General features: G+C 39.3%; 1 protein-coding gene across 5 annotated transcripts; it reads left to right on the top strand.

Annotated features, from left to right (window-relative positions):
- Positions 1–34,697: 34,697 nt before the first annotated feature.
- CPQ (carboxypeptidase Q) lies at positions 34,698–500,582 on the top strand. 5 transcript variants are annotated; one of them, XM_080803183.1, is made up of 9 exons: positions 34,856–35,010; positions 151,215–151,681; positions 197,257–197,464; positions 258,746–258,953; positions 340,610–340,721; positions 393,564–393,655; positions 426,553–426,754; positions 499,587–499,674; positions 500,107–500,582. In XM_080803183.1, the coding sequence occupies exons 2-8, from the start codon at positions 151,249–151,251 to the stop codon at positions 499,649–499,651; spliced, it is 1,320 nt and encodes a 439-aa protein (XP_080659309.1). In that variant the 5' UTR covers positions 34,856–35,010; positions 151,215–151,248; the 3' UTR covers positions 499,652–499,674; positions 500,107–500,582. The 5 variants fall into 5 exon arrangements, with proteins under 5 accessions (XP_080659308.1, XP_080659309.1, XP_080659305.1 ...); XM_080803182.1 differs by lacking the exons at positions 34,856–35,010; positions 499,587–499,674 and adding an exon at positions 34,698–34,716; XM_080803179.1 differs by lacking the exon at positions 499,587–499,674.
- Positions 500,583–501,008: the final 426 nt, after the last annotated feature.

The following is a 501,008-nucleotide window of genomic DNA, read 5'->3' as shown; positions in this document are numbered from 1 at the left end:
CTTTAGTGTCTTAGACATTTTGAAAACCTACGGAAAATTTTAAGTGAGGAGCAAAAATAGAAAACCTAAAAATATTGCAGGGTGAATTTTATGATCACAATCATCTTTACAACTTTATTATAAATAATTATGTAATGGATGGTAGGAAAAAAATTTTAATATGTTTGGTGTTAAAAGACAACGACTTAAAGCAACATAACCTCTAACTTGAATTTCTGAAGTTCTAAACCTCTGGCAGACATCGGTGAGACCCGAAGAAGTTTTCAATTAAAATTAACCAAGCCAGATGATAAATGTAGTCTGAATTGAGTAACCGCAAAGGCGTTTTCAGTGCTGATATTTTATTACAATAGTGAAAGTTGAGATTTGGCTGTTTTTGGAAAATCTGCTTTAGCAGGCATGGGAAACTTTTTTTTAAAAAAGGTTTTACCTTTTAAAAAAGATTTGTTAGAGTAAGAGAGAGAGAGCACAAGCCAGGGGGAGAGGCAGCTGGAGAAGCAGACTCCCGCTGAGTGGGGAGCCTGGAGGCAGGAACTCAATCCCAGGACCTTGTAGGTCATGACCTGAGCCAAAGGCAGACACTTAACTGACTGAGCCACCCGGGCACCCTGGCATGGGAAGCTTTAAAAAGAATGAAAAACCCTGCCATTTAGCGGTAAAAATATCAAAATGAATTTCGTCCCACTCTATCTCCTGATTTTGGGCAACTTCACTCTTACACTTACTGTTTTGTTTATCTGTTGCATATGATTTCTGGCAAGGCATTTTCTGACCAGGGATTCATGGTGGCTTCGGAAGCAACTTGTTTCCTGTGAGTTAGCTGGAAGGGTGTATGTGACCCAAGCAATAATTCTAACCCACAAATGGAGTGAAGCTATGAACTTTGGTCTTTCCGGTGTATGAGCACAACAGCAATTCATTCTCGTTGCCTTGGCAAAGTAGCATTCAAGCAACAAATGGTTGTATGTGCAAGGCGTTGGGGGTTTAATCAGCAGATACTTGCTACTGAATATGCTCTGGGCACTCTTCTGGAAGCCGGGGGTATAGTGATGAGATAGAGCTCCTGCTCTCATGGGGTTTGGAGAGGGGTGCATAGAGGAAACAAAACTAGCAAGGAGGACTTGCCAGTTGGTAGTAATTTCCATGATGGACATCATGCAGACTGATGTAAGGGACTGAAGGACTCTATGGGCCCAGCTAGGCTAGGTGTGCTGCGGTAATGACCTCAAAATCTCAGCAACTTGCAATAGCAAGGATTTACTTGGATCTTACTCGTGCCATGTGTCCAGCAGTTGGCGGTTGGCAGAGTTCTGCTGTGCATTGATATCCTCAGCCTCAGTGTCCAGTCATTGGAGTACCTGTTATCTGGAATGCTGCCAGTCACTGTGGGAGAAAGAAAAGCATGGTAACCAAACAGTGGCTCTTAAGCCTTCTACCCAGTAGTGACCTATGGGACTGCCCACCCACACTTCATTTGCCAGAGCAAGTCCTGTGGCCACACCTAACTTCCAGTGTGCAGAGAGGTACGATTCTACTTGTGCCTGTAGGGAGAGAGATGGTGTATTTGTGAACAGCTAGAATTACTACAGCCTGGTCGGGAAAGGTCTCTGAGAGGGTAAGGCCTGAATGATGTAGAGCCAGTGTGCTAAAATCGAGGTACGTATTCCAGGCTGTGGGAAGGCCTAAACAGGGACAGAGCTCGGCCCCTTGGAAGAACTGTGACAAGGCCAGTGTTTGACCTCGGTAGTAGACCATGGTAGAAAAGGTAGGATAAGAATAGCTGAGAAGCATTAATTGCCTCCTTACTGGTCTTCCGTCCTCTACTTCTGTTGATTTACATTTTATTCCCACTGTGAAGCGAGGCTGATCTCTTTACGATATCCATTATTTCATACTCTCTTCAATGGCTCCTATAGCACTTTGAACGAAGTCCTGACTCCTTACCTTACACCTGCCCTCAAGATCTTCAGGACCTGACCCCTACTGGGGGTAGTGTGGCCACTTAGGGGATCATTATTGTTACCTAGAGGAGAAACGATGGTGGCTTGGCCTAAGGTGGTAATGGTGGAAACGGAGAAGACTGGAGAGGAATTGTTTGGGGAGGTGGAATCCACAGGGCTTGCTGAAAGGTTAGAAGGAGTGGGGAGTAAGGAAAGAAAGGAATCAAAGACGACATCATGTTTTTGGCTGAGCTGAGTGAGTCCCATTCTGAGAGGGGGAATATCAGAGCATTGGCTGGTAAGAGTTCCTTTGGAGACACTCAAGTGCAGATGAACAGCTGCATGTAAGAATCACAGAAGAGGTCTGAGCTGGAGATAATAATGTAGGAATAGTGTCCCATCACTTGACTGTTGGCACTCTCATTTCCTTCTTTTCCCTGCCCTGCTCTGTAAGGAAGTTGGAGGGCAGGGAAAGGGATGCCCCAGGCGAACGATGCTTCCCAAGCTTCCTTGCCAACTGGCTTCTAGGAAAGTCTGGCCAGTGGAAGGTTATTGGCAGAAGACTAGAGGTCAGGTGGAAGAGAAAAGCCAGAGTACTTTCCCCTCCTCTCCCAACTTTGGGCAGCATCTTCAGCATTCATGCATCTGCTCAATGGCTTGAATTCCCACCGAACCATCTCTCCTTCAAGTTCCCAGTTCCCAGGGTTCCTTAACTCTCATGAGCCCCACTTTCCCCCTCTGTCTCCCCAGCCTTAGGGAGGGTAGTGGCTCTGTGCCATTGCTTTTCTCTGGGTTATCTTGCCTTCCCCAGTTTGCCCTTGTAGCTGTTCCAACATCTTCATACCTAATTCCCTGGACCGAATTCCCTCTATTACATAATCCAGCATGGCTCTAGTTTCCTTCCTGGACCCTGACCGATGACACAGGAGTGAACACAAGGTAGATGGTATTAAAAGTCATGGGTCCAGATGAGATCAGCTGGAGAGGTAAGTAGGTAACGAAGGAGGATGGCCCCAGGTCTGCCTCCTAGCACAGTCTTTTTAGAGGAACTACTATCAGTTTCACTTTTCAGTACTGGTCACAGAATTGGGTTTTCATTTTCTCAGATACCTAGCAGGGAATACCATCTTTTACTACAAGGGGGGGAAATCCCCATAATGCACCATAACTCATTTTTTATCAAATGAATAAGCATATTAAAGCATCCACTTCTACCAGGTCCTTAATAACAACACAGTAGAAACTGTTTTTAAACTGAAAAAAGTCATTGGGCAGAGGAGTAAGTATTATTAGAATATTTGGGAAATATCTCTATTATCTGTGTTTGCAATAGGAAAATGTCAGCAAACAAAATGATAATCCTCCTGCTTGTAGCCTTGTCCTGGGGTCATTGAAAGCAGGATTTTTGCCTCCTTAATTACTTTCTGCTTAGGTAAATGCCAGAGTAAGTCTGCATTTCCTCTGTCTAGACCAATTGCAAGGAAAAGCAGGAAAGAGGATATAAAATGTCGATGGACTTGGCTCCATGGGGGCTGACCCAGAATTTGGGGATCATGAAGTCCCCTCTTCTGATATGATGTATCTCAGTCCTGTCCTTTTCTAGTGTCTGTTACTTCCTTTTTTTCCGCGTGTACAATAAAGAAAACATCCCATGCACTGGCTTGTGGGAATTAAGTGAGTGATGTACTTAGTACATTATCTGGCATCTGGTAGAACCTCCATACAGATTATTTATACATTCCTCCACCAAGTGATTCCTGGGCACTCACTATGTACCAGGCACATTCAAGGTTTTTGGAATACAGGAACCAACAGAACAAAAGTCCCAGCTCTCAAGGAACTTAAGTTCTAATGGGGAGAGACAGACAATTAATAGGTAATGTGTTAACAAAAAGACGTAAGCAGACACTTGAAGGTGGTGAGGGAACTGAGCCATGGTAGGTGAGGAGGGAGATCTGAGGTGCTGGGGAGCATTCCTGGCAGAAGGAACAAGCACCAAGGCCTTATGTGGCAGAGGGAGTAAATGAGCTAGAGAATAGAGTGGTGGGTGGTCAGTAAAAGATCCATGGGCCAGACGGCGGATGCGTGACCTTGCAGCCATTGTGATGACCTTAGCTATTACAGGATTTTGAACTAAGGGTGATATTTTCTGGCCTATCCTTACAATTCCTTCTCAAACCTTAGTAGGCATCAGAATCACCAGGAGCTCTTGTTAAACACAGATTTCTGGTGGTGCCTGGTTGGCTCAGTCAGTTGAGTGGCCGACTCGCGATCTGGGCTCAGGTCATGATCTCAGGGTCCTGGGATCAGCCCTGAGTTGAGCTCCATGCTCAGAGGGGAGTCTGCATGAAGATTCTCTCTCTCCCTCTTTCCCTGCTCCTCCCCCTGACTCACAGGCTCTCTTTTTCACTCTCTCTCTAAAATAAATAAATAAATCTTAAAAAAAAAAAAAAAGAGAGAGAGAGAGAAAGAACAGATTTCTGGGCTCCACCTCCAGCATTTCTGATTCTGTAGGTGGGTAGAACCCGAGAACTTGAATTTCCACCAACTTTCCCAGGTGTAGCAGCTGCTGTTAGTCCAGGAACCCACTTTGAGAACTACTGTTTCAAAGGGATTGCCTTGATTATTGTGTTGAGGATAGACTGGTTATGGGTGGTGGATGTGGGCAAACACACGAGCAGGAGGAATCGTGAGGCTATCACAGTACTCAAGGAGAGACCATCATTGTGGATGGAAGTGGCGAGAAGTCATGGGAGTCTGGAGAACCAAGGTGGCTACAACGTCTGAAAATCCAGGTGAATATATAATAAATGGTTTACTGACATTTCTACAGTACTACCTGATAACGTAACGTGATTCATGTTTCCAAATGTTATGGCCACCCCATTCTTTGGAAATGTAGCCAGCAGGAATTGCCAACAAACACTCTTCTCCCAGATGGCCCCAAGCTCCAGACTCTTCCTGTAGGATACTGAAAACCACTGTCATTGCCCAGTCCCCAGTGAACCTCACTTCCTTCGTAGCAGGCATTCTCTGCCTTTACTGCCTGTGATTCTTGGTCTTGCTACTTAGAAGAATGAAGAGGTAGACCAGACGAAGAGTGGTGGGCAGCAAAGCAAAGGTTATTGAGCATTAGTACAAAGCTCCTGGAGAGGGAGGGGGACTGAGAGGGTTGCCTTGGAGTTTCTAAGTTTAGGGGGTTTTATGAGCTCTTTTGCAGAACTATCTTAAGCGATCAGGGTGTGCTGAGTCATGCCCATCAGGGCTTGGTCACGTATCTGTCTACCTATTAGGTTAACATCTATGTGCTGAGGGTCTTTTTTGCTGACATCTTAACTGCCCCTTGCTCATGATAGTGACAAATGCTTTGTGCTTCACTGCCTTATTTTAGGACATTTTGCAGAAGTCATTTCTGCAAAGACTGCAAAGCAATGCTAGTGAGGTCCTGTCTAAGCAGCAAAACGGGATGTTGGTGCTGTTTGATCTTAGCTGTCCTGACTCCATATTTTCTTGTTGGGGACCCTGGCCCTGACTCCCTGACTATCCCACCAACTCCCAACACTTTCTCTTCACTCCAGTAACCTTCAGCATATGCCTTGTTCCAGCCTGCTTCTACCTTCAGTTCTAAGTGTGTTGAGGACCTAGATCAGGTTTGATTCATTTTGCCACTCCCCTGCTGCCCTTAGGATCTAACCCAGTCCCTGGATGATGGACCCAAGCACACACAGACAGAGCTCTCTGACTAGCCTTTTACTCAATTTCTTTCCGAAATCTAGTAAGACCCCATATGTCAGGGACTTCCAACCAAACCGAACCGAACTGAACCAAACCAAACAATGTATATCATGCCAAAAGCCTAAGTAAGCAGGCATTCACAGATATTTGTTAAAACCCTGGCCTTGAACTTTCAGTTGCTTAAAACACAGAAAGTGCTCTAATGGGTTAATGGTTTTCTTGCAGATACATTTTATCATTTTGGAGATAAATATTTAGCATGTATACAGGCCGTTGATTAGTGTTTTCTTTCTTTCTTTCAACATTTCCGTTATTGCTCCCCATAATCACCACGCTGGATCCGTGCTGTCCTGAGATCAAAAACTACCCTTTTTATGACCCTCTCTCCCATTTATGTGAAAGAGGCTGGGCTGTAAACATGGTATGAGAAAAATTCTTATATGCCATCTTGATTGCTAACATCTGTTCAAATTTCCATTCATAAATTTAAAATTCAGGCTTCTGCAGCCATCTGTTTTCTTGCACTGATCTGAAAAGAAGAAAAGCCCAAGGCAGATGTGCAGGAGGGAACAGAGCTCCTGCCTGGCTTGGCCAACTTTTCTGAGTTTTTGCTTGGCTTCCTTTTTTCTCACTAGCAGAGTAGGCAGAACTTTCCTGGCTACAGGGTGGGACTTGAGTCCCTGTGCTACAGTTTCCTGTCCTCCTGGGAGAAGGGATTAGGAAGTGACCAGAGTCTTTTTTTTTTTTTTTTTTTTTTTAAATTCCTCACCCCTCTTTTTAGTTCATTGAGTCCTGAGGACACTGTCTTCTGGACAATTTGGAAAAAAAACTTCATTGCTCATTGTATCATCATCTCCCAGTGCCCTCCCTGTCTCTCTTTGTTCTCCTCCTCTCTCCCTCCCTCTCTCTCTCTCTCTCTCTCTTTCTCTCTCTCTCTCTCTCACACACACACACACACACACACACACACACACACACATGCTACGAGCGAAGTGCCCATTTTATGAACGAGAAGATGGGAGCGGAAATCTTTGTGAGGACTTGCTTCAAGTTGCCTGGCGATCTTGGCAGACAGTGGAGAACTGGAACCCACCACTTGCCCAGATTGGGGCAGTTTTCTAGCATGCTGGACCTCTGGGCCTCTCGCTGGGAATTTCTCCACGGATGACTTTGGCGTGGTTATTGGATATGATATGGCAGCTGCAGGGCCCAGATGCCAAGCTAGGCAATGGCCCCCCCACCCCCTTTTTTTTTTTTTGCTCTTGGCAGTGTCATCCATGTCTGAGAGACCCGGCTGCTTCCAAAGCTGCCTGGCTGGATTCCATCGGCACTCTTGCAGCAACTGTGAAGGGCCTTCGAAAGCTGACATGACATTTTGTGGGTCTGCTGGGCTGCAGTCCTCTCTCAAATGCGACTGAGCTTGGGATTCACTTTTAGCTTTAGGTAATTATTTTTTCCTCGTTTATCTTGAGAAATAGGTCTTCAGCAAACCACATGCAAAATCGACTTCGCATTCCACTGTCCCTCTCTGGAAACGTCTGCCTCAGGAGCGAGGATCCGCCCGTTCCAAACCGTAGTGGAGAGTGTACTCAAGTTTGGTGGTTTGTGGGATCATCTTGCTGGGTTGTATGTACGCATTTGCATTCTACTCTGACATTGTTTTTATATATAACTGGTGACAGATGTTCTGACCTCACTGTGTGACCCAGAATGAGTCATTTAACCATACTGGCAACTTCTTGAAATGCCACGGGACTCTACAGTGTCAAGACCTTGCCTCTCTTATGCTTGCTGGTGTGGCTCACTGGGGTGCTGCTTGCGATGTGAGGAAGGACTTGGGCTGACACAGGAATACTCAACTCAAAAGTTACCCATCATTCTGCTGTCGTCCCCATTAGAGTAGCTCCACCCTCGCCCCTGATTTCACCAGGCCTTCCTACACTGTCACAGAAGCCCCGGGCACCTCGGCCTCCTTGTCTGCTCTCAGAATCCCTGCCCGATCCCCTTCCCCCATCTCCTGGCTCCTCAGGACTCAAGACTGAGAAGCGTCCAGAGACCACGTTGCAGGCCTTAGTTTACAGCATCGTGTCAGGGTTTAAAAGAATCTGAAGCAGGGATGGCAAATGGCCAGCTTTGGGGCCTCTCTTCCTACTTCTCCATGCACAGCAGATACCATTAATTGATCCCAGCATGCTCTTCTGCTAAGTTCAAGCCCAGAATTCTTGTCCAGACAGCACTCCCTGTAGCCACAGGTAATTGATCAAAACTGGGTCAGAAGATGAAATCTATTCACCATCCTCTGCCCAGAGGGACACTGATCTTGAAGCCATAGTTCTGAGTCAGCCATGTTGTGCGTTAAGTAAGTTTGGTCTATTTAAATAGGTTGGCTTAGGAACCAAACCTAATTTGTAATATTGTTTGGGTGGAAGATGCATTAGAACTTGAAACAGTAGCTTACAAGTGAACTTCTGGAAACCAGTTGATCTATACATAGGAGCCTTCTTCTGTACATGGCTGTTTGCTTTAGAGAGCGGCAACATAGGTTGAGACTGAGAGTTTGGACTGCCTAGTTCTAATTCTGTCCCTGCCTCTTACTGGCTGTGTGACTTTACAAAAGTTAATTAACCTCTCTGGGGCTCACTTCCTTCACCTATAAATGGGGAAGGTGATAGGAGTACCTTCCTCATAGGATTATGACGACGATTAAAAATTTATTATTTGTAAAGCACTTAGAATAGTGCCTAGCATACAGAAAATACAATATAAGAGTTCTTAAAATAAATACAGCAGTCCCCCTTTTCACTTCTCGTGGTTTCAGTTACTCAAGGTCAACCCTGGTCTGGAAGTGGGTGATCCTCCCCTGAGGTATCATTGGAAGGTTAACAGTACCCTAACATGAGGTCATGATGCCTGTGTCACTCGCCTCACTTCATCTCATCCCTAGGCACTGTTATCATCTCACATTGTCAAAAGAAGGGTGAGTACACTACAGGAAGATATTTTGAGAGAAACCACATCAACATAATGTTTATTACGGTATACCGTAATTCTTCAATTTTAAAGATTCCTTATTGTTGTTCATTGCTTACTGTGCCTAATTTATAAACTAAACCTTACTGCAGGTATGTATAGATAGGAAAAAAACACAATATATAAGATTTGGTACTATCTGCCGTTTCAGCATCCATTGTGGGAGGTGTTGGAAGGTAGTTCCCGTAGATAAGGGGGACTGCTGTACCAAGTTCCAGTAGGAACTGGGAAGCTATATCTTTATGAAGCAAAAAAAAGAGATGGTCACAAATTTTGTATTTGTATAAGTGAGGCGTGTTGATATCTATTAGTAATTTATTCAACATTTTACAAATATATTAACTCATGCAATACTCCCCAATAATCTTCTGAGGTAGCATATCAGTCCCCATTTTACAGGTGAGATAACTGAGGCATTAAAATTATATGGCATTAAAATGGATGGATATAGCCATGCACACCCATCTGGCTCCTCTCAGATACCTAGAGCAGTGTTAGGGACCCTAGGCTCCTGCTTCAAGGACTTTGCCCAGATATTTTCTGTAACATTAACATGTCCCAGCTGATATATGATTTATTCAAGGTTGTGAACACCAACTCTATTGACTCTTTCTCCAATTCTGCTATTTAAATTTTACTTTAAAAAATTATCTTGGGGCACCTGCATGGCTCAGATGGTTAAACATCTGCCTTCGGCTCAGGTCATGATCTCTAGGTCCTGGGATCAAGCCCCAAATCGGGCTCCCTGCTCAGTGGGGAGTCTACTTCTCCTTCTCCTTCTGCCTCTTCCCCTGCTTGTGTGCTCTCTCTGTCTTTCTCTCTCTTTCAAATGAATAAATAAAATCTTAAAAAAAAAAAAAAAGATATTTCACTACTACAGAATCAGGGCATGTACATTATCATATATTAGGAAATAAAGACCAGTGAAAATCACAAAATAAAAAAATATTCCCACCCTTCCGTGAGTACTAGTGCTAAGTACTTATCCTTCCAGAACTTTATTTGTATTTCTTTGTTTATTTGTATTTCTCTTTTTTTCCATAAAATGAGATCACGCAATACATACTACTGTTCTATTTTATTGCCTGCTTCCCCCCCTTTCTGATTGATGATCTCTACTTTTCCATTTCAACACATTTCATCTTATCTAATAAACCATATTTACATTGCCCAACTGTCTCCAAAATGTGCTTTATCACTGTTTATCCAAACCTGAATCTCATCCAGGACCATGTTTGCATCTGCCTCTTATGTCCCATAAGCTTCTTTTAATCTATCCCTTTTTTCATGACACAAATTTGTTAAAGAGACTGAGCCAGTTGTCTTGCATTCTTGAACTTTATTTGTTGGTTTTTTTTTAATTTGGAAAAGATCCCAAATTTGCAGAAAATTCGCAGTACAAATAATTTGATTTTCTTTTCCAAAGTAGGTGAGAGTAAGCTGCTGACATGATTGATACCCTATCCCATCTGCTATTGTTATTTGCTATTTACTCATACCAATATGGACTCATAGATCCTATTTAACCAGCTACGATCTTTATCTCCATGCTTTATTATTCCCTATTTGGCTAGTGGGAGTCCCTTTAAGCTGGCTTCAGTATCCTTTGGATGTGACATGTCTCTACATTTTTTGATCACTTTTGTAGTTTTTGGTACCAAAAGTAGCATCAGACTTATCTGGCAGCCATTGATCTAAGAATCCCTTATGTCTATTAGCGGAGACTAGTGTTTAGAAACCAAAATCTATGCACTCAGTATGCTTATTGCTGTTGGAGTGTCACTGCTCCCAGATCTTCTCCATGTACAGAGCTGGGGAATGTGCAGATGCGTGGGTATACACTTTTACATTAAAAAAAAAAAAAACAAACAACTAGCTATCTACCTACCTGTCTACAGTATCTGTTTATCTATCATCTTGAAACCCTTGTGTTCACATCATCATCTCCAATTTTAATCCAACGCCGCAGAGTTCTAGTTTTCTCCTTTTCATATTTGTAATTTCCTTCTCCAACAATGAGACACCTAGCTCTTACTGCTTGTAATACATGTATTTACTGAATCAATCCACCCCTACATAACCAGCCTCCTTCCTTCTAGCTTCCTTACACCGCTTGGGCTCCAACACCTCACCCTGGGCTGACCTACCACCTGGATGCCCCATTCACTCAACTGAAGCCCTGCCACCCCACACCACCCCACCCTGTGCTGCGGGCATCCTCCTCACCCCATTGGTGCCCCAACAGACCATGCTAGTGCCCTCCTGCCCGCCCCCATGCCTTTGTTATCCTCCTAGTCCTCTCACACCACTCTGAGCCACACTGCCATGTGGATGCCTTCCTCACTCTGCTCAGACTTCATTGTTTATACTGGGTTAAATCCCTGTGGGGAAGGGACACCCTCCTCACCTTGCTTTGGCTACCGACATGTCACCCACCCACATGGAGACCATCCTACCCTGCTCAGTGACAACTCTTCACACCAGGCAGCCCATCTACGAAAATGCTCTTCTCACTCTTCTTGGTCAGGCTACACTGTGTGAGGCTTAGTCCTGGTGGGGATACCCTCCTCCTTCCACTCAGGCTCTAGCACGCTGCTCTGGGCCACCACAGCTTATTATTTTCCTAACCCCCAACATACACACTTTGTTTGCTCAGCTCCACCTCATAGCTTTTGCACAAATTATTCAAGAAGAAGAGAGGAAGGGAAAGAAGCAGAGGAAGAGGGACCATCCTTGACTCTGGAGGGAAAGAATGCTGGCACTTTACCATTAGCTTCCTCCCTCACCGGTAACTGAGACCCCAGATCTATTCCTCAGATACTCGATAAATCCTAAGTGTTTAGTGGTAATTCCACAAATACCATGGGTTTCTTTTCTGTGGGTGTTTTGTCAAGAGAAAGAGCCAGGAAGAGATTCCTATTGTTCTTTCCCAAAGGATTTGATGAGGAGAGATGCCAGTTTACTATTAACTAGTAGGGGAACGCCATGGTTTGAAAGAGATACTACAACAAAGTGCACAGACTGAGTGGCTTAAACAACAATTTATTTTCTTACAGCTCTAGAGGCTAGAAATTCAGGATCAAGGTGTTCCCAGGTCTGGTTTCATTTGAGACCTCTTTCTTTGGCTTATAGGAGGCTGTCTTCTCTCTGTGTCTTCATATCTTCTTCTCTTTGTTTATCTGTGTCCTACTTTCTTCTTCCAATAAGAACACTAGTCATTGGATTGGGGCCCACCCTAATGACTTCATTTTAGCTTAATTACCTCTTTAAATATTTTTTTCTCCAAATATAGTCACATTCTGAGGCTATGGGGGTTAAGACTTCAACATAGGAATTTTTGAGGGGACACAATTGAGCCCATTACAGGGATATATTCCCTTAAGGCTAAGTCTTACATTCTTTGTGTGGTCAGAGTGTTTTATGCAATGTAGACTTTTAGGGCTTCCTTATTTGAAGGACTAACTTCTTTAAAAAAGCTTATTCTTATCGTTTCCCATCAAAATTCCCTATTACCAAATATGAGGAAAATGTATGAATATTTTAGTGGGGGTGGAGAGGAGGTGTTGGTCTTTGGGTTTCCTGAATAGCAAATTAAAGCCAAGGGCACCAATATCAAAAGAAAGTGAACATGTACTAAGGGGACCTGGAAGGTTCGCTGCAGGACCTACTGAAGGAAACAAAATGATTCAGAGGCTCTTGCTCTGGGAGAGATGTCTGGCTCAGGGGTCCTGGGTTAAATGCAGAGGTTGGAAACACTGGCCTATGGGATAAAAAGGGTGCAGTCCAGGATTTTGGGAGGAACTACATTCACAATGAGACTGAAATGGAAGATCAGGCTCCATTGTACCATGGAGTACAGGTACCAAGTAGTATTGATCCAAACAGATCCAGGTATCAGACATAGGATAGGAATAGACATAAGGAACCAGAATAAGAGGGTTTCGAGTAGAAGGTACAAAATGAAACATGGAGCAATTTTCTGAAGTACTGGGACATAACTTTAGGAGCTGTTTGTAGGTCCTCAGCAGTCCAGTCATCCTAGAACTATAGGAGCTGTTAGGGTAACCAAACCAAGTCAGGTACTTTGTAAATTAGAACTTTCTTGGAAGCAAATGACAGACATTCTAACTCAAATAAGCTTAAATAAAATATCGGAATGTATTGGTGCATGTAGCTGAAAGGGGCAAGCTAGCCTCAGGCACAACTGGATCTGGGGTTCAAATTTATCACTATTTTCCTCCTGGTGTGTGCTCAACTCTGCCTCCCTCCTTAATTTAGCAACAATTTTTTTTTTTTTAAATTTTAAACCACATATGACCTTTCTAGGGCTAGGGCTAGGAGAAGCTAGGAGAAATGTTTTTGAATAGGACAACTTCCCTTTTTTTTTTTTTTTAACTCTATCAATATAACTCATTATTTAATTTTTTTCAAGCTCCTGCCCAATCTTTCTTTTTATTATTATGTTCAGTTAGCCAGCATATTGTACATCACAAGTTTTTGATGTAGTGTTCAAATGATTCATTAGTTGCATGTAACACCCAGTGCTCATCGCAACAGTGCCCTCCTTAATACCTATCACAGTAACCCTTCCCCCAAGTTCCCTCCTTTCTGTAACCCTCAGCTTGTTTCCGAGAGTCCAGAGTCTCTCATGGTTTGTCTCCCTCTCTGATTTCTTCCCATTCAGTTTTCCTTCCCTTCATCTGTGGTCCTTTGCTCAATTCCTTATTTTCCATGTATGAGTGAAACTGTATGATAATTGTCTTTCTCTGCCTGACTTACTTCACTTAGCATTATCCCCTCCAGTTCCATCCATGTCAATTCAAATGGTGGGTATTCATCCTTTCTGATGGCTGAGTAATATTCCATTGTATATATGTACCATATCTTTTTTATCCATTCTTCTGTTGAAGGGCATCTCGGTTCCTTCCACACTTTGGCTATTGTGGACATTGCTGCTATGAACATTGGAGTGCATGTGTCTCTTCTTTTTACTACATCTGTATCTTTGGGGTAAATACCTAGTAGTGCAATCGCTAGATCATAGGGTAGCTCTATTTTTAACACCTTAGGAACCTCCATACTGTTTTCCAGAGTGGCTGCACCAGCTTCATTTCCATCAACAGTGTAAGAAGGTTCCCCTTTCTCTACAATCTTGCCAACTCTTGTTTCCTGTCTTGTTAATTTTGATCATTCTAACTGGTGTAAGGTGGTATCTCATTGTGGTTTTGATTTGTATTTCTCTGATGGCTAGTGATGTTGAACATTTTTTCATGTGTCTGTTAGCCATTTGTATGTCTTTTTTTGAGAAATGTCTGTTCATGTCTTCTGCCCATTTCTTGGCTAGATTGTTTTTGTATGTCAATAAATTTTTTGGATGTTGATAAGTTCTTTATAGATCTTGAATACTAGCCCTTTATCCAAAATGTCATTTGCAAATATCTTCTCCCATTCGCTGATTGCCTCTCAGTTTTGTTGACTATTTCCTTTGCTATGCAAAATCTTTTTATCTTGACAAAGTCCCAAAGTTTGTTTTTATTTTTGTTTCCCTTTGCTTTGGAGACAAAAATTGAGAGAAGTTGCTGTTGCAAAGGTGGAAGAGGTTGTTGCCAGTGTTCTCCTTTAGGATTTTGATGAATTCCTGTCTCACATTGAGGTCTTCCATCCATTTTGAGTTTATCTTTGTATATGGTGTAAGAGAATGGTCTAGTTTCATTCTTCTGCATGTGGTTGTCCAGTTTTCCCAGCACCATTTATTGAAGAGATTGTCTTTTTTCTTTTGGATGTTCTTTCCCACTTTGTGAAGATTAGTTAACTATAGAGTTGAGGGTCCACTTCTGAGGTCTCTATTCTGTTCCACTGATCTCTGTGTCTGTTTTTGTGTGAACAGGGCAACTTCCACTTTCCTTTGTCTCTCCAGAAGAATCTCCCCTCTCTCTTCCATTGTCTCTACTAAATTTTAAGGATGACTCTAGAACACTTTGAGTCATATAGCCATTCATAAACCAATCACATGGACAGGAAGATGGCATACTCTGAGTGGTTATTTTGGTTCTGGGAGGAGCTCGGCACAACTGTATCACAATCATGTGGAAAAGATCCCTAGAAGGGCAGCAAAGTGCTATCGCCAGAAAAAGGGAGAATGGATGCAAAACCACACACACACATCCATTACAGACACTATACCAAAATCAGGGAGTGGGCACATTTTACATGCCCCAGACAGCTCCTATCCTGATATATTCTGAGTGCTAGATGATCCCTAACCCTAGAAGGCAGGTCTAAGGACTATTTATTTATTTATTTATTTATTTTAAAGTAGGCTGCCTGCCCAAGGCAGAGCCCAAAGTAGGGCTTGAACTCAAGATCTTGAACTGAGATCACGACCAGAGCTGAGATCAAGAGTTGGATACTTAACCAACTGAGCCACACAGGGACCCCTGGGCTCAGGATTCTATAAGACATCCTAGAATTTCTTGCTGTGGCACTGGCCTTCTTCTGAGTCAAACCCTGTTAAACCAGTGTCCTGTTAAACCAATGTCCACTCTGGCCCACTTTTGCCTGTCATTTTAGTGTTCCCCTAAGAGATCAGTAAGCAATTAGCTCGGCCATAGCACATGTAGTAGGCAAAGTACATCCAAGGTCAGTCAAACAAAGAAATGAATCTTCAGATCTCTGGTGAGATGTTTCCTACTATAGAGGCTTAGTGACTGTTTCTGCTTGTAGTAGAAAATGTTATAATCTATTCCAAAATATGGAGGAAATGTTGGCTTCTCAGTGCATTTCCTCCCTTTCTTCTGTCCTTCCTTCCATCCTTTTATCCATCTCTCTATCTTCTATCATCTATGACACTTATACAGTATCCATTATGTGTCAGACACCATTCTAATGTGCTTTTTATAAATATCAGCTCCTTTGTTCCACATAATCGTCATATCCTAATGGTATGCTTTGTGTCCCAGTTGAGGAGAAGTTTTCTTCATCAGGCTTATGAAAGTCCATAAGTTGATCCCAAAGACTTGGAAAGTCAAAGTAATCAAAAATTAAAACTAACAAAGAGAAACTTAACTCAGAACAAATCAAGATCACCCTCATCTGTCACAAAAAAGAAGAAAATGTTAAATAAGTATTCTTTGACATATTTAGTGTCTGGGTCTTTTAAAATTACACCTTAAGTGTCTGGATTACCTTATTGTGATGTAAGTAAATGGAATTCAATCAAAATCATTAAGGGTCTTCTGTGTACTAGATACTATACTAAAAAAATATACTTACTTATTTGTCCTTAGTGAATGAGACACAGTTCTCGCTCTCATGAAACTTACTGCCTAGAGAATAATAGTCAAATGTGGCCGAGGTTGATAATTATCTCCCTGTTTATTCCATCCTCCTTCCTATTAGTAATAGAATCCCCAACAGTTTTAGCTGTGCATAAGGCTGCCAAGCTGGAAACTGATTTCCCCAGCACCTTTGTGATTAGATTTGGCCATGAAATTATATTTTGTCCCATCAGGTGTGGGTAAAGTAATGTATGCAACTCCCAGGTGACATTGTTTAAAGAATCTCCTTTTTCACTTCTTTTGTTCCCCTTCCTATAGTTTGGAATGTGCAGATATGGTGCTTCGACCACAGGATAAGCACCATACTCTAGTAGCCTATCTCAACTGGGTTCCTGTAAGGGAATTAAGCCTTACAGAAAATAACATAAGTAACTCTTATCTCCATTATTCCAAGGATAGTACAAAGCTATACTGTTCTAGATATATAGGGAAAAAGTTTTAACACAATGGATGCTTTAAAGGATTAAAACTTAATTCTTTTGTGAAAACTCCATTGAGAAGGGCTGCTTGAGGATGCTGGAGCAAAACAACAACAACAACAAAAACAAACAAACAAAAAAAACAAGAAGGAACCTGGATTCTTGGAAGTCCATAGGGACCACAGCTTCCAACCCATTCTAGACTGCCTGCCCATCTCTGGACTATATGAAAGAGAAATTAATGTCAGTATTATTGGAACCACTATATTTTATGGTGTCTTTTATACAGAAGCTTAGCTTTTTGCCTCTCTAGTTTATACCAACAGGAGAAAGAGCATCATTGTGGGACTCAAGAGGCTTGGGTTCAAAGAGCTGTGTGATGTTGGGCTATTTTGTCTCAATCTGAGAAGATAAATAAGAGCACTTTGGATATTGTCTTTGGCACAATCCTTCAGCCAAGGGAAGCCATCTGGACAGGGCAGCAACTGCAGACTCACGGAGAACAACTCTAAAGCAATGCCAGGAGGTGCTTTTTCCATTTGTGTCTTCCTGCCCAGCTTGGTCCTAGACCCTTCTGGGGTAAATACCCCTCTTATTCATGAACCAAAAAGTCACGCTGCCAAAGAATGAAGTGGATATGTAAAAGAACTGTCAGATCAAACACATATTAGCAAATGGCTGGCCTTTGTTTTGGGAGATACATCTTTCCTCAAAGAATAGCTAGAATTGCCAGCAGAGGGATGGTTAATATCTTGAGGCATGCATTCTGGGTTCTGCTGGATTTTTGTTTTTCTCCAATATGGTGACTTTGCAGCACCAAAGTTCAACTGCTGACCTCCCTCTACATAGTTTTTACTAATAATCATGGCACACTGGTTATAACTACCAGAGAGGTCCTAATTAGTACTGAAGCTTGAAATGCACACCCATGGACATTATCGCATGCGATACTTAGAATCAGTTAGAAGGTGAGAGAGGTATCAGTCTAGATTTTGTAGATGAGAAAACTGATGTCTGAAGAATTTTAAATAACTCACGGAAGGCCTGTCTTTCTCTCTATATAATTATACTATGCAGCTCCTCTATGTATTGAGTACTATGGTAGATTGAAGTATTAACCCCACTTTCTCATCTCTCCCTTCAAAAGTGAGTTCGTAGTTCCTCTCCTGGTCTCTTGACTTTGGACTCAGCTGTCTGACCTGCTTTGGCCAGTGGAATGGGAATAGATAATGTGCCTGTTCTGAGCCTCAGTCTTAAAAGACATCACAGTTTCTGCCTGCACTCTGAGGCTTCTGCCATTGGCATGGGAAGGAGATGCCCTGGATAGTCAACTACATCAAGGAGGATGAAAGAAGCCCCACTCAGCAGTGCTTCCCCTTGAACCTGGGGCTCAGAATGAGCACACGTGGAGCAAATCTGAGCCCACCCTACAGCAAGGCACTGAGCTCAGTTAAGTTTGCAGACTGAAGCCAAGCAGCCAGCCAAGCTCAGCCTAGGATAGGCCTGGCCAACCTGCAGATAGGTGAGCAAGAATAAATGAATATAGTTTTATGACACTGAGATGGTTTGTCACAGACTGAGATGATCTTTTAGAACACTTCTTCAGCTACTATGGAAACATGACAGGTACCATTATTTTGCTTATATAATTCCTTAATGGATCCCTGTAGCTTTTATGATGAAGTCCACACTCTAACTGACCTCTAAACAGTCTTGGATCTGATCCTTGCCTGACGGTCCCCAGCATCTCCTCCTCTACATACCCATTATGTCGGGTCTCCACATGGGTCATGCTGTTTGACAACTCTACACCTTTGTGTACTCAGTTAGTTTCATCTTCCTAGAATGTCTGGTTTCCTTCTCTGCCCAATTAATTCAAATCATTCTCTAGTATCCATTTCCTGGCAGTTTGTTGTATGCCAAGCATTGTGCCACAATTTCTACTTTGTGATGACTGTACCCACCTTCTTCTGACATTTAATCACTGCTGCCTGTCACTGATACCTTGGGTCTCTATCACCCCTCTTAGGAGCTCAATTCTCTAACAACACCTCCTGCCTGGCCCACAGACAGTAGCCACTGCTAAGCTTCTCCTGAGAGAGTACCCCTCTCATCAGTGCATCCTTACTGCTGGGGTAAATGGTTGGTTGGTGGGCTTTCTTGCCTTTGGAAATTTATCTCGTATATCTGTCTGGTAATCTCTAGCATCTATTTGGTAATCTCTCTGGACTTTTAAGCCATTCCTCCGCCATCTGCCTTGGCAGCTCTGGCATTTGCTTTTCCTTTAGTGTGGAGCATCATTTTTCCCCAGATTCCTAAAAAGCTAACTTAGCTGTATGTTAGTATCATCTCCTGAGGTCATTGCCAGGTGTTAAATCCCATGTCAGTGGAAAGCGCTACCATACCAACAAACTCTCCCTTATTCATCTCTATTTTCCATCCTTCCTGATCCTGCATCTTTAGGGACAGTGCAATATTTTCTGAACTCCTGCTGGTACATATTAGGCAGATCCTGCATTGGTTTTGGGTTGTAATCCCTTATTCCCATACAAAGTCCAGCCCAGGGCATCCAGAGCCCTAATCTTTGCAAAGCAGACCTGCCTCAGTTGAGAATTTTACTGGCTTTGAAGCTTTCCTGTAATGATTAAGGAGGGTCATCAGGCTTTTCTGCTCTCCTGTGTGGGAGATGAAAGCCTCTTTATATGATACCACAGGAGTGGGCTGGCTTCCACACTTAGCTTTTGATTATGAATTAATCACCCTCGACCACTGTCAATTGCCTGAGCACAGCCACTCAATTCTAGTGTTCTTACAATTTCTTCCATATTTCTCTAATGCATCACACCCTCTTTTTGTGCTAAAAAAAAATATGGCAGTACTCAATGAATAAGACCACCTGCAAGGAAGGAAATTCTGGAAGAGGGTTAATAGCCACGGGCTGGTTGTCGGCCAGCAGTCTTCCCAGAAGTTAGGGAAGTGAAGGGATAGAGGCATGGAGCCCTGTGGTAGGGCGGAGGATGACAAGCAGTTTAGAACTGGAGTTGGAACCACATAGTTATCAGCAGTGCATGTCTTCTGAGAGTTAGTTTAGTTGTTATTCTACTGTAACATGCAATCTTTGTGAAGTCAGATAAGGTAGCTAGATTCCTTGCTCACAATGAGGAAAAGGCAGGTGCTCTCCTTTTGTGCTTCTCAATTACCCCCACCCCTTGTCACAGGAACAGGATAGAGAAGTACAGAATAGGGGCCCTGGCAAAATGCTTACAGCTGAGGCTTTATTCCAACACTTGGGGGGATCTGTCAGCACCAGTCATTGATGCTTCCCCATACAGCCATGTTCAAGGGTTCCTGTACCAGCCAGCCCTTCAGGGAGACAATGGCAATGACTAGTGATTGCTCCCTTCATCACCTCTTTCCTAAGGGGCAGAGGACACAGACAGCAGCTCTAAACTTCCATTTCTAGGATTATCACCATCCACTTTCCAGCAGAAACTCGACTTTATTAAAGGATTTACTCTCACTTATCAGTCTGTTTGAGAAGGTAATTTTTTCAATGTAAAAGTAATAGAAGTTATATCTAGAAAAAAAAAAGGAAATTTCATATACAGAAAAAGAAGAAATAAACACATTCAATCTCATTGTCTGTGTGTCTCATCACAGACAACCAATGTTGCATTTTGGTACATTTTAGTCTATGTTTTTCATAATTCTATTTTACATGGTTATAATCACATAAAGCATTTTTCCTGCTTTAGGCTTTAATATTATAAAAAGAAACATTTTTTCCATTGTAATCCTTGTGAACATAATATTAAGAGGAATATTACACAGCAATGAATGTATTGCCTACTTAATCATATCCTTGTTTAGGGGAAGATATAGGATTTATAAGAAATTATATATTTATATAATTGAAATGCTATAAATATGGCCTCTATTAAGGCTTTTAATTAAAAATTATATGCTGATATTTTCCATGTTATAAAAAATTATTTCTAAGTAAATTGCTGCATATTTCCCTAAGTGGGTGTCCTGAAACTTATGAGCCGTTTGGTATTATTAGTCATATGATAGACTGTTGGTATTTTGCGATAGTAAATTAATCGGCTGTGTTTTTGGTGATTAGAACAGACATCTAGAAGTACATTATTTAGGTAAAAGAGTGTGACAAAGGCTGCTAGCTTTTCAACAAACCCATTGTCTCTTTTTCCTGGGCTCATCACTAGACTACATTTCCCAGTGTCCTTGTAGTGAAATGTGCCCACATAGCTGAATTCTATCCAGAGGGATGTGAGTTACTTCCAGGCATCCCCATAAAACATTATAGGCACACTTCTCTGTACTCTTTCTACCGCTGCAGAATGACCCCTGGACATCTCCATTGAAGCTGGCCAAGGATCCATTATTTCCAGATTCCTGAATGATTGTATAATTGTGTAGAGTCCCTCCCAGTGTCCCTCCATCTCTCTCTTTCTCTTACACACACACACACACACACACACACACACACGAGACCTGAAATAGTTCAGTCACATCACCTGAACAAGAAATATACTTCTATTTTGTTTGAGGGATTACACCACATTTTTGGGTCAATGTTTCAGCAGCTAGTGTTAATAAACAAATATACATTTTAAAATATCTTTGTATATTGGGTTATTTTTGGCACTTATTTTTAAACTGCTATCTAGAAATGTACTGTGAATGCATATACTCATCTGCAATATATGCAAAAGCCCACATCAGTGTCAGCAGTAAAAATATATTTGGCACCTTGCATGAAAAGATTTATCATCATTAACTTTGCCTTTTTTGATTACTAGTGACGTTGAATATTTTTTTGTTTATTAGTCATTGGTATTTCATGTTTGTTTCAAATATGGAGCTGTATAATTTTTTTAAAGCACTCAAATGTGTCTTTTCTTCTGTGATACCTTTTATTGTTCTAATATACATGTTTACAGATAATTTGAAATTCATACTCTACTGGCCCGAAGAGTCAAGTTTACTTTTTTTGGTTAATATTTTAGAGGATCCCAAACTATAACTGTATTTTAAAGGTATAGTAAGTAATATTTCACAACCCATAAGACCAAGGAAAAAAACAACTGGATTTGGTCCTGTAATTCTGGGAAAACTGAATCGTTAATCAGATAATTGCAGAACAGCACATTCAAAACAAATACCAGGCAGTTCATTTGAAACTCTGATGTTGGAAAACAGGGCCACCACCTGGTATGTTGTATATTTATTTAGTTTTGGGGAGGGTAATTTGGCTGCAATTCCCTGTAATTAGGAACAGTATTATAATGGAGTTTAGCTCAACTCATACATTGGCTTTGACTTACATGACATGTTACCATCTTGGGTTTCTTATATGAGCTGAATGTTTTCTTCCAAATGCTGTTCTCTGCTAGAAATGGGGGAATGGGCGGTGACCAGGATTCCAGAAGTATAACCCATTCCCCTCTACTTATTTTTACCTATCTCTTCTTACATGGCTCTGCCAGTTACCTTTACCTTACCCTCATGGCTGTCTCGGTCAGCTCAGTCTCAGCTATTATTAGGACAAACAACACACACATTTATTGAGCCTTACTCTGTGTCAGGTACTATTGTAGGTGATGGAATATAGTAGTTGTAAAGGAGTAAAAGAAAACTCCCTGTCCTTGAGGAACTTTCAGACAGTATATGGTAACATAATAAGTAACTAGTGTTACATACTATGTTAGAAAACAGTAAGTGCTATGGAAAAAAAAAAAAAAGTAGAGCAGGGTAAGGGTAATTGGGCTCTCTGGGGTGTGGAGGGTGGCTGGCTGCTGTATTAAATGGGTGGTCAGGTTTGGCCTCATGGAGAAGATGAGTTCTGAGCAAAAACTTGAAGAAAGTGAATGAGGAGAGTTGGTCAAGTAATGTCTAGGGAAGAGGAGCAGCCAGTGCAAAGTCCCTAAAGCAGGGGTGCTTACGGAGTAGCAGGGGGGCTGGAGCCGAGTAAGCATGGAGAAGGGAGGCAGGGGTGGAGGCTACACCATGTAGTATCTTGCAGGCCATTAGAAGCACGTTGGCTCTTACTCTGGGCACAATGGGAAGGCACTGGAGGGTTTTGAACAGATGAATGACATTACCTGACTTACAATGTAAAAAGTTCTGTTCCTATTATCTATTGCTATGTAACAAACCACGCCAAATCTTACTAACTTAAAACAATGTGTTATTATTTCTCATGAATTGACTGGGCACAGTTAGGCAGCTCTTCCTTGAGGTCTCCAGTCAGATGGCAGGTGGTTGGGTCCTCAGCTCAGGCATTGACTAGGACCCCCTCATAAAGGTTGGGCTTCTCAAACATGGACGTTGGGATGTTGGGGGAGCACTGCAAAAGGCAAGCATCCCCAGAGGCCCAAGTGAAAGTTGTGAGGATTCTTAGGAACTAGCCATGGAAGTCCCAGAAGGTTACTTCTGCCTCATTCTAGTGTTCAAGCACGTCTCAGAGGTCAGCCCAGATTAGTAAGAGGTGTTTTAGACTCTTCTAGCTGGGGGATGGCATGGTCACTTGCAAAAGAGTACGTGGGATGGGAGGTATTCTTCTGGCTAGCATGGGAAAATATAAAATGCCTCCTCTAGCTGTTATGATGAGAAGAGATTGGGTGGTGGGGGGCAGGATGGGAAGGGGCAAGTGCCAAGTGCAGACTAAGACAGTTATTGCAACAATCTAAGCAAGAGATGATGGTGTTGTGATATGATAACAGTAGAGATAATATAAAGTCATCAGATTCTAGATTTATTCTGAATGTAGAGCCATCATTATTTATTGATACCTTGGATGTGGGTGTGAGAGAAAGGAGTCAAGGTGTTACCAAACTTTGTTCTGGGCAACCAGAAGGATGGAGTTGCCAGCAGATATGAAGAACATTTCAGGTAAAGCAGATTTGGACATGATTAAGTTTGAAATGTCTGTTAGATAGCCAAAGGAAGAACTTAAGTTAGCAGTTGGCCATACAAGCTGAGAGCAAGGATGGAGAATATTTTAACACATTTAAAATCACTATGAGTGCTCTATGAGTGCCTTCTGAACTCTAAAAATCTGATAGGTTTTTATTTTTCTCATTTTAAAATGCTACCAATGGCACTAATTACAATAGCCACAAACTACACACCTTCCAGATGCCTACCAATGGTAGAAGGGACAAATATATTGTGGAATATATAATGGAATATATATAGCAATGAGAATGAATGAGTCATAGTTATGTACAATAATATGAGTGAGTCTCAAATATTTAAAAATTTTTAGATATTAAATTGTAGTAAAAGCACGGAACATAAAATTTATTAAGTGTACATTTTTAAGTACTATTCAGTAGTGTTACATGTATTCACATTGTTATGCAATAGATCTCCAGATCTTTTTCATCATGCGAAACTGAAAAACTATACATTAAACACAACTCCCTATTTCCCCTTCAGCTAGCCCCAGGAAGTCACCATTTCTATTTTCTGTTTCTGTGACTGCTTTAGATACTTCATATAAAAGTGGACTCATACAGTATTTGTTTTTGACGACTTACTTATTTCACTTAGCACAAGGTCCTCAAGGTTCATCCATGTTGTAGCTTGTGACAGGATTTTCCTTCCCTTTAAGGCTGTATAATAGCCCTTTCATGTATACACCACATTCTGTTTATTTATTCTTCCACTGATGGGACACTTGGGTTGCTTCCACCTCTTGGATCTTGTGAGTAATGCTTCTATGAACATGGGTGTGCAAATAATCTTCTCAGGCTTCTACTTTCAATTCTTTTGGATGTATACCCAGAAGCGGGGTATCTGGCTCCTAGGTATTCTATTTTTACTTTTTTGAGGAACCATCATACTGTTTTCTCTAGTGGCTGCAGCATTTTTCATTCTTACCAGCAGTACACAGAAGTTCCAATTTTTCCACTCCCTTGCCAACATTTCTTACTCCCTGTTTTTTTAAATAGTAGCATCTTAATGGGTGTGAGGTGGTATCTCATTGTGATTTTGATTTCTGTTTCTCTAATAATTAGTGATGTGAGCATCTTTTCATATGCTTATTGGCCATTTGTTTATTATCTCTGGAGAAATGTCCAAGTCTTTTGCCCATTTTTAATCCACTGTTTTCTGTTGTGGTGGTTTTTTTATATTCTGAATATTGGGCCCTTACCAGATATATGATTTGCAAATATTTCCTCCGATTCTGCTGGGGGAAATTGATTATGTCCTTTGCTATACGAAAGTATTTAATTTTGATGAAGTCAAATTTATCTATTTTTGCTTTTGTTCTGTGTGCTTTCAGTGTCAGATCCAAGAAATCATTGCCAAACCTAATACCATGAAATTTTTCCCCTATATTTTCTTCTAGGAGTTTTATAGCTTTAGGTCTTATACTTCAGTTTTTAATTCATTTGAGTTGATTTTTGTATATGATATAGGGTTAGGGTTTATTCTTTTCATGTGTATCCTTTCCCATCATCTTTTGTTAAAGCCACTGTCCTTCCTCACTGAGTGGTCTTGGAACCCTTGTCAAAGATCATTTAGCCATTTACGTGAGGGCTTACTATTGGGCTCTCTATTATATGTTATTGGTCTATACATCTATCCTTATGCCATCAAACATATTTTTAAATGAAAGAAGCCAGGCACAAAATAACAGGAGCTATACGATTCCATTTATATAAAATTAAAAATGGTTAAATCTAAACTATTGTGTTAGAAGTCAGTGTAAGGATATCCTTATGGGGGTGGGTGGCTAGAAGGGGATATGAGAAGGGCTTTTGATGGTATTGGTAATATTGTTTCTTGATCTGTGTGCTGATTATACAGGTGTATTCACAAATAAAATTCATTGAGTTATGCACAGGTATTTAGCATTCATTTACTTTCAGAACTTTTATAATACTATAATCTTTTTTAAAAAGTAAGTTCTTCCCGGGGCACCTGGGTGGCTCAGTCGTTAGGCGTCTGCCCTCAGCTCGGGTCATGATCCCGGGGTCCTGGGATAGAGGCCCGCATTGAGCCCCACATTGGGCTCCAACCCTAACTTGGACCCTAACCAGCTCCATGGAAGGCCTGTTCTTCCTCTCCCACTCCCCCTGCTTGCGTTCCCTTTCTCATCGTGTCTCTATTAAATAAATAAAATCTTAAAAAAAAAAAAAGTAAGCTCTTCCCCCAACGTGGGGCTCAATCTCATAACCCTCCAAATCAAGAGTTGCATGCTCTATTGACTGAGCCAGCCAGCTGGCCCTATACTATTTAACATAATCTTAAAACTGTTGCATGCAAATTAGAAAAATATGATAAAAATCCATTGATTCTGTATTGATTTTAATTACTATGACATCTCTGTGTGTTTTTCCCTATTGGATTAGAACTTAGTAGACAAGATAAGAGTTTCAGTATCAAGTTTCAGCCATTCGCATTCAGGTAGGCTTCTTTTGTCCCATACCACGCAGAGCAGTTAGGAATAAGCCATGAAAGAGAATAAGCAATGCTTCATATTGCATTCTTTGAAGGATCAGGGTGTTAAAAACAGAGTCCAACTGAGTAAATTTGAAGATCTAATTGGGTTTATTAAGTGATTCATGAATCAGGCAGAATTTCCAATTCCCCTGCCCTGCCTGTAGAGAGAGGTCTACAAAATGGATATTTTTTTACAGGAAAGAGGGCAGGGTAAGCAAGATATTAGCAAAAGAAAGGACTGTTTCAAGCAAGGTCACCTTTCCTTAAGGGGAAGGCAGGGAGTCTTATCATGCAGAATAATTCATCTTCCTTTTGAGTAGTGAGATAAAGAGCACTGGTGTGACAAATCACCTTACTGGTGCTCACCAGAAAAATGCCTGACTGACTGCTCAAGACTACGTTTCTAGGGGAGGGTGCACTTGCAGTTAGGTTAGGTATTAAGGCTGGGTTTGGTGACTTAGCCTAGCATAAAGAGACTCCATCTGGGCCTGTGCTTTTCTTGTGAACACAGGTAACGTTGACTTTTGCTAGTTGAGGAACAGCATCTGACTATAACACTCTCCTTAATTGTAATATTCTGGTAATGTCTACTCTGATAGAAGAAACGTTTTTCTATATTGCCAAGCTAATCAGGATAACTGGCAAAATAAAGACCCATCAGTTATTCCTGCAAGCCCATGTCAAAGGCAAAACAGTGTAGACTTCAACTGTTACCTATATTAAAGCATCCAAACCTGTGTGGCTTGGCATCCTGAATGCCAGGAATGAATTGTAGGCATGTGGAGGCTCAGATTCTACTCAACCCTCAGGGTGGTCAAGCCAGGCCTGGGGAAACTGAAACTACTTGAGGGAGCCCCCTCCAGCAAGGATATGCCTCAATCCTTCAACCCAGTTTGCCTTAAAGATAACATTTTCTTTGTGTGCAGTGATATGCAAAGGGTTGGAAAGTCAGTAATGAGAAAACATAGTAAGAAGGGACCCTAGCACAGTGAACATTTCCACTTATAAACAGAGAATTACTCCTCAATCCTGGTGGTAACTCAGGTTCCTGAAATGGGCAAGGGGTCTCTAAGGAAGTAAGGGATAGTGGTTTACTTAACAGTAAGGCAGAGTGGTTTCAAGGGACGGCTCTAGAGTCCAACTACTTGATTTTAAGTGATGGCTCTACCACTAACCAGACGTTTTGTAAAGTACTTGAAAAACAAAAGACACTGATCTGTGCCTCAGTCTATGCATCTATGATTCATAGAAATGTACCTCATAGAATCATGTGAGAGTTAAACTGCATTGGCTCAGTGTTTATTATATAGTAAGTATCAAGAAGTAATAGCTATTATCAACATTGAGTACCACCGAGTAACATTTATTGAGTACCAAGCTTGAGTGTCAGGTTTGCTTTTATAAAATTTACAACTTTTACAAAATTTAACAAAAATTTTACAGTTTTTACAAGGTTTATTCCATCAAACCTGCAATGTAAGTTTTATTATTTCCCATTTTATAAATAAGGAAACTAATGCTTAGGTTAAATGACAAGCCCATGGCTACACAGCTAATAAATGGCAGAGGTAGACTTTAACTTCTAGGTCATGTAAACCTATGATCTTCAAATGTTTTTGCTAATATACTTCCTGGCACAATTAAAAAAACAAAACAAAACACGTCTATGATTTTCATTGTAAGGTTAATAGTTGCAAAGAATAAAGTTTCCAGCATGTTGTAAATATTGATGTCTCAAAAACAAAACTGTTATATCACTCTTCTGTCTTTGTTTTTTAGAGCAGGGGGCAGGGAGAGGGAGAAAGCTTGAGCCTTGGTAGGGGGAGAAGCAGGAGGAGACGGACAGAGAGAATCTTAAGCAGGTTCCATGCCCAGCTCAGAGCCCTACACTGTGCTCAATCTCACAACCCTGACATCATGATTTGAGTGGAAATTAAGAGCTGGATGCCCAACGAAGTGAGCCACCCAGCCACCCTTATATCACTCCTCTAAATGTATCCCGTGAATTTTAAGTTCTACAATGGTTGGATATTAACCATCACTCTGTTAAAAAAAATTCTTGAAAAACTTTTAAAAGGTCAAAATTTTGCATTGCTCCTTTCCTTCCATGAAGTTGTTTTTCCATCCTAATGACCCTCATCCAGAATTGTATCCCCCTATTTTTTAGCTTCAAAATATTTTGTGGATTGCTCTATCATACTTTTTATCCACAATAAAAAAAAAAAAAGTAAATTTAACCTTAAAAAAGTTCCTGTGTTACTGAGCTAGAACAAATAATCCTAAAATTTGTATGGAACTCCAAAAGACCCCAAATACCCAAAGCAACTTTGTAAAAGAAAAGCAAACCTGGAGTTTCACAGCCTGGACTTCAGGTTATGTTACAAAGCTGTAGGGATCAAACAGTATGGCACTGGCACAAAAATAGACACATAGATCAATGGAACAGAATAGAAAACCCAGAAATGAACTCACAAGTATATGATCAATTACTCTTTGATAAAGTAGGAAAGAATATCGAACGGGAAATAGACCATCTCTCTAACAAATGGTGCTGGGAAAACTGGACAACAACATGCAAAAGAATGAAACTGGATCACTTTCTTACACCATACACAAATATAAATTCAAAAGGGATTAAAGACCTAAATGTGAGACATGAAACCATTAAAATCCTAGAGAAGAACACAGGCAGTAACCTCTCTGACACTGACCTTAGCAATTTCTTTCTAGATATGCCTCCTGAGGCAGGAGAAACAAAAGCAAAAATAAACTATTGGGACTACATCAAAATAAAAAGCTTCTGCACAGCAAAGGAAATAATCAACAGAACTAAAGGCAACTTACAGAATGGGAGAAGATATTTGCAAATAATATATCAGATAAAGGGTTAGTATCTAAAATGGTTAGAGAACTTTTAAAACTCAACACTAAGAAACAAATAATCCAATTATAAAATGGACAGAAGACATGAACAGACATTTTTCCAAAGAAAACATACAGATGCAACTGACACATGAAAAGATCCTCAATGTCACTCATCATCAGGGAAATACAAATCAAAATGACAATGAGGTATCACCTCACACCTGTTAGAATGATTAAAATCAACAATGTAGGAAACAATAGGTGTTGGGGAGGATATGAAAAAAGGGAAATCCTCCCGCACTATTGGTGGGAATGCAAACTGGTGCAGCCCCTCTGGAAAACGGTAAGGCGTTTCCTCAAAAAGTTGAAAATAGAACTCCCCCTGATCCAGCACCTGTACTGCTATTTACCCAAATAATTAAAAAAAAAAATACTAATTCAAAGGGATATATGTACCCCAATATTAATAGCAGCATTATCAACAATAGTTAAACTATGCAAACAGCCCAAGTATCCATCGACTGACGTGTGGATAAAGAAGATGTGGCATACACACACACACATACACGCACATATACACACACAGTGGAATATTATTCAGCCAAAATAAATGAAATCTTGTCATTTGCAATGATGTGAATGGAGCTAGAGAGTAGTATGCAAGATGTGAATGGAGCTAGAGAGTAGTATGCAAAGTGAAATAATTCAGTCAGAGAAAGACAAATACAGTATGATTTCACTCACATGGAGAATTTAAGAAACAAAACAAATGAGCAAAGGGGAAAAAAGTTCAGGAGAGAGAGGCAAATTAAGAAATAGACTCTTAACTATAGAGAACAAACTGATGGTGACCAGAGGGGAGGTGGGTGGGGGGATGGGTGAAATAGGTGATGGGAATTAAGGAGTGCACTGGTGATGAGTACTGGCTGTGCCATGGAACACCACAGAAGTGCTGAATCACTAAATTGTGATTTAAATTGCAATATTTGTGTTACATTGTACACTATTACACTGTACATTATTATACTGTATGTTAATTTACTGGATGTTATTATGCTATTTACTGTATGTTATTACACTGTATGTTAACTAACTGGACTTTAAATAAAAACTTTAAAAAATTCCTGTCTTATAATTGAATTATTTTAATTACTGATAGTACATCATTTACTAAAATATAAATATGTTACACATTTAGTAAATAGTTATTGAACATAAATGTAAGCTATTGGAAATGAACTTGCAGGGGACACATGGGAGTCACAGGTGTTTACGCAACTTTGTTTAAAGGAAATATCAAAATGTCCCTTAACTTGGCTTCTGGGACATCTTTTCCCTCAGGGCAATGCATTTTCGAGAGGCATGGGGTATGCGAGAGGAATTTTTTTCATTTGGAAAGCAGGAGAAAGGCAATTATAAAAGACACCTTTCAGGCCAATCAATGTTTGGAAGGAGACAATATGTTTGAGGTTCTGATCTTGAAACTGGTGACTTAGAACTCTGCATGCCTGTCTGGCTCTTGGAAAGTCCGAGTGCTAAGATAACCACACGCTCCTGTTCTGGTGTAATTACTGAAAACACCTCCTGTCACTCTCTAACTACCTCAGTTTGGATGATATTACTGGTCACGCCATCTAGTACCCGTTCAGCTTTCCCAAGGGAACACGTATTCACATGTGAAGACTGTTCATAAACGAGGGGATGCCTGACTTATTTCTTTCTTTCCTGCTAAGTTTTTAAAATATTTGTTGCATACCTATTTTGTGCCATACACTGTAAGTCACCCTGACATCCATCTTCTCATTTTATCATCAGAATTGCCAAGCGAGGTGTTTTCATTGTACTCTTTTTTTCTTTCTTCTTCTTCTTCTTTTTTTTTTTTTTTTGCAGTTCTAGAAGAAAGCTGAAAACCCAGAGTGTTTAAATGACGGGTCACAGGTAAAACATGGATAAATCAGAATCCACGCCCTGTCTCCCTGTCTTTAAAGTCTATGCTTATCATCAAGGCCTGCCCCTGGGTCTCCAGCACAGGGCACACTGGCTTGTGTTGTCCAGTTCCCTTCCCTGGGGAGTGGGGTTCCACCTCCTGAAACTACGGTGGCAGTTTAGGCCTATTCACGACCAAATTGCCCTGTTGCCCCTATTTCTGTGCAAAACACCCCCTCCCAGGCCCTCTTTCAGAGCTGTCCACACTTTCTTTTCATCTCTGCCCTGATTCTGTTCATCAGCATCTCTTTCCTGTGGCTACACTACACCCAACCCATTTGGGAGCGGCCCCCAGAGCGATCTCTCCAGAATGCTACCTTCACCATGGTCCTGACCCGCTTAAGCCAGTGTGGCGCTTCCCAGAAGGAAAAAGTCTGAACCTTACCAAGATTCACAGCACTCTTTTCCAACGTACAGGGCAGCTGCATTGAACTCTCCTTTCCTTCTCCAACCCCCATAGGTCTTGTCAGTTGTTTATGCCGCACAGGTGTCTAGCTCCCAATCCTGTCTTCTACTCATATATCAAATCCCAGCTTCGATCTCTGAGCAGCTTTCCTGGGCTCTGTGGGCCTGTCTCTGCCCCACTACTTTGGTGCCCATCCAGTGATGGTGCTGGAGCCAAGGGGTACAACCCCTCAAAGGCAAGTGCTCACATGACTTCCTATTTCCAGCGTCCAGCGTCGTGTGATATGCACTTGACCATGGAGGGAGTATTTATGCAATAGAAGCTGGCAAATGATACAAATCAGGTCTTTTTTATTTATTTTTTTTAATTAGTTAGTAAACATTTAGCAGCACAGTACTGTGATCCTCCTAAATTTTCATGACATTCTGACTACTATTTATTTCTTCATTTATTCAGTGAATATTTACCCACTGCTTCCTCCGTGTCAGATACCACTGTAGTAGCTGAGGATATAAAGGTGGGGCAGTCGGATAGTTCTCGCATCATGGGGCTTATAGTGTTGAAAGGGAGGAGACAGACCTTAGTCAAATAGTCACATATAAAATATAAATAATTATGTTAAAAACAAAAAAATGCTTTACTGTGTCAGAGGATATTTGGCCTAGTCTAAGAAGATTTTTCCTGAGCTAAAATCAGAAGGATAACTTTGGGTTGAAGAAGGGACAAGGTGAGGGAACAGCATTCCAGGCCGAAGGAACAACATGTGCTGTGTTCAGAAAGAGTATGAACCTCAGGAGCAAGGGAGAGTGGACAAGTGTGGCTAGAAGGAAGCTAGGAAGCTTGGCGGGAGAGGCAGGTGCAGAGCTAAGGCCATACTGAGTTTTGAAGACTCAGGAGTTTCCCTTTTATCCTAAGAGGAGGGCAAGTCACTGAAGTGTTTTCAGCAGGAAGACCACCTGGTATAGTAGAAAATCAGTACAACACGGTGGTTGAGAAATCAAGTCCGGAGCCAGGTTGCCTGGCTTAGAATGCTTCCTAATATCTTACTAGTAATTTCTCTCTGCCTCAGTTTCCTCCTGGGTGAAATGGGCATTAAATAATACCTACCCTGTAGGGCTGTTTATGAGATTGTAAAGCTCTAAGAACAGTACTTGGCATATCATAAATGCTATGAAAGTGCTTGTTAATTAAATAAATAAAAACATCTTTGATAAGATAGCTGAATGTCCTGAGTACCTGTGGCCTACCAGGGATGCTGACATAAATAATTATAACAAAAGATATGGTAATACAAAGATAAGGAGGAGCTTATTTTCCAGTGGTTATTATGAGCAGAACTGAGGGCATAAATGGTGTTCCAGTCGGGGAAAGCAGCCCTAAGAGCCATGGAGATACACAAATGTCACTGTAGTCAGAAGCTTAAAGCCTAGTGTAGGAAACAGATATGAAAGAAAACCAACGTGATAAAATATATAGCAGAAGTACAAGTAAGGAGTGATTAACTTTAACTCCAAAGCAAATGGGGGGTTTCCTGGAGGAGGGTCCAGCATCGTGGCTGACTGCATGGGCTCTGGAATCAGGCTGGCTCAGTTTAGAATGCTGACTCTGTACCTTACTAGTTGTGTGATTTGACTTCTCTAATTCTCAATGCCCTGCTTGGTAAAGCGGGAATAATAATAATAATAATAATTCCTAGCTTATAGGGTTGATAAAAATTCACAGTTAATGCATTAAAAGTCTTAGTTAGCATACAGCACTCAATAAATATTAAGCTATTATTACTATAACATTACATGATGAACTTTGAATGAGAAGGACTTTGATCAGCACTAAAGGAATAAGATGAGAAAAGGCCCAGGAGTTGAAAAGCATCTGACACAGTTAAAGAACAGCAAGTCAGTGCCAGTTAAAGTGTGATCATCACTTCCAGTCGGTGAACTATTCCACAATGAGATCAATATATTGAGAGTAAACATTCAGAAGTTAGAAGAAAACAAAAATTGATGGAGGAATTTTATACTTGTATACTTGTTGTATACTCATAATGAAAACTGGGGCTTGTAGTTTTTGTTCCCTGTTTTACTTTTCCTAGCAAGATTTTAAAGATTGATTAATTGAGAGAGAGAGAGAATGTGAGCAAGCCGGGGGCAGGGAATGGTACAGCGAGAGGGAGGGAATCCTCAAGCAGACTCCCTGCTGAGTGGGGAGCCCAAGTTGGGGGGCAGATTCTCATGACCCCTGAGATCATGACCGGAGCCAGAATCAAGAGTCCACTCACTTAACCCACTGAGCCATCCAGGCGACCCTGTAGCAAGTTTTTAATGTATCCAACAAAAATAACAGTCCATGACTGATTGGAAGTAATAAAACTTGTCCTTTGCCCCAGACAGTTTGAGAAAAAAGTAATTCAGTGAGTCTGGATATAGCACTAAGAGATGAACCTGCAAGAGTGGGCCAGGATCACATTAGGGAACTTCTCAGAAACTTGAATGTCTCAAAGTTCATACTTTATTTCGTGGGCAACAGGGTTAACAAAAGTTTACAGAGATTATTAACTGAGGGTTATGCGTATATAGGTAAATGGACATTGCACGTTTTATACTTTCTCCCCCAGGGAGCATGTGGTTTTTCTCTTTTTTTAATTAAAAGATTTTGTTTTTTTTCTGGTTAAGAGGAGAGACCTGAATTGCTCTGTGTTTCACAAAGATAACTGTTTGTATTTGATAAGAGTGTGGTTAAACAAAGAAATTCAAATTTATCAAAACATAAAACGTTGAAGATACTTGAGCACACACTCTGTGACCAGGAATGCATGGGACTTGTTGAGATAAGCTACACCAGGAGTGTCTTTTGTTCTGGGGCACCCTCCTACAAATAATGCATAAACTGATAGAATGGACTCTTCTATATCTCCCAGCTTGAGTCATGTCCTCCATGACCATGACCACCATCTCTCTAGCAATCCTGCACTGGGCCAAATGGGAAAATGACGTCTTTTTTAAATTTTAAGATTTGCTTAATTTACTTGCCAGAGAATAGAGGAGAGAGAGAGAGGGAGAGACAGAACACAAGCAGAGGGAGTGGCAGGTGGAGGGAGAAGCAGACTCCCTACTGAGCAAGAAGCCCTGTGCGGGGCTCCATCCCAGGACTCTGGGATCATGACCTGAGCCAAAGGCAGGTGCTTAACAACCGAGCCACCCAGGCCTCCGGAGAATAAATAACGGTTTAATAACCAGCGTCTGGCCTCGAAGCATGGGGTTTCCAGACTTCCGTTTGCCAGGCTCAGAGACAGGCCCTAACCTGTGAGGTTCTCCTTTCAGCCTCACTGCCCGGTCCTTCCCCTACCTGCACAGCCACTCGTTCAAGCACAGGTCACCTCTGCCAAGTGCTTCCCCTTACCTGAGGCTACACACTTTGAGAAACACTCTCCTGAGTCTCCCGCATCCCTCCGTAAACAAGCAAGGGCCAAGGGCCGAGGGCCCAGCCAGTAACCCAATCTTCCGACGGGCGCCAGAACTAAGGTGAGCCCTCCAGTCACCTGAGCCCCAGAGGCCCCCTAGCGAGCCCCCGTGACACCCCCCCCCCAACGCCGCAGTCCCCTGTAGCCCCGGCCCCCTTGCCCCCCAGCCCCTCCCGCCCGCCCCGCCTGGCCTGGGCGCCGCGGCGCAGTGGGGGCAGGGCCACAGTCACCAGACGGCGCGGAGGGCTCCCGGCGGGCGCATCAGGAGTGTGGCCACCGCCACCTGAAAGCGGGGCCGCGAGTCTGGCCCGGAGTACCGGGGTACCGCCGCCGCCGCCCCCGAGGGGCCCTACAGGTGCGTTCGCCGCAGGCCCCCCGCGCCCGCTCGCGGCGGGGTCGAGGCCCGGGCTCTTCCCGCGGGCGGGCTGAGCGGCTGCGGGCCGCAGGGATGGCTTTTTAAGTCGCTCCTGCGTGGGAGCGACTGGGAGGGGGGCGCGGGGGCTGGGACGCCACGGGAGACGGGCGGGCCGTGCGGCTTCCGTGACGAGGGAGGACCGGGCCCAGAAACGGGAAACCGAGCGCCGGCGTCGGCAGGGAGGAGGACGCGACGGAAGGGCCGCCAGGGCGGCCGTGGCTGGGCGGGAGCGGCTACACCCCGCCCTACGCGTCGGGGCCCAGTCCCAGGCTGCGGGGCTGGCCTCCCCCCACCTGGAACGGGCTCCCGGTTCCCCTAGGCCTCCGGGCCCGCTTTATCCGAGCTCTTCTGAAGTGTTTCTCCGCCTTTACCTTGTGCTTTCGCTTTTGGGGTGCACGCCTAAGCTCTGCTCAGACTCCCGGGTTTCAGGAAGGCAGAACCTGTCTGGCTGGGGAGGGACTCGGTGGTACGCCCTAAGCAACTGAAGGGATGAGCCCATGCCCAGGATAGAATTTCCTTGAGTAAGTGAGTGAGTGCCCACGAAGGAAGGCAAATGCAGAGTAGAGGCAGTGAGACACAGGCTTACAGCTGGATGGGTTTCCAAAAAGTTGTGCTAGTATTGCACTCATGTAAACCGAGCCATTCACTTCCAAGGAGCTTTATTTTTTGCTGTTTTTAAAGAAAATAAGCACCAGAAGCGCCCCCTCATATTTCCAGTTTGGGTAGATTTTTGTAAATGTGTTGATTGAAATATGCCTAGGCTTTTTCTTGCTTGTGTTTTGTTTTCTGCTGCGGACTTTTGAAGAATCATTGTCACTATAATAGTATTTACTGTATTAATAGTACTTACTGTATTCCTGAAAGATAAGGGTAAAATCTAAAGGTAAAAATACATGACTCGGCTTTTAGTAACTTGGTTGTCAAATCAGACATTTCTCTTGAATTCAAGTTTGGGAAGAAACTTGTTTGTTTTTTTGAGATAGGTACTAGCTGATTTGTGAGTGACTGAAGCAAGCTGAATGTAGCCCGGAGAGGAAAATGACTTTTACCCATGCAGATGCAGATGTAACATAGGCTGAGACCGCTTTAATACTATTGGTCACCACATCAGCTCTGCAGGTTCCCAGACTTGAGTTCCAGAAAAGCCAGATGACTTTGGACTTGGCATTTGATCTTTTTAGGTCTCAGTTTCTTAATCTCCCAAGATCAGGGAGAGTTGGCGGGGTCCCTTCCTGAATTAGATTTCTAGGATTCTCTTTCATCAGCGGTTAAAGGTGAGATATATTCTATGACTTCATGGATTTCAGCTCACTTCAGCCTGTTTGGGATTCTGTAGCATCTTGGCCCTACTTTCTTCTCTGCAAATTACAGCTCATTCCTTATTCTTCTCCACATCTGCTGAAAAAGAATCTGGGAGCTCAAGAAGAGAATAATAGACTCCGGGCTGGTAGGGAGAAGGAAAGGCAAGATTTTCCTCCGCATTGCCGGAGGCTCCTGGGTATGGGTCTAGCAGCCCAGCCTGACAGTGCCATATATCTCCAGTGTATCTGGGGAATTGTATCACTATTAATTTGCATGCATTTGAAATTAGTTATTATAGATCACAACATTTTGGAGCTGGAAGGGCCTTGGAGATTTTTTTTATGGCACTTAAAAAGTCATTTTACAAACATATGAAAATATTTTTTGCATGCTACATTTAACAAACACAAAGTCCCAAACGTGTTAAGTAAAATAAAATTAATGTTACCTACTTCAGTTATTTCAAGTCTGTTGGGAGAAGTGGGGCCAAAAGTGGTACTTGGTGAAAAAGACCAACTTTCTTGTTTTCCCAAAGAGCCATTTATGAGGTCATGTGTTGTTCAGGCATGGACTGTAACAAAAGTTGATATTTATGGGGCACTGACCATGCAGCAAGCACTGTTATATTTAATCTTTTTACTTATATTGCCCCATTTAATCCTTACTATAAACCGAAGAGCTAGGTACCATTGCCATCCCCATTCAACCTTCCTAACGAGAAACTGCTTGGAAAATGGGAAAGTCAAGTACTCAAAATATAGACAGTTGGAGGCACGGTTTCTGCAAGAAGCATAGGCAATCTCTGCTAGGAGAGTCTGTGTGATGTTAGAGAATGAGGTCTCTGTATGTTCGGGATATGTATACATAAGTCTGGGGCATTGTGGGTAAATGAATTTGGGATGGGAGCTTAGGGGTGGAATGATTAAGACTGAATTATAGGGAATTGGTTGTTATATCATTTTGAAAATTACTGAATTCCGTTGGGACTCTGGTAGCCTCATACTTTGACCTAAATGCTCATGCATCCTAGTTTTAAACATGTTCAGATTTAACCAATTTAGGGAGAATAAAATGGGTGACATCAAGAGCTAGCATCAGCTTAAGAGTTTTCGACTGTGAGTACAGAGATTATTACTTCCTGGGCTAGCTTTGTGTCCTTGTTAAGGCTTTGCATCCCAGCCTCCTTTATAAGAACAACTCCTATTACAGAAAAAGTACAATGACTATATCCCTGTAATCCAGGGACAAGAATGTAGCACCCTTATAAGTAATTGACGAGAGCAAAGGAGGAAAAGAAGGGCCCGTAAAACAAGTGGGAAATTGTTTTGTTCCGTCTTTGTCAGTCAAGTTTAGCTTCATGGAAGGCAGAGACCTATCGTGGCTGCTTGAAAAACTGAGAGAAGATGCCAGTTTGATTTAGCTCAGGAGGCTGAAACTTTCTGCCCCGAAGGCTGGTGTGATAGAATAGACCTTCCCATTGCTCACAATATTATGAAAAAAACATTAAAGCAACAATTTTTATTACTTGCCCTGGAGCTAGAGCTTTAAAACGTGCTTTCTTCTCCCCTTACCCTCCCTAAACCACTTAGCTTTTAAAAACAAACAACCCATTCATGTGTTTGATTCAGTTAGATTATTAGTCCTTTCTCTTTATTCCTGGGCCCTGTTTCTTTAATGCAGCCAAGAAGTAGGACCCGCGTGCTTCTAGGTCTCTGGAATTTTTCTTTAGTTATTATTTTATTTAGCACATGTTAATTTCAGTGGCCATTTATTGAGTGTGTACTATGTGCCAGATTAAGATGAATGACATACTGAGTTTAATTAGCAAAGTGACCATTCCACAGATAATTACATCACAGGGTGATGTTACAGTGGGGGGCATTCATTCTCCTAACAAAGACATATGGTTAGAGCTGGGGAAGACTTCAGAGGGCAGGTGAGTTTTGAACTTGATTTTGAAGGCTGAGGGCCAAGAGGAGGGGAAAGGACATTCATTCCAAGCAGAGGGAACCACGTTGGTAAGGAATAGGAGGCAGCGAGTATGAGTGTGGTCCTCCCAGAGGAGAGATGGGAGTTCTATGTGGCCAGAGTAGAGAGGTCTTGTGAGAGTGGGGCCATGTTATCTTGACTTTTTCACAGCATGGATCATCTGATTCAGAGTTTTTTCCAAGCAGAATTTTTATCAGAGGAGTTTTATGATTAGATTTTCTTTAAAGAATAGCTCCAGCAATAATGCTTTGGAGGACCTGGAGATGGAAAGCCGGGAAGCCAGAAGACCATGAGGATGCCATTGCTATGAAATAGGGCAAGGGTCTAAACTAACACAGGTTTGAAGGATATTCAGGTAGTAGAGAAGGTGGGATTTAATGACCGGCTGGATATGGGAAATAAGGGCGAAAATAATTTGGAGGTTTGGGATTTGCTTGACTGGGAGAGTGGAGATGCCACTGAAGAGACTAATATATTATATAAGATGAGGAGGTTTTAGGAGAAAGACCATGAGTGGAGGCAGCTGTGGAACAGCCAGGGGAGACTCCTGGCAAATAGCCTTGGCTGTGGCTGCACTGCCACATCGTACAGTCGAGACCTGCCAAACGTTACCACGGGTCCTCAGTCTGAAAAGAAAAATCAATTCGACAAATCTCTTAAAAAGAAGGATAAACAAAAACAAAAATGCACTGGACTTGGCTAATGACCACTGCATCGTATTTCATGTGTTTGTTGGAACTCCAATTCTTACGTAAGTTCCAGGGAAGGAAAAGAAGCTGGACACTCAGAGCGTAAGGGATTACTATGAGCCATCAGAAGAAACCCAAATAGAGCGACTAGACAGGAGTGGCTCAGAGGAGCAAAGATAAGCAAACGGCAGGAGTGTAGCGGGGAGGACAGATCACTGTTCACACAGGTATAGGGAGACTTGGAATATAGAGAAGAAATTTGAGCTGGCCCTTCCAAGTAACGGTACTTCTTTAATGGTAAGAATATCACACGCTTTGGTTTCTTCTCTTACTGAGCTTGTCGGGAAGAGACAAATAGGAGATTGTTCCGAGCTGCTGGGCCAAGGGTTTGATCTCACTTTGCAGAGAAAGTGTTGGGAGGCTTTGAACTAAGGGAAGAATAAAAGAGGTAGAGTCAGATAAAATGAGATGGGTAGTGATTAGGAGGAACTCTCTGAACATTTAATGAGTTCTCTGACAAATAGTTGCCACCAAAGAAAAAGGTAGATTGATAGAACATTCTCTTAGTGTTGTGGCGTTAGACTTGCTTGGAAAAAAGAATATATTAGCATGGCACCTGATATTTAAGAAGAATTTTTACATTTGATTGTTATATGAACCTTCAGAAGTAGGTGCAGCCAGGCACAATTACCTTTCTTTTGGAAACTACAAATCTGGGTATTAAGCAGGCTGTAGTTTGCCCCGGCTCCCTTGGCTGGCAAGAGCACCGAGCCTTCTGAATTCCACTCAACTGTTCTGTGTATTGTATCAGAGCCTTGCTTTGCCTTGAAACTCTGACCTTTTGTAGTGCGTCCCCCCACACACCCCACTATGTTACATCATGTAAAAGTAAAGCAGATGATATTTGAAGGCCAAAAAGCCAAGATTTCTCAGGAGGGAGGCAGTAATAGGAAGCATCTTTAACACCAATTCTGCTGTATACTGTGGGGGTGGTCGTGAAGGGTTGTATAGAGAGAATATCTGTGGAAATCTAATGATACTTTCACTGCAGTAGGAGAATCTACAATATGTCTTATGATTAAATCTTCCATGAGGCAAATAACCCCTTTATAAAGTGAACAATTAATCACTACTTAATATATTATCTAGAGAAATCCAGACTTTCAGATATGGGGTTTGCTTAAAGCAAGACACATCGATCGGCAGGACGCTATGTCTACGTTGATTGTATTATATGTTGAAGACTTTCTAACTTGAGTATCATGTATGGAAGAAATGGGGATCTGGAACTGGATCCCTTAATCACTAGAGGCCTTTGCACATAGTGATTTGCAGTTGAATCCTTTACTGCTTACAAAGCATGGACAAGTAGGACATTGAGTAGGGCAAAGCTCAACTGCCCAGCACTGGCACTGCCCTGGTCTGATGGTGGGACACACAAGAGGCAGTCATGAGTGTAAATGTAAACAGAATGGGCCCAGTTAGGGAAACCAGCGACTCTTATGGGCCTTGAATTCTACATCATTATTAAGATGAAATCAGGTATAATTCCAAGGAAAGAGTATCATACTAGATCCAGGTTGTTTTTTTATGTTAATAAAAAATAAAAGCTGTAAGGAAGACAGAATAGTTGTGACTTTTTATGGGCCAGCATTTAGAGATACTTATCCTCAGAATATATAAAGGAAATGGTCAGAAATGTGAGAGGATGACCAGTTTATAGGAATACCTTAAGGTTGGGATGCCTGGGAGGCTTAGAAGGTTAAGGTTAAATGTGTGCCTTCAGCCCAGATTGTGATCCCAGGGTCCTGGGATCGAGTTCCGCCTGTTTCTTTCTCTGCCTGCTGCTCTCCCTGCTTATGCGCTCTTTCTCTGACAAATAAATAAATGGAATCTTAAAAAAAAAAAAAAAGGAATGCCTTAAGATCTGTTGTTAGATGGTAAATGAAGTAGACACAAAAGACAAATGGTAAGATTTGAATAATGTAACTAATTAAGTTGAAGAATATAATTCATAAGGATGAGCAGGGATATAAGAAGTTACAATAATATGACACACTTAATAAGATAATATAATTATTTATATGTGAATATATATTTGTGTGATGTATATATGTACACATTATATCTCTCTTATTTTTATTATATATGGATATACATATATTCTCTTATTTGTGGAAAATTCATTTCTTCCTTGGAACATTTATGAAAGGTTGTTGGAAAAAAGTCAAATGGAGATTGCAGTGAATTCTGGAGTCTTGCTGGCGTAGTGCCTCAGTCCTCTGGTTTAGCCCATGTTTTCAGTTAGCTTGGAAATAGGTTGAAATGACAAAAAGAAAATATCCTCTCTTTCAAGATGCTGTCAAGGCACTCACATACTCATCTTCCATCTTCATATATATTCATCCTTTTTGTGCCCAGAACATCATTTTGAGATTCTGTTACCATGATCAAAATATATTGGGTCTGTGTTATCCATGACTAATCTGAAGATGCATTTGTTACATTTGATTAAGTGTTGTAAATCATTAATGCCATGTGTATTATATTGAAAAATTTACCATCTCAAACATCTGGCTGTCCTTTTATAGGGTTTTTCTTTTCATTAGCTTTTCTGAGCTAAAGTTTACAGAAAACCAGAGGCCGTTGGAGAGTCACCAACCTCAGTTAAGTTCTTTGTGATGCAGAAGGCAAATCCTGGAAGTCTGCACTATTCTGACATTTCATTACCTACTCAGTCTAAATTTTAGGGTACCACTTAAAGACATCACTCAGTAGCATCCATGTTCTCTAGAGTTTAATGGTTAAGCATATGGGTCAGTTTCCTGCGTTCAAATTTCAGCTCTGCCACCAACACCTGTATGACCTTGGACCAATTACATAGGGTCTCTATGCCTCATTTTCTTTGTTTGTAACATGAAGATAATAAGTATAACTGCCTGTGTCCATGTCCTATTCCCTGGAACCTGTGAATGTGATAGATTATGTGGCAAAGAAGAAATAAGGTTGCAGATGGAATTAAGATCGCTAATTATCTGACCTGACAGTAGGAAGATCATCTTGGACAGTCTGGGTGGGCCCAATTACCAGTGGAAGAAGGGGCAGAAGCAGAGTCAGAGAGTTAGGGAGATGGGACTGTGGAAGACTGGCTAGGGAGATGCAATGTTGTCTGCTTTGAAGATGGCAGAAGGAGGCCATGGGACAAGGAATGTGGGTGGTCACATGAAGCTGGGGAAGGACAAATGTCCCCTGCTAGAGCCACCAAAAGGAATGCAGCCCTCCCACCACTTTGATTTTTACCTGGTGGGTCCCGTGTTGGACTTCTGACCTACAGAACTGTAGGTTAAAATTTTATGATGTTTAGGCCACCAGATTTATGGTAATTTGTTACAGCAGCAATAGAAAAATAATGCATTTTCCTACAGGCTTGTTGTAGGCTTAAGAAATGTAAACATTTAGGATAGGCCTGCCACATGGTAAGTGCCCAGTCAATATCAGCCACTGTTGTTATTTGTTTTATTAGTTATTAGTTGGTAGCTTAATTTCCCTTCTGTCTTTGCTCCTTTGTCATACTTGTTTTATGATTATCCAAAATTGTTGGAATCCCCTGTGCCCTCAACCTGACCAGCATGGTGGCCTGACATGTTTCTCACTGTCATGGTAGTCCAGACTCAGTGTCCAGCAGTCTGTCCAAATGACCATATCAGTATCCTTACCAGTTTATGGCTCCAGTAGCTTCTGCTCCAGGTGAGTAGATCAGATCTGGGCTTTACCTGTCTCTGGCTTTACCTGTCTCTTCAGCATTTTAGAGTGGTGGTTCACTCTGCATCTGTAGTTCCCTGCTAGGTCCCAGGAAAGTTGTTGGTTTTCAGTTTGTTCAGTTTCATTTGTTGTTGTGTAGGAGCAGGAGTGATGACTTTCAAGCTCTTAAGTTTTGGGGCTGAAATCCGAAGCGAGGGCAATGCTGTCCTTAACCTGTGGCTCTAAGGAGCTCCTTTGTACTCAAGAGATCTTCATCTCCACACTTGAATTCTCTCTGATTTCTCTTCTCTGGTTTTTAACTCATCAGTCACATCCCCAAATATGCTCTCTCTGTGTTTTGTCCTGTGGTTAATGGGACCTCAATCAGTGGGATTGTAGGTAATGTGATGTGTCTGAAATACAGGGTATGGAACAGGCTCAAAAGGGAGTTAACCCTTTTCCTCATCCTCCAAAATTAATAAGTCAGCAAATACTGTTTATGGCTACCAGTTATAGCTCCTAAATTTTTCTGTCTCCCCCTCTCACCATCTTTTCTGTCATTGACCTAGTCATACCCCATATTGTCTCTGGCCTTTCCCAGGCAGAATCTTTTAAACCTCTTTATCCTCCACGCTGCCTCAAGAGTTGGATCATAGGCTGAATCATATTACTTCCCTTTTCAAAAGGCCTCAGGTTGGAGAAATTGCCTATGGAATAAAGTCTAAATGCCTAGTATGGCATTTAAGATTCTTAAAAATCTGGCATGAACTATATTTCTGGGTGCATTCATGGTGCATTCACTTCCTGTGTTAGGTTGCTAGGGCTGCTGCCATCACAAAATACACAGACTGCGGGACTTAAACAGCAGAAGGTTATTTTCTTGTGGTTCTGGAGGCTGGAGGTCTGGGATTAAGGTGCTGGCAGGTTTGGTTTCTTCCCAGGCCCCTCTCCTTGACTTGCAGATGGTTTCTTCTCGCTGTTTCCTCACAAAAGCTTTTTTCTGCTCAACATATCTCTGGTCTATCTGTGTGTCTGAATTTTCTCTTCTTAGAAGGACACCAGTCAGATTGTATCAGGGCCCACCTTTATGCCCCCATTTTAACTTAATGATCTCTTTAAAGGCCCTGCCTCCAAATATAGTTATTTTCTGGGGTACTGGATTAGAACAGGACTTCAATGTACACATTGTGGTGGCAGGGGTGGGGAGGGCACAGTTCAGCCTGTAGCACCTCCCATATTTCTCCATGTATTCTGTATATATGTGTATCCAGTCTCATCATGAATGCACATCATGACCTGGGAGGATTTTAAAAAATACTCATTCCTAGGTCCCCATTGACTGTAGGCCCTGAGTAAGGGTGAAAAGAGACTGGAAATATATTTGTTGTGTGCATGTGTGTGTATTTTAAATTTCTTCCTAGTGCTTTATAACACCCCAGCTTCCCTAGACTTTTTACCGTTTCTGGGGAATATATTATAAATGTTCAGACCTTTGCTCATGGTTGTTCTTTAACGAGAAACACCCTTCCCACGATACAGCAATGAAAATGAATCTATCCTCTAAGGTTGAGCTGAAATACCATCTTCTCTGTTATTTCTTCCTTATTCTCTCCTGTGATAATCCTGCTGTACTTTATCATTACTTTATTGTAAGTACATGAGAATTTATTTCCTTATGTATGACAGTCATTTGCCGTCCTCTTTCACTAGCTTCCTGAGGCCAAGAACGACATATTCCTTCTTTCTGTATATTGGAAATATTTGCAGTTGCTGTAGGCATAGTAGGTAATTAATCAATGTTTGTAGTATGAATAAGTGAATGAACTCATTAACAATTGATCCCAATTTTTATGGCTTTTTATACAATGAAGACCATTGCATAAGAAATGAACTTATCAAATGCAAAACAAGTGGCAGGATTTTTATTTTTGACTAATTCTCGAAATAATTGCATCACCTAAGACCTGATTTCTGGGCAGGGACCTAGAGTCTGGCATTTTCTTTTTGTTAGTTTTTCAACAATGACTAAAACTTCAACACTATACTTTCTAGAGCTGGAGTAATCACTTCACAAATCACTTCTCCAAAGCCTTTCTTGAACCAGAGCAGGCAGTTGCAGAGATTGACAGGAGGAGGACCGACCAGGATGGAAGGGAGAAGAAGGACTCTGCTTTGGAAACACAGATAAGTCTGTGGATGTGGAAATTTACAAGGCTCAGGGAGCCCTGAGACATCTTTAGAAGCCGAGCCCAGCAGAAGAATGGGAGGCTGTGTGCTGGCTTGGCATTGGAGCCTGTCTGGCACAAACGACACTGTAAACAACTCTTCAAACATTTGCATCTGCATACATGACATTAGATTTTCAAAATGTCCAATTAAACACTTGTCAGTGGAAGAAATGTTTGTTTCTGCAGCTGACCTGGTGTCAGCCTGGCCTTTCTGATGGGGAAGCTCTTGAGCGGATAATGTTGTGAGCTCTTCCTTTTTGGACCTGATCTTGTCCCTCTTGTTTTGGACAGAATTCTTCTTGAACGCCATGGGACCTGTGCCAAACTGTGGACCAGGGGATTAGGTTAAGAAACTGAAGAAAAATACTGAGGCTGTGAGTGCTTCTCAAACCCAGGAAAACCTCCTCGGTGCTTTCATTTCTTTAGCGTAATTCTAAATGCTTTGTGCTTGGAAATTTATAAAAGTGATGGCAGCTTAGAGAAAGAGAAAAGGGCAATGCTGCTATGTAGTGTTTTGTTTTTTAAATATCATTCTCCTAAGGGCTGGATTAATTTTTTTTTTCAACATTTCAACAAGTGTATTTTGAAGGATTGTGGTAGTGGTATTGTATGCATCTGTGTGTACAGTGTACAGATGGATGTTCTGTTGTTGACAGAACAGAGACGCTCAGCTATAAGGTGCTGTGATTGGCCTGGCAGTGAAGGTTTTGGACCTATTATACAGAAACGCAGGGTAAGAGAGGCAGGAAATAAGGGAGAAGAATTAAATTTAGAACACTTGTTAGAAAAGTTCGAGTTGTATATGGAGGTAGAGAGCTGTGTGACCTTAAGCAAATTTCCCAATACTGGCCTTAGTTTCTTAAACTGTAAAACAGGGGATATGCTACCAAAAACATCAAAGGTTATTGTCAAGATTAAATAAAATGATTGCTGTGAACTGCTTACAGTGGCCCTGCCACATTGTAAATGCTCAACAAACATTAGGTAATAATGAAATATTAACTCTTTAGACAGAGGAAGTTTAAGCACTCCTGTGTGGTGAAAAGAAGGAACCAAAGAGTGGGAGAAAAATTAAATCATTGGTATAGTATGAATAGAGAATTTGACTTTGCAAAGAAGGATGTGCAGTTTTTTCAGTGGAGCATGAGCTGAGAGGGGCTGTATAAAGGGATAGAAAAGTTTTGAGGTGAGGATGAAGAAAGCCTAGCCTCACCTCATGGTTATAATATTGTATTCTGAGTTATGTGGAAGAGGAGATCTTTCACTGAGCATGTGGGGAATAAGCGTGGAATTTGGGGCTTAAGGAGAGTGGAAAAACTCTATAGCAGCTGCAGTGGGGGAATTTGACAGGGGTCAGCTGAAGATAAATATGAGAGGTGCCAAGCAATGCCGAAGACCCGGCTGGGATCAGACAACCTTAGATTATAATGGAGACATATGGTATGATTAGGTAAATGTTGATGGTGGTATTATGGAGCAAGCAAGCACAGAGAAAATTCAAACTTAGTTTTGAGAAATAAGGGGGGTGAGGAAGAAAGGCAAAGGCAATCTAGGGTGCTAATGAAAGCATTTTTGGAATCACCATCAAGCAAGGTTGTGAGCCAAGATTAATCTTTAATCGTGAGTTGGGTGGATAGAATTATAGTCAGACTGGAGATGAGGAGGTGTCTTCTTTGTTTGGGCTGCTGTAACGAAGTGTCATAGCCTGGGTGGCTTATAAACAATAGAAATTTATTTCTCACAGTTCTGGAGACTAGAAGTCTGAGATCAGGGTGCAAGCATGGCTGGGATCTGATGAAGGATCTCTTCTAGGTTGCAGACTTCCAACCTCTCACTGTATCTTCAATATAACAGAAGAACTCTGTAGTATCACTTTTGTAAGGGCACTAATCCCATTCATGAAGGCTCTAGCCTTATGACCTTATGACCTAGTGACCTTGCAATGACCTAATGACCCACTTCCTAGTACCATCTTGTTAGGGTTAGGATTTCAACATTTGAATTTCCTGGGGGTCACATTCAGCCTGTTGCAGAAGGCTCTTCACGTAGCCAGCCAAAACCAAAATCTAGCTGCTACTCTGTGTCGCACATGTGCTGAATGATGGAGACACAAGGATGAAGGAAACACAATTCACTTTAAAAGCTCAAAAGCATTTATTGAGCTTCTACTACATACTGGACAGATAATCCATTTAACATTGATCTTTCCCTTGAAAAACTTTTAAGACTAGTGACGTAATTTGGTTAATTTTGACTTAGGCTGTGGTAAACTTTGAAGGAGGTAAGCATAGGGTGCTGGGATATCATTAAAGAGGACATTCAGCACCGCCTGTGAGAAGAGAAATCAAGTCAGGTATAGCATCCTGGAAATGATTGTACCTGAGCTGACTCAAGATGGTTGTAGGGGGGTGGGGGTGAAGAAAGGTAGAAAAGGAGAGGAAAAAGCAGAGTAGGGGATTATTTTGGCCAGGGCAGATAAGAAAAGATTTCAAAGCGAAGGTGATAATTCAGATGTATTACGTATAACATTATTGCTAAGTGAGAGAAATAAAGAAGATCAGAATTAAAGTGGTGAAAATGTTATTGGTAGGGACAAAAGGAAGAGATGTAAGAAGATAGAATAATGATATTTAGTGGCCGATTGAATAAACAGATGCTTTTGTACTCTTGAGCCTGAATGGTAGGGACAATTATGGTTTCATTCACAGAAAGAGGGAAATCCTCTTTCTAACTTAGAGATTTTGGGAAAGTTGACAAGTTTGGTGATGTTGAATCAGAACATTTGGTTGTAAGTGAAAGCAATCCATCTATAACTTCTATAGATTATAAAAAAGAAAGTTCAGGAATATAGCTGGCTTTAGACATGGCTAGATCCAGGACACAAATGATATAATATGGGCCTATCTCTATCCCAAATTGCCTATCTTTGAGCTTAGCTTGTCCTGTCCTGCTTGATTTCATTCTGCAGATAGGTTTTTTGTGTATATAGTAGGCAAAATGGGTGCCTAAAGCTCCAGATTCACATCCTGGCAATCACAGTGGAAACAACATTTTTTTTTCCCCACACGTGAGTACTTTATTTTACCTTTTCTCAAGTATAATTTTAAAAACACAAGTTACTGCAAATGTTCAATCTTCAGTGTAGTCTGGTAGAGGGACAGAAATACCATAATTGCCTTCCAATAATTTGAAGTTATGAATACATATTTTCTAAATTTATTTTATTTTCATCCATCTGGGAAAATACTAAGTTCCTCAGATTTTTATCCCTTCACATATTTATACCATTTTAATCAGCACCCCATTCATTAGATTTTTCTGTTATTTTGTACTATCAGAAGACTCAAGAAAATCCTGTTTTTAAAATTGTATTTGCTTTGTCTTCATTTGCTATCGCATTTACTGTAATTAGTGCAGTTAATACAAATAATTCAACCAGCATTTATTCCCACATTATTCCAAACACTGAAATATGGAAGAAATCAGAATACATAGAAACATAAAACAAAGCTCCTTTCAAGGCAATCATGATCTACTGTCAGAGACAGAAATGCAGACATAAAATTAAAATAAACTGCAGTGGCCCTCAGGAAGAAAATGAGCAGAAGGCTCTGAGAACAGAGAAAGCAGAGACCCTTGATATTGCTTTCTTGGAGGGAGGCCTCAAGGACTGCCCTAAGATAGGACAGAAAAGGTACAGTGGTAGATCAATGTGCAGAATTTTGGGGGAGAAAGAAGGAGAGTCAAGCTACCTGCCAAGTTTGGAGCATTTGTATTCCGTGTTTCAGAACTAGGGAACCTTGAAGGAAAGATCTTGGATAGAAGAGAGTATGTTAGTTAGGCTTTGGAATCATCCATAGATGGAGATACCTAGCAGGCATTTAAGAATGTAGATCTGGTTCTAGAAGACAAAATCAGGGTTTAGGACTAAGTGCAAAGAGACACTGTATAGGATTAAGTTGGGTAAGAAAAGCAATTGGGGAGTAGAATAATAACCAAAAAATCTACTCTGGTAGATCTTAGAGGCAGCTAATGTAAGCATAATAGGAACATTTAAAAAACAAATCCCAGTGATAGAAACACATTTACCTCACATCCTTTAGCAAGGAGAGGTTCTTTTTTAAAAATATAGTTAAATTGGGGCGCTTGGGTGGCTCAGTGGATTAAAGCCTCTGCCTTAGACTGAGGTCGTGATCCCAGGGTCCTGGGATCGAGCCCCACGTCAGGCTCTCTGCTCAGTGGGGATCCTGCTTCCTCTTCTCTCTCTCTTCCTGCCTCTCTGCCTACTTGTGGTCTCTCTCTCTGTGAAAATAAATAAATAAATAATCTTAAAAATATATATATAGTTAAATTAATTTGTTGATTTTCATTTATTTAAAATAAACAAACAAACAAGCAAACAAACAAAACCCAAAGAGTTCACACATTTCTCTCCCCCCTTTTCCACCCTTGCTTCTTGCAACCAACAGTCTGTTATCTGTATCTTTGATCTTGGTTTGATTGATTGATTGATTCCAAATAGAAGAGAGATTATATAGTGTTTGTCTTTCTCTGTCTGACTTATTTCACTTGGCACAGTGCCACTGAGGTCTATCCATGCTGTTGCAAATGGCAAGATTTCATTTGTTTTTATGGCTGAATAATATTGTCTTCTGTATATGGACACCTTGATTTCTTTTTTTTTTTTTTTTTGACACCTTGATTTCTTTATCCATTCATCTCTCCATAGGCATTTAGGTTGCTTCCATATCTTGGCTATTGTAAACAAAGCTGCAGTGAACATGAGAGTGCATATATATTTTTGAGTTAGTTTTTTTTTTTTTTGGATAAATACTCAGAAGAGGAATTGCTCGATCATATGGTAGTTCTATTTTTAATTTTTCGAGGAGCCTCTGTACTGTTTTTCATAGTGTTTGCACCAATTTGCTTTCTCATCAACAGTGCACCAGGGTTCCCTTGTCTCCACATCCTCGCCACAATTAATTATTTTTGTCTTTTTGATAGTAGCCATTCTAACAGGTATTAAGGCATATCTCATTGTGATTTTGAATTATATTTCTCTAATGATTAATGATGTAGAATACCTTTTTCTGTACCTCTTGGTCATGTGTATGTCTTCTTTGGAAAAGTGTCTACTCAGATCTTCTGCTCATTTTTAAGTTAATTAAATTAATTTTTAATTGTTTGTTTTTTGGTATTGCATTATATGTGTTCTCTATGTATTTTGGATATTAGCCCTTTATTACATATATGGTTTGCAAATATTTTCTCCCATTTAGTAGGTTGCTTTTTCATTTTGTTGCTGGTTTCCTTTGCTGTGCAGAAGCTTTTTAGTTTGATATATTCCTACTTGTTTATTTTTGTTTTGTTACTTTTCCTTTTGGAAAAACCATCGTCAAGACCTATGTCTAGGAGCTTACTGCCTGTTTTCTTCTAGGACTTTTATGGTTTCAGGTATTCAAGTTCTTAAATTCATTTTGAGTGAATTTTTGTGTGTGGTGTAAGATAGTGGGCCCAGTTTCATTCTTTTGCATATGGCTGTGCAGTTTTCCCAGCACAATTTGTTGAAGAGACTATCCTTTTCCCATGATATATTCTTGGCTTCTTTGTTGTAAATTAATTGACAATATATGTGTGATTTTATTTCTGGGCTTCTCATCTGTTTCTTTGATTTGTGTGTCTGTTTTCATGCCAATAACATACTATTTTAATTACTATAGGTTTGTAATTTAGTTTGAAATCAGGGAGTGCAATGCCTCTAGTTTTTTCTTCTTTTTCAAGATTGCTTTGGCTCTTTGGGGTCTTTTGTTTTTCCATGTACATTTTAGGATTGTTTGTTCTCTTTCTGTGAAAAATGCCATTGGAATTTTGAGAAGGATTGTATTGAATCTGTATATTGCTTTGGGTAGTATGGATATTTTAACAATATTAATTCTTGCAACCCATGGGCATGAAATATATTTCTACTTGTTTGTGTCTTTTTCAATTTCTTTCATGAATGTCTTGTAGTTTTCAATAGATAGGTCTTTCACCTCCTTGGCTAAATTGATTCCTAGATATTTTATTTTATTTTTGATGTAGTTGTAAATGGGGTTGTTTTCTTAATTTCCTTTTCTGATATTTTGTTATTAGTGTATACAAATACAACAGAGTTTTGTGTATTGATTTTGTATCCTGCAACTTCACTGAATTCATTTATTCTAACAGGTTTTTGATAGAATCTTTAGAGTTTTCTATATATAATATCATGTCATGTGCCAATAGAGACAGTTTGACTTCCTCCTTTTCAGTTTGGATGCCTTTTATTTCTTTTTCTTGCCTAATCGCTCTGGCTAGGACTTCCAGTACTGTGTTGAAACAACTTTTATTTGCAACATCCTTATATTTTAAAATATATTTTATTATTATTCAGATGCGAGGAGCCATCAGATCAGGAAATGATTGCCATTGGAAAGCTATTCTGTTACAGTTCTCAAGAGGAGGGGCATGCCATGCCATGTGGTGCCACCTAAGGAAGCACCAGGGTCAGGTAGGAGGCAGAGAAGTGACAGGAAGGGATGTGCATAAGACTTTATTGTAGTTTTGGTGAGAAAGAATGGGTGAGACAAAGTAAACAGGCTTAGGATTGGTTTGAATAATTTTAGTGGGCTCTCAGGTATATGGACCATCTCAAGTTGTCTGGTCGCTGGCCCTGGGTTGATTATGGCAGGGAAATATTGACTGAGCAAGTTTGGAGGTTGTAAATGTGATTTGGAGGATGGTTGGAGGGTGTTGTTTTAGGTTGGTCAATTTACATATGAAAGGAGTGTTCACAGGGAAGCCTGTGAATCAGCTAACCTTGGGAGGGGCAGTTCCTCCTGATCAGTGAGGCCCAAGATGTGAGAGCATCAAGAATAAAGAAAATAGGAAAATGTAGTTAATATACCATATATCATTGTTGGTGAAGATTCTGATTGGCCTTACTTGGACCAGTCTGTCTCAGTAGTTTGGTTGTGAAGTGATTGACAGTCAGCCTAGACTAGAGTGTGGGGGTCAGGGTGGATGAGCTTAAAGAAAAGAAAAGAGAAAATGGGGACATAATGCTGAGAAGTAAAAAACCATAGCCACCATAGTCTACCATGATATGACTGTAGCCATTTTGGTTGAGGTAACCAATTCAAATGTGGCTCTGGGCTTCTAGATTCCAGACAGGTTAGTTTTGTTTAACAACTTTCAGTGAACAATGCACTGCTCCTTGGCTTGATGTCCTTTTTTTTTTTTTTTTTTTAAAGATTTTATTTATTTATTTGAGAGAGAGAGAGCAAGCGAGAGAGCACATTAGCGGGGGGTGGGGGGAGGGGCAGAGGATGAGGGAGAAGCAGGCTCCCCACTGAGCAGAGAGCCCCACATGGGGCTCCATCCCAGGACCCCAGGATCATGACCTGAGCCAAAGGCAGATGCTTAACTGACTGAGCCACCCAGGCACCCATTCATGTCTTTCTTCTTCCTGCTTTTCTACAAACCTGTAAAGTTCTTGAAATTCAGTGTCTAAATATGAACTTATCATTCATGTTTTCTGATCCCCTTGACTAGATACCAGTATTTTCCTCAATACCTGAAACAGAAACCTTAGCTTTTTCTTTGACTCCCCTCCTTCCCCTTCTGTCAAATCGTCTATCTTCTTCTGAAAACTCTCCTAGATTTACTCCTTTCTTCCCCATGTTCGCCGCTACCTTTCTAGTTAGGATTTTTATCACCTTTCTAGTCTCTTCTTTTAAATCTGTCTTTTAAAATATTGGCAGATTTATCTCACTGGGAAAAGATCACCCCCACCCAATATAAACCCCCCAATTATTTGAACATTACACAGAGAGAATGGTGTGTACGTGGCACAAGGGTGAATGTCTGAAGATCTAAATTCAAGTCACTCCATGTTTCACTCTGCATTTCATCAAAGATATTTGGTGGCTTAAATGAGGAAATGCATGTTTGAAAAATCTTTGTAAACTTTAATATAGTTGAGATGATGGTGATTTCTTTATTTCTTCTTCTATGCTGTGTGAATTCTGAGTCATTTTCAAATTCTGATTTTCAGCTTTATCCCCTCTAAGGGAATTCCTCTCTGTCTGAATTCATTTCTATCTTTGTATTTTTTTACGTTTCCAGACCTGAAATGCCCTTCTTTTTGCTTTCCTCTCAGTCAACTAAAACTTAATTATCTTTAAAAGCCTGACAGAAGTCCTGCCTCTCTTATGAAGTCCTTTTTAATGATACAGGTCACCCATATCCTTTTTTTTCTTATACTTCATTTTCACTGATTTATGTACTCTTTGATTTTTGCTTATCTTTCAGTCTCTATAGTATACTTTATACTTCTGAGGGCAGGGATCTTGACTTTCACTTCTTCTGTACCATGTGTAGTTCTGGTTGTGTAGTTTTTAAATAAATAGTTGCTAATTAATTAAATGTTGGTTGGGAAAAAGTACTAATCTGCAATAATTGCACCTTGGATATACTTTGTGAGCTTCTCTTTTCCTCTTGGGAAGAAGTAATTGTGGATTGATTAGACTGACAGATGCAGAAACAATTTAGCCCAATTTAACAAACCCTTCTTGAGTTTCAGAGCATATGGGCAAGTGCTGAATAAATGTTCATTTGTTCACTTATTCAGTGAACAGATATTTATTGGATCTCCACCATTTTCCCCACACTGTGTGAGTTATTGTAATACATGTGTGCTCTTAGACATTCAGACATTGAGAATCCAAACATGAATCTGCCATGGTCTTCATCTTCAGTTTGCTTTACTTATATGACCAATGGTGGTACCATTGGATGATTATAGGCTTTACAGAAAAGTAAATGCCATGCTGTGGATACACAAAGAAAGAAGTAATTAATTTTGACTTGGATAGTTTTAGAAAGGATTCACAGAGAAGGTAATATTCCAGAAAAAATGAAGCATGCAGAGAAGTAGTATTGACACTCATGTTTGCTTTGTGAAAATTTTGTACTTTACACAGTGTGTTTTTTAAAAATTGACATGCTGGGAAGTTTCCACTTCTGGAAAGATGGAGTAGATGTACTTTTTCCTATTTATCCCCCTAAGTATAACTAAAAACAACTGAGAACTCTTGGGGAAAAATATATATATATAAAACATAAGAAGACTCAGAGGTGGAAAGAAGAAGGCAGACTGGCTAGGGACCATGGGACCTGAGTTCTTTGTTCTTTGTTTTTTTTTTTTTTTTTTCATCTTATACCCTAGACTTGGAGCTGAAAAAGCTGGCAGTTTGGAAATGCCAATGAATATAGAAAAAAAAGAAAAAAACCCTAACAAAAGCCTGCTCGCTGTAGCCAATGGACCAGGAAGGGGATAGTCTGTCAAGACAGAAAACTTAGAAGGTAACCATTCTACTCTAGTCAGATACTACAGAAAACAAAAACAAAAACAAACAAACAAAAAAAACTGTGCCTCCACTGTGACCCATGCCAACAGAAACTGAGTGGGTAGCTTAGACTTTTGTCCTCACAAGGCTGTTGCAGGGTATCCCAAACCCCTGCCACGGTGGTGTCAGGGAAGATCAAGTAGGGAGCCAGGACTTTTCATATATCCAGTACCCATCAGTGAACCTCCCCACCCCCACCTTTGCAGTAAGTAGAAACCAGGTGGGGAGTTTGGACTTATGGCCCAGTTGAAAATAATGCACCCTCCCTCTTCCTTGATGGCATGGTCTTAGAAGAGATCTAGGGAAAGTAAGGACTATCACCATTGCCAGCAGTAATGAGATCATCCTACTGCATTGTCAGTGAAGACCATGTGGGGTGTCTGAAACTCCCACCCTCACTCAGAGTTTATAAGGAGATCCTCTCTTTGAATGTCAGTGGAAGCCAAGTGGGGAGCCCAGACTGCCATATCCAATGGCAATGTTGAGGCAGCAGCACCCCTACCTGCTTCTACTACTGTGGTGTTGGAGAAAACCAGCTAAAATGGAAGGTTTAAATAATAATCCATAATCTTAAAACATAATGTAAAAATGCCTGTATTTCAAATGAAAATCATAACAAAAGAAAATCAACAGTAAGATGATAGAAGTTTTAGAATTTAGAATTATCTGACAAAAAAATTTTAAATAGCCAAATAAAAACGCTTTAATGAGCAATTACAAACAGCTTATAACAAATGAAAACATAGAAAGCCTCAGAAAAGAAATAGGAAATCTCAGCAAAGAAACAAAATATAAAAAAGAATCAAATGGAAATTTTACATCTGAAAAAAAATACTATAAACAAAATGAGAATCTCAGTGAATGGGCTCAACAGTAAAATGGAGGGGACAGAAGGAAAAACAGTAAACTAAATGATAGAGCAATCTGACCAAAAGAGAAAAAATAGATGGCAAAAAATTGAACAGAGCCACAGGGAGCTATGGTACTGTAAGAAAAGATATAACATTCATATCATTGGGCGCCTCAGAAAGAAAAGAGAAAGAAATTAAGGTTGAAAATAACCCTCAAAGAAATAATGGCTGAAAACTTCTCAACTTTGATAAAGACATAAACCTTGAGATTCAGGAAGCTGAGCAAACTCCCAGTAGGAGAGGAGAAACCCAAGGAGATCTCTGCCAATACACCGCATAATCAAATTTCTGAAAACTAAAGGCAAAAAATATTGAAAGCAGCCAGAGGAAAATGACACCTTACCTATAGGGGAAAAATAATTAGAATGAGAGTGGATTTCTCATCAAAAGCCATGGAGACTGGAAAATGGTAGCACAGTATTTTTCAGGTGCTAAAAGAAAATAACTGTGAACCTAGAATTATATACCCTGCGAACATATCCTTGGGACAAGGGGAAATCAAGACATTCTCAGGTAAAAGAAAACAACGTTAAGCAGACCTGCCCTAAAAGAATGGCTAAAAGAATTTCTCTCAGCATAAAGGAAATGATAAAAGAAGGAACCTTGGAATATAAGGAAAGAAAGAACCTGGTAAGCAAATATACTGTTAAATTTGCTTTCCTTTTTTTCCTGAGTTTTCTGAATTGTGTTTGATGGTTGACGTGAAAATTATAATACTTTTAAAATGTGATTCTAGATATGTGTGGACAAAATATTTAAGAAAATTATACTGTAAACATGGAAGGGTAAAGGGATGTATGTAATAGGAGGTAAGTTTTCTATACTTAAACTGGTAAAATGATGACACCAGTAGACTAAGGTGTTTTATATATGTAATGTGATACATAGAGCAGCCACTAAAAAGAGTTATGCAAAGAGATATACTCAAAAACACTACAGATAAATCAAAATGGCATTCTAAAAAATGTTCAAGTAACCCACAGGCAAGTAGGAAAAAACAAACAAACAAATAAACAGACCTAGAGAAACAAATAACAGAGAGGAAAAATAGAAAACCAAAAGACTTAAGATCTAATATATCAATAATTACATTAAGTAAATGCTATAAAAACACCAACTAAAAAAACATATTGGCAGAGTGGATTAAGAACGTACCCAATTATATGCTGTTTATAAGAAACTCATTTCAAATATAGTAACATAGCAACTTGAAAATAAAAAGATGGGAAAACATACACAGTTGATTCTCCTTATTTGTGGTAGCTAATTAAATCACTGTGAGCACTGAATTAGCAAACTCTGAACTGCTCCTAGGGCAAATGCAGAGTTAGGCTCCTGTGAGCCTCTGTTCACATTTTTGTCAACTGGTCAATACATATTCTTGTTTTATATGCGTTTCTGTTTAAAGATACTTTATTGGGTGTGTATTGTTGATTCATTAACTTTGAATTCAGTGCCAACAGTGCTGTGAGTCCTGTCTGATTCTAGCACACATTTCTGTGTAAGGCACCAACAGCCTTCTTGCTCTTAGGAACTGGAAACAGTCCTTCAGTGCTATGCTCAAGGCCGGCCATGTTAAGCAGTGAAATAACCAACAAAAAGCAAAAAATGGGGAAAATGTGGTGCTAAGTAGATTGTGAAAAGCATATTTGTTTTTAGCTTGAAAGTTGAAACAAGAAGGCAGAGTGATTGCCTTGTTTGATTTTAGCTGGGAATATATGTGTCAGGCAACTCAGACTTTTTGCTGTTCTGTGCATGGCCATGAATGACTTTAAAAATATTGCTAGTATTGATTTTTGGGATATAAATACAATTTAGTGAGTGAGTAAATTAGCAAATATGGAATCAATATATAATGAGAACTGGCTAGATCATTACAAAGATTAACCAAAAAAAGCAGAAAAAGCTATATTAATACCAGGTAAAGTAAACTTCAGGGCAAAGAAAATGATCAGAGACAGAGAGAGAGAGTTATATGATAGAGTTAATCCACTAAGAAGATAGAGCAATGCTAAATGTGTAGGTACCAACAAAACAGCGTTAAAAGCTGTGAAGCGAAAATTGGTAGAAATGAAAGGAGAAACAGACAAATTCAAAGGATATTTCAGTATCCTTCTTTCAGCAATTAATAGAACTAGGCGGAAAATCAGCAAGTGTATGGTAAAACTCAGCAGCACCACCAACCACAATGATCTAATGGACATTTACAGAACATATCACTCCATAACAGCAGAAAAATGTTCTTTTTAAGTGCCCATGGCGGGGGGAGGAGGGAAGTGCCCATGAAGGATTATACCAAGACCATATCTTAGGCCACAAGACAAACCTCAACGTGTTTAAAATAGTTGAACTCCTACAGAATGTTTTTTTTTCTTTTTTTACCATAATGCCATCAAAATGAAAATGAATAGCAGAAAAATAACAGGTAGATCTACAAACACTTGGAAACCAAACAACACACTTTTAAATAATGTGTGAGTTGAAGAAGTCTCAAATAAAAAAAGGTATCAAAGAGGATAAAAATGAAAATATGTCAAAATTCATGGGACGCAGCTAAGGCAGTGCTAAGAGGAAGATTTGTAGTGCTAAAATGAATACATTAGGAAAAAGGCAAAGTTTCATATTAATATAAGCTCCCACATCAAGAACCTAGGAAAATAAAAGTAAACCCAAAGCGAGGAGAAGGAAGGACATAGTAGCAGAAATCAATGAAACCGAAAGCAGTAAAACAATAGAGAAAATTAAGGAAACAAAGTGTTGACTCTTTGAAAAGGTTAATAAAATTGACAATTCTTTAGCAAGTCAGACAGAGGAAAAAAAGACACAAATAGCTGTATCAGGAATGAAGCAGGAAATCACCACTTGCAGACACCAAGAGGTTAATAAGGGACTATGACAAGCAATTCTATATACATAAATTTGACGGTGTAGTTGGAACAGACCAATTCCTCGAGAAACACAACTACTACAACTTACTCACCCTGAAATAAATAATTTGAATAGCTCTATAATGACAAAGGATATTAAATTTATAATTCAATATCTCTAGCTCCAGATGGTTTCACTAGAGAACGCTACCAAATATTTAAAGAATTGACACCAATTCTATATAATCTAATCCAGAAAACAGAAAGGGGGGAATGTTTCTCAATTTGCTTTGTGAAGCTAGTATTACTGTGATGCCATACGGCAAAAACAGTACAAAAAGGAGAGCTACAGACCAGTGTCCCTCATGAATACAGATCAAAAATTCTTAACAAAATATTAGCAAATATAATTGAGCAAAATAGAAAAAGAACTATACATGATTACCAAGGGGAGTTTATTCCAAGAAAGCAAATCTGATTCAGTATTTGAAAATCAATGTGATCTACCATATTAATAGACTAAAGAAGAAACGTCACATGATTCTATCAATTGATGCAGGGAAAGCATTTGAGAAAATTCAGTACCCATTCATGATTAAAACTCTCAGTAACATAGGAATAGAAGGGAGCTTCCTCAGTTTGATTAAAAACAAAACAAAACAAAACAAAACAAAAAAAAAACGGCCACAGAAACCTATAGCTACCTTTTTGCTTAACGCTGGAAAACTGAATGCTTTTTCCCAGAGATCAGAATAAAGTGTGAACAATCAGTCTACTTGATTTCAAGCCTTATTATAGAGTAATCAAGACTCTGTAGTGTTGGTGGAGGGATAGACACATAGATCAGCTGAGCAGAGCAGATCTTAGAAACAGATCTATGTAAATGTGTCCAAATGATTTCCACAAAGGTGTTAAAGCAGTGCCATGAAGGAAAGCTAGCCTTTTCAACACATGGTGCTGGAGCATTTGGACACCATCAGCAAAAGATAAACCTTGACTTAAGTCTCACATGTTACAAAAATTAACTCAAAATGGATCATGGACTTAAATGTGAAATGTAAAACTGTAAAACTTTTAGGAAAAGATAAAAGAAAGTCTTTAGGATCTAAGTCTAGGTGAAGAGTTCTTAGACTTGACACCAGGAGCATTACCCTTAAAAAGAAAAAAGTGTTAAGTTGGATTAAATAAAAATTTAAACCTTTGGCTCTGTGGAAGATCCTGTCAAGGGATAAGAAGACAAGGGAGAGAATGAGAGAAAATGTTTGCAAATCACCTATCTGACAAAGGACTAGTATCTAGAATATATACACTCAAAAAAGTTAACAGAAAGCAAGCAGTCCAGTTTGAACTTGGACAAAAGAAGAAACATGTTACTGGATAAGACATACAGAAGAGAAATAAGCACCTGGAAAGTCGTGCGTCATTTTCCATTAGGGGAATGCAAACTAAAACCAATGGGATAGCACTATACACCGATCACAATGAGTAAAATAATAACACTAAATGCTGGCAAGGACGTAGAGAAACTGGATCACTCATACATTGTTGGTGAGAATGTAATTTCCAGCCACTCCAGGAAAGGGTTTGATAATTTCTTAAAAAAAACTAAACATGGGGGCTCCTGGGTGGCTCAGGCAGTTAAGCGTCCCAGGGTCCTGGGATGCAGCAGTCTCCCTGCTCCGTGGGGAGCCTGCTTCTCCCTCTGCCTGCCACTCCCCCTGCTTTTGCTCTCTTTCTTTGTCAAATAAATAAATAAGATCTTAAAAAAACCCCCAAAACTAAACATATAAATATCAGGCAATCTAGCAGTTGTATTCCTGGGTGTATATCCGAGAGAAATGAAGATTTATGTTCATACAAAAGCCTGTACACTAATGTTCATAGCACCTGTGTGTGTAATAGCTGGAAACAGCCCAGCTATCTTTTAATTGATGAATGGTTGAACAAATTGTGATACATCCATGCCATGGGATACTACTCAGCAATAAAAAGGAACAGACAATTAATATAGGCAATGACTTGGATGAAAAAAGCCAACCCTGAGGTTATATACTGTATTATTTTTTATATACCACCATTCTTAAAATGACAAATGATAGCAATGGGAGAGATAGTAGTGGTTGCTAGGATTAAAGGAAGAAGTGGTAGTGGTGGGGCCGTGGATATAGCCGTAACAGCAAAATGAGGGTTGCTTGTGCTGATGGAAATATTCTGTATCTCAACTCTTTCAGTGACAGTATTTTGGCTCTGACATTGTACCATAGTTTTGTAAGATGGGGGAAAATGGGTAAAGGGTACTGGGATCTCTCTGTACCTTTCTTAGAATTGCTTGTGAATCTAAAATTATCTCCAAATAAAAAGTCTAATTAAAAAAACTTAGTACACTTTAGTTTCCTTTCCTCTTGTAGATAATCTTTAATCTTTATGTCAATCAATGACAGACTGGTCTATGAATACTTAATCTGAATTTCTGCATTAAATTCAGCATTGTGGTGACTGGAACTGTTAGGAATATAGAATATTATATTATTAGGAATAGAGAAACATAAGATTTACAGTACATACAAACTAAAGTGTGTGTGTGAAAAGCACATGCAAGTATGTCTTAGGGAGTGGACATGACTCTCTTTAAATGTTTCTAACGTTCCACGATAAGTTGTAAGAGCTATCCGTAAATGTGGTACTTGTAATCCTATTCAACTCTTAACTTGCCAAGAAGAATGTCTTTTCTCAGATAGGTAACTTCAGTGCAGTACTTACCATTGTACTGTCAAAACTAAAGAAAAACAAATGGCCTAGCTAAGGTTTGGCAGCTGCAATAAGGAACCTATCAATTTGAGGTTGGTTGTAATGGATTACATTTAAAAGAACATTCTTCCAAGTAATTCTAGTGCTTGGGATGAATGAAGAATCATATAAAGAATCTGCAACTCATCTCCAAAAATTGAGAAAAAAAAAAAGAAAATTCTTGCCAACTTCTCCTTGGCTCATGTTTATGGAATATATAAATATTTGACATTTTTTATTCTTTCCTAATTATCAGCTAATTTGCCTGTAGAATTTCTTTGAAGAATTATTTTCACAACTAAATTTTAACTAGAGTGACAATTCACTAATACAGTTTTCAGGGATAGGGAAGAAAAATAGATCCTATCAGATCTCATGGTTTAAAGGAATTCTTAGAGATTTAGGTGAAATAGATGAAGATTTCTGTTTTTATAGACTCAGATAATTGTCTTTCTATGCAGTATCCAACATCAGCTTACTATGTAATAAAAACAAAACCATAGAGGCAAAAAGAGGCAAAAATAAAGCTTCATGGGCATCTCAAGACCATTTGTGAAAGCTGCTGTATTACAGATCACAAAGCGGGTATTTTGCAAATACTAGGACTGCACCATTGCACCCCTCCTAGACTATCCGAACAGTGTCCTCTGGGCTCACGTAGTACTTAGCCAGGTTCTATGCAGCAGCTCTGACACCTGCCATGTGCTCGTCAGTGTTCTGGGTCCAAGGGATATAGCCATGAACAAAACAAATGAAAACTCCTGCCCTCAGGGAGTTTCCATTCAAGACTGGAAATATGGACAATAAGCAAATGGATAGATTAACTTGATAGGATGTTTGGAAGTGACATGTTCTATGCAGACAGATCAAGGAAGGAGACAAGGACTGCTAGAATTGGGGGAGTCCTTGCCAGTTTGAATAGGGCTGTCAAAGATTGATTCAGTGAGATATGCATTTTGAGCAAAGCTTTTGAAGGCACTATGTTCCCTTTGGGGAAGAGTGTACAAGCAGAGGGAACAGTTAGTACAGAGGTTCTGAGGTGGGAACATTGTAGAGGCCGGAGTGACTGGAGCAGAGGGAGGGAGAAGTAGATATGAGGTCTGAATGTAGCAAGAGCCTTGTGGGCCACTTGAAGGACTTAGGCTCTTACTCTGAGCAAGATGGGGAGCAGTGTGAGGGCTCTCAGTAGGGGAACAACAGAGTGTGACCAGACAGCTTCGGTATGAGCACGAGTGTGCCTTGCTAGTTAGGAAGCAGCTCAAATACCATATTGAACCAATTCCAATAAAATGCTAAGTCAGGGTTGCTGCTGGGGGAAAGGGTGGTTAGAGAGAAAAAACCTACAACACCTTGACAAGAACCTTTCTGTTACCTTTTTTTTTTTTTTAAGGTTTTATTTATTTATTTGACAGAGAGAGAAATCACAAGTAGGCAGAGAGGCAGGCAGAGAGAGAGGGAGAAGCAACCTCCCCGATGAGCAGAGAGCCCCATGCGGGGCTCTATCCCAGGACCCTGAGATCATGACCTGAGCCAAGGACAGAGGCTTAACCCACTGAGCCACCCAGGCGCCCCACCTTTCTATTACTTTTAAGACAGTGGAGGTAGAGACACAGGATATCTAGTCCTATAATAAAAACAGTCTTATTTCTTAAGTAATTGTTGGATAAAAACAATGAAACCTATCACAGGGCATCTATTTTAGTAGATAATGCAACATGTCAACCATTAGCATGATATCTTAAAATTTTGAGCATCGTGGAATAAGCAAAGATGCCATTACAGCTTGGATTCCTCCTGCTCGGAAAACCGCCTGAAAACAGAAAAGGTTCTGAAGAGGAAAGGAGTTTGAGAAGGAAACAGGACTAAAATAAATGTATTTTCTGAGCTTTTGGTCCTTTCCTTGATGACGTACTTTAAACACTTTTGTGGGTTTATTGAGATTTTAATAAACACACTTCCTTACATCTTATTGAAGTCAGATCTGCTTAGCTGAATAGTGTAGTTCTGTAGTCTGTAATGTGTAAGACTTCCTGACCTGAGTATACTTTTATATCACTCTGAATTGGTGTTACTAAGGGTATAAATTTCCTTAAGAAATGCTTGTGTAGACTTTAAAATAATGAATAAAATAATGCATCTGGCCAAGAATTATTGCATTAGATTCACATTTCTCTAGATAAAGGTCTGCCAGCACATTCATTACAGACACATGTTTTCAGGTTGGAACTTGGCATAGCAGTTGTCAAGAAGAAAGAGAATCAAGCAAAATGTGAACAAAATCTTTTCTTCTGTTTGAAGGAGATATTCCCTTCATACCCTGATACAACTGTATCCCACAAAACTTTGGGAATCTTGATTTTTGTTTTGTTTTTAGTAAAATAGAAGTGCCTTTGAAAAATAGTTTATCTCTGGATATAAAGGTGGGGGGAAAAACCCTTTTGATGTTTGGCAAGCAATTGCTTAAAAACAGAAATGATTTAAAGGGCTTTTTATAAAAAGATCCAGTGTTGTCTATTTTTTTTCCTCCTAGAGATCATAATCACACTGCAAATTGAAACACTGATGCCTTTAAAGGTGGAATTTATCCTGCCTTCCCCTGAACAAAACAAGAATACCCACAAAGGCGACACCTTCTTCAGAAGAATAAACACTAAGTGTATATTTGTTGAGAATTTGAGAAGATACATGAGTGAGAGACAAGGAAGTATACCAAAAAGCCTTTATAGTCTTTATAATTTTGAGGTCATATGTGCCAATGAGATACCATTCAAAAAGGGTGTATAGTAAAATCTAAGTTTCCCTCTTCCTCCTTGAGCCAAACCACTGGATTACTCTTCACCAAGTCCCTCCCATTCTCAGAGGCATCTCCTGTTCTCAGTGTCTTATGCATTCTTTAAGAAAGAGCATATTCTTGTTTTGTTGCAGTTAAAAGGTTGCTTACTGTACGTTTTGTTCTGCACCTTATTTTGTTCTTCTGACATTTCCTCTTGGAGGCTGTTCAATATTTGTTCATAGCACTTCATTTTTAATAGTTTCATGTTCTATCTTACGGATTTTTGTCTTAAAAAGTCCATGTACAGGTGCCTGGGTGGCTCAGTCAGCTAAGCATCTGATTTCAGCTCCGGTCATGATCTTAGGGTCCTGGATGGAGCCCCACATCGGGCTCCTTGCTCATGGGGGGAGGCAGCGTGTTCTTCTGCCCCTCTCCCCACTCATGTTCTCTTTCTCTCTCTCTCTCAAATAAACAAATAAATAAATAAAATATTTTTTAAAGAAAAGTTCATGCATATATGTAGACTGCTCTGCATAGAAATGTACACCACTCCCAGCAGTAATCTGTAATTGTATCTTTTCTCCTTTCCCTTGTCACCACGGTGTGTACCAAACTTTATAATCTTTAGCAATCTGATGGACCGAAATGCTACTCTGTTGATTTGCATTACTATCATGAGTGATGTTGAGCATCTCTGGCAAAGCTTAAGAGTCATTTGTATTTTCTGTGAACTGTCTGTTCATATCTTTGGTCTCTATTTTTAAAGCATTATTGATTGGTCCTTTCTTATTGATTTGTGAGAATTCTTAATGAATTTATGAAGTTATCCCAGTGTTTTATGGTTTGTAAATATTTTTCTTAGCTTCTTAGTGATTTGTCTTTTGACATGTTTTAATTTTTGCTATGAAAAATTTTTCATTTCTATTACCTAAATTTATCAATCTTCTATAGATTCTGAGTTTTGTAACATAATTAAAAATTTGTTACCACTCTGAAATTATGTTTTAAAAGTCTTCTTGTTTTCTTGTAACTCTTTAATGGTTTTTACATTTAAATCTTTCATCTATCTGGAATTTATTTTGGTGGAAGGTATGATATAGGGATCCAGCTAATTTTTTCCCCCATTTAGCTTTGAAGTTTTTTGCTTTCATATCATTCATTGAATACTTCACTTTTCCCCACAGGATTCAAATTCTTTTTATCACATTTAAAATTTCTAACTATATTTGAATCTATTTCTTATCTTTTTGTCTGTTCACGAATTAGTAACTCATAGTATTAAATTTCATATCTTTGCAACAGGTTTTAATATTTTGCCGTGTTAATCCTTGACCATTTGTCTTCTTTTTCAGAATGTTCCTGGTTATTCTTGCTCGTTTATTTTTCCTGTGAACTTCAGAATCCATTTGTCTAGTTTCAAACAGTATTAATTTGTGTATGTGTGTGTTGTATGTGTGATCATGTTAAGTTTATAGATAAAAATATAGAGAGAACTGACTTCTCTAATATGCTTAATTTTCTTATCCTTGACCATGCTTCATTTTCTCATTTGTCAAATTCTTGTGTGTCCTTTAGTAACACTGAAGAGTTTTCTTCATATAGATTGTATGTATTTCTTGTTATACATTTTTTAGCTATTTTATAACTTTCGATGGCTATTTATTTATTTATTTGAGAGAGCTAGCACAGTGTACATGCTAGTGGTGGTGGGAAGAGGCAGAGGGAGAGAGAGAGGGAGAGAGAATCTTTTTTTTTTAAATTTAAATTTATTTTTTTCAGTGTTCCGAGAGTCATTGTTTATGCACCACACCCAGTGCTCCATGCGATACATGCCCTCCTTAATACCCACCACCAGGCTCATCTAACCCCCCATCCCCTCCTTTCCCAAACCCTCAGTTTATTTCTCAGAGTCCACAGTAGAGAGAGAGAGTTTTAAGCAAGTTCTGCACTCAGCATGGAGTCCCACTTGGGGCTCCATCTCAGGATCCGGAGATCACGACCTGAGCTGAAATCAAGAGTCCAACATTTAACTGACTCAGCCACCCAGGCACCATGGCTGCTATTTTAAATGTAATCTACTAATCCTTTATATCTGCTCTCAATGTTGTTTGTATTTATATATAGTAGCAGTGCCATTATATTATGTTTATAATCACTTACTTTAATGTATTCTCTTGCTGATTACGTTTTTCAGTTGATTCTCTTGTGTTGTCTAGGTAAATAATCACATTGTCTGAAAATAATGGTAATTTTCCCAGCTCCTTTTCAATTTTACACCTAATTATTTTTATTGTCTAATATTGCCAGGACCTCCAAAAAATTAATGGTAGTTATAGTGGACATCTTTATCTTAATAGTATTTTTATTGGGCATAATATGATGACTTTTGAGATGCAATGAGGGTATTTTATGCTAAAAGAGAATTCTTAGTACAGTATACAATAAAAATTTTTGTCACAAAGGATGATGAATTTTATCAAAAGCTTTTTCATAATCTGTGGAGATAGTCATCTTATTTTCTTGATTGTACTTTTCTCTGTGCTATCTTTACTGGGGTTTATATCTTCACAAAGATAATTTTGAGACTTTCCTTCTTTTTTCTATGCTCTGAAACACATCGAATGTCATTGGGGTTATCTGTTTTTTAAGGGTTTGGCAAGATTACCCTTGGGAAAACAACTCTGTGCTGTACTGTTTTGGTGGGAATAAATGTTTGACAATTTCTCCTCCTTTTCTTATGGACATTTGCCTGTTATATTTTCAATTTCATCTGGGATGAGATTTCTTAGAAAATAATCCATTTCATCATAGTTCTCAAGTTAACTTACAATGAATGAGCAAAGAGGTGTTTCAGGATTCTTTCAATTTCTTCTGTTTCTGTGATTTTTCCCATTTTCTTTCTTTCCTCCTTGAGAAGTTAAGCAAGTTAAAGTGTTTCTTTTCTATTCCCTCTCTCCCTCCATTCAACAAACAGCTCTTAGGTTTACTTACTAGTTCTTGTGTGTTCTGGTTTTCTAATTAATTAATTGCAAATTTATTTCTATTTCTCCTTTTTATTTTTTAATTTAATTTTTAAATTCAAGTATAATTACCATTCAGTGTCATATTAGTTTCAGGTGTACAGTACAGTGATTCAGCAGTGCTTTATACATTTCTCAGTGCTCATCAAGATAAGTGTACTGTTAATCCCCTTTTATCTATTTTACCCCCCCCACTCCCACCTCTAGCAACTACCAGTTTGTTCTCTGTATTTAAGAGTTTGTTTTTTGTCCCTTTTTTCTTTTTTTGTTCAATTTGTTTTGTTTCTTAAATTCCACATGTGACTGAATCATATGGTATTGATATTTGTGTGGTATATGTCTTTGTCTTAAATTTTTCCCTGATGGTAAGTGATATTAAGGAACTTTTTGTGTGTCTGTTGGCCATCTGTATGTCTTTGGAAAAGTGTTTATTCTGCCAATTTTTAATTGGATTATTTGTTTTTTTTTATGTTGAGTTGTGTAAATTCTTTATATATTTTGGATATTAACTCCTTATCAGATGTATCATTTGCAAATATCTTCTCCCATTCAGTAGGTTACCTTTTTGTTTGTTGACAGTTTCCTTTGCTGTGCAAAAGCTTTTTGTTTTGATCTAGTTCTCATAGTTTAATTTTGCTTTTGTTTCCCTTGTCAGAGGAGATGTACCTAGAAAAATGTTTCTATGGCCAATGTCAAAGAATTTACTGCCTGTGTTTTCCTCTAGGAATTTTGTGATTACAGGTCTCATATTTAGGTCTTTAATCCATTTTTTAGTTTATTTTTGTATATGGTGTAAGAAAGTAGCCATTTCATTCTTTTACATGTGGTTGCCAGTTTTTTCCTGCACCATTATTAATTTTTTTTTGTTATCCCTTTCTTTTTAACTTCTTGAGTTGAGTGCTTAAATAATATTTTTCATTCTTCTTTCTTTTTTTTTTTAAGATTTTATTTATTTGAGAGAGAGTGAGAGAGAGAGCATGAGAGCTGGGTGAGGGGCAGAGGGAGAAGCAGACCCTCCACTGAGTAGGAAGCCTCCTGGGCAGGGAGCCCGAAAGGGGGCTGGATCCTTGGACCCTAGCTAGGATCACGATCTGAGCCGAAGGCCACCACTTAACCCACTGAGCCACCCAGGTGCTCCTCTTCCTTGTTTCTTAATATTTTTAGCCATATCACTTGATAGCATAATTATCTTGTTTTTCTATATAGTTAAAAAAATCAGTATATTACTTTTCTTGATCGTTATCTTATAGATAGCCTACATTTTCAGTTTTGATTTCTTTCCTCTTTGATGCAAAAGTGAACAAAACTTTAAAAATATCCTGGTGGTAGAGTTCTTTTGTTTTCTAGTTTTGTTATTATTTGTTTTATTGCGTTATGATCACAGATGTCTATATTGCTTCTCCATTTTTGGAACTTGTTTTCTTTGTTTCCAAATAATCAATTTTATGAATTTACCAGTGGATCTTAGAAAGAAGTTATATTCTCTATTTTCAGAGTATATTGCTTAGAAATACCTTATTTTTATATTTTGTATATTCTGAGGTATTTTTTGTCTACTTGTTCTGTCATCTGTTGGAAGAAAAGAATTAAAGTTTACTATTGCTGAGACTTTATTCTCTAGTTTAAAACTTGTATTTTCTTTAAGCTTTTTTTTTTAATGGATAATGATGCTGTATAATTAGATATTTATAACAATCATCATTTTGGCTTGTATCCTTTAAGATTATAAGCTGTCTTTTTTCATTTAATGCATTTTGCTCTCCAATCAAACTCACCTGAAGTTAACATCATGAACTCTGGTTTTGTGTGTGTGTGTTTTCTTCTTTCTTTTCTTTGGTATTTTCTGCTATAGCCTTTGCCCTTCCTTTTATCTTTCAGCCTCCCTGAGTAACTGAATCTAAGATATTCCTCTTACATGCAGCAGGTAATTGGATTTTGCTTTGAGATTCAGTCTAAGAGACTTTTCTTTTAATAGGTTTGTTTAGGCCATGTGTATTTATGGCAATATATGGTTATTTGTAGGTTTGTCATCATGACTTTGTTGTTAAATTGACAACATGAACTATAGTTCTGCTTTGTGGGGTGTGTGTGTATTTTCCGATAATTCAGAAGATTTATATTTTTGTTTTAGCATTTATCTTTGTAGTGCGGGATGGGGCAGACTTGGAAAGTTCTACTTCTTCCTACAACCCCCAAAATTAATAAGATTGTATTCCTCCTTATATCTCTTTACATTTAAATATACATTTAAATATGTATTTTACATATTTACATTTATATCTTTACATTTAAATATGTAATGCTAATACTTGATTTTTCAGTTTTAAGGTACGTCTTTTGACCTCAAGTATATTTTCATCAGTGACTGCAAACCCACCCAATGGTTGCTTAACTAATAAAGACATATGCTGTCTCAGTATTAAGAAATCCAGAAGTAGGATAGTTCTGTTATCTCAACAATGCCAATCAGAGCCCAGGTTCCTTCATCTCATTGTGTCTCTTTCACTTTGTTGTCTTCAGCAGGTAGGCGTTTTTTCTTTCTTTTTTAAAATTTAAATTCAACTAATTAACATATAGTGTATTATTAGTTTCAGACATAGAGTTCAATGACTCATCAGTCTTATATAATACCCAGTGCTCATTAGGTCCTGTGCCCTCCTTAATGTCCATCACCCAGTTACCCCATCCCCCCACACCCTTCATCCAGCAAGGCTTTCATTCAGAATAGATAGAGTTTCCCAGAAAAACAAAAGTTAAAGGAATTCATGACCAGGAGCAAAACCAGCCACATCCCCAACATACACGACGCCATTGGCCTGTGGGTCCCAAATCCACAGTCCTGCCGCCCTCCCGCTCCAGTCAGCAGGCATGGCCTTGCCACCTGCTCAGTGCCAAGTCAACACGACTTCACCTCAGATTGCCAAGGACTCAAATTGACATTCTTCTCAAATTCCAGCCCCTGTGCTCAAGTTTGGGCATGAAAATGGACAAAATTATAACAGCCAAATGAAGAAACCCAAATAGTGACACTAATTCTGCAGACTGCATAATGGATAAAAGGAGTGTGCTAGGCTGAGAACATTTCCAACAAGCACATCGAGGAATAATACATACAGCATGATTCTGGTTCTAAAAGAAACAAACCTGGGAGAAATAAAACAAGTCAAAATCAAAGAGGGATACAAACCATAAGAAACTCTTAATCACAGGAAAAAAACTGAAGGTTGCTGGAGGGGAGGGGGGCATGTAGACTTTTAACTTCATGATTGTCTCTTCTTGGTTGCAGTTATAGGCATGAACTTGCTGTAGTTTCGTGGCAAGGGATAGATAAGTGCTGTTTTGTCTTATATTTCTTTTTTTTTCTGAGAAAACTGTAAAGCTTTATTGATAGAATTTAAGCCAAATTATCAATATAACAAAACACATGTGTGGCTTTGGCTTTTCTTCTTTTTAACTTATAACTGTCCATCACCTGCTTCTGAAATTTTAGCAGGTGCAAGATTAGGTGGAGTCTTCCCTTTCACATCAAGGCCATCTCCACACTCACCCAGTGTCTTCCAGACTGTTTCCTGGCTTTTGCTTTCCAGTTCAGGAACTTGGACCACAGGTACTCCTTCTTCTCTCTCTTGTACAGGCTCATCGATTCTCAGTTGGTGGTTCCTCTTGTGATGTTTTTTTTATCTGGCTGGGGAGCAGCCACAGGTGTGTCCAGCTTAGAAGACTCTTTTCTATCTTCCCTTCCTCAGGATCTTGATCTTCCTCACACACTCGTATTCTGCAACTTAAACTCCTGGAAGGATGATCAAGTCTCAGACAGTAAGCTGCAATCTGCTCATCTAGGCACCCAGAACCCATTCTTACGTTTCTTCATAAGAGCAAGGAAGCAAATACCCTCTCCTGTGTGGAGTTGAATCACACGTTCATGCTAAAACCACTTATTTTATGGAAAATAGATTTACCAAGACGGACTTAGACTGATCAAGGATCATTCCCTGGACTTGGGGAAAGCCTCCTAGCTTTACCAACAAAGAAGCAGTGAAGGAGTTGTATAAGTCTCCATTGGTATCTGCTGCCTCTGCCTCTATAAGATGAGGAAATAAGCAGAAGTGTACTACTACCCGTTTTCCTAACCCTTTGCTCTCTTAACTTTTGTTAATTATACATTGCTATATATTAGGGCTTATAACATACCCAGTTCTTTTTTTTTAAGAGGTATTCATTTATTAATTATTTTAATTTCAGTATAGTTAGCATACATTGTTATATTAGTTTCAGATGTACAATGTAGTGATTCAACAATTCTATATATTACTGGGTGCTCATCAAGATTAAGTGTACTCTTAATCCCCTTTACCTATTTTACCCATCCCCCCACCCATCTCCCTCTGGGAACCATCTGTTCTTTATAGTTCAGAGTCTGTTTTTCGGTTTGTGTGTGTATGTATGTACATATAGATATATGTATATATGTGTGTGTGTGTGTGTGTGTGTATATATATGAATAAACTTGTCTCTTTTTTCCTTTTGTTCATTTGTTTTGTTTCTTAAATTCCACATATGAGTGAAAATATATGGTATTTGTCTTTCTCTCACAGACTTATTTTGGTTAACATTATATTCTCTAGATCCACCTATGTAATTGCAAATGGTGAGATTTCATTCTTTTTTATGACTGAATAATATATGAATATTTTTCAGTCATAAATGTTGTGATACATAGATAGATAGATATGTGTATGTGAAAGATGTTCAACATAGCTCATTGTCAGGGAAATGGAAATCAAAAGTAAAATGAGATACTGTCTCACACCTGTTAGAATGGTTAAAATAAAAAACACAAGAAACAAGAAGTGTTGGCAAAGATGTGCAGAAACTGTTGGTGGGAATGCAAACTGGTGCAGCCACTGTGGAAGACAGTAGAGAAGTTCCTCAAAAAATTAAAAATAGAACTACCCCAAGATCCTGTAATCACACTACTGGCTATTTACCCAAAGAATATGAAAACACTAATTTGAAAGAATATATGCACTCCTATGTTTATTGTAGCATTATTGACAATAGCCAAATTATGGAAGCAATCCAAGTGTCCATTGATAGATGGATGGATAAAGAAGATGCAGTACATATAACATATTCAGTCTATCCTATAACCATAATCTCTATATTTGTTTTGGTGTAGGATTTGCTATACTGTGAATTCAGTACTACTATTAGTTATTTTAGTCAGAGTCTTCTCATTCATTTCTTGATTGGCTGAAGCTCCTGTACTAGCAGTTTCTTCCATGGATGGTAAAGGGGAGGAAGGGAATCAAGTTCTTTGGGTTGGTTGCATGCTCAAAAAATGTTTGTTCAGCTGTCATTATACTTGAACAATGGTTTTATTGGATATAAAATACTTGGTCTCAATGTATTTCTTTGAGAATTTTTCCTTAGACAGGGGGAAATTATGGATTTTATCCTATTTCATTGTTTTGGTTATGCTGTTTGGAGATAGTAGTTATACATATATTTGATTTCTAACATTCATGTGTATCATTTTGCTGTAATTATTTGAAACATTTTATTTTTGCTGTAATCACTTTTAACTCAGTCATTTACATTTTATTCTGACTACTTTTCTCATTTGTGTCCTTCATGATTCTACTTTGTTTTCAGCAATATTTAGTCTTTCTAGGCTGTCTCTGATATGATCTTCATTCTTTTCTATTTATGGACACTGCTGATCTGTAAGTCATCTCTTTCTATTGCTTCACTTTATTTTATTTGAGCTCTTGTATATTTACATAGATTTTTTGTTTCATAGAGGCATATGCTTATTTTTTATTTCATGGCATTGTGTTTGGCAACAATTTTTATCTGTTCTGTGGCATTATTTTTTGCATGCCCCTCCTTTTTTTCCTGTGCATTTTTTTTCTCTTTTTGTGGCTTGTATATAATTTTTCCCCTTTTTTAAGGGTTGCCTTAAATGAGACATGGTCTTTCTGGAACAGCTATTTGTGCAAGGTTTATAGGAGACAAGAATCAATGCTGTCTATGTTCTGGACTAAAGAGCAGGTTTCTTTATGACATGGGGTTTATGTGTGTGATTTTTTAGCTTTTACTCTCCTTCTCACTCCTCTGCCTTCAGTTTTCTGAAAATATGGTATGTGCATGTGATTTGTTATTCATTTCCAGCTACCTGCTTTCTTTTGTGCCAGGGTTTGTCCAAGAAATCTCCTGCTGTCAGCTCATGCACCTGGAAGCATTATTCCAAAAAAGGGATAGTTTTTCCTATCAGGGTGTGATAGTTTGGTGAATGGTCCTCTGCTGGTTTTGTCTCCGATCTGTAGCCGCAGGTGTTCTCCTTTGATACCTTCCTGCAGCCCTCTTTGAGCTATTTGAGCTGTTACACAAAGTTTACATGTCTAATGCAGGGGAAATGATGTGTGCCCTGTTCTTTCAGATGCTGCAGTTGTTGACTTGTTCAGACTCTTATGGTCTCTCCTGATAATAACAAGAGTTAGGAAAGGCTGGCCTAGAGTCTTCTCTCCACCTGTGTTTCTATAGCCATATTGTGGCATCCTGTTCTCATGACATAAAGGTATAACTGTATCTGTGGTCTTTTATGAAACACAAAATAAACTGTCCTGTTAACAACTGACACCCTAAATCCAGGAAGTAACCAGATTTGCTTTAGGAATATATATTTCTCCAGGGCAAGATCCATATAGAAAGCATCTTTATGTATCTAAAATGCTTAGCACAGTGTCCATTTTATATATAACAACCTCTAGGGGACTATTTTCCTAGTGGAAGACTAGATACACAGAAGCAGCTTGTATGAGTTTTCTTGAGCTGCTGTAATAAATTATCAACTTATAATAACAAATTTATTCCTTCATAGTTCTGGAGGCAGAAGTTTGAAATTAAGGAATCGGCAGAGTTTTGCTCCGTTTGGAGACCCTAGGGAAGAATCATCCTGTCTCTAGCAACTTCTTGTGGCTCCAGGTGTTCTTGGCTTGTGGCTGCATAACTCTTAGTCACTGTATTTGTCTTCACATGGCCTTTTTCTTTGCATTCTGTGTCTTCTCTTCTGTTTCTTATAAGGACACTTGTCATTAAATTTAGTGCCACTACGTAATCCAATTTGACCTCATCTGAAGATCCTTAATTACATCTGCAAAGGCCCTTTCCCCGAAGAAGGTCCTACTCATAGGTTCTGGGGGTTAGGATGCATACATAACTTTTTAGGGACCACTATTCAAACTTAACTTCACTGATGTTTCTTTCTGTGTCACCTCTCTTCATTTATTCAACAGGTATTTACCAGCACTCCCTTTGTGAGTAGCACGGTTCTAGGGGTGTCAGAGTAGTGACTGGTATTACTACTAGTATTATTAGTATTGCTAGTATTTCTCTAGATGTTTAAAATTTAATCGAGATCTCAAGAACTATATTTGAAGAATAATATAAATTAAAACAAAAAACAAGGTAGAGTCATCTTGGTAACTAATATGAGAATTCCTTTGCTGGGAAAAATGACTTTCTTGAGACGATGCTTTGATAAGTTTGGGTAGGAGTTAAACTTCAAGGCCTGGCTGGTCCTCAGGTTTCTGATAGAAAGATGGATCTTATAGGCAGGAAGGTCAAGAAGGCATTGATGGTGGCATGAGCAGTGGTTTTTAGTGAGAGGCAAGCCAAATGGGGATTCATCATGTGAAATGCTTTGTTCTTTGTAACATAACCCTTCCTCATTACAAATATCAGTGAAACCATGGAAATCACAATGAAAATTTGTTGAGTAGATTTCCTTTGGAAGCCAGTGAAAGAATTGGGTTTTATTAAGACACACAATTATGTATGATTAAATGTAACTGAGTGATACTATTGATGCGTGCTACAGTTTTGGAGAAGGGCAAGATTTCTGTGGCTGGAGTTGTCTCTGGGAAGTGGATCTTGAGCTGAATCTTAAAGGCTGGTTGTAATGTGATTGAGAAAGAGGGCATTCTAGTGGTGAGTATGACACTGATGAAGGCAGGAATGTACCTAGGGCAAGTTTCGAACACCAGGTGAGTGGCCTGGTCTGGCTGGACTGTTGCATGCTTTCATTAGAAGTGCAAGATTGCACACTTGCTTGTAAGTGAATAATAGGACTTTCCTAAATAGAGCTATAGTTCTCAGCAAGGAGTGAGCCTTCCATAGCCTGTGAGTTGTTAGCATACTCCACAGTTAGGATCACCATTCATTTTTTAGTAAGATTTGGCCTTAACAACATTAAAAAAATAGAAGTGGACTGAGGGGATAAAGGAGACAGAGAAGAGCTGGTTAAGAATACAGAGAACAAGCCACCAGAGGTGGGAGACCTAGGACAGATTGGTGTCGTTGGGGGTAAAGTAGGAGCAAATTTTCAGAAGCATGGTTTGACCTATAAAACCACTGGCTCAGAGAGGTGAAGAAGGCATTTTAGCAACTTGGAGTTGCTATATTTTGCTTACAGTTTCAGGCCCAGGGGTGTGTGATTGGCTGGAGAGCATTACGCATCACAGCACAGAGAATTAAGGAGCAGGAGTGTGGTGAGGAGATGGAGCCTACTGAAAAGCATAGTAGTGAATGGAAGGAAGGTAGTGAATGGAAAGCCGTGCAGGCCATCCAGACAGGTAACTCTTCTTGCAGCAGAGAAGCTCTATACCCACCGGCTGAGAGAGTGGGAGGAAGCAGTGTAGGCACATGGATGCAAGGGCAAGGAGTGCCGAGCTACTGGAGAAGGTGGACAGGGACTGGGCCAAGGGCACAAGTCAGGCTGAGATTACTTGGCAGAGAAGGAACGTTCGCCCTCTGAATAGCTCAGCAGGTGGTTCTGAGTGAGAATACCAGAGAAGGGGAGAGCACAGCCTTGACCTCTGGAAACCAGCCAAGTGTGGAGTCAGGGTCTTCTGTGCTCTGATGTGTAGGAGAGGTTTAATCTTTTGAGAGAGATGAATTCTGGCAGAGAATAGAGACTGAGGAGATATTGAGGGAAGATACTGAATTTATTTGATTATTAAAGTTTCGATGCAAGAATCATTCAGTTAAAACAAAACAAAACAAAACGTTTACAGAGGGAGTGAGCAAAGGAGAGGCGCTGTGACAGTGATAACAAGCAAACATCTAGGGGCCTGGTAGTCAACAGATTCCCTGCCTCACTTGGAAAATGGGCAATGGGCACCATTGCATGCGTCCCCCCATGATGACAGCCCCAGGAGCTGAGTAGTGGCTTTCCCTTAAGGCAGGTATTAACAAAGAGGCATCAAGCACCCCCTATTTTAAAATGAGCTGCAAATAACTTGGGTCAGACACTTCTCCAGAGCTCAGTAAGAGTCGTCGGTAATTCTCACTAACTACATTGTGACTCCAGCCTTCCCCATCCCTCCTCAACTGATAAAAGAAGATCTGGGGTAGGGAGGAGAAGGAAGACGTTGTTACAGTTGTGAATTGCTGACCATCTGGCCAAATGTTACAGTGTTTCTGTCCCTTCCCATTGGGGGCTTCCAGCCTGCTTCAAAGTCCCATGAAAGGTGGACTCTTGGACAAGAGCCTCGGGATGTCACAGGAGATGGCCTCGCACTCCTGGCCAGATGTTGGCTGAGGTGAAGTGTTGGGGGCCGTGTTTGTTGTTATCATTGGCTTGGTGTGGAGCTAAGTGTGGTGAAGGAAGTGGGGAGACAGGGGTTGCAGGTGTCAGGGTGCATGGGAATGTGAAATTGGTGCCTGTTCTTGGCTTGGCTCTGATAGTCTGCCAAAGCTGACAGAGAAGGGACCCCGGGATGAGGTGTCTAGGAAGACAGAGGAAATATCCCCACCCCACATGAAAGGCCTGGAAAAGGATTTTCATGGTTTCTATGGCTCCATAAGAGAAGTAAAAATTGCAAAATGGGAAGCATGAGTTTTGGGCCTGATCAGGTGACATCTGGTAGGGGATGTCCCATTTAGCAAGATGGCTGAGGGCATGGGCCACTGACAGGGACAGCATGGAAACACAACTGCCCCCTCTCTGAGGGCATTCTCAGTTATGGACAGAGAGGGAGTGAAGCACAACATCCCTGCAGGTAAACCGCATCCACTTTCTATGTTCGTGAAGACCACTGGCTGCAGAGAGAACCAGATCCAGCCAGAGAGGGAGCAGGCAGGCCACCGGTATGCTATGTCAACTCTGCCACCTCTCAGCTCTCAGCCTCCCAACACACCGGAGGATTTTGGTCTGGGAGGTGGAGGACGGAGAAGACACCCTGGACACTGAGCACATCTCCTCTCTCCCTGAAGGGTGGGGAGAGGAGCAAGAGCAGACCAGGGTTCCTGCTCCCTTGCAGCCCCGACCTGAAGCTGGCCTGGCCCTGAGGACATGGAAGGAGAAGAGCTTTAAAGTGGATGCAGAACTGGAATTTAACAAAAAAATGGGTTTGAGTCTTAAATACTAGAATGACACTCTTCTAATAACTGAAAGTGATTGGAAAGTTGTAGAATCGCTCCACATGTTATTAAGGGACAGTAAAGTATGATTTGCTATGGCAGGAGGGACTGGGAAAAATACATCCATTTCAAGTTTGTATTCCGTTGACTGCAGACTGGACAATACCTGGTTATATGTAACATAGCAGGAGGAATATAGATACTAAAGTCAGACTGCCTTGGGTTTGGGTCCTTGCTCAGTCACTGACCTTCCACATGATTTTTGGCAAATTATTTTTCACTTTTTCCTTAACTGTGAAATGGGGATGGGTTGAAACAGCAACCTCTCAGGGATTTGGGGGAGGATTAAATGAAATAAGTTTTCAGAAGTGTCTGCACTGTGTGTGATGCCTACAGCATAGATCCTTGAAAGGGGGAGTGACTTTCATTATAACTGGTGACAGAGCTGATAAATTAAGAACTAATGGACAGTGCAGCTATCAGATATAGTTTGCAGTAGTTAGATGTGTTGAATCGGATAAGTATTTGATGTTTTCTAAATCCCAAACTATCTTTCTTGATGAAGGCAATATATTTTCAAAGCATTTTTCTGCTTAACTTGGAAGTTTAAAAGTATCTAACTAGAAGCTAATACTATGAAAACCATGAAAAAGGGCCTCTTGTCCCGATCAGAACGATGAGGAAGCTCCAAAGACGAGATCTGAGGCAGGGATTCTGCCAGCTTCAGAATGAGCCACACACATTTCACTGAGAAGATGCCCTGAAAAACATACTCTTGGCCTTCTGAGAGTGTTCCTTGGCAACCTTGGCAGGAGGGGATTTTCATGTTGCCAGCTAAAGCCCTGGCACTCGGGGCTAGTTTGGGTGTTAACTGCTCCCAGCCCCTTCTCCAACCCCAACCCAAGGAGCTTTTGTTTGTGCAGTGGCCATTGTATCTCTTCCCTTCTTCTCGTTGGCTCTGACCCAGACTTCCTCTCCACTGTCTCCAGCTGGGACATGCACATGGGAGGTTTGCTTTGAGAAGCTCCAGCTTTGGCATTGTCAGTTTCTTAGCTGGCTCCTCATCTCTCTCTTCACCGAAGTCATGCTGGCAAGATGGCGCCTGTCTAGTCCCTTGCTTGCATGGAAAGGGGCAGTTGTTGCAGAGCTTCGGGGTTAACATAAAGGCTTCTTCTACCTGATGTTGGTTGGTTTGTCCTGGGCAGCAGCCTTTGGGCATCCAGCAGGGAGAGATGTTCATTCTAGAAGTTGTTGGGTCTGTACTTGAAGGAAGTGTCATCTTAATCCTGGAATGAAAGCTTCTTGCCTCTAGGTCAGCAAACTCTCTGAGGGAGGGGGACTTTCCAACATCCTGTGTGGGCCTCCATGGAGTCTGAGGCCAGCAAGAAGGATTCAGTGACAACAAAGAAAAGGTTTGGGGAAGGAGAGGGGGAAGAAGAAGGAGAAAGATGAATGATAGCTGTGGATATTGAACACCCATTCCATACTCATCACATACTATCACTAAAGGTTAAGACAATCTCCCAGTGCTTTATGCTTGTTTGTTTTGATAGCTAACACTAGATAATGTTTACTATGTGTCAGGTTCTGCAGCAAATACCTTATTCTTTTTAACCCTTAATCTTCACTGTAAACCCACAACATAGGTAATACTATCTTCATTTCAGGGAAGGGGAAACTGAGACATGGAGCTATAAAGTGATTTTCCTAAGATCACACAGCTAGTAACTGGTAGAACCAGGTTTCAATCCCAGGGATTATATTTTCTTTTTCTCTTTTCTTCTTTCTCTCTTCACTCATACGGCAAACAAGTATCTTTTCCCTGGTTTATTTATTGACATATTTTTGTGACCTTTGAGGTGATTAGTGTTTAAAATGATGTTGAAATGTAGTGCTCAAGAGCTGTCCAGTGTTCCTGAGTGCAAGAAGGCCGTGATCTGCCCGACACAGAAAGTACATGTGTTAGATGAACTTTGTTCGGGCATGAATTACAGTGAGTTTGATGTTCATGAACACAGATATATTGAATATGGTGTCTTTAAAGAAACACACATAAAGCAAGGTTATATACTGACAGGTTGACAAAAATGTGATCATAGGTTCACAGGAACCTCACCTTATATCTCCCAAAAAGCCATGGTTTAATTTTCTCTAATTCATTGTTTGTGGTGACTTTATAGAATGTAACTGCCATGAATAATAAGACGCAGCTGTCTGTCTTTTTTTCTAGCAAAGATGATAACAAGTGTCTCCTGCCACCTAAGTTTGGCAAGATGTATAGTTATCTTTCCAAGCAGTGTGGTCATTTTGCTAAGCACTGTCACCACACAGATTTTCTTTCTTCAGTTCATAAAATCCCATACAGAGTATCTTACATGGTTCCTGACAAGCAGTCAGCACTCGGTAAATGCTGATTGAATGAATGAGTGAAGAAATGAATGAGCTAATGCATACTTCCAACCTACAAGATAACCTAGTCTAATATTCTAAGTCTTAAATGCATGAATGGACCTGGGAATCAATAGTTTCTTTTTTATTTTTTAAGTAAACCACAAAACTCTGGTAGCAAGTAGGTTTTCTCAAGTTGCCTTCTGGTTGATTATCTACTATTTATGGAGCACTGGCTGCCACATCACCTGTTTTATTGTCCTCATATTATCCACTATCTGAAATTATCTTGCCTTTTTGTCTAATTACTTATCATCTATCTCTCCTCATGTCAAGTATGTAGCCTCAAGAGAGTAGAGACCTTGTTTGTTTTTCCTGTTGCTGAATCTCCATCACCTATGATGTTTGGTCCAATAATGTGTGATTAGTAAATGTTTGTTCTTATTTAGTTTTAATTATTATAATGCTATGAACTGTATTCTTAGAGATTTTGACTTAGTGTGGGGAATCAGGAATGTGTCTTTAATACTGATTGAGTCAAACTGTGAAGGAGTAGGACTTAAGTAAAGCTGGTAAGGAGGATGTATTCCAGGCAGAGAGATCAGGATAAAACACAGCCTGTTGCACTGTGTGAGATGAAGTCAGCATATCTGGAGTTCAAGAGCCAGAGAGTGCATGCAGTGAACTGACAGAGGTGGGAGAGGACAGGGTATTCAGGGATCAGGAGGCTGTATGGGGATGTGGAGTTTTATCCTAAGAGCAGTGGGAAGCAACTAAGGAACTGTAAACAAATATCAATCTTGCTGCTCTGCTGCCAGGAGTGGGCTGACTGAGCACGGGAATGGCGTCATCATGGTGTCATCATTCGTCATCATGTCATCATTTGTGGTCTTGAAGATCAGGTGTTCAGTTTTGGAAACGTTGAATTCAGAGTATCTAATACCTTCAAGATTGACTTGAGGATGTCAAATAGACAGTGGGGATATACTTCTTTGGGGAGTCTGAGATGAATATACACATTTGGGTGGCAGTATTTGAAACAAGGGCACTGAAATGGTCTAAGGAGAGAGTATAGAGTTAAGAAAAATAGAGGGTTCAGTCTGAGCCTTGAGGAACTTCACCTTTTAAAGACTCGATAAAGAAGGAGGAATAGAGGAGACAAGATGGGGGGGAAGTAGGAGGAGGCGCCTTTTCAACCTGTACCCTAAAGTGAGCTGATTACCTACCAAAGAACTCCGATCACCCATGAAATCAGCCTGAGATCAGAATTATACACGTCTGGATCTCTACGGGGGCCAGAAGATGCCAGTGGGCAGGTAAAGTGGAGTGGGAACGTCGGACTGATATCGGAAGATAAACAAAAGGGGGAGGGAGCCACCAGAGGCGACCGATTGGAAAATAATACCCCAATACGAGAGTGCCCTGCATCTGGGGACCAGCATTAACTTGGAGTCTTGTTGAAAGCACTCAAAAGAGCAAAGGATCGCGCGGGGAAATTGTGGGAATTGGGGCGGCTAGGGACAGGGGCTTAAGTCCCCAGACCCAGGACAACCTCCCCTGGCGCTGAGCCAGAGAGTGCGGCGGAGAAACCTGGTCTTTGTCCCTGAGCCACCAGTGCACCCGAGAACGGGTGGAATCCGGCTCCCGTGAGGGGCTGGGAGCCACACCAGACGGCAGAACGCGCACCTTACTGGAGATGCGTGCGTGCCTCAACCTCCCCTGAGAGAGCTGCACGAACGCCCAGCCTGGTGTTCTCGGACCCACGCGGCGATAGAGCCGATAGAGCCGATAGAGCTGGAGGCGCCGCGCCCCAAACCCTCCCCTGGGAGAGGTGCGCGCAAGCCCGGTGCTCTTAGCCCCAGCCAGCGGGAAAATCTCAGTGTGCGATGGCTGCTTGGAACCTCTCTGGTGGTCTGGAGCTGCCCAGACAGCCACAGCTGCCTTGGTTTTGCGTACAAGCAGGAGATCCTGCGTCCCCAGGGACCGCGACTCAGAACCTGCTCTGCCAGCGGCCCAGCGGCTGCAGCACCTGCAGGGGAGCAGACTGAGGCTTCTCTCTCTGAGAGGGGGGTTGGGGTACACTTTTCTTTCCTCTAAACCTCCAAAAACCATCAAAAGCTGTCAAGGCGAGAGAAAAGAAGTGAACAAACATAAAAACCTCCAGAGAACAAAAACCTGAAAAAACTGTTTTTCTCAGAGCCCACCCCCTTGAGGGGGTCGGGAGGACTTAACTCAGGGAACATCATTGACTGAAAACCCACGTGGCAGCCCCCTCCCCCAGAAAACAAATCAGGAAAGAAAAAAAAAAAAAAGACTACAAGAGAACAACCACCACTACTTCATAGATACAACTTTTATTTTTAACTCTTTCCCACTATTCTGGTTCATTTTTTTTTCTTTTTTTATATAGATAATTTTTTAACCTATTTACCATCACAGTGAGATGTCCAGTACATCAAATTCCATGATAAACTTCTAACCTGAATTTTTTGATACATACACATGTGTTTTTCTTTTGCTTTTGTATTTTCTTAATTTTTAAAAAATTTTTTAATTTAGTTTAGTCCAGTTTATTCCTTTTTTATTTTTATTTTCTAATATTCATATAGAGTTAAACTTCAAGGTAACCCCCTTTCTCCAAGCAATGCTACCCCTATAGGTGAACCAATTTTTAATCCCCCTTTTTCTTAGGAAAGTTGAGTCCTTTAACAAAGATATCAAGATACATCCAGGAAGAATCAAAATAACCTTCCTCGCCCACACCGAGAATCTATAACCATGCTCCCATCTTTTTCTTCTGCCAGTGTCTCTGTGTATTTATGTTTGTCCTGATAGTATATAAATCTTATACTTGGGGTTCTTCTTGACAAGGCCCCTCCTTTTTTTGCTTATATATATATATATATATTTTCTCTCATCATATACTTTTATCAGTCTTTTTGTTTGTCTGTTTTTGTTTGTATACGTCATAAATCTTACCCTGGGGCCCATTTGGGCTGAACCTTCTCTTTTATCTTCCCCTTTTTTCCTGTCTCTCTCTCTCCCTCTTTTTTCTTTTTCTTTTCTTTTTTCTCTCGTTTGGGTGGGGAATCCTGAGTGCTCAGAAGCGTTCCAGGGTGCACCTTGACTGCACCACGGTCAATACATCCAGCTACATCTGTCCAGTCATCTCTCCCCAAAATGACTAGGAGGAGGAATCCCCAACAGAAGAAAAATACAGAGGATGGGCCTTCTGCAACAGAGCTAATGGCTATCAACATAGACAATATGTCAGAAAGAGAATTCAGGCTAACAATTATCCAGGCAATAGCTAGGTTGGAGAAAGCCATGGATGACCAAACGGAATTGATTAGGGCAGAATTGAAAGCGACCAGGGAGGATGTTCATAATGTTAGGGCAGAGCTGAAGGCCACCAGGGATGAGGTTCACAACGCTCTCAATGAGTTCCAATCTAATCTAAATTCTCTAAAAGCTAGGGTAACTGAGACAGAAGATAGAATTAGTGATCTGGAGGACAAACAGATAGAGAGAAAGGATCAGGAGGAAGCCTGGAACAAACAGCTTAGAAGCCACGAAAACAGAATCAGGGAAATAAATGATGCCATGAAACGTTCCAACGTCAGAATTATTGGAATCCCTGAAGGGGAGGAGAAAGAAAGAAGTCTAGAAGATATAGTGGAACAAGTTTTTCATGAAAATTTTCCCAATCTTGCGAATGGAACAAGTGTTCATGTACTAGAAGTAGAAAGGTCCCCCCCCCCCAAGATTATAAATTAAAAAAAAACATCCAGGCACCTCATAGTAAAATTGAGGAATCATAATTGTAGATACAATCTCTTGAAAGCCGCTAGGACAACGAAGCTCCTTACATACAGAGGAAAGCCCATCAGAATAACGTCAGACCTGTCCACAGAGACCTGGCAAGCCAGAAAGGGCTGGCAAGATATATTCAGGGCACTAAATGAGAAGAACATGCAGCCAAGAATACTTTATCCAGCAAGACTGACATTCAAAATGGATGGAGAGATAAAGAGTTTCCAAGACCGGCAAGGCTTAAAAGACTATGCAACCACCAAGCCAACACTGCAGGAAATATTAAGGGGGGTTCTATAAAAGAGGAAAAATCCTAAGAATAGCATTGAACAGAAATATAGAGACAATCGACAGAAAGAAAGACTTCAAAGATAACACAATGTCAATAAAAACGTATCTCTCAATAATCACTCTCAATGTGAATGGCCTAAATGCACCCATGAAACGACACAGGGTTGCAGATTGGATAAAACGACAGGACCCATCCATATGTTGTCTACAAGAGACCCATTTTGAACCTAAAGATACACCCAGACTGAAAGTGAAGGGATGGAGAAGCATCTTTCACGCCAATGGGCCTCAAAAGAAGGCCGGGGTAGCAATTCTCATATAAGATAAATTAGATTTTGAACTAAAGACGGTAGTCAGAGATACAGAAGGACACTACATCATTCTTAAAGGGACTATCCACCAAGATGATCTAACAATTGTAAATATCTATGCCCCCAATATGGGAGCAGCCAATTACATAAGAAAACTATTAATCAAGATAAAGAGTCATATTGATATGAATACATTAATAGTAGGAGATCTTAACACGCCTCTCTCAGAAATAGACAGATCATCGAAGCAGAAAATCAATAAATAAGAGCATTGAATGACACATTGGACCAGATGGACCTCATAGATATATACAGAACATTCCACCCTAAAACAACAGAATACTCATTCTTCTCAAGTGCACATGGAACCTTCTCCAGAATAGACCACATACTGGGTCACAAATCAGGGCTCAACCGATACCAAAAGACTGAGATTATTCCCTGCATATTCTCAGATCACAATGCTTTGAAACTGGAGCTCAATCACAAGGAAAAGTTCAGAAGGAACTCAAATACCTGGAAGCTAAAGACCACCTTGCTTAAGAATGCTTGGATCAACCAGGAGATCAAAGAAGAACTTAATTTATGGAAACCAATGAGAACGAAGACACTTCACTCCAAAACCTATGGGATACAGCAAAGGCGGTCCTAAGGGGGAAATTCATAGCCATCCAAGCCTCCCTCAAAAAAATTGAAAAATCCAGAATACACCAGCTGTCTCTACACCTTAAAGAACTAGAGAATCAACAACAAATCAAACCAACTCCACACATAAGAAGGGAAATAATCAAGATTAGAGCAGAGATCAACGAGGTAGAAACCAGAGATACAGTAGAACGTATCAACGAAACTAGAAGCTGGTTTTTTGAAAGAATCAATAAGATCGATAAACCATTGGCCACACTAATCCAAAAGAAAAGAGAGAAAGCCCAAATTAATAAAATTATGAATGAAAAGGGAGAGATCACAACTAACACCAAGGAAGTAGAAACAATCATCAGAAGCTATTATCAACAGTTATATGCCAATAAGCTAAGCAACCTAGATGAAATGGATGCATTCCTGGAAAACTATAAACTCCTAAAATTGAACCAGGAAGAAATTGACAACCTGAATAGACCAATATCTAGTAATGAGATTGAAGCAGTGATCAAAAACCTCCCAAAAAACAAGAGCCCAGGACCTGACGGATTCCCTGGGGAATTCTATCAAACTTTCAAAGAAGAAATAACACCTATTCTCCTGAAGCTGTTTCAAAAAATTGAAGCAGAAGGAAAACTTCCAGACTCTTTTTATGAAGCCAGCATTACCCTGATCCCCAAACCAGGCAAAGACCCTACCAAAAAGGAGAATTTCAGACCGATATCACTGATGAATATGGATGCTAAGATTCTCAACAAGATCCTAGCAAACAGGATCCAACAGCACATTAAAAAGATTATCCACCATGACCAGGTGGGATTCATCCCTGGGTTACAAGGATGGTTCAACATTCGCAAATCAATCAATGTGATAGAACAAATCAATAAGAGAAGAGAGAAGAACCACATGATCCTCTCCATTGATGCAGAAAAAGCTTTTGACAAAATCCAGCATCCGTTCCTGATTAAAACGCTTCAAAGTATAGGGATTGAGGGAACATTCCTGAACTTCATCAAATCTATCTATGAAAAACCCACAGCAAATATCATCCTCAATGGGAAAAAGCTTGCAGCCTTCCCATTGAGATCAGGAACACGACAAGGATGCCCACTCTCACCACTCTTGTTCAACATAGTATTAGAAGTCCTAGCAACAGCAATCAGACAACAAAGAGAAATAAAAGGTATCCAAATTGGCAAGGAAGAAGTCAAACTCTCTCTCTTCGCAGATGACATGATTCTTTATATGGAAAACCCGAAAGACTCCACCCCCAAACTACTAGAACTCATACAGCAATTCAGTAATGTAGCAGGATACAAAGTCAATGTCCAGAAATCAGTGGCTTTCTTATACACTAACAATGAAAATACAGAAAGGGAAATTAGAGAATCGATTCCATTTACTATAGCACCAAAAACCATAAGATACCTCGGAATAAACCTAACCAAAGAGGTTAAAGATCTGTACTCGAGGAACTACAGAACACTCCTAAAAGAAATTGAAGAAGACACAAAAAGATGGAAGACCATTCCATGCTCTTGGATGGGAAGAATAAACATCGTTAAAATGTCTATACTGCCCAGAGCAATCTATACTTTTAATGCCATTCCGATCAAAATTCCACCAGTATTTTTCAAAGAGCTGGAGCAAATAATACTAAAATTTGTATGGAATCAGAAGAGACCCCGAATTGCTAAGGAAATGTTGAAAAACAAAAATAAAACTGGTGGCATCACGTTACCTGATTTCAAGCTTTACTACAAAGCTGTGATCACCAAGACAGCATGGTAGTGGCATAAAAACAGACACATGGACCAGTGGAACAGAGTAGAGAGCCCAGATATGGACCCTCAACTCTATGGTCAAATAATCTTTGACAAAACAGGAAAAAATATCCAGTGGAAAAAAGACTGTCTCTTCAATAAATGGTGCTGGGAAAACTGGACAGCTATATGTAGAAGGATGAAACTTGACCATTCTTTTACACCGTACACAAAGATAAACAATAAAAGAGGCAACCCACGGAATGGGAGAAGATATTTGCAAATGACAGTACAGATAAAAGGTTGATATCCAGGATCTATAAAGAACTCCTCAAACTCAACACACACAAAACAGATAATCATATTAAAAAATGGGCAGAAGATATGAACAGACACTTCTCCAATGAAGACATACAAATGGCTACCAGACACATGAAAAAATGTTCATCATCACTAGCCATCAGGGAGATTCAAATCAAAACCACATTGAGATACCACCTTACACCAGTTAGAATGGCCAAAATTAGCAAGACAGGAAACAACGTGTGTTGGAGAGGATGTGGAGAAAGGGGAACCCTCTTACACTGTTGGTGGGAATGCAAACTGGTGCAGCCACTTTGGAGAACAGTGTGGAGATTCCTCAGGAAATTAAAAATAGATCTTCCCTATGACCCTGCAATTGCACTGCTGGGTATTTACCCCAAAGATACAGATGTAGTGAAAAGAAGGGCCATCTGTACCCCAATGTTTATAGCAGCAATGGCCACGGTCGCCAAACTGTGGAAAGAACCAAGATGCCCTTCAACGGATGAATGGATAAGGAAGATGTGGTCCATATACACTATGGAGTATTATGCCTCCATCAGAAAGGACGAATACCCAGCTTTTGTAGCAACATGGACAGGACTGGAAGAGATTATGCTGAGTGAAATAAGTCAAACAGAGAAAGTCAAGTATCATATGGTTTCACTTATTGGTGAAGCATAACAAATAATATAGAGGACAAGGGTAGATGGAGAGGAGAAGGGAGTTGAGGGAAATTGGAAGGGGAGGTGAACCATGAGAGACTATGGACTCTGAAAAACAACCTGAGGGTTTTGAAGGGGCGGGGTGGGAGGGTGGGGGAACCAGGTGGTGGGTATTAGGGAGGGCACAGATTGCATGGAGCACTGGGTGTGGTGAAAAAACAATGAATACTGTTACGCTGAAAATAAATAAAAAATTTAATTTAAAAAAAAAAAAAAGATATAAGACATTACCGGGGTGCCTGGGTGGCTCAGTGGATTAAGCCTCTTCCTTTGACTCAGGCCGTGATCTCAGGGTCCTGGGATCGAGCCCCACATCTGGCTCTCTGCTCACTGGGGAGTCTGCTCCACCCCCTCCCCCGCCGCCTGCCTCTCTGCCTACTTGTGATCTCTGTCAAATAAATAAATAAAATCTTAAAAAAGAAAAAAAGATACAAAACATTGCCATCTCACCAGAAAGTTTTCTTGTGGTACTCCATAGTCAATCTCCACCCCATCATCCTAGAAACTACCACTCTTCTGAATTGTTTCCACCATAGTTTGTGTTTTCCAGACTTTCATATTAGCAGATTTATAAAGTTATCTACTCTTTTGTGAATAGCTGCTTTCATGCTGTGTAAATATTTGAGATTTACCTATGTTGTATATTTCTGTAATCTGTTCTTTTTTGCTGTTTTTTAAATAGAGATATAATTGATAAACTATAAATTCACTTCCTTATATTGTATAAATCAGTGTGTTTTACTATACTCGCAAGGTTATGAACCCATTACCACCATCTAGTTCCAGAACATTTTAACACTACCAAAAGAAATCCTGTATGTTTTAGCAGTCACTCCTCATTCCCCTTCCCCTCTGCCCCTAGCCTCTGGCAACAATTATTCTAGTCTGCTTTATTTCTATGGATTTGCCTTTCCTGGACATTCCATGTAGTATGAACTGTCACAGTTTTTCCTTCCATTCTTCTGTTAATGTAAACCTGGGCTGTTCCCAGTTTTTAGCTATTTTGAATAAAACTTCTGTGAATATTCATGTAAAAAAAAAAAAGGCGGAATAGGGGAGAATCTTAATTAAAAGCAGAGTAGGCTAAATTATTTATGTTTGTTTCTGTGGCCTCTCTAAACAGTTTTGTTATTGGTTGCCCAAAGATAATTTTATTCACCTTGAGCATATCTTTCTGTTAGGACTCAATTTAAGCTAGTTTTAATCATAAATTTTCTTGTCTATTTCTTTTATTGTCTGGGAGAAGAGACTTTGTCTTTTAAAATCATGCTTGAAACCCTGGCACCTAGAACACTGACTGCTTTGTGGGAATAGATATGTCTGTGTTTGAGTGGGAGAAAAGATCTGTCTAGGAAAGATGAGCGGGAACAGAAAGCAGGGTTCTCTTCACATAGCTTCTCTGTGTGTGAGACCATAGACTCTTTAGCTTAAGCATTTTGGCAATACCAGTGAAATGGTGACTTCAGGTATCAGCAAGCAGATGGGAAGTTTTCCAAGGGGCAGAGGAATCTAAATTCTTTATTTGGGGTGTCTTTGAGTGGATTTGCTCCTGCTCTGACATTGTGGCTGCTAGAAGTTGTTCCCAGAAGCTGCAACAGCAGAGACTTTGGTGTCTACCTCACCAGTTTGGAGCTTGGCCTGCTTAGGTCTACCAGTAAGCTCTTCTCTCTTTTCCCTCTCCCTCTTGACTGTCTACTCTCCCTTCCCCTAACTTTGTCTCAATCCCTCTTTTTCCCTTTGCCCAGAGAACTCCAGGCACATGTTTCATAATTGCAGACGTGATTTTACTAGGATTTGATAATATTTCTGTATTATTTGCAAATCTCCTCTCCTATTTTCCATTCTGAAGTTCATTATTGCTCCTCATATTACTTTTACTTTTGGTAAGGAGGTCTCTGTTTTCTCTTTGGTAATGGATCTAATGATAATGTGACCAGTGTGGGAAGATCAGTGGGCTTTCCTCTCCTCCAGCCACTACTCATTCCTGCCCTGTGCCTTTGCTTTCCTAGTCTGCGATGCCTGTGTTTGGGAACTGGTTCTTTTTCGCTGGGGTTAAAACAAACAGCTATCATATTGAAGCCTAGCTGTCACTGGTGATCCAGTCCTTGTTGCCTGGATTGTGCTTTAATTCATTATCTTTGCTGCCGGAATTTTCTTTTCTTGAGATATATTGTTTGTTCTTGACCTGCGGAACTTTATGCCTACTTGACCTGTGGAATTTTTCTTAAGTCCCTGATTTTGAACCAATGACTCTGTTCTTTTAAGCCAGGTATGTGTTTTTCAGATTGTCTGTTATCTTTAGTGTTGCCTGTTACATTTCTCATCTCCAAGTGACTTGGATGACTGGACATTTTGTTAGCTTTAGGGAAAGCATGTGGCTGGAGAAGAGTAGGACTTAGCTCTTAAGGGTTGGGGTGAGTGAATGGAGGTTATCAGGGTGGAAAGCCTAGGTGAAATGGGGGTAAGTTGGAGAGAGGCTTTCAACAAAATAAATTTCACTGATTTCAAGTCAAGGTGAATATGAAGTTCTGTCTACATGAATGAAGACCAATTTTTAAAACATTTGAAGGCATACATTTAAAATGACAGCTTAATGTTAAAGTGGGAAGTTATGATTCATAAGCAGTAGTATAATTTTGAATAACATGACCTTATTCATTGACCCTAACTGCTTTACATCTTCAGGTTTCATCATATTAGTACTATGAATAAAACCCAGAAAAGCTATAGAGCAGGAAATGACTTTGACTTTTTTCTATTCAATCATCATGACTTATATCCTTTTACACTTTTGTAAATTTTAAATTTCAGTAATGATCTTGCTATTCAATTTTCCTATTTCTTACAAGCATAACCTTCTGGAATAGCCATAAATGTAGGAGAAAACTGAAGTAAAGAGCCTTTGAGCTCAATGAAAATACTTTCTATAAAGCCCTTGCCTTGACTCAGTAAAGCTGGAATGCGATTTCTTTTCCTATAATGGGCTCAGAACTGATTTGATTTAGTTATATCTATGGTATTTTATTTATTTCATCCTGGAAATATATAATTTTTACTTTTGATATAGGATATGAGCGAAAGCTTATAGTTCTAAAAATAGCTCTTCACAAAAATTTAAGCCTTAAAGCATAATTGAAGAGAGATGTTGAAGAGATCATTGCTGTCCATAGAAATTTCTGCAATAGTAGAAGTGTTTGTCTGCACTGTCCAGTACAGTGGGCACATGTGGCTAGAAATGTGGCTATTATGACTGAGGAGCTGAATTTCAATTTTTATTTCATTTTAATTAAATAATCACATGTGGATACTGACTACTTCTATTAGCACAGTTCTGGATAATTGTATTTACTTTCTGTTTTGGGTATAAAAACCATAATGTTAGGGACTTAGACAACACAATTTTATTATCTTATAGTTCTGTAGGCTAGAAGTCTGGCACAGGTCTCATTGGGTTAAAGTTAAGGTGCTTGCAGAGCTGTTTTCTGGAAACCTTGGGGGAGAATCTGTTTACTTGACCTTTTTAACTTTTAGCAGCTGCTCACATTCCTTGATTTTTGGCCCCTTTTCTCCATTTTCATCTAGTGTTATACCTCTTTGTCCCCTCCTTCCATTGTCACATCTCCCTCTGACTGTCCTCTCTTACCTCTCTCTTCCATTTTAAGGACCCGTATGATTATACTGGTCTCACCTGGACAATCCAGGATAATCCCTAATTAAAAGTCAGTTGGTTAGTAATCTTAATTCCTCTTTGCCATGTAACCTGACATTTTCATAGGTTCAGGGATTAAGAGTTGGACATCTTTATGGGAGACATTATTCTACCTACTACACCATCTTCTAAATATGGAGCCATTTAGTGGAAGGGTGGGCTAAACCCTAGGCATCTTTTTCACATTATTTGCTGAGCCTGTATCCGTTTCATGGATTGCAGTGCAGGGGTTTCATAATGATTCAAGAACAATAGAAATTTAACTTTGAAAGGAAACTTATATGCTACATGGTCCAAACTTCTATCCCATACAGTATTATTTTCTTCTATAGAATCTATAATTCACTTGTTTTATGCCCCAGTAGTTTCCTATGAAGGGTACTCCCCAGTCAGCAACAAAATCAGTTGCATTGTTTTATAGCTCTAGTTGTTCTGTCATCCTACCATCTAGTTCTTTATCATTTCCACACAGTTGCCCTCAGGTTTTGACTTTTGGAGCAATATAAACCCGCTTTTCTTGTGGTGTTTGTTACCTATCTCAAGAAATGGCACATGCCACTGAGAAAAAGTTTAGGTAGTCCCATTAACTTTATTGTCCATATTCATTCAGCACTATTGAATATGCTGAATGTAAAACTCCCAAAATACTTCTCGTGTCTGTCCACTTTTTTATTTTAGTTATCATACTTTTCAGTTACAGAATATAAATCTGGTTCTTTTTAAAATAGTTTCCATTTTTCTGTTATGATTCTCATTTGTTTAAATGAAGACAATGTTTTCCTTTAATTCTCTGAATGTATCTTCTCTTAATTTCTTGAAAATAGTTATAATAACTATTTAAAAGTCTTTGTCTGGAAAACCCAACACCTAGGCTAATCTTGGGATTGGTTTCTATTGATTACTTTTTCTTAACTATGGATCCCATTTTCCTTTTTCTTTGCAGATCTAGCAATTTTTGATTGTATGCTAGTTATTGTAGATGATACATTTTAGACACTGTGATTTATTGTCTTCCTCTGAAATTATTTTCTTCTGAAGAGTAATTTTTTTTTAGAAGGCAGTGGATCACCCTGAAGTTGGATAAGTTTGGGTTATCCTTTGCTGAAATGTTTCTGTAGAATGCCCTATGTGTTGCCAAAGCCCCTCTAACTTAGTGAGACTTAAATTACAAATTCTGTTTCCTATGAAGATCTTGTCAAGGCTTAGTTTTAGGTGCTCCTGCAGCAGGTCCGGAATAGTTTGTACTCTAGGGCAATATCTCTCAATCCTTTTTTCCCATAATTATCATCTCAGGAGACTTTTTAGACATCCCCCCCCCCCCAGTCGTTAACTCCCACCCTTCAATTTTCCTGTGAAGTTTCAGTACCACAGAGGGAACTGTATATCTGTTTGTGTACTGTGTAGTTTCTAAGATTTTTTAATTTTTTATTTTAATTTTTTTGCTTTCTCCTCCCTCTCCCTTGCCTGAAACTAATTTTCGCCCTTTTGATAATATCACTCCTATTGAAAAAGACTGTTCTAGAGGTGGTCCCCATTCCTAAGGTGAATCCTTTCTGGTGTTTTTGTTGGATGGCCAGGGGATTAATGAGGTGTTAATGAGATTTTTCCCCCCTCTGACTGTACCAGACTGCAAATATTCTCCACCAATGCCGAGACCCTATTATTTCTGCTCTTTTTTCAACCATTTTGCAGCTACTGTCTGGGAAGCTTTAGGTAGTTTCACTCTGTGTGTGTGCAGCCCAGTACTCAGCCAAGGACTTGCAGGGGATACCCACATGGACTTTCACAGCTCCTCATTGTATGGCATCCTCCTCTCTGGTATCCTGCCTTGAAGATTCCAACTCTTCAAACTCAGGACTCTGCCTCTCAGTTTAGCGAGCATGTTGTGCTCTGCATGAATTCTAGCGCACTTCACTGAACTTGGGAAGTTGTCCCTAGCCAAAAAGCTGGGCAATTGGTGTCACGTTGTGAGTTTTTCTTCTCTCAGAGATTTCTGTCTTATACTGTGTCTTTCCCAATGCCTGAAAATCATTGTCAGTTTTTGTCCAGTTTTATAATTCTGTGGTCATTTATGGTGGGAGTACCACCATAAATGTACCACTAACTCCATTCTCTCTGAGTTCTTTTAGAAGCAGAAGTCCTCCCTCAACTTTTTTCAGTCTCCATCCATACCGAGTATGGGTGATAATCAGCCTATTAGGATTATAACTACAATCTTTTAATGGGTCGCCTGACTTTTGAGCCTCCACACAACCTCCAGAGTGAACTTGCTAAAACACCAATCTCTTTTTGTCATTTCACTGTTTGAAACCCTTTGTAGGCATTCTGTTACTTTCAGGATAAAGTTCAAGCTCTTTAAAGTGACTCACAGGTCTCCTTTTATGATTTGTGTCCTAACCTCCCTCTTTAGCTGTGGCTTGTTTTACTCTGTCTTGAATAGTTGTGCATGTCATACAAATGTGCAGTGGTGTTACTTGCCTCCTTGCCTTTGCACACTTATTTCTCTATATCTGGAATGCCTACTCTCTGACTCCCATCTTACTTGGCCAACTCTTGCTCTTCCTTTAGGTTGCAGCACAAACTTAACTTTTTTTTTGGAAGGCCCATACTAGGATGGAGGCTCTTGCTTTATGCTCCATATAAAACCTTAGTGTATTTAACAGTTCTCTGATTTCTTTTCGTGCTCCCACAGGAAATTAGCTCAGTAAAGGCAGAGATTTGTCTTGCCAAGTGCTTTATCCACAGTGCTTAGTCATAATTCCTAGTGCATACATAGGTATTCAATTAATATTTACTGAATTAATGAATAAACAGGAGATCATGTTTATTCCCTTTTTTTATATGACTGCTCATATCTTCAGATATGCAGGATAGCTATTGTTGTTCCTTAGTCTTTATCTCTCTAGGCTACATTTCCAGAGATGAAAAAGGAAAGATTTAAATGTCTGTAGTAGGGTTTGACAAAACTACAGCCAGAGCTGGCTTGCTGTCTGTTTTTGTAAATAAAGTTTTATTGATACATAGCCATGCCCATTTTTTACATATTGTCTGTGGCTATCTTTTTTTTTTAATAAAAAAATTCAGAGCCACTTTCTTTTAAAATTTGGGTCCACTGGTTTTAAAAATTGATTTCATTTTAAATATTCTCTTGACATTATTTTCCAAGAATATGTCAATCGTGCAAATTAAATGAAATATAGCAATGTTTTAAATGGCCTGAATGATCTCCCTGAGACAAAGAGACCCTTTTATGAACCTTACATGTAGATTGAAAACTTAATCCTCTTCATGGATTTTTCTTATTTAGAGTGGTGGTTTTTAAGCTCTCTTCCCTTTATTTTGTTTCAAGCAATGGAACGCTTCCAACAAATGAAATCTTAGAAGGAAGACCAATTTATAAAACACATAAAGGTTGCTGCTGTGGTTGAAGAGGGCTAGCTTTGGAGACCTTTTCCTCAGTCCCTCTTTCATTACCCCATCTCTATATGGGCACCTTTGTAGTGTCCTCAAGGAGGGAGAACCATCGAGTAAGGCATCTATAGGACAGCATTTTGAATTAGTCTGATTAGCAGTTCCTGTTCCTGACATAAGGTATAAAAGCTCTCTCAGTGTCACTTCAGGTCTAGTTTCACTGCTGTGTTTTTTGGTGCTGCCATCTTGATTTTCCTGACAGTTCTTTTACATCTCAGCTAGCTGGCTGGCTTCAGGATGCTTAGCTTGCAGCTAAATGTTATGGGAAGGTAACTTTTGAGGCTCATTGGCTTCCAGACTCCTGGTCTTTTCCCATGTTTGGAGAAGTGGGATTATGGTGATCTGGTGATGGGGTAGCCTCTTCTCATGGGGCATATCCAGATTTTTATGTGAAATCTCCTGACCTTTTAGTGTCACCAATTTATTTGATATTTGGAAAAACACTGTGCAGGCTGAACAAAATATATTTGACCTGGATGTGGCATACAGATCACTCTTTTGTGACCTTTGCTTCAAACTTTGGCTTGTCTGCCTTTTGCTTTGGCTATTGCTTGGTCTCAGCCCCCTTTTGGATGTTCCTGCCAAGGCAACACCCACTCCTTGGGAGAACACTTCATTTGAAAGGGCTGTTGGGTTGACCTTGACTTCCAAGTGATCTGATATTGAGAACAGGCAGGACAGTGTTTGATTACTTAGCCTTTGCCTCACTGCTTGCCTTAAGTGCTTCTGCCAAGTGTTGGTGCTTGGGAGGCCTGATTTGTTTTCATAATTTTGTAGAAAAGAAATGTTAGCTGGAAGGATATTTTTTTAACCGTTGAAAAAGTAAGTATGACAAGAGGCCAGCATTTTATTATTCACTGACTCTAAAACCTGTTTCTTTGCACTTTAGGGTTTCTCTGGTTGATCTTGCACTAATACCAATCAGGTGGCCCCAGTTTAATTCAAAGCTGGATTCCTTTGCCCTCTCTTATTCTAATAAACTTGTGGTCTGAAGAGCAGTTTTATTTTTAATTTTAAAAAAAGGAAGAAGGTCTTAAACCTTCTACCATCTTAGAAATTTTCAGTAGCTTTTGATTTGTAAATTTTAGGCATTTTGAGCATTTTGGGCATGGCCTTTTTGAAATAGAAAGCCTTTGCTTTCCATGGGATTATTTGTCACATTCTGAGGGTGGATATGGTCAGTATCAAGTTGGGAAACCAAGAAAAACACTTCATAAATCACTGTTTTTCTCCGTTCTTGAGTCAGTATCAGGCACACTATTTTCAGAGCCAGCCCTGCTGCTGTGCCAGGTCTCTGAGATTGAGCTAGTGGACTTCATTAGAGCAAGGTGCTAATGAGCACAGGATTATGTGTTTGATCCCCATATAGGTCTGTTAGCTTAGCTCAAGGAGGGACTTCTGGTGCAGCAAGTCTGGGAAATAAATGTATAGTCACAGTCCAAGGAGGATTGGATTAGAGAGTGAGCCAATCTCTCATCACCAGGGAAAAAGGAACGTGAAGCACATGTCCTGCTGGATGTGGTGATTCAGCATCTATATTACCTATGTGTAGGGAGAACTTCTGCATCACATTAAATAGTCCAATATGCGGGGCATATAAGTTTTAAATAACCAACAGAAACTAATGGCTTCTAAGAAGTCTGGGAAGTGAAGGGGAATCTTATAGCTAATGGAGATGGGGCACCAAGTTAGAACTCTGTGACCATCCTTTTTAGGTGTGAAGCATGCACATGCCTGCAAAGACAATTTTCTCTTGTTATGCAGGATGAATAAAAGGGGAGAGATAGTGTTGTGTCACCCTGGGTTGCACACACTTGTCCTATGGCTGTCTTACACATCCCATATATTTGCACACCCAGCTTTCACCCAGCTTGAATGATTTCCTAGGGAATTCTTTATTATAGGAAGGGCAATTCTAGATGTACCTATTTTCCAAAGATGATAATTTTTTAAAATTTATTTGACAGACAGAGATCACAAGTAGGCAGAGAGGCAAGCAGAGAGAGAGAGGGGGGAAGCAGGCTTCCTGCAGAGTAGAGAGCCCAATGCGGGACTTGATCCCAGGACCCTGGGATCATGACCTGAGCCAAAGGCAGAGGCTTTAACCCACTGAGCCACCCAGGAGCCCCGAAAGATGATAATTTTTAAAAATTATTTTTTGTTATGAAAAATTTCAAAGCAATGAGAATCTAATGATGAATATCAATATACACATCATCTGGATATAATAATTATCAACGTTTTGCCATACTTGCTACATCATTTTTTTTTTTTTGCTAATGTTAAGGTACTCCTACGTAGTTCTCTTAATATGTGAATGTTTCTTGCATTACCATATACTATTACCACTCCTGTTAAAATGAGCTGTAATTCCTTAATATCGTCTGCTATTTAGTCCATATTCAAATTTTCTAGTTGTCTCCAAAATGTCTTTTGCTGCTTGTTTGTTCAATTTATGATCTAATCGAAGTCAACACATTTCATATGGCTATGTCTCTTAACTTCTTTTTAGCCTAGAACAATCCTTCCTCATCCCTGCTCATGTGTGCATGTGCGTGTGTGTGTGTGTGTGTGTGTGTGAACATGTCACATTGACTTGTTAAAGAGATAAGCCAGTGGGCCTGTACTGTGATTCATCTTCTGATTTGTCTGATTTGCAATGATAAGTTTTTACGTTTTGCGTTGATGTTGAAAATGCTTTGGGTCTGGGGATTGGCAACAGTCAGGAGACCCCATATACAGAGAGCCTTTGAGAATGAGGAATATAAACACAAAGGGTGTAGGAGTGTTCCATATTCCTACATCTTGCTCCCTGCCGGAGCTGACAGATACAGGGTTATGTGAACACACCAGGCCATAGTCTTTTCGGAAAGAATTAGGCAATTTTTTTCCTCTTTGCTAGGCCAGAGCAAGCTTGAGGATATAATGATCCTATTGGGTGTGTATTCTGAATAGTGTATCCTGAATAAAACAAGTTAAATCCAAGAGACAGGAAAATGAAAGGAAACAAAAGTAATGAGAAGGTCATAGAGAATTCCCAGTGGCCCGACAGCTTGAGATTGTTCTTTCTTGAAGTCTCCTTGTCTCTCTTGGGGGTGGAGAGAACCTAATTTTGAAAGACAATTGCAGAGGACCAAGTGTCTTGGGAGAAGCTGATGACAGACATTAGGAGATTAGACTTGGGAAGAGGGAAGCAGCTAAAGAAGGCAGCTCAGGACAGAGGAGCAAACAGTGAGAGGATTCAGCTCATCTCTTTTCCCCTTTCCCTGAAAGGACCAGTGTTTGTCAGTGGGCCCATAAAATCTTTTCTCATCTCAAAGGTATTTTGGAAGACTAACGTAATCCTCAGCATTCTTAACCTGGAGCAGGGGTTCTGAGACTTGGATGCACATTAGTATGACCTGGGAAGCTTTAAAAACTACTGATGCTTGTGTCCTACCCCCAGCAATTCCTATGTAATTTATCAGAAATGCGGCCATGGCCACTAGATTTTTAGATTCCCCAGGTGATTCAGTGTGTAACTGCATTTGAGATCCACTGACCTAGAGCAATGAACTGTATATACTTTGACCTCTTAAAAAAAAAAATTCTGTCCCCTCCTCTAACAAACCTATGGAATCCCAGTGCACAAGAAAGGTAAAAGTGGAGGTTCTTTTGTTAAGGTAGTCCTGAAACCTTACTCATTGGGTACCATCTGGCATCTCCATTACCCATTTTTCCCCCCAAATCTCTCATTTCCTCCCTATAGCAGCATCTTCATATAGCTGAGTTCCAAGAGGAGTACTATTAAAAGAAAAATAGCCTATCTAGAGTTTACTGGATTTAACCATCTAGACCTGGATTTGAACACTGGCTCTGTCAGTTAACTGACTGTGTGACTTTGGACAAGTGTACCTAAACTCCCTGACCCTTGGTTCCTTTATCTCTTCATTCAAGAGAATACCTATCTCTCAAGTTGTAGTGAGCAAAGTTGGTTGTAAGTTAGTGTATTCTTAATAGAGATTAGCTGCTTGGATAGTTCAGGCTGTCCATGAGGCCACTGTAAGCTTTCAGATCTGTTTTGAGAAGGGATTGATGGTTGGTTTAATCTGCAATCTTTAGTTACCTTTATGTATCGCCTTATTGCAGGATGAACACAGACTCCCTCTACCCACGATGAATCTAAAAAGTTCTTGAGTGATTTGTAGCATCATAAGAAGAGATGGGGTTAGGGAGCAGTTGTTCACTGCTGAGTGATGAGAAGCCAGGAACTTCCATGAAATGCCTCAGGAAATGCTCTGTAACTCCCATGTACTGTGATAATCAAATGAGAGGCAGTAGGCAAAGCCCATTTTCATGTGAATGACTATATGAAAGTGATATGAGGGTTCATAATAATGGTGGTGATAGTACTTAGGCTGGGGGGAGTTGAGGGGAAGGAGGTCTCTGTGGATCAGAGACATAGGTTCATGACTGAGTATTTTTTTGGATTTTAGGTTGGTTTTTTTTAGTTTTGTTTTTTTTTAAGAACAATGGAATTTTCATCAGGCATGAAAAAACATAAACATATTCTTTCCCATTTTGGTATATTCTCATATGGTCAAAGAAAACTTCCAGGTAATATAGAAAACTCACTTTTTCCCTTGTGAATATTTTACAGTGTTGCTAAGAAGTTGACTGATAGGAATTTAACTTCCTTCTCCTCCTCCTTCCCACTCAGACATTAGTAAGCAGTGGAGTGGCTAGAGGTTCTCAGAGAGATGACAAGAGAAGTCAGAGGCTTGGGGAATTACAGAGTTAGATGATCTGTAATTGAATAATTTTTTAAAAATAAAGATTCTATTTATTTATTTAGCAGAGAGGGAGACAGCGGGAGAGGGAATACAAGCAGAGGGAGTGGGAGAGTGAGAAGCAGGCTTCCCACTGAGCAGGGAGCCTGATATGGGGCTTCATCCCAGGACCCTGGGATCATGACCTGAGCCGAAGGCAAACACTTAACGATGAGCCACCTAGGTGCCCTTGTAATTGAATGATTTTTAATAGAGTACACAAATTAAAGGTGTCTAAAATCTGTTAAAGGAAAGATGCACACCCCTAACCTCTACAAAAAGAAGAATGCTTTTTAGTTTCCTCAGTATTCACAACGAAGAGCCTTCCAGAGAAGCTTTCTTTTCCTTCTGGCATCTTGATAAATGGAAGGATGGCACCCAGGTTTAGGTGTTTGGGCCAATAGGATGTTTGGTGGCCTAAATGTGGATTATCTTAGTCTGTTAAAAATTTTTTTGAATTATCTTATTCATACATTATTATCTGAAACATGTGGGTTTATTTTTAATTTCCATCTAAGAGACAGAAGAAAATTTAAAAAATTCCCATGAACTAAAAAGTGAAAACTGGTTATTTGGGACAGTGAAATCTCTTTTTTGTAATTTGGAAGTAAGACCAAGGCAAATTCTGACAAACTTGTGATGCTGTCTTGACGGTGGCCTCTTTCTTATACTAGCTTCCTGCTATCTGGCATACCTCTGCTCATATCCAGCTGCTGAGCAGGACCCCCATGTGGTTCTGCTGTGACAGTTCACTTGTCTACACTGTCCCATTGAGAATGCCCCCTGCAAGGTTATGTCCTTTCGCGTTTCCTCCTCCGAAGAAAATTTGTATTAAAAAAAAAAAAAAAAGATGCCTCAATTTTAGTGAGTGTCTAAGAATTTGATTAAAATAGTTCAGATCAAGGTATATGAGAGAGATTAATCACTGAGAAGATTCAATGTTTTATCCCAGTAGGAGTATATACATTTCAAAAGGAGTCCCTTGTAAACCCCAGCTGATGCATAGGTTAACAAAGACATTTTCAGGATTTCGGGTATGGATTTGATGGATGGGGTGGAGTGGTTTACAGAGACTTTTCTATAGACCCTCTTCAAATCTCAGTGCAGGCCTTCTCTTTCAAACCTATTTTGAAGACAGGACCTAATTAAGTTTTACCTTAACATCACTAAATCCCCTTTAAACCTCCCCATTTGCCAGGACATTTTTTAAAGTCCCTTTCATTCCTACCAAAGACAAGAAGACATTGGTGACATCTCAGTTCCTGCCTACTTGTGACTGTTCTCAGTATTGGGGAAGAAGTGAAATTCGTGGAGTGTAGGGATTTCAGTTCCTCACTTTGCATTCAATGAACAAGTGACTAAATTTATTGTGGCTCTGACTTTTCAGTTTCAGGCACATCTTTATTTCCCGTTTGCGAGTTTTAACAGTGAACTCTTTCAATACGTCATTACTTAGTAAATACATGGTTTAGTTATTTCTTATGATGGTCCTGTCCAGTGGGACAATAACGTGGATTCTGTATCTAATTTTAAGTTTTCTAGTAGACATTAAAAATAGAAAAAGAAACAGGTGAAATAAATCTTCAGTAATATATTTTATTTAATTCAGTGTTTAAAATATTATTTGAGCATGTAATCAGTGTAAATAAGGGCATACCTCCTAATTCCCTTTTTCCTATACTTTGTCTCTGAAATCTGGCCTGTATTTTACAATTACAGCACATAGCAGTTTGGAGTGGCCACATTTGACACGTTCAGTAGTTCATTGTGACTACTGACTACCATAGTCATAGGCTCAGAAAATTCTGAGTAAGAAGAGTAGAGAATTGTGAGATTATGCTTAGTTTTAATTAGACTGTCTTCTTTGTGAAAAATGTTGAAATCTAAATGATTTTTCTCCTTGAATCCCCTTGTCCTTTAGTGTTCTTCACTTCAGTAATTGTCCCTGACAGGCCTCCCATCTATGGTTTTAGACGTGGCACATGGTACACCTCTTCAGAGTTCTAATTACAATGCCTATGGCCACATGTGCTGCTGTTTCAAGAACACTAGCTAGTTGTCCACACCAGGCCGGGAGTTACTCAGGACGCTTCCTCTCCTTCAGCCTCACCCCACATCTTCTCCAGTCCTGTCGTTCACTCAGTTCTGTTGGTTCTGCCTCCAAAGGACATCTTTGATCAGACCACGTCTTTTGGTCTCTACCGCCAGCTCTTCAGAGAGGTGGCGGTTCCCTGGATTGCTGCAGTAGCATCCAGCCCGCTCTCCACGCCCACTCTGGAGGTCCCCCAGTCTGTTCTCCCTGTTGCAGCCTGTGTGGTGAAGGGCACATGTGAGCAGGCCACTCTCCCACTCAAGATCCTCTAACATCTGCTCATGCCTTTGGAACAGTCCAGAATCCTGTGGTGGCCTCCAAGGCCCTGGGTGATCTGGCTCCTGTCTGTCCAGCATTGCTTCCCTCTTTACTGTGCTATGCTTCTTGCTCTTCCTGTATCAGGATATTCATACACCTCTTATTTTTATCTGCAGTACTTGTTTGCCCTCTCTTTTTGCCTGGCTAACTTCTTTTTGCCATTTTGGTTAAATATGACTTCTTCAGGAACACCTTCTTTAACTTCCTTGACTCTTGGGCCCCATTCTGTGTTCTCATACCACTATGTTTCCTTCGTCGCACTTACCACAATTTGTCTACATGATTATTTGTGTAGTCTTAATATATTATTTGTCTTGACCAAAGTTAAGCTCCCTAAGAAAAGAAAACTACATCTCCCTTGTTCCTTACCTTTGTATGTGTGGTACTAACTCAGCGCCTGGCATATAGTAAGCCTCCCTTCAGTTCCAGCTGAATCTATACATGTATGTGCTCAGCCTGTTGTTTCTAGCAGCTTCGTAGCTCTCACAGGCTTCTCAACACTTCTCAGCACTTCTCGCAGAGCCTCGTACCCGTATGTCTGAGTGTTCCAGCTTCTGTGTCATTGTGAAGATTTTAGAATGTATCTTTTAATAGGCTGTTTCTTTGGCAGACTCCTGATAAACCTGGGAAAGTTCCACCAGGCACTGAGATTATGATCACAGAATCCTCAAATTCACTTTGTAAAATAAGCGTATTCTTACCACCGACCTCCCGTGCCCCTCCTGCAGCTCATGGGGTTATAGAAGCTCAAGGTTACAGGTGTGTGCATGGTCAACTTTATGTAATTCTGAACTGTGTTTTCCAACGTGGTTCTACCTCTTCATACTGTTCCCTGTGGTGTAGGAATTCTTCTTTTGTGTCATGTTCTCTCCCATACTTACCGTCAGACCTCTTGTTTTTGTCTATTATGTATGGTGTGAATGGTATCTTGTGATTTAAATTGTAATTCCCCGATTGTTAATGAAGGGAACCCTCTTTTCATTTTTTTATTCACCATTCCTCTTTCCCCTTCTGTTAAGTGGATTTGCCATTTTTCCATTAGGTTGTTCATCTTTTCTCATTGGTTCTTTGAGATTTTTATATATTGTAAGTTCTAATCTCCTTTGATAGTATTTGTATGGCTAATATAGTCTCCCAGTTTGTGATTTTTTTTAGTCATTCATCCTTTTTATGGATCAAAATTTTAATTTTAATATGGCAAATTAATCAATCTTTTCCTTTATGGGTTCTTCTTTTAAAACCTCATTTAAATACATTCTTCATTGTTTCTAACTTATGAATCTGTCTCTAGCTGTATTCCAAAAAGTTTGATCAGTAGTATTTTTCTTATCTTTCAGCATTTTAAAATTCTCATTCTTTTATAACTTATGGGTAATTTAGAGGTGTGTTTTTTGAATTTCAAACATAAAATTTCCTCTTATGATTTTTTTTTTTTTGCTACTGATTCTTAATTTAGCTATTTGTTGTTAGATAATGTAGTATGTGAGGTACCTAACCAAAACCTGTTGAGATCTATTTTATGGCCCGGAATGTAGTTAATTTTCATAAACTATGTGTGCTTGAAAAGAATGTATATTCTCAAGTTGTTGGCTGTGTTGTTTCAAGTTTTATGTATTCTTATTTTTACATTACAGATTTTTGTTGTTGTTCCTTGATGTATCAGTGAACTGAGGAGAGATATGTTAAAATCTTCTATTATTAAGTGGACTTTCCATTTTTCTATAGTTCAGACATATGTTTGCTGTATATACCTTTGAATCCATGTAAGCAACTGCATATAAATGTAAAATTATTATGTATTTCTAGTGAATTGTGCCTTTTATGTAGTGATTCTCTTCATATCTAGTAATTCATTTGCCTTTAAATCTATTCTGTCTGATATTGATACAACTTTACCAGTGTTTTGATTAGTATTTTCTTGATATATCTTTTTCATAAACTTTACATTACATTTTTGTGTGTTAAGCTTTAGATGTGCCCCTTGCAAATAACTTAAAGTCATTTTTTGTTTTTTATTTTTATTTGTTTAGTACTTTTTAAATTTTTTTTTTTAAATTTATTTGACAGAGAGAAATCACGACTAGGCAGAGAGGCAGGCAGAGAGAGAGGAGGAAGCAGGCTCCCTGCGGAGCAGTTAGCCTATTGCGGGGCTCGATCCCAGGGCCCCGAGATCATGACCTGAGCCGAAGAAAGAGGCTTTAACCACTGAGCCACCCAGGGGCCCCTGTTTAGTACTTTTTAAAAGATTTATTTATTTGAGAGAGAGAGAGACACTGGGTGCACATGAGCGGGGGGAGGGACAAAAGGAGTGGGAGGGAGAGAATCCTTGAACAGACTTCCCTCTGAGCTGACGGTTGGCCCCAGGACCCTGAGATCATGACCTGTACCGAAATCAAGAGTCAGATGCTTCACTGACCAAGCCAGCCAGGTGATCCTTTATTTTTTTAATCCAATCTGACAATATCTGTCTTTTAACCAGATATTTAAATCCATTTACATTGATTGTGGTTAATGTTATATTGGATACATTTCTTCCATCTTGTAATGGTTTGGACTGTGAAGTGTTGATCTGGATTTATCATATCCCTTGGTTGAGAGATGTCCCAATTATTGAATCCCCCAATCACCAACCACAGCACATTTTGTTGGACAGTCCACATGGCCCCAACAACATAGTGACTTGGCATTAAATGGTACCATAAAATGATGCAGAAACTGGAGGTGGTTAGCAGGGTAAAGAACAGTGTCAAGAAGAAAAAGCTCATCATCAGCATATATTTAAAGGACTATTGTAGGCATATAAAAGGGGGATTAAAACATTAGCAGCAGGGGCGCCTGGGTGGCTCAGTGGGTTAAAGCCTCTGCCTTCAGCTCAGGTCATGATCTCAGGGTCCTGGGATCGAGCCCCACGTCGGGCTCTCTACTCAGTGGTGGAGCCTGCTTCCTCCTCTCTCTCTGCCTGCCTCTCTGTCTACTTGTGGTCTCTGTCTGTCAAATAAATAAATAAAAATCTTTAAAAAATATTAGCAGCAAACAACAGAGCTAGGACAAGTGAATGGAAGAATACTTTATTCATTGAACAACTGTTATGTGCCAGGTAAATTGCTAAATGCTTTTCACAAACCACTGAGGTAGGAGGGCTGTTATCTTCATTTTATAGGTGAGGAAACAGAGGCTCAGAGAGCTTGAAGAAGACACTCAAGGTCAAACAACTAGTAAATGGCAGATGGGGAATTGGACACAATTCTGTCTGATCCAAAAACTCTTGCTTTGTTCACTGAATTACATGACAGGGAGGTTCACTGTTAAATACCAAATAAAGGAAGAATTCTCTTTTAATTAAAATTCATAAAAAATGTAATGAATTATCATTTGGGGTAAGGAATATCCCATCTTTGGACATTTCCAGTCAGAGATGAGTAGGCATATAGCAAGACTACCATAGTGGGAATTTTACTTTCGGTGGGAAGTTGTACTTCAGAACAGATACTTGGATTATATGACCATTAAGGTCTTTTTCAGTTACCATCACCTTATTGAAACTGTGCCAAAGCTTAACAAGTACATGCCTTTCAAAACTCTTCCTACTTTTTGAAAGTAGCTGCAATGTGAGCTTGTCTTTTCTTCACTAAGCCTCCTTAACTCACTGCAGTGTTATATGATGTGTACAGGTGGGGGCTTAATAAAATGCTGTTTGATGGCGACTTGATGAACGTTGACTCGGCCTGTTTAGGTAGGAGAGAAACAAGTCATGTGTATTTTATAGAGTGAATACATGACTGCAGCATAAGGTTCATTAATTTGAAATGCTGGAACCAAGAAATGCAAAAGCTGAGAGACGTCACTATTCACATACCTCCTTATACTAAAAATCTTAACAATAAAATCATACCTATTTTAAATAATTTTTAAAAAATGAATTATTATTTTGTAGATAGCTTTTAGTAAGTAGCCAGCTTACACTGGGGAGCTAAAGGTATTTCCTCTTACTCTTGCTTTGTTGGTACAGGCCAAGAACCTATAAAAATAAAAAAATTAATTATTGTCAGTAGTCTTAGTAGGTTGCCCCCATGGTCACTCTGCTTCAGTCCACCTAATTTTCTTCATCCTCACTTCCACTCCATCAGTAACTGCTTCCTCTTCCTGTAAAGCCCAGCCCCAAACATATTTTTCCAGATGCTTCTATTGACCTGTGCCTCTCTCCTTGTACCTGTACCTCTCCAAGTATTCAAGTGGCTGCTGAAGTACATGAGAAAGGACTTTACATATTCTTTACTTTTGAGTAGTCCTAGTAAACCTTTTAAAAGCAATTTCACAATGCTCTTCTAGAATACCTCTCTGAGGTGGGTTGATTAGATCTCAGTATAGCCTTTTGATACATGAGGAAACTGAAGCATAAAGAGGTTGTGTATTGCTACGTAGTCAGTGGCAGAGTTTTAGCATCTTTCAACTCTACAGCTCTAACAGCCAAATGTTGTGTTCCAAAGTATTTCCCGTGAGTTTCTGATTCTTGGAGTTTAAGTTATATGACATGGCTGATGCCCTTAGTTTGGTGTCTTTGCAATTGGCTGAGCTCATTATTTAAATGGGCCGACCAAGGCTACTCAAAGCCTACTGCATGTGAACACACTTTGAGAAGGGATCCCTGCTGAGGCGAATGTGCTATCACCTGCATGCATGAGACCAGAAAAACACCCAAGAAAAATTCTGGCTTTCAGAACTTGACCTTTTGTTGCTATAGATTGGTTGTTTTGGTTTCATCTAGTTGGATCACATTGACTTTGGATTGTTGTGGGCAGTCTTGTGTAGTGTAAAGATTACTTGGAATTGGGTGCCTGGAGTTCTAATTCTGGGGCTTCTTCAGATTCGATTCATCACTTATTTCCTGGCCTCAGCTTTCTCATCTGACAGTTGAGGGGCTTGCACCAGATGAATGATTCTTGGAATATGGTCTTTGGAGGATCACATGTATCAAAATCATTAGGGCTGGTTGTTTAAAGTCTAAATTCCTGGACTTCACCCAAGCCTCCAGAAGTGGAACCTGTAGGATTGGCACTCACTTATTTGCCTTTCAGTAAGTTGACCAAATATGGACCCTAAAGCTTGAGCACCTCTGGATGAGTTAATCTCTCAGGTTTCCTCTACTTCTGATGTCCTATGACTCTCTGAGTAAGAAAGACAAAGAAAGATAGCAATTATGGATTTAATTTTGGTAGAAATTTCTTTACTCTTCTTTTGTGTGTATGTGTAAATAATTTTTGACATACCAAAAGCTGTGTATATTTAATATATACAATATGATGAGTTTGGAGATAAGTATATGCTGTCAGACCATTACCATAATCAGTGCTATAAACATATCCATCACCTCCAAAAGTTTCCTCCTGATTGCTTGCTCTTTTTTCTTTCTTCCTCCCTTTCTCCCCCCCATCTTTCCTTCCTTTTCTTCCTTCCTTCCTCCATCCATCTCTTCTTTCCTTCCTTCCTTCTTTTGTGGTAAGAACACTTACCATCAGATCTATCCTCTTAACAAATTTTTAACTTATACAATACAGTATTGTTAACTATAAGCATTATGTGGTACAGTAGATCTCCAGGACTTATTCATCATGCCTAACTGTAAGTTTGATCCTTTGACCAATGCTTTCTCATTTCCTCTTCCCCCTAACCCCTAGCAACCACCATTCTTCTCTCTGCTTCTGTGAGTTTTTTTGATTCTTTATATAAGTGGGATCATATAGTATTTGTTTTTCTGTGTCTGGCTTATTTCACTTAATACAGTGTCCTCCAGGTTCATCCATGTTGTGACAAATGGCAGGATTCCCCCCACCTTTTTTTTGAGGCTGAATAATATTACATTATATGTGAATACTACAGTTTCCTTATCCATTTATCTTTCTGTGGACATTTAGGTTGTTTCCATGTCTTGGCTATTATGAATAATGCTACAGTGAACATGGGAATACTGATTTCAGTTCCTTTGGATAATATATCCAGAAATGGGATTGCTGTATCATATGATAATTGTATTTTAATTTTTTGAGTAAATTTCATGCTATTTTCTGTAATGTCTTCACCAATTTACATTCCCCCAAATAGTACACATCCTTGCCAAGATTTGGTATCTTTGTCTTTTTGATAATAGCCATTTGAACAGGTGTGAGATAATATCTCATTTTGGTTTCGATTTGCATTTCCCTCATGATTAGTGATGTTGAGCACCTTTTCATATACCTGTTGGCCATAGCCAATTACTCTTCTTCAATGTCAAAGACTCTAGTATTAAAATTTGCCAGAAATCAACTAATTAGCTTGTGATGATGGTATACTATTTTCATTATTTATGCCTGGTTCTCCCAGCTCATCTGTTTTGATCCTGTTTCTTTCCAACATAGCTATAGTAACCTTCAATCTCTTTTCATTTAAGTCCATCTTTTATGCTGTCATCAGTTTTTTTTTTTTAAATTTAGTGAATAACAAACACTAAGTCCCTCACACAATTGGTATGTTACTTCTTTGTATTATAAAACATTGAATTTCTCAATGTGTCTTATTAGATCTTTTCACATATTAGATCATAACTTGTCTTTGGAGTTTTAGCTTTTCACCTTCATCCATGGAGGAATCCTTTGGTTCTCAAACTAGTGTAGGTAGCTGATTGCCTAGAGTCATCTTGCTTTTTTTTTTAAATATGAAAATCTTATTTGAATGAAAATTATATTTTACTCTGTTGCATCCAGGGACAATCATATACACAGAAAATATGCTAAAACATTAAACCATAAACATTTATTAATAAAGAAAACAAGCATGGATTTAGTTTGGCTCCTTGAGTTTTTTATTTAAATATTTTTGCTTTTTTACTGTTTGCTACTTCTTGCTATTAGAAAACTGAAAACAATTATGAAAGAAATATTCGTTCAAGAATAACTCAAAATTAAGTCTTGTCTGTATTTCTTTAGAAAAAGTATTTTTTGCAGCAGATTGTAACAGCTTGCCATGCTCTGATTTAAACAGTGAAATCCCTTGATTCAGTGTTCTCTGTGAACAGTGCTGAATAGCAGGGCCTGTGTCCTTGTGGTCCTCTCTTTCTGGAATGCCATTCTGAAGCTTCTCATTTTGAAAAACTCTTACTCATTGTTGAAGATCCAGTGGATTTGTTAAGTTCTCTGTGAGGCCTTCTCTGACCCCTACAGATAAAACCAACTACTCTGTCCTCTCTATTATCCATGTTACTTGGAATATTTGTCTGAACTTTTTTTATAATTCGTATTGAACTGAGGATGATGATGAGGAGGAGGAGGAGGATGTTTCTGTTATTCACTAGGTTACATCTCATTCAGCCTTATACTTAAATGCCTCTGTGGGGTCTGATGCAGAGTTGATGTTCAGTAACTGGTGTTCAATGAAAGCCTTATTTTGAATTAGGTATTTTTTTCCTCAAAAAACTTTTCTTCTTACTTTATTTTGTAGTACCTAGAATACACGTTCTTATATGTACCCATTTGGAAATCAGAGTGGCCAAGTGATGTGGCTTCTCTCCTTGCTCAGGGAAGTAGTTCAACTGTATCAAAGAGCAGTCAAGAAAAATGCATATATTGAGAGTGATGTGATGATGGCTATTTGAAAAGCTTGGAACTACCTTTTTTAGTTTAATAGACTTGTTGTGTCTCAAACCTGGATTCGGACCAGTGCTTTGATATCTCAAACAGCTTGGATCAGAACTCAGGAATTTGTAATCTTTCATTCCGATCTGTAAGTGGCTTAAATAAACTGTCAATAAACAGTGAAGGCCCACGACTGGATATAAGAAGGAAGAGCTGGCCTATGGCTTGGAAGGGGTACTCTTCTGCCAGCGTGCAACCCTGGACTGTGAAAGAGGCTTACTTTGGCTCTGGTAAAGAACTTGAGAAGTAAGGACATATTAGTCAAGAAAGTATTTTCAACCTGGGGTTGGCCTGGGTGTGAGGACACAAGAGGGTGGCCCGTTAGTGAGGATAGAACTGTAAATTGGTACTGCCTTTCAAAAGTGCAGCTTTGCAATGTGTATTAAAAATCTTAAAGGTTATGCTGGCCTTTCTTACTAATTCCACTTTTTTTTTTAAAGATTTTATTTATTTATTTGACAGAGAGAGATCACAAGTAGGCAGAGAGGCAGGCAGAGAAAGTGAGAGGGAAGCAGGCTCCCCGCTGAGCAGAGAGCCCGATGTGGGACTCGATCCCAGGACCCTGAGATCATGACCTGAGCCGAAGGCAGCGGCTTAACCCACTGAGCCACCCAGGCGCCCCACTAATTCCACTTCTAAGAATTTTTCTTAATGACATAATCTGATGAATGTACCAAGATGTTTATAAAAGGATCTTTTTTTGGATCTGATCTAAAGGCCACAAAACAGAGAACTCATCAAACAGATTGATTCATCTATACAAGGGAATATTACATAGGCATTCAAATTATATAGAGATGTATTTATGGAAAAGGAAAGAGGTACATAATATATCGTCAGTTTTTTAAAAAGCTGTCTATGAGCTCACAGGTTGATGATGATTACTTTTTATAACATAGATGTATTTATGTATATTGGCACCAAACTACTGGGAATTAGACAGTGAGAGATTTCTTTTCTCTTCTTTTTTTTTTTTTAAAGATTTAAAAAAAAAATTATTTAAGATAGAGCAAGAGAGAGAGAGAGAGAGAGAGCGCACGAGTCGGGGCAGAGAAGGAGAGGGAGAAGCAGGCTTTCTACTGAGCAGGGAGCCCCATGTGGGGCTCGATGCCATGACTCTGGGATCATGATCTGAGCAGAAGGCAGGCACTTAAGGGACTGAGCCACTCAGGCACCACAGAGATTTTTTTCTTTTATCTTGATGTTACCCATTTTCTCCAAGAAACATGAAATACTTGAGTTATGTAGGCATAGTAATTTTTTTTTCAGAATTATTACCTATAGCAAGGATAATTCCTTCAGACATAATATCCTTATTCCTTCAAGGATAATTCCTTTCCAGATTGAATGAATAGTGCTTGGACTGGAGTAAATGTATTGTGTATTTCAGCATCTCAAATGACTGAGTGAGTAGGCAAACAGCTTTACTCCCAACTTGGTGGTAGTAGCTAATATTAGGGAGACACTTGTAAATTTTATTCATTGATTTTCCACTAGAACTGTTACCATGTGATAGCTGCTTTTTGATTCCTGGGATCTTTCCTTCTTCCCTGGTTTTCAGACACTGGCATATAAGGTTATATCCCTTCCTTGGTTGAGATTGTGCTCCTTTCTTTGAGTGTTGATGGTATATTTCTGGCTGGCCATTTATTTTGTTGTTGTTGTTCATTTCATTAAAGGTTTTTTTTCTTTTCTTTTTTTTTTTTTTCTTTTCAGCGTAACAGAATTCATTGTTTATGCACTACACCCAGTGCTCCATGCCATATGTGCCCTCCATAATACCCCCGCCCCTTCAAAACCCTCAGAGTCCATAGTCTCTCATGGTTCATCTCCCCTTCCAAATTCCCTCAACTCTCTTCTCCTCTCCATCTCCCTATGTCCTCCATGTTATTTGTTATGCTCCACAAATAAGTGAAACCATATGATAATTGACTCTCTCTGCTTGACTTATTTCACTCAGCATAATCTCCTCCAGTCCCGTCCATGTTGATACAAAAGTTGGGTATTCATCCTTTCTGATGGAGGCATAATACTGCATAGTGTATATGGACCACATCTTCCTTATCCATTCGTCCGTTGAAGGGCATCTTGGTTCTTTCCACAGTTTGGCGACCTTGGCCATTGCTGCTATAAACATTGGGGTACAGATGGCCCTTCTTTTCATTACATCTGTATCTTTGGGGTAAATACCCAGTAGTGCAATTGCAGGATCATAGGGAAGTTCGATTTTTAATTTCTTAAGGAATCTCCACACTGTTCTCCAAAGTGGCTGCACCAACTTGCATTCTCTCCAACACATGTTGTTTCCTGTCTTGCTAATTTTGGCCATTCTAACTGGTGTAAGGTGGTATCTCAATGTGGTTTTAATTTGAATCTCCCTGTTGGCTAGTGATGATGAACATTTTTTCATGTGTCTGATAGCCATTTGTATGTCTTCATTGGAGAAGTGTCTGTTCATGTCTTCTGCCCATTTTTTGACATGATTATCTGTTTTGTGTGTGTTGAGTTTGAGAAGTTCTTTATAGATCCTGGATATCAGCCCTTTGTCTGTACTGTCATTTGCAAATATCTTCTCCCATTCCGTGGGTTGCCTCTTTGCTCTTTGTTTTGTTGACTGTTTCCTTTGCTGTGCAGAAACTTTTGATCTTAATGAAATCCCAGAAGTTCATTTTTGCTTTTGTTTCCTTTGCCTTTGGAGGCATATCTTGAAAAAAGTTGCTGTGGCTGATATCGAAGAGGTTACTGCCTATGTTCTCCTCTAGGATTCTGATGGATTCCTGTCTCACGTTGAGGTCTTTTATCCATTTTGAGTTTATCTTTGTGTGCGGTGTAAGAGAATGGTCGAGTTTAATCCAAAAGAAAAGAGAGAAGGCTCAAATTAATAAAATTATGAATGAAAAGGGAAAGATCACAACTAACACCAAGGGAATAGAAACAATCATCAGAAGTTATTATCAACAGTTATATGCCAATAAGTTAAGCAACCTAGATGAAATGGATGCATTCCTGGAAAACTATAAACTCCCAAAATTGAACCAGGAAGAAATTGACAACCTGAATAGACCAATATCTAGTAACGAGATTGAAGCAGTGATCAAAAACCTCCCAAAAAACAAGAGCCCAGGACCTGACGGATTCCCTGGGGAATTCTATCAAACTTTCAAAGAAGAAATAATACCTATTCTCCTGAAGCTCTTTCAAAAAATTGAAACAGAAGGAAAATTTCCAGACTCCTTTTATGAAGCCAGCATTACCCTGATCCCCAAACCAGGCAAAGACCCCACCAAAAAGGAGAATTTCAGACCAATATCACTGATGAATATGGATGCTAAGATTCTCAACAAGATCCTAGCAAATAGGATCCAACAACACATTAAAAAAATTATCCACCATGACCAGGTCGGATTCATTCCTGGGCTACAAGGATGGTTCAACATTCGCAAATCAATCAATGTGACAGAACAAATCAATAAGAGAGGAGAGAAGAACCACATGGTCCTCACAATTGATGCAGAAAAAGCTTTTGACAAAATCCAGCATCCGTTCCTGATTAAAATGCTTCAAAGTATAGGGATAGAGGGAACATTCCTGAACTTCATAAAATCTATCTATGAAAAACCCACAGCAAATACCATCCTCAATGGGAAAAAGCTCACAGCCTTCCCGTTGAGATCAGGAACACGACAAGGATGCCCACTCTCACCACTCTTGTTCAACATAGTATTAGAAGTCCTAGCAACAGCAATCAGACAACAAAGAGAAATAAAAGGTATCCAAATTGGCAAGGAAGAAGTCAAACTCTCTCTCTTCGCAGATGACATGATTCTTTATATGGAAAACCCAAGAGACTCCACCCCCAAACTACTAGAACTCATACAGCAATTCAGTAATGTGGCAGGATACAAAGTCAATGTACAGAAATCAGTTGCTTTCTTATACACTAACAATGAAAATACAGAAAGGGAAATTAGAGAATCGATTCCATTTACTGTAGCACCAAGAACCTTAAGATACCTGGGAATAAACCTAACCAAAGAGGTAAAGGATCTGTACTCGAGGAACTACAGAACACTCATGAATGAAATTGAAGAAGACACAAAAAGATGGAAGACCATTCCATGCTCTTGGATCAGAAGAATAAACATTGTTAAAATGTCTATACTGCCTAAGCAATCTATACTTTTAATGCCATTCTGATCAAAATTTCACTGGTATTTTTTAAAGAGCTAGAGCAAATAATCCTAAAATTTGTATGGAATCAGAAGAGACCCTGAATTGCTAAGGAAATGTTGACAAAGAAAAACAAAACTGGCAGCATCACGTTACCTGACTTCAAGCTTTACTACAAAGCTGTGATCACCAAGACAGCATGGTACTGGCATAAAAACAGACACATAGACCAATGGAACAGAGTAGAGAGCCCAGATATGAACCCTCAACTCTATGGTCAAATAATATTCAGCAAAGCAGGAAAAAATATCCAGTGGAAAAAAGACTGTCTCTTCAATAAATGGTGCTGGGAAAATTGGACAGCTATATGTAGAAGAATGAAACTTGACCATTCTCATTAAAGGTTTGAGAGTAAGGTTTCATGATCCCATATCATTCCATCATTTTATCCTGTGAGCCCTTCCAGTGTTGTTAGGCTTAGAAAATTCTTCCTCTCTAAAATCTGGCAAATATTTACCCATTCTGCCTCAAAAACATATTTTCATTTAGCTCTAAAATTTATTTTAAATATATTTTTGTGTGGTATGAAGTAAGATCATAAGTTGTTCCCCCCACCCCCCAACTACTTAGCAGGTTTTGCACAAACCATTCATGGAGTAATCCATTTTTTCCATATTGGCTTGTGATATGTACTTTGTCAAATATTAAGTTAAATAGATACAAAGCTGTATTTCATGTCTGTTTGTTTTGTTGCATGGAAATGCTGACTCTTAACACTAGCATTATACTGTTTTGATTATTAAAGGATTAAAATACAGTTTGATATCTAATTTGGGTATATTTTCACTGGTTTTACTTTTTTTTTTTAAATACCTATCTTCACATACAGTGATTGCCATATATAATGCTTGGCATTATGTTAAAAATGTAGATTTCTGGGGGGAATAATTGACATTTTCTATTACTTTTTCCACCCCTCTAAGGACATATTTTACCTTTCCATTTGTTTAGGTTTTCTTCTCTGTTTCATCTTTCAGTGTTTTGCTTAAGTAATTTATAGCTTAGTTATTGTTATCATTAAGTTTAAGTTACAGCTATTGTGAATGGATCTTCCCCTCATATTTTCTAACTATTCTGGTATATAGAAAACTGAATCTTGGATATATGTTTTATGATTAGCCAATTTGTTAAGCATTATTTTAGCAGTAATAGTTTTTTGATTCTCTTATATCATCTTGTGCAAATAATAAATAGTTTCTATCCTTTTTTCAAATATTTATATATCTTGTTTCTTTACCTGAATTTAGTTGTGATCCTGGACATCCTTACCTTCCTCCTGATTTTAATGAGAGCAGCTTTAGTAATTTACTGCTAAGAGGTATTGGCAGTTGGTCTAAGAGAGATTCGGGAACATACTTTGCTTACTAGTTTACTATGAGAGGCTTAAAAATCAGAAAAATGTGTTGAATTTTATCAAGTGATCTTCTGTCGTTTTTTGATAATTATGTGCTCTTCTTATTTGACCTAGTGATGTGATGTGTTATATTAATATATTTTCTAATATTAAGTAATCCTTGCATTCCTATGGTAATCCCTACTTGATTGTGCTGGCTTATTATTTTAATATACTTTGACTTAATTTGACTGGTTCCTTATTTAGCATTTTCACATTGTATCCATAAATCAATCTTTTCTGGAGTACCATTTCTTTTTTCTTTTTTTTCTAAGAAGGAATGTGATGAGGAAAAATATAGTTCCATAGTCAGATGCATTTGAAAAAGGCAGATTAAAACATTTAAACACATTTCTTCACTTCTGGCTTCTTAGAGACTTTATATGATAATACATGCTGTAAATCCTTGAGAGTGTTTTCCAAACTCATCCACAATTGACCACTCTTCCTCAGAAAGTGATGGTAATTTCCACAGAAACCTCTTTGGAATATACTAGTCATTGTCATATTTTGGCATCAAATTTATGTTAACCTCATAAAGTGAATTGGGGTAGCTTTTCATAATTTTATAAGCTCTGGAATAGATTATTCAGTGGGGATTTTTAAAATTTATTTTTTATTTTTATTTTTTAAAGATTTTATTTATGTATTTGGCAGAGAGAGAGAGAGAGAGAGAGAGAGATCAGAAGTAGGCAGAGAGGCAGGCAGAGAGAGAGAGGGGGAAGCAGGCTCCCTGCTGAGCAGAGAGCCCATTTGCAGGGCTCTATCCCAGGACCCTGAGATCATGACCTGAGCTGAAGGCAGAGGCTTAACCCACTGAGCCACCCAGGCGCCCCTCAATGGGGATGTTAATCAGCTTCTTGAAAACTTGATAGGCCTTGTCCATAGCATTATCTAGGCCTGGAACTAGTTTAGCAAATTATCCCTTGGTAATATTTGCAATGTCATTAATGGATATTCAGCTTTCCTATTCCATTGAGTCAATCTTATTAATTAGTATTTCTAGAAATTACTTTATTTAGATTTCTAATTTAAATACAATTGTGGGTAGAATTCTCTTTAGTTATTAAGCATGTTGGCTTATCTCTTGATAAAAAAAATGAAATGAGACTATCTATGCCAAATGCTTTACACATAGTGCTTGGCACTTAGTCAATGATGAACTCTTTTATTTCCTACCTCTTTTCTAATTTTGTTTATTTCTCTCTTACTTTGATTTGTCAGAACTTTGTCAATTTAAAAACTCTTTTCCCAAATTACCACCCATTCCACTTGTTTGCTTATTTATCAACTTACCTACTTAACATTTATTGTTTTAAAATTTATTAGTTTTCTGCTTAGATTTTCATTTTATTCTTCCTGCTTTGCTTGCCATTGTTTTTTTCTTTCTTTTCTAGCTTCATGAATTGATTGGTGCATTTAAAACAAAATTCTTGGCTGGTAATGAAAATATTTAAGTTTATCAGTCTGATTTAAAAATGCTTCTGTATTTTGCGGTCCTTCATGCACATCGTGCAACATTCAAAGAATACAAAAGGACTCACAGAGCAACGCAATTCTCCTTCCTTCCCCTGCTCCAGTCTACCAAGGCCACACTGGGAGGCAGCCCCAGTTCCCAGGTTCCTGGCTTTCCTTCCAGAGCTACTCTAAGTGGATTTTGCTTTTGAGTATAGCTCTGTCAAGAATGCTTACATTTGGGGATGCCTGGGTGGCTCAGTTGGTTAAGCAGCTGCTTTCAGCTCAGGTCATGATCCCAGCGTCCTGGGATCGAGTCCCACATCGGGCTCCTTGCTCAGCCTGCTTCTCCCTCTGCCCCTCTGTTTGCCTGTGCACTCGCTCGCTCTCTCTCTGATAAATAAATAAACAAAATCTTTAAAAAAAAATTTTTAAAGAATGCTTACATTTTTACTTAGATATTATTTTCATTAGGTTTAAATAGGCTCTACTTTTAATTTAAATTTCAATTTAATTTTTAATTTAAATTTAAATTTCTTTTAATTTAAATTTTTAATTTGAATTTCTTATTTGATATGGTAAGAGAGTGGCTTTAAAACTCTTTTTCATAGGATTTGAAATTATTTTGTTATTAATTTCTACTTTTATTGCATTGTGATTAGAGAATGTAGTCTATAATTTATACTGTTTAGAAGTCCTAAGACTTATCCTGTGGCCAGTTACCTGGTCAATTTTTATAAATATTTCATAGATATTTAAAAATGTACTCTCTCTAAAGGCATAAAGTATATAGCTATTATTTTTTAAAGATTTTATTCATTTATTTATTTGACACTGAGAGAGAGTCAGAGCGCAAGAGAGGGAGCACAAGCAGGGAGAGAGGGAGAGGGAGAAGCAGGCTTCCCACCGAGCGGGGAGCCCAATGTGGGGCTCCATCCCAGGACCCCATCCCAGGATCATGACCTGAGCTGAAAGCAGACGCTTTACCGACTGAGCCACCCAGGCGCCCCTTTAGCTATTAATTAAAGATAATTTTTATTTCTTGTGGCTTACTTGATCTGTTATTGTAGAAAATGATAAATTAGTTCCCCTCTCAAGTTGAGCTTTTGTAATTTTTATTTATATTATTGATAATTTTTATTTTGTATTTTATTCCATAATATTTGTAAATTTGATGATTCTCATATGTCTTTTGGGTGATAACTTTTAGCTCCTTAAAATATCCGAAAAGTAACATCTATTCCCAAAGTAAGAATTGAAAGAGAATAGAAGGACATCATATGAAGAGTAAAGTATTTTTCAGACTCCCTACCTATAATAGCACCCTTCGTTGGTAATTACTTTTGAATATTTTTTACTATTTTTATTTCTTCTGGTGGTTATATTCATAACTCTAAATAATATGTTTATATCTTTAATTCTTAATTTATTATTAATTTATTAACTGTTGATGTTATCTATGCTTCTTCAACGTGAAAAATTAAATATACTCTTATCTCTCCACAAGTCCCTCCTAATTTTTTTTTTCATATCCTTTATAATTTTAAAAAGTACTTAAATTCCTATTTCTTGATTCATCAATTTAGAACACTTTTTGGCTCTTTGGTATTCAAGATGGGGAAATGAATTTCTCAGTCAACATTCTTTGCATGTCTCTTTCTCAACCATCCAACTTCTCTTAGCTCTGTTATCACTCTTATGTGGGCAAGTTTTAGAGGATTCTCTTCTCTAGTTATGTTTGCAGGTTGACGCTGAAAGTTAAAAGCTGTTAGCATTTTAATATAGTAGTGATGTAAATATTCACTGCATATTTGGTAGGAATATTGCATATACAGAGAAGGTAATGCAGTTCAACACCTATGCCCCTGGAAGGGGAAGGATCCAAAGATCAAGGCTAAATGGAGTCTCTCTCCTTTAATATCCGATTTATTACTCAGACTCAGGCCAGGATTTAACTTGTTTCATATTTTGGGCTGTTCTTGGAAAAATTTTTTTTTCTTGGAGTTTCTAATTATCTTATTTTGACAAAAGAAACACATGCCTTTCCATCATATTACTAATATCTTACAACTGTTAGTCATACTGTTTGTTGAATGCTTTAGTATGTTTTGAACTATTTATTTCTTGGTATGTCTAGAGCTGTCATCCCGGGATTTTTCTTCATGCCACATCTGGATTAGTTCCATTCTTTCTCACATCCTGTATATTCCTCCTTTTTTTTTTTTACTACGTCCCCATCCCCCATATATCAAAGTAATTTTTTTTTCTAGAAAATGCACACTGATGGTGAACTTTCTGGGTCCTTGCTTTTCTGAAAATGATAAATTTTGACCTTATGCTTGACTAATATTTTACTATGTGTAGAATTCTAGACTTAAAATAATTCCCTCTTAGCAATTTGAAGGCATTGCTCCTTTGTCTTTTAGCATGTACCATTCCTGGTAAAAAGTCTGATGCCAAGCTTATTTTCTTCACTTTCTAGGTAACTTGAAGTATTCCTTCTGGAAGATTCTGAGATTTTCTTATTAATTTCAGTACTCCAAGTTTTGCCAAATGTGTCTAGGAATGCTTTTTTATCTTCATCCTGGTGAACATTACCAGACTCTTTTAACCTAAAGACTGATTATCCCTTCAGGTTTGAAAATTTTTATTCTGTTATTTCTTCAATTATTTTCTGCTTTTATCTTCTCTTGCAAGAGCTATATATGAGTGATCAGACTGCTTCCTGAACTGGAAGTCTGCATTGTAAATTTTTTCAATATTAAGTGATCATTATTCTATTTAATAATTTTTACCTTGGGGCGCCTGGGTGGCTCAGTGGGTTAAAGCCTCTGCCTTCGGCTCTGGTATGATCTCAGGGTCCTGGGATCGAGCCCTACGTCGGGCTCTCAGCTCGGCAGGGAGCCTGCTTCCCCCCCCTCTCTCTCTGCCTGCCTCTCTGCCTACTTGTGATCTCTGTCTGATAAACAAATAAAATCTTAAAAAAATAATAATAATTTTTACCTTGAATTCTGTCATGTTTTACATCTGCAGTGCCATCTTCTCGTCTTTTTTATACTTTTTCCTGGGATAACTTGATTCAGTCATGACTTTATACCTTATTTTCTTTCAGGTTTGTCATTTGCAAACAGGATTGAGTTGGATTTAATGCTGACTATCAGCCCCTTATTACTGTGATTTTCCTTGTCCTCAGTTCTTAATTTTTATTAGACCTGCAGTCAGAATGACTTTAAGTAATACTCTTAGGAAGTATGGATATGTCCTAATCTTTGCTGAACACATTCACACCTGAAAATAATGTTCTCTTGCTTTGGGACATGCAGAGTAACTTGACTGAGTGTCAGATTCTTCGGGCACAGATTTTTTTTTTCCCCTAAAATCTCTACAAATGGATACCTGTTGGTTTCCGATGTGAAGTATGGGGAAAGTCTGGGATCAGCCTTTTGCTCCATTCCTCCCTTTTTGCTCCATATTTCCCTTTGTAGCAGTTGTTTTGTGGCCTGAATCTCTGTGTTCGTGTGTGTGTGTGTGTGTGTGTGTGTGTGTGTGTGTGTTATCACACTGAAATTCAGAAATTTATTTAGGTGTGTTTCTTCAAGTAATTTTCACTCAGCCCGGAACACAGTCTCTTCATTTTGTCTCCTTACATTGAGAAGTTTTATTTGATTATTGTTTTTTAATCCTATTTTTCCCTCAAGCATTTCTATACTAGGTTGGCTATGTATTCTTTATTGATCCTACTTACCATCTTCCCTCCTATAGCTTTTGTTTCTCTGTATTCTAGGAGAATTTTTCAACCTTGTTCTCTGTATCTCTGCTGTCAATATGGTCTATAGGACCAGCAGTTCCAGGATTACCAGGAATTTGTTGGAAAGGCAGAATATGGCACATTCCAGAACTACTGAATCAGATTTCTATTTTATCAAGATCCTTAAATGATCCATGTGCACTTGAAAGTTTGAGAAGCAGTGCTCAATCACAAATAGTTCTCTCCAGTGTCATCCTCTTCTTCATTGTTGTCAGTATGTTTTTTAAAATCCATCTTGATTGCATTTTGGATTTCCTTATGTTTTCATATTTTAGCCAATTCTTTTGCCAGCTTGTTTTCTAATTATTGTGCTCTAGTCTTGTTTCATAGAGGTAATGACCTTTTACGTCATTATGAAGACAGTGAGATATGGTCTGATTTTTCACCTGTTGTAGAAAACTGTTTTTAGAACTTTCTCTTTGAGGTTTCAGAATGTTATCTATTTTCTTGTGCTAGAGTTTTTTTTTTTTTTTAATTCTTCTTCTTCTTCTTCTTTTTTTTTTTTCATAAACCCACTGTTGGCTCTTTTTCTACCCTTTCACTCTTGAGAGAGATCTCGTGAGATCTAGTCAGGCTTTGTCTTTGTTAACCAAGAGAATAGGTGAATTACTATTCACCTATTAGTGACTTACTATTCGCATGTTCTACTCAGATTCAACCTAAAAATTTAATTTGTTGTTTCCTTTATTTCTTATTTTTATGTCTAACAGACACTTATCTATCATAGATTGAGCAGATTAGGATTATAGCTAATATCCTTTTAATAAGCCCTTTCATTTTTTTAAAACTCTAAGGTTACATACAATATGCAGTTACTTAAATAGCACAAAATACTAAATATTCTTTCACATGCCCTCTAGAATATAAGCTCTCTCTGTCTTTACTCATAATTATAAAGCTTTTTATAAAAAACTCTGCTTTCACCTTTATTCATTATCTTGCTGAATTGAGAGAGTAGAGGTCTCTTAGCCAAAGTAGGGTAGGCAGGGCTGATAGGACTGGTTTAGGTAGGACTCCATGACTGCAGGAGACATCCTATGTAAGTGGATGCCATTCACCATATTTCTGCAACCTCTTGGGTTCTGAAATTTGTTCTGAAATTTGGTGTAGACTCTAGGCGTTACTAAGATCTTTTCCTACCTTTTTTGGGACCATCCTTTCTGTCTGGTTGTGAGGATGAAACACATGATGTATGGTCTAAGAATGTACTTCCTAACCTGTTCCTACTGATCCTGTAGTAAATGGAAATTTTACACTCACAGTGAATGGCTCTTCCTTCTCACCTTTGGCTTTCTGTACTTTGCCAGTCTTGTGTGTGTGTATTGTGTGTTTGTGTGTGTGTGTGTGGTTTTTATCATGAGAAGTGAGGAAAAGCTCTGTCATGCACATCTAGCCCGCTACCATGTTAGGAAGTTAAACCATTAGCCTGTCCCTGAATTTGATGAAGTAAGCATCTCGGGTGGCTTTTTGGTTTTCTATGTGGTGGTGGTTGTTATTATTATTATTATTTTGCTTTTCATATTTGTGTTTATTTTTGTGTTTTTAATTTATCCTCAGGGGCTGAATTCTCTCTCACGTAACTCATTTTTTAGTCCTTTTCCAAATTTTTTACCCCAGAGGTCCGTTACAACGTAAGTCTCCTCATTGCTTCTACATCCTGGCTTACCACTTGCTCACTTGCACTGATGATGATCTCAGGTGCTTTATCACCGACTGGACTGTGAGCCACTTCCTTGAAGGTTGGGAGGTCAGACTTACCTCACTGTATTCCCCATATAGTAGATGTTCAGTGCATATGTACCAACAAGCTGGTCTGCTTTGTGAAGGGGATAAGAATGAGCTCCTACTCGTCTATTCTTCCACCAAAGCTATACCCTGGAAAAGGACAAGGTTTGAGTAGTATTTTCTAAGGAGAATTTGGAACCCAGACACCTACTGTGGTGACCTCATCCCCTTGCTTTCTAGTCTCTTACTGGGGGAAATAATGTACTACCTAGTCACATCTCCTGGGACCACCCCAGTAAGTATGCTGTTCTAAAACTCTGCTGGATGGGTTCCTTCACTTTCCTCCATCTCTGCCCTACCTTTAATCTGCCTTCAGGGGGCTCAACTTATTCTCTTGTTTCCTTTCTTCCCTTTTGCCCAAACCTCCAGTGAAAGACGAAGAGATTTTAGTATTAGGAAAATGGGCTGTTGAATTCCAAAGTCAGAAATAGACTGCATAAATATGTATGAAGCATTAAAACCCTTCTTTGAAGTGTGATTTCCTGACTAATGGATGCTTCTGGGTTGATTTTTTTTTTTCCTCACTCAGTTAAGCCCTGTTCAGATCAACTTATTTTTTTGGGTGAACTTAAGAACCTTATGATTAACGTCCATTAGCATTTCTACAACAATTTGTATTGTAATAATAACAACTTCTAAAATTTCTACACTGTCTTTCACAGAGGGCTTTTATGCCCATTATTTTATTTGATATTCCCAACAGTGCTGTGAAGGATGGTGGGGATTTATTCCCATTCTATTTTATGGATGAGGAGACTGAGGTGCAGAACATTTAAGTGACTTGTCCAAAGTCACATGGTGCCTAAGTACAGTATGCTGACTAGAGGCCATGTCTTCAGCTAGTAAGACAGGGGCATGCTGCTTATTGCTGTTAGTAACAGGAAGTGATCACTGACATTGAGTATTTGCAACATGCCCCCTACTGTGTTAGACACGTTAAATACATTTTGTCATTTAATGTTTTTCCTAACCCTGCAAAGTAGGCCACTACCTATTATCTCCCCGTGACACACAAAGAAACTGCAGTATAAAGAGGTTAGGTAACCTGGTCAAGGTCACAGCTAGTGTTTGAGCTCAAGTTCCCTTGATTTCCTAATCCAGGCTCCTAGCTGCTTGTCTCCCTTGTCGCTTTATTGCAGTTGGTGGAGCTAGCATAGCTTTTAAAAGTCTGTTCCATTTCTTACGATTTCCTGAGTTGTGATTACAACCTCCATTCTCCTCCCTGTGATTCTTACAGGTCTGGGGCTTACTCTCATGGGCAGGAATGGGAGTTGCATGGAGAAGGGCAGAGCTAGTAAAGGGAACGGACATCTGAGCAACTATTCTGGGCCCAGTGGCTGTTCGAAATCCATTTTGCAAGAACTCTTTACATCTGCTGTTATCCTTCCCACTTAATGGAGGAGGAAACACAGATTCAGAGAGGTGAAGACATGTGTACAGACTCGTAAGTGGAAGAGTCAGGATTTTTACTCATGTCTGTCATGATGATATTCTAAGAGCGAATGAGAAGGAGAAGTATTTCTCAGGGGCCTAAGTAGGACTTTAACCAACAGAGATGAATTTAGCCCCTGCTGGTTATAAAAGCCATAATAGTCGCAATTCTGGAGCCCTATAAAGTACTCTACCTCTTTGACCTCAACCGCAGCAACTTCTTCCTAGGAACATCGCCAAAGGCAACAGAAGCAAGGGCAAAAATGAACTATTGGGATTTCATCAAGATTAAAAGCTTTTGCACAGCAAAGGAAACAGTAAACAAAACCAAAAGACAACTGACAGAATGGGAGAAGATATTTGCAAATGACATATCAGATAAAGGGCTCGTATCCAAAATCTATAAAGAGCTTATCAAACTCAATACCCAAAGAACAAATAATCCAGTCAAGAAATGGGCAGAGGACATGAACAGACATTTCTGCAAGGAAGACATCCAGATGGCCAACAGACACATGAAAAAATGCTCCACATCACTCGGCATCAGGGAAATACAAATCAAAACCACAATGAGATACCACCTCACACCAGTCAGAATGGCTAAAATTAACAAGTCAAGAAATGACAGATGCTGGTGAGGATGCGGAGAGAGGGGAACCCTCCTACACTGTTGGTGGGAATGCAAGCTGGTGCAACCACTCTGGAAAACAGTGTGGAGGTTCCTCAAAAAACTGAAAATAGAGCTACCCTACGACCCAGCAATTGCACTACTGGGTATATATCCTAAAGATACAAACGTGGTGCTCCGAAGGGGCACGTGCACCCGAATGTTTATAGCAGCAATGTCCACAATAGCCAAACTGTGGAAAGCGCCTAGATGTCCATCAACAGATGAATGGATAAAGAAGATGTGGTATATATACACAATGGAATACTATGCAGCCATCAAAAGACATGAAATCTTGCCATTTGCGACGACGTGGATGGAACTAGAGGGTATCATGCTTAGCGAAATAAGTCAATCGGAGAAATATAACTATCATATGATCTCTTTGATATGAGGAAGGGGAGATGCAAGGTGGGGGGGGTTTGGGGGGAGGTAGGAAAAGAAAAAATGAAAAGATGGGATTGGGAGGGAGACAAACCATAAAAGACTCAATCTCAAGAAACAGACTGAGGGTTGCGGGGGGGAAGGGGGACGGGAGAGGGTGGTGGGGAAATGGACATTGGGGAGGGTATGGGCTATGATGAGTGCTGTGAAATGTGTAAACCAGATGATTCACAGACCTGTACCCCTGGGGATAAAAATACATTATATGTTTATTAAAATAAAAAAAAAAAAAAAAAAAAAAAGTACTCTATGAAGGAGCTCATAAGAGAATCCAAAGAGAAGAAAACGTGCGGGTTTTAGGCGACATCGCTAGGCTTATATCACGCCAGCAGGCCTTTGACTGAAGTACATAGGAACTGTGACTTAACCAGGAAAACACACTGGTAAACATCATAATGACACACACATTTAGGAAAATTATGTTTTTAATTTTAAATGCTGTGCAGCCTTGCCTTATATAGTCAATGCTGGGAAGTTGTGGTATACCAGGAAATGATTTACATTTTAGCCTTAGGGCAAAAATACGGAACTTGTAATTATGTCTGAGAGAGGCAAAATCTTCTAACAAGAAAAACTAAAGCTATAAAAGTCTCAGTTAGGATATGTGTCAATTAAACTATTGTGGGGCTGAGCATTCTGCCTGAAACGTCATAGGGAGTAAGCAGCTGTTAGTGCCTTTTGGGTAAAAGCATCCCTTCTAAATCTTCAATTCCCTGTTGCCGAAGTGCAGAAGTTGTGAGTGACAAGCATTTTCTCATTCTTTCTAAGGCCTTCCTGGTCTGAGGTGGTTTTGCGCAGGGAAGACTGGCTTCTTTGGGTTTTCACCTCAGGGGAGGAAAGCCGCCTGTCCGCCCCTGATAGGCACAAACTAACCTGAAGTCTGTGATGCCCTTCAGAGGCAGATAACTCCCCAGGGGAACTAAGTGCCTCATAGGTGTGACTCACCACCTCCAGGAGCCTGGGTGGTTTGCACCTTCTCCCCAGCATCTCTCATTTTCCTCCCCTGCAGTCCTGGACTGGCTTCTCCAGTGGGGGACCCCTTCCTTCTATAGGGTCTATGAGGTGAGCAGGGGAGTGAATGCCCTACCCCAGGGAATGGAGTAGACGTTTACAAGGAAGAGATTGGAAATTTTGCTGGTTTTCTTTCCCTTCCTCTCTCTTAAGAGAGGTAGACCACAGCAGTAGCTCAGAGAACTGGCTCTGTAGTCACTGATGTGGGTACAAATTGTGACTCTGCCCCTCATTTACTACGTGACCTTGACCTTGTCATTTATCTTCTCTAAGCCTCTTTTCCATCGATCACAGAGTTGTTGTGAGGATTAAATGAGATAATATGATATTAAGTCCTTTGGACTTGATAAAGACTAGATATTATTGTAACTATTACCTCCATTAACAGCTCCTAACCTTGGGCCTAGCCAAGGCTCTGGCTCTTTACTGTTTGTGTGACATTAGTATATTCATTACCAATTTGATATTCCACCCCTCTTCTGAATGCTGCAAAGTTAACTGGCTTACTTAGGCCTTTAAACAAATGGAATTTATCAGCTCGCTGCAGACCCCTATGTGCCACTTGCTCCTGATGGCAGGGAACGTATGTGTGTATCTGGGAGAAGGACCTTGCCAAAGCTCTTTGCTCTATAGTGAGGTTATCACACTATCACATGCTGGCGTGGCTTTATAGGAAGAATATCCTGGATATTTATTACACGTTATTTTGAGCTGGAGTTTATTTTTCTAGGGAAATAAGAATTTCATGTTTTAGAATTGACTGTCATTTTGTACAGGTGGTTTATATCCACAGAAAGTCCAAGTCTTATCTTTCAGGTTTGGTTCCAAGGGAATGTGTGTATGGTTCCCTGAACATTGGAACCCAAAGGAGCGTGGTATTGGGTGGGTCAGAACTGGGTTCAGATTCCAGCTGTGCTATGTACCAACTATAAGAGCCTTTATTTCCTCATGTGTGAATGTAAATAATACCCACCTAATGGAATTAAAAGAAAAAAAATACAAGAAAGTATCTTTCACATTATGTAATGCCTACATAGCCTCTCAAAAAAAGGTCAGTGGTTATTTTGGGCAGCTACAAACATCCTGCTAATAAAATCCAGTGGTATCTACTTTTTATTCTTTGTGACCCTGTGTTTGACAGAGACATCTTAGAAGCCACAGACGAAGGTGATGAGGGGACTAAGGAAACAATACCCAGAATCCCTGCCCCCTTCAAAAGGAGCTCTGCTTATATTTGTTCTTTATATAGGTGCTGTGCATAAGGTTTTATTAAAAGGAAAAAAATACTAAAAAAGTAATTGCAGTCCAAGTTATCAAATTTTCCTTTATGGATCATTCTTTCAGTATAATATCAACTTATCAAATTGTATATTTGACATATATATATGTATGACATATATATTAATTGTACCTCAATAAAGCTACTAAATGTTTTTAAAAGCACTTGGACTAGTGGTATGAAGAATTAAAGAATAAGGTGAAAAAATACAGGAATGTTAGCCCTCAGCCTTTGAATTTCCACTACCGCAACCTCATCAGAGGGACCATTTTTCTTTTACAATTTAGGACAAGCCCAATGCAGGCAGTCAGCAGACTGAGGAGAGATTTCTCACAGTGTTGGTAGCTCTGAAGGATGGCATGGAACCACATAAATGCCAAGACAAACTGAGAAAGGCCCAGCTTTTTCTGTAGAGTTCAGTACCTTACATGCATGTCCAGCTTGGTTTTGGTTTGCTAGAGGCTATTTTTTTCAGGTCCACAATTTGCTATCCCCATTGGGTATGGGAATTCAGTAAAACTAGCTTTTGCACATGCCTTTATTGAAGGCCATACCTAGACGTGTTTGGAACAAGACAGAAAAATAACTGGAAGCAGATCTACTGCAGCAAATCTGGACTTAGTTGTTTGGTTGGCTTCTTTTTGCTGGTTTTCTGGGTTGATTAGACTTTGCTAACTGATGGGGCTTCAGGGGTAACAGCCGAGGCAGAGCCACTCTACTCTGCACTTGGACTTAGTACAGACATTCCTGGTGGTCAAGTCATGTATTTTCTACTTTGGAAACAGCCATTGGAACAGGATTGCTGGAACAATTGCATGGGTTCTATGGTGCAGAAACTGTAATGACTTCCAAAAACATGGGCTAAGGTAATTGGGCTCTCTTTTTGTTCCCATCTCCAAAAAAAAGAAGCCACCAAAGTTCAGAGCATCTTAAACATTTTGAAGTTGTGACATTGAGTGTGAATAATTGGTGTCTGTGGGACTCTGAGAGTGAAAGCAGGGCTTACCCGGGTTTCTCATTACTTTACAGAAAAGAACCTGGAAAAAACCCAACATTCGTTTTCAACCAGGGAATAGCAAGTATTACAGAGCTGTAGAGTCACTTGCATGTAAACACCCTATTTTACAAGTCCATGACTGCGTTCCACAAAGCAGAATTAGTACCATCGAGACCACAGAGTCTGAGCTTGAAAGCAGGAGGTGTGTAGTCTTCATAACAACTTTTTCTCATTTCGCTAAGCACTTGGTGAAATTAAAATTCCCAGCAGTATTATTCAGACAGCATGGAATGGTGGGTTCTCCTCTCCAGCCCAGCACTCCTGGAGCACAGAGAGACTGGGCCTTGTATTTAGCTCGGAGGCATCCTGAAGCCTCTGCCTTCCGTGACCCTCAGTCTGGAGATGGAGACTGAGAAATAAACAGGGAATTCTAATGCAGAGTGTTAGGTACTGTGGGGGAAAATACCTAGAATACAGGAGTCCAAAGGGCCCCCCAACCCAAACCGCAAGGGTCAGGTGAGGCTCTTTAAAGGGTGCCTCAGCGTTTGCTCCTCAGAGAAGTGAAGGAAAGGCTTCTGCCTCTTACTACCCGATTGGCCATGAGCAAATCACGTTCTCTGAGCCTCTGTTTTGGAAATAATATCACTCAATGGTTGCTTATGAGGATTGAGTCACAGATGATATGTATATGAAAACGTGGCCCAGTCACTTGCTAGGGCAGAGGTTGATACTGGTTTTCTTCCTCTTTCCTGCCTTCCTGCCTCCCTCAAGTGAGGAATGTCACTTCCAGAGCAGGCCGCACAGAGGGACCTAATGGAAGGTTTTCAGCCGTTATCTCTAACACTCGATGTTTATTGTCCTGCTTCCAATGCATTAAGGTCTTTCCCCTCTGATGTTCGTCCTGTGTTTCATGTCTTGCCTGTGAGCAGGTGGTGGAGGAAAGAAGATGGGGAACACACACATCATGGGGTGGGGGTGAGGGTTGCTCTGTGGGACAGAATAGCAGTGTGGCCCTGCAAGTGAGGGAGGGGCAGGCAGCAGCCCCCACTGAGAGAAGATGGCCTTAGTCCTCAAGTGGAGAGAAGAGAGGAAAGTCATCTTCAAGTAGAAGTCACGTTTGCTCTGTATCTATGTGTCTTGCAAGTAGTACGATATTCCCACTCTTGGGCAGTCCTAACCACTGTAAAAGTGCATGGTGCACCTGCCTTTGGGGGGCCTGGGGACTGGGCAGCAGGCACTCCTAGTGTGGGGAAACAATGCAGAGAACTTCCCACCAAGCCGGGCTTTCCCCCACCTGCTCTGCGCTTCCTTTTTGTTCATTTTTCTGCACGCTCTTTCCTTCTGAAGATGACTTTGCTTTTTCCAAACCCAAATCACCTTCTCATGTTGCAAATCTACCTCACCTTCAGACTTTTTTTCTGCACAGCTGTCACAACAAACTTCCCCTCATCTGCTACTAAATGTATCAGACAGTGTGGTGCAGGCTGTGAGTTGCCGACTCATTACCTGGGGGCTTTCCAATAGAATCTGATGTTATCCAAAACTTCTCATCTGTTTCAAAGGATACAATTTCCTGCATTCTCTGGAGGGAAATCAAACGCACTACATTGAGGAAACAGGACGATCCTTCACAGATTTAGTAGACCTCTAGGCAATTATGGGGTGATTATTCCAAACTGAGTGTTTCCTCACCTCATTTCCCATAACAATGACTTGGGTGACCTGACTCTGGGCTTTTCATCTTTCGAGAGAGATTGGGAAATAAGTCACAAAAATTGAGATAAGCTGTGGTTCCTTTGATTTCTCTCTGTCCTCCTCCTAAGCCTTTTCTGTCTCTCCCCAGAGGGAGTTCTCTTCTCTCTGTTTCTTCTGCAGTCTCTATCTGGGACTCAAGGATCTTTTTTTTTTTTTCTTCTTAAGATTTTATTTATTTATTTGACAGACAGAGATCACAAGTAGGTGGGGAGGGAGGCAGAGAGAGAGGGGGAAGCAGGCTCCCCGCTGAGCAGAGAGCCCGGACGCGGACGCGGGGCTCCATCCCAGGACCCTGGGATCATGACCTGAGCGGAAGGCAGAGGCTTTAACCCACTGAGCCACCCAGGTGCCCCTGGGACCCAAGAATCTTTTTAAGTCTGTCTCCATAATCCTTTAAATCATACACCTCATCTCCTGATGAATGTGATTCTCTTTTTACAAACGGCTTTTTGGACTTTAGAAATTGCCCATTCCGGAAAAGCACTCTGAGCTGGTTCCTGGGCCTCTGTAGAGCTCTTTTCTCCTTCCTTCTCACTTCTGTCCTGGGATGTATTTTCCACCATGGCCTTTGTTCCACACTCCATGCTCGTCTCTCTAAGTGTCTCCCTAATTCCTTCTTTATTTTGTTTAGGTTACCTTTTTAATTTCCTGCTGTCAAACATCTGCTGTCTCACCTTGCTTTCTCCACTTCCTAGAAGACTTGTTTTATGAATGCTCTTTCCCCCCAGGATAATGTTGCTAGCTGGGCATGGATGTAGTGCTACAATGGTTTTATTTTACATTGACTGATTAAGCACTTTGAATAATTGTTTTAGCTCCATTACTGTGAATCTATTTGACTTAAGCCTTTTCTTTTGCCACCTGTGATGAATGTCTGACCATTGGGATAGAGGGGAATCAGTGCATTAATTTCCCCTTGACACCGTTGAGAAATGCTCTTTTTCCTGTGCAAGAGCCCTGAAGCAACAGATGCTGCGTGCTCCCATGTGAAAGGAGGGAGCTTAGCTTGCACTGTTGTGCAGTGAGTGTGTGTGTGTGTGTGTGCGTGCTCAGCCGGTGTTTGCTAATGGCGCTCTGTGGCAGCCATTTCATAGCAGAGAGCAAATGTTAGGATTTGGGGGAAAGTGTACCAGCATATCAAATTTTAAAACGGAATGGTGAATCTCTGTTGAGTTAACAGTGCCTAGCTAGATAGTATTTCCTTTTTAAGCTCATGAAACTTAACAGCTGTTTAGTAAAGCAGTATTTTCATATATGTCTGTTTGACAGGTTTAATAGCGAATTTTGTAGTAAGTGACTTGCTGAACAGGCCTCCCTGGCTTGGACTGTAACAAGAACTACGTTTGCAGCAAGATTCATTGAGGGTCTTTCTGCTTTGGTGTTTATGGGATGGGGGAGCTGGCTAAAGTAAGGGAAACTGAAAGGCATGTTCCAAAGGAAATTACTAATATCTCTACCAGAGTGTTCTCTGGAACTTGTTATTAACCAGTTCAGGGGAAGATGCATGGGGGAAACATGCTGTTTAGCAGTAAAAACACATTAGTACAGTCAGCTTACTGTAACCCTATATTGGTGAATGGTAATTAAATCTATATATCTCTAGCTTTATAGTTTTCTGCAGCTGACTCTCTGGAAGATTTCTGCACTTAGTCTGATTCAAGGAAGGCCATATTCTCTCTCCTGCCTCTGGAAGAGGCTGCTGTGCCTTTTAATGGCTTTTTAATATCACCAGATCGAAGACAAATGCTCCGCTGGTTTTATTGGCAGAAATAAAATACTTCCTATTAGTCTTATGTTGGGGGTCCAAGTCCTAGAAAGCTAGAACTTTACGAGGCTACAATCCCATTTCCTTTCATCCCTTTTTTCAGTTCTCCTGGATTGTAGGGACTCAGAATTGCTAATGTCTAGGGTTACCCACTTTGTATTTGGCTCCAAGAGGTATGAACCACATTTTTCATGATTTATCTGTGTTTTTATTGATTGAATGTGCTTCGTATGGCGGCTGACTGCAGGCGTGTATGCATGTGGCAGAGTCCAGATCATAGACCCCTGTTCTCAAAGGTGTCCACCCTCATGGTCAGCATGACATCTTCCCCTTAAAAAGGGACCAGGAGCAGTCTCACAGCCTCTTTGAATTTCAGTGCAGATTTTGCAAGCCAAGGATACAAAGTTTGTCCTAGGATTCATGGTCGATTTCATTTGTTGGAATTTTAATCATATTGTTTCACTTAAGCAGCTGTAAGGGAACTTATTATGTATTTCTCTTAGTCCCATCATGATGTAGGTCAAAAGCCAGTTACGTTTGGCTATATGAACAAATATGCCTATGAAGAACAGTAGGAATTTAGGCTGCGTTGTTTTATACACTCAAAAAACTCGGAAGGAATAAAGAAATCCAGAAAAAGTTTTAGTAGAATGAGCCCAATTAATTTTTTTAGAAGGCAAACTCAAAAACTGCTCACTGGTAAACGGTAAAATGTCAAGGATGCAAAATGAGTCAGTAAACTGGTTCATTGCTGATGGCATGAGGAGGGATTAGAGGGCCATCACCTGACATCTGTAGAGTCAGGCCATGAGTGATTCAGTCTGGCGGGTGGGAGGAGCAGGGTCTCTTGGTGGGCCTCTCCCAGCAGGTGGTTCAACCCCACAGTTCCTAGGATTCAGTTTACCACTTACCCTCCTCTCATCACCTCCTCTCATCACCTCACTAACCTGCTGTCGCTGTACTAACTTCCAGAACCAGGGGAAAAAAAGGGAGTATCATGTACTGGCTTCTTTGCCTGGCTGTGAGGATTTGTCTGTCTTCATTCAGCCCTCCTCCCTTTTCTCTACGATGCCCATACCTTATGCAGGATGATATGTTCAATGGCAGAGATGTTGGGACTGAAGGCTCTTTATCTTGGCTCTTAGACAAATAATGGCAAAGTTGTTAGAAACAGGTGAATCCTAGTCTAAGATGGTAGGAGAGGTGGGCCTGGGGCACTCCTCTCCCTGTTTTGGAGTTGGACCAGTTCTGGTTCACTCTTGTATGGTTTTTTCCAGAAATACAAATAAGTGTTCTGATTTTTTTTTTTAAATGCTTAAAAAGGAGTCAGGTAGGTAGGTCTTTTCTTTAACTCCTTATTTTGAAATAATTATAGACATGTAGATTGTCACAAAAATAATACAGAGAGATCCTGTTGTGTCCTTCCACCAGCTTTTCCATAGCGGGAACATCTGTGACTATAGTATATCAAAACCAGGAAATTGCCTTTGGGAGAATCCATAGACTTTGTTCACATTTCACCAGTTTTTATCAGGGAGTTTCAAAAGATTTCAAACTCTGTGGGAATTTTTTTTTTTTTTTCCTTAGTGAGTAGAATTGAAGGTGCAGTGGGAGCAAAGGTTCTTCTCTGGTCTCTCCCTTTTTTACTGTCTTGCCCTCCTGTCCCCCATCATGTGAAAAATAGGTACTAGGAAACTAATGTGAACAAATAAACAGTATGAATGCTTACTCCAAAAAGCAGTAAATTAGGTGCCCATGTGGACACAAATGCTTGTAAGAAATGATCTTATAGCTGGGAATTATCTGCTTATACAGAAAGGTACAGCTCAAGAGGGTACATATTACTACGCACTTTTCTTTGAATTTTAAAGAGAGAAGAGCTACTCTTCAGCCTGGAATGTACATTCACTCCACCTTCCCAACCCATACACCTGCTAGCTCTTAGAGTTTTCCCAAACTAATTCAGATGTCTCCTCCTACATTTCCTGCCTGTGTTTATTAGTACTAAATGTCAGATCAGTACTAGATCCCAGAGATTCAAAGATGGCTTCTACACAGTTCCTGCCCACATTGAGTCCCCATTTTAGTGGGAGAGATATGCATTTTGAATATAAATATTTTGAAGAAAGATAACCACTGTAGGAAAGAGAGGAGGCTAGAAACAGGGAGATGAGTTAGGAGATTGTTGTGGTGGTTCAGGTTAAGATAATATGGCCAGAAACAAGCTGGTGAGGAAGATTTAGAGGGGAAAGGTGGGTTTGAGGGGTCTTTAGGACTTGAATTTGATGGCACTTAATGATCAAGTGGCTGAAGGGTTTAAAAGAGGGTGAGATGACCCAAATGGTGCAGATGATGGGTGGCAGAAATGCCATGCATCAAGAGTGGGCACTCAGGGAGAGGAACTGACTTGGGGGAAAAGTCATGAGAAGGGTTTAGATGTGTTGAGTTAGAGGTGTCTATGGGGATCCAAACTAAGAGAGCTTATTAACCCATTGCTGAGCTCATGCTATGCTTGGTAAATGAAGCTTTGGAGTGAATGACCTTCCCATTTAGAATGTGTAGTAGAAGAGGGTCAAGGAGAGAGCCCTAGGAAATAATAAACTTTAAAGAAGAGGTGGAGAAAAGAGACCCCACAGAGAAATGTTGGGAAAGAGAGCACAGATACAGGAAGAAAGGTATTTGCAAAAGGAGAGGCTGTCTGTAGAGTTAAATGTTTCAGATGTCACTTATGATAGGAGATGAAATGTTTTCATTGGATTTAGGGACAAGGGCATCCATAATGACTTTTGTGAGTTCAGTTTCAGTTGGCTAGTAAGAGGAGACAAACTGGTAGACTGAGTAGTGGTTTTTATATATGACTCAATGAAGTGTTTGGTATAAGGTGATTTAGTCAAGTGCTAACATGGAATGCAAAGAAAATTGTGACTCATATTAAAAATTTAAAAAAATTCATAATAGACTGTTAGAGCTGATATTCAACCCCTTGTTTTATACATAGAGACTTCCAATAAATTGTTCAAATTCATGCATCTAGAGAGGGACAGCCATGACCAAGTCCTAGGTCTCTTGACTCCCTTTATGAAAGCAACTTGTGAATATGCTACAGTTTAAAGGAGCAAATTCATGTCTGATGCAGGAAAAGTAATCACGAAAGTGATGAATCAGAGCCATATCCTTCTGTTGTGAAATATAACTACTTGTTTGATGAATTTATTCATTTATTCTATAAATATTTATTGACAGGTATTTTGCTATTTGCTTAGTATACAAAATAAATAAAACATATTCCTTGCAGAAAACATGCCTGGTGAATTTTAAAACTGTAAAATATTATCGCTATTAAGTGATATATAGTCTGGCAGGGTGCCAGACATGGAAACACGGAGCATACAATGTGTTGTTGAAAAGGCAGAGATTAATCCTTCTGGGAGCTGGAGATTGAGGAGCTGGACCTTGCATTATGATTGCAACTTCTCCAAATGGAGGGAGAGTGAAAAGGCGCTTTAGCAGAGGGATAGCATGAACAAAATCAGAGAGGTATAAAGAGTGTTCTGTGACATCAAGAACTGGTACACAGCCTGTTGGGGCTTCGATGCCAGGGTGGGGGAACAGCAGGGAATGGTCTTGAAGACCGCCATACCCATAACACTGAACAGTGAAGAGTGGAGAAACAGATGTTGCAAGCCAAGGAGTCATTCGATTTGGGTTTAAGATAATTCTGGTGGCAATAAGGAAGATGGGTTGGAAAGGAACCTGCCTCTAAGGCAGGGATATGTGTGAGGAAGTGTTTCAAATGAAGGATAATGAGGTTCGGCGCTAGGGGAGTGATGATAAGGTGGAGAAGAGGGAAATTAGTCAAGAAAGAACTTGAAGGTGGAATTACAGGCAAAACTTGCCAACTGTTCACCTGTTCTCCCTGAGAGAGAGAGGCACGAGTCCAATAACACACTGCAGTTTCTAACTTACTGAGTAGGGCAGGCATCAAAGGAAGAGCAGGCTTGGAAAGGAAGATTCTGAGTTTGACATTGGCTATTGAGAATCTAGGTGCATTTGGGAAATCTATGTAGATTGTAGGCTGGATCCTGGACCTTCCTTATGGTATCAGTATTAAAATTGTATTTAATTATGGACCCCCAAGAAGTCCCTGAAGTTGTATAGCAGTTAGAAATGTATTTACAGGCACAATGAGCAGAAAATCCAGCCAACAGTGGCTAAAACCAATGGAATGTATTTTTCTCCACTCACGACGAGTTGCGGATGCTAGTATTGGTTTGGCTGCTCAGTGATGCCAGGACCGGCTCTCTTGGACTTGCCCTCAGGGTTACAAAGTAGCAGGCACAGCTCTAGAATTGTGGCCACTTTCTTGTCAGTGGCTTCTGTTTGGATCTCTTTGAGTAGAACTGGGTCCCAGGGTCTCTCTGGCTAGAAGGTTGGCTGCAAGAGTGAGGAAGAGAGTTGCCCAGTTCACTTAAACCACTAGTTCACCGTCCTGTTAGATGCAGTCCCTCCTTTTTAAAAAATACTAATTTATGGTACATGCTTTGTTATTCTGAAGAAGCATCACAGATAACCTGCTTATGCATATTTTTTATTAAATCAGCATGCTACCCTAGCTATAATATAGAGGAGGAATTAAAGGAATGTAATTTACAATAAAGTTCTTCACAATGTGCGTTTGCAGGCATGACTCCACTAAATGTAATGAAGTAGTCGGATGCTTGTGTGGTGAACGTGACAGCAACAAATGTAGATGGCCCAGGGTTATGGTGGTGGTGTTTCCTAGACCAGAAGCAGTGTAGTCACGGGTGTTTAGCTGAGATGATGAACAGCTCACAGTAAGGTTCTAAACAAAATACAGCGTAGGAAGCTTCCTGAGCTTCTTGAAAAAGTCAACTTGCATCAAAACTATACACAAACTTTTTTGTATGTACAATGCAGTTAGGTTTAAGGCTCATGTAATGGGTTTTTCATGTTCAGAAAATCTATGTGGAATGTTAGAGAGTTCTTAGTATACAGGATTATATCCCACATCACAGTATGTCTACCATCCCTGGCCCCTGCCAAGTAATTACTAATAGGACCTACACACTCTCATGAGAATCAGAAATCCTCCCTCCCCCGCCACATATTAAAAAAGAACTCCTAGGAGTAGCACCATCCATATTGAGAACGACTGGCTTAGATGAATGAGGCCGGACACTTTGCATTTCAAACAAAATTGAAGTTTGGTTAGCAAGAAAAAAGGGGAATGGCTGTAGAATAGGTAATTAATAGTGCCTGCCAATAGTAGGAACTGAGTCTTGCTCATTTTTTCAGTCTTCTCCAAATTCTTGCATAGTTCCTGGCATGTCATATGTTCTCAGTGAGCTTTCTTGAATGATTGAAAGAATTGGAATATAAGCTATGGAAAATGGAAGCCCAGCATTGTGTGAATTTTGAATTTCATAAAGGAAAGGATGATCTTCCTTAAGATGGTTAAAGGGCTAGTCATTATAAATCTAGGCATGTTAGCAGGAGTCAGAAAGTGAGCTTTGATGTGCCACTGTCTGTGCCAGGATTTAGAATTTTTGGTCTTTCTGTCTGCAACATGCTCTGGAATGAAGACTTAAGAGTTAAATTTATATCAGTGAACCCTGTTCAGCAATGGAAGGTTTAGGGGAAATATTTAAGTTTTCATGTAGGTAGTATATTCAGTCTTTAGAAGAAAAAAGTGACACAATTAAAAATCAGTGAAAGCCTCAGTCCCTAAATCCTACTCCTTCTGTCTTTTCAGTGCATTCTCTTTTCATTGTGTCCCTTTCCACTTCACTTAATCTATTCATCCTGGCATTTCTATCATAGCCTGAGACATTTTTAAACAATAATATTCTAGGAAAAATATTTAGAAATAGAAGCAAAGGATTTTGTTTTGTTTCCTCAAAATATAAACCTATTATTAGAGAGAAAATAATTCACAGTAGGAGAAAAGTTGGTTTTGCTTCAGTTTGCTTCCAGATTTAAGTAGAAAAGAATGAAAATGACATTATAAAGAATTTTATCTCTTTTTATGAAAAAGATAATCTGTAACTATGGATCATGGAGACAATATATGAAAAGCAAGTCTTTCTCAAATAGTGCTTCCAATTTCCTTTGAATATATAACTTCTGCTGAATTCAAAGGCATGATACAGCATGGGTTTAAAAATAGTTGTTTAAGATTTTGAAGGGCATAATATTTAATATTTTTATAGTTTGAATTCAAGTAAAGGAACAGTGGCTTCAACCTTTGTATAAAAAATAAAGAGTATGTTTAGAAAATGTACAGTTTAAGTTTAGACATTTCAAATGTCCTGTAATTGTTGAAGAGTGCACAGGAATTTTTTTTTTTTTTTGGTCAGTTAGGTTACAAGTATTTAGGAATTTTAAATGGAAGAAAATCTTGAGGGTTTTTATAAGTGAATTGCTTGACTAATACACCTTTTGTAAGCAAGGGTTACTTTTCCCTATGAGAAAATTCCAAGGAATAAAGAGATAGTAAGAAGTAGTGGCTTGTTTGAGGATTTTTTTTTTTTTTTTTTTTTTTACCCATGCATCTCTTTTTTTTTTTTTTTAAATTTTTTATTTATTTTCAGCGTAACAGTATTCATTGTTTTTTCACCACACCCAGTGCTCCATGCAATCTGTGCCCTCCCTAATACCCACCACCTGGTTCCCCCACCCTCCCACCCCGCCCCTTCAAAACCCTCAGGTTGTTTTTCAGAGTCCATAGTCTCTCATGGTTCACCTCCCCTTCCAATTTCCCTCAACTCCCTTCTCCTCTCCATCTACCCTTGTCCTCTATATTATTTGTTATGCTCCACCAATAAGTGAAACCATATGATACTTGACTTTCTCTGTTTGACTTATTTCACTCAGCATAATCTCTTCCAGTCCTGTCCATGTTGCTACAAAAGTTGGGTATTCGTCCTTTCTGATGGAGGCATAATACTCCATAGTGTATATGGACCACATCTTCCTTATCCATTCATCCGTTGAAGGGCATCTTGGTTCTTTCCACAGTTTGGCGACCGTGGCCATTGCTGCTATAAACATTGGGGTACAGATGGCCCTTCTTTTCACTACATCTGTATCTTTGGGGTAAATACCCAGCAGTGCAATTGCAGGGTCATAGGGAAGATCTATTTTTAATTTCCTGAGGAATCTCCACACTGTTCTCCAAAGTGGCTGCACCAGTTTGCATTCCCACCAACAGTGTAAGAGGGTTCCCCTTTCTCCACATCCTCTCCAACACACGTTGTTTCCTGTCTTGCTAATTTTGGCCATTCTAACTGGTGTAAGGTGGTATCTCAATGTGGTTTTGATTTGAATCTCCCTGATGGCTAGTGATGATGAACATTTTTTCATGTGTCTGGTAGCCATTTGTATGTCTTCCTTGGAGAAGTGTCTGTTCATATCTTCTGCCCATTTTTTAATATGATTATCTGTTTTGTGTGTGTTGAGTTTGAGGAGTTCTTTATAGATCCTGGATATCAACCTTTTATCTGTACTGTCATTTGCAAATATCTTCTCCCATTCCGTGGGTTGCCTCTTTGTTTTGATGACTGTTTCTTTTGCTGTGCAGAAGCTTTTTATCTTGATGAAGTCCCAGAAGTTCATCTTTGCCTTTGTTTCCTTCGCCTTTGGAGACATATCTTGAAAGAAGTTGCTGTGGCTGATATCAAAGAGGTTACTCCCTATGTTCTCCTCGAGGATTCTGATGGATTCCTGTCTCACGTTGAGGTCTTTTATCCATTTCGAGTTTATCTTTGTGTAGGGTGTAAGAGAATGGTCAAGTTTCATTCTTCTACATATAGCTGTCCAGTTTTCCCAGCACCATTTATTGAAGAGACAGTCTTTTTTCCACTGGATATTTTTTCCTGTTTTGTCAAAGATTATTTGACCATAGAGTTGAGGGTCCATATCTGGGCTCTCTACTCTGTTCCACTGGTCCATGTGTCTGTTTTTATGCCACTACCATGCTGTCTTGGTGATCACAGCTTTGTAGTAAAGCTTGAAATCAGGTAACGTGATGCCACCAGTTTTATTTTTGTTTTTCAACATTTCCTTAGCAATTCGGGGTCTCTTCTGATTCCATACAAATTTTAGTATTATTTGCTCAAGCTCTTTGAAAAATACTGGTGGAATTTTGATCGGAATGGCATTAAAAGTATAGATTGCTCTGGGCAGTATAGACATTTTAACGATGTTTATTCTTCCCATCCAAGAGCATGGAATGGTCTTCCATCTTTTTGTGTCTTCTTCAATTTCTTTTAGGAGTGTTCTGTAGTTCCTCGAGTACAGATCTTTAACCTCTTTGGTTAGGTTTATTCCGAGGTATCTTATGGTTTTTGGTGCTATAGTAAATGGAATCGATTCTCTAATTTCCCTTTCTGTATTTTCATTGTTAGTGTATAAGAAAGCCACTGATTTCTGGACATTGACTTTGTATCCTGCTACATTACTGAATTGCTGTATGAGTTCTAGTAGTTTGGAGGTGGAGTCTTTCGGGTTTTCCATATAAAGAATCATGTCATCTGCGAAGAGAGAGAGTTTGACTTCTTCCTTGCCAATTTGGATACCTTTTATTTCTCTTTGTTGTCTGATTGCTGTTGCTAGGACTTCTAATACTATGTTGAACAAGAGTGGTGAGAGTGGGCATCCTTGTCGTGTTCCTGATCTCAATGGGAAGGCTGCAAGCTTTTTCCCATTGAGGATGATATTTGCTGTGGGTTTTTCATAGATAGATTTGATGAAGTTCAGGAATGTTCCCTCTATCCCTATACTTTGAAGCGTTTTAATCAGGAACGGATGCTGGATTTTGTCAAAAGCTTTTTCTGCATCAATGGAGAGGATCATGTGGTTCTTCTCTCTTCTCTTATTGATTTGTTCTATCACATTGATTGATTTGCGAATGTTGAACCATCCTTGTAACCCAGGGATGAATCCTACCTGGTCATGGTGGATAATCTTTTTAATGTGCTGTTGGATCCTGTTTGCTAGGATCTTGTTGAGAATCTTAGCATCCATATTCATCAGTGATATCGGTCTGAAATTCTCCTTTTTGGTAGGGTCTTTGCCTGGTTTGGGGATCAGGGTAATGCTGGCTTCATAAAAAGAGTCTGGAAGTTTTCCTTCTGCTTCAATTTTTTGAAAGAGCTTCAGGAGAATAGGTGTTATTTCTTCTTTGAAAGTTTGATAGAATTCCCCAGGGAATCCGTCAGGTCCTGGGCTCTTGTTTTTTGGGAGGTTTTTGATCACTGCTTCAATCTCGTTACTAGATATCGGTCTATTCAGGTTGTCAATTTCTTCCTGGTTCAATTTTGGGAGTTTATAGTTTTCCAGGAATGCATCCATTTCATCTAGGTTGCTTAGCTTATTGGCATATAACTGTTGATAATAGCTTCTGATGATTGTTTCTACTTCCTTGGTGTTAGTTGTGATCTCTCCCTTTTCATTCTTAATTTTGTTAATTTGGGCTTTCTCTCTTTTCTTTTGGATTAGTGTGGCCAATGGTTTATCGATCTTATTGATTCTTTCAAAAAACCAGCTTCTAGTTTCGTTGATACGTTCTACTGTATCTCTGGTTTCTACCTCGTTGATCTCTGCTCTAATCTTGATTATTTCCCTTCTTACGTGTGGAGTTGGTTTGATTTGTTGTTGATTCTCCAGTTCTTTAAGGTGTAGAGACAGCTGGTGTATTCTGGATTTTTCAATTTTTTTGAGGGAGGCTTGGATGGCTATGAATTTCCCCCTTAGGACCGCCTTTGCTGTATCCCATAGGTTTTGGAGTGAAGTGTCTTCGTTCTCATTGGTTTCCATAAATTGTTTAAGTTCTTCTTTGATCTCCTGGTTGATCCAAGCATTCTTAAGCAAGGTGGTCTTTAGCTTCTAGGTATTTGAGTTCTTTCTGAACTTTTCCTTGTGATTGAGCTCCAGTTTCAAAGCATTGTGATCTGAGAATATGCAGGGAATAATCTCAGTCTTTTGGTATCGGTTGAGCCCTGATTTGTGACCCAGTATGTGGTCTATTCTGGAGAAGGTTCCATGTGCACTTGAGAAGAATGAGTATTCTGTTGTTTTAGGGTGGAATGTTCTGTATATATCTATGAGGTCCATCTGGTCCAATGTATCATTCAATGCTCTTATTTCTTTATTGATTTTCTGCTTCGATGATCTGTCTATTTCTGAGAGAGGCGTGTTAAGATCTCCTACTATTAATGTATTCATATCAATATGACTCTTTATCTTGATTAATAGTTTTCTTATGTAATTGGCTGCTCCCATATTGGGGGCATAGATATTTACAATTGTTAGATCATCTTGGTGGATAGTCCCTTTAAGAATGATGTAGTGTCCTTCTGTATCCCTGACTACCGTCTTTAGTTTAAAATCTAATTTATCTGATATGAGAATCGCTACCCCGGCCTTCTTTTGAGGCCCATTGGCGTGAAAGATGCTTCTCCATCCCTTCACTTTCAGTCTGGTTGTATCTTTAGGTTCAAAATGGGTCTCTTGTAGACAACATATGGATGGGTCCTGTCGTTTTATCCAATCTGCAACCCTGTGTCGCTTTATGGGTGCATTTAGGCCATTCACATTGAGAGTGATTATTGAGAGATACGTTTTTATTGACATTGTGTTATCTTTGAAGTCTTTCTTTCTGTCGATTGTCTCTATATTTCTGTTCAATGCTATTCTTAGGATTTTTCCTCTTTTATAGAACCCCCCTTAATATTTCCTGCAGTGTCGGCTTGGTGGTTGCATAGTCTTTCAAGCCTTGCCGGTCTTGGAAACTCTTTATCTCTCCATCCATTTTGAATGTCAGTCTTGCTGGATAAAGTATTCTTGGCTGCATGTTCTTCTCATTTAGTGCCCTGAATATATCTTGCCAGCCCTTTCTGGCTTGCCAGGTCTCTGTTGACAGGTCTGACGTTATTCTGATGGGCTTTCCTCTGTATGTAAGGAGCTTCTTTGTCCTAGCGGCTTTCAAGAGATTGTATCTACAATTATGATTCCTCAATTTTACTATGAGGTGCCTGGATGTTTTTTTTTAATTTATAATCTTGGGGGGGGGACCTTTGTACTTCTAGTACATGAACACTTGTTCCATTCGCAAGATTGGGAAAATTTTCATGAAAAACTTGTTCCACTATATCTTCTAGACTTCTTTCTTTCTCCTCCCCTTCAGGGATTCCAATAATTCTGACGTTGGAACGTTTCATGGCATCATTTATTTCCCTGATTCTGTTTTCGTGGCTTCTAAGCTGTTTGTTCCAGGCTTCCTCCTGATCCTTTCTCTCTATTTGTTTGTCCTCCAGGTCACTAATTCTATCTTCTGTCTCAGTTACCCTAGCTTTTAGAGAATTTAGATTAGATTGGAACTCATTGAGAGCGTTGTGAACCTCATCCCTGGTGGCCTTCAGCTCTGCCCTAACATTATGAACCTCCTCTCTGGTCGCTTTCAATTCTGCCCTAATCAATTCTGCTTGGTCATCCATGGCTTTCTCCAACCTAGCTATTGCCTGGATAATTGTTAGCCTGAATTCTCTTTCTGACATATTGTCTATGTTGATAGCCGTTAGCTCTGTTGCAGAAGGCCCATCCTCTGTATTTTTCTTCTGTTGGGGATTCCTCCTCCTAGTCATTTTGGTGAGAGATGACTGGACAGATGTAGCTGGATGTATTGACCGTGGTGCAGTCAAGGTGCACCCTGGAACGCTTCTGAGCACTCAGGATTCCCCACCCAAATGAGAGAAAAAAGAAAAGAAAAAGAAAAAAGAGGGAGAGAGAGAGACAGGAAAAAAAGGGAAGATAAAAGTGAAGGTTCAGCCCAAATGGGCCCCAGGGTAAGGTTTATGACGTATACAAACAAAAACAGACAAACAAAAAGACTGATAAAAGTATATGACGAGAGAAAATATATATATATATAAGCAAAAAAAAAGGAGGAGCCTCGTCAAGAAGAACCCCAAGTATAAGATTTATATACTATCCGGACAAACATAAATACACAGAGACACTGGCAGAAGAAAAAGATGGGAGTATGGTTATAGATTCTCGGTGTGGGCGAGGAAGGTTATTTTGATTCTTCCTGGATGTATCTTGATATCTTTGTTAAAGGACTCAACTTTCCTAAGAAAAAGGGGGATTAAAAATTGGTTCACCTATAGGGGTAGCATTGCTTGGAGAAAGGGGATTACCTTGAAGTTTAACTCTATATGAATATTAGAAAATAAAAATAAAAAAGGAATAAACTGGACTAAACTAAATTAAAATTTTTTTTAAAAATTAAGAAAATAGAAAAGCAAAAGAAAAACACATGTGTATGTATCAAAAAATTCAGGTTAGAAGTTTATCATGGAATTTGATGTACTGGACATCTCACTGTGATGGTAAATAGGTTAAAAAATTATCTATATAAAAAAAGAAAAAAAATGAACCAGAATAGTGGGAAAGAATTAAAAATAAAAGTTGTATCTATGAAGTAGTGGTGGTTGTTCTCTTGTAGTCTTTTTTTTTTTTTTTTTTTTTCCTGATTTGTTTTCTGGGGGAGGGGGCTGCCACGTGGGTTTTCAGTCAATGATGTTCCCTGAGTTAAGTCCTCCCGACCCCCTCAAGGGGGTGGGCTCTGAGAAAAACGTTTTTTTTCAGGTTTTTGTTCTCTGGAGGTTTTTATGTTTGTTCACTTCTTTTCTCTCGCCTTGACAGCTTTTGATGGTTTTTGGAGGTTTAGAGGAAAGAAAACTGCACCCCAACCTCCCTCTCAGAGAGAAGCCTCAGTCTGCTCCCCTGCAGGTGCTGCAGCCGCTGGGCCGCTGGCAGAGCAGGTTCTGAGTCACGGTCCCTGGGGACGCAGGATCTCCTGCTTGTACGCAAAACCAAGGCAGCTGTGGCTGTCTGGGCAGCTCCAGACCGCCAGAGAGGTTCCAAGCAGCAATCACACACTGAGATTTTCCCGCTGGCTGGGGCTAAGAGCTCAGGTCTTGCGCGCACCTCTCCCAGGGGATGGTTTGGGGCGCGGCGCCTCCAGCTCTATCGGCTCTATCGCTGTGTGGGTCTATCGCCGCGTGGGTCCCAGAACACCAGGCTGGGCGTGCACCTCTCTCAGGGGAGGTTGAGGCATGCGCGCATCTCCAGTAAGGTGCGCGTTCTGCCGTCTGGTGTGGCTCCCAGCCCCTCACGGGAGCTGGACTCCACCCGTTCTCGGGCGCACTGGCGGCTCCGGGACAAAGACCAGGTTTCTCCGCCGCACTCTCCGGCTCAGCGCCAGGGGATGCTGCCCTGGGTCTGGGGACTTAAGCCCCTATCCCTATCCGCCCCGATTCCCACAATTTCCCCGCTCGAGTCTTTGCTCTTTTGAGTGCTTTCAACAAGACTCCAAGTTAATGCTGGTCCCCAGATGCCGGGCACTCTCGTATTGGGGTATTATTTTCCAGTCGGTCGCCTCTGGTGGCTCCCTCCCACTTTTGTTTATCTTCCGATATCAGTCCGACGTTCCCACTCCACTTTACCTGCCCACTGGCGTCTTCTGGCCCCCGTAGAGATCCAGACGTGTATAATTCTGATTTCAGGCTGATTTCATGGGTGATCGGAGTTCTTTGGTAGGTAATCAGCTCACTTTAGGGTGCAGGTTGAAAAGGCGCCTCCTCCTACTTCCCCGCCATCTTGTCTCCTCTCTTGTTTGAGGATTTTGAGGAACCTTGCCCTGATGTAGAATCTGGACGAATTCTCTCTGCTGAGGAGACAGGAGGTAGTGATAATGACAAAGAAAAGAGCCAAGATGTCTATCGACAGATGAATGAATAAAGATGTGGTGTATACACACACACACACACACACACACACACACACACACACAGGAATATTACTCAGCCATCAGAAAGGATGAATACTTACCATTTACATCGACGTGGATGGAACTGGAGGGTGTATGCTGAGTGAAATAAGTCAACAGAGAAAGACAATTTTCATATGGTTTCACTCCTAGGTGGAATAAACAGGGCAGAGGACCATAGAGGAAGGGAGGGAAAACAGATTGGGAAGTTATCAGAGAGGGAGAAAAATCATGGGAGACTCTTAACTATAGGAAACAAATTGAGGGTTGCTGGAGGGTAGGTGTATGGGGGGGGTGGGATAATTGGGTGGTGGACATTAAGGAGGCCATCTGGTGTGATGAAGGCTGGGTGTTGTACTCAACTGATGAATTGTTGAATGCTACATCTGAAACTAGTGATGTCCTGTAAGTTGGCTAATTGAATTTAAATTAAAAAAAAAAAAAAAGAAGCTTGCCTTCCTTTTTTCTCCTCCCTTCATGCCCTCCCTTCCTCCCTTCCTCCCTTTCTTCCCTTTCCTGGTTGCTTGTGGGATGGGAAACATTCTTTGTGTCCCCCTTACAGCACCGAAGGGCATTTTGCTTCATGTATGTTGGAGCTTTACCAATAGATCTTCTCAGTCAGACCCTATTACTGCTGTATCTTCCACTACCCCCCCCCCCCCCCGACCAGCTACTTGCCCTTTTCTCCAGAGCCCATGTTTTGTAAAGCCTCTGTGTCTTTGCTTGGGTTGTTCCTATGTTGGGTTACTTTTTCTTCCATGCCACCCCCACCTTCTTCACATGCCCTTCAGTACCCTTTAAACCTCAGCTCAAGCATTGGCTTCTTCATCCCCTCCTCCCCTCTGTTCTCCCAGAACCTTGTAACTGCCCTAGTTACAGGGATTTTTACATTTTGTCTTCCTGTTTATACTTGGTAGCTCCAAGAGGGTGTGGGTATTCTCTCACACAACTGTGTCTTCAGTGCTTAGTAGGGGGTCAATAAATTTTTGTTAAATGAATGGCGAGATGAAGTTACGACCAAAACAGAACACTGTTTATGGTTAATAAAGAGGAAATGTTTGAAATGAGTAGTTCTACTTGTCGTTGTTGATCACCATAGAATTCTTTTCTTCATTTGCAGACTACTAAAAAAAAGTACTACTATAGCTTGTTTAGTTTTATTTCACTAAAATGATGGTATAGGGATATTTGTATTTCTGAGCCAGGGCAGACTAAAGTCTTTCAGATCAGCAGGTCCTCCTAGTGATCCCGTCGGGAACTTTCCTTGGGTCGGTGTGGAGCCAGTGCTTTGTGGTAGATTAAAATGACTTCCAATGATTGCATCATTCATGATTTTATCAAATTCTTTCTTTTGTTGGGGAACTATTCACATGTTTATCACTCATTGTGAAAAATTGTACATTTTGATTTTCCTAGAATTAGTTGTGAGCTACTAGGACTATTCCCTAGTACTAATTTGGAAAGATATGGTACATAAATCTGTGTTTGTGTCATCCAAACCCTTCCTGATTTCATACACAAAACTATTTTACTTTTGGCCTATGTCTTTTCACGCTGAGGAGGGCTGGTGTTTTTTGATTCTTTCATGCAGATAAACTGGTGCCTTTGGTCATTCTTCTCACTTGAATTGAGTCCAAGTCCAGAATGAATTTTTTGGTGTATGGTGACCCTAAATGTGTGAATTAGGAGAATATTTCCTCAAACTGTCCTTGATTATATTGGCCTTTATTTGGCTTTATTCTGTCTCTATATTTTACTATTTTAATTTTTATTATAGATCTCTATTTCTTGCTAGGAATGTATAATTATATATTGGGTTGCATTATTTTTTAAATTACATATTATAAATTGCCTATTATTTACAGTGTTTTTCATAAGTGGAATATTTTCTTCCATTTTTGTTACATCTCCAGCTATTTACCACTGTTAGTAATAATTATTATTTTCTACTATTTATTAATGAAAACATATCTTAGTTGGGCTAATGTGCCTCCTTAAAAACAATAATAATAAAAGATTCTTGCAGTGTGTCATTGGAGAGATATATAATTATGCATTTTAGCCAAGAATTGCATCAGTAATTTTCAGTTTATGTTCTAGGGAAAACCAGGTTTAGAATCAATGAATATTTGTTTAGTGTTTACTCATGTCAAGTGTTTCAGGTAATTTCTCACATAGTTCTCTACCTTTGATCTTAGTAAGCTTTCTAAAGTAGTAATATTACATTCAGAGAAAAACTGATCTATCGAAAGATAAAAAAATCTATCATCTTTTAAGTTAAACTACTTTTAAAAATAAGTATTTATTGCATTTGTGGGATTGAAGATAAACTGTAGTTAGTTATTAAGAACAACACTCACAGATATTGGCTTATGTTTTAAAGTAATTACATCATTTTTTAGTGTCAAAATTAAATTAACTGACCATGCTAACAGGCATTAAGAATTATTATGAAAATGGCATGTTTTCTATTGGTTCAACTTGACATATATGCAAAAAGATCTGAAAGTGTTAGATGCAGGCCCTTATCTTCTAAACATATCTTCTAACCAGATTGTAGCCTAGGGATGATGTCCCATTGGTCCCTCTGAAAGCGGTCCTTTCTTCTCTGCCTAGGGGGCCATTACTCAAGTCTGTCTTGAGATGTCATGTCTTTTCTATGTAGCTTTTCATGATTTCTTTTGTTCTTTTCTGTGTTCTGGTGCTACTCTGTATATGAGACTGTTTGAGTACATATTTTTTGCTATAGTTATTTGCTTCTCAGACTGCATTTGGGTGTCCCTCATTGAATTTCTGTTATTTGTAAATGCATGCAGTTTCTTATAAGAGAACAATTTGTGATCCTCCGGGAAGTCTGCACTAGTTGGTCCAGTTACCTGTTTGATTGTACTTGCTGGTTTATCTGCTACCTAGGAATCACAGCACAGGTCCTGTTTCTGCAAAACAAGGGTATGAACTGGGGATCCCTAAGCTCTCCTGTACCACAATATTGCCATTATATGATTCTAATCCATCACTAGAAATGTATTGTGAAGTAGTTAACATTTATGGGATGCTTAAAGAATTTTTAATGAGAAGTAGATACTTGTGGTTAGTGTTAATTACTTGATGTGTTATTAACTTTTTCTTCTTTTTTTGCACCAACACCATGTTGAAAGAATGTACTTTGAAGAATAAATTGCAATCTGGTGAAATATTTTCATGGTTTAATAAAATTTAGCTTTTAAAAACAAGCATCAGTAATGGTGACTATAGAAACCAAGAACCTTGCATATAAATAATTATAATAAGAAGGAGAACAACATCAGTATATAGTTTTCATAATTTTTCAGAATATTTTAAATATGATAGCAAGTTCTTATTCCTTCAGTTTCTTTGTAAAGGAGGCAAGACAAGCACTCTAAGATCTACAGGGATTAAGGGCTCATTCATTCCTTAAATGAAAATGTACTGAGAGTTTACACATGGGTAGAACAATTGAAGATACAGTGATGACTGCTTGACTTCAAGAATAGGAGAGACAAATTCATAAACAAATATATTAGTTGATAATATTGTTAATTATGGTAGAAGCATGGAAAATGGTGCACATAACTCTGGAGAGGTATTTGGTGAGACTCCATAGAAGAGGTGATTTTTAAAGGATTTTCATTAAAGAGTGAGTGGAGATTCGCCAGAAGAAGAGGAATAGGGTGAGGAGAAGGGTCTTGTAGGAAAAGGGAAGGAAAATATGTAGAAATTCAGAGTTGTGAAAGAGCCTGGGTATTGGACAGTGTCCAGTTCAATGTAGCTAGAGTATTACTGTCTGATATAAAGATAAATAAGTAAGTTTAAAATGTCACATTTCATATTAAAATATAGAACAGGTGAATAATAATATATTTAGCCTAATATAGCTAAAATATTTGTTTTTTTCATACATAAGTATGAGGTATTCAGTTATAAAGATTAAATCAGGTCTGTACTTTACACTTAGAAAACATCTCAATTTGGGCTAGCCACAGTATCTAGAAGCTTCCCTGAGATGTGTGTAATGTTAAAGAGAAAACGAGGAAGAGGAGAAGGGAGAAAGAGAGAATGAGAAAAAGAATGGAAACATTTGTAGGGGGCCTGGGTGGCTCAGTTGGTTAAGATATGGCTCTTGATTTCAGATCAGGTCATGATCTCAGGGTCCTGAAGTCAGTCGTTGTGCTGGGCTCTGTGCTGAGTGTTGAGCCTGCTTAAGATTGTCTTTCTCCTTCTCCTGGCCTGTGTGCTTTCTCTCCCTTCTCCCTCTCAAAACAAAACAAAACAAAACAAAACAAAACAAAACAAAATAAAGCAAAACAAAACAAAACTTAAAAAAGAGAACAAAAACATTTGTTTGCTCTAGAGGGGGAAATGGAAAGATGAGGTTGTAGTTGTTGAAGCCATATTTTGAAAGTCCTTGTATACTGGCTGAATTTGGAATTTATCCCATAATATAGTAGCTTATGACTGTGATTCTCAAATTATCTTGGTAAAAGGCCAGTTTTTAAAATTTCAGATTTGTTGCAGACTGATACTTTTGCAAAATAGAAAAGCAGTGAATTAGAAAAATGAAATAAAAGAGACATACAAGGAGAAGCACCATTTTTTAATCATTAGATTTGACAAATGTACAATTGTTTAGTCAGTTGTTTATAAAGATGTCTAAATTAATGCTATCCAATGGAACTTTTTGTGGTGATGGAAATGTTATGTCTGTGTTTCCCAATATGGTAGCCACTAGCCACATGTGGCTATTAAGCATTTGAAATGGGGATAGCTAAAATAACCATTTTATTTGGTTTAATTCAATTTAAATTGAAGTAACTACATGAGGCTATTGGCTTCTTTGTTGCACAGCACTGGATGTGTTTACTCTTAACTTCTGTATCTATTATAGAGTAGCAAAAACCAGCTGTGGATTGGCCTTGGTCCTCAGACCATACTTTAAGTAGCATTGTTTAGAGCATGGACTCCAGAGTGAGAAATCCTTTGTGTGTCTGTGGCAAGTCGCTTAATCGCTTGCTACTCCACGATCCTCATTTATAAAACAAAAGTTCGTATTAAGGAGAGGAGAAGTGAGTTGGGGGAAATCAGAGGGGGCGATAAGCCATGAGAGACTGTGCACACTGAGAAACAAACTGAGGGTTTTGGAGGGGAGAAGGGTGAGGGTTTGGATGAGCCTGGTGGTGGATATTAAGGAGGGCATGTATTGCATGGAGCACTGGGTGTGGTGCATAAACAATGACTCTTGGAACACTGAAAAAAAGTATTAAAAAAAAAAAAAGAAGAAACTATCTCATAGAGTTGTGAGGATTAAATGTGTAGCAGGTGGAATTAGGGAAGGCACCAAGAAAAGATGACACTTGCTGGGGCCATACTGGATGAGTTCAGTAGGCAGAGAAGAAAGAGCCTATCAGGTACAGGGAACTCTAAAATCCATTTGGATCATATTCTGTTAAGAGGAAGGGACAGCAGACAGTTTGGTTTTAACCCTACCACTGCCACCACACTGCTAACATTCTTTCTTTCTCTTTCCTAGTTGTCTTATTTTAACTTTTTAGCATATTTTAAACTGGATCATTAGGTAACATGTGATTCTGTGGTTTTAATAAATACTGCCTATTCAGCCAATCATTGCCTCCTTGTGCTTCTTCATTCCTGAGAATTATGGTGCCTGAATTTGATAGTGGAATTTGGGCAGTGGTGGAGAAGGGAAGGGACTCCTGTTTGAAAAGCAGTGCCTGGAGTATGGCATATGCTGTGAGATTCTTTCCCCCTAAAATATGTTTCTTTCTTATATAGATTATTTTAGGAAGAAAACCACCGGGAAGAATCAATGAAGTTCCTTCTTTTCACATTTGTTGGTGTTGTTCACCTTTTCTCCCTGAACTCTGGGAAAGCGGTCTATAAGAATGACATCTCTCGGAGGACTTTTCAAGAAATAAAAGAAGAAATAGCCCGCTATAAAGATGTTGCTAAAGCAATCATCAACCTTGCTGTTTATGGTAAAGCCCAGAACAGATCCTATGAGCGACTGGCACTTCTGGTTGATACTGTTGGACCCCGACCAAGCGGCTCCAAGAGCTTGGAAAAAGCCATCCAAATCATGTACCAGAACCTGCGGAAAGATGGGCTGGAGAATGTCCACTTGGAGCCGGTCAAAATACCCCACTGGGAAAGGGGAGAAGAATCTGCTGTGATGCTGGAGCCAAGGGTTCACAAGATGGCTATTTTGGGTCTTGGCAGCAGCATTGGGACTCCCCCAGAAGGTATCCTTTGTCTTTTCAAGTCAATTTGCTGTGTACATTATAAAACTAGTGTCATGGGATATAGCTGATTACAGTATGCATGATTCATATTATAATTTGGCTAATAAGAAGGACGACAGAAACGTTTCTCATTCTGTTGGCTAAATGGTTCTCTTATGTTCCTTTTTCTTCCTACTTCCTTTCCTCCCTTTCTTTTCTTTTTTTTTTTTTTTCTTTCCTTCCTTTCTTTCTTCTATTTCTTTTTGAAAGGAAGTTTATTGTTTAGGGTCACTTTTTAAATGAAGATCTGCAACTATTGATCCATGATATTTACCAGCCCTATCACTTAGTAACTTGTAGCTAGTATGACATTAGTTTCATTCTATAGAGCATCGAGATAACTGTGTATAGGATAGAAAAACTATAATTTCCTCCAAGCAGCCTCAGTATACAGAAGTTTTTAGAATTAATGAAATGGGGAACAGATCTTTACACATGGAATTGATTTGAGTTAATTGTTGTTATGGAAGCAGAGGCCTCAAATGCAAGGAATTATCCAGGGTGAATTTCTACCTTTACTTATCAGCACCCTAGTTCAGCTTCATCAGACAATATAAATGACTAGATCAGGGATATAAAACTGGTCACTAGTGAGCTGCCAATCAGTCTTGAACTATTCATGGACTGTTTTCCTATAGGCTTTTCATGTATTCATGGACTGTTTTCCTATGGCAGAGGAACTATTTTATAGAAGCTAGTTGACATTCTCTAAAAAGTTTATAGAAAGTTTTGACCTTCTCTAATGCCAAAAGAAAGACCCAATATAGAAGTAGATGATCAGTTTTAAAAAAAAACATATTTTTGAGGTATAATTCACATAATATTCACTCATTTAAAATCTACAATTCGATGGTTTTTAGTATATTCACAGAATTGTGCTACTACAGCTCCTGTCTAATTGTAGAACATTTTCATCACCCTGAAAAGAAACTCCATACTCATTAGCAGTTACTTTGCGTCCCTCCCCTACTTCTCTCCTAAGCCCAAGGCAACCACTAATTTTCTTTCTATCTTTATGAATTGCCTGTTATAAATATTTCACATGAACAGAATAATATACTGTGTGTTCTTTTGTGACTGGCTTTTTCATGTAGTGCCGTGTTTTCCAGGTTTATCCATGTTGTAGCATCAATCAGTACTTAATTCTTCTTTATTGTTGAATGATATACCATTTTATGAATATACCACATTTTATCCACTCGTCAGTTGATAGACACTTGTTTTTTCTTATCTTTTGGATACTATAAATAACGCTGCTAAAAACCTTCATGCATAAGTTTTTGTAGGATATACTTTTTTGTTTCTCTTGGATATATACCTACCTATGAGGGGAATTGCTGGGTCATATAGTAACTCTACGATTAACTTTTTGAGGAACTGCCATACTCTTTTCCAAAGTGACTATACCAATTTACGTTTCCATGAATGCATTCCAGTTTTTACACATACTTCTCAGTGCTTGTTATTGTCTGTCCTTTTGGTTATGGCTATCCTAATGGGTGTGAAGGGATATCTCACTGTGGTTATGATTTCCATTTCCTTAATGATTAATGATGTTGATCATCTTTCCATGTTCTTATTGGCCAGTTGTGTATCTCCTTAGGAGAAATATTTAAGTCCTTTGCCCAATTCTTAATTATGCTGTTATTATTGAGTTGTAAAAAGTCTTTATGTATTCTTGATTCAGGTCCCTTATTAGATGTGTGATTTATTAATGAATGGTAATTGATGGTAATATTGCTGCAGAAAAGTTTTTACTTTTGAGGGGCACCTGGGTGGCTCAGTGGGTTAAAGCCTCTGCCTTCGGCTCAGGTCATGATCTCAAGATCCTGGGATCGAGACCCGCATCATCAGGCACTCTGCTCAGCAGGGAGCCTGCTTCCTCCTCTCTCTCTCTCTGCCTGCCTCTCTGCCTACTTGTGATCTCTGTCTGTCAAGTAAATAAATAAAATCTTAAAAAAAAAAAGTTTTTACTTTTGATTTAGCACAACTTATCTAAAATTTTGTTGTTGTTGGTGGTGCTTTTTGTGTTACAGCTAAGAAACGTTTGCCTAAACCAAGGTCACAAAGATTTATTCCTATATTTTCTTCTACGAGTTTTATAATTTTAGCTCTTACACTTATATCTGTGAATTAATTTTTATATGTGGTCAAGTAGTAGCCCAATCTTTATCCCTTTTCAGGTGGTCATTCAGTTGTCTCAGTGTCATCTATTGAAAAGGGAATCCTTTCTTCATTGAATTGGGTGTATTACATTAATTGATTTTCAGACGTTAAACCAACTTTGCATTCCTGGGTTAAATTCCACTTGGTTATAACGTATAATCTTTTTTATATATTACTGAATTCATTTTGCCAGTATTATGTTGAGTAGTTTTACATCTATACTCATAAGGGATATTGGTCTGCAGTTTTATTTTGTGTGTGTGTGTGATGTCTTCATCTGGTTTGGTATCAGGGTTAAAATTCTATACTCAAATAATTGGTTAGAAAGTACTACCTGGTCTTCTATTCTTTGGAAGAATTTGGGAGGGATTGGTATTAATTCTTTAAGTTTTTGGTAGAATTCAAAAGCCATCTGGTCCTGGGATTTTCTTTGTGGGAAGATTGTTAATTATTAATTTAATATCTTTCTTTGTTATAAATCTATTCATATTTTCTATTCTCAAGTCAGTTTTAGTAGTTTGTGTCTTTCTAAGAATTTATTTATTTTGCCTAAATTGTACAGTTTGTTGGCATATGGCTATTTACAGTATTTCCTCATAAGTATTTTTATTTTTGTGAGGATAAGGATCCAAATTACTCTTTGGTGTCACTTGCTTTCAGCCTGAAGAATTTCCTTCAGTTTTTTGTTTTTTTTCCCCAAAGCAAGTCTGTTAACAGAAAATTCTCCAACCTTTCATCCATTCTTATTTATTTATTTAATTTTCATTTTAGAAGCATAGTTCTACTGGATGTAAGATTCTTGGTTAACAGTTTTTTACTTTCAGCACTTTGAATTTGTCATCCATTATCCTTTGGTCTTTGCTATTTCTGATGAGAAGTCACTTGTTAATATTATTGGAATACCTTAATATGTGAGTCATTTTGCTTTTACTGATTTTATTTGTGGTTTTCATCATTTTGATTATGTTGTATCTAGCTGTCAATCTCCTTGCTTTTTTCTTGCTTGGAGGTTGTTGAGCTTCATGGATGTGTCAGTATTTTTTTTTTTTTTTTATCAATTTGGGAAGTTTTCAGCTATTATTTCTATGAAGATTTTTCTACCCATTTTTGCTCTTCTGGTCCTTCCACTGTGAGTATGTGGGTACAGTTAATGGTGTCCCATATTATTCTGAGGTTCTGCTCATTTTTCTTCCCCCCTTTTTTCCTCTATATTCTTTAGGTTATGTAACCTGTATCAATCTAGTATCAAGTTCACTGATTAATTCTTTTGCTAGTTAAAATACACTGTTGAACCCTTTACTGAATTTTTCTTTTCAGTTATTATACTTTTCAGCTCCAGAATTTTTCCTGTAATTTTTCTTTCTTTATTGATATTATTTTTTATTATATTATGTTATGTAGTGTTCCAAGATTCATTGTTTATGTATAGCACCCAGTGCTATTGATATTCTTTATTTGCTAAGACATTGTCATCATTCTTTTCTTTAATTCTTTAAGTATGCTTTCCTTTAGTTCCTTGAACATATTTATAAAAGCTGCTTTGAAGTTTTTTTCTCGTATATCCTACAACTGGGCTGCCTCAAAGGCAGTTTCTATGGCTTGCTTTTTATCCTATGTATCGGTCACACATTACTATTTCTTTTCATGTCTCATCACTTTTTTTTTGTTGTTGTTAAAAACTGAACATTTAAAATAATATATTCTAGCAACTCTCAATACTGATTCTCCCTTTCTTTCTCTTGCCCACTGAAGGTTGGTGTTGTTTATGTTGTTTGCCCTTTATTTGTTTAATGATTTGGTTGTACTAACTCTGTGAAGTCCGTTTCTCTCGCAGTGTACAGATTCTGATAACCCTGTTTAGAGTGCTTTTTTTCCCTCCTTTTTTAACTTTTAGTCTGGCTCACGAGGAGTCAGCCCTGGATCCCCATAAACCAATTATTGGTCAAAGGTTGTGCACAGATCTCATTAGTCAGTTATATTTTCCCCCTTTACTGTTGGATGTACACGTGACTTGGGGGCTGTTATTAAAACTTAAGGAGTTTATGTTTTTGCCTCAAGTTCAGCTACAGCCTAGTAGCTTGGAGGTTCTCTCCACCATCAACCTTGAGAGGATACAGACTTGGGCATGCACATACTCTTCCGAGTTGCTAGGATCCAGGTGATTTTATTATTATTTTGCTTAACAATATTTTCCTCTGTATCAGAATAGCCTATTTTTCAGTTTGCGTTTGGTCGGAGTGTGTGTAAGCCTTTTATGCCAGTGAAACCTCTGCCTTTTGTTGATGGATCTGTCTGCAGCTTGGAAAAGGTTTTCAGTCTGCCCCATGTCCTGTTTTGATTATTCCTGAATAGGAACATAGGCATAGCTTTTCCAATCACCAGGGTTTACTGTCATCCCAAGAGGGCTTTTCTTGGTTGTTTCTTTTCTTGTTTCTTTCTGTTAAATTTTGGATTGCTTGGTACTTAGCAGTATCATGAAGCTTCTGGCACTCTTTTAATTGTTTTCTACCAAGCTCACCATTGTTTTCAACAACATCCTTACACATGGAATTCTCTATGTTCTGCTCCAAATACAGTCACTATCCTGGTAAGAACTGCAAAGCTCTTCTTTTTCTTTGCTTGCCTCTTTGCTAGGAGAACCTCACTGCTTCCCAGGAACTAGGGACAGTGATAATGGCCTTTTTCTCCCAGAGTGATATCCTTAACAGGTGCTAGAAGGGGAGGGTGGTAGCTGCTGGTCTTCTCTGCTTGCCTCTCCCAGCGTGGGACCTCTGCCTATGAGTAAGCTGAGACAGAGATGATCAGAATCCAGGTATTATTGGTGCCTATACTTAGGGTAGGATTTTTGCCATATGTTGGGTAGAGGAATAGGCTTCAGCCCTTTTGGAGTAGAGTGTCCATAATAGTGTTTTTGTAACATGGAGCTGGCAATGGGAAAAGGAAGCAGGTCATGGCCCAAATGCTGTAGACTCTCATTATTCTCAGATTTAGTAGTTTTTCTTGAGTGAATGTTTCTCCATTTGCTTTAGACCCTTAAGACAATTTTGAGAGACTTTAAGTGATTTTTAAAAAAAAAAAGTTTTTCTCAGTTAAATGTTTTATAGAGGACAGACCTGCCAAGTTTCTCTCTCCACCATTCTGGAAGTACCACCAGGATAGTCTGTTTTGCTTTCTCGGAGGCCACATGAATAGGTGACCTCTGAGGTATTAGGGGAGCCCCTCGGCTTGAGTTCTATAGTGTTGACCAGGAGTTTTGTTTAGTTGCCTTTTGCTACGCAGTAATCTGTGTTAGGCACCAGATTGTGTATAACTTCTTTTTCCTTTTTAAGTCTTTCCAACTATCTTGAAAGGCTTAGCTTTTTTTTTTTTTTTCCTCTACAGATGAGAAACCCAGACTCCAAGAGGTAAGGTAGTTTGCCTACAGTCATACAACTAGTGAGAGGCCACCTGTCAAACTCCAGAGTCTATGCTTGTAGTTATTAGACTATATTGCCTACATACAGATATTTTAACGTTATTTTCATTTATATAAGGTTTCCCTTTTTAGCCATCTGACTGAAACAGATCTGTCTCAAAAGCTGCTGATACCCATACCGTGACAGCAGAATATATTGGTGTCTGCACCTTCTTTTTGGACATGTTTTCTCATTCCTGTTTCTTTCTTATCCTCATTTCTCATTTTGTGATCTTCCTTGGCTATCTGCCTGGTATTGAAAACTAAGCCAAATTACTGATTGCTCCTGGGGCCTTCAAAACCCAGGGGAAGTGAATTTTCCTCACTAGAATCTATTGTAGTGTTCCAAGACTCACTTTCACCCCACTCCTTATTCCATGGGGCTCAAAGTAGATAAACAGTTGTCTGGCAACTGGGCTATTTTCAGCTCTGAGGACACTGGAGAGTTACGCTGAACCAGGTATGGAAAAATTCCCACAGGAGACAGTGTGAAGTCAACACAAAGGGACCTCCAGATGCAGGTAATGTGGTGCAGAGCTCATCTCTTAGGAAACCCATGTTGTGTCCTTGGTTTAGCTGCCTACTAGTTGTGTGACCTAGGTCCAGTCTTTTAATGTGTATGGACCCTAATTTTGTCACATGTATAATGAGAGATGTTTGACATTTGAACCTGTAAGGTCTCTTCCAGATTGAAAAGGTTGTGATTTTTATGAGAATCCACAAGGGATCAGTGAAGCTAAAGTTTATGAGGGCAGGGCTTCTCTCAGGCATATGCTGTGGAGCAGATTCCTTATATAACCAGAGGTGAACTTTTTAACCATCTGATTCCAGAGTTGAATATTACAGTGTGTGTTAGTTTATTTGTGTGTGTGGGTTAGAGCTCTGTGAGTTATCTGTGGAGAATTGGAAGAAGAGAGATGTAAGTTGGCCAAGTAAGATGAAGATACTGAGCAAAACTTAGAGGTAAGACAGAACAAAAGTATAATTTCAAATCAATCCCAACATAACATAGCAGACAAGATTTAAATGCACTGAGTAAAAGAATGAGAACCAGCAGCCAAATCCAAGAAAGGCTGATATATGGGCAAGAACAGGAACTTGGGCAAAGTATTGTTAACCCTTCCTCAGTAGACATAACTCAGTAGGTCTCATTATATAGTCTCTGAACCCCAAACAGCAGATTATTGAGTACTTATTAGTCCTCTGTGGAGACTGGCATCTCTGTAGAGGTACTGGGCTTTCCCCAAATTTTATATGTTGCAAATTGTATTGGGAGCTCCTGGGAGCTCCTGAAAAACTGGACTGAATCTTAATCCATCTTTCTATTCTCAGCACCTAGCATCATACTCAGTGCGTATTAGTTATTCATTCAGTGTTTAAGAAACAGTGAATTGTTTTAGTTAGGTCTTTCCTTAGAATATTAGTCGCCTGTAATAATAAAAAAAAATAGTGGTTCCTTCTACTTATTGATGATGTTGTTGACCCATCGTAATTTGCTTAGATTTTTCTGATTATAAAATCAATATTAGCTTATTATAAAAAACACGTACATAAATATAAAAGTAATAAAAATCATTGTGATCTTTTCTCCTTGAATCATTGCTAACATTGTAATTTTTCACTCTCATTTTTCCATATCATATATATTTTTATTTTATTGATTTTTTTAAGATTTATTTATTTATGTTTGAGTGCATGTGTGCACATGTGAGCAGGGGAAGGGCAGAGGGAGAGGAAGAGAATCTTAAGCAGACTCCCTGCTGAGCACGGAACTGACGCAGGCTCAATCTCATGATGCTGAGATCATGACCTGAGCCAAAACCAAGAGTCAGGTGCTTAACCGACTGAGCCACCCAGGCACCCCATATTTTTGTTTTATAAATTTGAGATGAAACTGTGTATATTTGTGTCCTTTTATGCCATATATCCTGGACATTTACCACATACTAATAAATATCCTCTGAAATAAATTTTAACAATTACAAAATAAAATTTACAATAAATAACATAACCAAAACCCTCTTATTGGAATCCTGGTTACTTCTTTTTCTTTTTTTGTACTGTTTCAAATAACATAGCTATACAAATCCTTTAATACAGAAGTAAAGAATAGATTTTTATTTAAAAAAAAAATTTTTTAAAGATCTCATTTATTTATTTGACAGAGAGAACACAAGCCAGGGGAAGGAGCAGAGGCAGAAGCAGACTCCCCACAGAGCGGAGAGCCCAATGCGGAACTTGATCCCAGGACCCTGAGATCATGACCTGAGCTGAAGGCAGATGCTTAATGACTGAGCTACCCAAGCACCCCAAGAATAGATTTTGAAAGAAGAGATTTTTATGTTTTTGATGAATACCAGAAAGAGGAATGATTGGGATAGTCTAGGGAGTCTTAAGAGGGTGGCAAAAAATAATTTTGAAACTGCTCCTATAGATATAAAAATGGAAATAAAATTCCTTGAAACCATTTTTTCTGTCCAAATATTATTATGTAAAAATGTTAACATAATAGAATTTATATAACATTACAATATAAATTTATAATACAATGTAAATAGCATATTTAATTATTCAAAATTTTAATATAAATACTGAAATTTTTAGGTTCTTGATATATTTGTTAAGTTGTTTTCCAGAAAATTATACACATCTACTGTCCTGTCAGCAGCATATCTCAACATCCTTAAAATCCCTGTGCCTTCATATTCATTAGGTTTTTTTTTTCTAATCTTTGCCATTTTGATTCCTTAAAATGATATTTCACTATTATTTTATTTTGTATTTCTTTGCTTATTGGCAAAACTAATATTTTCATTTATTTATTGGTTGCTTGTATTTTTCTTCTTTACATTATCTGTGACTATCCCTTGCCTACTTTTCTGTTGGTACTTTAAGGATATTCTGATTGATGTATATGAACTCATTGCATACCAAAGATTTAAATTCTTTGTGGTCACCTGTTTCAAAGTGATTTTTGAAGCTGTTGTAATGATTCATATTGATTCATTATCTCCTTTTTCATTTCTTCTTAAGAACTTATTTATTTCTCATTTTTGAAGAAGGCTGGCTGTCCCTGGAGTATAGTTAAAAGATTGTGAAACAGCAAAATAGACTCATTTATGCTCCCTCTGCCCTATCAAAGTGCTCTAAGAAACTGAGCTCTTTAGCTCAGTTTATGCAGACTTTAGAACATCAACCTCATGGTTTGCATACTGGTGGATGACCTGCTCTTGAAACGGCACTTAAAAACTTAAGAATCCAGTCAACCTGGACTAGATTTTGGGCTGAGTGTGCTGATTGGTACTTCTGCTGGGGGGTCATATCAAAGTTGTGTACCTCATGACTTTTCTTCATGGAGATGATTTAGGAGTGGGAGGAAGAGGGATAGAGATAACACTAGGCTGGACTTAATGTATAGACTTGATTAGCAGTTAATGTTTAGTTGTAGAACTATTCTAACTGGGTTTAAATTTAAAGTACATATGGGTGTGTTAGGATTTTAAACTGTTTTCAGAATTATTGGGAAAGCTCATAATGCAGATTTGCTCATAATTTGAGCTTTTCAGGAATGAATTTGAGAACTACTCTGTAGAACCAGGCTACCAAGGCTGCTATTGCTTTTCCTAGATTAAGCATTGACTTTTATCAGAAAGTTGCAGTTGGAAATCCAGACATTACCACAACTGTGCTTGCCTCTGAAATAATAGAAGCAGTAGAAAGAAGCCTTCACCTAATTCTGCCTTCCAGATCTTGTTCAAGTACATACAGTTGGTGACACTTAAATTACTTCTAGAACCCTAGCTGTAGGGAGAAATTTAGTTTTTAGGTTTTTGGTCATTATATACAGAAAAGCACATTTAAAGAAAGTTGAGGAATGCCTGAGTGGCTCAGTCAATGGTTAAGTGTCTGCCTTTGGCTCGAGTTATGATCCCAGTGTCCTGGGATCGAGTCCCACATCGGGCTCTCTGCTCAGCGGGGAGCCTGCTTCCCTTCCTGTCTCTCTGCCTGCCTCACTGCCTACCTGTGATCTCTGTCTGTCAAATTAAATAAAATCTTAAAAAAAAGGGGGGGATCAAATAAATCAATAAAGGAAGGAAGGAAGAAGGAAGGGAGGAAGGAAGTTGGAATGGATGTTGAATGCCAGTTGTCCATATCTAACACAACGCTCATTTCATTATGCCTTCATTATGAAGGTTTGTTTGCATAAATAAATAAGTAAGGAAAAATGGCCATTGATCATATAGTCCATATAATGCCACCAATAGCAGTTTGGTCCTCTGTAGCAGATGAATTATAGTGGCTTTGAAAGGACTAAAAAGACCATAAGGAGAGTAATCATGAAATGAAATAGGGGCATATGTCCCTGCGTATGCTGATGGACTGAAGAGAAATGTTCTAGGCTGGTTGTCAAGTTTGCTATATAAATTCAAGTGGGTTCTCTCCTTCATCTTTTCTGCTGTTTCCTTTTGGATGTCTCTCTTTAAGAAATATCCAGTCCCATGACTTTAGGTACCACCTATATACCTATGACTTTTAATTGTACATATATGTGCCTGACTTATGTCTGCAGTTCCAGGAACCACTGGATGTTCCACAGGTCCCACAAATTCACCATCCTATCTCCCCTTTGTTTCTCATATTCATTAATGATATTATCATACACCCAGGGACCCAGACTTGGAGCCTCAAATCTAATGTCCGAGATGGTATCTTGCTTTCATGTTTTTGTTCTCTGCCTGGAATGTCTATATTTAAGGATTCGGCTCAAATGCCTCTTCTATGGAGACTTCTTCTATGCTTGCTCATTCCCAAACAAGTGTTGACCTCTTCCTGTCTTCTGCTTTTCCTGTACCTTATATATGCTTATATCATAAGCATTTCTCTACTAGAGAATAAGCCTCTTAAAGTCAGAGATCCCAGTTTCATTGGTTCTCATCTGGGGGCAGTTTTGCTCCCCAGGGGAAATTTGGCCATGTCTGGACACATTTTTGATAGTCACTGAGCCAGGATACCACTTACCTTCAGTGGGTAGAGCCCAGGACTACTGCTAAGCATCCCATAATGTACAGAACAGGCCTCTTTCTCCCCCCTTAACAAATAGTTATCCATTCCAAAGTGCCAGTAGTGTTGAAGTTGAGAAACTTTGCCCTTCTCCTTAGCATGATGTCTCATGCACAGAAAAGCTTCAAGAACTACTAGTTGAGTGAATTAAGTCTTTCCATTTATCTTGCTCCAACATTTAGTTGGTCTTAAGTGTCACACATGACTCTTTTTTTCCATCCTTACTGTACTGTCAGAGTTCAGGACCTAACATCTCCTGACTAGTGTTATAATCATCTCCTAATTGATCCTCCTGACCCCAGGCTCATTTTGATCAATTTCAATAGCGCTGCTTTAATTGTCTTTGTAAAATATGGATCTCATTATGCCACTTCCTTGCTTAAAAGATTTTAAGCAAGATTTAAGCAAAGATTTCATTGTTCAGGGTATATTTCAAATTCTTAGAACCTTTTAAAAAGTGACTCCAGGCTGTGTTTCTAGGCTTATGTCTACTCCCTCCCTAGCCACAAACTTTATGCTTCAGCCACATGGGCCTAACTGCTCTTGCCTTGACATGTTCATATCCAATTTGCCTTAAAATCTTCTTCCTGGACCTCTGGCTAACCTAACCTTACTCTAACACTAATCCTAACTCAACCCAACCCAACCCTTCTTTGCTTGGAGGATTCCTATTCATTTTTGAAGACTCATTTAAAATGGATCTTTCTTTAAGTCTTTCTTGAATCCAAACCTAGTAAACTTAATTGTTCTTTCATCTCTATTTTCTTAGCACTTTACCTATAGTATGCAATGATCACAATTTATTGAAGCCGATTGTTTACATGGTCCTCTCTGCTGAGAAACTGTGACCTCCTCCATGGTAAAAGCTGCATCTTTTCTTGGTATCTCCTTTAGCACTAAGCTCAGTGCCTGATATGTAATAGATGCATATTAAATACCCATTGATCTGATTAATAGATTGTGAGAAATATCCCACATTTAAAAATGATATTAAAAACTTATTCATACTCAAAACGAGTTTCCTTTAGTCCTATGTGATTTCCTTATGTCCTTTATGTCCTGTTCTATCCAAATAGCAATATGTTTTGATGTCCATCTAAAGCAAAGGCACATAGCAAAGAGAAGGGTAAATGAACATCAATCAGATCATGATTAGGTTGTTTGCCACAGTCTTTTTTTTCTGAAAATTTAAGCAGCATGGACTGGAAAGTTTAGAAAGGTGTACTTAAAGCATATTCCAAAGTCTTATTGTATTCCTCTCATAGGAACTTTAAATAGCCTTCCTGCATACTCTTAGCACATCTACCAAAGGAAGACATTCCATAGCCAATAACTTTGATCCATTTCTTAGTGAAGTGCTAGCTAATTTGTGCACAAGGCCCCATCATCAGATAATTCGTTATTTGTGCCTGTCCTCTTCTCCTCCTTTGGTCTCATTGGGGAAATATCACTTCTAGTTTTGTTTTTTTTTTCCCCCTTCAGGGCTTAATCTTTGTCTGATATCTAATCATAGTGTGAGCAAAAGTGTTCTAGAGAGCCTGTATCCACGGGTGATTCTTGAACTTTGCAGGTGTGGAATCAGCTGAAGGATCCAATTCCAAAGTGTCAGAGGTTACAGATTTTCTGTCTGCATCAAGACAGGAGTAGGAATGGGGAGGAAGGGGCAAAGGGACTTACAATTATTGAATGCCCTTTATACACTAGTCATTGTGCAGATTCTTTTACTTAAATTGTCTTTTGGGCTAGTTATTGTTCACATGTTACAAATGACAGGCTCTGGGAAGTTTAGCACTTTGTTTAAGGTGACATGGTAATATGAGACAGATCCTTGCCCCAAGTCATGCCTTCCCAAGAGACTTTCCTCTTCACCTTGTCTAATGGTGGATATTTCTGCCCACATCTCCCATGTACTTCTATTTACCTCTTGGCTATTACCTTAAGAAGGGGATTTACCATCTATCTCCTGTGTGCCTTCACACTCTCACACAAATACAACTCAGGAATCACAAACCAGAAAACAAAAACATTACTGAATTTGATTGCATCAGAATTAAGAATTTCTACAATGAAGGATACCATGATGAAAGCTGTTAGATGACAAAATGGGAGAAGATCTTAACACTGTGTAAAACTGTTATGAGATTAATATGTACAATATGAACTATAGGAACTCAACAATAAAAAGGCAGTTACCCTAGTAGAAAAATGGGCAAAGGTTCTAAATAAACAATTTAAAGAAGAGGAATCCTAAATGCTAACATGTGTATAGAGAGAGCTCAACTCATTAATAATCAGAACAATGCAAATTTTTAAAATAATGAAATAATTTTACAGCAGAGATGTAAAATTTGTTGGGGTTGTGAGGGCATAGAATTCTCATGCACTGATTGGTGGGCATGGAGCATGGTGCCATCATTTTTTGAGAACATACTAGTCATATTTAGCCAATTTAAATATATTTGTATACTCAGTGACCCAGTAAGTCACTTCCTTGGTCTGTTCCTCAAAGAAATTGTCAGTGAGTTACAGAAGGCTAATTATGATAGCCTTGTTTGTGGGGGTAGGGTCCGTCTGGAGGTCCCTTGCTAGGAGAGTAGACGTATAAGATGTGGTGGATGCCTCCCAGGGAATGTTTTACAGAAGTCAGAATCAACAGACTAATGTATGAATAGCAGCGTGGATGGATCTTACATACAGAAAGCTGAGTAAAAATAACAAAAAATAGAATGAAATACACAGTACATTTGCATACATGTAAATACAACTTTGCATGCGCAGAGAATAATATTTTATATCTTATAAGACATACAAACAAAAACATCTTAGAATTGTTGTCCATGTAGGACATGGGGCAGAGTTGGGAATGAGGAATGGGGTTAAAAGAAAATAAGTAAGTTTTAGGGGCGCCTGGGCAGCTCAGGGGGTTAAAGCCTCTGCCTTCGGCTCAGGTCATGATCCCAGAGTCCTGGAATCGAGCCCCACATCGGGCTCTCTGCTCAGCAGGGAGCCTGCTTCCTTCTCTCTCTCTGCCTGCCTCTCTGCCCACTTGTGATCTCTCTCTGTCAAATAAATAAATAAAATCTTAAAAAAAAAAAAAGAAAAGAAATAAATTTTGAAAACAAGCATATAAAAGAGATTTGCCTTGAGTAAGCCAATGAGGATGGTATACTCTGAATTAAGGAGTGTAATTAACCCATCACTCTGCATTTGATTTTAAAAACAAAAGTCCACTTGCCGCTTGAGGCATAAAGTTAAGGTAGGTATTTGGGTAAATTGTCATTTTCTCCAAGAGAAGAGAAAGCTGCTTCTCTTTTACTTTTTAAACATTATCTGGTTCCTTCTTCCCCCATAATCATATGACGTTCACTCAGAGTTATGCTTATACAATGTGAAATCTTGACTTTTTACTTAGTGTTTTTAGTTTTCTTGTAATATTTATCTTTGTCGTTGTTGTCTTCTTAGTTTCAAAGCTTCTGGAAGCAGGGCTGATGTCTCTTTGCATTTTTTTGTAGAGCTTTTAGTACCGTTGGACCTTTAGATCACATTAGTGATGTTCCCAACATTCAGTGTTATGAAAAATCTTCCAGGAAGAGGTTTTCTTTTGAGATTCTGAAAATATGGATGATATGCTCTGTAGACTTTCCTGCTGAAATAAAGTGCGTTGATAGGACCCAGGTATCCTTTCTTCCTTTCTAATAGACATCCTTATCCAGTTCATATTTCATCCTTTCCTTTTTAATTTTTAAGCAAATCTCTCTGATTCCTTTTCCTAGCAGAAAATATCAGTGGTTAATAACTGTAGGTTTTTGATAACTGATGTTGTGGGCGAATTTAAGAAATGTATTCAGTAATCAGGAGGTTATATTTAGCATTGAACTGAATCATGTGGAACTAGGAAACTGAGGTATTTGTTCTTCATAGTTGGGATTCTCTATGTCTTTCCTTGTACTCTTTCTCTTTGTGTCTCTGCTGTTTACTCTGCTTGTCTCTGTCTCTTTCTCTGTGCTTCTTTCTACTAACCATCTCTGCCTTTCTTTCTGTTTCCTTCTTTATCTCACTCTCTTCTCCCTGTCTCTTTCTTTGGTTTGGACTCTCTCTCTCTTTTTTTTTTTTTTTTTTAAGATTTTATATATTGTTTGACAGACAGAGATCACAAGTAGGCAGAGAGGGAGACAGAGAGAGAGGGAGAAGCAAGCTCCCTGCTAAGCAGAGAGCCTGATGCGGGCTTGATCCCAGGACCCTGAGATCATGACCGGAGCTGAAGTCAGAGGCTTAACCCACTGAGCCACCCAGGCGCCCCTCTTTGTTTGGTCTCTTTTTGTTTTCTGCTTCCTAGTTTCTGGTTCATAGCCTCACCAACAGGGTAGTCCAGAGCTGATATATTTGCAGCTAGGTCAGATTATTGCTTTAGATTTAATTGGAGCTTCTATCTTTTTCTTAGTCTGTAAAAGTCCTCTTTGACTGTCCCATTGTATTCTTAAGAATTACAGTCCCTGAAGCAAACTGGTGAATACATATTTTGTACTCAGAGCAGTAAAGAAACATTTTGTGATGATTTCACAATGAAAATGGTTTCCTAAGAATCAGTGCCATTTTGATGGCTACTGGGAAAATGCATCAATGATACCAATTGACAGAAGGTACTTTTATTTCTCCAGGGGAGCTCAAAGGCCAAAGCCTTATGGGACTCCTTATATTCTTGATTTCCTTTGTATTGAAAAATTGCATGGGAAATTTCCAGAAAGTTTCAGAGCTTTCTATCATTAAATTGAAACATTTTTCTGAGGAAAATATTAAGAAAATTTGTCTTCCTTAGAAATAGATGGCTTAGAGGTTTTGGATCAACTACTGGTAAATAATGCATTAAGGCCCATGGCCTGATTGACAAAGTGGGTGATCAGTAAACCACTGGGACCGGATGACATCCACCCAGTATTTTTGAAGGAAATTAAGGATGAAATTATCAAAATTGGTTAAATTGTATTTAACCCTTTTTAGTTGCTGTTGGGTTAAGAATTATCAGATTTTCATTGAGACCACATTCTGTAGGAATTCTCCCAAGACCTTGGAAAATACATTTTGTTGGTTATCATTACTTATTACATATACTTGACAAGGTAATGTATAGGGCATTTCTGAAGGGTTCATATAGATGACATGTTGGAGGGAAGATGATGTCTGAATAGTGGTGAAAGCCTAGGATAGTGCCAGATTGGATTTATTGCCAGTGGGAACTACTGCACACTTATGAATAGGGAATTTTGGGGTAGACATTTTTCGGACCACATTCTTTTGGTTCTGTGACAAATAGATGGGAAAGAAGAAAGACTAGAGAGAATTCAGATTTGGGAGACTAATAGCTTGGAGGAGTAATGACCTTAGAAAAGGAGAACCAAATATTATATAATGGAGATCAATTAATACCTTTGGATATGAGAGATGAGGAATGGGAGGAATCAAAGATAACAAGGCTTTCAAGTCTGGGTCTTGGAAAAACCATAGGGATGTCACAGAGAGAAGGTTGGGGATGGAAGTTGGCTGAAGGCAGTGGATAATAGGGTTAGTTTGAATATACTGATCTTTTGAGGTTGATTCCATAGAAAACAGTCATGTTCTCTTATGCGACATCCCCAGAAGCCACAAAGTGGTAACAGTGGACCAGAGAGATCACTGGTTGTACCCACATAGCATTTCTTATTTTCTTCAGTTAAATTCTATAAAGTATTGAATCCTCTGTTGATCCTGCCACAACAGTGATTTCTGTTTACTTCTCTATCAACTCACTGTACCGTGAGCCTGATTCAGACACAGGATGCCTATAATCTCTGTCTCTTCAGCCCCTAAGGCAGCTCTGGCCACTTAACTGGTACTTGGTAATTGGTTACTGGATTGGCATCCAGTAACCAATTGGTATGCCTAGCACAGCGTTAGGGGTGATGATACACAGATGAATCAAATCTGGACCGGTGTAAGTAAGATGGGAACAAGGAGAAGAGGGTTAGTTCTCTCTGGGTGTTGAACAAGCCTTCAGAGGGACAGGACACTAAAAGATGAAGGATTCCTTGAGGCTAAGAAGGGAGAAAGGGGATACTCAGGACAGGAAAGAAGACAAGCAAAGATATGAGGTTGTGCAAGTGTAAGACATAGTTGCCCAGTGACTGGAGGAGCAGGTTCATGGTGAGAGGATGGAAGAGGATGGTGATGGGCCTGGAAAGGTACAAAGGTAGATTGTAAAAAACCTTGCTAAGGCCATCTTGCATTTTCTTACATTTCTTAGGACAAACATTATTTCTAGGGTGAGGAAAAGAGGGTAGAGGGATTAGATGGTAACCTCATTTGGCATCTCTTAGTGGAAGTGTAGAGAACTAGGAGTGAAGAGTTTTGAATTTTAATCTTTGCTACTAACTACTATGACCAGGTCAAAGTTATAAAAATTCTGTGGGGTCAGTTTCTATGGTACTTATAAATATTATTATTAGCATAATTTGTATTTGATAGGATTTCTGAGGTTTTTTTGAGTAAGATATCTAGTTTTTTGGTTTTTAAAAATCGAATAAACCAAAAAAACAGTTCATACTCTTTTGGTCATGTGGGATCAATGAAGTAATTGCCAATCTCAACTTTGCAGGCAACTGTTAGCCTCATTGCCTACTAATATTCCTCTCCTCCTTTATGCTGCCATTTCACAAACTATCAGCCTTAATATGATCCAAATGACTTTAAAGCTAATGCAGCTTTTAGTGACAGAACTAGTTTGCAAAATGTGTTTTTGTTTTTATCAAACTCAGACTACCATATTCTGCTGTGCCTAAAACTTACCTTTAAAGTGCATTTTCTCTACTTAATTTGGGGGAAATTACCACAAAACGTTCAGTGCTTTGTTTTCTGAGAAGGCTCTTGGTTCTCTCTCTCAGTTCTTGGAATAAGACATTTGCCCTCAGACTGCATTTATGCATTATTCTTATCTTGAAGAGCATTTATTAAGCACTCATCTGTGGGAGCTATGGATAATATACATGTTCTGAGCAAAAAACAAATGGCTAATAATATGCAAACAGGAAGTATGAGTTCCATACAGTATCTTAAAATAATATTTTCCTGATTAGGAAAGTAATATACTTCTTTTCAAATGTAGAAATTTGAAAAATAAAGAAAAGTACAAGTAGAAATTAAAATGAAATTCATATGAAGTTCTGTTGCCCCAAAGCAAGAACTATGAACATTTTGGCCTATATGCATATGCTATTTCTTTCTATGCATTTGAATATTTATATACATGTACAATGTGTTGTGAACATTCCTCCTTTTTTTTCTTAAAGGTTTGTTTGTTTGTTTATGTATTTATTTATTTTAGACGTTGAGAGAGAGCGTGAGCAGAGAGGGGGCAAAGGGAGAGAGGGAAAGAGAGAGAGAGAGAGAGAGAAAGAATCCACAAGCAGACCTCTCACTGAGTGCGGAGCCGGACACTCGCTCAATCCCAGGATCCTGACTGAGATCATGACCTGAGAGGAAACCAAGAGTCAGCTGCTTAACTGACTGAGCCTCCCAGGCACCCCCTCTCCACTTTTAAATGAGAATATAGTGCAGTTGTTCAGAACCTGGCTTTGAGGGTGAATCCGGATTTAATCCATAGTTGGTGTTGTGACCTTTATCAAATTACTTAACATTTGAAAGGCCCTGTTTTGTTTTCTGTAAGAATGAGGATTGTAATAGTGTTTACCTTATAGGGTTAGAGTCAGTGCAAAATAAGGTAATACATTTAAAGTATTCACTGCCCGGCCCATAGCATTTTATTGTATGAGTCCTTCATTATTGGATATTTTCTGGTTATTTCTAGTTTTTTTTTTTTTGAGCTATATGATACAGTTGGTATCATCACATTTGTTACCATTCAGTTATTGATCTCTGTGTCTCGTTCAATTACAAAAAGAATTGCTGAGACAGACTCTCACTTGTTGTGAGATTGTGCCATGTGGAAGTCTTTCCATTGATTCCTGAAACTTGGGACGTCTCTCAGGTGTTTCCCTCATACCCTCATATAGATTTGGTTCCACCAAATGACCTCACTTGGTTGCCGTGGGAATTTTTTCTGTAGTGATGCCACTCTCTCATTTGCCCTCCTCAAGAGGACATGGTTGGAATGAAACCTGGCTGAATGGGGCTGGTAACAGAGCTGTACATGACTTTCTCAGTGGGTCTAGAAGCTGGCTGGATCCTAGTCACCTCAGGCAATGGGGTCAACCATGGGATTTTATGCGAGTGGCCACCAGAGCCCTTTTAAGCAGGGCACTGATGTCTGGGGATGGAACCAAGGGGGGATTTAGGGTGCGGAGTCACATATCACGAGCACGGGGTGGGATGGATGCAGGGGTGAGGCCAGCACTGCTTTAAATGAATTTGCTGCTTTTTCACTTGGAGATACTGGCTTAGCAGTGTGTCTTTTTGTGCCTTGGTGATGGCTTAGAGCCTTATACTCCTTCCTTCATCCCTACTTATATATTTATTGAAAATATAATCAACCTGAGAGAATATTTAAATTTAACAAAACTTTCAAAGTTTGACTTTAGCAAAATTCTATGGAGCAGCAGAAAGTCTAAGTGCTGCAGGAGAATGAGTGGCTGCCACAGACCCTGTAGAGAACTCCTGTGCAAGTGAGCGTATCCCAATTCTAGGCACACAACTTCCAGAAACACTCACCTGGTGCTTAAGGAGACATATACGTGCATGCTTATTGCAGTGTTGTTTGTAATAATAAGAAATTATTATTATGGGAGAATGGGTAAATAAATTGGAGCAGGTTTGTACAATGGAATACTAGAAAGCAGTTAAAATGGATGAACCAAAGTTCCATAAATCAGCCTGAATTACTTCAGTAAACAACACTGAATTTAAAAAAGTGACTTAAGGAAACATCCTTATCATACAATTTATATGAAGCTAAAGAACATGCAAATAATGCTAGGTTTACACATTTGTATGTATTGAAGATACAAGCACATGCATAGTTTTTTTTCCTTTTTTTAAAATTAATTTATTTTTTTAAATTTTATTTATTTATTTGAGAGAGAGAGATGACAAGTAGGCGGAGAGGCAGGCAGAGAGAGAGGGAAGCAGGCTCCCTGCTGAGCAGAGAGCCCGATGCGGGGCTCGATCCTAGGACCCTGAGATCATGACCTGGGCCGAAGGCAGATGCTCACCCCACTGAGCCACCCAGGTGCCCCAGCACATGCATAGTTTGAACACCACAATAAGTGTTGTTTCTGGAGAAAAAAGAGAATGGGATGGGGAAGATAAAACATCACACATTTGTAATCTATGGATATTTATTTAAAGAAAATAAGAACTGAAGCAAAGATGATGAAATATTAAGATGTAAGGAGATTGAAGTATGTTTATATTATCTCTATGTTTATGTGATTACCATATTCACGATTTATGAAAATGGAGAAAAGCGGGGAGAGAGAGCTAATATATGACCACAATAAAGGGAAGTTCTCGCAAGGCAAGGGAAAGAAAGTAGTTATTGTACCCCTGGTCCCTGGTCCCTGTTTTCTTTGCCGCAGAAAGTCACTCTGAACAGTTGCCCATGGATCCTTCCCGTGGTGGTCTATGGTAGAGACCTTCCTTTTCTGCCTGCACAGTTAATGCTCTTTGCTCTTTTCACCAAACTCTGTGTATCTTGGTGATTATTCATCCAATGACTTCTGGTAATTTTGTCTCAAGAAGCTTTTCCTTCCTGAAGATAAGCACAACCATAGATTCTTCAATGCTCAGTTTTAGAATCACTGGTTCAGGATACCTTGGATGAGTTTTAGATACTAAATTGTAAGGACAGATTGTTCAGACCCAGATCAACCTTGGAAATAAAGTATGTTTGTGTTCAGATTTGAGAAGTTCTTTTCCCATTTCAGGTTGTCACACAGCTGACTATATTAAGCTTGGGACCGGGCATGATGTCAGGGTGAACATATGTGAGTGATTCGCATCCGTAAAAGAAAAATGCACTTTTCATGGTCTTGGGCAAAGCGGGAATTCTGTAAACTTTTTGGTGCTGTTGCTACTTTTACAAGTCACTCTATGGAGACCATGACTGTATCCTGGGGTTGCTGCTAGATCCAGATATTGTTAATTTTGTCCTCATTTGTATTCTATTCAGTTATATCAAACTAGATGTTTGTTAGGGACTTTTAGGAAGGTTATAAGAGTGAGGCAATATAGCTATTATTTATGAAAATGGGGGAAAAAACTCCTTTAAAATTACCTGAATCTTTCTTTGAGCTAAAGAAAGAAAAATAAAATCCACAAAGTAGTGAAGTGGGGCTCTGTAGTTGAGCTGTAGCCGCCAGGTGTCTGGGCCGGCTCTGACAGACATTGTTGTGGGATCACAATGAGCCTGGATGCAGAGAGCATGGAAAGTCCCTGATCCTTGTCATCACAGAGTTTGGCTTATAGCCCTCTCCCCTCAAAGATGGAGGCTTCTGGCCTTTCTAATACTGTTTTCTATTCCTGTCCCTCCTTAGGGAGAGAAATCCAATGTATTTTTGCTAGTATTTTCTAGAGTTGAATTTGGAAACATCTCAAGACAAGCTCCTCATGCAAGGTCTGTGGGAAGAAAGGAATCCTCTTTATCAATCTAATTATAGCTCAAATATCCCCTACACCCACCTGTTTTCTCCGTTGTGGCGCTCACAAGATATAGAAAGGATAGTAGTTTAGAAGTGCTAGGTGGGAGGCTTTTGTCCTTATGCTTTCCTAGGGTCTCATAGTGGTCAGGATCCTTCACTTCTTTGAGCCTCAGTTTCTTCATCTTTAAATGGAGCCCATAGTACCTACCTGGGAAGTGATATTTGAAATGTCTGACAGCCAGTTGAGCTTGGCTGTCAGCCAGTCAGACAGATAACATTCACATCTGGAAAGGTTCTCCCTGACACTTAACCTGCTGAATATAACCAGGACTATCTCACAGAGTTCTAGAAGGGTAAAATTGGATTGTGCATGTGAACCTGCTCTGAAACTGCAAGGAGGTACACACATCTGTGTCAATGGTGCCGAATTCATGTACTGGGCAGGACAGTTGAGAAGTGCTTTGGGCTGTATGATCAAAAGAATCTTTAATGAGAATGAACAATTATTGCCCCACAGTTTCAATTTATTTAGAAATCAGTTTCCTATCAAGCTAAATATATGCTTATTATAAAACCCAGCAATACCACTCCTAGATATTTACCCAAGAGAAATGAAAACGTATGCCCACACAAAGGTTCGTATGTGAGTATTCCCTGTAGTTTTATTTGTAATAGCTAAAAACTAGCAGCAGCCCTCATGCCCATCGCTTGGTGCACAGATGAGCAGTGTGGTGTGTACATACCCCTGGAGTACTAGTTAGCAATACAAAGGAATGGAGGACGGACGACATGGACGACTCTCCAAAGCATTCTGCTGACTGAAAGAAGACAGATGCAAAACACTGCATACCATGTGAGTTCACTTATATGAAATTCTATAAAAGACCAAAGTTTAGTGACAGAAAGAAGATCACTGGTGGCCAAGGGTCAGGGATGAGCTGAAGGGATTGACTGCAAGAGGCATGACTGCAACGTTCTGAAGAGATGGAAGTTTTCTATAGCTTGATTGTGGTGGTGGTTACCTGACTATATTTGTCAAAACTCATAGAATTATATATTGAAAACTAATTAATTTTATTGTAAGTAAATTATACTTCAGTAAAAAGCTGATTAAAAAGTTGAAGGAGTAAAAATAGTTTGCTTGTGAAAAAGTAGAAGATGTAATTTTGAAGAGTAAAGAGGAACATTCTATTACAAATTAAGATAAATCTCCTTTATAGTTTATGTATTTCAGTTTTAGCTTTCGAGTAATACATTTTTCAGCCTCATCTCTTGCAGTAAACCTTAGTCTCTGATAATACCAAACTTGCCAAGAAGTCGTCCATACATATCCTGTAGTTTCTCTCTTTGCTGTTGTTCATTTGTGCTGAATACTTGTCTAGAATAGCTTCCTTCCCAGCCCTCCCTGGGACTCCCACCTCCTCTCTCCCTCACCTCCTTTGAAGATTCAGTTTGGAATTCAGACTTCCCTTGATTTTTCCTCACTCCTGCATGTTAGGACAGCTTTATCGTTGCATTTACCAGATTACACTATAATTAGCTCTTTATGTGTTTGTCTTCCAGAAAATAAATGGTAATCTTTTCGAGATAAATCACCATACCTTACACACTTTTTACCCCAGATGCCCACCACGTTGCTGATGGTCAGTAAGTGTTTGAGAATGAATGAATGGGAGTGCCTCATGAATTGTGGTGAGGCAGAGTGAGGTTCTGAAAAGAATGGAAAAGAAGGGAATCTAGTAGAATCCCAATCTCTCAGTGGTTGGAGTGACTTTGGGCAAGTTGTTTAATGTGTTAGCCTTAGTTTTCTCTGATAGAAAGTGAGGGAAATAGCCCCATGCACTGGATAGGATAGCTGTGAGACATGAATAAAAGGATGTATGCGGAAGTACCCTATGGAGTACAGTTTGCATGCATACATCTTGGAAGACTGTCATTTCTCAGCTCAAAGATATAGTAATGCAAACCAAACCAAATAGGTAAAGTCTGTTCACCTTCAGCTGTTTACATGGAGCCTCAGTGTTACATTGACATGTTTACCTGACTCCTCGCAGCATCTAGTTAGAGCTTCCTCTGTGAGAGACAGCTATAGACTTGTCAAATCCATTCTCTCTTGTGGTATTTTGCATGGAAGCACTTGCCAACCAGTCTGTAAAAGTTTTGACGACATGGCTCCTGTCTTATTTATCTTTGGATCCTCTAAGTTCTTCATAGAAAGCATTGCACCCAGAAACGTTTAAATGACAAACCAAGTACAGCTTAACACAGAAGTAGAGAGAAATGTTACCCAGTTTTTTAGTTTGTTTGTTTTGTTTTGTTTTTTTTAAAGAAGGCTACATTTCAGGGCGCCAGGGTGGCTTAGTCAGTTAAGCATCTGCCTTAGGCTCAGGTCATGATCCCAGGGTCCTCGGATAGAGTCCTGCTTCTTCCTCTCCCTCTGCTTGCGCTCTCTCTTTCTCTGTCAAATAAATAAATAAATCTTTATTAAAAAAAAAAAAAAGAAAGCTACATTTCAAAATAAAATTGTAATTGCTTCTCATTTTTAGAGTCTGCTCAAATAATTTACCACGGAAACTTTCCAGCTTTAAACTAGTACAATGTTCTGGATCTTTGGGGGGTCTTCTGATGTCTTTGGAATGTCATAAGACTAAAGAATTTCACTGTATCTAAGATCCATTTTCCACAAGTCCTAAAATCTGAACTATAGCGTGTTATCAGTGTGGTTTTCTTTATAGCATTTCACAGATATTTTCATTTAAAAAAATAATATTTTACCTTAATTATAGGGAGAGGGGAACTATGTCTTATTTTTTAGGAACAGAATAAGCCCTAGGCTCTAATTCACTCTAATTGATTCACTCTAATTGGCTAGATTGGTTGTTATTTTTAATTTTTACTAACCGTACTAATATTGCTTAAAACAAAATGGGATGAAACCTAATTAGTTGTATAAATTTTGAGGTACATTAAGAACTCATCAAAATAATATTATTGATAATATGACTCCAGACACAGGATTAAAAAAATACATGAAATTGACAAGAAAATGTTAGAGATACTGAAATATTTTACTGATATGTTATATATAAATATTTAAATTTATGAGATGAAATTATAATAGAAAGCAAAAGTCTATATTATAGTCATTATTAATTACTGTTTCTACTTCAAGGTGATTTAAACCTATGTTCTAACCTTGGTAAGCAATTTAAAATCATTTGCTGCCTTGTTGATTTAACCTTTCAAATATGTCAAGGGCTACTAACTTCTTGCAGCATTTATAGATATTTATCCAAATGTGTTTTTGGTTAGGATGTGAAAATATTTGGGGAATAAATCCAATACTTGTGCTTATTTACTTTACATAAATCGCGTTTTCCCATGAGTGACGGTGTAAGTGGGAGTAAGTGGAAAGAAAGAGGAACTTGAATATAAACCAAATGTTTGTTTATGGGCTTTATTTAGAAATCCACATTAGTGACTCTGATAGTTGGGATATTAACCCAGTAACTCCTTTTCTTTGTTGATTTTTATTTCCATTTACCATTATATATTCTTACGAGGCAATTCTCTTTGGAGTACCCAAAGAGAGATATTACATTTTTACAAATGGTTCTTTCCAATATTCTGCTATAACAGTATTTGCATTTAGGAACACTGCTTTATTTCAGTATAGCTTTTTTTTTAACACAGGTATTTTCTGTTTATGCTCTACCCCCACCCTTCCAAAAAAAAGAAAAAAGCATCATAACCTCTCAGTTTTATATTCTTTCAAGATAGTTTGGCATCCTTACTGGATTATATGCCATAGCAAAAATGTTTCCCACGCATTCATCTTTAATTACATTTAAATTTACATTAAAATGTAAAAGGATTAAAAGCACTTTAAAAAATGATGTGTCTATTCACTAAACAGCATGTATTAATTTATAACTGTTTATTAAAATAAATGTGGTTAGTCTATGTCTCTTGCCTCATGCATAATAAAGAACTTCTCTTTTTGAAAGTAATTGCTGTAAAATATTGCTTGAGGGATTAAAATGCTAGTGTGATTGGGAGGTAGTGTCTTTGCTTTTGGGCAGACTGCTTTGAACATCTCAGGTTCAAACATGAAACTGGGTAAGGGTAGCTGAGATCAGGGAATGACAGAGTGGTTAGAAGGGGTCCTTAGATAATGAAGTCCTTGAGAACAGAAATGAGATCTTTTCTATCTTTTCTAAAATCCTAAGGGCCTGGTGCAGTACCATTCACGGGGGACGAAAGGACAGTGTTGCTACCGGAACAGCCAAGAGACAAACAAATCTGAGCTTGATCTTACAAAATGCTGAGTCCCTCTCAAGATTTACTTCTCAAGCTGGGCTGGTATCTGCTACTTACTATCTTTATAGAAAAGAAACGACATACTCATCTTAAAGAAAGCTAGAATGTTTGTCATTAAGCCTGACAGTGATTTGGGCCCTCATTCCAATAGAGTGAAAGACTTCTACCTGTGGGGTTAGGTCAGAAGGCTGTGGTTATAACACAAATTGTGATTTTGTTTTGTTCTTCTCCTGTTCATAAACTGCCACTGTTCCCCCCTCTCCCACAGTGACAATAGGGAAAAGTCCAAAAACTTCAGTGTAGGTGGCAGGTGGGGGCCTTCTGGAATTTGGCTCTAAGCTAAACATAACTTTTACCATCATCCAATTTGAACGTCTGTGTGGCTCAGCCATTCTTCTATTTGGTCAAGAGATATTCTAGGCATTTCTGATGGGAAAGGGGAGAAAAAACTAAGATTGGAAGTGGGTGGGGCCTGGGGACTGCTGACAGAGATTAACATCCAGATGGCTAAGTTCAAGGGACACAGAGAGCGGTGGTGCTGCCCACACTAACACTCTTTCCAGGTCCGTTCCAATGTAAGGGAACAGTGCTTGTCTACGTACTCTGTTCAGACAATGTGTCGTTTCTTGATTCCAGTCTGTCATTTTATTTATATATCAGGACATATTCTGGAGCTGATGTTTTAGATTCTGGAAGAAGGAATCAATCCCAGAAGGCAAGTAACAATTAGGTGAGAAACTCAGGACACCGAACTGTCAGTCTGGTGTTTGGGGCTGGATTTGAGTACTTGAGGAAATTACCATGAAAAACAGGGCGGCGGGGGTGGGGAAGATATGTGGTCAGACTGGCTTTAGCAGGTGAGGGATGAGGTGGGGGTAGTTAAGAAGATGGCAGCCCACCTTGGTACCTAGGACTTTCATGACCCCTGCCTTCAGACGGCAGATAAATGCATCGTACCATTCCAGTTACTCTCTGGCATACAGCAAGGGCCCTGGATAGGGCAGAGCCTGCATGCGAGTGACTTTTAATTTGACAGTTGGATTTGGCACGTTCTGTCAGGGATTGACATCCACCTGCTCTGGATCCCATTGGCATTATAACAGGCCTTATTCTGATATTTGGATAGCCATATATTGCATGTGATGGTTTCATCACTTCCAATTAATTTATGTTACTTCAACCTAGGAAACATCTTACATTTATTTTTTTTTATTTTCTTTAGGTCTTACCCAAGGTATCAAGCACTTCTTGAATGAATAATACATTTTTGGTATTCTGTCTACCACCTAAATTATGGATGAGGCTAAACAATAAACCTGGTTTCATTTAAGTTAAAGTTTTTAATGGACATAAAATAGATCTATTGGTTTCCTTAAGTTCTATTCCTACTACCCACTCCCACCCACCCAGCAGTAGAATACAAAACCACAGGGACTCTGTATGGTTTATACTGTGGATTATGAGTGCTGTGAAGGCCCATAAGTGCCTTATTATTCTGATTATTTTGGAAACAATGCATTTTTCACTAGAAAGACTAGAAGCTGGAAAGCCAAAGACTTTTGGTGCAAAACTGTGAAGGGACTTCTGGATGGATGTATGCTCCAAGGGAGCTTTCATTTTAAGTTAAGAAATTCAGGCTACTTGGAAGGAAGCAGTCAGTTCACTTTGTAAAATTAGTTATCAGGGCAATGTAAGGGCTAATGAACAAAATATGTTAATCTAATCCAGATATGTGCATTTATATAGATCTTGCCCTCAACATATAAATTATTTCAATAAGTGATTTTTAAGTCTTTATCATTCTTTCATTTATTGAATAGACTTATTGAACACCTGCTTTAGGCCAGCTGGGTGCACATACCATTGGGATAGAAATGGTAATGCATAGTTACTGTTTTTGGGGGCTTACAACCCTCACAGGCATATGATTCACTGCAGGGAATACAAAGATGAGTCTTGAAGCAACTGTTGCATGGATTTTAAAAAAGTGTATTCATACAATACAATATTATTTGGCATTAAAAAGAAATGAAATATTCATGTGTGTTAAAATATGGATGGACCTCAAAAAAATTAGGGTAAGAGGAAAGAGCCAATCAAAAAGGACTGCATTTTGTATGATTCCATTTACATAAGATGTCCAGAATAGGCAAGTCCATAGAAATAGAAAGTAGATTACTAGGTTAGTGGTGGTGGTGGGACATGTGGATGGGGTGTGTCTGTCTCTTAATGCTATTATGGTGTCTGTCTTAGAAGTGATGGAATGTCCTAAAATTTACTGTGGTGATGGTTACATACCTTTGTGAGTATGCTAAAAACTACTGAATGGTACACTTTAAGTGGGTGAATTGTATGGTAAGTGAATTTAATCTCAATAAAGCTACTAACAACTAAGGAGTGGGAGAGAGAGAGAATGAGTGAGTGATGGAAGGAGTAGATAGATCTTTCATATAATTTGCCCATGAGGGGAAGTAGAGGAATGGGAAGTGGTAAGGGAATATGTTTTATTTTTATGTTGATTATCTAATTTACACAATAGTTTCAAGTACATGTTCTCACTCCATCCTCACAACATTGCTGTGAATTTATTATATAGATAAAGAGACTGAAGCTTGGGAAGCTTAAGTGACTTGCCAAAGAATGTACAGCTTAATAAGAAGCAGAATGGGTAATTAATTAAACTCACTTTTTTAGGAAAGCAGAGCACAAGTTGAAGGATTGACTCAGAAAAGATGCACAATGCCTACTGAGATGGGAGAGTAGGAACAAAGACAAGATGAAGATATGGATACTGAGAATTCTCTGATTCCAGAAACTCTTCTTGTCCAAATAACATTTTTAGCACAGCTTACTTTTATGCTTTCTGGGCTAATGTATTGATATATTAACGTAGTTTTTTGCTAATATATTTGTAGGCTAGTTAAGTATTTGCATATTAAATTCTTGGAGGACAGGGAAATGTCTGTATCTTTCAGATCCTTTCCAGTACACATGGGGCCTTGATTACCCATTTATTTGCCTGTGTTGAGTAACCGTATTCTGAAGAATGTCATTGGCTACCACCAGTAGAAGTATGGTGGTCATGGATTCAGACATGTGTTCTTCTTAGTCTTAGTTTTGTAAGAGGCTATCAATTATGTCGTCCATATGGATTGCCCTGCTTTGAACTGACAACATTGACTACACATTCACTCCAAGTTTTTAAGAGAATCTATCGTTTAACTCTTTGTCTTTTAATTCTCATCAGATCATCCCCCCCCCACATTGTACCCCTCTTTCTGTCTATACATCAAATCATTCAGCAAAATCTATTGATTCTGTTTCTAAAATATATTGCAAATTCATTCCCTTCTTTTTTTCTTCTACGAATTAGGCCAGGCCACCATCATCTCTGTCCAGGTCTATCTTTTCAACTGGTCTCCTTCTTCAAGTCTCTCCCTTCTCTACTCTGTGAATGCAAGACCTGTGTTCTTTATATGAATATTCTATCATATGCCTCTCGCCAGGTCCTCCTGCCTAGAAAAGTTATCACCACAAAGAGCTATCTTTTAATGTACATGTAAAAATCTCATTCAAAAGTGTTTGAGGGAAAACCGTTTGCTACACGCATTCTTCCACTGACCACAGAACAAAGTCTAACTTTACCATAATCCACAAAGCCCTGAATAATATGGTCCTTCCTTTTCCCCAGACTTTATCTCATGTTTTGTTTTGCCCTTTCTCACTATAATGCAGACAAATTATCTTCCTTCAGTTCCTCTGGAAAGTTTTTCTGCCTTAGGGCTTCTGGAAGGAGTACTCTTGTCGTCTGTCTTCTTAGTGGATAGCCCCTTAACATAATCCTTCAGTTCTCAGTTTAAATATCCCCAAATCCAAAGGAGGTTCTGTCCCCCTCATTATTTAGTTAGCTAGGAATGATAGAAATCTCAAAATAACAGCAATAGCATAAGCAAGATAGACGTTTCTTTCTCTGTCATATACAATTCTAGGTAATTGTGCTTCATGGATTAGGAACCCAGACTCCGGTCCTGACATTCCTTTTCAGCTCTAACTCATGAAAAGATGACCTCTTCCATCTGCATTTGAGTGATCAGGAAGGAGTCATGGGGAAGATAAAGACATGCCTCCCCTAATAAGTAACATGGTTATACCCAGCTACAGAGAAGTTGAAAAATGAGGTCTCTTTTTTTGTGGTTTGTTTTTAGGTAGTCTTGTTCCATCAGTATTAAGTGGTTCTATTACTGAAAGAGAGAGAGAAAGAGGTTATGGGGGAAAGGAACAATGTCCTTATATGTTATACTTGTGGTAGAAATGGACTGTTGTCTATTGGCATATCATATGGCATTTTCTTTATAATGACCCACAAAAAAACTTTTTGTTAGTAAGTTTGTGCTTTTCCTGAACAACTGGTTTGTATTTCTGTTTTGTGCCTTATAATGTTTCACTCTTTGCTTTGTTTGCCAGGCATTTTACAGCTAAATTTATACTCCTCTCTAGCGACTGCACAAACCTTATGACATGTATTTTCTTCTATAATATTAACCATGGTATTATTTTACTACACCTGCATTCTCTTCACTCATTTGTTTTTATTTTTCAATATATTTTTATAGGTCTCCTCAAATTCTTTTGGTAATAAAGTTCGAAACAAATAAATAAAAAACAGTTCTGAATAGATAAATACCCTGTATTTAATGAGGATTATGAAGATATATCATAGAGTTGTTGAGAGAATCAAGAGTTAATGGAAATAAAACATTTGGAACAGTGTCTGGTATTCTATAAGAGCTACATAAATGTCTGCTCAGTATTCTTATTATAATTAAATCCTTTCTGAAGTGACCACCAAGTAAGCCTGCTTGAAGAGACAGTCTTTTTTTTTTTTTAAAGATTTTATTTATTTATTTGACAGAGAGAGAGATCACAAGTAGGCAGAGAGTCAGGCAGAGAGAGAGGGGGAAGCGGGCTCCCCACCGAGCAGAGAGCCCGATGCGGGGCTCAATCCCAGGACCCTGAGATCATGACCCGAGCCGAAGGCAGCGGCTTAATCCACTGAGCCACCCAGGCGCCCCTTGAAGAGATAGTCTTAAGAACACACTCAAAGTAGGTTAAATGAAGAAGGAAAGGATAAAGTTATATGTTTAAGGGCCACTCATCAACAATTATTCTGTGTCTACAGATTATAATCTGTGTAACAGCTAGCAAATGCATTGTGCTGTGTAAAATAATATGCTAAAAAGTTGGTCTCTGAGACATAAACACAAATATATGGATGACTAACTGGATTAAATTACTAGAAGGACTATTGCTCTCTCTCTACCTTTCTCCAAGATAGGGATAGAAAGTTTCCATCAGATAGATCTGGGTTTGAATCTCAGAACTGCGACTAACCAAATTCTGTAGTAGGTTAAATCTCAGTTTTCACCTCAGTAAATAGGAACAACAATACCTACTGCATAGGAGCGCAAGGATTACATGAAATAATGCATGTAAATAGCTTTGCATGTTGCCTGCTCAGAACATGCATATAACAGTTATTCCCATTATCATCAGTTTCATGCAAATCTTTTGAACTGAAGAATTATTACCTTTCACTTCTTGGATTTATACTGAGTATAGACAAAACTGATTTTTTTCTTTGAATATTTGAAAACCCTGCCCTACAATCTGATAAGTCTACAAATGTTTAAATTTTTTACTTTTCCATCATGAAGTTGTATGAAATAGTGGCTTCTCAGATACGGTTCAAGGCTAATCAGTGGTCCACATGGGTTCTTGGAAACCATGCAAGCTGTGGGATCCTATTGCCTTAATGTTTCTATTAACATAGCATTTCTGCTTAAGTTTCTGTTATGGATTAATAAACTATTAATGGTGTTAAATGGATGCCTGTTTTTCATTAATTGGTAGCTCTTCAGAAACTCATCAAAAATTTCCCATTCATTTTGTTCAAACGGTTGGGAATGAATGACCTGAGAGGCTCCTTACTCTGCCAAAGTGGATCATGAAAAATATGGTCAATTTAATTCAACACAGCAAACATATATTGAATTCAGAATATGGGAAATGCATTGTACTACATATTGTGACACTATCAAGAGATATCCTCTGTGGTGGCCATGTGTTGTTTGCTACCGAGCATCCATTTTCCCTCTGTTTGAAACTAGGTGGCTTTCACCCACTCCTCCAGCCATATGGTTTAGGTGGGATTGGCCCCTTACCCAAGTCTAGAGGTGGGCCTTGCTTGGCTTAAGGTAGCCGGCACATCCCATCTCCAAGACCATAGTTTTGGATTCAGAGTGGACATAACACATGGTTTTAAACAGACTTGTTTCCTGGGGCTTCTGGTAAAATGAAGCTTGCTTGCTTTTTTTTTTTTCCCCCCCATGGGAACTTCTAGAAGAGACAATCCCTCTTTCCGTGGGCAGTATAATAAGGATATGAGGTCTGGGAGAACCTAGAGCTGTGAAGGGGCAAAGCACCTCACAGATTCTTAAGATGAAAGGGAGCAATACCAGTAGCCAGGAAATATCTGAGGCCAGCCCTTCTGCTGGTCATGTGAGCCAACACATTTTGGTTTTTTTGGGTTTTTGTTTTTTTTTTTTTTAAGAGTAGGCTCTACACCTAACATGGAGCCCAGCACAGTGCTTGAATTCATGACCCTGAGGTCAAGATCTGAGCTAAGGTCAAGAGTCAGACACCTAAGCAACTGAGTCACCCAGGTGCCCCACCAATACATTTCCTTAAGCCAAAGAGATTTGTTTAAGCCCATTGGGGTTTTCTGTCACTTGCAAGTATGAGAATCCACATGTTCTTTGGTCTCAGAAGTTAAAAAAAGATTCATGATAGCTGCAACCCATGTGTTAACAATTGTTCTATAATATTGATTCATATGTGTAAGAAAACTTGATACAGGAACTAAAATTATTATGGAAACAAAATTAACCAATGGCAAGTATTTATTGAAATGCCTTGAGAGAAGAGATTATATCTGTTGGGTGTTCTAGGACCATTCTTGGCACATAATTAAACTCTCAGTATATGTTGATTGAATGTATGAGGTTAATACCATGCTAGATTCTGTGTTTCCCACATAAAGGAGACCCTCCCTTTGCCATTTGGGCATTCCTGATTACAGGTTTTATTGGCCATAGACTTTCTTTTGAATGTATTTTTATATATTTTTAATTAATAAAATTTATTTTTTTATTTTTATTTTTATTTTTTAGAGATCCTAGAATTAAAATTTGTTTTTTAGGGGAGCTTAGGTTCACAGCAAAACTAAAGGGAAAATATAGAGAATTCTCAGATACTCACTCCCCCTGCACATGGATAATTTCTTACATAATCAACATCCCATTCATAGTGGCACATTTGTTATAATTAATGAACCTACATTGACACATTATCACTCAAACCCATAATTTACATTGGGGTTCACTCTTGGTGTTGTACATTCTGTGGGTTTTGGCAAATGTTTAATGATATGTATCTACCATTATAGCATTGTAGAGAATAGTTTCATTGCCCTAAAAATCTACTGTGCTCTGCCCATTCATTTCTCTCTCTCCCTAGCTCCTAGCAGACACTAATCTTTTTACTGTTTCCATCGTTTTGCCTTTCCCAGAATGTCATATCATTGGAATCACAGAGTCTTTTTAGATTGGTTTCTTTCACTGAGTAATATGCATTTTAGTTTCCTCCATGTCTTTTCCTGGCTTGATAGCTAATTTTTTTTAAACATTGAATAATATTCCACCATCTTTAAGTACCTTTATTTATGCACTTACCTGGTAAAGGAAATCTTGGTTGATTCCAGGTTTTGGCGGGTATGAATAGAGCTGCCATAAATATCTGTGTGCAGTTTTTGGACATAATTTTTCAAATTCCGTGGGTAAATAACCAATGGGTGCAATTACTGGATTGTATGGTGAGAGTATATTTAGTTTTGTAAGAAAGTTCCAAACTGCCTTCCAAAGTGGCTATACCGTTTTGCATCCCCACCAGCAGTGAATGAGAATTCCTTATGCTCCTTATACTTGCCAACATTTGGTGTTGTCCATGTTTCGGATTTTTGCCATTCTAATAGGTGTGTAATGGTATCTCATTGTTTTAATTTGCAATTCCCTAATGATGTATAATGTTGAACAAATTAAATGTGGTTAATGCTCTTGTACTTAAATCTCTCCTGCTTAAATTGCATGGTGATGGCTTTGAATTGTAATTGTAGTGCGACTGACATTGATAGCTGGATTTGTGTCCTTCCAGCCAGTGGACTTTAATAAATAGCATTCAGGAAATTTCTGTGTAAGTCCTATAGTTCTGATATTTCCATCATGTCTCTAGAATCTTCTCATGGCAAATTGCTGTGTCAAACTGAATTATGAAAGTGAGTCAGGTTTCTTCTTTATAGGGCAAAAATTCTGTTTTGTTGCAGTATTTTTTTCTCCAAGTTTTACTTCTCTAAGAACAGCATAATAAGTTAACATTTCAAAACATAGCTAAATGAAAAAGCCCATTTTGGAATGCCAAGCTGTCATAGAGCTATTTTATCTCTCTGGTATTACACTATAATAACATTATTTTGCACTTGATACAAACATAAGCACACCGGTTTCTATCATTTTTGCCCCTGGTTTTTGGAGATGGAATTTAGAGGGAAAACACATTTAGATAGGAAATACTGAAATCTATTGAAAGTGTATAGAATTATTTAATAGTACAACAGGGCTGCTTGTTTCTTTTAGAATTGACATCAGGTGAGTAAGCTAACTGAAGCTGCCAAGACTGTATTTTAATGATCTCTAGGGTTTATCTCTTATTTAAAATTCGTTGTCATTTAATCTGCATGTGTTAAGTCACTGACACTTGCTAAGTTCTTTTTCAGATTTGTTGGTTGTCTACTGTTTGGTGTTGATCATTTGATCACTTTGATGTGTGATAGGAAGAAGAAAGTAGTTATCTAATTTTCGCTGAACAGTCTTCCCTAAGGTATTAGATATATTCATTTTATATTTTATCTGTCATCAGCTACAGATTGTGAAATGCTCTGAAAAAACTTTAAATTCAGGGCTCCTACTTTTGTCAGCTCTCACTCAGTATTGCAATGGTAACAAACAACCCCCAAATTTCTGTGGCCTGGACCTCCTAAGATTTCTTTCTTTTCTTTCTTTCTTTCTTTCTTTCTTTCTTTCTTTCTTTCTTTCTTTCTTTCTTTCTTTCTTTCTTTTTTTAAAGACCTATTTATTCATTTTAGAGGAGGGAGGAAGGGCAGAAAGAGAGGGAGAGCAAATCTCAAATAGACTTCACACCAACCACGGAGCCCGATGTGGGGCTTGATCCCAGGACCATGAGATCATAACCTGAGCTGAAATCAAGAGTCAGACACTTAACCGACTGAGCTACCCAGGTGCCCCTCCTAAGATTTATTTCTTGTGCACTTTGCATATAAATATATAAAGTTGGTATCACCTTTGCTTTTGCCTCAAGTATCTTTTTCATTCCAGGATCCAGGCTGAAGGAGTCCCCATCTGGGACATGTCATTCTTGTGGCTGGAAGAAAAGATCTCTTAGAAGACAATCTAAGCTTGCAGTGGCTCTTTTAAGTTCCTGCTCAGCTGGGGCCATATACCTTTCCCATTTACATTCCATTGGCCAGAGCAAATCTCACGGCCAAGCATAGCGTTGGTGTCTTCCAAGAGAGACACTGCATTTTACAAGGCAATTGATTGGCATGTGTCATTCTCTTACAGAAAAGGAGGGGAGATAATACAATATAGCATTAGTATAATTTTAGATAAGGTCAGTGGTATTTTTTTCTATCATGCCCTGTTCCTCTGATGCTTCTCTGAAAAGCCCTTTCCCGGATCCTCTCACACATTCCTCCATCACCCCTGTGTTTTTTTGTTTGTTTGTTTTGGTTTTTTTTGCCAAGTAGACCCAGGAAACCTCCCCAGCTTCTCTGCCGAGCCTTTTGTGGCATCTTTATGAGATAGTGCCTGCATGATTTCTTTAGTTAAAACTGACAAGAAATTGTATAGCCTCTGGAGCTGTCTGTTGTGATAAAGAATAGTTCTGCTCTGAGCTGGGTGGGCTCCATATTTGCTGATTATATCCATTATTTTTGTTTTATTCCTGGTGATTACTTTGAAGTTTTAAATAAATCAGATAATTACTGCTTATATCTATTTGATATATGTTGAGAACCCTTACAAACCTTACTTCTTTTTTTAAAATTTTTTATAAACATATAATGTATTATTAGCCCCAGGGGTATAGGTCTGTGAATCGCCAGGTTTACATACTTCACAGCACTCACCATAGCACATAACCTCCCCAATGTCCATAACCCAACCATCCTCTCCCTACCACCACCCCCATCCCGCGGCCACCCTCAGTTTGTTTTGTGACATTAAGAGTCTCTTAAGGACAAACCTTACTCTTACTGTCTTATGTTTCTTTATAGCACACATACCAATTCTTACCTCTGTCATCTCGTAGGATACTCACAAAAATCCTGATGGTGCCACTGTTACCGTGATTCCCATTTTACGGGCTGGGAAAAGTTAAGCAACTTATTCATGAGCAAAGGCTAGTGAGCTCTATAGCTGTATTCAAGGCAGGTTATGTAACAACGGATGCTCTTTGTTACTGATAAAGAAATACACTGTTTTAAGCATACCTGGAAGAATGGACAATGTAGTACAGCAAATATTTTGTAAAAAAGTTTTAGATGAAGATCGTTGTTTCGCAGATAGAATTCATCTTAAAATTAAGCAACAAGGTCTTTGTTTTGAGTGATCTCATAACTAAATTTCAGTTTACATACAACTTTCCCCAGGAAAGCAATCGTTATATAGATTAGGCAATATGGTTATGGAGCGCAACACTCAGTGAAGCAGATTTCCCCATTGCAGTAAATGGCATCCCCTCCATACTCCCACTCAGAGTGGTCTGTCCAGTCTTCTTTCTCTCCACCTCCTTGCCCTCCTCCAACCACTACTGCTCTCAACCAGAATGTGGCGGTTGCCCCCTAAATAGCCCTCCATACCTTTTCTTGCCTCCTCCAAGCTTTCCAGCAGACTAAGACTAGTGGTATTTCCAAAATGTAATTCTGAATTTGCCTGACTTCTCTCTCCCCACCCAGATTCCTTACTACAGCTACAGGGCTCCCGTGTGATGTTACCCTGCCACTGCCTGCCTCCTCTCATGGTGTTCTCTCCCTCACTCTGCGTCTTTAATCTCCTTCTCTCTTTTTCTCCCTGGCTTCCTACTCTAGTCTATTAGCACTCCCTTCTCAGATCCCACCTCCTCAGCAAAGCCGGCCATGACCCCTAGACTACAATAACTCGTTCTGTTTCAGTCGACCGCAGCCATAAACTCACCTCCATACCCCCACCATCACGAAGACCTGTAGCTTTTCCATTTTAGATATCGCTGGAAGCTGACTGACATACATTGGACCTTACGGCTGCTCATTTTCACAGATGTCTAAGAAGATCATGTTTGTTGTGGAAGTCCCCACTCACTCACACCGGCCTACAAGGAAATACTCAGGGGTTGAGGAGAAAGCAACCAAGTTCAAACAGGCCTCAAAGCAACCATATTTAAGACAACCAGAGCAACTGTGTTTCAAACATAATACGCCTCATGTTTTAGACTGTAACTGGCTCCCTGTGATAACTGCTAAAATGAATCAAAGTGCCCCCAAGTGTGACTGCCTTTTGTGCAGTGGCCTGACCAGTGGAAGCAGTTTGGAATCTAAGTGATCGGATCGCTAAGGATTGGTCTGTGCTCCACACTTGTTGCCGTTGTGTGTTGTGGCATTGGGTCCCCAGACTTCTTGAGTGTGCTACAAGACAGGTTGAATTAAACTCAGAGGTCCTGTCGTAGGCACCTCTCCGTAATACAACAAAATGCCTAAGTTCTGTGTTTTTGAGGTCAGGTGTCAGCATGGCAGGGCGGCTTGTGGTACGCTGCTCCATCAGCCAGGCAGCTGCCTCTCGAGAGATGCTGGTAATGTGCTGTGCCCACAGACTTTGATGAAGTCAGGTCTGGGTTTGCTCTCCAGGTAACAGCCCGGGTTTAATTTGAGCCAGATCTCAGGAGACAGTTTGGAGAGGGTGGGTCACACACCTGTGGCTGTCCTTTGGGGGTGCACTTTGCCTCTTGCTCTTCTTTCACTCAACTAATAGCTGAGTTTAATATTTTTTCCCGGAAAATTGTTTCAAGGAGGCTGTTTTCCTTGCCTTCTTGGAACTCATAGAATGAGAATAGGGGTCCAAAAATATCTTGGTTGAGAATTAGAAGATTTTAGGATATCTCCCTCTCTGTTTGGGGGCCTGGCAGTAGGCCTCCTCTTCACTGTAAATAAATAGACGTTTCATCTATTTTTGTCTTCCCTTCTTTGTTCTTTTCCTAGGAATGGCCTTTTCTTCATTTTCAGGCTATTGAAGTCTTCTAAGGCTCATTCAGAGTTTCATCTTATAGGAAACTTCCTAGATTTCCCCCAGTCAGAATTAATTATTTCGTGAAATTTTACTTTGTACGTTCATTTAGACTTGTGACATCCTATGTTCTTTTTAAAGTTTTTGTTTACCTACTTTTCTCCACCGGATATTCCAGTTTTTAAAAAGATTTTATTTAAATTCAATTTAATTAACATATACTGTATTATTAGTTTCAGGAGTACAGTTTTGTGATTCATCAGTTTCATGTAACACCTGGTGCTCATTACACCACGTGCCCTCCTTAATGCCCATCACCCAGTTACCCCCATTCCCCCACCTACCTCCCCTCCAGTAGCCATCAGTTTCTTCCTTACAGATCAGGGTCTCTTATGGTTTGCCTCCCTCTCTGTTTTTATCTTATTTTATTTTCCTTCCCCTTCCATATGTTCATCATTTTTTTTCTTTTTTCTTAAATTCTACATAGAAATTATATGGTACTTGTCTTTCTCTGACTTATTTTGTTTACCATAATATACTGTAGTTCCATCTGCATCATTCCAAATAGCAGGAGTTAATTCTTTTTGATGGCTGGGTAATATTCCATTGTGCATGCATATGTACATATGTGTGTATATATATAAAACTATGTGTATATGTGGTATACATACCACATCTTCTTTATCCATTCATCCAACCATGGACATCTGGGCTCTTTCCATAGTTTGGCTATTGTGGACATTGCTGCTATAAACATTGGGGTGCATGTACCCCTTCAAATCACTACTTTGATATCTTTTGGATAAATACCTAGTAGTGCAATTGCTAGATTGTAGGGTAGTTCTATTTTTGAGGTTTTGAGGAGACTCCATACAATTTTCCAGAGTGGCTGCACCAGTTTGCATTCCTACCAACAGTGTAAGAGGGTTCCCCTTTTTCCACATCCTTGCCAACACCTGCTGTTTCCTGAGTTGTTAATTTTGGCCATTCTGACCCATATCAGGTGGTACCTCATTGTCATTTTGATTTGCATTTCTCTGATGATTTTTTTCGTGTGTCTGTTAGCCATTTATGTTTTCTTTGGAGAAATGTCTGTTCATGCCTTTGCCCATTTCTTGACTGTATTTTTTGTTTTTTGGGTGTTGAGTTTTTTAAGTTCTTCATAGATTTTGGATACTAGCCCTTTATCTGATAAGATATTTGCAGATATCTTCTCCCATTCCATAGGTTGCCTTTTAGTTTTGTTGGTTGTTTCCCTTGGTGTGCAGAAGCTTTTTATCTTGATGAAGACCCAATAGTTCATTTTTGCTTTTTTCCCCCTTGTCTCTGGAGATGAGTCTAGTAGGAAGCCGCTGTGGCTGAGGTCAAAAAGGTTACTACTTGTGTTTTCCTCTAGGATTTTTTATGGATGCCTGTGTCATACTTAGGTCTTTCATCCATTTTGGATTTATTTTTGTGTATGGTGTAAGAAAGTGCTCTAGTTTCATTCTTCTGCATGTGGCTGTCCAGTTTTCCCAACACCATTTGTTGAAGAGACTGTCTTTTTTCCATTGGGTGTTCTTTCCTGCTTTGTCAAAGATGAGTTGACCGTAGAGTTTAGGGTCCATTTCTGGGTTCCCTATTCTGTTCCATTGATCTATGTATCTGTTTTTGTGCCAGTACCATACTGTCTTGATGATTACAGCTTTGTAATACAGCTTGAAGTCTGGATTTGCGATGCCAGTTTTGGTTTTCTTTTTCAACATTCCTTTGGCTCTTTGGGGTCTTTTCTGGTTCCATACAAATTTTAGGATTGTTTTTTCCAGCTCTGTGAAAAATGCTGGTGTTAGTTTGATAGGGATTGCATTGAGTGTGTAGACTGCTTTGGGACACATAGGCAATTTTATAATATTTGTTCTTGAACAAATCAAGATGTACATAGAATGTTTTTCCATTTCTTTGTGTCTTCCTCAATTTCTCTGAAAGTGTTCTATAGTTTTCTGATTGCAAATCTTTTACCTCTTTGGTTAGGTTTATTTCTAGGTATCTTATGGTTTTTGGTGCCCAGATTTTCCAATGTTTGAGAATAAGACTGAAACTTAGTCAAATTCATGCTGCCCCCAATGTCCAGTATGAAGCTCCACCCAGTAGGAGGGCTGTAATTTGCTGAATGAATTTGAATTTTTAAGGCTTGTTCTTTCATAAGAAGGACATTGAAGAATTATAATATTCTCCATAAACAAATGGACACTCAAAAAGGACTGCTCTGATGTTCTTTTATCTGTCTTTCCATGAATTTGCAATTTCCTTACCACTTCAGGGCAAAACACTGAGTTTCCAAGAATAACTATTTTTCCTTCGGAGGAGTTCAGGAAAAACCAGCCGTTCCACTGGACCTAGTTATCTTGTGCAGTGTACTCAGTATAAGATTATGTGATAAGAGTAAGAAGCTAGGCTTCCTTTTAGGTGGGGCTGGCGTATTTCCTGTTTGGAGGCTAAATCTTCTGAAATCAGAATTAATTTTCTAAAACATACGACTTTGAATTGAGCCCCAGAGACATGTTTTTTCTGTTTGTAGTCTTTTCCTTCCCTTTTAATAATAGAAGACATTATAAAAATTCTCACTTCGCTATCTTCCTATTCTTAACTTTTCTTGGGGGGAATCCAGTTAGAAAATACTAACTGTGGAGTCTCTTTATCAAATTCTTCATAGAAAAAGTGATCTGAGCCAACACCACAGCAGCCAGCATCTGTTGTCTCTGCAAGGAGACCACAGCAGTAATTATGAACGGGGTAAGTTGCTTAAAAAATAAATTGATCAATTTAAAAAATTAAGTGTGGAGAATAAAAAGGCACCTGAGGACTTTTTACAGTTTTTGTGGTACAATCAGCTGTAGCCAAGAGAGCTGCTTTATAATGTGAATATTCTTAGCTTCAGCCCCACATTTTCTTCAGAATTGACTATCATAATCCTTTTCATTACTCTAAAAGAGTCTGATGACTCTTTTCCCAGAGTGAAGTCTCCCTCCCAACTCTCCTGTTAATAGTTTGGGACCTAATGTGACAGTAGTACTTGGATCCTGGGTAGACTAAGAAAATAAAATAACTTAAGAAGACTTTTTATATACCTATTTATTCTTCCTCTTTATTCCCCTTAAAATGAAAATACTGAGACTTTCTATTTTACATTTGTGAAAGAAGATAGCAGTGCAATTAGTAGGAGGACCATGATCCTTGGATTCAACACCTAGTAGTTGTATAAATGGACTTCTCTGCATATCAATATCCTCCTAATAACTACTTTGCAATTTCTCTGGCCATTTGTATAAACAATAGATATTCAAGTATAGCTATTATTGCTATTATCATCCATTATCCTGACCTACAGAAATACACAGGTTCCTTGGAAAGTATACATTTTTGGAGAGTGATCAGGGATGGCTATTATTATACTTTAATTTTTTCTTTTTTGGTTTCTTTTGCTTCATTCCGTATATGCATATGTGCATGTATTTATGATTATGAATGTGTGTGTGTGTGAGAGAGAGAGAAAGAGAGAGAGAGAGAGAGATTTTCACATAATGTGTGTCAGGCACTATTTCAAGCATTTTGATAGTATTAATGAATAACACAGATAGAAGATTCTGCCTGCTCATGGAGCTTACATGATTATAGTAGGTATAGCTGGAAGCTGGTAAATTCTGTGGAAAAGTGAAGCAAGGGAAGAGGGAGAGGGATTTGGGAGTGGGCTGCACTTATAGATAGGGAGGTCAGGGTAGGCCTTAGTGTAAATATGACACTGGATTTGTGTTCTTAGGGGTTTTTGTGTACTATCTTTGAGAATGGAGAATGGGGAGAAGGGAGATAAGAGCACAGAAAAGAGGAGCCTGTTGATTTGTAGGAGAACTTGAGTATTTCCTTTGTGTCACACGTGTCCAACACAAACTAGTATAGATGAGCGAAGCCTTCCAGGTGCTCTCATTTTATTTTATTCAGTTTGAGCAAAAATCTTCTTTAAATGCTTTTTCTACATACCCTGAAAGATGGATACTGAACGCAGTCCACTTGGTCTGTGATGCTGCTGGAGGTCATCACCATGACTCTCGCGTCTGTTGTTGAACTGTCATGAAGCAAGGTCCTCAGGGCCAACAGAGTTGCTTTTGGCTCTTTGCCTACGTAATGGCTGAGTCTGTAGTGGTTGTGAGTTCTTCATCGTAGCTACTACACACATATGGCTATTCAAATTAAAATAAGTGACATTAAAAATTCAGTTTCTTAGTCACATTAATCACATTCTAAGTGCCCGAGAGCCGTATGTGACTAATGGCTACTGCGTTAACACAGAGAGAGAACATTTCCAGCACTGCAGAAAGTTCTGTCAGCATTTGTTATTTTACATGTTCCTATCTCTGACATTGTTTTTTTCTGGTACTATCAGCTTCCAACTGTATCTCTTCCTTTTGATTTGTTGTTTCTCATGGTTTATAGGTTTAAATACTAGATTTAGAATTTTGTGTGAAGTAAGGGTAGAGAGTCTCTCAGAGAGAGCAGAGGAGTTTTCTTATATTCAAGTCCTTGAGTTTTCATACTTAGAATTTATATTCCTATTCTGACTGCCCCAAGGCCTTTTTCGCTTGGTTATTGTTATGCAGCTGTGCTCTGGATGGTAAGAGAATCAGACTGCTGAGTTATTATGAGAGAAGTGCTATCAAACTTTAAAGGTAAAATTGTACTTTTATGGAAATGTTTTAGACCCAGTCAGTGGTACCCTACTTGGAGCAATGCTATTCAAGGAGTGTTTATTGACTGACTGCCTATGCATATGCCAAGCACTGTGTTAGGCCCAGGGGATGCTAGCAAAAATGAACATAGCTCCAGTCCCTGAGATCACAGTTTACATGGTGGAGAGAGTCATAAATAGGCCGAGTTTCAATTGCCCAGTGCCCAGGTAGGCCCAGGATGCTCTGAAAGCCCAGAGGAGGATGGTTCATAAGCCAGGCTTCCCTGGGGTTGGTAGGGAGGGAAATGAGACAGGAGATCAGAGGCCAGGGGATGCCTCCTAAAGAAGAGATTCTTAAATGGCGTCCTGAAGGATAAATGGGTGTTAGTCACATGATGGAGTTGGGAGAATGAGATCAACAAGACGTGATGTACGGTAGTGTGAACAAAGATGCTGAGGAGTGAACTGGCATGGTGAGAATGGGAGCTTTTAAGTGTATTTTTGATGGAATTTGTAAGAAAAGGGAGATTGTCTTTGTAGAGAGAGACAGGCTTTGAATGGTGTGTTGAAGTGAAGGTTTTCAGCAGAGCCGGAGAGGGGCAGGACAGGGGTAGTGACCGAGGCTGATCTGACTTTAGTTCAGGTTAGTTCAGGCAGCTTTGTGGAGGTGAAGTTTGGGGGTCTGGGCTGGAGGCTGGGACACCAGTGGTGTTGGGTGGGTGAAAGAGAGAGAGCCATAGCAAGCTCTCAGTCCAGAGGTAATGAGGGTCTGGTGTGAGAGAGTGGAACAGAGGACCTAGGTTCAATCAATGTTTAAGGCCTAAAATTATGAGCATTTGAGGATTAATTAGATGTGGGGACTGAAGGAGAGAGGAGTCAAAGATAACTCTAAGTTTTCAGGACACCAGTTAATTGAACTTTTCTTCTATGTTTACAGCCTAGGTTTTGACCTACAGCTTCTACTAGTGATTTGCATTGGTAACAGTGGTGTCTAGGATGGGTTTTGGCTGTCCAGGACACCATCACACTGTCATTTGTTAAAAGAACTTAAAGCACAGACCATAGTGAAGTACCACCCTCCTATGACTTTAATTCTGCAGCAACCTATGAAAGTTTATAGAAATTCGGCTTTATTTCTAGTGGCTCCAATCCAGATGCCAAAATTACCCCATTGCTGGGACAGCCCTTGGGTGGACCATTGAATCTGTTACTCATTATGAACAACTGAAAACCATCAACAAAATTCTTGTATTATGCCAACAGTAACACTAGTCAAGTATTAAGGAGGGTTTTGGAAAGTTATGAATCTCAAAATCCGTCTAGCTGAACTCTTATTTGTATGTTTATACATATTTATTTATCATGTGGAAAAGCTAGTGGCTTCCTTTTAATAATTGTGCATTACTTTTTTTTCAGATTATAAATTGAATTCTGAGTTTTGACTGTTGGTGGAGACAAGCTTATAGATCTGCAGTCAGTCACTTTAAAGTAAAAGTACAAATTGAGTCCAGATAGGGGAACCAGAAGTAGGAGTGGAGCCAGCCCAAAGGGTCCATTACAATGGGGCCTATATCGAAAGCAAGAATTCTCACATACCTGCAGTATATTTTAAAAGGGTTTTCCAAGTAACAGTTAATATTTTATTTATTTATTTATTTATTTATTTATTTATTTATTTATTTTTTTAACAGTTAATATTTTAATGCCATCTGCTAATCTTCCAGGAAAACCTAGTTCTCTCTTTTGCAAGATTAAGGAAGCATGCCAAATACATGTTGATACTTCTGTTTTTACCGATGTATTTCATGACTGCATGACTAAAGCCACAAAACAGTAGGCAGCAGCTAGTTTCTTTTCATAGTTTTATTTAGTCACTGCACTTGGCCTTTGATGCTGACTATCTTCTCCTTGTCACTCAAACTGCTCCATCAAATTACATCTTTACTAGTCTGGCGGTTTTGAATGACTTCTTGGAGGCTGTGAAACGCTGCTCCCTAATCGGGAAGATCTGGGCGAGTCTTATAGGAGGAAAGATGGCACATCTCTTCCAAGTGAAACAACAGCATTATGGGACAATTACATAACATCTTCAGAAGTTTTATCTGGAGACTAGCATTGTGTTTGGTGATGAACAAGTACTGTAAGTCGAGAAGCATGAGAAGTTTTCATATTCTTTAAGAATATGGGATAAAGGAGGAAAGAAAGCAAGCTGACTTTTTGTAGTTCCTGGTGGAGGTTACATTAATTATTTGTCAAAAGTTGGATTTTTGAAGATTCTTGGCTTCTAAGAACATTTGTCATGTACTGCCATTCTTTGTATGCTGTCCGTGAAGACTGTTTAACAACATTATCAAAATAACTTTATAAAAAGATAAGTATGTGTTTCATTAATCCCAGTGGGAGCTTTGTAAAGTGCATTTTCTTTATAAGTAATTAGTGTCATTCTGTGAAACTCATGACTTCTTAGGGTGGGAAAGAAGGGGTAAAAAACTATCTTTTCAAGCAATTTGTGATTTAGTACCAGCTGGTCAAGTGAGTTGAAAAACCTTCTGAGTCACATGTCCTATTATTTTGAATGCCTCTCTCTCCCTTGGGAAACTGACTAACCTCTGCAGTCTCTCTCCCATGGCAAATCACTCTAAAACTTTGATCTCCTCAAACCAGTTTGTCAGATGTAGCAGACAAAGCATGTGTGACTTTTCTGTGCCAATTCAACCTGGCCGGTCGGAAACTGTAAGTTAAGTCTGTATGACTTTTATTTCTAGGTATTACGGCAGAAGTTCTGGTGGTGACCTCTTTCGAGGAACTGCAGAGAAGGGCCCCAGAAGCAAGAGGCAAGATAGTTGTTTATAATCAACCTTACGTCAACTACTCGAAGACAGTGCAGTACCGGGTCCAGGGGGCAGTGGAAGCTGCTAAAGTGGGAGCTTTGGCGTCCCTGATTCGCTCAGTGGCTTCCTTCTCCATCTACAGGTTGGTCATGGTGTTCAATTGAAATTCTTTAAAAAACCAGGATTGTCCATGAAAGAGGAGCCCTTATGAAATAAAAACAAACCATTCAAATGAAAATACTGATTGTTTATGGAATTTTTCCCCATTCCATATTCGGTCATTTGTTTGTAACATCTTCTTTGGCCTTTTTAGGATTCCAAGCATTATTTGTACATTCTTTTAGAAAGCTTTCCACATCCTTGATGACCCCATAACATTCCTTATGTAACCAATATGTTATGTATTTTCATTGGAGGGAGAACTGAATTCACGTCTGTGTTTCATCAAAGACTCCTCATGACTTCAGAGGAAGCCAGGCCTTTTCCCATTGTTGCTAGAGAAGTGAAATAAAAATAAAGTGGGTAACATGATGGGAGTTGTCTGTGGTATAGTGGAAAGAGAGGAGGAAGCAGAGGATCTTGGATATAGACCTGGTTCTGCTCCCAAACAAGCATGTGGCCTTGGAAATGTTCTTAAACTCCTTGGGTCTCGGCATTCTCTTCTGTGAATCAGCGATGATGAAGAATTTAAATTTACAATGTCACTTTGAGAATAAATGAGAGGAACTTATGAAAGATACTTGGTTTTCTGCAAAGGTCTATATAATGTTTTGTGGTATTCAAGGGCAACATAAGTTTTGTCTTTTTCTTTGTAATTGTGGTTGAGGTAACTGCAAAGTGCTTTATTGACTCTCAGTCTTAGGATAAAATTTAGCATTGCAGTAGGTAAAAGTTCTAAGACTTGACCTATAGACATTTGGCCTAGTTTAATAGCTACATATGGTAGTGTCACACATTAAGGGTGAAGTATTTGATGGATATAAACATGGATAAAAGAAGTACCCTCCTTCTGGCCATAGTCTGTTCTCCCAAAGATAGAAAAAGAAAACAAGGCATGCAGAAACAATTGCAAATGGGGTTTATTTGGGTTTCAGGATCAGATTAGTATCTGTTGTAAAGGAGGGTTTATTTATTCTACACAGTTTTTGTTTGGAGCTGGAGACACAGCTGCTTGACCTTAATTAGCACCCTGAACCCTTGAAAATAATATAACTGAGGAGACATCAGCAAATAGGAAACCAAGTCAGAAGGGAGTTGTCCAAAAGCACAAAGAAAAAAGGAAAGGGACATTTTTCTTTTATGGGGATAAGATATCTTCCAGGGAGGAAGGTGGGACATGTTAAAACCATTTTAAAAAGTTTTATAAGAGAGGAACTAGTTCCACTGATGTCATAGTGCTAAAATAACGTTCTTTGTAAGACTAAAGGTTTGGGGACTAATGAAATAATCATTGGACCATATTCTTTTGAATGGTTAATCTTCCCGGAAGGGAAGTCCTAAACTGACTAGTTTCCTTCCCAGAATACCTCAATTGCCGCTTAGAGTAACATACTCCTCAGCAAGCTGTGGCCATTCACTATGATTTCACTGGTCATGAGATCTAAATTATGGAGTTAGTCTGTTGCTTTGTGAAATTGGGTAATTGCCAAAAATATTTATTTAAGGACTACTACTCATAAGACTAATAAACTCCCAAATGACTTAGTGTACTGCCAGGGCTAATTGACTTTTTTTTTTTTTTCTGTTATAATGGAAGATATCTGGGAACCAAGGCTATAACCTAAGAGCCCCAGAAAAATTTTGCCCAGCATAGGTTGTAGACATCTATTGTTAGCCTCTAACGTTTGGGGTCAACAACTTATAGTTGTATATTAAAAAGACATCTTTCTTTTTCTTCATATTTCTAGATCTAGACTGATTATAGTTTTTCCTTGATTTTATAGCTAACCATATTTCACTGGACTCTTGACTTCTATAACTTCGTATTTTTTACATTTATAAATACATAGTAACATTGCCCTTTACACAGTACTTTAGAATCTTTCACATATGTCATCTTACTTGTTCTGACAACTTAGTGAACCAAGCAGAAGGGGCATTATTATTCCCATTTTACAGACAGAGGAATAAAAGTTCAGACAATTCAGCATAATGCCATGTTTAAATCCTATATCCTGAAAAATAAAACCAAAATGAAACAAACTCTGCCTCTTTGTCCACTTCTAGCTAATTGTTCCACAGAGCTAATTTTCCTTAAAGAGTATTTTATGTTTCTGTCTCCATTTCTTCATCCATCATTCACTCTACAGACCATTTTTTAAAAATTTTTTTAAATTTTATTTTATTTTTTTTTCAGTGTTCCAAAATTCATTGTTTATGCACCACACCCAGTGCTCCATGGAATACTCTACAGACCATTTTAATCTGGCTTTGCCAGTATTGAAATGGAACCTGTTAAGGTTACAAATAGCAGCCCAACTTGTCAAATATAATGGACCTTTTCCAGGCCATCATCTTACTTCCCCTCTCTGAAGCATTTGACACTGCTGGCTGCTTCCTAAATACCTCTTCTCTTTGGCTTCTGTCACTTCTTTCTTATATTCTCTTTCTTGCTCTCACCCCTTCCCATTCTCCCACTTTCCCTCTTCCTTTTCCATTCACCTGGCTTCTCACTCTGAACATTCTACTCAAGCAGTCCCGTCATGCTTGTGACTTCAGCCACCATCTCCACTGCGACACCTTCCAAACCCACCTCTCTTTCCCATACTGCTGCCTGAGCCCTAGGCCCTTATATCTCAATACCTCCTGATACATCTTTCAGATGTTCCACAGCTATCTACACTGCACTTTTCTTCAAAACAGAACTCATCTTTTTACCTCTTTATCCTGCATTTCCTACCTCAGGGAAGAGAGTATCATCTATTCTGCCTCCTAAGTTAGAAGGTTCTTGAGTACTTTTTCCCTCTTCCTGTATCCATCGTTTCTGGTAATTACTATGTCTCCTGGGCTCTGCTCTTAGTCATTTCAACAAACACGTATTGAGTAGCTCCAGTTCACTCTAGTAGTCAGGAGTCACTAACACTTTCCCGATGTACCACGTTTCCTCAAGACTCCATGACTTTGCATATGCTTTCCCCTTGCAGCCTTCTGTCATCTTCCTCACTGTCTCATGCTGCCCTTCAAGATTCGTCTTAAGTGTTTCTTCTTCCGAGGAGCCCTCTCTGATACCTAGCTCCGGCTCAGGCGAGCACGTCTTTCTTCTCACACCATACCTTGCATACTCTATATCATAATGTCTTGGAGTAGTTGTGGTTCCTGGTGTGGTAGGGGACACTGACTCTTGTAACAACTTCAAGTCTCAGTCCCTTAACACAACAGTTAAGCAGTTGGTTGACTGCTCACATAATGGTTCCAAGAAGGTGTTCAGCAGGTGGTCTTCTGCTCTTTCCCATCTTGTGACACCATAACCTCTAAGATCTCAGAGTTCTCTTTCGCGTCCAGCTGGCAAGTAAGAAGATAGAGAAAGTCAGTAATCAAATTGGAGGTTTTCCATGTCCAGGTCTGAACACAGTGTACTTTATTTACTTCTACTCAAATTTCACTGCCCAGAATGAAGTTATGTGGAGGCTGGGAAATTTGGTCTGTCCTTATGCCCTCAGAGGAAGTAAACTGTTCAGTCCATCCTAATCACCTCACTCTACTCTAAGTTCCAGACAAACATGAAAAAGAATATATATATATAATATAATATATAATATAATATATATATTTAATGGTGTAATTAATATATTTAATATATACTACATATGAAATATATTTGATATATACTATATTATAAAATACTAAATACTAGTACATTATAAAATACTAAATATATTTAATATATATTACATATATATATATATATATAAATAAAATACCTCTCTATCTCCATCGTCTAGTGTGTTTGTTACGTAATAGTCACTCAGGAACTGTTCTGTTGAAGGAATGAACTTGTTTGAAATTGTATGGTCAGTGGCGGCAAGGCTTTTTTTTTTTTTTTTTAAAGACTTTACCTATTTATTTGACAGAGAAATCACAAGTAGGCAGAGCAGCAGGCAGAGAGAGAGGGGGAAGCAGGCTCCCCGCTGAGCAGAGAACCTGATGTGGGTCTCAATCCCAGGACCCTGAGATCATGACCTGAGTTTAAGGCAGAGGCTTAACCTACTGAGCCACCCAGGCACCCTGGGGCTAAGGCTTTTAATAACAAACAAGGTGACCAGATTCTAGGTGCTCTCTGTCCAAACTGTATTGCCTTTGTATAATAAGTTAAAAACAATGTGATTTTTAGAGCACTTTGCTTTGTATTTAAGGAAAATATCGAGGTGCCCTAAATTGCCAGAGTATATCTCTTTTCTGCCCCAACATCTGTGAACAATGATGTCTTGAATTGCTGATTGAATCAAACCGCTCCCTTCTTTCTGACATTTTACCCATAGTCCTATGGGAGTGGTGGTGATACAGGATTCCGTTTAGGAGTCGCATAGAGATCAGCAACAGTAGGGAGCAGAATAGAAATTGTAATTAGTTTCTGCTCGGCTTCAAAATCAGAGAATCCCCTAAAGGGTAGAAAATGTTTGACTTGACACTTGCCTGTGCAGTTAACCATATATGTCACCCATTTGGGAAGTATAATAGTCACATGGTTACATGACGAATGATTTAAGAAACATTTGTAAAACGTCCATTACTTGTTGCCTTCAATACCTCTAGGCCCATTGCTATCTTTTCTCTGTATTGCCATTATTAGTATTCTTGTGCTCAAATTTACTTCAAAGAGAAGATTTTTTTTTCCTTTATTAATGCTTTTATAGTGACTTTTCTTTTGTTCACCATTAAGTATCAACTGGGACTCTCATTAGATCTTTTTTAGTTTTTCTATATGTAAAATACCTTTTGCCTTTGTCATAGGAGGATATTTTAAGGATAAATGTAATAATATAATTATTATTTTAAGTTCTGGAGAGGAACCATTTGTCTTACATTATTTCTCAAATTAATTAGTTTTTTTAGTAAATATTTATTGAGAGCTAACCAGTGCTCAGAAGTTGCAAGCTGTAGGGTTATTAAAATGAGTTAGACATGTTTTTGTTCCTCAGAAATATTCTGTCTGGCTAGAAGAGAGGAGGCTAAGATTAAAATATAAAACTAATGTAATCTCTTTTTGTATTTAGTGCCAAATAAGTGATGGGGGAAAGGAATGAAGGAAAGAAATGAACATTTATTTAGCATCTACTATGTACTATGCATCTCTGATGGCTTGAATAGTTTGTTTCAATTAATTCTTTATTCAATCCAATGGAGGCAGATAATTGGTATCTCTTTTACTGAAAGACAAACAGGTTCAGAATGCTTAAATAATCAAGTTACACAGCTAATGAAAGAACTAGGATTCATAATTAGAGTCTCTGGTTCTAAATTCTATGCACTTTGGATTGCACCAAGCAACCTATGCTTTGGAATCTAAAAGGGATAGCAGAAATCTGATTAGGGCTAGCTACATAGTGGATTTTGAGTATACTCAATGAAGAAGTTGAACTTGAACAATAGAAGAGGGGTGTAAAGACATTCTGTACATGATCAAGGTGAGAATGCATGAGCCAACAGGTTTCATAGGAGATCAGGGAGATGTAATTTTGGGGTGAATGCGACGAGATCAGGTTATGAAGAATCCAGAGTACCAGACTGGGAAGTTTTGAGTTTTATGTAGAGGAAATGGGGAATCATTGAATGTGGTAGAGTTGAGGGGTGATATTTTAGAGCACTGTTTCCGTAAAGGTGGTCTCTGGAACACCATCGGCACCCTTACCTGGGAGCTTGTTGCTATGCAAATTATCAGGCCTCTCCTGAGACCCATTAAATTAAAAAAGCCTGGTGGTGGGGCTTGTGGTTTAACTAGCCCTCCAGGTGCTTCTGACGTATGTTAAAATTTGGGAACTAATGTTTCAGAAAGATCAGTCTGGTAACTAGGTAGCCTGCTGTGAGAAGGAAAGACAGGAGAGTGCCCTACTAATGCAGATGTGAAATAAGGAGGGCATCCGTGTTGGCAGTGGGAATGGAAAGTGAGAGACAGCAAAGAGGGATAGTGTGAAAAAGTGATCAGAACTTGGCTGTGTTTGAAGTGGGCAGGAGGAAGCATTGAAGTTTACTGTAAGGCAAGGATCAAAAACCGTGGGATGAGTCTGCATTCAGTTCAGCCCGACATTTAAAAATCATGAGAGTTACATAGAAACAGGAATTTGTGGTTTTTAGAGAAAACCCAGATCTGGCAACATCTAGTATATTCCATAAGGCAGGCCAGCAGATTGGATAAGACACCAAGTCCATTTAGTTGGTGGGATGTACCCTTTCCAGTCTGTGGAAGTTTCTTGGTTTCCCTCCACCCAGCTTGGTGACCAGAGAATGATAAGAAGTGTCCAGGGTCAGGAGGGGGAGCTGACTGCAGGCAACACGAGCAGCTTGGTTTTTAGATATTTTGAGTTTGAGGCCGCTGTGAGAAGTTCCATTAACCTGGTTTTTATAGTTTTTAAGAAAAAAAAAAAGAGGTAACAGGTAAACATTTCCATTTCTCTGTTATCTACCTTTTGGCTCACCCAAGGCGATTTAAAATTCTGGGCTGCCTTCCTTGCAGTGCGGCGGGCCTTGGGACTCCTGCCTCCTGCCTTCTCAACATATGAGCTCAAGAATGCAAAGTAATTTTTATATTAGCTCAAGTAAAATACTATTCAGAAGGTAACTCCACTGAGGCCAAACTGTCTGTTGTACTCCCATTGCCAAATACACATTTTCTTTCCTAGTTATGTTCTCCATTGCCCCAGATAATTGAACACAGGCTAAGTTTTAATCAGCTAAGGAAGCAAAAAGCTCTCCCTCCGCTTCACTGTGAAAATTGCATCACCTCGCTGGGTAAGAATGCATGGAGGTGGCAATGATTGTTGATTGAACTTGCTTTGTAAATTTCTCCTGCTTTATGTTTTATATCACTTGTTAATAGAGGATAGTGAAGAGAAGGAGGAAGAGCATCAATCCAGTTTGAGGATGACTAAGATCTGATTAAACATTCAGCTGGAGAGAGACGAGTGAATCCAGGTGATGTTTATGGAGTGTCGGAGAGGGCGAATGTTCTACCATCTGGTGAGAGAGCCGTGAAAAGGTCTATAAATCAATCCCTATAATGATACTTAATTAATACAGAGTCGATAAATGACATAATTGAAGCGCTGGTTGGGCTACATCATAGAGTTAAATAGCTTCAAAGAGGCCTCTGATTAAAGCCATTACAATTTATAAAACATTCTTCATCTTAAGAAAGCATCTTGATGAGATTTAACAGGAACATTTTTGTAATCAGAGGACCAGCTTAAAACATTCAGAGCAGAGGTGAAATGTCTTAAGAGGTCTGTTTTGGATGATTTTTGAAAACCAGTTATTCCCAGAGAGCAAAAAATAAGCTTGCCCCACCCCTCCACCTCCTGTTGCTTTTTTAATGGGAGAAAATTAATGCTGCTACTTCACACTTAGACCATCTTGGATTTTTGATGTCCTGGTGGTTTGGTTCTTTGGTGTGACCTTAGCATAATTAGCTATGAAGCTTGATTTAAATTGTTTTGAAATATCCTTGCAATTTGGGGGGCATATGTGTCTGCTGGGGAATTAAAAAATAAGGAAGATACTACCGTGACTCAAAACCCAGCAACTGGGCCAGCCATTAGTAGGTTCTTTTCCTGCCTTACGTTGTTTTTGCTTAATTCACTCTGAGGCTCATAACAGATGCACAGTAATCAAGCAGAATGCCAGTTCTCATCATTTATGCAGGTGGAGGGCCACTGTGCTCCCGCGGGGGGAAACCAGAGAAGACCCACACTGAATGCAGCATTTTTTTTTCCTTCTCATCATCCCTTTCTTTCCCCTCTCTCTGATTTTGAAAGGCAGATTCTTTTTAGAAGGCCTTTGTTAGAAATTCCAAAATGTTCTTTAATCACCGAAATCTTATTGCTTCAGGTTAGGGTGACAGCCGTACTCCCTCAAAGTGGATAGAGTCGGGCCCTGACTCCCGAGCCTCACCCCCCACTTCTGGAGTCTTTGTTAGCCATTTGCCAGATGTTGTGACCTTGGCAGACTGTGTAAACTCCATGCCTCAGTTTCACCTGCAAGGTGGTGGAGATAATGGTACCTTCTTCCTGGTGTTTTGTGAGGTTTTAAATGAGATGTTGGTATTGCCTAACACAGTTTTATGTATACGTAAAGTGCTACTGTTATATAGTCTTGTCCAGTAATGACTGGATATACTTATTAATGGAAGGAGGAAGGAGGGGAGGAAAGTGTGGAGTGGCAGGAGGAGGGAGAGAGGAAGGAAAGGGAAGGAAGAGAGGAGAAGAAGAGAAAAAAGTAATTTATTTGGTATCACTGTTCTCATTGCAGCCCTCTGCGACCCTAGCTCCGTGTTGTCATCTCGATCTCTGCCTGTTTAGTTTGTCCAGACTCTGGGGGATGTGTTTGCCAGTCTGTTTCTCTCTCTGGCTCGGCAGTTCTCCTGGGGACATGCGGTGTGTCTTCTTCATCTCTGTGTCCCCAGGGCCGTGCTCAAGGCCTGGCACACAGTAGTGCTGCAGTGAATGAATAAAGAGGCAGGGGCAGCCTATCCAGTTAGCTAACCTGTGAATTCAAGGTGTCACCATTTCACATTCATAGAAGTTGAATAATACTGTGGATGAGGTGACTAACCTTTTGAATTGCTACTTATCAAAAATAGAATCTCCGGAATCTGGGAGCAGACTATATAGTTATGTAAATGTTGGTAAAGTATTGCAAACTGCACATTACTATAGTGCTTTGTGAGGCTGCTGTAATTAATGGTCTGTTTGCATTCCTAGTACTGACTGTCATTTTTCATCTGCTTATAACCTTGATACAAAAATGTGTTCTTGGCTGGTGTTTTGCATTCATAATTTTAAAATGTATATAAATGTTCACCTTCTATTTTCCAGCTTTCTGATTATTGAAAGCACAAGCTTAAGAATCACATCACCGTGGCATGTTTTTCTGAATCTCGGGTGGTAAAAAGAAATTAATGCATTTTGAATTCAGGTTTCAGGATTATGACAATGTTGTTTGCTTATGCAGTTCCCTTTGAAAAAATGTCTAGTGTAGGATATGAACCAGAAGATTCCTGAGTAGCCTCTATAGTCAGTCTTTCACTGTTGCCGGTGCCTTTGTTCCCTCTCTCTCATGAATGCTAAAGGCGACTCTTAAACTCTTCTTGCGTCCACATGACCTGTTGGCTTCTTTAGCCTTCTGGAGAAAGCGCCAACCAGAAAGTACTACAGGGAAACCTTGGAGGCTAACAGATCTGACAGTATATACCGTGGGGTTTGGAATCAGACAGACCTGGATTCAGGTGCAGGTTTGGCCACGGAGAGGTTGTGTGGCCGACCTCTTGCACACTGCTTGGCCACTGTGAGCCTGCTTCCTCATCTGTGATGTAGGGAGAATACTGTTTACCTCTAGAGCTGTTGACAGAATGAAATGAGATCAAGCACTAGACATGGGACCTCATACCTGGGAAGCACTCAGTGAATTATAATTGACATTTTGATCATGGTCACTGTTGTCATTGTCATCATTAGGTCATGATTGGACAGAGCAGGTAGCTTGATAGGAACTAACTTATTTTAGAAAACAGAACTCCCGAACTCGCCACAGTGTGGGCTCCAGAGACCTTCGTTCTGATTATCTCCTGATTTCAGGAACTACTCTTGTCTCCTTCAGTCTTTGGCTTAAAACTCTGCTCTTTGTCTTTGCTCCGCACTCTGGCCTCACATTGAATGCTTGAAATTATTCTTGCATGTAAGTGTTAAAGCTGTGGTGACTCAGACCAGTGATTGGTGTGGCCTGCTGATGGAGAAGCAGCAAGTTTCTATTTTAAATGCTATCCAAGCTATTTTCCACCTCAGGGCCTTTGCACTCATTGACCCCCTTTGTCTGGAATTCTGTAGCTTTTTCTATGGCTGTCTTCCTTTCAATTTTTAGTTCTCTACTGATAGGTTTTTTGTTTTTTGGGTTTTTTTCCCCCCTGAAAAGCCTTTCCTGACCATCCCAAGTAGAGTAGCATTTTCCCTCAAATTCTCTTACCTAGTACCTCTTCTGTCTGCTCAGAATCCCAATAACATTTGGTAACTTCTGTCTGTCTACCTATTACTTGTTTAGGATGTTTCTCCCCATGAGAATATAAATTCCACGAGGACTGGACTACATCCTTCTCCTACACCATTATATTCTCAGTACATAGGAGATTGCCTGGCACACGACAAGTACTCACGAGATATATGTGAAAGAATAACAATTTTAAAAAATCATCTAAGATCAAAAGAATCTTGGTTGGTTCTCTAACCAAGCAGAAATAAATAAATACTGAATCATGTCTGTTTTCTGAAGCCACATTCTAAAGTATCTCTAAAATATCACAGATTTTTTTCCCCAACTTTTTTTTTTTTTGGAAAAATATCAATCTATGGTAAAAATTGAAAGAATATTAAATGACTCATAAACTCTTTATAAGAGATTGCCTAACTTTTTCCAGAGAGGTGGTACCGTTTTACATTCCCACTAGCCCTGTGTGAAAGTGCAGGCTTCTCCACATTCTCACCAAAATTTGGTGTTGTCAGTCTGTTTAATTTTAGCTATTCTGGTGGGTATGTGCTGGTACCTCATTGAAATGTTGATTTTCATTTCCCTTATGACTAATGATGTGGAGCAGTCTTTCACGTGCCTATTGGTCATTTCTGAATCCTCCTCTGTGAAAAGTCTGCTCCTGTCTTTTGCCCTTCTTGTGACTGGATTGTTTCTATTTTTTTATTTTTTTTAGATTTTATTTATTTATTAAAGAGAGAGAGAAGGCGCATATATGAGCTAGGGGGAAGGGAAAGGGAGAAGGAGAGGCAGACTCCCCGCTGAATAGGGAACCCCAATGTGGGGCTCCATCCCAGGACCCTGAGATCATGACCTGAGCCGAAGGCAGATGCTTAACCAACTGAGCCACCCAGGCATCCCAACTGGATTATTGTTAAATTATTGAAGAGTGGGACTTTTTCATTTATTCTAGATACAAGTGCATTGTCAGGTGTATGTTTTGCTAGTACTTTCTCCCAGTTGATGTCTTGCCTTTTCCTAGTTTTTGTTGTTGTTTTGTTTTTTGGCTTAGCACTGACTTTTGATGAATAAACATTTTAAAATTGATGAATTCGAATTCATCAGTTTCTTTCTGTGTTCACTTATAAGCCCTTTATCAACATTCATTATTTAATATTTTGCCACATTTAGTCTCTTTCTCCTTTTCTGAATCCTATGAAAGTGAGTTAGGTATAGCCATGAGGATGCCTCACCCAGAAACACATTACCATGTTTTTCAGGAAAAGAAGAACCTTCTCTAACATAATGCAGTATTGTCACTGTCATCAGACCTATGAAATTTACATTGTTACATAATGCAAAGTTTATCCATATGCAGATTGCCCCAGTTGTTCCTCGTTCCAGTAATGTCCTTGCTTCCCCCCCCCCACCCCAATTTCAGAATCCAATCAAGGACATCCTTAACATTTAGTTGTTTTGTAACTTTAGTCTCCTTTAGTCTGAACTGTTACCTAGCCTTTTTAATACTTGATGACACTGACATTTTTGAAGGATACAGGCAGCTGTTTTGCACAATGTCTCTCAGTTTGGGATTGTTATTTCCTCATTATTAGATTCAGATTAAATATTTTTGGCAAGAATTCTATATGGATAATGTTGTGTCCCTGCTATTGCATCACATAAGGGTGCAAATAATGTCAGTTTTCTTTATTAGTGAGCCTGAGTGTGATCACTTGTTTAAGGCAGTATCTCTGGATTTCTTCATTGGAAAGATACTTTTCACATTTGTAGGGGAAATACCTTGTAATTATGGTGAGATGCTTTGAGATTTCAGGAATCTTAAGTCCCCCAATAAAATTTCACCCAATGAAAATTTAGCATATGTTAAGGATCCTTGTCTGAATCAGTCGTTACATTGCTGGTGGGAGATGTTTTTCTAATTCAGTGATTCCGCTCACATTTATTAACTGGCCTACTTTTGTAAAGAGGATCTTTAACCTTTTTCCTCTTCTAACTGTTTCTGAGTATCACTCCATGGATTTTTAAAATTGTATTATTAAAATTCATTACAGTCATTATTCTTTTTGACAAAGCATCAAAAATTTCAAAGTGCTTAATACATGTGAAAGTTAGTATTTTACAATAAGCTCAAATATTTTAAGCACTGGAAGGAATTCACCTTTTATATCCAGGGGAACCCAGACTATCTCAGATAAGTCAACTAATTAGCAGGGTGTAATCAATACCATTTCCTCTGAACTTTCTCATTAGCAGCATGCGCTTTGGAGTAATAACTCCTGAAGTTATTTTTAGAGTTTACCATTACCAGTGTATACCGTATGCAAATGAAGATCTTTTGCCCCATACATAATTGCTGTTAATTGTTAAAATAAATGAACAAAAATCTTAAATCCAGCAATTACTTCTGATTTTCTCTAGATTTTTTTTTTTTTTTCCTTTTTTGCTCTGCCGAGCTGATGTTGAAGAGTGTGTTTTCAAAGAGCCCTTTCCAGGAGAAATAAGTGTCTCAGTGTGGGTTTGCAGAGGCCTGTAAAGATGCTTCTTTGGGAGGAGGTTACCTAATGGTGGAGAACAGAAAACTCTAAGTTATCTATCCACTCCACCTCACCCACGTTACCAGTGGTTGTGAAAGGGTAACCAGCCTTGACTAGCGGCAGGTCAATGGTGATCCTTTAAAAGCTGAATGAATGCCCGTTGCCACCCTGGTTGCTACTCCATAAATTAGATATTTCACATCTAGGAGAAGAATTTAATTTTTAGCATTTTCCAATTTTATTCATTCAATAAGTATTTATTAAGTGTCTTACTTATTTTGGGCCAGGGAAGGACCCAAGTTTTGCAGGACTAGGCTCTTACGTAATTTGGGGGCCTCTTTAAGAATACAGAGGGGCAAATAAAAATTTTGATATAAAATCAACATTTACTTAGAATAACAAAAATTGTAACAAATTACAAATTAAAGAAAGCTGCCAAATAATACAAACATTACAAAATTCAGAAAAATGTCATAATGTTTTTATTAAATAACTCCGTCAAGCTTCTGTATTTTTTCTGTTTTTTTGCTTGCCTTTTTATATGACGATGCTTTTGTGTTACATTTTCCAGAGAGAAAATAAAAAGAGAATTCAGTCTTTCTTCCAGCACAGTGGAGAGAAATGTAGTTTTTATTATTGATAGTTTGGGAAAGATTATTTCAGGTTTATAGCTTTTTATTGGTAATACCGTATACATTTTTAGGATTGTGTCAGATTTTGGAAAACTGCTGTTAAGTTTCTTTCATGTATGAGTAGTAAGATTTCAGGACATTATACTTTCTTGTATTTCTTGTCGACAATGAGTTGACGACATTTGAACGAGTTTGGTGTCTATTTCCTCTTTAGTGGCATCTTATAACTTTCTGTTATCTTTGTATTTGTCAGTATTTTGTGTCAAATCAATAAGAAATTTCAGTCTTTTTTCGGGGTGATTTACTCTTTACTATTTGTATTCCTAAATAATCTAAGAGGCTGTTCATCATGAAAAAGTACATTGCTCTCTCTCAGTAAATCGTGGTTTTTGTATGTCTTTTGTCTGGTGTTGACAGACTTGCTTAGGACAGATATGTTATATATGCTAACGTGAGCCCCGAATTGTTGACACATATAGATCAGGTGACTTCATACATAAGTGCACTCACTGTTTGTGGTACAACTCCAGGTCTGCCCCCCACAAACATAGAAATTCTGTTAAATTCCATTGTACGTGACTTCCTCAAAAAGGAGATAAAATATAAAATTAGAAGTTGTGACTATAATATATGCTGAATTATTAACTCTGTTCTTGACAGGAAGGAACTTCCTTTTTAAGTAAGCATGGATGAGGGGCTCCTGGGTGGCTCAGGGCCTGAAGCGTCTGCCTTTAGCTCAAATCCTGGGGTCCAGGATGGACCCCCCCATCAGGCTCCCTGCTCGGTGGGGAGTCTGTCCCTCTCCCCGTGTTCCTCCCCATCCCCTTTTGTGCTTCTCCGCCCCCTTTCAAATAAATAAAATACAATCTTAGGAAAGTAAGCATAGATGAAAATTGAATCATTCATTTGTAGTTTTACAATTTGATAATTGGAAGAGTTTCCCTAGGGACTAGCATCTGGGTCTCTACCACTGTCTCCCTACTTTCATTGCCAGCTGTTGCAGGATAGTTCTCAGCACAAGATGGCCTATGACACCAGTAGTCCCTGGAGCCATTTCAGGGTGGAAATGACAACTGTGAATTGCATAAATACAGCCCCATCAACCCAAACTAATACGACCCCAAATCAACTTCCTCTTGGCTGCATGCTCAGAATGCCTGTATCCACCCCGGTTTTGTCCGGTGTGATGGAAAGTATGACAGAAAGGAAGTCCGAGTGGATTATAAGAGTTGACACCTGTCAAGTGCATAGACCAGTGCTGGGCTCCTGGTAAGGTGTAGTTAACACCATCCTCCCCAACCTTGTCCTCACCACTATACACATTTTGGTGGACTTTTCAGGTTTTAGTGGTATGGCACTTGGAATTCTTATAAGCATCTTCTTCCTATTTCTGCTTCCTTTTCCTTTTAGAATCTAGATTTCAAAAATGTTATAGCTGTGCGAGCCCTTAGAGAACATCTGCTCCACCCCTTCATTGTACAGATGTGGAATTTGGGGCTGAGGTCACTCACCTAGTTAATGGCAGAACAAAGACACATGTCTTTTAACTCCTGCTACCACGTTTCCTTTCTCTCAAGTCCCCTAGGCAGATCTCTGTCAGACTACACCCAGCCTCCTGGGAATAAGGGTACATTGATTTAGGCATGCATTGATTTAATCTTTGTGGGGTTCCTCCTCCCACCCACTCCAATTGATGTTTTTAAGAGTTAGCCTACCCAGTGTGCTTCTGGAATGCCACATAGCGTTGCTCGTTCCGATAGGACTTTTAGCAACTGTACCATGAACATTCTCACACGAAATGGAAACTCACCTTATGAAGAGGTAAACTTTCCACAGGCTTTGTGTTTTCCTTTCCTGGTGGGGAAAGAGCCTACTTGTCAGCTGCCTGGCCTTCCCTGGTGCTTAGTTTTTAATCTCCAGGGAGGCGAGGCCGACAAAATGTCATCCCTTCTCCTGCTAAGGAAGGAAGCTGTGAAATAGATCTTCGCTGCTTACATGCCTCATGTTGCTTAGCACCAGCTGTATCCATAACACCACGGCGTATTTCAAATACTGCTCCACTGGAATATTTTTTGAAAGGAGTTCTGATGCTCAAGCATGCCCCAACTAGGTGTTGTGATATTATGCTGATTTTTAAAATCTTAATTGGAATAACTTCCCTGAGAAATTGAAGTGTATGGACATATGCTTATATACCGCCCATTACTGATGTGGATTTTCTGCTATAAATTCTAGGAGTCCCTTGATTCAGAGAGAAGAAAACAAAAGAGCTGACATATATTCAGCCACTTTTAAGTATTCGTGCTTGTATCTGTCATCTCAGTAGAACCTTAGCAAGAGTCTTGGGAAGCAGAGAGATTTAGACACATTTTATATTTGAGTAACTTGATCAAGATTATATCATAGGATATTTTGGAAAAGGTTTTTTTGCTTCTCTGTTGTCCAGTTTAAGAACTAATAGTCTTGATATAATTGAAGTAGTAATAAAGAAAAAAATACGTGGATAAGGGTTTTGTAAGATCATATTACTAAGGGTTGCAAAAGAGACCAAACATGTGTTCCAACTGAGACCAGGTTGGGAAAATAAAAGGTAGAAAACATCAAACAAATGTCCTAACACCCATAGTAATTGATATCAAAGAGGGCTGTGCAGTCTTGGGCCTTCCGCTTGGGAAGGTGGAATTTGAAAGACATCTTATTATGTTTCTGTGAGGCTCATTTGTTTCCTACCCTTCCATCTTGTCTCTTTCCTCCTCTTTATTCAGTCTCTTCTTGTGGCAAATAACAGTTTCTAAATTTGATTCCCTGTTACCTTACAACTTAAAAGACAAAGGCACAGGCAGTATCCTCCTGGTGACCATTTGTGATAGCTTCCCTTCCAGAGATTTGCCCTGTGGCAGCTTCAAGCCATTATTCTCACTTCCTTTGCCCATTTTGGCAGTTCCCCAAGACCTAGGGAGGAAGAAACAGATCTGCAGTTATGCAGACCTCAAAATCAAGACCGAGTTAATGAAATCACTCCTCCACTTGCCCTTGCCTGTTACTGAGTCCTGCTCCAGCTGGGATGGAAAAGGAGCTTTGGTCGTGCTTTCAAAAGCAGATCAGATTTCTCTACTGCTGGTTCTTCCTTTCTTAACTAAAAACAAAACAAAGCACCACACAGAACAAACAGGACCCCCTCCACCCCCTCAAATGACAGAAGGTGAGAGTGAAGGTAGTTTGTACTATTTTCATGTTTCATGTGTTCAGTCATATTTTTCTCAGCAAATACGACGGGGAGTGGTCCTTTTCCCTTCTTTTCCCACCTCTGGCATGAGATTGATAGGTGAAGATAAAAATACACTGGCCCTCCAAGAAAGAGCTGCTCCTGCTCTGCACATAGTCCATCTCCTTGCCCTCTTCCTTGCTCCTGCTCACCTCTCCCTCTCTGTGTCTGTCTCCTCTCTCCTTCGATTCATGGCTTGGAGAAATCTTTCACTCTTCTTTTGACAGGTGTCAGCTAGACAGTATGAGCTCATTTAGGCTGAACTGTCTGGGGGAAACTAAATTTGTTCGGAAGAACAGCAATTTGGATGACAAGTGCCAGGACACACCAGATGGCATGACTGGGGAAACTCTTATCAGGCTCCCAGCTCACGTTCCAGGTGGCCTCTCTGTCTCTTTGTCTCCCTCTCTTTCCTATTCTTTCTTGTTCATGGTTGACCCAAACAGAAACCTTGAAATACAAATGAAGTTCTTCTTCTAAGTTCCCAAGAAAAAGAAATAATAATGACTCAGTGTGAGATGTCTACATCCTGCCAAAAGGATAGCCAGGGCTTACTTACTATCACTTACGTTTATTATCACTGATGCTTGAGCCCCACTAGTTATTTAATAAACAGGTCTGTTACCTAAGCTGCAAAAAATTTGACATTTTAGACAGTCCCCAACTGTGACTACAGTTTGGCAATTCTTGCCAAGATATGAAGAGAGGAGTCCTTAAACCTTTGGCCCTTTTGCCACACAGTTTGTTATCTTGGGTTCCTACTTGCCTGAAAGGGAACCTGTGGTCATAAATGTCATGGGAAGGCATTTAGTGAATGTGAGATTTTTTTGGGTCCATGTAAAACATTCTGAAATTCAAGGCCAGGGCACTGTGGCAGGCTCTAATCTATGAATCATTATATTCTTAACATACCCTGAGAACAGGAAGAGAGAGATCAACCTTTATAGACACAGGCGGAATTTCTCCTCTGAACACGGGTAATTCATGTGACATTTGCTGTTTGCTTATGTTTGCAGGGAAATTCTTTCCCTCAACCTTGCACTGTACTGTTACTGGTCATTTCACAAACCTTCTGAAAGGGCAATACGAGGTGATGTTTTAGGTACATAAACAAAGCAGATGTTTTTAGTGCTGGGCATAAGGTTTGTTTTGTTTTGTTTGTTTTGTTTTGGTTTGGTTTCGGTCAATATTTGGTTCACATCAGAAACTTTATTTTTCCAGCCTGTAAGCTTTGGCTCTGAATTTACATGTTTTGGGAGGTTTGATGTTGTTGATAATCCAGTGATGAAACTTAGTTACAGAAAAGGCTTATTGTGAGTGAAAAAAATATTGAATAGTGTGGACAACACATACTTTTATTTTTTATTATTTAAAGAATATTTACTTTAATTTTGTATTGTTTACTTATTTAATTCTGTACTAAATGATACATGGACTTGGTATTAGGAATCCCATGGTTTTGGCAAAACTGATTGCTGACAATGCCATACCAGTCCAAAGCTTGAGGTTTTATCAACTTGAGGTAGAAATCAGAGAAAAAGCCTCTGAGCAGCTCCCTATAGCTGTCACAACCCCCATGTGGCAAGAAAGTACATTGTATTTCTGCTCTTCTCACCAAGGGGTTTTGGAACTTTAGCATATTACTATTGTTATTATTAAAGACTTACTTTTAAAAAGTCTTTTTAAAGAGTAGTTGTACATTTAAAACAAGATTGAAAGGGAGGTACAGAGATTTCCCAGGTACCCACTGCTTCCATACATGCATAGCCTCCCCCTATCATCAACATCCCTTCCCCGAATGGTAAAATTTTTCACCAGAGTTGACCTTGGGGTTCATTCTTGTTGGTGAGTGTTCTGTGGGTTTGGACGAATGTATAATGACATGTGTCCACCATTACAGTGTCATTCCGAGTATTTCCACTGCCCTGAAAGTCCTCTGTGCTCCACTTACTCATCTTTCTCTGCTCCTAGCCCTGGCAACTACTTTTCTTTTTATTATTTCCCTACTTTGTCTCTTCTAGAATGTCAAAAACCTTGGAAGCTACAGTGTGTAGCCTTTTCAGATTGTCTCCTTTCATCTAGTAATATACATTTAAGGCTCCTCCATGTCTTTTCATAGCTTGACAGCTCATTTCCTTTTAGCACTGAATAATACTCCATTATCTGGATACCACAGTTTTCCCATTCACCTGCTGAAGCACATCTTGACCATTTCCAAGTTTTGGCAATTATGAATAAAGCTGCTATAAACATCCATGTGCAGGTTTTTATGTGGACATAAGTTTTCAGCTCCTTTGGGTAAATACTGAGGAGCATGATTACAGGATTGTACGTATTTGGTTTTGTAAGAAACTGTCAGACTGCCTTTTGAAGTGGCTGTACCAGTTTGCATTCCCACCGACAACGAATGACAGTTTCTGTTGTTTTACAGCCTGGCCAGCATGTGGTATTGTCAGTGTTTTAGATTTTGGCTGTTCTAAGATACATATAGAAAGGTATCTTATTGTTTCAGTTTACATTTCCTTGATGACATAGATATGTAGCGTCTTTTTATCTTTTCATATTTATTTGCTATCTGTATGTATTCTTTGGTGAGGCATCTGTTGAGGTTTTTGGCTCATTTTAATATTTTTAATTTTTTTCCTTCTTTTTGGAGAAAGGAGGAGGTGAGGGGGGGAGAGCGTTGGCTTTATTTATTGGTTTATTTTTTAATTTTTAAGTGGGTTCCATGTCCAGCATGGAGCCCAATGTAGGGCTTGAACTCACCATCCTGAGATTAAGACCTGAGCTGAGATCAAGAGTTGGACGCTTAACAGGTTGAGCCACCCAGGTGCCCCTTTGGCTCATCTTTATTTATTTTTTTATTTTTTAAAAGATTTTATTTATTTATTTGACAGACAGAGATCACAGGTAGGCAGAGAGGCAGGCAGAGAGAGAGGAGGAAGCAGGCTCCCCGCCGAGCAGAGAGCCCGATGCGGGGCTCGATCCCAGGACCCTGGAATCATGACCTGAGCCGAAGGCAGAGGCTTTAACCCACTGAGCCACCCAGGCACCCCTTGGCTCATCTTTAAATCAAGTTATTTTCTTATTGTTGAGTTTTAAGAGTTCTTTGTATATTTAGGATAAACATCCTTCATCAGATATGCCTTTTTTTTCCAGTCTGTGTCTAGTCTTCTAATTTTTTTGATATTTTCTCTGGAAGAGCAGAAGTTTTTGATTTTAATGAAGCCAAGATTATTCAGTCCTTTCACGGAGTGTGTCTTTGGTATTGTATCTAAAAAGGCATCACTGTACCCAAGGTCATTTAGATTTTCTCCTATGTTATTTTCTAGGAATTTTATGTCTGTGAACATAAACATTTAGTTCTATGATCCATTTTGAGTTAATCTTTGTGAATGATGTGAGGTTTGTGTCTAGATTAATTTTTTTTTGCATGTGTATGTCCAGTTGTTACAGCATCTTTTGTTGAAGAGATTATGCTCCACTGAATTGCCTTTGCTCCTTTGTCAAAGATCAGATGAATGTGTTTATGTGAGTCTATTTCTGGGCTCTACATTCTGTTCCATTTGTCTATTTTTCTATTCTTTCACCAATACCATACTGTTTTGATTACTATAGTTTTATAGTATGTCTTAAGGTTGGGTAGTGTCAGTCCTTAAACTTTGTTCTTCTTCAATATTATTTTGGCTATTCTTAGCACATTATTTTGAACAAATTTAGATTTCTGATTTTTTAAAAAAGATTTACTTATTTATTTGAGAGAGAGAGAGCAAGCACAAGCTGAGGGGAGGGGCAGAGAGAGGGAATTTCAAATGGACTCCCCACAATCCCACCAATAGGGACTTGATCTAGTGACCCTGAGATCATTACCTGAGCTGAAATCAAGAGTCAGATGCTCAACTGACTGAGCCACCCAGGTGCCCCTAGATATCTTTTTAAGGACATACAGATTAGCAGACATAGGAATGATGGAGGACATTCTCACATTGAGGGAAGGGACAGAAAAACTAAAGTATAGCCACAAAGCTAGGTTGCTATACCTACAGTGGTGGAAATTCTTAAGTATAACATTGAGTCGCCCAGAAAACTTGTATCCCTTTTTTTTAAAAAAAGAAACAAGGTGGGGAAATTGAAGACCCAGTAAAAGTGTTTCATATATATTTCATATATATTTCATATATATATATATATGTGTGTGTGTGTGTGTGTGTGTGTGTGTGTGTGTATATATACACATACATATATATATATAATTTACTTTCTTATTATAAGGAACTGGCTCATGGAATTATGGAGGCTGATAAGTCCCAAGATTGGCAAGCTAGAGACCTAGGAGTCCAAAAACCTGAGAGCCAGGAAGGCTAATGATAGGGTTCCAGTCCAAAAGCTGGCATGCTGAAGAATTTGGGAGGAGTCAATGTTTCAGTCTGAAGGCATTCAGATAGGAGATCTCATTCTGGGATGAGAGTCTTTTTGTACTATTTAGGTCTTCATCTGATTGGATGAGACCCATTCATATTAATCTCATCCAGAAACACCCTCACAGAAATACCCAGAATGATGTTTGACCAAATATCTGGCCATCCCATGGCCCAGCCAGTTTGGCACGTGAAATTAACCATTTCAGCCATCCTTCCAGTCAGTCAAATTGGTATCTTTCTGTCTTTGGACAGCAGGTGGCTGTTGAGAAGGGCCAGGAAGAGGAGGCTGATGGTATTATCATAGGGCCAAGGATCCAGAGCAAAGACAATAAACCCAGCGCTGATAGGAGAATGCTTAATTCTGGGAAATAGGTAGATTCGTTTCTAAGTTGTGTGAAGAATTTGTTAATTTTTTTTTTTCATTCCAGTCTTAACTTGTGTAATACTTCCTCAGGGGGACTGTCCCTAGACACTGTTTAGAACAGTCTTTTCAGCATGAACAGACATTTCTCCAAAAAACACGTGCAAATGGCCAATGGACACATGAGAAAATGCTCAACATCACTGAGCATCAGGGAAATACAAATCAAAACTACAATGGGATACCACCTCACACCAGTCAGTATGGCTAAAACTAATAAGTCAGGAAACAACAAATGTGGGCAAGGATGGGGAGAAAGGGGAACTGTCTTACACTGCTGGTAGGAATGCAATCTAGTACAGTCATTCTGGAAGGCAGCATGGCAGTTCCTCAAAAAGTTGAAAATAGAGCTACCTTATTACCCTGCAATTGTACTACTAGTTATTTACCCAGAGGATACAAACATAGTGATCCAAAGGGACACGTGCACCCCAGTGTTCATGGCAGCAATGTCCACAATAGCCAAACTGTGGAAAGAGCACAGATGTCCACCGATGGATGAATGGATAAAGAAGATGTGTTGTATATATACAATGGAATACTACTTGGCAATCAAAAAAAAAATGAAACATTTGCAACAACATGGATGGAACCAGAGGGTATTATGCTAAGCAAAATAAGTTAATCAGAGAAAGACAATTATCATATGCTTTGACTCATATGTGGAATTTAAGAAACGAAACAGAGGACCATGGGAAGAGAGGGAAAAATAAAATAGATGAAACCAGAGAGGGTGACTAACTGTAAGAGACTCTTAACTATAGGAAATGGACTGTGGGTTGCTGGAGGGGAGGTGGAAGAGGGGATGGGGTAACTGGGTGATGGTTGTTAAGGAGGGCATGTGATGTAATGAGCACTGGGTGTTATATCAGACGGATGAAACACTGAACTGTACCTCTGAAACTAATAATACAGTATACGTTAACCAAGTTAAATTTAAATTCAACCAAGTTGAATTTAAATAAAATAAAATTTAAAAAGGTAAAATAAAATAGTCTTTTCAGCTGCTGTCATTTATTCATTCAGAAAAATTTATTGAGGGTCTGCCCCATGAAGGTCACTGGAGATCCAACAATGACTGTGAATAACAGACAAGGTTCCTGTTTTCCTGCATCTTACACACTAGTGGGGACAGAGAGAAACTGAAAGAACAAATAAAGAATGTAATTTCTGATAGTGATAAATGCTATAAGAAATAAAATAGGGTAATGTGGTAGAGTGTTGACTTGGGCATAGTAGTGGTTGTACTAGTTGTACTAGTCAGAGAAGAACTTTCTAGAGTATCACATTCTGCTTGGATTTGAATGATGAGAAGGACCTGGGGGAAGAGCCTCTTGGGCAGAGGTAATGACTAGTACAATAGCTTAACAGGGGGAACCTGTGCCAGGCACTGACAGAAGCTGATGTAACTGCATCAGACATCCTCATGAAAGGTCATCTAGGTCTTGGTTTGGAGCTTGCATTTACCCTAATGGAAATGGCTTTTAAGCAGGAGAGTGATACAGTCTGATTCATGTGTTAGGAAATCACTGCTCTCTGGCTGGGACATAGATTATGGGGAGCAGGAATGGAAGTAAGATGACCAAACATTTAAAAGGGTGTTGCAAATGTCTAAATGAGAGATTGAGAGCTGACTGTGGTTGCAGCAGTGGAGATGGTGGACAGTGGTCATATTTGGCTGTTATACAGGCAAAGACTTCAGGTTTTGCTAATGGATGTGGAAACAGAGGGAAATAAAAGATTCAATGGGTGATCGCTACATTTTATTTTGTTAATGGCACTTATTTTTATTGGAAATTATCTTATTTTATTGTGTACTTCTTTGCTTTCCATCTCCTCCCAGTGAGAGAACCTTGCTTACCTTATCAGATACTGAGGAACTGCCCTTTCTTCAGTATCTAGAATAGTGGGTGCATTGAATGAATGCATATATAAATACTGACTGAGGAGTTTGTATGGACCGGGCCTTAAGGTTGAGATACAGAGGAGAACAAGACAAAGACACCTCTACAGACATGTAGCTTGCATACTGATGGAGGAGATAGACAATAAACATGTGAATTAAGTTGTTTCAGGTTTTGCTAGGTTCTGTGTTGAAAAAAGAATCAATAGGGTGGTTAAAGAAATATTTCTTCTCTAGTTTTTCTGTTGTTCTGCATTTGTTCACTAGATTGTAACTTCTGTGAAATCAAGGACTAGTTCTTATATTCTTTGTATAGTTCCGAGCAGAGAGTATGAACCCAGAAGCCATGAGATGGTCATGCCCAGAAGGCATGCTTGGTTCCTGGCGGACCTTAGGTCTCTGTTTTGTTATCTGTGCAATCTGACCAGGTAGAGAAGTCAGCCAAGCCCCTTCTGTTTCATGGAGATCAGAAACATGTAGACCCATGGGCCTGTGCCTGGACAGGCCTGCTTTGGTTGTTAATAAGCATGGGAAGCCCACCTATGGATTTGCCAAGCCACACACAGCCTTGCTGCAAATTTAGCAGCAGATCATGCCTCCAGGCCACTAGGGAAGAATTAAATCTGTACGGGAATAAACTTAGGCCAATAAACAGGCAGTGCCAGAAAGCAGTGCCCAAAGGGATCTGAGGAGCATCTGCATGTTTATTAAAAAACAAAACAGAAAAACCCCCATCTCTCCTTCCTCTACTTAAGGAACATATTTAGGCCTTCTCTTATGAAGTCATTTCTTCCACTGCATCTGCTTTGAACAGAAGATTTTCAGAAGAGCTTTGTTTGCCCTTGAGCAGTCTTTTCCTCAGATAAAGATGTACAGTTAGGGGAAATTTTTACCTGAGTTGTTGGTCAGCTATCAAAATGAAAAGTGAAAAAACTTCCTGAACTGGAGTAAGCATGGAATGCTTTGGCAGCCCAACACGTTGCAGTTGTCCTTTTGCAAACTACTGTACGTGTTTCAGCCAGAACAGACTTTTTGGTTGTCAGGTAGTCAATAAATATTTATTATATGCTTCTTGTGTAGTGTTTCTCCACTGGGAACTGTTTCTCAAGGTTCACCATCTTGTTACTTTTCTTGTCCCTGTGTTCCCCATAACTCAAGATCGCTGATCCACTTGGCACCTTTAGGAGGAAAGGGAAAGCGAGGCTGACCAGAAAGCAGACTAGGAAGAGATGAGTTATGACCATTTTTATGCTGAGAAAAACAGCTTAGCATAATGCTAAGGAGATAGTCGATAACTCAGTTCATAATTCAAAACTGATTGTTTTTAATAGTGATGCCCGGTAAGTTGAATGCCTGACTTTTGCTTGCTGATAAGCACCATATACAGAAGTCTCTTTATTTTGACTTAGATCCTAAACAAGTGTAGAGCACTGACCATGAGAGGGCATGGCTAGGAGTGAGGCAGGATATGGAGATCCGTCCGACACAGTGTCTATCTTCCAGGGCCTCAATGTTGAGTGCACAAAAGATATGTCCATGAAGACTGTATCTCAGGGAAGACTCTACTAAGGTTAATCAGAGAAATAGGAAGTCCTGTGAGAACACAGGAGAGGTGGATATTTACTTCTTGGAGGAATCCAGGCTTGGCTAGGTATCCTTCTGCACACTTTATCCCAGCTCCCAGTTTTGAGTGTTCCTCTTGGATTATTAGTTTTCTCTGGCTTGTGGCAGGCCTCATCAAGCCTGGTATGTGCGTCTGTGTTTGCTTTTATCAGATAATCTTCCACCTACTTTGGGTTTACCCTTTGTTTCCAATTCCTTGCTTAACTTCAGAGTTCTTTGCACAGCAGGACCGAATGTTCGGAATGTTACTCCTTTGTTTCCCACCCAAGTGAAGAGCACTGATGCAAAATTGTATTAGCAAAATGGATATGACTAAAACCACCACTACTGGGTAGTTAAGAGAAAGAGATCTCCCACTCCCTATACTCCTACCACCTCTTTCCTTCTATCCTATCAAGGGAAATAGGTTGCTGGCTCTCTATTTCCCAGCTGTTGTAAACAAGTGCCTCCTTTCTTGTGATGCAGAAAGCTATGCGTTTCTCTATACTTCCAAGGTGACCGAAACATTTAAGTAGCTTTGAGAATTAATTACTTTTAAAAATAGGAAGATTTGAACAATACATGTAAATATTTTCCTTGACTCTCCCTGCCAGCACCATTGTATCCAAGTCAGTATTCTTAGATGGAAACACTGATAGGATTTTGATGTGTGTTCTTCCAGACTTCTTTTCCATGCATTGACAGGTATGTATACAAATGTCATGCAAATGTGTAGTTTTGTGTTTTTTCTATCAATTCAGTTTAGAAATCTTTTTACATTAGTACATACTACTTTGTCACTTTTTCATTTTTTTTCTCTTGATAGCCATTTGTTTTTCTAAATCTTTCTTTGCCTTATAGTTTTTGCTTGAATGCCAGACATTGTTTTGAAAAGCTATAGAAGCTTCATAGCTTTATCTTTCCTCTGCTACACAGATTAAGTTGAGGGCTTGAGTATATTAATCCAGCTGTATGTTGTGCTGCATAAGAATAGGTTACAATTTGGGGCACCTGGGTGGCTCAGTGGGTTAAGCCTCTGCCTTCGGCTCAGGTCATGATCTCAGGGTCCTGAGATCGAGCCCCGCATCAGTCTCTCTGCTCAGCGGGGAGCCTGCTTCCCCCCTCTCTCTGCCTGCCTCTCTGCCTACTTGTGATCTCTGTCTGTCAAATAAATAAATAAAATCTTAAAAAAAAAAAAAAGAATAGGTTACAATTTCATTAAGACTCAATCTACTTCTGGGTGCCTGGGTGGCTCAGTCATTAAGTGTCTGCCTTCGGCTCAAGTCAGGATCCCAGGGTCCTGGGATCAAGCTCTGCATTGGGCTCCCTGCTCTGTGGGAAGCCTGCTTCTCCCTCTCCCACTCACCCTGCTTGTGTTCCCTCTCTTGCTGTCTCGCTGTCAAATAAATAAATAAAATCTTAAAAAAAAAAAAAAAAGGAATCTACTTCTGGTTTATCCCTATTTCTGGAGCATGGCCCTTCAGGGCTTACAGTCAAAAACCTGGTAGATCTTTGAATTCATAACACTGAGAGAATATAGAATTTCTGGTCTGCTTTTGAGAGATTTTGGCTTAGCTCTTCAGTTTTCTGCCATGCAGCTTCAGAACTTGACAGATAACTTGCCAGGGAGACCAACTCTGTGGTCTGGTCCCCTCAGATTTCCAGTGTTGTTACTGAAGTTCAGATGGCTGCCAGAGGATCTGCTGGTTTATCAGCCCCAGCAGTTGTCCTGTGCCCAGGCCTGTTCTGATTCTGTTTTCCCGATCCTCTAGAGCAAGCCAGCTCCTGAGTGGCAAGTGTCCCCTGTGGGTAGCTCATATACTTAGGTGACCTCTGAAATCTTTTCTTTTTGGAATTTTACTTTTTTCAGTCCTCTTTGCTTCAGTAACTCTAATGTTTTTAAATACATGATTTTTGTAATTTATTTAATTTTTCTTCTTGTTTTAGTGGGAATGTATCTAGCCAGAAGTAAAACTCTCTCTTTCTGTTTTTAACTTCTGCAGAATATTTCATTGCATGCCATATTATCTTCTATAGTTTATTTTGTCATTTCCCTGTTTATAGACATACTGATTATTTTAATTTTTCACTTTTAATTACAATCTTGCAATTAAAATTCGGGTATATGTGTGAATAATACCTGGAATTTCTGGATTGAAACACAAGGATTTGTAATTTTTATAGAGATTGCCGAATATCCTCCAAAATAATTTGAATTTGAATCTCAGAGTTGAGGCTTCCTTTCAACTTGGACCAATGCTTTTGAGGTCTTTGTTTGATATAATAGCTTGGGCCTAGTACCAAATATTTTCCTAGGAACATGTGAAGGCCTATCAACTCTTTCGTGGACACTGAGCACACTGCTATGTTGTCCTTGCCACTCTGACCTCAGGGCTGTCCTGAGGATATATTCAGTACTCACTTTTACAATGTGTTAGATGATCATGCAGTGAATTATAAGAGTTCAGCAAATTCTCTAAGACTCCAGGGGAGTGATATAGGCACTGAGGAGACATTCAGTAGAAAGAAATAAATCACCAAGAATAGCATATTTTCAATACAGGCTATTTCCCAGTTGAAAAGTTTAGTTATTCTTGCACTGAGAGAATACTGGCCACTGCCTCAAAGCTGTGGGGCTTGCTCTTTATTCATATGACTGATTTTTCCCATTTACATGCTGTAACATCAGTCCTTTGGATTGTATCGTCAGTGTATTTGAATACATTTTTAGATCCCCTCAAACTTTTTGGCCCAGTAGCAGTTCATTTTCTTGGCAGGGCGTGGGGAGTAGGAAGGCAGCCTTTTCTAGGCACTTATTGGTATCAAACATTGGGAAAGATTAGAGCTGGTGAACTTGGGGTGTGCAAATGTGTTCAGCCAATAGGAGCTCCTCCAACTCATAGGGTAGATCTGCTGGGATAGTTGTCTTGGGTCTGCTTTCACTCCAGGATAGAATTAACCTCTTGGCTGAATAGGTAGGAGGTAGGAGAAGTCTTAGGCCTCTGGACACTTAACCTAAAATTCTAAAGGAAAAATTCCTTATTCCTTTTTTCTTTTGCAAACAAAGCTTTAGGCAGCATTTGTATACTCTCTATTGTACCGAAACAAAAAGCTATAGTGCTTACTTTCAAAACTAGTAAATGGACTATCAATTTGAGTTTTCTCAAAATAAATACTTGTTTATTTTGAATTAAGAAAATTGAATTTGGATTTAATGATGTCAGTTTAATTCTTTGAAATATAGTAGAGGAGAGGTCAGCAATAAAGCAGCCTCTGTTCTCGACTCATTCATTCATTCACTCTTCATTAAGCAGTTATTAAGACCCTACTAGGCGTTAGACACTGGGCTTTGCATTGGTGATAGAAAATGAATAAGGCTGTGATATTTCTGTTGGTACTATATCATAGAAATTGTCTAGATTGATTTCTAAGCCAGCATGAACCTTTTAGAATTTAGAAAGTAGCAACCAAACAAAAATACTCCAGTTAGGAGCAAAATTGTACAGCCAGTTGTGTGAGAAAGTACTCTGCTTTTTACCAGTAACTTTGAATCTTATGACCAACACTAAGAGAAAATTGGGAAGAACAGTGAAAGGGGCAAGAAGTTAATGGGATGGGGACAGAGCTGAGAGGACAAAAGTTGAACAGAAGGAGGAAAAGCAACAAGGATTAAGGAAGGTTGCTTAGGTCACTAAGCTTACAAAATCTTCTATTTCCCAATGAGTACATTGTGACCCTGAAGATGTAAGGACATGACGAATATATCACTGGGTGTGATAAATTCTTTATATTCTCACTTCCCTTTACTAATTCTGGCATCAGAGTTGTTGCAGAGAACACGCTCAGCAGGGAATGGAGGTACATCTTAAACAGGTGTGCCTATTCTTAAGCAGACTTGTTATGTTTAAATTCAGATTTATTCACTTAACAAAAATTACATGATTACCCAGAATGCCTGGCACCAGTGCTCCCCACACTAGGGATGCACCTGACAAACACATTGGTCTAGGACTCTGAGAATGAGAAGCCTTGAGGATGGGCAAGCTTGTATATACCCAATCACGATATAAAACAGGATATGATTAAGACTTTAAAGAAAATGCAGACAAAATATGGTGTCTGTTCAGGGAGAAAGTACTTCTGGTTGTTGGGGAATTGAGTAGAGAGAGGGAGGGCAAACAAATCAGAGAAGTTTTCATGAAGGGGATAGTAGTTTAACTGATCATGGGAGATGATTTGAATGTCAACAACTGATGGATCTCAACAAAATGAAGGATGTGGACATTATTGGTGAGGGAATAGCAGTATCAAAGCCATAAAGAAAGAGAACTTGTCTCATGACTATTGATGTTTAATGGGAAAAGGGGGGAGTTGGAGCATACAGAGAAACATGGGTCACAGTATGTTTTCCAGTTCCTTCTACTTACATATGTGGACTGTGCCCATGCTACCTAACCTTTCTGAATCTCAGATTCCCTATCTTTAAAAATGAGGATAATAATACTGATTTTGTTTTGTGTGTGTTTGATTTATTTTTTTTTAAATTTTTTTTTTGGTGAAGGTTGGTTATAATCTATGTAAACTCTGGCTCTAAATAAATGGTAGCAAATATTTATTGTAAATAAGCTGTCTCAATTCTGGGTAATGGTATTAGATAAAATGAAAAGAGTAGTCTATGAAAAAGACAACTTTTGGATGGTCTTAGGGATCTAGTTTAAGAATATAGACTTTATATATGGGCATGGTGTGATTAAGGTTTAGAATTTGAAATTTTATACTGATAGCAGTGCTGATGCCAGATTCATTGTAGAAATAATGTGCAAAAGATTAGAACAATTAGATATGGAGAATGGTGTCAGATGCTGCTAATCACACCTGAGTATCTGTTCTTTCCCCCTTCACAGTAATTAAAAACCCTGATTTTTAGCTGTAAACTTGGCCATATAAAATAAAGACTATATTAAACTTGGCCATCTAAAATAAAGACTATATTAAAATAAAGATTATATTTCTCAGATTTCCTTGTGGCTAGATATAGTTAAGAGATTATGTTCTGACCAGAATTATCATACGGCATGCCTAAAAGTTGTCTGGCACACAACCTTTCCTGCCATCACTTTTTTAAAAAATAATTTAGAAAATCTGCCATTTTGGTCTTGGTCTAGTTATAGTGGCTCATTTGGAACATTGGAGGGATGAACTAAAAGCAGCCTGAGTCTCACACCTCATGGAACAGATTGCCATTCCAGCCCTAGACTGAATTCCACCTGACCTCTCCATGAGAGAGTATTAAATTATCTTGAAGCCACTGAAACTTTGAGATTCTGTCATTTGCAGTAGAATCTAATCCTAGGCAACTCAGAGCCAGAGGAAAGAAATGAATGGAAGCTTAGGTTCTAGGATTTCAGGCCAATAGCAGTATTAGGAATATAAAGGAAACATGTTTGGAGCAGGAGAATGATGCTTTTGGCTTGGGGTATAATCCAGGTGGAGATGTCAGATGATTAGCAACCAGTGTTAGGAGCCCAGAAGAGAGGTCAGAGTGGGAGATTATAGAAATGGAGTGGGTAATAGGCCTCTAAGTAGCTCTGATAATTGACTGTATGGGAGGGGATGAAATTTCCAAGGGAGAAGTGTGTAGAAATAGTATAAAAAACTGAGCGCAAAAAACTGAAGACCGACCCTCTGGGAGGTCTCTGTAAGGGGCCCAAGAAAGAAGGGTTGAGACTGAATTGGAGAAGCTTACTTCTTTTGTACCTGGCAGGAAATGTGCAAGAAGAAAAGGAATTTCCAGGTTTCCCGTAGTTAAGATTATATTGATTATATGTGTTTGTTAATGAATAAAATGCTATTTTTGTTGAATGAATCAGGGAGGACTTTGATTCTAGCCCATAGGGTTGTTTTCTGCTTTTAATGCTTGGTTATAGTTTTGGTTAGGCTCTTCTTAAGTGAGCAGGTACATACCAAGGTGTCCCAGTGACAGAACTGCCAAAGAATTCCATGGAGGATGAATGGTCTTGGTTGGGAAGTCACTTAATGGTTTTAAAGTTGTGAGTAGATGATCATGCTGCTTAAGCAACAGACCATGAAGATGGAGAACTCATGAATTCTTTTGGTATTGGCATCAAATAAAAGTAGCAAGAAACTGGATTTGACATGTTATAATAGCATGCATAATTCATCTTTGGACTTGGTGATAACAGGTCATCCTATAACTGGCCCTAACTAGTAATACTGAGTATAACTTTTCCCTGGATATATACCAGAAATTTATGGGAATAGCTGTGAGAGGGAATAATGAGAAGTGTGAGGGAAAGGAAAGTTTGTGCCAAGAGGAAGGTTGGAAGGAGAGGCACTGTTCCTCTCCCACTTCCTAAAGAGCTTGTTCTGGAGCTGGAGGCCTGGAGTGCCTTGCCCCCAGTTGTCTAATGTGTCTACTTGTACCAGTTCCCACTCTCCAGGCTCAGCAAATCTGCCAACCGTATTCTCTCATTTGGAGAGGATGAAAGATACCGCTGTCGGGTTCCTTGATTTCCTGAAGGGTCTTTGAGACTTCATGCATGGCTCAACCCCAAACTTTTCTTCCCCATCCAGCAGGAGAAGAGGAAGCTGCAGACCATGAAAACTTGTTGTCTGTACTCATTAGGAGTCTAAAGGTGTAGGTCTGTGTTTGTACAGTTACAGGTATCTTGGACAGGATGTTGATCTGAGCAGCAGTATGCAAAACAGTTATATGTTCCATGTTTTCAAAGATGAAACAATGCAGAGTGCAGGGCCTTAAGAAACCCAAAAGAGTAACAAACCATAATAACAAAATATCACATTTGCTGCCATATCTTCCAAACCTAGAGGAATGCCTAAAATATTTGCTGAATGAATTTTGGGTAATATTCTTATTTCAGGAATATTTAAACCTCCATCCTAAATCTAACCTGTGCTCTGTATTTTTAAACATGAGGAAATGAACACCAGTAGCTGCTTGGAGGAATGGGATGGGAGATGAGACACAGCATGGGGAGAGGAGTGAGAGATAGTACGGCTTCCCCATAAAGTATTCATTGTAGGTACTGGCCAAATCCTGGTTCACATCTCAGTTCCTTTAATTGCTAGTTGTGTGATATTGGGCACATTTCTTAAATTTCAGCCAGAGTGTCTTCATTTTTAAAATCTGAGTAATAATACCTACCTTTAATGATTTTGTAAAAAGTAATTAAGTTTATGAGAACCTTCTTAGTAAATTCTAAGTGATAATTCAAAAGTTGGATGTTATTATTGATTCTAGTAGCAATAGTAATAAAATAATAACAATCGAAACACTTTCAGAGAGTGGGGTCTGTGGAGGAAGGCATGAATGGAATGCTTATGTGGAATATTTGGGCTTTGGGCCCCTGGATGTATAGGAAGGCAGGTGGCTCCAAAAAGTATAAAAATAATGATGGCTGCTATTTTAAATTATGGTGTGATAGGCATTTTGTATAAGCTGTTTTGAAGACTCACCAACACTCTGAGCTAGATACTGTCTCCATTTTACAGAGAAATCTGAGGCTAAACCTGGTTGTGAAAGCTACTGTAGGTCATCCTGTTAGTGTCAAAGATGGACTTGACCCCTGGTCTCTCTGGTTCATATGGTGACCTTGCCTCTCCAGGATTCAACATAGAATCAAGGTTCGTTGAATGACAGCTGAGCTCTATCCACTTTTAATGCTTCAAAAGACTAGGTCTCCTAGTCAGTGAGACTGAGAGCCTATGTGGACTGGAGAGGCAGGTGTTAAGAGTAGACCATCACGGTGCTGGCTCTGTCTTGGGGGAGAGCAGAGGAGGAGGCTCTGCTTGGCTTTGAGTTAGTTTTGAGCAGCACTTAGGTGATGTGCTGAGATACCCAGTGTCTCTTTCCTTGACAAGTGCATGTGAAAGGAGCCCAGCGGGACCCTTTCTGGTGTTTGTGGTCGATATGCTACCCTGTGGAGAGTGGCCATTTATTGAATTCCTATTCCACTCAACTTCAGTTCATTTGACTTTGGAGGTGTTGCAATATGCCCTTGCCTCTTAATCTGGGCCTTCTCTAGAATTGCCGTGTGACTGATTCTTTGTCAGACTTGGTTAGAAATTCAGATGATATCGATTTTAAATAGATCTGTGGAGTTTGAGAACAGTTAGAGCACAGATGAGGAAAGGTTAAGTTTTTCCTAAACTCAAGTTGTCTGTTATTAAACTCATCATCTCCTAGTAATGGACATAATCATGGAAATAATAATCTGTATCTTAGTCATCCATCCATCAAACATTTATTACAAGCTTACTGTATATTAGTGTGCATACTAAGTGCTAGACATATAAAGATAAATACATCAACAACGCCTGTCCTGAAGAGTGGAATGGAGAGCCTGAGGGTGATACTACGTTTGTCTGGGAAATACATGCCCAGCAAGTTGTTATGAAAGTGTGATTTTTTTTTTTCTTTAGAGAACAGGAATTGCATTTATTGTGTTCATAGATAGAGCCTATTTCCACAGAATCTAGCACAGAATCTGGCTTAGCTAAGTACCCAAGACATTTTATGAGTTGATTTAATATTTCAAATACTATATTATTATAATACATTATATTATTAATGTTTCCATTTACATTACCAAGTGGCCAGAATGAGTTTGTTCAACCCATGAGTTCTTTTTGCTCCCTTTAGTGAGCTGGAAATTTTGGTTGCCAAAGTCAACCTGGTAGCCAAATGTTTAAAATTTGGTAATTAATGATTGTGCTTAGTCACAGGTTTGATGAATGTTTTATTTTTAATAAAAGCAGAAGGTTCATGACAAACTCAGCAAATCTTTTGGCAGTTTTAAGACATTACACAAGGTTGCTTAAGAAAATTTCCCAGCAACTGAGACCTATTGGATTATATAATATTCTTGCAAGGCAACTAGAAAAGAACCTTAAAAATTGTATCTATTTTGCTATCTAAAAGTGGAAATTACCTGAAAAGGGAACAAACTATAGAAATTTGATGTCTTTTTTTTTTTTTTTTGGTAAATCAGAAGAGTAGTAGATTTTCATTTCTCACAAAAGTTAAATCATAGGGGCACCTGGGTGGCTCAGTGGGTTAAAGCCTCTGCCTTCAGATCAGGTCATGACTCCAGGGTTTGGGGATCGAGCCCCGCATTGGGCTCTCTGCTCAACAGGGAGCCTGCTTCCCCCCCCTCTGCTTATCTACCTACTTGTGGTCTCTGTCTGTCAAATAACTAAATAAAATCTTAAAAAAAAAAAGTTAAATCATAGTTCTAAATGTGGAAATAATAGTTTGCACTTGATTACTAATTTTTTTTAGAGTTGACTTACCTATTTTTGGATGATTTTAGCTACCCCTTCCTTTTAAAATTCAAACTCTAAATTTAAGGCTGAACCTCAACATAGTTTTTATGAAAATGGGTTAAATCACATGGCATGTTCCAGTGCAATCTGAAACCACACCATGTACCAGAGGTCTTATGTTTGAAAATTATTTTAATCAGTGATGGATTTGGAATTATTGCCAGGTGATTCTTGAATCTTTAGGCCTAGGCCTTATGAATACATTATCCAGATGTTTATAAAATGCCATTCTACTAATGTCCTGTTTATACTTTGACTTTGTGGTAAAGAAATATATTTGCCTACTTCAAAGTACCAGATGAAAGTATTTTACATCAACTAAATATTATTCTCGAGCTGTTCAACAGCCCTTCACCCTCACTCCTTCTGCCTTACATGGACTTATTTCCTATCATCACCTATTTTCTCTATGACATATGACAAGAATTCAGCCTGTTTTGTTGAATTTTTTGTGAATACTAAGTCCTTGGTAATGCTTCTTATACTTCTGCTAGCTTTTCTACTTTCCCCCAAATGAATTCTCTCTTGGAAATATAAGTTTCATTTCTCAATTTTTAAAACCAAATTATTATTTGAAACTATTCAAAATGACCGGAGGAATATCCACTAATTCCTCAAAACTCAGCAGCAGAATCTAATCCTTTGAAAAACCTGTCTGCTTAACTTATCACTATTAATCAGTTTAAGATGACTTAGAAAGGTATATTGGGAGAAAGAAATAGAAAAAAAGACAAGAAAAAAGCAATATTAAAGCTGACATTTTAAAGTCCGCTTAGGAGGGTAAACACACACACACACACACACCCTTCTTTTACTTTTTCATCTACTTTTGAGTCATTTTTTGCTGCATAAATTTACATATATACTATTGGGGTTGGAGTATATGCACAATTTTGAAACATGTTTTAACCATTTTCCATGTCATTAAATATCCTTCAAAATATGGTTAATGGCTATAGAGGTATTTGTGATGACTTTACCATCTTTTATTTGGTCTTTCCTAATTTTTTATGGTGGCAAGGCTCAGTCCCATGGTGATTCACAACCATCCTTTATCTTCACAGAGACCCTCTTGGTTCACTATGTATTCATTACTGCCTGTCACCAGATAGTTCTAGCTGTTCATTTTCTACACATAAAAGAGCACTGCACTTTCTGGCCCCACTGGGTTTTGGTGAAACACACGACTTTTTCTAGCCAATGAGATGTGAGCAGAACATTTAATTATTGATGAGAGAAATCTTCCAGAGTGCTTTTCCCTCTGCCACAGTAACCAGCAGTGTTCCAAAGAGTGGTTTCTCCATTAGTCTGGATCCCAGAGTGAGGGTGAGGCCAAGGTGAGCACCGAGAAGAACTGGGATGGATAGGTAATGTGAGCAGAAAATAAAACTGTGTCTTGGGAGTTCTGGTCAAAGATGGTAAAATAGGAGGCTTCTAAACTCACCTCCTTCCACATACACACCAAATCAATAGCTATGCACAGAGCAATTCCCTCTAAAAGAAATTCCAAAACCAGGCTAGTGACTCCTACTATCAGGCAAGAAAATACTCTCCCTGAAATGGGTAGAAAAGACTAAGGCATACTCTCCCTATAAACCTTAACTCTGGTAGGGTGATACACAGTTGGGAGGGACTGTGCAACTCCCAGCTTTTTCCCGAGGAGCAAAGTTTTTGGACCTAACATCTAGTGCCCCCAGCTTTTAAGACTTCCACCTGGGGGACAGGATCCCTTTAATACCTAGCACTGAAAGCCAACATGATGTATGTACAGGAGACCTATAACAAAGGAACAGTTCTTACTGGGCTTGTGAGGACTCACTGTAGCTAATCACCTCAGCCTCAGCACCAATGGAGTAGACAGAAATGCTTATTTCTCAGTATGTCCCTGAAAGAGGCCTGTTTGCATCCTTTAAAAGCTCCTGCCTGAGATTTCGGGCTTCTAAAATACAGCAGACATCTAGGGGCTGAATGCAATACTCCCCTCCTTGTGAGGCCGTAGACACCATCTTTGAGTTCTCCCTCTGGCCTGCTCCACATTGCTGTTGTCTCCCTGGAAGCTGCATGTGCACACATCTGGCACCCTGGCTTTTCCAGCTGCTACCCAGAGGAAACAGCCTTGGATTGCCTGGCTCTGGTGGCCAGCAGGAACTGCTTTTTTTTTTTTAATTAAAAAAAAATTTAATTCCCGTAAACATACAGTACTATGTTAGTTTCAGGTGTACAGCATAGTGATTCAACAGTCCCCTACATTACTCAGTGCCCATCGTTATTAGAATAACCTTAATTCCCTTCACCTATTTCACCTATCACTCTATCTGCCTCCTTTTTAGTAACGTTCTATTAGTTCTGTATAATTACGAGTCTGTTTGTTGGTGTGTCTCTTTTTTTCTTTTCTCATTTGTTTTGTTTCTTAAATTTCAGATGAGTGGAATCATATGGTATCTGTCTTTCTCTGATTGACTTACTTCACTTAGCATTGTACTCTCTAGCTCTATCCATGTTTTTGCAAATGGAAAGATTTTGTCCTTTTTCATGCTGAGTAATATTTCATTGTACAGATATACCACATCTTTATCCATTCATCTATTAATGGACACTTGGATTGCTTCCATAGTTTGGCTATTGTAAATAATGCTGCAGTAAACATAAAGGTGCTTATATCTTTTCAAATCGTGTTTTAGTATTTGGGGGGTAAATATCCAATAGCGGAAACACTAGATCATATGGTCACTCTATTTTTAATTTCTTTTTTTTTTTTAAAGATTTTGTTCATTTATTTGACACAGAGAGAGAGAACACAAGTAGGCAGAGAGGCAGGCAGAGAGAGAGGGGGAAGCAGGCTCCCTGCTGAGCAGAGAGCCCGATGTGGGGCTCGATCCCAGGACCCTGAGATCATGACCTGAGCCGAAGGCAGAGGGTTAACCCACTGAGCCACCCAGGCGCCCCTATTTTTAATTTCTTGAGGAAACTCCTTATTGTTTTCTACCTTGGCTGCACCAGTTTTCATTACCAGCAGTGTAGGAGGGTTCCTTTTTCTTCACATCCTTACCAGTACTTGTTGGTTCTTGTGTTGATTTTAGTCATTTTGACAGGTGTGAGGTGAAATCTCACTGTGGTTTTGATTTGCCTTTCCGTGATGATGAGTGATATTGATCTTCTTTTTATGTATCTGTTCGCCATCTGGATGCTTCTTTGGAGAAATGTCTGTTCAGGTATTCTGCCCTTTTTAAATTGGATTATTTGTCTTTTGGGTGTTGAGTTGTATAAGTTCTTTATATATTTTGAATATTATTGAATATTCATAATGCCATTCATTATGTCATATGTCATAATGTCATTGATATGTCATAGTGTCATTCATATGTCATTCATGACATATTGAATAATATGTCATTTAAAAATATTTTCTCCCATTCAGTTATCTTTTAGTTTTGTTGATTGTTTCCTTTGCTGTGCAGAAGCTTTTTATTTTGATGTGATCCCAATCATTTATTTTTGCTTTCTTTCCCTTACCTCAGTAGACATATCTAGAAAAATGTTGCTATGGCTGACGTCAGAGAAATTACTGCCTGTGCTCGTTGCTAGGATTTTTATTGTTTCAGGTTTTACATTTAGGCCTTAATCCACTTTGAGATTATTTTTGTGTATGGTCTGAGAAAGTAGTCCAGTTTCATTCTTTTGCATGTAACTGTCCAATTTCCCCAACACTATTTGTTGAAGAGACTTTTTTCCATTGAATGTTCTTTCCTGCTTTGTTGACAATTAGTTGGCCATATAGCTGAGGGTCCATTTCTGGATTCTTTATTCTATTTCACTGATCTATGTGTCTTTTTTGGTGCCAATGCCATACTATTTTGATTTCTAACAACTTTGTAATATAACTTGAAATCTAGAATTATGATGCTTCCAACTTTGTTCTTCTTTTTCAAGATTGCTTTGGCTATTTGGTCTTTTGTGGTTCCATAGAAATTTTAGGATTATTTGTTATAGTTCTGTGAAAAATGCTATTGATATTTGATAGGGATTACATTAAATTTTTAGATTGCTTTGGGTAGTATGCACTTTTTAACAATATTTGTTCTTTCAGTCATAAGCATAGACTATTTTTCCATTTGTTTGTGTTTCCTTTCATTTCTTTCATCAGTGTTTTATCATTTTCAGAGTACAGGTCTTTTACCTCCTTATTTAAGTTTATTCCTAGGTATCTTCCAGTTTTTTGTACAACTATAAATAGGACTGTTTTCTTAATTTCTCTTTCTGCTGCTCTATTTTTAATGTATAGAAATACAACAAATTTCTGTATATCAATTTTATATCCTGGCACCTTTCTGAAATCATTGATCAGTTCTTTTGGTGGAATCTTTAGAGTTTTTTATAAATAGTATCATGTAGTCTGCAAATAGTGCAAGTTTTATTTCTTTTTTTACCAATCTGGTTGCTTTTTATATCTTTTTATCGTGTAATTGCTGTGGTTAGAACTTCCAGTATGATGTTGAATAAAAATGGTGAGAATGAACATTCTTTTCTTATTCCTGGCCTTATGGGGAAAGCTCTCAGTTTTTCAACATTGAGTATGATGTTGGTTTTGGCAAATGCTTTTTCTGCATCTGTTGAAATAATCATATGGTTTTAGTCTTTTCTCTTGTTAATGTGATGTGTGACATTGGATTGATTTACAAACATTGAACACTTGCACCTTTTCATCCCTGGAATAATTCTCACTTAATCATGATGAATGATTTTTTTCATGTGTTTTTGGTTTCAGTTTGTAAACATTTTACTGAGGATTTTTCACCTATGTTCATCAGAGATATTGGCCTGTAGTTCTCTTTTTTGGTAGTGTTTTTATCCAGTTTTGGTGTCAGAATACTGCTGGCCTCATAGAATAAATTTAGAAGCTTTTCTTACTCTTCTATTTTTGGAATAATTTGAGAAGAATAAGTATTAACTCTTCTTTAAATGTTGGATAGAATTCACCTCTGAAGTCATCTGGTCCTGGCCTTCTGTTTGTTGGGAGTCTTTGATTACAGATTCAATTTCATTGCTGGTAAATGATCTGTTCAAATTTTCTATTTCTTATCGATTCAGTTTTGGGAGGTTACATGTTTCCAGGAATTTATCCTTTTCTTCTAGGTTGTCCAATCTGTTGGCATATAATTTTTCATAATATTTTCTCATAATACTTTGTATTTCTGTGGTGTTGGTTGTTATTTCTCCTCTTTAATTTCTGGTTTGTTTATTTGAGTCCTCTCTCTTTCTATTTTTTTCTTTCCGATGAGTCCGGCTAAAGGTTTATCAATTTTGTTGATCTTTTCAAAGAACCAGCTCCTGTTTTCTTGATCTGTTCTGTTGTTTTTTAAGCTTGTATTCTTGTGGGGCCTGCTTTTTCCAGTCCCATAGAACTTTGGCAAACAAAGAAACAGTTCTTAACCAGTGATCTCCCCAGGGGTAAATACATAGGTAGCAGATATGGAAATTCATCTACTGGTCTTTCCCAGAAGAAGTCTGTTTGCATATTTGAAAAGCTACTGCCTGAGGGTCTGAACTTCAATCAGCCTGCATCTAGATGTTGACTGAGATCCTCTCTTTGGAACACTGACAAGTCTTAGCACATCTCAACTACTGAGAGCCACTATGAACAGAGATGGGACCTTCACAAAGTTTTGAGAGACAACAAATAGCTCAGGCTGAACTTAATGATAAAGTTCATCTCCTACATGAGAACACCCCCTCAAGACTGGGAGGGTTGGCTGTTTTATCTAATGTGTAGAAACCTACAAAGAAAGTTAAGGAAAATGAAGAAATAGAAGAATATGTTCCAAACAAAAGAACGAGGTAAAACTCTAGAAATAGACCATAATGAAATGTTGATGTGATTTACCTGATAAAGAATTGAAAACAATTGTCATGAAGCTGCTTACTGAGATCAGGAGAACAATGTATGAAGAAAATGAGAATTTCAACACAGAGATAGAAAATATAAGAAAATACCAAACAGAAATCACAGATCTGAAGGATAGATAGAATACCTGCACTGAAAACTTTAAATAGAGAGGTTTAATAGACTATGTCAAGCAGAAGAAAGGATCAAGGAACTTGAAGATATGGTAGTGGAGTTCATCCAATCAGAGCAGCAGAAGGAAAAGTGAATGAAAAAGCACTTATGGAACACTATCAAGAGGACCGATATTCACATTATAGAGTTCCTAGAAGCAGAAAAAAGAGAGAAAGATGCAGAAAGCTTATTCAAACAAATAAAGGATGTGAATGTCCCTAACATGAGGAAGGAAACATACAGTTGGATCCAGGAAACCTAGAGAGTTTCTACAGAGCTCTGTAGAAGAGGAATCCAAGGAGACCCACACTGGGACACATTATAAATAAAATTTGAAAAGTTAAAGACAAGAAAAAAAACTTGTTATATACAAGGGAACTCCAATAAGATTATCAGCAGATTTTTCAGCAGAATCTTTGCAGACCATAAGGGAGTAGCATGATATATTAAAAATGTAGAAAGAAAAAAAATCAACCAGAATACTGTACTTGGCAAGGTTGTCCTTCAGAACTGAAGGAGAGATAGTTTTCCAGACAAGTAAAAGCTGAAGGAATTTGTCACTACTAGGTTGTCTTTAGAAGAAATATTAAACAGAATTCTTTAAGCTGAAATGAAAGGATGCTAATTAGTTACAGGAAGATTTTTTTTTTAAAGATTTTATTTATTTATTTGACAGGCAGAGATCACAAGTAGGCAGAGAGGCAGGCAGAGAGAGAGGGGGAAAGCAGGCTCCCCGCTCAGCAGAGAGCCCGATGCAGGGCTTGATCCCAGGACCCTGGGATCATGACCTGAGCCGAAGGCAGAGGCTTTAACCCACTGAGCCACCCAGGCACCCCCAGGAAGATTTATAAAAGTATAATCCAACTGGTAAAGGTAAATGCATAGTTGAGTTCAGAATACTGTAATGTAATGGTGGTGGGAAAATCACTTATAAATCTAATAAGAAGATTAAAGGTCAAAGTAAAAATGCCTTGAATTTCAATAATTGGTTAATGGATATACAAGGCAAAAAGATATGAATGGTGACACTGAAAACATAAAATGGGGGTGGGGAGAGTAAAAATGTAGAGCTTTAGAATGTATTTAAAGTTAAACTGTTATTAGCTCAAAGTGACTTATAAATAAATATAAGATGTTTTATGTAAGCTTCATGAGTAATCAGAAACCAAAAACCTATTGTAGATACACAAAAATAAGGGATTATAAGCATTCCACTACCGAAAATCATCAAATCCCAAAGGAAGAGAGCAGAAGAAGGACAGAACAAAGGAATACAAATCAGCTCGAAAACACTTCACAAAATGGCAATAGTAGATTTGTACCTATGAATGATTACCTTAAGTGTACTTGGACTAAATTCTCATTCAAAAGACATGAATGTATTAAAAAAACAACAGCAAGACCCAACTATATACTGCCTATAGGAGACTCACTTTTGCTTTAAGGAAACACACAGAGTAAAAGTGAAGAGATGGAAAAACATAGTCCATGTAAAATGGAAACCAAAAGAAAGCAGAAGTAACAATACCATTATCAGACAAAATAAACCTTAAGCCAAAAAGTATAGATAGCATAAGACAAAAAGGGTCATTATATCATGCTAAAGTGGTCAATCCAATAAGAGGATGTAACATTTGGAAATATTTATGCATACAACATAGAAGCACCTAATTATATAAAGCAAACATTAACAGACCTGGAAAGAGAAATAGACAGCAATAAGAAATAGTAGGGGATTCAGTGCCCCCTTACACCCACCTTTCATAAAATCAATAAGAAGCACTGGGTTTAGTATATGTTAGACCAGATGGATTTAACAGATATTTATAGAAAAATCTATGCAACAGGAGAAGAATATACATTATTCTCAAGAGTACACAGAACATTCTCTGGGACAAATTGTATGTTAGTTCCCAAACAAGTCTTAATAAAGTTAAGAAGATTGAGATCATATCAAATATCTTTTCCAACCAGAGTGGTATGAAAACAAAAATCAATTACAAGACGAAAACTGAAAAATACACAAATACGTTGAGATTAAACAATAACCAATAAGTCAAAGAAGAAATTAATAGAGAAATAAAAAAATATCTTGAGACAAGTGAAAATAGAAATACAAGATACTAAAACTTGTAAGATGCAGCAAAAACAGTTGTCACAGGGAAGATCATAGCAATAAATGCCACATTAAGGAATGAAGGATCTCAAATAAACAACCTACGTTTACACTTGAAGGAACTAGAAAAAGAAAAACAAACTACAGATTTTCCTTGACTTATGATGGGGTCACATCCTGTTAAACCCAGCATAAGTTGAAAATATTGTAAGTCAAATTGCATTTAATACATCAGACCTACTGAATACCATGGTTTAGCCTCATGTACCTTAAATGTCTTCAGAACACTTACAATAGACTACAGTTGAACGAAATCATCTAACACAAAGCTTATTTTATAATAACGTGATGAATATCTCATGTAATTTATTGAATATTGTCATGAAAGTGAAAAACAAAGTTGTTGTATGAGTACAGATTGGTTAAAAGTGTATGGGCTGTTTACCCTCATGAATGTGTGACTGACTGGAATCTGTGGCTTTCTGCTGCTGCCCAGCATCACATATCACTAGCCTTTGAAAAGATCAGAATTCAGAATTTGAGGTACATTTTCTACTGAACGCCTATTGCTTTCACACCATTGTAAAGTTGAAAAATCATGAGTCAAACACTCATAAGTTGGGGACCATTTGTAAACCCCAAATGAGTAGAAATAAATTAAGATCAGAACAGAAATAAATTAGAGACTAAAAAGAGAATAGAAAAGATGGATGAAATTAAGAGCTGTGCTTTTGAAAAGATAGAAAGACAGATCTTTAGGTAGACATAAAAAGGAAAAAAGAGGACTCAAAATTAGAAATGAAATAAGGACATTACAACTGCTACCACACAGAAATACAAAGGATCATAAAAGACACTAAGAACGATTATATGCCAACAAGGTGGACAACCTAGAAGAAATGGATAAGCTCCTAAAAAACATAACCTACAGAGACTGAATAAAGAAGAAATAGAAAATCAGAGCAACTATGTCAGACTGAATTGAGTCAGATTGAATCAATACTCAAAAACTTCCCAACAAAGAAAAGGCCAGGACCAGATGGCTTCAGTGGTGAATTCTGCCAGATATTTAAAGAAGTAATACCAATCCTGCTCAAACTCTTCCAAAAATAGAGAAGAGGAAACACTTCCAGACTCATTTTATGAGGCCAGTATTCCTGATAAAAAAAGCTAGACATGCACCCTATAAGAGAAGGAAATTTTAGGCTAACATTTCTAAACATAGGTGTAAAAACTTCAACAAAATATTAGCGAACTGAATTAAAAAATACATTAAAAGGATTATACACCATAATAAAATGGAATTTATTCCAGAGATTCAAGGATGGTTCAAAATCTGCAAATCAATCAATATGAAACACCACATTAACAAAATAAAGTACAACAATCATATGATCATTTCAATAGGTACAGAAAAAACATATGACAAAATTCAACATTCATTTATGATAAAAACTTTGAACAAAGTGAGTATGGAGGGAACAAATATATCAAAAAATAAGGGCCAAATATGATGCCTCCACAGCTAGCATCATATAAAATGGTGAAAGCTTAAAGCTTTTTCCCTAAGATCAGAAATAAGACAACAATGCCCACCATTGCCACCTTTATTCAACATAGTATTGGAAATCCTAGCCAGAGCAATTAGGCAGGAAAAAGAAAAAAAAGACATCCAAATCAGGAAGGAAGAAATAAAACTGCCTCTATTTGCAGATGATATGATATTATATATAGAAAACCTTAAAGATTCCACCAAAAAACTATTAGAACTAATAAATGAATTCAGTAAAGTTGCAGGATGCAAAATTAAAATACAAAAATCAGTTGAATTTCTATACAAAAATAATGAACTATAAGAAAAAGAAATTAATAAAATAATTCAATATGCAATTGCATCAAAAAGAATTAAATACCTTTGGAATAAATTTACCAAAAGGGGGAAAGATATGTACACTGAAATCTGTAAGACACTGATGAAAGAAATTGAAGAAGACACGTTATCAATGGAAAAACAATTCTATACTCTTGGGTTAGAAGAATTGATATTATTAAAATTAAATGCCCATACTTTTCAAAAACTCAAAATTCTAATGGTACTTTTCACAGAAATAAAAAAAATCCTTAAATTTAAATTTTTGTGTTATGAAACCACAAAAGACCCTGAAGAGCAAAAGAATCCTGAGAAAGGGGAAAAAAGCTGGAGGCATTACTCTGCCTGAATTCGAGCTATTTTACAAAGCTGTAGTAATCAAAACAATATGGTATTGACATAAAAAGCAGACACATAAATTAATGGAACAGAATAGAGAGCCTAGAAATAAACCCATGCATATATGGTTAATGAATTTATGACAGTGGAGCCAATAATGTACAATGGGGAACAGGTTGTCTCTTCAATAAATGGCATTAGGAAGACTGGACAGTCACATGCAAAAGAGTGAAACTGGACCCCTGTCTTACATCATTCACAAAAATCAACTGAAAATGGATTAAAGACTTGATCATAAGACCTGAATCCATAAAATTAGTAGAAAACATAGATGGTAAGCTCCTTGACATTAGTCATGGCAATAATTTTTTTGGATATTATGTCAAAATAACAAAAGCAAAAATGAACAAGGAGGACTACATCAGATTAAAAGTCTTCTGCACAATAAAGGAAACATTCAGTAAAATGAAAAGGCAACTGATTGGGAGAAAATATTTGCAAATCATATACAATCTAGTAAGGGTTATTATCAAAATATATAGAGAATTTGAATGCACAACTCAATAGTAAAAAAAAAATAGTGCCGTTAGAAATGGGCAGAGGAACTAGAATAGACATTTATCTACAGAAAACGTGTATATGGTTAACAGGTACATGAAATGGTACTTGACCCACTAATCTTCTGGGAAATGCAAATTAAAACTGCAGTGAGCTATCACCTCATACCTGTTAGAATGGCTATTATCAAATGGAGAAGAGATAATGAGTGTTGGTGAGGATGTGGAGAAACTGAACACTTATTTACTCTTGGTGGGCATGTAAATTAGTACAGCCTCAAAAATTAAAAAAAAAAAAGAATTAGCATATGATCTAGCCATCCCACTTAGAGGTGTATATCCAAAGGAAATGAAAATAAGATATCAAAGAAATATCCGCACTCTCATGTTCATTGCAGCAGCATTCACAATAGCCAAGATAGGAAAACAACCTATGTGTCCAGATGAATGAATGTAGGTGTTTAGATACACACACACACACACACACACACACACACACACACACCACATACACGCACACTAGAATGTTTTTAGCCATGAGAAAGAAGGAACTCAAGCCCTTCGTAATAACATGGATGGAACTTGAGGGTATTAGTTAAGTGAAACAAGCCAGACAGAGAAAGAAAAATACTACATGGTATCACTTATATATTGAGTTTAAAAAAAGATAAAAAGAAAAATCTAAGTGATTGCCCTGTCCTGGGTGGGTGGGGATCCCAGGGGAATAACCAAGAGGCTGGTAAAAGCCTTCAAACTTTCAGCTATAAGATGAATATGGTCTGAGGATCTAATGTAAAACAGTAACTGTAATGAATAACACTGTGCTGTATAATTAATATTTGCGAAGAGAGTAGAACTTAAATGTTCTTACCAAAACCAACCAAAACCCAAACAAAAAATGGTAAGTACATGAGGTGATGGTTATGTTAATTAGCTAAATGAGAAAAATACTTCCACAATGTATTATCAAATCACCTCAATGTACACTTTAAATATTTAAACATTTAAATACAGTTTTATTTGTCAACTCTACTTCAAAGAAGCTGAAATTTAAAAATCTATTGTTTGAGGAATCGAATTATAGGAACTGTTTGTTATCATAGTACAATTTCACCTATCTTGACTGATACACTGATCCTTATGTATTTAGATTGGGAATCTGGCTTAGACCTGTTATCAAGTAGACCATGTTCACCTTCATTTTCATGAATTATGTGCCAGCCCCTCAAATTCTCAAAATTATGTACAGCCCCTCAGATTCTCAAACAATTGGAAATATTTCCCCCTACACATCTATTTTCAAAGTGTTTCTGTAGCTGACTTTAGGCATACTTGGTAACTCCTATCATATACAAATACAGGCATTTATACCTTTATTCTCACAATATTTATGATTAGCTTTGTCCATATTTTTTTTGTTGCTCTGGCAAATATCAATAGAAGCTGTAAGATAAAGATCTTTTTAAGTCCAGATTTTGTAGTTGTATGGAAATGACAAAGGTCAAAAGAAAAAGATGCTGTCATTTCTCCTATCTAAAAATTTTTTCTATAATCCTATATTTCCTTCTTTTCCTTGTGCATAAAACTTCATATTGCTTGTCATAGTTTATAAAGACCTTCTCATTTTCTCCATATTATGTCAAAAATTTAATCTTGTTTTATAGACTTCATAATTAACATTTTAATGGCTACAAAATACTCCATTGAAATTGAATAACATAATTTATACTATGGTTTCCTTATTGAACTTTTAGGTTGCTTCCATTTTTAAAAAAAAATACTCGTGGAATAAATAATTTTAAACAAATATGCAAGACTGTGTACATCTAATCAACATTATTGTGTAAATACCTTTTAAATCTAAACACATATTTTAACACAGGTGCCACTGATGTAAACATTTCTGATACTTCTTTTTTGAGATTGTCTTCAGATCTAGTTGATCAATTACACATTTAAGAATTTCATTATTTTATAACATATCTTGGTTTTGGACTCCAGATCATTTGTTCTTTTGTTTCCAAAAATCAATTCTAATTTTAAAATACCTAATTTTGCCTACATTTTGACCATTTGGAAGGCTACCAAATTGTTCTGAAGCCAATTTTAGAGGAAAAAGTGCCAAAATGTTTAGAGCAATGATCAATTACTGCAATAACTGTGCATCTTTGCACAGTGACAGCTTTGGAGAGCTAACACTCCTTTTGTTATGTGAATTTGGGTTGGTTTGTTACTATGTTCATTAAATCCATAACTCTGTGGTCACAGTTCTCGTGAAACAAATATTGTCTCAAATAACGTCCCTTCCTTGAGAGCAGGGATGATGATTCTTTCATAGAACCTGTGTTAGTGCCCTGCATGTAGTGCTTACCTTACCTGTGTATGTTTGTGATCGATTCTCTAGAAGTGAATATTATGTCGAGAATACACTTTTTCCATCAGCGAGCACCTATTTTTGAATAAACTCTTCTGGTGAAGGCTCGAACTCTCCAACACTTGGGACCAACAATTTGGCATCACCTGGGAATTTGTTAGAAATGCACATTCTTTGGCCCCACTCTGCACTTCCTGAATCAGAAATTTTGGATGTTGGGCCCAATGATCTGTGTTTTATCAAAACCTCCATGTGATTGTGACCCCATAATACATGATCAATAAATAGTAAAGTTTGGATAAAATTGGTAATAAAATTCAAAGAGATAACATTATGATGAGTGAAAATTAGCGTCGGAGGCCACAGGTTAGAAAACTCTATGTTTTCTGAGCACATATTCTGGGCTAAAAACTGTGCCATAGCATTGGGGAGGCAAAAAGCAACAAAGAGAATGTAGAACTGGTAGTCTAGAATAGATCAAAGATGCATAATGGGCATAAAATATATAAATAGTTACAGTATAGAAGTATAGAAGTATATGTAAAATATGGGTGGGGATGATCATAACTTTCATTGAAAAGCCACAAACTATCTGTCAGGCACAGTGCAAGTGCTTTCCATCACAATATATCATTTTTCTCAGTCTGCCCGTCAGAAGGAATATAAAAGATTAAGAGGTGCTGTGTGGCTTGAATAGGTTCCCTTGAACCTGGGAAGAAGAGCTTGGTCTCAGAGTTTGCTCTTCCTTGCCCAGAGCACTTGAGCTATTCGTGAACTCTGAGTTTGTCAGTTCCTTTCAGGAATGGTTCTATGGGCACCTATCTCAGAATGTATATGAAGATTAAATAAGGTAATCAATGAAATTGCTTAGCTCAGTATATGTCTTAAGTATTCAATAGATAGTATTATTTTGCTTGCTGTTAACCATCATCATCAAAATCATCATCATTGTTCCTAGAGTGGTGAGTGGCAATATAATATAGATTCTATATGCATTAAGAAGGTGAACTCCAGCCATACTGCCAGGGTTCAGTTCTGGCTTCGTCAGCTTCTAGCTGTGAGACTATGGCTTAGCCTCTCTTTACTTCACTTTACCCAGCTGTAAAGTGGGGACAAGTAGAGTGCTTACTTCAGAGGGTTATAGTGACTGGTAAATGAATTAATGTATGTAAAACACTCAGAATGCCACCAGCACTGTAGTAACTGCTCGGTAAGTGCTAGCTATTATTATCATTCATGTTTGGGGGAATGTTCCATGGCCTGCTCTGTCAGAGAGTTTAACTTTTCTTTATGGTATGTTGGGAGTTTTGAAGGGTTTATACTTTAGGGACCCACGGAATAATGATATCACATCCTTAAATCTGTAGGGCTCTACTATGTAAGTACAGGCCTTTTTGTGGTGCCTAAAAATAAGGAGGAAAAAAAATAATACCAAAATAAAGCTTAAAAAAGGCCAAGGAAGAAAAATTTTAAAGCAAAGGGCAGGGCATCCGTTTTTATTTTATGGAAATGTCTTATTTGAGCAAGTTTACCGATAATGATGTGCAGATGCTGTTAGTAGACATTATTTTCCCCCTTTGAAGTAACTGAGTGCTGATTTCCTATCTGTGCCAGCACTCTTTTCAGAGTTGATTCTGTGCCCCTCTATATCATTGTGGGAAAGAGATCTCATATACCACTTTCCTAAAGATTAGAAGACTAAAACATGTACCTATTGCCTCAGAAGATATACACAAATGTGAATAAACAGTTAAAACACTACCAGATGCACAGGAAGAGCCCTTGAACACAAATTCGATTGACAGCAAGAAAATATTAGCTTTGTAATTCTGCCTAGATGGCACACTGATGGACCGACACTGCAGAAGGATTCAGCTGCAAGTATTTCACGTAATTGATGGTGGAAGAAAGGAAAAATTCAACAGATATTTTTCTGTTAATTTGCCACAGGTGCTCAAATGCCCATGACCTAGTATTTCAAGGATTCAAACTGCCACTGTGATAGCTTCAGGCTTTGCTTCCAGGTTATTTTATAGACTGTGGCATAGATTTTTAAGAATTTAATTCTGCTTATTGGTAATGTTGCAGTTCACATGATTACAGCCTAACAGGATCAGTATAGTTTCTCAAAGAATCAAGTGGATATTAACTTAATTTATATCACTCCAGATTCATGTTCAATTTTTATCTTGTGCATTTCGTATTTGGTTCTTTTAGTTTAACATGATTTCATCTACATGTTTCCATGTATTGCTTTTGGCCATTTACTTGCCTTGCCAGTCTCATTTTCCTGCCACTTCTGCTGGATTGTTTCTAGATTTTCACATTTATACACAGAGATGCAGGAAACATCTTAATATAAATCATTTTTTTTCTCATTTTATAATATTGCCAAAGAGTTTGTCCTTCAAAGCAGAATAAGCAAACAAAGTAAGAAATTTTACAATTCTGGCTACATTTTGGGAGATCACACTCTAGAAATACTAAAGTAATTAAATAGTACCATCAGCATGGGATGTATGTATACTTTCCCTTATAATTTACACAATACTGGGTTTTATTTTATGTATATAATGGCTTTTTAAAATACAAATGACATAAAATTTACCATCTTACCCATTTTAAGTGTACAGGTTAGTGATATTAAATACATTCATAATGTGAAATGTCAGAACTATCCATCTCCGTAACTTTTTCATCTTATAAATCTGAAATTCTATACCCATTGAACAGTTTCCACTTTTCCACTCACCACCAGCCCCTGAAAACCATTCTACTTTCTGCCTCCATGATTTTGATTACCCTAAGTACCTCATATAAGTGGAATCATATGGTATTTGGTTTTTTTGTGACTGCCTTATTTCACTTAGCATAATACCCTCAAAGTTTATTCCTGTTGCAGTGTATTTCAGAATTTCCTTCCTTTTTAAAGCTGAATAATATTCCATTGTATGTATATACCACATTGTGTTTATCCAGTCATCCACTGATGAATACTAGGATAGCCAGTATTTGATTTCAGCTATTGTGAATAATGGTGCTATGAACATGGGTTTGTATCTTTGAGACTCTGCTTCTAACTGTTTTGGGTTTATGCCCGGAAGTGGAATTGCCAGATCATATGATAATTCTATTTTTAATTTTTTAAGGAACCACCATACTGTTTTCCAAAGAGTCTGTCCATTTTATATTCCTCCTCATAGTGCACAAAGATTCTTATTTCTACGCCTTCTCACCAACATCTGTTATTTGCTGTTTTTTGATAGTAGACATCCTAGTAGACATCCTAGACGTACCTACTAGGTGTAAGGTGGTGTCTCATTAGTTTTGATTTGCATTTCCCTAATGATTAGTGATGTCGAGCGTCTTTTTTTGGGCTTATTGGCCACTTGTATATTTTCTTTGTTGAAATGCCTAGTCAAGTCTTTGCTCACTTTTAAATTGGGTTGTCTGGTTTTTGTTGTTCAGCTTTTGGAGTTTTTGAATTATTTTGAATATTAATCCCTTATCAGAGATATGATTGTGAGCATTTCCCCTCATTCTGTGTGTTGATTTTTTTACCTGTTGATATTGCCTTTTAATGCACAACATTTTCCAATATTCATGAAGTCTAATTTGTCTATTTTTCTTTTGTTGCCTTTGCCTTTGGTGTAATTTCCAAGAATTTCTTAGAATCTAATGTCATGAAGCTTTTGCCCTACATTTTTCTTCTAAGAGTTTTATAATTTTAGATCTTTCATTTAAACCCTTGATCCATTTTGAGTTGATTTTTGTGTGTGATATTAAATAAAGGTCCAACTTCATTCTTTTGCATGTGGATATCCAGTTTTCCCAGCACCATTTGTTGAAAGTTCTGCCCTTTCGCCCATTGAAAGGTCTTTGCACCTGTCAAAAATCCCATATAGTCAAGGGTTTATTTCTGTGCTATGTTATTACGTCGGTTTGTGTTTATGCAAGTATAACACTGTTTTGGTTGTCGTAGCTTTGTAGTAAGTTTTGAAACCTGGATATGACTCCTCCAGCTTTGTTGTTTTTCAAGAACTAGTAAGCTTCTCTTGAGAATTTTAGGGTGTTTTTTTTTTCTATTTCCACAAAACATGTCATTGGAATTTTTTGATAAGGATTGCATTGAATCTGTAGACTGCTTGGGGAGTGTTGACATCTTAACAATGTAAGTCTTCTAATCCATGAACATTGAATGTGTTTCCATTTATTTATATTTTCTTTAATTGCCTTCAGCAGTGTTTTATAGTTTTCATTGCACAAGTTTTTCACCTCCTTGGTTAAGTTCATTCCTAAGTATATTAGTCTTTTCAATGCTATTTTAAATGAAATTATTATTGTAGTTTGTTTTCAGATTGTTCATTGTTCATGTATAGAAATACATCTGATATTTGTGTGTAGGCTTTGTATCCTGTTACTTTGGTGAATTGATTTATTAGTTCTGACAGGGTTTTTTTTGTGCAGAGTCTTTAGTCTTTTTACATATAAGATCACATTGCTTATGAACAAATATAATTTTATTTTGTCCTTTCTAATTTAGATATCTTTTATTTCTTTTTCTTGCATGACTGCTCTGGCAAGAACTTTCAGTACTTTATTGAATAGAAGTTGCAAAAGTTAGCATCCTTGCTGTGTTCCTGATTTTAGAGGAAAGGCTTTCAGTTTTTTGCCATGAAGTATGTTTGCTGGGGGTTCTTCATATATGGCTTTAATTATACTGAGACAATTTCTATTTTTAGTTTTTGAATGTTTTTATCATGAAAGGGTCTTGAAATTTGTCATATGTCTTTTCTTCATTACTTAAGATGATCATATTTTTCCCCTTAATTCTGTTAATGTGGTCAATTATATTGATTGATTTTTGTATATTGAACCATCCTTGCATTCCAGGAATAAATTCCACTTAGTCATGGTGTATAATCCTTTTAATAGGCTTCCATTTGCGTATTTTGTTGAGCATTTTTACATGAATGTTTCTAAGGGTTATTGATCTATAGTTTATTTCCTTGTAGTGTTCTTGCCTGGCTTTGGTGTTAGGGTAATACTGGCTTCATAGAATGAATTAGAAAGTAATCCCTCCTTTTTACTTTTTAAAAAAAGTTTTAGAAGGTTTGATGTTAGTTCTTCTTTAAATGTTAGGTCCATATACACAATGGATTATTACTCAGCCCTCAGAAAGGATGAATACCCAACTTTTGCATTAACATGGATGGGACTGGAGGAGGTTATGCTAAGTGAAATAAGTCAAACACAGAATGTCAATTATCATATGGTTTCACTTATTTGTGGAACATAAGGAATAGCATGGAGGACATTAGGAGAAGGAAGGGAAAAATGAAGGGGGAGAAAATGGAGTGGGAGATGAACCATGAGAGACTATGGACTCCAGGAAACAAACTGAGGGTTTTGGAAGGGTAGGGGATAGGGAAGATGGATATTAAGGAGGGCATGGACTTCATAGAACACTGGGTGTTACACACAAACAATGAATCATGGAACACTACATCAGAAACTAATGATGTATTGTATGGTGACTAACAGAGCACAATAAAAAAATTTTTAAATAAATTAAAAAAAAAGAAATGTTAGGTAGAATTTGCCCTTGAGGTCATCATGGCCAGGGATTTTCCTTGTCAAGAGATTTTTTTGATTACTAATTCAATTTCCTTACTAGTTACAGATGTATTCAGGTTTTCTATTTATTCATGGCTTAGAGTTGGTAGGTTTTATGTTCCTAGAAATTTGTCCATTTCATCTAGGTTATCCAGTTTGTTAGCATATAATTTTTCATATACTCTTTTATAATCCTTATTTCTGTGGAATTGGTAGTAATGTCCCCAGTTTTCTTGCTGATTGTAGTAATGTGACTATTCTCTCTATATTTCTTAGTCCAACTAGCTAAATGTTTGTCAATTTTGTTGATCTTTTCAAAGAACCAACTTCTGGTTTTATTGATTTATTTTGGTTTTATTTTCTGTTCTTTTTTCTATCCTCTGTTTCATTTATCTCTGCTCTAATTTTTTTTTTTAACCTTTGTTCTAATCTTTATTTCCTTTCTTTCACTAGCTTTGAGTTTAGTTTGTTCTTCTTTTTCTGTATCTAGTTCCTTAAGTCATCAATTTTGGTGGTTGATTTGAGATCTTTCCTGTTTTTTAATGTAAAACTTTTCCTCTTAACAGTGCTTTTGCTGCATTCTATGTTTTCATATGCTGTGGTTTTGTTTTCATTCATACTAAATATTTTATAATTTCCCTTGTGATTTCATCTTTGATCCATTGGCTGGTTGAGAGTATGCTGTTCAGTTTCCACAAATTTGTGAATTTTCACTCTCCTTCTGTTATGTTTCTAATGTCATTCTGTTCTGGCCAGGGAAGATGCTTTACATGATACATACCTTTTCAAGTCTGTTGAGACTCAGTTTGTGGCCTAACATGACCTATCCTGGAAAACATTCCATGTGTGCTTCGGATTTGTATGCCACATTCATGCATCTAGGTCCTTGAGATGTACACACATTCCTGCCACTCAGCCCCCACCTAGTTCTCATCCATAACACCCAGAGGCCCAGGCTAAGAAAACAAAAAGTGGGGCCTGTTCGGAGGAGCTAGAAGCCTCCACCCTTTCCAGACTCTTCTCCTTGAGAGTGTGCCATTGTTGGATAGAGTGGTCTCTTAGATCTAGTGGTTTTATTGTGTTGTTTAAGTCCTCTGTTTCCTTACTTATCTTCTGTCTGGTTGTTCTGCGAAAGGGAGGTATACACAAAATGACTTCTAAAGGCTGAAGGAGACCAAAAAAAAAAAAAAAAAACCCTGAAGAAAAAGATTGAGAAGTCCAGCTTGATGAGAAATAGTTTATCAAGGGGACTCATGGACAGAAGTGTGTTTTGGGTGGATACAAGGTGAGTAGATCTCTGAAACCCCACCTCCTTTAGGACCTACTTTTATAGGCCTAGATGCTGGGAGTAAATGCTGAGGGACTATCCAAGAGGAGAATGTTTATGAACAGGTGTATGTCACAGGTTGTTCTATTTACTAGTAAGAGTTGAGTATTGAAATCTCAAACTATTATTCTAGAGCTGTCTATTTCTACCTTCATTTCTGTCAGTTTTTTGCTTCATATATATTGATAGCCTACTACTGGGTACATAAATGTTCATAATTGTTAATATCTTCTTACCATATTGACCCTTTCATTAACATAAATGTTGTTCTTTGTCTCTAATAACCCTTTTTGATTTTAAAATCTATTTTGTCTGATATAAATATAGCCATTCTTATTCTCTTTTGGTAATATTTGCATGGAAAATATTTTTTCATCCTTTTATTTTCAAAATATTTGTGTCCTGAGCTCTTCAGTGATTCTCTTGTAGATAGCATGTAGTTAGATAATTTTAAAAATCCATTCTGCCAATCTCCACCTTTTGATTAGAGATTTTAATCTATTTACATGTGAAGTAATTATTGGTAAGTAGGGACTTATTCCTTTCATTCTGCTATTTGCTTTCTTGCTTTTTTTGGTCCCTCATTTTCTGCATTACTGTCTTCTTTTGTGTTTAGATGATTTTTTTGTAGTGGAATGTTTATTTTTCTTTTTCATTTCCTTTTGTTTGTATTCTAGAGAATATAGGACTCATATATACATAAAATTATAGGACTGTGATTTGAATTTATACCAGCTTAACTTCAATAACATATAAAAACTGATCCTTTTCAGCTCTGTCCCCATACTTTTTGGTCACTGATATCTCCATGTTACATCTTAATACATTATGTGCCCCCAAATAAACTAATAATTATTTTAAATGCATTAGTCTCTTAAATCATTTAGAAAACATGAAAGCAGTACTATAAACCATTGTTACAATAAAAATAGCTCTTATAATTACCTATTTATTTATTGAGGTCTTTATTTCTTTATATGGCTTCAAGTTACTGTCTAGTGTCTTTTCATTTCACCCTATAAGACTCCCTTGAGCACTTCTTACAGGGCAGATTTACTTCACTATCTTCCCAGAATCCTTTATAATGGCTTCTTTCAGTAATTTTAATTTGGATTTATTTATTTGATATGATGCTGTGTATTTGTGAAAAGAAAGAATTAAGATTAATATTTATAATTTTTAAATACGTAAAGCACCATTTTTTGATCACCATATTTTGATCATTGCAAATGTTTGGAATATATTTGGCACAAGTAAAAAGAAATTTGACTCATTGTGGCTGTTTTAGTCATGATTCTTTAGAAAAAGAGAACCAATAGAAACATATACATATATATGAATATTATATATATGAAGAGATTTATTATGACTTGACTCATGTGATTATGGAGGCTAAGAAGTCCCAAGATCTATGGCCGGCAAGCTGGTGAATTAAAAGAGCTGATAATTGGGGCACTTGGGTGGCTCAGTGGGTTGGAGCCTCTGCCTTCGGCTCGGTTCATGATCTCAGGGTCCTGGGATCGAGCCCCACGTTGGGCTCTCTGCTCAGCGGGGAGCCTGCTTCCCTTCCTTTCTGCCTGCCTCTCTCCCTGCTTGTGATCTCTGTCAGATAAATAAATAAAAATATTTTTTAAAAAAAGAAGAGCTGATAATCATGAAGTTGTTCAACATCCATCACTAATTTTAGAATATTGTCATTATCTCCCAAAGAAATCCCATACTTACTAGCATTCACTACTCATTTTCCTTGCCCTCAACCAGCTCTAGGCAACATAAAACTTACTTTCTACCTCTACAGATTTACCTATTCTAAACAGTTCATGTAAGTGGAATCTTATAATATGTGGTCTTTTTTTTTTTAATTCTTTCACTTAAGATAGTATTTTCAAGGTTCATCCACATTGTAGCCTGTGTAAGAACATAATGTTTTATCGTTAAATAATATTCCATTGTATGGACATACATTTTATTTATCCATTCATGACCTGATAGACATAAGGGTTGTTTTTATGTTTGACTGTTATGAATAATGCTGTTATGAACATTTGTGTGCAAGTTTTTGTGAATATATATCCTCATTTCTCTTGAATATATACCTAGTAGTACGTTTCACTTTTTAAGGAACTGTCAGACTGTTTTTAAAGTGACTACACCATTTTACATTCTATCAGCAATGTACAGGATTTCAAATTTTTCACATCCTTGCCAATACTTGTTTTTATCTGTCTTTTTGATCGTAGCCATCCTGGTGGGTATGAATGACATTTCACTGTGGTTTGGATTTGCATTTTCCTGATGTCTAATGGTATTTAGCGTTCTGTTACATGCTCAACATCTGTATATTTTATTTGAAGAAAGTCTATTCACATTCTTTACCCATTTTTTAATTAGGTAGCAATTTTATTATTGAGTTCTCAAGAGCTCTATATATATTTTAGATATAAGTGCCTTATAAGGTACACAGTTTATGGACATTTTCTCCCATTGTGTGTAGTCTTATCACTTTTTGATGGTGTCTTTTGAATTACGAGGGTTTATAATTTCGATGGTTCAGTTTATCTATTTTTTCTTTTGTTGCTTACGATTTTGGTGTTGTATCTAAGACACAATTTCATTACCCAAGGTCATGAAGTTTCATAGTTTTAGCTCTTACACTTAGATCTGATTAATTTTTTTAAAGATTTTATTTTATTTTTATCTTTATTTTTATTATTATTTTTTTTTTTTAGAGAGAGAGAGGAGGGAGAGGGCAGAGAAAGAGGGAGAAAGAGAATCTTAAGCAGTCTCTACACCCAGCACAGAGCCTGACTCAGGGTTGGATCTCATGACATTGAGATTGTGACCTGAGCCAAAAACAAGAGTCAGACACAACCAACTTAGCCACCCAGGTGCCCCCTGTGATTAATTTTTTAATTGATTTTAATATATGTTGTGATATATGGGTACAGCTTTTTTTCCTGTTACATGTGGATATTTGATTGGTCCCACACCATTTCTTTGAAAATATTTCTCCATCTCCATTGAATTATTTTGACACTCTTGTTGAAATGAGCTGACCATTCTTTTGAAGGTTTATTTTTGGACTTTAAATTCTATTCTATTGACTTATGTCTATCCTTATACCAGTGCCATACTCTCTTGTTATCATAGCTTTTTTTTTCTTTATCATAAAGGAATTTCTCAGTATCTATTTAGATGATCATATGGCTTTTGTCCTTTTGTATTATATGATATATTACATTGGTTGATTCTTGGATGTTAAACCAACCTTGCATTTCTGGGATAAATCCCTCTTGGTCATGGTATATAATCCTTTTTATTTGTTGCTGATATCAGTTTGCTTATATTTTGTTGAGGATTTTTTTGCATTTATATTCATAAAAGATGTTAATGCATAGTTTTCTTTTCTTATGACATCTTTGTCTGGTTTTGATATCAGTAATTGTGACCTTGTAGAGTAAGTTGGGAAGTGTTCCCTTCTCTTAAAGTTTTTGGAAGAGTTTGTAAAGAGTTGGTATTAATTTTTAAGTATAACCGTTTGGCTTTTTTTATAGCTTGCTTTATAGTTTACCCTTTGCGATTGTTCAGTTGCAGGTGGGGTTATAAATGGGAGCGGGGAGGTGGTGTTTAAGGCTGATCATCCCTTGTAGAATAATTGGCAGTGCAAGGACAGGACTCCAGATAAAAATGTTGAGTCCTTATTCTTCCTACTTCTAAACTGTGCTGGATTGCCCTACTGGAGGACATTCTTAATGGCAGAAACAAATTACAAAGGCTTTTATATCTTGAATTCTGAACCATAGTTGGAAGATGCCTTTCAGTGCTGTTTTCTTCATTGGAGCCATGGGTACAAGCCCAGCTTACTGTCCTGACTTTAAGAAAATTACCTGTAACTTATTGCTACAAATTTATATTTAAAAAATCATTTAGGGGCGCCTGGGTGGCTCAGTGGGTTAAAGCCTCTGACTTAGGCTCAGGTCATGATCCCAGGGTCCTGAGTTCAAGCCCCGCATCGGGCTCTCTGCTCGGCGGAGAGCCTGCTTCCTCCCCCCAACCCCCACCTGCTTCTCTGCCTACTAGTGATCTCTGTCTGTCAAATAAATAAATAAAAATCTTAAAAAAAAATCATTTAAACAAAACAAACGAGTGAAAGGAAAGAAATGAAAGTGAGATTGGCAAACCAAGAAACAGACTTTTAATATAGAGAACAAATTGATGGTTACCAAAAGGGAGGAGGTGAGTGGAGGGATGGATTAAGTAGGTAATAGGAATTAAGGAATGCACTTGTGATAAGCATCAGGTGTTGTATAGAAGTGTTGAATTACTATACTGCACACCTGAAACCAATATTACACTGTATGTTAACTAACTGGAATTTAAATAAAAACTTTAAAAAAAGAGAGAGCCTGTTTATCTGAATTCCTCTTGAGTAGGAGAGTCTGAGAACAAGGAGAGCATTTGTTGAATCCCAGACATCATATAAGGTAATCTGAACAATGAATATTTAGATTGTCTTCCTACATGTTTCAGAGTACTTTTGGTCATTAATCATTCTACCAACTCAGTGGAAAAATTGCACTGAAGAAATAATAACTAATATTTACTAAATAATTATAATGTGCCAAATACCATTTAAAATTTTTCTATATACTATCTTTTATCCTCACAGCAATCTTATGAAGTCAATATTAATATTATTCTCCACTTAATAGATGTGGAAACTCAGAAGCAGAGACGTCATGTGGGTTGCTTCATGTCATGGTAGAGCCAGTATTTGACCTTGATTATGGGACCCCATAGCCCACCATGAACCAGAAGTTAGAGTGGATTAGGCATATTCCAGAGCAGGGGTTCAGATTCAGGGTTTCTCTATCATAGTTTTTGAGTTTATAAGTCATTTGTTTCTCTCTTGATGAAGACTAACATTTAAGATCTTCATAGAAGGTGTGCTAAGATGGTCCCAAGGATTTTAGATGAGACTGTCTGTCTCTGCAGGGATGATGTAACAGACAAGTTAACAAAATAAATATTTAATATTTATTGAGTGCTATGTTTCATGGCAAGTGATTCACTTGTATAAATTAATTGAATCTGCAAAGTAACTCTGTGAGTTAAGTATTATTATCACTTTTATTTATAGATGAAACCACTGAAGCAAGTATATATACTTTGCCCAAAGTCAGTTCGCAATAAGTTCCATAGCCCAGAGTTGAACCTAGATGGTTTTGCTCCTCAGTCTCTGTTCTTAATCATTTTGCTATGCAATTTCTCTAAGTAAGTAAATAGTCACCTATTGTCACAACAGTGCAGTCACACCAAGAAAGCAGTGATAAGACTGGATCATTCATGTTTATGCATGTGGAGGTTGGAGTCCCTTCTACAGGAGATAAATGTGCTATGGCTGAGAGGAGGAGAAAGGGTTTCCTACAAATATGAGGCAACCTGAAACAAACATGGAAGTAGGAAAAGAAAAATTACTTTTAAGAGGGAGGCTGTTAGCTTGTGCCTTCACAGAAGATGGAAATAGGCTGATAGGGCGTGGTGCACACTGGGAAGCCTGTGCCGGCTTGGTCCCTAGGGAGTTGTAGTTTGGAAGGATTTGGAGTCCTACCTCAGGATGGAAAAGGGGCAGTCTGAAAGAGCAACTTTTGGAAATGAGTTTGATAAACTCAATTAGCATGTAGAGAGGTTGGATCAACAATAGATTAATAGAAACTTTAATGATAAATGTTTTTAATAATTTAAGAAGCATATGGAAATTACCAGGAAAAACTTGACTGTTGGGGTAATATATTTTTTTAAAAGATTTTATTTATTTATTTGACAGAGAGAGATCACAAGTAGGCAGAGAGGCAAGCAGAGAGAGAGGGGGAAGCAGGCTCCCTGCTGAGCAGAGAGCCCGATGCGGGGCTCGATCCCAGGACCCTGGGATCATGACCTGAGCCAAAGGCAGAGGCTTAACCCACTGAGTCACCCAGGGGCCCCTAATATTTTTGTTTTAGTGCCAAAATTCTCCTGGTGTTCATTTTCTTGTAGCAGTAAAATTAGAGACTGGAATTTATTCAGCACTATTCTTCATGGAAGCACAAACATTTCCCATAGTTCTACAGTTTTCCTGCAAAACATTCTACCACCAATGCTGGGCTGCATGTTTGGATCTCTGTGGTTGAGAGGGAAGAGAGTATCCCCAGAGCTTGTCCATGACCAGAGAGCTGGATGTATGTGGACAGTTTTCTTCCAGAGGTGTGGGTCTTCTGGTCTGTAGCCTTGATGAACTTCAGAGCTTTCTTTGTCTTCTCGAACACATGTATTCACTCACCTCTTGGTCCTGAAGGCATTGTTAATTTCTTTTCACTTTGAGGCTATTTGCAACTTTAAAGGATCATCAAATTATCAAAATAAATTTCATGTAATGTTTTTAATGAGATGATCATTAAGTTGAAGTTTCTAAGTTATTTTTACCAAAAAGATAAATTCACATCAAAAGCAAATAAACCAATGTTGCCCACACATCCTAGTTCTCATATGCAAACAAAGATCAGTGAGAGTTAAATGCCAAATACAGACACTTAAAAAATACTTTTGGTCCATTTCTACTTTTTTTTTTAAAAAGATTTTATTTATTTATTTGACAGAGAGGGAGAGATCACAAGTAGGCAGAGAGGCAGGCAGAGAGAGAGGAAGGGAAGCAGGCTCCCTGCTGAGCAGAGAGCCCGATGCGGGGCTCGATCCCAGGACCCTGAGACCATGACCTGAATTAAAGGCAGAGGCTTAACCCGCCAAGCCACCCCGGTCCATTTCTGCTTTTAAGGTAACCTGATGCCTTCTTTTCTCAAGTCCTCACACAGGTATTCAGGAATACCAGGATGGTGTGCCAAAGATCCCGACAGCTTGTATCACAGTGGAAGATGCAGAGATGATATCCAGGATGGCTTCTCGTGGGAACAGAATTGTTATTCAGCTGAAGATGGGGGCAAAGAACTACCCAGATGCTGATTCCTTCAACACTGTAGCAGAGATCATTGGCAGCAAGTACCCAGAGCAGGTGAGTGAAAGAGGTACATAGGCTGTCTGGGAACAGAAAGTCATCAAAGGCAGGGTCTTTATTTTTTTTTTTTCCCCACCAAAAGTTTTACAATGAATTGAAGAATGAAATAGGATCCATGGTGTGGAAATTCAACGTGTGTGTGTGTGTGTGTGTGTGTGTGTGTGTGTGTGTGTGTTATTTATTCCATTTGGAGCCAGGTTGGCACTTGAGATATTATCAATAGCTAATATTTATTGTGCTTATTGTGTGGATTGTGTTATTTGAGTCTTTCAAAACTCAGTGAAGTAGGATTTATTTTTATCATTTCAAAGGTGAAATAGAAGGAAACTCAGGTGCCTGAGGTCCAGACAGCTAGTAAGTGACTGAGAAGGAACTCAAAACCAGCACCTTGTAAATGTTAAGTCAAGTTTTAGATCACAATAATTTCCTATTTTTTTTTCCTTAGCAAAGTTTGGAAATCAAATAGTACTAGAGGTAGATTCAGACTATGCTAGCTGAAGGTTAAATAAGGTTAGCAAGTTACTTATTCTCCGAGTCTTAGAGAACTTGCCTGCAAAGAAGGGATGGTCTATGTAATGTAGCAGGATTATGGCGAGGTCTCAACGAGCCCCAGTCCATCACATAGCCTACCACAGTGTTTGGTAAAGTGCAGACACTCACTGAATAGAAGTTTACTTCACATGACATCGAGTGTACAAAAAAACCCAGTTCTGATAAGATGTCTGGTGCAGATTTCCTCTATTAGTAGTTATTGAAATGCTGAAAAATAGCACTTAAAGATCAAGTTATTCTAGAATTACAGACTTGTATTTTGCTTAAAGGGGTAAATGGGATGAAAGAAAAAGTGAATAGTGGTGGAGAAACAAACCTTCTGAACATGTCTTGTCTCAGGACCTCTCCTAGACATAAGGGCTCTGTTGCAGTGAGGATTTGTATTATGTTCAGGTCCTTTTTTTCCTTTCCAAAGTACATCCAGGATGTGGGCATGCATCAGCCTTAGGCCTGTAGCTACAGGGATCATGGAAAAACAAGATCTCAGTAGGACCCTTGGGAGTCAAATAGCTATAGACAAACTCTAGTTTTCAATGTAGAGAAAAGAAACAAACAAGCCCCTTGCCCTTTAGGAACCTGATAACAGCAGAAGAGCCCAGAGTCTATGTTCCAGTGTCCAAGGAGTCAGACTCCTTAAAGTATAATCCTTACCAGGTATGTTCCCCAGTTAGTAGTTCCAGGATAAAGTGTTGCCATTTTTAAGGCTGCTAGTCCAAGGCAGGGAGGTTTAGGATTATCTGTGATCAGTTGTCCGGGTGAGCAGGCTGCTCTGGCCCCTAGGGTGGGTGGCAAGATGAGAATGAGTTATTGGGAGCCTTAGTCTGAAACAACCAGGAGGTGTCAAGGTCTGAGCTAAAGCATTAAAGCAGGGGAGTTCTTGGGGCTGTGGTGGCCTGAAGGCTGAAGTCATGCTGGCTCACACGGCTTCCTAAGAGCCACTGACATCTCCTGGTTGGGAAGGCTTGGGCCTATTCCTCAGCTCGGGCTGATCGAAAAAAAAAATCAGCTTTACAGAAATATAATTACATAAATTTGCCAAATTTAAGTGTATAATTCAGTGAGCTTTGCAAAATGTATACAACAATGTAAGCACTATAGCGCTCACAATAGAGACTGTTTTCATTACTCCAAACATTGCCTCTTGTGCCTTTGCTGTCTGTCTCCTCCTCCACTCCCCTGCCCTCTGGTAGCTACTGATCCACTTTCTAGATCTAGAGTTTTTTCTTCTCTAGAATTTCATAAAAGTGGAGCCATAGAACATGTAGTCTTTTGAATCTAGCTTCTTTCACTCACATGTAGTGCTTTTTGAGATTAATCCATATTGTTTTATCAATTGTCTATCCCTCTATATTGCTGCTGAGTGATATTTTATCACATGGATATACCACAATTTGTTTATCCATTCAGCAATTGGACATCTGGTTGGTTTCTAGTTTTTGACTGTTACCAGTAGAACTTACGTGAGTATTTTTGTGCAAGTCTTTCCGTGGACTTATGTCTTCATTTCTCGTTGGGTAAATTCCTAAGAATGGAGTTGCTGGGTCAGCCTGATTATTTAGCACGCTGATCTCCATCACAAAGCTTCAGTCCCTGTATTCTGTGGGGATAGCTTCTTCTCTAGGTGGGTGGATTCCAGAGAGTTCCCAAGACTCAGGATTAAACTTTCACTTCTACCGTAGCATTGCATAGCATTCCAGAAGTGGGTTATAAGTATGGTGTTACCAAGACATACAGGGTAGAAAATTAACAGACGTTCTCCCACGAAGAAGTCACAGTATTACTTCCACAGAAGAAATGTAGATGAGTGCAGTGAAGTCTGTGTGACTATTTTGGGGGGTGGAATCTGCCTCAGAGTCTATGTGAAACCACAGGGGATGTCCAGACTGTGAAGGAAGGCAGCAAGCATGTGTTCTTCTCTCTAGGCATTAGGTGAGTTAAGGAACCTGACTAAGCATAGTCCATCCCTGATCAATGCTACCCCTTCCATGAAGCTTCCTCAGGTAACCTACACCTCATCTCAGCACTATATGCTCTTATGTCATCTCCTGCCATAGCTTGCTAAGGCCCCGAGCAGGCAGTCTGTTTACTTTTTTTCTGGCTTTTCACTAATGCTTATCCTAGGACTTGGCATGTAGTAGCTTTCAACACATATTTTGTTTTAGTAAAATGAAGAGAGGAAGTAAAGGAGAAAGTGGCTGGAGAATTTTCTTAATCTCAATTCCTTTTACTTCTAGAAGTTCTCCTGCCCATGTAGAATACTGATTGTCCATTGACATGTTGGACATGACCCCTAAATGCAGCTGTTGTCCAAAGCTGAACACCTCAACTCCTTCGACCCTGATCACTCGCCTTAGTTTCTGTCTCTGTGAAAGGAGCCATGTTTACCTGCCAGCACGATGAGTTAGTTTTCATTTTCTCCTCTTTATCACTGGCCTGTAGGCTGGCACCCATTCTATTAAGTGTCCTAATTCGGGCCCTTGCTATTCCCCCTGATTTTACTTCTAATCTCTCCCCTGTTCTTGCCATAAAGCTCAGAGCTATTTTAAAACGTTGTTCTCCGCCCGGTGTTTCCTGCTGTCAGACCCCACCTCCTGTTCCCTATAAAATAAAGGTTATGATACAGATAAATACTGGGTGAGTAATCAGAGGTGAGCAGAAGACAGAGGAAAAGAGACATGGAGGGAGGGAGGCAGGCATAGGTAAGAGGAAATTACGTAGCAGAAAACGAATGCTCGGAAGCGAGCAGAAAATGAGAGTGAGGGAGGGGAAGGATACGTCTGCTGGAGATTCAGATGCCTACTAAGGACCATTCTCTCTTTGGCTGCTAAGGGAGTCTAGCTCTCCTCAACTCTGGCAAACTTTCTGAAAATCGCTCAGCTTTGTTTTTAATTGTAAGTACGGCAGTCCTGCCTTACCTGAGGTTTCGCCTTCCACGGGTTCAGTTACGTGCGGTCAGCCGCAGTCCAGAAGCTGATGCTCCCTCTTCTGACGTAAGGTCAGCTCAGTAGGAACTGAAGGCTACATCCCATGCCTATGCCATTCCCCTCAGTGTAGCTCATCAGGTAGGCATTTTATCCTCACACCTCATTGTAAGAAGAGTGAGGCCAGTACAGTAAGGTATGTAGTTAACATACCTTGTAGTTAACATGACATTTATTACAGCATGCTGGTATAATTGTCCTGTTCTATTATGTTATTGTCGTTAAGCTCTGTGCCGAATTTAGAAGTTAAACTTTATCATAGGTGTGTGTACAGGAAAAAATATAGTATATATAAGGTGCAATGTTATCCATAGTTTCAGGCATCTACCGGCTGAGTCAGAGGACTCTTGGAATGTGTCCCCTGTGGATAAGGAGGGGACTACTGTAATGGCCACAGTGACATAAACATTGAGTTGGTTCGGGTGGCTAACTTATCTCTGACACATCCTCTCTACCTTGCTCTCCCTATCGTACTGAAGAAGAGTTTTCAATAATGCTGAGCAAGTTACTTGCAATGGAAATTAGCTCTTAAAAGAAAGAGGGTTTATTGCACTTTCTTATCATTCTGCTTGCAGATCGAATATCCTGGGTGACTAGAGGGTAGGCTAACATTCACACAGTGGCTGACAGACGTCCTTCAGGACTAGCACCCAGCACAACCCCTTCTATCTCATTATTCACACACAGCACTTTAAAGGAAAGAAAAGCAGTTAGCACATAGAGAATCCCTCTGATTTGGCCCAAGAACCATGGACGAAGTGTGGTGATTTTCAGCTTTAGAAAAGTGTATACATGATTGATGAGGCATTGACACATTTTGAAACCCTGTTGCATAATTCAGCCATAAGCTTTAAGTTCTGAATTAGCAATAGGCTTTTAAAAATGCCAATAATACAAATACTTTATTGAGTTTCAATATGTGAAAATGGCCGAGGAGGGGTATTACGTACATTAATACTACTCTCTTCCCAAAGAACCCACAGTGACATGTTTTGGGTCCTCCAAGCCCAGAATCATGCCAGTGTCAGGGGGACCCTGTCCTGACAGTAGCCCAAATAACCCTTTCCTGGGATGCTGCCAGGGTCCCTCACTCCAACAAACAGGCAAACACACAAGGAGGGGTGTGCTCAAACTGACCTGACAAAAGGGCCAATGACCCGAAACTAGGGAGTTAGTGCCCCTGTAGGACAGACTCTCTGCTGAGAACAGATTCTCCAGTGTTGACTCTTGGGGCTGGCCCATTTCTTCTGCTCCTCAGTGATTTACTAGGCGTTATTATATTCCACAAGTCTTCTGAGGGAATTGTGTGAAAAAGAAAAGTGTTACACATTTTTTTTTTGGTTGATAATATCCAAGCCCATTTTGATAAAGCCTTGATGAGTGAAATTTTTTTTATACATGCATTTTTCCTATAACAGTTATTTTCATGGATTTAAAGAACAATTTCAGTTTCATATAAGGTATTATTTCAGATATAATGCTGTACTGTGCAGGCCAGTGGGAAACGTTGACATGAAAGTTCTAGTTTGTTAACTGGATAGCTCACTTTTTCTTTGTGTGTATGGGTAGTGGGTAGGGTTTCTTAATTTCTACACTATTAACATTTTGGGCCAAATAACTCTTGGTTGTAGAGGTCTGCTCTGTGCACTGTAGAATATTTAGCAGCACCCCTGACCTCTCCCCCACACCCTATAACCATGACTGTCAAAAAAAAAAACAACACCCAAAAAACTCCCAACATTGCCCAATGGCTGGGACAGAAGTCACCCTAGATTGAGAATCTCAGGTGTGGATGTCGGCCACGCCTTGGTTCTGATTTTATTTCTGCCACAAATAAGCTGAATGACCTTGGCCCACTCAATCCGTCAACTGTAGAATGAGGGACTTTGGGAAAACTCAAAGATCATTTCCAGCCTTGAAATTCCATTATTTAAAAAAAAAAATACTTGGGGATTATCATCAGACTGCTGGTACACCCACTGTATGCTTAGATAGTAACAAGACATAGTGGGAGTCCTTTGATTATTTGACAGAGTAGCAGTGTCTGTAAATGTTTTGTTTATTTGTTTTTTAACATTCTGTGTTCAGATACAGTTAGGAACTCTTCTATTGCAAAAGCAAAATAAACTCCTTTTTTTTTGGTGGCATTTCTTAAGGCTTTATTGTGCTAGTGTACTCTGGGAATTTTTAAAAAGTTTAAATATTCATAATATTCCCCAAACTTTTGGAGAAAAAATAGGATAGAGACATAAGATACCCTGGATAGCTTATGTTTTGGTGTTTTTTTTAAAGATTCATTTTTAAAAACCATTCATTAATACAAAACAGATTTACTGAGTACATGTCAGGCATGAGTTACAGCAATAGGGTTAGTTCAAGTAGACAGCAGAGCACTGTAGTTAGAAACATAGTGAGTAGAATTCAGACCCTACCTCTTACATTTTCTTGGTAGGTCATTTTGCCTCTCTGACCCTCAATATACATTGACCTTTACTGGAGAGGGGAGCGCTTATGCAAAAGCAAGGAGTTGAGAAATAGGAGGGACACATCAGAGGGACAGGGTGCAGCCTTGGCATGCCATGCTCAAGGCTGGAGCTTTGTCCTGTAGGCAGTAGGAAGTCTCTGAAGGGTTTTGGCAGGAGTTTAGCATTTTATTTTATTTATTTTTTGAGCTTTGCATTTTAGTACACTTTGGCCACTGTATACATTTAGAGGGGGCAAAGACTGAAATTCAGCTAGGAGATAGGACGTGAACTGGGACAGTTAACATAATGTTGGGAAAGAGGATTCAGGAATTATTTAGGAAATAAAACTGGTAGAAGTTGTTAAAGTTTGAATACAGGGGAGAAAAAGAAGGAAAAGTACAGTTTGGATGGAATTCATTCATTAATTCTAAAAGAATTTATTGAGCTCTTACTATAAGCTGGCTGTATCACGTTACCCTCACAGCACTTGGGGCAGAAGAGACAAGCAAACAACCAGATAACGGCTATGGCAGGTGGTAAGTGTCATAATATGGCACTTACATGGTATAATAGGGACTCATTTCAGGGGCAAACATCCTGGTCAGGGAAGCCAAGGGAGCCCTTCTGGAGAGATCCAGTTGGTTCCTCAACGCTTGTAGTTAACCACAAGGAGTTAACCAAGCTAAAGGGGTAGGTTTGGGATGGGGAATGTTCCAAGTGGAGGGAGTTGTATGTATGAAATCCCAAAGAATAGTGTTATTCTTTCTTTAAAGGAATGCGATGTGACCTATAATTTCTAAATCTGTCTGATAATGAACCCTGTATTCTTGGAGTTACACTGTAAAATAACCTACAGAAAAATGCATGGCTTCTTCCATGTATATATGTTTTTAAAAATAAATTATTGAAAAGCTCAGGAATTCTTTTGGAAACAGCTTTAATGTGATGCTGTCAAGACCCTGTCGAAGGAATAAACAAAACCTAATTGACCTGGTGAACAGAATCATGCCATACGCAACTGACTAGTTAGAGGCATTAGAGCAAATGCAGTTTTGCCTTGCATCTGAATATGTAGTCTGATGTTTTGTAAAACCTCCTTAATGGGTACAGCAAGTTATTTTGCCTGGGTGGGAGCCTTTTTACTAACTTAAGCAGCTGTTTCAACTTTCATAAGCAAAGTAATTATTAAATCTTTCATGAACATATTGGTTGGAACATTTGTTCACATCTTAACCTTGAGTTGGAAAGTTTTGGGGGGTGGGGTTTAAAGAGTTTGAAGCTGGCAGATTTCATTCTTTTTTTTTTTTTCTTTCTTATTATAAACATTTTATGGCTTGGAACCAGCCAACCTAAATCATGGAAGGAAAAATACATGTGTGGCAAGCATGAGGCATTTCATTGTTTATTTTTAAAATTTCTGAAATGTGCTCATAGCTGTGCATGCCTCTGGGCTCATAAAGACAGCAAATGGAAATAGTTCCAGCCAGACAGGCTGTTTTAGATAGATAGCCACCCAGGTAGACAAGGCCGTCCTTGGACAGTGCTCTTTCCTGGAGTCAGTAAGTCATCCTAGTGGCCAAAATGGGACTTGCAAGGAAGAGGATGCCATCTTTCACAGTTTTGAGCACCTTTCTTTTATTAATGATGGAGTCTTTTTAATAACAACCATAAGATGAATAATAATCCACATTTATGGAGTGTTTATCATGTCATGGGCAATTTTCTAGATGCTTCTTGTGTGTTTTCTCCTTTAATTTTCACTGTGACCTTGTCACGTAAGCCATGCTATTATACCCACGTTACAGAGGAAGAAACCGAGGCTTAGATCACAAAGTTCACAAAGCTCTGTGGAAGACCTAGGAGTAAACATAAGTTTATTCTGTCCTGGAACCCGTACTCTGACAATTCATTATCCAGGACCTCTTGGTCTTTTTCTATTCTGGTTTGTGAGATACTGCTATCTAAAGAGCTTCCTGTTTTACCCTAAATGGAAGGAACACCAGCACAACTGTCAACACTATCAACAGCAGCGAGAAATGCTTGTTGAATACCTATTCTGTGTAGAACTCTGTGTTACAAGCTCAGGAAATAGTCTGAGGCAAAGAGAAGAGAGTGTAAAGGGCCCCTTGCATGGTGGTGAAGTGGAGCAGGCAGCGAATTCCACAGCTTGGATTCTGCGGTACTGACGCAGGGCCTGGGGCGCTCCATCCTGGCTGGCCAGGTGCAGACCTACCCTGCAGTACTTTACAGTTGGCAGTGTACTCTCCCGTGTATTATCTCATTTAATCCTGACAACAGGGCTGATGATTACAGTTTCACTTTAAAGGGAAGAAGCGGAGATTCGAGTAAATTACCCAAGTCAGATCCACATCTAATAAGTGTTAAGATTCAAAGTTTTTCCTCTGCAGCTTGCTGTAGTCACCGCATAGAGCCCTGCGACTTAGAACATAGAACAAATGCTTTAAGGATGCTCTAAAACACAACCTGAAAAATGAAAATTTCTGGATAAATAATTACCATATAATGCAGTAAAAGCAGTCTCAATGGTTTTAAAATTGACCACAAATTCTTTGATCTCCTTTTAAAAGATAGAACCAGATTACCTTCCCCCATGTGTAGGCTGTACTTAATGATTTGCTTCTACTGAATAGAATGTGGCAGAAATGATGGTGGGTGATGTCTGGGATTAGAACATGAAAAGCATGTGGCTTCTTCCTTGCTCTTTCTCATGGATCACTCATTCTGGGAGAAGCCAGCTGCCATGTTGTGAGGATACTCAAGAGGCCCTGTGGAGAGGTCCATGTGGTGAGAAATGGGGGGCCTTCTCTTATCCACCAGCACAAATCAGCCAGTAAGTAGATCCAATAGCTCCAGTAGAGCCTTCAGATGACTACAGCCCTGGCCAGCATCTTGACCACACCTCATAAGAGACCCTGAGCCAGAACCACCCAGTTTCTCTGCTCCAAAATTCTTAACCCACAAAAACTATGTGAGGTAATAAATATTTATTATTTTAAGCTACTAGGTTTTGGGATGAAATAATACAGTAATCAAAGAGCACAAGATACACAGAAAGGAATACTACGTCTGAGCTGTCAGGAAAGCTGGCTACTGAAAGGTGAGAGAGATGAGCAGGAATTTAATGGATGGGCAAGGAATTTATTGGAGGTGTTCCGGGCAAAGAGAAAAGTGTATGCAAAAAATGTGCCACAGAAAGGCGTGTTTTAGGAACTGCAGAGGAAGGACAAGACTGACTCACAACATAAAAATCATAGCATTTGGGGTAGAGGGTTCTCACTAAGTACTTACTATATTATATGACATCGTAGCAACTAACGTTCCTAAGAGCGATGAGTCTGCAAGGATTTAAGATGCATGGGGTGATTTTGGAAGACAGGAAAGCAATCAAAACATTGAAATATTTACTTCAAAATTAAAACAAAAATTGTACTGTTTAAATCCTTCGTGAAAGGGGAGTCCAGGTTATCCGAAATAGCTACCCCCCTATGTTGTTACTGCACTAAACTGTCTGAGTCTGTGTTTTGAAAACTTTAAGCTTAAAAGTAGGGCCAAGAAATAGCTAATGAAGAACACCTGGATTTTCCCCAGGATTTTCACTCTACCAGTTCTGCTACAACAATCAGGTAGAAATTAACGTTTTATAACCAATTATGTGTTTTGCTTGGCATCCTGCTAACCAACTGAATTTTTAAAAAAGAGAATTGCCCAAATTGACTTGTTATCCTATGCCATATCTCATTCATTGACTATTTATTGAGTGCTACCCATGTGTTACCTACTGTGACAGGCCCATAAACCGAACCTTTATATTAAGGTTGCAGAAATCTCTTTGCATCCCAGTTCCAACTCCACTGTTTTCTAGAGTTAGTAGCAGCTCCTGGTAGAAAGACTGTATTTATTGTTTAAGTTAGATTTTCATGTAAAATTATTATCTCCTTATTTAAAAAACAGAAAAAAATAAAAAGAATTTCTACTCAGAAACAAATTGCTGTTAGCATCTTACTGCATTTCCTTTCCTATGTATTCTTCTATGAATTCTTTTTATATAGCTATATTTTATACTGTCAGATCTGATTTTTATTTAACATCAGGCAAAATATCCCTTGGGATAGAAACTTTAGTATCTGTAAGTTATTCTGACAAATAGGTATTCTGTAATTTACTTAACCTGTTATTAGAAGTTTTGATTATACATGAATCTTTCAGTAAAAATGATGTTACATCTAAATAAATATGTGGCTAGGGAATTTTGAAGTCTTTTGGACTGTTTATCGGTTTTGCTAAAACAGAGTAATTTTAAATAATAATCAATAGGAAGCTTAGGAAGAGGTTGACAAGGTTTCTTTCCATGCCAAAGAACTTCCCTTGGAACATTATAAGAACACTGTGTGGCCATGTGCCGAATGTGCCGTCATAGTTATGCTGTTAGTTAAATTAAACATGAATGACTGAATGAAGAACATTATTATTCTGTGCACATTCTTGACTCTTAATTTAAGGTTAAACTAACTTAATTTAATGTCATGTGAATTTTTAGCAGCAATTATGGCCAGTTAATGCATGTTCTTCCTTGGTCATGCCTCATCTCTTTGCAAAATTACAATATTTCATTCCAAATTTATTCTGACCAGAACTTTCTCCCATTTTCCCTCAGTGTTTATATCAGAGGCCCTTTGAGTTTATACTGTAAACCACCACTTGTGTATTTTTATAATAAGCCTCTAAGAAGTAGGCCTGGATACGAGTGCATAGGACTCAATGCAGATCAGAGAACTGGACCTCATTCCTTCTTTATACATCAGGGGCTGTTGTGTGGATGAGAGATACCATCTTAACATCTCTGTTGCAGTCTTTCTCCTCTCCTGTCTGGTGTACCACCACCCAACCAATATTCCTCAAGGACGTCTCAGTGCAGAAGTATGCCCCCGTCAAGTTCTATTTAAAAGAGGCAGTGGCTCCCCACTTACTATCAAAAAAAAAAAAAAAGCCTTGCATCTACAAGGTGTTATACTGGTCATGCCTTTCCCCACAGATGATCTATGTCCTCCAAGCCTGGAAGATTCGCTGTTCCATATATTTTGTGTCATGTCTCAGTTTCTTTGCCTTCTTCATACTGATTCCCTTTTCTGTATCTACCTGTTGAAGTCTGGCCTACTCTTCCTTTATTCATTTATTCACTTTAATTGAATGATTCAATAACATTCATTCATTTAATAGAAATTTACTGAGCTGTAGTTGCATGTCAGACACTGTTCGAGGGCAAATTCAAATGCCACCTCCCCTAAGAAACCTTTCCTAATCACATCAGCCATATGCAAGTCTTCTCTCTTTACAATTTCCAGGGTCTTGTTTATACTAATGTCTTGTCACTAATCTATATCTCATTGCTGTGTATACAGTAGACACTCAAAGATTTTTTTTTGCATTAAAGAAAAATGAATAGATGAGTGAATTAATTATTAAAAGAAATTCTTTGCCTTCTCTACCAGTGGAAGCTAATGACTAAAATAAAATGATGAAACTGGTCTAGAAATTTAATATTATTGTGGGTTTCCAGTCTGTGAAACACCCTCTGTGTGGTTTCCAACAGAGAAGGGAGTAAATGCTTTTTTTCTCAGCATTCTACCACATTCTATACTATTTAGATATTAAAGGCAGTATTATACTTCCTGAAAAGGAAAGTTCCACTTCTAGAGTGCTAGTAGCCTCTTTTAGCATTCAAAACACATATATATTAACCAGAATAGTGAGAAAAGCAGCAGATTAAGTAATTTTGAAAAACCATTTATTTTGAGCAATAAAAACTAGGAGCCTTGATTAGTTCCCAATAGAAGTGAGCCATCAAAACAATAGTTATAACTATGAGCTTGTGTTTACCATCTCTCAGGGATGTTACTGCCCAGTTTGTCATTTAATTCCCCCAAACAACTCTATGTGAATCGGGTACTTTTATTTTCCACATTATACAGATGAGGAACTGAAAATTTAGAGTTAGGCAAATTGGTCATGCCCAGTGGACAATGAGGGTGGTTGGTGGACAGAGTAAGCCCATGAGCTCAAGATCTGCACTTGTTCAACCTCTGTGCTCTTCTTTTTCTACTCATGAGGTTGGAAATGTGTGGGCTGTGACAGTGACTATACATTGAAGAGCCTCTGAGTTACCTTGAATGACTTCTTTTTACTTAATTGTTCTGTACTAGCTCTATGGATGGTGAATAAGACTGTTTTTTGCTTTGTTTTGTTTTGAAAAACCACTGGAAACCATTGGAACCCCAGCAAGGGGGAACCTCAAAAAAGCCACCATTTTGAGGCTGTGCACCATACTGAAGCAGAGTAGGTTTGACTCTCCTTCTGGAGATCATTCTTTTTTTTTTTTTTTTAAGATTTTATTTATTTTTTTGACAGAGAGAGAACACAAGCAGGGGGAGCAGCAAGCAGAGGGAGAGGGAGAAGTAGGCTCCCTGCTGAGCAGGGAGCACAATGTGGGGCTCGATCCCAGGATCCTGGGATCATGACCTGAGCCAAAGGCAGCTGCGTAACTGACTGAGCCACCCAGGTGCCCCGAGATCATTCTTTAAAACCTGGAGTTACTTTGAATTCTTTTTTTTTTATATTTAGGGCTGAGAAGCAAGGGAAAGGTAAGTGGCCTCTAATGAAGGTATCAGAACTTGAGAAAGGTGTTTTTGTCTGCCCAGGATTCCTTCCTTTGAGAATGGCCCCTCTCCCAACATTTGTGCTTGTGGTGGACTGCCAACTCCCACTACTAAGAACTGGAATCTTGAGCAGGAACACACAGGGACAGAGCAGGTTGGGGATGACTCATTCATGTTGTTGCTCTGTACCGTTCAGGGTCTCTGAGCCTCAGGTTTACCTTCTGAAAAATGGGGTTTATATGCCTCACAGAGTTGAGGATTCAGTGAGATGTTGTCCATGAAAGCTTTGGCACAGAATAGTTATCCAATAAATATTTACTGTGCTTCGAGATTCTGGGGACAGTTCTTTTTTCCCTGAAAGGAGGAAAGGAAAAAGTAGACTCTTTCTACTGAAGACACATAAGGTGCAGAATTATTGATGGTACTTGAGAAGAACTCCCAACCATTCAAATGATGAATTAGGAAAAGATAATCAGGGTGATTGTGAACTGTGGAATGATGCACTGCTACTTTAGCATAACACTGTTGTTAAAACTCACAATACTTCATTCTTTAAAAAAGATCAATGGTATGAGGGGAATTCAAGCCTCTTGGGGGTGAGGGTTTGGAGGGGGTGTGGAGGGAAGAAGAAGGATGTTAGTCTATAAAAGGATAGCCATCCAGTCATCCAGTGGCCAAATCCCTATTTTAATGAATAGAGTTATGGCATTGCTCCAGCATATTAATAAATGTTCCCCTGTGGGTGGTGAGAACTTCAAATGTGAAACGGTGCATATTGGATTTGATAATAAGAATATAGAGAATTATAAATGAGTTGTCCAGGAGGCATCTGTGTTAAGGAAACTTAGGATCAGGACTTTGTGTATTCTAGTCAATGAAAAGTTGTGGGCAGAATTAGGGTGCTGTGGTGGAAAAAGAAAGGATCCCGCTGGCTGGTGGAACATTGATGTGAAGTTATGGGGGAGTTTCGATTAAGCATGTATCTTTGATCTTCAGTATGCTGTCTAGAGAGAGTATTAGAAGCTGTAGGTGCAGTTACGTACCTACTTAAAATTGACTTTTTGTTATGTTATTTCTTGTTTGACCACCAATTTAGCAGCAGTTGTATAAAAAGTAGGTTGGAATTTGGAATGCATTTCTACATGGACATGAGACTGAAAATCCGTGTTTATCTTATAGCATTAGGTATACTAGAATAAGGTCTGAGAATAAGAGAAAGTTGGTGAGAGGGGTATAGGGTGATGGAGGAAAAGACTAGAGACTTTGGGCCAACACTGGCAAACAAAACAAAACAAAAACTTAATAATAGATAATGTTGTCTTTGATTATGGCCCCTCTTTTTTTGTCCTTTTCCAATTCCTGATACTTTTTCTTCCTAATAGAACCCTCTTGTTTCAAAACAACCTGATGAGGTTGGTATTATCCCAATGATATAATTAAGAAAGTTGACGCTCAGAGAGACTTATGTAACTTGTTCATGTCCATATAGTAAGTCAACAGGAAAAGTCAATTTCATAATCAAATATGCCTGGCTCTAAAATTCATGAATTCTGACATTTTTGTCTTGTGATGTCTGCATTAATAGTGCCACCATTAACAAAGTAAAGGAATATACAAAGAATATGGGTTGGAATGGACTATAGGCAAAGGAAAGTTGAACTGAGTTTTAGATATGTTGATTTGAGCTGCCTTGGAATAGCTGTGCCCTGTTATCAGGTCACAAGAGAAATTCTGGTTTGTTGCCCTGAGGGGGTTATGGGTACTGCTGGAGTGTTTCATTTGCTGCTGAATAGTGGAGAGGATATAGGTGGCTACATAGCTAGCTAGATAGGTAGGTAAGAGGGTAGGTATGTATATATGTATGTAGATAGATAGATAGAAAAGTTTGTTGGTGAGGTGGGTATTTGGAAGTTGGGACATTTCTGTAGTCACTAGTCAGTATTCCTATTGCTTAGCAACTTTATTTCCTCATGAAGCTATGGCAAATAGAACTTTCATTTTTTTTTTTGTGCCTAAGGGCTGATAGTGCTGCCTATGAATGATGCATAAGTGACAATTTTGTGTTACGAGCATTACTCTGACTCTTGGAATCATTGAATCTCAAGGTTGGAAGGGAACTTAATATTCTCTCTTGGATTTGCTCTGTATTCAGACTTTGCTTTACACCTGCATGAAGTCCTTACTGACACATCCCAGTCCTTTAGATAGCACTCCTTCTATGAAAGATCTTACTTTGGAGGTGAAATCTTCCTACCTGTAAGTAGATATACCACAGTTGTTCCTAGATTCAACCATAATAAATAAATGAGCTCGGGGCACCTGGGTGGCTCAGTGGGTTAGGGCCTCTGCCTTTGGCTCGGGTCATGATCTCAGGGTCCTGGAATTGAGCCCCACATCAAGCTCTCTGCTCCGCGGGGAGCCTGCTTCCTCCTCTCTCTCTCTCTCTGCCTGCCTCTCTGCCTACTTGTGATTTCTGTCTGTCAAGTAAATAAATAAAATCTTTAAAAAACAAACAAACAAATGAGCTCTACACAAGAGCTCATTGTACGTAGAGCTCATTTGGAAACAGCCTTTACGTATCTCCTGATTTTCTTCTTACTGAGCTGAGTTTCTCCTACTGTCTCTTCAGTGGTCCTTTGTGGGGAAGGACTCATTGGCCCAGGTTCTGGAAATGTATTCAGCAGATGGCCTCCATTGTCATCTCCTTCAGGGATTGTTTCACTGGCAGAAAGCTGCTCCTACAAGGTCACACCCTGTCCTGGTGTGGTCCACATCCAATGACTGATTCATAGGGGGTATAAACGCCCAGTTAGTTCAGTCCAGTATGGGACAACTGACAGACCATTTCGTTCAGAGCTGCCAGTGGGGTCAGCCAAGGCCATTGTTGGGCTGCATCACAACCCAACTTCTCCTTCTGTTCCTTCTCGCATTCTTCCTCTCCCTTTCTTAGGTGTTCATCCCAAGGGCATGCCAACCTCTGGTGCAGTCTGATTCCTGAGAATCCAATCTGTAATGTGTGGCTGCAGGTCTTCTCATGAGCCCTTCATGAGAAGGGATCATCTCCTATACGATCATAATACATTTGGCTTTAAAGAATATTTTAAGTTAATTTTCATTATTATGAATCCAGTTCATAATGGAAAGTTGATATAGTAGAGAGATTTTTCAGTGGCAGTTTCTTAGTTTAGGTTCCCCTTCAAAAGCAGAGCCTGAGATAGGAATTACATGTGAGTAGTTTATTTTTGAGAAATTATCCCAAGGGACAGAAGTGGAAGACTAGAAATAGCAGAGGAGGGAAAGCCAATCCAAGGGTTCATTATGGAGCTACTTACCACTGTAAGCAGCTGGGATGCATTCCCACTGTGACCCTCTGAGAAGCCAGGTAGAGGCGACTGCCAAATAATGGAAGAGGAGAGAATTTAGCCATCAGTTCCTGATTCCCGTTGGTCAAGCCTTGCCTTATGAGGTGTTAACTCCTTTGCATCTTCAAGTTTGTGCATGCCTCAGAACAGCTGACTGAGTACCTGCCACTTTCCCAGGAAGCAGGCACAGAAAGCCCAGGGCAGAAAGTGAGACATGCCAGGTGCAGCTGAGGCAAAATGCTATCGGGTTACCCCTGTTCACAACTGGTTGCTGCAGCAATTGTGGGCCTAAAAAGTTGGACTGAGAAGATACAAGCCAGGGAAAGAAAGGACCAATAAAGGGTAACAGCTACAAGTAATAACATTGTGTTTCTGGAACTTTCTTTGTATATGGGTTTTATGAAGGACAGAATGTACTGGACTGTATTTTCTCCTAACAAGTCCATAGAGCTGTTGCTAGGCATCTCTTCTTTGATCATAAGAGGTAGAAAGACTTTCGGATGCATTGGAAGTAGTGAAATGGTACACTCACTCATGAATAAAATACTTCTCTTGGCTAGCTAGACTTATCAATGGTAAAATATCACAAAGAGAAATTGCAGAAACCACTATAAAAGCTCTTCACATTCCTTGTGCTTTTCTACCAATAGCAGACATTTATTGCCAAGTATTTTGACAATGCTTTGTCTAGGAGTCCCTTTAAGCATGTTTGATTTAGTTGCTCTGTGTCTACGGCATTTCAAGTGTCACGGAGATTTGACTCTGGTGGTGTTAAGCTGTGCAGCAGTCTATTGTTAAATTGGGGTAAGAAGTAAGGGAATTGAAAAGTAACTTGTAATCGAGATGAAAGATCATCTTTCATTGATTGGACTCAGGTGCTGATTTAGTGTCATATCCTGTATAGGGACTACTGTCCCTTAGGCGTGGATTAGCCACTAGTGACTCAGCTCTGAAGTGGTGAGTCCCAGTGATCTCCATCCTTTCATAGCCAGTTTTTCATTGGCTGCTTCCTAATGGGCCAGTCTTTGGGGGTGCCAAGTGGCAGAGCTACGGGCATTCTTCAAGAGATTTGAGAGATGTAGTCAGACAGCCAGTTACCATTTTTATTTGCTTTGGGAGAGCTTTGAGTCCCGAGACCCGCATAAGACGGCCCTGGTAGTATTTGTACTAACAAGACATGTCAAAAATTTCATAGTTGTCATCCCAGGAATGGCAGAAACCGAAATGAGCAGACCAGGATGGAGAGGCTGGTGAGAAAGGAAGGGGCTTGTGAGAGCCACACAAGACCAGATATCCAAGCTACAGAAGGAGGAAGGTCACTTAAGGCAAAGAAGGATAGACAGGGTTGAGTTCTTGAAATTTGTCTCAGGAGCAGGCAGCTGGTTAGGAGGCTGAGTGGGAAGAAAGAGGTGGGGCCCAAAGCCAGAGAGCCTAGGAAGTCAGATGTCAGGTTGTGGCCCAGATTCCTAGTAATAGCAAATATTTATTTTGTGTCACTAATTATTATGTGTCAGGTGCTGTTCTAGTCATTTTGTGTGCATAAGTAATATCGGTCCCACTCTAAGTTTTTGAGGTAGGTGCTGTTATTATCAAACCTCTTTAATGCATGTGCTAACTGAGGCACAAAGGGGTCCGATAACTTGTCCAATTGTCCCATGGCTCTTATGTGGTTGAGCCTGGCTGCAGACTGGGCAGTCTTTTCCCAAAGTTCATGTTCTTCTGAATGTTGCTTAGTGCTTCCATTCCTGCTTTTGAGGAAGAAGCTTCTTACATATTATGCTTCGAGATGGAAGGCCTAGGTTGGTTCCGAATATGTTGGGGGAGGGAAGGAGATGGGAGTATCTGACATACATTTTATAAGCTGCCTCAGATCCATCTGGGCCACCTGCCTCTTGTTTTCGCTGTCCACAGAACCTCCTGGTAGTCTGCCTGAGGAGAACTGGGCCCTCGCCCTTGCCTGTCACTGCTGCTTGGCCAGCCAGTCCCCTGCTTGGAGTTTCTGGCTCTTTCTGCCATTTCAGGAGTTGGATGACACAGTCAACCACAGGGCCTGGGATGAGGCCCCATGAGCACTGGAAGAAGCTGGATAGTACATTCTGGAAGTGCAGGAAAGTTAACTCCCTGTGGGGTGAAATTTGACAGAGGAAAGCGAGGGACAGACTGGAAGTGGCCAGATAAGTGCCTTCATTTTTTCTCTGTCTCACAAATGACTCCGAGGCACATGTTTTCCTTCTGGCACATCCAGAAACATCCTTTGTGTCAAATGGATTCACCTGCCTTGAGGACCTGTTGTGTCTCTCTGTGGTTTATCTCAGAGCGATAGGCAGCATGGTCAGTCCTCACTTGGCATTGCCCGACCCCCTTCCTAATCTCCCTTCCCTCCTTTCTAACCCTTGCCACTCTGGGTTTACTCCACCTCCCTCACCAGAAAATCTTTAAAGCCAAGCTGAGAAAGTGGGCCTAGGCTAAAAAGTGAGAACAAATGGAGAAGCAGGCAATGTCTCAGCAATACTTCTTTGTTGAATGACAAAAGGACATTGATTCTTTGAAAAACGCATTTAGAATAAAGTGGAAGTTGATATTATGACTAATGGGGAAGTTGCAGTGCTTAATACGAAGTTAATTTTTTTTTTTTTTTTTTAATTTGTCAGAGAGAGTGAGCACAGGCAGAGAGAGAGGCAGGCAGAGGCAGAGGGAGAAGCAGGCTCCCTGCCGAGCAAGGAGCCCGATGTGGGACTCGATCCCAGGACCCTGGGATCATGACCTGAGCCGAAGGCAGCCGCTTAACCAACTGAGCCACCCAGGCGTCCCAATACGAAGTTAATTTTACCACAACGTGAGCACTTACAAAGGAGGAGGGAATTTTAGGAGTGAAGAACCTTGTGGGAGTAATTTCTCCCTGGTTAGGCTGATTGGAGATAGCATTTGCTTTAGAGCTGTCAGGCCTTCCCCTCCTCCTCTCTGTGTTACCTGTAGCGGGGAGAGCCACCATTTTCTAGGAGTTTAGGTATAAGCCCTACGCCGCCCTAATGGTCAGTACGCTCTCATTTAGTCCCTTGAGGTAGGAAAAAGATTCAGTGACGTGACTGCTGAACAGCTACTGGGTGCTAGTGTCAGAGTTCACACCCAGGCCTGCCAGACTCCAAGGCCTACGCTCAGGACTGGTGCCTGCTGCCTTCTGGAAAGTTCTTTATCAAAGGAAGTTATTTGGAGCAGGGAAACGCCACATGGAGAGGAAATATGGCAGGAGAGCATCTTAGTCCCTTTGTCCTCATTTAGTCCAAAAGCAGCTTGTGGTGCGGCCAGCTGCTGGGGTCCGTGGCATCCGTGCCCACCTGCCCGCTTCTGGGTAGTAGATCATGGGTACTTGGAAGCCAAGAACACCTCCCATTGTGAAGTAGTAAATGGGCCCTTTGGCTCCTTGATCTCACCTTCATGTATTAGAGCAGCGTGGATAAGTCCTCTGCGTCTGCCTGGCAGAGCCCTGCCCCAAGCCCACCACAGCCAGCAGACTTCTTCCTCAGGACCTTTCTTGGTAGGTGTCCTTAGAGGAGCCAAGTTGTCTTTACAATGATTCCTTTGATCTAAAGCTCTCACCTCCCTCCTCTCCCTCCTTGGGGCCTCCCCAGGGTTTTGTGTTCAGGCGTAAGTAGGACTTTATTTGCCAGGGAAGGAAGCCATAGTACAGGAGATCCACACAAAGAAGAATACAAATTTCATTTCCTATTTGACTTTGAGGTGTCTCATCCCACTTCTCATTACCCTCCTAGTAATGTTTTTGTGGTTGTCTTTGTTTCATTTTCCTTTGATTTTGTTATTTGTTGTTTAAGTGCTGGAGACAAAAGTGCCTTGTTGAAAGTCATGAGTCCTGGGACATGACTGCAGCTGTGGCTTACCAGCGGAGGGTGACCTTGATCTGCCACCCAGTCCCCTAGGGACTCAATTCATTCACCTGCAAAATGGAAGAGGGGGTGAGATTATTTATTCCCAAACTGTGCTGATCCTGACACTCACCACAGATGCTATTTCAAAAGGGCCCCATCTCAGACCTACTCATCACGGTTCAGGTGAAGGGAAGACAAGGGAGTGTAGGGAAGGAGCAGAGGGTCCCTGATGCATAGTTCAGGACCCACTTCATGTAGTCCTGCTGGTAGCACTGCTCCGGTAGTGCCATTGGCCCTGTATGGACTTGTGGGCATTGTTCACATGAAACAGAATATGGTCAGGGCCTCTAGGAGTTGTACAAAACAATCCCACTGTGGGAGCTGACTTCTGCAGAGGGTCATTTCCAAGCATGGCACTCCTTGGTGCTAGGACAGTAGAATGCAGTGACCTGCCGAGTGGGCATCGGCCCAGAAGCCTGTGGTGAAGTGTGGGAACACAGTAGCTATGACAACAGAGTAGAAACCTGGAAGGAGCTAGGGAGCATTGACTCATAGGAAGCTGGCTACTGGATTATCCCTGTTACTGGTATCTATCTGAGAAGAGGGATAGGTCTATGAAGAAGTAGGGCATCACAGGTGGCTTGGTCCAAATGGTGCGCCTTGGGTCAGAGCTCCCCAGACAGGGTTCAGTTGAAGAGAAGCAGGGCTTTCTCCCAGCTAAGCCAAGCTTATAGTTGCCAATTAATGTCTCCAGTTGGGGGGATTTTTGCCTTTGTTTTCACTTTATGTATTGTGATGTTCTCTTTGAAAAAATAATCCAAATCAAAGAAAAGAAAAAAAATTGTTCATACTTAACAAGACCTGAGTAGAAATGTCACAGTAACTGCCAGAAGCTAGGCTGTATTGATAAAAGACTAGAAAAAAAATCGGGGGCACTGGGACAGATAACAGGTTAAAATTCTGGGGGAAGGTGGTTAGGATGGAGTCATGATAAGTGAGTATTTTTTTCCTTAAGCTAATAAGATGCTGCTGAGCAGGCCTGAATGAAGTATGTTCATTGCCTAGAACAGTACTTTGCTTATTTTGCATTGAAATCAGTTGAAGCACGTGCCAAAAGTGCAGATTCCTGCCAAGCCCAAGCTATTTCGGAGTCACCGGGTATGAAGGGGTCACCTGGGCTCCTCATTTCACATGAGCCTTCAGGATCCACACTTTGAGAATCCTGTCCTAGATGTTGAGAGGAAGGATGGGGAGTTCTGTCCCAGAATTACATTAGCTACTCTGAGTGTTAGGTTCCCTTCATGTAATATGAATAGTGTTACTTTCCCCTACCAAAACTGCAATCCTCAGAAACAAATTTTCAAAATACAGTGGCTACCCATCACCCGTGTTGTGATGAGCACTGGGTGTTATATGCAGCTAATGAATTGTTGAACACCACATCAAACACTAATGATGTGCTATGTGCTGGCTAACCGAACATAATTTAAAAAAAAAAGAATTTAATGGTAAAGAAGAGCTAAAAAAAATAAATATACTGGATAAAAGAGATGGTGCTAATTACTTACTTACCATAGAAATCTACATGAGTTAAAATCCATTTCCTGGGCTTCTATAAACTCATCTCCTACCCCTACTGCTTAGTACAGGGATATGCATATAGAAGGTGCTATGCATTTGTATAGTGTAGTACAGTATATACTGTTGCATTTGCTTAGGAGCCCTTGAAAGGTTTCTAGGATATCAAAATAAGGAACTGCTATTAGTTATGTCTCTGTGCGTATTAGAAAATAGGATCTTCCAGAATAACGTAGAAGGAGAATTTGCCAAGACAGATGGATGGAGGGAGCCCAGCAGATAAGGAAAGCAAATACTGACCAATAAATTATATTCATAATTTATTTTATGTTTATAATATATTTTGTTTCTATTTGGGAAATGTGTTAAAATCTGGCTGCTATAACAAAGAGATCAAGGATGAAGTGGCTCAAACAAGGATCAACTTATTTATTGCTCATGTAGCAGGCACGAATGGTACATTTCTCCTGAGTAGCTCAGCCGCCCGTGGTCATTCAGGGTACAGTTTCCTTCCATCTTGTTGCTCTGTTATCACCTAGGGCACTGTCATCACTGCATTGCAGAAGCTGGCTTATCACCCAAGAAAGCGAATGTGAAACATCTCAAGGCTCAGACATGGATGTGGCCCATATCACTTCCATTCACAAGGCGTTGGTGAGCCTGAAAACTGCTGCCATGCCTAAGTGAAGGGGGAGGCTGGGAGATGTAGCTGAGCCGCATAGCCATAAACCCAGCTCCGCCTCTATTACTAATGCCGTAGATGAGGGGGAGAACAGAGCTGGGGACTACCTAGCAGTCTCTGCCACAGGAAAGGTGTATGGAACTCTGAAAGTGGAGCCAATCACTACCTTTCATGACTGCACTAATTAGCCAGAGCTGTGGCCTGTGCTGGGGAGTATTCTGTTTCCTTTGACGTGTTGTTCCCAGCCCGTCTCAAATGTCATTCCTAGTATCCACCTAAGCCTTTAAGTTATTCTGGGCAATGTGGATGTTGGCTTTCCCATTTCTCAGTTGTGGGGTTCTCCTCCAATAGCCTGTGTAAGGTCGTGAGAAAAGATTTATTGAGTACTGTCCTAACAGTTAATAAATGTGCCCTTGGTTGAAATATGTTGGCAAAAATACTAGTGTGAATTGTCTTCCATTTGCCGTTCCGACGGTTGTGATAAAATGAATCTCAAGTGTGACTATTGTCACGTCATCGGAGGTTCTGAACATTAAGAATGTTTTCTTAAGGATCATCCAGGCGGAAAATGAGTTCACAGATTTTCAGCATTTTTACTGATAATTCTTGAGGCTCTACTTGTCCCTGTACTCTCTTTATTCTGTACTACCTATTTAATCTCTCCCTCCCTCGCTTTCTCTCTCCCTGTCTCTTTAGTGGGTGAGGGAAAGTCAGGGAAAGAATGTTCCACCATGACAATGTATTTCTAAATTCCTCAGGCTTGTTATTTTGTGATATATAGCACTATTCGAAACAGGGTCTTATAATTAGCTGCCTTGGGATGTTCTAAAGGTGACGTCACTTGACTGCCACGCATCTTGCAAGATGAGTGACTTAGGCTGGAAGTTGGCAGGTGACAGACACTTTTAAGGAGGATGCAAGCAGTTTGGTAGACATAAGAGCTGTGCCTGAATGGGTACGTTGGTTTAGAGTGATCTCCTCGCCATGTGAATTGGAGCCTTATGAGACTATGATGTGACTCCAGTGCAATGAAGGTCCTTCACAGAATCGGAAGGCAAGGCTGTGAGTACTGAGATTGTTCAGGAAGCTCAGATGACTAAAGGCAGAAACATTCATGTGTATAAGTGGGGAACGGGAGATAGATTACTTTTCTGACAACTAGCTGACATTGTCATTAAAATTTGTCTTACTGGAAGAATTATGCAGCCACTTCTCTTTTCAGTTCTCTCTCTCTCTCTCTCTCTCTCTCTCTCTCTCTCTCTCTCACACACACACACACACACACGCATACACACACACACACACCACATATGCACGTATATTTGGGGGCAGGGATGTTTGGTTTTATTTTGTAACACAATTTAATAGCCTCTTCTATTCTCCAGGAGATCTAGGCTGCTGGCCCTGTTCCCACAGTATTATGGAATTATTCTGGAATTCCTCCCTCTACCCTCAGCCTGTCCCATCACCCAAGTGATTTTAGTGATTCTCTAGGGCCTCACCAACATAGCTTGGTGAATATTGCATCTTGGATTTTATGTTTTGCCACTTGTGATAGCAATGTATAATAAAACCAAGATGTGACCTGTTTTGTGTCCAAGAACGCATGTGTCCAGGATTCTGCCTGTGATGTGCAGTGTGCCTTCAGTGAGGGGACAGCTGTGGTGTGAATGGATCTGTGAGGTAAAAAAGGGCTTTAATTTCTCTTCCTCTTTTCCCATGGTTATAAAACTTTGTTATGGTAAGCTAACCCTCTGATATCATATACAACTGCTGGCATTCTAGATTGTTTTAATGGCCACTCCTTATTGCTTAATCCTAAGCATTACCATCTGTTTCTTTCTTAATTATAAATGCAGCAGGAATTCACAATGACATCAGCAATGGTGGATATAAAATGGAGTTAGAGGCCTTGTACTTGACACCAGCCAGGCTTCCTCTAATGCTTTTCTTCTGTTACAGGCGTTGGCTGGTCAGAGAGAAGAATTCCTCAGCAGTTTTCTCTCTCCCCATCTCAATGTACTTACTTTGAGCGTATCATGCTATAAGCTGAACATTTATTTAAGTGAGAGCATTTTAGTGAGACCGAGCTGTGTCCTTGGAGCTGGGGATGTGTGGGCAGATTGTTCTCACAGTATCAGAGGCCAGCGGTGTGATTGTCCTGCTGTTATTGGCATGTGTTTTTGTGAGAAGAGAGATGAATGATAATAGCCTGATGACATGAGTCATGTCCATCCCCCAGAGAGGAGCTGGGAGTGGACATCTAAGGGGCTGTGATCAGCCCACTAGTAGCCAGTCTGCCTGTCCCTGAATAATGAGGGCACATTTGTGGAGGAAGATCATGTAGAAATTGAAGGAATATGTAAGTCTGCCTTACTTAGGCTTATATTTTTCATTAAGTGGGAAAACTTATACAATTTTAGACTCCTAGCATTTTAGAATTAAAAGAAATCCTTAGGAATCGTCTAGATCAAAGCCATGGTCTCTTCTTCCTTTGTGTGGTACTTGACCAGGTTGAGCATGAGCTCTGGAGTCAGTAGAACAGGATTCGAATCGTGAGCCACCCGTGTGTGCTTTGCATGCTTTTCCCTGAGTTCTCAGAGCTTTGGTTCCTGGGTGACCGTGGAGATTTCATAACATTTCTTGTGGAGCCTACTGTTTGGATTAAATGAGAGAGAACATGCAAATCCTCGTCCATGTGTGGCCCCTGGTTTTCTTCCCTTTCTGCCATTCACATTCAGGACAGTTGAAGAAGTGTTGGTCAGAGAGGTCAAATGCCTCACCCAGTGCTGTACATCTAGTTACGGTGGACCTGGAACTGGAAGTAATATCTTCCAAGACCAGTGTTTTCCAAGATTTTTTCTCAGTGGGTCATGTCTAGACCTGTTGTCTTTCTCTATCCATGTTACCCATGGGACTTTTGTATAATAATAACCCTAATAATTATCACTTGTATAATGCTATTTAATCTATAAAATACTCTTTAAAATGTATATTCCCATTGAATGTGCAGTTGCCGAAATCATTATTAAAATCACATCATTACTCCTCTTTTATAGTTGGGGAAACCTACAAGTGTCTTGTTGAGGTCACACTGAGGATTGAATGAGGACCACAACCCAGGTCGTGAGACCCCAGTGTGTGGGGTTCCCTGTGTTCTAAGTGCACACTTACTGTTACGCCAGCATATAGAGCAGAGGACAGAGACACGAAGCAAAGAGCCGTCACAGTTGTTGTCCACAGTTTAGTAGCTGTAGGTAGGACACTTTAGAACAAGGATGCTCCCAGAAGAGCAGAGCAGTTTTCTTGAATTATATTAATGTTTTAGCCATCCGTGTGCTTTCTGGCCACCAGAAGGATCCCCTGGGTGAGTAAAAGAGGTAGAGCAAGGGACGGTGGGTTTCCACCAAGAGGAGCTGCAGAACCAAATCAAAAGAAAACAAAATGTACAACAATCAGGAAAGGACCTTGCTCCAACATGCAGATGAGTGTTTTGCTGCTTCAAAAATGCAGCTCATAAATGAGAAGACCGTGTGAGTTGTTTGTTCCTGCCAAGTCTAGGTTCAGGCCCGTAAGGGTCAAGCTGGTGCCTGTTCTCACGCAGGCCTGTGAGGGCTCAGCAAGAGAAGAGTCAGTGGGCCTTGTGCCGGGCCTTGTGTCCCGGGGCCCTGTCCAGACAAGACATCCCCTTTGCGCTTTCCCAGCCTCTAGGCCTTGTGTTTTGTCTGTCCCTCGCTCTGTGGTCAGTGATCCTCGGAGATAAGGACAGCGCAGTGAGTGTCACTTCCATCCGGTCTCCCTTGGGTAATGCCATGCTCCTCCTGTCCCGAGTCACTGAGCCACCAGGCCCCTGTATAATAAGCAGGCTCACCGAAAAGCAGTCCTTTCCGGCAATAAAACTAAATCTTTTAATCTCAGAAACCCTCATATTGACCATGTGCAGAAAACCATGCAAATTTTAAAAATGTAAATATTGACATTCTGAGGTTATCCTATGTAACCCGATTTAGTTTGACTTTCCCATTATTTCTGCTATTTCCGGGGGCATTTTACTGAATCCAGGTTTATAAAGCGGCACAGGGGCAGTGTTATTCAGAAGGTAATAACATGGTCTGTGGAGTCCGCCAGACCTGAGGTTGAGTCCTGGATCTGCAGCTTCACCGTGTCCCCTCACATCAGAGCTCTGAGCCTTGCTGTCCCCATCTGTACAATGACAGCGATGGCACCCACCCACCGCCAGCGCTGGGAGGACCAAACGAGTGGCCGCCTGTGAAGTTCTGTTAATTCAAAAACAGCATTTTGCCTGATCTCACTCCCAGAACCAGATGAGTGATTCATTTGTGATGTTTTTTCCTCATTAGGAAGCTTTAGCTAGACAAAGGTCATTCCGGATTCTTTTAACAGGTGAGACACATTCATTTTATTGAAAGAAATAAAAAATATTATTTTTAACACTTTGTACCTTGCTATTAGAAGTCAAGTCTTATAACATCAGTAAGTTTTCACTTCAGGTTACTTTCATTTCTTATCCTTTCACTGTGAGCAAGGCAGCAAGAAAGGCATCGTTTCTGTTATCTTGCATACAAATGTGAAAATACCTTCTATGTGCCAAGTACATCTCTGTGAGTATATTGTTTGTTTTAATCCAGCCTTTTTTTTTATGTCAGAAAAATCTTCAAGTTCCAGTGTAATAATAAGGACTAGAAATGCTTATGAAAAAGTACATTAAGAGATAAGGCTATTCTTGAAGACTCGGGGCCATATCAACAGGTTATTATATTTTTGTAATTCTATTAAATCCAGGCATGTGCCAGCCAAATTCATGACTTTAATAGGGTGTTTTGGGGTTTTTTTTTTTTTTTTGCTTTTTGCTTTATAGAATTCATGCTAAAATAAAGGACTGTGAATTCCTTTGCCAACTCTTTGAAGGAAACAGTAGAATCTGACCTACCTCAAAGGAGTATTAAGAGAAACAACCAAGTTATATTGCTGCAGGCTTAGGATCTTTATTAAGTAGTCTGGAAGGTCAAATCTGCCTTAGCTGCACAGAGTGATTCCATATGCTTTCCTCTGAAACTTCTCCTTTGTATCTGCAAGTGGGGCTGTTCTGGGCCCAGTGTGAGAAGCAGCAGTGGACAAGAAGCTCTGTAATGAGGAGAACGCACGAGACGTGCCACACACAGACAACTCATCCGGATCAGGACGCCCTCAACCCTGGCAAGGCTCGGACTGGCTGCTCTCTCCTGCGCTTTCTCCTTGCTGCTCTGCTCCCACCACACACAGGGCCTGAGCTTGTGCGCACCCGTATGCATATAGCCTTCTTCTCCTAGAAATGCAAAGTGTAGGCAATGGTGTTCTAGAAGAAAAGGTACCATGATCCTTTGCTTTGAAGAAAACTCTGTATTCAACCCTTTGATTCTGCTAAATATGCAGAAGCATGAAGCCAGGCAATCAGGCAACCACATGTAGCTCCAGATGCATCATACATATGGGCCATTGTCCACACTGCTGGGGAGGCTGGCAGCATTTTAAAAAATGGTCATAACACATATGGTCCCTTGCTTGTTGCTCTGGCTTCCGAGGTCTTGCTGATCCAACCACATCATCCTTATGCTGTTTCCAGGAAAGCAAATCTCTGTTTGCTCTCAGGCTGTGAACTCCCTGAGCTTCCCTAGCACAAGGTGGTGGAGAAGTTAGTCCAGATGACAGTGACGGGCAAGGAGCTTTGCCATACCCCTGCTCTTGCAAGGAGAAGGGGCAAGTGTGAGGTGTCACAAGAGGAAATTAACTGGATCAGACCCTCTCAATGTAGTGTCTGGGACCCCCACTCAAGCTTTTAAGCTATAGGGGATGATAGTTTCCAATTTCCTTTCTAGCCAAGACTCCGGGTTTGATTCAGGGTGGAGCGTAAATTGTTCGTATTTTCTAAATGTCCTACTTCCCATCTCTTATCATCCAAAACTCCAAAAAACAACTTAAGGGAAGTTGCTTTGTTTATGTAGCTATTTATAAATTGTTATTCAGTTTGAGGTCTTGCTGGTCGCTGAAAACTTTACCAAAACAAATGGTTTTGACGGGCATTTACTTCTCAGCCGTTACTTTGCTGTTTACACACCCACATGATTACCTTGAACAGCACTGCAAAGAAATTGCAAGATAATGCTGCCTCAACACATGCTAGGTTTACAAAGTGATTATAAATGGTTTTTAAAGAAAATAATTCCCATTCCTTTCATTGTGTTCAGGCTTCTCTGCATTATTGTGCCCCACGCGCATTGGGAGACTGGTGGGTAAGTTGGGGCACACAGCCAAAGCAATTTAGCTGTTTTTCAATAGACAGATTATATTAGTGCTGCTTATACTTTCGCTTTTAAATTAATTTGACCAACATTTATTGAGTACCTTCAACATGTTGTAAGGAAGCCTTACCTCTCTTTGGGTTTGAGTTTTTTACTTGTTTTGATTAGTTTTGTGAAAGGAGGACTTTATAGCTATGAAAAGGCAGTGGTAGTTACTACAACCTAGATAGGAAAAAAAATCGATTCATTCCTTGAATGCCTCTGTCCTGGAGCCACTTATCGTAATGGCAGCAAGACTGTGAAAAGGCAAGAACAGGGCCCTGAACAGAGCTCCAGGGATCCGTGTGCAGCGGTTACAGCAGGTATGGGTGGTAGGAAATTAATAGATAGAAGCACTGTGAGGGGGGCTGGCATTTTATCTATCCCGTGAACAGGTTTAGGAAATATAATTGGCTTGTGCTCAGAAAACTGAAATACGATTTTTGTGATAGTAATTTTCCCCGCAGCTTTGGCATTTTCCTTTCCATTAAACTTCTTAGTTTTTAGGGAGGGTAATACAGCCCCAGTCCTGCTTTGTCATTTTGGGATGATTTATTTTAAAATTATAGTAAGGGATTTTTGGTCAGAATTCCACCAGGCTAATTTCAAACCGAGTTTGCTGACTCCAACTAGCCCTAAATGGTCCCCACCTCCAGCATATAGAACAGGAAGTGGCATGCTTGCGTGCCAGGAATAAGGCAATTGCTCAGATGGAATAACACTTGGCAGTTTGGGGAAATTTGTTGATGGAAGCCTAAATCGTAGGTTAGAGACTGACTTGTGGGATGCATTTCTGCCAATTATGGTCCGTTGTGCAGTCAAAAATGGGAAAAATTACTTACTGCAGCTGGTTCTTTGGCACTGAAATCACTGATGGAATAATCAGAGGGAAATCTTATAAGTTATCAGAAAAGATGGATTGTGATACAGGATGCTGGTTTTGTGGCTTATCTGCCTTGCCTGTCTCATAGGACATGAAGGAGGAAAGGGAGCTGGGGAACAGTTGGGTGGTCCTTAGCACTGACTCAGTGATAACTGAGACCTGCAAATGACTTTTCCCTTCTGCCAGTTGGGGCCTTAAGAGTACCCTTGTCATGATGAGCACCAGGTGATGTATGAATTGTTTTAATCACTGTGTTGTATACCTGAAACTAGTATAACACTATACGCTAACTAACTGGAATTAAAATAAAAATGTAGGGATGCCTGGGTGGCTCAGTTGGTTCAACGTCTGCCTTTGGCTCAGGTCATGATCCCAGGGCCCTGGGATGAAGTCCCTCATCGGGCTCCCTGCTCAGCGGGAGAGTCTGCTTCTCCCTCTGCCTGCTACTCTGCCTACTTGTGATCCTTCTCTCTCTCTCTCTCTCAGTCAAATAAATAAAAATAAAATATTTTTAAAAAATTAAAAAAAATGTAAAAAAAAAAAAGAGTTGGGGCCTTAGAAAGGTTCTTTTTCAGTATGTCTCTTGTGTCTAAGGCCCTTGGCATAATTGGAGAGGAGGAGACAAGCTCTCTGAGTGTCTGTAACTGCCTAGTCTAGGAGCCCGCACACTGTATACCTAGAAGTCTGCAGCTGGAATGCTAAACCCCAGAATAACTATAGCCAGTTATTACAAGCAGGCCTATGACTGAATGTACTTTTTTCTTTTTCATTCATGGGTTTGTACATATCCTAAAAAAAAAAAAAATCACTCTAAAAATAAGATTTGCAAAAGAGGAAATAAGAAAACACACTACTCACCCACGTAGACCAAATGGGCTCCTCTCCTCACTGATGAATTCTAAGTCATTTGAGTCTTTCTGTACTTGTCTCATTTAATGCTCCTTTCCCAGAAGACCTCACCGTCACTCACCTCTGTGTCTATCACCATGCTCCCAGTATTGAGGACAGATCTTCAAGATGCCTTTCTTGAGGATCCCATGTCTCTTCTTTCTAATTTCCTGCTTCCATCCTCTGTGCTTGGGTCGAAATGTCCTGCTCGCCTCAACCTTTTCTTTGGATTGTAAGTTCCCTGAAGGGACAGCTGCAGTAGACAGCTGACATTTTAGCGTACTCAGCATCTGCTTCCCCTCCTTCTGGAAATAGTACACTACTTACTTGAGAGAACGTACTCTCTCCTACTTTGCATGCAGGCTAGGTAACAACCCAGTTATGATGTTCCCATTCCAGGTACCTGGGTGGCTCAGTCAGTTAGGCGACTGCCTTTGGCTCGGGTCATGATTCCGGGGTCCTGGGATGGAGTCCCACATTGGACTCCCCCTGCTCTGTGGGGAGCCTGCTTCTCTCTCTTCTTCTGCCTGCTACTCCCCATCTTGTGCTCTTTCTCTCTCTCTCTCTGTGTCAAATAAATAAATAAAATCATAAAAAAAAAAAAAAGATGTTCCCATTCCTCTGTGCCCGGAGGTGGTCACAGTATGCAAATGAGGCCACACAGAGCCTTGTGATATAGGCCACCGGTTTCCTGGGTTATCTGCTTTACCTGCTGTTCTGAGAATTTGAGCTTTAAGTAGAATTCCTCCACAATGGAAAGGTTCTAGAGCTGATTCCTCTCAAGGGAGTTCTCTGAAGAGAAGGCAGGAAATCCCTGTTTCCTGCTTCCCATCCTTTATAAAGTCTGGTCAGGTAGCTTTACCTTCATTCTGTGAGCTCCCCATATCTTCCCAATAAATCCCTTTATTTTGTTCCAGTTGGCCAAAGTTGATTGTTGTTCACTGACAAAATATCCTGATTACAGACTTCATCTTCTAGTGCCCATGTATAGGTCACAATGGGGTGCAAAAGGTTGAAAACATTGTGAGGCTTGTTGCCTATAGTTTCAAAAGTTCTAGAATTCAGAGTGATCATGGATATGAACTAAACCAAATAATATTTTCCCTTATATCACTTCAATTCTGCGAAGAGTTTTAGAAACTTGTGAGTTTAAAATGGTGAGTTAGAGTAGAAATAATGGAAATTTGCCATCTTCTTAAAGTGAACTTTTTATTGAAGAACAGTTTTGAATTTATAGAATTACTGTGGAAACAGTGCAGAGTTCCCATATAACTCACACCCAGTTACTATTAACATCTCACCTTACTATGGTACATTGGTCATAATTGATGAACCAAAATTGATGTTGATCCATATTTTATTCATGTTCCTTCAGTTTTTCTCTAGTGTCCTTTTCTTGTATCAGAGTTTTACCCAAGAATCCACACTACATTTAGAAGTCTCATCCTTTAGACTCTCCATGGTACGAGGGATTCTCAGACTTCCCTTGTTTTTGATGGCCTTTATAGTTTTGAGAAGTATCAATCAGATATTTTATAGAATGTCCCTCAGTTGGAGTTTGTCTGACATTTTTCTAATGATTAGACTGAGCGATGTATTCTTGGGAGGAAGACCACAGAGGTAAAGCACCCTTCCCATCACATCACATCACATCAAGGGTAGATGCTATCAACTTGACTTACCACTGTTGATATTGACCTTGGAAATCTGGCTGAGGTTGTATTTGCCAGTTTCCTCACTGTAATCTGTTTCCCCTTTCCATACTGTACTCTCTGGAAGGAAGTCAGTGTGTGCAGCCCGCACTTGAAAAGAGTTGATGAGTTACGCTCCACCCCCTTAAGGATGGAGTATCTCATTAGTTACTCGTCATTCTTCTGCACAGGAAATTTGACTGTCTCCCCTTGTCTGTCTACTTACCTTTTCAATCTTTCATTTAATTAGTATGGATGCATGGATATTTATCCATATTTTAGATTATAGTCCAATACTACTTTGCTTTGCTGCTCAAATTGTTCTGCTTTGGCCATTGGGAGCTCTTTAACTTGGCTCCCCTGTCCCTTTGACATACTCCCATTCTTGTGGTGTTTTTTGTTGTTGTTTTTGTTTAAGCACTTTCTCACTTTCTGGCCATGCAAGGTGCTCTAGGTTTATCATGCTTATTTTCTGCCCTTGTTCTAGAATCAGCCATCTCTCCAAGGAGCCTTAGTTCTTTTCTGGAGATTGGCATTAAAAACCAAGTCGGGCATTAGGTATGCTTGTTATTCCTGGGGTGTCATTGCTGCAGATCCTCTCAGCCAGCAGAGCAAGGAGGTATGGGTTGGTATACTAACCCATTTGTGTATACATACCTGGAAATAATTCTATGGCTAACCATCTTGTCTATATTAAGTTAAACATGAATTCATACTTTCTCCAGCTCTAATGCCTTCCCACACTGTGACCTTGTCCTCTTTCTTTCCTGTAACCTGCCTCCGCAGCAGTGAGAAAGCTGTCTCCCACCAGCCTCCCCACAAGTACTTAATTGTTCAGTTCCCGTCTGTGGGGATTGTTCTGGCGTTGGGAACTCACAACTCTGTGGGAAACAGCTTCATCACCTTGAGGCCGGTGCTTGTAGTGCAGTTCATTTTATCTTTAGCCTTACGGATTCCACTCATTTCTGGAGTTACTTGGATGAGCACCTTACCCCCCTCCTTCTGCAGTGTGGTTGTTTTACACCGTGATATTTTTTAAAGTATGCTTTTATTTACTCAAAGGAGAAATACATAGCTGAAGATGTCAAATAGCGCTGAAGGGCTTCTAATAAAAATAGCAGTCCCCTCCTTCTACTCCCACTCCATCCTGACCCACTTTTCAAGAGCAGCACTTCCAACTCTTAGCTGTTTATGCCCATACATCTGAGCAATGTGCCTTATAGCTGTCTCTGGAGCTGTCGATTTTCAACATGATGCATTGATTTCCTATTATTGTAGAAGAGGATTAGCTTTATTTCACCTCCTTCCCCTTACCCATTTCTTCACATTCATAGTTATTTCACATTTTATTTTCCTCCCTCCCTCCCTCCTTCCTCCTTCCTTCCTTCTCCACACCCAGCATGGAGTCCAACATGGGGCCTGAACTCTCAGCTCTGAATCAAGACCTGAGCTGAGATAGGGGTCAGATGCTTAACCGACTGAGCCACCCAGGCACCTCCGCCATTTTTTAATTAAGTCACTATTCGGTGTTTATTTTCCTTTTTGTTAATTTTTGAAAGCCCTGGAATTAATACTTACTTCAGTCTATGTACTTATCGCTCTTACCCAGCCCTTATTTTTTTCTCATGTGATCAAACTCGTAAGATGAGTTTCAGACCTTCTTACTCCTCATCCTCACCTCCCAGGACCCTCTGTTTTCTGGGTTACTTCATTGGGCATAAGCATAAAAAGCCAGGAATGAGGCTGCTTATATGTGGGAGCTGGGTGGAAAAGGAGACAGGGGCTCTTGTTTTATATGCAGGCTTTCACTTCATCTCCCTGTTCTCAGATTCGTGCATTCCTCTTCCTTCCACTGCGTCTGGTCACCGAGTTCCAAGCCTTTCTGAGTCCCCTTCTGTGACACTTACATACCTGTTCTCTGGCCTTGGGAGAATGTGGGTTGCAGGTGCTTGTGTGTGGGCATGAAGGAAATAAGGACCTGGGGGCATACGTGCTTTTTATAAATGCTTTCAAGCAAACTTCCTGCTTTCGACCCTATGTCTCACCCCTGCTTCACAGGTAGCCAGCACCTCTCATTCCTGTACCTTCCTTAAGTTCTCTGCAGTGATGTGGCTTATTTCTCTTAGGTCCCTCTCGATTTGCTCTGCCAAGTGGGCAACAATTCCCGTATTTGCTTTGCACCCTCACTTCATGTGATTCAGTGTTTCAGATGTCTTTAAACTTCCCAAAGATGGGGTTGGAATTTGTATTTCTGAGACTATAGTTGTCTGGGTGGGGGTGATTTTGAAAAGAAAAGGGAGCCCCAACTTAAACAAGAAGTCTTGTGCCTGGGCTGCATTTCATATGACCCACACTGGACTTAGGTCATGTTACCTCCTTGGAGAAGGAGCAGCTGAGTCCTTTAAGCAAAGAAAGTTACTTTGGTTTTGGCTCCCATAGAATTCTGACTGTACCTCTGTCATGCACATGCCACACTGTAATGTAATTGTAATACCTCTGTCCATTTTCCCCACTTGACTGTGATCGCATCTAGGGCAGGAACCACATCTGTCTAATATGGGTGTACCCTAAGCCTTGCACTGCTCTGATTGTGTGACATTTACTTAATACATGCTTATTAAATTTAAGAATAAGTGAACAGGACTATGTTTGCCACAGTCACTCTGAACAGACCCTAAAATCTCTGGAATACATTGTCATTTCTCAGACACCAATCTTACAAGTTAAGGGATAATGTTGGGCTGAACTAGAATCTCACGTTTTCAAGTTTTCACCCAGTTTTATGTCCCGGAACGGTGTTGCCTCTTGGTGTTCTAGGGTGACCTGGAAAGGAATTGTAGGAAATTGAGGATATTATAATTTGGGAGATTGACAAAAGAAGTGGATTTTTCTAATTAGATAGAGACATCTTTCATACTTTAATATCTTTTCTGTGCAGATTTGCTGTGATTTGGGGTCTAGCCTAACCTTTACAACTAATTAATTTAGCGGTGAAATTAACTTGGAAGTTTAGTTAGGGTTAAGATAAGAAAGCCACTGGGGTAACAATTAAGAATGTTAGAGTTAGAGCTAGAGTTAGAGTTAGAGTTAGAGTTAGAGCTGAACTTGAATCTTAGCTCCTTTGCTAACCAGTAGGGTAGGTCATTAATTTTTCAGAGCCTCAGTTTTTCTATACTACATTTGGGATAATAACAATACATATATTATTGGGTGGTATGAGGATAAGATAAAATAATGTATGTAAACCACTTAGCATAATACCTGGAATGTGATAAGCTTTCAACAAATATTACTCTATTTGACAGTTAAAGTAATGCCATGCAAGTATTTGATGGTTGTCTAAAATAACTTGAAAAAGTTTAGTGAAAAAAATTGGGGGGTGAGGATTGGGATCGAGCAAAGAAGATTTAGCAACCTAGGGAAGCAGGGGTACTTTCTTTACTAAGCCCTATGAAATTGAAAGATTGTGTTCTAGCAGCCAAGGAAAAGAGCAGCTATACGAATCATTTCTTATGATCTAAAGTCCATTAGCTACTCCATTTAGCTGTTAATGTTGTGAGGCCATCAGTGTAAATAAATGTGTTATTTGGTAATGGACTTGTTTTCTTAACAATTATAATATATTGTTCTCTCCAAAGGCTATAATTTAACTCTGCCATTCTGCTAATTAGTCAGCAGATCAGCCTTCAGTGTTGTTTCAATGTCTCATCCCCTTCCCACATTTTTCTATTAAAACTTAGATTTAGTTGGTGTTATGGGCTGAATTCTGTTTCCCCCAAATTCATACATTGAAGTCCTAATCCCCAGTACCTCAGAAGGTGACTGTGTTCGGAAATAGGGTCTTTAAAGATGTGATTAAGTGAAAATGAGGCCCTTAGTGTGAGCCCTATTCTAGTATGACTGGTGTCACTCGAAGAAGTAATTGGGGCACACAGAGAGACACCAGGGGTGCGTGTGCGCAGAGAAACAGCCACACAAAGAGAGAAGAAGGCTACCTGCCAGCCAAGCAGATGGGCCTTAGGAAAAACCAGACTTGCAGTCTCCACAACTGTGGGAAAATACATTTCTGTCGTTTAAGCCCCCGAGTCTGTGGTGTTTTATTAGGGCGGTCCTATCAAACTAGTACAGTTGGCCCTGAGGAGGAAAATTCACTCTGGAATTTTGGATCTAATTTTGTTCCTTGTAGTTTATAAAGCACTTTACGCACACTTCATTTGAATCTCACACACTCCTTTAAAGTAAGTGTTACTAACTTCATTTTACAGATGCTGCAACTGGGGCCTCAGAGAGTTCGTCCACACCCATAGCTACTCAGAGCACAGGAGGGATTTGAAGCCCGGCTATTTGATTTCAATCTCCTTCTCTTTTCACTTTACCCAAGTGTCTGTCACTGTTACCACAAGGGTAGAGAACACACCTGTTCTTCCTCGTGTAGTTTATGTACTTGACTTGTTATAAGACGGTTTTGACAGGTTACCACTGACAGGTTAACACAGGCAACTGTGGCTTTCTGTCTAATGCCGGAATGAAGAAAACAGCGAACTTGCCAAATCCGAAGAGAGAGTATGTTTGTTTATTACTCAGCTTCCAGAAGCTAATGTGTTTCAATTCTCAGTCATTGTTCCACTGAATGTGAAGAATGGAACATTGATATCCCTGTTGTTGTGGTTGCAGTGTGTTTGTTTGCTTTTTTGTTTTAGCTTTCAAGCTATTCCATGTGGTTAGATCAATGTTTAGTTTGTTCATTCATTCTGCAAGTATATATTGAGTACATGTTATGAGCCCAAGTTTAGACATCAGTTTTTGAGGTAGGAATTAGTGTGTTCAGCGGGGAAAGATGTGGCTGAACAGAAAGCTGTTGGCTCTTGAGCCAGTGAGAACTTTCCTTTCCATGAGGTTACGCTGTAATTTCTTTGTTATGTTGAACATATACCTTTCCCCATTCTCAACTTAAGCTTTCAGGGTTTTCCTTTGTCCTTAGAAAAATGTCTGTAGAAATTTGCAAAAGCTGCCCTCAAAATAATGTAATAAGTGATCCGATATTACTGGTCTTCTATAATCTTAGTTTATGGTCATATTCACTCAGTTACTTAACTGCTTGCTTGTATGTGGAAGTATCATAAACAGATAGGAAGGGGACATTGAAGTAAAGATTTGATTTGGGATTTCTTCCCTGTTACTTTCAGACTACAGTTTAAAGATGTTTATGTAGATTATATTTTTCTCACCCAAAATTTTACTTCAAGAAATGGAGAATGCTCCTATTCTTCCCTCTAAGAGAAGAAATGACTTAAAAATTCATCTTCTTAAATTAATTTTTTTTTTAAATTTCGGAGACCTTCACTATTCTTGTGTGCCAGGCAGAGTGTGTAACTTTAATTCTCTGGCCATCTAATTAGAAAGATGTTTCCTAAGTATGATCAGCATTGGAATTGGTCCAGAGCCCATATTTATAAAACAGTAACTATGACAACCCATCCTTCCCAACCAGGTTCAACCCCTAATACTTTCCCAACTGTCTGTTTTACAAGATGACATGAGTAGAGGGTTTGGGGTGGGAGGGGTGGGAGACTTTGGATGATAATCAAAATGCTTTTTGCAAACAGAGCCTTTAAAGCTGTTTGTTCAGCAGCATGTGATTTGGACAGTGGGAGTTCATCAGACAGCAAGGATTAACCCCCTAATTTGTTTCTCTTTTTCCTTTGGAAGGGGATAGACCGCTGTGAATTCCATGTACTCAGCCTGAGCTGCCAAACGGGATTGGAAACTATTTGACTCACTAGTCGCTGAAACATGAAGCAGGGATAATTCATTGTTTTCCTGGTCTTGGTGACCCTACGTAATAGGGTTTTGTTTATTTAAAAAGAAGTAAAATACATATTACAACTTTCAACAATGTCTCTCTGACCCTGAAAGGCTTTTTAAATATTTCATCCTTTTCTGATTAAGTAGAGTGATACTACTTATCTGTAACAATTTTAACCAGACTCCTTGTAGTTACCTCTATTCCAATGTAGGAAGTCCTCTTATGTGAATACTTAACAGATCATAATACGCTGGAAGAACCAGTTTCTTGAGATGAGTGCATATGTGGTTGGTTTTGGTTAGACCACTATGGTGTACAGAGGGCTTGCAGTGTCCCAGGCAGGGTCTGAATAGTCCTCTGGCACTTGACTGGGTAGTGTATCCCATAGGATTAGCTGAAACTCAAAACTGAGCTAGTGGCAGGACTGTGCAACTGAGACCCCTCCTTAACGTTGGTCCACTCCCCTAAGTCCATGTCTCGATGAGAATGAATTCCCTGTAGGGATAGGGAGTTAGAAGAGCTGCCTCTGTCAGGACAGCTCCATCTTTCTTTGGGCCAGAAGTAAGTAGAAGGTAGTAGGCTGCCTACTAGGAGTTGTTCAACTCTATCTGCAGGAACCATTGCCCCTGAACAGGGAAGCCATCTTAGTTAGCCAGGACCCAGCTGTGGAGATTAGGACCTTGCAGTCAAGATCATATCAGACCTTTTAGTGGCACGGGGCACAATTAACCAGTTTGACTTTCTGATGCTCTTTCTTCCCTTGGCTTCTATACTATCCTCGCTTGTTTTTTTTTTTTTTTTTTTGTTTTGTTTTGGTTTGGTTTGGTTTTTGTTTTTTTTAAATATCATCTCTCTGGAAATCAAAGTTCTAACGTGGGAATTAAAAGTAATACATTGAGCTGGAATTGTTAACGTTATGATGCAAAGAAGTATAAAGAAGCCTTGTAAAATATGAACTTGAGTCATCAGTGGTATTGCAGTTAAACATATAGTCTGGGTATTCAAAGAGAGTATATTTTTAATGTGTTTGTCTCTCATGGAATACCTTCTTTTTTCATCCCTGCACTGGTGTAGCTCTTCCATCAGAATCACTGAACTAGATCCTAGAACCTAGCCAATGGGAATAATTCAGTCATCCTTTATCTTCTATGTCTCTCTCTTTCTTCCAATATTATTTTTCCCAATGGCCAGTGTTTATCTTATTATTTTATCCATTCTTCCCAGTAATATACTCTTGTTTATCCATCCATCCACTCACCCATCTTCCCATCTGTCCATCCATCCGTCCATCTGTCCATCCTTCCATCCATCATTTATTGAGCAGCTACTGCATGCATGCAAGGTGTATTCTCAAAGCATCATTATTTCCCTGACCAAAGTCAGAAGATAATGAAAAATTAGATGCTCTGTTCTTAGTTTGATTCTTCAAAAGCAGACCCTATAATAGAGAATTCGATGTAGATAGTCTATTTGGTAGGTGGTTCCAGGAAGCTGAAGTGAGATAAACAGGGAAAACAAAGGGGAAAAAAAAAATCCCAAAAGGATTCATTTAAGACATGGGTAATTGCTATAGGCAACTGGCCTCAGTCCTGCTGGGATTTTTTTTGGGAAACTCTGTAGAACATTTTAGAATTGTCCCACTGAAAGATGGCGAAGCTGAGATGTTTATCTACTGACTGTTGTCTTCCTTGCTTGAAGTTACCCTGGGAGCATTAAATCCGTGGCATTTTCCAGATTGCTTCATAGTAGGCTTCCAGTGCTAGGGAAAGCCCTTGGGCAGAAAAGCAGAGGACAGGAGCACGAACAGTTTCTGTTCACCAAGACTACAGGGGAACCCCAAGGTGGGTTTGCAGGCTTTGGGGTGGGGTGGCCAAAGCATCCGCCTCACCCTCTGTGGCCATCCCAACTGCTTGAAATAGAAATGCATGCGAGTTTTCCATTTTCCAGTTAAGTTTACCAGAGTGAGCATTTACTCTATTTCATGTGCAGAAACACAGCACTATGTTTAGAATTGGACTTACTCATTTCCTGAATATATATAGCTTCCCTTTTCTCTGCAGCCTCCTTTCAGCAGATTTATACAGACAGGAAAAATATTGCAACCAAAAGCACCACTGCAAATTTCCCTGTACTGACATTAATCATGCCCATTTGATTTATCATCTATCATTTGAAAAGAATATTTTGCAACTCTTGTGCGATGATTTTTTTTTTAATTTTACGAAGAATGATTACATCCATGTAGCATAACTCTTCTAATGGCTAATGCAGTTTGTTTTATCACCCATTCACTCCCTAATTATGTGTGTTAGGAAGCCGACACTCTCCATGGAAAGTTGGGAGAGAAATACTCAATTTCAGAGAAGAGGAGATGGATATAAAACCAGAATAGATACAGTGATTGATTATAGAGTGCTTGGTTTGCTGGGCTTAATTTACCAGGTACTGTTGAATAATGAAAAGACAAAGAAACTCTATGGCTGTAATACTTTCTCAGGTGTCCAACTTCGAATGTCATCTACTTTGGGTCCATTGAAAAGACTTTCATTAACCCTTTATCATTGAATTGACCTATTTTGTGTTTTGTTTTGTATTGTTTTTAATTTAACATAGCTACCCACCCTTTTGTGTAATCCTGTACTACACATCCCCTCCTACTGAGCTGAGGATGAAAGTAATTGTGAGTGACTAATAAATAGGAAATATTTATTAAATGCATGAAAGAAATCCACTTGGAATTTATACCTAAGAACAAGAGCCCATGAATAGTACCAAAAATTAGTAAATTGATCTTCTTTTTGCATTCATTTATGGGCGCTCCATAACATGTGTTTATCAAACATAAACCAGGTTGTGCCAGGAGTGTCTCTACCTTTCTCTCCATTTATTCAAATCCTACCCAAACTTTAAGGCACAGGCATAATTTCTTCTTCCTTAATGAAGCTTCTCCATTTCTTCCGGATCAGTGCATCTTGGGGAATGGGATTGCAGTTGGGGAGCTGTCAAAAGTCTCTTTGCCCAAGCTACACCCCAGATCATTTAAATTAGCACTTTTGGGGATGAAATTCAATTCTCTTTATTTTTTTTTAAAGTTTAATTTGGGGAGAGAGAGAGCACAAATGGGAAGAGAAGCAGAGAGAGAGGGTCACAGACTCTGTGCTGACTGTGGAGCCCAATATGGGGCTTGATTTCTTAATCCTGAGATCATGACCTGAGAAAAAATGAAGAGTCAGACTGAGCCACCCAGGCACCCCTCAAATCTCTCTCTCTTTTTTTAAAGAACATTTTTTTTTAAAGATTTTATTTATTCATTTGACAGACAGAGATCACAAGTAGGCAGCGGGGGGTGGGGGGGAAGCAGGCTCCCCACTGAGCAGAGAGCCCGATGTGGGGCTCGATCCCTGGACCATGGGATCATGACCTGGAGCCGAAGGCAGAGGCTTAACCCACTGAACCACCCGGGTGCCCCAAGTCTCTTTATTTTTAAAAGCTCAAGTGGTTACAGTGTACAGCCAAGACAGAGAACTACCACCCTGCCTGGATGTCATTGCTCCCTTCTCTGAAGACCCAGAAAATCTTGTTGTACCTCTTAAAGAATGTTGTAATTGGCCTTATATTCTGGTTCAAGTTCCTCTGAGAATCATACCAGCCCAACCACCCTCCCAATTCCTAGATACCTCTGACAACATTCTGGTTGTCCAGCTTGAATACCCCCAGTGACCATGAACTCATTCTCCAATGCAGATCCTTCTATGCGCAGTTCCAGCAGTTCAGGTTTAAGTCTGTCTCTTTCTAGCTTCAACCTATTCTTCCTGTTTCTGTCATTACAGGAGAAAAAACCCTGCCCCCAAATTTTGGAATGTTTGAATAAATCTTTTATTCGGTAAACATTTAAGGAATGCCTACTGTGTATTGAGCCCTGGGGCTACCTTATTGGAAATAAAAGTACAGGTTCCTAGGAGGATCTGAAAGTCAATCCTCATTCCTATACAGAAGTTGTTTGTTATTTTTTTTAACCTGCCATATTTCTTACATGAAAGATTTTCTAGTCTGGAATAGTAAAAGACCAAATGGGCTTAAGCTACAGGAGAAATTTTTGTAGCAGAGTTATGACTAGAAAACTTTGGGAAGAGCTTTGTGAATAAGGTTGTGCAATCTTTCCTTCAGGCTTAAAATGTGACATATTTTCATGTGACTTCATTTATACACTGTCTTGAGGGCAGAGGGCAGTGTCTTAGGTTACTCCTCACAGTTTCTTCAGAGTCATTCTACATCTCCAAAAGAGGCAGAGCTGGGGAAGGAAGGATGAATGATTGATTGAGATACCTGTTGGACTTCCTATTAACTTTTGGGGTGGGGATGGTAAACAAGGTTGCCCCCCCCCATTGTTTCCCACAGTGCAGCAACCAGCTAAGATCATCCAGGAGAATCTTAGTCTAGCAGAGCTGGGTCATGTCAGTTCCCTAAAACTAAAGGATTTGGTGGGAAACAAAGCACACGCAGGGCAGTTCTGGGTTACACTGGCCTTCTATAGATTGCCAAGACCTTTTCAAGGAGAGGGAAGCCACAGAGCTTCAGGGCCTCCATTCCCATTGCTATGCTCTGAGGGGTTGCTTTCACACACTTCCTGACCCCCTGAGAAAAATGCCCCCTGGAATTCTACAAGGGGGTGGTCTTGGCCCGGGGCACAGTGGGGATGAGCTCCTAGTGAAAGAGCTGGTGCTGAGGAAATACAGAAAGCTCACTGCTCTCCCAGCAGAGGGACAGTTAAGGGGGTCTAAGCACTCTTTGTGGGAAGCTAGGCCATGGCTCCACTTACCTCAACCTAGAAGCACATCAGAGAGGCACTTTATATTCCAGAAACCAAGGGAGCTGAGACAGTTCCACCATCCTCTCTTATCTGCTCAGACCCCAGGTCCTCCTTTCCTACAAATAAACCCAGCCCTGAGATGGTCTGAATTCCTTCTAATCTCTGTTTATCAGCACAGTGACATTTGCACTCAGTGGTTAATTCTGCTTTATTTCTCCATCCTGCCATGCTTTATCCCATGGTATACATTATGCCACGAGGTAGTTGTGCCCTCCCGCAGCTGCATCCACCTTAAAATAGACACAGTCACTAAAAATCTGCAGGGCCAGACCAGCAGATCTTGTGCAGCTCAAGTTCATGATGGTGTTTTACAACCGACCAATCACTCAGTTCATTTTAGGTTGACCATGCCCCCCTCTTACTCTCAGGAAGCATTCTCTAATATCATAAGACAGGGAGTATGGGAAAAGTGCTCCTTCAGTTCCAAACCCCAGGGCATTTATGCACTAATAACCTTCCTGCTTTGTGCTTTTCACAAGAACGTAAACCAAAGCAATTAAATTAAATGGAGTTAATGTTGGCATGGTAGCATAAATCAGTTGTCAGGAAATTCAATATTACGGGGTTCACGTTCCTTTCTTGTGAGCTGTCTAATGTCTGCCTAGTATGAATTAAGAATAAGCTAACACTTGGGCCATGGTATGAGAGAGGATTGCAAGAGAAAGAAAGAGTTGCTGACCTTGGATTTAGCAGCAGAGGCAGCCTTATGATTTGTGGGTGATGCCTGTCTATTGGATGTTTGTGTTTTTGCCGGCCGCAGCCTTTTTAATCCGGTTCTCCTGCCCATGGCAGGCAAACACGGGCAAACACGGGTAAGCAGTTTACCTCCACGCTCGACGGTTCCAGAACAGAAAGCAAACAGCCTTGTGTTTAGACTGTACCCACCCGTCTGTGCTCTGAAGAGCAGCCAGATTCTCCACATCACTGACTCTCCCCTTGAAGAGCAGAGGTCTCTTCAACTTTGTTCAGGGACTGAAAGCTGCTTGCAAGATGGGCTTCCAAAGTTCAGATCCTGATGCAGGGAAATCATATGCCAGGTCTGAGGTCCGCGAATCAGAAGAAACGATGTGCTTGGATTTGGATCTGATTTTAATTTGAGGAGTCCAGGGCCTGAAGGCTTTCTGCTGAGTCTGAAACAAAGCCTGAACTCCTCAGCCCAGGTCGCTTTTAAGGAATTATAAATTATTTAAAACCTGTATTTTTATTATAATTTATTCTCAGTGAAAAGATACTCTCTCCTTCCACCCTTATTTTTGCACCTGACTTCCTAATGAACTGTTAACAAGCATTTATATTAAGAGCTTGTGAAAGCTTTTGAATGATGAAAGATCATTCTGATTTAAATAAGTGATAGTTTAAAATCCCAGGTGCTTGGTTCCTTCCTCCCTCCCTCCCTCTCTCTCTCTTCCTTTCTTTCTTTCTCTCTTTCCTTACTCTCTCTCTCTTTCCTTTCTCTCTTTTCCTTCCTTCCTTCCTTCTGTCTTCTTTCTTCCTTTCTTTCTCTTTCTCTCTCTTCCTTCCTTCCTTCCTTTTTGTTTTTTAAGATTTTATTTATTTATTTGAGAGAGACAGTGAGAGAGAACATGAGAGGGGAGAAGGTCAGAGGGAGAAGCAGACTCTCCATTGGAGCTGGGAGCCTGATGTGGGACTCGATCCCAGGACTCTGGGGTCATGACCTGAACGGAAGGCAGTTGCTTAACCAACTAAGCCACCCAGGCACCCCTTTTCCCCCTCTCTTCCTTCCTTTCTCTCTTTCTTTCTTTCTTTCTTTTCTTTCTTCCTTTCTTCCGGGATAGGGCACCAAAACTTCCTGGAGAGATTCTTACAAGGGGAAAAGAAATGGAATGTGTAACAATCGTTTCATCAGCATGAGGAAAGCCTTGCTAAAGTCTTGGTGAGCAGACGAGACCCATTGTATTTGTTCAGAGGAATGTTTTGCTCTGTATTGGTTAGGAGGAATGTGGGAAGATAAGATGTTTAGTCATGTTATAGTGTAAAGAAGTTATCCTTGTCACTCTTTTGATCTGCTTTAGGAGATTAAACAGAATTGCTCATCTTTCTAAGCTTTCTCGTATTCTTCCCCAAATAAACTCAAGTTTCTCAGTTTCGATTCTAAAGAGCGCAGTCCCCTCTCCTTACTCCTCCGGTTTAATCTAAAAAATCCAGTAGGATATTCTTATAGTTTTCTTCAGCTTAGTTCAGAGCGTGGCTTTTTGCCAATTCTGTCTCTCTGAAACACACTTAATTTTCCCCCTAAGTGTTCTTATACAGTAGAGCTTCAGTTGAAAATGTACTTTCACTATATTCTCTTATTTTCAGGAGTGTGTATGTAAGCACACACACGTGAGTTATGCTCAAACACAATTACTTGTGCTTCCTTCAAACCGAAAAAAGCAGGTAAAGAGTTCAGTATTCAGTGGATCTATGTCCCAGAAGTAAGTTTCTTTACAAATTGATTTACTTTGAAAATAGGCTTTTCTCTGTGTGTGTGTGTGTGTGTGTGTGTGTGTGTGTCTGTGTTTTTGTTTGGGGGACTATGTTCAATCAGGTAGTATATCAAGAAACATCCCCAGCTGGAACAGTCCGAAACCAAGAGGGGATAAGCTTATCCACCTGAACGTCCCTGTTGGAGATCAAGAAGGAGATACAGGTTTCCTGACATGTATTCAGAAACTAGGTGTTTCTATCACAGTAGAAATGAACAGAGAAAATACAGTGTCATCTTCTCTCCTTAAAATCCCTCAGCTTCACATGAGCCCAAGATCAAGGAATCAAACACATAGAAAGTTACAGAGTCAAGAAAGACACATGTTCTTTTAGCCCAGTGAATGGCTAGCAACTAGAACTCCTTACATCTTCAATAAGTGAGGAATTAAAAGAGTATTGTTATGTTTCTTTTTCTCTAGAGTGATTTTTTGGGGAAATATTGAAATGCTAATCCTGTTCATCTGTGCAGAGTCTCTTTGGAGTAAAGAATTGATCTTTCCTGCCAGCTCCTCTATAGAATGAAGTCCATAGAATTGCTGTTTCAGAAGTTTAATCTTTGGTTATTTCTAAATAAATCAAAGTTTCACAAACACTATTACCAAAAAGTTCTATCTCTGGTAACAAGGATGATTTTCTTTGGAGATTTTTAGTTTTATACCATCTGTTTAGCCGAAGGCATAATTTGCACACCCCCATTTCCCAGTGTTTGGATGGAAAGCCTTCATTGTGCTCCTGGTTCTCCCAGAGATGAGTTTTCAGGTCTGCAGAATGAAGAAGACAGTGCCAGCTCCCTTCACGGGAGCACCAACAGATGTGTCATTTCACTGCCTGGCAAAGGTTAGGAATGGAGATAGTTGTAGCTGGCTGGACTCCAAGATAAGGAAAGAATTCTGATGAGCTATTGGAATGTTGGGCAGATTTGTATCACCTTGGACCTGGGTCTGTCAACACTGCTGGGAGGAGGGAGATGTTTGTCCCACAGAGAGGTATTCATGGGACAAAGAAGGACATCAGTGTGCTAAGTCTTACAACCTTCCTTTGCATCAGCTCCCTTGGCAGGTGGTCCCCTTGCAGGTGGCAGAGGGACGAGAGGAAACCCAAGAATGTTTTCCCCTTCTTCTGTCAGCGGCTGTGTGCATACCAAAGGCCACGTTGACCTTTCATCAGACACACGTGTAGTCCTCTGGCCTCTTTTCCCCTCTTCCCCACAAAGGATGTTGTGAAGCAAAGATCACGTTACTGGGTAAGAGGACCTGACTTGCACTTAGAGTATTGCAGGGATCAAGGCCATTCACTAAAGTTCAGCAATGCCGGTCTGGCCTTTTTGCCTTATAGCCATGCTAGGTTCCAACAGGAAATGGGTAAAATGGTTTCATTTCTCTCTTTTTTCTTCTTTAGCTTTTCAATTGCACCGCAAAGGACAAGTGTGTTTCCTTCTTATCCAAAGAAGTTTTGGCAGAAATGAAGTTTCAGTCTTACATTTTTATGGTAGTCCTGGATATATTGCTATACTGTTGGTACAACCCCACTGCTTGCTTGTTTGTTTTTACTATAGCCCTAGTCTGTCTTTTGCTCTTGTTCTATTTACCAACTTGGAGTGCCAGATCTCCTGAGCCCTGTACAGCTCCTGTGAACACCTAAGGCGGTGACGCTTGGCCTTCGGAGTAGAAACAGACATAGGAAGAATGCACAGGGGCTGCCATAGGCTTAGCTCGCTCTGGTACGCCCTCCACTTCTTTGCCTGGAATCCCTACTTGAAGCGCCCACAGCTATCCCTTAGGTTGGTATTGTTGAGCTCTAGGACTAACAAGACAGTAGTCTGACTATCTCAAACTTTTAGGACTGCTGCTCTCTCCACATACCCTATTTCTCTCATCTCCAAAAAGACTTCTGAAGGAAAAATTGCTCCGAATAGAAGGTACCTCATTTGACAGGGTTGAGAGAAGAGGGCCAGATTGCATCTTGGGATGCTGAAAGATTTGAGTAGAACATGGTCTAGTGAACCAAGATCCCCCTGGTGTGTGTTAGTCTTCTTGCCCCGAATGATATTTATGGATCTTTGTGGACTCTTTCCCTCTAGCCGATCAGTAACTTCCCCAGGGGGAAACTCAAACTCTTTTCTTTTGGATTTCCTATGTAGCAATCCCTAACACTGAGCCCCTAAACTCAGTGTTTGTTTCTTTTCTAAAAAATTATTTTTAATAAAAAAAATTTCAAACATACTAGAAAACCACAAAAAATCAGAAAAAGACAAGCATGTATATCTTCACTCTGCAGATTGAACAGATATTAACAATTAACTATATTTGCTTCAGATTCCTCCTTAATAAAGAAAAGAAGAAAAGAAGCAAGGGAGGAAGGAAGGCAGGCAGGTAAACAAAATCATATAGATATAGTTAAATCTTCCTGTATCTTCCCTATTGAATTCACTTCTTGAAGTCTGTATATATCACTGGTAAGCCTCTTTTGATTGTTTTTATTACACATGCCATAAACAAATTAGGTTATTGATTTTTAGTGTTAACTTTTTAAATAAGTAGTATCATAAGAAGTATATCCTTTTGCAACTGGATTGATTTAATTCAACATTATTATTATACTTTTAAAGACTTATCCATGTTGGGATATCTAGCTTTAGTTCACCTGTTTTAACTGTATCAACTAATCAGTTTACTAAATATCATTGTTGCTCTAAACACCACTTAATAATGCAAAACTGATTATGTTCTTTCCCTGCTCTTCACAACTTGGCTCCAACCTGCCTTTCCAGTCATCACTAATTACTTCATGGTCCTGCTTTTCAAAAAAAACCCCATTAGTTTATCTGATAAAGTAGTTGTACTTTGACCCTGATGAGTACAAATGGCCTTACAAGCAGCCTCTTCCAGGTTAAAGAGTTCATTTGAGACACCAGGTTTTCGTTCAGTTACCCTTCCAGCATCTAGGATAGTACTTGACTTAAGAGATAAAAAATAATAGTTGTTGCACAAATGTCTGCTCACATCAAAATAGATGTTTATGGAATAAGGGTTAAATGCTGTGATTCTGAATACACATAAGAGGGCATTGAGGCCTTCCTGAGAATATTTTCACCGTTCTCCAGCAACCACTGGTTTCTTCCCAACTGGTTTATCCCACAAAAATTGCCACAACAGATTAAAGAGATTATTTCGTCAACTCTCAGATTGGAGACTCCTGCACGGCTCAGTGAGGCCCACTGGATATTTGCAAAGAACCACCAAAAGCTCTTGCCACAGAGAACTGTTGATCTGAAAGGTCTGGCAGATGTTATGTTCTTTTGCCATCTGTCTCTTGAAAGTAGCTCAATTTCGCTTTGACTTGGCCTCAGTAAGATCACAGGTACCAACTTTGGTGAGAAATGCCAAGTGTGTAGCCCCAGTCAAGGGAGACGATTTTTTCCTTTGCTGTTATTGGCATCCCCGGGCCAGTTTGTTCTTCTGCTTCTAAGTGGCTGCACCCTCTGGAAGGTATGATTGAGGGGGCCAGGGTGAAATGGAAAGTGGTTCTGTAAGGTCAGCAAAAGCTTCTTATGGACTTTTGTCAACTGTATTTATGCAACAATTATTTACAGAATAAGCAAGTGACAAGACATTGTTCCTGCCTTTAAGTTGCTTCTGATTCAGTGGAGGAGACAGAAAGCTGGGGTTTTCAAGCCATTAGCTAAATGTGAAAACAGGCAGAGAAAGTGCAGGGTGGTATAAAAGCACTTAGGAGGGGCTCCAACCTACTCTGAGGTGTGGTGGTCAGCAAAGGCTTCCTGGGAGAAGTCAGTATTTTGGATTAAAACTGACATCGTAAGGTTGGGAGAATTTTAGCTAATGTCTTTCTACTGACCACTCTTTGCTACACAATAGCAATGATAGCAATGTGGTGGTGGTGATGATGATGATAGAGAAGGACAAGACTGGCTTCATAGCCAGATACTCCAGTTTCAAATCCTTGCTCTTCTCATTCTTAGCTGTGGCCAGGAGATGGACAAGTGACTCTGAGCAGATCACTTGGCCTCACTGTGCCTCATCTGTAAAGTGTACCTCCAGAGTGGTTGTGATGGTTATGGAAAATGTTCATCAGGAACCCACACAGTGCCTAGCACCTAGGAGGGATTCAGTAAGAAATTGGTCAGAAGTGGAGGGGGAGGGAACTATTGAAATGAACATTCAGTAAAAAAGCAACAGGAGCATGAAGAGAAGGTAGCATAGGTGTCATTAGTGGATATGGAGGGAAGAACTCTGAATATGAGGCCAGAGACCTAAGTTCTCAGCCAACTTCTGTGGAGCTGAGTGCCCTGGGGGCTGGGCTCTCTGGCATCCTCTGGACACCTCCCATCGTTGCAGAGAGGTGTTTTTTGAGTAAGTGAGAGGAATCATAATAAGTGATCTAGGATTAAGGACAACAGAGAGATTTCTGTGTGATGCAGTGACATGGGAAGCCTGTGGAGAAGGGCCTTGACTGGGTGCTGAAGGTCAGGTAGGCTTTAGGCCAGAAGAGCCAAGTGAAGAGGGCATTCCAGATGGGGCACAATGGAGCAAAAAGGCCAAGTCACATATCAGTTATGTCAGCAGCTTCCTTCATCTCCTCACCTCTGGGGCAGCCTTCCTTCTAGAGGAGAATGGATAATACAAAGGTTTTGACCTTGACTCAGAAGTTTGTTTCTTTGATGGTCAGGGCTGATGCTGGTAAAATTGTTAAGTCATTGAAGTTCATCTGCATTATCATTCATTTTCCTGTCAGCAGCCCACCTTTGTTTGCCGGTGCCTTCCTGTCAGCTCAGCTAAACAAGCCCCCCACTCCCACCTCACTTTGCCTGCAGAATGTGCTGTTTATAGCAGCCTTTTTCTGGCTCTTCTCCACACTCCCAAAATCTATATATAGATTAAGTATCTGTAATTATAATAGGTCAAAGCTTTAAGAGAGCTTAGAGTTCATTATTAGAACTCCCCCTTATTTTTTATGAAGGGACATGTCCAAGGGTAAGCATTTAGGGACAGAATCAGATCTCTGTGATCCCCAATTATGTACTTTTCCTTCCACTATGTGGCTGGCATGTTCCTCTACCATGCATTCAGATTAGAGCATTCATACCTATGTATTAATCAGGAACCGTTGGAGTTTTAGTTTTCAGAAATGTAGTGAAACTGGTTTAATAAGAAGGAAATGTCTTCTCTTATGTAACTGAAGAGTTTTGGTAGGGCTGAATCCAGGTTTTTAGAAGATATCAGGTGTTTGCCTCTCCATCACAAAGCTCTACTTTTCTCAGTATGATTCATTCTCAGGCAAATGGCCTATAAGTAGTGTCCAAAAGGCCTTTATAGCACTCCAGACTTATATACTGCCATCTTAGCATTCCAAGAGAAATAGAGAAATTTTTTCTGGCAAAAGTTCTAAATAGGACTTTGATTAGTTTGACTGGAGTCATTTGTCTACTTTCATTGTGGTAGGGCATTTTAGATGTGTGATTGTCCAGGACTAGGTAGGATAACCACTCCCAGAACCGTGAATCATGGTCAGTCTCACCCAAAGCTTGGACTGAGAGTGAGAAAGGTGGTTCGCAAGAGGAAACCAGGTTTCTGTTTGCAAAAGAAGAGGACATGGATATCAGGCTAGTATGTGTACCACACATGACCATCCACACATGAACACATCATCCTCACACAACCAACCACACACTGATAACAGTTTAAGGTATTATATCCATGACAGCATTTTCCTCTTGTAAAGGACTGTCATAGTTTTAATACATATTCCGTGGGAATTTTGTATATTATGGGAAGGCCAGTGGCGGGGCAGGGGGTGGAGAAGGTGGTGATTTTGGATTTTAGGATTTTTCAGGCTCGCCCAAGTCATAGCACAGAGTAATTGTCTACCCTGTCCACTTACAAATCTTATTCTGATGGTTGTCTAGGAAATCAGCCTGGGATGAAAAGGTCTCCATTGGTTAACCACATGTGGATAATTGAAAGTTGATGCTATTTAACTGTCTTCCCAACTGTGCATCCCAGTTTGTTCTCCCTCTTCTCTTTTCATGTACTTCTTACCTCACTCATGAGCACAACAGCCTATGTGTAGGAGCCCAAGTCAAGTCATGAACATCAGGATGGGAAATTGTAACTTTGTGTGGTGGCTGTATTCTTTCTCTTCTTTCCATGAGCTTGTTTGTATAGTTGTCATGGGCTTGGAGAAAACTCAGGGCTTGTTAAAATGAAGTGCTGCATTCTCTCACCCTCATATTGTGAGGCCATGCAGTGCAGTGGTTACATATTAGAAGGAGGTAAGAGCCGTGGTGGGGAGTCAGAAGGTAGCATCATTCCATGTGGTGGGACTAAAACAATTTTTCTGGACTGAATTGAATGGAATTTTTGCCTAAAGTCTTTTAGAAATCATTTTCAAGTCTGTTTTAATTTCTCTTAATGTTCTCTTATATGATTTCTGACTCATTTGCTTAATGGTTTCATTTGTGTTTAAAAAAGGAACACCAGCCCTTCTTTATTTACTTTCCCTGATGCTTTTCAAATACCGCAGAATTCTGTAAAGCCATCAGAGAGGCAGAGGGGGCCAACATTAAACATTCATTTTCTTTACTCTGGCAAAGAATTCTTGAGGTAATTCTGTGCAGAGGAACCAGTGCAAGTCTCTGATAGTCATACCTAATGCCAGTTAACTCACTCACAAAATCTCTTGCCTGACAACAATTAGTAGAAATACAATAAACAATCTAAATGCTCCAAAGATCTCAGAGAGACCTATAGAAAATACTTCAAAGCATTTAGAAACATCAGAAATTTGAAAAACAAAACATGCCCACATATAAGCACGGGGACGGGGAAGAAAATATAATCTGATTTTTTCTGTCACCATTACATTGCTAGCCCCTAGCACAGCAACTGGAGGAAAGGAGTTCCTCAGTAAGTATGTGATGAACCAATGTCTTCATCTTTACTTGGGTTCTTGAGTTATACATGGCTTAGAAGACATACAAATGGCCAACAGACGCATGAAAAACTGTTCATCATCATTAGCCATCAGGGAAATTCAAATCAAAACCACACTGAGATACCACCTTATACCAGTTAGATTGGCAAAAATCGACAAAGCAAGAAGCAACAAATGTTGAAGAGGTTGTGGAAAAGGGGGAACCCTCTTACACTGTTGGTAGGAATGCAAGGTGATATAGCCATTTTGGAAAACAGTGTGGAGGTTCCTCAAAAAGTTAAAAATAGAGCTACGCTATGACCCAGTAATTGTACTACTGGGGACTTACCCCAAAGATACAGCTATAGTGAAAAGAAGGGCCACATGCACCTCAGTGTTCATAGCAGCAATGTCCACAATAGCCAAACTGTGGAAAGAGCCGAGATGCCTTTCAGCAGATGAATGGATAAAGAAAATGTGGTCCATATATACAGTGGAATATTACTCAGCCATCAGAAAGGATGAATACCCAACTTTTGCATCAACATGGATGGAACTAGAGGAGATTATGCTAAGTGAAATAAGTCAAGCAGAAAAAGTTGATTATCATATGGTTTCACTTGTTTGTGGAACATAAAGAATAGCATGGAGGGCATTAAGAGAAGGAAAGGAAAAACAAAGAGGGGGAAATCAGAGGGAGAGACGAATCATGAGAGACTGTTGACTCTGGGAAACCAGCTGAGGGTTTTAGAGGGGCAAGGAGTGGGGGGGATGGATTAGCCTGGTGATAGGTAGTAAGAAGGGCATGTATTGCATGGAGCACTGGGTGTTATATGCAAACAATGAATCATGAAAACTACGTCAGAAACTAATGTTGTACTGTATGGTGGCTAACATAACATAATGAAAAACTAAGTCATTGCAGCAAACAAAACAGGGTGATCTATTTTGTATTGTCATATTTATGGGTCTAGCAGCATTTGGTTTCTTTTTTCCCTCTCTCCCTCCATTCCTTCTTCTTTCCTTGGCTCCCTCGTCCCCTTTCTTCCTTCTTCCTTCCAGTATTTAATGACCGCCCCCCCACTCTGCGACAGTATCTCTTATGATACAGAAATGAGAAAACTTAACTCCTGTCCTCAAAGAGCTTACAGTTTAATGAGAGACACATACAAATAAAGGGGCAATTTCAATACAGTATTAACAATATTATGATAGAGAAAGTACATGGCATCTATGGGCCATTTAAGAAGGAGAAAACTTGAAAACTTAACCCAAACTCAAGGAATCATAAAAGGCTCCTCAGACAAAGTGACATGTTTTAAAGGACAATTTGAGTTAGCCGGACCTGTTTTTATGGCTGAGTGGAGCAGATGCGGGGAGTCTGGGACTTGATTTAATTTACGTACTGGGGTGAGATAGGTGTTGTTGACCACCCCTGTACCCCAGTTTCAAATGCTCAGATAGAGTCCAGTTCAGCAGTCAAAGGGTTTGACAATGCAGATCATAGTCCAGAGAAGCGTCTAGGCCCTGGATACCAGAAAGGGAGATAGTAGTACTGGAAGTCTGTCAGACCTTAGGAGACACACCTGTATGAGCACAGTCAGGTACAGTTCTCACGCTCAGACCCCATGGCATAGCTCAGCCTGCAGAGGACCAGGGGTCTCTGCCATGGGTACACTGTACAGGTCAGAAACCAGGCTGACAGACAGATCAGCTGTTGCCCACGTCTGTATCACGGGGGACCACCACTCCCTATATCTCTGGGAACCCTCTGTGGAGCTACTGTAGTAGGTACTTACTTTTTCCCTGTTATTACTTAACTTCATAGATGCTAACCTTGCTCCTGAGAAATCCTTTAAACTTAAAATTCACTGAATTGCAGTGCCAGCCTTCCTTATCAGCACATACTGTGTGCCTGGCACTGTGCTGGGCACTGGGGATTCAGTCCTTTCAGCTTCCCAGCTTTACGTTTTAAAAAATTATTTTGGGGGGTACTCTTAAAACTTGTTTTGCCCAAATAATACATGAATACTTCCTCTTAGAAATAAGTTATACAATACAGAACTATAAAGGCCAAAACATTAGTGTTTCTTTCTGGCTTCTTTCACTAGTGTTCCAGTGTTAACCATTGGTAAACTTTCTTATGTATATTTCTTGTCCTTCTATGCTTGTATATCCACATATAATTTCATCAGTTTGGGGTCCTGGCAGAAAATAGATGGTGCCTTTAAATGAGGATAATTTAAGTTGAATTTAGTAAAGGGACCATTTATAAAGTGTAGGGAGGATGGAGGGAAGCCACGAGAGATCATGTATATTACCCTGAGACCTGAGAGGTCACAGAGAGGGAGTGGAAACCTGGACACAGAGAAGATCTTGTAGAAAGGACCCTCTGATGGCACTGAGACCTTTGGTGGAAGGCTGCAGCCAGTCCTCAGGGACCAGGAGACGTAGCTGGGAATAAGCACACTGACCTCCTTCTTCTTCCTCTTTCTACTTTCCTGCTGGAAGCTCCCCACTGGCTGACCCCATCAGGAAGCTGGAGGCATGTGAACCTATTGATGCAGTCCATCTAGGTCAGCCTCCTTGGCCAGAGAGCAGGGTGGAGGCTGGATGGAGGGGCAAGCAGGAGGTATCCAGAACAAAGAAATACTTCCCTTCTAGTTTTATGAGCTTTGAATTTCTTTGCTAACTTGTTACAGAAATGGAATTACACTATGGCATTTTTCTGTGTATTGCTTTTTTATTAACCTAAACAATTTGTCTTGGGATCTCTTCCTATCAGTCCATATGGATCTAATGATTTTAATAGCAATCCAGTATTTCATCATATGATATATCAGAATTTTTTAAAAATTTGTAATGTAAAGAGAATATGTACCACCTCTGTAAATTGTGAAGCCTAATAATGAAACTATCATCTGTAAATTCACCTCTCAGCCTAAGATCACTTAGTCCCATGACCTCCACCTTGGGCTCCTTTCCCAAGCGGTGTCTTTGTGTCTCCCCTTACCCTGAAAATACTAGTCTGAATTTTTTGTGTTAATCCCTTGATGTTTTTAAAAATAGTTTTCCCGTGTGGGTATCTCTAAGCAATATAGTATATCATTTTGCTCTTTAAAAAGCTTTATAGAACTATTTTGATTGTATATAGTCTTTTATAATTAGCTTTTTTTTAAAACATAGGATCCATTTTGCTGCATGCAGCTGTGCTTCATTTATTTCACATTTTATAATACTCCATTGTGTGACTGTGCCACAGCTCACCTCCCCATCTGACTGTTGATGGACTTTGGGGTTGATTCCAGTTTTTGCTGTTTCAAGCAGTGCTGCTTAAGAACATTTTTTTGTCTGTGCCTCCTGGTGCATACATGCAAGAGTAGCTCTAGGGCATATACCTAGGAGTGGAATTTCTGGGTCATGGGGTTTACACATTTTCGACTTTGCTAGGTAATGCCGAATTGTTTTCAATGGGATTGTGCCAATTTACATTCCCCCCAGAAGTACGTAAGAGTTCTGGTTGTTCCCTGTCCTCCCCCAGTGCTTGGTATTTTCAGATGTCTTAATTTTTACCACTAATATTCCTTTCAGGGATGCCATGTGAAAGCTTAATCAAAGTCTGTCTTTCCATAATAAATATTTTTAACCTGGTTGTCTTAAAAATGAATTCTGCTTTTCTCTGTAAAAATTGTTTTCCCTCTTCCACCCTGTTTGGTTTGTCTTGTTGTTCCCTGATCATGATACGATCTAAATTTATTTAAAGGTAGTTGATGCATTGAAAACAAATATGCTAAATGGGTCTTGAAATTCTTTCTAACTCTAAAATGAATGCGAGTCTGATAGGGCTCCACATGGAAACTGAGGTTCATCAGCTGAAGGTCAGAGCTGGTCCCATATGGAGGAGTTCACTCACCCAGAGGAAAGAGCTAACCAACAGTTCTCCCTTTGTGGCTCATTTACACCAAACTTCTGATCACTGTGACTTTTACAACGAACTGGATTGCATGCTCTTTGAAAGGAATTATGTCTCCCTCCATCTCCCTCTCTCTTTTTTTCCTTCTTTTATGTATTCATTCACTGGCAAGCCAAAAATCTAGTGGAGAATCCAAAGGACTACTAGCATGTAGCTTGCAAATGGGTTGGTGAGGAATGGACAGATGGCTCTGGAATGCCGAGGAGAAAATAACCTCAGTCCATAGGGTGGGGAGGCTTTACCAGGTATTTACTGAATGAATGAATGAGTGAGCGAGTGAATAAAACTAAAGAGTTTTCAGTTCTTCACTCACTGTAGTCCAGGAAGAGCTATATGGAGTTGAATTCCCATCAGCTAGTCCTCTTCTTGTTTCTAGAGTTAGTCTTCTTTGGTAATTTAATACTCAGAGCACCTTATAAAATTTCTTGATTGATTTCTTCAGGAGATAGAAAGCATTCTATCAATTTGTTTTACTTAAAAAAAAAATACCTTCTGCATTCTTCCAAGCACTCCATCTTCTTTAACCTAATCTTGGGAACTGGCATTCACTCCTTATAATGTGCCAGCATGCTTTCTCCTCTTCCACACAAGTAGGAGCTTGTAATCACCCAGTGTTTCTCTGACCTAGAAAAGCCGAGAAATTCACATTAATGAAAACACAGGGACTTACAAAATTGCTCTCAGCCCTCTCCCATAGAAGCATGTCTGGCGCTAGGTAATGAGCTGGGTGGAATGTGGATAATGGATGGTGTGCGGAGCTGCTGTTGCAGATAGGGTTATGTAACTTTGAGATCCGGAAGCATATTCAGTGGGGTAGGGGAGAACTGCTTTTAACAAGCTGCTGGGATTGGCTGAACTTGTGCTGGCCTTGCACTCTTACTATTATAACCTTGATGTCTTTCTCATTTGTAAACTTTATTTGCATTCCAGAGCTCAGCTGAATTTGCCTGGGTCCCTAGTTTCTTTAATCTTTTGTCCTGGTTGGCTTGCATGTAAATCAGCTTCAGACTTCAGCTGCCCATATATTGCCCCAGTTCACACTCTGTAAAGAGTTCTTTCTTTGTAGGCTTCTATCCAGAGCATGGCGGTATATCTGAACAGTGGACAATATGGTTGCTATTAGTAGTAATGAGTTCTTACTGAGCATCGGTATGTGGTCGAGTAGATGGAGCGATTGAGATGGCTCAGGGCTGAGGGTTTCCAGGCCATCATGCTGTGGGACTCTGGAGAATTTGCCAAGTCACTCCAGGGCCCCTATTTTACTCCTGCCAGAGGTGATGTTTTTCTCTTCCTACTAGGGACGTCATAAGCATAACCGAGAACCAGGATTCTCAAACTACTGCAGGGGAAGTTTGTCTAATCTGCTGTGCCCCTCACAGGGGTGGGGTAAGCACGGTTCCATATCTTTGCACATACATGGTACATCCTGTGCTCATGCCCGTGGATCAAATGTAATCATCTTTGTTGTTTTTAAGCATAGCGATGCAAGGAAACTGAACTGCTAAAGAGAGAGAATAAGGCAGATAACACCTAAGGAGGAAGATGCTTAGCCATTCAAGCTACTATTGAAATATTGAATTTCTTTAGTGGTGATATATGTGCTAGAATACTTTATTATCCTTATCCTTTCTCTTTTATCTTTTCTCTAGAGAAGATAAGTTACTTTGCAATATCTAAATAAGTGAGAGGTATAAATACTGATTCATAATTTGGAGAAACAAGGTGGCTACCCTTGTTTACAGAACCTGAGTTAGCATTGTCCTTCCAAGGCTGCCAAACTTGATCTCACAAGTAAACCACAAAATGCAGTGAAGTTGGTACATTTTCTATATTCCATTCTCCTCTTTCATCACTATAAGGCAGGGGCTGTGTTGTTTTTTGCAAATATTCCTGTCTAGCCTAGTCCTCTACAGCTGTTTTGTAAATGGAAATATGATCGTCTTGCCAGGCGCCATGTTAAGGAAGGAATCCTACAAAGGCAGTATTCTTGGAGCCAAGTTCTCAGAGTGGCCAGCTCTACCAGCTGCCTCCTTTGGTCCTGGTATGATTTGTAGAGTTGAGTTCTTCGATTGAGGCTGGGGTAGGGTGCCGGGATGAAGCAAATGAAAAGGACCCTTGGGATATCAGACAGGTAAGCCAGGGATCATCCATCCAACCCATAGTTCCTCTAACGGACGCAAAGGATCCACAACCAACAGCACAGATGTGCGGCTCAGTGCCGTAACCTGAGTCAGATTTCCTGGACTGCTTCTTGAAATTCGGCATGCACAGGAGACATCTAGGTGCTGAATAAAAATGAAGGTTGCTGGGACCCGTGCTTAGTGCTTAGGTTCAGATCTAGTAGGTCTGGAGTGGGACCCAGGTTCCTGTACTAGGAGAGGTGGCACTCACAGATGATTCTGACACTCCTGGTCCAAGGACCACACTCAGAGAAACACTCTTTTAGGCTTTGCCACTGCTTCAAGAAGTAATTTTCAGTATGACTTTTGTAAGGTCATCACTTAGAACCAGACATTCCTGTGTTGTACTTTTATCTAAACCGGTTGAACTTTATCTGAGAGGACTTTAGGTACATTACTTTCTGGAGATCTGACCTTCTGGAAGCCTCCCATCAGACTCATGTCATGTCTAGTGGTTTGAATGATGAAAAGCTGGAGTCCGCTGCTGGCCTTCCAGACCTACCCAGATTCTGTTCCTTCAGAAAGCCCTTTAGTTGTCCAGTGTAAAATAAGAGATATTCTGGGGCTGGAATTTTAGATAAGAGAGGTGACTGACATGGCAGTAAATTATCAGGAACTTGAAAGTTTCCTCTATATCATGGTTGAACCTATTTTCATAAATCTATATAAGTCACTGAAATAGTAAAAGTAATACAAATACTTTATAATTGACTACCATCTTCCAGGTCTTGCCCTACTTGATGTACATAGATTCAGCTAATCCTCAGAAAAAACAAGATTGAAGTGTTATTATTATCTTCCTTTTATAGATAAGAAGCCAAGGCATAGGAAAATTAAATAACTTGCACAACTAGAAAACAGCAGTCTTGCCCTCTTGGTTTGTATAAGTTAAAATGAAATCATTGAGGAAATGAGGAATCTGAAGAAAGCTTTTTCAAAAGAGAAAGGAAATAAAATACATGAAGGGCGTTACAGGGACACAATACAACCATTTGTGAGAAGGGTAACTTTTTTTTTTTTTAAGTTTTTCAGAAATTTATCAAGGCACAGTAGCTGTAGCCTTTAATGCATATTGGGGTTAATTCCAGGACTTCCATTGTCACTCAGGACTTGACAATGTAATAGTTATTTGTGTCACTAAACCTTTTAGGCTGGAAGGTTTTATACATTAGTAACTGTTAAAGATCTTATTCCAGAAATTACTGTCATGATTATGGAAGTCCTCATTTAACCCACATTGATCATAATATGTTTCTGCCATGGTCATGAAGTTTTCTCTGATTCAGGTAGCTTTATATAAAGCATATTTAAAGGATGGCTTTAGTTTCTCTGGAGTTACTCGGCCCTTAGGGTTAGTCCTGGTGAAATCCCTTTCTGGGACTTTTTTTAGTGTTTCAGAAAGAAAAGATAGAAAGACAATTGGCATTGCTAAGTACTGAATTCTAGAGTCCTGTCTGTGATCAAAATGTCCCTTGGCCCAAACAGTCAAGAGTACAAATGTGGTCTCATTAACATTTATGCCCAGTTTTGCATCCTATGACACTATACTTAGTTCTTGGAGTTCCCAGTGGGATCTGCCATGTTCTCAGGCCCAAGTTTGTTCTTGACCATCTGTTTCTGCTTCTTTGCTAGTAATCCACAGATAGTAAACATTTAAATACTTAGCCAGGGATAGTAAGGAAGAGAGTGCTATGCTTGACCATTTCCTTCTGAGGAATAGTTTTGTTAAAAAAGGACTTGTCCACAATTCCTTCTTCTAGAGGTGTGGAGTTTTTCATGTCAACCAGCTGTAACCTTTTGAAGGTTTAATGAGATCAGCAAATATAATCCAACATACAAGAGTGGATATGAATCAAGTCTATTATTGTTGAACAAATGGCATTAATTTCCAGTGCACATGTGGACCTGAGTTTTAAAATGTTTGTTTCAAAAATGTCAAGCTGCTCATTGTTTTAGAATATTTGAGCAGCTTGCCAGTGTACTCTTTTTAAACAGTTGTACTTCTGAAAGATTACAGTGTTCACATATTTACTCTTCAACTTTAAAAATTGTTCCAGTGGCATGGGTAGTGGGGAAATACCTCAAATTCCTCTTTTTGAAGGCTTGCATTACCTAGAGGGTATCACTTTCAGTGGTAGCCTTGGGCTAAGGGACTCACTTTCCACACCAGTGCTGGTTATTCTGTCCCTGGGTGGAGAAGTCCTCTTCAGTGCCCCCCAGAGGTCATAGAATTAGATTGCTCAAAGCAGTGGAGAAGCTAGTGTCTCCTCCCACTACCCTTGGCTCCAGAGAAGGGAAAGCTCCAAGGAGAACGAACGCTTGTGCTGAGTACTCTGATGTCCCAGGGATTAGGTGATGAGCTCTTTCCTCCTGGAGGTCACAGTTGCAGTTCAGGGGTACATGTAGGCAGAGAACCCAGAAGTCTCCTAAGTGGGTATGGGGAGATCCATGAGGATGTTGAGGAAAAATATAAAACTTAGATGATCTCATTTTAAATTTCTGTTGTTGCAGATGTTTCATAATGCATGTACATAGTCTGTCGGTGTTGTGAAGCAATTTTTTTATACTACATTTAATTATTTTATACACACATAGATCTGCTTCAGGACTATCTGTTCCATTCCACTGATCGTGGCTGATATCTGTAAGAAAGATTGACAACTATATTTAAAAAATATAATCTATCTAATCAGGAAATCGATTTAATCAGAGCACTCCATTCCATAAATGATTTGATTGAGCATGTTTTTTTCCTCAAGATGAAAGAGTACCCAGCAGCATGGTTATTTTTTATACTTATATCCAATTTAGCACCTCTTTTAAGATTTGGAATTGGAGAAACTTACAATGTATTTCTGTAAGATAATCTGTTGTAATGGTACCATATTCCATTTCTTACTAAAACATAAAACACAACCCTGCTTATTAGCTTGTTTACTTGTCGCCATTTTGTCCTGTTGCCATGTGTGAATTCTTCTTAACTGGTTTCTGCATGCTCCTAAACTGTCCTCTTCTTCTTCTTCTTTTTTTTTTTTTAAAAAGATTTTTATTTATTTATTTGACAGAGAGAGAGAGATCATAAGTAGGCAGAGAGGCAGGCAGAGAGAGAAGAATCTCCCCGCTGAGGAGAGAGCCTGACGCGGGGCTCGATCCAGGGACCCTGAGATCATGACCTGAGCCGGAGGCAGAGGCTTAACCCACTGAGCCACCCAGGCACCCTTAAACTGTCCTCTTCTTGGGGGAGGGTCTCCACACTGTTAGTTTGCTTTCAGATTCTCTGGAATTTGCTCTCAGCTCATCACTGTGTGACACTGTGAATTGTGGTCAGGCCAGGTAATGTCCAGGTGGCTTGCGTTGGGCAGTGGCTGCTCCTTTCACTCAGTACGGAGCCTGGGGGCGTGCTGACCAGCCTGTCCCTACCAGTGCCCCACACTGCTCCCCTCAGGGCTACTGCCCCTGACGTTAGTTTTCCAATTGACTGTGAAAGGATTTATCTCTGCTTATACCCTCTGGATATCCAACTGTCAGCCTCTTCCATTTGATCCTACCATCAGTGTTCATCTCTTCCCCACTTTTTCCTGGTATATAGATCCTTTAAAAAAAAAAAAAAAAAGATCCTTACCTTCTGCTTCCCTGCCACAGGACTTCTCTGGCAATTATATATTTGCATTACTTTCGTTTCCAAAACAAAATTATTTGGTGATTGTCTATGATTAGAAAAGTAATTCTAGAAAATCACATTTCAGTTTGCTACATTAAATCTTTCCTGGGACTTCTAGATAGACTATGTTGCATTTCACTACTTGAAAGGAAATTATTATCATCATTTCCAGATGGATTGATTTATGAGCATTTGCTAATTTCTTTGGTTTCCTACATCAGCCTGCCATCATAATTCCTAAATTCAAATTAAACCAATATTTCTGGTCCCTCATGTATTTCCTAAATGCAGCTTCCTGATTTTCTATTCTGCTTTTTTGTTTTTCTAAGATTTTATTTATTTATTTGAGGTGGAGAGAGTGAGAAAGAGCGCTAGCAGCAGTGTCACAGGTTGTTGTGAAGAGAGACAAGCGCTCAAACCCATTCTGACCCCTGGATCTTTGCAGCAGCTCTTCCCTTTGGCCAGAGTTTTCTTTCCCACATCTTCACCTGGCTAGCTCTTGCCATTCAGGTTTCAACACAAACTTTCTTTTCTTAAAGAAGGCTTTTCCTGGCCACTGAGCCCCTTACCACTCTCTGACACATCATTTGATTTTATTTTTTCACAGCGTGTGTCACTCTTTGGAGTTACCTTTGTTTACTTGGTCATCACCTGTCCTCCAGTTAGAATATAAGTTCAGAAGAACAGAGGCTTTGTCTGTCAAGTTTCTGGCTCTAATCCAAACACATACATAGTGTGGCATCTGTCACATAGTGGTTTGATAAATGCTTGTTGAAGGGATGGATAAAACATTTTGGAAACACTGTATAAAATAAGGTTAAACAACTTTCTCTCTAGAGAATGTATTGTTCTAACAATATATGCTGGTATAGCATTTACCAAATATAGTTGTCTAAGGACGAATAGATAGATAGGTACATAGATACATAGATACATAGATGGATAGATAGTTGGGGGAACATAGAATGGGTATGGCATAGAGATTTACTGCAAGTGTACAGGGACATATGGATGGTAAGTACATAATTTGCTTTTTAGCTGTATATTAACGTTCCCTGTACTTTTAAGACTGCATTATAGAGTGGGCTTAAAGAAGAATGAAGATGAATTCCAGAGGGTACAGGAAACCTCTTCCTTCTGTAGGGGTTTAGGAAAAATCACCCCAAGATGTGCCACCAGGGCATATAGGTTATTTTGAGCTGAAAACAATCAAAGCCCAAAAGATTCAGGGAGACACTCCCCCCAAATGCCTAAAAGAATTTAGAGGACCTGCTCCAGGAAAGGAGCTATCACTATAGATAACTATATTATAATATGAACTGGGGATCGTAGACAGGGAGCAACTTACCAGTCTGTTTCTTAAAATTCCTCCTTATGGCCCATTTTTTTCCGAGAGGCCCAGTAGACATTTGTTTACCAAGCATTTACTTTTTTTATCTTCCTGTGAACTGCTTTCCTTCCTTTTGAAGTCCCAGACCTCTAGCTCCTTCTCCTTAGTTCAGGATGACATTTATGCCTCATTTTGCCTGACTGTCTTTGGAATCTTTCATGTTTATGTGCATTTCCCAAACATATGTAATGAATTAAACTTGATTTTTTCCTCTTAATCCATCTCAGACGATATAATTCTTAAGCCAGCCAGAAGAACCTTGAAGAGTAGAGTAAATTTTTCCTCCTCAACACTCCCCTGTTCCTTCTCTGTGTGTCCCTAACTTCTTGCCACCCAGTGCAACTCACCCATCTTTGAGTTGGTTTTTGGAGCCAGAACAGTCAAAGGTGAGCTACTCTCATCTGATTATCTATGTTAGTTTGACTTAGGAGCTGATTTGGGTATAATTATTTGTAACCACGGAAACAGAGCTCATTTCTTTTGACATACGTTGCATGAGCCATAACAACACTATGCAGAAAGAATTCCTGGGGATACTTTCCTAAGGAGAAGCCTGTGGGCAGAGTAGGCACTTCATGCTTCAGGGCTCCTTCCAGATACAGAAGGCAAAAATGGAAGACAGTCCTATATTTCTGTTTCATTGCTTTAGTTTTGGTTTTTTAGATTGTTGAATATTTCACCAATAATGCAATTGTGTGTGTATATGTAAAATAAAAATAAATAAACTGGTGCTAGGGTATAGTGCCATTAATCTCTACAGATACGGGGGGTGAAGCAGGAGTAAATGAATCCTTGTGCTCATTTTTTGCTCAACATTATTGTTTACTTTTTAGGCAACAAGCTGGAGTTGATCATTCCACATGCCATGTCTACATGGACAAATCCACAGAACCCTCCATATGTATAACCAGGGTTGTTGTGGATTTTAGTTTTTCATAGAGAATCACTAATTTCTACTTCACATTTTGGACCAAACATGGGATATTGTTTGTTTTTATGTTTGCTTTTTCAAGAATGAAAAATTCACCTTATACATTATATAGATTGACTGAAACCATAAGCCCATTGTTTACTGTTATTGTCTATTTTCTAATTTCATCTGTTGGAACTGGAGGAAGTTTTGTACCATGTTTAATAATTTGTTTAATCATTTTGCAGCGCATTCATAAATAAGATTGGTCTAGAATTTACTTTATTGTACTTGTCTTGTTTTGGTCTTAAGATAATACCTTGAGTTGCCTTAGTTAGGAGATTTTTCTATTCCTTCATATTGAGATTTTTCTATTCCTTCATTCTATTCCTTTCATTTACCTGTAAAACCTCTTGAGTCTGGTGGATTAGTTATATGTGTGTGTGAGGAGAGAGAGTTCTTTCTGATTCTTGATTGAATTTCTTAGTGTTTATTGAGATTTTCAGGTTTTCTTATTTCATCTTGAGTTAATTTTGATAATTTTTTCCCTAGAAAATTAGTCCTTTGATCACCCTAAGCATAATTTTTAAAATTGTTATATAGTTCTTCCATAAAATTAATTTGATCTAGAATGGAATTTTTATTCCAGTTCTTGATTTTGTTGCCATTTTTAGCATTGTACTTTTTCATATGTTTTGGAATTTGGGTTTGCTGACTCATTTTGAGTAGAATGATTTAAAATTCAGTTTGTATTATTGTTAGCACTGTGTTCTTCCCTTTGAGCTCACTGTTCTCTCTCTGGAGATTTTGTGATTGCTTTCACCAGGCCTGCAACACTGCCAGTCCAGAACCAGGTTTTATTATGTTGTGTCAGCCACCCTTGCCAATGGTGATAACGAGGATCACATATTCTGTTACAAAGCCAGCAGATGGCTTGATTCAGTGCCTGGTTCTGATTCATGTCTTTGTCCGTATGTCCTCCAAAGGCTCAAAGTTTTTATAAAGCTGTACCTTGTGGCATGTTTTTTTGTTTGTTTTCAGCTTCCTTTCAGAATCCCAGCCCCCTTGCTTGCTTTCATACAGTTAACCTCGTGTGCGTCCCCCTATCCCAGCAAAGCAATTTTAGAGTCTCTCTGCTTATAGGAACAGAATGTCCAGCAGTCAGTCCCTGGCTCCTAGATCTGAAACTCTGCAGATCCCTTGACTTTAGATCCACTCACTTCCTTGTGATTCTAATCCACCTCTAGTCTAAAGAGATGTTTATCTGGTCTTTAAAGCCAAACTGTAGACTTTTGATTTTCACTTCTTTTTTTTTTTAAACTCATCTCTAATTGCCATGTGTTTGAACAAAGGAGGCTCATGAAGGTGTGAATTTGCTATACCCTATTTACCAGAAGTCTCATAATTAACTTTTAAGCTTTACTTTATTTCTGGTCCTAATTTTTTGTCCATAGCTCTGTATAGTCCTGACCTTTGAAGCATGCATTAAAAATTAATCTTTTTTTAATGTACTCGTTGTTTATACTCATCATTGAGAGAAAGGGAGTTATACATTATTTGAAAGTAAACTTCTTTAATGGGTTTGTGTGATTAGAATTGTAAAGGTCAAAGTAATTAATTAGAACTTTGTTCTAATTGTGCATTGATCACAGAAACGAATATTGTTTTCTTTAAGGGACTGAAATAGCTTGATTCCGAATCATTTTATTACTAAAGAGAAACAAATCAAAGTTGATTTGTTTATTCTCTACTGTATTTCAAGTCTCGTGAGAAATGTATGTGAAGGAAATTAAAAGGTCTCTGCCTTAGGAGAGAGTGTGGTATTTCTCAGCTGAGGCGTAAGGATGGAAGGCATACTCCTTCTCTACCCCTAGTAGAAGTGCATCAGTCTGGTATGGGGGACTTTTTATTTTCTAACTGCATGTTTCTCCACTTCCCAGCCTACTACCAGCAGGGGAGTGTGTTTTTGCCCCCACAACTGCTTGAGAATTACTAACAGAGAGAGCCACTTTTTCTAAGAATGATACCATAAAAATTGGCCTTGCTGATGACAGTAAAACATGTAAATAAGTGCTAATATGGATTGGGAAACTAGGTTGACTGAATATTCACTGGGGTTTGGCCCTTTTCTTGCAGTTGTTGTCATATCAACACTATTGGCAGTTGTTCGTGTCCATTTTTAGACACATGGAAATGGAAGCCCAGAGAACCAAAGCAGCTTGCTGAAAGGTCCTCCTAAGGTAGACTTCAAACCCTGGCCTGTCTGCCTCCAAAGCCATGATTTTGACTACTCTTGCAAGAAGAGGGGCAAAGACAAGATTAAAACATGCCCTACCTAATTGAAGTTTTCTGCAGGAACATACGGAGCTTAAAATTCATCAACTGTTAAGACTATAGAGTTGAAAGAGATGAAACAGTGCTTTTTGACAGGCCATTTAGTTTTTTCTTTGAACTTTAAACAATGGTATACTTACATGTGTCTACAACAGCATAAAATTGATATCTGCCCTCTATCATCCACTGCCTATTCTTGGTGATTTTTGTAACTTCTCCACAGAGATTATGCTCAATTGTGATGTCAGGATATGCTTTTTTTTTTTTTCCTCCTGGCTCAAGTTTCTCATTTTTATATGAAATGTGCCAGATTTTCAGGTGTTCTCTGAGACTCTATTCTGGATTCTCTCTATATATTCTGGGCTGTTCTAAGAAGAGAACCTTTGTGTGACCAGTCTTGCCAGCTCTAGAAAAGCAATTGACAGTGGAATTATTTATTAGATTAGCCATTGCCAGGACAAAATTCACCTCAAGTGCATGGAAGCTCTAGTTCAAACACCTGAATTCATTTTCACCCGGCACTACCCGGTTACCTAGTAACTGCAGAGTTACTTAGGACTGTGTGCTTGTGATTGCTTGAGCTATACCTCTTTTATCCCCTTTGCAACCTATTATTGAAATGAAAATGTAACTTAGATGTTTCATGATGTATGAATGTTTTCAAATAGGAACAGTTCATGCTGTTTTAAATTAGACTTACCAAACAACACTTTTAGAGTATTTGTCATATTTCTAAATAACATGTGCTTGTGATTGATGCTCCCTTTAATTCAAGCTAGCAGCACATAGTACCCTAAAGCTGTGTCTGTTAAAGCAATGTGGGTGAAATCTACTATACTCTCCAACTCCCCAGGTGAGTCTTTCCTAGAGAGAACTGTTTGCAGTGTTTGAAGTTATCTTACAGTAATTACGGTGTAACCAGTACTGTAACGACCGCCATGTAAGGAGTCCATTGTGCCTAGTGACTGTGACAGTGATGAAGTTACTATGTCATCTCATTTCATTTTTCACAACACACTTTAAGGTTGGGTTTGTGTTGTTATTCCCACTTACAAATAAAGAAACAAGGCTTAGAGAGGTTGAATAACTTGCCCATGTCAAGCTGATAGGGATAAATTGTTGAAAAAACCCTTCAGACTATGTGTGTAGGCAGAAAGTAGCAGATTAATTTTCAGCATTGTCAAGTAAAAGTTAATGCGTTAGAGAAAAGGAATCAAAAATAGTCTCTGCATTGTTTTTATGAAGCAGGCAGAGGGATGGTTTGGAAATAACCCTTAGCTCTGTGTGGGAAGCCCAAGGTTCTGTTTTCAGGCCCTGCCACTTGGACATGCATCAGTTCTCTGTGTAAAGGCAGAGTGTTGGCCATAATTTCCTAAGGTCATTGTAGCATAGGAGCCTGAGAAGGAATCCAGGGTCATTGGAGGTTTCTTAAGTCATGTGATTCTATGCAGGTAAAGAAAATAAGCAAATTCTGGGAAATATCAGGAAGGCTGTTATAGTTTCTATATGGTACACAAAAAGTTATGTTATCTATATATACATTGTAAGTTTGATTGTTACAGCTCCAAAATCTAATTGGAGAAAGTTCAAAAGGAACCATCAAAATGGTATGATGAAACTATTATAATGAGTATAGCAATCTTCACTCTACAAAGAAAAAAAGTGTTAGAAATGTCGACAAAGGCATGATTGTTATGTATTATATTAGGACGGATAAAGGGAAGTACCATATGGGGATGGTGAAGTTATTGAATTTTCCACCCATGGATGTAAAAAATAAAAAAATATCTTTGAGAATATTTATGCATATGAAGAAATGACAGTCCATCATGGATTTCCAAAGGAAACTATAGGTTGTGGAGTCCTCCCCTAAAGGTTGATATTGACAGTGATTGTAATTATTATGCCTCCCACAGTATGCCCCTAGGTTCCAATAGAAGTTGATGCAGCATGGCTCCAATTCAAGAAGGCAAATTTTAAGTCATGAAAATTTCTTTTTGGTATGTCATAGTTCCTTAAGAATAAATATTACTAGTAGCATAACTATAATATATAGTCATATAAATAAAATATAATTTTATTCTGAGTTCAGTTGAAGAAAAACCATGATAATAGAAGTTTATAGTAGAAAAATATTGGTATCACAAGAAATCATTAACAGCTCTCACTGAATAATGGCGAAGATAAGCCCACTTTTCCTTTAGAATCATGGAATCTTAGAGCTGACAGTGCCTTTGGACGTTATCTGGCTCAGTGCCCACTCCCACGTGAGGTCAGGTATCCATTCTTTACCCGACAGATGTTCCTTCCACTTCTGCTTGAACACCGCTTGAGAGCTTACTCCTCTGCAGACTCCTGTTCCCTTGTTGAACGGCTCAGATTTATTCTTTTACTGAGCTGAAATCTGTCTGCATGCGCCCTCCACTTGCTAGCCTGGTTATACCTTCTGAGCAAGTTCACTTCTCCTATAGATGAAGCATCTAGCCCTTTGAAGCCTTCTTTTCCCCCAGGGTAACATATGCAGTTGCTCTTCAAACAATGCTATTTCCAGACACTACAAAATCCTGACAGCTCTTCTCCAACCACAGTCTGTTTCCTGGAAGGTCTCCATAGGTATCTGGCTGACCAAAAAAAAAGGGAGGAATATGTAATTCATTAATTAAAGTGGAGTATTACTTTACATAATAAGAATCCATATTTCCATCAACAGATTCTAAACTTTTATTAATACTTTCCATAGCTGAGACATACTGTCCACTCAATATGCTTAGGCCCACCTGAATTTTCTGATTGTCCCCAGATGAACTACCATCAACCCACCATCTCAAAGTACAAGGTACACCTTCATATTTATCCCTGCTGAATTATCTTGTTGGCTATAAGCTGTTATTTCTGCTTCAGGATGACATTTTAGGATCTTGATTATTTGGTCGAACATACTGATGATTCATCCTATGTTTTTATCATTTTAAAATTCGTAAGTATATCTTCAAGGTATTGAAGAAAATATTGTATGAGATTATACCAGGGCTGACTTAAGTTAAACAAGTGCTAACACTTACGATAAATATAACTTCATGAGAACAGTACTTTGTATTTCTTTTAATCTTGCTCTAATTTTATAGTCTATTAAAATATACTGTTTGTGCTGATAAAATACAAGTTAAATAATAAACATCTGTTTTTATTAGTATTTTTGTTTCTTTAGAAAATGCACAATTGAGGAGAAAGAGTCTCCCTCCCTCCCTTTTTCCCTTCCTTCCTTTTCCCAAGGTATATGATTAATTATTCAAAACACATGGCTGCAACCAGCATGTAATTGATGAGAATATAAACTCGTGACAAGCCAAAATATTTAGGAGAATATGGACATAATCTCGTAAGTGTTGACATTGAAAAATCTAAGTCTGCAGTGTCACAATAATGTCACAACATCCATTGAGCATTCTTTTATCATGATGTTCTTTCATTTCAATTAATTGCATTTTGGAGAGAAGAACGCTATGCTATTCATTATCCTTTGTGGTCTGTTATATTCTGAAAATTACCCTGTATTCTCATTATTTTTTTTTAAATAGTCATTCCTTGTGGGCTCTGAGTCTCTGGGCTCTTTTATCCCTTTCTGTCCAATAGGTCTGCCATTACCAAAAATTATGACATTGAGTCTGCTTCTACTCCTTATACTTGAAGTTCACTTTTAAGAGGGCAGAAGAGAAGTCTTCTGTGTTGTGCAAAGCATAAGCATGTTTCAAGTTAGTTTGGACTTAGAAAAAAATCACTTTGGGATTATCTGTTTTGATTTGTGGCGTACAAATATTAGGAGGTTAATCAGCTTTTTAGCCTTTAATGGCTTTTGAGTCATTTGAGACTAAAATTATTACTTCTTTTCTTTATGTACGTATATTATTTGACTGTGAATATTGAAGGTAAGTTTCAATTTATTACATTTTAAGTGGAAAGGAAGAGTTTTTCATTTTGGGTAACTATACACAACATACACTTTTCTCTGTCTCTCCTAACATTTATATTAGGTATAATACTAGTTAAGAAAACTATTCTGGTTTTTTTTTTTCCTGGACATGATAATTCCAATAAAAAATAAGACCAAATCAGAGTTAATGGGCAAAATAGTATTCTTTTGCACAAAGATACAAGAAAATAAAATGTTCAGTATTTGCTGCTGCCTAAAACAATGTATACCAATGGAAATTTGGCATGTTCCTAGAGTGTGAATGCAGAGATTGTTAACTAAATGAACTTGGCTGAGAGTGTATGAGCTCAAATATGACGACATTCTAAAGACCAGAAGCACTGTGTTTGGACAGTAAGCTTGCTGCCTGTACAGACATGGAATCTTTCAAAGTAAGCCTGGTTTCTTGACATCCTATCCTGAAGGTAAAAATAGATCACTGAAAAGTCCTCTATTAGGAGCATCTATAACATTATTTGCCTGTCTTTTATTTAAGCTATAATTTATACATCAAAATTAAAGTTATCTTCAGGTGCTGACATCATTAGAAGCTATACAGCTATCCCAAAGTTAACTGCCAAAGTCTTGGACTTGGGATGGTTGACTTCTGACTCCCCACCACCTGTTCCAGGATTTGGCAGGCAGGAGCTAACAAAATAACTTGGATGTTTGAGATAGAAATAATTTAGGTAACTGTGATTTAAAATACACAGGCTATCATGGCAGATTAGTATTTCTCAAAGCCTCTCTCTCACTTCTCAGTTTACCTTGTCTTAGCCACACCCATGGAGACATCAAGCTAATGCACATCAGCACAAGGTGGAATGTTTCTCTTAATTTTGTCATGTGAGCCTCAGCAACTGGACACAAGCTTGGGTTCATGTCTTGACCTGGATTTACTTTCTCTTTTCTTCCTCTGCCTTGCCAAAGCTTCTTTGCAGTCATTTTGCCTTCTAATCTGTCTTCTACCTCATCTCCTCTTTTTTGTGCTAGTTATAATTTTGCTTTGTTTTCTCCCTCCCACACAACCTCTCTCCCTCCTTCCTTTCCTAATCATTCACAAAGTAACTAAAAATACCCTATCCTCAAACAAAAGTTCTTTCTACTAAGGAAAAACTTCACAGAAGTAAATCTGTTTACTAATCCTTGCTAATTTGTCTCTCTCTTTATGGGAACTGGTGGTAGAGGAGGAATTTATTGTATAGCCTCACTGTGCTTTTCAAAGTGACAGTACTCATTTGGTTAGGAACCCCTGGTCGGTTATTCAGCTTCTTTTCATGGTTCATCAAATAGGTCCAGAGCTGGAGGCCACAGAATATTGTGTAGACAGAAGCTTTCAGCTGATCTTGCAGATTGACTTCTGTAGACAACGTTCAGAAGATCACATAAGGTCAAAGAATTGAGAAACTTTCCGCAATCAATAGACAAACAAACATCAAAAACAGCACTCTAAGTTGCATAGGCTTCTGAGATTTTATAAAACATTAGGGGACAAAAAGAATCCTTTAGTTTGTAAAACTAAATGGCCAAAAAAAAAAAAAAATCAAGTCAGAAAGTTTCTTCCCCCCCCTTCCGCACTCCCTCCCCTCCCTTTTCTTTTCCTTTTTCTTTTGTCCCCTTTCCTTCCATTTTCTTTCCTTTCTTTTCTTCCCTTCCCTTCACTTCATCGGCAACCTCTTGGTCCCCATTTTCTATAATGATGATACCCCTATTAGCTTGTCTCAACTGAAAAATGAAAATTTAGTACCAAAGTACCAAATACTTCTATTTTTTATTTTTTAGTCTTATGCATCATGTCTAACAAAAGCCTAGAACATAGTGGTGAGTGAATGGCTGTCAGAATAGAGAAGTTATGGCTGTGCCCTGTACCATAGTTGGATTTGACCATGGGAAAGGTGATCACTCTTGAAATAGAAATTGCCTAATCTCTGCCTCCCTTTCCTCCCTTGAAGAAGTTCAAGTACAGTGTTGCCATTCAACTTTTCTACTCTTCCCATTCTCTCAAGTGAGACAACTTATTCTGTGGTTGCATAGGATTCAGGAACACCGTTCTTTCACTTAAAAGATTATCTCCATTTGCAGCCATCATGACTTCTGGATGAAACCCACTTACCTTCACTTAATCAGAATGATTTCCTTCCATAGACACTCTCTTCTGTGTCTGATCCACAAGTCAATCTTAATCAGTTTCGGCCATTTCTTCCAAGTACCCTGCAATCACATTTATAAATCTACCTAAGCCTTGGTTGAGTCACAAATAAATTAGGTCCTTCTTGTCCTGCTTTCAGATATCAGCAATGTGCTTGGACTATTCAACTAGGAACAGGCATAATCTTTCTTTTATGAAGCCAATCTGAGTGCCCTGCACATGTAAGAAGGGACACTCAAGGAATAGAAAGAGCTTCTTTCAAGAGTAGCTATGGTGGTGAGAGAGCACTGGACAGGTGGTTCATTTGTTTGTGAAAGAAGTCTGTATCCTGTAAGCAATCAACACCCACAGTTTCACTAAATAAAGCTTGAATATAAATTAATTCAAAAGAAGCTCAGATGTTTGCTGTTTTGCCTCTGAACACACCCTGTGTGTCAGGAGCCTAGCTTTATTCATAGACCACCTAGTCTGTTCATTAGGGAGGACAATATTCGTTCGAACATAGTCCCTTTTGTCTGTGTTGGGCAATAGCACAATACATTCAGCAACTGTCCTCTGAAAGCCAAGGCTTTGTCTCTGGCAGGGATTATGAAAACATAGATTTCTTGAGAAGTGCCTGCCCACCTGTGTTCAGATTCTAAATTGTGGGAAGACCTTGGCAGAGATCTAGGAGATGCTCAGGGAAAAGTCTTTTGAGGTTATGGAGACTTTTCAAAGGCCAGTTTCTCCCTTTAAAGTGGTTAGAATAGAAGTAGAATTCTTGAGAACTGACATGGAATATTGGACTAGGTGGAATCTTGAAAGATTTTATCTCTTTATAGTTAGCTTTCCATGTAAGACCTAAGAATGTATCCTGTCTTAGAAATCCTCCCAGGAATGAAGTTTTCCATAACCTTTTCCCTGTTAGCCATTTTTTTTTTTTTAACTTCTACAAAAGCCTTCCATCAGAAAATTCTTGATCTTGTCTATGACCGTCATGGTCACTGCTGCAACTCAGAACTGGTTCCTTTGCTGTATCTTTTGCTGCTCATACCCTCCACAGATGGGCCCGTCATGGCTGAAGCCCGTTATTAGATCACTTCTTGGCTTCTTCTCTAAAGCCAAATAATGACAGGGTTTTTCCTCCTTTTTTTTTTTTTTGTAGGTCATATTTTTCAACTATCTAATGATTTTTGTTGTTGAAAATTGGATTGGGGATTTCCTGTGTCTGGCAATGCACCAGGCCATGAACTTTGCAACCCTGATACTCTCCCACTACCTCTTAAAATACACCAAATAAAATGAGACCAAGAGAATGAAGGAGCTACAAGCAAAGCAAAACATCACAAAATCAAAAAAATAAAAACACTGAGTAATTGTCTTTCTGGTTTTTGATTGAGCAGAACATTCATTGTAAAATGAAGCGTGCTTCATAGTTAAGTGGGCATCCCGTTTATTAAGGATCAATCAATAAGAACTAAAGTCAGGTTTAGATATACACCTATATAACTCACAATTTAAAATGCAGAATGTTAAAAACTAAGCATGCCAAGAAGATAAGTGTGAGCCAATAGTGGCCCTTTTTAGCATATCTGGTATATATATAATTTCCATTTACTATGGGCATGTTTGGAGACCATTAAGCCATTATCACAACTTTCAATACAAGTATTTTCGATTTTTACATTTATCTTTGATCTCTAGTTGGTTTTAAGGGGGATCCTATCTTTTTCAGGTTTTAGAATCAAGATTATGATTATAAATAAATACAGACATTTTCCATATTTTTTCTTTGCTTTGCAACAGCTGAGTTAGAGTGAGACATATGTGACCTGTAATGTTTGTTTGAACTCGCTTACAAAACCGTCTGAGCTCCCTGCCTTCAAAGGTCCATCACTGATAACTCTTGCTATGCTTCAATATACCGCACTTGCAAAAGACTTTTATTTAACATGTGTGTACAACATAATGAATGACAATGAAAGGATTACACATGTTCTCACCACTCAGTTTCAGAGAAAGAACACTTGACTGTGTCTTAGGAGCCCATTTTAGTCATCAATGTATGTGCGTCTCTGATCACCTCCTCCACTTTGCCCCAATCCCCGTCTGATATAAAAACTATACTGATTTTGGTTTACCATTACTTTGCTTTTCTTCATGATTTAACTATATTTGTATACATTGCTAAAGATTATATTCTTTAGTTCAGCCAAATTTTGAAGTTTATATAATGGAATCATACTCTTCTTTTTTGTGGTTTCCTCTTTTGGTTGTGTTTTTTGTTTTGAGTTCCATTTATTTTGATAGATGCAGGTTTAGGTCATTGTCACTACTTTATAATATTTCATTGTATGACTGTGCTACGATTTATTTATCCATTCTACTGTTGATGGACATTTGGATTGGTTCTGGTTTGAGGCCTTGTGCTTGCTTCAGTATGACCATTTTGGCCCACATCTCCAAGAACTCAAGTGCCAGAATTCCTCTAATATATGCACCTAATGGGAAGTTGTTGGGGTGTGTGATGCACATATGCTCAACTTTTAAAAGGATATGCCTAATAGTTTTCCTAAAGGGTTTTAACAATTTTCTACTCCTACCTGTAGTGAATGAGAATTCCTTTTGCTAAGCATCCTTGCCAGGAATTCATATTGTCAGATTTAGATTTCTTTTACATTTATAGAGGTGCAGAGTGGGAATTTATTGAGGATTTAATTTCCATTTTCTTGACAAATAATGAAGGTGATCATCTTTTCAAATGCTTGGTGTCCATTCATAATTTCTTTTCTGTGAGATGCCTATTTATGTCTTTTTTTCCATTTGCCTGTTGGGTTGCTCATCTTTTCTGGTTGAATAGTAGGAATTATTTATTTATTTTTAATATAAACCACTTTTTGATATATGCATAATAAATATCTTCCCCCAACTTGTAGTACCTCCTCTCATTCTGTGATTTCTCTTAAGGAACACAAAGTCTTCATTTTTTATAATTGAGTTTATGCATCTTTTCGTCATGCTTTGCATTTTTAATATTTTGTTTAAGATCTCCTCCCCCTCCCCTAAAGACATGAAGATTTTCTTTTCTTACATAAGTTTTAATTTTTTACTTCATTTAAGTATTTAATCCATCCATACATGATATATTTTTCATTTCCATTTGACTTTTTAAAGATTTTATTTATTTATTTGGAAGAGATCACAAGTAGGCAGAGAGACAGGCAGAGGGAGAGGGAGGGAGGCAGGCTCCCTGCTGAGCAGAGAGCCTGATGCGAGACTCGATCCCAGCCAGGACCCTGGGATCATGACCTGAGCTGAAGGCAGAGGCTTGACCCCACTGAGCCACCCAGGAGCCTCTCCATTTGACTTTTTAAATATAGTTTCCATTTCTCTGATGAAATTCCCCATCTTTTCCACTAGATTTTTCACATATTAATCATAATTTCAAGACCTTATCTGATATTTTAAATATCCGGGCTATATTTGGATATGCAGTATTATATTGAATACTGTATTTCCTGACAATGGATCATTTTATTTCTTGCTTATTTAATACATCATAATTTTGACTGGATGCTGGATATCATATGTAAGAAAACAGTAGAGCTTGAGGTGAACAGTATGTGCGTCCAAAAGCGATTATGCCTTTTCTTCTGTCAAGCCATTAGTATGAGTGTGGTTGAGTCCATCTTTCATAGCTGAGCTAGGTTTGGATTTCATTGTTTCTGTTCCTACCGTTGGTGCTCACCTACTTCACATTTGTCTGGCATGGGTTGCTGCTGTGCTGTTTTTAGTCTCTGTAGGGGTTGGGTTGCTGGATGAGTTTTCCCGGTGTCTCGCTTTATCAACCTTCAGCCAGCTCCATGTGTCTGCACCCCAGCCAGTGTTTCTCTCTGGGCTCTTGCCCTTCCCTGAGCTCTAAGCTGTTACTGAGGTGCTGTTACTACTCACTGCAGGCCCCTTGTGGAGACAGGGTAGTTTCTTGGTTCTCCTGCCCCTCTGTGTGCCTGCGGTCAAGAGTAGAGCTTTCTTTTATTTTTTTTATTTTTTTTATTTTATTTTTTTTTATTTATTTGTCAGAGAGCGAGAGGAGCGAGAGTGAGCACAAGTAGACAGAGTGGCAGGCAGAGGCAGAGGGAGAAGCAGGCTCCCTGCCGAGCAAGGAGCCCGATGTGGGACTCAATCCCAGGACGCTGGGATCATGACCTGAGCCGAAGGCAGCTGCTTAACCAACTGAGCCACCCAGGCGTCCCAAGAGTAGAGCTTTCTCAACATTACTGCTCTCCCCCAGCCCCTGTGGAAGCCAGGCTCGGCCATATGCCCCCTCACCCTGTGGCCGCAGAGCTCTGCTTTACATCAGTGCATGATTGTGGGTATGAGTAGGTTTCCTGACCGCCCCCAGAGACATACATGTTTTTCCTAGTGTCAGTACAGAGTGGGAGTGCAGTTTTCTACCCTCTGCCCTTTAGCCACTGCCCTTTGCCTGGGACTGCCCTGGAGGACCCGTTTCTCCTTCTCCCCAGGGGGGGCAAATGACTTCTGCTTCCTATGAGGGAAGGGTCCCAGAGGCAGCTTATGTTTGCCAACTGCCTCCCAACAGCATCTGGTCATCGTCTCTCTGCCCTCCTGCACCACTGAGGCAAACTCTCACTGGGCGTCTGGCCTGCTCCCAGTGTTCTTATGAGCACCTGATGGAGACCAATGGAAAAGATCTAGAAAAAAAGTGGGTACCTGGTGCCCAGGGGCACCAGGGGCAGTTCTCAGGGATTCCAAACTCTCACATTAGCCCACATTCACCTTTTCAGAATTGGTTAACATTTTCCTTGTCTTCTTCTTTCCTGTTTTTGTCTGTCACCTCCATCTGTCATCACTGTCACTCTTCCTCCTGTCGCTGTAAAAGGCCAAGCAATTCATGTGTCCCTTCTCTCCTTGGATGAGCTTGTTATCCTCTGGAATTCAGCTCCTCTGGCTGAATCACAATCAGATCTCTGATGGGCCTTAAAAAGTGATGATTTTGTAGATTATCTAGATTTCTCTCACTGTTAGGGTGGGTACAGAATTCTCCTGCGGGGGTCCAGTTGAAAAGGAAGCAGCAATCTTTCCTCTCCCTGTCACCACCACTCTCTGTTCTCTTCCTTTGTCCCGTTTTTTTTTTCTTTGTAGCACTTAAAACTGCCATTATATTGTATTTATTTATTGTCCATCTCCCTTACCAGAATGATAATACCATTAAGATAGAATACTTAGTTATTTAGTTATTTTTTTCATTTTTGCATTTCTGACCTGTAATAGAAACTCAATACAAATTGTTGAATCAATGCTTGCAGTGAATGCCAATGATGTGACATTTTCTCCAATATCTTGCATTAGCTTGTTTTCATAAGAATGTGGTTGCTCTGAGGCTGTTCTCTCTCCCTTGTTCTGCCATATTTTTCATATGTCCCATTTTGATTATGTTCTTACTCATCTTTGAATCAGGTGAATCTATTTGCACTCGGTGTCTCTGTGTACACCAGTAACAAAGAAGTAAGGGGCTTGTCCTTGAGGCTGCTCTGTGTCTACCCTTGATTTGGTTTATCTCTGCTCTCAGACCCACAGCTGGCCTGGAGGGGCTTGTGAGCCACTGCCAGTCGAATTGTTCATCGTAGCAGGTGTCCAGTGGCTGCGTTTCTGCCCTACTGTGCTAGGTTCTCTCCCTCCCGCCCTCACTCCCACCCCAAGGCCTGAGTCTTTGGTAGTCAGGGCTCACGTGTGCCTCACAAATAACAACCTTCATTTCAGATCATCACAGTTCCCCCTTTTCCTTCCTGTTTTGGTGTGGCTGCTATTGCTACTGCTGTGGTTTTAATAATTTTTACTCTTGACCGCATTTGGAAGACATGGTGGTGAAAAGGGAGGTGGAGGGTGGGGAATTGGTCAGTGCTCTGCCTGCCTCAGAGGGCAGTGCCCAGGCGGGTAAGGTTCTAGGCCATGTCGCTGTGCTAAGGGCCCCATGTCAGGTAACAGTCAGGAAAGGGACTGTGTATTCCTCTTTTATCAGGCGTTTCTTTCTCACAAAACTGGAGCTTTCTGTGTTTCCAGGTAGTCCGTTTTTATTTCATTTTCCTAAGTCAGATCCAAATGTATTCTAGGCAGTGTTCTTTTCTGCCTGACCCTGACATAAGGCATGGGGAGTTTGTATGCTTTACTGATTTGTCCTTTGTGAGGCTGCAATAAGGAAGGAGACCTTGGACACTATTATTTTCTAAGGGTAGTAGAGCTCTTACAATTAGGAAAACTCAGGTTCATTAAAAATGCTCCCATATTGTCTCAAAATCATAACTGCTATCCCATGGTGGCCCCCAATATATTTTCTGATTAAATATTAAAACAAGCTCTCGTGATCTAAGTGATTTGTAACCATTCTTCTCTAGCACTATGCCAAAAACCTTGTCTTATGGGATACCATTTAGTTTCCCATCATCCAAAACCATTTTCCCCATCTTTTAATTATTTATTTAATTAATAATTCTGGGTTGGACAATGGAGACATTTTAGGAAACATAAAGATGTGTGATTATAAAATAACCTCAATTATTCTGAGGGATAAAAAAAAACTGCCTTGATTTAGTTACTCTTATGTGTTAACTGGGAAAAAGTTCATTAAAACAGATTTTGATACTTTTAATCCACTGTAACTCTAGCTTCATTGGGAAAATGGCTCTGAGGATGGTGAGAACATTGACTAATTGGTTTGTTCATCCCACATGGGATTACACCAGTTTCTGAATCAGAATTTCCTGCTATTGCAACATGGTTTCTTCTTTCTTCTTTTTTTATTCTTTCCTTAGAAACAATCCATTTGGGTTCATTACATGGCCATTTGTTAGTCTCGTTAGTTATAAGGCGTTGTACTTGTTTGTGACTATAGTGATGTCATGTAGGCCAGGGCTCTGTGTGTGTGTGTGTGTGTGTGTGTGTGTGTGTGTACAGACTCAATGGGAGATCCTGCAGCTGCTCAGGGAAACAGGCAGCACCAAGGGTCACTCTGATATTTCAGAACCCAAACCCTGCTTTCCCAAAGTCATGGGGCATTTTTATTTAATTCATCAAGATCAGTTCAACTTTGGTTTGCTTACTACATGTTGTACATAGACATCAATCTGCTTAGCTTTTGAAAGCTTTTTATTGATGTGTAGTATTCTCAGAGAAAGTACACAGATCCTGAGTGTGTAACAAGGTAAGCTTTTTTACAAACTGAGCACACCTGTGTAAGTGGTACCCAGATCACAAAACAGAATGTGACTGCACCTCAGAAGCTCTCCTTACTAACCCCTTCATGTCACTAACTCTTCTCACCTTTCACTCATTCTCCTGTTTTGATTGTTTTTATATTTTATATCCATGAAATTATACATGATACATTATTTTTGTGTCTGGTTTCTTTCATTTTTCATTATGTTTATGAGATTCATTTCCATTGATCATATATTGTGTTTGTTCATTCTTACTGCTGTGTAGTGATCTACTGATCAATATAACACAATGTATTCATTCTGCTATTTAACAAGCATTTAAATAGTTTCCTTTTGGGAAGGGGGTGGGGGCATTCTGAAAATTCTAGTACATCTCTTCTGGTGAAAGTACATATACACATACATTCCTGTTGGAAATATACAGGAGTGGAGCTGTTGGGGCATCGGGCATGTGTTTGTTCAGATTTAGTAGATAAACCAGGTTTCCGGAGTGGTTGTAAGCATTTTCACTCACAGCAGCAGTGTGTGAGAGTTCCAGTCAGTCCATCGCTTCACCAGTATTTGACATTTTCTGAATTTTTAATTTTAGTCCTTTTGCTGGATATATATTGAATGTGCTTTAATTTTTATTTACTTGGTAATAGTGAACCTGAGTACTCTTTCATATGATTATCAGTATTTGTATATCTTTTTTTGTGCATTGTCTGTTCAAGTCTTTTGCCCATGTTTTTATCACTTGGCTCTCTCCTACTTCTGTTTGATAGGAATTCTTTATATAACCGGGGTATAGTTCCTTTTTTGTGTGTTTGTATTGTAATTATCTTGGTTGCCTTTTCACTCATGTATTGGGGTCTTTTGATAACAGACATTCCTCATTTTTTAAAAGTTGGATTTATTATTTTTTCTTTGATGTTTTGTGCTTTTGGGGTTCAGTTTAATAACTCTTTGCCTACTCCAAGTTGACAAAACTTTTCTATGCTTTCCTCTAACATCTTTATTTAGATATGTAATTAATCTAATTTGATATTGCATATTGTATGAAATACAGGTCAAGATACAGTTTTAGCATATGGGTATCCCATTAACTGAGCATCATTTTACTTGCTTCAATTAAAATGTTTTCATAAAGTTTAGTTTCATTGAAATGTGTTTTATATTTTCCTGGAAAGAATTACTAATGATTCTTGAAAAACACTTAAACCTATGAGTGATTTAAAATTTATAATACAATCTGTAGACTTACTTAACACTATTGTAAATGGAAATTTTTTTTAAAAAGCTCTTTGTTTAGACTCTAGTTAGTAACTCTAGTATAGTTATTCAACAGCAAAGTGATTTATAATACACAAAGCACAATCATTTGTTTAAAAAATTAATTATTGTTCTCACTTTTTCATTTGAATTCAATCCAGTACATGTTTACTATATGTTTGCTAGAATTTGGGGCAGCTGAGAATGTGGTTGAAATTTTGAGCTCCATTTCATGTCATTTATATTTTAAGCCATGTAATAAAATTGTCAAACATTGGTCAGTAATAAAAACATTTTACTGTAGTATTCAAAGTTATATTAATAAAGAGAAGTACAAGGTGAGAATTTTTTTTACTATTAGGGTGACCCTCCACCTCTTCTGTAATGCCTTCTACCAGGTTTTCCACTGGTAATGACACAGATCTTTTAAGATGTAAAAATCCAAAAGAAAATATGAAAGTTTTAGATCTGTATTTGGCATGACTGTGAATGCTTCCTCTTTGATGTCATTTCTGCTTAGTTTTATTTTTTTCTCTTTTAATTATTCTAGGTTGTACTGGTCAGTGGACATCTGGACAGCTGGGACGTTGGGCAGGGTGCCATGGATGATGGCGGCGGAGCCTTTATATCATGGGAAGCACTCTCGCTTATTAAAGATCTTGGTAAATATTTAGAAAGTCGTTAACCAATGTGTAAGGATCTCAGTAGTGACATGTTTAACTCAACACACAAAATACTGAACAGATAAGTTACTGTGATATGTTCAAAGAGTGTGTATGTTTTTTGTCAGTTGATTCTCAGGAAGGAATGAATTTGTCCCCTTAAAAAAAGAAATTTTTATTCAAGTGTACGCCAGACATCCAAAGTATCAAATGTGATCGGCCGCTAGGGAAAATGAACAAGCAAATAAAACTGTAGCAAATGTAACCACATCAGCTAGAGACTATGTACGGAAACCATGACCAAGTACAAAGAAAAGTCAGCAGCTCCCCCTGCCTCCTTTTCCTTGTTCATCTTAAAGACATTATCTGGCTGTTAAGATAGCTTTACTGCAGCTGTCTTTCCATGGCAGAAGTCAGAGAGAGCAACACAGGACTGGAGGCTTGATCCCCCTTGCCCACAATAAGGAACCCAGGCTGAAGATTGGAACTTCCAGGTGAACCTAGACATGAGAAAGATGGACAGGCATAAAAAGAAAAAGCTAATAGTGAAAGTGGTTTTTGATGACCCTCTTTGAAAACAAAAAACATACATTTCCTCTTTGTGTGCTGACCAAAAGGGCAGATTTTGAGTGAGGTTAGAAATAATGAAACAATCTGAAGTCAGAGTCCCACGTCTGAGTCCGAGCAGCCTGGCCGTGAAATGCCTCATGAGCAGAAGGTTTTATGTTGTAACTATGCTTCAGATACAGTAAAGATAAGAACATCCTCTTTGGTGAAGGCTTTCCATTGCTTAGTTAAATACCTATGTGTTTAAATTCACGCATTTCTTCTTGTTTTTAATGAACCCCTCTAATTCTATAAATAAGCCCATTAAATGATTGGTCATATTAACAATAGATTCCCCACACGGTCTTGCTTGGGGCAAATCTTTGGTGTACCATTTTGATTTATGTTTTAGTTGTGTTTTAAAACTGCTGAGATAGAAAGGTGGTTGTGCTTTTTTTCCCTTTTAAATAGGCTGGTGTCTCTTAACCTTGGGACTACTGACATTTGGGGCTACATAGTTCTGTATTGTGGGGTCTGTCTCATGTAGGGTGTTTAGCAGCATCGTGGCCTCCATATGCTGGATGCCAGTAAGCACCATCCCCCTCAAGCTATAATAACCAAAAATGTCTCCAGACGTTGCCAAATGTCCCTTGGCAGGTCAGGGCTGGTGGTGGAAGAATGCATAAAATTGGTCCACTGAAATGATCTAATAAAAATCACTAAAAGACCTGATATAGAGCCATTTTGGGGGGAAAGAAAACAAGCTCATTGGAAACCTTATTTTGAAGGTACTCGAACTTTTGACATCACTTCCTTACTGAGCACCCACTGTGTGAAGGCAGTTTGTAGAAGCTGGACATACAGAAAGGTGTAAAGCATGTCTTCTCTCCTTAAGACCCTTAGAATAGTGTTGGGACCTACATAGGTACCTGTTCATATGTGTGCCAGTATGCATCTAATGTCAAGGTCTGCTTTTAGAATTGGGTGAGGTTTTAGAGAGATGAATTGTCCAGCAATTAAAACCCTTTTAAAACATACATTCTTCAGAGATCAGTGAGACCTTATATGTGAGTCCTCTCTTCCTTCCCTTAAAAGTACTCCCTTGGTAATCTGTTCATTCCAGAATGAAGTGGGTTCCAGACATGAGACAGATATCAAACATTTTCTTCCTTATAGAGCCCAGATACGCATTTAGGAAGTTAATTTTATTGTGATGCGTTCAGCCAACTTGATTAGAAACAGTGGTAGAGCAACAAGAGAACCGGACCCATCTGATTTGGAGTTCGTGTCCCTCTGTGCCTCAAACTCCTTTTTTGGCATCGGGCTGGAACTTGAACTCTCTGGTCTTCATTTTCTTCATCTCTTTCAACTGTAAGCTTCCAGAGTATTTTATCTGCTCTAGATGGGAATAAAAGCAGTGTCTTCTCTAGGCTCTGAATCTTACTTTTTTTTGATTCTCAGCATGAGACCCTAAATCATTGTTAATTGAGTTGGATCCAATTGCATAGATAAATGTAACACCATGCAAAGGTGAATTGCATATCTTTTTCTAACACTGACTTCTGTTGCTTTTGATAGCTAGTAACTAGTCTCCTTCAATTTAGGACTTAGCTCTCCTATAGATTTCTAAAAACCTATGTAAACATACGAATAAAACTGTGAAATAAAGAGTAGTATTTCCTTTGTTTTAAAGATTTATTTATTTACTTGAGAGAGAGAACAACTGAGGGGAGGGACAGAGAGAGAGAGGAAGGAGGAGAATGAGAGAATCTCAAGCAGACTCCCTGTTGAGCACAGAGCTCCATCTCACGACCCTGAGACCGTGGTCCTGAGCTGAAACCAAGAGGATGCTTAACAGACTGAGCCACCCAGGTGCCCCAAAGAGTAATATTTCTTTTGAGATGGCATTAAGAGGCAGCATGGCATACTGTTAAAAATGTATAGGACTCTGGAGACAGATTGCCTGAGTTCATATCCCAGCCCTGCATCTTACTAATTAAGCGTGTGCCCTTTGCTTTTCTGTGCCTCAGTTTTCTCATCTGTTAAATTGGGATAATAATAGTTTCTATCCCACAGAATTGCTTTGAAAATTAAATAGTCTATTCGTATAATGTACTTAGAACAGTGCCTGACCCAACCCAAGTACTCAATAAATGTTAACTTTTATTATATAGTAAGCCTGACTCTCACAGTACCATATTTTTTATGTAAGGGAGAATGGTAATTTTTTTACCTCCACCCCATTAGTAATTATATTGCTTCTTCACTTAATATGTTAGTTACACTGCTGTAACTCTAGGTCCAGCTGCTCTGGTAAATATTTTCTCTTTACTATTTAAGCCACTATCTCTTATATGATAGAATACCAGTGACCTCTTCACTTTTTTCAACTTTCATACTAAATTTTGAGGCATCTGAATTTCTCCTTGTCACGTCCTGCCTCCACTTCTGGCTTAGGTCAAATGCCCAGTCTCCACTTTGTACCTCACTTCCTGTGTTTGTACCCATTGAGTCTTACTCTTTCTTTAATTCTAAAGTCAAAATTAGATTGTGGATTTCTATGTGTAGATTGCCTGTGTGTTTTAATGCGAAGAGCTAGGTCCACCACGTGACATACGAGTTCTATTTGAAAGTATTGATACGCTTGAACAAGAAATAGGACTTTGGGAAATGGGTTCATAATTATATCACTTAATTGTATTAAGCCCAAACTGTTTAAGTGGTGAAATATGAAAGCTCCGTTGCAATCTTTTTTCCAAGAAAAGTAACTCCTTTTGGCTGATGTTCCTTGGACAACATGTCATGCAGCGTGCATGTCCAAGTCCCTTAGTGAGGCTCATGAATTTGAAGTGCTGGTCCAGAGAGGATTTTTGATATTTAGGAATATAGTTCTAAGATTCATCCTTCTTCTCTCTTCTCTTTTGTTTTTTTCTTTTACTATTCTAATGGATTCACTCTTTTGCCCAGGCCATCAGCTAAAACTATATCCAATTAATCTAACAGAAGAGATATTTGTGCTTTGCAAATATTATCAGTCACTCCTGAGTAACTGTCAACAGAAGGCTATTTGCTGTGAAGTGCTATTGAAAACTTCTTTGTGTTTGTGGTTTACTGGACTCAAAACTGTTTATTTGAAATGTCATTTCCTGGAATGTTCTGGTGTCAGTGAACAAAGCCTATGGCCAAAGATGCTATGCTTCAAAATGTTCATTTGGCACTTGAAAAATAAACTACCATCCATCCCCAAATTCTTCCAACTTTACCATTTTCTGTGAAGCTAGAATTTTGAGTTTTGGAGCCTACACAAAGGAAGAAAATCAGAATTAATAGCACGACTTAGTTGTTGAAGTATGGAATATATGTGAAACATCTTGCTAGAGAAATTTAAACCTGACTGTCTTAATTCTGTGATTATTATAGGCCTCAAAATTCTATGTGTTAGAAAAATATATGATTTATATATCCCTTTACTCATTCATTCAGTGAATTTTTATTGTGCACTGGATTGTATGTCAGTGTTCCAGGTGCCTTGTACCAAAGAGGAATAGACATGGTTACCAAAATCCTTGAGGTGGGGGAGACACTGAATTCAAAAATTACCATTCTTTAGTTGAAATATGTTATTTAATTGAAATATGTACAAATGACTTTGGGCACCTAGTGAAAGGAGGGATGAGGACAGTGTGGCTGGATCAGGCATCTTCACAAAGGCAATATTGAAGCTTTCTTTTCTAAGGATAAATACAAGTTCCTGAAGCAAAGGGGGCACAATGAAGAATTCTTAGCAGAGTGTGGGGCCTCTAGTCCTTCACATCATTAAAAACAAGGAGATAATTTTTGACAACAACAATCTTGGGATTGTAGGGGAAGTGAGGATTTGTAAAACTACAGGAAATGTGCACTTTTTATTTAATATTTTCATATAACATTACTTTTTTTTGTAAGAAAGTATTATTTGAGTAATCGAGGGAAAAAAAAAAAAAACCCAAAAGCCAAAGGAAAGATTCTTGGCGTGGCCATTATCATGAATATTGTGTCAACAGGAACAGCAGGGCAGAAGCAGGAAGTAGGAAGAGTTATGCAGGAGTCATCAAGTCCTCCGGGCCCGGAAGTCCACAAGGGTACACAGCCACATGCGCGCCAAGGCTTTGGTGCAGTTAGAGCTTCAGGCACCCACTCGAATGCAGTGGATTCTCTCTTAGAGGGAGGCATCCATCCAGAAGAGGATTTCCTTCTCCTCAATCAAGTCTTCCTTGGAAAAGTCCCAGAAGTCCAATCCGGAATAATGGAGCAAGGGAAATGAATAACTTCTAATAAAATGGAAATCTAAGAGGTAGAGCTAGAGACAGGTAGAGCCCTGAAGCCGGCTTGGCACTGGCCCAGACTAGAAAACGCAATCCCACTTGGAAAGGTCCTCCCTACCCGCCCCGCCCCCAGGCTTAGCCATACCACTGAGTATAACGGTTCTAAAAACTAATGTTTACAGAATATTACTATATCGTGGATATTGTGCTAAGCACTCCACTATGCACATACTCTGTTTCCTTCTTGACAACTCCAAGCTGTGAAGATACTTCTTCTATCTATTTTATAGAAGAGAAAACTGAAGCAGAGAAAAGCTAAATACCCTGCCCAAGATCACACAGATATCATATGAAAAAAAGTTAAATCCAGGCATCCTGACCCCTTACTTGTCTGTATTTTGTAATACTCTTTTACTGGAACAGAGCACCCAGTCTGTTTCCAGGAAGCTTATCCTCAGGATGATGAGATATTATATAGGAAAAAAAAAAGTATCTGATAATGAAATAATTTTAGGAAACTCCCTCTTGGTAATTTCTTGATTCATCAAAAAACATTTGTTGGGGGAGTGTACACATTAGTGGGTAGAGTATGCTTTGGGTAACACTGCTCTGGGGGCATTACTGGTATTGACAGAGCTGAAGAAGAACCCAAAATACACGTGTATACTTTATAGAACTGAGTGCAAAGAGCCTTGGATTTGTTTTCATTCCAGATTTTCTAGGCTATATTTGGGATCTTGTGGTTGCCAGAATATGGACGAGATGGAACCATTCAGTGCTTCCTTAGTTGGCATGGTAGAGATTATTCTTATATTTCTTCTTGAAGTGCATTTGTACCCATGCAAACTCTGCCCAACAACTAACTTCTTATCCATGCTATCTGAGGCTGTTTTATTTAAATTAAAGGAGAATTATCAGAAATGTTTGACATATGCTAAGGGCTCTCTACCAGGTTTTTCCATGGCCCCAGAGGAATCAGAATTTGGTAGCATTTTCCTTTTCTAGAAGAATTTTTATCCTAAAATATGCCACAAAATCTCCCTACTCTCACTTTGGATGCTCTTTCTCCACAATTATTTTGTGAACACAGGAAGGGAGATTGATAGCCCTGGGAAAGGTATCCTCTTAAAATTACTGGTCCTCAGTACCTTTGGGGAATAATATATCTCCTGTGGAACTAAGAAATTAACTTGTTTTAAGTCTTAAAAAATATATTTTCTCCCAACATTAAATATCATTTTTATTAATTTGAATTTTAATGTGTAGTTGGTGGTTTGCTTTTATTTTTCTGAATAAATTTTGGTCTTGACTTTTTATAATTGTGTTTAATGAGACAAATACCTGGAACAGTAGAAGAATTGGACTCTAAGAATATGCTTACTCTTCTTTCCTTCTTTCTTGATTTCTTTCTTTCTTTTTTTTTTTTCCTCTTTCTTTTACTTCTAAAAGTAGCTTTACTGGAATTTGTGGCCTCTTCTCATGGTTTTTTGAGGATGATCTTCCCATTTTTTTTTATTCAGATATGTTATTTACTCTAGGGGCATGTCTGGCTTTACCAGAAGACCTGTAGCAGATACATATTTTTTCAGTTGGGAATTGCTCAGTTTTCCTGAGGTTTAATCACATTTATAAGTTTTACTAAAGTACTGGCATCTTTACACCTCATCAGCTGACATAGACATTTTCGCTGACATGTGTAAAAAGACAAACTGTGTGTAGACTAATCTTCTAAATATGTCCATGAGATGAAGTAAAATGAATCACTTAGAAGTTCTTCTGCCTTTTAGTTTGGTTGTGGTGTGGGAGCTTCTGTAGTCATTTCAGAGCCCAAGGCTGGCATGAGTATTGCTATTACTATTTAATCAGTTAGTTAGAATACACCATTTCTGTGTCGAAATAGACAAGACCCAGGCCCAATGGCATGCAGACTGTGAGCAATTCCTTCCTGTCTGACAAAGATCCTGGAGGGATGGCAGATGAATGCTGAGAGAGGTGAGTCTCAGGGGCCCCTTTCCCCACAGTGCATTCAGCTTCCTCCCCCACATCTGCTTTGATTTGGCCTACATGCCCTTAGAAAGCTAAGAAATGTGGTGTTGTTAGAGGAATCGGAAGCTTTGGTATTATTTATCCTGGAGAGGAAGGAGTATGGAAAGACTTAATAATGGTATGCTTAGCGCCCCAGTAGATTTCTTCCCACCCAAGAATGGGATCCATAGAAGTCCAGGGCGGGACTGTCTGGAAAGACGTAGGCTGCCTCATGAAAACAGTATCATCACAGTGTTGCACACATTAGCACAAAAGGAGATCTCCTATTTCAGTAATAAATATGAAACATCTATTTCATGTCAACCAAATAAAACGGAAATAATACAAGTCCTTCCATCAAAGGACTCATAGTCAGGCAGCAAGAGCATCATATGGACAGAGATGTTTGAGCTAAGCCTTGAGTGGGTGGGAAGCAGGAGAAGAAAGGACAAATTTAGAGCTCAAGAAAGTACATAGTTTGGGGGCACCTGGGTGGCTCAGTGGATTAAAGCCTCTGCCTTTGGCTCAAGTCATGATTCCGGGGTCCTGGGATCGAGCCCCGCATCGGGCTCTCTGCTCAGCGGAGAGCCTGCTTCCTCCTCTCTCTCTGCCTGCCTCTCTGCCTGCTTGTGATCTCTGTCTGTGAAATAAATAAAATCTTTAAAAAAAAAAAAAAAAAAGAAAGTACATAGTTTGAGGAGTAGAGGATGTTTCTCTAAGTCTAGAGCAACAGGTGAGTGAGGACCGGCTGGAAGTGAGTCCAATAAAAGGGGAGGGTCAGCTTGTCAAGTACACTAGATGCAAAGCTGAAGTTTGGAGTTGATGCTATAGGCAGAGAGAGCCATTGAAAACTTTAAGTATGGGATTGACATGATAGGACTTCTTTCTAAAATAAAGATAGGAGGTAGGTGTCATCCTTTAACTTGTAAAGAAGTATGATGAACAGAATGAAGACACAGGAAAATGGCCTGGGGAGTTCCCAGCTATACAGAGTCTAGAAAACCACAGCTTTAGAGTTACTAAGCAAATTCTGTTTGCTGTGGGGCTGACCAGCCAGCTTCTACCTTGCTATGCTAAATATACCGAAGAGGAAGTGATGGGGTTTCCACACATGTTGTATTATTCTTCGCCTACACACTTCTCTGCATCATGCTAATGATACATTTTGCAAAAACTGCGGCTTACCCAGCTTAGAATGAACTCTGTTCCAGTAAACTTGCCTAAAAAGAGAGGTCCACAAACAAACAAGAAAATATACTATAAACATCTGATTGGACCTTTAGGGTTAAATGGATTTTTAAAATGGTCCTGGGAGACAAGTGTTAATTTAATTCATTCTTAGGTTCCTCCAACCCTGTGAACATTCTCAAAATCAAGCTCTAGGAATGGAAAGTTTCTACCAGGCGTGTGGTAGCAATGATGGACTAAATAAAGTATTGAAAGAGGTTGGCTATTACTAGATGACTTACTTGTAATCCTGTTGATGCCCTCCTCACATTGGATCATCATTATTGATGAGCTGATGTTCAGCCGTGGCCCGGACACCAGCGTCTCCAGACTACACCATGTGACTCAGGTCCCATGGACTTTTCAACCCTTTACATCTCCTTCCTCACTCCTTAAATAACTCAAAATCTGCAGATAAATGAGAGACAGGCTGTATAGCAGAATAAGCATATATTCCATGTTAAGAGTATTTTAGATTCAAGTCTTTCTGTGCTACTTAGTAGCTGTATTATGTTGGACAAATTATTTAGTCTTTTAGACCTGTTTCCTCTTCCTTACAATGGGAACAGTGTAATCTTCAATAGTTGATAGGATAATTTGAAATAATTTAGACAGTGTCTGGCCCCCACTAGGTTATTAATAATAACAACTAATATTGTTAGATACTAATGGCCAAAACAAGGGTGGATATTGCAGTAGAGGATATAATCTCAGGATTGAGTCTGTCTCTGACTATATTCTGTTGCATAGTTTAGCTTGGTTGGGATATCCCCCAGCAGAGTAGTGCTCATAAGAAAAGAACAGCAGATTTCAACGAACCAAACTGAAACCATCATCCCAGTATAGCCACCATCCCTGAGCATATAGAAGGCTGATTCTCTTCTCACTGCCTTAGAGGTCTCCTGGTAGGGGCACCTGGGTGGCTCAGTGGGTTAAGCCTCTGCCTTCGGCTCAGGTCATGATCTCAGGGTCCTGGGATCGAGCCCCACATCGGGCTCTCTGCTCAGCGGGGAGCCTGCTTCTCCCTCTCTCTCTGCCTGCTGCTCTGCCTACTTGTGATTCTATCTCTCTCTCTGTCAAATAAATAAAATAAAATCTTAAAAAAAAAAAAAGAGGTCTCCTGGTAGATGCTTCATAAATATGATGCAGAATTAAAATAACACTCACAGGACATGGGAAAGGAGAGCTCTTCTTCTTTTCCTGTCCACTTTGTTCTCACTGCTTATGTCCTTAACCTAGTAACATTGTATATGCAAAGATTTATAATAAACCTGAAGAAAAAGGTAGTAAAAACAGGAAATAGCTATTGACGGCAACATAATCTACTACAGAGTAAATTGTTTGAAATACAGAAAAAAAAATCAAGGTGGGGAAAACAAAGAATCAAATCTAGTGTTTATTGCTTATAATTTACCCTGGTGACTGAGGTCTCAAGAAATATATTTTTTTAATATGGTCAAAACCCTACAATTTCTAGGCATTCTCAGAAAATCCTCATGCGTAGAAAATAGAGGACGATGACCACAGATGCTTGTATGATTGTTCTTCCTCTGAATGGCATCTTCTAGAAGGAATATATTTAAAATATAGTTGAAACTATTCTGAGTTATTGCTATGATTAATGTGTGTGTGAAAATATAATTAGGAAGTGTTTCAAAGGCTATCTTTCTGTTCTCATCACCATATATCCATTAGCCATCCCAAATTCACTTGTTTCAGGCAGCACGTTAGAACAAAGAAATATTTCATCAAGTGCTTCATGCTGCAATTACTCCTTTTCTGAAAGAGGAAAGTGTGAATTCATCTTTCATAGTTGAATAATTTTAGACAAAATCATTTGAATGTCATTTTGGCCACAAATGAAGAGTTAGAGGAATTTTTAATTGATTATCTTTCTGGAACTTTACCATATGTTGTTGCAAAAAAAAAAAAAAAAAAAAAAAAACCACACACAAAGAAAAGCAAAACAGTGGTTCAATTTATGAAGCAGGGATCTTTGATAAAAATGCAAAATATATGACAAAAGAAACCTGTGCCCTATATTTTCATTTAACATAATGAACAGACATTAACTGAATGATAGATCAACAAACATTAATTGAACACTTGGGAGAAGGGAGGAGAACCAGTATTTATGGAATGTCTCCTATCTGTCAATTATATTACATGACCTTTTTAAATCCTCAAAACAGCCCTCTGAGGTATGTTTTATTATCTCTGGGAGATCACTGGACCTATCTGGGCCTTTTTTCCTTATTAGCAAAATAAATGACAATATGTTTACAGGGCTGTTATACGAGTCAAACACAATGTAAATAAACACATATCTATCAGAATGGCAACAAGGAAAAATCCAGGGCATGTAATGTTGAAGAAAACTATAGTGGTAGAATTACTACTGATGATGACCACCTCACTGACTTGGAATTCAAGTGGCATAACACTCTGGGGGACAAGCGACTAGGGGTATCGGGAGACAAGGCAGCCTTCAAGTGGTTACAGTAAGAAAATTCTTCAGCAGTGTCCTACATTTCATGACCCTCACATCCATTTACTAATTAAAAATGTATGATGCTTTGGGGCGTTTTTTGTTTTCTGTTTTTTAGGAATTGACAGTAGCAGTGAGTACCTTTGCTTTAGGATATAAGTGAAGTAGGATCATCCAGTTGATGTGGAGAGTAGTCTCTTTCCAACTCTAGGAGGAAGTAGCAACGGCTGTTAGCATTCTAGAGCACGCTGGACCAGGCTCAGAGCTAAGCTGGATGTGCCGCTGTCATTGAGTCTAGAAGGTGGAAGTTACTATTATCCCTCCTACAGAAGAAGGACCTAAAGATGATCCTATGTACAACTTACAAAAGTAGAAAATCTCATTTCTTTTTCTTAATGTTTCTCTTTAAATATTTTCTTTGCCCACCATTTCAGTTTTTTTCCAACTGAAAAAGACTTGAAATATTTGGAAGATATGGAGACTAACAAACACTAGCATATCCTCCACTCAGATTTCATAAATGTTAACAATTTCAAATATTTGTTTCAGATCCTTAATTTAACAGAAATAAAAAATGATCAGTGCAATTGAAGGTGGTTTTGTACCCCTCCACGATCCATCCCCTTTTACCACTGCGGTTGCAATAAGTGTTCAGATTATTTTACCACCACCCTGTAAATGGGTATATCCCCAAGCAGTATCATGTAGTTTTTGTGATTTTGAATTTACATAAATGATGTTATTTTCTTCTATATTTGGGTTTATTCTGTTTTTTTTTTTATTTCTTCCATCTTCTTTTTTTTTTCTTAAAAGATTTTATTTATTTATTTGAGAGACAGAGCACAAGCAAGGGTTGGGACAGATGGAAAAGGAAAGAGGGAGAGGGATAAGCAGACTCCCCACTAAGCAGAGAGCCCCACGTGGGGCTTGATTCCAGGACCCTGAAATCATGACCTGAGCCAAAATCAGATGCTTAACTGACTGAGCCACCAGCCTCCCCTCGTCTATCTTCTTGAAGTGAATGTTTATTAATTGACAGTCTTATTTTCTAACATACATATCTCTCTAAGCGTACTTGAACTGCTTCTCACAGTTTTGAAATAGTGCCTTAATAGCCATCCAATTAAATATGTTGGAATTTTTTAAAATTAACATATAATGTATTATTAGCCCCAGGGTAAATATGTTGGAATTTTCATTATGAGTCTTCTTTAGCTCTTCAAACCATTACAGCTTTCTTTAAGTTTCCCAAAATATGAAGTTAGTATTGAATTATTGAGTTCCAATTTTTTTACATGGTGATTGTGAAACATGGTTTACCAGGTCTTTGGAATTCATTGAGACAGACTTTTGGTTAATATTACATTGTCAATTTTTTAAAAATGTATTGGAAAGAATATATTAGAGATATATATTAGAAAAATGTATTGAAAAGAATATATTAAAAATGGCTTGAAAAGAATATATTAGCCTCCTTTCCCCAGGAATAGGGTTCTACATATGTTCATTAGAGCAGTCTTATTAATTGTGCTCTTCAAAACTAATGTGTCATTACTAGCTTTTAATTGGCTTGATGTTTTCGAGAGAAGTGTATTAAAATCTTCCACCAGGATTTCTCCTTGAATTTCCATCAGCTTGGCTTACAATAGGTTAAAGTTTTGTTGCTTTATATAGTTGAGCCTTGAGACCTTTATCTTTAATAATGTTTTTCCACTCAAGTTTATTTTATCTTACATTAATATCATAGAACCAACTTTCTTTTTGTTACTCTTTCTTTTTCTGTTCCTTTATTTTAGACTTATCTAGGTCATGGTGTTTTGGTTGATTCCATTGTAAATGGTATGTAGTTAGATTTTTAAATATTGAATCTTACAATATCAGTTAACAAGGGTGTTTGTTCTGCTTATCTGTATTGTGATTACTTATATTTTACTCATTTTCTAACTTTTTTTCTATTAAGGTTGCTATTTTTGCTTCTTTTTTCCTCCATTTTTTGCTTTTAATTAGATTTACTGGTTTTCTTTCATTCTTTCCCTATCTTTCCCTCCACCATTTGGAAACTTGCACACTTTCTATTCTTTTAGTGGTTGCTATTAAAATAACACACATTTGTTTGTCTGAATTAAATAATATAGCAATGATAAATTGCTCCAATATATCCTCTTCAATTGTGTATATTATTGTTACCTAGTGTTTTAGTTATTACCTTACTTCTAAACCTTCCCCAGGTTTGTTACTACTGGGTTGTTATATTTTGGCTTTGCTACTTACCCGCTATGTTACCTCTCAAGTTGTGTAAATGTGCATGCCTTAGTTTTCCCATATATATAATAAATATTATAATGATATCTATCTATAGGTTTATTATGGTAATTAAATGAGCTAGTTCTGTTCCGGGCACATAATTACTGCTTAGTGAATTTTAGCTGTTATGTCTTCTTAGACTCTTCATAGCTGTGACAGTTTCCCAGACTTTCCTTGTTTTTGCTAACCTTGAGAGTTTTGAGGACCACTGTGGTCAGTAGATGCCCCTTGGTTGCAATTTGTTGGATGTTTTTCTGAGGGTTAGACTGAGGTTATGGGTTTTGTGGAAGAAGATCACAGAGGTAAAGTGCTGTTCTCATCACATCATATCAAGATACTCTCAACATGGCTTATCCCTGATGGTGTTTATCTTGGTCACCTGGCTGAGGAGTGTTCATCATGTTTCTGCACTGTAACTCTTTCCTCTCCTTTCCATTCCATTCTCTTCAGAAGGAAGTAAGGATAGTGACACTTGTACATTTGCATATTTTTATGTATTAAAAAATATGCAAATGTACAATAAATTAATTTAATACAATAAATTAATTTTAATTACTTTATACAGCCAATATTTACTTGTATTTAGCCACATATTTATATAATATTTTTGTATTGTAGTAAAATGTACATCACATAAGCTCACCACCATAACCATTTTTAGAAATACAGCTCAGCAACATGAAGGACATTCACCCTGCTGTGTGCTACCATCACCGCCATCCAGCTCCAGAACCTTTTCATCTTGCAAAACTGAAACTCAGAACCCATTGAGCACTACCTCCCCATTCCCCTCTCCCCTCAGTTCCTGGCAACCACTGTTCTACTTTTGTCTCTTCCATTGACCGTTAACTCAAACTGCATATGGCTTAAGTCATATGTCATTACATAAAGTCTGGGTGTGTACTTTTTTTTTACCATGGTCTGCTCTTCCTTCATTGAGTCCTTTTTTTTTTTTTTTTTACAGAGAGAGTGAAGTATGCAAGTGCCCTCACAACAAATCTACACTTGCTTTGTCTCAATCTCTCTGGGTTTCTGAGATCTTGAACTAGTCTTTCAGTTACTTTCTCAGCCTGGGGTTTTCAAAATCTCATGGGTTACTGTAGCTTCAACTTTTACTTCCTGCTCTCTCTTAAATTCCCTTATTGTTTTTGAAATCTGGGGATTTCTGTGCCTTCTTCTTTCTCTTTATTCTTTTTTCTTGTTTCCCTCCCTGCTCCTTTCCTTTCTTTCCTCTCTTTCTCCCTTCTTCCTTTCCTTTCTCTTTTTTGAGTTGTGCTCTGCATTAAACAATAGTTTTTAAAATTCACTGTGTGACCTATAAGAAAGTTGTTAAAAGAATAAATCCTAAGAGTTCCCATCACAAGGAGAAATTTTTTCTCCTTTATTCTTCTTTCTTTTCTTTTTATCGCATCTATATGAGAAGATGGATGTTAGCTAAGCCTATCCTCATCATTTCACAATAAATGTGAATCAAACCATCATGCTGTGTACCTTAAACTTATACAGTGATATAACTCAACTATTTTTCAATAAAGCTGGAAAAAATATCATACAGTTAATTAAATTTACATGATGGGGAAAATGCATACTTTCTAAGCATTTCTATAAGTTTTATGAGAAAAAGTTCCCTTCTGCATCAACTTGAGCAACCAAAGTCCTACTTCTTTTCTAAGGAAGCAAAACACCTTTCATTCAGCTTTATGCTTGACATCTGGAGAAGACAAGACTGGAAAATCAGGGCAGCGTCCTGTCTGGGATTTCCCCACTGTCAGGGAATAATGGGGAAGGAGATGAGAAGAAGAACCCAGAAAAGCATGAATGGTCAAGGCCAGTGGCCCCCAATCATTATACCATCAAGCTTCTGTATTTTTATCATATGTGCTCTGCAGTATTTTGGAGAAAAAAATATTAACTAGTGATTTATTTTCTAATTTTGTCAATCACAAATTTTTATAACATAATTTTATAGGAGATGATCAGTATTATGGTATCAACTTAATCTTCTTTCAACCAAGAGCAAAAAAATTAAATTTGCCAATTTAGTTTGCTCAGGGAACCATTTCACTTATAAAGGTACATTTTTTAAATGTTTTTTATACTATTTGAAATTGGCTCATTGAGTCTCTTGCATGATCTTAGGTTTGGAAACACTGACAGAAAGGTACGGATTAGAGCCCTAGAGAAGAGAAGTCATTCCTCCCTACCTCCTTTCCCTTTCAAGGTATCGCTCTTGATGGCTGGTCGAGAAACGACACTGTAGCCACTGCTAGTTCCCTTCCCAGCACAAGTCACACCTTCTGCACAGGTTGGCAATGCAGTTCCTAAGTGGTCTGGGTACAGGTATTTATTAGTTTCCCACAGATGTTATTCAGACTAGCAGAGAGATTATCACCCAGAATCATCTCATTGCCACTTTTGACAAATGACCCCAATTTTCATATCAGATTAGAAAATCCTGGGCCATCAAAGCAAATGTGGTTCTGCCCAGCTTTCATCAATGCCACTTATATAATCAGCCCTCACGTAAATATTTTCACTATGGGTTTTTTATTTATTTATTCTTTCAGGAGAGGGCCTTGGAAAAATTTCTGCTGATTTTTCTTGGCAGTTATTAGGCAGGTCTCCTCCATCCCCCAATCTCTCAACCCCCAACACCTGGCACTGAAAAAGAAACAAATCCCTAACACCAGAGCTAAGTTCCTCATGACACTCTCATCTGGGCTTATTCTGAAGCCAGCCTGTCATTGAAGGACAGTGGGCAGAGCAATGGTCACTGAAAGAGCCTGGGGTGACAGTGGGAGGATGAAAAAGAAGTCGTCAGGAGGAGCGCCATCTCTGTTGCTCTAATGAAGTTGGAGAGAGCATGTTTTTTGAATGGCCTTTGCTAGAGAGATAAACAATGCAATTCTGTTATCTAGCTTGTGATTCACACTTACAGCCTTACACTCACCTGACTAACCCCCACGTACTATTTTTTTTAAATGAGTAAAGTTCATTCTATGAGGGATGGATATATTAACAAGGACACTTAGAGTTACTACATTTAAATCTGGGGGATATAAATAAGGAGAATGGAATGGGGAATGATGTTAGTCAGCATTAGTCAGTGGCCTGGAAGGAGTGGAGGTAGGTTGAGTGGGCACAGATAGGAGTCCTTTGGGAAATGGGCATGTGCAGGTCATTCACATCCTTCCATGGGGGCAACACCTGCTCTGCCTATCCAGGGATTTTTTTGTGCTGTAGCTATTTGCAGATACCTACCTATGCCTTACTCTTTCACCTCTCCTATGTTACGTGTACTCATTGTTCCCATTGTCAGATTTGGGCTTCCTTAGCATGACGTTTAATCTTTGCATGTCCAGCACCCAACACAAGTTGATATGGATAGCGTTTGTCAGGCTTAGCAGAACTGCCCCCGAGCAAGTGCTGTAGGCCCGGAAAGTGAGAGAGCCATGGGGATGCTTCACTGGCGGGGTGGGGGTGGGGTGTTGAGGGGTGAGAATCAATTCACAGAGGCCCTTGATCTCTTACAGAAACCTCAGATGGGTAAGGAAGCGTAGCTACTGGCTATGACTAAAGAGAATGGAAAGAAGAAAGAGAAAGAAGATAGAAAGACACAACCAAGCAAAAGTGGGCCCTGTCTCAGGGAAGTACAAGCAGGAGGAGAAGTGACATTTGGGGTGCATGTCATAAAGTGAGGTGGTCCATGTCTCCATCTGTTTGATCTGGTCACTGTCTTTGGACTGTTTCTGGATTTTATCCTTTTGTTAATCATTCAGCCCTTATTTAATCACTTACTCATTTTTCTTTTGTCCTTCCTTGCTCCATCTTGAATATTGCATCAGTGCTAACTCAGAGAACTTCCTCTAACCTAGGCAGTCTCCCAGGTGAGCTGCTTTCAATTCTTTGTGATAGACACACGCTGAAAGTGACAGTTATTTCCTCTTTTGGAAGAAGGCAGATTTTATTTAGTAATTTTTTTTCAAGTGGAGAGATTAGTTGTGGTCACAGTGGCAAATTTTTCATAATTCTCCAATTGCTATAAAAAGTAACGTAATGGCATGAAGTGAATTCCCATGATGGGAGTTGTCCTGTCATTGTGAATTGCTGTGATCATCTTTGAAGTGATATTTTGTTCCACACTGTCTGTCAGCAACTATGTAGGGTTTGTTTTAGATTCAAAAATGTATGAGATGAGTTGATCTACATCCAAGAGATTCAAACATTTTTTTGTTGTTTCTTTTGGATCTGATTGCTGTGCACTAGTTCAGTTGTGAGGTAGTTCTGTTATGTTTAGCTGTACTGCAATTTTGTATTCAGATGCAGTTTAAATACTCTTCCCCCTGCCTTTACTTACTGGAAGCTGGCTAGAGAAAACAAATCATCTTTTATCTTTTCTCATGCCATTACATTTAAAAAAAATCTTATTCCTATTACTCTACACAAGTCTTATGTCTTAAAATTTTGATACACGTGTTACTTCAGACTGATCAGCATTTTCCTCTGTCTACTACATACACATCCAGAGTTTTGTTTTCTTTTCAAATCTTCCAGACTGGGAAAAAAATGTACTATTTCTAAGCAGATGATTTAGTTTCAGTAAATGCCTTTTTATTTCTCTCTCCCTATGATTTATTGCTTGAAACCGTGAGAAACATCCAAGTGCAGATGCTGTATTCCAGCTTTGACGAAACCTTGGTTGTTGACTTCACAAACTTAGGAAGATAAATCTTGTATGATACAATGGTGGAAGTCATACTACTAGCAGTTAAAACCTTGTAAGACATGATCAGGAAAAGGAAACTTTGGTCATCCAGCTTCTCGTTAAGAACATCTGGCCAATTTAAAAAGCAGACACTTGCTAAGGAGGAGGAGATAAAAATGATCGAACAGAAGTGCCTCCTCCTTCAGTTAAAGTATGAACTGAGGATGCTGCATAGTTGTAATAAAATCAAAATCTTAAAAGCTTTTCTTGATGATCGTGTGTACATAGTCTTAGGTTTATTTGGTCTTTAAAAATAGATTTTCCTATGTGTTCTCCTTACATCTAGATAAAAAGAAATACATCTGGATAAAAATAGTTTTTTGCAAAAATATTTGTTTTATATAAACATTTAAGATGTCATGTTTGTCGTGGCTGCACTGAGACTCAGACAAGATTATCTGCTGTGTGAATTAGGCATGTGACAGATAGCCTCCTGCCATACCTTCGGCACAATGACCCCAATCATCTGCTAGGAAGCAGAGGTAATGCCTGTCATTCTGAGCACTGCCCGTTGGAGGCAGGCCCTCTGCTATGGCCAGTTCTGAGAACCTTGACTGTGAGGAAGCATCTTCAAGAGGAAAGGATTCTAAGGAAAGAAATGTGCATGACCTGTTACAGAGGATGTGACTGTTGAAGCTTGTCTTCCTATCAAAAGCATGTGCAGCAGAAAAGAAATGAACATTGAGCTGGACTTTTTCAAACCCCACCAACCTTGGATGGTGAGTCCTGAGGTGAAAATAATAGTGAGCCTCAGCACCTAATGTTAAACCACCCAGACTTCCTCCATCAGGCTTAAGGAATTCCAGAGTATCTCATCTGTGCTTAAAAAAAAAAAAAAAAAAAAAAAAAGAAAAAAGAAAAAGAAATTTTTTTTTGTTTGTTCTTTGTGGTATTGGTTCTCTTTCTTCCTGGACCTTTAGCCACAAGTGGAGATGTATGCCTTCTCCCTAGGAGCTTTGAAGATCAAGGGATCTCAGTTGCTACAGCTGGAAGGAGATCATAAAGCTCATCTAGTGGAACGATCTGATTATTCACGTAAATGAAGTAAGACCAGAGAGAATGTGGCCTGTGCAAGGACAGAGACCACAGTGTGTACCAGAACCCATGTTTTCTGACTTGGGGCCCAGGACACACACCAGCTGAATCTCATTTCTCTTTAAGACACATCGACTTCACCAGGTGGTCTTACCCCCGTGTCCTCTGCAAACCCTCCTAACTCACCTCTGTGCCCTTGCTGATACTGTTGCCCTGCTCAGCATGCCTTTCTCTTCCTGCTCCTCTACTCAAACCCATCACATCCCACAATGTCCAGCCCATTTCCAAAGTGAAGCCTCTGTAGTTCTTCTAGACCAAATTAACCTCTTCTCTGTCAGGATTCCTTCAGGTCTATGTTTATTCTCTTGTCATGTTTGGTCTCAGTTTCCTAGCCAGATTATTCTCTCCAATGTCCCAGGTTGTTGTCTTCTGCACTGTGGTCCTCCTGGTGCCTACTGGCAGGTGCAGAACATAGTGACTCCCAGCTAGTCCATGGGCATGTTGAACAGTCTTCTGCCGGGCAGGTAGAAGTAAAAGAGAGGCCCAGGCACACAGAACTCAAATGCACAGATGTTCACATCTTCCTCAGAAGTACAAATACATGGACTGTATTTATTGCTTGATTGCCTGAATAACAGGGAGAAGCTTAAAGCAATTACAGACTGTTATGATGATTCTTATTATCTTTGGATGTGTTCTGGCTCTTTAGAAAGGGGCAGTTTTTAGTTTGGGTTTCCATTCTCTGCTCTCTATGACTGAGAAGGAGCTGAGGCAAAAGTCCTACAGTGAATCTACAGAGACCAACAACTGACCCTTGGTCATAAGTGTGGAACTTTAAAAGTTCATGGTATTTCTTTGTAGATTCTTCCCTAGCCTTAGTTCCTGGCACACAAAGTGGATGGATTTGACCTTTACTCAGGTTTGTTCTGTGTCCCTTGATGTGTGTGTGCCAGCAATCATCAACAGCAAGGTGACCTTCTCTGCTTATCATCACTGGTCGCTTTTCTTTTGCAGTTTTCTTCTTTGGTCTTTGATGTATGAGCATTTTTAGTGGCAAAGATAAGCTTCCAATTGCACTGTACTGAACGTGGCTTCTGCCTAGGGATGAGCACTTGTCTGAGGAGGATCTAGATTGTCCAGGTGAGCTCTTATTTTAAAGCCCCTTCTAAGGTAGGCTCTGAGAAAAGTGGACCTTTGGCATTAGACAAGTCTGGTTTTCAAAACTTAATGTGGCTGGTAGTCTATCAGGGAAGGAAAATGTAAAGCAACCATTACATGTGTGAAAAATGCCCAGATATATGGCAGGGATTATTATTCTCATTTGGCAGGTGAAATAACTGATGCTGAGAAAGGCAAGGAGCTTTGCTCTAAGTCTTTGAGACAATAAGTGACAGGCCTTCTTATTATACAGTAAGGATAACAACAATTCCTTCTTCAAGGATGTTGTGATAAATCAGTAAGGAAATATGTGAAATTATAGAGCACAGAATCTGGCCCAGAGTAAGTATTCATAAAGGTGAATTTCCACTTACTTTCTTTTTCTTCTTCCTCTTTTCCGTAAATTAACCTGAATGAAAAGTGGCTAAATTAGACTTCAGTCCGATAAAGGCTCACCGGAAGTACTTCCTCTTGATTCATACTCACCCTTCAGATTGCTTGCTGTACTCACATTTCCTGCTAGCACAAATTGGAGGGAGTAATATGACCTTCATTTGTTGACAGAGGCATGAATAGGCATAACACAGTGATGAATGTCTCAATTCAGGCAGGAGTTGAATGTTGCCTGTGGAGTAAGCTAGCTCTGCCACCTGCATTGACTATACATCATCCCTGGAAATTAACCCATCTTCACCATAGTCACTGAGATGGAAACAAGTGCCTGTCCATTGAACATTACCTTCAAATGGAAAGGATGACAGTTTAGTACATACAGTCCATCCATATCTCTAATCATATAAATATAAATGTTTTAAGATAATATGTTGCATGAGTGGGTTTGTGTATGTATTATTTTTTTCTGAAGTAAGAGCTGAAAAGAAGCTAATCATTTTATATGGAAATATGATGATTAACAAATTCAAGAGTCAATGTCCTGTTTCACATCCACTCTTGCACACTTTAATACAACCCTGTGCATCATCAGGCATGTTGGTATAAGAAAATGATGATGTGTACCCTGGTCTTTATAGGTCCAATGGATGGCAGTCCCTCTGTCTTTATAAATTTCAAAAGGATTATCACTCACTAACAGATATAGATCATTTTAATTCAAAGGAATGATAGATATGCATACATAGGTTACATATCAACAAATTTTTTTCTCTTAATTTAAGACATTAATCCTTAGTCTTTGCTATTGAGTCTATTAATTTAAATAATATCCAATCAGTTTCTAGATGAACTACACAGTAAGCATATATGTAAAATTTTATATAATATTCTTTATGGATACACAGTAAAACCAATACTTATACATTTAGATGTGGAAACAAATGATTTGTGCCTCTTCATAAAGTTAATGTATTTAGGTTCTACAGTTATGTATTCTTTCATAGTGTATCAATAAGAACAGAACTTACTCTAGATTTTTCAAACAGGAAGGGATTTAATTTAGGGAATTAGAGCCTATAGCAAAAAGAGTTAATGCTTTGGAAGACATGAGATAGAGATCAGGTATGTAGCTACTAGTAATCAGAAAATCATGAAGCACAGGAACTACAGGAAATTGCCACCAATGATTTCAGCTGCCCACAGCACTAAACTGAGTATTTTATAGGAAGATACTTGGAAACTGTTGGCAAAACCTCACGTATGCATTCTATGAAAACACATGTGACTACCTACCTCAAAGGAGTAATGATGGTTTCTGTTTATTTTTTGTCTTTGAAATCTTACATGAATGATGCTCATTGTTTTCATCTAGCACCACAACCCTGCTGGCAGAGATTCCAGAAAATGTAGTTCCCAGTCTTCTAGTTCCTATACTCGCAGGGAGAGTATGGAAGGAGAAAATGGAATTAAGTTGCCAAAAACCCATCTGGCATACATATGTAGTCTGATTATTAGGGTGATGATTTGTCTCAGTTTGTCTGAAGCAGTCCCAATTCCTGTTGACCCAGAATAATTATTGATAGTGCCTTATTTCAATCTCAGAAGTTTCCTGGTTTGGATACTAAAGTATATGGCCATCTACCTATTTTTCAATAGTGAAAATACTTTGTTTCCTCAGTGGACACTTACTAAGGAAATACTAAGTGCTAATCATCATGCTAAGCACTGGGAACATTGAGGAACAAAGACACACATGATACTCTTCAGGGAACTTAGGGTCTGGTTTAGTGAATGACAAGGGCATAAACATGGTAATAACTATAAGGATGAAACAAAGGAGACATATTTGAAAGAGACTGAGGAATTGTGAAAATTAAATGAGATAAGAATTGATAAAGCTTATGAGTACCTAACATATAGCATGCACTCAATAAATATTTTTTATGATCCCAATAGTAAAAAAGAATGAGAAAGAGAAGAGGAAAAAGAAGAAAAAAGAGGGTTAACAGAGGAGGAGGAGGAGGAGATTTTTTTGTAATGGCTGAATATGAGGGAAGTATCTAAGAAAACTCTCAGATTTCTGATGTGGCTGCCTTGATGGATGGTTGTGTAAAATAATAAATGCAAGGGAAGATGATTTATGTGAGAGAAATATACATACAGTCTGAATGTATTACTAAAAGAGTAAGTACAGGAAAAGCCAATTCAAGTGGAAGAAAATAATGCATTCTGTTTGGTTATGTTGAGTTTGAGGGACCAGTAACGTATCCCAATAACAATGTCTAATAGACATCTGAATATCTAAGTCTGGGGCTCAAATAGAGTTATAAGCCAAAATCTAGATTTTTAAGTCCTTAGGATCCAGTTGGTGGTTAGGATGGTGGTTAGGATGATGGAAAATGTGACCAATCAAGTGGAGTATCTGGAGTGAGATAATAAAGTGTCATTGCCATGTATCTGAAGTAGGCCAGTACTTAAAGGGCAGAAAAAAAAAAGAACCCCTTAAAAAAGGCGAGAAGGAATAGCCAGAGAAGTAGTACAGACTCAGCAAGGGATGTGAAAGGAGAATAGGGTAGGATATTACCATGTAAAAATGCCAAACACAGATTAAGAAGTTAAGAACAGAAATGTGTTTCGTGGATTCAGCAAGTGGGGCTCTGGGTATTTTAATGAGAAGAGATTCAGTAAAGCAGGGAAATGAGAAGATATTCACAGAGTTGAGGTGAGAAAGAGAAGAGAGTGTGGAGTTAATGAAGCATGAATCTTTTCTTCAAGTCACCTGACTCTGAAGATAACAAAAGGGCCAGCTGATAGCTGAAGGTTCTTTGAAAGCAGAGTTGAGAAAAAGAGAGATAAGCAACTACTGGATCACAAGGGGAGAATTCGAGAGATAACTGATACCATAAGATGGAACAATATTGGAATAATTGGGATCCCAGAAGAAGAAGGGGGGGCAGGAGGTATATTGGAGCAAATTATAGTGGAGAACTTCCCTAATCTGGGGAAACAGGCATCAAAATCCAGGAAGCACAGAAAACCCCCCTCAAAATCAATAAAAATAGGTCAACACCCCAACATCTAAGTGAAACTTACAAATCTCAGAGATAAAGAGAAAATCCTGAAAGCAGCTCGGGACAAGGGGTCTGTAACCTACAAAGGTAGAAACATTAACCTGTCAGCAGACCTATCCACAGAGACCCGGCAGGCCAGAAAGGACTAGCACAATATATTCAAGATACTAAAAGAAAAATATGCAACCAAGAAAACTTCATCCAGTTAGGATGTCATTCAAAATAAGAGTGATAAAATACTTCCAGGAAAAACAGGGCCAAAAAGATTTTGTGATCACCAAAGCAGCCCTACAAGAAATATCTAAAGGGGTCCTCTAAGCAAAGAGAGAGCCCAAAAGGAACATAGACCAGAAAGGAATAGAGACAATATACAGTAACATTCACCTTACAGGCAATACAATGGCACTAAATTTATATCTTTCAATAGTTACCCTGAATATAAATGGGCTAAATGGCCCAATCAAAAGACACAGGGTATCAGATTGGATAAAAAAGCAAAACTCATCAATATGCTATCTGCAAAAGACTCCTTTTAGACCTGAAGATACCTCCAGATTTAAAATGAGTGGGTGGAAAACCATTTATTATGCTAATGGACATCAAAAGAAAGTGGGGGTGGCAATCCTTATATCAGACAAGTTAGATTTTAAACTAAAGACTGTAATAAGAGATGAGGAAGGATACTATATTAGAATTAAAGGGTTTATCCAACAAGATCTAACAATCGTAAATATTTATACCCCTAAATGGGAGCAGCCAATTATATAAGCAAATTAATAACAAAATAAAAGAAACACATCAATAGTAATACAATAATAGTAAAGGACTTTAACACCCCCCACACTGTAGTGGACAGATCACCTAAGCAGAAGATCAAAAAGGAAATAAGGGCTTTGAATGACACACTAGGCCAGATGAACCTCACAGATATATTCAGAACATTCCATCCCAAAGCAACAGAATATACATTCTTCTCGAGTGCACATGGAACATTCTCTAGAGTAGATCACACCCTGCGTCACAAATCAGGTCTCAACCAGTACCAAAAGATTGGGATCATTCCCTGCATATTTTCAGACCACAATGCTTTGAAACTGGAACTCAATCACAAGAGGAAGGTTGGAAAGAACTCAAATACATGGAGGCTAAAGAACATCCTGCTAAAGAATGAATGGGTCAACAAGAAATTAAAGAAGTAAAAAATCTATGGAAACAAATGAAGATTAAAACACAACTGTTTGAAGTCTTTGGGATGCAGCAAAGGAGGTCCTAAGAGGGAAGTATATAGCTCTACAAGCCTTTCTGAAGAAACAAGAAAGGTCTCAAATACACAACCTAACCTTACACCTAAAGGAGCTGGAGAGAGCACAGTAAAGAAAGCCTAAATCCAGCAGGAGAAGAGAAATCATAAAGATCAGAGTAGAAATAAATGAAATAGAAACCAAAAGAAAAGTAGAACAGATCAACGAAACTAGGAGCTAGTTCTTTGAAAGAATTAGTAAGATTGATAAACCACTGGCCAGACTTATCAAAAAGAAAAGAGAAAGGACCCAAATAGGTAAAATCATGAATGAAAGAGGAGAGATCATAACCAACACTAAAGAAATACAAACAATTATAAGAACATATCATGAGGAACTATATGCCAACAAATTAGACAGTCTGGAAGAAATGGATGCATTCCTTGAGATGTATACCAAAACTGAACCAGGAAGAAATAGAAAGCCTGAACAGACCCATAACCAGCAAGGAAATTGAAGCAGTAAGCAAAAATCTCCCAAGAAATAAGAGTCCAGGGCCAGATGGCTTCCCAGGAGAATTCTACCAAACATTTAAAGAAAAATTAATACCTATCCTTCTGAAGCTATTTCAAAAAATAAAATGGAAGGAAAACTTCCAAACTTTTTTTTATAAGGCCAGCATTACCTTGATCCCAAAACCAGGCAAAGACCCCACCAAAAAGGGGAATTACAGACCAGTATCCCTGATGAACGTGGATGCAGAAATTCTCACCAAAATATTAGCAATAGAATCCAACAGTACATTAAAAGGATTATTCACCACAACCAAGTGGAATTTATTCCTAGGCTGCAAGGTTGGTTCAACATCTGCAAATCAATCAATGTGATACACTACATAAATAAAAGAAAGGACAGGAGCCATATGATCCTGTCAGTAGATGCAGAAAAAAGCATTTGACAAAGTACAGAATCCTTTCTTGATTAAAACTCTTCACAGTGTAGGGATAGAGAGTACATACCTCAATATCATAAAAGCCATCTGTGAAAACCCCACAGCAAATATCATTCTCAATGGGAGAGAGCTGAGAGCTTTTTCCCTAAGGTTAGGAACACGGCGGGGATGTCCACTATCACCACTGCTGTTCAAATAGTATTAGAAGTCGTAGCCTCAAAAATCAGACAACCAAAAGAAATAAAAGACACCAGAATTGGAAAAGAAGAAGTCAAATTCTCACTCTTTGCAGATGACATGATACTTCACGTAGAAAGCCCAACAGACTCCACCTAAAACTGCTGAAACTCATACAGGAATTCAGTACAGTGTCAGGTTATAAAATCAGTGCACAGAAATTAGTTGCACATCTATACACCAACAATGAGACAGAAGAAAGAGAAATTAAGGAGTTGATCCTGTTTATAATTGCACCCCAAAACATAAGATACCTAGGAATAAATCTAACCAAAGAGGCAAAGGATCTGTACTCAGAAAACTATAGAATACTCATAAGAGAAAATGAGGAAGACACAAAGAAAGTGAAGAATATTCCATGCTCATGGGTTGGAAGAACAAATATTGTTAAAATGTCTATGCTACCTAGATCAATCTACACCTTCAGTACAATCCCTATCAAAATACCATCAACTTTTTTTCACAGAACCAGAACAAATAATCCTAAAATTTGTTTAGAACCAGAAAAGACTCTGAATAGCCAAAGGATTGTTGAAATAGAAATCCAAAGCTGGTAACATCATAATTTCAGATTTCAAATTCCACTACAAAGTTGTAATCATCAAGACAGTATGGTACTGGCACAAACACAAACACATAGATCAATGGAACAGCATAGAGAACCCAGAAATGGACCCTCAACTCTGTGGTCAACTAATCTTTGACAAAGCAGGAAAGAATATCCAGTGGAAAAAAGACAGTCTCTTCAACAAGTGGTGTTGGGAAGGTGTTCCCTTCTGCATGGGAAAAGCCACATGCGGAAGAATGAAACTGGGCCGCTTTCTCACTCCATACACAAAGACAAATTCAAAATGGATGAAAGACGTAAATGTGAGGCAGAAATCCATCAAAATCCTAGAAGAGAACACAAGCTGGAACCTCTTTGACCTCCGCTGCAGCAACTTCTTGCTAGACACGTCTCCAAAGGCAAGGGAAACAAAGGCAAAAATGAACTGTTGGGATTTCATCAAGATCAAAAGCTTTTGCACAGCAAAAGAAACAGTCAACAAAACCAAAAGACAACTGACAGAATGGGAAAAGATATTTGTAAATGACATATCAGATAAAGGGCTAGTATCCAAAATCCATAAAGAACTTATCCAACTCCACACCCAAAGAACAAATAACCCAATCAAGAAATGGGTAGAAGGCATGAACATACATTTCTGCAAAGAAGACATCCAAATGGCCAACAGACACATGAAAAATGCTCATCATCCCTCGGGATCAGGGAAATACAAATCAAAACCACAATGAGATATCAGGGAAATACAAATCAAAACCAGTCAGAATGGCTAAAATTAACAAGTCAGGAAATGACAGCTGCTGACAAGGATGCAGAGAAAGGGGAACCCTGGCTGGTGCAGCCAGTGCAGCCACTCTGGAAAACAGTATGGAAGTTTCGTCAAAAAGTTGAAAATAGAGCTACCATATGACCCAGTAATTCACTACTGGGTATTTACCCCAAAGTTACAAATGTAGTGATCTAAAGGGGCACTTGCCCCCCAGTGTTTATAGCTGCAATGTCCACAATAGCCAAACTATGGACATAGCCAGATGTCCATTGACAGATGAATGGATAAAGATGTGGTATACACACACACACACACACACACACACACACACACACACACACGAATGTTATGTAACCATCAAAAATGAAATCTTGCCATTTGCAGCGACGTGGATAGAACTAGAGGGTATTATGCTAAGTGAAATAAGTCCATCAGAGAAAGACAATTATCATATGATCTCACTGCTTTGCAGAATTTAAGAAACAATGCAGAGGATCATAGGGAAAGAGAGAGAAAATAAAACAAGGCAAAACCAGAGAGGGAGACAAACCATAAGAGACTTATAATCTTTGGAAACAAGCTGAGGGTTGCTGGAGGGGAGGGGGAATAGGGTGGCTAGATGATGGACATTGGGGAGGGTATGTGTTGTGTTGAGCACTGGGTGTTGTGTAAGACTGATGAATCACAGACCTGTACCCCTGAAACAAATAATGCATTATATGTTAATTTAAAAGGGTAAACAAATAAAAATAAATAAAAAATAAATACATGCAGAGCCTGTAGGATCATTTGGTCCCAGAGTTACACAAGGGATTTGCAGACCAGGGAAGTTTTAGATTACATGACCTTCAAAGTCCTTTCCATCTCAAAGTATTTATTATTCCATGATTCTCTACTTGATAAGTTCCCAGGTTCAGCTTTTATTTGCACAGGGTGATACCTGTAGATAAGGCATAAAATATATCGTATCCTAACAAATTTAAGTTAGAATTTAATTTGATCTTCTGAGTCTTCAGGGAAATATATCTTAGAGTTCAAAACATATATCTATACTGTCTGTATGGAGGTCTTAATTTCTTGGTATTGCATGCATTCAGTTCCTTTACAATTCTTTCATTGTTTCCTCCTTTCAACCAGTTGCTTATGCTTATATGCAGTTTATCTTTTGGACCATTTTTCCATGCCTGTGTTTCCAGCTTTTCCCATAGAATAATTATTAAATCATTAGGTCATAATATTGGATGAAGTTTACTGAATGGCAATTTTTTGAAAATTTTCCCCCAGAGTCTTGGTTGGTTTATTGACTAGAGCAAAGCAGGTGGTTTGCTACTAATGAAATAAGGTAGGCTAAGCATTTGGAAATGTTCTAGCAGGAGGAGCCAATGGCCTTGTTTTCTAAAGGTCCCAGGTCTCCTATCACTCACCTACAGTCTTGCTAGGGCATAGGAGAATCAGGATTGATGACTGCTTCATAATTCTGGGCTGCAGCCTTTTATCTGAGATCTTCTGTTTGGAAAGTCTCTTCAAATGTTTTCTTAGCCTCAAGGGAAAAATTTCTCTCAGAGATACCTCACTTTTGATCAAAAGCATTCACAAATCCCCTTTTCATTTTTCTCTACCAATTAAGGTCCTCTTTGCTGGGCAGCATAAACTCATAAACATGTTTCCACTGGCTTATTAGAAAATTCACTTTAGCTAGCAGAGTCAAAGTTGCTCATATGGGCAGACCCTAGGGAGCTAGGAAAAGGTTATTTTCCTCCAAAGAGTTCAAAACCTATAATTTAATTTTCCTCTGGTTTTGACCACACTCAGATTTTTGCTGACTTTATAGTATAGCATAGCCTATCTATTTCAGTTAGAGATTGGTCTCTGTTGTTCTCATTTAATTAGAAATTTCTAAATTGTTGCTATCATTTTGTTTTGTGCATATGTGTAAAGCCTTTTCATAATTATGATTTTAAAATATTCCATTTCTTTAATTCCAAATAACATTATTTCAAAGATGTCTCTTTCATATTAAGAGATTTTTTAGAGAAAAAAAAACTTCCTTGATGGATGTTTATTGACCATAAGACTGTTCTAATTTCATAAACATTGGTTGCAAAACAGATATGCTCTTGGAATTGAGATATGATATTAATGATCACTTCACTTGACTTCTTCCATTTGTGGGGTTCATCATTACTTAATATTCTTCTATCTATTCTTCATTCATCCATCCAAACCACAGTCAATGAGAAGAGTATTAAGTCTTAAACTCTTGCTAGGCACAGGACAAGGAAAACTACCCAGAAACAGCATTTTGAATTTGTAAAACAAGCTATTTATCATATGTCCTAATCCAGCTTATTTCTTTAAAGACTTTAGTATTTTTCTCTTAGCATTTTAAAATTCAACTTGAGAAAAATGTAAATTATATGGTGGCTTTCTCATCTAATCTGCATTACCTCCATTCTTCTGTTTATACTCTCCCTTCAATCTAAACAGTCTCTAATACTTTACAGCAACTGAGTTTATATCTATTATAGCCTGCCATGCTATAGCAAGTCATCATAGGGTGGCATGATTATGGTGGCAAAGATTTGAAAATAAGAAACTAGTCTGTTTAAAATCTTCAAAAAATAAAAGAATGACTAGCATCCATTAAAAAAAAAAGAACAGGTGTTTATGAAATAACAACTAAATGATCATGAAATCGGAATGTACAGATACAAAAGAAAAAAACAATTAAAATTAACTAAATGTATAGTTATTTGGATTCTCTTAAAATTTCAACAGAGAGAATTAATAGTCAAAAAGAATGCCATCAAAGAGAGACTTTAAGAATTGGAATCTGTAAATTAGGAAATCGTAGAAAAGAAAAAAAAAAGAATTGAAAATATTAATGATTTTGAAATAAGAAGCTTTGTTATACATCACTAAGTAGTTCCAGTAGGAGTGAGCAGAGAGATAGTTGCTGAATATTTCTAGAATTAAGGCAAGGCATGAGTATTCATATTCAAAAAAGTTCAAAGGATGCCAAGCAAGATGACCTTTTAAAAACTTCATCCCATGTTTATATTAAGGTGAAGCTAAAGAATATCAAGAACAAAATGTTTGTGTTTGGAATGAGGAGATAGGAAATAACACTGATGTTTCCCTTAATTACCAGAGGTTTATTCTTGCATTACATTATAAGAAAACTTTCTTCTTTATTGGTTTAGTTGTTTGCCTGCTGTCACTTCCCATGTAGTCATTGTGCTGCCCTCCAGCTAGTTAACTAGCAAACATTAGTTTGCTGCTGTCTTTTTGCTGTTTACTAGACAACCCCAAAACTGTATTTGTTAAGAAACTTCATAAATAACAAATAAGAATTGTCTGTGAGACAGAGGTTTGGATTCAAAACAGCATGTACTACTGCTATAATAACAATAGCTTACCTTTATAGGATGTTTTCTATCTACCAAAAGCTCATAAGGTTTTTTTCATTTAATCTTCATAATATCCTTGTGAGGCTCATACAATTATATCATCTCCATTTTCCAGATGAGGACCCTGAGACTTAGTTAGAGAGGCTGAAGTCATTTGCCCAAGGTCATGCAGCTTTAACTAGTGTGGTCAGTGGTGCATCCTAGATTTTAAGTCAGTCAAATTCAGAGCCCAGGTTCTTAATGACTATTCTGTGATACCTTCTTTTATCTAAAAGAGAAGCCTTTAAGAAAGCTACTGGGACTTCCAGCAGTCTTTCTCAGCAGACTTTCTCCTGTGAGATTGTGTCCTAGAACACTGACATTGGTGGAATTCTGATCCTCCTTACATAGTGATTCGTTGTTTTATAGAAGTTGCACTTTTTCAGATCGCATGTGGCCAGCATCATCCAGGCTGAGTAATCATAAGCACTCTCTCAGCCAGTCTAGTTATCCCCTATGATATGTTTCTGGGGAACTCAAAACCCTTCAGGATCCTGAGGCATAGAACTTATTTGCCATTTATAGAGCCCGAAGAATTTACTATTGCCAGAACTTGAAGGTCTTCCCAAGCTGCCCAGTAGATTCTAATGGAGGAGCATTTCCTTTCTACTCTCATGTCTTTCCCTTGAAAGCAGATGCTGGTTCTACTTTTTAACTTTATACGATTGGGTTGAGAAGACAGGTTGAGCTTCTGATGGATAGTCAGACTTTCTTGGTCTTTAGGCAAGCCCTTTGGACAATAGACTAGCTTCCTTGATTGTAGCTACCCAATGGCAATTCTCTGCAGAAGTTTTCCTCCATTAGGAGAGGATGGTGGAGGTCGCATGGAAGGACAGAATAAGGAAACATATCCACCAAAGAAGCAGTTTATTTCCAAATTTCCACTGAGAAGTTAGGGGGAAAGGTAGTCTTCTGCTAACTCTGTATGAATTAAGGTTTTAGATATGGTAGAATTTCTTCAGAAACTGAAAGCAAGTAATTCAGCCAAAGAATAAGGAGGATAGCAAGCCTAGTAATTATTGATGAGGTCACAGAGTTGACTAATCTTACAGCCTATAGGTCTGACTTAGATCCTCTGCTCTGCAAGTTAAGAAGTCTGTGATTGGGGATACCTCAATGAAGTCATCTTATTTTAGCTACTGCATTGATAAAATTAATGTAATCATAAACATTGATTTCTTGGGAAGATTGGGAAAATTAATGTTGAAACTTTTTAAGCACCTCAAAGCACAGTTTACTTGTTATTAACCTGAAGTTTTTGTTTTAGAATAATACAATTGGTCTGTAATTCTTCAACTTTACTTCCCAGGACTGTATACACTCTATATACATATACACACCTATATATTTTTCTTGAAGCCTGAGAATCTTGGCCCCTTCAGCTGTAACCAGCTTTGCAGCACTTTGATCTATTGCTAGATTCCCACTGTGGAGTTACCTCTGTTCCATTTCCCAGGTAGCCTGCTGCTACCTAGCTCAGCCTGCAGTCATCTGTACATTTTGCCAAGTGTATCTGATGTCTAAAGGGTTGGGTAAAGGCCTGAGATAAGCCTGTCAGCATACTGACAACCTGTACTTGGAAGGGGCCTTTAAAATTGTGCTGTTTCTTACAATGCTGGACCAAGTGGAGAGAAAAAAATTCTCATGGTTCTTGGGGACATTTATGGAGCATCTACCTTTAACCTCATTCCTCTGCTAGATAATATTATTTTCTTGGTAACTGTGATCACTATGACCTATGGTATGTGCACTTGTCTTTATTACTCAGACTTAAGAAGGATTTTGGTATATGTTGAAAAGCAGTAGACTATGGACTCTGGGAAACAAACTGAGGGTTTTAGAAGGGAGCAGGGTGGGAGGATGGGTGAGCCTGGTGAAGAGTATTAAGGAGGGCATAGATTGCATGGAGCACTGGGTGTTATATGCAAACAATGAATTATGGAACACTACATCAAAAACTAATGATGTACTGTAGGGTGACTAACACAACACTACTAAAAAAAAAACAGTAAAATTGAATATAGAATACTAGAGATGGAATTACATTTTGGCATTAACCATGCGGACATCTTTTCCTTAATCCTCCTAATTCACTTTTATCATGTGAAATCCAAGGCCATTCTTTGATATGTTAGCAATAAGTCTGGGGATTAAAAAAGGACAGATAGTGAAGTCACAGGATTCAATTCAAAATATGTGAAAGAATTCCTATGAAATTATAATCAATAATAACATTAATACATAAAACATTCAAACAAACCAATAAGAAAAAATCCTCAGGAAGTAATAAATAAATTGGCAAAGGCTCAAAATATGTAATTCACAATCAAGTTGAAAATGTTAAATTCCAGTACTAATCAAATACATGTAATTCCAAACAATGAGATAACATCTTTTGCCTTCTACATTAGTGATTTAAAAACACAGAATACTTCCTGGTAAGAGCACAGCAAACAGGTATTTTTGTGTACTGTTTATGGAAATATAACTTAATACCAACTGTTTGGATAGCAATTTGGCAATATATATCAAGAGCCTTAAAATTACCTGTTGACTAATTCTATTTCTCATAACCTATCCTGAGAAAAATTAAAATATCTAAAAAAGTTTTATGTTTGAAACCAGTCATTATAATGTTGTTTGTAATGTTAAATGTTGGAAACAAATGAAAAAGTATAACCATTGAAGGACAGTTAAATCATGCTTTGTCCCAGTGGACTATTTTGCAGCCCAGTATAAAAACAATTTTAGGGAGACTATGAAATAACAGATAAATATTTAGGTTGGATGTAAAATGAAAAATATATGTGAAATGGATCATATCTCTATATCGATCTAGATATATAGATAGACACATACAAATCTATACATACATGCATATGTATAATGGAACAACTTAAAGAAATTTGAAAGCATGTAAAAAAAGAATTGGAGGAAAATACCAAAATGTTAACAAAGATTATCTCTTGTTAATTCGGTTATGCCTTCTTTTCTGTGTATTTTCTAAAATTTCCATGATTAATATGATTGCTTCTAAGAGAAAAAGGAAATTTATTTTTTGAAAAATACAATCAAAGTAATTTCCTATGGGATTGGAGAAAAGGTTGCCACAAATGTGGCCTGAATGGAAGGTTCGTGATTTTTTTCTCTAGCAACTGAGTATTTATGATCATTTCATAGGGACTGATACAGAATCCGTTTTGAATAGCCAGCAAAGACAGCTTCTCCTAAGCTAACATTTAAGAGTGTGAAGAAGATGGCAAGAAAACTTTTCTCATAGCTTGAATCCGAAACTATGCTAAGGAGCTTGATGGATTTTGACATGTTAATAACATATAAATGTTACTAGTTACAAATGAACCTTGTCTCTCCATTGAGGAGGTTATACGTCTAATGGAGTGACATCCAAACATGTGAATGTGAGTATATAGAGTTGTGCTTTTTGTTGTTTTCTTGTTGTTGTTGTTGTTGCTCTAGACATAAAATCTCAATTTGTAGTCCTTCAGGGCTAATCTTCCCATCCCAGAGGTATATATTCCCCATATGTGCACACATTGTGGCACTGAGCAATGGGGAACTTAAAATGAAAAGGTTATTGCCTATGTCATATGCTCCATGAAATGTGCTCACAATAATCACCAATTTCCCAGGCAGTCTCTGCAGTATAGAATCCTGAATACTTCCCCCAAAATTGCATGGCAAGGGAAGCAAAGTCTAGAGAAGCCCAGCAGTGTCTAACAGAGGCCTTGGGTTCCAGGCAGCTGAGGCTGTCAACCAGTCTGAAATCCTTGTACCTGTGTTATTTTGAGAGGTTATTTGCAGTTGTCAAAAGAGGGCTCTCAGAATTTCCATAAAAGCGAGGAAACAGTTTTGAAGCCAAGAAGACGTATACTTTGCTTAAGGGATGGAAGAGAGTTTGAATAGGAGTGACAGCATCTAAGGATCGAGTTGCTTTTTTTGACTCTCTTCCCATATATATGTCCCGCTGTTCCTTAGATTTACCCAAACGTGACCCCAAAAAGGTGTCAGGTGCTCAAATCCAGCAGATACTATTACAGGAGTCTCTTACTCCAACTACACCTGTTACAATCAGTAAATAGGACAACAGGGAATTGCTCTTGCTCAGAACAGAGAAGCACAAGGAAAATAAAACTTACCAGAGCACAATTTGTCGCCTTCTAAATATTTATCCTATTTGAAAAATCTCAGCTCTGATTTCTTAGTCCAAATTGTAGTTCAGCCAAATGTAGCTGATTCTTCCTTATGGGAGCTGGTTATTATTTTGTCTCTCCCTTTGTTTGAACCCCTGGAAACAAACAAGAAAAAGTAATACAAGCAAAATACTTATTAAAATGTAAATACAGTGGTTGGATCCCTGATGTGTTGTGCCAACAGCCTTGCTGGCAGCCCAGGATGGACCCCGGTGCACAGGGAACGGACTTCTCTGGGCACAGAGTGGCTGGGCCTGGAAATCCACAGGTTCTCAAGGGAACCCTTTGTTCCCTAACTTCTATGGCAGGTGGCTGGCTCATTCTCCTGCGCGGAAGAGTTGAAACTTGTCTTTCAACTAAAGAGAGTACATGGGGGCAGAGACGCTTTTTTTAGTTTGGTAACCTAAGTATATTAGAAAAACAAACTGCTATAAAATAACAGGAAAGCTTGAAAAAAGCTTTATGAAGAAACATAAAAGAAAACCAGAGGAAAGCATATTCAGCCTCAGTCCTGAAATTGCGTACTCCTGCCCTCTACCCTGCCTCCTCCCATCCCTCTCCTGCAAAAGTTTTGTTTGTTTGAAGAGTTTTTGGTTGCCTTCTTTTTTTTTTTCCTGTCGAACTCCAAACAGGCCCCGGCTATACCAATGTCTTTAGCAGCTGGTTCTGGAATGAGAGGGGCATCTATTAAGAGAGAAACAACCTCCCATTTCATTTGGAGTTTTGCAGTTTTCTATGCACCTTAATTTTTAGCCTCCAACTGTTTTAACAGAAGCCATGTGGTGTTTTTCCAGCCAGATCTTTGAGTGCTCACGTCTTCTCAGGATGCCTTTGGCAGCTGATGAAAGCAGGCCCACCCTGTAGAAATGCCACAGGTACTGCCTAGAATAAGATGACACACGCAAATGCCACTGAGAACTTGCTTGCCTCCTGACTCATATTTTATTTTCCATAAAGAGGCTGTTTTCAGAACTGACAGAGTCTGTAGCCTGGTAATGGAAGATAATGATTAACATAGCAAAATGGGAGTAATCATGGGGCTGTTTGACACTCTCCTTAGAAAAACCCTTTGCTCATGAAAAAGCTCAAAGCAAAGAACTATTTCTAAAATAACAAATGTGTGTAAATTTTCAAAGTGGATTGTGATTTCTCCCCCAAAACACAGGCAGCCAGAACCCAGTTATGCTTTATAGTCTAAGGTGATCTAATTCTTGAAATAAACCTTATTCTGGGCCATGGCATGCATTTTCTAGATGGGAGGGAAAATTGTTATTGCTTATAGTAAAGAACAGGCTGTTTTTCTTACTTGGGAACCTTAAGGGAATGAAGCAACAGTTTTAACACTATAAAGAAGTGGGCTGTGAAACACTGGGATAAGTCCTGTTTATTTAACATTTAATGCCCATGGTCTATTAGGCACGAAGAGACTCACTCTGGTGCTGTTATTTAACACTGGAACAGTAAAATAGTCTGGCTAAGATTAGAGCAGGCAGTTGACTCAAAGCCCTCCAGCTTCAGGGCTCAAAATGAATAAATCAACATTGTTGCCATACAGAGGGCTTGAACATACGTGTGGCTAGTGTGGTTGGACAGTGAACCAACATCCCTCTTTAGGTCCTTGTAAAGCCCAAGCCTGAGGAAATGAACTGGCATCTCTATTTCTTAAAACCCTCTCTAATGCCTGTTATCATTTGAAGAATTTAAAGACAAAATTATTTGCTCAGAACAATTTGATGCTTAATGTTACTGATCCCCCAAGTATACCGAAATAGACTTGGGCAACATGGTGGTGAGTCAAACCCAGGAGAGCCAGAAAGCTGGGATCAATAGCCCACTAGACTCTGTAATATCATGTTGATTTATGCTTAGACATTTCAGCCTGCCTGTTTCTACAAATATGTACAAATGTACCTTTGACTTGTGGCCAGGGTGAACCCAGTGCTGAGACAATCGGTCTTCTCTTGGGCAAAGTTCCTCACTTTTCAGTTTGGTGATTGGCCAAGAGAGGACTTTTCTTATCTGTGTCCTGTGAGCGTGTGTCTGATGAGGCCATCTGTTCTGATTTTCATCAGTTGCCTGTGCCTGCTTCTCACAAGAATAATCCCCAAGGGAATCAGTCCCCGCCTGCAGGGCTCACTGTAGGAACCCATGTGCAGGAGTATGGGCTTAAACTGTGGGCCTCAGGATCAAAAGGGTTCAAGTCCTGCTCCTGTCATCATTAGATGCAGTAGTCCTCTCCTTGTCTGCCATTTCACTTTTCCCTGGTTTCAGTGACCCACCACCAACCGCGGTCCCAAAGCTGATGACCCTCCTGATTATTGTCAGAAGATCAGCAGCAGCCCAGTGCTACTGTGGTCACAGTGTCTGCGTTGTTCCCCTCACTTCATCTTGCCACGTAGGCATTTTATCATTGCCCATCATCACAAGAAGGGGGAGTACAGTGCGGGAAGATCTTTCAAGAGACCACATTCACATGACTTTTATTCCTGTAGATTGTTATCATTATTGTATTTTATTATTAAGTATTATTGTTAATCTCTTATTGTGCCTAATTCATAAATTAGACTTTATAAGAGGCATGTATATATAGGAAATAAATATATATGTAGGGTTCAGTGCTACCTGTGGTTTCAGGCAAGCCCTGGGGGTCTTGGACCCTATCCCCCGCAGAGAAGGGGGGATGACTATATGAGACCATGAGCGAGTTGCTTCACCTCCCTCAACCTCAGTTTTTCTAATCTGTGAAATAGGAAAAATAATAATGCCTACATCATTGTGTTCCAGTGAAGGTCAAGTGAGAAGAATGTAAAGGAACTAATGCATATAACATGTTTATTTAGCATATTGCTTTAGCATACAACAGGCATTCAATAAGTGCTAGCTTCCCTTTTCCTTTACCTCATTAATAAACATCTCTAGCCTCTAGTTAGTTTTCTCCTGTCCATATCAGGATCAGCACAACCCCAGGGAAGTCTGTCTGCTTTGTATTTCTCTCATGATTGCTCCTTCCCATGGTGACCTGGCTGGTTCTGTGGCCATGCACTTGTCATTTCCGTGTCCCTTGGCTTTGGAGACCATCTGGTCCAATGCACAATGCCTCCTTACCTTACAGGGTGGACCCCTCCCAGTACCTCTGTTATTGGCAGCCTCTTCACAGCCAACCCCTGGGCCCCAGTGGATCAGCCCCTGGGCTCCTGCCCTCTATCCACGAGAGCCCTCTGCTAGTGTCTCGTGCCCACAGTGCACCTTCAGATGCCGCAGAGCGCCAGGCCAGATGGACACCTTCCTCTCTGGATTCTTCGATTCTATGTTGGATAGTTCCAGCATTCTTTCTACTTGGTCTCCCCCATGTTGCATCTGATTTTTCCTTATCGTAGAGGGTGAATGCAGGGCCTCAGGAGCAAATGTGGTTGGCTGACAGCTTCCCCAACCAGGGGGGTGTTGGCAAGAAGCTCAGGAAGAGACAGAGTGCAGTGTCTACATCTTTTCTTGAGTTTGTGACAGTGCTATTTATGGTCACCTGTTTTTATTTAAGGAGTTACTTATCTATGGGGGGAAAGATGCTCTTTATTCTGTATAAAAGAAAGAAACACAGGTTACCATCTGGGTTTCATCATTTGAAATGGGACTTAAGAATGTTTATATCATATCTGTATCATTGATAGCCTAGTCATTTTGCTCTCTGGGTCTTCTTAATTCTCCGTTAATTTTACTTTCTTCCTCCCTCCCTTCCTTCTTTTCTTTCTTTCCTTCTTTCTTTCACTCATCCATTGGTCAAGCTAGGTGAGAGAGTCAGCCCTGCTAAATTCTAGCCGAAGGGGATGAGTTTTATCAAGTGCTGCCTGTGAGAGTGAAGATGCGCACTCCAGGCCTGCAGCTCACAATGGGGTTTGTAGAATTTCTGATTTCTACAAGGAACAGGCTGGCGGGGGTTGATTTTCTGTGCTGGGCTTTTTGTCTGTCTTCACACACTGCTTCTTTTCCTGGCTAAGATTGCCCTGGATACTTGAGAAGGGTTAGAAGGTGGGGTCCGAGTGGACAACAACCCTGTCCTCTGTAATGACCCCTCGTGACTTACCACTGATGGCTCGGGACGTGGCCAACTTAGTGAAACACTCATTAAAAAGCAACTCAGTTACTTTTGCCTTGTTTATTGATGTGGTCCTGCCATTAGTTTTTGTCTTTTTTTTTTGGTCTAATTATTTTTGTCTTTCATATATCTGAGAATATTCTCAATGTATGGGGGCCTGAAGCAGGGTGGTCTAGCTGAAAAAGTCATGGACACTGGGGTAAAAGAAAATCTGGATTCATACTCAGCCTCTAGCACCTACTAGCTCCGTGACATTGTACAAGTCACTTACCTCCTTTTAGTCTACTGTTTCCTTATCTGTAACTTGGGGATCATACCTCCAGGCTTCATTATACTCCAGGTATCATAAGATGGTTGTGAAAATTAAGTGAGATAATGTCTGGAAAGAGCTTAGCACAGGGTCTGGCATAGTGGTAAGTACCCAATAAATCCTGCTCCCTTCTCTCCCTCAGGTTCACCACCCCACCAGGTGGCCAGCTGTCTCCAATATGGCATCAGTGGAACTGTAAATACCTTTGCTGTTTTGTAATCGCTCTCCACTAATCTGCGCCTTGATCACCCTTCTGCCCTCCCTCCAGATCTGTTCCTAAACTCAATTACGACTCTCCCTCTGGTCTAATCTCCTTCTGCAGAGAACAGTGAAAACTGGACGTTTAAAAAAAACATTTTTTTTTTCCGCAGGAGGACTTAAAACCCCCCGCAACGTCCTTGGGAGTTGTGTTTTCCAAAAGGACTTATTGTTGACACAAAAATTAATGTATTTACATTCAGAGCTTCTTTTCCACAATAATCTTGTTAATCGTATTTTCCTGATTCTTGAGAAGCCCTGTGATTTTTGTGTGCAGGAAATGCATTTTGTTGATTTGTCTAAGTGGATGCTAGGCTTATACGTTTTTAGATTCAATTTGATTATTTCTGGAGCTCAGGTTCCCAAAATGCAAGTAAATCTTCCAACAGCCTAGATAGAAAATATGTTATTTTCCTTCTCTGTTTCCTATTTATTTCAAGTTAGTGATGATTTTCAGACCCAGCAGTTCAAGACTTTTGTCATTCCTGTTGCTATAAATCTAAAACCCCAGTGTTGTTCAGCTTTTGAATGTCTTAGGATCTAATTGCTTATCTCCATCAATCTAGAAAATGTCCTTCTTTGCATTGGTCCCAGTTCTCCCCCCCACTGACCACATTGTCTACAGGCCATATTCTTGCCACTTTGTGTCTTTGATATTGGACAGTTTTAGTTTTTGAAGGTGCTAATATACCTTTGAGTTAAAAGAAGAGATATGATAGCTTGGTTAGATTATATTCCCTAATGTGAGAGTTTCACCTAAAAGAAAATGGATGAAGGTACAGGACTAGTCAGATCTTCCCATGCAGCTTATTGCTTGGGAAGGCAAAAGCCTGAAGTGGTTGAAAGCATGGATTGGGCATGGACTTGGGCAGTAAGAGTCCCAGCTCTCCCATTTACTAATTGTGTATTATTGGGCAAATGACTTAATTTCAGGTGTAGAAATTAAATTCCCTTATTTGTAAAAGGGAAAGGCAATATTACTTGCTTTGCAGAATTAAATGGGGTAATGTTTCTAAATTTCTGAACAAATCTTAGCACAGTGTCCTATACAGTGCTGAGTGCCCAGCTTGCGCTGAGTGTTGGCCATCTTTAAAGTCACGTGGGCAGTGCTACAAATGCTGTACCACTATGTGATTTCTCTCATCTACTTCTTGCCTATATTACCCTACCTCCCAGTTCTATTTTTGAACCCAGTTCAAGTCTCTCTCTCTCCCTCTCTCTCTCTGGAGTAACTTCATTCTCCATCCAGCAAAATAATAACTTCATTTTTAAAAGATGAGTTTTTTTAGATGAATCCCAAGTGCCTACAGTGATGATGATAATAGCAATGGTGATAAGTATATGTGGGAATTTCTTACTCTCTTTGTCTTCTAGACTGTAAGTTCCATGAGTCCAAAGATCATGATAGGGCTCTTCAGTCCTAAATCCCTCAGTTTCTGGATGAGGGATAGTTGTTGAATGAATGAGTCTGATATTTTGAGTAGCTTTGATTATGCCATTTAATCCTTTTGATTTCTGCACAGTTAGTCCAAGTGAGTATTTGTGGATTTGTATGTTCACTTCTCCTATTACAGAATTTTGGTTTTTTCTTTTATAGAATTGAATTCTTAAATGTATGCTTGTATTTTGAAAGATGGACAGCAATGGCATGTTTTAATAAGTGTTAAATGTGGAAATTAAATATAAATAAGTTAGAGTATCACAGGAAATAATGTTCTTGAAGTGTTAGTGTCTGCATAGCAGGGGGGAAAAATCTAGTAGTTTGATTTTAAGGTTTAAGGACAGGGGTCCCTGGAAAAGTTCTGAGAATGGAGGCATCACTTTCCTTCCCACATTAAAGCACATAACTGCATGGATTTGGTTTCATTTCAGAATTGGAGTGTTCTCAGACACCGAACACACCCCTATAATCTCAGCCCTGGAAAGGCAGCAGATAAACCTGTGGAGTCTTTCTAAGATGACCGTCCACTGAGATCTGACGTAAATTTTGATAAGCTCCTGTAAATACTTTTAACAGACAATATAAAATTTCTTTCTTACCCTAATGACTTTTATGCATAAGATGTGACCCAGTGACCTGGAAAAGCAAAAGCTCCCTAAGGTCAAATAATCCATTACCTTGGGAGTGTAAGGTTCATAAATTTTGAAGCATTGAAATTTCATGCAAGCACTCCTGAGTTTGCTCTGAGTTTTCTTTTATCTGGAGAATACAAATGTGTCTCACACTTTCCATAACTGGGGAATGAAAATGTTTGAGATAAACAGCATGTCTCTTGGAAGGCCAAACACTTCTCTTGAGAAAATGCCAGTCCCATGTCCCTGTGGATGGGTTCAGTATATGCAGAGGCATCAGTTATAATATTCTAGCTCTAACAGAGATTCCAAGATTCCCGGCTCCTTCCATGTCCCCCACTTGCCCAAGCCCAGCCTTATTTCCAAGTCTTTACTTTCCCTTAGGCAAATGTAACTGGTAACTGATTTAATGTTTAAAATATTCTCCATCCAAAAATTCTTTTTATAGTTCTAATCTGTATCTGTCTTGTTACAGCTTATAGCAATTTCCATTAGGTGTGCTAATCTATTCATCAACAGATATGTATAGAGCCCTTTGATTTACCAGGAGCTATGTGTGGAAACCCAAAGCGGGAAGTACATTGTGACGAGTTGCCAAATGAGTGGAACAGAAAATAAAAGTTTTGAAGTTCAGAGGAAGAGGGAGAGAGTGGAACAGGAAGAATTGGAATTGGTTCTTAAAAGATGGTTGGGATATAGGTAAGTCAAGAGAAAAAGGAAGGTAGGATAAAGGGAATGAGGAAAAATACAGAGATGGGAAGAAAATGAAGAGACTAATTTACCTGGAACTGGGGCTTTGGAAAGGGGAGTGGTTAGAGGCAAGTCTGGAGGGGCATATTAGACCTAGTCTGTATAAAGCCTCAAATGCCATACTAATTAATGCCGATGGACTCTATGTTATAGACCACTGACCTCCAAAGCCAGGCACGCCATAAGATCATCATTTGGATACAGGAAAGTATTCTTTATAAAAAAAAAAAAAGATACATTTCACTAATATATGAAGTGTATTGACAATACTGTGCATGTGTCGTTTACACATAAATAGACATATGTGTTGATGCATGCTCAAATTGTGTTGCTGATAGTTACGCATGTTCAAAACAAGTTCAGAGGCAGACAAGTGCTGTAGATGATAAGGAGTGGGTAAAGATTTTCATGCAGCCAGTGACATGTGCAGAGCAGTATTGTAGAAAGGTGAAGCTGGGGGCAGTTTTACAGAGAGAACGAGAGAAGACAGTTGGCGATTGCAGTGATTCAAAGGGCTTAAAGTACTGCAGCCACAGCGCAGTGGGAATGGGAAGGAGGGGGCATCTTGATGGTCTTGTTCTTTCCGGGGTGAGATTTTCCTTTAGCAGGAACATTGGCTCATCCCTTGGGAGCCAAGAACGGAGCAGGGCTCCAGAAGATGAGGGGTTTGTTATTGTTCAAAACTGATTTCAAAAAAGGTATGGATATTCTCAAATGTGTTATGGCCTGAAAACCTAAACTTAAACCAAGAATAAAAATTATAGTTAATTATTGGTCAAAAACAAGTTTAGGTAAACTCATAACTAATTTAACTCATAACTATACATAAAGAACACCTTGAAAAATGAAGATAAAATCCATCCCCTGTAACCCTAACACTTGAAAGAGTTCCCAGAAGCAGCTTAATGAGGGCCCCCGCCTTATGCTGCACGTCTGCTGTTTGCCGTTGAAAGTGGATCCCAGAATTTCCTCATCTCAGCTACATGTTGGAGCTGTATTACTTTCTGATAATCCCTGATTCAAGTATAAACACATTCACTCTTCTCACACAGTACCGTCTTCACAAGAAATAAAATTCACCACACTGGTGAATGTGAATTTGTTAAGAGAAGGCTTGGTGCTTGTACTTGATTTACCATCGTTTTCTTAGATATTGTACTATGTGTTTAACTCTTCCCCACTGGATGTTTTTGCAGGGTAGAACTCTTAACAGAGATGTGATTCAGAGTTCAAGTCTATCATTAGCCAGACTTCTCAATTTCTCCTTGCAGATAAAAACACTCTAAATGATGATGGGGAAAAAGAAATAGTATGTTTAAAGATGCCAACTACATCAGACTTATGATCTCTACGTGATACTAACATAATCTTGGAAATACACTGATGAAAAAGCCCTACTATCAGACAATTTAAATAAGAAAAACAAATTCACATATTTTAACTCTAGTCAGGCTTCAGAAATAAACTTAACATTTGTCTCAATCAAGTTAAAAAATACTACAGATTGAGTGTGTGTGTGTGTGTGTGTGTGTGTGCGTGTGTGTGATCATGTGGCTGAAAATGAGTAGAATGTAGTATTGAAAATAGATATATTGACACATATCAAAACAAAGGAGATAGGAATAAAATTCCACAGTAAGTAGAAATGAATATTCTTACATACTGCCGGTGGGAATATAAAATGATAACATGTCTTTAGGACATCAGTGACATGTTTCAAGAGCCTTAAAAACATTACTATTTAGACTCAGTATTTCTTCCTTTAAGAACTTGTCCTGAGGTTATAAACCTTAAATGTCCAATAATAAGAGAATAGCTGAAACAATTAAGAATCGCTCTCTTGAAGATTATTAATTATAGTAGATAAAGGCCATATATGTCATGATTTTGAGTGGAAAAAGTATAAAACTACATATAAAATATCACTTTCATATGTATGTATGCACATATTTGCATACAAAATTTATAAGGAAGTATAGCAATAGGCTTAGAGGTTGTTTTTGTTTCCAATTTTTTATTGCTTTCCTTAGTTTTCAGCTTTGGGTTTGTTTTTTTTTTTGAGATTTTATTTATTTGTTTGAGAAGGAGAAAGAGAGGGGCACCTGTGCAGCTCTGTGAGTTAAAGCCTCTGCCTTCAGCTCGGGTCATGATCCCAGGGTCCTGGGATTGAGCCCCGCATCGGGCTCTCTGCTCAGCAGGGAGCCTGCTTCCCCCCCACCCCTGCCTGCCTCCCTGCCTACTTGTGATCTTTGTCTGTCAAATAAATAAATAAAATCTTAAAAAAAAAAAAAAAGGAGAAAAAGAGAAAGAAAGAGCATGCTTGTGGGGAGAGGCAGAGGGAGAGGGACAAGCAGACTGCCTGTTGAGCAGGGAGCCCAACATGGTGCTCAATCCCAGGACCCTGAGATCATGACCTGAGCTGAACTCAGACGCTTAACCAAGGTGCCACAGTTTTCAGTTTTAAAAAGAATATAAATTGTTTTTATAATCAGAAAAACTATCCAAGTAAAAAGTTAGGGAGAACTGTTGGGAGTTCAAAATACAAATAACTATAATTTAATATAGTTAGCTGATAGAAAGATTTCAGTTGACCATAATGTATTTATTTAAATGACTTGATCACCAAAAGCTGTTATACTAAATTTTGACTAAATCCATGCTGCAAAAGTAACTAAATATAATGGCAGCTGAAGCAAATGTTGAAGTTGAAGCACATCTAATTCTCTAGGCTACTGGGGTGGTTTCACCTGTGTTATTTGGGCTTTGCTTTCACAAAAAAGAATGTGTCTTACCAACTTCCTGAAATCAGGAGGCACTAATATGGTCTAGATTAAATGAAAAGGCAGTAGCTTTTATTTATACTTATATAAATGTATGTACGCTTTCATTTATTCATCCAGTCAGTCTGTTAGTAAACATTTATTCAGCACTTGTTAAATGTCAGGTCCTGGACCAGGATGAGGAAAAAAAGAAATGAGTAAGTCTCAGGAAATTAATGATCTATGGGGAGATCAACATTTAAGTGTGGCTGAAAATGAAAAAAGGGGAATATATGAAGTTCTACAGGAACATTGAGAAAGGAGTAGCCAACTTTGCCCTTGAGTTAGGGGAGCTTCCCCAGAGAAAATAATATTAGAGATGGGCTTTGATGAGTGAATAGGAGCTTGCCAAATGGAAAAAGTGAGGTGGCATTCCAGCGAGGAAGAAGAGGATATGCAAAGGACCAAAAATCTTGAGATAGCATGGCGTGTTTTCAGGGATGGATAGTAAATGTGATGTGACTGAAGCTTAGGATGAGAGGCAGAAGTGGGGGGTGAGAGTGGGAAACTGGGTTAGGGCCAGAAATAGCCTCACACACTGGTAGTCACAGTGTTTCTGCTTCAGCCATGATTAATCATGATTTTCCTGGCTAATAGAATCCTAATCATTGTAATGAGGTAGGACTCTTCCCTTTGAATTATGGAAATTACAACTGTTATATGACCTGTTCCACAAACACAGGTTATAAATATGATCACATGTCTTTAATCTCCTTTACAGTTAATCATTCAAGCCTCCATAGTCCTTATTAGCAAGAAGTCTATTATCTCCCCCTTGAGGTCCCTCCCATTGCTTCCAGATTGCTCATGCATCCTGGGACTTCACTCAGGCCAAATAGAATAGGTCAGTCCTCCCCCCACCACTGCCCCCAAAACCTGTAGCTCGATCCATCTGTGACTGCTCTTCCATCTGGCCACTGCCTGGCCCTGTTTGTACCCCTGAGTCCCAGTGGTGCTAATCTGGGGCAACAAGATGACAACTCTCTTTGTTTACATTCCCATCCTCAGCTATTAGTCCCTAAATCATAACCTCTGTTCCAGGGTAGCTGGATCTGGAGGAGCTTCCAAAGTTGGCCACATGCTAGGCTGAAGTTAGCCCTTCCCCTAGAACATTGGGTGACTGTGCCGAGCCCCGGTAATTGCCCAAACTCCTCCCTGCATCATGGTTACTTTATTGCAGTTGTTTCCAGGACTTTTTCTGTCTCAGGACCTTAGTCATTGTTGCTCTGACCCAACAGGTCTCTCACCCCCAGCCCCAATCCAAGGAGGCGAGAACACTAGGGCTTTCCTCCTAGAAGGACCTACACTCCTTTTACACACTGATTTGCTTCCTGCCCAGTGTCCAGGTTGTTCCTCCTGATGACTCAGAGGTAGCAGCTTACAAGATGGAGTATAAAAATCTATTTATTTTGGGGGTATTGAGTTTGGTAAATTCTTTATAGATTTTGGATACTAGTCCTTTATCTGATAAGACATTTGCAGATATTTTCTCCCATTCCATAGGTTGCCTTTGAGTTCTGTTGACTGTTTCCTTTGCTGTGCAAAAGCTTTTTATCTTGATGAAGTCCCAACAGTTCATTTTTGCTTTTGTTTCCCTTGTCTTTGGAGACATGTCTAGCACGAAGTTGCTCCAGCTGAGCTTGAAGAAGTTCCTGCTTGTGTTCTCCTCTAGGATTTTGATGTATTCCTGTCTCACATTGAGGTCTTTCATCCATTTTGAGTTTGTCTTTGTGTAGAGTATAAGAAAATCGTCCAATTTCATTCTTCTACATGTGGCTGTCCAGTTTTCCCAACACCATTTGTTGAAGAGACTGTCTTTTTTCCATTGGATATTCTTCCATGCTTTGTCAAAGATTAGTTGACTATAGACTTGAGGGTCTATTTCTGGGTTCCCTGTTCTGTTCCATTGATCTATGTGTCTGTTTTTTTTTGACAGTACCATACCATCTTGATGATTACAGCTTTGTAATAGAGCTTGGAGTCTGGAATTGTGCTGCCACCAGCTTTGGTTTTCTTTTTAAACATTCCTTTGGCTCTTGAGGGTCTTTTCTGGTTCCATACAAATTTTAGGATTGTTTGTTCCAGCCCTGTGAAAAATGCTTCTGGTATTTTGATAGGTATTGCACTGAATGTGTAGATTGCTTTGGGTAGCATAGACATTTTAACAATATTTGTTCTTCCAATTCATGAACATGGAATGTTTTTCACTTTCTTTGTGTCTTCCTCAGTATCTTTCAAAGTGTTCTGTAGTTTTCAGAATATAGAACTTTACCTCTTTAGTTAGGTTTATTCCTAGATGTCTTATGGGTTTTGGTGCATTTGTAAATGGGTGGAGGGATGGGATAATTGGGTGATGGGCATTAAGGAGGGCATTTGAAATAATGAGCACTGGGTATTGTATATGCAACCAATGAATCACTAAATTCTACCTCTGAATCTAATAATACAGTATATGCCAATTGAATTGAATTGAAATAATTTTTTTTGAAAATCCAATTTATTGCCCTGTCCCAGTGCCCCCCAAAAGTGCCTAGTTGCTGTATATGTACATAACTAAGATACCAAGCGATACTTCTAAGAACAAAAGATCTTCAAAGTGACTTTCTGTTCCTGCCTTAGTATCAAAAGAAGTAGTTACAGTTTATTGCACTAAAATAATTAATCTGTGTCCAACTGTGCCTCCTATTAAAAAAAACACAATAATAATGTGCTTATATACCATATGACAAATTATGTAACTTGTCCAAGGTAGAAATAAGTCTTGACCCCCAAATCCATGTGGTCAACAACTATACTACTGCCTCTTCTCATTCAATCTAGATGATAATATTTCATTGTTTATTCTATACCTCAGATATTACATTAATCAGGTTTATTGCAGGAATAGAAATCTCTAAGTATAGGCACTCTTCTGAACTATTGAAAAATGAGAGCTGGGCAACAAGTATATTTGTGAACTAGTGCATTTATATGGAAAATGAGTATACAATATTTACCGTAAGAGAAAGTTGTGTTTTCTCTGCAAAGTTAGGTCACAGAAGGGAGAGCAGTACTCACACCTAATTCTGGAGGGATTGAAACTGAACAGTAAATGAGCATTTGGGTCAGTACACATTGTTAACAAATAGCATTCGTTAGAATTCATGATTTGGGAAGGCTATCTACAAGGCTGGATTAATGTGAGTTTATTTTGTTTTGCCCCCTCGGTGCAAGTGTAGGACAATCAACTGACCTTTTCAGTTTATCAGTTTAATGAAAGTCACCTCTCAGCCTTCTCATCTTTAAGTTTGATAATAATGAAAAGTAAAGTCCAACCAGATTGTTTTGACCTTTATTCCTAGGTGCTGTTTTCCCATTAGCATTATTACTTTCCTCAATAAAATGAAAGCAAAATGCATGTATATCATATTTCATAAACAAGACAGAATTCTGACACATTATCAGCAGTTTGTGTTTTTTAAAGAGTAAAACCATATACTGTAGAAGGTGTGCTGCTCTATCTGGAGTTCTTAATAGAAATTCCAGGAGGGTGAGAGATCTCTGAAAAGTTTCTATACACCCAAAGGGGAACTGATTGCCCGGCTTCCAACAAAACCTCAATGAGACCCGACTCCTAGACAGCTGAGCCCAGAGTCTTCCCATCACCTCCATTTCTAAGACTTTCTTTCACGTGCTTGCTGGGAGCCAGTGCTGTGTAGCTGGAGTGAGAGCCAGGGCTGTGAGTCAGGAGCACTCCTGAGCTAGTCGTTTACCCCAGGCCGCCTCCAAAATGAAATCCCTACGTCGGGCCTCCTATCACTGAGTTGTGTTGCGATCGGTGATTTTGCTTTATTATGGTTGTTGCTATTTTAAATACTTAGAATTCCTTCTTTCTTTTAAATCTAGTTTGCATTTGAGATAAACAATAAATTATACCATTTAAGATGATAAATATAGATATTCTTACATCAGCTTGATTCAGTTTTCAGATTTATTCAGCCCTTTGACTTTATTCAGAAACTAACAATTCTGGGTGGCCTTCAGTTTTAAAAAGTGAGGAACCTGTTCCAATTTACTTGGATTGGGATATGCTCTTTGTTGGGATAAGGACGCATTCTATACTGAAAGAGGTGGTGTGCATTTTTCTACAAAGTTAGATGAAATCTGTACTTTTCCCTTGGCTGAGTACACACTCTGAATAAACAAAGATATTCTCCGGTTCGTAAGGATAAGGAATGAGGATGATGCCTCTTTCCTGGCTCTCCCACAAGATCTCCCTGGTGATTACTGGCACAGACTGAGAAGTTGTGTGGGATGATATAGAAAGAAGCTAACTAACAATTCTTGAAAACCTACTACGTGCCAGGGACTGTGCTTAATATATATTTGCCTTCGTCTCATTTAATTTTCTTAACAATCCCATAAGGCAGGGCGCCTGGTGGCTCCATGGGTTAAGCGTCTGCCTTTGGTTCAGGTCATGATCCCGGGGTCCTAGGATTGAGCCCCGCATCCTGCTCTCTGCTCAGCGAGAAGCCTACTTCTCCCTTTCCCTCAGCCCTTCCCCTCCCCCATACTCACTCACTCTCTTTCTCAAATAAATAATAAAATAGTCTTTAAAAAAAAAAAATCCCACAAGGCAATGACCATTTTCTTTATTGTAGAGATGAAGAAATTGAGGCCCAGGGAGATGCGGCAACAGCCCCAAGTCACAGAGCCAGAAGGGCAGAGCAGGGAATCAAATAACACTTCCCTAAATTCATGGCCAACCTCTTTCTGTGCCCCACACTGCCCGTCTGCAGACTTGGGTGGCTGGGGGGACCCAAACTCCACACTAGAATGAGGGTCTGGTCTTTGAATGAATTCCCATGCATTCGTCTTAGATTTAGAGACTACCAGAATGTCAGAGTAGAGATGTCGGAGACCAGCCAAGTGTTTGCTTAACCACTGCTTTCCTAACCTCTTTTGTTGGCCCTTCACCTTGAACGTGGAGCAGGCTCTGGTGTTTCGTGCTGACGGGGACTGAGCTTCTTTCTCAAGACCTTGAGGCTCCATTTGTCTTTTTTAAAGACAGCTATGCTGTTGTTCGGAGGCCTTAGCATTCCTCATTTCAAGCTGATTACTTCTTTATTATCCTAATATAGCATTATTGGCCATCTGGCTGATTTGAAATGTGAAGGAGACTCATCCTGGACAATAATAATTTGCAGGTGGAGCCCCAAATTTATAGGGATATTCAGGGTGTTTGCTTTTAAAAACTGATTTTTTCCCCTAACCTGTGCTAACTAACTGTACCTATGTCCTTATTGAGAGAATTCCATCATTTTAATAATTTGGCATTGTTTTGCTGGTAAGTGCGGAGACACGGTAAAAAGGAAGTGTATTTTTTTCCTTTTTATGGACTAAAAAATGTTCAGCATTTTCATTTGCAGTACTTTATCCTTTCTTATTTTGTCTGTGTTGCAAGCAAAATGTCGTTTGATTTAAATCGGCATTAAGTACATTTCTTTTAGATAAGCCAAAGGTTGTGATTTTTTTTAGATCTATTGAGTAGACTTCTTCCCGCAACAAGTTTGTGCTGTGCGTGTGAGCAGCTAGTTTGACTCTGGAGCAGGTTGTGGGTGCTTCAGGATTCTTTGTCAGCAGGCACTGAAATGCCTGTGAAAGAACTTCCTGTCTGAGAGTTTAAATGTCAATCACATGCCAAGCACAGAATTGTCTTCTGTACATTATCACACCTCATTTAATCCTCACAATGATACTATGAAATAGTTACGCAATAGGTATATAATATTCTCTCTGCTTTTCAGATAAGGCGGCTGAATTTCAGGTAGATCAGTTTCCCAGTGGTTACACAGCTAGTGCCTAATGATTGCAGGGCTCACCAGCTCTGTCTGCCTTTTTTTTTTTTTTTTTAAGATTTTATTTATTTGAGAGAGGGAGAAATCGACTCCCTGCTGAGCAGGAAGCCTGACATGGGGGCTCAATCCCAGGACCCAGGAATCTTGACCTGAGCCAAAGGCAGACACTTAACGACTGAGCCACCCAGGCGCCCCTGTCTGCCTTTTTTAACTATAACAGCTTGCCTGGGAGTGAGCCAGCTGAAGAGTTTTAGGAGATGAGGCTGGGAAAGTGATAGAAGGCTTTGAATTTTATTCCAAGTGACATTCCAAGCTTTGGATTCATTTATTCATTCAATACCTATTTATTGGGTTCCTAATATGTGCCAAACAGGCTGGGCACTAGGGGGATCACAGGGGACCAAGAAGCATAAACCCCTGCCTTCTAGAAGCTTATAATCTGTCTATGGGAGGTTTTGAACAAAGAAATGAGGCAGTCCGGTTTCACTCTTACAGGGGTCCTCTGGCTGCCGGGGTGAGAGACTGGTGCAGAGAGAGCAGTTAGGGGGTGATAGCAGCCCAGGGAGAAGATAGTGGTACCACAGTGCTAGCAGAGGTGAGAAGCTGGGTTCTAGGTGGACTTAGGAGAAAGCGTCAGTGGGATTTTCTGAACAATTCGATATAGAAATTTCTTGCCCAGGCTTTAATGGGAACGCAGGTCTGCCCACAGCCTAAAGCGGTGCTCTTTTAATGATGGTAAAATGCTCACATACAAAGTGGCTTCACAACAATACTCAATTTAATGGGAAATGTAGCTCCTGTTCAGCACCCTAGCTCTGGGCTTATGAAAGGAGAACCCTTGTTGGTGCCGGGAGGAGGCAGGCTCCATTCCCCAGGAGCCTTCCCATCCGCACTACAGTTGACCAACCTGTTCCCTTGAAGGCCACATGCCCAGGTGGCCATCCTCTTGTGCTTACATGTGAGGTTTGTAGTGGGTCCCTCTCAGAGCCACTTGGAGTCCTTCCCTGTGACTCCCTGCCCTGAGGCAGGAGGTTGGAGTCTCTTACTAAGATTCAAGCTTCTTGTTTTTCTGTCATTGTTATTTCTCTGAAACAACATCATAAGGTCCAAATCAGAACAGGTTTTAATTCCTGGTCGCAAAATGGGACTTCCAGCATATTGTGTTCCCATTTTCTTAAGTTTGAGAAATAGACTTCCTTTCATTTAACTTCTACTGAGCAGACATAGTCACTCAAAAATGGTTCTAGACGTGCCAGATCTGCCAACAACTTTAATAACTTCCAAGATACAAATTTGTATTTCCCAAGTCAATGAAAATGGCACCAAGCTGTTTGTGAAATGAGAAGGTAAGTAAAATGTCATCTGCGTTCCATCTGTTTTCATTGACCTTAAGTGAATAACCTTGTATTTCCAAATAGTAGAGGAGAAGGACCATGGTTAGCCATAACATTGCCTCAGCTTCACAGCCGTGACCTCACCAAGGATAGCATGGGCAGCTAGCTATCCTTGTGGATTGAGACTAAGAAGCAAGCCCCTACACACCTTACCTGGAAGTAGAGCCAGATGATCAGTTTCTGTTAATCATTGCAAGACCCCCTGATCTGCCTGGACTCCTGCTAATGGCATCTTCTATACGCAATCTAACATTCCACCGACCTTGGCCATCCGCTGGGTCCTGCTGGGCAGGTTGTCAGTTCAGGATGTGATTAGAGGCTCTCACTTCCTGGCCTGCAGGCAGCATTTGCACAACCCCTTTCTCCATTAACCTGCCCTGGAGATCAGCCCTGAGGGCGCTGCTTTGCTGTGTCAGCCACACTCTGCATCGGGCAGCAGCCGCATCAGCAAGAGATGAATATGTGTGCCTCTGATGTCCTTGTGCCTCCAGAATGCAGATGAGGGGCCTTGCCATTTTTTAAAAAATTTAAAATCAACTGAATGATCACTTCTTTTAATTATTTTTCCCAGGGCTGCGACCGAAGAGGACTCTGCGTTTGGTGCTCTGGACTGCCGAGGAACAAGGTGGAATCGGGGGCTTCCAGTATTACCAGTTACACAAGGTGAGAAAGTAGCCGTGGGTTGCCGGGCAATTTGCATGTGCAGTATTAGTGTGAATAAACCCACAGCATCCCTGCTTCCTTCCCCCAGTTGTCCTGAAGACTCTCGACAATACTTTTGGGTCGGCTGGCCCCAGCCAACACCCCTTGCAAAAGCCTTCTTCACAGGGCCCCACAGCAGAGAATGCGCTGGTGAACTGAGGGTGTGGAGCTGGGGGCTTCTCTGTTTCGACATCGGTCTGTGACCTGAGAAAAATCCCAGCTGTCATGCCGCCATTTTCTTAAAGTCTCTCTTGTTCTGCTTTACTCTTATGTGCTAGGTAAGCATTCCCTCTCCCCACGGAGCCCTTGCCCATACTTTAATGCCCGAAATTGTCTAGGAAGCACTGGTATTTGAGAACCAAGTCCTGGGGCCTCGGGTCATTGATAATGGCGGTGGAATGGCAGCAGCTCAGACCGGGCCATGTGGAGGACGGCTTCGCTTGTCACTGACTTTAGGAAGACCACAGTGAAGCTTGAGGCAAGAAGGTGATGGTGGAAGATCACGATTAGAAATCCAAGGCCACATTTAAGACCGGGGACAGGGAGATTAATGCTAACACCCCCCCCCCCACCCCCCTTGAGAGAGGACAAAGTGTACAAGCTCAGAGATACTCTGGAGCAAATGAAATGTTAGTTCAAGAGGAGTTCCCAAATCAGTGGGTGCGCTGCTGAGCAGTGATGGGTGGGCGGAGTAGAAGGGTCTGGTTTGCTGCTGCTAGAGTGTTTATCCTGCGTGTCAGATTAGAAGGAACAGATCTGCAAGCTTCCAATATCAAAATCAGGGAGAGGCTTGTTTTTTTTGAATTGTGTTTATAGCCTTTTGGATCGTTTACCGAGTCAGTCTCTATTACCCTGTTTTAGTTAGAGCTTAAGAGTAACGAGCTCAGAGGCATGAATTTGACCACAGAATATAGTTATACTCTGTACAAAGGAAAACTGTGCTTTATGCTCAACTCTTCTACCTCTTCAGTTCTTTTGGCCTCAAGTGATCCTGGGGAATAAGACTATTCCAGCTAAGTGTCCTGTGGTGGGTGGGTCAGTAGCATCTAGAACATCAGAGGAGAGCTAATCTAGATTCAGCAACCTTCATTTAAAATTTCCGACCTCCTACTATGCTTCATAGTAGGCAATAGGCTTAGTGTTGGTAAACAATTCACCCTGACCTCACCGAGGCTCCAAGCTAGAGAAGGACACCAACTGATGAACTTCAATTATGCTACAATGTGTGAAGTGTTCTGATAACGTATTGACGGCAGAGATGGGAAGCTCGCCTAACCTGGCCTGGGAGAGCAGTCAGGATAGGCTACAAGGAAGAAATGACATTGAAGCAGAGACTTGAGGAATGAATAGAAGTAAGGTAAGGAAAAGGAGTTGGCAGGGAATTGGGTAGGGGGAACAGTATGTGCAAAGGCTGGAGGTAAGGCGAGCACAGCACCCTGAGGAAACTAAAGGGGTTCAGAGTGGCTGGTACACAGAATGCAAGCTGCAGAGCATAGAAGGTAAACAAGAGCCTGAAAAAAAAGAATATATACATCATGTTTAGAAGTTTGTGCTTCATCTTGAGACAACAAGAGTTAACTAAGTTATTTTTAAGGAGGAGCTTTTAGATTCTATACATCTCGGACTCTATATAAAACAGAACACCTGAGAACTGTTTTGAAGCACATTTATGCTCGATTTTATACTCTACTCTGAGGGGAAAAAAATGGATTTAAGTTGCAGTGAATCTGGCTTGAACTTTCCTCAACCACTGAAATTCCTTAGATCTGAAGAAAGGTTTATTCCTCTGTAAGGTTTCGCTGTAGCCTACTAAAATACATGAATGAAAACAGAAATTACTGTATTCTAAGCTTTTAGGGGGTTGGCAGAGGAATATATACATATACATTTTTTCCAGAGGATGTGCAGTCACATTAACAGAACTGGTTTATCTTGACAATATCCATGTTGCCTCTATACAAGAATCTGTATATTGGTGGCTGGTCTGCTTTGCATTTTCAGGAATGGAAAGAAATTCCAGAAAGAGAACCATAGGCTTTTTACTTTTAGATAGCTCTTTATCTCACCTTCAAAAAAACATTCTGCATGTTTTATATGGTAGAGTCAAATTCAAAGGACTTATTCTGTATTCTGATGATTAACATACTAAATGAGGCACTGTTAAGAGCGTCATCATTTCTGGAGCAGCTGAGTTTAAGTAAATATAATAAGCAAGGGCCAACCCAAGGAGGACAAATAAGATTGTCTTTAAACTTCTCTATAGCATTTTTAATGTCCAAAAAAAATGTCAGACAACGTTCAGTTCACTCCATCCACAACAAAGAAACCCTCCGATCTAAGGTTGTGATAGCTGCTGAAATGAACAAGCCCTACAATTCCAGTGGCTCAACATGATAGACAGTTATTTCTTGCTTCTTTACCATCCAGTCCCCAGGAGGGCTTGCTCTACATAGTCATTCAGGGGCCCAGACTGATAGACGGTTCAGCACCATGGCTCTCAATGTTGCCCTGAGCATCAATATCCAGCTGGCAGTCAGAGGGGGAGTGGAAAGGTTTTATGAGACAGTTCTGGAAATGGATGTGGAAAGGCAAAGAGAGAGTTTATGTTTGCTTAACTGAAGTGTGAAAGGATCTTTATCATCCACTAACCATGGTTACCTCTAAGAGAAAACTAGGACTAGGTGGATACAGTAAGTTATATAACTGTATTGTTTTAATTCTTGTGAAGGAAAAACAATGAAAGAAAACAATTAAGTGAAAGAACAGGGACATCAGGAAACACTTACTTGATGGAAGTTTCTATTTCATGTTAAAGAGAATGCTATATCTTATAAACCACAAATGGCAGAAAGGGAATATATCCTTCCTCCTTCTGCAAGTATACTTGCCAAAACACTTGAAATACAAGCACAGAATGGTACCACATTTGAACTTGCCAAGGCCTTCTTCTCCCTTCAGATAAGAAACTAAACACACCATTGGCTATCAGGAGAACTGGGTCTGGTCTTTGTTGTGCCACTGAGTAAATATGAGACATCAACAATGAGGTCCTTTGGCCTCTCAGACACTGAATCTCCTCAACTCAACGTATTAAAGTTTATCTTCCCCTCCCAACCCTCACGATGTAGAGAGAACCTCATATAATAATTACGCTTTGGTCTATTGAGAACAAAGTTGTAGTATTATTTACAATTAAAATGTACAATTAAGCATGCCAGTCTAAGATCTAGTATTGTCATCTGTGAGGGAAGAAAGGGCAATATTATCTTCAGCAGTACAACTGTGGATCAGTAAACTATTATTAAAAATTTACGGGGCGCCTGGGTGGCTCAGTGGGTTAAAGCCTCTGCTTTCGGCTCAGGTCATGATTCCAGGGTCCTGGGGATTGAGCCCCACAACGGGCTCTCTGCTCAGCAGGGAGCCTGCTTCCCCTCTGTCTCTCTGCCTGCTTCTCTGCCTACTTGTGATCTCTGTCTGTCAAATAAATAAATAAAATCTTTTAAAAAAAATTTAGTCTACAACAGACACTCAGCCTAAAAGAACTTCAGTCACCATCTCTGTCACAACTGTCCCTCCTTTTCTATTGTTTCTATTAACAACAGCATCATCCTCCCTACCACCAGGTATCACAGTGTCCCTGCCATCTTTCCTTCCTTCCTCTTCCTTGTGACCTACATCTAGTAAACAGTAAAGCTCCATTGATTCTACACTCTGTCACTTTTGGAGAACCCTTCATTTCTATGTCCCCTGTCTTTTCTCTAGTTCAGGGTTTCCATTATGCCTCCCATATGAAGTCAATCTTCTGGAAGCCCAGCTCAATTCAAATAAACTCTCTGCCTCCAAACCTTCAGTTGTTCCCCAGTGCTAATAGAATCTAGCCCAAACTACTCAGCTTCTTGGTGCTTGTAGTTCTCCATGCCCTGGTTTCACACCATTCTCCTCCATTGTCCTCTACTCTGACAAAAATGAGCAGTTCCTTACACATCCCACACTGGCCTTTCTTCATATCATTAATCATACCATTCCTCTGCCTTGAATCTCCTCTTTCCATCTCTTGGATGTTCTGCAAAGATAAACTGAATTACCCTTTTTCCCACAGAACATTCTCTAACTCTCTAACCCCTATTTCTATCCTTGAAATAAATATAACACCTTATCTAGACATTTCTAAGAATGTGAAATACTTTATAGGAAATAAAGGAGAAAGGGAGGAAAGAAAGGGAGTGAGAGAAAAAATGGAGGAAAGGAAGGATAAAATAAAAGAAGTTACAGTCTTTGGCCATAAGGACCTTACAATCTGCTTAAATATTAACTTTAAACTCACACATGAGAAATTTAGCATAACAGGGGCCCCTGGGTGGCTCAGTCAGTTAAGCATCTGCCTTCAGCTCAGGTCGTGATCCCGGGGTCCTGGGATCAAGCCCTGCATCGGGCTCTCTGCTCAGTGGGGAGCCTGCTTCCCCCTCTTCCTCTGGTACTCCCCCTGCTTGTGCTCTCTCTCTTTTTCTGTCACATAAATAAGTAAAATATTTTAAAAAAATTTAGTATAACGAACAATATGTAATGGGGTTCTAAATTATTTACTAAAATTATCTTACTTTTACAAAAAACTCTGTCATTTTCAGGGTGCAGAGTGCTATGAAAGCTAAGCATAGCAGATGTAAAGGAGTTAAGTAAGAAAAGGGAGAAATGACTAGGACATGTTAGTCATGTGGAAGGCTCAGGACCTGATCCTTGAGGAACATGAGGGTGTGGGTGAGTAATCAGAAAGGGAGAAGAGGGATGTCTACTCTCCTTCATATTGATGATGACTGAGACCTGGCTCAGGTATAGGTCCTATCAAAGAGGAATGGAACTTTCATTCGGCGAGGACTATTCTGGTGATTGTAAAAATAAAAGATTTGAACTTTTAAAGTCATTGCCCTAGCATTTTTATGGTACAGTTATGGTTATTAGTGATCTATATCAGTAAGGGACCAATAATCTGTGGCCCGTAGGCCAAATCCAGCCTGCCACCTGTTTATGTACAGACCTCAGGCTAAGAATGTTTTTCACAACGTTAGCTGGCTGTGCAACAGAGACTGTATGTGCCTGCAAAACCTAAAATACTAAACATCTGACCCTTTACCAGAAAAGTCTGCTGACCCTTAATCTATATGGTAAAAAGCATAAAATACTTTCATGTTGTTATTTCCATATAACAATTCCTTTATGGCTTTTTATGACCTAAATGGTAATTTTATTAATTTTGCTTAGAGCCAATTAAGTATTCTTTGGGAAGATATTACAATACTATAAATGTACATGTACTATCCTTTGTTCTATACATTCTCATTAAAGATATTTCTTTAATAGTAAAGTTGGCGATACTTATATAGCATCACTTTTATGGATAAAAACAGGATGCAGAAAATTATTATTCCTTCTTTTTGTTACTCTGAATGTATTCCTTTTTCCACTCCATATGATCTTTTCAACAGTGAAAATACTATAAAGGCTATTTTAGTGGACACATGTAATTAAGCTTTTGTGGGAATAACATTAAAATTAATATTAGCTACCCTTTTCTTAGTAAATACATCTTCATTTACAATTTACTTTTATTAATATATTCTTAGAAAAATATAAAATTAAAGTGATTTAAAATTATAGGATGAGGGGCGCCTGGGTGGCTCAGTGCGTTAAGCCTCTGCCTTCGGCTCAGGTCATGCATGATTTCAGGGTCCTGGGATCGAGCCCTGCATCAGGCTCTCTGCTCAGCGGGGATCCTGCTACCTCCTCTCTACCTGTCTCTCTGCCTACTTGTGATCTCCCTCTCTCTGTCAATCAATCAATCAATCAATCAATCAAATTATAGGATGAAACTTACTGCCAAACTATTTTTTCAAAATTTTATTCAGATTAATAGTTATTTTTATGTCATAGTTATGCTTTTTAATGAAATATTAGTCAAACTGTTATAATAACTGCTAGCCTTACTAAATTGTGAAATATGTCAGGCTATTTGTGGTTTATATATCCATTTTGAAACTCAGATGCAACTCTATTGTAAGTCTGAAACACTCTTTTCAAGAAAACAAACTTTGGCTCCAAAAGGTTTATAAGAGTTTTGGAGGCAGTAACTAGGTAAAATAACCAGGAAATGAATTTTTTACTGTATTTTGGAGTCATCTAGAATAGAAATAATCCTGAGTGTTCGTCCTGCATGCCCATAACAAACTGAAAGTTTTGGAGGGGAAGAGGCTGGGGGATTGGGTTGCCAGTTGATGGGTATTAAAGAAGGCACGTGTTGTGATGAGCACTAGATGTTATATGCAACTAATAAATCATTGAAGACTACATCAAAAACTAATGATGTTCTGTATGGTGGCTAACTGAACATAATATAAAAAAATGCTACTTTGCATATTTCAATAAGTTATAAAATGTTGTCTTCCTGATCTAAAGTTCTTTCCACTTTGTTCACATTGGCACAAGGACTTGAGAATTATTTATGTGTATATTGCTTGTGCCTTATGTAATTGATTTTTGGAAGTAACATCTTTCCCATGCTAACAGTGTTTTACTGACGTATAATTAGCATTCGGTAAGAAAATGCACAGATCTTAAGTATATAGCTCAATATATTTGGCCAATGTGTCCCCCTTTGTAACCATCACACAGGTCATGATACAGAGTACTCTGGTTACCCTAGGAAATTTCCCTTTCAGATCAACCTCTGACTCCACCTAAGGTAACTATTAACACTGACTTTTATCACCACAGATCAGTTATGCCTGTTCTTGAATTTCATATAAATGAACTCATACAGTCGTACTTTTGAGTCCGGCCTCTCGCACAAAACAGTACGGCATTGTAGTTTATCCATGTGGATGCATTCATAGTAGTTGGTCCCTTTCTAGCACAGAGAGTTTTGTGTGGTATCCCTAGACCACAACATCTTTATCCATCCTCCTGTTGATGGCCATTTGGGTTGTTTCTAGTTTTAGGTATCATAAATAAGGCTCCTGTGAACACTTGTGTGTTCATACATTTTTTGTGAACATATACATTTTTTGGCGGACATATACATTTTTTGGTGGACATATACATTTCTTTTCTTTTCTAGAAGTAGAATTGCTGTGTCATATGACAGGATTATGTCTAGCTTGTCTAGATACTGCCAAAGAGGTGGGAGGCTGTCCCCTTCTGCATTCCCACCAGCAACCTGTGAAAGTCCTAGTTGTCCCCCCTCAATACATTATATTGTTAGACTTTTTATTTCTGGCCATGCCTGTGGGAGTAATATTTTTGTTTTTCAAGGTACAGTTCTGAAGAGTCCTAAGGAAAGTCCTGCCTCTACTTCTAATGGTCAGCAGTCTCTCACTCTCTCCTTTCTTGTCTTTGAGAGGGTCACTTTCATTCTGGGTTCTGCCTTATGATTTAAAGGCGACACAAGGCCATTTTATCCTGCATGAGGTTTGTGGGGTTGTTAGTGGTTGGAGTGACCTTATTTCATTTCAGAGAAACCCCTTGGAAGAGCAGGCCATAGAAGTACCTTCTAGTTCGTAACTAAAGCTGACTCCCAGGAGCACAGATTTCACCTGGAGACAAGGGGCTGTTGGAACTCAATGGAGACAAAAGGGAGCCCGAGGCAAGAATGATCCCTAAAAAAGTTGAGGGAGGGAGATTTCTCTTATGCCCAAAACATAGGTTATTCTAGAAAAAAGGGAAGAAAGATGGTATCGGATGCCTTTATGTCCTTCTTTATTGATGAAATTATTATTTGTTAAAAATATGAACTTCTTTATTGATTGAATTCAGCTTGCATTCACTAAGAAGGAAATGTCACCACCTATAGGAGGATATCATTGTGCTCTAGTGATTTTTAAGAGTTCACTCGTAAGAGTGGAATTTAACTTTGAAATTAGAAAATATTATAGGTAATTTTATTTCATTTTCAAATCAGCGAATAAAATGAGTGTTGTCCAGATGCCATTCGCCTAATCTGCTTTTCGTGGGAACCATGTTACTCTCTTCTCTACTCTTGGAGGGAGAGCATAATGTCATTTCTCATGTCCCAAAATGTACAAAGGAGGAAAAAACACCCTAGAAGAGTTTCAACTAGATTGCTGACATTTTTTAATCTTTCCCATTTTGAGCAAAAATATCTGTCATAATTATAATGAGTAAGGTAATCTAGCCTTGGAAAAGCCTCATTACACAAGGTAATCAAATAAAATAGATTGATATGTTCTATTCTGGCATAAAAAATATTTTAACCTTTTCCTGATTTATTGCACAAACTACTGGCAATTGAATTATAGGGATTATGAACACTGCTGTGTTCTGGTAATCATTAATTAGGGCAATATTTTAAATAGGCTTTATTAAATGAGGGATGAGATGTATGATCATTCTAAATGCATCCATTTCCCCTCTCGCCAACTCTAGAGCAGAAGAAGTTGAAATGAATGTGTACGTTTTGTCAGAATTTCTTGTGTTGCCCTACTGATGAACAAAATGTCCTCTTATGTAAAAATACAGAAGTCCTGGCCTCTTTTAGTAGTGGAGTTCTTGCCAGCTTCCCAACCCTCATAGGTTCATGTTTCATTCTAAAATAAAGGAACATGGTAGAAATGCTTGTGGGACTTCTTGTGTTATCTGCGCAAATGGCTTTACGTAGACATTTTTATTTCACCAGCCCTATTGCCTCTCTATCAAGTGATAGTTAGGGTGCCACTGCCCAAGTGGGACCAGTTCTGTGCTCATCTGCAGCTCTGGTTATAAAAATAATAGACCTTATATACCCATTCAGCATAACTGTGTCTGGACCATGTCTCCAGTGTGGCCCTTCTTCTATCGTTAATGTCCCGTGCAGTATGGACGTGCTGATAGGAGGTTATAGTCTCACTCGGTCCTGCCGGGTTTTTATGCATCCTGTGTTTTTCTTTCATTGCCTAGGTGTTTGCATTTGTTGGTCAAGCACATCACAAAATTGGTTTAAATTTCATTTATCTCAGTGTCTTGTTGGTCTGGAGGCCCTTGTAGTTCCAACATTCACATAATTTCTATAGCACACCTGGGAGTTCTTTGAGGTTTTCTTAGAATTTATGAATTAATTTTTTTTAGTAAAGGGAAAGGGCTGTCTTTTGTATTTGTTTGTGTCCTCCTACGTAGAATTCCATTATGGCTGTGGGCCTTCAGAATTATCTGTATGTGTGGTATTTACATAGAGATGCATGTCAGTCTGGGCAGAAGTATCAGCATACTCCCTTTGATCTTAGGGAATCGCCTTATGTCACCTTGTGAATGAACATGAGTAGGCTTCAACTCTCCTCTTTCCTTGATCTCTTTAGAAAGGATCCTTCTTGGCTGGTTTTTATTATTATTTTTTCCATATAGGAGAAAAGGAATATTTAAAGTAAAAAGATGGGCTGTGACAACTGGAATGGTATCTTTCCATAGTCATTGAATGGCAGGACTTGGCCTACAGTCACGGGGCAATATTTATCCCATAACGCCTTATGGTGTCAGATCACAGTGAAGTTTGTCTGGAGTGCTGGTTGGAGCTCCATGCGTGTAAGTAACGGTATCCTTATCCTGACTGCTCGGCTATCATCAGTAACCCATATAATGCAACTACACTTTTAAGGTTGGTTCTGGGAACATTGTGCCCAAACACTGAGGTCTCTTGTGACATCATGGCGGGCATCTTATCTCACTTATTCTGCATTCCTGAAAGCATGAAGAAGGACTCCAGTTTGCATCTAGCCTCTTTTACCAGCTTGCTGGAGGTTACCAGCTAGGCACAAATAGTTTCTGCCTCAGTGCCTTCCTATTGCCAGACGGGTCATGATCTGACCCAGAAGGACCCGTAGCATATTTGGTGCATGAGCTTTCTAAGGAAATCAGCTTGGCACACCAGGACACACAAATCTGAACTGAAGTGTCATGCCTGAGGCTCACAAGTGAGCTACATGGGTCAGAGCCTTTGGAACCAAATTGTCCCATCACGTAACTCAGTAAGTTACAGAGTCAGCAAACTACTTTTGAGTCACCAGCACTATTTTAACTTGTCCAGGACTGTCTTCTTCCCTTCGTCTTCTAAACCAAGTTTGGCAAGCTTTTTCTTAAAGATCCAAATAGTAAAGATTTTAGGTTTTTCAAGACATGTGGCCTCTCCACTCAACTATGATCTTGTAGTGCAAAAGCTGTCATAGACAATAGTAGGCAAATGAGCATGGCTAGATTTCAATAAAACCTGGTATTTAAAAAACAACCACCATAAGCAGCTGGTCAGATTTGGCATGCTGGTTATATTTGCCGACTCCTGTTTTAAACCCTTATGGGGGAGAAGTTTATGAAACTTCCTTCTGAAGCCTTTTCCACCAATTTCACAGCCTTACTGTTTGGTGGAAGCGATGTGTAGCACGTAGTGGAATTCTCACATTGAGGGTGTCTTGTGGCTTACGTTGAGTTGTGTCTTAGCGGGCCTTAAGAGACCTGTTTGTTAGCTTAGCCCTCAAGAGGGGACAGCTGTTTCTAGTTAGGTATTTTGCTGACAGAACACACCATCACCAGGTCAGTCTGTTGCCTCAGTGGTACCCAGCCCAGGAGCTACACTATAGGCTGGTAACCTGATTGGAGGAAGGGGTTAGCATACTCTCCCAAAATTTCTTAAAGCAACAACAGAACCCTTAATTAAGATAACTAAATGCAATAATATTCAAAAGTATATTTTAAAGGGCATATTTTTAAAGGGCATATTTTTTAAAGCCTGTACACACAGAAGGGTCTTTTCAAGAAATGAACACTCCAATACATCTTAACAACTCTCTTCCTAATCCCTAACAGTTGTTATTCACGATTTATAACCACATCCTAGTTTTATCTGTAGATTTGCCTACAGTGCTTCATTTTTTAAATCTGAATTATTGTCTGGGAGAGAGGCTTTTCCCAGGAGACCCCCAGCACATCATATCTTGTGATAATCAGTAGCCCCCCTGGACGTTTGTGCCCTACTTCTGGCTGCTGTGGGTTTTTTGTCCTTCTGCTAGAGTCATAAATAAATAACTGTCAGAGAACAGCCTGTCAAAGACGGTATGAGGAATGAATGGGCAGAACAAAACTGGCAGGGATGCCAGTAAGCTCAATACCACAAAGCAGCTACTGGGTGGTGAGCTCCTTCTGCTCTTTGAGAAATAGCGTTTAGAAGCCACAATCGGTGGGACTAAAACTATGTTACTTTCAGGGCTGAAGATCAAACAGGGAACTGAGAAGCAGAATCACAGGACACCACTGTGACTACAACCTGAAGACTTTCCGTAGTCCTGTCTTTCTCTGTGGAACTCATTCTAATGGGCCATCCTCTAAGTATTAACCCAAGTCCCCTGGTGTCTCAGATGTGCCACTTGTCCCCTCATAGAGTTGATCTTGGCATAATTGTTTTTCCTAACCCAGAGATTAGGGCTTTTATTCTTTATTTCTTTCAGAAGACCTCACTCGTGCATACTCTTATCAAGTGCTTGTCCTGCATCTGTGATTATTCATTCTAGAAGCTGAGGTTACCCCTAGCAACCAGTAGTTTGTCTAAACTGCTTTGGTCTCAGAGTTCTCTTAAAGGAGAGTTCTCAGAATCAATTTCTAAAGGGCTTTTATGCCCCACATGGCAAAACATATATAAACAACAATTCAAATTTTAAAAGCTTAACAAGACCTTTCAACAAAGGTTTAAAATGGTTTCATAGCATGAGCTATTTTGAGATTAGACAGAATTTCCATTACTAGTTAAAACAGGAGTATAATTGGCTTTTATAGATTTCTGTAGTTTCATTTAATAAAACTCGCCCAGTGAGATGCACCACCCCATGAAATCACAGGCAATGCTATAGTAAATACTTGTAGATGTGTTTTGGGAAACTCTCCCAGCATTAACTGAGGGCTGGGAGAATGTAAGGCATGCATCCTTTCCCCCTCACTGGCATAACTCCATGGTTTTTTTTTTTTTTTTTCCTCTACAAAGCTCTGGAAAATACTTTATTATACCCTGCAGAGCCAAATGGGAAACAATCAAGCTGTTTTGTCATTTGAATTAGGAAAGGTCAAAAGGAAGAGAATGTAATAGTAAATAGAGGGAAAAGTTCTTTGTGAAAACTGTCCTTTTTTTTTTTCCATGTAAGGGAAAGTAATTTGTTCCTTTTAATAGATCTGGAAATCCAGTACTAGAGATCTTTTTGGGTAGACTTAGAGAGAGAAAAGAAACCATCAAGAATTTTTAAAGATCCTGTTTCCCAAACAATTATGTAGCAAGTTCGTACTATTTACAAGATGTCATTGTAATCTCTTGCATCAGTGTGATCATTTATAAATAAGAGTACTCTTTCATAGACTTTAATAACAGTAATGACTCTGGTAGTTGCCAGGCAATGTACCGTTTTCCATATTTTATATGTGAAAATGAAGAGGCCCTGGGAGGTAAAGAATGTTCCCAATGTTGCACAGCATGGCCACGAGATACAGAACCTGAACTTGAACCTAGCTTTTCTATCTCAAGACCAGCCGTAATGACTTCTATGACCATGTACTTCTCTGCCGTCCATCTTAAATATAGGATTTACATGGATATGAGTGTATATATCTCCACTTGTTATAGTCTGAAGTACATACACACCAATAAAATCAGGCATGGTGGTTATAGTTAACACATGAGTGGAAGAATGGAGAAGTCTCTTCAAAATGCTTAGTTTAAAACACATTCTACAACATTTTCAGAGAACCACATTCTATAACATTTTAGAGTATAAGGCTAGGTGATATTGTATAATCATGCAGATATCAGCTGTCACCAGTAATTCTCAATGTTTTATATGGGCACTTGCTCTGGAGAGTATAAAAATAAATGTATTTATTTGTTCCTGAAGTTGACTCTCTAAATCTTGCTACAGTGATTAAAAAAAAAAAAAACAGTTTATAATCTTTGCTGTAATATTCTCTTAGCTTGAGGGCATTTTCTAAGTAAAGTTTTAGCTGGACAATAGATAAAATAAGGAAACATCTAAAAATAACTTTTAATGATATGAAATGCCTTCTCACGCTAATAAATGTTAAGATCATTCCACTATTTAAAAGATTGTCTTCAGATCAGAGGCACCCCAGGATACCTCCTCAGGACATCTTCCAGTGCCTCTAATCTTAAAAGAAAAGAAAAAATAAGAGCAAAATTCTAATCCTTGAGAGATGGAAATAGTGTATGTATTTATCTGTTTGTATATTCTCTGCATGTGTAGAGCTTAGATCCACCTAGGAAAATATATTAGGACCCTCCACATACCAAGTTCAGCTTTCTACTTCCACGTAACTATGCCTGATAAGCCAAGGACAGAGATACCCTTGGATGGATCCCTGCTTTTGCTCTTTTTTAAAGATTTCAAAAAATAGAGATTTCATGAGGGTCAATATTCTTTAACATTATCACACAATAAAGATATTCCAGGCCGTGTCCACTTAGCAGGGTCTTAATGTAAGGATGAGACTTAGGATACTGGAGGAGCGATTATAAAAGAAAGTAGCTTTGAGGTCTCCAAAAGGTGGCGTCCCTTAATTTTATCTGCCTTAGTGGCTTCAGTGTGAGTGCACTGAAGAAAGCTAAGTGAGTTGGGGCAGGAGATGAATTGTGAATTGCAAAAGAGGCGTTTAAACATTATCTGCAAAACAACTCAAAGAACAAATGATTCAACCCTTGTTCTGGTTTTTTGTTTGGTTGGTTGATTTTTAAGAAAGTAGACTCTAGTTTAATCTTTCCTTCGTTAGGAGATAGAATAACTTAGCATGTTCTTTTCTTCACAATTGAGAGCTCAGTTTGTCAGTACCTTAATTGGCAAACTGTTTAGTGAGTGTGTTGGAAAATTGTACCTGCCAAAATGGATTGGTGTTTGCTCTTCTTCAGTGAAAGTTGATTAAGAGCTGCCCCTCGTGGGTAGTTCAGCCTGCCAAGGTCTAATACAACAGAAATGGAAAGGAAAGTAGAAATGAAAGGCATATTCAAGAGAGTAACAAAGAGTTGGAGCCTAAGGCACTAAGCCTATTGGCTTCCACAAGAGCTTGGCAGAAAAGCTTTGACCACCCGTGTGATTTTTATCTCTTTGTCTTTTAGGCAATTACCTTAATAGGGCATACTGTAGTGATGGCTTCCATTACAAGCCTCTATTTAAACAACCTCTCTGAATCACCAAGTGAAGAATGGAGCAAATAAAGATGGAAAAAATAGTCACTGTACACAACGCTTCTACCTTCAGTTCTCTGAAACTGTAGTTAATGCCTAATTATACTGACACTCCTGTTGTACAAAAAAAATTGAGAATGCAGATACAGTTTCCCAGCTAATTATTTCATTATATGGAAGTGACATGTGTGAAGTAATAAATTAACACTGCCTTCCTAAGAGCCAGCAGTTGTGGACTTTCATGCTGAAAGTTTCAAGCAGAATGAAGTATTTCTCTTGTGACTACTCTGATTAAGTGAAAAATGCTTTCTGTATCTGTGGTTATAATACCACCTTCTTTTAGCAGATAGTGACCACTGACATAGGGTGGTGAGATGTATGTGAGTCAATTATTGCTTACAGGGAAACCCCCAGGGGATGTCAAGGGGATGGCTACCAGCAGCTACAATAGTCTAGACCATACCTCTTCTCTTAAACATGGCTCAAGCAGTAGATGCATGAATTGTGGTGAAAGAAACTTCATTTTACTTTTAAAAAAACACAACCGTTCACGCCTTTTCAGCTAGAAAAACAGAATGCCAAGTATTATATTTTCAAATTTAAACCAGAAAATAATGGTGGAGCTTGAGGGAGGGGAGAGGCAACTGAAGTGTGACTCTGTGAGACTGGTTGCAAGAGATTCAGTCTCTACTTCTTTGATCTAAGGATTATCAATTGTAAGGAGTGCAATTAGGATTTATAAAGCTTTAAAGGAAAAATAAAACTATTAAATGTACAGTTTTCTTAAAATGATGATAGCATACAATAACTCACACCTTTGCAATTACAATCGATGTCTGTCCAAATCTCAAGATCGTACTGGATTAAATACCTTTCGGTCATCAGCCGTGATGTGTCAGAGTCGGGGTGAGAGGCCACTTTGTGTAACCTGTGCTCCTTGTCTTGACAAGGGGCTTAAGGTGCACCTTTAGGGTTGACCATCTGATTTGAGGCATATGGAATACAGGCTTTTCTCTGTCTTTCCAGTCTGGCTACTTTTTTTTCCATTTTATTTTTAATTTAATATTTTTAAAAGCCATACAGCTTCTCCTGAAAGTCTAAGAAAGCCTTCATTTATTTTTATTTTTTTTAAATTTAAATTCCAGTTAGTTAACATATAGTGTATTATTAGTTTCAGGGTTAGAGTTTAGTGAGTCATCGGTTACATATAACACCCAGCGCTCATTACATCATGTGCTCTCCTTAATGTCCATCACCCACTTACCCCTTCCCCCACCCACTTCACCTCCAACAACCTTCAGTTAGCTCCCGGTAGTTAAGAGTCTCTTATGATTTGCCTCCCTCCCTGTTTTTATCTTATTTTATTTTTCCTTCCCTTCCCCTATGTTCATCTGTTTTGTTTCTTAAATTCCGCGTGTGAGTGAAATCATAAGGTGCTTGTCTTTCTTTGACTGACTGATTTTGCTCAGCATAATACCCTCTAATTCCATCCAAGTTGCTGCAAATGGCAAGAGTTCACTCTTTTGATGGCTGAGTAGTATTCCAGTGTATATATGTATACCACATCTTCTTTATTCGTTCATCTGTCGATGGACATCTGGGCTCTTTCCATAGTTTGGCTCTTGTGGACATTGCTGCTATAAATATTGGAGTGCGGGTGCCCCTTCAAATCACTATGTTTGTAACCTTTGAATAAATACCTTGTAGTGCAATTACTGGGTTATAGGGTAGTTCTATTTTTAACTTTCTGAGGAAACTCCATGCTGTTTTCCAGAGTGGCTGCACCAGTTTGCATTCCTACCACCAGTGTAAGAGGGTTCCCCTTTCTCAACATCCTTGCCAACACCTGTTGTTTCCTGAGTTGTTAATTTTAGCCATTCTGACTGGTGTGGGGTGGTATCTCATTGTAGGTTTGATTTCTGTTTCCTTGATGATGCGTGTTGTTGAGCGTTTTTTTCACGTATCTGTTGGCCGTTTGTATGTCTTTGGAGAAATGTCTCTTCATATCTTCGGATATCCATTTCCTGACTAGATTTTTTGAGTTTTGGGTATTGAGTTCAATAAATTCTTTATAGATTTTGAATACTAGCCTTTTATCTAATATGTCACTTGCAAATATCTTCTCCCATTCCATAAGTTGCCTTTGAGTTCTGTTGACTGTTTACTTTGCTGTGCAAAAGCTTTTAATCTTGATGAAGTCCCAACAGTTCATTTTTGCTTTTGTTTCCCTTACCTTTGGAGACATGTCTAGCAAGAAGTTGTTGCAGCCAAGGTCAAAGAGGTTCCTGCTTGTGTTCTCTAGGATTTGATGGATTTAGATCTTTCATTCCATTTTGAATTTGTCTTTGTGTAGAGTATAAGAAAATGGTCCAGTTTCATTCTTTTGCATGTGGCTATCCAATTTTCCCAGCACCATTTGTTGAAGAGATTTTTTTCCATTGGATATTCTTTCCTGCTTTGTCGAAGATTAGTTGACTATAGAGTTGAGGGTCCATTTTTGGGTTCTCTATGCTGTTCCATTGATCTATATGTCTGTGTTTGTGCCAGTACCATACTGTCTTGATGATGACAGCTTTGTAATAGAGCTTGAAGTCTGGAATTGTAATGCCACCAGCTTTGGATTTCTTTTTGAACATTCCTTTGGCTCTTGAGGGTCTTTTCTGGTTCCATACAAATTTTAGGATTGTTTGTTCCAGCTCTGTGAAAAATGCTGATGGTATTTTGATAGGGCTTGCACTGAATGTGTAGGTTACTTTGGGTAGCATAGACATTTTAACAATATTTGTTCTTCCAATTCATGAACATGGAATGTTTTTCATTTTCTTTGTGTCTTCCTCAATATCTTTCATAAGTGTCCTATAGTTTTCAGAGTACAGATCCTTTACCTTTTTGGTTAGGTTTATTCCTGGCTATCTTATGTGTTTCAGTGCAATTGTACATGGGATCGATTCCTTGGTTTCTCTTTCTGTCATTTCATTGTTGGTGTATAGAAATGCAACAGACTTCTGTGCATTGATTTTATATCCTGCGACTTTGCTGAATTCTTGCATCATTTCAAGCATTTTTTTGGTACTGATAAGCTTTAATAAATTGTTCAATTCCTACTTGGAGGCCTCCAGATGCATGTTTGGTTATACCAGTCTTTGCTAACCCTTAGATTCTAGGATCTAATCTGAAGATTTGGTGATTTCCGCTGCCTTTGTTTTGCCTCGTTTGAAAATCAATCTTTGGCATATATCAAAACTTTATGAAGAACTTTAATCAGTAATCAGAGACCCAAATCTAAATTTAGTGATCTGTGTTGATACTAATGCAAATAACTTAGCAAGGTGTAAAATGAATTACCAGACGCCCTTTCTATGTGATGAAGCTTGCACATGGACAAGCAATGACAACAAATTTTTGGCACAACTAGTTCCTTTGCCTGGTATTTGGGAAGTATCTTATGGAATGTATCAATAGCAAGATGCCTTCTAATTTCCAAAATGTCAAAATAGGAGAAAAATGTGATTCTTACAAGCAAGAAAATTGGTGTTTATCTGTTGAATTTTATAGTAACAAAATAGGTGACACAAAAACATCAGAAAAGTAGTATTTAAATAGTATACTGGTTTCTGATTTACTTGACATAGTCCAATTTCCACCCATTGCCTTCCCATAATTATTGATCTTTCATCTCAAAGGCATCCTGACTTGGGTGATAATTTATATGGCTATTCCACTTACTGTTCACTCTTGTTGGTGACAATAACAATGGAAGGTCTCAAGAGAATTGAATAGTTTGATATATAGTATGCCCTAGAATATGTGTGGTAAACTCATATAATTTTCAGAAAAGCCCTATTAGATACGTCTTTCCTTTGTTGAAGAGGATATGAAACTCACTGAGATTAAATGGCCTGCCAGGAGCATATAGCTATGTGACAGAACCAGGGCTCCAATCCAGATGTCCAGGGCAAACAAAGTCTCATGAGCTTAATAATAAAATACTAATAACAACAACAACAACAATAGGAATCGTCATCATTATCGTCATTACTTTAATAATAAAGCTACCACTTATCCAACAGAGATTTGTGACAATTGTTCATTCCAGGGAGCACTTTGGCAGTCTGCCACTATGGACATCTTCTCAGATATTTTTTGATGCATAGTGTTACAAGGATATGAATTTTATTAAAATAGTTATAAAATAAATATGATATAATCATGTTTTTTAAAAAAATGTGTAAAATAAGATCTTACAGTATTATCTAATTATTATTGTAATTTCAAAGTAGTAATGAACATAAAGATTATTTTGAGATTTCTACAACAAGTCTAACATGATATGAAAATATCTGTGATTTCTATTTGTGACAAGGTGACAGGTTCTGCTAACTACTGTGGTTTGTTACATTCATAATTGCAGAAAATTCTAAATTTCATTTGGAAGTTAATGAAAACAAAGATGCATTTTTTCCCAATTTAAGTCACAAACCACCTTGAAATTTGTGAACCCCTAAAGGATATCAGATTAAGAACTCTTACTTTAGAACAAACCTGCAAAATAACTATTATTATCCCCACTTTACAAATGAGTACTCTGAAGCCCAGAGTAATTGCATAACTTGCGTAAGATCTTTCACCTAATGACCAAGAAATGTGTCAAATAACATTTTAGTGTCTGTACATCACCTCCTCTAACTCCCCAGTGGCAATCACCATTGAAGTGGGAATTGTAGTATCCATCCCACTTTGAGACTGAACTCCCAGAGGATTGCTACCCGAATCACCTGTATCTCCTTCAAACACCAGTGATACCCTGATGAAGATTGCAGATATCCAAAGAGGAATTTGAGGTGAAGGCTGTGCACATGACAGCTTTCATTCGACTTTCCTTGAGCATTTCTCATGTTCAGTCTCTCCTCAGTGGTCCTCGGGTAGCTTCCCAGAATAATTATTTTCGACGTATTTGGTGCTATTTTCTACCATAGCTATTTTCCTCTTCTACCTTTAGGTGATTACTGGGGCTGCTTATTACTATTCTCAGATGAGGAAAATTGTTTTTCTATACCTCCCTTAGCTCAAAACGAGTACCTCTTTGGATATTTTTCTGTGATCACTCTAACTCCTTAGCCTCCTTTTATCTAAACTATACCTATTAAATTAACTCTTCTCAAAGCTAAATTGCCTCATCTGTTTATTATTTTTCCTTCATTTTGTCTGACTACTTTAAAACTTACAAAGTGTGCAAAGCAATTGTTAAAGCTCTAAGTAGTCCCAGGATGCATTTATTAGTTTCTATAATTGAGTCTTACTGATTACACTGTGTGTTATTATCCTTATGTTATACTAAAGCATACCAAACCTTGAGGTTTCTTTTAAAAATTACTTAATATTTGGAAAAATTCTATTTAAACACCTACTCGGCAATTCAGTTGTTATTGTGCATCTTTTTCTTCTATGAATGATGGCCATTTTATTTTAGCAAGCCTCAAATGTTGAGGGTTCTCATCTTTGATGGTAAAATAATGATAACATAAGGTCGCTAAGGAGGGCAGCTTTTCCTGCATGGCTTCCAAAGTAAGACGATCTCATCATTCCATGACTGAAGGAAACTGAGAAGTTTCACTTGTATTTAGTTAATGCCCTTTTCTGTTGCTGTCACTCTATGTAGTCTTCCTAGAAGTATTTTTTAGCATTTATAATGAATGTTATAAAGCATTTGTATATTTCTAAGAGCCTTATAAAATATTCACTAAAGATTCAACTTACAACTCTAGTTGTTGGACTTGTGCTGCTTTCTTGTGAAGATTAAAAAAACCAAACCAGAATCTGAAAAACTGCTGTCGCCTTATCACCAACACTCGCTGCCACATCCCCATCTCCACCAGCACTACGGTCATCCCGAATAGCTTCTAGTTATGTGCTTGCGGTGTGTACAGATACATACATACACACACGTATGTGTTTAAACACATAAGTACAGGTATTTATTTATTCGCTTAGCACATGTTGACTGAGAGCTGTTTAAGCTTCATGCACTGCTTTAAACTCTGTCCTTGTCTTGCTTCCAATCCACGCATCAAAACATAACAAACTGGATAAACAAGTACAGGAGTATGTTAGGTGAAGGGGACAGCTAAGGAGAAAAATAAGATAAGGGACAGAGATAAGGAGTGTGGGCAGGGAGTGGTTTGAGTTGCAGGAGGGCCGGGATGACTCCATCAAAGTGGTTCTGTTTGAGTAAAGATCTGAAGACAATGAAGAAGTGCGCTGTGTGGGTATCTGAAAGAGAGCATTCTAGGTAGGTGAGTGGTTGTTGCAAAGGTGCTGTTGGGGGCATGGGTGTGGCATTCAAGGAACAGCAAGCAGCCCATGTGCTTGAAGAGGTGCCGAGAAGGACAAGTAAAAGGACAGGAGGTCATCTGTATCAGTATAAAGGAGTCCAGATCATGTCAGGCCTCAAGAGTGATTTTTCTCTGAGTGAGAGATAACAGTGGGCTAGACCAGATGTATTTTAAGGAAAGAGCCAACAGGATCTGACAGTGGATTGTATTTAGAGTGTGAGAGAAAGAGGAGCCAAGTGAGACCCCTCCCCCCAGTTTGATGCCTGAACTACTTAAATAGGAGGAGTTGGGTAAAGAGGGGGCAAGGTAGAGATCGGGAGTTCAGTGTGGGAAATGTTAAGTTTGAGAGGTCAATACACAACTTGGTAAGAGTCTGAAGTTCAAGAGAGAGGTCTAAAGATGGGCATGGTCATAGAATTTTCTCCACATAAATGCTCAGGGATTATAGTGTCCCCAGAGGCCCTCTCTCTTCATCTTGGAGATCCTCTGGTCCCCAGGATCAGCATTCTCCACAGGCCTCCTCCATCATGAGCCTCATTGAGAGTCACTATCTCTGAGCTGTTCTCTTCCTACTGTTGATGTCTCTGTCTCTCCTCTCCTTCCATGCTGGCCACTGTAGCCACCAGATCCTGTAAGTTGGCTATACCACCATTCCATTCAACAAATCGATTGATTTTGTTGGATAGGGATGTTTTTTGTGACTAACTTGTTCAACCTTCTTTGGGCTCAGTTCAGTATTCTTGAGACTTCTTCAATCATAAAACCAGATAACTAGTAGCTCTTTTCCCCAGATTCTTCCTGGCCAAGATTATTTCTTCCATTCTTCTGGTGAAGAATTGTGGGAATTCAACTGAGCAAGTACCTGGGCATTTCAGCAAATACCAAGGTGCTTTTTGAGAATGGTTTTGCTTGGCTCATAGTTACAACCCTTAACCCACTTTAGCAGTGGTGGGATGATTTAATATGGGAGCAGTATTACAAATCAGACTCCTTAATTTTTTTTTAATTTTTTAATTTTTTTATAAACATATAACGTATTTTTAGCCCCAGGGGTACAGGTCTGTGAATCGCCAGGTTTACACACTTCACAGCATTCACCATAGCACATACCCTTCCCAATGTCCATAACCCCACCACCCTCTCCCGACCCCCCTCCCCTCCGGCAACCCTCAGTTTCCTTAATTTTTTAAATAATAAAAGTCCAACTTTCCAACTTAGCCAGATTATATATAAACACATGAGCCTTCTTTGAAGCATTAACATAGAATATTCATTCATTCAACAAATATTTATTGAGCACCTGTTATGTGTTCTTGGTGCTGTTTCAGGCACCCTGTCATTAGAGAACCTACACGCTTGTACTAAAAAAGTATGTATTGTTTATCTGAACTTCAAATTGAACCAGTATTCTGTATTTTATCTGGTCACTGAGGCTGTAGTCATCCTCAGAGAGCAGCTTGACTGGGCTGGATGGCTGCACTTACATGTATGAGAGTTGGGGCTGGCTCTCAGCTAGGCTGCTTTCTCCATATGCTACCTCAGCCCCAAGGAGACTTGCCTATCCTTCTTTACAAATCAGTCCCAGGGCAGCAAAAGGACAAGGTAGCAACTATAAGGTCAAGGTAGCCCGTGCTCTGAAGTCACAAAGAGTCACGTTTGCCAGAGTCTATTGGCCAAAGAAAAGCTCAAACCCAGTTCAGATTCAGAGGGTGAGGAAAGAGACTGTGCTTCTTGATGAAAGGAGTGTCAAATTCACACTGAAAAGGGGCATAAGTACAGGAAAGGGAAGGACTTATAGCCATTAAATAGTCCACTGCAAGTGGTAAATGCCAAAGAAAAATCCTTGCCATCAGGAACCAGATGTTATTCCAGAAAGGGACGGACAATGAAGATAAATACTTACCATTGATATGAAAGAGAAAAATAAGGCAGAACGAGGGGTTAGGACATGTTGTCAGGGATGTGTGGGAGGTCTTCTTTTTATCTAAGGTGGTCAGGAAGACTTGCTGAGAAGAGGACATTGCAGCAGAGCCTTGAGAGTAGTGAGAGGATGGGGTGGGCAGGTAGCAGTCCGAGGAAGTAGCAAATGCAAACAGCTTCGGGAGCCCAGCATCACTGAGGCACAGAGGGTGGCTGGAGCATTGAAAGCGGAGTGAGAGTTGGGAGGAGGTACTGTCAGGGAAGGTATGCAAGGTCAGGCTCTCTCTCCGTCTCAGGCCTCACTGGCAAATACAAGGATTTTGCCTTGTAGCCTCAGTGAAGTGGAAGCCACGTGGAGGGCTTGAGGAGTAACGTTATCAGATTTACATTTTTTAAAATTCGAGTGTAATTAACATCCATGTTAATTTCAGGCATACAACATAACGATTCAACAGTTCTATACCTTATACATCATAGTAAGTGTACTCTTAATCCCCATCACCTATTTCACCCATTAGCCCCCCAACCACCTCCCCTCAGGCAGTGACCCAGTTTGTTCTCTGTCATTAAGAGCCTGTTTTTTTTTTCTGTTTGTCTTTTTGTTTGTTTATTCGTTTGTTTTCTTTCTTAGATTCCACATATGAGTGAAAACCTATGTATTTGTCTTTCTCTGATTGACTTATTTCACTTAGCATAATACCCTCTAGATCCATCCGTGGCTTCTGGGTAAAGAATATACTGAAGGATGGCAAGGGTTGAACCAGGTAGACAGGAGGCTACTGCAATACTCCTGGCAAAGAATGAATAAAATTAGATACTAGGTCTATTTTGAAAATAGAGCCAACAGGATTTGCTGACAGATTGCATTTGGGATGTAAAATCAAGAGAGGGGTCAAGAATTTGGGGTTGTCAAAATTTTTAGACTCAACAACTAGAAGGATGGATGCTGTTTACTGAGTTGGACCCTCCTCATAAAAGGCAGGTAAGAAGATCAAAGGCAAAAGAGGATAATGTGATCACAGAAGCAGGGAGTGAAAAGGCAATGTGATGAGGAGCCATGAGCCAAAGAATGAGGGAAGCTTCCAGAAGCTGGAAAAGGCAAGAGAACAGATTCTCCCTTAGAGCCTCCAGAAGGAACCAGTTCTGCCAACACCTTGATTTTAACCCTGTAGGACTCATTTCAGATTTATGACCTCCAGAACTGTAAGAGAATAAATGTGTTGTATTAAACCCCTGAATTTGTGGTAATTTGTTACAGCAGCAATAGGAAACTAATACATGATTAGACATTTAAGTGGAGATGCTAAGCGGCTGTTGAATATGAGTCTGGAGTTCAGGAGAGAGGCATGGAAATATGAACTGGAACTCATCACTATACAGATTTATTTAAAACTATGAGGCTGATGAGAACACCAGCAGAGTGAGTATATGCAGAGAAATGAAGAAGCCTTCAAATTGTTTTTTTGACAACCCCAATGTCTAGAGATCAGGAAGATGAGAAAACCAGCCAAAGAAAATGAGAACTATGCAGTGAGGCATGAGGAGAGCCAAGCATTTGAGGTCCCAAAAGCCAAGGGAAAAAAGCATTTATAGGATAAGCAAGTGTCAAATTCAGCTCCATCAAATATTTGCAATTTAATGCTAACTAGTGATCTCAACCTTGAGTATTTTGCTAACTCCTACAAAAATTCTAGGAAGGACAATTGATATTTGAGAGTGGGATACTGTGTAGAACATGTTTATATTTATTCTTTTCTTAAAGAATTTTTTATTTATTCATTTGAGGCAGAGAGATAGAGAGAGAGAGAGCAGGAGCAGTGGGGAGAGGCAGAGCGAGAGGGAGCAGCAGACTCCCTGCTGAGCAGGGAGGCCAACATGGGGCTGGATCCTGGGACCTGGAGATCATGACCTGAGCCAAAGGCAGATGATTAACCATCTGAGCCACCCAAGCGTCCCTATATTTATTATTTCAGAGATTGCCTAAGCTCTGCTTCCTCTTAAAAAGCTACATATCGGGGCGCCTGGGTGGCTCAGTGGGTTGAGCCTCTGCCTTCGGCTCAGGTCATGATCTCAGGGTCCTGGGATCGAGTCCCGCATCGGGCTCTCTGCTCAGCAGAGAGCCTGTTTCCCCCTTCTCTCTGCCTGCTTCTCTGCCTACTTGTGATCTCTCTCTCTGTCAAATAAATAAAAAAAAAAAAGAAAAGAAAAAAGAAAAAGAAAGCTACATATCAGGACATTATTTGGATACTTTGAACAGTATCATTCACTCGTTTATTAATTTGACAAGTATTATTAGATCCCTCTTGGCTTGGTGCGGGAGGTGCACTAACGAACTAACAAGATCCCTGTTCTAATGGGAGAACTTTGATTTGAGGGGCTTTACTGAGGCCAAACATCACTTCCTCTACCAGTCTCTCCCCGGTTTTTTCCCGTAGCTACCCTCCTTTCTTTGTACATGTCTCTTTCATAAAGCTCAACACATTTAATATAACTGCCAGTGATCGCCTCTGCTGGGAAACTCTGCCCTCTCATAAGGAAGCAAGCCTACCTTTGTCATCTTTTATTTTATTTTATTTTTTTAAGATTTTATTTATTTATTTGACAGAGAGAGAGATCACAAGTAGGCAGAGAGGCAGGCAGAGAAAGAGGGGGAAGCAGGCTCCCTGCTGAGCAGAGAGCATGATGTGGGACTCGATCCAGGAAACTGGGATCGTGACATGAGCAGAAGGCAGCGGCTTAACCAAATGAGCCACCCAGGCACCCCTTTGTCATCTTTATATACAAACTCCTTCATAGGTAGGTTGGCAATATGGTCTCTTATTAAATCCTAGGAAACATTTGCAAGAAAAAGGGGGCACTCTTAATAATCGTACCAAGACAAAGGATATAAACCGGGACTGCCCAGGGCAAACAGGGGTGTATGGTTACCCTATGCCCTGTTACTGTCTCAATAACTATTGAATAAATACAGTTTGCTCCCGAAGAAACACCTTTACTGAAATATGGCTACATATTTTGCTTTTTGCTTTAATTGAGGATCAATATGTAGGAAATCATGTTAGGAAAAGTGTTTCTGCCTCTTTTGTAAAACTGTTATTGGAGACTCTATTAGTTTGTTCAGTGTTCCTCATATAAAGAGCCACATAATAATTCCTCTTAGAATTGTATGCTGGAGAAATTGTTGCTTTTTTCAAGGAGCTGCTTTTTTCTCCTAGATAATGAGAGCTCTGCGATACATCAATCTTCCCCGTTACCCTGCCAGCACGAACTAGAGCTAAAAATTATATCCTCAAATTGCTGATAGGGTATCATGTCAGAGTTCCCAGTTGTGACTTTCTTTTTCCTGAGACACTTCTGAGCACCCACTATGTGCTGACTTTTCTTACTTAAGCTGGCAATATGGCAGAGATCCACACTGATGTGATATTTGCCTTCATGTCATTCTCTTGGTTCCAGAGAGTTTGAATGCTTTTAAAATACGGTATTAGGATCTTTTCTTTTAGGAAGCCTTTAATCCTTTCTGGAGAGGGTAGGTATTAAAAACAAATTGGGGGTGCCTGGGTGGCTCAGTCTCAGACTCTTGATTTCCCCTCAGGTCATGATCTCAGCGTCCTGGGATCCAGCCCCACATCGATGGGCTCCACACTCAGCGGGGAATCTGAGATTCTCGCCTTCCCTTTCTCTCTGCCCCTCCCCTTGCTTGTGATCTCTCTTTCTCTCTCTCTAAAATAAATAAATAAATCTAAAAAAAAAAAATCTAATAAAGTGCAATAGCCCAGCACATTAGATAGGGGTGTGGTGTGCTAGGAATGGAAGGTGCGGGGGGAGGCATGAAGTCACTTGGATAGACCAACTGCTGTGAAGCTCATATTTGCCTATTATTTTTTGTGAGGTTTGAGACCCACTATTATGCTTTTGAGAAAGAAAAAAAGGCAAACTTATGAAAATAAAATTACTTCTAAAACTGTATTTAGCATCTTTACTATTAGCAAAGACTGCTTGATCAAATAAAGCATATAAGAATATTGTCATAATCCAAAAATACTGTAGGTGCCTGTCTACAGGCTGCAGAGAAAGTGGAGCTTTTGATTGTGTTTTAATATGATACGCCCTAGGATTGAATGAATATTTGTGTTCTAGAATATAGTCTATTTTTGCAGGACAAGAAAATAAATACTATATTTTTTAAACAAATAACTTGGCCGCTTATAAGAAGATGAACTCAGCTGTTATTCCTAGAGAAAGTCTTAAAGAAGCCGCTCTAGTCTTCCCAGCCAGGAGAAGGGGATTAGAAGTCACTGGAAAGCACTGTCTTGGTTAGTAAACACCACCATCAAAACCTAGAAACAGGTCTTTATGTTTATTTAGCATGTAACAATGTTGAAGACGAAAGGTCAGCTGAAGGAAGACTTCCTAATTTAGGCAATTTAAGGACTTCCTTTTGAACCTGAGGAAGAATGGGAGTGTGGTGGGTACAAGAGGAGAAACTGACAAGGCGATGCCATAAGAAGGAAGGGTTGAGAAGGACAGAGAATGAAAAAGGCAGAAGAGGCTGCTTCTGCAGAGCTGTCCGTGTTGGACATTTCTCTTCTTTGACTCCATATTGAAATGTGTATAAAACAGCTAGCATGAAACACTTGACCAATGTAGTATATTAAAAGAATTGGGATGTCTAGGTGGCTCAGTTGGTTAAGTGGCTTGCTTCAGCTCAGGTCATGATCCTGGGGTCCTGAGATTGAGCCTCACATCGGGCTCCCTGCTCAATGGGCAGCCTGCTTCTCCCTCTGCCTACCACTCCCCTTGCTTGTGTGTGCTCTCTCGCTGTGTCTCTCTGACAAATGAATAGATGAAATCTTTTAAAAAATAAAAAAAGGTAAACAAATCAAAATTTCTTTGTGGAGATCTCAAGTCTCACTGATTCTGAGTGTTGACTATGTTGCTCCAACATGCAGGAATAAAATTAAAAACTGAGATTGACATTAACTTGCCATGGAAGCCTTTTTTAAGTCTATCTACTGAATACTCTCGATGATGCATTTTTTTTATTCCTAAAGGAAATGTGAATATAGTAGTCATATTTCTTCTGTAATATAAATAAAATTCATATTTCTTTTAGCCTATGTTTATGCCATATTTTCAGCCTTCCCACTCACTGTTGTTACCATAGTGACATTTATGGAGGGATCATGTGTCTTCAGTAGGTTTAAAGGCTATCCGCGGACTTTAACCAGCTCAAGAGGAGACTTACTGAGATCTAGAGCGCTTCAGATGACGTTGTAAAAATTGGAATGCCTGAAAACAGTTCACAACAGAATCTTTCTGTGCATACCCAGAGAATGATAGGGCATGAGAGGGATCTTCAGAAGCCATTTATTCTGTTCCCGTCTCCAGGCAGAACAGTGGCTAAACCACATTAGGTGTCTGCCACTTTAGAGGTGATGTAACTTACCCAAGACTGCCCATTCCCCCAAGCTGCAGCCAGTGTCGCTGTCAAATAAAAATAACTTACAGCGTTCCACCTTGTCATCATCCCTTTCCTGGTTCTCCCTCGGGTACTCAAGAATGTTCAAAACTGAATACCGGAGACCATCAGAAATAAAAAGCTGAACTTCAGGGTAGATCTGACCAGAAAGTCAAACCTATTCTTGGCTCTGCACAGCAGGGAGAGATTGCTTTACCTGTTATCCAATCCTGACAGCTGTTGGGGCAGAAGTTCCGTGAAGAAACCCCCTCCCCACCTCCACCCCATGAACTGGGAACTCCAAGGACATTGACACCCCTGGGAAAGGTGATTGCAACAACTCAGCACATAGTATCATAAGATGGTGCGCTTCTGAGAACTTGTTTTGAGCCCTCCACCTGACCCAACAGTGTTACCACTATCATCTGTAAAATATTAACTTTATGGGGCAGGAAAGTGGTACTGGCCTCTGTCAGGATGGAGTTTACTTCTTTGAGGATTGGACTGAGGAGGCTACATTATGAATTTGAATAGTTAGGAGTGTCCTTTTTTTCTCCATCTGCTTTTGAGATTGCAGTGTCACTTGAGGTAAAAACCGAAGACATGTCACCAAGGTTATGAGAAATTAAAAGCTTTCAACAAAGAAGAAACCAAATCTGAGGAGAGAGTAGATGTTGTTGAATTTGAGTCTATATTTCTGAAGAATCACCTGGAATTTTACAAAATCCAAGAACACAAACATCATCTTTGTGTTTATAATAAGGAGTTAGTGTTTTAAAGCATGCAATTTGTATTTTAAACATTTTTCTTCTTTTTAATTTTGCATTGCGCCCAAAGAATACTAATAGTTACCAAATTGTTCTTTGGCAGAGTAACCTGACCCTCTCAGAACAGAAAAAAGAAAAGAAGTGTAATAGGATGTGATTGTAGCACAAGGCAAAGTTGAGCCCTCAACCCTGAGCAGATATTACCTAATCCAATGATGCTCACCCCGGTTCCCTGGGAGCATTTCTCTTCATTACATTATATACATTACACAGCAACGAATGACAGTTTCCATGGCTCCTAATAAAGAGATTTTTCTCTTTATTACGAGAGCAAAGTGGGGCTTACAGAGACCGTCTGACTTATCTTTTGAGCTTCTCAGCCTCCTCATCTGTATGCCGTGGCTTCTCTCATCTGGTGCTGGTTATCTCAGGAATGAAGTATTCAGTCCCTAGAAGCAGGTTTCTTCCTACACTGCGAAAACAGGAGGACAAATGCCGTGTTACGTGTGCTAAAGATGGCTGAGCATCACTGCCTACAATCAGCTTTTCAAATCTACACTGAGTGCGTCCCTAGCAACTCCCGGCATAGCAAGGAACACGGATGTTTGTAAGGACACATCCCTGAGAGGCAGCAGTTCTAACAGCCCACTGACCTGGCTTCCTCATTCCGGTTTCTTTGTGCAGAGGCATTTGTTTTCCCAAGTCCTTCACCATGTGCTAACAATTAGACAATGACTCCATAAATGAGTGTCACCGACGGTGGGTGGTGTGTTTTCTTAGTCCTTTATTGAAAACATATGGAGATGTTTATATATAAATAGAAAACAATAGAATGCTGCCATCATGTTAGCAGCAGCTAGTAAAATTCTACATGAATAGAAATTAAACATGTCTCTACCTACGCCAGAATTCTGGTTTACTGACATCGGCACATCCTGTCTAATTCAGCTTGAAAGGATGTTTTATTATTTTGGGTTTTTTATTCCTAGTTGGAAGGAAATTGTGAGGCAAGAGTTGTTTGGTTTTTGCTTTTGTTTTGTTTACTCCTTCCTTTGCCTAATCAGATTACTTAATTAGCAGGGATGATAAATTCTGCCCAAGTAGACCTTATATCATGATCATGGAAAATAATTTTAAATGCCAGTTAAAATTTAAATTTTAACTACAGTCCCTGTATTTTTAAATTAAAAGTAGAGGACTGTGGCCTGACAGTTGGGAGAAAGCTTCGGCAGACAGGGTAGTGGAGGGGTGGAGAGCTCTGGACTTCGGAAGCAGACCTTTTCATTTGCATTCTGGCTGCTCCACTTACTAACTGGGGAGCTTCAGGAATGTTATGTAATGTTACTAAACCTCCACTGCTTCATCTGGGAAAGAAGAAATATCGCACTTGTCTCATAGCACGATTGTAAGCATTACAAGGGATAAGCTGGAAAGCCTTTCACACAATGTCTGGCACATAGGCAGCACTGCAGAAATGCCTCCTATCATCACTGTAAGCAGCTAACTGGATGGTTTACGTGGAAGCTGTTCTTAGACATTTGAGAGGTCTAGATGCTTTGTAAGACCAGTAAGGACAACCTTATTAAGGACTAATTTTGCTCCAGGCTTTACAATGAACTCTTTCTTACAACTCCATGAGCTGCTGCCATTATCATACCCATTTCATAGAAGAAGAGACTAGAGGTTACATGGACCACATGAAGACATACAGCCAACGATTGATTAATCTGACGATCAAACCCAGTCTGAATAATTCCAAAGCCCATACTCTTTATCTCTCTGCTAGACTGGCTGCCACACATACCTTTAAAAGCTTATTTATATACATTATCCTCTATGTTCCTAGCAACATCCTGGAACATTGTACAGAAGCATTCACAAACTGTGGAGCCCCCTGTCCCTAGGACATCTGCTCATTTGCAGTTGAAGACAGCCAAGAAAGTCCTTAATGCACATTTTGTGAGGGGCCCTGACAAGTTCAACTCATGCAGCCACTTTCACTTTGGCCCACAAAGGTCTTTCCTTTGAAGGTGCTCAAAGCTCCATGTGCCCAGGCTCATTATTCTCATTGGAAGAGAGCATTTGTCCTACTCTCCAAGATGGAGAAGCCAGAGGCCAAGATGGCATGACTTGGGGACAGAGGGAGAAAACCAGTCACCACCCCTCTTGGTAACCCAGCAGAGAACAGAACAGAGTGGGTCCAGGGCTGTGTCCACCTCACCACACTGCTCCATATGTTGGGTCTGACAGCCAAACCGCTACCTAGCCTCACTTCAACCTAAATAGTTCAAGATCAACAGTGCTTTGTCTAATATTCTTGTTGGAAAGATGGGATCTGCCTGCAGTAGGGGAACCCTCACTAATATAAGATCATCCAATTTTGTTTTCATTTGCAGATAATTGTGATGTTTCTATTCTCCTTTTTAAACGAGATCAAGTTTGGGGTGGAGAGTAGCAGGGCATATAAAGGGAGAAGGTTAGGACTGCCAAACAACATGTCAACTTCCTGACTTAGCGCCTGTGTGCTAGTTACACAAACGAGTCCTGAATGGGAGGCATCAATGCAAATATTTTGCATATTATTAACTTGAATGATGCTGCTGTTGTGAGGTAGCCACAGCTGAAAGCGGACATGACACTTTTTATTATAAATGCCTCAGGTCTTTCTCTGAAAATCACCATGAAGACAGAAACCCCTTGGAAGTGAGAGTGAAAGCATGAGAAGACTTCTGCTTTGTTAACTTTCTCAGTCATTGACAATGACAGCAGCAACATGATGGCGTCCCAGGCCCCCCATCGGTCCTATAGATGCTGGCAACACCTCCTTTAGAATCCAGCACTCTTCTTGTCCTTGAAACAACAGCATACTTCCATGGCAAGTTAGGAGATCAGTGTAAACAGGAATCTGTTCTAGGAAAAAAAAAAAATGCAACCCTCAAATTGTTACATAAGTGAAAAACCATTTGAATTCCTAATAAGCCTTCCTTATCACTCCATCCCATGCTGGCGATGGCAGGGTGAAGTCCTGGGAGGCAGAGGATTCCAGACCCAGGCTCTACCATTTGCCAGCTGTGTGACTTTAAGCAAATCACTTGACCTCTCTAATCCTCAGTTCCTTTTCTGTGAAACAGCAATAACCATAAAGCCGCTTTGTCTACTTTATGGGTTCGAGAAGCAGATAAATGGAGATTCCAAGTATGAAACCTCTTTGGAAGCTCTGTGCAAATATTACTATTGATTTTTACTAGTTGAGTAGTAAAGAATGACTAGTAGTGCCATCCAGTGTTAGTGTGGGAATAACTCAACCTGGTGGTTGGTAGTGGATCAGTCTTGGAGAAATGAATGGCTCCTGGGAAGCAGATAGTTAGGCCAATGGTAAGGGCCTTAAACTTGTGAGTCTAGGGCTCTGTGGCAGTTTATTTGTACAACCTGGCCAACAGCATCTCCTATTCTAAGCTCTTACAGCAATATTATAGGCTACGTGAAATCACTGAGTGCTTTCTTAGCGGACATTATTTGGGAAGCGTTCACAAACTAGTGGCCTGACAGAGTTGTCAGGGTTTCCAGTGCTATGTACACCAGCAAGAGCAGTGTTTCGTGTGTCGTCCTACTGCCTTCCTCCCAGGAGACTCAACAGATGGAATAACAACGTCAGAAACCCAAGACAACCTGTCCGTTTGATGCCTAGAAGCTTTGGCAGAAGTCACGATTAAAATCAGATCAAATACCTATTTAGAGGAAAGAGGTACAGAGAATAGGTCCTCGGGATACACTTTCTTTTGTCTGAGCTTGACTAACACTATCTGGGGATACCTACCACGTAGGAGGAATTATATCCCAGTACACACTAGGCATTTGAGAAAATTGGTTGAAAAACTGTGATTGCTAGTAGAAAATAATTGAGTGACTCCAATATGAGGCTTTATATTTCCTTTCATTATATTTTTTAAGTCCTTCCAAGTCAACTTGAGTTTGGCAAATCCCAGAATGAGTAATTGTGCATCTCAGAACGCTTAGATAATATGCAGACCAGACCCTAGGTCAGGCAGAGCGGCATGTGTTTTGGCAAGAACTGCCTAGGAGATAAAGCATTTGATTATTGTTGTTTGATAGTTCCCAAGGAGAAGGCAATGAAGAAACAGATAATGGACCAAATACTTTTCTCTCTTGTTTAGGCAAATATTTCCAACTACAGCCTGGTGATGGAGTCTGATGAGGGAACCTTCTTACCCTCTGGGCTGCAATTCACTGGCAGTGAGAAGGCCAGGGCCATCATGGAGGAGGTCATGAGGCTGCTGCAGCCTGTCAATGTCACACAGGTCTTTAGGACTGGAGAAGGGACAGACATTAACTTCTGGATCCAAGCTGGAGTGCCTGGTAAGACCAAAAAATGAAGTCGGATAAAGATGCTATTCAAACTTGTCACAGCAATACCACTAGGCCAGTTAATATGTGGAAACTCTAAACTTTTGTCTACAAATTATAGTCTGATGATTTCCAGACTTGGAATAATAATACTCATTTGTATTTGTTTACCCATTTGTCTTCTTTTTCTAAATAATAAGTTTCTCACTCCCAGAAATTCTGCTTTAATGATTGTGGGATAGGGCCTACAAATCTGTTTTTGTTTTTGGTTATTTTTTTAACAGGTGTCTGAATGGTGATCTCATGACCAAAATTTGAGAAATAGAGTACTGTTTATTATTATTACTTATTATTACTACTGATATGCTTCTAGTTTTGGTTCTGTGCTAGGAAATCTTCTCTGACCCAAATAATTTCCTACCCAAATACCATGGTATCTGAAATTTTACCAGTAGAGCTTTATTCTTTGAGGGTTGGGTGCTTCCTACTAATCATTTTTTTCTTAGTGAAGTCTCTTAGAAGAGATTGGACTAAACTAATTTTCCCTGATCAGTGATTTATTAGGTTGATATTTTTAAGACAAATCCTGGGGAGGAGTGAACTTACGGACTAGGAGTAGTCCTCAGGAGGTCCCACGACTACAAAGTAGAATAATCTTAAAGAGGACAAACTTAGACTACTTCACAAATTTGTCCTAGACTGGCCACGGGAAAGGATTATTGATGATATTAAGCATCTGTGACCAGAACTTGTTCCCTCATTATATCTATAATCAAAAGCATTGTTAAAGGATCTTTAACAGATTTTTAAAACTTAAACTTTAAATTTTAAAATTTGCAGATTTTTCTATATTTGTATTATGTCAATAGGAAGTCTACCTTTTCAATAGTTTTAACATGACTGTTTCCAGAACCATTTCTATGGCTACAAAACATTTCACAGATTAAAAAACAAAACGAAACAAACAAAAAACCAAAACAAAACAAATCTCTCTCTAGATCTACCCTTCTTCATTTCCCCCAGCCTACAAAGTAGATTTCACCAATAGCATACTGCGTGGATATAAGACTTTTAAAAAGCTTATTCTTGAGATAGTGTAGATTTTTTAAAGCATATTTTAGGTTTTAAGTTTTATAATAATCTTTCATAACTAAAAATAGAAGGAGCTCTCCTTTATTCTAACATAAGGACCTAAATTCTCTTCAATGGTATGTGTATATTTTAACCATATTTTGAAATATCTTAAAACAGCCTTTGCATTTAGGGTACTGTGCATCATATGGACAGATCTGAGACTCCCTACATATCTGTCATTTCTACTCATGATCAAGGTGTAAGGGAAGGGAATTTGCCCTTTTAAATTGTATGGAATAATTGGCTTGAATTCTAGATTTTTCCTGAGCCATAATTTTTTTCAATAGGAGTCTTCTTAAAAATTGAGAAAATCTAAGTTAATTTGCAGGGTAGTAGCTGTGAGGAAAAGACTGACAGACTGTGGGTGAACTGGAGTGGAGAAGGGGGGCGCAGAGGAGGAGCTGAAACCAAACCACAGGTAGAACAAAGAAACTGGTACTCACTGCTCCCAGGGATTGTGTGCTTTTGTTGCATTGGATAGTTGAGAATTTGCTCTAACTTTTTTCCTCCCATGTAGATATTCATAAGAATGGTTCTGTTTGGAATTAGCAAGTTGATGTGATTTTCTTCACAAAGGTAAAGAGGCCTTTTCCCTCTTGCCAAGGTGAGGTCAGATCTGATCACCAACTAATTAGAGGGGAGTGGGGAATATGAGCCCCATTATGGTTTCTTGATAAATAATACAGTTTACAATTTACTGAGTTCCTATTACTGATCAGGCACTCCGTGTGGCTTTTGCAGACACTCTTTTTTATCCATTCAGCCATCCTAAGAAGAAGGTACAATTATCCCTGTTTTGCTATTGAAGAATCGGATTCAGAGGGACTAAATAACTTAGTCAAAGCTATCCTGCTCTTAAAGGGCAGAAGTTACCCTGAGAACAGGCCACTTTGTTTTCAAGGCTGGTGGCCCTTTTCCCACAATGTGCAACAACACAGGGGAGTCTGGAATGCTGAGATGGTCTTCCAAATCTATGGCAGTGTCTGAAATGTTTGTCTTACTCAGCTCTTGCTTATGCAAAGGATTTCAGTACATTCCTGCTCCAGAAAAATTTACCCCTGGGGAAAGGAGTTTGTTATTGTAAATAACTACTTATTTCTTCTCACATTCTTTATTCCACTCCCCTCTGTACCTCCATAGATCAGGAACGTTTGTAAAAAGTCAGTGGTTCATTTAGAATGCAGCTAATGTTTCTTAGAATTCTTTTTAATTTTTTTAGGATACTATAAGATGGAACCAAATTATTGCTGTCTTCCCCTATTACCATTGAGCTATCTTTTGATATTTCAAATATGAGCTATTTCTGGAAGAAATAATAGAACTGCTTATGTTGTATTTCTTGTAACCTATTGAAAATTTCAGGAACTTTAGAAAAAGGTAAAGAACCATAGTTGAACAGAAAAAGAAAATAAAAACATACCAGCTGTATACCCTGTGTTCCTGAAAACTGGCACGTTGTAGTAGCTTAAACCTAAAGATGGAATTAGAAATACTAATTAGGTTACGATTTACATAACTGCTTACCTAACTTTTCAAAAATGAGTGAGAAATAATGTTCCCAGAAAAAGAATGTTCCCCCCAAAAATAATGTTCCCAAAAAGAGAAATAATGTTCCCAGACTTTTCTTCTTTCTCTTCTTCTTTCCTATCCTCCAATGATTCAATAAATGTTTATTGAGTCCCTATTGTATCCTAGGCCTATCAAATTTCTGTAGCCTGCTGGCTGGTCCCCAGTTTTTTTGCATGTTCTGTGTGTAGTCAGTAATGAAATACTAATTAAGAACACAGAATCAAAATTCAATATGATTTTCATTAATTATAAAAGCCAAGTAGATTGATTGATGAAAGTTCATCTTTGGAAAGGAGAGATGCTGTCATTCATCAGTCTAGGTGATGTCCATAACAGACATGATAACTATCAATATAAGTATAAGGCTTTGGGGGTGATGCTTTTTTTTTTAAAGATTTTATTTATGTATTTGACAGAGAGAGAGATCACAAGTAGGCAGAGAGGCAGGCAGAGAGAGAGGGGGAAGCAGGCTCCCCGCTGAGCAGAGAGCCCGATGCGGGGCTCGATCCCAGGACCCTGAGATCATGACCTGAGCCGAAGGCAGAGGCTTACCCCACTGAGCCACCTAGGTGCCCCTGGGGGTGATGCTTTTTAAAAGAAAAGTATCTTAGATGTATTTTCCAGATAACATATATAACATATATATATATATGTATAATATATAATATAATATAATATATATATATTATATATATATATAATATATATATATATATATGTTATCTGGAAAATACATCTAAGATACTCCCTGTTTAGATATTTTTATACTCCAGCTTCTCCCGTGGCCACTTTCTTCCATACTACTTCTATTCTTCCCCTCCAAATCCTAGACACTCTTAAGGCTCACTCTGTATTCATCAGTGTCCATGAATCCTTCCTTAATAGCCCATGACACCCAATTGCTTTTCTAAATTCCAAAACACTTCTGTATCCCACAATCTGGCATTTGAATTACACACTAATATTGTTCTTGGATTACTAGGAGTATCCAGTGACCGATTCTTTGAGGTTAAGGTCAATGTTTTCTATATAGCTTCCTCTATAGTTCTTAGTTTAATTTTGAGAAACATTTAAATTCTTATAAATCTGACATGAGAGGAGAAAACAAAAACACAAACACAAAAATAAATATTTTTTCTACAAGCTTTGGGTCCATCGTGTTAGGATTGTGGACAAAATACAGGATGCTGAGAAAAGAGATATAAAGGTAGAAAAAATACTGGAAGAATGATATAAATTAGGGAGGCTAGAACAGCTAGGATTATTTCCATTAAAGGAATAAAGACTGAGAGAAGATGCTGAATAATATCTTCTAGTAATTTAATGTTTCTCCTACATAAAATGGTAAACAGTTTTTCTCTGACTCTTCCAAAGACAACATGAGCATGACTGGAGTAGTCTAAGAGGGATTTAGGTTGGTCTCTATTTGAAAACTCCAGATAGCAGAAGGGCTTTACATGTCAAATGTTAGCCTAATTCTCTGATTATGAACTTCAGGTGAGAGTGAGAAGAGTCTGTTTCACCCTGAATATGTCAGTAAGGAGATATAATCCATGTTTTCCAGATGTCCTCACATGCATCCTTCTTGAACATTTTCTTTCTTTAGAAACTCTTCTATAAAATATACATTAATGGGAAAAATTATATACTCTCTCAATGTGACCTGAGAGAGTGAGCCCACCCTGATTCTATATCTACCAGTAAGTTTCCTTGTCTGCTTCAGAATCTGAGAGTCAACCTTTTCCTGATATTGTTGGCATGTGGTAGACAGTGTGCTGGAAAGAATTAGAGTGTGTTTTCTGGCTTTTGACTTAACTGCATGTGCTATCTTAGGCAAATGATGTAATTTTTCTCAGCCCACACTCATTTCTTTTTTTTTTTTTTAATTGAAGTATAGTTGACACATGTTGTGTTGGTTTTAGGTGCAAAGTTGGTAATTTAACAAGTCTGTATGTTATGCTATGCTCACCACTATGCTCACTATGCTCACTCACTGCTATGCTCACTCCATAATGGATCTGTCACCATATAATTCTATTATAATACCATTGGCTATATTCACTATGCTGTGCCTTTCATCTCCATGACTTACTTATTCCATAACTGCAAGCCTGCACCTCCCATTCCCCTTCACCCATTTTGCTCATTCTTCCAGCCCCCTTCCTTCTGGCAGCCACCAGTTTGTTCTCTATATTTATGGGTCTTTTTCTGCTTTGTTTCTTCATTTGTTTTGTTTTTTAGGTTGCACATACAAGTGAAACCATGTAGTATTTGTCTTTCTGTCTGACTTATTTCACTTAACATAATACCTGCTAGGTCCATCCATGTTGTTGCAAATGACAAGTCCTCATTCTTTTTATGGCTGAGTAGAATTCCTCTGTGTGTGTGTGTGTGTGTGTGTGTGTGTGTGTGTGTACACCACGTCTTCTATATTCATTCATCTACTGATGGGCACCTAGGCCACTTCCATATCTTGGCTATTATAAATAATATTACACTAAACATAGGGGTACATATGTCTTTTTGAATTTGTGTTTTCATTTTCTTTGGGTGAATACCCAGTAGCAGAATTATTAGATCACATGGTATTTCTCTTTTTAGTATTTTTAGGAAGCTCCATACCATTTTCCACAGTAGCTGTACCAATTTACATTCTCACCAACAGTGCACAAGGATTCTTTTTTCCACATCCTTGTCAACATTTGTTATTTCTTGTCTTTTTGATTCTAGCCATTCTGACAGGTGTGGGGCGATATCTCATTGTATTTTTGATTTGCATTTCCCTGTTGATGAGTGATGTTGAGAATCTTTTTATGTGTCTGTTGTTCATCTGTATGTCTGTACTCATTTATTATTAAGCATTCTTACTAATTATCTGCTCTGTGGCACTGGAGAATCAGTAGTAAAGAAGACAGACAAGATCTGTACTCTCACAAACTATACATTCTACTGAGTGAGACTTGGTTGTCTTACATGCAAAACAGATATGGTAACCACCAAGCCTCAATATGTATTCCTTCTCCTCCTCTGTCCCCTGTCTCACTGACAGGCACCACCATCCAGAAACCACACAATCATCCAAAGCATACATCAACATGGTCTCTAAGTTCCCTTTACTCTGAATTTCAGTTATTTCCTAAACTTGTTCACTCCCCTCCACCACAAAGACCTCGTCTCATCAGTATTCACTGATTTTCCTGTGGCAGCTTCCTACTACCATCCCGACCTGCATTCTTGGTCCCCTTCCATCTAACTGGCTCACTGCTTCCAAAATGAACTTTCTAAATTGAAAATCAGTCTATCAGTTGGGTTGCTTTTGCCTGCAAAAATGAAACAGAAGACCCAACTTAGAACGGCAGTAAGGAGATTTTGAAATTCACTTAAAAAGAGCTCCAGAATGCTCCGGAAAACATAACAGAATGCTTGATTTAGTCATCTACCACATCAAGGACCTTGGTCCTTTCCATCTTTCCACTTTGCCATCCTCAGCATGTTGACTTCTGTCTTCAGGCTTGTCCCCTCCTGGTCTCAAGATAGCTGCAGTTGTTCGAGGCAACAGATTCTCACACATTGTGCAATAGTGGAAGAGAGAATGCCCTTGATGGATCTGTCTTTTTCATCACAAGGCAATCTCTCCCAGAAGCTGCAAAGCAGATTTTTCTTTAGTCTCATTAGCCGAAATTGTAAAACATGTCTGTGGCTAAGTCAGGCAGTGGCAATGGAGTGGACTTACCAACATTGGCTCATATGGACCAAAATTTTACTTTCTGGGCCTAGGGGGGGACCCAGTCACCACTGAAAATGTTGCCTCCTGATATATGAGAAAAATTGGGATTCCTCAGAAAGAAGGCAGGATTCCTACTGTGAGCAACTAAGAACAGCTGCAATATCTGATTATCTCTGCTTCTTCCTTAAAGTTCTTCAGTGTCTCCCCATTGTCTTCAGAGGATCATGTCTTTTCCCAGAGTGGCATTCAGGGCCTTTTTTGTTCTACCCTCGGGCTGATATGCAGCCTCCTCTCTCATGGCTCCCCACTCCTTTCTGTTCATCTCTTAGAACAAGTCTCATTCACTGAAGCTCTTGGTGCACTCTGAGCTCTCACACTTCCTTGCCATTGGACCCAGTTTTAGCTTCTTCAACAGCGAATTCCTACCCATGCATGTCACTTGTTCTCCTCCTCTCACAAGCCTTCTTTGACCCCTACCGATCCAGTAAGTGTACCTTGGGTATGCTCCCGTAACACCCTCTCCTTGTGGCACTTAGCTTTTTCCTGTGGTTATGGTGAATTCCTCCGAATTCCCAGACCTGAGAAGTGCCTGGCCCTCAACAAACTGCCCATGAATCAAATGCTGACTAGGTACGATAATGTGAAAGAGGTTGATAAACTCTAATGCTGTAACTACAAGTCAGGATTGCTTTAGTAAGAACTTTGCTTTGGGCACCTGGGTGGCTCAGTGGGCTAAGTGTCTGCCTTTAGCTCAGGTCATGATCCCAGGGTCCTGGGATCAAGTCCTGCATCGGGCTCCTTGCTCAGTGTGGAGTCTGCTTCTTCTCTCTCTGCTCATGCTCTCCCTCTCTTTCTCTCTTTCAAAATAAATAAATAAAATCTTTAAAAGAAAAGAAAAGAACTTTGCTTCATTGAGCTGTCCTCTTTCCTCACATATTGAATTGTTTTTGAAATCACATTTTAATTTCTTTCATCTTTTTATGATAGTTCAGACTCCACACTGAAGTACCAAATATGCAGATTACTCAGAATTTCACATATTTTCCATCTTGCTTATTTCTGCCTAATACCTCATGTGACAGAACTAAATTAAAACTTTCCATTTCTACATTTCCAAAGGCCTTTCTTCTAACATGTTCCAAGGAAGAAGAAAATCAGGACACAAGTCGGAATGGTAATGTAAAGTAAACGGGAGTTTCTGGACCCAGGACTCATATGGTTCCCAGTCACCAGATGGAGTAGTGCAGCACAGCAGTTCCATGTACCCTGCTGTCCTTAATTTAAAAATACCTCCTTTATGGTGACAACGCTCTGTGCCAGTAATGTCTGGAGGCATGGTGCATGGTGAGCAGACCTCACCCCACTGGGTACATGAAAAGGGCACTCTCTGATTTGTGACTGTAGCCTTCACTTAAGTAAGTGGGCAGTTTCATCCCATCAGCATGCCATGGCTTGAGTGCGAAGTAGAAACCAGGTGCTCTATACGCCGAGGATAGAGATGAAAAGAACTTAGTAGGTCTCTTGCTCTTGTAGAATTTACATTGTAGTGGGTGGGGGAGGGGAAGAGGAAAGTGGGAAGAAACAGGCTGTAACACGGAAATCAAGAATGAAGAAAAATATTAGAAAGTGAGACGGGTAATACAAGGAATTATAGAAAGTGGCTGCCTCTTATCTCTAACTCAAGTGAGTCAGAGCTCTCGTTTAGGGGCACCTGGGTGGTTCAGTCGGTTAAGCGTCTGTCTTCTGCTCAGGTCATGATCCCAGGGTTCTGGGATAGAGCCCCGTGTCAGGCTCTCTGCTGAGCAGGGAGCCTGCCTCTGCTGCTCCCCCTGTTCGTGCTCTCTCAGCTAAACAAATAAAATCTTTGTTTAAAGAGCTCTTGTATAATATTCCTTGACTGCTACATGCTAGATGTATGTATGTACCTATATATACCGTCCACATCAATAAATAGCACACTGCTGGAAACTGCTCATCACAACAAGTAATAAGCTTATTCTGTTCTTCCCCCTTGCAGTACACCTCCTTCAGCTCCATGAAGCCATTGATTATCTGACCATTGCCGACATGGCTCATGCCCTTTAGAATCACTGACTACAGCCCAGGGGGAGAAGAAAGCATTATTTATACCCTTGGGCAGTGAGTCATGCACTGCTTTATGAAGTCTATTCTATTGTTGCCTTGATTTGTTACTTAAAGCATGCATTTTCACTTTAAAGTTAATATTCTTTGTATTTTATGTCCTTAACTGGATTGAGGACCAAGAGAGTATTTTATTCATGGCTTATATACCCACAATACTCATTATTACCTGCCACATGATAGATCTACAGTAAATGTTCGCTGACTAGATGTATTGATTTGAAGAGGAACACAAGAAAAGTTAAGTCATATAAAAAGGAGTTTTGGGAATAGCACCAGGATAAATACTACATGCAGAGTAACTACAGGAGCTCCTAAGATGGAAGACAGGAAAGGCCTGGAAGAGGTGAGTTTAAGCTGAATTTTGAAGACTGTCTAGTATCAGAATGGGCAGAAGGGAAAGAGAAGGGCCGTTCTGGTGACAGAAATAGTATGAACAAAGGCAGGTGTCCCAACTGGGAAGGATTAGGAGAATAACTTCACTGAGCAGAGGATTCATCTTGGAGAGTAGTGGATGGTAAGAACAGCTGAGTTATCTCTGGGCCAGATGAGGAAGAGGCATACATTTCAGGTGAAAAACTTGTAGCCGATGCGAAGTCATCAGACGTCTTCAGCAGAAGAGGGAGTTGACGAGAACAGTGTTTTAGATGAGAGTCCATAAAGTTCATTCCAGCAGACACCCCATCAACACTTAAGCAGAAGGCTCAGTGAGAGGACCAGGAGTGAGAAAGCAGCTTGAGGAACAGGAATAGTGCAGGGTTAGAAACAATTACTTTAGAAAATCAGAGTAGAACACTAAACTACTGCTCCATTTTCTCTGTTATAGTGACCTAAAATGACTTAAATTTCTCTATCAGCTATTTCCCATGCCCTCTAATGATGTAGTCTAGAAAAGTTTCACTTCTATAGCTGTCCCTCTCAGGGTCTCAGGGTTAGTTCTTTTAGGTTCCCCATCCCATGAGTTTGACCCTCCATCAGTTTCACTTAATACTTTACAGATACTCTGATTGACTCCTTATGTAACATTTCATTCAACAGGTAGCTATATTGTATATAAATTATAGAGGATACAAAAATAAGATGAAGCCCCTTTTCTCTTCATACTCACCCTTAGGACTGACTGTGAATTGGTTTACTTAATAATCATGAAGACATGGAGGAAGACCTCATCATGGAAAACTCAATAAAGCTATAATGAAGTTTTCAAAGGAAAAAAAAAAACCCTAAAATTATATGAAAGCCAGTAGAGTGGAAGGAACTAGGACTTCAAAATATGTTTCATTTTTCTTAGCTACATAAACTTTGTCTATCCCTAGTTTAAGTGTTAGAGACTATAAAATTCAGAATGGCCTGGCATATTAGATGATTTTAAAGCATGATTTTAAACATTTATTACAGAAAATTCAAGCACATATAAAAGTAGAGAGAATAATCTAATGAATTCCCATGTATTCATCACTTTAGGAATTCTTCATTCATGGTGGTAATATTTCATCCACAGTCCAGTCACTGTCTGCACTTAGATTATTTTGAAGCAAATGCTCAACCTTATATTATTTCATTTGTAAATATTTTAATTTCTATCTTTAAAAGGTAAGGACTTGTGTGTGTGTGTGTGTGTGTGTGTGCGATGGTAATACTATTGTTCCTCCTAAAATATTTTACAATAATTTCTTAATATCGTTGTCAATACAGGGCCAGTTTTCAGATGTTTCCAGTTGTCTCCAAACTGTTCCCCGCCCTCACAGTTTTCTCGTTTAAATCAGGATTCCAATAAGGTTTAAACAGTACAATCACTTGATGTGGTTGGTGTCTCTTAAGTCTTTTTTAATCCATAGGTTTTACCTTCATCTTTCTTCTTCCTTGCTGCTTATTTGTTACAAAAACCAAGGAATTTGCCCTTTGGGATTCCCTGTAGTTTGGATTTAGCTAATTCCATTCCCATGGAATCATTTAACATGTTTTCACTCTCCCTTATATTTCCTGTGAATTGGTAGTTAAATCTAGAGCCTTGATCTAATTCATGTTTGATTTTTCTTTATTGGGGGAGGAGGCAAGAGTACTTCTTAGGTGCTGTTTTTTATTTCTATTAGCAATAGTGTCTACTTGTTTCTCCTTTTAAGATATTAATGGTTATTGAAGGTTATTGTCTAGATCCATTATTTCACTGGGATTACAAAATGTTAATTTTGATCATTAATTGAAACAATTCTATAAAAATGAACTTTCATTTATTGACTAGTCACCCTGAGGTACTTTTGTATAAGAAAGGCAGGATAAATGTTAATTCTTTGCCTTTACATACATACCTATTTTAAAACTTATTAGTTGGTTCCCTAGTGTCCTCCATTTGTGCTATTGCTATTTACTAGTGGATTTTAAAATATAGATGTGCTTCATTCTATTGCAGTAATTGTTTTTATTTTATGCTCACATTATCTGATCCCTGGCCAGTGAGAGCCTTTTTAAGCTGGTTCCTGAGTCTTTTCAACATGACTGTGGTAGTCATTGATGTGTTCTAGCTTTGTGATGTGACAGAATGTTCCATGCCATTTTTTATATTTCCTTCCCCAGATCTGGAATCAACTATTTCTCCAAAAAGCCCAATTTCTTCTACTGTCATGATATGTAGAGGCCACAGTCTGAACATTAAGTGTGCTTATTGCTAGTGGGTTGGTCATTGTTTCTAGGCATTTGCAGTGGATAGAACTAGGAAATATGTATATTTTTTCTCTAAGAAAAAGTGTATGATGAATCATATGATATTTCCAATTCAAGTTCAGGACTGCAAAGTTGTACCTTACCTCCCTGATATTATATCCAAGTCTCCTTTTCCCTTGCCAAAATTCCTTGTTCTTAGTGCAACAGCATAACCACTCATTTGCTTTATCTTGCAACACACACACACAGTAGTTTCAGAATTATAATACCACACAACCAGCAACAGCGTAACTATTGAAAGAAGTTTGTTTATTCTGTGACTGTTTGTCTTTAGTATGTATATTCTGTCTTTAGTATGTATATTCTGCTGGAGATGTACAAATTTCTGTTAACAAATTACTCTTAATGTGATATCATTTCCATGTCTTACATTTTTGTCTTAAAACCCCAAACTGCTGATTTCCAAAATGTTTAAATGCCTATTTATAATTTTTCTTTATTAATCAGGAACGAGGCTACAGATAGGAATGATTACAAGACTTACTAAAATAATTACCTTGAGTGTCATCATTGAATCCTCAGGATATACTCTTGCCTATTCCTTTCTTCTTAGACCAGGCTCAGATAATTTCACAATTTCCTTCCTTCCTTCCTTCCTTCCTTCCTTCCTTCCTTCCTTCCTTCCTTTAAGAGATACCTAATAAGTACTGTATGACATTCAGGCAAGAGGAATAAAGATGGAATTTAACATGTATTGACTGTCTGCTATGTCTCAAGTGTTATTCTAGCTGCTTTATATAGATTTTCTCACATAATTTTATAAGAATCTTTTGAAGTATACATCACTATTCCGTAACTGATTTTCAGATGAGACAATTGGGATTCAGTGGGTTTCCTTTGTCCAAAGTGACTAAGCTGTCAAGTGGAAAAGCCAGAATTAACATATTGGTCCATTTTATTCCAATGTCATATATAAGGTACACTCCCTATCCTTAAGGAGTTAGTGTAGAGTTTAGACACAGGAAGAACAAAGTACAGTAGAAGTTCAGGCAAAAGAGACATTAAACTGTGTGGGGCATCACAAGAGAGGTGACAATTTGCCTGAATCTCAAGAAAGAATAGAATTTTGTTGAAGAGAGAGGGAGTGCATTCTTTGTGAAAAGATGGAGAAAAACAAAATTACATAGTTTAAAAGGTGCAATGGGTTTTCGAAATGATGAACAGTCTCGTTTGACTAAAATTTAGCATGATATAGGGAAATAGATCTAAAACGGAAAAGGTGCCTAGGACTGTAGTTGGGACCTGAATGCCATTCTGAGGATATAGGACAGCCAGAAGTGAGACATGATGGGGCGCAATCCCAGCCACTGGGCAAGTTCCATCTAACCCACATCCTCCTCCTTTGAGAGACTCAAGGCAAAACCTAGCTTCATAAATCACACATCTAATGGGTTGGTCTTCAGGTCTTCTAGCAATTTCCCGCTAAAGTTGAAATTGTTTTAGATGTTTCGCTACTTGAAGTTTTACCAAATTAAGCCTTCTAGTTGGAGAGCCCTAGAATAGTCACATGAAGCATTGCACTGTGAGTGGCACTGGTTGCACTGGAATTCTCGATATCAACAATGAAGTCTTACTATAGATGGACATACTTGGAGTCAAGTAAGTCTTAGAATATTCTGTTATCTCATCAATTTCTTGTAAGAGCTCTACTAAAAATGTTTATCAATTTGATTAATAAGTATGGGATTATGGAAACAAAAGGAAATATATCACAATTCAAGAGATTTGAGTAAATTGAAGTCAGATTTGAATAAGGACATTTTACTCTAGAAATGAATTACATCTCAATTGTATACAATAGACTCCTTATTTCAGGTAACTTTGTTGGCTTAAGATTCTTCGTTTGCAAAGCATTAAAGTTAAAAAAACAACAACCACTTAACCTAATATCCTCATACATTCCCTTCATGGGGATTTCTAACAGTGAATTAGTCTCCCTATTATCCTGTTTTTATAGAAAGTGTGAGATTGCATAATTCATGGCAACTAAAGTTTCTTTTGTAATATGACATTTGCTATCTTAATTGTCCTTCCAGTTCATAATGCATAAATCAAATGTAGTTGAGCTCTGCAAAATCTATTAGCTATGGATCTTTTGAGATCTGAGTGAGCTATTCCCTATTTAGGACTAGTTATGATGTATGTCCTCAGTGTTCCTTCCTTCCTTCCTTTCTTCCTCCCTCCCTCCCTCACTCTCCTCCTTGCTGCCTTCCTGTCTGTCCTTTCCTTTTCCTCCCTTCCTCTCTTCCTTTCTCTCTTATACCCTTCCTTCCTTCTTCCTCCCTCCCTCCCTTCCTTCTTCTTCTTTCTCTTTCTTTCTTTCTTTCTTTCTTTCTTTCTTTCTTTCTTTCTTTTTCTCTTTCTTTCTTTCTTTTTGTTATAGTAGCTGAAATATTATCGTGGAAGGTAAGAGAACAGAATATTATGTAAAGGAAGGACATGGCCTTCATCAATACCAAAAACTCTCTGGTTATGGAAACTTTAAACCTACATGAAAATGTTTGCTGGACACAAATTTATAAAATCCACATTTTTGAAGAGGTAGTCCATTGTTGTTGATGTCATATTTAAGAATGAAGATATTTATAGGTATCACTTTAATATTTTTAGTCAGCACTGTACTACAAAGTGCAGCATATAAACTGATCTGTTGCCCAGAGGGGTCATTGATTCCACGCTTACTATTCCTGACAAAAGATTTTCTCTGACATATCCTCATAATTATAGTCATATGGCATATTAGCTTTAATTGCCCCCACCATAAGCTTTAATTTTTCATTTTGTGCTAGTGCAGACTCAGTCAAAGCCAATATAAATCCAAGATATGTGTTTAGGTTAGAGTTGTGGTTCACACCCTTGACTGCACTTTCAAATCACCTGGGGAGCTTTTAAAATCCTATCAACCTGGGGCCCCACTCCCAAAGATTCAGATTTAATTGGTCTGGCTGCAGGACCACATCAGTTGCACAAATCCACGGAACACCATTTATTAAGAACATATTCATCCCCAGGGGCCCCCAACCTCCCAGAGCACAAGTCCATTGTATTCTGTGTGAATGTGCCTGCCGTACTTGTCCAAACTTGGAAACCTAAAGAGAGGGCATGAGCATACCTGTTTTTAGAAGCTCCCGAGATGATTCCAAAATGCAGCCAGAATTGAGAACCATTTTTAAGATATAAAATAGCATGAGACATTAATAACATGTATGTAGGAGCCCACATAGAAATGGATTCAAATCTTGCTCTACCACTGCCTAGCTGGATAACCTCAGGAAAGTCATGTAACCTCTTGGAGCCTCAATTTCTTCATAAATAAAATAACAATAATAGTACCTGCCCCATGAGGTTATACTAAAGAAAAAAATAAAGACAGCCTAAATGAACTGCTTGGTACAATGTTCATGCTCAAGAAGCCACTATTATTATTTCAGTTATTAAAGCAAAATGTCTATATTAGTCTAGACTTCTTCAGTACTAACTCACAGAAGTCCAACGTAGATAACCTGAAGCAAAAACGGGGACCTTAAGCAAGCCACAGGAAGGGAAGGGTTGGACTTGGTCTGAGGGATTCCAGTAGGACACAATTCCAGGGATTCCAATAGGACACTTATTCTGTCTCTCTGGTGCTGATTCTGATTTCTTTCATGGTGCTTTCATGCTCTTAAGCCAGCTGGCCTTGTAACCTATGACCATAGGCAAGTCATGTCTTAAACCTTTACAGCCTTTTATGCAGGGAAGAGTAACTCATTATATTCAACTCAGCTGGGAAGATCATGGTGACCCAGCCTGGCTATAAGACCACATCCATCCCTGTGGTCAAGATGTACAGTCCTTAAAATGGAAAGAAGGGCAAAGTGCAGATGAACAGAGTAACCACCTTCATTTTCACTACCGAGACTTGATTCAAATTATATAAAACGCACAAAACTTCTCCTATCCCAGGATCTGTCAGCAGATGAGGAAGAACAGCAGTAAGATCCCAGGAGCAGTGAAGAAACTCTCCAAGTTTAAAACACCCAGTCTCTCTGCCCTTCATGACCTATACATAATAATCACCACTAAGATGCTTTTCTGACAATACATTCCTTACCCTCTCTGTTCTAGTTCACTCGAGATCTTCAGGTTGGCAGGCAGGTGAGGAGTTGGGTAAGCTGCTGTCACACTCCCAGCAGTCTGCATTATCTAATACCTGAGGTGTTCTCTCCTCCCACTCCCAGCCCACAGTCCGTCCTTACCTACATGAGTGGGAAGACTTAGCAGTTTTTTACAGGAGCACCCTCCACAGCTATTTTACTGTGTATGTTATCCAAGAACAAGGCAGTGAGGAAGAATAATCACAAAAGGCCCAGAGACCCCCTTTAACAAGCCCCCATGTGGCTTGTTCACCACTTAACCCTTGTGGTGGAAAAGCTATAAGCATTGTGATAGAGGAACAAGATTCATCGCTTTATAGCAAGTGTTGCTTTTGGTTTAACTTCTCAGAGCTTCACTTTCCTGATGGGTAAAATAAGGGCAGTGATATTTCAGAGGACTGTTGTAAGAGTTGAATGCACTTAATAAGTGATGAGGTCTTTGAAAGTCAATTACACTCTACACATTGGGTCTTCAATAAGGAGTTTCAGGGTTTGGGGGATAGTTTCATATTCATAAAGTTAACTGAAGAGATCTTGCTAAGAGCATGCTCTCCTATATTTAGAGCCAGTAGAGAGGATGACTGGGCATATACTTGGATATCCTAGGAAACATTGCAAAAGATGCACAAGTATTACTGGTACTCACTGACCTTCGGCTCTTGGCACACCGACTTTGTGCTTACATAGATAAGTGATGGAGCTGCTGGCATTCACTCTAAATCATCCTGCTACTTTACTGGTCAAGGGCATTATTTAGGAAAGGACCTGACTCACTTCACCAGAACATAGTACAACACTTCAGATAAGGAAGTAAAGTAGAAAAAAGTCAAATATTAATAGCATTACTAGCTCTTCTATGTCAATTGATGCTTCTGGAAATTTTGAGGCCTGTTTACAGTTCCTATTCAACCCAGGTAAATTGGTAATGGGTTGATAAGAGTTGATGGGAGGATTATATGAGTGAACGTGTAAAAGCCAACTGGCTCATGGCCAAGGACACAGACGGCACTCTGCCTCTTATGGGCAGCATCGAGTTCCAGATTATGTACTCTGGACTGGGTAGGTATACTCTATCTCATCCCAGGCAGTGATATTAAAATAGTATGCATCAAAAATGTATTTATAGTATGCAACTTCTCTGGCCTAAAAATTTAGGAATTACCTTTCTAAGCCTTTTCTAGTGTCAGTACTCCATAACCAAAAGTCCAAATATTTCCAGAAGTTAAAAATTCCTTTCAATGTAGAACAGGAATGTATTGAACAAAGGAGCAGTCTACTCATGAACCTTTACCTTTTAGGAGCACAGAATTGCCTATATCAAATAAACATGAATACAGGTCAACTATAAACTTTAAATTGTTCAAAAGATTGGTACTTCAACATCACTAAAATATAGGAAGCAAATTGACGAGAGTATCTTGGAAGTGAAGGAATACATTTTCTTAATTTTTTTAAACATCTGTCTTTGTACCAATTTTATTTCAATTTTTTGCTAATATAGCCACACAAATGCCTGATTTATACAGCTTCAAGTATCCCATGGCAACATGATCTTGTGCTTTTCTCTTCCAGTTCCTTCCTAGTCCTCCCCTACTTTTTTCTTGAGAGAATCAGGAAAAGGTTTTCTGTTTCTTAACTCTTGAATCTATTTATGAAAATTTGAACTGTTTAGCACAATTAAGCAGGATGCCTCATTCATCAAACCTTCATTTTTTCTGAGACTCCCTTCCTATCAGTCACCAAAAAAATGTGTTAAGTGGAAACTGTTCCGAGTCTATTGGCATGCCACATCTGTTGACAATTACAGAGGTACATACAATGCCATTCATATCATGGCATGTGCTTCCCTGTGACTCGCGTCACAGGCCCTCGGGGCCATTTTTCCAGTGTGTCCTGGAACTAATAAGTTTGATTTTGCCTGAGAACATGTTTATGCACCTTGTAAATGAACGAGTCATTCTCTTTTGCTTTTCCTTATCATGGCGTGCCTACGCGCGTGCATGTGTGTGCGTGAGCACATGCACACGCGCACGCGCACATGAGCAGTGAGGAAGAACCATACCAAGGAATAGTCACAAAGACTTTCTTCTACATACCCACCAACCTTCCTTGTAAATTGCTGCTTTATTTTTTATTTACTCTTTTGTTAATAGCATGTTTTTTGGCTTCTCTTGGATTTTGTCTTTTTTTTTTTTAAATACTGCTTAATTCTGGGTTTATCTCCTCCTGTTCTTAGTTAAGATTTTGATCAGACTTTTTTCAATATATCTATTTAATCAATCTATGTAATGATAAGTCCCTGGGACCCTCTCTGAAGTTATGCCCTCTTTCTTTTGGATCTCTTCCTGACCTATAAGCATTTTTCATTGTATAATACATATTATTCAGGAAGTATCTAGAACCTGAAAAAGTGGAGCTGAATCTGTAAGCCATCCACCCAGTTATTTTATCTCTCTAATCTTAACACCTGGAATAGTTGCCACGATCTAAAATGTTGACCTTTTTACCTGTTTTTACTTAAATATTTAATATTGGGTATGTGTAACCACAATAACATTGGGTTTTGTGTTTTGTTTTTGTTTTTGTTTTTTCATTTAAAAGAGAGGTCCTGGGGCACCTGGGTGGCTCAGTGGGTTAAAGCCTCTGCCTTCGGCTCAGGTCATGATCCCAGGGTTCTGGGATCGAGCCCCACATCGGGCTCTCTGCTCGGCGGGGAGCCTGCTTCCCCCTCTCTCTCTGTCTGCCTCTCTGCCTACTTGTGATCTCTGTCCGTCAAATAAATAAATAAAAAAAAAAAAAAAAGAGAGGTCCTGCTTGCTTTTGGACATGAATTTTGTCCAAGTTTAATTAATATTTATTAAACTTTTATTAATTTTGTTAACTTTTATATTGTTATGAATAATTAAATGAATTCTAGTAGAAAAGCTACCTGAAGGGAGTTATTTAATGGATGAAAGAAAAATTAGTAGAGAAAGAAGTTGAGAACAAGGTTGAAGCCAGTGGTAGTTTCATCCATGGTGGTTAATGGTGTTTCTTAATCTTCAAATATCAAGTGTGTTATAATGCTTAATTATCCTTAATATCTAAATGAATTACCACCATATTGAAGAAAAGAGGAAGTGACCTACAAATTCTTTTGTGTTTATTGAAGAGGAGCTGTTTGAGAAGCTAGGAGAATTCTACAGGAGTGAGGGGGTTGTTAGATCCTAGGATCCCACTTAAACTTCAAATGAAGAAAACAGGATGCATGAGTGTGTCTCTTCTCCAGCATTAAATTTTGCACTGGTTTGCTATTAAACTCAAGGGTATGTGAAGGAAGCAATTTTAATTGCTTGGCACTTAAAAAACCTGCTCTCCTGTTCAATGGGTTAGAAATATTTTGAAAATTTGATTGCACTTAGAGCCATGAAAATTTACCTGTAATAAATTTTTGCTGTATACCTACAAAAATCTATCTTCTAGAAATAAACATGCAAATGCAACTATAGAACGCTTAGAAAAGAAAGGGAAGATAATATTTATTGAAGACCTATGTGGTGCCAAATGCATGACATTCATTATTTTGTCCTCTCTACTTAATATCTGTATGAGTAGATATTGCTATTTCTATTTTACAGGGAGGAAACTGAGGCTAAAACACTTACCTAACTGGTATGAGGTGCAGTGCAGATCTGAACCAGCAGTTTGACTTCAAGCCAATTTTCCTTCTCTGCTCTCTTTACATCCCTGGGATTATGTTGAAAACAGTGAGGAGTGGCAGCTTCTTAGCTGATGTAGGCTTTGCAATCAGTGTAGCCTGATTCACCAAAGACACACCCAGCTTCCACTTGGGGCCTGACTGATCTGGATTTGTGTCTGAATTATCGCATATATCAAATAATACTGGATCCTCTCTCCCAGTTTCTGCTGTATAGCCCGCTTAAAATGTCAAAACTCCCACCGTTCCAGAAGAATACTAAGAATGTTGTCTGATGTTAATCAAGTATACGCTGTGTCGTCTTGTATTAATTAAATTTGTGGTACCTAAATCAAGAATCCTTCATGCTCTGTCTCTGGCACGGGAAGAGCCTATTTTGAGATTTTCCTGCACAAAAGTCGGGAGCCACCATCAGGTATGGTTCGGAGCCTTTGCAACTGATGCCCAAACATAAGAGGAATCTAGCTTCTGTGGAAGTTTTTAATAAACCTCATTATTTGACAATTAGTCAAATGTCTAGAATATGACATCCCTTCATTATTTACTTTTCCATTTATGGCTATGTTTTGAGGGTCTTTTGATGTTGTTGGCCCCCCAGGTAGTGGTAAATGACCACGAGTGCTAATAGCCTGGTTTCCACAGGCGCCTGCTAACAACTGCCTCATAAATATTCAACAGGGGCATTCTGTGTGAAGGGCTGGGGAATTAGGTGACCTGCCAAGTCTTTCCACATCTAATATCTATGATAATGGCTGCAAATTACATGGGACAGAAGGAACGGGTGTTGCACTGTGAAAAAGCGGAAGGGAAATCAAGACAGCCTGTGGCTCCTGGCAGCAGCCTGGCTGAGAACACCTTTGCCAGGTGCTAGTCCCTGAGGTCACTGCCTTTCACCTCTGCCCTACAGCTGAGGTCTGGAGTTCACCCCTGCCTAACCACAGTCCTTCCGAGTAAGTCCTCACCACCCCAAAGAGTAACACAGGCTTTTCTCTTTGTTTTAATCTTTTGTTGTAATGGTAATTAGCATTACCTCTTGAATAGTAAATTAAAAAATCTAAAACAGAATTTTAAATTTAAAAAGCTTTCCCACTAGGAATCCAGTTGCATTAATTTTGTGGACGGAAGGTAAACTGAATTAGCCAAGTGTGTGCATTCATTACCTTATTCTAATCCTCAACATCACAAATGCAAAAGGCTGTCATTAAATTTGAGAACTGACAAGAACTGGGATTTCTCGGTATGAGTGTTGAAAGATTAATTTGAAAAGATCTCACTAAAAAACACAAAAGGTTATTGCTAACGTGGGATATTTTACATTCATAGTCTGTACCTGTTTTTAAAAGTGCCTGTTTGCGGTACCTGGTTTAGAAAGAAGTGATACGTTTAGAGCACTTGATCACATTTTAAATTGAAATACCTATAGTTATTATTTTGTCCTGGTGATACACAAGCACAGTTTATAAGATCAGATTGGAAATTTCTTCTGCCATCAAAGGATATTTGACTTCCAGTTATTGAATATTTCACATCCAAACAGAAGCTAAAAACAAGGAAAAGAGAGAAAATGAGCTTTTCCCCCACCCTTTTCTTCATAATATGATTTCAAAAGAGAAAGTATTTACTTCTTTGACAATATTTCATACTCTGTATTTGCCCTGAAAATGTTAGTGGTAAAAAAAGAAATGGTAGTAACGAAAGCAGTGGTAATAAATTTCGTGCAACCATAGTTAATTTTCACCAAACTAGTTGCCAAGCTGGTCATGGGGTAAAAATGTACATATTTCAACTTTGATCAGTGGAATTTTAATTTTATAAATAGCTATATACCTTGATTTACACATCTGTAGCACATTTTAAACATCTGTATCCAAGATGACCATTTGGGGAAAGGAAGCAAAAGGGTTCATTAGCTTCACTTAATACCTGTTGTTTGGTTCTGTGTGCAGCATTCAAGTCCCAAATGAGACTTGTGTTAAGAGAAATTGTATATAATTTGCTTACCTTATTAGAGAGTGAATAGCCTAGAATGGCTTTTTAAAAACCAGAATGCGAATTTACAGAGTTTTCTAATGTTATACAATTGTTGAAGAACTGAAATACCAGTCCTGATAGTGAAAATGAGAATAATTGAGATTAAGCTCTTAACTCTGTTACCACAGGACCCTTCACTCCTTTGTGTGGCATTTATTAGTTTCAGAGATTTTTGCATTCAGAACCTAAGACCTGGTTTTAAAATTGCTATATTAGGGTAATAGACTATAGCATGATTTTCATCAAACTTGATTAATTTTAGCCATAGTTTGAAAGAACAGCTTGGTTAGAACTATTACATATACAGGAAGAAAAGGAGTATACTGCATGTACCTTAGCTATAAAATATGAAGTCCAAGCTATGCTTCAAATAACCTTTATAAGTAACTCTTTTATTTTAAAAGATCATAGTTTATAATGTTACCACTCCCGAGATATGGAGGCAGCCATTGCTACTAAGAAAATTGCACTGCTTCGATCTACCCTTGCTACATGTTTGCTTCTTTCCTATTGAAACACAGCCCTAGAAGCAATTTTAATGATCCGGGATATAGTCCTTAGTCTCCCCTTCAATCAAGACCAGACCTAAAGCCATAGCTTCTAAGATCAGAAGAGTCTCCTAGATCCTTTTCATCTGCTGTTAGTATATGGGCCCCCTCTCTGGCCCCCATGAGCATAAGAACAGCAGTTTTGTTACAAGAAGATTTGAAAAAAAACATCAAATCCCTTTCTGCTGGAGATGTATTTATTTTGTAGTCATTAAAAGCTAAGAGGGCTCCTTCTCAAATTTTTGCTTGATGATTCCTGAATGAAACATTTGCCACTTTTTCTTTCTCAACACTACCCCTTATATGTATTGAACTTAACTTAGGAGAAGGGTTGGGGATGTTGATCCTTTCTTTGAGTGACCTTTTACAAACACTTACTTACCCTGGACCAGTAGTATTCCAAGAATATAATTAAGGATCTCTTGTAATTCTTGTTGAAAGTACAGATTCCTGAGTCTCCTACTCAAAAATACTAATGTAGTAATGTAGTAATACTAATGTAGTAAATCTGGGGTGGGACCCAGAATCCTCATTTTTTTTTTTTTTTAAGTTTCCTTGATGACTAAGATGTAGGGAGTCCAGGAACCATCCTTTGAGGAACAGGATGCATTCTGAGTCCTTGCTCATGTGTTCAAACAGCAACTACTTGCTGTGATTACCTAAGAATTACATGATCTAGGCAGTGTTTTCCCAGATTTAGGAATGTTACCAGGTTCAGAAACAAAGGGATAACAACGAAGCTACTTAGGATGAATAGCAATTTGATAATGCTGACAGTGTTCTGGAGTGGGAAGACCTGGGTGAATTCCAGGGCCCTGTTGATGAAGCTTTTGCAGTGGTGAGAGACTTATTACCATGACTCAGTTTTCTAGTGTATGAGTAGAGATAATCATCTTTGCCTTCTACCCACATAATACCAAGACTCTGACAAATATTGAGGCACAGCTTATAAAAATAAACTAATTTGTACATGGTACTATAGTTATATAAGTAACAGACTTCCAAAAACCAAATACCCATAGAAAACCCAACGTTTTCCTTATGTTTTATAATAATTTCCCTCAGTTTTAAATGACGGTTTGTAAAACCACCTCCTCAGAGACTTTCCCCTTAACTTTCTACTTTACCTTCATCCTGTCCCGATTCGTTTCTATAAAGATATTAAGATGCCAGATTATATGTCACATTTCTAAACCACCCTCTAACTGGTACTCTTGGAAATCTTACATTTCCCACACTCAGAACCGAGAAGGTCAACCATATTTGGCTTGCTGAAAATAACAAACAGTTGCTGAGCTGGCCTGGAATATTGTATGGGATAAAAAGTCAGGTTTAGCCACAAAAGCCATCCCAGTCATGAGTCAGTGTGTGGGTGCCTCCTTATAAGACTCCATGCAAGATAGAGGCGCTGAGTGGGGGAAAGCTCTCAAAAGGTTCTTTGGAATTAGAATTTTTGAAAGGACACATCCTTGTCCACCCTCACCAAAGAAACCTTTCTCATTGCCTTACCCACCTCATGCTTTCCAAACAGTATGTGTACTTCACATCAGAGCAGAGTTACAGGAGTCCCTGTAACCTCTGTTTTGTCAAAGATCAGGAAGATGCGTGTGATTCAACAAGACAGGTTTATTACTTGTTGGAGTGGGGGAGGACACGTACCATGAGAAACCAGGAGGCATCTTAGTCAAAAATTTTAGAAAGAAAAATTTTAGAAATCTTTAGAAAGAAGGATTTGGGTTTGGGGTAGGGCATGGTTTGTGGAGGGTCCAACGAAGCAGGGCTTTGCTCTAGATCGGCTGTTCTCAGGAGAGGGTACAACTCTATGACTGGACATCTTAATCTTATCTGCAGGGAGGAGAGACCCAGGTAGAGTATGATTATTCGCCGTGAACATTTCAGGTTCGCTTTGTAGGTGCTGTTGTTGTTGTTGTAAGATTAATCTTCCACTTTGCCATTGTTTGTTTATGATTTGTTCATCTGATCTCAAATTGCATGTCCCTAGCATTGAGGAACTTGGGCATTAGAGACATGCAGGGACTTAGGAACCATAAGAAGAGTGAAGAGAGACTCCCCTCCATGAAGCAGCAGGTCAGGAGAGGAATTATAAGGAAGATCAGGAGGAATGAAATGGTTGCCAGAGTCTATTCAGGTGAGGGATGGATGGATGGATGAATGGATGCAAAATATCAGGCCCGTCTGAACTTACTACCATCCCAGATAAGCTACAATTATCCTGAATACCTCTGGAACCAATAACCAACAAAACACGGGATTCCTACCATTTTATTATTTATTCACTTATATATGTATTGCACATACATTGACACATATTACTGAAATTATGAAGAAAAGCAGCTAATGTTCCAGAAGGTTTTCTTCATTTATAACTAAAGGGAAAATAGGTAGGATGAAAACTCAGTAGAAAACTGTGTGCAACATTTAGTTTTAACATCCATTACCTTTTAAATTTGTCAGAAATCTCTTATCAGCTATGGTTATATTCTTCACAATCATAAGATTACCCTATGAAATGTTCATTTCCCCGTAATCATAATGTGGAATCAGGATACGAGGGAAGGAGGGCATTCCTTTTCCAATTTCTTCAGAATGATAGAGGGATTCTTCCTCAAGAGGTGTGGGAAGGAACCCAGTTGAGCCATGTGAGTGGCATAGATAACTCTAGAGATTGAACTCACTCTTAATGCTTATTACCCTGGGCAGAGAGCACAGTGACCTCTCTTCCTTTCTGTATTCTTTGTAAGGACTAACCTTCCTGAGATGTTAAACCACCAATCAGATTATGAAATAGTCAAGGGAAACCATTTGCTCACTATTTCTTTGCTTCTACTTTGCTTTCTACTTCAAATCTAAAGGCCTGTCATACCAGCCCCTCCTTCTCCTGTTGGAGGTTTGTAAAAGCCTCTTTGCTCCTTTTTAAAAAAAAAAAAATTCTTCTTCTTCCCCCCCCCCCCAGAATGAGCATTCTGAGAACAAAACTCTTCTCTGATAACTCTTATAAAACACTTTGTGCTTGGCTCTCCAAGGATTAAGAATTGGACTCATAATTCTCCATTCATTTCTCAAGTGTCAAGAGAGAATTGAGTTTAAAGGCTCCAATTCCCTTGCAGGTTACACTGTCTATCTAGATGAATTAGTATTCAGCATGGCTTTGGGAAAAAAATCTCAAATGATTTGCAGTTTTGCAAATTGTTCAGACTCATAATGAAATCTCAGGCTGAGGAAATCACTAAACAGTTCATGATCATGAGTTTTTTCCTCTGATGTCCGGACATCTTGGATCAATTCATTCATCTCCCTTCTTTGCATTATCTGTACTGGGCAGCTGAGGCTGCTTGAGAAGGTCACATACACCAGTAACTTGGTGCAAATTCATGGCCTCCAACTTTAGCTGTGTCCTTCATGAGGCCTCCTGCTATATGTCCTCAGTCAGTTCCTCTCCCAGACTATCACCACTGACCTCATTCTCCCACCTTCCATATCCTTCCTTGCTCAGGAGAGGGCAGTCCATTATCCAACCATTCCCACTCTCCCTTTTGGATACAAAAGAATATATATCTGTCTTCTCCAGGGCATTCTGGGTCCAATAACTTGTATATTCCCAAGCCCCTGGCAATTATTTCTCTTCCATAGCTTCAGCTTTCTCTCCTCACTAACATTTCTCCCTCAGAATATAAAATATTCTTGTCTTTTCCATTAAAAAAAAAAAGTGTAATCACCTTCTCATGACTCCATATCCCTCTAGCTCTATTTCTTTGCAGGCAAGCATGTCTCCTCCTACTTACTCCTTTTTGCACTGCAGTCTCAATTCCACCTCTACTATGACTTATCTAGATGAATTAGTATTCAGCACATCTTTGGAGAAGTCCACAAAGACTACGTAACCTTCCAAGGACTCATTTGGATTTGGCCAAATCAAATGGGTCTATTCTGGTCCTTCCCTTACTTGATTTTTCTGAAGCATTGGCACAGTTGAGTGCCACCCACATCTTGAAGCTCTTTATTTCCTTAGCTTTGGTGCACTTTTCTTCACCATTTTGCACCTCCCTTGTGCTGGTCTCTTAAGTATTAGTATGTGCTAGGGTGTCATCCTTGGACTTTTATCTTCTTATTCAGTTCAGTGTTCCTAAAAGATAGAAATTCCCAAATCTGTATCTCCAGGTGTTAAAATCCACATAGTCAATATTACCACATGGATGTCCAATAGGTACTTAAACTCAACATGCCCAAGAGCTGAGCTTTTATCCCACTCTTACTCCAATCCATCTCTAGGAATAGCAAATTATTGTCCTAGTCACTCCAGCCTGAAACCTTTGCACTGACCTAGACCTTTCTTTCTCATTCAGCCCTTTCTACTCAGTTGATCCCCAAGATATGCTAATTCTACCTTCAAAGTATAACCTTTTCTCTATTGCTTTAGTTAAGGCACTAAAAATTTCTCATTAGTACATTGGTTCTAGTTATCATCTTAAAATGTGGCTTTCCATTGTGTTCTAGGCAAACTCTTGAGCATGGCATATAAGGTCCTTTCAAGACCTGATATCTGCCAAACTCTACAGCCTGCTCTCTGACCAGATTTCCATATGGACCTTCATTCCAGCCATAACCCTACTAGAAGTTCCTTCAAAACAACAAATTATTTCACAGTTCCTCCTTTTATATGCTGTTCCTGCTGCTTCTAATATTATTCCGTTCTAGCTAATTTCTACTTAGCTAATTTCTACTTATCTTCTAAGGCTCAGCTCATATAATAACATCTTAACATGCTCACCCAGGAAATGTTAGCAATCATTATGGCTGTTTGGTACTCATTCTGTGTATTCTCATAATAAGCCTATAACAGTATTAATCATAATGTGTGTGTATATATATAGATATACATATGTTGTAATATATAGCATATATATTACTACATATATATAGTAGTTGGCCTCTTGTTTTCCTTACTGCCTAATTCTGAACTTCAACCATTTTGCTTTTAGTTTATTTCACTCACATTACCTACCTGGACCCTAAAAGCATTTGGGTTTGCTATCGCTATTTAAAATACCAAATACCATCAACCATTTTCTAGTGAAATTTTGGTGGGGTTAGTAGTGATGATGATTACATTTATTGAATTCTTACTATATGGTAGCCACTTTCTAAATGTTCTACATGTATAATCTTATTAATCCCAGTGAGGAAATTAATAATGAGAGAGATAAGTACCTTAGCCAAGCCACATAGTTTATGAACGGTAGAGCCAGGATTTGAACACATGGAGTAGTAGTCCAGAGTACAAAAAGACAGGGGAAATATTTTCTATGTCCTGATATATCAACATTATTCCATCATTACTCTATTAGAGAGACAGCTTGGAAAGTTGATTCAAAATATTTATTAAATATCTACAACTGACCCTTGAAAACACAGCTTTGAACTTCGTGGGTTCACTTACACATGGATCTTTTTCTGTAAATACAGTGTGTGTGTGTGTGTGTGTGTGTGCACGTGTAAATGTATTTTCCTTGTGTTTTTCTTAATAGCATTTTCTTTTTTCTAGCTTACCTTATTGTAGAAATACAGTACATAATACGTATAACCTACAAAGTATGTAAATTGACCATTTCTATTATTGACTGCCAGTCAACAGTGGGGTATTAGTAGTAAAATTTTTGAGGAGTCAAAAGCTATATGTAGATTTTTCAATTGCAAGAGGGTTTGGCAACCCCCATCTCTCATTGTTTAAGGGTCATCTGGACTTTGTGTTTGAATTAGGTCTTCAAATAAAATATAGCTCTTCCTTCAAGTTTGCCACCTAAAAAGGGAAATAAGATATGAACACACCTTAATAACTAGACAAAACATTATAAACGATAAAACTTATAAGTGCTACAGAAATTGAAAAGAGAATTAAGTTTAAACCTGGTTGAGGAAAACTCAGGAAAGGCTTTTTAGAGGAGGTGGCATTTAATATTTGCCCAAGAAGTTGAGTCTTCATGGGTAAAGATGACAAAGGGATGAAGAACGGATGGGATTTAAGGATAATGGTAGGGAATCAAACCATGACCTCTTATTACCTTGCTTTATGGCAAAGGAATAAAACGAAAATAATGAGCTTTGGCAGAGCCTTTTTCCCTGCAGGGAGGAGCGTAAGGGAATGTAATCCCTCATGGCTCAGAATCCCTTGGTTGTTCATGCAGGCATCTATGGAATCAAGGAAGTATGCCTCCAAAAACTCTAAAGTGAAATATGCTTTCCTCCTAGAACCTAGGCCATTCCCATAGTAGTTGGTGCCTTCTATCTGTACCCACTTTCCTGGGCAATGAGTTGAGTTCCTTGTTTTGTTTTATTTTAATGTAGCTTAACATCCCAGGAGAGTATTGAGCTATTCTGAGGCCTCATGTTTGGACACTGTGGTTCTAGTCTTGAGAAAGTTGTCAGGACCCTTTTCCCAAACCATAGTGTTGAGATGCTCCTGTGCAGAAAACAGCCCAGTGAGCTTAGGTCTTCTACTAAGTGATTTCTCAAGAGACTTCAAGTACTTTTACGCAGTGAGTCTGTTCTCTTTTTTTTTTTTTTTTTTTTAGTAGAGAACTATTTTTTGGATGCATTTTCTTAGGGAAAATAGTTAATCATGATAAGAAACCTGAAGTTGGTAGTGACCAACTCTGTCCAACGTGACTACTTGGTGAATATGTCAACTTCATTCTCTGTTCTTTTAATTTATGAGTACACAAAGAATCATTTTGAAATGTTTTGCTTGCTATTTATCTGACATCTTGCATGTGAAAAATGCTTAATAAATTGCGTTTGATTTAGTATATACATATGCAAATGTGTGCCCCCAAGTTCTAGTAATCCTCCTTTTCTAGTCCTAGTCTCAGGGTTCAGTGTCCTTGTAACTAATACAGAATCCAATGGCCTCTGTATTAACTGGGGTATATAATGTTGGCAGCTATAACAAACAATCCCATCTCAATAACTTAACAAAGAAACATTAGTTCTCACTCATGTCACAGTCCATTGTGGATCAGTGTTTAGGAGGGGATGTTGTGTACCACAGTTACTCAGAGAACCAGACTTCTTTCATCTACTGTCCTTGCCCTGCCTGCCTTAAGGCCTTAGACCCTCAAAGTCTTCCACTGAAATCTCCACATGTGGTCAACCAAACAATGAGAGAGAGAGACACACAGAGAGAAGATAAACTTGGAAGATTAAACTTGGAAACCATGCCTTGAAGTAGCACATGTGACTTCTGCCCAAATGCCATTGCCCAGGACTAGTTGCATAGCCCTTTTCTAGGTGCAAGGGAACAAGGAGATGTAGCCTTCTTATGTGTCCAGGAGAAAAATGGTTTGGTGAACACATAGCATTGTCTCTATCGCAGCTTTAGTCCTCTTCATCATTCCAGTTATTATATTTTTAAAGTTTCCCTATTCTCCTCTCTCAGATAACAATGGGGTCTCATAATAGATTGGTAGAGAGAGAGCTGGGAATACACAAGTAATACAGTCTTTCTAACTTCACACTACCAACTTTTATTTTTTTAATTTTTGCAGCTGCTTTCCATCCAGCTCAGCTATAAACATTAATTGGACTTCTACCATGAGGCAATCACTGTCCTAGGTCCCATGGAGTCAGTCACAGACAGGACAGTCTCTACTCTCAAGATACATAGTGTAGTGGGGGCCAGTCCTACCATATCATGCCCTAATATCAACTCCAAAAGGCCTTCTCCAGTGCATTTCTCCCTCTCAGACTGCTACTAGTTTCTTGAGAAAGAAGGCATATTCCCCTCTCCACACCAGCTCTAGACATTAGTTCTCTGCTGAAAATTTTCCTTGTTCCTCCAGGGATACTGTGTTTTCAGAGACTTTTGAGAAACATCCGTAGAATTAATTGTGAGAGATAAATCTAAGTAGCATTACCCAGTGCCATACCCATGTTTATTATTAAGATTCTCTTTAGATTATGTTCTAGGGTATGACACAAAATCACTATGTCGTCTGGCACAAGGTGAGCTCTTGTACCATGTGAGCGTATCTGTCTGTCCTCTGAAGGAAGTTTGATCTTAGGTTGCTAGAAGAGTTGGCAAGAGTCCCAAGTTTCCCTTCCCCTGCCCTCAAATAGGGAAGGAGCGTATTTATGTAAATCGGATATTAGAAACAGCCATGGGTATGTCATGATTCCTCAAGGGAGATAGGCAAACTAAACTCTATAGTAACATGAAGGTGTGTGTGTGTGTGTGTGTGTGTGTGTGTGTGTACACAAAATTCAGAGAGAAATTTTGTGCAGGAGACTGCTTTAGGCTTACTAAATGTAAGTTTAATTTAACACAGAAACCAAGTATTTTTAAATCAAGATTTTAAAACACCCAAGATGCCAAATTTCCTAAGATGAATTTTCTGGAAGAAGTCCTAAAACTCACTCTCTGATCACTTCCTATCAGACTTGGAAGGGAAAGGTGTTGTGTTTTGGTGAGCTCAACTCCACCCTTATTCATTTTGGTTATAGTAAAAAGACTTAAGATATGTTTTTCTGAGCAAGTGGTTTTCCTAGTTCTAAATTCTCACCAGCCCTGAAATGTAACAAGAGCAGCTCTAGTTGTCTTCAAGGAAAAGATCAAAGGAAGGAAAAACATATTAATGAGCACACAATTCAAAACCTCTTAAAATGTTGTTCCCAAGTGTGGTGGGTCTTTTGGGCATATCCCTGAGAAATGGATATTTTGGATCTGGCTTTAGCACACAGGAAACCAATCCCCAGGCATTTCCTCCTTACAATTCCTGTACAAGTTTCCTCTTAGAGAATTCCAAAAGTACCTTACTCTATGGTTATGTAGACTTCCCAGGGTTATAAAATTAGGGGTGAATGGAGTGAGTTGGTAACTCAAGTTTAAGTTTACCTGTCTAGTGCCCTGCCATTAGCTACCTATATACACGATGAGGGCACCACTTTATTAATTTCATGATAAGCTATACAGCATTGAAATTACATGTTCCTTCATAGGCAGTGAAAACACAAGTGTAGTTACCATTACAAAGAATCTTAAAGTCTAGATGTGAATATGAAAATCAGGAACCCCAGCTGTAACATAAACTCCACAAGAGGAAGCCTTACTCAATGTGGAATCTCTAGTACCTAAGTACTACTTGACATATTGTAGATCCTCAAGAATTATTTGTTGAATGAATGGACATCAAACAGCATAGAGGAATATATCAATAAGTATGAAATATGTAAGATTGGACGGCGTTCAGCAAGAATAGCAAAGATGTATGAAGATGGCACTGTTGAACAGAGCCGTGCATGAAGAGTTATAGACTTCAAATAGGTGGAGGCGAGGGGGAGGCAATCTAGGCTAGGAAAAAAGAAGAGAGGAGTAGTAGAGAAGGGAATTATCATGGTGCAGTAGGGAATTGGGCTTAACCTGAGTCAGAGAATCACATGGTGATATAACAGAAACCAGGCAGATCAGGCATGGGAGTATGGACTTAGTCACATTATTTGAATTTGTGTCCTAGCTCTGCCATTTATTCAGTAACCTCATTTAATATCTATAATTTGGAAATAATACAACAAGGCATATACTAAATAAAAATCAAGTAGATATGATAGGTTAAAAAGTAGCCCACAAGCTATTTAAAAGATGCTATTATTATTATTATTTTTTTTTTTTTTTGATGAAAGCAATATTCTGGGTAGCCTTTTGATTCTGGTGGTTTTCTTGGAGTGGGAAATGGTTCACAGAATGGCCCTACCATGTGTGCCTGGGAAGAATAGGAAAAGGTGAAACCTAGTGATTGCTTATTGAGTAATTTCAAAACAAGTGAGAAGATTCTTTTAAGATTCCCAAGTACGTGTTAGAAGTGATTTTGAAGTTAAATTTGTAATTGATTTAAATTATTATGAATTGTATGCATTCATTTCACAGAATTATTGTGTGGGAAGTAAAGGTCCATTCGTTCACTGAGTCGATGAAGAAACTTGATTAGAGTGATACCCAACCACACTTGTGTTGTTAAGGAACGTTAGAGCTTTATTGTTGTTAATGGTTCTTGGTGTGTGTAATATTCCTTATCTTCAGAGATCTTGACCAACATTGATTTGAACTTCTTTTCAGATACATTCTTAAATTAAAGTCATTGTTTTTGAGTATGCTTGGAAGCGAAAAGTAAAATTGCTGGTTGTCAGTTAAAGAAACTATTGAAGAAGCAGAAGTGAAAACTGCATATTCATAGAATACAGTTTTAGAGATGGTGCCATGGTCTTAAAACAAATCTGGGCGGTGTGCTCTGCCCACAGTTAACTGGACGATGGCTTCAGCAAATGTGCAGCTCTCCCACAGCTCCCCTCTTCTGAGTCCGAAGCTGACATTGCTAATCAATCACATATTCCTTCCAGCTGAGTCTGATTTGGCCATTAATTCTCTTTGCCATACAGGGCTCTAGAAGCCAGTACCAGAAGGTCAAGAGTTGGCACAGGCAAAATCAAATCTACTTACTATCCCGGAGTAAAGAACGGCTTTACCGAATTTCAAACAAAGAAACCCCCTTATCGCTGCTAATGGCTTGCAAGTGTATAAATGTGTATAAGTGATTAAAGGCTTACATGAAAGTAATGGCTCAGCCTCCCTTTCCCACATACTGCTTTCTTCACTGATTTGGCCCTTCATTATTTCATTATTTATTCATTTGACTGGTGATTGTCTCTCTCTGTCTCCCTCCCTCTGCTTACCGATAGCTCATCTCATATTAAAGAAAAGGTATGTAAAACCTACTTCCTGCTTTCCTATCTCACTGTGTGAACCAGTCGAATCCTGCTCCCTTTTAGAATCAGTGTGATCACTTGAGCTTTTTGTTTGTTTTAAAATTTCAAGTGCACTCAAAGTGAAAAAAAGTAAGAAGGATGTATTTCCTTCTGGGTTTTCAAAGCCACTCCTGATTTCAAGCGAGCTGCTGGAGGAATTTCTTGTTGCCTCAATTCTGATAGAACCTAGAAGCTAAGAAGACATCAGAAACAAAAATGACTAATTCCTAAATTGTCCCGGTCCAACCAGCAGTACTGTTTTGAGTCCAGCTGCCCTTTCCCAGAAATGTGGAGGGGAACAGAGAAGTGGCTCTATGAGGGGGAAAGCGGGTGGGGACAGGGTTCAGCAGCAGCACTGTGCAAGGGGCTGTTTCTCAGCACGTAGCTGAAGGTCAGCTGCTCTGCAGCACTGGTGATACGTCCTTTCACTTGCCTTTTGTACTCACAGTCTCAAGGACTCAGATTTGGGTGTTTTTATTAGGAACATGACTTGGGGATCAGAAGGACCCAAGCTCGGGTATTAGCTGTGCCATTTGAAGCAAGTTCTGAACCTCCCTAAATCTCAGCTTCCTCGTCTGCAAAGTGAGATTACAGAGAGTTCCTCAAAAGGGCTTCTGGGGAGAATGAAGCCAGATGGTCCAATAAAGTGCCCAGCACTGTGCTTACATACTGTGAGGGCTGAATGAAGATTATCTATTGCTATACTATTATTATCCCCAGCACTGCCTAGCTGGCGGGGTGAGTTTCCTATTGCCCCTGCAACAAGCTGTGGCAAAATTAGTAGCTTAAAACAACACAGATGTGTTCTTCTACAGTTGTATAGATTCCAAGTCAGAAATCAGTTTCACTGCACTAAAGTTAAGGTGTTAGCAGGGTTGGTTCCTTCTGGAGGACCTGAGAGGGAAAAATCCATTTCTTTACATTTTTTTGGCTCCTATTACCTTGTGACCCCCTTCCTCCACCTGCAACGTATATCAGTCTAATCCCTGCTTTCCCATGACATTGCCTTCTTCCCTGGCTCCTTCTATGCCCTTCTTAGAAGGACCCTCATGATTACATTGGATCCACCTAGATAATCCAGTATAATCACCCCTTCTCGAGATTCTGAACTCAGTCACATCTGCAGAGTTCCCTTTGCTGTATAAATTAACATTGCCAGGTTCTGGGGACTGGGATATGGACATCTTTGAGGGCTGTTGTTCAGCCTGCCACACTGACTAATCAGATTACTGAACGTCATTGAGCTAATTTGTTCCATATCGTTGTGAGGCAGAGTGGTGAGTGTAAACTCTAAGGGCATGAGGGCTTGAGATACTAACCAAACAAACCATTTAGAAAACTCAGGAATGTTTTCTGTAACATCCATTCCCTCCTCTTACTTCTGTCTTGTCTGTACTTCTGAAGAAAGGAAGATGCAATTCAAATATGTAGAGTAGGAGAGCAACGTGTTCCTCAAACACAGATGGTCCTGGGTTTACTGTCTAATTCTGCAGCCTGGTAGCTGGCTATGTCACCTTATTTTATTTCCCAGAAAACATTCCCTGAGACAAGGATTTGAGGCAGGTAGTTTATTTGAAAGGTGATTCCAGGAAGCACTGATGAGGAAATGAGTCAGAGACTTTGAAGGAAGCAGTGTGTTACTGAGCTGGTTACTCTTGTGAACCTGCGGGTGAACGCTGGGATCTGGGAGACAATAGAACATGCCTTGAAGGTAGCCAGCCTGGAGGAGGAAGCTTTCATCATTAGTCAAGGGCTGATGCCAGGGCCATCATCTCTAGGGCTTCTATCCTGCTCCCCATCCTGGGAGAATGACCGTAGTAGGATGCAAAGAACTACTGGGGAATACTGAGTGTGATGGGACCATAAATGGGGCACTGACCACATCCGCTGGCATGACCTCAAATTGCAGCTACTCCAAAAACTGAGGATAACACTATTCATTTTGCAGGGATTTTGTGAAAATTAGCAACCCTGTGTTAAAGCAGCTAGTAGTTGGTATGGCGCATGATAATGGCGCAACCACTGGTAATTCTTAAAAAATGATGGTATCAAAGGTTTCCTGTTAGTTTCTGCCTATGGAGTGCATGTGTAGTTGGGATGATCCCTCAGTGATTTCTGAGCCCCTGTTTTTTATCCCTAAAATCAGAGAGGAGGGTAGATGTTAGAGTTTACCATCCATTGTGCATCCCCAGGATCAGCAATCTGATTCTGGCTTGGTTTTCCCTGTCCTTTGATGCTGGAATTTCCCTCTGGCCTCTGTGGTTGTGATTGTCAACTGACCTGAACTGATTTGGTCATGGGTGACCCTGAGGTTTTTTTTGGTAGGTCATGGTAGCCTCTGAAGAGTGTTGAGCTAAGTTTGCTACTTAGCTGATAACTTCACTACTAGATTGTAATGAACAGAAATCTCAGGCAAATACTGCCACATATAAAACATCTACTCAGTAAACATTTATTAGCAAGTAAACACACACACACACACACACACAGAATTCATATGGCCAGTTCTATAAACTTGAGTATGTTCTAGCTCTCTACCTTCAGGTGTTCTGAACCCCATTTATACAAAATAGTGCCTGAAGGCCATCATGAAGATTCCAGGGGCAGGATCTGATCACCCTTGTGGCTGGTGTCATCAGGGATCCAGGATCTTCCAGTGCTGCTGGCTGGGCATAGGACTAATTAGGGATTTAGCCAAAACCTTCGTCCCGGGACGCCTGGGTGGCTCAGTTGATTGAGCGGCTGCCTTCGGCTCAGGTCATGATCCCAGCGTCCTGGGATCGAGTCCCACATCGGGCTCCTTGCTCGGCGGGGAGCCTGCTTCTCCCTCTGCCTCTGCCTACCACTCTGTCTGCCTGTGCTCGCTCGCTCTCTCTCTAACAAATAAATAAATTAAAAAAAAAACCTTCATCCCTAAGGCTAAAGGATACAGGCCTAGCTGGATTCTTATGCCTTTGTGAAGCAAGTGCGGGAGTGTCCCTAAAATATTTCTTCCTATCCACATATAAAATAACAAATACTTTTGATTTCACTAATGAGAGCCCATTTCTAACATTCACCAAACTACATAGCAGACTACAATTTCATCAATTAAAAAAACCCCATTAGTTACTTGTAGTTATGTTAATTGGCAAAGCATTGGTTGTGGATTGAGATGCAGAAAACACAGACCTGTCTGTGGTAGCTCACTGGAAAGACCACGCCTGTGTTGCGCTTTCTTAATTAGAACGAAGGCAGCCCCTGGTTATAGCTTACCCTAAGTAATGGCCACGTACAAGCGCGTGCTGCGCATGCTGAACTGTACTTTTGTTGTAGTAAAATGTAAGTAACATAAAACTTACCCCTTTAACCATTTTTAAGTGTACTGTTCTATGGAATTTACATTGTTACCCATCACCACCATCCATCTCTGGAACGTTTTCATCTTTCCAGACCAAAACTCTGAACTGTGTCCCCATAAAACAATAACAAGAGTAACGCCCATTTCTCCACAACCATCATTCCACTTTCTGTGTCTGTGAATTTATGACTCCTGGTCCTTCCTGTAAGTGGAATCAGGCAATATTTTTCTTTTTGCATCTGCCTTATTTCACTTGGCAAAATGTCTTCAGGTTTCACTTACCTTATAGTATGTGTCAGAATTTCATTTCTTTTTAAGGCTGAGTAGTACTCCATTGTATGTATATACCACACTTTATCTGTTTATCCCTCAATGGACATTTGAATTGGTTCCACGTTTTGGCTACTGTGAATAATGCTGCTGTGACCACTGGAGGACAAATCTATTCTGAAGTATTTTATTATTTTTATTATTATTTTTATTTATTTATTTGAGAGAGAAAAAGAGAGCACACAGAGGGAGAGGGAGAAGCAGACTCTTGCTGAACAGGGAGCCCAATATGGGGCTCGAACCCAGGACATTGGGATCATGACCTGAGCCGGAGGCAGACACTTAACCCACTGAACCACCCAGGCACCCCTACCCTGAAGTATTTTAAAAGACATTATAGACATAACAATCTGCTACTCTTATTAGGAACCTAAGGAACTAAGCAGATAATACAAGCAGAATATTGCCTAATCCTTAGCTTTATTGCAGTTTAGTAAAGCCCTTATAATTTCTTCACTACCTTAGCACAACTGAAAACATTGGTTTTAGAGATCTTCTAAATAAGATTTTGGAAGAAAACAGTTTGAAACTCCTGATTTGGTATCATAAGACTGATTTTATATTTTGTTTCCAAAATAGCTTTTAAAATTATCATTCACTCTATGGTTATTTAATTTCCTATATCATACTTTCAGTCTACCAAAACCACATAAATTTCCATAGTTATTTGGTAATTTTGTTTGCTTTCCAGGATGCAGTTGCATAAACCCTTATATTCTATGACCACAACCATTTCATCTGTGAATGATAAAATATTCCCTCATCTTCCTCACCATTGGGACAGTGCAATACTGTATAGGTTTATGTTAGCTCTACTCTGCAAGACCATGAGTGTGGAGAGCATCTGTCCTGAATTCTGATGATAGCCACAAATGAACCAAGTTGGTTACATATTGGCAGAGACTAGAGGTTTGGATTCTGTGCAGGAGAGATTGTTTTATTCCCCAGTTTATGTGCATGGGTATATGCATTTGTAAAATCAGGAAAACCACGGATTAGGCATTTTGCTTCTTTACAGAGTTTGCCTGCCAGGAAGCACCTGTCCAGACTTCTGGATCTTTCCTTAATATGCTGGGAAAGATGTGGGTTTCCTTAGCGATGAATTCCTGGGTTCTGCCCCTAATTCTTCCAATAATAGACTGCCAGGCCTTGGAAAAGTTGATCTTGGATTTGATCATTAATTCATTAACAATTTTCCCAAATACCTTTGTGTCAGACACTCTGCCAGGTGTTTAGGAGATGTTGTTGAATGAGACAAAGTTCCCTGTTCTCATGGCACTCAGATTCCAGAACTGTTCTTGATATGGCGGCCACTAGCCACATGTGGTTATTTAAATTAAAATATAAATTAAAATTAAAAATTCAGCTCTGTAGTTGCACTAGCCACATTTGAAGTGCTCAGTAATCACATGTGGCTGGTGACTACTGTATTGGATGGTGCGAATATAGAATATTTCCATCATGGAGGAAAGCTATTGGATGATGATATGGGAAGGACAAATGGTAAATAAGCAAACTACAGAATGTTAGAAGGTGGCAAGTGCTATGGAAAAGAGAAAGGTTGAGAAGAGTAAGGGGAATTAGGAGTGCCAGAGGTGGATGGAGACAGGTTGTGGTATTAAACAGGGTGATCAGGGTAAATATTTCTGAGAAGACAAGATTTAAACAGACTTGAAGGAAGTGAGGATGTTAGTTAAACATGTAACTGGGAGAGGAACATTCTAGCAGATTTCTAGAGCAACATGCCAAGTCAGGAACATGTTTGGCATGTTCTAGGTACTCCAAGGAAAGCAGTGTGGCTGGAGCTGAGTTAGCAAAGGAGAGAATGCGAGTGAGATCCGAGTACCAGGGACTAGAGAATATAGGGCTTTGAATACTAGCTATGACTTTGATTTTGACTGTTAGTGAAATAGGGAAACCATTGCAGGGTTTTGAGCAGAACGACTGTCATATTTGAATGGTATCACATTGGTGTCTATATTGAAAATAGACCAAAAGAGACCTATGAGAAGGCTATTGAAGTAGTCCAGGCAAGAGATGATAGGAGCTTGGACCAGGGTCTACCAGCAATGGAAATAGTGAGCAATGGTCATATTTGGGATATATTTTGAAAGTAGAGCCCATATGATTTCTTGATAGGTTGCCAAGAGTAAAGGATGACTCCAAAAGACTCCAAGTTTTTTGGTTGAAGCAACTGGGAGCTGGAGTTTACATAAACTGGGAGTTGGAAGGCATGATTAGAACAGGTTTGGGAAAGGAGGAGTTCATTTGGGGAATGAAATACCTATTAGACATCCAAGTGGAAATGTCAAGTAGACAGTATGAATCTAAGGAAGAAGTGTAGGCTGGAGAAATAGATTCAGGAATCATCAACAACATAGCCGTGTGCTGAATGGATCATAAGGGAGTGGGTATAGAAAAGAGAGGAAGTTCAAGAACTGAGCCCTGGCAATTCTAGCATTAAGAGTTTGGAGAGAAGATAAAAGGAGGAAGCAGCTAAGAGGCAAGAAAGAAGACACTAAAGGAGTAAACTAGAGAGAATGGAACCCTTGAAGGTAAGGGAAGAAAGTACATTGAGGAGAAGGGATTGATCCATGGGTCACATGCTGCTGAAACATCAAGTAAAATGAGGATTGAGAGCCCATCACTGGATTTAACAACATGAGTTATTACTGACCTTGACAAGAGCAGTGTTAATAGTTGGTGAAATGCAAATGCATGGTGCAATAGATGGTGGTGATACAAGTGTGTTTAAGAAAGAACAGGAGGAGAGAAATTGCAGCTATTGACTACAGACCATTCTTTATTGGAATTCCACAAGGCGCAGTATTATTTAAAGTAATCCTTTTTGGGTTATTAGGGTAGTGGTGTAACCTTAATATTTATGAGGTCCAGGAAAATACAAATGAAGGCCTACATTCAATAATTTTTGTATCTAAAATTTATATATTAAGCTAAAAAAATGTTTCTTCCAAATATATTATAAATATGCTTTCCTAAGAACCTGGAAAATCAAGTTCAAATATAGAATTCTTGGGCTTTGGAGTTCATGCCAGAACTTGGTGGCACAGGGAAAGGACCTGTGGACCACCCTTCCCTTCCAAACCCCAGCTCAGTTCCATACTATGAGGGGCTTTGTGTGCTGGGGTGGGGACACCTCAGCCTTCATGTCTAAACTCAGGCCACACACCCACAAATGGCCATCCCTTGAATATAACTTGAGGCTAGGAGTGTGTAAATGAGCAGCATGGTCTACCCTAGAGATGATGGACCCAGTGCAGTGGACTGTGTAAGGGTCTAAGGGCCATGTGGGCAGAGTATGGTCTACAATGCAGAGACCATCAGCTCTGGGTAAACACTTCTTATTACAACAGATTCCTCGCCCCACAGGGAAATGTGTGGCTGGAAAAGAACTAGAATATGTCCTTTAAAGGCATGAGCAAGGGCAGGGATCCTCACATGGGCTCTCTGAGCTTGTGGAAATGGAGCAGAGAACAAGATTTATGGGATAGAGAAATAACATGTTAATTTGCTTGTGAGAACAATCCAGTGGAGAGGGAGGAAATAGGTGATGTGGAAGAGAAAAGCATGACTAAAGTGAGTCTCTAAATAGGCAAAAGGGAAGAGGATCTGGTGCAAGAGTATGGAAACAGGCTTTGGGATAAGCTTGACTAGTTCTTCAGTGGTCATAGTCAGGAGGGCGCAGTGTGTGGATGCTGATGCTGATGAAGAAGTAGATGTGGTGGGAGGGTATGGCAGTTCTCATCACATTAGTCAACGCTCATTTCTAGAAGACCCCTGACTAGGAATGCCTTTCCAGAGTGCTAGTTCAGGTTGAAGTTGGCTTGTTGTTGTTGTTGTCATTGCTAATTTAATTTCTATTTAAAGACTCACTAGTGATTCACTGTTTTTTCAGTACATTAATTATTTATATTCCACATTGTATACCTCTTCCCTTGCATAATTTTCTCACGAGGAAATTGAGGGCCAGACAGGCAGTATTTTGTCAAGACACACACAATCAGTAAGTGGTAGAAACAGTTCTGCTGCCATTTCCTTCTGACTCATACACAGAAAAGCTCACAATGACCTTTTGAATATACTTTTTGATATAGGAGTCTGGGAGTCCCTAAAGAATTTTGATTTTTAAAAGCTTGAAAAAATTATTCCAATTAAAAAAAATCAATGAAAGAATTGGAAAGATGAATAAGAGCAATAGCAACAAAAAACCTCCTTTCTTCTCATAAATTGTATTTTTTAAGTACCAAAACGTGCATGCGGCTTCTTTTCTGATCAGCTTCTGATCTCCTCTCTTCATTATTTCTTCCTCAGTGATTCTGCCCTTTGGCCTACAAACAAGCTATGGATACCGTGCCCCCCCCCCGCCCCACAAAAAAATGTTCCTTAGGCTTTTTAATCCCTTTAAGTTATTATTCTTCTTGCCTTTCTTTCTTGGTGAATCTTGCGGGATGTGTAGTCAGTGCTTTCTGCTCCTACTACCCCACTCACATCCTACATTCCATTACCTACACAGTATCTTTCAGATACTGAAACCTATGACATTTAGTGCCCTTTGTGTGAAGGGCATTTTGAAGAGTCAGGTGATTTCAGCAATTACTTTTGTGCACCCAAATCCTACCCCAACTGAAAGGAAGGCTGTGGAGAGGGGCACTGGTGTAAGGTTCCTCATTTGTAAAATCAAGATAAAAACCATTTTTGTGTTACTCATAGAGACTTGATTAAGATCAACTTGAAAACATACCCTCAAACATCTTTATTTTCATAGAATAAAAGAGTTAAATACAGCAATTAATATAGTATTTAAAATAGTACTTTGTAACCAAAGCTTAGGTCACCTTCCAGTTCACCTAGGGAGAGAGAAACTTGTCAGTGGGGACACTCCACCATATTTTCTCAAGGACTTAAGCTTTTTCCTCAGTCCGTCCCTCCACATCTTCTGCTATCATCCTAGTGAATACAACTGTCAATGTTGAATGTCATCACATTGAACCCATCCATCAGCATACCTTGGAATGCATTGTCATTCAAAACTGCACTCCTTCAAACATCTTGAGCCATTAAAGGACCTTTACTGATAGAACACGACCTTGTACTTACCAAGATTCTTATGCCTCCTAAATCTGCTCCTCTGCTTCCTGACTTCCAGACCCTTGACCTTTTTGTAATCCCCATTGGCCCTGCCCTATCTCATCCCCACCTTTAGCCGTGACCCATTTCAAGTATGTTCTCAGTAGCCACCATATGCTTTCATTCTTGCCAGTCTCCTGCTGGACAATTACCTTCAATATCAACCCATGCTATATAACTCTCGGAACTTTTCCGTTCATCTCAGGAAAATCCCCTTTCGAATTCTCTATAGCGCTCTATTCTGAACCTTCTTCATGCTCCCCAAACTCTGGCCCTACCTCTGTGACTTTCTTACTTTCTCTTTCTTTTTCTTTCTTTTAAGATTTTATTTATTTGAGACACACACAGAGAGAAAATGAGCATGAGCTGGGGAAGGGGCAGAGGGAGAGGGAGAAGCAGACTCCTCACTGAGGTGGGAGCCCAACTTGGAGCTCAATCCGAGGACCCTGAGATCATGACATGAGCTGAAGGCAAACACTTAACCGACTGAGCCACCTAGGCCCCCTTCTGTCATCTTCAATGATGATCTCTCCTCCCACCATATTGGGACATTAGAGGACAACCATCATGAGCTCTCATGATTTTCCTCTCCCCTGCCCTTCACAATTTTGCTCAACCCTCCACCTTCCCTCCTGACAGAGCGGTCCCAGTTTCCCTCATCTTTCTAAGTGTGAACTATCCATGTCTACCAGAACCTTACTCTATAAATGATCTCCTCTCTTCAGAATTTCTTCCTCAGTGATTCTGCCCTTTGGCCTACGAACAAGCTATGAACAAATTAAAAAAAAAAAATGTTCCCTAGACTTTTTAATCCCTTTAAGTTAGTATTCTTCTTGCCTTCTCTTGGCGAATCTTATGGGATGCGTAGTCAGTGCTTTCTGCTCCTACTACCCCACTCACAGCCTACGTTTCATGGCCGACACAGCCCTTCCTGAGACTGACAATATGCTTTCCCACCTCCTAACCTTTTATCTTTGTTCCATCTCCCTGGATGGCCTTTCCCCCAGGCATTCTTTGACGGTCACTCCCTATGAAGCCTACTCAAGGCAGCATTTCCATGAAGCCGTGCTGTCCTTTACCCAACTCCTGTATTTTTTTCATGGTTTTACTGAGATATAATTGGCATACAGCAGACTGCACCCAGTTTGATAAGTTTTGATAATCATGTACACCTGGGTAACCACCACCCAAATCAAGATATAACATTTCCATAACCCCAGTTTCCTCATTCTCCTTTCCAGTCAACCCCCAACCTCACCCCCATCTCCAGATGACATTCCAGAGACATTCACTATTCTGATTTCTATCACCAGAGGTTAGTTTTGCCCATGCTTGAACTTTATGTAAATGGTATAAAACACAAGGTATTGTGTCATATTTCTTTAGCACTACGTCCTGTCTTTGAGATTCATCCATGTTGTTGCCCTTATCAGTTCATTTTTTTTGATTGCTGAGTATTTTCCATTATGTGAATACACCACAATTTGTTTATCCATTTTCCTGTCAAATACGCATTTAGCTTTTTTTTCAGAGTTTGTTTTTTGGTTTTGGGTTTTTTTTTTTTTTGTATTTATGCATAAAGCTACTGTGTACTCTTTTTTAAGGATTTTATTTATTTATTTGAGACAGGGAGATAGAGAGAGAGAGAGCATGAGCAGGGGGAGAGCAGAGCGAGAGGGAGAAGCAGGCTCGCCTCTGAGCCAGGAGCTCTATGGAGGGCTTGATCCCAGGACGCTGGGATCATGACCTGAGCTGATGGCACTTAACCATCTGAGCCACTGAGGCACCCCTACTGTGTACTTTCTTATGCAAGTCTTTTTGTGGATTTTTTCCCTTGGGAAAATATCTAGGAGTGGAACTTCTGGGTCATAAGGTAAAGGTATGTTTAACTTTGTAAGAAATTGCCAAAGTGTTTTCCCAAGTGGTTTTACCATTTTTCACTCTCTATATCCCCAGCAGCAGAGAATTCCAGTTGTTCTACATCCATCTCTTACTTTTGTGCCCTCTTCATGCTTCTCTTTGCATGTTGACCTGCATTCTTGGAGAATCTTATTTCCCCCCTCCATGTAAGCTTCTTATGGACTGTATTTGTGCTTCTGTCATCTTTGCACACCCATAGTCTAGCCTTCTTTAGAGCTGGCTCTCTCTAAATCCATACAAAACAATAAATGAGAACCCAGTGAAGGAGCCGGGGCTCTGGGAATTCTGTACAGACAGCCAAGTGACCCAATGAAATCAATATGATCTGACTCTCCTGGGGTCTATTATAATATTACAACTGAATGTGGGGCTCCTGTGGCCATTTGTTACAGTCTTCAGGAGAGGCTTTTTATCAGATTCATAGCAGCAAGTGATACAAATTATTGGATTTCTTTTCCAACATAAAAAAATAGCTATTTGCAGCCTTTTGAAGCTGGGTAAATGAGCCCATTGATCTTACCTATAGAACACTGCAGGGTATTTTTGTCCTGTCTTAACTTCCAATATTCTATGACCGCCTCTCCAGCCACACTGGTCTAATCATTATTCCCTGGGCATACCCTGTTCATATCCTCCTCCACACCTTTCCCCCACAGTATGGGGAGAATTCTTACTTTGGAGTGTCTTCTTTCCTTTAGAAGCTACTTCTTCAAGCTGGGCATAAATGCCAGTATCTCTATGAAGCTTTTCCAGCTGCTTCATCCTTCAGTAACTATTCTCACCTATGAATTATTATAACCTTCCCAAATAGGGTAGTGACCTCCATCCTAGTTTCCAGGGATTCTGGATTATTAGGGGTATCCCAGGGCAGAGTTCCCTAAATGGCAGGTGTACCCCCAGATGCCTGTGGCCCTGTTCCAGAGGGCCAGCTGCTCTGCACAAGCTCTTTTTTGACATCCCTTGCTCAAAATGAGCCACTCTACTTCTAGCCAGCACTATCTGCCTCCTGCCATCATCTTGAAGCAATAAATTGCTTCAGACCATGTTTCATCACTCACCAGTCAGTTAAGAGCTTGAGTTGCATTCAAGAGCACATGTTAAAGCATTCAGTCTTCTGGGCGTAGGGAAAGTACGAGTAATATGGCTCTCCCTCATGCCATCGGTACAGACTACTCATTTCCCATGGGAGACAAAGAAACGGTCAGCTTAAATTTGGCAAATATCTTGAACAAGACAAAAAGTGGGGGGTGGGTTAAAAACCCTCTAGGGTTTCTTTTTGCTCTATTCTCTCTTGATCTCTATCAAAACAAATGAGCACCTTGTCTATTCCATCATATACTCTGGGCAGTTATCCAACGTGTCTTCCTGAAAGACAGCCTGGAAAGCAGAATCTTCTCTTTTAATTCCCGTTGTCTTCTTTGGACTCCAGAAAAATTCTTCATCTGTAATACTGGAAAATGGGGGCTAGGCTACCTAGGACTGTTGCCTTCCCACGCTTCCTTATTTTGCCCTTATGGTCATCCCTTCACCTGGTTATGCTACTCCACTTTTTCCTCACTTCCTAGCCCCTACAAGATAGTCATTCAAAAATATTTAATACCTTTAAAAAATTTTTTTGCACTAGACATTATGGTAGGAGTTAGAAGTCCACCAATAGTCAAGATAGAACCACTGTCTACTTCCAAAGCCTGTGTTTATTAGAAGATGTAGGTACACAAAAGACAACTGCCAAACAGTGCTCTGACTGCCATCTTATTAGAAAGTACAGGGAACTGTAAGGAGCACCAAATCTAGGCTCTGAAGGTCTGGGAAGGTTTCAAAGAGGAAGTGACATTTGAGCTAGTTAAGAGTTACCCAGGGGCACCTGGGTGGCTCAGTGGGTTGAGCCCCTGCCTTCGGCTCAGGTCATGATCTCAGGGTCCTGGGATCGAGCCCTGCATCAGGCTCTCTGCTCAGCGGGGAGCCTGCTTCCCTCTCTCTGCCTGCCTCTCTGCCTGCTTGTGGTCTCTGTCTGTCAAATAAATAAATTTAAAAAAAAAATCTTTAAAAAAAAAAAAAGAGTTACCCAAAAGTCAGCTGAGAGACATGAGGGTGGGATGGTTCCCATAAAGGACATATGTGGGAACACCCAGAAACCAAGAACATGGCACAATAAGGAATTGAAAGAGGTTGGTGTGTTTGGAAAGCAGGAGTCAAGAGAGTGGTGAAAAAAGAAGCTGAAAAGATAAGTAGAGGTATTATCATAACACACCTTTCATGTAAGTTCTGATAAGGAGTAGGGACCTTTCCTAGCAAAGGAGAGCATAAGTAAAAGAGTAGGAAGATCTCCTTATGTTTGGACAGTTCACTCTGGTAGTGCTTTTGATAGCATGGATTACAGAGGCAAAGCCAAAACAGGCAAGAAGACAAGGGGTACTGATGGCCTCAGCAAGAAGAGTGGCAGGGTGGGTGCAGAAGGTGGGTGGACTGGTGGTTTTTGTGGCCTGGTGATGTGATATGAGAGGCAAAGGAGAAGAAAAGGTAAAGGATAAGGCCAAGTTTCAGGCTTGGAGAACGGTGATGCATTTACAGAAGTAGGGAACAGGGGGTTTCAGGCTGGAGGGCAGGGGCAGAATGCCCTTTAGATAGTTTGCTTTGTGTCTGGGCCTCAGGAGAAGACAGGGGATCCCCCTGACGGGAGCCAGGGGAAGAGTCTTTCAAGAAGGACAGATGGTTAACTATGTCCAATGTCCCAGAAAAACACTCTTATACCCATTGGATTAAACAACCAGAAGGCTGAGGTTGGCAAGTGCAATTTCAGGGGAATACTGGGGATGAAGTAGAATGAGAAGTGAGTAGGAAATGAGGAAATACAGATGGCAAGAAAGGAAACTCTCCCAAGAGGTTTGGCTATAAAGGGAGGAGATAGAGCATTAGCTAGAGAGGAGTATGTGGTAAAAGAATGCCACTGTTGTTGTTTTACAGTGAGAGAAACATCAACAGGACTTTAATGTGCTTTTAGAGGGAGGTAGGAAGATGAATGAATGAAATTGTAGGATAAAAGCAAATAACGTATGGGAGAATATAGGCAGTATGTCTTCTTAATAACAAGAAAATTCAGCCAATTCCATGGGGGTAGAAGTAACATAGTGGGCAGGTCTTGGAGCAAACCCCTGTTGTCCATTCCCAGCTGAGGGTGGCCTTGGGCAAGTCATCTAATCTCTCTACCTGAAGTGGTAAAACAGTACTTAGAACAGTGCCCAGTACACAGTACACAGTAGGCAAGTACCCAATAAATACGAGCAACAGTCATCTGCTGACACCCAGAGTTCCAGGAAAAGAATTTATCTAGTGGCTTCGCACCAAGGCTGCTAAAGATACTAAAAAACATGTCCTTGTGCCATTGTTTTCTATGTTGTTGAAAATCAGCCCTGTCCTCAAGAGCTGGGGCCATTCTTTGTTCAGGAGTACTTAATGTCTGTGTTGCTTGGCTCCAGTAGGGGCAGCAGAAGCATCCATCATGAGGGCAGTACATTCACAGTTGAGAAATCTCTTGTGGGTTCCTACCCTGTTTCTTTCCAAAGCCTTTCTTCTGGTTTTCAAGTGAGATTTCCCGGTTCAGGAGGGAGCCAAATGCTGGGGATTTCGTAACATTCCCAACCCTAGATTTATGTAATTGCACCAGATTTATGTAATTGCAGTGGTGGAGATTTGAATTGTCTTTTGAAGAGGCCGCACACTGTTTGTCTGTCAAATAGTCTGCATGTTGGTGGAGCTGAAATTATAGGAGCTGAAGAATGTGCGAGTATGTTCCAAAGTAGCTAGCACATGGTTGGTGATCCACAAGTGTTGGTTTCCTTTCTGGAAGGTAACGAGACTGTGTTCTCATAAAGCAGAATGACCGAGTGGAAGCCATATGGAATTCACCCTCAAATTTTGGCTCCACTGTTGAGCAGCTGTATGAACCTGGGTTTCTTACATCTCTTCTTAAGCCCTTTGTCCTCCTCTGTGAACAAAGCCCGATAATACCCACTGCATCAGTATGTTTTAGGGATTAAATGAGACAGCATATATGGAAATACCTGGCACACAGTAGGTATTCTGTGTTTTTTTCTTCTCCCTTCTGTGTCCCTGTTTTGATGACTAGGTAACTGTGTTTACTCTCCTAAATCTGATATATTTCTTCACATCAAGTCAACTTATCAAGTATTTAGCACACCTCCCCTAGACGCATTAAACTCACTGTGTGGAAGTCACACCGTTACCTAGACTCTCCACCGTCTTGTTGGATACCAGCAGATCTTTGTGTGGCTGTAATAAATATCTTATTTCCAGTTGCCAGTATTGAAATGATGTACTCCTTTACTCTTCATTGAAGTGTATGCAGGCATTTTCTTTTCCCTGGTTGAACATTTTTCAGTCTCCTTTAAAAACAATGCCCTCATCTTGTTTCCTCTCTCTGACCTGCCTCTTCTCCTCCTTCCCAGCCTCCTAAACCCCATCATGTTTTCCTGCATTGTTTGTCTAATGGGCACTTTAATAAGTGTAGCATTTCCATTTTGAAATGCACAGAGCACAGGACTGAAATTGGATTTCTTTCTGGACAGTTTCCATCCTCCCTCCTCATTTACAGCTTTCTCCCTTCTTTTCCATTCTACAACAGAACTGAAATTTGCTGAGCCAGAAAGCAGAGGAAGGAGGTATGAAAAGAGAAGCAATTTGCCTTCTCATTGTTTCAGGAAGAGCTTATTATCAACCTGCTCACTGGAAGAGACCAAGTGCTTTAAAGATACTCTAAGTACCTCTTCTTTTTCCACAAAAGCCCAGGGCCCTGGGTGTACAGTGCATGACAGAATCTAATTACTGAGATAATTATTGTTACCTGCCCTGCCCAACTGTTGTGTTTTGTAAAAAAGCTATATTAGCAGGTGTGAGTCTGATCCTCCTAAAAACCTAGGGAAGGTCTATCAACCTTTTTTTTTTCCATTTTATTTTATTTTATTTCTTTTTAGTATTCCAGCATTCATTGTTTATATACCACACGCAGTGCTCCATGCAATACGTGCCCTCCATAATACCCACCACCAGGCCCACCCAAACCCCCATCTCCCTCCCCTCCAAAACCCTCAGTTTGTTTCTCAGTGTTCACAGTCTCTCATGGTTTGTCTCCCCATCCAATTTCCCCCAGCTCACTTCTCTGCTTCATCTCCCAATGTCCTCCATGTTATTCCTTATGCTCCACAAGTAAGTGAAACTATATGATAATTGACTTTCTCTGCTTGATTTATTGCACTCAGCATAATCTCCTCCAGTCCCATCCATGTTGGTACAAAGGGTATTCATCCTTTCTGATGGAGGCATAATTCTCCATGGTATATATGGCCCATAGCTTCTTTATCCATTTGTCTGTCGAAGGGCATCTTGGCTCTTTCCATAGTTTAGCAACTATGGCCATTGCTGCTATGAACTTTGGGGTACAGATGGCCCTTCTTTTCACTACATCTGTATGTTTGGGGTAAATATGCAGCAGTGCAATTGCAGGGTCATAGGGAAGCTCTATTTTTAATTTCTTGAGGAATCCCCACACTGTTCTCCAAAGTGGCTGCACCAACTTGCATTCCCACCAACAGTGTAAGAGGGTTCCCCTTTCTCCACATCCTCTCCAACACTTGTTGTTTACTGTCTTGTTAATTTTGGCCATTCTAACTGGTGTAAGGTGGAATCTCAATGTAGTTTTGATTTGAATCTCCCTGATGGCTAATGATTATGAACATTTTTTCCTGTGTCTATTAGCCATTTATATGTCTTCTTTGGAGAACTGTGTGTTCATGTCCTCTGCCCATTTTTTGATGTGATTTTCTGTTTTGTGTATGTTGAGTTTGAGGAGTTCTCAACCTGAACCAATTTTGTTTTAGCTAGAGGGAAGGTGTTACTCAGATTTTATGTTAGCAGAATGTTTGGGTATCTAGAGAATATTTCAGAGTATTTCAGTCAATATGTAGACATCAGTCTCCCTGTAGGACTATCCTCAGCTGACTTAGCTACTGATGTTTCTGAAACTGGAGCTCTTAGAAATTTCACAAAGCTCTGTACCATTTTTGAATTTGCCCTCTTTAAACAGTTTTATCAGATCTTAAGAACAAATCTGGAAGCATATGCTCCCTGATTTCAAACTATATTACCAAGCTATAGTAATAAAACAGTATGATCTGGCATAAAAACAGACATATAGGTCAGTGGCACAGAATAGAGAACCCAAAGATAAATCCATGTATATATGGTCAATTAATTTATGACAAAGGAGGAAAGAATATACAGCAGGTAAAAGATGGTCTCCGATAAACAGTGTTGAGGAAACTGCACAGCCCCATGCAAAAGAATAAAATTAGACCACTATCTTATACCATCAAAAAATTAATTCAAAATAGATTAAAGACTTGAATGTAAAACCTGGAATCATGAAACTCCTAGACGAAAACATAGACAGTGAGCTATTTAATACTGGTTTTAGTGATAAATTTTTGGATCTGACTCCAAAAACAAAGGCAACAAAAGCAAAAATAAACAGGTGGGACTACATCAAATTAAAAAGCTTCTGGGGTGCCTGGGTGGCTCAGTTGGTTAAGCTACTGCCTTGGGCTCAGGTCATGATCCTAGAGTCTAAGGATCAAGTCCCGCTTTGGGCTCCCTGCTTGGCAGGGAGTCTGCTTTTCCCTCTGACCTTCCCCCTCTCATGATCTCTCTCTCTCAAATAAATAAATAAATAAAATCTTAAAAAAAAAAAAAAAACTTCAGTATAGCAAAGGAAACCATTAACAAAATGAAAAGACACCCTCGGGGCGCCTGGGTGGCTCAGTGGGTTAAAGCCTCTGCCTTTGGCTCAGGTCATGATTCCAGGGTCCTGGAATCAATCCCGCATTGGGCTCTCTGCTCAGCAGGGAGCCTGCTTCCCCTCCTCTCTCTGCCTGCTTGTGATCTCTGTCTGTCAAATAAATAAATAAAATATTTTTAAAAAATGAAAAGACACCCTCAAATGGGAGAAAATATTTGAAAATCATACATCCATTAAGGGGTTAATAAGGGCTTATATAACTTTATAGGAAGAACTCTTAAAACTCAGTATCAAAAAACCCCAAACAATCTGACTTAAAAAGTGGGAAGAGGATCTGAATAGACTCTTTTCCAAGAAGAGGTACAGTGCCTGGATGCCTCAGTCAGTTAAGTGTCTGACTTCGGCTCAGGTCATGATCTAAGAGTCCTGGGACTGAGTCCCACATCAGGCTCCCTGCTCAGCGGGGAGCCTGCTGCTCCCTCTCCTTCTGCCTCTTCCCACTACTTGTGCTTGCACTCTCTCTCTCTCTCAAATAAATAAATAAAACCTTTTAAAACAAAAACAAAAACAAAACAAAGACAATGTACAGATAGATGGCCAGCAGGCATATGAAAATATTCTCTACATCACCAATCATCAGGGAAATGCAAATCAAAACCATGAGATATCACCCCACTACCTGTCAGAATGGCTATTATCAGAAAGACAAGAAATAACAAGTGTTGATGAGGATATGGAAAAAAGGGAGAATGCTCATACACTGTTGTTGGGAATGTATGTTGGTACAGTCATTACGGAAAACAGCATGGAGTCTCCTCAAAAATTTAAAAATAGAACTACCATGTAATTTAACAATTCCACTTCTAGATATTTATCCAACGAAGATGAAAACAATAATTTGAAAAAATAAGCATACCCCTATGTTCATTGCAGCAGTATTTGAAACAGCCAAGATAGGAAAACAACCTGTCCATTGACAGATGAATAGATAAAGATGTGAGATACATATAGAAATATAGATAGATAGATATAAATATATATATATGGTAGAGAGAGAGATAATGAATACTACTCAGCCATGAAAAAGAGTGGAATCTTACCATTTGTGACAACATGGATGAACCTTGAAGGAATTATGCTAAGCAAAATAAGTCAGAGAAAGACAAATACCTTATGATTTCACTTATATGTAGAATTAAAAAACAAACAACCAAAACAAGGCAAGAAAACCAAACTCATAGATACAGAGAACAGAATGGTGGTTGCCAGAGGGAAGGAGTTTTGGGAAGTGAGTAAAATGGGTAAAGGGGATCAAGAGGTACAAACTTCCAAGTATGAAATAAGTAAGTCATGGGGATGTAAAATAAAGCATTATAACTATAGTCAATAATACTGTAGAGCATACTTGAAAGTTGTCAAGAGAGTAAATCCTAAAAGTTAACTTTGTATGGTGACAGATGGTAACTAGACTTATTTCAGTGATCATTTTGCAATGTGTATAAATATCAAATCCTTATGTTGTAAACCTGAAACCAATGTAATGTTATATGTCAATTATACCTTAATAAAAAAATTTTTTTTTAAAAATAGTTGACCAGTACCTGCCTTCAGCAGCCTTCATTTAGCATTCAGTGAAGAGAAATTGATTTTTCTCTGGGCACAGATAGGCTGTATATATGTGGTGAGGACAGTGTGTGCTATGCTGACTATAGGTATGTGTTCATACACCTCACCACCTGCTTCGTATTCATTCTGGCACAGAGCTACAGACTGGCTTTCTGTTCCCCATGCCAGCCAGCTCTAATTAATTTATGTCTTTACCTCTCTGCCATAGCACACTAAGGAAATGGAGTTTCCACTTTCAAACTCAAGTTTATTAAAAATGAAACAACATGGTGATAATTGGTTTTTAAAATGCTTAAAGAAATTCTAAGTGGAAAGCAGGGAACAAGTTGCAAAAGAGAAAGAGAAATGAGGTAATAAAGACAAGGACAGTTAAAAGGAGAATAAAATAACAAAGAAAAGTGGGCGAGGTTGACAGGAGACAAATTGGAAAGGGAGAAAGGGTCAAGGAAGAAGCAGAAGGGAAGAAGAGAGACAGGAAAAGCAATGATATGTACTTGACTAATGGTTTCAACCAAGGAAATAGAAAAAGTGAAGGCCAGAGTAAGAATTAGGGAGAAAAAGAGTCAGAGACATCCATGCCTCAGACTTGCAGATTATTGGTGGCCCGGGGGAGTGTGGAGAGGGGTAGACCTCTAAGGGAGTTAGGTGTTTGAATTCCTTTGGACAATCTGCCAGGGAAACTGTCCCCTGCATATGCTAATTCAGACTCAAAAATAAGAGCTGCCAAGACATTACTGAGCTTGGCTGGCCTGTAATGGCAGCAGAATTCACTGAGGCATATTTAACCTGAACTTTCTAACCAAGGTCTTAAATAAACAGTCACCAGATGTAACTGAAAATTAGAATAAGGCTTTCAGTCGTGAGTGTTCCTATAGGAAAAGTCTGAAAATCCTGCATGTTGCTTTTTCCAACGTTTTTAGTCATATGTGGTTTTTAACTCTGGCTGGTATGTTAGCAACTGGTTCATTGCTGGATTCTTAATTCTGCTAGTATTTACTTTTTAACATTTTGCAGGGCAGGGAGACTGGCTCGCACCTGTGATGGAAGTAAAGCCCCATGGCAGGAATGTTCGTGCTATCAGTAACAAAGAAACTTTTGAGGGACTTGGATTCTAATGGGACCACCAGAAACTCCTTCCCCCAAAGCTAGGAAATCCAGAGCGGGTCTTCTCAGCCAGCCCAAATCTGCAAAACTAGAGTTTTCAGAGGAAGGTAGAACTGGCAGGAGGCCTAAGAAATCTTGGGAAGGTGTCATTTGGCTTCTGGTCCAGATCCAGAGTCTGGAAACTTGGCACTACCTCCCAGGCGTGCTGTGGATCCCGTGCCTTCAACCGGATGCTTTGTTGAGTCTAGGAGTTGATGATCACCAGTAGCTTGTGGATAGTTTTCAGTGTTGAGTAGATGCCTTCTGTTACAGTTGGAGCTAAATGCCCTGCTTGCTTACATGTTTCTTAGGTTAAGTGATAGGTTATGTGATTTTCACTAATGAATAGCAATAATAATCCAGACTGATTTATATTTGTCAATAGGCTGTTTTTTCATATACATGCTGCTCTATCTTAATATGGTTAGGTTTGGGTCTCTACAAAATCATGAGGCCTTACCAGGCTCAAGTGTTTCCTTGCTAGATAAAGCTCATTACCTCCAGGTATGTGGAATTCTCATCAGTGGTCAGTTCATTCAAATATACTATTCAGCAGTCAGGGTGATCAGTGTATCCTGGTTTGCCTGGGACATTTCTGGTTTTAGCACTGGAGGTTCTCCATTCCAGGAAGCCCCTAGTCCCAGGCAACCCAGAATGGTTGGTCACCTTTTTATCTACTATGTGCTGATATAGCTAGCAGAGACCCTAGAAATCACGGTGACCCCTACCCACTCATTTTAAAGTACTAGTTAAAACCAAGGAGTCCTCTCTATCCGGTTATTTTCCTTCTCTTTCATGTATTTCCTAGATTGGAGTAGATAATTAAGTACCATGATTGAAGATGTAACCATCAGACTGTGTTAAAGAATAAAATTAAACAAAAAATACTGCAATGTGCCAATAAGACTTTCATAATCCAGGTTGGCATTTAAAAATTAGTCAAAAACACAAAGTGAATCAAAATTATTATTCAGGACCTGTATACTGTTTGGTATATCAAAGAGATTATTTATAAAATAGTAGCATTTCAGAGAGTTTAAAGAATAAAATACAATGGACATACCATCATTCTATCTAGTTCCACCTTTCCCCCCTGGATAATGTTCACAATAACGTAAAGGAAAATGTTCATGATAACGTAAAGAAATTGTTCACGATAATGTTCAAAATAATGTAAATGTTCACAATTGAAGACTAGTCTGAAGGCCAACAGGTGGTGTGTCTACTCCTGGCACAGCTACTAACAGACCACTGGCCCCAGATAAGCCATTCAATTCCCCAGATCCTAGAATAGTCTCATCTGAAAATGCAAGTGTTGGCAAGAATTTCCCATGGGACATCTAGCAGAGGAGAACTATTAGAAGTCAGGAGACTCACGCTATAATCTTTGTGTTCCATTTACAACCACATGGCCTTGGGTAAGTGAGTTAGCCTCCCAGTTTCCTCATACATAAAAAGGAAAGTCATTTACAGCCTACAGAGCATGGTTCTTGTGAAGATCATGATAATGTGGGAAACATGCTCAAATGTTGAATTCTGCTGTCCTACACAGTGGCCCCTACAGCTTAAGGCAGCATTTAACGTGGGTCATTATTTAGTATAAGGGTTGGTAAACTGTGGCCTGTGGGTGACCCACTACCTATTTTTGTAAAACACACACACACGTAGAGTCATCATAACAAGTCATGCTCATTCATTTACATTTACACCCTGTCAATGATTGCTTTCATGCTGTGACAGCAAACTTGACTAGTTAAGTTGCAACAGAGACTGCATGACCTGCCAAATCTATATGTAGTCTCTAGCCCCTTACAAAACTACTTTTCTGCTGATCTAACAGAAAGGTTGCAGGTTGATGCTCCAACATCCAAGGCTTCTCTTAGGTTCTGTGTCACTACATGATCTCAAGCAAATGATTTACTCTCTGGTTCTCTGTCTCTCATATTTCTAAAAACAGGGGAGTACAAATCCAACCCCTTCTTTCCTCACAGAAATGATGTTAAGGTAGATAAGAACACAAAAGCACTGATCTTTTCTAAAAGAAAGATTATTTAAATTCAAAGTAGTATTCATAAGGTGGATGCTGTTAGATGATTCAGAAGTGATGACTGATGTGTGGTTATTCTTTGATATTAGATCTCTTGTGTACATCAGTGGGGGATTACTTAGATCAGTGAGAGCATACAGACCCCTGTATCAGGGTACTACATCAAACTAAAATAATGCACCAGAATTGAATTTAATCACAGTATCCAGTCAGGAGTGTGAGTTTTAATTGCTTCTTTATCCCTTTATCCTCTGAAAGACTATCATTAAACATTTACAAGACGTGAACTTCAGATGATGCCAACATCTCTGCTGAGGTCACCTGACAGCTGGCCATTTTAATCCTGGACCGAGAGAGAAGGGCCTTCAGGCACATAAGGAAGGACTGTTCCCCAGACAGAAGAACAGTGGTGGTGGTAGCACATGGGTTGGTTTGCAGAGCAAATACCAGAGATATTTGTTTATGTTAAAACTTTAATTTGTATTTGATTCTTGGACGCATGACTGATATCCAGGCTGGTTAAGCACACACACAAGTGATTTTTCACATCTTTGCCTAGCAAGTGTAAATACTGGGACCTCGTCTTCCCTAAGAACTCCATCAAAGCTCCAGGGAGAATCTCCCTAAAGGAGCAACTCCTAATGTGTCTGAAAGCAGCTGTCTAAGGAGACCAAGTCTGATCTTTGAAAGTGACACTGGCCCAGGTGCAGCCCGTTTATAGACCCTACATACGAAACGCCAGATTTATGGCATAGATAAATTAGTAGGCAGCCTTTGCCTTTGAGTCTTTAAGACTCAAAAAGAGTCTTCACTTTACAAGCTGGTTCACTGCCATGTTCTTTTACTGATCTATTGCCACTAGTGCAGTTCCAGTGAAATCTAATTGTTAGAAATGCAGTACACATATGCCTTTTCATTGCTGATCTGGAAGGAAAGATGAAGAGCAGGGTGCGCTTAGAATCCCCTTGTATCCTAAAATGTAGCTCTTGTCCATGTCTTCTGTTCTCAGCCTAGGAGCTTCACGTTACTACTTCAAAATTGGCTGGGAAGAATGGGGTGCATGATTCTTTCTTATAACAATGAAACAATATTATGTGATTTTGTTGACTACCTCACTCTGATTATCTGCATGAAATTTCAAAAAAAAAAGAAGGATCAGTCATACAGGAATAGGCTAACTGGCCTTTCGGTGATGAGTCATAGCAATATTACTAACAGCTACCCTACTGAGCACTATCATATGCCAAGCAGCACTCTGCTTCACTAGCTCATTGAAGCTTAAACAAACCTAAAAGATAGTTGTCATTATTATTATTCCTATATTATAGACAGGAAAATCAAGTCTATACTTTACCTCAAGAGAGGTAAAATATCCTTCCTCATACTATAAGCCAATACATGCCAAGTCAGAATTTAAACTCACTGAGATTGGCTCTATAATTTGTGCTATTAGCCACTCTGTTTTATTGATGAGTAAAGCAACTTTCAGATGCTGAAATGTAGGACCAAGAACACTATATGATATATTTCCTACTTTTAAGAAGCTAGTATGTCAATTAAAAAGAAGCTAATAAGAATATCTGCTTCGGCCCATAAGAGAGAAACTGGTACTAGATTTGTCCTTTGCTTTAAAAACAGACAAACAAACGGTGCCTGGGTAACTCAGTCGATTAAGTGTCTGCTTTGGCTCAGGTCATGATCCCACGATCTTGGGATCAAAAACCCACATCAAACTCCTTGCTCAGCAAGGTGCCTGCTTCTCCCTCTGCCTGTTGCTTCCCCTGCTTGTGCTCTCTCTCTCTCTCTCTGACAAATAAGTAAAATCTTTAAAACAAACACAGTAGAAAACTGTGCAAAATACATCAAAGAGCTAATTTCATACATTGGACAGTAGGACAGAATGCCAGAGAAGAGGTAGCTAAACAAAAAAAGTGACCCAGAAATCTTCATAAGGTTCTCTTTGAGTCTTTTGTTGCATACTGAGCATGTATAGGGTTAAAATTATACAAGATGAGCTGAGCTGAGCATGTATAGGGTTAAAATTCTACAAGATGCAGCAAAGAACAGCTATCAGGTTGCTGGAGGCTGAACAATTCCCAGAGCCCATGGGGCTGGGGGAATGTTTAATTCCGATGAGCCAAAGTGGAACAAACTTGTTGGGTATGTGGTGCATTTGACAGACTGGAGAAGTTCTCTCCCAGCCCTGACTTCTGTGAAAAGAAAGCTTTCAGAGAGACAAGGCATTTCTCCACAAACAGAAGTGATCCTAAAAGCTAAGAGGGACAGTAGCCATTTTGACAATCCATTGACCACAGGCAGAGTGGGTTTTGCCTTAAATAAGCAGAATGGATTTAGATATCTGTTACCAAGCATGAAACGTTGAATTAGAAGAAAGGGAAGGATATAATTGTGGAGATGTACAAGTCAGACATTCTATTATGGAATCTTATAGAAGGAATTTCAAAAAACACAGATTCATGTGAGCAGTTCCCTGGAAAGAAAAGATGGGTGATTATGTGGGCATGGGTTATCAGGGGATGGCAGATTCATAGGATTGCCCTTTCCAACCACTCTGTGAGGCCAAGACTCCCTAACCTGTGGTCTTCATCTTTAAGATGAAGGGATGAATTCAGCACAAGGCAAAAAAAAAAAAAAAAAAAAAAGTCTACTGATCCTTTCACCAGACTCTTTTGCTTCTAATCATCATCATAACCTTTAAGCCGAACTTTATTCATCTGTAAAATGAGGATAATAATAATTAGAGAATCATTATGATGATTTGATAAGATAATGAATGTCAAATGTTTAGTTAAGGCCGTGGAACATAGAAAGTACTTAGTAAATCCTGGCTATGATTATGGTCATGATTTTGTTACCTTTTTCACCATTAAATGATATGTCATTATACAGAACCAATATCCTGGAGACAATAACTAGGAGTGCTATTTCCCAGTCTCTGTACCATGCCCATAGTGAGAGACATGCTCATAAACAGTCTTTACTGCATTAAAATCAGTGACTTGGGGAGAACAAGGCTTTTTCCTTTTTGAATTTCATCTGTGGCATCCCAAGTAGTTTTGGATGTAATCTTAGTCAACTCCCTTTCTACAGATACACTCTACTAGATGGAAAGTTCTGTGAAATCCCATGAGAGCAGACACGTTTAAGTTATGCCCACCATTGTTTGCCCAGGGCTTAGCAAGGTACTTGGTACTTAGTAGGAGTTCAGTAGATAACAGATGAGTGAACATGATCTGCTTTTCAAAAGCTGTATATCCAAGCCATGTTTGGCAGAATCCCTAGGGCCTGTCTGGCTGTGCGGCAATGAGTTTGACATTGGAAATGTCACTGTGATCATCCTAAGTAGTCATTTAACTTATTTATAATAACAGAACAATTGTTTCTATTCTGTATGAAATTATCTTTTTGTTTTATTTTATTTTATTTATTTGACAGAGTGAGAGGGAGAGAGAGAGCGAGCACAAGCAGGGGGAACATCAGGCAGAGGGAGGGGAGAAGCAGACTTCCTGCTGAGCAAGGAGCCTGATGTGGGACTCGATCCCAGAGCCCTGGGATCATGGCCTGAGCCAAAGGCAGATGCTTAACCAACTAAGCCACCCAGGCACCCTATTCTGTATGAAATTAAACAAGACATAATTCATGCTTCATGTTACATATCCTTCATAATGAGGTCTTCTTAACAGTTTAATTAGTAAAGGACAGTATATTTTCACCTTTGTCGAGAATTCTAAAGTCTTTAAGAAAAATGACTTAGGAGATGAAACAGTAGGACTCCTGTTATTATTTATAAATTTTGTGCTGGAAACTATTTCAGGGTTTGTAGCAGCAAATCTCAAGCACTATTTACCTTACCCAGTAATTCAGGAGTTTCAGCATAAATGATGGAACAGCTAATGACATGTTATCCCACAAAGTAGCATTAGCTTCCTTTGTCATCCTTGGCCTTTTTTTTTTCTTAAAGAACACACAGAAATGTGTAAATTGCAATTTATCTCACCACAAAGGCATTTAATCAAATGTACTATAATTATATTTTGGGTGGCTATTGAGAATAATCACTATTTCTTCATTATAAGAATTACCTTAAAATTATATTAATAAGGGCCAACCATAAATGCATTGGAAATTTAGTTACATTTAAATGTTAAATTTTGGGGCACCTGGGTGGCTCAGTGGGTTAAAGCCTCTGCCTTTGGCTCAGGTCATGATCCCAGGGTCCTGGGATCGAGCCCCACATCAGGCTCTCTGCTCAGCAGGGAGCCTGCTTCCCCCGCTCTCTCTCTGCTTGCCTCTCTGCCTCCTTGTGATCTCTCTCTCTCTCTGTCAAATAAATAAAAAAATTAAAAAAAAAAAAATCTTTTAAATAAATAAATAAATAAATGTTGAATTTGCACCGTAGCCTTGTAGATTCCCTATAAGTAGATTGCCATGGGCCAGGATCTTTTCACGAGTGTTAGCATCTAATGGATAATTCTGGAACTGATGTTTTTCTTTAAGTGAAATGTGTTTGCATTAAATGCATATTCATTTCCAGGCTCTTTCTTAAACATTTACTTCTTTTGTTTTGGAATTCACAAAGCTTTTCGTGTTTAGCTTATTTTTTCCTTCACTGAATAATAATTTTTAGAAAGTTATATTTTAGAAGGTTTTATGTAAAAAGAAAGTTTCATCCTTCTAGCGGATAGTTGTTTAAAGGGGCTACATTTAACTGCCAAATGGGAACCTCTCAGGTGACCAAGAAAGAAAAAGCTTATTTGCATAAATAAAATGAAAGCCAATAAATAAAAAGCTTATTTGCATAAATAAAATGAAAGCTCAATAGCTGAGCCAATTATTTACCAAAATATTCACCATCTAATTGGTGAATTCAACATCTGATTTTGCTCCATTTTCAAAGATGATGGCTTGAGGCAAGAATTATTCACCATGTGTGTATTATTGTTTTTTTCCTTGGAAGCTGAGGTGGAGGAAAGTTTACTAATATTTTGCATCATTAGCCAAGTAGTTTGTCATCTTTTTGTTGAACCACCTGTCTTGCACAAAATCATGGACACACTTATTTTGGATAAATTTATGCTGTCTGACACATAAATGAATATGGAGAGTAGAAAGAAATCAAGAGACTCTCACTCCCAGATCAGTTTTCTTCATTGGCTTAAGCTACTCTAAAGTGATTCACATAACACCATCTTCCTGGTTTCTGGATATGATACATGTTATTCATTAGTACTTAAATTTTATTATTATTTTTTTAATTTTGTTATATTTTTAAGATAGCCTCTTTTCAGCTGGGATTGTTTTTAGTAGTAAAACGTTATTTTGTATATGGTATCCTATTTTCCATGGTGTATCTTCTTGTGACCTTGACACTATGGTATCTAGAAGTGAAAACAAGCCCATCTCGGTGCAGGCTCATGGTCCATCCAACCCATAATTCTGCTTCTGACAATGGCCCGCAGAGGAATTTTGTGGAGATCTTGGCTGTCCAGTTTGACATGACCTAAAATTATTAAGTGTACCCTCTCAACTAGTCTCATTTCTTTGAAACCAAGTATGGCTTCATCAGTGGTGAATTTATACTTGCTACCTTAAAAGGTGCAATTTTAGCCTGTCCTACTTATTGGGGGGATAATGGAGATCCACAGTGTAACTGGAAAGGCATTTGCAGGCTTTCAAGACTGATTCCAATTCCAAATAATGATACCAACCCTCAGGTGGGCTTCCTTGCAGAGAAATATCTGTTGCTTCTTTTCTTTGTATGATAGCCAGTTAGTTCTATATGCACAGCAAACATTCGATTCCACAGCAAGCCAACCGTTTTGGTTGTAGCACAGTTTAATCAAAGATTCTTTGAATAGGTAGAAAACTCCTTTCTCTTTTCTTACCACCTTTTTTTTTTTTTAACTTTTTAATCATTGTAAAGAAGCCAAGTCTTCCTCTTACAAAAGCCATGATTTCTTTTTCCTTATAAACTATGTGTTAAAGTGCTTGGATTTTATAACTCCATTAGCCTGGCCATGTGGAAGTGAGACTTACTGGTCAGAGGCTCATAGAGTCTCCCTTTGTGACCTCTCTCAGGAACGGACATCTTCCTGTCAACCAGTTGGCCTTTAATACCATAATCATTAAATAGTGGGTGGCAAAATTGGGGCTCCCACTCTCCCATGTCACCCAGGCATTTCTGCAATACTCCTGCCAACCAGTCTTGCAGAATTATTAATATTCAGTATGGGAAATAAATCTAGAACAGCATGTCTATGTAATACTTCCAATTTGTCTCATTTCCTTTGTCTCTGCTGGCCAACAGAATGGGAGGTGGCAAGCAGAGACAAAGGTTTGTATCTTAACACCTGCTTTCTATTGCACAGTAGCTTCGTAGCTTTTTTGCATCTGTAGCCAGAAATCAAAATCTGTTCATTTGAGCAGAATTATTGGAAAACCCAGGATAATTTTAAGGCTTTCATTGTAAATACTGCACTAGAAACAATCTTTAGAGTCTTTTTAACTCCAAGACCCACATACATTGAATGTTCTGACAGTACACTGTGTCAGAAACCATTTTTTTACTGATGTTTTCTTATTGAGCATCATTCCCCAAGTGTGGAGAGAAACTGCAGAAAAGCATTTATGAGGAACCACATTGGCTCAGATAGGTGGGACTTTTATTGACAAGAGGCTACGGAAGTGGATAATAAGTTCTATATGGACAAAGGAAGAATAATAAATTGGGACCAATATGTAACAAGGAGTAAGATTCAAAATCACTCCTCCCAAAGAAGTATCGATGTTATTTTGTGTTACAAAAATGGACAGAAGGACAGAGTGGTATGGGTGTTTCTCTCCAGCTATATATGAAGCTATAAATACACACACACACACACACATAAATCATAAACTCAAAGATAAGGACCTTATCATATACGAATGTGATTGTTCACATAAGGTTTGTAGGTAGAAGGTACTAAATTACAATTTTCTAAAAAGTAAAATTATGACTCTCATGTGGAAGTTGGAAGGCTGTTCAAGAGAGAAATAAGAATATTAATGGGTTGGGAGAGGTTAAGGACAAGCCCAATATTCTGCACACAGAAACACAGATACAGATATATATCAGTGCTTGGTCAGCGCTTTTGTTTGTTAGGGTGCTCATGGATAAAATTATAGATGGTGACTGTGAGAAACTTAACTTATAAGAAGTGTGAATGTGATTTTTCTTTTATGGTTTATAGATGCGTGGTATTAAGTTATAATTTTCTAAAAGGTAAAATCATGATATTTATGCAAATAGAAAATAAACACATGTCAAAGAGTTTTATTCAATTAATTAATAAGGAAGCCAGTAAGATATTAATACCAATTTATAGAGCATTTGAGAAACAAGACAATTTAATAAAGAAATATTAAGTTAAGATTGCTAGATTAGATTAAAAAAAACTGGTTAATGTCTTAGAGGCCAATAAATTGTGACCTTTGGGATTATCTGTTCTTTGGGACAGAAATCATTTTCATCTCTACTAGACAAAAATCTATGAGTTAAAATATAAATTCACAAAGTCTGCGACCTTTAATCAATAGTAAGCAGTGAGTCAAACTAAGTACATTCTCCTAGAAAATCTTTAGGTGGACTTTGCTCCTGAATGACATTGAAAAGATGTGCTGCCCACCTTTTTGCCCTATTTTCAAGTTGTGGTTGATTTCTCTAACAGTGGTGGAAGGTATAAGAACATATTGTGTAATCCATAAGAGAGCATTTGGATCTCAGCTTGTATATGACATATCACATGTTTTTAGAAATAAGAACCTACTTGGCAAGAGCTGAGAATAGTATCCCTGGAAAGCAAGCTTTACTTATCAAAAGTTGCTATAGAGAGAGGATAAAACCAATCAATATTCTTCTCTACTTTTGTCCAATTTGATATTTAATAAATTCTTTTATTTATCCATTTAGTGAGTCAGCAAATATTTATTGAGGTTCTATTACATGCTAGGCATTGGGAACTGGGACAAAAAGACCAAGTTCTTGCCCTTATGGAGCTTATATCCCAATGGGAAAGACAGGCAGCAAATAATAAAACCGTTACAAGAATAATATACTTTTAGGAACACCTGGGTGGCTCAGTCAGTTAAGCATCTGCCTTCGGCTCAGATCATGATCTCAGGGTCCTGGAATCAAGTCTCACATCGGGCTCCACGCTCAGCAGGGACCCTGCTTCTTCCTCTGCCTGCCTCTCCCCCTGCTTCTGCTGTCTCTCATGCTCTCTCTCTGGCAAATAAATAAATAAAAACTTTTAAAAAATATGTACTTTTAGACAGTGAAAAGTGGGATAATGAGAGATCAGAGTGGAGGAGTTCTAGATAGAACCATCCAGAAACTCTCAAGAGGACTGGCAGGCCCTTGAGAGTGTGACCCAGACAGAGCAGAGGACTTGGTGACAGATGGGCTCTGCTGTTCATCTTCTGATAGGTGGTCCCTGGCTGTCCACTGTATGAACATAATTCAAGTCTTCACTGTTTCATGGTCCAGGACACCTCCTATTTGAATTTCTGTCTTCATGTCATGAGGCAGAAATAGGTATGGGGAGCCAGACCAGTGAATGGGATAAATTATGCAAATTGTTTCCCACTAGGGAGAAAGTAGTTATAGATTCCTAGGATAGGGCAGTGAGAGAAGGTAGAGAACACTGATCAAGGGTACAGTTTTTAGATCAGAGACACCTGGATTTGAATCCTATCTCTACCACTTATTATTGTATGACTTTAGACAAGTTCCTTAAATCTATTTTCCATCTGTTAATGACACGTGATGACCATCCCTTCATGGGCTCACTGGGAGAACTACATGGAATAATCTCCATAAAGCCCTAAGCACACAGGAAGCACTCAACAGTGTCCTTGTTACTCCTCCTGTGTGTGAGTCTGTAGTACCAGCTTCATGCAGCAGGGATTAATAAGTCTTGCTGCTGCTCTGTAGTCTTCAACTTTATGGAAAGATGAATCATTATCACAGAGTTCAGGTACATGTGAACTGGAGCTCACCAGGTCTGGCGGTGTTGACTTAAACTATGTAGTCCAGATTATCCCAGCAGCCAATCCAAGCTTTGCAAAGAGAAGGTATAGGCTTATGCCTGAAACTTTTTAGCATAGACTCGGCAATTCTTGGATAAATTAAGAGTTTAGAAACTAAAATTATAATAATTTTTATGGAGTTTTGATTGGAGATTTTTTCCCTTCCCTTTCTTGTCTTGTCCTTTCTTTTCATTTACTGGATTTTTTGTTTTTATTTTTGTTTTTGTTTTTGTTTTCCTTTTTCGCTTAGAAGTTGCTTTCTTTTCTGGAGAGCTATGGGTTAGGAAGCTATTAATTAACTGCTTCTTACTCCAATTTTCAATGAGATTTAGTACCATAGGGATAAATCTGCCCTTTTTGAAAAGAAAGATTAAATGTCTGCAAAGTCCACGAATTGATCTTCTAATTGTTTTGTCAATAATGTTTTTCGTTGATAATGTTGCTAAAAGAAATAATAATTTTAATTAAAGTTTAAATGTCTTTTTAGATTTTATAGATACTAGGGTGACCATTTTCTTGCAGGGAATAAGTTAAGACCATAACATTCTTCTCTAACCCCACAATTATGATCAGGGGAATGTCAGTGATACATTCCATTGCAATTAAATTGCATACCCCAGACTGTTCAAGATCTGTTTATAAAGGAGAAATGGATTTTCCACAGCTGATTGCCTGTTAGTGCATCTTTCATGCAACATTGCAGCAGCCAATGTATGTGCTGAAATAACAGACTTGAATTTAAACTTTCAAAGCTTTCAAATGTCTTTCAAAAACTTCTCATTGCATGAATTGCCTAATTTGTGTACATGAAAATCCACTGATTACAAATGAATGAGAGTCAACCTATGAAAAGAGGAGGCTATGAGAATCTTTGCTCCCCCCACCCCGATCTTTTCAGGAATTAGCAGGTATTCAATCTTGTTCCAATATCCTGCACGACCACAGTCATTACTGAGATCTCTCTGTGAAGATTGGAATCTGCTGTGAACAGTGTGGGGCAGGTTGGATATTTCTTACAATATTCATTGGACCATCTTCACCCAGTCACACAGCTGGAAAATATTTTCTGACATGAATGTTTATAGAAAAAGATTCAGAGAGGAGAGAAAGGGACGGGAAGGAGGAGAAGGAAAAATAATCCAAACCAGGTCAAGGTGGGGTCATAAAGAATAGACATCATACTCCAGCTATTTCATCTTTAAGAACACTTGTCAGAACTTTAACTTACTAAATTCAAACTTTAAGTCCCTCCAGGTTGCATTTAATTGATCAAGCTGCTGTGTATATATCGGGTCATCCCTATGGATCTCTAACATCTGTAATAAAGTATTAATTGAATGCCTACTGATTTTGACCAGAACCTTGAAAGTCAGATCCTAGGAGCCCCATTTCATGAGTGAGAAAACTAAGGCTAAAAAGGCCTTATATGATTCACCCAAAGTCACCCAGTTATCAAGCAGAAGAGTTTGAATTTGAACCTAGGCCTGACTGTAACACCTGTGTTCTCAGCTATATCTCCCTGTGTAGGTCTACCTTCTTGGCTGACATACTCAAGGATACATGTCTTCACATCCTTAAATTCCCAGTGTCCCTTAGAAATAATTTCCTAACAGTGAAATACCCTAATAATGCTGTAGTTTATTTCCAGGGGGTGAATGTTGGCCTTCAGAGCAAACTCCTTCCTACCAGCTTTCTATTTCTAAAAAGCATTTGATGATTCCCTGTTCAGAGCTCATATACCTGTCAAAAGAGACTGCAATTTATCCCCAGGGATAGTTAACATTCCCTCCACCCAAGAGAGCATGTCAGGTGCTCTCAGAAATTGAAACGCAGGCTCTCCCTCAGTGCTGGTCTTTTAGATTAGTAGCTGTCACTGATAAAATGTCTCCTTGGAATTGCAGAGACAAAGCTGCAAGGCAGCCAACAGGCCCACCTCCTATCGCCTGTGGTTATCAGCATTCTCATTGGTAATATCAGATTTTCTGGAGTTGTTTTAGTTATATAAAATGTTCATGGGAACTTCGATGATCTCTGAGGAAATGCCTTCTGTAATGCTCCAGTTGTGAGGGGAGGCAGCCAAATTCCCACCCATCTGGCAGGCAAGTTCTTTCAGTCTGAGACTGAACGGGAATTTCAGAGGCCTGGAGAGGGCACACACAAGTCTATCTTGCTTCTATTTTTTTCAATTTGGAATTTGGAGCCTTTCCCATAACCCATCATGCAGTATCTTTAAGAAGCGCTGGATTGCAGGAAAACAACCCCAAGTGAGCCATACTCTGTCTACTGGAGTGAAATGTCCTTTCCTGTTTCTTCGTGTACATGATTCTAATTCATCTTCCATCTATCCTGGGTGACTTTCATTCTTTGAACTTCACTCTTGACTTTGTCCTTAACTTGTACATGAATTTGTATTCCACCTGAAGCTCTCTGGGATCCAGAGAGCATATGCTCCTCACAGGCTCAGCTGGTTCTAAAATGTCACAGTTTCTGTTAAAATGCTTCTTGCTCCTACCAAAGTAAGCAAACAGATTTGTCTCTCCTGGGTGTGCTGTGAGATCGTAACATAAGGAATCTTCTGGTTTTAAAATGGACCTCTGGCCTTTTCACTGGGAATTTTGATTATCTTCATCCATATGCTTTCTAGAGAATTTCAGAAACTAGGATATTCTCATGTGGCCCTGGTCTTTGTCACCTGCCCCAAGATGATACCTCTTCTCTAGCCTTCTCTTCACCACCATGGTGTTTACACAACTCCACCTCTACATTCCTCTGGAGATATCCCTAAGATAGAACTCTAGTCTCCCTGCCTTCCTGCCCATTGGTTCCCAAAGTCTCCCCATTCCATCTATTTTCAGCCTAATACATTCCATCTATTTTCAGGCTAATATTCAGGACTTTCCACAGTTGGTTACCAATAATTTATCTGCCAATAATTAACCTAAGTTAGCCACACAAACACATCACCCACACTGGAATGCTCACATACTCTTTCACTTGGAATGTCTTCACCCCATCTCTTGTCTGTTGATATCTTAAGTACTTATGTTAAAATTCTCTTTTACCACTCCATATCAATCCTGACCATTCTCTGTTGTGGCCCTGGAGACTCTTATGGACTGCATATTAACAAATCACTCCTTCCCTCTGGCTTATGATTGGGTTTGGCCATGGGGAGGCCCCATAGGATACAGGAGGCACCGGCAGGAAACTGACTGATTCCCTGACTTCTACAAATAGCCATGGCTCCCCTGGTGACCCTCTCCTGCAGCCAGAGCTGCTCTCTTTGCCTTCCAAGCCTAGGAGTGGTAATGTCTCTTTCTTGCCAGCCTTGGGATGCTTCAGCATCTCTTCTGAGCTTTATTTAACCCCAACCACTCTTTGTAAATAGTCCTTCCATCAAATTCTCCACGTTACTCTTTTAGAGGACCCATCTGTTTCCTATAAGGACTCTGACTGGTACAGCACATTCAAGGCCCAGTTCACTCGTAAAATTCACCAATTTCATTCATTAGCTCAACAAATACACATTCATCTTTTATTTGGCACTATGTTATAAGCATTGGTGACAGAGCAGAGAACAAAACAGAGGCATTACCTTCAGAGAGTTTACAGTATAGTGGGGAAATCAGATGTCAAACATAAAATTATAACAAAAGGTGGTGAAGATTATAAGAGAAGTATGGAGTGCACACAGCAAGAGGACCTAGTCTAGGGGCCAAAGAAGGTCATTCAGATACATGAGGCATCTGCTATTTCTTTGTCCTTTTCCTCATGGCACTCAGTACATTCTGTGTTATTATTGCTTGTGGACACTCTGTCAAAAGCTCTCTTTTGAAAAACAGAAGCAGCTGTGTCTTTTTCATCTTTATGTCTGCCTCAGTACTTAGACCACTGCCCAGAGTATTGTAGGAACTCAAGTACAATTGCCCAATTGAACTGGTTCAAACCTTCTGAATATTTGTGGACCTCAACTCCAGCCCATCCACTGACGGTTTTACATTATCAGGCTGGATGATGGTGAGATTCCACTTTTTCAGAGCCACGGGCTAACAGAAAACATGTTTTACCAGTTTAGAAAGAAAAATCATTGAATTGGAAGGACTTTCCTCCACACGGGTGAAGGGTTTGATAGGCATTGTCAGCTTAATACAACCTGCTTTGGATATTTCCTGGCAGGCACTGGAGTCATTAGTTGTCAGAGGTGACCACTGAATTTTTCTTTTATACTTTTTTTTTTCTTCACTGGCTTATGTTTGTTTAATAGCACTATAGCTGAACTCAGTGTGAAATATGAATGGAGATAAATCCAAATTCTACTTCAGAACAAGAAGTTTGGGGACATAGATAGAGGTAAACCTTGGCACGAAGTTTTAAAAACTTGGGCTGGGATTGAGAAAATCTAGACAGCATCCTAAGGCCACGAAGGTCATAGGAACAAGGACAGGGTCCAATCCACAGGGCAGGAAGTAGAGGACTGTAGGAAGAGAACTCTACTAACATGGTAGACCAGAAGTTTATAGACACATTCCTCCCCCAAAAAACTATTTTGGATAAAACTATAACTTCTTTCTAAATACATGGCTTAATGAGGCAAAGTAAGGGAATTCCTCAGAGATGAAAAATGATAAAGCAAGAATTGATAGAGGTAAAAAAAACTCTGGAGCCTAGCATTTGTGTGCGGGTATCTGCCAATCTGTTTCCCTGGATCATGGTTTTGAATGAGCAGCGAATGCATCTGGAGACAAAAGGGCCCTAGTGTCCTTATATGAGGTATTGATTAACTTTGGCTAAATATGTGAGCTAAGATTTCTAGGGTCTCCACTGATGGAATTGAAATAAAGTGTGTAACCTCCAAACTAGTAGATTGGAGAGAAAAAAAGAATGATGGGGGTGGGGGGGGGGGGATCAACACAGAAGAAGGCAAGAAAGGAAAGGGAGAAAAAAAAAACAAATCTAGAAAACACAATTAACAAATAGAAAGCAAAAACTAGGATGGCATAAATGAATTCAACTTAATAGTAATCACAATCTTCATAAAGAAATTATACTGCCCAGTTAAAATTCAGACTGTTAGACTAGATTTTTAAAATTCAGCTTTAAAGTCTTCATAAGAGAAGCCTCTAAAAACATAAGGAGCAAGGAAGAGTGCAAGTAAAATAATGGGAGAAGACATACTACGGTAAAGGAAGAAGGTATGGCTGTATTAAGTATTAGGAAAAACTAACTTCAAGAAAAAAAGCATTACTAAAAATGAAGAAGATAACTACACATTAATAAAGATGTTCAATTTACCAGGAAGCTGTTAATTCTAAATTTGTGTGCCCCTAATAGTGTAAGTTTGAAATATATAAAAAAGAAATTGCTGGAACTGCAAGAAAAAAAAATCCAATATCACAGAAGGACATTTTCACATATCCCTCTCAAAATTGATAGCTCAAATAGAAAATAAATCCATTAGGTGTTAAGAGATTTGAAGAAACAAGCGTGATCTCACGCATATACACAGGAATCACATTCTTTTCCACACATGGAACATTTGTAAAACTGGATCACACAATAGGCCACAGAGAAAATTTCAATGGATTGAAAAGAATCTGTATCATATAACCTGCATTCTCTATCAGTTCAATTAGAAATCAGTAATGAAAAAATAAGGGAACCCCCATGCATTTTAAAAATTAGAAAACACATTTTAACTTATGTGTCAAAGAAAAAAATCAAACCAGGAATTGGTGAATATTTAGAACTCAGTGATCTTGACAATACTCCTCAGAGTTGGTGGGATATAGATAGCTGAAGCAGCAGTAGGAGGAAGATTGTAGCCTTATTGCTTATGCTGGAGACAGAACACTGCAAAGCAATAAGCTGAACATTCACCTCAAGATGTTAGAAAAAGAAAAGCAAAAGCAAATAAAGCAAAAAGCAAATAAAGCAAATTTTAGAAAAGCAAAAGCAAATAAGGAAGAAGGAGGGAAACAATAAATATGAGTAGACATCAATGGAAGGAAAACCACTCTACAGTAGAGTGTTCAAAAAAGTTGTTTTTATTTTTTCTTTTCTTTTTCTTTTTTAAAATATTTTATTTATTTATTTCACACAGAGACACAGCGAGAGAGGGAACACAAACAGGGGAGTGGGAGAGGGAGAATCAGGGAGCCTGATGCAGGGCTCCATCCCAGGACCCTGGGATCATGACCTGAGCTGAAGGCAGATGCTTAACGACTGAGCCACCCAGGCGCACCCACCCCCCACCGCCTTTTTTCCCAAAAGACTAATAAGACTGACAAACTGCTGACAAGACTGATGAACAAAAAAGAAAGAAGACACTAATAACTAATACGGAGAATGAAAAAAAGTTCATTCCTATACATGCAGACGCAAACAGAGATAAAAACAGGATATTACTGATAATTTCATGCTGATTATTTTTATTTTGATTATTTTGAATATTTGGGCAAAACTCACACATTCCTTAAAAATATAATTTCCAAAGTTAATTCAGGAAGAAATACAAAATCCCAGTAGCCCAATAACCAGGATAGAAATCGAATCATTAGTTAAAATATTTACCATAAGCAAATTATCAGACTTAGATAAGTTCTTCTGTTTTGTTTTGTTTTTTAGATTTTATTTATTTATTTGATAGAGAGAGACACAGGGAGAGAGAGAATACAAGCAAAGGGAGTGGGAGAGGGAGAATCAGGCTTCCCGCTGAGCAGGGAGCCTGATGCAGGGCTCCATCCCAGGACCCTGGGATCATGACCTGAGCTGAAGGCAGATGCTTAACGACTGAGACACCCAGACACCCAGATGCCGGGACTTAGATGGTTTTGTAAAGAGTTCTACAAACAAAAACAAAAACAAAAACAAAAAAAACAGGAAATGAATCATTCTAATCTTACACAAACTGCTCCAGAGTGTACCAAAAAAGGAACATCTGCCTTTTAATGAATCAGATATATCCTTGATGCTAAAAAAGGATAGCACAAACAGAAAATGCCATTTTTAAAAATGCATAATTTACAATTAGCAACAAAAAGTATAAGCCTTGGAGAAAAGATAACTAACAAAAGGTATACAAGCTGCATCACAAAACTTTAAAGATGCTACAGAAGACTTCAATAAATAGAAACATTTTCATGGATATACACCATTTCCATGGATAAGAACACAATATCCTAATATAAAGATGTGACTTCTCCTGAAACTGACATGTGGATTAACACAATTTCCATCAAATTCCAAGAATATTTTTTATACAATTTAAAAATGATTCCAAACTTCATCTGAAAGATCAGTTAAGAATAGGAAGACATTCCTGAAGGTGAAGGAAGAGAAAGTGACAGAATTTGCTCTGCCAGATTATAAGACATAGAAAGCAGTAGTAATTAAGCTATTAGTAGTAATTAAGATACTTCTTATTCTTAGTATCTAAAATATTATAAGAATTCCTACAGATCAATAAGAAAAGATGAATCTATTGAAAATGAGCAAAAATAATTTCACAAAAGAGAAAACATAAATGACAAAAAATACGTATATGAAAACATGTTCAATCTCATTAATAATTTTAACAATTAAAGTTAAAACCATAATGAGATAATATTTCATACCCACCAGATTAGCAAATATTAGCCTGACAAGAGCAAGTGCTAGAGAGGATGTAAGACAAGAGGAGGACTCAGATACTGACAGCAGAAGTGCACATTGAAAAGGGCAACATTTTGGAATTACACGATAAAATTGAGCACACACCTACTCTATAGCCCAGGAATTCCATTCCTTTATTTAGATGCTAAGGAATGCTGCTAGCAACATATAATAATAGAAAACTGGAAGCAACGTGAATGTCCATCATCAGGAAAATGGATAAATAACTACAATGAAATAATATACAGCAATAAAAAATGAAAATACTACAGTTAAACATACTGAGTGGAAAGAAGCAAATCACAGAAATATATCTGGTGTCTATGTTTCAAAGGCAGACAGTGTTAAACAATTATTTACTCATTTATTTATTTATTTATAATGCCATATAAACATACAGTGAGACTATTTTTTAAAAAGTCAAGGAGTGATTAACACACAAGCAGAATGGGAAAGTGGGTACCTCTGGAGGGAGGAAGGAATCGGCAAGGGGTGGAGGAACTCATAAAATGGGCTTCAGAGGTACTGGTAATATCTTCCTTGCATTGGATTGTGGACATATGTGTACTTTTTTATATTGTCACCCATCATGATACACACTTGCGTTCTCTGCAACCTTATGTGTGTGTAGTTCACAATAAGACAATACGTCAGTAAGTTAATAAGGCCAGAGGATAAAGAACTGCAGTTGGAATCCACAAACTGGGCCCAGGAGGTTCCGAAGGTTGACTAAGGGATGGCAGAGACTCCCCAGGGCTGTGGTCATGGTGGAAGCTAGAGAAAAACTTCACTAAAGAAAGAAGAAAGCTCGTAAGTGAGGCAGAGGTACCTGCTGATGCCGTTGGAGGTTGTTGGGAAATTTTATGGAAAGTATCATATCCTTCCCTCCATGATTTGAGAAGAAACCTTGAGCAAAAGAGTATGGGCTTTCTTTTGTATCCAGTAAGGTACATAATTTGCACTCTGGCAGATACAAAAGCAAATGTTATCTTTTTATAAATAAATAGGATATTTGTATCAGTTACTTAAACAAATAAAGGTTTATTTTCTTTAATGTGGCCAATAGTCCAGAAGTAGGCATTGGAGAGCCTGTTCAGTGGCCTAGCAATGTTTTCTAAATCCAGGCTCCGTCTGTCTTTACACTTGGCCCTTTTTAGTGTGGGGGCTTTTAACCCCTTGCACTTCCAAACTTTTTACCTACTTTTTTTTTTTTTTCATCTACTTTTAGCACAGCACAAGGACATTTTCCTGACTCTTGTTGGGAAAGTAAAGACTTTCCTAGAATTCTCCTAAAGCCTGCCACTCATATCCTTGTAGTAAGTACGGTGTCCACTTGGCCATTTCTTGCTGCCAGACAGCCCGGGAGAGCAATGATTTTGCCATGGTAGCCTGCACAGTAGGACCAGGAAGAGTGAAGTGGGGAAGAGTAGTTTCTGAGCAGTGGTTTCTGAGCAGTTCTTCCACATCTCTGTCGAAATACTTCACTAAGAATTCTTCCTCTTCCTGAGATCAAGAGTCTCTTACGGTTTGTCTCCATAAGAGTTTCTAAATCTCAGGAAATTGAGGGTTGCTGGAGGGAAGGAGGGTGGGAGGGATGGGGTGGCTGAGGGATGGGTACTGGGGAGGGTATGTGCTATGGTGAGCGCTGTGAACTGTGTAAGACTGATGAATCACAGACCTGTACCCCTGAAGCAAATAATACATTATATGTTAATAAGAAAAAAAAATTCTTCCTCTTTCCTCCCCAGGAGCCAGTCTAGTTGATGACCTCTATAAATATTTCTCCTTCCATCACTCCCATGGAGATACCATGACTGTCATGGATCCAAAGCAGATGAATGTGGCTGCTGCTGTTTGGGCTGTTGTCTCTTATGTCATCGCAGACATGGAGGAAATGCTGCCCAGGTCTTAACAAGAACAAGCAAGCAAGCACTTTTGTCCTTTCTGGCCAGGAATTCTAGGAATGCAGCTCCAGGAAGTCCCTCTTCAACTAACAGTTTGATCTCACCTGATCCATTTTCAGAGCATAGTACTTTCTCATACTTTCTGTTACCATCTTTCTCAATACTTTCCAAATTCTCTTTTTCTAAGGGAAGAAATGATCCTCACCCCCACATAGAGTCAAAATATGGTAGGGATCACAGTGGGGACCTTTCTTTATACCACCTGTGAAAATTATTGTTTCTACTTTGAAAGTAAATACTCAATAAATATTTGGAAGATCTCTGGTTTACATGTGTGTGTTCATAAACATTGAATCAAATACAGTGACACCAATTTTTATGTTATTTTTTGAAGGAGTCGAGGAATGCAAAATTGTAGTATGGTCTTAATTGAATGTGCAGAGGCATTTGGCTTTCTAATTTGTACATTTTCATCTCACTAGAATTTTTTAAATGAAATGTGAGTTTTTTAATTAACGGGAAAAAAAGATGTCACCATTTGGAGATAAAAATCAAGTATAAATAATCTAGTTGCCTTACTAAACGTAAGTACTAAGGCCTATCACCAGGTAAGTGATAATAATATTTTACATTTATGTTTTACATATTTCATACAGTATTTCTATGAAGTTGGGGCTTATTCCCATTTTGCTGTTAATGCAGTTGAGACCCAGTGAGGCTAAATAATACAGAGCCCAATAGAGCAA

This window comes from Martes martes (genome assembly GCF_963455335.1).
Source record: "Martes martes genome assembly, chromosome: 4".
Lineage (NCBI taxonomy): Eukaryota > Metazoa > Chordata > Mammalia > Carnivora > Mustelidae > Martes > Martes martes.
The sequence above is the reverse complement of the archived record's forward strand: the minus strand, read 5'-3'. Positions and strand labels throughout refer to the sequence as shown.

Coding starts and splice junctions, on each gene's coding strand:
- CPQ (XM_080803182.1), top strand. CDS start 151,249: ATGAAGTTCCTTCTTTTCACATTTGTTGGTGTTGTTCACCTTTTCTCC. Junction 340,722..393,563: donor CTCGCTTATTAAAGATCTTG/GTAAATATTTAG, acceptor TATTTTTCCCAG/GGCTGCGACCGAAGAGGACT. Junction 426,755..500,106: donor GATCCAAGCTGGAGTGCCTG/GTAAGACCAAAA, acceptor TTTCCTCCCCAG/GAGCCAGTCTAGTTGATGAC.